The 576716-nt window shown below is 46.4% G+C and overlaps 2 protein-coding genes across 4 annotated transcripts; one reads left to right on the forward strand and one right to left on the reverse strand.

Moving 5' to 3' along the window:
• Positions 1–15098: 15098 nt before the first annotated feature.
• Positions 15099–101602, reverse strand: IKBIP (IKBKB interacting protein). Of its 3 annotated transcripts, XM_063928433.1 has the most exons (4): positions 100899–101588; positions 87435–87552; positions 40703–41541; positions 15851–15939 (listed from the first exon to the last, which is right to left on the reverse strand). In XM_063928433.1, exons 1-3 carry the CDS (start codon positions 101228–101230, stop codon positions 40732–40734), a joined length of 1260 nt encoding a protein of 419 aa, XP_063784503.1. In that variant the 5' UTR covers positions 101231–101588; the 3' UTR covers positions 15851–15939; positions 40703–40731. The 3 variants fall into 3 exon arrangements, with proteins under 3 accessions (XP_063784504.1, XP_063784503.1, XP_063784502.1); XM_063928434.1 differs by lacking the exon at positions 40703–41541 and having other exon boundaries at positions 15099–15939; positions 100899–101602; XM_063928432.1 differs by lacking the exon at positions 15851–15939 and having other exon boundaries at positions 40149–41541.
• A 346-nt stretch (positions 101603–101948) lies between these two features.
• On the forward strand, positions 101949–447502 carry POLR3B (RNA polymerase III subunit B). The gene is made up of 28 exons (XM_063928431.1): positions 101949–102269; positions 110654–110686; positions 110825–110881; positions 121792–121856; positions 129528–129603; positions 129888–129988; positions 139307–139398; positions 140363–140480; positions 144905–145013; positions 193751–193873; positions 196149–196268; positions 203777–203911; positions 234937–235098; positions 240444–240644; positions 259799–259961; positions 263844–263997; positions 274178–274252; positions 279689–279787; positions 308097–308224; positions 365301–365510; positions 392159–392317; positions 399773–399890; positions 403573–403715; positions 418202–418305; positions 424955–425121; positions 432580–432693; positions 438331–438504; positions 447045–447502. The coding sequence occupies exons 1-28, from the start codon at positions 102198–102200 to the stop codon at positions 447172–447174; spliced, it is 3402 nt and encodes a 1133-aa protein (XP_063784501.1). The 5' UTR covers positions 101949–102197; the 3' UTR covers positions 447175–447502.
• Positions 447503–576716: the final 129214 nt, after the last annotated feature.

Genomic DNA, 576716 nt, shown 5'->3' on the forward strand with positions numbered 1-576716 from the left:
CTGCCCTATATACCCCACCACTCTAATATACCTGCCCTCTGTACTCCCTCCACACATCTATATGCCTGCTGTACAAACATCTACCCCCCTTTCATATATACCTGCCCTATGTACCCGCACCCACATACCTTCCTGCCCTATGTACCCACATACACGTACCTACCTGCCCTATGCTCTCCCTCCACAGACACATATATACCTGCTGTACACACATCTACCCCCCCCCCACACACACGTCTATACCTGCTATACACACATCTACCCCTCCACATACACATATATACCTGCTGTACACACATCATACCCACACACACACACATACCTGCCTGCCCTGTGTACCCACTCCATACACACATACAGTATGATAAAGCCTACTGATTTATCCTATATTAAACACTCTAAAAGGTTAAGAGACTCAGTACGCTATTGGAGTATGTGGTACCGTAAGGGTACGCACTTAGCGTAGCGGACGCTTAGCCGTGGACGAGACGCACGAGCGGCACGTTCGCTCACGGCTTAATGCGTAGAGGCAAGCACGCTATAGGCTGCTGACTACCGTAATGATACGCTACCAGCGTAGCGGACGCTCGAGACCACGAGGAGATCACAAGCGGCGCTGACGCTCACAGAATTAAACCTTAATAACTATACCATAAGTAATGTACTTATACTGTAAACCTTTGTGCAGTGATAAGGTGTAAATGTAACGCAGTGTAACCTTGTTAGTTTAAAAGCTGTATGAGCGTCCGTGACGCTCTGAGAACACTTAGCAATATAATAAACACTCAAATACCGGTCTAAGGTTCTAACACCTTTTAAGGGAGAGAATGAACGTTCAATTGCAAAAGAATACACAGTACAATTTATACACTACCAAACTAACATAAACACCTAACAGAATTACTACACGTTAAAATACAATAGCGGCACAATTACATTTAAAGGGGAAGGAGAGAGAGAATGGCTTACAACATTAATAGGAGGTAAAATGGCTGCAGAGAACTTACGCACAAGGGGAAACAATCGCAAGCACCTTCCTGGATATCCAGCTCCCGATTATCAGTGATGAGAACCGTTGAGAAGAGTAGAGTGGGGCTGGCCCAGGTCGGCTTGTCTTTATATACACTTACACACAGTACAGTACAATGGTCCCTACATTCTTATTGTTCATTGGACACAGGCATCCGTCTCCGCATCATAACAAAAGGTCATAGGTTGGTTCATACAGGTGGGCTGTGACTATTTCAAACTGTTCAGGTGGGAGGGAAACTCAGGTTTCCCGCCGCATGGGTAATAAACTGCAAATATAGTAAATGTCCATAAACTTCTTATAGTCATAACTATACGCACGAGCGATTTATCCGTTTCTAACCAACACCGGAATATTGCTAATTATATACCCTTCTGATGGATACTAAACACCACTGTGTAACCCCTGTCTGACCCTTCGTATCAAACAAAGAGGGATCTCCTTGTCTCTGAACATGCTACATTAACTAAACTTTCAGATTCTATCAACGGGACCAGAATCTACAAAATACATTATATGACTAAAATATGTAACGATTGAGTCGCCCGCTAGACGCACACAAACTCTACCGTAAATACACATACCGTGCGCCTGCGAGTGCACGCGACTGCGAGTATATGCACGCACGGGAGGGCTCATGCACGTGCAGCGGGCACACGCATGAGGTGCATATATGGCAATGTGCATCGTGATATTTTTCTGACTTTGACAGTCCACCCTTTGGCAGTCACCAATAACTGCCACTTCCTAAAACAGTTCAAAAAGAGAAAAATATATGTCATGTATAACACATTTCTATGATTGGGTAAGGGAGAAGAGAAGAAGGTGGAAAAAAGGTATGACCTAGTGAGATAGTAGAAGCATGTATGTATGAGTCCATGTTTGAGGGGTCATGTATCATCGTGCCGTACGTGTTTTAAATCAAGCTTCGAGGTATTGCGAAGTATACAGTTGAATTCCTTCTTATCCCGTGGTACGGGTCTGTGGATGGGCTGTCAAACGTTACCGAGCTCTTTTCGGCTTTTGGTTGCGACAAAATGGGGGAGCACATTTTAGTTGATGATACATGAATGGGGGGGATATGTGAGTGCTGATATCTGTGCCTATATTCCCTATCGACTATGTGTGTCATTACCTGAAGGTTGTAGAGATGAAGATAAGGAGCAATTATGGTAAATGCAGTCATAAACTATGTGAGCTTAATATACATTTGTTGATTGAAGTCTTGTCTGGTGTCTTGTCTTGATGTACATGTTGACTGTAGTCTCTTTGGGCTTTTGCAAAAATGCGAGCAAAAAGCTTTCTCAATGTCCATAGACTTACAATTTTTAAAAGTGTTGGGCTAGCGTAAAGTTAAAGTCTCTAGGGATATGGGGGGTCTATGGCATTGTCCATCAGTGGTCTGTGTAAAAGGTTGTCAAATTCTTCTTCCAAGCGGATGTCTTTTTACCTTGGAGGAAAACAAAGGAGAAACGGCTGAAAGAAACGGACCGTGGAATCACATTTTCATCACAACATTGTCTCAATGGTTGGGTCGTAAATCAAATCAGTCGTTGTTATTACAGTATCTTCACTTCTTAAACTCATCACTCGGGCGCTACGTTTACACTTTGTTAAAACCCGAACGCATCTAAATATCAGACCGACCAATATGATGACACCCAGAATACACAAAAGAAATTTACCTACATCCATTATAATTCCTTGAGCCCATTCTCCTAAACCAGAGAACCAATTTCGTGGGTTCAACCATGACACCCAACCGGTCAGCTCATTACCCACAGCAGTAAGGGTGAGATTGTGTTTCCTTCGGAACTCCCATTTTAATTGCAAAATGTCATCCATCTTTTGGTCTATGACCTCGGCTGGGTCCTCAGTGCTGTTTGTAATATATGTGCAGCACTTTATTCCATACTGAGTCGCTAGGGTAACACAATACCCGCCTGTCACAGCCGTGAGATAATTGAGAATCATCCTATGCTGAACCAGTTCTGTTTTGTAGGCTTGTAACTCTCTCCCAGTATACCTGAATGTGTCATCATACATTTCAGTGATATTGTCTATCAAATTCGCGAGCGCGTTTATGTATTTGAAATTTATCACCCCCCTGGCGGTACGAGTGATATCTAACGCGATTAGGAATTGAATCCCGGTGGATTCATGGATGAGGTCAGAGGCCGGATGCTCTGTTCTTTCTATCAGGTGCCGTGTAACGATGTGCTCGTAATGAGTGTGAGTATAAGGAGCTTGGGCACTGCGGTGAATATCTTTCCTTTTTGTGTGGGATACAGTCATTACCTCAGGCAATACTTTTCCAATATAACATAACCCTTCTGAGTTTGGGGCAAGCCACTTATACGCCTTTCTCCCGCATATTAAATATGCATCATCGGGGAGAACATATGGGACTGAATATGTTAGAACCATGTTACACATCTTCCATGTGAACCCTCCTAACCCTAATTCTCCCATCTGTCTAGTACACGTATCCGGTTGTATGATATGTGCACAGTATCCTGGTGATACTTCTCCAACTCTCATGGTCCTACTTCCTAGGGTATACCTATATCGGAAATATTTTCCACTATCGGCTATGTGGCGTATAAGTTCCGTATCTGTAGGCATTCTATCGGCTCTATATGAAAAGGTCATGGTCTTGTTATTCCATGACACTTCCCAATTTCCCGGCTTTCGGGGATTGGAAATGTTAAAACACACTAAGGACCTATCCACATGGTATTGGTGGAGCTTCAAACTAGGAGGACTAGAGATATTAAACCTCTTGTCCACCGGCCTCCCACCACTTAACTCAAGTACCTCCCCTATCGTTAAAGGAAATGGTACTAGTCCTGACTTGCTGTGACCTTGAGGTACTTGAGAGCATACCCAACAGTCTGTTTGGTTTAACACCTTACCCACTAATGAGTGATAGTCACCCAATGGATGCCGGTCCATGTTAATGTTAAAATTGGACTGACATTTCTTGATGCACCCATCCTCAACTAAGTTATCACAATGCCTACAGATGCAATTCTCTTTAGCTAACAATCCTTTACAATGTTTACAAATAACATGGCTGCTAGATCGTTTTCCGGTACTCGCCTTTGCTCGGTGATTGTGTTGTTATTGGAAATTTACACCTCCGTCTCAGTCATCAGAAACCCATTCTGGATCCTTTCTCGACCTCACTAGTACTCTCACCGAAACAGACTGCTCTGGTCAACATCATGGTCAACAGGAAAATCCATATCACAGTCTCTTGGGGCAAGTCCATCTTACAGGAGGAGAAAAGGAGAAATTTGTAATGGGGGTACAGAAAAACAGTTTGAGGGGGAGAGAAACTTGTTACGATAATTAGTTCTCTAGTCTTGTTGTTCTTCTTGTTCTGCTGTCATCTCAAAGATGCTGTCTCTCAGTCTTCTAATCATTCTGGTGATACAATATTCCTTCTAGCTCAGTGCTCTTTCTGTAAGGAGAATAAATCTTGCATTACCATTTATCCAACTGATGTGTGACATACCATCTATAACGTTATGAGAACATGAGAAAGAAGAGAGAGAGAAAAACAACAACAAGAGAGAGAGAATCGTTCATATATATATATATATGCGTCACATAAATCAACAATAAACAACAACAGGAAAAAAAAAAAAATTTTCAGGAGAGAAAAAAAAACATTGTCAGATCTTCCGTTCATCATCAGGCTGTCATATCTACATGTCCTATGGTATCCTTGCGCAGTCCCTCCCACCAGCATTTCCATACTCCACCCTTTGTATCTGGCCAGGATACATTGATGCGGGTAGGTCATGCTGGGGTTTGGTAGACTTCTGCAAAGACCAAGTAGCTATGTAATGTTTGAGTCCTGCCGATGACCGTCAGAGATGGGGAAAAAAAAAACATTTTACAAATACATTACAAATTTTACCCGGTCATTCCTGTGTCTTCAAGGAATGACCTCCCAATTTATTACCAATAACCTCAGGCTTACCATCAGTCCTAATGATCACCTTTCCTGACTACATATCATGGGTGTGGCCCAAAATTCTTCCTATATGATCCCTGATTATAATTTGGTGTGTCATAACTCTGTTCGTGTTTCTGTCTAGGGGGTCTGATTTTATGTGGGTTGTTACAGTTGTTGGCATAATGCCCTTCTCTTTTACAAAGATAACAAACCCTTGGCTTCCTCCATGTGCCAGCGGCCTGGGGTTTTGGTTGATTAGATGCCTCCTCTACTGCTTGGATGCTCATCACCATCAACCGCTCTCCTTGTGCTTCCCTGGTTCTTTGACTATTATGGTCATGTCGTTGTCTAGGGGGTGTATATACCTTGTGTGTGTTTTTAGACCTACAATCTCGTGCAACATGACCTTCCCTTAAGCAGTTGTAACACCTTCTTACTTTTGACCTATTCACAGGGGTTTGTGGCTTGCTTTTGATGTTCCGGTCATGATTAATAGCGGACTCTTTCAAATCGGCCACTGAGGTATCTCTCCAGTTAGGTAGAGAGGCTTGTATATTCGTTCTTAATACTTTCTTTAAACCATTTATTAACACATAAACTGCTACTTTCCTGTAGTGTACATTTGTCTTAATATCTTCTATACCAGTGTATCTAGCCATTTCCTGCAGTGCCCGATGAAAGTAATTAGAAGTGATTTCCCCCTCTCTTTGTCTTATGGAGAAGATTTCTTCCCATTCCACAATGGATGGGAAATATACTTCCAACTGTCGGTTGATCTGCTTAATACATTCCTGATTGTGTTCCTCCGTACAAGGTACCTCTGTGTCTAATTTACAATCAGCAATAAATTTCGCAGGGTCAACACTGGAGGGCAAACATGCCCTCAGCACTGTCCGCCAATCTTTGTTGGTGGGTTCTGTGGAGTTTCCTAGTTCTTTAATAAATCTCTGACATGAAGCTAGATCTTCCCTAGGATCAGGGAATTCAGACATGATTGATCTCAATTCTGTCCGGGACCAGGGACTGCGCATTGCACTGTCTTTGACGGGAATGACTCCCTGATCGTCAGTTTTCCCATTGGGGACTGTGATCACCCTGACAGGGCTAAGTTCAATTACATCATCTTGTGTTGGTTCTTCTTTATGAGGTACATTTGTTTGTGCGTGATATATAACACCGTACGTACCTGTGGACACGACCTCACCTGACCCTCCGTTAGGGGGTTTGATTATTGCCTTTACCGATTTGGTCGCGTCCACCTGGATGTCTTGTAGGATGGCTACTGGAAACGGTGCCGACATCGTGCTGGTTTCACTTTCTCGCTGGTAATCCTGAGGGGAGTTTAACATGGGGTGCAACTTGCACAGGTTAACATTTGTAATTTTGACACTTTCATTTTTATAAACATTATTACATTTGTTACTTTCAGTCTTAATACAGTTACTAAGTGCATTTTTATCGTACACCATCGTGCCATTCTCTGCAGCCATAATCCTCTCCATTGCCATGTCTCTCTTCCCAAGATGAGAGTCAGATATGTAAGTTAAATTTCTTTGCATTTCACTTTCCTGTTGCCACAATTTTAAATAGTCATAATGTCTAAAACGCCTTTTTGAAGATTTAATCAGGCAAACTCTTCTCTTTACATTCTGTAACACTTCTGGGTTAAAAGTACCTACCCGGGGAAACTTCTCCCCGTCATGCACAGTCATCCTTTCCCATTCATTGCACAACATTTCTATGTGATGACCATATTTCTCACACATGATATACCTTGCCGACCCGATTGGTCGGTTTACCAAATCAACCTGAACCTCGGTTGATCGCCCCTTACCTGAACAACTGGCCCTCATCTTTGCAGGTGCTGCTTTCACTACCTCTGACTTCAAATCAGGGTCTTCGGCAACCCTTACAAAAACCAAGATGCCCGGGGTAAGGCTGCGGTGGGGGTTTTGCCTCGAGGTCCGCCCACTTAACTCCGCCCACGCTGGCCAATACGGCGACCAAAGTTCCCAGAGGTTCCGTACCCAACCTAGGGCACCTATGAACGTCTACTTGCTCGGGCGTGTGGGAGTATGTTACCCTCCCCAGCAAGTATCAGTCGTTGGAATGTCCCTGAGTGATCAGGCTACTTCCCTTAAAATAAAAAAATTACACAAATCACGTTAACAATGTGCAAGTAGCGTTCTTATGAATATTCAAGACACGCTAATGCACACAATCACATGCGGTACAATCGTATCTGCACACAAGCAACTAATCTTATGTGCGGAACGATCAGTGGAATCGAAAATTTCGGCTGCGAATTCCTTCAGCAATGAGCTTTGTTGGCCTATATGGGTCTCGCACCAACCCACTTCGGTTGTGCTCTCTACTTCTAGTCTGCTGTACCTGAACCTCCTGGTCCTTGACCTCCTGGTCTGTTATGTACAGCAGACTCTACTGCTCATAATATGTCGAGACTAACAAGGGACGCCTCCCAAGCCACCCCACGCTATCACTCTCGCTGGTGTACCTCTTTCTAATGGCCTATGGTTCCCACGTCCGTAAAAAAAGAGAAATCTTATATATACACACTCTTACATTCGAACACTCTTATTTCTGTACAGAATTCCTTTCATTCGGTATTAGCCTAACCCAGAAGAATTGCAACAGAGAAGGTTTTTCTTTTAACTTTAACTTTTGGATTTGAGATAGATTTGCGTTATTATCGCGTTACTTCCTTATTGCCTACTAAAAACAATACTATCGTGCGGTTTGTATTATGTGGGCGTATCCGTACGCTCCGTTGCGTAATATACGCTCCGTGCGTCGACCCTTGCGTCGTGTACGCTCCGCCCTTGTAAGGACAAGTGTACACAAACCAAGTACGTCCACAGTAACACAACTACACGTTTATCAATGTAAATGATCTTTAACTGTAATCATTCACTGAACACCACCCAAATCTCCCTTGTATTTCTAGGCGAGACTGTGTGCGTGCCTTTACAATTATTCCCTTAAATATTACTTTTTATCTTTTAACTATTAATAACAACAAATCTCTCAGCACGTTATCACTAGTATGTGGCAATCAGGAGAATGAGATACGGACAAATACTACTAAGCAAGAAATACAGGTGTGTGTGCTTATGCGTACGTACGCAAAACAGAAATTAAACAGTTTTAAAAAACACAATAACGTACTGTTCCTACCTTCCGGTTCCGGATTCCCTCAGCACTCCTTACTAAGCAAAGCAGACGCTTATCTGGTCAGCACTGCGAGGGATACCACCTTCCCGCCCTTTGCTGACCGATAATGTCTGCTAAAGTTACCTAGTGCAGATATGTGAAGAGCGGCCGAGCCCCCAATTGATAAAGCCTACTGATTTATCCTATATTAAACACTCTAAAAGGTTAAGAGACTCAGTACGCTATTGGAGTATGTGGTACCGTAAGGGTACGCACTTAGCGTAGCGGACGCTTAGCCGTGGACGAGACGCACGAACGGCACGTTCGCTCACGGCTTAATGCGTAAAGGCAAGCACGCTATAGGCTGCCGACTACCGCAATGATACGCTACCAGCGTAGCGGACGCTCGAGACCACGAGGAGATCACAAGCGGCGCTGATGCTCACAGAATTAAACCTTAATAACTATACCATAAGTAATGTACTTATACTGTAAACCTTTGTGCAGTGATAAGGTGTAAATGTAACGCAGTGTAACCTTGTTAGTTTAAAAGCTGTATGAGCGTCCGTGACGCTCTGAGAACACTTAGCAATATAATAAACACTCAAATACCGGTCTAAGGTTCTAACACCTTTTAAGGGAGAGAATGAACGTTCAATTGCAAAAGAATACACAGTACAATTTATACACTACCAAACTAACATAAACACCTAACAGAATTACTACACGTCAAAATACAATAGCGGCACAATTACATTTAAAGGGGAAGGAGAGAGAGAATGGCTTACAACATTAATAGGAGGTAAAATGGCTGCAGAGAACTTACGCACAAGGGGAAACAATCGCAAGCGCCTTCCTGGATATCCAGCTCCCGATTATCAGTGATGAGAACCGTTGAGAAGAGTAGAGTGGGGCTGGCCCAGGTCGGCTTGTCTTTATATACACTTACACACAGTACAGTACAATGGTCCCTACATTCTTATTGTTCATTGGACACAGGAATCCGTCTCCGCATTATAACAAAAGGTCATAGGTTGGTTCATACAGGTGGGCTGTGACTATTTCAAACTGTTCAGGTGGGAGGGAAACTCAGGTTTCCCGCCGCATGGGTAATAAACTGCAAATATAGTAAATGTCCATAAACTTCTTATAGTCATAACTATACGCACGAGCGATTTATCCGTTTCTAACCAACACCGGAATATTGCTAATTATATACCCTTCCGATGGATACTAAACACCACTGTGTAACCCCTGTCTGACCCTTCGTATCAAACAAAGAGGGATCTCCTTGTCTCTGAACATGCTATATTAACTAAACTTTCAGATTCTATCAACGGGACCATAATCTACAAAATACATTATATGACTAAAATATGTAACGATTGAGTCGCCCGCTAGACGCACACAAACTCTACCGTAAATGCACATACCGTGCGCCTGCGAGTGCACGCGACTGCGAGTATATGCACGCACGGGAGGGCTCATGCACGTGCAGCGGGCACACGCATGAGGTGCATATATGGCAATGTGCAGCGTGATATTTTTCTGACTTTGACAAGTATATACCTGCTGTACACTCATACCTACCTGTGCCTGCCCTATATACCCCATCCCCACTCATATATACCTGCCCTATGTACTCCCTCCACACATCTATATACCTTCTGTACACACATCTACCCCCCCACATATATATATATATATATATACATACATACCTGCTGTACATACATCTACTCCCCCCCATCTCCTATATATTTTCCCAGATCTGTGACTCAGTGTATAATGCTGGCCGGAGTCACACAGCATTAGGAAATGAGTCATGCGGTACTAGCGGCAATGTAACCCCTAGAGTACGGGGCTATGTGTAGGACTGGATGCCCCCTGTATATATCCCGGGTGGGGGCAGCTCTGTGGTCCCTGTGCCCTGGCTGCTGGATGCCGCTCTCCCCGCTGACTCCTCTCCTCTCCCAGCCCAGATGGCCTCCACTCCGTGTTTCCCACTGCACCCCGGCTGCATCCTCAGACTCCAGGCTGGGTGGCGGTGTAGGCCTCATGTCAGTCCCCGGACTGACCCAGTGACAGCTCTGGCACCACCTGCATGCGGGGCCCAGAAGGAGAAGCTCCGGCCAGCGGGATGTCGAGAGGCAAGCTGGCCAGGTAAGGTGAGGGACCCGTGGTGGGAAGTCTCCCCCGATACCCCGACCCCATTATACATACACCATCCCCATTACATATACCCCCCACAGTGTACCCATCCCCATTACATATACCACCCAACGTGTACCCATTCCCATTATATATTCCCCCCAACGTGTACCCATCCCCATTATATACACTCCCCCACAGTGTACCCATCCCCATTATATATACCCCACACAGTGTACCCATCCCCATTATATATACCCCCACAGTGTACCCCACCCCATTATATATACCCCATTATATTCCCACACCCACCCTTCCCCCACCCATGGGACCACCGCACCTTGCCATTCCCCCACCTGCAGCGCCCACAGACCCCCTCCCCCATCTGCGGCACCCCTACACCCGCCCCTCCCCAACCTGTGGTAAACTCCAGACCCCCTACCCCACCCGCAGAACCCCTCCTTCCCCACCCGCAGCGCCTCCGGAACCCCTCCCCCCATCTGCGACACCTGCACCTGCCCTTCCCCCAACCGCAGCGCATCCGGACCCCTCCCCCATCCACGGCCCCCACTACCCCGCCCCCTCCCCATCGGACGCCCTTTCGTTGTGCAATGGTAATACTCCATATAATACAATTATTGAACGCCGGAAAGGCGTTCAGGGGTTAAAGGGGCGCAGCCCCTTGCGACGATGTGAAGAGCGCCCGTAGGGTGCGATGAATCACCTAGTATAAAATAAATGCAGAAAACTCTTCAGGAGCTTCCTTCAGCGTGACCGGCTACTCCTGGCACATTTTCTAAACTGAATCTGGTAGGAGGGGCATAGAGGGGAGGAGCCAGCCCACACTATCAAATTCTTAATGTGCCCATGGCTCCTAGTGGACCTGTCTATACCCCATGGTACTAAATGGAACCCCAGTATCCTCTAGGACGTAAGAGAAATAACATTTGCAGAGAGAGGTAGATTTGGGTGGGTAATTTTTTTCCTGTGCAGGGTAAATACTGGTTGCTTTATTTTTACACTGCAATTAAGATTTTAGTTTGAACACACCACACCCAAAACTAACTTTCTCTCTGCACATGTTATATCTGCCCCCCCTGCAGTGCACATGGTTTTGCCCAACTGCTAACAAATTTGCTGCTGCGATCAACTCTGAATTACCCTTCATGGTTGTTTATCTTAGCCCTGGTTCTCCACATGAAAGCCAGTCCATCCACTTTTTTACAGTCCCAGCCACCATAATTAGTACTGAGTCTTACACCAACCCATACTTGCATGCACCAACCGCATGCTGGGTGCAAGAGATCCATCTGGAACAGGTGTCCCATCTTTGTATGACTTACACGCCCACTAGACGGTTAGTTCTAGGTGATCTCATGGTCACAGCTCAGTTATCACCTATTTAACAGAGTGGTTTGTCAGTGGACTGATCAATCCATCCAGAGGCGGAACTACCGCCAGTGCAACCAGTGCGTTGCACTGGGGCCCACCACTGTCTAGGGGCCCAAAGCAGCGCGGCATAAACTGACTCATTACATGCCGCTGTGTGCTGCGGGCAACCGCCGCCCGCAGCACACAGCCGCCGCCGAGGACAGGAGAGGAGCAGCGGCTACAGGAGGAGGGAGGTGGAGGAGGGAACCGCAGCAGCGCACTGTAATTGGTAGAGGCGCTGCTGCTGTCTCTTTCCTTCTCCATAGGCTGTCCTCTGCCGCTGTGAATGCTGGGAAGCGCATCCCAGCATTCACAGCGGCGGAGGACAGCCAATGGGGAAGGAAAGGGACAGCAGCAGCAGCGCCTCCACCAATAATACAGCGCTGCTGCGGCTCCCTCCTCCACCTCCCTCCTCCACCTTCTCTCCTGCCCCGGGATCATCATCTGCCAGAAGCTGCACGAGGAGCCTGAGCCAGCGGAGACTGTAAGTATAATTTCTTTCCTTCCCTTTCCCTCCTTCCCCACAAAGCCATGCCCCTATATTTTTTTGCGCGCCTACGGCGCACACTGTCCCAGTTTTACATGGTGGTGGTGGGGCTCCGATGTCGTTTCTTGCACACAGTGACGGCACTGTTGCTAGGTATCCATTTCTCTGGCCCTGAGCAGGTCCCCCTCACCAGATCCTCTCCAGGGGTGAGGGGGTGGACTTGGATGGGATGGGGGGGCCCAAAGCATTTTGTCGCACCTGGGCCCACCGCTCGCTAGTTCCGCCACTGAATCCATCCATGTGCAGATGCATGTTACAACCCATATGCACTTGCCAATTTCTTTCTACATGCACAGTTTGCACATATCCGTTGGACCCGTATGCATTCCCACTAGCACATGAACATGGCTGTATGTGCTAATAAGATAAACCTGACAAATACAGGGTAATCCAAATTAGACTGTATTTTGGAGTGGAGGTATTTAACGTAACAATCCTATAAAAAAAAAATATATTGTATTTTTCATAAATTACATTGGCAAGCTCTGAGATGCACCATGGAAATTTCCTCATTTCCTTAGTTTTTCTCTTCAGACTGCTAATAAAGGGTTATTCTTCAGATTTTCCACGAGGTTACGTAACTACCATGGCAACCACAGCCGGACTGGCCATCTGGCAATTCTTTAATGCCAGAAGGGCCGGTCTGAAGCTTGGAGGAGAAGCTCTTCCTACTGGCACTCTGTTTGGCTGGCAATGCAAGATGGGGCGTGTCCCATGATGTCACCCTCCCATGACTCACTGCACACCCCATTATACATGGCCACGCCCTACATTCCATGCACAGGAAGAATGTCTGGGCTGAACTTTAGCCCTAGTCCGTGCATGATGGCAACCACAGTCATATGACATAATGAGCAGAAAGGTTTGGAACTTTCCTCAGCGGTTTTCACTGTGACATCCTCCACCTCTTTCTCCCCCTTCTGCTTCCACAGGACATGCTGCACGCTGTGTGAACTTGTGGCAGCTATCCATGTTTGCAGACACAGAACGTTACTGAAAGGAGATAAATATCTTTAGGAGGATCTAAGAAAAATGACTTTTGGACGCTTGTTTAAAATGTACTTAACTTGCAGTTTAAAAATAAAAACCATTGCTGCTTCAAATGGCATTCAGGGAGGAAAGGGCACATTTACGAGGCATTCGCTGGTTTGCTGGCAGCCGCTGACCCATTCTACCCTTGTTTTCAGACACGTCCTTGAAGACGATGGAAACAAGGATTCACTCTAGACCAGGAGTATTCAAATTCAGCCATTCAACTGCTGTGGAACTACATAACCCACCATGCCATGACACAGTTTTTCTATTAGGGTACACCTAAATGTGACAGGGCATGATGGGTTGTGTAGTCCCACAGCAGCTGGAAGGCCTCATGTTGAATATCTCTGCTCTAGACTTTCAACCAGATATCTTTTATACCGTCTTTGAGCATGCTGTAGCATTAAGCACATTTCTACCAATGTAATAAAATATTAACTATTCCTTTATTATTTTCACACTCAAGGACCATATCAATGTCCTCATTCTAATGGTTAGAGATATAAAGAAGGCTAGACCAATCAGTATATAGAAGAGACACAGGTAAGTTGGGATAAATGAATGGGGTTGCCATAAAGTGCATGGGCTATTATTAGGAAAGCTGATGATAGACGCAGTAGCTTGCCGCCTTACCTTCAAGATGTGAAAATGTTTGTTTACCATTGTTTATTTTTATTTTGCTCGTATTCACCTTTCGTAGGCTATCTTAGAGTCTGATTTCTGCTCACAATGTATAGAGGTGCAAGCTGAGAAAAGCCTTCCGTGATTGTGGTTCTCTGCGGACAGTTTGTGGCTAGCCGAATTCAGCCCATGGTGTGGTCAGTTTGTCAGAGGCATGAACTGATTTAGGAATTTTAGTCCAGATTCAGAGATGTGTGCAAACTCGCTGCTTTCCGTATATCTCCGATGCTTTGATATCTCTGTCTGTGAGATCGCTCATAGTGGCTCCTAAATCGCAACCTGATTGACATGCTGCATCTGTTTGGAAAGTCGTTTCCGTTTCTGGGTGTGTCGGGGCCAGTGGCTGCGTTCTCTGATGCAGCTTCCCTGGCCCCGGTGGTGTAAAATCTGCAGCCATGCTGAATTAACCGGAGGGTTTCTCGGATGGCCGATGGTCACGTGATCAGATGCTGCATCTATAGGCACAGCAGCGGATAACAGAAGCATGCAGGAGCAGTCTAGTTACACAAGACACTTCCTGCAGCAATAGTATATAGTAGCACAGCTGCTGCATACAAAGATGCAGCAGCTGTACTAATGTGTCCATCTCCGAATCATGCCTTGTATTAGGTTGCTGCTCCATATTACTGAGGGTATTCGTTCAGATGGTCGACAATGTTAAGGTCGACACTCATTAGGTCGACATTGACATGGTCGACACATGAAAAGGTCGACATGGCTTTTTTTTTTTAAAAGAAAGATTTTCAACATTTTCATACTTTACTATTCCCAATCGTAGTCCACGTTGATGGTAATCTGTGCCAAGCGCCGCGGCAGTGGTGCGAGGCACCTTGCCCGCAGCATGGCGAGCCATGCAAGGGGACGCGGTACACTAATTGGGGTTCCTGGTCATGTTACGAATAAATGACACCAAAAACAGTTCAAAAATCCATGTTGACCTTCTCATGTGTCGACCATTTGTCCATGTCAACCATGTCAATGTCGACCATTCATACCGGAAGCATTACTGGGGGTGAAAAGAGGATACATAGATAGCAGTGGTAGAAATAAGATTTATACAAATCAATGACACTTGAAAAAAAAACTAAAAGGAGGGGAAGAAAACCCCCCAACTAATTTTAATATGCAAGGAACCGTAACATAAGATGACTATCCATGGCTCAATAACCAACTTTCATGATGTTTAACCAGCTACACATCGCCAATTTTATTATTTAGATCTACGATTTCTGACTTAATCACAGTTAAATTGTACATTTTATCGCTCAACAAACTAATTTCTTTCTCTCTGCTCAAGATATCAGATGCCAGACGGCCAATTCTTAAAGACAGGTCGTTTATCAGAGATTCTAAGTTAGCAAAGTCTTTTCTCAGGGTGAAAACTTTGGGTTTTAACTCATTGGCAAAATGTACAGCTTGCATGACCTTGAGCCTGTCGCTCTCGAGCTGTGAGAGTTGGTCAAAGTTATCAGAGAAATTGCCTCTGAGTTCCGTTAGTCTCTTCTTGAGAAGGTCTATCCTGTCCGAATTTCTTGACACCGAACTCTTAAGAGCGGTGATACGGTCAATGCTGCCGACTAAAGCATCTCCGATACTCTGAGCAATGTTTTTCTCCACCTTCTCCAATTTTTTCTCCAACTCATTGATGTTGTTTATTAGAGAGACAATGTCACTCTCCATCCCGGATATCCTTCTAACATCTGTCTTTACGGTGGCAATCTTGGTGGAAATGTCTTTGGTAGTAGTTGTGGTGCTCTGTTCCATATGGGAAATGTCTTTTTCTACCGTAGTAAGGCTAGCTTCCAGCTGCCTCCTCTTTGCAGAGAGGTCCATCATCCATTGCTCAATACTGTTAATATCTTTCTGAAGCTGTTCTAGGTGTTGGGTGTCTTTCAGCTGTGCCGCGGTCTGTGTGGTTTTTTCTAACTACAACAAAATAAAAATAAATAAATAAATATACATATAAAGTCCCATTTTAAAGAAAACTGAAAAGGAAATGAAAAGAACTGAATAAAAAGTGCGAGGATGTTGGAGTTACAGCACAGACCAACAGGAGATGGATCTCATTACCCACCCCATTACTGGAATCCAGAGGCCAATCTTTGGGGTATATTTACTAAATAAATGTTTGTGTTGTTTTTCTTTCTATATGTTTTATTTAAATGGATTCAATTAACTCCACCCCCCGTATCTTTCCACCACTGCTGTCTGTGTTTCCAGAAAATGGGTGTGTCAGCTCCATTTTTTGGAAGCGGCGATTCCAGTGTTTGCGTCTACCTATGCAAGTAGGAAGGAGGCAACCTTCGAGTAAGCTTATGCTTTCCTTCAGACGCCTCCTGCAGCATTAGCATATTTTTGCACAGCAGCTGTAGACAAAGATGCAGCTGCTGTGCAAATATGTCCATCTCTAAAATCAGGCCCTGTGAACGCATTGGGTAGAACCCCCAATTTTCTGTATGACTGAGTCATACTCTTTCTCTTAGAGGACATTCCACAAAAAGGGATAACCCATTAACGATGGTATCCGGATGATAGACAGTGTCTAGTTAGTCAATAGATAGACACCATATGTTAGACAGACATTAGGTCGACAAGGTCAAAAGGTCAACATGAAAAAGGTAGCTAGTAGGGAGGCCGATCCCGGGATTTAGGGCCACAAATGGCCGGAATTCAATCCCGGGATTGGAAGCTCCAATCCGGGGATTGAGGGATCAGCGTTGAGCGTCCTCAGGACGCTCAGACGCTGCCCGGCTTCCGCCTCCCCAGCACAGCGTGAGAGGTCACGCTGCGCTGTCTCATGCCGCCAGGAGAGAGCTGAGGATGTTCCCCACCCGCCCTCCCCCCGGTGTGTGGTGAATTATGTGTGCGAGGGGGGCGGCCACATGGAAACGGGATTGACCATTTTTCAATCCAGATACCCAGGATTGAAAAAAAAATGGCCCGGGATTGGCCTCCATAGTAGCCAGTACAAAAGGTCGACAGGGTAAAAAGGTCGACACGACAATGCACAACATAAAAAAGGTAGACTCAGGGTTTCTTAAAATTTCACGTTTTTGGACTTTTTCATACCTTCTCTATCCATGTCAGCATAGAGTTGGTTATAAGCCTTGTGGCAAGCGCAGCGAGCCCGAAGCGTGGCGAGCGAAGGGATACATTTCTACGATTGGGGATCCGAGATGACAAAACTATCCACACAAACCCCAAAAATGCAAACAAAAAATGGTGTCTACCTTTTTTATGTCAACCATTTTCATGTCGATCTTTTGATTGTATGATTTTTGATCCTGTTGATTTTTTGACTGTCTAACATGTGTTTATCTATTGACTGTCTAACTAGACACTGTCTATCTGTTATACCACACCCATTAACAATACGCTAAAAACAAAACTGTTGTGTTTTCATTAAAGGGAGGTGACAAGTTAAAGCGGGGAGTAAAATGAAGCCATAGGAATGAAACTTGTAGAAAATATATAAATAAATAAAAAAAACAGAACCTAGAATACAAAATATTCAGATGTTTAAAAGTTGCTTATTTTACTAATAAGATGCGGAAGATAACGCAAACAGTACAAATGTACTAAACGGTGAGCTCTGCAGGCAAACGTAAGCATGAAAGGGATTGGGTTGAGAATACAGCACAGGATTGAGTGATATATAATGAGTACTAATAATAAGATTTTAAACCTACCGGTAAATCTTTTTCTCCTAGTCCGTAGAGGATGCTGGGGACTCCGTAAGGACCATGGGATAGACGGGCTCCGCAGGAGACATGGGCACTAAAAAAGAACTTTAGGTATGGATGTGCACTGTCTCCTCCCTCTATGCCCCTCCTCCAGACCTCAGTTAGAGAAACTGTGCCCAGAGGAGACGGACAGTACAAGGAAAGGATTTTTGTTAATCCAAGGGCAAGATTCATACCAGCCCACATCATTCACACTGTATAACTTGGGATATACGAACCAGTTAACAGTATGAAACAACAAAGCATCAGTCCGAGACTGATCAAAACTGTAACATAACCCTTATGTAAGCAATAACTATATACAAGTCTTGCAGAAGTAGTCCGCACTGGGACGGGCGCCCAGCATCCTCTACGGACTAGGAGAAAAAGATTTACTGGTAGGTTTAAAATCTTATTTTCTCTTACGTCCTAGAGGATGCTGGGGACTCCGTAAGGACCATGGGGATTATACCAAAGCTCCAGACCGGGCGGGAGAGTGTGGATGACTCTGCAGCACCGACTGAGCAAACAGGAGGTCCTCCTCAGCCAGGGTATCAAACTTGTAAAACTTTGCAAAGGTGTTTGACCCCGACCAAGTAGCAGCTCGGCACAGTTGTAATGCCGAGACCACTCGGGCAGCCGCCCAAGAAGAGCGCACCTTCCTAGTGGAACGGGCCTTTACCAATTTTGGTAACGGCAATCTAGCCATAGAATGAGCCTGCTGAATAGTGTTACAGATCCAGCGAGCAATAGTCTGCTTCGAAGCAGGAGCGCCAACCTTGTTGGCTGCATACAGGACAAACAGTGCTTCTGTTTTTCTGACCCGAGCCGTTCTGGCCACGTAAGTTTTCAAAGCCCTGACCACATCAAGGGACTCGGAATCCTCCAAGTCTCGCGTAGCCACAGGCACCACAATAGGTTGGTTCATATGAAAAGATGAAACCACCTTAGGCAAGAATTGAGGACGGGTCCGCAATTCCGCTCTATCCACATGGAAAACCAGATAGGGGCTTTTATGAGACAAAGCCGCCAACTCCGACACTCGCCTAGCCGAAGCCAAGGCTAACAACACCACTTTCCAAGTGAGATATTTAATTCCACCGTTTTAAGGGGTTCAAACCAGTGTGACTTAAGGAAACTCAACACCACGTTAAGGTCCCAAGGCGCCACCGGAGGTACAAAAGGAGGCTGAATATGCAGCACTCCCTTCACAAAGGTGTGTACTTCTGGGAGAGAAGCTAATTCCTTCTGAAAGAAAATGGATAGGGCCGAAATCTGAACCTTAATGGAGCCTAATTTTAGGCCCAAATTCACTCCAGTTTGTAGGAAGTGAAGGAAACGGCCCAGATGGAATTCTTCCGTAGGAGCATTCCTGGCCTCACACCAAGAAACATACTTCCGCCATATACGGTGATAGTGTTTAGCTGTCACGTCCTTCCTAGCCGTTATCAGAGTAGGAATGACCTCATCCGGAATGCCCTTTTCCGCTAGGATCCGGCGTTCAACCGCCATGCCGTCAAACGCAGCCGCGGTAAGTCTTGGAACAGACAGGGTCCCTGTTGCAACAGGTCCTGTCTTAGAGGAAGAGGCCACGGATCTTCTGTGAGCATTTCCTGCAAATCCGGATACCAGGCCCTTCGCGCCCAATCTGGAACAATGAGAATTGTCTGTACTCCTCTTTTTCTTATTATTCTCAACACCTTGGGGATGAGAGGAAGAGGAGGAAACACATAGACCGACTGGAACACCCACGGTGTCACTAGGGCGTCCACTGCCACCGCCTGAGGGTCTCTTGACCTGGCGCAATACCTCTGTAGTTTTTGTTGAGGCGGGACGCCATCATGTCTATCTGGGGCAGTCCCCACTGACTTGCAACCTGTGCGAAGACTTCCTGATGAAGTCCCCACTCTCCTGGATGTAGATCGTGTCTGCTGAGGAAGTCTGCTTCCCAGTTGTCCACTCCCGGAATGAACACTGCTGACAGTGCGCTTACATGATTTTCCGCCCAGCGAAGAATCCTGGTGGCTTCCGCCATTGCCACTCTGCTCCTTGTGCCGCCTTGGCGGTTTACATGAGCCACTGCGGTGATGTTGTCTGAATGAATCAGAACCGGTAGGTCGCGAAGCAAAGTCTCCGCTTGACGAAGGGCGTTGTATATGGCCCTCAGCTCCAGGACGTTGATGTGAAGACAAGTCTCCTGACTTGACCAAAGACCTTGGAAGCTTCTTCCCTGTGTGACCGCTCCCCAACCTCGGAGGCTCGCATCCGTGGTTACCAGAATCCAGTCCTGAATGCCGAACCTGCAACCCTCTAGAAGGTGAGCACTCTGCAGCCACCACAGGAGAGATACCCTGGCCCTGGGGGACAGGGTGATCAACTGATGAATCTGTAGATGTGACCCGGACCACTTGTCCAGTAGGTCCCATTGGAAGGTCCTCGCATGGAACCTGCCGAAGGGAATGGCCTCGTAATACGCCACCATCTTTCCCAGGACTCGAGTGCAGTGATGCACTGACACCTGTTTTGGCTTCAATAGGTCCCTGACCAGAGTCATGAGTTCCTGGGCCTTTTCTATCGGAAGATAAACCCTTTTCTGGTCCGTATCCAGAATCATGCCTAAGAAGGTCAAACGAGTCGTAAGAACCAACTGTGACTTCGGGATATTGAGAATCCAGCCGTGTTGCTGTAACACCTTCAGTGAAAGTGACACGCTGTTCAACAACTCGTGATCTCGCTTTTATTAGGAGATCATCCAAGTACGGGATAATTGTGACACCCTGCTTGCGCAGGAGCACCATCATTTCCGCCATTACCTTGGTGAAAATCCTCGGGGCCGTGGAAAGCCCAAACGGCAACGTCTGAAATTGGTAATGACACTCCTGTACCGCAAATCTCAGGTATGCCTGATGAGGTGGATAAATGGGAACATGAAGGTATGCATCCTTTATGTCAAGGGATACCATAAAATCCCCCCCTTCTAGGCTGGCGATGACCGCTCTGAGCGATTCCATCTTGAACTTAAACCTTTTCAAGTATAGGTTCAAGGATTTTAAATTTAAAATGGGTCTGACCGAACCGTCCGGTTTCGGGACTACAAACAGGGTTGAGTAATACCCCCTCCCTTGTTGAAGCAGGGGAACTTTGACCACCACCTGTTGAAGACACAATTTGTGAATTGCATTTAAAACTATCTCCCTTTCTGGGGAAGAAGCTGGTAGGGCAGATTTGAAAAACCGGTGAGGAGGCACCTCTTCGAATTCCAGCTTGTAACCCTGGAAAACAATTTCTATTGCCCAGGGATCCACCTGTGAGTGAACCCAGATGTGGCTGAAAAGTCGAAGACGTGCACCAACTGGGGCGGACTCCCTCAGCGGAGCCCCAGCGTCATGCGGTGGATTTTGTAGAGGCCGGGGAGGACTTCTGCTCCTGGGAACTAGCTGTGGTAGGCAGCTTTTTCCCTCTGCCCTTACCTCTGGCAAGAAAGGACGATCCTCGTACTCTCTTGTTTCTATTTGACCGAAAGGACTGCATCTGATAATGTGGCGCTTTCTTAGGCTGTGAGGGAATATAAGGCACAAAAATTTGATTTGATTTACCTGCCGTAGCTGTGGAAACCAGGTCCGAGAGACCTTCCCCAAACAATTCCTCACCCCTGTAAGGTAAAACCTCCATATGCCTCTTTGAGTCGGCATCACCTGTCCATTGCCGGGTCCATAGGACTCGTCTAGCAGAAATCGCCATAGCGTTGACTCTAGAACCCAGTAGGCCAATGTCTCTTTGAGCATCTATCATATATAAGACAGCATCCTTAATATGACCCAGGGTTAATAAAATGGTATCCTTATCCAGGGTATCCATTTCCGCCGATAAGGTATCTGTCCATGCTACTACAGTGCTACAAACCCAAGCCGACGCTATCGCCGGTCTGAGTAAGACACCAGAATGTGTGTAAATGGACTTCAAGGTAGCCTCCTGCTTGCAATCTACCTGAGGGTAGCCGTATCTTGGGATGGCAGCGCTACCTTTTTGGATAAGCGTGTCAACGCTTTGTCCACCCTTGGGGAGGATTCCCACCGTATCCTGTCCTTAGTCGGGAAAGGATGCGCCATAAGAATCCTTTTGGGAATCTGCAGTTTCTTGTCTGGAGATTCCCAAGCCCTTTCAAATAACTCATTCAGCTCATGAGATGGGGGAAAGGCTACCTCAGGTTTCTTTTCCTTATACATGTGTACCCTCGTGTCAGGGACAGGGGGGTCCTCTGTGATATGCAAAACATCTTTTATTGCAATAATAATATATTGAATACTTTTAGCCAATTTTGGCTGTAACTTTGCATCATCGTAGTCGACACTGGAGTCAGAATCTGTGTCGGTATTAGCGTCTACTATTTGGGATAGTGGGCGCTTTTGAGACCCCGAAGGTCCCTGTGACAAAGGGGCAGGCAGGGCTCGACTCCCTGTACATTCCCTGGACTCAGCTTTGTCCAACCTTTTGTGCAATAAGTTCACATTAGCACTAAAACATTCCACATATCCAACCAGTCAGGTGTCAGTGTTGCCGACGGAGACACCACAGTCATTTGCTCCACCTCCTCCCTAGGAGAGCCTTCTACCTCAGACATGCCGACACACGCGTACCGACACACCACACACTCAGGGAATCCTCTTATCTGAAGACAGTTCCCCCTCAAGGCCCTTTGGAGAGACAGAGAGAGAGTATGCCAGCACACACCCAGCACTAATGACCCAGGAAAAAACACAATATGTTTACCCAGATAGCGCTTTTTATCTTTATCTGCGCCAAATTATGAGCCCCCCCCTTCTTAAAAACCCTCTTTCACCGTGTAAGCAGGGGAGAGTCCGGGGAGCTTCCTCTCCGCGGTGTGCTGTGGAGAAAATGGCGCCGGTGAGTGCTGAGGAACGAGCTCCGCCCCCTCAGCTGCGGGCTTCGGTCCCGCTGAAAATAAAAAAAAAACTGGCAGGGGATCTCTTATATACAGTGCCCAGCCTGTATATATAATTTTAAGCCAGATTTGGAGGTTCTTATTGCTGCCCAGGGCGCCCCCCCTGCACCCTTACAGTGCCTGCCGTGTGTGTGTTGTGTGGGAGCAATGGCGCGCAGCGTTACCGCTGCGCGTTACCTCAATGAAGATCTGAAGTCTTCTGCCGCCTCTGCAGTCTTCTTTCTTCACATACTCACCCAGCTTCTATCTTCCGGCTCTGCGAGGAGGATGGCAGCGCGGCTCCGGGACGAACGGCAAGGGTGAGACCTGCATTCCGTTCCCTCTGGAGCTAATGGTGTCCAGTAGCCTAAGAAACAGAGCCTAACATTAAAGTAGGTCTGTTTCTCTCTCCTCAGTCCCTCGATGCAGGGAGTCTGTTGCCAGCAGGCTCCCTGAAAATAAAAAACCTAACAAAATACTTTCTTTTCAGGAAACTCAGGAGAGCTCCCTGTAATGCACCCAGTCTCCTCTGGGCACAGTATTAAACTGAGGTCTGGAGGAGGGGTATAGAGGGAGGAGCCAGTGCACACCCATACCTAAAGTTCTTTTTTAGTGCCCATGTCTCCTGCGGAGCCCGTCTATCCCATGGTCCTTACGGAGTCCCCAGCATCCTCTAGGACGTAAGAGAAAAATAGAATAATGTCTCCGAGAAAAACGGACAGATTAGACAATAGTCTAGTATTGATCACCTTCTACCAGTGAGGGTAAATGCCTATGGGTAGAAAAAACGGTGATTGTCAGCGGTGCTCCCAAAGGTCCAAACGTATTTTAAGATAGGAAGAGAAAAGCTAGAAAAAAATGACCTTGGTTGGGAGCACTCACTCCCGGAAAGCATCTTAAAGTTATTAATATATGTATAAGTAGTAATGTAACATTGAAATAATTAAAATGTAACTTTTAATAGTATATATGTAAAAAATAGGTACACCAATCAAAATTGCGAGAAAAAAAGAATGATAGATAGATGGCTCTAAACTTTATAAACCACAAGTGAAGCTGAATCTGCGAAAATGTTAATGGATTAATTAAATATAAGTTAGGTGTCTGGCAAAAATAAGGCCATCCTACCGCAGGGTCAGCGCAATCTGAATCCTTATAAATAAAATCCTTTTATTGAGAGGATCACAGAAATACAACAGTAAACAAGTCATACCAAGCACATTGGTTAGATAGATTACAGAAATAACTACGATGACTTATAACATCATCAAGTCGGATCCAATTTTGAAGTTTTTAAAGTAACAAGAAGGAGATCTCTCGGCTACGGAGTGGCAGTCCATCAAAGAGAGCAGGAAACAGAGAATGTAACAAAGATAACAGAGTAGAGAAAAGCAGGGAGAAGGAAGAGAGAGAGAGAACAAGTCAAGACGAAGGAATAGAAAAGGGAGAAAGAAGTTGAGGGGTGGCCTCCGGAGTCAAGAATTTAGAGAGGCATCAATTTTAGGTTATCAGGTTACAAATGGGGAGGAAGCCTGTTGGAAGGTTAGCCAGGGAGACCAAATTTTATCAAATTGTCTAGAGCAAGTACGAATAATAGCAGTCATATATTCCATTTTGTACACATACCAAATTCGGGAGATTATCACCGGCATAGAGGTGGGGATTGGGTTTTTCCAGTTTAATGCTATTTGGCATGTCATCGCCGAAACTACATGCCGAAAGTGTTTATTTTGATGTCGATTAAGGGTAGGCAGAGTCAAGGGGAGCAAAAAATATTGGGGGTCAGGAGAAATAGAGGTCTCGAATAGGTGCGAGAGCAGGGTGCTAAGCTCCCGCCATATTTTACAAATTTTTGGGTAGGTCCACCAGATGTGCATAAACGAGCCTACACCTGCACACCCCCTCCAGCACTCATCCGAGACATTCGGGAACATAGTATGTAAACGAGAGGGGACATAGTAACAGCGATAATTTATAGATATTTTCCTTGATTTTAACACAAATGGAACTAGAAGTAGCGTTATCCCAGATGTCAACCCAATCCTCATTGTCTATAGTAAGTCCCAGGTCCTTTTCCCATGCCAGTTCGTAAGGAGCCCGGGTCGTGGTAGAGTTGTCGTTTCGCAAGGCATAGATATCGGAGATTAAGCCCTTAGTGTTAGAACGTTTCCAGCCAATATATTCGAAAGAGGATAGTTTTCTATTGAGAAGAGTGGAGGCTATTGTGGAGTGGAAATGTCTAGTTTGTAGATAGCGAAAGAAATCCGAAGACAGAATTACCGAATATATACGAATACCCGAATATCTGCAAACTGAGGAAAGGAAGCATCAAGAGTAATGTCATTGATATAAAATATGTTTCCCAAGTGCCATGTTGTAAAGGAGTATCTACACATACCAAGGGGAAAGGCTGGATTATGGAACAGTGGAATCAGAGAAGATGGATGTGGGGCCAGAGCGAACCGTCTATTTGCCAAGTCCCACGTAGCTAGTGAATGATACACTACAGGATGAGAGAGGACAGCACGAGGGTGCTAACTCCTAGGAAGCCACAGTAGAGAGGATAACGTGGCCAAACCCATCTCCTCCGTCTCAATCCTCACCCAGACTTTCCCAGCTCCACCCTCATTACACCATTGTACACATTGGGAGAGCTTTGCAGCATAGAAGTATTTTCTAAAATCTGGGATACCAAGTCCACCCCTTCTGGTGGAACACTGGAGTAGTTTGAGTCTAATACGAGGGCGTTTACGATTCCATATAAAAAAGGACATTTGGTGTTGCAAGGTTTTAAAAACAGGGAGGTATATAAATCTGAAGAGTCTGAAACAGATATATAAGTCGGTGGAGCACACTCATCTTGACAGAATTTATTCTACCTATCCAGGATATGTAGTAGTTGGACCATTCCAATAAATCATCTTTGATTTTTCCTAATAGGCGGGATAATTTGCTGGTGATAGTGAGTCAAGTAAGTACCGAGGTATATTTTATTTTTATGCCAGATGCAGGGCAGCATAATTTCCAATTCATGCTTTAAGCGCTGCCAGGATATGAAAATCAAGAACCTCTGTTTTGTCATCATTCATTTTATAACCCGAGTTTTGAGAATACGAGCGGATCTCGGATAAAAGAGATGGGAGGGATTGGGCCGGATCCGTAAGAGAAATCAGATCATCAGCAGCGTATAACGCAATTTTGTGCTCTGATAAGCCCGTAGACACTCCGTGGATAGCTGCATCACTGCAAATCTTTGCCGCCAGAGGCTCCATGACTAGTGCAAATATTAGAGGCAAGAGTGAGCAACCCTGTCTGGTGCCATTGGAAATCCCAAAACTAGCGGACGAAACACCATTGACCAAAACCTGGGCTGACGGGGAGCGGTAAAGTGCTTTGACCCCATCTAAAAATGTACCCGAAAATCCCATTTTACCAAGGACTGCGAAGGCAAATGACCAGGAGATGCTGTCAAAGGCCTTTTCCGCTTCAAGAGCCAAAAGAAGGGAAGGATACTTCCGCTTTTGAATGGAATAGATTAAATCAATTGCCCTTCTGGTGCTATCCGACGCCTGGCGTCCAGGGATAAACCCAACCTGACCCAGGTGGACCAAACCAGGCAGCAGAGGGGCCAGACGATTGGCTAAGATTTTCGCATAAATCTTCAGGTCTACGTTCAGTAGAGAAATTGGTCTATAATTGGAGCATCTAGTCGGATCTTTATCAGGCTTTGTGATTACCACGATATCAGCCCGGGTTGTCTCTGGCAGAAAGGAAGCTCCCTCAAGAATATATTTAAAGAAAGAGGAAAGATGCGGGGCCAGCTTCTTCACAAACAATTTATAATATTGGGCTGTGAAGCCATCGGGTCCTGGGTCGACAGATGTATGCATAGAGTGTATAGCAGCTATCGTCTCCTCATCCAAGATCCGGCGATTAAGTGCATCTAACTGGACGTCTGATAGGGCTGGCAGGGGGGTGACCCTTTTATCTATTAATATGCCCGCTTTAAAGTAATAGATTTTGATTCAAGTATTTTGAAAAAGCTTTGTAGTTTTACAAAGTACATTCTACAGTTACCAGTTTCCAGCAGGAACAATGTGACATCTGTCATTATATTTCATGGGCTATAACACAGACATTACTGGCTGTGACAGACTTTGTCCTCAGGTGTGAAATTCTGGCTCTCACTCAGCGTCTCTTAATGGTCATATGAACATGTTGTAAACAGGCGCTGGGTTACACCTATGGAGGCGGCAGATAACGGAGGCAGCTTTATGGGCTGTAATGTGCATGGTAACCAGGATTATAGCGCTAAAGAGCCTTGCTGCAAAAATTTAAGGGACAAAAACAGTTATAGAAATCTATTTCCATCCATTGAGAGTTTAGTTTAAATAAAAATGGGTGTTAAAGATTTGGGGTGGAAATCAAGGAGCCTCTACAAAAAAATCCTGGACCTGTTGGCCAAAAATCAGGATACAGTCATCTATCTATCTATCTATCTATCTATCTATATATATATATATATATATATATAAAAAATGGCTAACACTACTCCTCACCTCTATGGGGAGAATTCTAAAGTTTTGCACACCAGTGGCCACTGGATGGCATCCAATGGAGCAATTTATGTGTTGCTCCATTTGGGCACGCACAGCCACTGGCACTACAATTATGTTGTTCCGTCATTTTGACGGGCTGGTAACTAGTATACAGTATAATGCAACATACCAATGTTCTGTAGCATGGTCATATAAGTAACCATTTGTAATATAAGTAGATATTTATCACAAGATCTGAGGACCTGCAATGCCTTCATGTAGGTTACGCTGTATCGTTTTTTTTAATGAAAATATGAATGAGTGCCTTATACTTTAGTTTTGCTAGCTATAATAAGATTTTACTTACCGGTAAATCTATTTCTCGTAGTCCGTAGAGGATGCTGGGGACTCCGTAAGGACCATGGGGATAGACGGGTTCCGCAGGAGACATGGGCACTTTAAGAAAGAATTTAGTTCCTGGTGTGCACTGGCTCCTCCCTCTATGCCCCTCCTCCAGACCTCAGTTAGAGAAACTGTGCCCAGAGGAGATGGACAGTACAAGGAAAGGATTTTGTTAATCCAAGGGCAAGATTCATACCAGCCACACCAATCACACGGTATAACTTGTGATAACTACCCAGTTAACAGTATGAAAACAACATATCATCAGTGCAAGACCGATGCAACTATAACGTAACCCTTATTGAAGCAATAACTATATACAAGTATTGCAGAAGAAGTCCGCACTTGGGGCGGGCGCCCAGCATCCTCTACGGACTACGAGAAATAGATTTACCGGTAAGTAAAATCTTATTTTCTCTAACGTCCTAGAGGATGCTGGGGACTTCGTAAGGACCATGGGGATTATACCAAAGCTCCCAAACGGGCGGGAGAGTGCGGATGACTCTGCAGCACCGATTGAGCAAACATGAGGTCCTCCTCAGCCAGGGTATCAAACCTATAGAATTTTGCAAAAGTGTTTGAACCAGACCAAGTAGCAGCTCGACACAGCTGTAGTACTGAGACCCCCCGGGCAGCCGCCCAAGAAGAGCCCACCTTCCTAGTGGAATGGGCCTTGACCGATTTTGGTAACGGCAATCCAGCCGTAGAATGCGCTTGCTGAATCGTGTTACAAATCCAGCGAGCAAAAGTTTGCTTTGAAGCAGGGGCACCAATCTTGTTGGATGCATACAGGACAAACAGCGCTTCAGTTTTCCTGACTCTAGCCATTCTGGCCACGTAAATTTTCAAAGCCCTGACCAGATCAAGTAACTCGGAATCCTCCAAGTCACGTGTAGCCACAGGCACCACAATAGGTTGGTACATATGAAAAGATGATACCACTTTCAGCAGAAATTGCGAACGGGTCCGCAATTCTGCTCTATCCATATGGAAAACCAGATAGGGGCTTTTATGTGACAAAGCCGCTAATTCTGACACACGTCTAGCCAAAGCCAAGGCTAATAACATGACCACCTTCCACGTGAGATATTTTAACTCCGCCGTTTTAAGTGGTTCAAACCAGTGTGACTTTAGGAAACTTAACACCACGTTAAGATCCCAAGGTGCCACCGGAGGCACAAAAGGTGCTGAATACGCAGCACTCCTTTTACAAACGTCCAGGCGCAATAACTCTGCAGCTTTTTGTTGAGGCGGGACGCCATCCTGTCTATCTGTGGCAGTCCCCACCGAACTGCAATCTGTTCGAAGACTTCCTGATGAAGTCTCCACTCTCCAGGACGTATGTCTGGTGAGGAAGTCTGCTTCCCAGTTGTTCACTTCCGGAATGAACACTGTTGACAGTGCTCTTACATGATTCTCCGCCCAGCGAAGAATTCTGGTGGCTTTCGCCATCGCCACTCTGCTCCTTGTGCCGCCTTGGCGGTTTACATGAGCTACTGCGGAGACGTTGTCTGACTGGATCAGAACCGGTTGGTCGCGAAGAAAGGTCGCCGCTTGACATAGGGCGTTGTATATGGCCCTTAGTTCCAATATGTTGATGTGAGTCTCTTGACTTGACCAAAGACCTTGGAAATTTCTTCCCTGTGTGACTGCTCCCCAGCCTCGGAGGCTCGCGGCCCTCTAGAAGGTGAGCACTCTGCAGCCACCACAGGAGAGATACCCTGGCCCTGGGGGATAGGGTGATCAACTGATGAATCTTTAGATGTGACCCGGACCACTTGTCCAGTAGGTCCCATTGGAAAGTCCTCGCATGGAACCTGCTGAAGGGAATGTTTTTCCCAGGACTCGAGTGCAGTGATGCACTGACACCTGTCTTTGTTTCAATAGGTCCCTGACTAGAGTCATGAGTTCCTGGGCCTTCTCTATCTGAAGGTAAACCCATTTCTGGTCTGTATCCAGAATCATACCCAAGATGGGCAGACGAGTTATAGGAACCAACTGTGACCTCGGGAAATTGAGAATCCAGCCGTGTTGCTGTGACACCTTCAGCGAAAGTGACACGCTGTTCAACAACTGCTCTTTTGATCTCGCCCTTATTAGGAGATCGTCCCAAGTATGGGACAACTGTGACTCCTTGCTTGCGTAGGAGCACCATTATTTCCGCCAATTACCCTGAAATTGGTAATGACAATCCTGTACCGCAATTGTCAGGTACGCCTGATGGGGTGGATAAATGGGAACATGAAGGTATGCAGCCTTTATGTTTAGAAACACCATCAAATCCCCCCCTTCCAGGCTGGCGATGATCGTTCTGGGTGATTCCACTTTAAATTTTAACCTTTTCCCGTATAGGTTCAGAGATTTTAATTTTAAAAATAGGTCTGACCGAACCGTACGGTTTCGGGACTACAGCCAAGGTTGAGTCATATCGCCTTCCTTGTTGCAGGATGGGAACCTTGAGCACCACCTGTTGGAGATACGTGTGAATTGTATTTAATATTATCTCCCTTTCTGGGGAAGAAGCCGGTAGGTCCGATAAGGAAAAACCGGCGAGGAGGCACCTTTCGAATTCCAGCTTGTAACCCTGAGAAACAATTTTTTATTGCCCCGGGAACCACCTGTGAGTGAACTCAGATGTGGCTGAAGAGTCGAAGACGTGCTCCCACGGCGGACTCCCTTAGCGGAGCTCCAGCGTCATGCGTTGGATGTAGTAGAGGCCGGGGAGGACTTCTGTTCCTGGGAACTAGCTGTGCCCTGTACCCTTACCTCTGGTAAGAAAGGACGCTCCTCGTACTTTCTTGTTATTCTGCGACCGAAAGGACTGCATTTGATAATGTCGTGCTTTCTTAGGCTGTGAGGGAATATAAGGCAAAAGATCAGAATTACCAGCTATAGCTGTGGAGACCAGGTCCGAGAGCCCTTCTCCACACAATTCCTCAGCCTTGTAAGGTAAACCTTCCATATGCCTCTTTTAGTCGGCATCACCTGTCCATTGCATGTTCCACAGGACACTTCTAGCAGAAATCGACATAGCGTTGACTCTAGAACCCAGTAGACTAATGTCTCTTTGGGCATGTTTTATTTATATATATATATATATATATATATATATATATATATACACATATACATATACTAGGGTCAATAACATGGTATCCTTATCCAGGGTTTCAATCTCCGCTGATAAGGTATCTGTCCACGCTGCTACAGCGCTATAAACCCATGCCGACACAATCGCCGGTCTGAGTAGTGTACCAGAATGTGTGTAAATGGACTTCAAAGTACGTTTACTGCAAGCTATCTGCAGGATCCCTGAGGATAGCTGTTAAGTCAGCACTACCTTTTGGGTAAACGTGACAAAGCTTTGTCCACCCTAGGGGAAGATTCCCATCGTATCCTGGCCCTAGTAGGGAAAGGATACTCCCTGAGAATTATTTTTGGGAAGCTGCAGCTTCTTGTCTGGAGATTCTCGCTCTTTTTCTTCATGAGAGGAGGGAAATTTACCTCAGCTTTCTTCCCCTTAAACATGTGTACCCTCGTGTCAGGGACAGATGAGTCATCAGTGATATGCAAAACATCTTTTATTACATTAATCATATATTGAATACTTTTCTACCAGTTTTGGCTGTAACTTTGCATTATCGTAGTCGACACTGGAGTCAGACTCCGTGTCGATATCAGTGTCTATTATTTTGGATAGTGAGCATTGTGAGACTCTGAAGGTCTCTGCGACATAGGGACAGACCTGTGTAGATTCACTGTCTTTTGTGCAATAAATTTACCTCAGCACTTTATTTCACATATCCAATCAGGTGTCGGCGTTGTCGACGGAGACACCACTCACATACACATTTGCTCCATCTCCTCCTTAGGAGAGCCTTTTACCTCAGACATGTTGACACACACGTACCGACACACCACACACTCAGGAAATGCTCATCTGAAGATAATTCCCCCACAAGGCCCTTTGGAGAGATAGAGAGAGAGTATGCCAGCACACACCCCAGCACTATAAGACCGAGGAAAAAACACAGCAATTTAATGTTTACCCAGTAGCGCTGTTATTATCTGCGCCGAATTATGTGCCCCCCCCCCTTCTTTAAAACCCTCCCTTCTACCGTGGTATAAGCAGGGGAGAGTCCGGGGAGCTTCCTCTCAGCGGTGCTGTGGAGAAAAACATGGCGCCGGTGAGTGCTGAGGGAGAAGCCCCGCCCCCTCGACGGCGGGCTTCTGTCCCGCTAAAAGTGTAAAATTGGCGGGGGCTCATGCATATATACAGTGTCCAGCTGTATATATGCTCCTTTTGCCAAATAAGAGGTTTATATTGCTGCCCAGGGTGCCCCCCCCCCCCCCCGCCCTACACCCTTACAGTAACCGGAGTATGTGAGGTGTGTGGGAGCAATGGCGCACGGCTGCAGAGCTGTGCGTTACCTCAGTGAAGATCATGAAGTCTTCTGCCGCCTCTGAAGTCTTCTTTTCTTCTCATACTCACCCGGCTTCTATATTCCGGCTCTGCGAGGGGGACGGCGGCGCGGCTCCGGGACGGACGGCGAGGGTGAGATCCTGCGTACCAATCCCTCTGGAGCTAATGGTGTCCAGTAGCCTAAGAAGCAGGACCTAGCTTCAGAGAGTAGGGCTGCTTCTCTCCTCTCAGTCCCACGATGCAGGGAGTCTGTTGCCAGCAGAGCTCCCTGAAAATAAAAAACCTAACAAAATACTTTCTATCAGTAAACTCAGGAGAGCTCACTGAAAAGCACCCAGCTCGTCTGGGCACAGTATCAAACTGAGGTCTGGAGGAGGGGCATAGAGAGAGGAGCCAGTGCACACCAGGGACTAAATTCTCTTTCTTAAAGTGCCCATGTCTCCTGCGGAGCCCATCTATCCCCATGGTCCTTACGGAGTCCCCAGCATCCTCTAGGACGTTCGAGAAATAAAGATACACAATAGTAAGGACAAGCAAGGACAGGAACTGTCTTTTTAATAAGTAGAAAAGTACTAAGATAGAACACCAATGTAACAGGAACCCTTAGTGACAGGGTAATACCAACTTCCACCGACAATCTGCTCAGCTCCATCAGTGGTGACCGGCTGTATTTCCTCTGAGAAGAATGGGATGTTTTCATTAGTAATTCTGCCTGTCTGTCATTTTGCCCTTGAGCTATTTTTATGAACCATGTTTTTGAGTATTTGGAACGGTGCCAAGCAACCAGTGCAGGGCAAGAGGGATTATCTTACATAAGACTGTGAATCAAAGGCCTGCTATTGCCAAATAACTGGGAAACATTCTATCACTGCATCTGCTGCTTTTATGCTCCAGCTCACAAATGAATATTCTTTTCAAACTAAATTACCATATATTCAGTTTAAAACAATGAAAATGAGACTTATTTTAGGCGGTGCTTGCTTTATATCTATTATTTAAGGTTGTTCAAAATATGAGCAAGTAATCGTGCTTATGGAATATAATTTTACTAAATAAAGAGAGTGGCAGTGATTTGATGTAAAAATTATATATTGTGGCAGTATGAAGGAAAATAAGAATTTACTTACCGATAATTCTATTTCTCGTAGTCCGTAGTGGATGCTGGGAACTCCGTAAGGACCATGGGGAATAGCGGCTCCGCAGGAGACTGGGCACAAAAGTAAAGCTTTAGGACTACCTGGTGTGCACTGGCTCCTCCCCCTATGACCCTCCTCCAAGCCTCAGTTAGGATACTGTGCCCGGACGAGCGTACACAATAAGGAAGGATTTTTGAATCCCGGGTAAGACTCATACCAGCCACACCAATCACACCGTACAACTTGTGATCTGAACCCAGTTAACAGCATGATAACAGAGGAGCCTCTGGAAAGATGGCTCACAACAACAATAACCCGATTTAGTTAACAATAACTATGTACAAGTATTGCAGACAATCCGCACTTGGGATGGGCGCCCAGCATCCACTACGGACTACGAGAAATAGAATTATCGGTAAGTAAATTCTTATTTTCTCTGACGTCCTAGTGGATGCTGGGAACTCCGTAAGGACCATGGGGATTATACCAAAGCTCCCAAACGGGCGGGAGAGTGCGGATGACTCTGCAGCACCGAATGAGAGAACTCCAGGTCCTCCTCAGCCAGGGTATCAAATTTGTAGAATTTAGCAAACGTGTTTGCCCCTGACCAAGTAGCTGCTCGGCAAAGTTGTAAAGCCGAGACCCCTCGGGCAGCCGCCCAAGATGAGCCCACCTTCCTTGTAGAATGGGCATTTACAGATTTTGGCTGTGGCAGGCCTGCCACAGAATGTGCAAGCTGAATTGTACTACAAATCCAACGAGCAATAGTCTGCTTCGAAGCAGGAGCACCCAGCTTGTTGGGTGCATACAAGATAAACAGCGAGTCAGATTTTCTGACTCCAGCCGTCCTGGAAACATATATTTTCAGGGCCCTGACAACGTCTAGCAACTTGGAGTCCTCCAAGTCCCTAGTAGCCGCAGGCACCACAATAGGTTGGTTCAGGTGAAACGCTGACACCACCTTAGGGAGAAACTGAGGACGAGTCCTCAATTCCGCCCTGTCCGAATGGAAAATCAGATAGGGGCTTTTGCAGGATAAAGCCGCCAATTCTGACACTCGCCTAGCCGAAGCCAGGGCCAACAGCATGGCCACTTTCCATGTGAGATATTTTAAATCCACAGATTTAAGTGGTTCAAACCAATGTGATTTGAGGAACCCCAAAACTACATTGAGATCCCAAGGTGCCACTGGAGGCACAAAAGGAGGCTGTATATGCAGCACCCCCTTGACAAACGTCTGAACTTCAGGAACTGAAGCCAGTTCTTTCTGGAAGAAAATCGACAGGGCCGAAATCTGAACCTTAATGGATCCCAATTTGAGGCCCATAGACACTCCTGTTTGCAGGAAATGCAGGAATCGACCCAGTTGAAATTCCTCCGTTGGGGCCTTCCTGGCCTCGCACCACGCAACATATTTTCGCCAAATGCGGTGATAATGCTTTGCGGTTACATTCTTCCTGGCTTTGATCAGGGTAGGGATGACTTCCTCCGGAATGCCTTTTTCCTTCAGGATCCGGCGTTCAACCGCCATGCCGTCAAACGCAGCCGCGGTAAGTCTTGGAACAGACAGGGTCCTTGCTGGAGCAGGTCCCTTCTTAGAGGCAGAGGCCACGGGTCCTCTGTGAGCATCTCTTGAAGTTCCGGGTACCAAGTCCTTCTTGGCCAATCCGGAGCCACGAGTATAGTTCTTACTCCTCTCCGTCTTATAATTCTCAGAACCTTGGGTATGAGAGGCAGAGGAGGGAACACATACACTGACTGGTACACCCACGGTGTTACCAGAGCGTCCACAGCTATTGCCTGAGGGTCCCTTGACCTGGCGCAATACCTGTCCAGTTTTTTGTTGAGGCGGGACGCCATCATGTCCACCTTTTGGTTTTTTCCAACGGTTTACAATCATGTGGAAGACTTCTGGATGAAGTCCCCACTCTCCCGGGTGGAGGTCGTGCCTGCTGAGGAAGTCTGCTTCCCAGTTGTCCACTCCCGGAATGAACACTGCTGACAGTGCTATCACATGATTTTCCGCCCAGCGAAGAATCCTTGCAGCTTCTGCCATTGCCCTCCTGCTTCTTGTGCCGCCCTGTCTGTTTACGTGGGCGACTGCCGTGATGTTGTCCGACTGGATCAACACCGGCTGACCTTGAAGCAGAGGTCTTGCTAGGCTTAGAGCATTGTAAATGGCCCTTAGCTCCAGGATATTTATGTGAAGTGATGTCTCCAGGCTTGACCACAAGCCCTGGAAATTCCTTCCCTGTGTGACTGCTCCCCAGCCCCGCAGGCTGGCATCCGTGGTCACCAGGACCCAGTCCTGAATGCCGAATCTGCGGCCCTCTAGAAGATGAGCACTCTGCAACCACCACAGGAGAGACACCCTTGTCTTTGGTGACAAGGTTATCCGCTGATGCATCTGAAGATGCGACCCGGACCATTTGTCTAGCAGATCCCACTGGAAAGTTCTTGCGTGGAATCTGCCGAATGGGATTGCTTCGTAGGAAGCCACCATTTTTCCCAGGACCTTTGTGCATTGATGCACTGACACTTGGCCTGGTTTTAGGAGGTTTCTGACTAGTTCGGATAACTCCCTGGCTTTCTCCTCCGGGAGAAACACCTTTTTCTGGACTGTGTCCAGGATCATCCCTAGGAATAGAAGACGTGTCGTCGGGATCAGCTGCGATTTTGGAATATTGAGAATCCAACCGTGCTGCCGCAACACTACCTGAGATAGTGCTACCCCGACTTCCAACTGTTCCCTGGATCTTGCCCTTATCAGGAGATCGTCCAAGTAAGGGATAACTAAAACTCCCTTCCTTCGAAGGAGTATCATCATTTCGGCCATTACCTTGGTAAAGACCCGGGGTGCCGTGGACAATCCAAACGGCAGCGTCTGAAACTGATAGTGACAGTTCTGTACCACAAACCTGAGGTACCCTTGGTGAGAAGGGTAAATTGGGACATGGAGGTAAGCACCCTTGATGTCCAGAGACACCATATAATCCCCTTCTTCCAGGTTCGCAATCACTGCTCTGAGTGACTCCATCTTGAATTTGAACCTCTGTATGTAAGTGTTCAAGGATTTTAGATTTAAAATCGGTCTCACCGAGCCGTCCGGCTTCGGTACCACAAACAGCGTGGAATAATACCCCTTTCCCTGTTGCAGGAGGGGTACCTTGATTATCACCTGCTGGGAATACAGCTTGTGAATGGCTTCCAATACCGCCTCCCTGTCGGAGGGAGACGTCGGTAAAGCAGACTTTAGGAAACGGCGAGGGGGAGACGTCTCGAATTCCAATTTGTACCCCTGAGATACCACCTGAAGGATCCAGGGGTCCACTTGCGAGTGAGCCCACTGCGCGCTGAAATTCTTGAGACGGGCCCCCACCGTGCCTGAGTCCGCTTGTAAAGCCCCAGCGTCATGCTGAGGACTTGGCAGAGGCGGGAGAGGGCTTCTGTTCCTGGGAACTGGCTGTTTGCTGCAGCCTTTTCCCTCTCCCTCTGCCACGGGGCAGAAAAGAGGAACCTTTTGCCCGCTTGCCCTTATGGGGCCGAAAGGACTGCGCCTGATAATACGGCGTCTTCTTATGTTGAGAGGCTACCTGGGGTAAAAATGTGGATTTCCCAGCAGTGGCCGTGGCTACCAGGTCTGATAGACCTACCCCAAATAACTCCTCCCCTTTATAAGGCAATACTTCCATATGCCTTTTGGAATCCGCATCCCCTGACCACTGCCGTGTCCATAACCCTCTTCTGGCAGAAATGGACAGCGCACTTACTCTTGATGCCAGCCGGCAGATATCCCTCTGTGCATCACGCATATATAGAAATGCATCTTTTAAATGCTCTATAGTCAGTAATATACTGTCCCTGTCTAGGGTATCAATATTGTCCGTCAGGGAATCCGACCAAGCCACCCCAGCACTGCACATCCAGGCTGAGGCGATTGCTGGTCGCAGTATAACTCCCGTGTGAGTGTATATACATTTTAGGATATTTTCCTGCTTTCTGTCAGCAGGTTCCTTAAGGGCGGCCGTCTCAGGAGAGGGTAGTGCCACCTGTTTAGACAAGCATGTGAGCGCTTTATCCACCCTAGGGGGTGTTTCCCAACGTGCCCTATCCTCTGGCGGGAAAGGGTATGATGCCAATAACCTTTTAGGAATTATCAGTTTTTTATCGGGGGAAACCCACGCTTCATCACACACTTCATTTAATTCCTCCGATGCAGGAAAACTACAGGCAGTTTTTTCTCACCAAACATAATACCCTTTTTAGTGGTACTTGTATTATCAGAAATATGTAAAACATTTTTCATTGCCTCAATCATGTAACGTGTGGCCCTACTGGAAGTCACATTCGTCTCTTCATCGTCGACACTGGAGTCAGTATCCGTGTCGGCGTCTGTGTCTGCCATCTGAGGTAACGGGCGTTTTAGAGCCCCTGATGGCCTTTGAGATGCCTGGACAGGCACAAGCTGAGTAGCCGGCAGTCTCATGTCGTCAACTGTCTTTTGTAAAGAGCTGACACTGTCACGTAATTCCTTCCATAAGCCCATCCACTCAGGTGTCGACTCCCTAGGGGGTGACATCTCTATTACAGGCAATTGCTCCGCCTCCACATCATTTTCCTCCTCAAACATGTCGACACAATCGTACCGACACACCGCACACACACAGGGAATGCTCTGATAGAGGACAGGACCCCACTAGCCCTTTGGGGAGACAGAGGGAGAGTATGCCAGCACACACCAGAGCGCTATATATACACAGGGATACCACTATATAATGTGTTTTTCCCTTTATAGCTGCTGATATTATCAAACTGCGCCAAATTAGTGCCCCCCCTCTCTTTTTTACCCTTTTCTGTAGTGCAGGACTGCAGGGGAGAGTCAGGGAGACGTCCTTCCAGCGGAGCTGTGATGGAAAATGGCGCCAGTGTGCTGAGGAGATAGGCTCCGCCCCCTTCTCGGCTGACTTTTCTCCCGCTTTTTGCTGAATTCTGGCAGGGGTTAAAATACATCCATATAGCCCTGGGGGTTATATGTGGTATATTTTCGCCAGCCAAGGTGTTTATATTGCTGCTCAGGGCGCCCCCCCCTAGCGCCCTGCACCCTCAGTGACCGGAGTGTGAAGTGTGCCTGAGGAGCAATGGCGCACAGCTGCAGTGCTGTGCGCTACCTTGTTGAAGACGGATGTCTTCTGCCGCCGATTTTCCGGACCTCTTCTTGCTTCTGGCTCTGTAAGGGGGCCGGCGGCGCGGCTCTGGGACCGGACTCCGAGGCTGGGCCTGTGTTCGGTCCCTCTGGAGCTAATGGTGTCCAGTAGCCAAGAAGCCCAAGCTGGCTGCAAGCAGGCAGGTTCGCTTCTTCTCCCCTTAGTCCCTCGATGCAGTGAGCCTGTTGCCAGCAGGTCTCACTGAAAATAAGAAACCTAAAACTAACTTTTTCTAAGAAGCTCAGGAGAGCCCCCTAGATTGCACCCTGCTCGGTCGGGCACAAAAATCTAACTGAGGCTTGGAGGAGGGTCATAGGGGGAGGAGCCAGTGCACACCAGGTAGTCCTAAAGCTTTACTTTTGTGCCCAGTCTCCTGCGGAGCCGCTATTCCCCATGGTCCTTACGGAGTTCCCAGCATCCACTAGGACGTCAGAGAAAATTGCATTAGTGGCACAGAGACGAAAAGTTAAGTGTGAGCACACCTAAGAGCTGCAGAGGAGAGTCAGTCTGTTAGACTGCTGTAGTCAGGACAGGCTGCGGCCTGTGTATCCGCCCCAGTTGAGGCTGAGGAAGCCAGTCTAGTTCTGTAGGAGACAGGAAAGATCACCAAACTCTGGGACTGAGCCAACATTGCTAGGAAAAAGCCAGGCCAGTGAGCCTTGAGTGTGAGAAGGCTTGGAAGCCGGCGTTCATACTTGCAGGAGACAGGGAGAACCAGAAATCTGACAATGTGTGTGAGAGCTGTGGCAGCCAAGCCATGTCATGGAGCCTGTGATATACCTGCAAGAAGCAGGCAAGACTGTTTACACACTAGCTGAACCCAAGTATAGTGAGGGGCGAAGAAGTGAGTTAAGGGGGGTACTCACGGAGCGATCGCTGCTTAAAATCTAAGCAATCTGACTAGATTGCTTAGATTTTAAGCAGTGATCTCTCCGTGTGTACCCCCACAGCGATAGCGATGCGCAGCCCCGCGCATCGCTATCGCTGGTGCTAGATTGGCCTGCATGCAGGCCAATCTAGCGGGTCGCTCACTTCACCAGCTGGGTGAAATGAGGGCCCCCCCATCCCCCGCACGCTCAGCACACATCGCGCTGTGCTGAGCGGGGGGAGAGATGTGTGATGAGCAGTTCGCTCAGCACACATCTCTCCCAAATCGGGCCGTCAGTACTGGCCTTTAATGCCCTGAATGGGGGCTAGGCTGTTTGTTGTATGTATATTAAATATGTTGATGCACAAGCAGTAGTTGAGTCTACGTTTATTTTGACGAGTGCCGCCTCAGATTATTTATATATAATATATAGATATACAGAATCAGTATGGTGCAATATAGATTCAATAGTAAAGGGCCATGTACCAATAAAAATATTTTATGTGCTTATCTGAACCAGTAATATTTATTACATATACGTTTGATAATTTTCTAAATAAACACACACACACACACACACACACACGTAAAATAAAGCATTTAAACAAGAAGTTTTTAAAAGGTCATAAGCTAAACTGTAAAAAAAAAAAAAAAAAAAAAAAAAAAGGGAGCTGGTATGTTTTGTCATGAGACCTCAGCAGTGCCGACCAGACTTTTTGAAATCATAAGTGTTACTAGAATGCATTTACTACTAATAAAATACCAGTGCCATTTATGTGCCTTTATCAGTTGATAACCTAACAAAGTGCCCAGCAATGTTGCTAATTTTACCTTGACTTTTTTTTTTGTCCCAGAGCACTATGGGATACTAAAACAACTAGAAAAAAGCCACACCAAAAGTGAAGTCAAACTTTTAATTATTTTGAAATGTGTACTGTGGACCTCTGATCCCACATTTTATTTTCATTTTTAGGACAATTACTCTTTAAACCAGTGGAACCCCATTAGTCTGCAAATCTGAGAATCAGAGGGTCCCGAAAACAGATTATGGGATCCCACTTGGCATCCTCCCCTCGCATCTCTACTATAAAATAGACAGGTCATTTGACAGAGGAACAATTTAAGTTCATCCTAAGACTGTAATGGAACAGTGGAAGTAAAATAATACTGTGTGTAACAGAAGAGGATAATGAATAAAACACAATAGCTAAAAGCCAGTGTGCAATATTTCCAGTACAATGCTCACATAACATATAATATGGTTATGCTCCCTTGTGGCATTCTGTCAATGGGCAAGGCTATTGGTACAAATTGATCAGGATAAAATGGTACAGCTTCTGTTAAAGTGGACATGCTATGTATAGGTAGACAGAACTCATTGTCATTTAGGAGTGACAAACTGGTGGACTAAATGATCATTTGAATAAAAGTATGGTGGCATCATCCTTGATTACCAGACACAACTGGTTCCATGAGATTAATTTCAACCTTCATCAGACTCCTCCTTTTCTGACAGAGAATGGTCTTTATTTGCAGATAAAATCTGCACTTTGTCCTTCAAAGAGGAGATTTCATTCTGCATTTTTAGAATACTATTATCATACTGCATCCCTTCCAGAGCTTGCTGGATTTCCAAAGTCTCGGTGATGATTTTCAGTAGATTGTCCTCGGTACTAAACACCTGCACGGTCAACTCATTTATCTTTTTGTCTAGGTCAAGCATCTCATTTGAGACCTTAAGAAGAGTGCGAACAGCATTGTCAATGGTTGGCAAATTCGTCATGCACTCAGCCAACTTTGGCTGAAACTTCATCAAGTTCTGTTGCACCTCTTGGTTCATATTGGTCAAATCGTTCTCTTGCTTTTCCAGTTCCTCGATAGCTTTGGCATCATAGTCCAGGACCTCAGTGATACGCTGAAGGTCATCGTCCTCCTGTCTTTTCACGGTTCTGAAATTTCTTGGCGTACTTTCTTCAAACTCTTTAAGTTTCTCAGAGATAAGTTTCAGTGTTTGGTCAGCAGCATTAATCTTTAAAGTCATTTGGTGGTGAAATGATTTTGCCTCTGACTTGGCCGAGTTGGTCTCCAGATTCATCTTATCGAGGCTTCCTTTCCAAGAATTGGTGACGTTTTGTAGCTTCAGGTTGACATTCTGCATCTTCTCAGAGACTGCCTGCTCATTGACTTGGATGCGGTCCATGTCACTATAGAGCGTAGACACTTGTTTCTGCAAGTTTGTCACTATGGAGTGTGATGCAATGGCTTCTGCCGAGATATCATCTGTAGACACGAGCTGCAAAAAAATGCCCATGTGCTTAGTGTGACTCATTGTACTGTACAACATAAATACATAGACTCAAAAAGGGGAATTATATTGACATATATGAACAGATTAAACTAAAAGGCACAACAATTGAATTGACTCAGTTTGACCGGTTTCTCATATTACTACTCTGTGCTGCTGGGGGACACTCTACCTTCAACTGTATAATGCTCAGTCTGTGCCTTGACGTTTACCCCATCTTGATCCTGACATCATGAAACCGCCCTTGGCACATGCAGCTTGCCTGCTCCTAGCAGGGCACTCCTTACCAGAAGAACACCACATAAATGTCCTGAATTTTTTATAGCTGTTGCAACACTGTGAAGGTGGGATAGGCCACAAACTTTTGAATCCTACCCCCTTAAAAATAGGTTCTACGTGGACAAGGAAGAGATGAAGACTCAAAGTTGCATACAGGACTTGCAAGGGAGTTTCCGTATATTAATAGCAACTATACACTTCTGTGTAAATCCTTTGTTTTCACTTGAGTATATATACACACACCTTTACAGCACAATTACACATACTTTCAGAACACTTAAGACAAGGGATTGGAACACCAAACTTCCTACTGTATATCATATTCATACTTAACTTAGGAGTCAATCAGGTCTATTCATGAAGCAGTGAAAAGAGCAAACAACTGAGCAAGTGGAGAAGTTGCCCATGGCATCCAAGCAGCTGCTATGTATAATTTTATAGAGTGTATTTGATAAATGTAATAGGCCCTACACACTGGGCGATTTGACTGCAAGATATGAATGATCTCGTTCATATCGTGCAGTGTGGAGGCACCAGCGATGAACGATGCGCAGCCCCGCGCTCGTTCATCGCTGCTGCCCCGTCGACTGTGCATGCAGGCCAATATGGACGATCTCGTCCATATTTGCCTGCAGTTCTATGGAGCCGTGTGACAGGGGGGAGTGAAGTAACTTCACTCCCCCCGTCACTGCCCCCCCACCCGCGGGTCGCCCGTATCCGCCGTCGGGCAGCTCGGCGGCGGATCTTTAAATGTGTAGGGCCCATTACTTCAAAGCTGATTGGTTGCCACGGGCAACTTCTCCACTGGCTCACTTCTCTACTCTTTTCACTGCTTCATGAATAGAGCTCATTGTGTGATTAATGTGCACTTAGGGGGGGTAATTCAGAGTTGAACGCAGCAGCAAATTTGTTAGCAGTTGGGCAAAATTATGCGCACTGCAGGTGGGGCAGATATAACATTTGCAGAGAATTAGATTTGGGTGGGTTATATTGTTTCTGTGCAGGGTAAATACTGGCTGCTTTATTTTTACACTGCAACTTAGATTTCAATTTGAACACGCCCCACCCAAATCTACTCTCTCTGCACATGTTATATCTTCCACACCTGCAGTGCACATGGTTTTACACAACTGCTAACAAATTTGCTGCTGCGATCAACTCTGAATAAGGCCCTTTGTCATTCAGCTACATCAACATGTGTTTAGAACATACAATTCTCAGCATGTTATACCCAGTTCTTAAACTCTCAACCTCACACACTGCAGTCAGACATCCAACACATGGAGACATTGGGGGTCATTCAGAGTTGATCGCTAGCTGAAAATGTTTGCTGCGCAGCAATGAAGCAAAAAAGGCACTTCTGCGCATGCGGAGCAATGCGCACGCGCGACGTACTTTCACAACGGCCGATGCAGTTTCACACAAGGTCTAGCGAAGCTTTTCAGTCGCACTGCTGGCCGCAGAGTGATTGACAGGAAGTGGGCATTTCTGGGTGTCAACTGACCGTTTTCAGGGAGTGTTGGAAAAAACGCAGGCGTGCCAGGAAAAATGCAAGCGTGGCTGGGAAAACGCAGGGCGTGTTTGTGACGTCAAATCCGGAACTGAACAGTCTGAAGTGATCACAAGCTAGGAGTAGGTCTGGAGCTACACTAAAACTGCACAATTTTTTTTTGTAGTCGCTCTGCGATCCTTTCGTTTGCACTTCTGCCCAGCTAAGATACACTCCCAGTGGGCGGCGGCATAGCGATTGCACGGCTGCTAATAACTGCTAGCGAGCGATCAACTCGGAATGACCACCACTGTTCCTGCAACAGAAGCCTTGTAATTATAACTATATAAAGGGGATACAGTCAGGACCTCGGCTGTCAGGATCCCAGCATTTGGAATGCCGAAATCCCGACAGTGCTTGGAATGCCGGTGCCGGCATCCCGACAAGGTTTACAATCCCACCGCCGGGATCTCGACAGCCGTGATCCCAAACAGGGGGAGTTATGGACAGGAGGGGTTGGGTTTAGACCGCAAGAAGGGGGGGGGGGGGGGGGTTAGGCACCCCGGGGAGGATTAGGGTCAGGATGCGGTGGGAGAGAGGGTTAGGTTTAGGATGCAGGAAGGGGGGGGTTAGGGGGGGCATTGGGGAAAGGCGAGTATACTTGCTGTTTCCCTGTCTGGATTCCCTCCATCGGAATGGCGCAATCGTATTCTGACCGATGGCATTTCCTACCCAATGCATATAAAGTTATGTGTAGTAGTCAGTTAAAAGCATTTGCAGCTAAGCAGATCTATGTAGTGTGCAGCCACACATACAATGATAAAAAGCATGTTTAATGCAGTATGTTTATGACAGCCGGGCAACAATATAAAACAGTTCCATTTAAGTCTTCAGCTGGGTACACACTAGATGATATGTCGTACGTTCCCCTGTGAATCGGACAGACATGATATGTGCACATCGTCCAGCGTGTACAGACTATTGCGCAATCCCACGGGTCCTTTATTGCACTGCAGGCAGATCTGAAGATATCATTAATGACATCATGCTCCAGGATGTGGTCACTGAACACTATAGCGTGCAATTGTGCGCTAAATCGTTCAGTGTGTACAGCTGACCAACACATCATTAATTCGGTCGGTCATAGTGTCGGCCATGATCCTGGATCATTTAGTGTGTACCTGGCTTTAGGGGGTCTATGTACTAAGCCTTAGAGAGAGAAAGTGGATGGAGATAAAGTACCAGCCAATTACCTTTTAACTGCCATGTCACAAGCTGTGTTTTAAAAATGACAGTTAGGAGCTGGTTGGCTGGTACTTTATAGCTCCCTAAGGGATCTATTCAATTAGTGTTGTAATTCCGGAATTGGCGGTAAAACTGCACTTTCTGGGGGAAATTCAACGGTTTGAAAAGTCAGTTGGGAGTCTATTTTTTCCTATCTAATAGACAGGAAAAGACAGACACCCAACCGACTTTTCAAACATTTGAATCTACCCCTCTGACTTTTTTAGGATGAATCTGGATTCGACCTATTCAATTGCAGTGCCGTTTTTCCTGACTTGTCGGAAAACACGTGGATCTGCGGATTAGCCGCGGATTTTGTTGAATTTGCGTTGATTTTCCCAACAGGTTTTTAGACAGTTTTCGAAAATGCCGATCCGACTTTAAAAAATCCTGTCGGAAATGCCTGCAAATTGAATACTGAAGCGTCGGATCCTCTCTGTCGGAGAGGATCCGATAATAATTGAATAGACCTCTAAGGCTGTTATTGTATTCCGATACTTGTGCTTTATTAATGCACGTGAGCAAACAATTGAAGTTTCCCATGCAAATGTCTTATATGTGGGTATGGCATTTAGAACGATCTTTTGATTTTTCATCTGTTGGGTATTATAGAAAGATAAAATTCCAACGGTTAACATGAAAAGAAAGTATTGTGTATGTATAGTACTGTATTATACAGATCACAATTGTGTGCTTGGCTTTCCCTATATGAACTATTATATTCCTGTTATTCCCAACCTTCTTTTTTCTTGCTAAGCTTGTTTCTTTCCATTAAAGTTTGAAAATTCATATTTAAGTAAAAAAGAAAAAGAAAAAAGCAAGATACATTTCCAGAATGACATTGGTGCTAGTGTGAGGTGTGGTTCCAAGAAAATTCAGGAAAGACAGGACTACATTACTAAGAACTCTCTCTCCCTGAATAAAACCCAATCAAGCACAGTTTTACATAATGATTACATTTTATAAAACCAAACACGGATTATATTGGTGTATATTTATACACAACATTCTCTCAATATGTTTTACGACCAAGTGACAAAAACAATGGTATGCTTGGCTTTTCTCTGAAGCAATTATTTTTAATAAACTGCAAATACTGTATACCCGTAACAGCCATTAGACAGTGAAAAGGAGATTAATGGTAAGAATTTACCGTTATTAAATCTCTTTCTGCAAGGTACACTGGGCTCCACAGGAAATGACATTGGGGTGTAGAGTAGGATCTTGAGCCAACAGGCTAAAAGCTTTGACTGTTCCCAGAATGCATAGCGCCGCCTCCTCTATAACCCCGCCTCCGTGCACAGGAGCTCAGTTTTTGTTAACCAGTCCAATGCAGTAGCAGGTAAAAGAGACGACAACCGTTAGTAGCCACATACACCACATTCTTACGACAGGAGAAGGTGTCAGCGGCTAATGCCTTACCAACCCAAAGAAGCTAAGTGCGTCAGGGTGGGTGCCCTGTGGAGCCCAGTGTACCTCGTTTTCTGCTGCGGGGTACACTGGGCTCCACAGGGAATGACATTGGGGATGTCCTAAAGCAGTTCCTTATGGGAGAGGGGACACACTGCAGCGGGCACAAGAACCCAGTGTCCAAAGGAAGCACCCTGGGAGGCGGAAGTATCGAAGGCATAGAACCTTAAAAACGTGTTCACGGAGGACCACCGTAGCCGCCTTGCACAATTGTTCAAGGGTCGCACCACGGCGGGCCACCTAAGAAGGGCCTTAATGGTAGCACAGACCGAGTAGAATGGGCTTTAATTGTAGCAGGAGCTGGAAAGCCAGGCTGTACATAAGCATGTGCAATCACCATTCAAATCCATCTGGCCAGGGTCTGCTTGTGAGCAGGCCAGCCACGTTTGTGAATACCAAACAGTACAAAGAGAGAATCAGACTTCCGAAGGGAAGCAGTTCTCTTCACATAGATACGGAGAGCCCATACCACGTCCAAAGACCGCTCTTTGGAAGACAATTCAGGAGAGGCAAAGGCTGGAACCACAATCTCCTGATTAAGGTGGAAAGAAGACACCACCTAGGTAAATACCTGGGAGGTGTCCGAAAAACCGCCCGATCACGATGAAAAATCAGATATGGTGACTTACAAGACAAGGCACCCAAATCCGACACCCGTCTAGCTGAGGCAATAGCCAGCAGAAACACTACCTTAAGAGAAAGCCACTTAAGGTCTGCAGATTCAAGGGGCTCAAACAGAGACCCTTGCAACGCCTCCAGAACCACCGACAAGTCCCAAGGAGCCACAGGTGGGACATAAGGAGGTTGAATCCGCAACACACCCTGAGTGAACGTATGCGCATCAGGTAAGGTCGCAATTTTTCTCTGGAACCAAACAGACAAGGCAGAAATATGAACCTTGATGGAGGCCATACGAAGGCCCAAGTCCAGGCTCTGTTGTAGAAAAGCCAAAAGATTGGCCGTACTAAACTTGTAAGCGTCATAATTGTTAGATGTGCACCAAGCAAAGTAAGAATTCCAGACCCTATGGTAAATCAGAGCAGAAGCCGGTTTCCGGACCTTCAACATGGTTTGGATGACGGCATCAGAAAATCCTTTGGCCCTCAAGACGGAAGCTTCATGGGCCACGCCGTCAAAGCCAACCGGGATAAATCCTGATATACACAAGGGCCCTGAACGAGGAGATCTGGGCGCTGTGGAAGTAGAAGGGGACGCTCTATCGAGAGGCCCTGAAGGTCTGAGAACCAATGCCGTCTGGGCCACGCGGGAGCGATCAGAAGTAGGATTCCTCCTTCTTGCTTGAACTTCCTTATTACTCTGGGCAGGAGTGACACCGAAGGGAACACGTATGGAAGCTGAAAGTTCCATGGAATTGCCAGTGCGTCCACGAACGCTGCTTGAGGATCCCTTGTCCTTGCTCCAAAGACCGGAACCTTGCGATTGTGTCGAGACGCCATCAGTTCCACATCTGGAAGGCCCCACCTGTCCACGAGGAGGTGAAACACTTCTGGAAGGAGACTCCACTCTCCGGCGTGTACGTCCTGACGACTGAGAAAGTCCGCTTCCCAGTTTAGAACCCCCGGAATGAATACTGCCGATATGGCTGGCAGATGGCACTCCGCCCACTGAAGAATCCGTGATACTTCCCTCATTGCCATGCGGCTTCGAGTGCCACCTTGATGATTGATGTATGCCACCATGGTGGCGTTGTCGGACTGTACTTGAACAGGTTTGTGCTGTATTAAATGCTGGGCCAGTGTCAACGAACTGCCCGCAACTCCAGAATGTTTATCTGGGGGAGAGACTCCTCCTTGGTCCACCGACCCTGAAGGGAGTGTTGCTCCAACACCGCGCCCCAACCTCTCAGACTGGCATCAGTCGTCAGAAGGACCCAGTTGGAGATCCAGAAGGGACGACCCCTGCTCAATCGTTGGTCCTGAAGCCACCAGCTCAGTGACAGACGGACCTCTAGAGACCAGGAGATCATTTGAGACCTGATCCGGTGAGGCAGGCCGTCCCATTTGGCAAGAATCAGCCCTGCAGAGGGCGGGAATAGAATTGAGTGTACTCCACCATGTCGAAAGCCGACACCATGAGACCTAGCACTTGCATCGCCGAATGTATCGACACTTGCGCTCGAGATAGGAAGCATCGAATCCTGTCCTGAAGCTTCAGGACTTTCTCCTGAGACAAGAACAACCGCTGGTTGTGAGTGTCCAACAACGCCCCCAGGTGCACCATGCTCTGAGCAGGGATCAGGGTAGATTTCTTCCAGTTGATGAGCTACCCGTGGGCTTGCAGAAACTGGATAGTCAGATCCAGATGGCGCAGTAGAATTTCTGGGGAATTTGCCAGGATCAACAAGTCGTCCAAGTACGGTAGGTTCATGACCCCTTGACGGCGGAGTACAGCCGTCATTACCGCCATGACCTTGGTGAAAACTCGGAGCCGTGGTCAAACCAAAAGGTAACGCCCAAAATTGGTAATGGAGGTTACCAACCGTAAACCTCAGGTATTGCTGATGCGAATTTGCAATAGGAATATGCAGATAAGTATCCTGTATGTCCAGGGAGACCATATAATCCCCAGGTTCCAAGGCCAGAACAATAGAGCGAAGAGTTTCCATACAAAACTTGGGAGATCCCCCACAAATTTGTTCAAGGACTTGAGGTTGAGAATAGGCCGGGAGGACCCATTCGGTTTCGGGACTAGGATTAGCGGTGAATAGTACCCCTTGCCTCTCTGAGCCAGAGGCACCTGTACTACCACTCCTGTGTCCAGGAGGGAATGTATTACCGAATGAAGAGTTTTTGCCTTCACCTGATCCGAAGGGACGTCTGTCAGGCAAAATCGATGAGGGGGACGATTTTTGAAGGATACGGCGTAACCTCGAGGGACGACTTCCCGTACCCAGGCATCGGAAGTGGTCTTCAACCATTCCTGGGTATACCCTAGAAGTCGGCCCCCCACGTCATGCGGCAGGCTTGTCAGTCTTGGAAGCAGGCCCGTTTGGGTTTGGGCTTAGTAGGTTTGGAAGTGCGAGCCTGTTTCGGGTACGCCTGACCCTTTGCTTTCCCAGAAGGACGAAAGGAGCGAAAGGAAGTACTCTTAGCCTTCGGTACCAAAGGAGCAGTACTAGGTAGACATGCTGTTTTAGCAGAAGCTAAGTCAGCCACTATCTTGTTGAGGTCTTCTCCGAAAAGAATGTCTCCCTTAAAACAGGATTTTAATACCTACCGTAAATCCTTTTCTCCTAGTCCGTAGAGGATGCTGGGGTCCACTTCAGTACCATGGGGTATAGACGGTTCCGCTGGGAGCCTTGGGAACTTTAAGACTTTTTCAGAGTGTGAACTGGCTCCTCCCTCTATGCTCCTCCTCCAGACCTCAGTATAGGAACTGTGCCCAGGGAGACGGACATTTCGAGGAAAGGATTTACTTTTTTTAGTTAATGGTGAGAGTCATACCAGCTCACACTTCAACCATGTCGCACACATGGCAGTCAACACAACATATGCCAACGGGCATGAACATTACAGCAACCGTGCTGAAACATTTTTAATAAATTAACAACTGCAGGTAAAGTACGCACTGGGCTGGGTGCCCAGCATCCTCTACGGATTAGGAAAAAAGGATTTACTGGTAGGTATTAAAATCCTGTTTTCTCATACGTCCTAGAGGATGCTGGGGTCCACTTCAGTACCATGGGGTTATACCAAAGCTCCAGTACGGGCGGGAGAGTGCGGATGACCCTGCAGCACTGATTGACCAAACTGTAGGTCCTCATCGGCCAAGGTGTCAAACTTGTAAAACTTAGCAAACGTGTTTGCCCCTGACCAAGTAGCTGCTCGGCAAAGCTGTAATGCCGAGACCCCCAGGGCAGCCGCCCAGGACGAGCCCACCTTTCTAGTAGAATGGGCAGTCACCAAATTCGGTACCGGCAATCCTGCCGTGGAATCGTACCTCTGATCCAGCGCGCAATAGTCTGCTTAGAAGCAGGACACCCAATCTTGTTGGGAGCATACAGGACAAACAGCGCCTCTGTTTTCCTTATCCGAGCCGTTCTGGCGATATAGATTTTCAAAGCCCTGACTACGTCCAGAGACTTTGAAGCAGCGAAGGTGTCAATAGCCACTGGCACCACAATAGGTTGTTTTATATGGAAAGAAACCACCTTTGGTTGCTGACGAGTTCGTAAGTCATCCCTATCTTCATGGAAAACCAAGTAAGGGCTCTTGTGAGACAAGGCCCCTAACTCAGACACCCGTCTTGCGGATGCCAAGGCCAACAGCATGACCACTTTCCAAGTGAGAAATTTTAGCTCTATCTCCTGGAGAGGTTCAAACCAATCCGATTGAAGTAATCGTAACATCACGTTAAGATCCCATGGTGCCACAGGAGGCACAAATGGAGGTTGGATGTGTATCACCCCTTTCACGAATGTCTGAACTTCTGGAAGGGAGGCCAATTGTTTCTGAAAGAAAACGGACAAAGCTGAAATCTGGACCTTGATTGAACCCAAATCGAAGGCCTGCATCCACACCCGCCTGGAGAAAATGGAGAAAACGTCCTAAGTGAAACTCTTCCGTTGGAGCATTCTTGGTTTCACACCAAGACACATATTTTCTCCAAATACGGTGGTAATGTTTAGACGTTACTCCCTTCCTGGCCTGAATAAGAGTGGGAATGAATTCTTTGGGAATACCCCAGGCATTCCCAACCACGGTCCTCAAGGCACACCAACAGTGCAGGTTTTAGTGATATCCAGGCTGCAGCAAAGATGGTTAAATCAAAATAACGGAGCTACTAATTAAGTCACCTGTGCTGAAGCCTGGATATCACTAAAACCTGCACTGTTAGTGTGCCTTGAGGACCGTGGTTGGGAATGCCTGGAATACCCTTTCGGGCTAGGATCCGGCGCTCAACAGCCATGCCGTCAAACGTAGCCACGGTAAGTCTTGATACACGCACGGCCCCTGCTGTAGCAGGTCCTCGCGGAGAGGGAGAGGCCGAGGATCTTCTATGAGCAACTCCTGAAGATCTGGATACCAAGCCCTCCTTGGCCAGTCTGGGACAAAGAGGATTGCCCGAACTCCTGTTCTTCTTATTAATTTTGAGAACTTTTGGTATCAGTGGAAGTGGAGGGAAAACATACATTGACCGAAACACCCACTGGGCCACCAGTGCATCCACTGCTATTGCTTGAGGGTCTCTCGACCTGGAACAAATTCTCCGAAGCTTCTTGTTGCAACGAGACGCCATCATGTCTATTTGAGGAATTCCCCAAAGACCTGTCAAGTCTGCGAAGACTTCTTGGTGGAGGCCCCATTCTCCTGGATGGAGATCGTGTCTGCTGAGGAAGTCTGCTTCCCAGTTGTCCACACCCGGAATGAAAATTGCCGACAGAGTTCTTGCATGTCTTTCTGCCCAGCGGAGGATCTTTGACACCTCTGCCATTGCCGCTCTGCTTTTCATTCCACCCTGACTGTTTATGTACGCGACTGCTGTTACATTGTCTGACTGGATCTGTACAGGTTGATCTTGAAAAAGATGCCCGCTTGTAGAAGGCCGTTGTAAATGGCTCTTAACTCCAGAACATTTATGTGAAGACAAGTTCTTGACTTGACCATCTTCCTTGGAAGCTTTCCCCCTGTGTGACAGCTCCCCAGCCTCGGAGACTTGCATCCCTGGTCACCAGGATCCAGTCCTGAATCCCGAATCTGCGTCCCTCTAGGAGGTGAGAACTGGGTGGCCACCACAGGAGCGAAATTCTGGCTTTGGATGACAGGATTATCCTCTGATGTATGTATAGATGGGATCCGGACCACTTGTCCAACAGGTCCCACTGGAATACTCTGGCATGGAATCGGCCAAACTGTATGGCCTCGTAGGCCGCTACCATCTTTCCCAACAACCGAATGCATTGATGAATCGACACTCTTGTTGGTTTCAGGACTTGTTTGACTATTTTCTGGATTTCCAGAGCCTTTTCTACTGGAAGAAATACCCTCTGTACTTCCGTGTCCAGTATCATCCCCAGAAAGGACAATCTTGTCGTCGGTTCCAATTGTGACTTTGGAAAATTTATGATCCGACCGTGATGTTGAAGTATTGTCAGGGAGAGTGCAATATTTTGCACCAGCTTTTCTTTGGACCTTGCTTTTATCAGGAGATCGTCCAGGTACGGAATAATATTGACTCCTTTCTGTCGAAGGAGGACCATAATCTCCACCATTACCTTGGTGAACGCCCTCGGAGCCGTGGAAAGTCCAAACGGCAACATCCAAAATTGGTAATGACAATCCTGCACTGCGAATCTCAGATAAGCTTGATGCGGAGGATAAATGGGAACATGTAAGTAGGCATCTTTTATGTCCACTGACACCATGAATTCTCCCTGCTCCAGGCTGGAAATCACTGCCCTCAGAGATTCCATCTTGAACTTGAACCTTTGCAGGTAGAGATTCAGAGTTTTCAGGTGTAGGATTGGTCTGACCGAGCTGTCCGGCTTCGAAACTACAAATAGGTTTGAATAAAAACCTTCTCCTTGTTGGGACAAGGTAACCAGGACAATGACTTGATCCTGACACAATTTTTGTATCGCAGCTGCTACTACTTCCCTGTCTGGAAGAGAAGCTGGTAAGGCCGATTTGAAAAATCGGCCTGGGGGAACGTCTTGAAACTCTAGTTTGTACCTGTGGGATGCAATTTGTAAGATCCACGGGTCCAGGCCAGATTGAACCCAGAACGGACTGAAAAGTTTCAGACGTGCCCCCACCTGAGCGGACTCCCGCAAGGGAGCCCCAGCGTCATGCTGAAGATTTGGCAGACGCAGGGGTTGATTTCTGCTCCTGTGATCCCTGAGACACTGCAGACTTTTTTCCTTTTCCCCTTCCTCTACCCGCAAAGAAAGGGGAACCTTTACCCTTTTTGTATTTATTGGGCTGAAAGGACTGCATCTGAGAGTGATGTGTCTTTTTCGCCGGCGCAGGAGCATACGGCAAGAATGTCGAGTTACCTGCGGTAGCCACAGAGACTAAGGGGTATATGCAATTCACGGCGAATCGTGGCAATTTTTCGCCGTTTTTTAATTCGACTCAATTCGACAGGTGAATTCCGGCAGGTGGCTGCCGGAATTCACCATATTCAATGAAAAACGGATTCGACAGACCCGCGGGCGAAAATCGGCCGATTTGGCGGATTTTGCCGCGATTTTAAATACGGGAAAAAACCCCCCAAAAAAATGGCGTGGGGTCCCCCCTCCAAAGCATAACCAGCCTCGGGCTCTTCGAGCTGGTCCTGGTTCTAAAAATGCGAGGAAAAAATTGACAGGGGATCCCCCGTATTTTTAAAACCAGCACTGGGCTCTGCGCCTGGTGCAAAAAATGGGGGACAAAAAGAGTAGGGGTCCCCCGTATTTCTCTGACGTCCTAGTGGATGCTGGGGACTCCGAAAGGACCATGGGGAATAGCGGCTCCGCAGGAGACTGGGCACAAAAGTAAAAGCTTTAGGACTACCTGGTGTGCACTGGCCCCTCCCCCTATGACCCTCCTCCAAGCCTCAGTTAGATTTTTGTGCCCGAACGAGAAGGGTGCATACTAAGGGGCTATCCTGAGCTGCTTAAAATCCTTAAAAAAAAATGGCGTGGGGTCCCCCCTCCAAAGCATAACCAGCCTCGGGCTCTTCGAGCTGGTCCTGGTTCTAAAAATGCGGGGAAAAATTGGGCAGGGATCCCCCGTATTTTTAAAATCAGCACCGGGCTCTGCGCCTGGTGCTGGTGCCAAAAATACGGGGGCCAAAAAGAGTAGGGGTCCCCCGTATTTTTAACACCAGCATCGGGCTCCACTAGCTGGACAGATAATGCCACAGCCGGGGGTCACTTTTATACAGTGCCTTGCGGCCGTGGCATTAAATATCCAACTAGTCACCCCTGGCCGGGGTACCCTGGGGGAGTGGGGACCCCTACAATCAAGGGGTCCCCCCCCCCAGCCACCCAAGGGCCAGGGGTGAAGCCCGAGGCTGTCCCCCCCCATCCAATGGGCTGCGGATGGGGGGGCTGATAGCCTTTTGTGATAATAAAAAGATATTGTTTTTTCCAGTAGTACTACTACAAGTCCCAGCAAGCCTCCCCCGCAAGCTGGTACTTGGAGAACCACAAGTACCAGCATGCGGGAGAAAAACGGGCCCGCTGGTACCTGTAGTACTACTGGAAAAAAAATACCCAAATAAAAACAGTACACAGACACCTTAATAGTAAAACTTTATTACACACTACCGACACACACATACTTACCTATGTTGACACGCCGACTGCCACGGTCTCCGACGATCCGAGGGTACCTGTGAAAAAAATTATACTCACCTTCCAGCGTCCAGAGGTACATCCACGTCCAGATATAAATCCACGTACTTGTTAAAAAAACAAACCGAACACCCGCTCCATACCGGACTGAAAGGGGTCCCATGCTTTCACATCAGACCCCTTTCTCCCGAATGCCGGGACATCACGTGACTCCTGTCACTGAAGTCCCTTCAGCCAATCAGGAAGCGCTACTTCCGTGGCGCTCACCTGATTGGCTGTGCGCTGTCTGTGCTGTGACAGCGCATCGCAAAGCCGCTCCATTAGTTTCAATGGTGGGAACTTTGCCGTCAGCGGTGGGGTTACCCGCGGTCAGCCGCTGACCGGCGGGTGACCTCACCGCTAGCCGCTAAGTTCCCACTATTTGATATAATGGACGGGGCTGTGCGATGCGCTGTCTGAGTTCAGACAGCGCACAGCCAATCAGGTGAGCGCAACGAAGTTGCGCTTCCTGATTGGCTTTAGAGACCTTTGTGTGACAGCTGTCACTGACAGGTCTCATTCGTGGAAAGGGGTCTCATGTGTCAGCATGGGACCCCTTTCAGTCCGGTGGCCCGTGTGTTCGTTTTCTTTTTTTGCCAAGTACGTGGATGTATCTCTGGACCATGGCTGAGGTGAGTATATTGATCTTTTATTTTCAGGTATCCGTGGATTCTACATGGAGAAGAGGACCGATGTCGGCGTGTGAACATAGGTAAGTATGTGTGTGTCGACGTATGAAATAAAGTTTTACTGTCACGGTGTGTGTGTCCTGTTTTTATTTGGGTATTTTTTTCCCAGTAGTTCTACAGGTACCAGCGGGCCCGTTTTTCTCCCGCATGCTGGTACTTGTGGTTCTCCAAGTACCAGCTTGCGGGGGAGGCTTGCTGGGACTTGTAGTACTGCTGGAAAAAACAATATTCTTTCATTATCACAAAAGGCTATCAGCCTCCCCATCCGCAGCCCATTGGATGGGGGGGGACAGCCTCGGGCTTCACCCCTGGCCCTTGGGTGGCTGGGGGGGGGGAACCCCTTGATTGAAGGGGTCCCCACTCCCCCAGGGTACCCCGGCCAGGGGTGACTAGTTGGATATTTAATGCCACGGCCGCAGGGCACGGCATAAAAGTGACCCCCGGCTGTGGCATTATCTGTCCAGCTAGTGGAGCCCGATGCTGGTGTGAAAAATACGGGGGACCCCTGCTCGTTTTGTCCCCCGTATTTTTGGCACCAGCACCAGGCGCAGAGCCCGGTGCTGGTTTTAAAAATACGGGGGATCCCCTGTCAATTTTTTCCCCGCATTTTTAGAACCAGGACCAGCTCGAAGAGCCCGAGGCTGGTTATGCTTTGGAGGGGGGACCCCACGCCATTTTTTTTTAAGGATTTTACCGTTCCAGCAATAAAAAAAAATTAAAAAAAAATATATTTAAAAAAAATATATAAATAATATTTGTGCCTCCAAAAAAAAAAAAAAAAAATACCTAATCCCTTCTAATATAAGTAGATATGCTGTTCCTAAAAAAAAAAAAAACACCAAAAAAAACATGTTTAAATTTTTTTTTATTGTTTTCACCCTCCAAAGTGTGGCGGATTGAAAATGACGAATTTGCTGTCTAAAAGCACTGCTGTCGAATTTCCAAACTTGAATTGAATATGCTTTTGTCGAATTGCAGCACTTGTTTCATTGCAGAAAAGTCGAATTTGCAAAAATTCGAATTTCAAAAAGTCGAATTTTGAAAGTCCGTTTTTTGGTCGGAAAGCACTGAATTGCATAGGCGAATTTTTTTTTTGGGCGAAAATGACCCGAAATTCGACAATTTCGGGAATTCGACCGCAATTGCATATACCCCTAAAGCATCCAGCCCATCTCCAAACAAGGCCTCACCTTTATACGGGAGAGCCTCCATATTTCTTTTGGAATCTGCATCAGCATTCCATTGGCGAATCCACAACGCCCTCCTTGCTGAAATAGCCATGGTAGCAGCTTTTGATCCCAAAAGCCCAATATCTTTCATGGCCTCTAGCATATATGCAGCAGCGTCTTTGATATGACCCAACGTTAGGAGAATCTTGTCTTTATCTATTGTGTCAATCTCTGATGACAAGTTTTCTCACCATTTTTCAATAGCATTACTCACCCACGCACAGGCAATGGTAGGTCTGAGTAGTGTCCCATTGGCCACATAAATAGATTTTAATGTAGTCTCTAACTTGCGGTCTGCCAGCTCCTTTAGGGAAGCCGTCCCAGGCGCAGGGAGAATCACCTTTTTTGTTAAACGTGACAGGGCACCGTCTAAAACGGGGGGTGACTCCCACCTTTTCCTGTCCTCTGCCGGGAAAGGATAAGCTACCTGAATTCTTTTGGGTATCTGAAATTTCTTTTCAGGGTTTACCCAGACTCCCTCAAAGAGAGTGTTCAACTCATGAGATGGAGGAAAAGGTACGTTAATTCTCTTTTCCTTATAAAAGTAAGCCTTCTCCTGAGGTAAAGGAGGGGCTTCTGTAACTTCTAAGACCTCCTTTATAGCAACAATCATGTATTGAATGTTCTTCGCTAATTTAGGATCTATTCCTCTGGAATCACTAGTGTCGACACAGGAATCAGAGTCCGTGTCGGTATCAGTATATACTATTTGTGCAAATGGTCTTTTATGTGACCCAGAGGAGTCCCCTGTGGATGAATAAGCAGAACTATTAAAAATCACATCTTCGACTGATTTTCTCCAGGTTTCTGCATGAGACTCAGACTTACTGATATGATTCACACTATCACGTAATTCATTCACCCATTCAGGCTCGTCTAAAATGGCTCCCTCAGGGGAAAGAGCTCCCTGCATCAGACATGTCACACACGTGCACAAACACACCACAGACACTCCGAGGCTTATAGGGGACAGTTCCCCATTCAGCGCCAATATAAAATCCCTGTGTAATCTAAAATGTCCACAGAGACCTGTAGCACTTTTATAATGTTAAATCATACAATACAGCACCAAAAGCACTGTGCCTCCCCTTATTTACACCCTGATACTTGTTTCAGTAGTGGAGGAGGACCAGCGTTTCTTCTCCTGCAGCCTGTGTGCAGAAAATGGCGCTGAGCAGTGTGCTGGCTGACTGAGGAGAAAGCCCCGCCCTCTGTAATGGCGCGTTTCTCCTTAGCAAATTCAACACTATTTTTTATACTGGCGGGGGCTAGGACTGCGCCTCAGCATCTTATGTCCCCATTTAGCCAGTTTTGAGTAGGTTTCATGCTGCCCAGGACCCCCCCCCCCCCCCCGCAACCCTGCTGTGCCTGTGTAATGGGTAGCATGGCGTGCAGCGTTCCCGCCCGATGCGCTGTACCTTTTAGCTGTCACGATGACTGAAGATCCTCTCTTCTGTACACTCACCTGTCTTCTGACTTTTGGCTCTGTAAGGGGGGTGACGGTGTGCTGTGGGAATGAGCGCATAGCCGCAGCTAGTGTTCAGTACCCTTCAGGAGCTAATGGTGTCCTGTCAGCAAGAAGCAGAGCCATGAAACTATTCAGGAAGTTGGTTCCTACTTCTTCCCCCTAAGTCCCACGAAGCAGGGAGACTGTTGCCAGCAGCCTCCCTGAAAATAAAAAACCTAAAAGTCTTTTTAGTGAAACTCAGTAGAGCTCCACTAGAGTGCGACCAGTCTGCCTGGGCACATTTTCTAAACTGAGGTCTGGAGGAGGGGCAAAGAGGGAGGAGCCAGTTCACACTCTGAAAAAGTCTTTTAGTGCCCAAGGCTCCTGCGGAACAGTCTATACCCCATGGTACTGAAGTGGACCCCAGAGCACCTCCAGGGTTTTCTTAGAATACAGGTCCACGGACCAGGACCGCAGCCTGAGAATCCGGCGAGCCAGAATGGACGTAGTAGAAGACTTGGCAGCCAGAATACCAGCATCAGAAGCCGCCTCCTTAACGTAATGAGAAGCTGTGACAATATACAATAGACATTGTCTAGCATGATCAGAAGCGTTGGAAGACAACTCCGCTTCCAACTCCTGAGCCCACGCTTCAATAGCCTCTGCAGCCCAAGTCACTGCAATGGTGGGCCGATGCACAGCACCCGTTAGAGTGTAAATCGCCTTTAAACAACCCTCTACACGTTTATCCGTCGGTTCTTTCAGAGACGTGACGGTAGTTACAGGCAGAGCAGAGGATACCACCAGCCGCGCCACCTGCGAATCCACTGGCGGGGGTGTCTCCCAATTTTTACTTAGCTCCGCCGCGAGGGAATAGCGAGCTTCCTGTGAGGCGTGAATTTCTTTCCTGGATTTTCCCAGGAATCCTGACGTATGTCAACTAAATGGTCAGAATGAGGTAAAACTTGTTTAACCACTTTCTGGCGTTTAAACCTGTCCGGTTTCTTAGGGGCAGCATCCGGCTCTGGGTCATCAGTAATTTGAAGAAATAGCCTGATAGCCTCCAACAAGTCAGGAACATCCACCTGTGAAACAGATTCCCCGTCAAAAGTATCAAGATCAGAATCTGTGGGGTCAGTATATACACAGGTGTCTGGGACGTTGGTGGATTGTGAGGAAGTAATAGCCCGCTTAGAGGACCCCGTGGTCTTGGGCAAGTGAGGGTTAGATTTCTGTTTAGTCAGTGATTGTTTCAATTGCTTTAACTGAGAGGACAGTTGATCTGCCCATGGCGGATTAACCGCAGGGACCATAAGCGGTTGTACCGGCACAGGAGGTCCCATAGGGGACGCAAGTCTAGTTACTAATTACTATCATACTCAATAGCGTGGAAAAAGTAGCCCAAGGCGGGTCATTCTGAATCCCCGTTGCTACGGTCTCACTGGGGGACAAGGAACCCCCAGAACCAGAACCCTCAGCTGCTATATTCTCCTCAAACGTGTCTGCAGCGTCACCACCACGCAACGTGGGATCAGCCCCAGCTCCGTCGCCCCTTGTAGCTGACATATCTGAAAGCTCAATGCGAGGCAACCCAGTACAATAACAGCAGCACAATACCTGACAAGAACCCCTGTGTACTGTATTTGCACAAGCATAGAATTCCAGAGGTATATGGTGACTAAAATTCACAGAGAAAAAATAAGAATTTACTTACCGATAATTCTATTTCTCGTAGTCCGCAGTGGATGCTGGGGACTCCGTCAGGACCATGGGGAATAGCGGCTCCGCAGGAGACAGGGCACAAAAGCAAGCTTTTAGGATCACATGGTGTGTACTGGCTCCTCCCCCTATGACCCTCCTCCAAGCCTCAGTTAGGTACTGTGCCCGGACGAGCGTACACAATAAGGAAGGATCTTGAATCCCGGGTAAGACTCATACCAGCCACACCAATCACACTGTACAACTTGTGATCTGAACCCAGTTAACAGTATGATAACAAAGAAGTAGCCTCTTAAAAAAGATGGCTCACAACAATAATAACCCGATTTTTGTAACAATAACTATGTACAAGTAATGCAGACAATCCGCACTTGGGATGGGCGCCCAGCATCCACTACGGACTACGAGAAATAGAATTATCGGTAAGTAAATTCTTATTTTCTCTAACGTCCTAGTGGATGCTGGGGACTCCGTCAGGACCATGGGGATTATACCAAAGCTCCCAAACGGGCGGGAGAGTGCGGATGACTCTGCAGCACCGAATGAGAGAACTCCAAGTCCTTTTTAGCCAGAGTATCAAATTTGTAAAATTTTACAAACGTGTTCTCCCCTGACCACGTAGCTGCTCGGCAAAGTTGTAATGCCGAGACCCCTCGGGCAGCCGCCCAAGATGAGCCCACCTTCCTTGTGGAGTGGGCTTTTACAGTTTTAGGCTGTGGCAGGCCTGCCACAGAATGTGCAAGTTGAATTGTGCTACAGATCCAACGAGCAATCGTCTGCTTAGACGCAGGAGCACCCATCTTGTTGGGTGCATACAAGATAAACAACGAGTCAGATTTTCTGACTCCAGCTGTCCTTGAAATATATATTTTCAATGCTCTGACAACGTCCAGTAACTTGGAGTCCTCCAAGTCGCTAGTAGCCGCAGGCACCACAATAGGCTGGTTCAAGTGAAAAGCCGAAACCACCTTAGGGAGAAAATGAGGACGTGTCCGCAGTTCTGCCCTGTCCGAATGGAAAATCAGATATGGGCTTTTGTACGATAAAGCCGCCAACTCTGAAACTCTCCTGGCTGAAGCCAGGGCCAATAGCATGGTTACTTTCCATGTAAGATACTTCAAATCTACCGATTTGAGAGGCTCAAACCAATGAGATTTGAGAAATTCCAAAACTACGTTTAGATCCCACGGTGCCACTGGAGGCACAATTGGGGGTTGTATATGTAGTACACCCTTGACAAAAGTTTGTACTTCAGGCACTGAAGCCAATTCTTTCTGGAAGAAGATTGATAAGGCCGAAATTTGAACTTTAATAGACCCCAATTTGAGGCCCATAGACAATCCTGCCTGCAGGAAATGTAGGAATCGACCCAATTGAAATTCTTCCGTTGGGGCCTTCTTGGCCTCACACCACGCAACATATTTTCTCCAAATGCGGTGATAATGTTGTGCGGTCACTTCCTTCCTAGCTTTAATCAAGGTAGGAATAACTTCCTCTGGAATGCCCTTTTCTTTTAGAATCCGGTGTTCAACCGCCATGCCGTCAAACGCAGTCGCGGTAAGTCTTGGAACATACAAGGTCCCTGCTGAAGCAGATCCCTTCTTAGAGGTAGAGGCCACGGATCTTCCGTGAGCATCTCTTGAAGTTCCGGATACCAAGTTCTTCTTGGCCAATCCGGAGCCACTAGTATTGTTCTTACTCCCCTTTTCCGTATAATTCTCAGTACCTTTGGTATGAGAGGCAGAGGAGGAAACACATACACTGACTGGTACACCCACGGTGTTACCAGAGCGTCCACAGCTATTGCCTGAGGGTCTCTTGACCTGGCGCAATATCTGTCCAGTTTTTTGTTGAGGCGAGACGCCATCATGTCCACCTTTGGTTTTTCCCAATGGTTCACAATCATGTGGAAAACTTCCGGATGAAGTCCCCACTCTCCCGGGTGAAGGTCGTGTCTGCTGAGGAAGTCTGCTTCCCAGTTGTCCACTCCCGGGATGAACACTGCTGACAGTGCTATGACATGATTTTCCGCCCAGCGAAGAATCCTTGCAGCTTCTGTCATTGCTCTTCTGCTTCTCGTGCCGCCTTGTCTGTTTACGTGGGCGACTGCCGTGATGTTGTCCGACTGGATCAACACCGGCTGACCCTGAAGCAGCGGTTTCGCCAAGCTTAGAGCATTGTAGATTGCTCTTAGCTCTAGTATATTTATGTGAAGAGACGTCTCCAGGTTTGACCATACACCCTGGAAGTTTCTTCCCTGTGTGACTGCTCCCCAGCCCCGTAGGCTGGCATCCGTAGTCACCAGGACCCAGTCCTGTATGCCGAACCTGCGGCCCTCTAACAGATGGGCACTCTGCAACCACCACAGGAGAGACAACCTTGTCCTTGGTGACAGTGTTATCCGCTGATGCATGTGCAGATGCGATCCGGACCATTTGTCCAGCAGATCCCACTGAAATATTCGTGCATGGAATCTGCCGAATGGAATTGCTTCGTAAGAAGCCACCATCTTTCCCAGGACTCTTGTGCATTGATGTATTGACACATTTCCTGGTTTTAGGAGGTTCCTGACAAGTTCGGATAACTCCCTTGCTTTCTCCTCCGGGAGAAACACCTTTTTCTGAACCGTGTCCAGAATCATTCCCAGGAACAGCAGACGTGTTGTCGGGGACAATTGAGATTTTGGAAGATTCAGAATCCACCCGTGTTGTTGAAGCACTACTTGGGTTAGTGCTACACCGACTTCCAGCTGTTCTCTGGACTTTGCCCTTATCAGGAGATCGTCCAAGTAAGGGATAATTAATACGCCTTTTCTTCGTAGAAGAACCATCATTTCGGTCATTACCTTGGTAAAGACCCGAGGTGCCGTGGACAACCCAAACGGCAGCGTTTGAAACTGATAATGACAGTCTTGTATCACGAACCTGAGATACCCTTGGTGTGAGGGGTAAATTGGGACATGCAGATAAGCATCTTTTATGTCCAGGGACACCATGAAGTCCCCTTCTTCCAGATTCGCTATCACTGCTCTTAGTGACTCCATCTTGAACTTGAATTTCTGTATGTACAGGTTCAAGGATTTCAGATTTAGAATAGGTCTTACCGAACCGTCCGGCTTCGGTACCACAAATAGTGTGGAATAATACCCCTTTCCCTGTTGTAGGAGGGGTACCTTGAGTATCACCTGCTGAGAATACAGCTTGTGAATGGCTTCCAATACCGTCGCCCTTTCTGAGGGAGACGTTGGTAAAGCAGACTTTAGGAAACGGCGAGGGGGAGATCTTTCGAATTCCAACATGTAACCCTGAGATACTATCTGCAGGATCCACGGGTCCACCTGTGAGCGAGCCCACTGATTGCTGAAAATCTTTAGTCGACCCCCCACCGCTCCTGAGTCCGCTTGTAAAGCCCCAGCGTCATGCTGATGGCTTTGTAGAACCCGGGGCGGGCTTCTGGTCCTGGGCAGGGGCTGCTTGCTGCCCTCTCTTACCCTTTCCTCTGCCTCGTGGCAGATAAGACTGTCCTTTTGCCCGCTTGTTTTTATAGGAGCGAAAGGACTGCGGCTGAAAAGACGGTGTCTTTTTCTGTTGGGAGGGGGTCTGAGGTAAAAAAGTGGATTTGCCGGCAGTTGCCGTGGCCACCAGATCCGATAGACCAACCCCAAATAATTCCTCTCCTTTATATGGCAATACTTCCATATGCCTTTTGGAATCCGCATCACCTGACCACTGTCGCGTCCATAAACTTCTTCTGGCAGATATGGACATCGCACTTACTCTCGATGCCAGAGTGCAAACATCCCTCTGAGCATCTCGCATATAAAGAAACGCATCCTTTAATTGCTCTAGAGTCAATAAAATACTGTCCCTATCCAGGGTATCAATATTTTCAGTCAGGGAATCCAACCACACTACCCCAGCACTGCACATCCAGGCTGAGGCTATTGCTGGTCGGAGTATAACACCAGTATGCGTGTATATACTCTTCAGGGTAGTTTCCAGCCTCCTATCTGCTGGATCCTTGAGGGCGGCCGTATCTGGAGACGGCAACGCCACTTGTTTTGATAAACGTGTGAGCGCTTTATCCACCCTAGGGGGTGTTTCCCAGCGCGCCCTAACCTCTGGTGGGAAAGGGTATAATGCCAATAACTTCTTAGAAATTAGCAGTTTTCTATCTGGGTTAACCCACGCTTCATCACACACGTCATTCAATTCCTCTGATTCTGGAAAAGCTACAGGTAGTTTTTTCACCCCCCACATAATACCCCTTTTTGAGGTACCTGCAGTATCAGAGATCTGCAAAGCCTCCTTCATTGCCGTGATCATATAACGTGTGGCCCTATTGGAAAATACGTTTGTTTCTTCACCGTCGACACTAGATTCATCTGTGTCGGTACCTGTGTCGACTGACTGAGGTAAGGGACGTTTTACAGCCCCTGACGGTGTCTGAGACGCCTGAGCAGGTACTAACTGGTTTTCCGTCCGTCTCATTTCGTCAACTGACTTTTGTAATGTACTAACATTATCACGTAATTCCATAATTAAAGCCATCCATTCCGGTGTCGACTCCCTAGGGGGTGACATCACCATTACCGGCAATTGCTCCGCCTCCACACCAACATCGTCCTCATACATGTCGACACACACGTACCGACACACAGCAGACACACAGGGAATGCTCTTATCGAAGACAGGACCCCACTAGCCCTTTGGGGAGACAGAGGGAGAGTTTGCCAGCACACACCAAAAGCGCTATAAAATGTATATAAACAACCCTAAAAGGTGTTGTTTTTGTTATATGCGCTTTAAATATATAAATATCGCCAAAATATGCCCCCCTTCTCTTTGTTACCCTGTTTCTGTAGTGCAGTGCAGGGGAGAGTCCTGGGAGCCTTCCTCACAGCGGAGCTGAGCAGGAAAATGGCGCTGTGTGCTGAGGAGAATAAGCCCCGCCCCCTTTTCGGCGGGCTTTTCTCCCGGGTTTTGAGATATCTGGCCTGGGTTAAATACATACATATAGCCTCAATGGCTATATGTGATGTATTCTTTGCCATCAAAGGTATTAAATATTGCTGCCCAGGGCGCCCCCAGCAGCGCCCTGCACCCTCCGTGACCGTTCAGTGTGAAGTGTGTAGCAACAATGGCGCACAGCTGCAGTGCTGTGCGCTACCTTCATGAAGGCTGAAGAGCCTTCTGCCGCCTGTTTCCGGACCCTCGATCTTCAGCATCTGTAAGGGGGATCGGCGGCGCGGCTCCGGGATGAACCCCAGGGTGACCTGTGTTCCGACTCCCTCTGAAGCTATGTCCAGTAGCCTAAGACTCCAATCCATCCTGCACGCAGGTGAGTTGAAAATCTCTCCCCTAAGTCCCTCGATGCAGTGAGCCTGTTGCCAGCAGGACTCACTGAAAATAATAAACCTAAAAACTTTTTCTAAGCAGCTCTTTAGGAGAGCCACCTAGATTGCACCCTGCTCGGACGGGCACAAAAACCTAACTGAGGCTTGGAGGAGGGTCATAGGGGGAGGAGCCAGTACACACCATGTGATCCTAAAAGCTTGCTTTTGTGCCCTGTCTCCTGCGGAGCCGCTATTCCCCATGGTCCTGACGGAGTCCCCAGCATCCACTAGGACGTTAGAGAAATAGACAATAAGTATATCTTGTGAAACACCTATATTAGATAATAACCCTGACGCATGTAGCCCCCTCAGGTTATCGAATATAGGGATAGCAATCTGAGTGAAATACACAAAATGGAGGTCACACAGCAGCTATATGCACACACATAAGAGTCACATTGAACAATGCAGAAATTATGACATGCAATAAAACTGCACTGGACTAGCAATACAGAGTAATACTAAGGTACTTGTACTATATAACCCTGACTAAATGCACTCTTTCTTAACTAACACTGTCAGCAGACATGTAGAATACTTAAGTGTCCTGTAAAATGCACAGCGCTGACATGCAGGTGGCATTACAGAGGAGGATTTGCCCAAACAGTCCCAGAATCAGCTCAGCTTGTCCTATTGGCGCCCAAACGCTGACAGGGAGTGAGGGAGAGAGAGATATGCAGCTCCAGGGCGGGAACATTTACTCTAAATGGCGCCCAGGGGCTGGGGGAGGGGCAACAGGTCAAAGCCTTATCCCCCTGCTGGACTTCACCACTGGGTACTGTGGGCTGTATAATAAACGGTTTTTAATAAAACCGACCTGTGCCCTTGCCCTGGTTGTCTAGTGGGGTCCCAGTACTGCCACAGTCTCCACGCCAGCGTGCGCGGCCCGCCTCCCACCGGATCGCGATTTCCTGCGGGTCCCGCCTTGGGGACCCTCTTACCTTCTCCCTGTGTGCGGCCACTCGATCCAGGAGGGCAGCGGTGGTGTGTGTGACTGACAAAGAAGAACCGGAGCCTCCGCTGTAGGAAACCCGCTACCAGGGCGCGGGAGTGTACAGCGCCGCTGGGGGAGGTGATGGAGCTGCAGCAGGAGATGTCTGACTGACATCTAACACTTACAGTGCCTCTGCTGCAGCCCTTGAAGTCTTCATTTTTCACTTTGAAAAGCTCTTCTCAGGGCTGCTGGAGCAGCCCACCTGTTGTATGCCTGCACTGCATGGCACCAACTACAAAACTGAGCTCCTGTGCACGGAGGCGGGGTTATAGAGGAGGCGGCGCTATGCTTTCTGGGAACAGTCAAAGCTTTTAGCCTGTTGGTGCCTCGGATCAAGATCCTACACTACATCTCAATGTCATTCCCTGTGGAGCCCAGTGTACCCCGCAGCAGAAATACGTATCACACAAACTATAATATTACAGATATGACAGCTGATGTTAAAATCATGTTGTTGTTTTTTTTTCCATTGTAATGGTTTTTGATGTAGTACTACTGCCACCTATGGTCTTAAGTCATCATTTATATTGCGTTGTTCAAAATGACTGGTTGTGTAAAAAGGTTTTGTTATGGGTTACAGAACAATTGCTCTTGTACAGTGCTAGGTAGGGCGTTACAACAGGGATTAAGTACAAGGCCACTTGTTCAATGTGTAACCGTCTTAGTGTACACAAAGATGTTATGCTTTGATAAATTAGTTACAGCCTCTTTATTAATACACACACATTTTTTGTTTTATATTGGCCCTGTCAAAGAGCAGAACATAGTGTAATGACTCCCCAACCAAATACACGACAGAGGTAAATTTCAAAGAGCAATACGGATGGTTTGCAGTGCAAACACGGCCTTGGATTTTGTGTGTGTCTGGTTTCCCACCATGGAGCATAGTTTGTGGAGCAAGGACATCACATTTGTGGAAGAGCAGAAGTTTGCACACGCACACGAGAGAAGTCTGGCAGTGTAGGAATTCCTAGGGAAATATGTAGCAAGCATGCACATGCACTGTATTCTGCAGAGCGGTGCAGGAACAACGCTTTTAGATGAAATTAATGAGACAAAGGGGTGTATTCAATAAGTGTCAGAAGCTGCCGTCTTGTCGGAAAGACGGCAGCTTCCGACAGGTTTAGGTCAGAAGGGGTTCCGACCTACTCAATAGGGGCAGTTTTTTTTCCGACAAGTCGGGAATTCCCGACTTGTCTGAAAACACATGGATTGTCAGATTAGCCGTGGATCCACGTGTTCCACGGCCAAATCAGACACGTTTTGGCCCCAGTTCCGACAATGTCAATCCAACTTTTTTTAAAGTCGGATTGACATTGTTGGAACCGGGGAAATAAGACGGGGAAGCGGGGACAGGTAGGAGGGACCATATGAGCAAAGCAGCGTGGATGTCGGTGAGGAGAGCAGCGGGGATAGATTGTGTACGGGTGAGGAGCGGCTGTCGGGAGTGGCCAAATCCGACAGTCGAATTTGGACGCTCATTGAATAGTGACCTGTCGGATCCTTTCCATTGGAAAGGAACCAACAGGTATTGAATATACCCCAAAGTGGTAGAGAAAACACATTTTAGGGGCATAGTTAAAGGTAATTAAAAATACAGGACACGTACAGGGACATGGCATCACCTCAGACCGCTCTCCCCCTACATGTCCGACCTCAACCCACTCGTTATGTCGCTCTGCCTCCTACATGTCCCACCTCACTCCCTGTGCTCTGCTCCTGCCCCCATACCTACACCTGGTGGCCAATGAGGTGCACACGCATTCAGGAAACTGAACAGACCTTACAAAATTATAACGTTATTTAACAACAGTTATTTATATAACGCACAGCAATTCCACAGCATATATAACACACACCTATTCCGCGGCGTGTTACAGTGACTATTTTAGTCATTCAGTCCCTGCCCCAGTGGAGCTTGCACTCTATATTCCCTAACACATGTAAACACACATACACATAATATATATATTTTTTTTTTTGCCAGGAGCCCGTTAACCCATTGAAGAAAATATTTGTTCATATTTTAAATACAAATACGTCTCCCAGAATGATGGCGACAAGTGATAGTAAATGGTCGGTCTGATGTTGCCAAATGGCCACAACGTCTGAATTTTGACAAGTTTACAGCAAGAAGACATGAAGAAATTCCTGACATAGTTGTAGCCATTTTGCAACAAAATCGATAAAGGGATAATACAATTTAGCCAGCTACATTGCAATTGTCCTGTATCATTCTCAGTGACTAAGGGGTATATGCAATTGCGGTCGAATTCCCGAAAATGTCGAAAAACGGGACATTTTCGCCCCCCAAAAAAATTAGACAATGCAATTCAGTACTTTTCGTCAAAAAAACGGACTTTCCAAATTCGACTTTTTGAAATTCGACATTTCGACAAAAGTATATTCAATTGAAGTTTGGAAATTCGACAACAGTGCTTTTAGACAGTAAATTCGTCATTTTCAATCCGCCACACTTTGGTGGCGGAATCTAATAAAAAAAATGTAAAACATGTTTTTTTTGGTGGTTTTTTTATTAGTAATAGCATATCTATTTATATTAGAAGGGATTAGGTACTTGGTTTGTCTTTTTTGGAGGCACAAGTATTTATATATTTTGAATTTTTTTTTTTTTTTTTAAATGGAATGGTAAAAATCAGAAAAAAAATTGCGTGGGGTCCCACCTCCTAAGCAAAACCAGCCTCAGGCTCTTCGAGCCGGTCCTGGTTCTAAAAATCCGGGGGAAAAACTGACAGGGGATCCCCCGTATTTTTAAAACCAGCACTGGGCTCTGCGCCTGGTGCAAAAAATGGGGGACAAAAAGAGTAGGGGTCCCCCGTATTTCTCTGACGTCCTAGTGGATGCTGGGGACTCCGAAAGGACCATGGGGAATAGCGGCTCCGCAGGAGACTGGGCACAAAAGTAAAAGCTTTAGGACTACCTGGTGTGCACTGGCCCCTCCCCCTATGACCCTCCTCCAAGCCTCAGTTAGATTTTTGTGCCCGAACGAGAAGGGTGCATACTAAGGGGCTATCCTGAGCTGCTTAGAGTAAAAGTTTAAAGTAGGTTTTTTATTTTCAGTGAGACCTGCTGGCAACAGGCTCACTGCACCGAGGGACTAAGGGGAGAAGAAGCGAACTCACCTGCGTGCAGAGTGGATTGGGCTTCTTAGGCTACTGGACATTAGCTCCAGAGGGACGATCACAGGCCCAGCCATGGATGGGTCCCAGAGCCGCGCCGCCGGCCCCCTTACAGAGCCAGAAGACTGAAGAGGTCCGGAAAATCGGTGGCAGAAGACGTCCTGTCTTCAATAAGGTAGCGCACAGCACCCCAGCTGTGCGCCATTGCTCTCAGCACACTTCACACTCCGGTCACTGAGGGTGCAGGGCGCTGGGGGGGGGGCGCCCTGAGACGCAATAAAAACACCTTATATGGCAAAAAATACATCACATATAGCTCCTGGGCTATATGGATGTATTTAACCCCTGCCAATTTTTCCATAAAAAAACGGGAGAAAGGCCGCCGAGAAGGGGGCGGAGCCTATCTCAGCACACTGGCGCCATTTTTTCCTCACAGCTCCGTTGGAGGAAAGCTCCCTGACTCTCCCCTGCAGTCCTGCACTACAGAAACAGGGTAAAACAAGAGAGGGGGGGCACTAATTTGGCAGATAAATATATACAGCAGCTATATCAGGGAGAAACACTTATATAAGGTTATCCCTGTATATATATAGCGCTCTGGTGTGTGCTGGCAAACTCTCCCTCTGTCTCCCCAAAGGGCTAGTGGGGTCCTGTCCTCTATCAGAGCATTCCCTGTGTGTGTGCTATGTGTCGGTACGTTGTGTCGACATGTATGAGGAGGAAAATGGTGTGGAGGCGGAGCAATTGCCTGTATTAGTGATGTCACCCCCTAGGGAGTCGACACCTGACTGGATGGTCTTATGGAAGGAATTACGTGATAGTGTCAGCACTTTACAAAAGACTGTTGACGACATGAGACAGCCGGCAAATCAGTTAATACCTGTACAGGCGTCTCAAACACCGTCAGGGGCTCTAAAGCGCCCGTTACCTCAGATGGTCGACACAGACACAGACACTGACTCCAGTGTCGACGGTGAGGAAACAAACGTATTTTCCAGTAGGGCCACACGTTACATGATCACGGCAATGAAGGAGGTTTTGAACATTTCTGATACTACAAGTACCACAAAAAAGGGTATTATGTGGGGTGTGAAAAAACTACCCGTAGTTTTTCCTGAATCAGATGAATTAAATGAGGTGTGTGATGAAGCGTGGGTTTCCCCCGATAAAAAACTGCTAATTTCTAAAAAATTATTGGCATTATACCCTTTCCCGCCAGAGGTTAGGGCGCGTTGGGAAACACCCCCTAGGGTAGATAAGGCGCTCACACGCTTATCAAAACAAGTGGCGTTACCGTCTCCTGATACGGCCGCCCTCAAGGAACCAGCTGATAGGAAGCTGGAAAATATCCTAAAAAGTATATACAGACATACTGGTATTATACTGCGACCAGCAATCGCCTCAGCCTGGATGTGCAGTGCTGGGGTGGCTTGGTCGGATTCCCTGACTGAAAATATTGACAGGGACAATATATTATTGACTATAGAGCATTTAAAGGATGCATTTCTATATATGCGAGATGCACAGAGGGATATTTGCACTCTGGCATCAAGAGTAAGTGCGCTGTCCATTTCTGCCTGAAGAGGGTTATGGACGCGACAGTGGTCAGGTGATGCGGATTCCAAACGGCATATGGAAGTATTGCCGTATAAAGGGGAGGAGTTATTTGGGGTCGGTCGATCGGACCTGGTGGCCACGGCAACGGCTGGGAAAACCACCTTTTTACCCCAGGTCACCTCTCAGCAGAAAAAGACACCGTCTTTTCAGGCTCAGTCCTTTCGTCCCCATAAGGGCAAGCGGGCAAAAGGCCACACATATCTGCCCCGGGGCAGAGGAAGGGGAAAAAGACTGCAGCAGACAGCCTCTTCCCACGAACAGAAGCCCTCCCCCGCTTCTGCCAAGTCCTCAGCATGACGCTGGGGCCTTACAAGCGGACTCAGGCACGGTGGGGGCCCGTCTCAAGAATTTCAGCGCGCAGTGGGCTCACTCGCAAGTGGACCCCTGGATCCTGCAGGTAGTATCTCAGGGGTACAAATTGGAATTCGAGACGTCTCCCCCTCGCCGGTTCCTGAAGTCTGCTTTACCAACGTCTCCCCCCGACAGGGAGGCAGTATTGGAAGCCATTCACAAGCTGTATTCCCAGCAGGTGATAATCAAGGTACCCCTCCTACAACAGGGAAAGGGGTATTATTCCACGCTGTTTGTGGTACCGAAGCCGGACGGCTCGGTGAGACCTATTTTAAATCTGAAATCCTTGAACACTTACATACAAAGGTTCAAATTCAAGATGGAATCACTCAGAGCAGTGATAGCGAACCTGGAAGAAGGGGACTATATGGTGTCTCTGGACATCAAGGATGCTTACCTCCATGTCCCAATTTGCCCTTCTCACCAAGGGTACCTCAGGTTTGTGGTACAGAACTGTCACCATCAGTTTCAGACGCTGCCGTTTGGATTGTCCACGGCACCCCAGGTCTTTACCAAGGTAATGGCCGAAATGATGATTCTTCTTCGAAGAAAAGGCGTCTTAATTATCCCTTACTTGGACGATCTCCTGATAAGGGCAAGGTCCAGGGAACAGTTAGAGGTCGGAGTAGCACTATCTCAAGTAGTACTACGACAGCACGGATGGATTCTAAATATTCCAAAATCGCAGCTGATTCCGACGACACGTCTGCTGTTCCTAGGGATGATTCTGGACACAGTCCAGAAAAAGGTGTTTCTCCCGGAGGAAAAAGCCAGGGAGTTATCCGACCTAGTCAGGAACCTCCTAAAACCAGGCCAAGTGTCAGTGCATCAATGCACAAGGGTCCTGGGAAAAATGGTGGCTTCTTACGAAGCGATTCCATTCGGCAGATTCCACGCAAGAACTTTTCAGTGGGATCTGCTGGACAAATGGTCCGGATCGCATCTTCAAATGCATCAGCGGATAACCCTGTCTCCAAGGACAAGGGTGTCTCTCTTGTGGTGGTTAGAGTGCTCATCTTCTAGAGGGCCGCAGATTCGGCATTCAGGACTGGGTCCTGGTGACCACGGATGCCAGCCTGAGAGGCTGGGGAGCAGTCACACAGGGAAGAAATTTCCAGGGCTTGTGGTCAAGCATGGAAACGTCACTTCACATAAATATCCTGGAACTAAGGGCCATTTACAATGCCCTAAGTCAGGCAAGGCCTCTGCTTCAGGGTCAGCCAGTGTTGATCCAGTCGGACAACATCACGGCAGTCGCCCACGTAATCAGACAGGGCGGCACAAGAAGCAGGAGGGCAATGACGGAAGTTGCAAGGATTCTTCGCTGGGCGGAAAATCATGTGATAGCACTGTCAGCAGTGTTCATTCCGGGAGTGGACAACTGGGAAGCAGACTTCCTCAGCAGACACGACCTCCACCCGGGGGAATGGGGACTTCACCCAGAAGTCTTCCACATGATTGTGAACCGTTGGGAAAAACCAAAAGGTGGACATGATGGCGTCCCGCCTCAACAAAAAACTGGACAGATATTGCGCCAGGTCAAGGGACCCTCAGGCAATAGCTGTGGACGCTCTGGTAACACCGTGGGTGTACCAGTCAGTGTATGTGTTCCCTCCTCTGCCTCTCATACCCAAGGTACTGAGAATCATAAGAAGGAGAGGAGTAAGGACTATACTCGTAGCTCCGGATTGGCCAAGAAGGACTTGGTACCCGGAACTTCAAGAGATGCTCACGGAAGACCCGTGGCCTCTACCTCTAAGAAAGGACCTGCTCCAGCAGGGACCATGTCTGTTCCAAGACTTACCACGGCTGCGTTTGACGGCATGGCGGTTGAACGCCGGATCCTGAAGGAAAAAGGCATTCCGGATGAAGTGATCCCTACCCTGATCAAAGCCAGGAAGGATGTAACTGTGCAACATTATCACCGTATTTGGCGAAAATATGTTGTGTGGTGTGAGGCCAGGAAGGCCCCTACAGAGGAGTTTCAACTGGGTCGTTTCCTGCAAACAGGACTGTCTATGGGCCTAAAATTAGGGTCCATTAAGGTTCAAATTTCGGCCCTGTCAATATTCTTCCAAAAAGAACTAGCTTCAGTTCCTGAAGTTCAGACGTTTGTCAAGGGAGTACTGCATATACAGCCTCCTTTTGTGCCTCCAGTGGCACCTTGGGATCTCAATGTAGTTTTGGGGTTCCTAAAATCACATTGGTTTGAACCACTCACCACTGTGGACTTAAAATATCTCACATGGAAAGTGGTAATGCTGTTAGCCCTGGCTTCAGCCAGGCGTGTTTCAGAATTGGCGGCTTTATCCTATAAAAGCCCTTACCTAATTTTTCATACGGACAGGGCAGAATTGAGGACTCGTCGTCAATTTCTCCCTAAGGTGGTTTCAGCATTTCACTTAAACCAGCCTATTGTGGTGCCTGCGGCTACTAGGGACTTGGAGGATTCCAAGTTACTGGACGTAGTCAGGGCCCTGAAAATATATGTTTCCAGGACGGCTGGAGTCAGAAAATCTGACTCGCTGTTTATCCTGTATGCACCCAACAAGCTGGGTGCTCCTGCTTCTAAGCAGACTATTGCTCGTTGGATTTGTAGTACAATTCAGCTTGCACATTCTGTGGCAGGCCTGACACAGCCAAAATCTGTAAAAGCCCATTCCACAAGGAAAGTGGGCTCATCTTGGGCGGCTGCCCGAGGGGTCTCGGCTTTACAACTTTGCCAAGCAGCTACTTGGTCAGGGGCAAACACGTTTGCTAAATTCTACAAATTTGATACCCTGGCTGAGGAGGACCTGGAGTTCTCTCATTCGGTGCTGCAGAGTCATCCGCACTCTCCCGCCCGTTTGGGAGCTTTGGTATAATCCCCATGGTCCTTTCGGAGTCCCCAGCATCCACTAGGACGTCAGAGAAAATAAGAATTTACTTACCAATAATTCTATTTCTCATAGTCCGTAGTGGATGCTGGGCGCCCATCCCAAGTGCGGATTGTCTGCAATACTTGTACATAATTATTGTTACAAAAATCGGGTTATTATTGTTGTGAGCCATCTTTTCAGAGGCTCCTCTGTTATCATGCTGTTAACTGGGTTCAGATCACAAGTTGTACGGTGTGATTGGTGTGGCTGGTATGAGTCTTACCCGGGATTCAAAATCCTTCCTTATTGTGTACGCTCGTCCGGGCACAGTATCCTAACTGAGGCTTGGAGGAGGGTCATAGGGGGAGGGGCCAGTGCACACCAGGTAGTCCTAAAGCTTTTACTTTTGTGCCCAGTCTCCTGCGGAGCCGCTATTCCCCATGGTCCTTTCGGAGTCCCCAGCATCCACTACGGACTATGAGAAATAGAATTATCGGTAAGTAAATTCTTATTTTTTTTACACCAGCATCGGGCTCCACTAGCTGGACAGAAAATGCCACAGCCGGGGGTCACTTTTATACAGCGCCCTGCGGCCGTGGCATTAAATATCCAACTAGTCACCCCTGGCCACCCCGGGGGGAGTGGGGACCCCTTCAATCAAGGGGTCCCCCCCCTCAGCCACCCAAGGGCCAGGGGTGAAGCCCGAGGCTGTCCCCCCCCCCCCCCCCCCATCCAAGGGCTGCGGATGGGGGGCTGATAGCCTTGAGAAAATTGAAAAAAATATTGTTTTTTCCAGTAGTACTACAAGTCCCAGCAAGCCTCCCCCGCAAGCTGGTACTTGGAGAACCACAAGTATCAGCATGCGGGAGAAAAACGGGCCCGCTGGTACCTGTAGTTCTACTGAAAAAAAAAATACCCAAATAAAAACAGGACACGCACACCGTGAGAGTAAAACTTTATTTCACACATGTCGACACACACACATACTTACCTATGTTCACACGCCGACCTCTGTCCACTTGTCCAAGTAGAATCCACGTGTACCTGTGAATAAAATTATACTCACCTCAATCCAGTGTCCAGATCTTTTAAAATAATCCTCGTACTTGGCAAAACAACAAAACGAACACCCGGACCAAACGGACTGAAAGGGGTCCCATGTTTACACATGGGACCCCTTTCCCCGAATGCAGATATTCTTTCAATTTTCTCAAGGCTATCAGCCCCCCCATCCGCAGCCCTTGGATGGGGGGGGGGGGGGGACAGCCTCGGGCTTCACCCCTGGCCCTTGGGTGGCTGGGGGGGGGGGGGGGGGGAGACCCCTTGATTGAAGGGGTCCCTACTCCCCCAGGGTACCCCGGCCAGGGGTGACTAGTTGGATATTTAATGCCACGGCCGTAGGGCGCTGTATAAAAGTGACCCCCGGCTGTGGCATTATCGGTCCAGCTAGTGGAGCCCGATGCTGGTGTAAAAAATACACGGGACCCCTATTCTTTTTGTCCCCCGTATTTTTTGCACCAGCACCAGGCGCAGAGCCCGGTGCTGGTTTTAAAAATACGGGGGATCCCCTGTCAGTTTTCCCCCCGGATTTTTAGAACCAGGACCGGCTCGAAGAGCCAGAGGCTGGTTATGCTTAGGAGGGGGGACCCCACGCAATTTTTGGGGTTTTTTCCCGTTTTTTAAAAATCGGATCAAAATCCGTCAAATCGGCCGTTTTTCGACAGCGGGACTGTCGAATCCGTTTTTTATTGAATATGTTGAATTCCGGCACCCACTTGCCGGAATTCGACGGTCGAGTTGTGTCGAATTAAAAAACGGACGAAAAATTGCCGCGATTCGCCGGTAATTGCATATACCCCTAAGTAATCTAATTTTTCGTTTCGAGAAGAGATTACAAAAAGCAGGTGTTGAAGTGCTTGTAGCGTCTCTCTGGCAGTAGAGATCTGATGCAGAAGCTCAAATACTTTCCATGAAAAAAAAAAAAAAAAAAAAAAAATCTATCTGAGCCTCTCTTGCTAAAGAGAAATTTGATACAGACAGTATCCAATTGCGTTCAAGGTTTTGCCCGCAAAAAAACCTTGCACCCAATTTTGGATTACCGCAGGTATGCACACTCCCGATACCAACGTTATCCAAATTTTAAAAAATGCACGCAGGATTTGAAAACCCAGCGGTGCGAGAAAGAAAAAAAAAAAAGTCAGACTCTTACCTCTGTGTTCCAGCTGGTCCGGTGTTCTCCGTGGCTCCCGGTCATCTTCCAACTGTGGAGGGGGGCGGGGGAGGGCAGGCGGGAGGTGGTTACTTTTAGATTGTAAGCTTGCAAGAGCAGGGACTTCTTTCCTCATGTGCATTTCCTTTTCTTACTTACACAATCTTATACTCCTTGCTCCCTTTGATGGCACCTAACCCCGGGTTTTCTATACCTGTCCTATATTGTCTTGAACTGTAAGTGCCGTTTTCTTGTTTGATCATTTGATTATGTACTGTGTAATGGGCGCTGTGGATCCCTTGTGGCGCCATATAAATAAAGGATAATAATAATACTGGGAGATGTAGTTCTCACTGCTGCTGTCTCCAGGTACACACAGAAGTGTCACACACACACACACACACACACACACACACCCTGTGGGTCACAGGGATCTCACACGCACACACACATACTTACACACACCGCTGCTGCAAAAGACCAGACTGACGGGATATGGAGGACAAAGACACCATTTCATTGAGTAATTAAGGACTAACAAAACTAATTGGAGACTTCCAATTGCTTAATTAGTGTGGCCGGAGACCACCCTCAGCCACATGGTTATTGGCGGCCACGGTACTGAAGGGGTTAACCCTCCAAGCCCAGTGCCATGTTTAAGAGACATGGGGAGCTATGCTCCAACTTTAAATGGACAAATTGGTTCTAGGCACCATGTACAGTAAATGTTTAATGATGTGTTTTAACATGTCATATGTAGTGCTCTGTGCACAGTTGTAGGATTACATGTTTAAATGTATTTATATATAGGATGTGCTTAAATGTTTTTTAAAGGGAAAAAATGCACTTATTATATACGACCTGTTAAGGATCCCCTATCTTCTGTGACTAGGAGATGGGATGCGAATCGCCATTTCCTCACAAGAGGACTGGTGAATGACAAAGCTTTCGATAAGGACCAGTGTACTCACCCCTGGAGATTGCAGATTCCCGAGGGAAGGTGTTAATAATTGGGACTTGTTTGTTCCTCTATGTAACGTGTTAAATAGAGTTGAAAACAAATGTATTCCTGGACAGATATATTGTATGAGGAGAAGGAGGAAATTGGATTTGGAATGAAATCTATATTTATTTGTGTGTTCCTAAATTATATATGCAGGGAAGGACGAAGAGAACCATTTGTTCATTTGAGAAGTCAAATCCCAACCCTATTTTGAATCTATGTGATAAATATATCAAAGGAGAATTGTAAATTACCAGTAGGTAATAGGATGCAGTACAAACGACACAGAACTTTGTGTGAGAGGAAGGCAGAAATTGATTTATGCAGTTATCTCCTTTTGAAATGTTTTTTTTTTTTACATTGTGTAAGATAGTTTGATTGGATGAAACAGAAAACAGGGCAGGCTTACCCCTGTGGTATGTTATGTAGAATTGAGATAAAAAGAGAGGGGCCTGCAAGCCTCAGAGTGTATACCGTCCTACTTAATTTTGTGGAAACTATTTTGCAAATAAACATCGTTTGCCTTAAGACAACAATTGCCTTCCATCTTGCGACACGCAAGAATGCCGAACAGCAGTCCCGTTTTCCAGTTCTCCAGGGTAAACCTAGTGTCTCCAAGTTCAGCCCTCTGTCAGGCTACCATTCTGGATCTGGTCTAGGTCTACTACTAGTGGGGGTCAACTGATGCCAGACAGGAGGTGTGACAGAAGCGTGTCCACACATACACAGCAGCAAACGGTTATTCAGGTGCCGGCGGTAGGAGCCTGAGCAGAAACGTGGGTCCAGGTGCCATGGAAATAAGGAGCCTGGTGGTAGCACTGTACCTGCCACTGCGCACTGGGTGGAGTCAACAGGCAGTGGGTGGAGTCAGTACTGATGGTAAGCGGCAAATTGACCAGGTTCCGTGTGACCGCTGGACACAGCCAGTGAGGGCTAGGAAGCGTCCAGTCACAATTATTCATTAGGAGGGTTCCACAGTTGTTCCAGGGCAAATCCCCATGATATTTCCTAAAAATTATTATTTTAGGAAAAATCAGACTTGCTCTGAGTCTGTGAGGACAAAAAAACAAAAAACAAAAAAAAAACAACAACAACGCTGTAATTTCTTAAGAAATCACTGTGGCTCATTTTCTCACCTTCAATTGAATAGGTAAAACCCTGCGCACAATTAAATATGCCCCTCAGACTCATTAATATTGGTGCTTGTGGTCATGAAGGTTGGTGACAGTACAAGCAGGTGCTTCCCTTTTGCCCACGGGACCTTTGGTGTTGTCGGTGTCTACTGCATGATAAACATAGCAAAAAGGACAAAACGCAGATAGTATGAGCAAATGTTCAGAGTTGTAACATTTACTCTATACATTCATGAGTTCTATCAGCTCTTTCTGCATAGGAATCAATGAAGCCTATTTGCAGAGCTGCACAAGGTGTGTTTACCAAGGCCAAACACGTCTCACGTCATGCATTATTCATTCCCAGTCATTAATTGACACTTTATCACATGGAAAGAGTTATGTCTATAAAATGCTGCAACATGCATACATGCAAAGCCAAGGAAACAATTCACTTAGACAGATGGTTTCGGCATTACTACGAGATAATCTGGGAAGAGTAAGCAAGAAGGAAAAAGGATGAGCCAGGTAAGCTCCTTACATGTCAACCTCTTTTTTTTGTCATTTACTTCCCATTGACAGCTGTGTATATTGGCGAATAGAGCGCAAACCAATTTTAGAACAAATATGTAAAAGACAAAATTATTATTACAAGAAATTACTTACACAACTACAGAACACACTGACAGGCGTTTAAAAGGATGAGGGCAAAACTGCTCAAATGCCAACTCTACCCACAGAAGTAAAAATGTAGGTTTAGTTAGAGAATCACATAAAAACCAAAAGCATAATTTCAGTGCATGCATCACTACAGTAACTACGGATCCCAATGGATATGTATGCTTCTCAGGGTTTTGTTTTTTAAGTAACCTCCATTGTCTCCATGCAAAAGTCAATTTTTAGTTTGTGGCCAGTGTTAATCTTTACTTTTTGAGTCAATATATTAAACAAACAGAACTGGCCAGAGTTCCTAGTGTTGAGAAACATTCTGTATAAATAGAAAATAATTGGTCAGTATAATAATCTAGTGTTCACGCTAGGCTGTTTCAGCAGGGAGCTGCACCATGCCCAGTTTTAAAACAGCCCCCTGCCACTGGCGGCATCCCGCTGGAACAGCCTGCCGTCTTCTGTCCCCATCCCGCGGGCTGCAGGTTCCCTGCGGATGGGGAAAGTTGCAATGTATTGATCACCGGCGCTGAATAGACGCGCACAACATCTATTCACAGTGATGGGAGAGCTTAGGGACAGCCGAGCATGACCTTAAGTAGTGTTCCTTCTAGGAATCAAATAGGGCAGGACGCCGGACTCCGGGGGCATATTTGCGCATGCCCGGCAAAGCCACGCGCGCGCCCGAAACGGGGGTGCGACCATGTAAATTAGGGGGCGTGGCCATGGAAACTTCATTTTAGTGGGCGTGCGGCCCACAGACGTTGCTATAGGGGACGTCTGTGGCCGGCGACGTCACTGTTGGGGGCGTGCCCAGCACAGACGGAGGTGCTGGGCTTCCCCCAGCTCTCTCCCATAGCATGAATGGATGCCGTGCACACGGCAGCTTTACACGCTGGGAGGGCAGAAAGCGGGCAGCTGTTCTAGCAGGGAAACACAAAAGGGGCAGGGCGGATTTTGCCTTTAAAAAACGGAGCAAGGCGCGGCGCCCTGCTAAAACAGCCTAGCGTGAACACTACTTAAGTGCTGGCCACGCCCTCAAGAGTGATGCCAACAGGGCTGCGCCCCCTCCTGTCCGGCCATGCCCTCATACATGGATGCCATGCCTGTACCTTAGCACCCTGCCCGCATTCTAACTGTAACACTAATAATATCAGACAATTTTTAAAGAAACAAACACACCAGTTTCCTTATTTAACGGTCAATTATGGAAAAGCTCCTTAAATAAAATATTCAAACATAACAGATCGTAATTTTTTTCTCAGAAATTATGCCACTTACTGACAGTTGTTAATGAGGATTTAGGGCCTGATTCATGTTTGTAAGTAAAGCAAAAAAAGCACCTGAGCAAAACCATGTTGCACTGCAGGTGGGGCAGATATATAATATGTGCAGAGAGAGTTTGATTTGGGTGGGGTGTATTCGAACTGTAATCTAAATTGCAGTTTAAAAATACAGCTGTCTGGGTCGGAGGGGCGTGGCCTGTGAGGTGACTGGAAGCTCTTGCACTGGGCTCCCACCTCAGCTGATTAAAAACAGGCTTTATTCCTGCACTAACCCCTTATTGTGCCACCACAGCTGCATAGTCTCCCCCCTAGGCCCCCCCTGTGCCTGACTTGCGGAGCCGGGAGACGTCTCTGTACGTCTCTGCGGGTTGCGGCCTAGCCGGGTCCGGAAGCCGGGGGCTCGAGTGCGCGCCGCACCCGGGATTCGAGCTCCGGAGGGCGCGCGGGTCGCGCACCGGAGGGGAACGGCCGCGGACGCCTCCCAGACTGCCTACAGGGCCTGTAAACACCCCTGGACCTCTGGGCACGGAGCTGGAGGCGGAATATCTGCCCTGAAGAGGTCCACACAGGGGGCTACTAAAGCAGCAGATTCAGCACTTGGAGGCCGTGGCGGCCATCTTGGAATATCCCTGCTGACCCTGGAGCTGGCATCTATTAACATTTGCATACTCGACACCTCTGGGCTCAGGGGCTGGGTGAGTGCACCTTTTATCAACATCTGCTACAAACTGGCTCTGCTGCAGGCAGCTTGGTGGGATACTGCAGTGAATCTTTGATGTGACCCTCTCTTGCCCTCCCCCACCACTCATGCTTAATTGTGTCTAACACCTGACGGTCCTCCGTGTTCCGCATCTCTGTGAATAAAGTAACCTACCGCTACGCCTGTCCTGGTCCTTTACAACTACCTCTGTACTCGTCTGTCATGGCACCTAAAAAGGTAAAAGGAGCGCTGCCATCTAAAGTGTCTTTTCCTAAGCAGAAGTCTCCTCCGACCTCATCTTCCCCGCGGGGAGAACGCCCAGCTACTGCCTCGACCCCTCTGAAATCAAGTAATTCACTGGGCACCATGTCGATTGCTGGCATAGATGTGGACTCTGAGGCGCCCCTGACGGTGAAATCTCTATGTCAGATTCTGGTGGCATTTAAATCTGATTTAACTACCGATCTTACAGCGGCTATTAGAGAAGTCAAGACAGACTTAACCGAGGTTGGAAACCGTACAGATCATTTGGAGCATAAGATGGAGGAACTTGTGTCATCCCACAACGATCTCATCACCGCACATGACCAGCAGAGGGCCGACCTGGACGCGCTACGAGATAAGATGGCGGATATGGAGGACCGTTCCCGCCGGAACAACGTTAAAATAAGAGGCATTCCGGACTCTGTGACTAACTCGGAATTGGAAGGCTACACCATGACCGTTTTTCGCAAGCTGTTGCCGGACGCTGACACTCGTGATTTACTTATCGACCGTATACACCGCTTGCCTCGCCCGCGTACGGTCTCTAACGATCTTCCCAGAGACACTCTACTACGCATCCACTTCTTTTCTACCAAAGAAAAGATTCTTAAAGCGGCAAGAAATGTAGGAGATTCTGATGTTCTGGGAGGACTCCAAATCTTCCAAGACTTCTCAGCTGTAACAATGGCGAAAAGAAGAAACCTGGCTCCGATAACGACAGCACTACGTGCTAACGACATACCCTACAGATGGGGTTTCCCGGTGAAGCTGATCATCACTAGCGACGGATCCTCGTATGTCGTTTCCTCTCTGGATGCCGGTATCAAACTACTGTCGGACTGGGACATCTCCGTTAAACAGCCCCAGGGCCTTGGCAGTCGCCCTGGAATACGAGCCGAGTGGTCTACTCATTGAATCGCTTGACCCATTCTGTTGGCTAAAATATCTTGATTACACCGGATTGTTGGTCGTTTCCTGTTCAGGACTATACCTTGCGATTGGGGCTATCTCCTGGGACTATGTGAGTTATACGACGACCCAATCGTGCACAAAGTAATTTTTGATATGTCAATGTGATGTATGTGTTGAGTTTTTACGTTCTCTCTCTGCCTAAAGGTTCTGTTTAATTGCTGTTTAGGTTATGTTACTTATTAATTCTAAGCACCTCGGTTGATTAGCTGTCCCGAATGTGATAAATCGGAATTATTTTAATAGTATATAAACGGGTGGCATGAGTGGTGGCGTCAGGCCACATCACCCCCTCCCTCTTGTTATTCTACTGCACCTGTTCCTCCCCTTGCAGTAGCTATGCAGGCCCGATATACAGGGCCTTCTTGGTTTATTCCCCTGTTATTTATGCCCAATTTTAGTTTACACCCATGTACCTCTTTTCCCCTGTTTCTTTTTTGTCAGCTATTTTTTCCTGGGAAACATCTACTATTTGGTAATGAGTTAGGCCGGTGGTTCACTGTACGATTGGTGGAGACTGCTGACATGCATTTCATCTATCTAAACCATGGTTCGGATTTTATCTTTGAATGTTAAGGGGTTAAACTCCCCTAATAAGAGGAGATTGGCACTTACATACTTTTTTAAACAGAAGGTGGATATTGCAGCGGTACAAGAGACCCACTTCTCAGCTTTGAAACCCCCGGTCTTTGGCGACCAAAGATATCCCCAGCGGTTTTTTGCAAATGGCCCGTTTAAGCGTAATGGGGTGGCGATTCTAATCGGTGCAAAAACACCCTTTGTGTTGCAAGCACAGGCGTCTGATAAAAATGGCAGATACCTCATAGTGCAAGGCCTGTTAGCTGATAAACTGGTGACGATAGTATCGGTATATGCCCCTAATGCCAACCAACTTCCCTTTTTGCGCAAATTATTCACCAAAATTCAAGCAATTCGTAAAGGTTCCTTGATAGTTTTAGGAGACTTCAACCTAGTCTTAGATCCAACCTTGGATAGATCTCCGAGAGGTGTTCCACTACGCTCGGCCCCCCCCTCTCCAACTTCCACTGGGTTTAGGACGTTAGTGAACGAATTTGACCTATACGACATATGGAGAGTCCAGAATCCTTCAGCAAGGGATTACACCTTTTATTCACCGGTACATAACTCATACTCACGCATTGATATCACTTTCTGTGACAAATGGACTCTGCAGCACATCCGCTCAGTGGACATCCTCCCCATAACATGGTCAGACCATGCCCCGATACTTTGCCGGTGGGATCTTGATAGACAGTCCCTACCTCCCCACCCGTGGCGACTATCCCCCCACCTGCTCTCCAACCATGTATCTAAAAAGATGATTGAGGATAGTATATCAGGCTATTTACTGTCCAATGCCCCCTCTGACACGTCCACATGTAACCACTGGTGTGCCTTAAAAGCTGTAGTTCGGGGAGCGGCTATTCAAGCTGGGGCATTACTAAAGCGTCAATCAGCTCAATTACAAAACGATTTGGAAGCTAAATTAAAATGCTTGGAAGACCAAAACAAACAAACCCCGTCTCTGTCTGTTAGAAAGGAGCTTGCCGAGATACGGGGCCAATTGCAGAAACTCTTAATGGCCCGAACACAACAAGCTTTGAATAGATTGCGTAAGAGATTTTATATAGCGGGTAATAGACCGGGCAGATTACTGGCTCGAAAATTACGATCCCAACAAGCTCGGAATAAAATTAAATTCCTGATGTCCCCCTCCGGTTTAAAAGTTTCCAATCCCCTGGATATCTCAAATCAATTTGCCCATTATTATGCCCGACTGTATAATCTCTCGTCGGACCCTACCACCCAACAACCTACAGCAGCGTCCATTGATAGTTTTTTAAGTTCCTTGCACCTCCCTTCTTTGTCGGAGGCCCAAGTAGAGCTTTTGAATGCTCCCTGGGCCTTGGAGGAAGTTATGGAGGCAATACGGTCGCTGCCCTCAGGTAAAGCTCCGGGACCAGACGGTTTCATAAACGATTTTTATAAAATGTATCAGGGACTTCTAACACCCACATTGACCAACGTTTTTAATGACATAACCGAGACGGGTACCCCCCCCAGGGAGATGCTGGAGGCACAGGTGGTGACGTTACCTAAACCAGGGAAGGACCCCTCTTCGTGCCAGAATTACCGCCCCATAGCGTTATTGAATGGCGACATTAAATTATTTGCCAAGCTTATTGCCACCCGAGTTAAACTCTTCTTACCTACCTTGATCCACCAGGACCAGGTGGGGTTTATACCGGGAAGGCAGGCGTCGGATAACACCCGCAGAGTCTTTGATCTTCTTGATTCTTTACCGTCTGATCGGGGCCTTCTCCTGCTATCCCTGGATGCGGAGAAGGCATTTGATCGGTTGGGTTGGCCATATATGAAATCTGTTTTATCTAAATTTGGCTTCAGCGGGCGTATTCTCTCCGGCATGCTTGCTTTATACCACTGCCCCTCGGCTCGGGTGTTTAGCAATGGCTTCTTATCAGACGTATTTCCCATTACCAACGGCACGAGACAGGGCTGCCCCCTGTCCCCGCTAATATTTGCGCTCGCTATAGAACCTCTGGCAGCGAAAATCCGCCTCAGCCCCCTGTTCCCTGGTGTTTCCCTTGGGCCCCAGTCGCATAAATTGTGTCTTTTCGCTGATGATGTTTTGCTATTTGTCACAGATCCCATAGAGTCCCTACCCCACTTACACTCCTTATTAGATGATTATAGTAGAGCCTCTTATTATAAGCTCAATACTGCAAAAACGGATGCTCTGCCAATTAACCTCTCTGATTCTCTTGCCACCCTTCAATCAAAATATCCCTATAACTGGCAAACTTCGTCTCTTACCTACTTAGGTGTTTCTATATCCCCTAAAATAGACACGGTACTGGAGGAAAATCTTAATCCCCTCCTTATCTCACTCACAATTTTAACCAGATCCTGGGCGCTTTAAGATATTTCTTGGCTTGGACGCTTAGCTGCGTTCAAAATGTCCCTCCTTCCCAAGTTGATGTATCTTTTCCGAACGATACCTTACTCTTTTCCCAAACGATACATTGACAAATTTACGGCCATTATGGTAAAGTACATATGGGCAGCCCGGGCCCCTAAAATAGCACGCACTCGAATGGTCCTACCCAAGGCTTTGGGAGGACTGGCGATGCCAGACCTTGCACTTTACCATGAGGCGTGTACATTAGCACATGTAAGGATGTTTGGGGCAGCTGGATTAAACCTGGGATGGGCTAAGCTGGAAAGACAAGCGTGTACGGCTTACCCGTTGGGGGACATCCTACATACCCCTAAGAGCCTTCGCCCACCTTCTCTATCAACACTTCCATCTACACGCACTTCACTGCAAACATGGGACAAATTAACTGCGAAACTGACTGCTGCACCACCTACCTTTAAATCTATTTCTCTCCATGCCTTGATGAAACTAATCCCAAATTTGAATATCTCCCGATGGCATTTATGTGGCCTCTCCAAACTGAGTGATTTGTTAGACGGGTCAGTAATGATACCCTTCCCTGCCCTGCAAACTCAATTTTCCTTACCTGATTCCTCACGACTGAGCTATTACCAAATTAGTCATTGGTGGAGCTCGCTTCCTATTATTACTAGAGAGGTCCACCCATATACTCACCGGGTTTACGCTAGACTGAATGTGACAGACTCTAAGGGAGATATATCCTTTTGGTACAACGTTCTCGTGGCCCTACTGCCCAACCCTAAGGTCAAAGCACAGATTAAGTGGGAGAGGGACTTGGACCTCAGACTATCAGATTCCCAATGGAGTAACATCTACCTATCTACACACACTATGTCTAAGTGCCTTAACCACACTGAGATGCACACAAAGTTGCTGAACAGACTTTATCTCACCCCAGATAGACTTCATGTGTTTTGGCCCTCATGTTCAAAATTCTGTTGGAGGCAATGTGGGGAAGTAGGTGATATTTTCCACATTTTTTGGACCTGTCCCTTACTGGCCCCTTTCTGGGCAGCTATATTTGAATTAATAAATAACGTTCTTCATATGTCCCTAAGCCCCTCTCCTAGTATGGCGTTGCTCCATTTGATGCCGAATACTCTATCTCCCCGTCACAAATATGTATTGGGTCACATCCTTATAGCGGCAAGAGCCGCTCTGGCACAAAACTGGAAACAGTCTACATTGCCTCATATTTCGAAAGTTATTCAAAAAATTGAATTTCATTGTGAAATGGAAACACAGTTTGTGGCAATGTCACCTCTCCCTTCTGCGAAACTACCAGATTGGTCATTATGGCGGGAATATGAATCAAGTAGAGCCCGTCCCCAACCCGTACCGACTATTTCCAGTCCTAGCCCCAGCCAGTTCCCTTTAAACGAACCGAATGATCCCCCGGACATTAGTCCCTAAATACTCCAATCTCTCAGTACTGCTATATGCTTGTGTATTTATATGCAGATGTCATGTACTAATTGGATGCAAAGTGAATCTGTTATTATAGATGTTTCTCTCCCCCCTAATTGTTTATAAATGTTTATTATTCCCCCCCCTCCCTCTTTCTTTTGTACCCTACCCTTTTTGTTATTGGAAAGAAAAACAATAAAAATTTAATGATGGTAAAAAAAAAAATACAGCTGTCTAACATTTGTGGGCTACATGCAAAAGCAGCCAGTATTTACCCTGCACAAAAAAAAAATACATAACTATATTTTCTCCCCTTGCATGGCAACATGGTTTGTTCTAGAAACAAAGTCACTTGCATTTTTTGCTTTAAGTGCAAACATAAATCAGGCCCCCAGTTATTTTCTCGACAAGCAGAAGTGGGACAGTGATGGAAACCAACATGCTAGTTTTGTGATGTAATGCATAATTGCAAGTTTAGCCATGATGCATTACCATCATGTTTAAAGTTGAAAAGCTGAGACGATTATGATACTTTACATTGCAGTACTGGCATGCTGACAAGCCATATGGAACCCATGCTAATTATTCTAAATTATTCTATGGGTAACTAAAAAATGTGAAAACAAACACATCGGCCGTAGCGGCGGGTCACCACATAGATCTTTGTAGTGTGTTCCTAGTCTTTCAAATCTTACCACTTGGCTACTGATTGTGAGTTACTATGTAAAAGCGCCATGTTCTGATTAAATGCAGATTTGTCTAACAATGTCAATGTTCTAATTGATGACATACTGGTCTAACGTTGAACAGGTCAGTGCTCCGATTGGCTACAAGTTGGTTCCAGATCAGTCAACATGAACAACCTCAGGAGAAGAACAAATACCAGGTGCTCAAACCCCAACAAGCCTAGCCATATAATAGTATAGCTACATATAGGAAACTGCTAATACAATTAATGAAATTACCTTCCCAATAATGTGCCCAACTTTACTTTCCAGCTCCTCTAGTGCTGAAGACCGGGACTGCAGAGCCTGATACTTCTGTTCAAGAACAGCAAAGTTTTGTGAATGCTGAAATACAGTCCTGAAATAGTAGAAGAAAACGATTAATATTATTATGCTACATAATATGAAATGACTGGAGCATAGGTAGACTATCAGACTAGACTAGTATGTAACATCAGTGGCTTTCAGTTACTCAGAAGCATCACTAAAGTGCAGGGGTGGTGGTGACCCTTATCTGGACAAAAATGTAGCTAACAAACTACACAGAGACTGAGGGGCAGATGTATTAACCTGGAGAAGGCATAAGGAAGTGATAAACCAGTGATATGTGCAAGGTGATAAAGCCACCAGCCAATCAGATTCTAACTGTTAATTTACATATTGGAGCGGATTGGCCGGTGCCTTTATCACCTTGCACATATCACTGGTTTATCACTTCCTTATGCCTTCTCCAGGTTAATACTTCTGCCCCTTTGAGCATTATTACAACTATAACACAGGTGCTGGATAGACTATGTCGTCTGCTTCTCTGGGAGTGCTGAGGCAAGGGTGTGAATCTTTCCATACAAATTTCCTGGCCCTGAAGGAGTGAAAACACTGGCTATCCTGTGTAACCTGAGGTAGTGTTCCTTCTAGCACCCTGCACCTGTCATAACGCTTGCAGTTCCTCTTTCCTGCCGGGTTGTCGCTCTCTGCTCTGGTGTTTCTAGCACACTTTGGTCTGTATCTCAGCACCAGAGCAGAGAACGAAACCCCAGGAAGGAAAGAGGAACAGCATGAGTTGTGACAGGTGCAGGGTGCTAAAATACATAGACTGAGGGTTACTCAGATGACCAATGTTTCTGCAGATGATCCGATGCTGCGTCCTAGGACGGAGCAGCGGATCACAGAATCATGCAGGAGGCATCTATTTACATAAGACGCCTCCTGCAGCATTAGCATATTTACACACACCAGCGGAGTACAGAGACGCAGCTAACGGGTGTACTGAGTCCATCTCTGAAGCAGGCCCCTAGGTCACTATAGCTGAACAGTCAGGAGTTTTCGATATGGGTTAATTATGGGGGTGCCACATGGACGCCACCTACTCTTATTCAGTTACACTATTTACAGAGAGGTTGAGTTTCTCTGCTGCTCTTCAGTATCCACCTGTCTATCCCTGCACATATGCTGCCATCTTGTTCACGGTGTTCTGCTGGTGGGTTGCAGTGGAGGTATGGCTCACAGAGAGGGGAGGCGTTTTCTGTCAGAAAGAGGATTATAAGGAAACATTTACATGGATGGGACAGGATGAATTTGGTCAGCAGCACTCGTTCACTGCTTTCTCTTGATAACTGATGAATTACAGGGGTGCATGCAAAATTCCTTATCTTCCTTTTTAAACACCCCCCACCCATGTTTCACCAGGATCTCACCATTTTCCTCTACATTGCCTGCCTCAGAACTTTCCACCACTCAAACACTACCACATAGGTTCCCAAACTGTGTGCCGTGGCTCCCTGGGGTGCCTCGGGACACTTGCAGGGGTGCCCTGATTGGTGGTCCAGGACCAATTCAAATTATTCATGGTCAATATAATAGGCAAAACCAGTGCTGGTGGCTGCCAGTCATAAAATATGTGGCCAAACAGAAGCAAATCTTGTCCCTCACCACACAACTGACCCTAAGGATGACATATAAACGCAATCTACTTAATGTAATATTTCTTTCTAAATTTCTCAATAAGAAATTTTTGGCCTAGGGATGCCGTGAAAAAAAATTCTGATATTCTAGGGTGCCGTGCTTCAAAAAAGTTTGGAAACCACTGCACTACCCTATTACTTTAAAACCTGTTTTACTTAAAGCAGTCGTGCTGTAAGGGCAGTCGTGGTGCCTTTCCAGCACTGTCACGCTCTGGGGTTGATTCAAAGACATGCGAGCGGGGCTGCAAACAAAAATCTGCAAGAAGGGCAGCACCATCAGTGTGGCATATAGCCTCACATACTATACTTGTGCCTAACTGGACAGACCCATTAGACTTTGAGTTCTCCTGGCACTATCAGGAACACTGAACATCTGAAGTCCGAGCAGGGATGAAGGCAGTTTCCAGCCTCCACGTCTTTTGATATCTTTATTATAAAGCAGGCAGCTTGCATGCGAAACGCGGGTCAAAGCAGCCCCAAAGCAAAACCACTTTGCCCTATCCAGATGTGTCCACATACACCTATCCTCAAATCCCACCAAATAGCCCCATTTGGCGCACCACAGATTCTGCGACTAAGCAGTGCGATGCGTCCCGGCAGATGTGTGTGTTAGTCAGATCGCTAAGGTTTAAAAAAAATACAATGCACGAGTACCTTCCGGCCCCTCAGTGTTGGTGTTAATCTGCAACTTTATACCAACTGCATTGCGACAAAAATACTGATCCTAAGAGCCCAGTACACTGTGGGGGGAATCCAACTGCATGCGTTTTGGGATTCAATTAGAAACCAGAAAATTGGAAGCAGTGCGCGTCTTTTTTTCTCGCACCTCCAGAGCAAGTCTGATTTTTCCTAAAAATCTTTATTTTTAGGAAAAATCACCGGGACTTCTCTGAGACCCCGGCGGCACCCACTAATTAAGCAATTGGAAGTTTTCAATTATCTTAATTACTCACCTTCTGAAGCGGCGTCTTCTGTATCCAGCGTTGTGAGCCGGTCCTCTGTAGCAGTGGTGAGTATGTAGCGTGTGTGAGTGTTTGTAAGTGTGCATGAGTGTGTTGTGTGTGTGCGTGTGAATGCGTGCGTGCGTATGTATGTATGTATGTATGTATGTATGTATGTATGTATGTATGTATGCAAGTGTCCCCAGGTGTGTGTGACCTTCCCCTGCAAGTGTAATTCCCCCCCAAAGCCGACTTTTAGGAGAACTACATCTCCCAGCAGCTCTTGCACCTACCAGCACCCCCAGAGGCTCCCAGCAGCCTGCTCCCCAGTTGCAGCATGGAGGGGAGACCATCAGAGAGCACCAAACAGGAGAGTATTTTTTTGTTTGTTTTTTTTTTTCACGCATCACAGAGTTTTCAGCACTGAAAACCCTGCAACCATTTTCTTAAATTTGATACCGCGGGTATCAGGAGCATGCGTAACCACAGTAATCCAAAATTGGGTACAAAGTTTTTTACCTCACTAAAACCTTGGCCCAAGTGGATTCCCCCCTATAAGCAACAAAAGATGCAGTTACGCTGCAACAAACATGCAAAATTAAGAATTAGGTCAGAAAGTCTGGGAAGCGCTACCCGCAATGGAACATCTAGATTGCATTATATGGCACAAAAAAGATGGTAAATAAGGACACATTAATGTTTTTCATTTTCTGTACACATTCATCACCTCCTAGCAAAGACCTTTGTCTGGGACATTGTGAGGTTTCCTTCTTTTATGGAATATGAAAAAAAAATAAAAGAAATTGAAAAACCTTAAATAGTCGATTACTGCTGGATTTCATTTTATGGGATTGTCGCTTTATTGGACTATTGCTTAAGATAATAAAGAGATCCTTAACTGGCAGAAAATACCTGCATCCATTGACCAACATTTTCTCAACTAATGGAGACTAAATACACAGACACAAAATTATGGAAGAACATACAAACTCCACACAGATAGAAGATTGGTGGGAACCGAACTCAAGGCCTCAATGCCGTCAAGCAGTAATGCTAGCCATTACCCCAACACCGCTGCCCTATAGCTGTATTTACCATCAGATTTTACATGCAGTGTACGCTATGGAGGTATTAAATTAGCTCCAACAATATTGAATTCACCCCCCTGCGTAGTCAATTGCGGGCTGTTTTCGCCCATTTTTAAGGCATTTTCGCAATGCCTTTTCACTTCTTTTTTTTTTTTTTTTGGTGAAAAGGCACAGGCGAAAAATGCTTTGAAAATGGCTTGCGTTTTCGCCAGTGCAGGTGCGAAAACACATGGATTCGCCGATACACATGTTTTTTTGCTTCTGCTACATTTTTTGCCTAGGCGAAAAAACAGTCATGATTGAATACCTCCCTATATATATTTGTTTCTTTTTTCCAGGTATACCTGTACCAAATTTCCTTTGTTCATTTCCTCCCTGAGTGGCTAGTAGGGTGTGTGGTATGTTATGCTGACAGTCAGAATGTCAACATGGGCGTTATGTCGACAGTTTTCATGTCAACAAAGTTTCTCTAAAGTTAAATCCTTAATGGCAGCCTAATCCTAAACCAGTAATGTTAACAGGTTGTTGAGATTCTAAACGGCTGTCCACATCAGTGCACAGTGACTAGTAATACAATTTACATAAATAGGGATGTAGTTACAATGCCGCCGGACAAGATCCCAGCGGCCGAAATACAGACGGCGGGATCATGACCGGCAACATAATGCCGACATCAAAATCCTGACAGATATCGGGATCCCGGAGTCAAAACACTGACACCAGGAATTCCGAATGCTCTTTTAGCGGGAAGCACTCACGTCCTGCCGCAGGTGGGTGGGAGGTTAGGTTTAGGCATTAGAAGGGAGATCAGGGTGCAGGGACAGGAAGGGGGTGGTTAGGTACCAGGGAAGGGGGGGGGGGGGGGGTTAGGGTTTGGCACCAAGTGGGGAGAGTTAGGTTTAGGCAGCGGGGAAGGGAGCGTTCGGGTTAGGCACCCACAAGGGAGCATTAGGGTACTTTTTGGGGGGCACTCTGTATTCTGATAGACGTGATACCACTTTCTGTATTCTGACCGCTGGCATCCCGTCCATCGGTATATCATACCAAATCCCATAAATACAGGGTGTATTTTTTTTTTTTTTAACACCTGCGATAACACACAAAATTCTACACTTGTCTTCTTCAACTTAGATTATAATACTTATATCTTAATAAACGTTGCATTTATACTAAATTAAAGTGTGTATACATTTTATGGGACACCCTAGAGGATAATTAACAACATGACAAAACAGCCGCAGGCAAGGCGAGTGCTAGGGAAGGTAGATTAGGGCAGTACGGATGGTGTAATAGTTAGCATTACTGCCTCACAGCATTGAGGTCATGAGTTAAATTCCCACCATGGCCCTGTGTGGAGTTTGTATATTCTCCCCGTGTATGTGTGAGTTTCCGCCCACAATCCAAAAATATACTACTGGCTCCGAACCAAAAATTACCCTAGTGTATATCTACATGGGCAGACTAGATGGGCCAAGTGGTTCTTATGGTGCCCACACATGATTATCGCATGCTATTTAATCTTTTTAGTTCAAATAGCATTGCGTCTAGTTCACATTGCACCGTATTTAGTTTCCCTTGTGATGCGTGCGCCCGTGTAGTCCATATCGCAAGGCAAAATACTATGTTCAGGCAGGTATTTCTGAACTACATCGCATACATTACATATTGTAGTGTAGTCAAATTCGGGTGTAGTTCAAATCGCGTACCACTGAAGTACAAATCGCATAGCACAAATAGTATAGCTCAAATCGCACCTAGCACAGATAGCACCGTGTGTGGGAACCATTACAGTCAAATTCTAAGTTTCTATGTTTCCAGATATCCAGTGATCAAGACTACTGATTATTGAGCTGGGTCTTCTTTAAAAATGGCTGTATGCAGTGCCAAGACATGAAAAGATTTCTACTTGCATTTTATTAAAAACTGACCAATCACTAGCGATTATGGACACATTTACAGTCTACAACAAAGGCGGAGATGAAATCAAACCTCGGCGAGAGAATGGTGGAACGTGTGGGTCCAGGTGCAAAAATAAGAATTTACTCACCGGTATTTCTATTTCTCGCAGTCCGTAGTGGATGCTGGGCACTCCGTAAGGACCATGGGGAATAGACGGGCTCCGCAGGAGACTGGGCACTCTAAGAAAGAATTAGGACTACTGGTGTGCACTGGCTCCTCCCTCTATGCCCCTCCTCCAGACCTCAGTTAGGGAAACTGTGCCCGGAAGAGCTGACACAATAGGAAAGGATTTGGAATCCAGGGTAAGACTCATACCAGCCACACCAATCACACCGTACAACTCGTGATACTATACCCAGTTAACAGTATGAATAACAACTGAGCCTCACTAACAGATGGCTCATAACAATAACCCTTTAGTTAGGCAATAACTATATACAAGTATTGCAGACAATCCGCACTTGGGATGGGCGCCCAGCATCCACTACGGACTACGAGAAATAGAATTACCGGTGAGTAAATTCTTATTTTCTCTGACGTCCTAGTGGATGCTGGGAACTCCGTAAGGACCATGGGGATTATACCAAAGCTCCCAAAAGGGCGGGAGAGTGCAGATGACTCTGCAGCACCGAATGAGCAAACTCAAGGTCCTCCTCAGCCAGGGTATCAAACTTGTAGAATTTTGCAAACGTGTTTGATCCCGACCAGGTAGCAGCTCGGCAAAGTTGTAAAGCCGAGACCCCTCGGGCAGCCGCCCAAGAAGAGCCCACCTTCCTCGTGGAATGGGCTTTGACTGATTTAGGATGCGGCAGTCCAGCCGCAGAATGTGCAAGTTGAATCGTGGAGCAGATCCAACGAGCAATAGTCTGCTTAGAAGCAGGAGCACCCAGCTTGTTGGGTGCATGCAGGATAAACAGCGAGTCAGTCTTTCCGACTCCTGGAAACATAGATTTTCAGGGCCCGGACTACGTCCAGCAACTTGGAGGCCTCCAAGTCCCGAGTAGCCGCAGGCACCACAATAGGTTGGTTCAAATGAAACGCTGATACCACCTTAGGGAGGAATTGGGGACGCGTCCTCAATTCTGCTCTGTCCATATGGAAAATCAGATAGGGGCTTTTACAGGACAAAGCCGCCAATTCTGACACCCGCCTAGCCGAAGCCAAGGCCAAAAGCATGACCACTTTCCACGTGAGATATTTTAATTCCACGGTCTGAAGTGGCTCAAACCAATGTGATTTTAGGAAATCCAACACAACATTGAGATCCCAAGGTGCCACTGGGGGCACAAAAGGGGGCTGAATATGCAGCACTCCCTTAACAAACATCTGAACTTCAGGCAGTGAAGCCAGTTCTTTTTGAAAGAAAATAGACAGGGCCGAAATCTGGACTTTAATGGATCCCAATTTTAGGCCCATAGTCACTCCTGACTGTAGGAAGTGCAGAAATCGACCCAGCTGAAATTCTTCAGTGGGGGCCTTCATAGCCTCACACCAAGCAACATATTTTCGCCATATGCGGTGATAATGCTTTGCTGTCACATCTTTCCTAGCTTTTATCAGCGTAGGAATGACTTCATCCGGAATGCCCTTTTCCATCAGGATCCGGCGTTCAACCGCCATGCCGTCAAACGCAGCCGCGGTAAGTCTTGGAACAGACAGGGACCCTGCTGTAGCAGGTCCAGTCTGAGAGGCAGAGGCCAAGGGTCCTCTGAGATCATTTCTTGTAGTTCCGGGTACCAAGTCCTTCTTGGCCAATCCGGAACTATGAGTATAGTTCTTACTCCTCTCTTTCTTATTATCCTCAGCACCTTTGGTATGAGAGGAAGAGGAGGGAACACATAAACCGACTGGTACACCCACGGTGTCACTAGAGCGTCCACAGCTATCGCCTGAGGGTCCCTTGACCTGGCGCAATATCTTTTTAGCTTTTTGTTTAGGCGGGACGCCATCATGTCCACCTGTGGCCTTTCCCAACGGTTTACAATCAGTTGGAAGACTTCTGGATGAAGTCCCCACTCTCCCGGATGGAGGTCGTGCCTGCTGAGGAAGTCTGCTTCCCAGTTGTCCTCTCCCGGAATAAACACTGCTGACAGTGCTATCACGTTATTTTCCGCCCATCGGAGAATCCTTGTGGCTTCTGCCATCGCCATCCTGCTTCTTGTGCCGCCCTGTCGGTTTACATGGGCGACCGCCGTGATGTTGTCTGACTGAATCAGCACCGGCTGGTTTTGAAGCAGGGGTCTTGCCTGACTTAGGGCATTGTAAATGGCCCTTAGTTCCAGAATATTTATGTGTAGGGAAGCCTCCTGACTCGACCATTGTCCTTGGAAGTTTCTTCCCTGAGTGACTGCCCCCCAACCTCGGAGGCTTGCATCCGTGGTCACCAGGACCCAGTCCTGTATGCCGAATCTGCGGCCCTCTAGAAGATGAGCACTCTGCAGCCACCACAGCAGAGACACCCTGGCCCTCGGGGACAGGGTGATCAGTCGATGCATCTGAAGATGCGATCCGGACCACTTGTCTAACAGATCCCACTGAAAGATCCTTGCATGGAACCTGCCGAATGGAATTGCCTCGTAAGAAGCTACCATCTTTCCCAGGACTCGCGTGCAGTGATGCACCGACACCTGTTTTGGTTTCAGGAGGTCTCTGACCAGAGAGGACAACTCCTTGGCCTTCTCCTCCAGGAGAAACACCTTCTTCTGTTCTGTGTCCAGAATCATACCCAGGAACAGCAGACGCGTCGTAGGAACCAGCTGCGACTTTGGAATATTCAGAATCCAGCCGTGCTGTTGTAGCACTTCCTGAGATAGTGCTACTCCGACCAACAACTGCTTCATGGACCTCGCCTTTATAAGGAGATCGTCCAAGTATGGGATAATTATAACTCCCTTCTTTCGAAGGAGTATCATCATTTCGGCCATTACCTTGGTAAATACCCTCGGTGCCGTGGACAGACCAAACGGCAACGTCTGGAATTGGTAATGGCAGTCTTGTACCACAAAACGGAGGTACAACTGGTGAGGTGGGTAAATGAGGACATGCAGGTACGCATCCTTGATGTCCAGTGATACCATGTAATCCCCTTCTTCCAGGCTTGCAATAACCGCCCTGAGCGATTCCATTTTGAACTTGAACCTTCTTATATAAGTGTTCAAGGATTTCAAATTTAGAATGGGTCTCACCGAACCGTCTGGTTTCGGTACCACAAACATTGTGGAATAGTACCCCCGTCCCTGTTGAAGGAGGGGAACTTTTATTATCACCTGCTGGAGGTACAGCTTGTGAATTGCCGCCAGCACCACCTCCCTGTCCGGGGGAGTAGCTGGCAAAGCTGATTTGAGGTAACGGCGAGGGGGAGACGTCTCGAATTCCAGCTTGTATCCCTGAGATACCACTCGTAGAACCCAGGGATCCACCTGTGAGAGAACCCACCGGTCGCTGAAGTTCCGTAGACGGGCCCCCACCGCACCTGGCTCCACCAGTGGAGCCCCAGCGTCATGCGGTGGATTTAGTGGAAGCAGGGGAGGATTTTTGTTCTTGGGAACTGGCTGTATGGTGCAGCTTTTTCCCTCTACCCCTGCATCTGGGCAGAAAGGACGCGCCTTTAACCCGCTTGCCTTTCTGGGGCCGAAAGGACTGTACCTGATAATACGGTGCTTTCTTTGGCTGTGAGGGAACCGGAGGTAAAAATGTCGGCTTCCCAGCTGTCGCTGTGGAAACGAGGTCCGAGAGACCTTCCCCAAACAATTCCTCACCCTTGTAAGGCAAAACCTCCATGTGCCTTTTAGAATCCGCATCACCTGTCCACTGCCGAGTCCATAATACTCTCCTGGCAGAAATGGACATTGCATTTATTCTAGATGCCAGCCGGCAAATATCCCTCTGTGCATCTCTCATGTATAGGACTACGTCTTTAATATGCTCTATGGTTAGCAATACAGTGTCCCTGTCAAGGGAATCAATGTTATCAGACAGGGAATCAGACCACGCTGCTGCAGCACTGCACATCCATGCTGAAGCAATAGCAGGTCTCAGTATAGTACCTGAGTGTGTATATACAGACTTCAGGATAGCCTCCTGCTTTCTATCCGCAGGCTCCTTTAAGGCGGCCGTATCCTGAGACGGTAGTGCCACCTTTTTTGACAAGCGTGTGAGCGCTTTATCCACCCTCGGGGATGTATCCCAACGTACCCTGTCCTCTGGCGGGAAAGGGTACGCCATTAGTAACTTTTTAGAAATCATTAGTTTCTTATCTGGGGAACCCCACGCTTCTTCACACACTTCATTTAACTCATCTGAAGGGGGAAAAACCACTGGTTGCTTTTTCTCCCCAAACATAATACCCTTTTTAGTGGTACCTGGGTTAATGTCAGAAATGTGCAACACATTTTTCATTGCCGTAATCATGCAACGGATAGCCTTAGTGGAATGTACATTAGTCTCGTCGTCGTCGACACTGGAGTCAGACTCCGTGTCGACATCTGTGTCTGCCATCTGAGGTAGCGGGCATTTTTGAGCCCTGATGGCCTTTGAGACGCCTGGGCTGGCACTGGCTGAGAAGCCGGCTGTCCCACAGCTGTTATGTCTTCGAACCTTTTATGTAAGGAGTTGACACTGTCGGTTAATACCTTCCACATATCCATCCACTCTGGTGTCGACCCCGCAGGGGGCGACATCACATTTATCGGCACCTGCTCCGCCTCCACATAAGCCTCTTCATCAAACATGTCGACAGAGCCGTACCGACACACCGCACACACACAGGGAATGCTCTGACTGAGGACAGGACCCCACCAAGTCCTTTGGGGAGACAGAGAGAGAGTATGCCAGCACACACCACAGCGCTATATAAACAGGGATTTACACTACACAAAGTGATTTTCCCTATAGCAGCTATAATACACAGTTTTGCGCCTAAATTTAGTGCCCCCCCTCTCTTTTTTACCCTATTGAGCCTGGAAACTGCAGGGGAGAGCCTGCGGAGCGTCCTTCCAGCGGAGCTGTGAAGAGAAAATGGCGCCAGTGTGCTGAGGGAGATAGCCCCGCCCCTTTTTCGGCGGGCTTCTCCCGCTCTTTATATTAATATTATGGCAGGGGATTTTTACACATATATAGTTTATTAGACTGTATTATGTGTTTTTTTGCCATTTTAAGGTAATCTAATTGCAGCCCAGGGCGCCCCCCCCTAGCGCCCTGCACCCATCAGTGACCGGAGTATGTGGTGTGCATGGGGAGCAATGGCGCACAGCTGCAGTGCTGTGCGCTACCTTAATGAAGACCGGAGTCTTCAGCCGCCGATTTCCAGGACCTTCTTCTTGCTTCTGGCTCTGCAAGGGGGACGGCGGCGCGGCTCCGGGACCGGACGACCGAGGCTGGGCCTGTGTTCGATCCCTCTGGAGCTAATGGTGTCCAGTAGCCTAGAAGCCCAAGCTAGCTGCAAGCAGGTAGGTTCGCTTCTCTCCCCTAAGTCCCTCGTAGCAGTGAGTCTGTTGCCAGCAGATCTCACTGAAAATAAAAAACCTAATAAATACTTTCTTTTCTAGGAGCTCAGGAGAGACCCTAGTGTGCAACCAGCTCGAGCCGGGCACAGATTCTAACTAAGGTCTGGAGGAGGGGCATAGAGGGAGGAGCCAGTGCACACGAGGTAGTCCTAATTCTTTCTTAGAGTGCCCAGTCTCCTGCGGAGCCCGTCTATTCCCCATGGTCCTTACGGAGTCCCCAGCATCCACTAGGACGTCAGAGAAAATATAATTTGACCCCCCCCCTCTTCCACCCCAACCCATGTTCACAATATGCCGAACAGCAGTGGGTGACAGGGAGAGATAGGGGGTGAAAGCATAAGGCAGGGGGAGGCAGAGGGTGGCAACGGAAGGCAAGGGGAGAGGATGACAGGAACACAAGCACAATGTCCTGCGCAGTGTGGAGAACAATGGGCATTTACCTTGGTGGGGGCAGGAACACAGCGGCCTCTTGGACAGGGGCCCCTGCCCCTTGTGCTTTCCTCAGTTTGGCATTCTCTCAGGCAGACTCTGACAGAGCCAGTTACAACGATTGTGAGCTGCCTTTAATTCACAGACAGCAATGAACCAAAAATAATGTACAGCTGTCTGTCTATTAGAGGCAGTGTGTGGCTGTGGTCATCAGCGCTGATAGGTGGCAAGACTCCTCTATCATTCCGGCACACACAAGGGGGGGTCATTCATAGCTGATCGCTGCTGAACGTTTTCCTACAGTGGGCGATCAGATCCGAACTGCGCATGCGCCGCAATGCGCAGGCGCGATGGACGGCTGCAAAGGAGATCGCCGGTCAGCAACGGGTTTGTGCGAAGGATCCATTTACAAGGGCGTTAGCAAGGAGATTGACAGGAAGAGGGCGTTTGTGGGTGGCAACTGTTTTCAGGGAGTGTCTGGAAAAACGCAGACCAAGCGTTTGAAGGGAGGGTGTCTGGTGTCAAATCCGGTCCCAAACAGGCTGATGTGATCGCAGCGGCTGAGTAAGTCCTGGGCTGCGCAGAGACTGCACAATATCAGTTTGTGCAGCTCTGCTACACATGTGTTCGCACATTTGCACAGCGAAAATACACTCCCCCATAGGCGGCGACTATTTGAATGCAGGACAGCAAAAATCACTGTCTAGTGAATGACCTCCAAGGACAGCTCTGCTAACGTAAGGTTAGGGGCAGGTCCCTCAGGCAGTGGGTCCTAAACTGCTCTCTGCACTGGGCCATTCATCTGACATTGCTCAAAATGGTCTGTAGGGGATAAATCATTGCTGGTCTGGGCAGCAGTGGGCCCGCTAGTCCTCAGAGGCCCCGATGCAATGCACCTGCTGCACCAATGGTAGTTCCTCCTCTGGAGAGAGATGAAGGGGTATATTCAATTGAAGTAGGATCCGACAAGGGCTATTCAATGCCATATCAATCCGACTTTAAAAAAAGTCGAATTGAGATGCGGGAGCTGAGACGGGGGAGAGCAGCGCTACAGCAGCGTAGCAGGAGGATGTGTCACAGCCGCCGCTCATGGCAGCGTCCACCCGGCTCCATCAAGCGAGGTCGCGCTTGCTGAAGCCGGGTAGACGCTGCTGAGGGCGGCGGCTGTGACACATCCTCCAGCTACGCTGCTATAGCCGCTGCTCTCCCCCGTCTCCTCCTCTCAGCTCCCTCATCTCAATCCGACTGTTTTTAAAGTCGGATTGAGATGGTCGGAAAGGGGGCCAAAACCTTTGACAGAAGCACGCGGATTGGCAGCAATTCCGCCGATCCGCGTGCTTTTCGACAAGTCGAATTCCTCGACTTGTCGAATAATTTTGGGTTACATTGAATAGGTCGGAACCCATTCCGACCTAAAAAAGTCGAAAACTGACGTCTTTTCGACAGACGGCAGCTTTCGACTTCAACTGAATATACCCCGAAGTGAGAAGTTGTCCATAGAAACAACTTGTCATTTTATAGACAGTGCTAGATAAAGGACAGTGAATCCGATTGGTTGCTATGGGCAACTTCTCCACTTTATCTCTCCCCAAGGTTTGATACATCACCCCTAAGGTATCATATACTGACATCTAGACTGACCAAAGCGACTCGGTGATAAGGGGCTAGCTACCCATCCGCAGTTCATGTTGCGTTTTATATACTGTAACCTAGTGTAAGTTTAGACAGCATGCAAAATACTAATTTGTGTGCAAACAGTGGCGGGAAACAAGCAGCCATTGTGGCAGAAGTACAGCAGTAAACAAGATCACGAAACGCTTACCATATCAACGCCACACAAATCGCCAAACACAGGGAGCAAAGCACCGTCCTGATGTCTGAACACTGGGATCTGCTTCCATGGGCAGAGGAATCCACCACGACCTTCCCTGGCTGCTCACCCTGTGCCCGCCGTACTGGGGCAGTGCCACTCCGCTGACCTTCCTGCTGTCCTGAAGGGGTGCCACTCCGCTGACCTTCCTGTTGTCCCGGGGTGGTGCCAGCCCGCTGACCATTCCGTTGTCCAATAGCAGTGCCACTCCGCTGAGTATCCTTCACCTCCTTGGCGGTGGTGGAAGCGCCCCCTTTCTTCCTCTGCTTTACTTCATTAGACATTATACGAATGTTATCTAACAAGTAACTATAGACATAAATTTACTTTTACTCCAATATAAACTCTATGCATGCAAATATATGTAGACCCATAACAGATTTATAACATGCATGACATAAAGATTGATTTAGAAGTTTGTGCTGTCAGAAAGTTATCATCTACAATGGAAGAAATGTGAGCACGGGCCTCGGCTTCCTGAGCACTAGTGGATACTCCCAGCCTCCCAGCACAACCTCCCCCCTGTCTATGTGGCAGCAGCCCAGCCAGCCAGACTTATTACAGACACTCCACTAAGCATCTGGGATTGAGAGGACCAGGCCAGCCTGCTACGGGTGCACGTAAGGGTCAAACATCCTACTTCGCGATTGTAAAACTTTATTGATATACGTTTCTAACGTTCAGATCTAAAATGTGACCACATTTAAAACGTGGACTCTACATAAGTAGTCAATCCTGGACTTTTTCTTTCTGCCTTTATTGCTCGCGTACGTCGTATTAGCCCTCGTCCAATATGGCCGCTGAGGGCTTGCAACGGGATAGGAGCTGTCAGTGAGACTGAGGCGGAACGCTCGCAGAATGGCGCTTGTGTGAGGGGGAAGGTTTTTGCCGCTGCGCACGTCACTTTTTTTCTTGGTAGAGGCTAGATCCAAGTGGCCTAAGGGACCTTTTCCGTCAGGGGGAGGAGCCACGACACAAAGGGGAGGAGCTACGCCAGCGGTACAGTTGGTCTAGTATCCACACCACCAACTATTACCTTTAGTAATTAGGTGGCGAACGAAGCGGAGCGGAGCGAGCCACCGTGCCCGAAGCGTGGCGAGCGTACTTTTCGGGTACCTTGTTCGGCCGCAGCTCCTCCCCCTGGTGACGGGTCTCCTCCCCTAGATACGTCAGAAGGTCCCTTCTCCCACTCCAATATAGAACCAACCTTCCTTTCCCATGTGTTTCCTGGTGCTGTAGGGTAGCAGAGACATGGATGTGCTAGCAAAGGAGTTTGGGAATCTCACTCAGGAACAGCTAATAGCTCCTATTGATACTGTGGAGGTGAGAGGACAGGCTGCTGGATAATGATTATTTTGTATATGTATACAGATGTATAATTGTGTAATGCAATTATTTACAGTGTGTTCAGTTGTCTTCTTGACTTTGTGTTGGTAAACTTCACATTGGATAAACTCTACATTCCATTACTATTATTATGGCAAACATTACAGAATATTATTATTATTATTTTATTTATTTACTGTTTATAATAATAATAATAATAATAATAATTAATGCAACGTTCAGTTTACATTAATAAATATGTAATATACTGTTGATGATTATTGTTGTTGTTGTTAACAACAACAACACATTAGATTTTTATTATTGTAAACTGAACGTTGCATTATTATGGTAAACAGTACATATTATTATTATTATTATTATTATTATTATTATTATTATTATAAACAGTACATATTATTGTTGGTTCAAGTTCAGAACACGGGGCCCCCTGAGGTTAGCATAACTTAACTGCTTCCGAACATCGGTAAACTTGTTTTAGAATATTAAGCAAACTAATTAAACAGTTGAACTTTTTACTTTTACTTCTTACTAACGTAACACTAATGCCCCTTTTCCACCAACGTCCCGGGTCCAACCCTGGATTTGGAACAGTGTTCCAATCCGGGTCAGACCCTATTCCTAATGTAGCTCCGACATGGATTATTCCCAGGTTGGCGCTGTTTACACTTCACACAGATGCTGTCTCTTAACGAGGCTCCAAGCCTCGATAAATCCGGCTCTCCTCATGCTGAAAATGGTATCCAGGTCGGATAACCCGTTTACACTGCAGCCCACCCAGTTCCAACCCTGGTCACTTCAGGTCACTTGACCGGAGCTTTTGTTTAGGGAGCAGTTTCCATTGAGCTGCGACCCATGTTATCACAGCAATAACCTTGGTTTTAGCGGCAGTGGAAGAGGGGGTATAAGTTTACTCAATATTCTGAAGTTTACTGATGTTCTGAAGCAGTTTAGTTATTCTAACCTCAGGGGGTCCCATGTTCTGAACTTGAACCTATTATTATTAGCACTTATTATTATTATTATTATTATTATTATTATTATTACATTATCATTATACACTGCACATTGCATTATTTATTGTTATCCTTATGTTAAACAGTACTTTATTATTATTATTATTATTATTATTGTTATCATCACATATTATTATTTGTATTATTATTATTATTATTATTGTGAAATGCACATTGCATTATTTATTATTTTTATCATTCTGATAAACTTTACATTACATTATTTATTTATATAGGAGTCGATTCAAATGTTGGGCGGTTTCCCCCTGCTGGATGTCTATCGGAGCTATTCAGTTGTTGCCATTCCGATCGGCTGCCCATTAGTAGTTAAGGTGTCTGACAGCCGCAGGTTTAGCTGCGCAGATTATGGTCAGATTATGTAACATTATAGTGCCCTCCAGTTATGCTACATTACCCTGCCTAGGTCATACTCTACCACTGTACCACACTACAGTGTTCCCTTACCATTATAACATCCGCTACATGGGATGCGGTCATTAGGTCAACAGGGTCATTAGGTCGACAGTTCAAAAGGTCGACATGAGTTTTTCACTTTTTTTGTTCAATTTTTGGACTTTTTCATACTTTACGAATTGGGAACGGTAACCTGTGCCGAGTGCAGTGAGGCACCTTGCCCGAAGTGAGGGGACATGGTGCACTAATTGGTGTTCCCCGTCACTTTACGAAGAAAACAACACAAAAAAAGTAAAAAAACTCATGTTGACCTGTCGACCTAATGTCCATGTTGACCAATAGTGTTCGACCTAATGACTGTCGACCCAACGACCCATACCCCCGCTACACACACCTCTCACAGAAAATGTAATGTCACCTCATTCAAGCCAGGATACACTGATCAAATGCAGTCGCTTAGCAGGCAAATCCTAGAACTTGGTATGCAACTATATAACCTGGGTCCTGGGCCCTCTAGAAATAGAACCCTCTATATAGCTACATCTATGTGTGAGACGGTTACCTAGGGTCTAGATTACCTGAGTTGCTGGCATTACCTATTTACATAACAACATCCCCTGTTGGAGAGGAGTCTGGGGGATTCAGTAGGGTCAGGGGCTTGGTAATTGGGGGGGGGGGGGGGGGGGGGTCAGAGAAATGTAGAGTAGTTTGGTGGTGTGTGTGGCTCATTTGGGAGGGGGGGGGGGATTGTGCTGGTTACATCAGACTGTATAGTACACACTAATCAGATTCTAGTCATTACCCACTGACCAAGACTGATACTGCTTGTGTCGCCTCATACTGCAGTAATGCCATCTCCCTGATATGATCCCCAATATCCTGGCTGCTCCAGCGCAAACATTTTGGGCACTGGCGCATCCATCTCTACTACCTGCACCCTGACAGATTTCCTTGGTGTCTAGTACAGGGTACCTAGTGGTAGAGGACACTGACGGCGGAGAATGTGTGCCATGCACATTGGGTACGGCATGCAAGCACATACCAGCTGGGTGACATATTTTTGTCTCTCAAAAGGAATTGTATAATACAAAAGTGATTATAATATATGTAGCGACTTCTTTTTAGGTGTACATTATCCAATGTCTAAATTTAAAACTTCCTTGTACTCCAGTATTTCTCTAACGTCCTAAGTGGATGCTGGGGACTCCGTAAGGACCATGGGAATAGCGGCTCCGCAGGAGACTGGGCACATCTAAAGAAAGCTTTAGGACTAACTGGTGTGCACTGGCTCCTCCCCCTATGACCCTCCTCCAAGCCTCAGTTAGATTTCTGTGCCCGACGAGAAGGGTGCACACTAGGGGCTCTCCTGAGCTTCTTAGTGAAAGTTTTAGTTTAGGTTTGTTATTTTCAGTGAGACCTGCTGGCAACAGGCTCACTGCATCGAGGGACTAAGGGGAGAAGAAGCGAACTCGCCTGCGTGCAGAGTGGAATGGGCTTCTTGGCTACTGGACATTAGCTCCAGAGGGACGATCACAGGCCCAGCCTGGATGGGTCCCGGAGCCGCGCCGCCGGCCCCCTTACAGAGCCAGAAGAGCGAAGAGGTCCGGAAAAATCGGCGGCAGAAGACGTTCCTGTCTTCAATAAGGTAGCGCACAGCACTGCAGCTGTGCGCCATTGCTCTCAGCACACTTCATACTCCGGTCACTGAGGGTGCAGGGCGCTGGGGGGGGCGCCCTGAGACGCAATAAAACATGATAAAAATACCTTACATGGCAAAAAATACATCACATATAGCTCCTGGGCTATATGGATGCATTTAACCCCTGCCAGAATATACAGAAAAACGGGAGATAAGGCTGCCGAAAAGGGGGCGGAGCCTATCTCCTCAGCACACTGGCGCCATTTTCCCTCACAGCTCAGTTGGAGGGAAGCTCCCTGGCTCTTCCCTGCAGTCACTACACTACAGAAAGGGTTAAAAAAAGAGAGGGGGGCACTAATTAGGCGCAGTATTAAAACATACTGCAGCTATAAGGGGAAAAACACTTATATAAGGTTATCCCTGTGTATATATATATATAGCGCTCTGGTGTGTGCTGGCATACTCTCCCTCTGTCTCCCCAAAGGGCTAGTGGGGTCCTGTCCTCTATCAGAGCATTCCCTGTGTGTGTGCTGTGTGTCGGTACGTTTGTGTCGACATGTATGAGGAGAAAAATGATGTGGAGACGGAGCAGAGTGTCTGTAACAGTGATGTCACCACCTAGGGGGTCGACACCTGAGTGGATGTACTGTTGAAAATTACGTGACAATGTCAGCTCTGTATAAAAAAACAGTGGTTGACATGAGACAGCCGGCTACTCAGCTTGTGCCTGTCCAGACGTCTCATAGGCCGTCAGGGGCTCTAAAGCGCCCGTTACCTCAGATGGCAGATACAGACGCCGACACGGATACTGACTCCTGTGTCGACGGTGAAGAGACAACCGTGATTTCCAGTAGGGCCACACGTTACATGATTGAGACAATGGAAAATGTTTTATACATTTCTGATAATACGAGTACCACCAAAAAGGGGTATTATGTTCGGTGAGGGAAAAACTACCTGTAGTTTTCCTGAATCTGAGAAATAAAATGAGGTGTGTGATGATGCGTGGGTTTCCCCCCGATGACAATTGATAATTTCTTAAAAAGTATTGGTGTATACCCTTTCCCGCCAGAGGTTAGGGTGCGTTGGGAAACACCCCCTAGGGGGGATAAGGCGCTCACACGCTTGTAAGAACAAGGGCTCTACCCTCTCATGAGATGGCCGCCCTTAAGGATCCTGCTGATAGAAAGCAGGAGGGTATCCAAAAATGTATTCACACACATACTGGTGTTATACTGCGACCAGCAATCGCCTCAGCCTGGAGGTGCAGTGCTGGGTTGGCATGGTCGGATTCCCTGACTGGAAATATTGATATCCTAGATAAGGATAGTATATTATTGCCTATAGAGCATTTAAAAGATGCATTTCTATATATGCATGATACACAGTGGAATATTTGCCGACTGGCATCAAGTATAAGTGCGTTGTCCAATTCTACCAGTAAAATGGTCAGGTGATGCGGATTCCAAACGGCATTTGGAAGTATTGCCTTTGAAAAGGGACATTTGGGGTCGGTCTTTTAGACCTGGTGGCCACGGCAACAACTGGGAAATCCACGTTTGTACCCCAGGTCGCCTCTCAAAATAAGACGCCGTATTATCAGGCGCAGTCCTTTGTTGGCAAGCGGACAAAAGGTTCCTCTTTTCTGCTCGTGACAGAGGGAGAGGAAAAAGGCTGAAGAGATTAGCCAGTTCCCAGGAACAGAAACCCTTTCCCGCCTCTGCCAAGCCCTCAGTATGACACTAGGGCCTTACAAGCTCAGGCACGGTGGGGGCCCATTCTCAATGAATTTCAGTGCGCAGTGGGCTCACTCGCAAGTAGACCCCTGGATCCTTCAGGTAATATCTCAAGGGTACATATTGGAATTCGAGACGTCTCCCCCTCGCCGTTTCCAAAAGTCGGCTTTACCGACGTCTCCCTCTGACAGGGAGGCAGTTTTGGAAGCCATTCACAAGCTGTATTCCCAGCAGGTGATAATCAAGGTACCGCTCCTGCAACAGGGAACGGGGTATTATTCCACACTATTGTGGTACCGAAGCCAGACGGCTCGGTGAGACCGATTCTAAATCTAAATTCTAAAATCTTTGAACACTTACATACAGAGGTTCAAATTCAAGATTGAGTCACTCAGAGCAGTGATTGCGAACCTGGAAGAAGGGGACTACATGATGTCTCGGGACATCAAGGATGCTTACCTTCATGTCAAAATTTACCCTTCTCACCAAGGGTACCTCAGGTTATGGTACAGAACTGTAACTATCAGTTCAGACGCTGCCGTAGGGATGGTCCACGGCACCCCGGGTCTTTACCAAGGTAATGGCCGAAATGATATCCCTTCGAAGGAAGGAAATTTTAGTTATCCCTTACTTGGACGATTCCCTGATAAGGGTAAGATCCAGGGAACAGTTGGAAGTCGGTGTAGCACTATCTCAGGTAGTGTTGCGGCAGCACGATTGGATTCTCAATATTCCAAAATCGCAGCTGGTTCCGACGACTTGTCTTCTGTTTCCTAGGGATGTTCCTGGACACAGTCCAAAAAAAAAAAGGTGTTTCTCCCGGAAGAGAAAGCCAGGGAGTTATCCGAGCTAGTCAGGAACCTCCTAAAACCGAAGCAAGTCTCAGTGCATCAATGCACAAGGGTTCTGGGTAAAAATGGTGGCTTCCTACGAAGCAATCCCATTCGTTAGATTCCACGCAAGAACTTTCCAGTGGAACCTACTGGACAAATGGTCCGGGTCGCATTTTCAGATGCATCAGCGGATAACCCTGTCACCAAGGACAAGGGTATCCATCCTGTGGTGGTTGCAGAGTGCTCATCTTCTAGAGGGCCGCAGATTCGGCATTCAGGACTGGGTACTGGTGACCACGGATGCCAGCCTGCGAGGCTGGGGAGCAGTCACACAGGGAAGGAATATCCAGGGCTTAGGGTCAAGCCTGGATACATCACTTCACATAAATATCCTGAAGCTAAGGGCCATTTACAATGCTCTAAGCTTAGCAAGACCTCTGCTTCAAGGTCAGCCGGTGTTGATCCAGTCGGACAACATCATGGCAGTCACCCACGTAAACAGACAGGGTGGCACAAGAAGCAGGAGGGCAATGGCAGAAGCTGCAGGGATTCTTTGCTGGGCGGAAAATCATGTGATAGCACTGTCAACAGTATTCATTCCGGGAGTGGACAACTGGGAAGCAGACTTCCTCAGCACGACCTCCAGCCGGGAGAGTGGGGACTTCACCCAGAAGTCGTCCACATGATTAAAAAACTCGACAGGTATTGCGCCAGGTCAAGAGACCCTCAGGCAATAGTTGTAGACGCTCTGGTAACATCGTGGGTGTACCAGTCAGTGTATGTGTTCCCTCCTCTGCCTCTCATACCCAAGGTACTGAGATTGATAAGATGGAGAGGAGAAAGCACTATATTCGTGGCTCCGGATTGGCCAAGAAGGACTTGGTAACCGGAACTTCAAGAGATGCTCACGGAGGATCCGTGGCCTCTACCTCTAAGAAGGGACCTGCTCCAGCAAGGACCCTGTCTGTTCCAAGACTTACCGCGGCTGCGTTTGACGGCATGCCGGTTGAACACCGGATCCTGAAGGAAAAAAGGCATTCCGGATGAAGTCATCCATATCCTGATCTAAAGCCAGGAAGGATGTAACCGCAAAAACATTATCACCGCAATTGGCGAAAATATGTTGCGTAGTGCGAGGCCAGTAAGGCCCGACGGAGGAAATTCAACTGGGTCGATTCCTACATTTCCTGCAAACAGGAGTGTCTATGGGCCTGAAATTGGGGTCCATTAAGGTTCAGATTTCGGCCCTGTCAATTTTCTTCCAAAAAAGAACTAGCTTCAGTCCCTGAAGTTTAGACGTTTGTAAAAGGGGTACTGCATATACAGCCTCCTTTTGTGCCTCCAGTGGCAATTTGGGATCTCAATGTAGTTTGGGTTCCAAAAGTCACATTGGTTTGAACCACTTAAATCTGTGGAGTTAAAATATCTCACATGGAAAGTGGTCATGCTGTTGGCCCTGGCCTGGGCCAGGCGCGTGTCAGAATTGGCGGCTTTATCCTGTAAAAGCCCTTATCTGATTTTCCATTCGGACAGGGCGGAATTGAGGACTCGTCCTCAGTTTCTCCCTAAGGTGGTTCCAGCGTTTTCACCTGAACCAACCTATTGTGGTGCCTGCGGCTACTAGGGACTTGGAGGAATCCAAGTTGCTGGATGTTGTCAGGGCCCTGAAAATATTTCCAGGACGGCTGGAGTCAGGAAATCTGACTCGCTGTTTATCCTGTATGCACCCAACAAGCTGGGTGCTCCTGCTTCTAAGCAGACTATTGCTCGTTGGATTTGTAGTACAATTCAGCTTGCACATTCTGTGGCAGGCCTGCCACAGCTAAAATCTGTAAAAGCCCGTTCCACAAGGAAAGTGGGCTCATCTTGGGCGGCTGCCCGAGGGGTCTCGGCTTTACAACTTTGCCGAGCAGCTACTTGGTCAGGGGCAAACACGTTTGCTAAATTCTACAAATTTGATACCCTGGCTGAGGAGGACCTGGAGTTCTCTCATTCGGTGCTGCAGAGTCATCCGCACTCTCCCGCCCGTTTGGGAGCTTTGGTATAATCCCCATGGTCCTTACGGAGTCCCCAGCATCCACTTAGGACGTTAGAGAAAATAAGAATTTACTTACCGATAATTCTATTTCTCATAGTCCGTAGTGGATGCTGGGCGCCCATCCCAAGTGCGGATTGTCTGCAATACTTGTACAGTACATAGTTATTGTTACAAAAATCGGGTTATTATTGTTGGGAGCCATCTTTTCAGAGGCTCCTCTGTTATCATACTGTTAACTGGGTTCAGATCACAAGTTATACGGTGTGATTGGTGTGGCTGGTATGAGTCTTACCCGGGATTCAAAATCCTTCCTTATTGTGTACGCTCGTCCGGGCACAGTATCCTAACTGAGGCTTGGAGGAGGGTCATAGGGGGAGGAGCCAGTGCACACCAGTTAGTCCTAAAGCTTTCTTTAGATGTGCCCAGTCTCCTGCGGAGCCGCTATTCCCATGGTCCTTACGGAGTCCCCAGCATCCACTACGGACTATGAGAAATAGAATTATCGGTAAGTAAATTCTTATTTTTCCTCAGAAGACTGCCGTCTGCATTCACTGTATGTAAGAGAAGGGTAACCGTTTCCATTCTACCGCTTTTCTGTCAGATATCACTTGATCGCTGGCACATTTTTTTGGACATATTTCATATAATTGTGGTTTTGAATATTTTTTTGTTCTCCCTTTGCAGGAAAAATGGAAACTACTGCCAGCATTCCTGAAGGTAAGCAAAATAGTTTGTCATTATCATTAAATGTGCCCACATGTGCATAGTACTATAAGTGATCTTTGTACATAAGAGGTTATTTGTCATATTAAGGAAGAATTCGGTTCCCTCACCTGCTGTCTTTGCTTCTGTCAGGTAAAGGGCCTTGTGAAGCAGCACATAGATTCATTCAATTACTTCATCAATGTAGAGGTAAGTGCCCTCTTGCTAAATCTTGCTGTGGTTTACAGATAGACATTGGAGCTATGGTAAGCAGTGATGATACGTGTTACTATGTGTTACGCCAATCCTCGCACCTTGGCCTCAGTATTTTACTTTGGGGAAGATGTATCAAACCTTGGATAGAGATAAAATGGATAGAGAGAAAGCACCAACTAATTACCTCCTAACTCATTTTTGAAGCACAGCCTGTAACATGGCAGTTAGGAGCTGATTAACTGGTACTTTATCTCTCCAAAGTTTGATACATCTCCCCCTTTAGCTGTTGCTGAAATAATATACTCTCCTCCTATTTATTTTTAAGTAAAGGAGCCAGCTAATGATAATATTGCAGAGATCTCCTTAATGACTGGTCAAAGTGGCAAATTATATTTCTCTTACGTCCTAGAGGATGCTGGGGACTCCAAAAGGACCATGGGGGTATAGACGGGATCCGCAGGAGCTTGGGCACACTAAAAAGACTTTGACTGGGTGTGAACTGGCTCCTCCCTCTATGCCCCTCCCCAAGACCTCAGTTAGACTTTGTGCCCAGGAGTGACTGGACACACACTAGGGGAGCTCTACTGAATTTCTCTAGAAAGACTTTTGTTAGGTTTTTTATTTTCAGGGAGACCTGCTGGCTACAGGCTCTCTGCTTTGTGGGAGTGAGGGGAGAGAAGTCAGACCTACTTCCTCTTAGTTAAAGGCTCTGCTTCTTAGGCTACTGGACACCATTAGCTCCAGAGGGTTCGATCACTTGGTTCGCCTAGCTGCCTGTTCCCGGAGCTGTGCCGTCACCCCCCTCACAGAAGCCTGAAGAAAGAAGCCGGGTGAGTATTAGAAGAACCGAAGACATCAGACGGCAGAAGACTTCAGTAACGGTGGTACAGCGCAGCGATCGCGCTGCGCTCCATGCTCCCACACACATCACCAACGGCACTCACAGGGTGCAGGGTGCTGGGGGGGGGCGCCCTGGGCAGCAGTTACTGGGGTCAGAGGACTGGCAGAAACGATTATACGGTGCCCGGGCACCGTATAGAATACCCCCGCCAGTATAATAAATTTGAAATTGAGCGGGCTACAGCGCGCCGGGAAGGGGCGGGGCTTAGTAGCACATTGCTCACCAGCGCCATTTTCTCTCTCTCCACAGTGCTGCAGAGACGCTGGCCCGGACCTCCGAGCTCCCTCAAGTAACAAGGGGGCAAAAACGGGGGGCACATAAAATTTAGTGCTTTTAGCTTATTGTAAACAGCGCTGGACACATATATTATTTCTTTGTAGTATATGGGCGCTGGGGTGTGAGCTAGCATACTCCCTCTGTGTTTCTCTCTACGGGCTCCACTGTGGGTCTGTCCCCTTGTTTTTGGCCAGTGTGAGTGTGGGTGTGTCGGCACTACGTGTCGACATGCCTGAGGCTGAGTGTTCCTCCCCGGAGGAAGTTGCTTGGGGCGCAGAGAGGGATTTGAGTATGAGTCTGTCGGCACAGCCGACTGCTGATTGGGTGACTATGCTGAGTACGCTGAATGCAAATGTGGCTTTATTGTCTAAGAGATTGGATAAATCTGATTCGCAGACACAAACATGGAGGAAATCCATGGAGGAGGCTTTATCTCAGGTACAGACCACCTCGGGGTCCCAAAAGCGTTTTTACCCAGATGGCAGATACAGGTACTGATACGGACTCTGATTCCGATGTCGATTTCAATGAGGCTTCTTTACATCCAAGGGTTGTTAGGAGTATTCAGTACATGATTGTAGCCATCAAGGATGTTTTACATATATCTGAGGAACCTGCCGTTCCTGACACAAGGGTTTGTTTATTTAAAGGGAAAAGGCCTGAGGTAAAATTTCCCCCCTCTTATGAAATGAATGCGCTTTGTGAAAAGGCTTGGGAGTCGCCTGACAAAAGGTGGCAGATTCCCAAGAGAATTTTGATGGCATATCCTTCCCCTCTGACGACAGGGAAAAATGGGAGTCGTCTTCCCATGTGGACAAGGCTCTATCCCGATTGTCCAAGAAGGTGGCGCTTCTGTCTCCTGACACGGCTGCTCTCAAAGACCCAGCGGATCGCAAGCTAGAGACGACATTGAAGTCCATTTTCGTTAATACTGGTGCATTGCTCAGACCTGCTGTGGCGTCGGTATGGGTGAGTAGTGCTATTGCTAAGTGGGCTGATAATTTGGCTTCTGATATGGATACCCTTGATAAGGATAACATTCTTTTGACTCTTGGTTATATCAAGGACGCTGCAGATTACCTAAAGGATGCGGCGAGGGATGTTGGCCTCTTGGGATCACGAGCCAATGCCATGGCGGTCTTGGCCAGGAGGGCGCTGTGGATTCATCAATGGAATGCTGATGCCGACTCCAAGAAGAATATGGAAGCTCTCCCTTTTAAAGGTAGTGTCTTGTTTGGTGACGGCCTTGCTGACCTGGTGTCTACCGCTACTGCGGGTAAGTCATATTTTCTTCCTTATGTTCCTACACAACAGAAAAAGGCACCCCATCAGCAGATGCAGTCCTTTCGGCCTAATAAATTCAAAAGAGGAAAGGGCTCGTCCTTCCTCACCTCAAAGGTTAGAGGAAGGGGAAAGAAGTCGCCTGCAGTGGCAGGCACCCAGGACCAAAAGTCCTCCCCCGCCTCTACCAAGTCCACCGCATGACGCTGGGGCTCCCCTGCGGGAGTCCGTACCGGTGGGGGGCCGTCTCCGATTCTTCAGTCAGGTCTGGTTTCAATCGGCCCTGGATCCTTGGGTCTTAGACATAGTGTCCCAAGGGTACAAACTGGAGTTTCAGGAGAGGCCCCCCGCCGCTTTTTCGTGTCAGCCCTACCAGTTTCTCTTTCAGAAAGAGTAGTAGTAAATGCTGCGATACAAAAGCTGTGTCAGCAGAGGGTCATTGTGCCGGTTCCCCCGTCCCAACGGGGGGAAGGGTTCTATCCGTGCCTCTTTGTCGTGCCGAAGCCGGACGGCTCGGTCAGACCGATTTTGAACCTGAAGTCCCTCAATCCATACTTGCAAATTTTCAAGTTCAAGATGAAGTCTCTTCGAGCTGTGATCTCCAGCCTTATAGATTGGTAAATGCTCAATTAGCTTAGTGATATCATTCAGGTGCTCGAAAGGAAGGGGTATTTCTGAGCAAGAAAAAAAAGAAGCAATTGGTTTCCCCAGCACCCTGACTGATAACAGTAACCAGATATAATCCCACATGATAATAGAATTCAGAGATCTTCGTTACACATATTTGCGCAAATGTGTGGTTAAGCCCCAAAGCCGCATCAAGGCCTCTCTGTATATTTGGGGTCCCTAGCGCTATATCTAGGTGCAGGGTGTGGCACCCCAAAACACCAGAATGAGCCAGAAAGCCCAGCGTGGCATACCAGTGTAAAAAACTATAGTGTTAATAAATTAGTATTTAGGAAGCCGAAGCTATAGAGAGGGTGATACAAACATGAAATGTAATTAAAATAGAGAAATAGTGTTAGAAAATTAATAAGTGAAAAGTGTTAATAGAATGTAAAGGTATGCCACACTAAAGCCATCCAGCTCAGCCAGTCCAGAGGCACCACACCTCACACCTCCATTACCCCAATCTGGGTCTAATATTAACCAGCAAGGAGCCACATGATAATGGCTCCTTACTAAAATATGTCTAAGCTAAGAGCTACCTACCTTGGAGCAACCCCATAATGCTCCATGTGGCATGTCAGGGCCTGCACCTCCTCCTAATGCAGGAACCTCTCTGCCTCTCACAACAGCCATATAGATTGGTAAATGCTCAATTAGCTTAGTGATATCATTCAGGTGCTCGAAAGGAAGGGGTATTTCTGAGCAAGAAAAAAAAGAAGCAATTGGTTTCCCCAGCACCCTGAATGATAACAGTAACCAGATATAAATCCCACATGATAATAGAATTCAGAGATCTTCGTTACACATATTTGCGCAAATGTGTGGTTAAGCCCCAAAGCCGCATCAAGGCCTCTCTGTATATTTGGGGTCCCTAGCGCTATATCTAGGTGCAGGGTGTGGCACCCCAAAACACCAGAATGAGCCAGAAAGCCCAGCGTGGCATACCAGTGTAAAAAACTATAGTGTTAATAAATTAGTATTTAGGAAGCCGAAGCTATAGAGAGGGTGATACAAACATGAAATGTAATTAAAATAGAGAAATAGCTTAGTAGCACATTGCTCACCAGCGCCATTTTCTCTCTCTCCACAGTGCTGCAGAGACGCTGGCCCGGACCTCCGAGCTCCCTCAAGTAACAAGGGGGCAAAAACGGGGGGCACATAAAATTTAGTGCTTTTAGCTTATTGTAAACAGCGCTGGACACATATATTATATCTTTTAGTATATGGGCGCTGGGGTGTGAGCTGGCATACTCCCTCTGTGTTTCTCTCTACGGGCTCCACTGTGGGTCTGTCCCCTTGTTTTTGGCCAGTGTGGGTGTGTCGGCACTACGTGTCGACATGCCTGAGGCTGAGTGTTCCTCCCCGGAGGAAGTTGCTTGGGGCGCAGAGAGGGATTTGAGTATGAGTCTGTCGGCACAGCCGACTGCTGATTGGGTGACTATGCTGAGTACGCTGAATGCAAATGTGGCTTTATTGTCTAAGAGATTGGATAAATCTGATTCGCAGACACAAACATGGAGGAAATCCATGGAGGAGGCTTTATCTCAGGTACAGACCACCTCGGGGTCCCAAAAGCGTTTTTACCCAGATGGCAGATACAGGTACTGATACGGACTCTGATTCCGATGTCGATTTCAGTGAGGCTTCTTTACATCCAAGGGTTGTTAGGAGTATTCAGTAAATGATTGTAGCCATCAAGGATGTTTTACATATATCTGAGGAACCTGCCGTTCCTGACACAAGGGTTTGTTTATTTAAAGGGAAAAGGCCTGAGGTAAAATTTCCCCCCTCTTATGAAATGAATGCGCTTTGTGAAAAGGCTTGGGAGTCGCCTGACAAAAGGTGGCAGATTCCCAAGAGAATTTTGATGGCATATCCTTTCCCCTCTGACGACAGGGAAAAATGGGAGTCGTCTTCCCATGTGGACAAGGCTCTATCCCGATTGTCCAAGAAGGTGGCGCTTCTGTCTCCTGACACGGCTGCTCTCAAAGACCCAGCGGATCGCAAGCTAGAGACGACATTGAAGTCCATTTTCGTTAATACTGGTGCATTGCTCAGACCTGCTGTGGCGTCGGTATGGGTGAGTAGTGCTATTGCTAAGTGGGCTGATAATTTGGCTTCTGATATGGATACCCTTGATAAGGATAACATTCTTTTGACTCTTGGTTATATCAAGGACGCTGCAGATTACCTAAAGGATGCGGCGAGGGATGTTGGCCTCTTGGGATCACGAGCCAATGCCATGGCGGTCTTGGCCAGGAGGGCGCTGTGGATTCATCAATGGAATGCTGATGCCGACTCCAAGAAGAATATGGAAGCTCTCCCTTTTAAAGGTAGTGTCTTGTTTGGTGACGGCCTTGCTGACCTGGTGTCTACCGCTACTGCGGGTAAGTCATATTTTCTTCCTTATGTTCCTACACAACAGAAAAAGGCACCCCATCAGCAGATGCAGTCCTTTCGGCCTAATAAATTCAAAAGAGGAAAGGGCTCGTCCTTCCTCACCTCAAAGGTTAGAGGAAGGGGAAAGAAGTCGCCTGCAGTGGCAGGCACCCAGGACCAAAAGTCCTCCCCCGCCTCTACCAAGTCCACCGCATGACGCTGGGGCTCCCCTGCGGGAGTCCGTACCGGTGGGGGGCCGTCTCCGATTCTTCAGTCAGGTCTGGTTTCAATCGGCCCTGGATCCTTGGGTCTTAGACATAGTGTCCCAAGGGTACAAACTGGAGTTTCAGGAGAGGCCCCCCGCCGCTTTTTCGTGTCAGCCCTACCAGTTTCTCTTTCAGAAAGAGTAGTAGTAAATGCTGCGATACAAAAGCTGTGTCAGCAGAGGGTCATTGTGCCGGTTCCCCCGTCCCAACGGGGGGAAGGGTTCTATCCGTGCCTCTTTGTCGTGCCGAAGCCGGACGGCTCGGTCAGACCGATTTTGAACCTGAAGTCCCTCAATCCATACTTGCAAATTTTCAAGTTCAAGATGAAGTCTCTTCGAGCTGTGATCTCCAGCCTAGAAGGGGGGGATTTTATGGCGTCAGTCGACATAAAGGATGCTTACTTGCACGTCCCGATATACCCTCCTCATCAAGCCTTCTTGAGGTTTGCGGTACAGGATTGTCATTACCAATTTCAGGCGTTGCCGTTTGGGCTTTCCACGGCCCCGAGGGTTTTCACCAAGGTAATGGCGGAAATGATGGTCCTCCTTCGCAAGCAAGGGGTCACAATTATCCCGTACTTGGACGATCTCCTGATAAAGGCGAGGTCCAAGGAACAGTTGTTAAGAAATGTGGATCTCTCCCTGTCGGTTCTGCGACATCACGGTTGGATTCTAAATTTGCCAAAGTCTCAGTTGATCCCGGCCACTCGGCTGCCCTTCCTGGGCATGATCCTAGACACGGAGATACAGAGAGTGTTTCTTCCAGAGGACAAAGCTCTGGAAATCCAGACCATGGTCAGGGAGCTTCTGAGGCCGACAAGTGTATCGATTCATCAATGCATTCGGATACTAGGGAAGATGGTTGCGGCTTACGAAGCCATTCCGTTTGGCAGGTTTCATGCCCGGGTGTTTCAGTGGGATCTGCTGAAAAAATGGTCCGGGTCTCGCCTGCACATGCACCGGAAAATAAGTCTATATTCCAGGGCCAGGATTTCTCTCCTGTGGTGGCTGCAAGGCTCTCACCTTCTAGAGGGACGCCGATTCGGAATCCAGGACTGGGTCCTGCTGACAACAGATGCAAGTCTCCGAGGCTGGGGCACAGTCACGCAAGGAAGAAGTTTCCAGGTAAAATGGTCAAACCAGGAATCTTGTCTCCACATAAATGTTCTCGAGTTGAGAGCCATTCACAATGGCCTGCTGCAAGCAAAGAACCTTCTTCAGGGTCTCCCTGTCCTGATCCAGTCGGACAACATAACAGCGATGGCGTACGTAAACCGCCAAGGCGGAACAAGGAGCAGGGCGGCAATGGCGGAGGCCACAAGAATCCTTCTCTGGACGGAACAGCACGTGAGCGCTCTGTCAGCAGTCTTCTTCCCGGGCGTAGACAACTGGGAAGCAGACTTCCTCAGCAGACACGACCTCCAAGAGGTATTTGCAGAAGTGACAAGGCGTTGGGGAATTCCTCAAATAGACATGATGGCGTCTCACCTCAACAATAAGCTTCCGAGGTATTGTTCCAGGTCAAGGGACCCCCAAGCCAGTGCAGTGGACGCCCTGGTGACTCCGTGGGTGTTTCAGTCGGTGTATGTGTTCCCTCCGCTTCCTCTCATTCCAAAGGTGCTGAGGATCGTTCGACGAACAAGGGTTCAGGCGATACTCGTCGTTCCAGATTGGCCGCGGACGGCCTCTTATCCGGATCTTCAGGAATTACTAGTGGAAGATCCCTGGCCGCTTCCTCTAAGACACAGGTTCTCAAACTCGGTCCTCAGGACCCCACACAGTGCATGTTTTGCAGGTCTCCTCACAGAATCATAACTGAAATAATTAGCTCTACCTGTGGACCTTTTAAAATGTGTCAGTGAGTAATTAATTCACCTGTGCACTTGCCGGGTTACCTGTAAAACATGCACTGTGTGGGGTCCTGAGGATCGAGTTTGAGAACCACTGCTCTAAGAGATGACCTGTTACTGCAGGTGCCCTGCGTGTTTCCAGACTTACCGCGGCTGCGTTTGTCGGCGTGGAAGTTGAGCGCCAAATCTTAGCTCGGAAAGGTATTCCCGGGGAGGTCATCCCCACTCTCTTTAAAGCAGAGGTTCTCAAACTCTGTCCTCGGGAGCCCACACAGTGCATGCTTTGCAGGTAACCCAGCAGGTGCACAGGTGTATTAATTACTCACTGACACATTTTAAAAGGTCCACAGGTGGAGCATAATTATTTCACTTGCGATTCTGTGAGGAGACCTGCAAAACATGCACTGTGTGGGCCCCCGAGGACCGAGTTTGAGAACCTCTGCCTTAAAGCTAGGAAGGAGGTCACGGCAAAACATTATCACCGTATTTGGAGAAAATATGTGTCGTGGTGTGAAACCAAAGCCGCTCCTGCGGAGGAGTTTCACTTGGGTCGTTTCCTCCATTTTTTGCAGGCAGGCGTGGATGCAGGCCTGAAATTGGGTTCCATCAAAGTGCAGATTTTGGCTTTATCTATTTTCTTTCAAAAAGAGTTGTGCGTCCTTCCTGAGGTTCAGACTTTCGTGAAGGGAGTGCTGCATATCCATCCTCCATTTGTGCCACCCGTGGCGCCGTGGGATCTTGAAGTGGTGTTGCAGTTTCTTATGTCTCACTGGTTTGAACCTTTGCGTAAGGTTGAGTTAGTTTCTCACTTGGAAAGTGGTCATGCTTTTGGCTCTGGCGTCTGCCAGACGAGTGTCCGAGTTGGCGGCTTTGTCTCACCAGAGCCCATATTTGATCTTTCATTCGGATAGAGCGGAATTGAGGACTGGTCAACAATTTCTGCCGAAGGTGGTTTCTTCGTTTCACATAAACCAGCCTATTGTGGTACCTGTAGCTACGGAGGCTGTGGCGGTCCCAAAGGCTCTTGACGTTGTAAGAGCTTTGAAAATTTATGTCGCCAGAACGGCTCTTACTAGGAAGACAGAGGCTCTGTTTGTCCTGTATGCTTCCAACAAGATTGGAAATCCTGCTTCTAAGCAAACTATTGCACGCTGGATTTGTAATACGATTCAGCAAGCTCATTCTTTGGCTGGGCTCCCGTTTACGAAGTCAGTAAAGGTCCATTCTACCAGGAAAGTGGGCTCATCTTGGGCGGTTGCCCGAGGGGTCTCGGCACTTCAACTTTGCCGAGCAGCTACGTGGTCGGGTTCAAACACTTTTGCTAAGTTCTACAAGTTTGATACCCTGGCTGATGAGGACCTCATGTTTGCTCAATCGGTGCTGCAGAGTCGTCCGCACTCTCCCGCCCGGTCTGGAGCTTTGGTATAGACCCCATGGTCCTTTTGGAGTCCCCAGCATCCTCTAGGACGTAAGAGAAAATAGGATTTTAATACCTACCGGTAAATCCTTTTCTCCTAGTCCGTAGAGGATGCTGGGCGCCCATCCCAGTGCGGACTGTTCCTTGCAGTTGTATTGACGCTGGTCATTTTTGGTTACACGTGGGTTGTGTATCAGTTATATTCAGCTTGTTGCTGTTGTTTGTTCATACTGTTATCTGGTTTCCTGTTACTCCGGTTGTACGGTATGTTTGTGATGTGGGCTCGTACGTTTCTCGCCCTTAGTTTAACAAAATTCTTTTCCTCGAAATGTCCGTCTCTCCTGGGCACAGTTCCTATAACTGAGGTCTGGGGGAGGGGCATAGAGGGAGGAGCCAGTTCACACCCAGTCAAATTCTTTTTAGTGTGCCCAAGCTCCTGCGGATCCCGTCTATACCTCCATGGTCCTTTTGGAGTCCCCAGCATCCTCTACAGACTAGGAGAAAAGGATTTACCGGTAGGTATTAAAATCCTATTTTTTTTATTTTCTGCTGCACACTGCTAGCTAATTCTGTCTCATATATAAATCTACCTTTTTTAAAGTTTACTCGGCACTCACATGCAGTGGGGTCGGCCATTTTCTGGAGTGAAGTTACATTTATGGGTATGCGGCCCATTGATTCAATAGAAGATAATTACACAGTAGTAGGTCATGCTGAGTGGGTAGAATCGTTTAGCCGACAAAATGGCTTCCGTAGCGCTTGTTTGTTACAAGTGTTTGCGCACTACAGAAGATTGTGAGAAAATAGACTTTTTCATGCTTAAATGACTGAAAATGTGCTGACTGGTGGAGATAGTAAAAGAATCTTATTGTGTTCCCAAATGTATTGAGTCTTGGCCTGATTCAGAAATGTACACAAACCTGATGGTTTGCATACATCTCTGATGGTGCGAGATCTGCACACGCAGATCTTGTTCTGCTATATCGCCTGCAGTTCCCTTCACGCTGCAGCCTGATGAACAGACTGTGGTGTCGGCTCCGTTTTCTGGGCTTGCTGAAGCAAGTGGCCCCTAGCTTCAGCAGCGTGAGTTCCCCAATCCACCAGAGTAACCTAAGGGTTACTCAGATGACTGATGGTCATGCAGACGATCCATTGCTGCGTCTTCTGATCAGAAAGCTGGCTGGAGATGTCTAATTACACAAGACACCTCCTGCGGCATTAACATATCACACAGATGCTGCGTACAAAGACGCAGCAGCTGTGTGTTATCCGTCCATCTCTAATTCAGGCCATCTGTCACTTTAAACCAATATACTTCTACTACTGAAAAAGCAAGCCAACCCCTATTGGAGGAACTGGCTTTTGAAACAATATTCTAAACACTCCTGTTACACAAGGCTTGTCTGGGTAAAGAAGCACTTGGTACAGTCCAGTCCACTTTGGATTTAAAGAAGGCTCCTGGCTCTATAGCTTTACATTTACCTTCTGTGGATCTCTTTGATCTGCGTGTTTAAAATACTGTAACTGACACATTTTGATCAGTATCCAGAACACAATAGTCAATTGCAGACCAATAAACAAGGACTCTGACACAGGTGTTGGTAATATCATAGGTGTCTCCATTAATGTAATGTCAGAACACAATCCTGGCTTTTTATCACTTTCTTTAGTTTTGCAAAGAAATATTTCTGAAATCTGTTGCCGCTGTGCAGTACTTAGGACCACCAATTAGTCCCTAATTTGTCAATTATTTTAGATGTCCTAACAAATATTAATTTCTCAAGATGTTCTAATAAATATTTTTCCAGATATTTTATAGCTAATTTTTTTATTTTCCACATGTGATTTCTTTTTGTTTTTTTCAAGATTAAAAAGATAATGAAAGCGAATGAAAAAGTGACAAGTGATGCAGATCCAATGTGGTACTTGAAGTAAGTCCTTTCAGGTTAATGGCATTCTTGGGAAGTTTGTGTAAAGATTTCAAGGTTGTCCTCGATGTAGCCAGTAGGAACCTATATTGTGACCAAGGGTGGGGCCACAGAGAGCATCCGCTGCCTGCAACAGTATTAGGGATTTGAGACCAGAGCGACGCCAAACTAATTAATAATTTATGTAAAGCTGTTTTTTATTTTTATTTTTTCATGCCCAGTTCCGTTGAGCTACAGATACAGGTGTCTATGTACTAAGCGTTGGAGAGAGAGAACATGGGTGGAGAGAAAGTAACAGCCCACCAGTTCCTGTCTTTTTTTTTTTTTTTTCAAGCACAGCAGTTAGGTGCTGATTGGCTGCTACTTTGGGCCTAATTCATGTTTGTAAGTAAAGCAAAAAAGCAAGCACCTGGTCAACACCATGTTGCACTGCAGGTGGGGCAAATATAACATGCAGAGAGATTTAAGGTGCATACACAGTGCGATTTTCCTTGCGATATGGACTATATAGTCCATATCGCAGGAAAATATAGTGCATATCGCACCGTGTGTATAGAGCTTGCGATGCCGATGCGCGGTCCCACGAGATCAGCATCGCAAGAAAAAATAGACTGTGGAGGCAGCCCAACATTGACTATATCGGTGGTGCCGGGTTGCGGCCACAATGTTTAGTCAATGTCGGGTGCTATGCACATCGCACCGTGTGTATGCACCTTAAGATTTGGGTCGGGTGTGTTTAAATTGATATCTAAATTGCAGTGTAAAAACAAAGCTGTAACATTTCTGGCCTACATGCAAGAGCAGCCAGTATTTACCCTGCACAGAAATAATATAAATGTATTTGCTCCCCTTGCATGGCAACGTGGTTTGTTCCATACACGCTTATTTGCTTTTTTCTCTGACGTCCTAGTGGATGCTGGGAACTCCGTAAGGACCATGGGGAATAGCGGCTCCGCAGGAGACTGGGCACAAAAAGAAAGCTTTAGGACTACCTGGTGTGCACTGGCTCCTCCCCTATGACCCTCCTCCAAGCCTCAGTTAGATTTTTGTGCCCGACCGAGCAGGGTGCAATCTAGGGGGCTCTCCTGAGCTTCTTAGATAAAAGTTAGTTTTAGGTTTTTTATTTTCAGTGAGACCTGCTGGCAACAGGCTCACTGCATCGAGGGACTAAGGGGAGAAGAAGCGAACCTGCCTGCTTGGGCTTCTTAGGCTACTGGACACCATTAGTCCGGTCCCAGAGCCGCGAAGCAAGAAGAGGTCCGGAAAATCGGCGGCAGAAGACATCAGTCTTCATCAAGGTAGCGCACAGCACTGCAGCTGTGCGCCATTGCTCCTCATGCACACCTCACACTGCGGTCACTGATGGGTGCAGGACACTGGGGGGGGGGCGCCCTGAGCAGCAATATTAACACCTTGGCTGGCAAAAATACATCACATATAACCCCCAGGGCTATATGGATGTACATTAACCCCTGCCAGAATCCATAAAAATGCGGGAGAAAAGTCCGCAAAAAAGGGGCGGAGCTATCTCCTTCAGCACACTGGCGCCATTTTTCCCTCACGGCTCCGTTGGAGGGAAGCTCCCTGGCTCTCCCCTGCAGTTAATGCACTACAGAAAGGGTTAAAAAGAGAGGGGGGGCACAATTTAGGCGCAGTATACAATATATATGCAGCTATAAGGGAAAACACTTTTTTATAGGTGCTATCCCTGTGATATATAGCGCCCTGGTGTGTGCTGGCATACTCTCCCTCTGTCTCCCTAAAGGGCTTTGTGGGGTCCTGTCCTCTATCAGAGCATTCCCTGTGTGTGTGCTGTGTGTCGGTACGGCTGTGTCGACAGGTATGTGGAGGATAATGAGGTGGAGGCGGAGCGAATGCCTGTAAATATGTTGTCACCCCCTGCGGGGTCGACACCGGTGTGGTTGAACTTATGGAAGGATTACGTGAAAGTGTCAACTCCTTACATAAAGGTCGACGACACGGAACAGCCGGCTACTCAGCTTGTGCCTGTTCCAGCGTCTCAAATGTCATGGGGGGCTCTAAAATCGCCCGCTACCTCAGATAACAGACACAGATGTCGACACGGATACTGACTCCAGTGTCGACATCGATGAGACTGGTGTACCCTCCAAATAGGTCCACCCGTTACAGGATTGAGGCAATGAAAAATGTATTACACATTTATGATTATACCCCAGGTACCACATAAAAGGGTATTGTGTTTGGTGAGAGAAAACTATTAGTAGTTTTTCCTGCATCTGAGAAATTAAATGAGGTGTGTGAGGAAGAGTGGTCTTCCCCCGGTAAGAAATTGATAATTTCTACAGCGGTTATTGGCAGCGCACCCTTTCCCGCCAGAGGATAGGTCACGCGGGGAAACAGCCCATAGGGTAGATACAGCGCTTACACGCTTATCAGAAAAGGTGGCACTACCGTCTCCGGATACGGCCGCCCTGAAGGAACCTGCTGATAGAAAGCAGGAGGTTACCCTATAAGATATGGTCACACACTAGGGCATTATATTGCGACCAGCCGTTGCTTCGGCATGGATGTGCAGTGCTCCCGCTGTGTGGTCAGATTCCCTGTCGGAAAATAACTATGGATAGGGACAATATTTTGCTGAAAATAGAGCATATAAAAGACGTGGTCTTATACATGCGTGATGCACAGAGGGATATTTGCCGGCTGGCATCAAAAATAAGCGCTAGGTCCATTGCCGCCAGACGGAGGTTATGGACTTGGCAATGGTCAGGCGATGCCGACTCGAATCGGCACATGGAAGTTGCCCTATAAGGGGGTAAAACTGTTTGGGGATAGTTTTTCAGACCTCGTTTTTTTTTGCCACAGGCTACCCCACAACAAAAGAAAGCACCGTATCATCAAGTACAGTCCTTTCGGCCCCAGAAAAGCAAGAGGGCTAGAGGCTCATCCTTTCTGCCGAGAGGCAAAGGTAGAGGAAAAAGCTGCAACACACAGCTAGTTCCCAAGAGCAGAAGTCCTCCCTGCGTCCGGTAGGTCCACAGCATGGTGCTGGGGCTGCTCAGGCGGACCCGGGTACGGTGGGGGCCCGTCTCAGATATTTCAGCGGACAGTGGGCTCTCTCACATGGATCCCTGGGTCCTTCAAGTAGTATCTCAGGGGTACAGGCTGGAGTTCGAGACGTTCTTCCCCCCGCCGTTTCCTAAAATCTGCCTTACCGGCACCTCCCTCTGCCAGGGAGACGGTGTTGGTGGATATTCAACACTGTAATCACAACAAGTGATTGTCAAGGTGCCCCTCCTTCAGCAAGGAAGGGGTTACTATTCCACAGTGGTTGTGGTACCGAAACGGTCGGTGAGACCCATCTTGAAATTAAAATACTTGAACTTTTATATCAGAAGATTCAAGTTCAAGATGGAATCGCTCAGGGCGGTTATTACGAGCCTGGACGAGGGGGATTACAGGGTCTCCCTGGACATCAAGGATGCGTACCTGCATGTCCCCATTTACCCCCCTCACCAGGAGTACCTCAGATATGTGGTACAGGACTGTCACTATCAGTTCCAGACGCGGCCGTTGGAGTTGTCCACGGCACCGAAGGTCTTTACCTAGGTAATGGCCGAAGTGACGATACTCCTTCGCAAGAAGGAAGTTTTTATTATCCCGTATTTGGACGATCTCCTGATAAAGGCGAGGTCCAAAGAACAGTTGGTAGTGGGGGTAGCACTCTCTCGGGAAGTGCTACAGCAGCACGACTGGATTCTCAATATTCCAAAGTCACAGCTGGTCCCGACGACACGTCTTCTGTTCCTGGGAATGTTTCTGAACGCAGACCAGAAAAGAGTGTTTCTTCCAGTGGAAAAAGCAGAGGAGTTGTCATCTCTAGTCAGAGGCATCCTAAAACCAGGACAGGTGTCGGTACATCAATGCACACGAGTCCTGGGAAAACTGGTAGCTTCGTACGAAGCATAATTCCATTCGGAAGACTCCACGCAAGGACGTTCCAGTGGGACCTGTGGGACTAATGGTCCGGGTCCCATCTACAGATACAACAGCGGATAACCCCGTCAGCAAGAAACAGGGTGTCGCTGCTGTGGTGGCTGCAGAGGGCTCATCTACTAGAGGGCCGCAGATTCGGAATACAGGACTGGGTCCTGGTGACCACGGATGCCAGCCTTCGGGGCTGGGGTGCAGTCACACAGGGAAGAAATTTCCAAGGAGATTTCGCTTCACATAAATATTCTGCAGCTAAGGGCCATTTACAATGCCCTAAGCCAAGCAAGGCCCCTGCTTCAGAACCAGCCGGTACTGATCCAATCAGACGACATCACGGCGGTCGCCCATGTAAACAGACAGGGCGGCACAAGAAGCAGGATGGCGATGGCAGAAGCCACAAGGATTCTCCGATGGGCGACCTACACCCAGGAGAATGGGGACTTCATCCAGAAGTTTTCCAAATGCGGGTAAACCGTTGGGAATGACCACGGGTGGACATGATGGCGTCCCGCCTCAACAAGAAGTTGAAAAGATATTGCGCCAGGTCAAGGGACCCTCAGGCGATCGCTGGGGACGCTCTAGTGACACCGTGGGTGTACCAGTCGGTTTATGTGTCTCCTCCTCTACCTCTCATACCCAAGGTACTGAGAATAATAAGAAGGCGAGGAGTGAAAACCATACTCGGGGTTCTGGATTGGCCATGAAGAGCTTGGTACCCGGAACTTCAAGAGATGCTGGCAGAGGACCCTTGGCCTCTGCCGCTCAGACAAGACCTGCTGCAGCAGGGACCCTGTCTGTTCCAAGACTTACCGCGGCTGCGTTTGACGGCATGGCGGTAGAACACCGGATCCTAAAGGAAAAGGGTATTCCGAAGGAAGTCATCCCTACCCTGATCATAGCAAGGAAGGATGTCACCGCAAGACATTATCGCCGCGTTTGGCGAAAATTTGTTGCTTGGTGGGAGGCCATGAAGGCCCCGACGGAGGAATTTCAACTATGTCGATTCCTGCACTTCCTGCAAGCAGGGGTGACGTTTGGGCCTCAAATTGGGGTCCATCAAGGTCCAGATTTCGGCTCTGTCGATTTTCTTCCAGAAAGAACTGGCTTCACTGCCTGAAGTTCAGACTTTGGTTAAAGGAGTACTACATATTCAGCCTCCTTTTGTGCCTCCTGTGACACTTTTTGGATCTCAACGTGGTGTTGGATTTCCTAAAGTCGCATGGGTTGAGCCACTTAAAACCATGGAGCTAAAGTATCTCGCGTGGAAAGTGGTCATGCTGTTGGCCTTGGCCAGGCGTGTGTCAGAATTGGCGGCTTTGTCATGTAAAAGGCCTTATCTGATTTTCTATATGGATAGGGCAGAGTTGAGGACTCGTCCTCAGTTTATCCCGAAGGTGGTCTCGGGTTTTCACTTTAACCAACCTATTGTTGTGCCTGCGGCTACTGGGGACTTGGAGGATTCCAAGTTGCTGGACGTAGTATTTTTCCAGGACGGCTGGAGTCAGGAAAACTGACTCGCTGTTTATCCTGATGGCACCCAACAAGCTGGGTGCTCCTGCTTCTAAGCAGTCTATTGCGCGCTGGATTTGTAGCACTATTCAGCTGGCGCATTCTGCGGTAGGATTACCGCAGCCTAAATCAATAAAAGCCCATTCCACAAGGACGGTGGGCTCATCTTGGGCGGCTGCCCGAGGGGTCTCGGCTTTACAACTTTGCCGAGCAGCTACTTGGTCAGGGGCAAACACGTTTGCAAAATTCTATGAATTTGATACCCTGGCTGAGGAGGACCTGGAGTTCTCTCATTCGGTGCTGCATAGTCATCCGCACTCTCCCGCCCGTTTGGGAGCTTTGGTATAATCCCCATGGTCCTTACGGAGTTCCCAGCATCCACTAGGACGTCAGAGAAAATAAGAATTTACTTAACGATAATTCTATTTCTCGTAGTCCGTAGTGGATGCTGGGCGCCCATCCCAAGTGCGGATTGTCTGCAATACTTGTACATAGTTATTGTTAACTAATCGGGTTCTTGTTGTGAGCCATCTATTCAGAGGCTCCTCTGTTATCATGCTGTTAACTGGGTTTCATATCACAAGTTGTACGGTGTGATTGGTGTGGCTGGTATGAGTCTTACCCGGGATTCAAAATCCTTCCTTATTGTGTACGCTCGTCCGGGCACAGTATCCTAACTGAGGCTTGGAGGAGGGTCATAGGGGGAGGAGCCAGTGCACACCAGGTAGTCCTAAAGCTTTCTTTTTGTGCCCAGTCTCCTGCGGAGCCGCTATTCCCCATGGTCCTTACGGAGTTCCCAGCATCCACTACGGACTACGAGAAATAGAATTATCGGTGAGTAAAATCTTATTTTTTGCTTTACTTATCAACATGAGTCAGGTACTTTATCTCCATCCACTTTATCTCTCTCCAAGAATAGTACATAGACCCCATAGAATCAGTCACACACAGATGTCACATACCAAATGAATCGTACAGTCTAGTGAACCCCTTTTTGTCGCATCGCATTGCAACTAAGATAATTAAAGTGGAAAATTGTTTTAAAGCTGTGCTGTAGGTGGCTGTGCATTCTCTGCTTTGGCAGTTCCTTCTATGCAGTGTTTTTTTTTATAACTAATACTCTAACTAGACAGAACACATTTTACTAAAGTTATAGAATGCTACAGTAAAAATATTTTACTATTTGTAGCTTTAAAGTGTCACTTAATGACAAAAGCCATTTTATGGGCTGAACCATTTTTGCTAACATGGGAGCATACAGTGATATTTTAGAATATCTGTGCTGATCACTTTCCACTGAGAGTTAATGCTTGGCCTACTTACAGATACTGCAGTCCATTCTGTCCAAAACACCTCAAACTAGAGAACAGCCAAAACTTTGTTTGAAACCCGCTGTCAAAGCCATTTTGAAGTCCAGTCTACTTACTGTACCTGTGTCTCAACCACCCCAAAATACTCTTTTTCAGCTGGTGTGTGACAGGATTTACTAGCTATGCAAGGCTGTCAATGTTCTTCTCTGTAGTCAGCCCCTACTCTAGTCTTCACTAGCTGTTTACATTTCCTTCAGATCCTTTCATCCCGTCTGCAAAATGGGATTATATACGGATCACGTGCAGTGGTGAATTTCCCATTAGGCACTAGGGGCGGCACTTGGATGCTTGTGTTGGTACTGTCAGCCTAAAAAGTACCAGCAACTGCATAATATTTCCACTGTACTGTACCTTATACCATCTTGAATGGAGTTTAAATGGGTAGGACATGCACATACTGCCCCTGTAAGCTGTCCTGCTTAGTAAATATGTATACATTATTAAAAATAAAAATATCAGTGGATTTTTATAATTATTCTATTAATTTGGCTATCATCAAATTAGGGTTTATAACTAATCACTGAAAATAATAAAATGAGGAGGGGGGACAGCTGTTACTGTTGTGCCTAGGGGTGCCCTGACCCGTAAATCTGCCACTGATCACATGCCTGCAAATTGACACAATCGGAAAGCTCGTTGTAATGTATCAGCCTTTCCCTAAAATGCTGCTTCCTGTCAGCAGCAGAGTTGATGGATGGAAATGTACAGGTTTGTGACACAGATACGGAATCTTAGGCAGTTTTTGATTTGAATGGTTTGTTCATTATTCATAATCCACAAAACCACATTTCTATTTTATATATTTTTTCTTTTTTTGTAGGTACCTTAATATTTATGTAGGGGTTCCAGATGTAGAAGAAAGCTTTAATGTGACCCGACCAGTATCGCCACACGAGGTATAGATACCGTAGCTCTTTATGATCAATATCTGATTAGCTTAATTCAGTTTTGGTGGCCACTAACCAATCTTTCCTGCTGCCGGACCAAGCAACAAGAACAATATTCAATTTGGCCACACATGACGTTGGCTAAGGCGAACGAGAGTTTGGCCAACACTTGGGTTTTGGGACCTGTTTGGGGGTTTTACAGGCTGAGAGATCTGGCTCACCAGCTGATGCTGACTGTGATAGCCCGCTGTATTTAGCCAATTTTAGTGACCTGCAGTCATTTTGTCTTCTAGTGTCGTCTCCGCGATATGACTTACTCTGCCTCTATCACCGTTGATATTGAATACACAAGAGGCAGCCAAAGAATTATCCGCAATGCTTTACCTATTGGCAGGTAATAGGTTATTACATATTCTACATAACTTTCTAGTCGTTGTTATATTTTTCAGTTCATATGGCACCACCAAGTGTCTGTAGTGTATTACAATGAAAATAACAATAGTACACACAATACAGTATAAGTTGTTGAAGTGAAACATTGTCTGGCATTTCAGATTGCCGTCTGCTGATTATAGCAGCTAATGGGCCCTACACACATACCGATCCGCCGCCGAGCTGCCCGACGGCGGATATGGCCGGAGGGCGACCCGGCGGCTGGGGGGGGCAGTGACGTGGGGAGTGAAGTTTCTTCACTCCCCCCGTCACCCAGCTCCGTAGCACAGCAGGCAAATATGGACAAGATCGTCCATATTGGCCTGCATGTACAAGCGGGTTCAGTATGGTATGCCGGCGGTCGGGCTCCCGGCGACCAGCATACCGGCGCCGGGAGCCCGACCGCCGGCTTACCGACAGTGTGGCGAGCGCAAAAGAGCCCCTTGCGGGCTCGCTGCGCTCGCCACGCTACGAGCACGGTGGCTCGCGATGAGGGATAATAAGTGTCGGTATGCCGGCTGTCGGGATTCCGGCGCCGGTATATTGTGCGCCGGGATCCCGTCAGTCGGCATACTGAAGACCACCCGTACAAGCGACGGGGCACCAACGATGAACGAGCACGGGGCCACGCATCGTTCATCGCTGGTGCCTCCACACTGAAAGATATGAACGGTATCTCGTTCATTGATGAACGAGATCGTTCATATCTTTTACTTATGTCGCCCAGTGTGTAGGGCCCATAACACTTCCTTACCAAGGTTTATTGATCCTCATTTCACACTTTCTCTATCGTCCTAAGTGGATGCTGGGGTTCCTGAAAGGACCATGGGGAATAGCGGCTCCGCAGGAGACAGGGCACAAAAGTAAAGCTTTTACAGGTCAGGTGGTGTGTACTGGCTCCTCCCCCTATGACCCTCCTCCAGACTCCAGTTAGATTTTTGTGCCCGGCCGAGAAGGGTGCAATTCTAGGTGGCTCTCATAAAGAGCTGCTTAGAGAGTTTAGCTTAGGTTTTTTATTTTACAGTGATTCCTGCTGGCAACAGGATCACTGCAACGAGGGACAGAGGGGAGAAGAAGTGAACTCACCTGCGTGCAGGATGGATTGGCTTCTTGGCTACTGGACATGAAGCTCCAGAGGGACGATCACAGGTACAGCCTGGATGGTCACCGGAGCCACGCCGCCGGCCCCCTCACAGATGCTGAAGCAAGAAGAGGTCCAGAATCGGCGGCTGAAGACTCCTGCAGTCTTCTTAAGGTAGCGCACAGCACTGCAGCTGTGCGCCATTTTCCTCTCAGCACACTTCACACGGCAGTCACTGAGGGTGCAGGGCGCTGGGGGGGGGGCGCCCTGGGAGGCAAATGAAAACCTTTAAAAAGGCTAAAAATACCTCACATATAGCCCCAGAGGCTATATGGAGATATTTACCCCTGCCTAAATGTACTAAATAGCGGGAGACGAGCCCGCCGGAAAAGGGGCGGGGCCTATCTCCTCAGCACACGGCGCCATTTTCTGTCACAGCTCCGCTGGTCAGGAAGGCTCCCAGGTCTCTCCCCTGCACTGCACTACAGAAACAGGGTATAACAGAGAGGGGGGGCAAAATAAATGGCAATATATTAATATAAAAGCAGCTATAAGGGAGCACTTAATCATAAGGCTATCCCTGTCATATATAGCGTTTTTTGGTGTGTGCTGGCAGACTCTCCCTCTGTCTCCCCAAAGGGCTAGTGGGTCCTGTCTTCGTATAGAGCATTCCCTGTGTGTCTGCTGTGTGTCGGTACGTGTGTGTCGACATGTATGAGGACGTTATTGGTGTGGAGGCGGAGCAATTGCCAAATATGAGGATGTCACCTTCTAGGGGGTCGACACCAGAATGGATGCCTTTATTTGTGGAATTACGGGATAGCGTCAACTCGCTTAAGCAGTCGTTTGCCGACATGAGGCGGCCGGACACTCAATTAGTGCCTGTCCAGGCGCCTCAAACACCGTCAGGGGCTGTAAAACGCCCCTTGCCTCAGTCGGTCGACACAGACCCAGACACAGGCACTGATTCCGGTGGTGAAGGTGACGAATCAACCGTATTTTCCAGTAGGGCCACACGTTATATGATTTTGGCAATAAAGGAGATGTTACATTTAGCTGATACTACAGGTACCACTAAACAGGGTATTATGTGGGGTGTGAAAAAACTACCAGTAGTTTTTACCGAATCAGAAGAATTAAATGACGTGTGTGATGAAGCGTGGGGTGCCCCGATAAAAAACTGCTAATTTCAAAGAAGTTATTGGCTTTATACCCTTTCCCGCCAGAGGTTAGGGAGCGCTGGGAAACACCTCCTAGGGTGGACAAAGCGCTAACACGCTCATCAAAACAAGTGGCGTTACCCTCTCCTGAGACGGCCGCACTTAAAGATCCATCAGATAGGAGGATGGAAAATATCCAAAAAGGTATATACACACATGCAGGTGTTATACTACGACCAGCTATTGCGACTGCCTGGATGTGCAGTGCTGGGGTAGTTTGGTCAGAGTCCCTGATCGAAAATATTGATACCCTGGACAGGGACAATATTTTACTGTCGTTAGAACAAATAAAGGATGCATTTCTTTATATGCGTGATGCACAGAGAGATATCTGCACACTGGCATCACGGGTAAGTGCTATGTCCATTTCGGCCAGAAGAGCTTTATGGACACGACAGTGGACAGGCGATGCGTAGAGGAGTTATTTGGGGTCGGTCTATCGGATTTGGTGGCCACGGCTACGGCCGGGAAATCCACCTTTCTACCTCAAGTCACTCCCCAACTGAAAAAGGCACCGACCTTTCAACGCAGCCCTTTCGTTCCTTTAAAAATAAGAGAGCAAAGGGCTATTCATATCTGCCACGAGGCAGAGGACGAGGGAAGAGACAGCAACAGGCAGCTCCTTCCCAGGAACAGAAGCCCTCCCCGGCTTCTACAAAAGCCTCAGCATGACGCTGGGGCTTCGCAAGCGGACTCGGGGGCGGTAGGCGGTCGTCTCAAGAATTACAGCGCGCAGTGGGCTCACTCGCAGGTAAATCCCTGGATCCTGCAGATAATATCTCAGGGGTACAGGTTGAAATTAGAGACAGAGCCACCTCGCCGTTTCCTGAAGTCTGCTTTACCAACGTCCCCCTCAGAAAGGGAGACGGTTTTGGAAGCCATTCACAAGCTGTATTCTCAGCAGGTGATAGTCAAGGTACCTCTTCTACAACAAGGGAAGGGGTATTATTCCACTCTTTTTGTGGTACCGAAGCCGGATGGCTCGGTAAGGCCTATTCTAAATCTGAAGTCCTTGAACCTGTACATAAAGAAGTTCAAGTTCAAGATGGAGTCACTCAGAGCAGTGATAGCGAACCTGGAAGAAGGGGACTTTATGGTATCCTTGGACATCAAGGATGCGTATCTCCACGTTCCAATTACCCCTCACACCAGGGGTACCTCAGGTTCGTTGTACAAAACTGTCACTATCAGTTTCAGACGCTGCCGTTTGGTTTGTCCACGGCACCTCGGGTCTTTACAAAGGTAATGGCCGAGATAATATTTCTTCTTCGAAGAAAAGGCGTATTAATTATCCCATACTTGGACGATCTCCTAATAAGGGCAAGGTCCAGAGAACAGCTAGAGATGGGTTTAGCACTATCTCAAGAGGTGCTAAAGCAGCACGGATGGATTCTGAATATTCCAAAATCCCAATTAATGCCGACAACTCGTCTGCTGTTCCTGGGGATGATTCTGGACACAGTTCAGAAAAAGGTTTTTCTTCCCGAAGAAAAAGCCAAGGAGTTATCTGACCTGGTCAGGAACCTCCTAAAACCAGGAAAGGTGTCTGTACATCAATGCACAAGAGTCCTGGGAAAAAATGGTAGCTTCTTACGAAGCAATCCCTTTCGGCAGATTCCATGCAAAGGGATCTGTTGGACAAATGGTCAGGGTCGCATCTTCAGATGCACCTGCGGATAACCCTGTCGCCGAGGACAAGGGTATCCCTTCTGTGGTGGTTGCAGGAGGCTCATCTATTGGAGGGCCGCAGATTCGGCATGCAGGATTGGATCCTGGTGACCACGGAGGCCAGCCTGAGAGGCTGGGGAGCAGTCACACAGGGAAGAAATTTCCAGGGAGTGTGGTCGAGCCTGAAAAAGTCTCTTCACATAAGCATTCTGGAACTAAGAGCAATCTACAATGCTCTAAGCCAGGCGGAACCTCTGCTTCAAGGAAGACCGGTGTTGATCCAGTCGGACAACATCACGGCAGTCGCCCATGTAAACAGACAGGGCGGCACAAGAAGCAGGAGGGCAATGGCAGAAGCTGCCAGGATCCTTCGCTGGGCGGAGAATCACGTGATAGCACTGTCAGCAGTATTCATCCCGGGCGTGGACAACTGGGAAGCAGACTTCCTCAGCAGACACGACCTTCACCCGGGAGAGTGGGGACTTCATCCAGAAGTTTTCCACATGCTATTAAACCGTTGGGTAAAACCAATGGTGGACATGATGGCGTCTCGCCTCAACAAAACACTGGACAGGTATTGCGCCAGGTCAAGAGATCCGCAGGCAATAGCTGTGGACGCGCTGGTAACACCTTGGGTGTACCAGTCGGTATATGTGTTTCCTCCTCTGCCTCTCATACCAAAGGTATTGAGGATTATACGGCAAAGAGGAGTAAGACTAGTGGCTCCGGATTGGCCAAGAAGGACTTGGTACCCGGAACTTCAAGAGATGGTCACGGACGATCCGTGGCCTCTACTTCTGAGAAGGGACCTGCTTCAGCAGGGTACTTGTCTTTTTCAAGACTTACCGCGGCTGCGTTTGACGGCATGGCGTTTGAATGCCAGATCCTAAAAGGAAAAGGCATTCCAGAAGAAGTCATTCCTACCTTGATAAAGGCAAGGAAGGAAGTCACCGCGAAGCATTATCGCCGTATTTGGCAAAAATATGTTGCGTGGTGCGAGCAGCGGAGTGCTCCGATGGAGGAATTTCAACTGGGTCGTTTTCCTACATTTCCTGCAATCAGGATTGTCTATGGGTCTCAAATTGGGATCTATTAAGGTTCAAATTTCGGCCCTATCAATATTCTTCCAAAAAGAATTGGCCTCAGTCCCTGAGGTCCAGATTTTTATCAAAGGAGTACTGCATATACAGCCTCCTGTGGTGCCTAAGGTGGCACCGTGGGATCTAAATGTAGTTTTAGATTTCCTCAAATCCAATTGGTTTGAACCACTAAAGAATGTGGATTTGAAATATCTCACATGGAAAGTGACTATGTTACTGGCCCTGGCTTCGGCCGGGAGAGTATCTGAACTGGCGGCTTTGTTTTATAAAAGCCCTTATTTAATTTTCCATTCGACATAGGGCAGAGCTGCGGACGCGTCCGCATTTTCTCCCTAAGGTGGTATCAGCGTTTCACCTGAACCAGCCTATTGTAGTGCCTGCGGCTACAGACGACTTGAAGGACTCCAAGTTGTTGGACGTTGTCAGAGCCTTAAAAATATACATTTAAAGGACGGCTGGAGTCAGAAAATCTGACTCGCTGTTTATACTGTATGCACCCAACAAGTTGGGTGCACCTGCTTCTAAGCAGTCGATTGCTCGTTGGATTTGGAACAAAATTCAACTTGTACATTCTGTGGCAGGCCTGCCACAGCCTAAATCTGTTAAGGCCCATTCCGCAAGGAAGGTGGGCTCATCTTGGGCGGCTGCCCGAGGGGTCTCGGCATTACAACTCTGCCGAGCAGCTACGTGGTCAGGGGAGAACACGTTTGTAAATTTTTACAAATTTGATACCCTGGCAAAGGAGGACCTGGAGTTCTCTCATTCGGTGCTGCAGAGTCATCCGCACTCTCCCGCCCGTTTGGGAGCTTTGGTATAATCCCCATGGTCCTTTCAGGAACCCCAGCATCCACTTAGGACGATAGAGAAAATAAGAATTTACTTACCGATAATTCTATTTCTCGGAGTCCGTAGTGGATGCTGGGCGCCCATCCCAAGTGCGGATTATCTGCAATACTTGTACATAGTTATTGTTAACTAATTCGGGTTATTGTTTAGGAAGCCATCTTTCAGAGGCTCCTCTGTTATCATACTGTTAACTGGGTTTAGATCACAAGTTGTACGGTGTGATTGGTGTGGCTGGTATGAGTCTTACCCGGGATTCAAAATCCTCCCTTATTGTGTACGCTCGTCCGGGCACAGTACCTAACTGGAGTCTGGAGGAGGGTCATAGGGGGAGGAGCCAGTACACACCACCTGACCTGTAAAAGCTTTACTTTTGTGCCCTGTCTCCTGCGGAGCCGCTATTCCCCATGGTCCTTTCAGGAACCCCAGCATCCACTACGGACTCCGAGAAATAGAATTATCGGTAAGTAAATTCTTATTTTTTTTTTTTTTTCTTTTTCTTTTGTAAATCAACAAAGGTACAGATGGAAATAAGGTAAAATTATACAGTGAAGCAAATAAATTAATAAGATGTCCTCTACCAAGCAGTGGCAATAAAAAAGGATATTACTGTATACAGTACTATAGCACAAATGGATGCGGTTATGATGCAGGCTGTCGGGATCCCGACACCGGAATCCTGACGGGGTCCAGAGACTGACTGCCAGCACCCCGACCGCAAATATAGCGGGTGGGTAAGAGTTAGCAAGGGGGTATGTGGGGTGGGGGGAGGGGTAGAGGTTAGGTTTAGGTGCCACCAGGGGTGTTAGAGTTAGGTTGCAGGGGGGCAGTTAGGCTTAGGCTGCGGGGACTGGGAGGGTTGAATTATGATTAGGCACTGAGGGGGGAGGATTAAGGTTAGGCTGTAGGGAGGGGGTTAGGTTTAGGCACCACTGGAGGGAGGTTAGGGGAGAGGGGGGTACTTACTTCGCCCCTGTCGGGATTTCACAGATCGGGATGTCAGCATCCATATTCAGACTGCCGCCATCCAGTCCGACTGTCAATCATACTGAACCCAGCACAAGGCCAGTAGAAAATAGACCGTAAATCACTAGATTAGAGATGTATCTAGACCTTAAGGTTAGATGTTCTTGAAATTTTATTGGACCCTTCTATGCAAATATACCAGCATTTGCAGTGGGAGAGATTGGTTTGTTTTTTTAATAAAACAGATGTCTGCTGCAAAGTCGTTAGATGGTTATGGAAAAGCAAGTACCTCGATTAGATTTAAGAAGCAACTTTTGGAATTAACTAATATAGATAAATATACGTACGTGTGTATGTATATGTATGAAAAACTTTAGAGACGTGTCTGGTTGATTTTGCTGAGTGCCGTTTGGATGTGTTTATATATTTGGATTTATTATTTGGGCACCAGCTAGCTGTGGATTTTTGATGGAGTGCAGGGCAATACACTGTTTGTTTATGTATATATATATATATATGTATATGTGTGTGTGTGTACATATAGCTACATTAATATGCATATTAATGCAGCTTTACTTTGTTTGCAAAGACTTTTGAGTGCCACTGCCTCCTTTCTAGCTGCTCATTGTTTGCAGAGGGCACCCAAGCATTAACTCCTTCCTTACAGAGTGCCGGACCACGCCTGTATATAATGCATATGTTACTGCTAGCTGTTACTCGTATATATTTTAAGGTCAGAAGCTTCCAGTCTGCTCTTGGAATGGGGGAATGACGTTATTGATGCATGATATAAATATAATGACTTATGAATAAACAAAGAACAGAAAACTGACAATGCTTCAAATGCACAACCATGTCTCCCTGCTGGTATTGATTAAGGGCCACTTCACTTCAGAGAATTAATATTACATTAATAAAAATAAATCAATATGAGACGCTCAGTAAATGTAAATAAACTATGAGGGTTAGAATATTCAAACTTCACTAATCCATATAGATTAATGTTTTAAGGATGACGATTCTGATTCCAGATTCTGCATAAATATTGTTCTGTTTGGGACATTGGTTATATATGTATTTTTGAAGATGTGATTTTTCCTTGAACTGATGGTACACGCTTCCTGGTATAAAGTTTGTGAACCTCACTAAAAGTTAGTGGCATTTATTTGTTTCCATAAAAAAGGTGAATTTAGAATTCATTACATAAGATGAAGACTTAGATTTAGTGAAATTAAGCTTAATGGATACAGGATAGTTATAATGCTGATCATACTTGGCCCAGGACTGTCTTTTCTTATGGGCTCAGTGGGCAGTTGCCTAAGGATCCCAGGGGTACCAGAGTTTTGAAAATCGGCTCTGGGGGACAGGAGTTATCCGACTTCAAAGCAGTGGTTCCCGTCCAAGCCTGTTAATTGCTCTTCCCATCCAGATATCTCGGGTTCTGTCTGACGTAGAGTTTTTCTGAGGTATAATACAAAAGCTGGGCCTCCCCCCTTTCGGTGGACACTGGCAGCCTGTCTCTACTATGCCCAGAACCAGACATATCAGCCTCCCAGCAGCTGGTCCCGTCTCCAGCGCCACATTCCTGGTATGCAGTTTTATATATTCGTCGGTGGATTGCTCTGGTTCCTGAACTTTGATCCCCAAGTTCCTAGTACCTCCTGAAAGGTGGGACTGTCGTTTTTTAACCCTTTTGAATCTAACAAATCTGTTTTCAGGAACTGAAGATATCTGCAGTCAACCAAGCTGCCCTCCCACCAAAAAATTATGAATATTAAGCTCACTCCACTATCCACCCCTCCCCTGCATATTAAACACCCCCTACCACCCAGGAAGTCATGTACCGGGGCCCCTTCAGTCAGCCCAATGCCCCCTTTTACAGTTTACTGTTCTCCCTCCCGCCACATTTCCCACAATCTGTTCAGTAAAGGAGCAATTAGCAGAAATTACTGCTCTAGGTCCTGCCTGCTGAGCGAAAGATAAAACGCCCCCTACAGCCTGTGGGACATCATAGCTGCCACTGATAGCACGCCCCACCCCTTCCGCTGGAGGATGAGTAGGGGCCCCAGTGCATTAGTGCATTGCTGTGCCCAGGGGCCTACACTGCTGTAAAGACTGCCCTGATTTGGCCCAATATGCACACATGCCAAATGCATGCCCAATTAATGATCTGATGGTGTGATTAATGGGCATTACGTCCTTGGTGATGCCAAGCGTGACTGCCTTGCCCGATGTGGCAGTGTGTGCAGACCACTTATACCACTGTATAGGACTCATAAACTGCTTTATATAAAATGACCAACTTTGATATTTTTACATTTACTACCTTTTTATAATGTTTTCGAGATGATCTGTGCTGTGTGATTTCCCTATAGCAATAGTTATTATTTTTCACGTCACAGGATGCCCATCATGCTGCGCAGTTCCAACTGTGTCCTTACCGGGAAGACTCCAGCAGAGTTTGCCAAGTTAAATGAGTGCCCATTGGATCCAGGTGAGAGCGGACAGTTCTGTAGCTTATAAAGAGGAGTGGTGAATATGCCAGTGATTTCTAGGGCTACGCTTACCAGAGTGAGATTGTAGCTGGCTTGTTGGGGCTTAGTATCTAGCTGCATAATTGTGCTGATATACTTGCTGAAAACGACTTATATTGCTGTGATGTGTATTTTATTATTAGCGTAACACAGGCACCATTTTTGCAGCATGTGACACAGGGAAATATCGCCCCATTGTCCTCTATGGCCCATAACATGTTTGAACTACCATCTTGGACCAACAATATTCCCAAGAGACAGACCCCCCAAATGGGGTGTGGTATGTTAAGCCGACTCAGTGTCGACATAGCACTAACCTGTAACTTAAACCTGTACTGTCGAAATTCACAATGTTGACACAATGGCCATTCAGACTGTGGCAACATTCTGGTGTTAATTTCCTGATATCCTAATATTGGTATAATACTGCCTCAAATGTTAAGAAAGAATTTTATGTATCACTGTGTCTGAGTGTTTGTGTGTGCGCTCTGATTCATTCGGTTGGATTGATGGAGTCAGGCCTGGTGCTTTCTTTGCTGTGACTAGACCCTTCTTCCTAGTGTTCAGGCTGCTTTTCTATAAGACAGCTTACTGAAATAGTACAATCCAGTGACTTACTTGAAGATGCTGTTGTACTTGTTTTATATCTGCATGGCTGTGGGCTATATTAGATTAAAACATTTTTTAGTATGACTATGGAGTTTGTCTGTACTGCGGTGACCACACAACAACAACAACAACATGAGCCTTGTAGGGTCCCATCCAGCCTGCGGAGTGCCAGTTGGACAGCACATTATGTGATTCTGTCAACTCCCCTTGAACTCCCCTACTGTTGCTAAAAACTATCCAGTAATTCTGACTAAATAATTGGCTAATTCATCATGTAAAGTTTTATTTTCTGCGTTTGTTTCTTGTTTTCTACAGGTGGCTACTTTATTGTTAAAGGAGTAGAAAAAGTGATTCTCATTCAAGAACAACTGTCCAAAAATAGGATTATTGTGGAAGCTGACCGGAAAGGGGCTGTTGGGGCCTCAGTGACCAGGTATGGTTCTCCAGCTCCATTGAAAATAAATGTGTAGTTCTGGTTTCTTTGCTTTAATGAAAACAATGATTTCCAAATATAAGTTCTAACTTATTTAATACTTTTAGGAGGCATTCAATTGTTAGGAAAAAACAGACACACAACTGACTTTTCAATCTAATAGCCAGGAAAAAAACATGCACGCAACCTACTTCAAACAATTGAATTCCACCCTTAGAGTTCAATTATTGTTGTAACAGGATCTGTTAGGGTGCATACACACGGTGAGATTCGGACTTATCCGATTCTCACCGTGCGACAGGGGGCCGGGTCGGCACTTAGCCAGTATCGCAAGCACATAATAACTGTGCTTGCGATGCTGGCTATGTGCGATTTCAATCCTGACTATCTCTTCTATAGAGATAGTCAGGATTGACTTGCCTGCACAGCCTATTTTTTCTTCCGATGCCGACCGCGCGGGGCCGCGCATCGGCATCGGATCGGGATCGCAAGGTGACTGTCACCTTGCGATCTGCACTATATTTTCTTCCGATTCTGACTATATAGTCAGAATCGGAAGAAAATATCTTACCGTGTGTACACACCTTTAGATTTGCACAATGCCTTAAATCGAGCGATCACTAAAGATACAGTGGAGGCAACTATTTTGTGGACAGAACCTATGTAATGTTTAATCCTGCTAAATCTATGTCTACCACTTGGGCAGTAGAGCAGCCAGCACTGCTCCCCCCCCCCCCCCCACACACACACACACACACACCCTTGCTGAAAGCTCTCTCCAACAGCTAGACACAGATAAGTCGCAGCTGGTGACAACACTTACCCATGGCAAAGCTTACTCACACTGCCATGACCCATTAGCTCACCCAGCAGTTGCCAATGACATGGAGCTGCGAGCCCTTTGCCGTGTGGTGAGGCTGCGCGTGAGAGCACTGTTGGCAGCCCCGGGCCTCCATACGAATGAGTCGCCCACCATCTTACACCACTTCACACCAGGAGCAGCCATGCTGTGCAAGATGTACAGAAGTACTGAGTTCCCAGGCAAGAGTTGCTCCAGCAGCACCTGGTGGCCAATCAGCCTCTCTATTGAAGGAATGTGGCAGCTACTTAAATGTGCTTGGTGAAGACTTATTGAAGCTTGGAGGGAGATAAAGTACCAACCAATCGGCTCCTAACTGTCCTTTTTCAAACACTGCCTGTAACATGGTAGATACGATTGGAGGGTACTTTGTACGAAGTGACGATATGGGGGAGGGGTGTAGTATGGCTGACCGGCGGTCAGGAGACCGCCGGTCAGCATCCCGTCGCTAGGATCCCGGCAGCATAACGACGCCGGGATTCCAGCGGGGAGGGGCGAGTGCAGCAAGCCCCTTGTGGGCTCGGTGGCGACTGGTTAGTCCCTGTTGGTCGGCATGCCGACCATCGGGATAGTGAGGAGTCGGGATGCTGGAGGAGGTCATGTGACTGTCGGTCTCTCGACCGCCGGTCACATGAATACCACCCATGGGAGAGAAGTGGTATTAGCGCACGTTACATGTGCTGATACTGCTTCTCCCCCATGTATTACAGCAGCGGTGCGTAGAATGACAGGGCGCCCTGTCCATATTGGCGCTGCTATCGTAAAGATAGCACGCTGATATGCAGGGCAATGTATGCACTGTAAGTTGCACTGACCGTTCCAACACCTGCTGCTATTGATTTTGACAGCTACAGGTGTCATTGCCCATACACTACAGCAGGGACAGTGCTCTCTCTGGCTGCGGTGTGTGCCAGTTCCAGGGGCTGGATGTGAGATTTCGAGTGAGTAGCGAGATCTTGTGCACCGGAGCCGATCGGGGAGAGACACAGAGAATCTGCATTAGGCTGATGCACTGTGGGACACAGGCAGCGATCGCCAGAGGGGGGAATTTTCACTCCCCCCGCTTCTGCATCCGAGATGCAAATACATCTCGACAAAGCTGCTTCCTGCTTTGCCTCGGTAAAGAGGTGAAACAGGAAGCGTTATACTCACAAGATAAGTGCGTGTATAATACATTCCCCCCCCTCTATCTCTCTCCACTTTAACAGCGTATGATATTTTAGTTATCACTCGTTTCTAATCTTAAATGATGCTCCACCCAGTCAGCTCCTATCGTGTTTGTAAAATGACATTTAGGAGCAGATTTGTTGGAGCACCATTTAAGATTAGTGATGAGCAATAAGAATTTGACTCGTTAAATTTGCCCCATAGTCGCTTGTGCTCGCGCCACCGTGGGCCATGATCTAAATGAGCAAGGTTTTCCTCCTGTAATTATATATGTTGCCTTAGCACGCGAACCTCGCCGCTAATTGAATCTTCCCTGTAGCCCCGTGCTATCTCTCTATGCAGGTTATATTATAGGCCCTACACACTGGCCGATTTTCTGAAAGATATGAACGATCTCGTTCATAAATGAACGAGAACTCGTTCATATCTTTCAGTGTGGAGACTCCAGCGATGAACGATGCGCGGCCCCGCGCTCGTTCATCGCTGGTCTCCCGTCGGCTGTGCATGCAGGCCAATATGGACGATCTCGTCCATATTTGCCTGCACTTCAATGCAGCCGCGTGACGGAGGGAGTGAAGAAACTTCACTCCCCCCGTCACTGCCCCCCCGCCGCCGGGTCGCTCGTCAGCCGTATCCGCCGTCGGGCAGCTCGGCGGCGGATCGGCGAGTGTATAGGGCCCTTAGTCTTTTCAGTTTGGACCCTAGTGAAATCCAACACATTGTTTGCCAACTGGCCCAGCCCCTAATTAATTGAATCATCAGTCTACACTCACCGCAGCTTAGATTGAAGGGGAATCTGGTGATACCTATGTATGTAAATGGTGAACTCTGGAAGTAATCACTTGAAATTAATTTGAGGGTTGAAAACACTTTAAATAATATTTGTTGAAACAGATTTTACTGGTAATATACAGTGTAGGCTTAGACGTGTGTAATTGTTATGCCCAGTGTGATGTTGGTACTTGGACGTTTGGCTGCTTTTCTCCAGGCATCTTCTTACTTTGTTTCCAATGTTATTTTCCGGCCATAGCTGAAGTGTGAGGGGTTGATTGAGCATTTTAATCATTTTTGGCCTCAGAGTCTTGTAGCTCTGTTCTTATGAATGCACAGAATGTAATTTTATACTGTCTGGACGCAAATGCTGTATCATCGGAAATCTATAACTGGAAAATATAACTCAGAATTTCCCCTGTGAAAGCAAAAACCATCCGTCTCTGGTCAGAGAAATGTTTTCCATCCCAGAGTTAGTTATTTTCTTGTATTGATCTATGGGCATGGAAACGTTAAATAATCGCTCTTTGCAATAGAAGTTTTTCTTCAGGGAACTTCTATCAGAAATGAATGAGGAATGAAAATACATTTTGCTATACGTTAATATATTGTAGCTGTGTGAGCATCTCCCGTTTCCTTTTAATGTTGCTTAGTGCTATTTTGTGGGTAGTGTGACTGCAGCAAGGATGTAAGAGGACACATCTGTAAGTGTCAACCAATTGACCCTGTCGACCTGTTGCATGTCTACCATATGGGGTTGACCTAATGACTGTCAACCAAAAGATCCAACCATATATATTGGTGATTACATTTTCAACGATAATATAAATGTGATTGGTAAAATGCTGCAGTTTCCATATAGCGTTTTGTTGCCTGTGCGGTAAGATATGTAACTTTGCAATTCTATTGTATGTTTATATGCCCTAATCTTGTAAGTGCATAGTTTTGTATATTTTATTTGTAGTGGATTTAGAATTGATATATAATAAAGTGTTGTTTTTTTACAAACGACTTCTATGTGACTCTGCCAGGGTTCGTTCTTAATATGACTAGATAACGAATTGAACTTATTCAGGTGTGTACACATGGTAAGATTTGGGCTAAACCCCGATTCTCACTATGTGATAGGGGCTAGGTCGGTATCACAAACATAGATGACTGTGCTTGCGATACTATGTGCGATTTTGGCTAAGTGTCAATTTTGACTATCTTTTCTACGAGAAAGACTGGGCAGGGGGGTCAATTTTGACTATCTAGGCTTGCGAAACCGACCTCGGAGGACCGCAAGGTGACTTTCACCTTGCGATCTGCACTAACTTTCCTTACGATTTTGACTATATAGTCATATTTGTAAGAAAAAAATCTTACCAGGTGTACACACCTTTTAGTTGTGTTCTGCTGCATTAATTTTTTTTTTTTTTTGCTTCCTTTGAGGTGTCAGACACATCTCCCATAGTTTTTATCTGCTGTGACTATATATTTGTTTGGTGATTTTAAATTGTCAGTTCTGCTCTAGAGGTAGATTTCTTCTAGCGGCTGTATCCCGAAAAGTTGTGTTTTATAGAACCTGTTGTTGTCCCTATAAACAGTCTGGTATCCAACATAACATCATTTCTGTCTTGTGCAGCTCTACCCATGAAAAGAAAAGCAGAACCAACCTAGTTATGAAGCAGGGGAGATTCTATTTGAAGCACAACACATTGTCGGAGGATATTCCTATTGCCATTATTTTCAAGGTCAGTATTTAAAACCGGATATACTATGTATTGATTTTGCTGCCTTTGCTGTAGAAAATTAATTTTTGCTTTCCGTCCTTCATTCAATAACAAAATCATTGAAATCCAGAATAATTCGGATATACTATGTATTGATTTTGCTGCCTTTGCTGTAGAAAATTAATTTTTGCTTTCCGTCCTTCATTCAATAACAAAATCATTGAAATCCAGAATAATTTGGCAGGAATTTATTTAGCTGGATATTTCTAAAGTGGGCTCATATTACCTATTATTGCTATACTTTATGAAGTGGTAATGCATCTTTAAATGACCTAAAGTGCATACACACGGAGAGATTTTAACCATGAGAGATTTTGACTGAGCGTTTTCCCTTGAACTGGCTGTAGGAGATTTTGACTCACTTTTCCGGCGATTTTGGCTAACTCATTTAAAATTGACTTCCCTGCACAGAGCAGGCTTGGCTTGGCGGGGACGCGCATCGCTATCGCTGGCTGTGTACACACAGAGCGATATGCACTAACTTTCTGAGCGATTTTGACTATATAGTCAAAATCACTCCGCTATATCGCTCCATGTGTATGGACCTTTAGATCATTAGAAGGGGGGGTGCAGGTGGCTGCTTATTGCCTGGAAGGACCCTGCGGGAGCCCAGATCGGCTGCTGAGGAAGATATTGTCATAGTATTGGCTTAGTATTTTTCATTTTTGGAGGGGTGTGGTCACGCCTACTGGATTTTGGTACGCCCCCAGTACCTGGGCCCTTATCAGCTCTCAACAGCCTTGAATCTGTGGATATATATCTTGTATTGAATGTTGTACATATGCACTGTTTGCATTCTCCTATGGCTGTGTATCTGCATTTAGTGCAGTGATTCTTATGGTAAATGCTATATCACTCTAGACCACACAGCGCATTGCACATGGCACGTCCATGGTGCTTGGAGACAGTGTTAGGGGCTCATTTAGGAACAAGTGACAAAACTCGTTGCGTATGATCGATGTTGCTCCAGCCAATCCACTCATGTCATGTGTTTGAAAAATGACAGTTGGGAGCTGATTGGCTGGAACACCATTTATCATATGCGTTTCATATGAATTTATCACTCACAACGAGTTTTATTACTCGTTGATAAATGGGCCCCTTAGTTTGTAGTGACACTGTATTAGCCATAGAAATCATGAAATCTATGCGTTACACCTGTCAAGATTGTGCTCACAGCTGAGTGATTGCACGCCAGTGGAGCGTAATTGGAGCACAGAGGGCAGTGTGAAAATACCCTAGAAGCTCTCTTACCAGACGGAACAAGCAAGACTGTCACAATTAAATGGGGTCCCATGCCGTACAGCACCGTTGTATTACCATAACATTTGTCCCCTGTGTAATTTGCAGAAAAATACCCATTTTCAATTTAGCAGTCTACATTCACAATACTATACAATAATAAAAACCCAGCTACACAGTAGTATAATCCCCATACATATACCTTGCGTCCTGATCGCAAAACAAAATGCTTCCCAGAAAAAGGCTGGTTTCACCTAGCATGCAGAGTGGCTGTACCATGGGGGGCGCTCAGCACAGCAATGGCAGTATATGCACCTGCCTTACTATAGACGAGCACAGTAGTATGTAAGCCAGGGGATATGGCCTCACTGTGGTAGTTGTGCATACTAAAGTTGCTGTACCTGTCTTGCTGATAATAAATAATGTATATTTTGTAAATATAATTATACTTATATAACTATATAAGAGAGCGCAAGGTGCTGAATAGATAAATACAATTTATTAAAATATTTAAAAAATATATAATCAATTAAACAAGATAATTGCTGAACATGGAGCATAATTTTTTAGACTATGGAAGTTGCCATTTTTGTCCTTGGCTTATTAACATCCCCAAAAGCCAATATCTCAGAATACGTCGTAATTGTTCCCAGTCGGTACAGTTTGAGAGTCAGGCTTCAGCACTTACTTCTGCATTTAAAGATCGGGGTTATCCGGATAAATGAATGGAGGATGCCTTATTAGAGACACGTTTGAGGGATAGAGATTCCCTACTGGTACCAAAGTTGGAGGATGATCACCTCCCTAAAGTTGATTCACAACAGCCCAGATTCATCACTAGATTCAATACAGGGTCAAAAGAACTTCAAACCATAATAAATAAAAATTATTCTGTGTTGAAAACAGAATTTTATCCACTATATTAGATGAGAAACCGTGTATAACATTTAAAAGAGCTGCAAATCTCCAAACGTATCTTGCCCCTAGTCATTTTAAAACCTCAGATACTAACTCATTAGCTAGTAAGAATATGTGGCTACAGAGATTAAAAAGGCCACAAGGGTGTTATAAATGTAAGAAACTGAGGTGTAATACTTGCTTATTCATTATGGATAAGACTACTAAAGTTTATTCACACACGTATGGCACACAATTTGAGATACGGGGCAGTATTGATTGTAGAACGGATTATGTTGTTTATGCTATAAGCTGTATCTGTGGGGTACAATACGTGGGTCGGACAACACGTTTGTTACACATTAGGTTTTTGGAACATAAGAACAATATTAAAAGAGGCACTAGTCAACACAGTTTAGTTAGACATATTTTAGATACCCATGATGGAGATGTCAAAAGTATAAGTATACAGGGTATAGAACGCACTGAACCCACCGCTAGGGGAGGTGATAGATATAATCGCCTATGCAAGCGAGAGGCTTTTTGGATACATACGCTTGGTACCCTCTTTCCAAATGGTCTAAATGACTGCATCGAAATGAATAACATCTGATCCAGGGGATTCAATATATAAACATGCTTAAGTGGTTGTCATTGGTCGTATTTATACTAAAGATCTCCCTTAGTTTATGTGTGGGAGCCATGGGATGAATACAAATTAATTTATAGGTTCAAGGTTCCAAATATATTTGCATTGCGAGTTGTATTAATGTGGTGGATATCATATTAAGTAAACAGTATGTATGTACATATATTTATTTATATAAAGGTATTATGCATCATCATTTTTATAAAATATCTTTTTCATGCGTCCTTTTTGGATTGCAATTGCCAATAGATTATGGGGTATATGCAATAGCGGGCGAAATCGCGGCAATTATCGCCGTTTTTTCAATTCGACCAAATTCGCCAGGTGAATTCCGGAAGGTGGCTTCCGGAATTCACCATATGCAATGAAAAACGGATTCGCCAGAGTCGCGGGCGAAAATCGGCCGATTTTGCGGATTTTACCGCGATTTTAAAAAACGGGAAAAAACGGGGAAAAACCCGAAAAAAAAATGGCGTGGGGTCCCCCCTCCAAAGCATAACCAGCCTCGGGCTCATCGAGCTGGTCCTGGTTCTAAAAATGCAGGGGAAAAATCGGGCAGGGATCCCCCGTATTTTTAAAACCAGCACCGGGCTCTGCGCCTGATGCTGGTGCCAAAAATACGGGGGACAAAACGAGTAGGGGTCCCCCGTATTTTTAACACCAGCATCGGGCTCCACTAGCTGGACAGATAATGCCACAGCCGGGGGTCACTTTTATATAGTGCCCTGCGGCCGTGGCATCAAATATCCAACTAGTCACCCCTGGCCGGGGTACCCTGGGGGAGTGGGGACCCCTTCAATCAAGGGGGTCCCCCCCCCCCAGCCACCCAAGGGCCAGGGGTGAAGCCCGAGGCTGTCCCCCCCATCCAATGGGCTGCGGATGGGAGGGCTGATAGCCTTTGTGTTAAAAAAAAAGATATTGTTTTTTCCATTAGTACTACAAGTCCCAGCAAGCCTCCCCCGCAAGCTGGTACTTGGAGAACCACAAGTACCAGCATGCGGGAGAAAAACGGGCCCGCTGGTACCTGTAGTTCTAATGGAAAAAAAATACCCAAATAAAAACAGGACACAGACACCGTCGACAGTAAAACTTTATTACACACTGCCGACACACACATACTTACCTATGTTCACACGCCGACATCGGTCCTCTTCTCCATGTAGAATCCCGGGGTACCTGAAAATAAAAGATCAATTATACTCACCTCAACAGGCTCCAGAGATAAATCCACGGACTTGGCAAAAAAAGAAAACGAACAACCGGACCTGCGGACCGAAAGGGGTCCCATGCTGACACATGGGACCCCTCTCCCCGAATGCCGGGACATCACGTGACTCCTGTCACTGATGTCCCTTCAGCCAATCAGGAAGCGCTACTGCCGTGGCGCTCATCTGATTGGCTGGACGCCGTCTGTACTCTGACAGCGCCTCGCACAGCTCCCTCCATTACTTTCAATGGTGGGAACTTAGCGGCTAGCGGTGGGGTCACCCGCCGGTCACCGCTGACCGGCGGGTGACCTCACCGCTAGCCGCTAAGTTCCCACCATTGAATATAATGGAGGGAGCTGTGCGATGCGCTGTCACAGCGATCAGCCAATCAGGTTAGCGCAACGGAGTTGCGCTTCCTGATTGGCTTAGAGACCTGTCAGTGACAACTGTCACTGACAGATCTTAATCGTGGATAGGTGTCCCATGTGTCAGCATGGGACACCTTTCAGTCCGTTTTTGGTGCGGGTAAATGCGCTTTCTTTTTTTGCCAAGTCCGTGGATTTATCTCTGGAGCCTGTTGAGGTGAGTATAACTGATCTTTTATTTTCAGGTACCCCGGGATTCTACATGGAGAAGAGGACCGATGTCGGCGTGTGAACATAGGTAAGTATGTGTGTGTCGGCAGTGTGTAATAAAGTTTTACTGTCGACGGTGTCTGTGTCCTGTTTTTATTTGGGTATTTTTTTTCCATTAGAACTACAGGTACCAGCGGGCCCGTTTTTCTCCCGCATGCTGGTACTTGTGGTTCTCCAAGTACCAGCTTGCAGGGGAGGCTTGCTGGGACTTGTAGTACTAATGGAAAAAACAATATCTTTTTTTTTGAACACAAAGGCTATCAGCCCCCCCATCCGCAGCCCATTGGATGGGGGGGGACAGCCTCGGGCTTCACCCCTGGCCCTTGGGTGGCTGGGGGGGGGGGACCCCTTGATTGAAGGGGTCCCCATTCCCCCAGGGTTCCCCGGCCAGGGGTGACTAGTTGGATATTTGATGCCACGGCCGCAGGGCACTGTATAAAAGTGACCCCCGGCTGTGGCATTATCTGTCCAGCTAGTGGAGCCCGATGCTGGTGTTAAAAATACGGGGGACCCCTACTCGTTTTGTCCCCCGTATTTTTGGCACCAGCATCAGGCGCAGAGCCCGGTGCTGGTTTTAAAAATACGGGGGATCCCCTGTCAATTTTTTCCCCGCATTTTTAGAACCAGGACCAGCTCAATGAGCCCGAGGCTGGTTATGCTTTGGAGGGGGGACCCCACGCCATTTTTTCCCCGGATTTTACCGTTCCAGCAATAAAAAAAATAAAAAAATAAAAATATTATTTTAAAAAATATATAAATAATATTTGTGCCTCCCCCCAAAAAAAAAAAAAAACCTAATCCCTTCTAATATAAATAGATCTGCTATTCCTAAAAAAAAAAACACAAAAAAAAACATGTTTAAAAATTTTTTATTTGTTTTCACCCTCCAAAGTGTGGCGGAGTGAAAATCGCGAATTTGCTGTCTAAAAGCACTGCAGGCGAATTTCCAAACTTGAATTGAATATGCTGGAGGCGAATTGCAGCATCTGTACCATTGCAGAAAAGGCGAATTCGGAAAAAGGCGAATTGAGAAAAGGCGAATTTTGACGGGCCGTTTTTTTGCGAAAAATGACTGCACTGCATAGGCGAATTGATTTTTGGAGGCGAAAACGGCCCGGAATTCGCCTATTTTGCCAATTCGCCCGCTATTGCATATACCCCTATAACTCTCTTGGGTGGTTAATCTTGAATTCTAATAGAATTTACGTTCTATATTTTTATTTTATTTTTTATTAATGATAATTTACATAAGAATTAAAAATTAAATAAAAAATAAATAATAATAATTAATTAGAATTGTCTTTGTGGTGGGATTTGAACCCAGGTCTGTGTGGTTGGGGGCTCGGTGGATTAGTGTGGTGAGCCACACGGCCCCATACCAACCAGTGTTTCGAATAGACATACTTCACTAATACATAAGAATTATGTAAGCTATTTATCTCTCCGTGCTGTCTGTTAGATTTAATTATTTATTAGATAGCTATATTTGTTTGGGCCCTCATTCCGAGTTGATCGCTCGCAAGGCGAATGTAGCAGAGTTACACACGCTAAGCCGCCGCCTACTGGGAGTGAATCTTAGCTTCTTAAATGTGCGACCGATGTATGCGCAATATTGCGATTACAAACGAGTTAGCAGTTTTTGAGTAGCTTCAGACTTACTCTGCCTGTGCGATCAGTTCAGTGCTTTTCGGTCCTGGCTGACGTCATAAACACACCCAGCGTTCGCCCAGGCACTCCCACCGTTTCCCCGGCCACTCCTGCGTTTTCTCCGGAAACGGTAGCGTTTCCAGCCACACGCCCCTAAAACGCCGTGCATCCGCCCAGTAACACCCATTTCCTGTCAATCACAATGTGAACGTCGGAGCGATGAAAAAGCCGTGAGTAAACTTACTTTCTTCATAGTAAAGTTACTTGGCGCAGTCGCAGTGCGAACATTGCGCATGCGCACTAAGAGAATTCTCACTGCGATGCGATGAAAATCTCCGAGCGAACAACTCGGAATGAGGGCCTTAGTTAGAAAGTATAAGATATTATTTAATAATAGTGCATGGTTTTGCCATATGTTTGAAAGTACAATTGTTATGGTCTGTATATTGGATTATATGTATTAAGGTTCACACCAGGTTCACACTGGTATTAATTGATACAGGTGCTTTTAATAGAAAGTAAGTGCTAAGGAGGTGTTTTGATTGGATAATGACCTCTTTAAATATTAGTTACTCCTAAAGCACAGGAACTTATTCTGATGAAACCGACTGCCCTTAAGTCGTAGAAACGCGTTAATTAGGGCCGGAGCTACAACTTTATGGTCCTGACCGCCTCCACATTTGCTACTGGGCTGACTGCCGGTCATCTCCGCCACCCTGGAGCCGCGTCCGCTCCCCCCCCCCCCCCCCCGGGACCTGCCAACGTCCGCTTATTGCCACACCTGAGACCTGCCATCGTCTCCACACCGCTGCTCCCACACTGCCTGGCCTCCTGAGTGCTACAGGATACGGCTTCTGTCCATCATCACATCTGCGGTGAGCCTCTAGTCGTGAATGTGTGGGGGTTGAAAAGTGAAGCAGGACGCAGGCTAGGAGATATCAACATCTCTCTCGCTATAGGCAGCGTCCAAAAATCCATACCTTTCCAGCACAATATTTACGGAGGTATTTGCAATTCACGTTGGACCTTGTTCATTAAACAGAGTTTTAAGCGAGACATCTCTTCATCAATACTCTGTATTGGTTCCATAAATATTAATTGGATACTCCATTTTGCACAATATATGGGACATTGTTATTAGTTATCAGCGATGGTCAGTTGATCTTATGCTCCATGTTCAGCAAACATCTTGTTTAATTGATTATATATTTTTTAAATATTTTAATAAATTGTATTTATCTGTTCAGCACCTTGCGCTCTCTTATATAGTTATATAAGTATAATTATATTTACAAAATATACTGTGTTTTCAGGTGTATAAGGTGTTGCACCTTATATGGGAGCTGCAGTTTACATATTAATTCATTAGTGTGAACTTATACATTGTTCTCATTTACTATAGCGCCTGTATTGATTTTGCTTTAATAGTAATATCAATTTCTTTTTCATCCACTAGGGGTCACTGGAGTACTCTTGGGATATGGACGGCTTCCGTAGGAAACAGCACTGAATATTTAAATTTAGAACACTCCACCCCTCCATATCCCTGAGTACCTCAGTGTTTTTTCTGTGCTCGAAGTAGTAACAGCTCTGTGGCTGAGTCCACAATTACTTTGAATTATTTTTATTTTTTTTTAGAATATTTTTTCTATTTTATACACATCCCTTTCCCCTTCCAAAAGGCAGGGTCAGGGATAGTGCAAGCTGCTGATAGCAGCAGTGGCGTGTCGGTCCTCACTGAATGAGCACCCTCACAGCCACACAGAGATCTCCTGCACACAGGCTGGCCGGCGCTTGTACAGAAGCCCCGTCGGAGCCTCATCACAAGCAGCAGGAGTGAAGGTATGTGTACGGGGCGGTCAGCTCCCGCTGCCGCCCCGAGGTGTGGGGACATTGATTTCAGGCGCTGGGATCCCACTACTGACGGCCGCCCGCCGCCGCTGCTCCGGCCGCCGCTTCTCCGAGCCCCACCGCTGCTCAGGCCGCCGCTTCTCCGAGCCCACCGCTGCTCGGCCCCGCTACTCATAGCGTTTCACAGCGCTCTCCCCGCCCCGCTTCCCGGCTCCCGCTGGCGGCCCCACGCTACCCGCTGCCCGGCCCGCACTGCAATGGAGCAGACAGGGGGGCGGGGTCATTACAGGGGCTAATAACAGAATAGAAGGGAAAGCAGCAGCATCAGCAGTATGACAAGCTGTTTTATACTGGCAGGGATTTTACACAGGCTGTTTATAATATCAGTTAAGAATAGAAACTGCACTGTGATTATAACTTTAAGCATGGCAGCCATTTTTAACCATGCTTCCTGTGTCTTCCTGCTGTGATTCCAGAACGTTCCAGTACTACATCTCTACTCCACCGGAGGCGCAGGGGTGTTAGTGGGAATTTGGGATCACATTTCATAGTACTGGCCACGTGTACTGCACTTGGCCAGATATATATATATAGAGACACCTTACTACTATTTTACTGAGTCGTGCAAGTGTCTGTTTTTTTTTGTGTATTGTATTGTCTGTCGCCATAATGAGTAAGGCACCAGCAAAAACTAAAAAGCATAATTGCAAAGTCTGTAGCAGTGTGTTACCGGATGGATCTACAACATGTAAAGTATGTTTTGTGGATTCGGTTCAGAATACAATTTCTGCTCCGGTTTTAAAGCCAATTTCCTCACCGAACCCTCCTTGGGAAATGCTAGCCAATGTACTGGCTGGGTTGCAATCAGAATTGGCCGCCGCTCAACAAGAGCGGGAAACGGCAAGATCTGAGTCTAGGGTGAGACCGCCAGAACTACCGGAGGCGTCTCAGCCTTGCGAAAGGTCCAAATCCAGTTTGGGTAAACGGGATAAATTTCATATGTCTTATGATTTTCCAGTTTCTGCTATGTTGCATTCTGACGATTCCATGCCAGACCTCACGGAACAAGATGAGGGTGAGGAGGGCGAAGTGGAGTCAGAGAGTGAGGATTTTAACAGCTCCGGCATTGATAATCTCATCAGAGCGGTGCGTCAGTCTCTGAGGTTTACTGAAACTGAGGAGCCTCTCACAAATGATCAGGTCGTATTTACTAAACGACAAAGAACTCCAATAAGTTTTCCTGTCTCGGAATCTCTTAATCAGATGTTACTAGAAACACGACAGAATCCAGATAAACGGTTTTCTATACCTCGCAGATTTAAGTCTAGTTACCCGTTTCCAGACTCTGTAACATGTACATGGGAGAATCCACCAATAGTTGATTCGTCAGTGTCGAAGCTTACCAAGAAATTAACCATACCAGTGCCAGCGGCTACTACGCTTAAAGACCCTTCAGATCGCAAGATAGAAACTATGCTAAAGTCCATGTATGTAGCAGCAGGAATGATGCTGAGGCCTGGCTTGGTTGGCATCTGGGTCACTAAGGCGCTCATAATATGGATTACAGAACTCAAATCTGCCTTACATGACGAAAACCTGATACTTCTTGCAAATCAAATGTGTGAGGCTGCAGAGTATCTCTGTACAGCGTCTACTGACGTCTGTCAGCTCACTTCTCGTATTTCATCGTCGCTAGTTACTGCACGACGAGCACTCTGGCTGCGTGCTTATCAAGCGGAGGCAGAGGTCAAACGAGATATAGAGGCGTTGCCTTACGATGGCAAGAAGTTGTTTGGTCCTGAATTGGACGCATGGATTGCTGAGGCTACGGGAAGTAAGTCTGTTTTCTTACCATTGCCTCCACCGGTACCAAGAAGGAGGTACGCTGGACCTTCGTTCAAATCCTTTAGACCTCAGTCCTTTCGAGGACGTGGCAGAGGAACAGCCACGCCTGCTAGACGTGGTCGTGGACGTGGTTTCCAACAAACCAACACAAGTCGCCAGGACGCTAAGGTTACCGACAAACCAGTGGCATGACGGGCTACCAGCCCATCTCGGTTCTCCGATTGTGGGAGCACGCCTTCAGACGTTCCATTTGGCGTGGTTCCACACATCCGCGGATGGGTTAATCCGCAATTTAGTGTTAAAAGGTTACAAAATAGAGTTCGACTGTCTTCCGCCTCTGCGGTTTTTCAAGACAGGATTGCCTCTGTCGGACGACAAGAGGGCGGTTCTGCAAATTGCCATTCAGTCCCTACTGGATTCAGCAGTTTTGAGTCCAGTCCCTGTACATCAACAGGGTCAGGGTTATTATTCCAGTCTGTTTGTGGTACCGAAGCCGGATGGCTCAGTCAGACCAATATTGAACTTAAAGGGTCTCAATCAGTACGTAACTTACTACAGATTCAAGATGGAATCTCTGCGTTCCGTGATTGCGGGTTTAGAGCCAAAGGAATTTATGATTGCGCTAGATCTCAAGGATGCGTACTTACACATTCCGATTTGGCAGCCTCATCAGAGATTCTTGCGGTTTGCAATACGCCAGAACCATTACCAGTTTCAGGCTCTACCGTTTGGTCTGTCGTCAGCGCCTCGGGTATTCACCAAAGTGATGTCTGTGATGATAGCTCATCTCAGATCCCTGGGAGTGACAATAGTTCCGTATTTAGACGATCTGCTCATCAAAGCTCCGTCTCAACAGAAGCTTCTCCAACATGCGCTGCTAACGTACAATGTACTAGTTCACCACGGTTGGATTGTCAACTTCAAGAAATTACATCTAATTCCGTCTCAACGCCTTCAATTCCTAGGTATGATTCTCGATACGGTCAATCAAAGAATTTACCTACCACAACAGAAAGTACAGATTCTACGCCATCTAGTACAATTAGTGCTCAAGCCACGCACAGTGTCTGTACATTTGTGCATTCGCCTCTTGGGCACAATGGTGGCAGCTTTCGAAGCGCTTCAGTTCGGAAGATTTCACTCGCGTCCATTTCAACTGAATGTGCTCGCCCAGTGGTCGGGCTCGCATCTGCAGATTCACCACAGGGTGAGGTTGTCGCCAAGGGCAAGGGTGTCTCTGCTCTGGTGGCTCAAGGAACACAATTTAACCGCAGGGAGACTGTTCGGCGGCTGGAATTGGATAATTCTAACGACGGACGCCAGTCTCAGAGGTTGGGGAGCGGTAGTTCAAAATTGTCAGCTCCAGGGTCTCTGGGCGGATCACGAAAGATTGCTGTCTATAAATGTCCTGGAACTCCGCGCAATTTACAATGCGCTACGACAAGCAGTGCACATGCTTCGCTCTCAGACTGTCCAAGTGCAGTCAGACAATGCGACGGCGGTCGCATACAGCAACAAACAAGGAGGAACGAGAAGCCGCATGGCAATGCGGGAAGTAGCTCGAATCCTCAATTGGGCGGAATACCACCAGGTGATATTGTCAGCCGTGTTCATTCCGGGAGTGGACAACTGGGAAGCGGATTATCTCAGTCGTCGGGATTTTCATCCAGGAGAATGGGCATTAAATCCAGAAGTGTTTCACATGTTGGTTCAGCGATGGGGTTATCCTCAGGTGGACCTGATGGCGTCTCGACACAATCACCAAACGCTCCAGTATGTGTCCAGAACAAGAGATCCAAAGGCAGTGGCGGTGGATGCTCTCACCGTCGCGTGGCCGTACAGCCTTGTGTATCTGTTTCCACCGTTTCCGTTGCTCCCTCTGGTGCTAAAACGGATCAAAAGAGAGGCTGTCACAGTCATACTAGTGGCGCCTCATTGGCCTCGGAGAGCTTGGTTCTCGGATCTCCGCGGACTACTCGCAGACGAACCTTGGCCGCTCCCTCTGCGTCCGGACTTGTTACAACAGGGTCCGTTCCTTTACCCCGATTTAGCGCGGCTGCGTTTGACGGGGTGGCTGTTGAGACCGCCCTCTTAAGAAGAGAGGGCATTCCAGAATCGGTTATACCAACCATGTTACGAGCTAGGAAGCCAGTTTCGGCAGCTCATTATTACAGAATTTGGCGTGCCTATATAGGTTGGTGTGAAACTCGGAAGTTTCCGACATCATCTTTCAAGTTATCCCGTCTTTTGTTATTTCTACAGACGGGCTTAGATGGAGGACTGCGTTTATCTACACTAAAGGTGCAGGTATCTGCGTTGTCAATTTATTTTCAAAGACGATTGGCTCTATTGCCGTCGGTACACACTTTTCTGCAGGGTGTCCTCAGAGTACAGCCTCCATTCATTCCACCTACAGCGCCATGGGACTTGAATCTGGTTTTAGATTTCTTACAGTCTTCATATTTTGAACCCTTACAGCAAGTGGATATTAAGTTTCTCACTTGGAAAACGATTTTTCTTCTAGCCTTAGCTTCGGCAAGGCGTGTTTCAGATTTGGGTGCCTTGTCATGCAAGCCACCGTATTTGGTGTTTCATGATGACAGAGCGGAACTTCGGACGAATCCCGCTTTGTTACCAAAGGTAGTGTCATCTTTTCACATCAATCAACCAATAGTAGTTCCTGTGTTGACAGCACATTCTGGAACTCTGGATGTGGTACGCGCATTACGCGTTTATGTATCCCGAACGTCCTCAGTTCGTAAGACGGATACGTTGTTTGTTCTCTATGATGCTGCCAAGATGGGTTGGCCAGCGTCTAAACAAACCTTAGCCAGATGGATAAAACTGACCATACGTCAAGCTTACCTTCATGCTAGGTTACAGCCGCCTACATCAGTAACAGCTCATTCCACACGTTCTGTGGGAACTTCATGGGCAGCTGGTCGGGGAGCTTCTACGACGCAGCTTTGCCGTGCGGCTACATGGTCTTCAGTGCACACGTTTGTGCGCTTTTACAAGTTTGATACGTTTGCGGCATCTAGCTTTGGCCGCATAGTGTTACAGGTGCCAAACAGCTCTCCCGCCCACGGGGGAAGCTTTGGTACGTCCCAAGAGTACTCCAGTGACCCCTAGCAGATGAAAAAGAAAATAGGATTTTGGTACTTACCAGGTAAATCCTTTTCTTTGAATCCATAGGGGGCACTGGACGCCCACCCAGAGCAGTTTTACCTGGTTTGTGGTAAGTTCAGAGGATCTTATGGTAACACACTCTCACCGACTGGTTCAAATTTATCAAGTGATGGTTATGGTGTCAACTGTTTAGTTGTCTGTACCGTTATGGGTCAACTTCGTTGTTGTCCGTTATGTTATATGTAATACTCCATTGTCAACCTCTCTATAGTTCCTGTTCGGCTCAGTAAAAAACACTGAGGTACTCGGGGATATGGAGGGGTGGAGTGTTCTAAATTTAAATATTCAGTGCTGTTTCCTACGGAAGCTGTCCATATCCCAAGAGTACTCCAGTGCCCCCTATGGATTCAAAGAAAAGGATTTACCTGGTAAGTACCAAAATCCTATTTTTAGTTGTGATAATAAATAAAGCTGCATATACTTCTGCTTACCATACTATCCCTTTAAACCGGGACGTTAATGAATTCTGTGGCTGGCTGGCTGACTTCAAGTCTGCATTTCACCTGGTTATAATCCGCCATAGAACCTGTGTATTCCATGAGTGTCTCGGTTTAAAGGGATAGAATGGTCAGCCTACATGTAAATGAAATTAGAGCAAGACAAATGAAAGTATTAAGTTCACATCCATACACATCAGTCATCTTCCCCTTTTTAATAGATCAAATGCAAATCTGCTTTATTATTATGGACTAATTACAAATATCAGTGCAACAACGTGAACGTATCACAGCAGCAACATTACATTAGTAATAGTAGAATTGGGAAAGATTCAGGCTCATTCAGCCACCAATCATCATCCTCATCTGTTTGCATTTTGCACCAGGCACTGAGCACCCACTAGTGATCTGACCATAACTAACGGGTGCAGATGCATCTTTCTTGTGGCCCGCATGGGACTCATTTTACGCTAGCACACAGTTCAAATACTTTGGCCTCCAACCACAGCAAAGAATCAAATGTGCAAAATGAGCCAATCTAAGTGTAGGTACCCGATAGGTAGAAACTCTGCTTTTAGTTGAAACTCACTACATACAGAGTACAAATATGTGCCCTATAGCCCTGCATTACATTCCCTGCAGTGGTATTACATGTTTGGCTGACTGTTCTACCCCATGGTGTGAGTGACAGTCCCAGCCTCAGTGTTGTCTGTGTGTGACACACATGAAGGCAACATTATTAGGCTGATAAGGCACTCTCCTCAAACAGTTGTCACCAAGAGCTTGCAATTATGAGATTACAGAAATATGTACATGCACTGCACATTCTTATACTGGAGCCCACTTACTATTATGTACTGTATAACTTTCTTATTTCTCTAACGTCCTTGAGGATGCTGGGACTCCGTAAGGACCATGGGGAATAGACGGGCTCCGCAGGAGATAGGGCACTTTAAGAAAGCTTTGGATTCTGGGTGTGCACTGGCTCCTCCCTCTATGCCCCTCTTCCAGACCTCAGTTTTACACTGTGCCCAGAGCGAGATGGGTGCACTGCAGGGAGCTCCCTGAGTTCTCTGCCTAGAAAGCATTTTTGTTTGGATTTTTTCTAAATTTTTTTTACAGAGGGCACTGCTGGCAACAGGCTCCCTGCATCGAGGGACTGAGGAGAGAGGGGCAGACCTTCTTGTCTAAGATAGGCTCTGCTTCCTCGGCTACCGGACACCATTAGCTCCAGAGGGGATGAACACAGGGTCTTACTGGGCGTCCACCCCCAGAGCAGCGCCGCCGTTCTCCTCACAGAGCCAGAAGAAACTAAGTCAGAAGACTTCTCAGGAGGCAGAAGCCTTCAGAGCTTCACTGAGGTAACGCACAGCACCGCAGCTGTGCGTCATTGCTCCCATACACCTCACATACTCCGGTCACTGTAAGGGTGCAGGGCGCGGGGGGGGCGCCCTCGGCAGCAATATAACACCTCTCTTATTGCAAAAAGTATATATACATGTACAGGTGGGCACTGTACATGTATATAAAAGAGCCCCCGCCATATTTTAGTAAGTTTGAGCGGGACAGAAGCCTGCCGCCGAGGGGGCGGGGCTTCACCCTCAGCACTCGCCAGCGCTATTTTCTCTCCACAGCACCGCTGAGAGGAAGCTCCCCGGACTCTCCCCTGCTTGACACACGGTGAAGAGGGTTTTCTCTGACGTCCTAGTGGATGCTGGGAACTCCGTAAGGACCATGGGGAATAGCGGGCTCCGAAGGAGGCTGGGCACTCTAGAAAGATTTGGTACTACCTGGTGTGCACTGGCTCCTCCCACTATGACCCTCCTCCAAGCCTCAGTTAGATTTTGTGCCCGGCCGAGGTTGGATGCACACTAGGGGCTCTCCTGAGCCCTTAGAAAGAAAGTATAGATTTAGGTTTTTTATTTTCAGTGAGACCTGCTGGCAACAGGCTCACTGCAGCAAGGGACTAAGGGGAGAAGAAGCGAACTCGCCTGCTTGCAGCCGGATTGGGCTTCTTAGGCTACTGGACACCATTAGCTCCAGAGGGATCGACCGCAGGCCCAGTCCTTGGTGTTCGGTCCCGGAGCCGCGCCGCCGTCCCCCTTACAGAGCCAGAAGCAAGAAGAGGTCCGGAAAATCGGCGGCAGAAGACATCAGTCTTCACCAAGGTAGCGCACAGCACTGCAGCTGTGCGCCATTGCTCCTCATACACACTTCACACTCCGGTCACTGAGGGTGCAGGGCGCTGGGGGGGGCGCCCTGAGAAGCAATAATAACACCTTGGCTGGCAAAAATACCACAATATATAGCCCCAGAGGCTATATATGTGGAAAATACCCCTGCCAGAATATAGAAAAAAGCGGGAGAATAGTCAGCGGAAAAGGGGCGGAGCTATCTCCCACAGCACACTGGCGCCATTTCTCCTTCACAGATCCGCTGGAAGGAAGCTCCCTGGCTCTCCCCTGCAGTCTACACTACAGAAAAGGGTAAAAACAGAGAGGGGGGGCACTAAATTTAGGCGCAGTATAAATTATATAGAAAAAGCAGCTATAGGGGACATAACTCAGTTAGTCCCTGCATTATATAGCGCTCTGGTGTGTGCTGGCATACTCTCACTCTGTCCCCCCAAAGGGCTTTTGTGGGTCCTGTCCTCAGTTGGAGCATTCCTTGTGTGTGTGCGGTGTGTCGGTACGGCTGTGTCGACATGTTTGATGAGGATAATGATGTGGAGGCGGAGCAGATGCCTTTAGAAGGGATGTCTCCCCCTGCGGGGCAGACACCTGAGTGGTTGAACTTATGGAAAGAAATGAGTGCACGTATAGACTCCTTACATAAGAAATTTGACAACATGCCAAATGTGGGACAGCCGACTTCTCAGCTCGTGCCTGTCCAGGCGTCGCACAGGTCATCAGGGGCTCTAAAACGCCCGCTACCTCAGACCGCAGACCCAGATGTCGACACTGATACTGACACCAGTGTCGACGACGATGAGTCTAACCTGATGCCCACTAAGGCCATTCACTGCATGATTGAGGCAATGAAAGAGGTGTTACACATTTCTGATATAAACCCAGGTACCACTAAAAAGGGTATTATGTTTGGGGAGAAAAAACTACCCGTAGTTTTTCCCCCATCAGATGAATTAAATGAAGTGTGTGAAGAAGCGTGGGCTTTCCCTGATAAAAAATTGGTAATTCCTAAGAAGGTACTAATGGCGTTCCCTTTCCCGCCAGAGGATAGGTCACGTTGGGAAACACCTCCTAGGGTGGATAAAGCGCTCACACGTTTGTCTAAAAAGGTGGCACTACCGTCTCCGGATACGGCCGCCCTCAAGGAACCTGCTGATAGAAAGCAGGAGGCGATCCTGAAGTCTGTATATACACACTCAGGCATTATACTTAGGCCAGCTATTGCGTCAGCTTGGATGTGCAGTGCTGCCGCTGCGTGGTCAGATAAAGTGTCAGAAAATATTGACACATTAGACAGAGACACGATCCTGTTAACCATAGACCATATAAATACTCAGTCTTATATATGAGAGATGCACAGAGGGAAATCTGCCGACTGGCATCTAAAGTAAGTGCATTGTCCATTTCTGCTAGGAGAGGCTTATGGACTCGCCAGTGGACAGGAGATGCAGATTCTAAAAGGCACATGGAAGTGTTGCCATATAAGGGTGAGGAATTATTTGGGGATGGTCTCTCGGACCTAGTTTCCACAGCAACGTCTGGGAAGTCAGCATTTTTACCCCATGTCCCCTCACAGCCTAAGAAGGCGCCGTTTTATCAGGTTCAGTCCTTTCGGACCCAGAAAAACAGGCGTGGAAAAGGCGGGTCTTTTCTGTCCAGAGGCAGAGGTAGGGGAAAAAGGCTGCAACACACAGCAGGTTCCCAGGAGCAAAAGTCCTCCCCCGCTTCTTCTTCCAAGTCCGCCGCATGACGGTGGGGCTCCACAGGCGGAGCCAGGTACGGTGGGGGGCCGCCTCAAGAATTTCAGCGATCAGTGGGCTCGCTCACGGGTGGATCCCTGGATCCTTCAAATAGTATCTCAGGGGTACAAACTGGAATTCGAGGCGTCTCCACCCCACCGGTTCCTAAAATCTGCCTTGCCGATTGCTCCCTCAGACAGGGAGGCGGTGTTAGCGGCAATTCACAAGCTGTATTCCCAGCAGGTGATAATCAAGGTACCCCTACTTCAACAAGGCCGGGGTTACTATTCCACACTATTTGTGGTACCGAAACCGGACGGTTCGGTGAGACCCATTTTAAATTTGAAATCCTTGAACACATACATAAAAAAATTCAAGTTCAAGATGGAATCGCTCAGGGCGGTTATTGCAAGCCTGGACGAGGGGGATTACATGGTATCCCTGGACATCAAGGATGCTTACTTGCATGTCCCCATTTACCATCCTCACCAGGAGTACCTCAGATTTGTGGTACAGGATTGCCATTACCAATTCCAGACGCTGCCGTTTGGACTGTCCACGGCACCGAGGGTATTTACCAAGGTTATGGTGGAAATGATGATACTCCTTCGAAAAAAGGGAGTTTTAATTATCCCGTACTTGGACGATCTCCTAATAAAAGCGAGGTCCAAGGAACAGTTGTTGGTGGGAGTAGCACTATCTCAGGAGGTGCTGCACCAGCACGGCTGGATTCTGAATATCCCAAAGTCACAGCTGGTTCCGACGACACGGCTACTGTTCCTGTGTATGATTCTGGATACAGTCCAGAAGAAAGTGTTTCTCCCGGAGGAGAAAGCCAGGGAGTTGTCATCTCTAGTCAGAGACCTCCTAAAACCAAAACAGGTATCCGTGCACCGCTGCACGCGGGTCCTGGGAAAGATGGTGGCTTCTTAAGAAGCAATTCCCTTCGGCAGGTTCCATGCCAGAATCTTTCAGTGGGACCTGTTGGACCAGTGGTCCGGATCGCATCTTCAGATGCATCGCTTAATAACCCTGTCTCCAAGAACCAGGGTGTCTCTACTGTGGTGGCTGCAGAGTGCCCATCTTCTAGAGGGCCGCAGGTTCGGCATATAGGACTGGGTCCTGGTGACCACGGATGCCAGCCTTCGAGGCTGGGGGGCAGTCACACAGGGAAGAAACTTCCAAGGACTATGGTCGAGTCAGGAGACTTCCCTTCACATAAATATTCTGGAACGAAGGGCCATCTACAATGCCCTAAGTCAAGCAAAATCCCTGCTCCTACACCAGCCGGTGCTGATCCAGTCAGACAACATCACGGCAGTCGCCCATGTAAATCGACAGGGCGGCACAAGAAGCAGGATGGCGATGGCAGAAGCCACAAGAATTCTCCGATGGGCGGAGAATCATGTACTGGCACTGTCAGCAGTGTTCATTCCGGGAGTGGACAACTGGGAAGCAGACTTCCTCAGCAGACACGACCTCCACCCGGGAGAGTGGGGACTTCATCCAGAAGTCTTCCAGATGCTGGTAAACCGTTGGGAAAAACCACAGGTGGACATGATGGCGTCTCGTCTCAACAAAAAGTTAAAAAGATATTGCGCCAGGTCAAGGGACCCTCAGGCGATAGCTGTGGACGCTCTAGTGACACCGTGGGTGTACCAGTCAGTTTATGTGTTCCCTCATCTGCCTCTCATACCAAAGGTATTTGGAATAATAAGAAAGCGAGGAGTAAACACAATTCTCGTGGTTCCGGATTGGCCAAGACGAGCGTGGTACCCGGAACTTCAAGAGATGCTCTGAGGACCCGTGGCCTCTACCGCTCAGACAGGACCTGCTACAGCAGGGGCCCTGTCTGTTCCAAGACTTACCGCGGCTGCGTTTGACGGCATGGCGGTTGAACACCGGATCCTAAAGGAAAAGGGTATTCCGGAAGAAGTCATTCCTACGCTTATTAAGGCCAGGAAAGATGTTACGGCAAAGCATTATCACCGCATATGGCGGAAATATGTTGCATGGTGCGAGGCCATAAAGGCCCCAACAGAGGAATTTCAACTAGGTCGATTTCTGCATTTCCTGCAAGCAGGATTGAAAATGGGCCTAAAACTAGGCTCCATTAAAGTACAGATCTCGGCTCTGTCGATTTTCTTTCAAAAAGAACTAGCTTCAGTACCTGAAGTTCAGACATTTGTGAAGGGAGTGCTGCATATTCAGACCCAGTTTGTGCCTCCTGTGGCACCTTGGGATCTCAACGTGATGTTGAGTTTCTTAAAATCACATTGGTTTGAGCCACTAAAAACCGTGGATCTGAAGTATCTCACGTGGAAAGTGGTCATGTTATTGGCCTTGGCTTCAGCCAGGCGAGTGTCAGAATTGGCGGCTTTATCATGTAAAAGCCCTTATCTGATTTTCCATATGGATAGGGCAGAATTGAGGACTCGTCTCCAATTTCTCCCTAAGGTGGTGTCAGCGTTTCACCTGAACCAGCCTATTGTGGTGCCGGTGGCTACTAGTGAATTGGAGGACTCCAAGTTGCTAGACGTTGTCAGGGCCCTGAAAATATATGTTTCCAGGACGGCTGGAGTCAGAAAATCTGACTCGCTGTTTATCCTGTATGCACCCAACAAGCTGGGTGCTCCTGCTTCTAAGCAGTCTATTGCTCGCTGGATTTGTAGTACAATTCAGCTTGCACATTCTGTGGCAGGCCTGCCACAGCCAAAATCTGTAAATGCCCATTCCACAAGGAAGGTGGGCTCATCTTGGGCGGCTGCCCGAGGGGTCTCTGCTTTACAACTTTGCCGAGCAGCTACTTGGTCAGGGGCAAACACGTTTGCAAAATTCTACAAATTTGATACCCTGGCTGAGGAGGACCTGGAGTTCTCTCATTCGGTGCTACAGAGTCATCCGCACTCTCCCGCCCGTTTGGGAGCTTTGGTATAATCCCCATGGTCCTTACGGAGTTCCCAGCATCCACTAGGACGTAAGAGAAAATAAGAATTTACTCACCGGTAATTCTATTTCTCGTAGTCCGTAGTGGATGCTGGGCGCCCATCCCAAGTGCGGATTGTCTGCAATACTTGTAAATAGTTATTGTTAACAAAAGGGTTATTGTTGAGCCATCTGTTGAGAGGCTCAGTTGTTTTCATACTGTCAAACTGGATATAGTATCACGAGTTGTACGGTGTGATTGGTGTGGCTGGTAAGAGTCTTACCCGGGATTCTAAATCCTTCCTTATTATGTCAGCTCGTCCGGGCACAGTGTCCTAACTGAGGCTTGGAGGAGGGTCATAGTGGGAGGAGCCAGTGCACACCAGGTAGTCATAAATCTTTCTAGAGTGCCCAGCCTCCTTCGGAGCCCGCTATTCCCCATGGTCCTTACGGAGTTCCCAGCATCCACTACGGACTACGAGAAATAGAATTACCGGTGAGTAAATTCTTATTTTAAAGTAGAGGGGGGGGGCACATATTTGGCGATTATACATTACAGCAGCGCTACTGGGTAAACATTCTGTGTTTTTTCCTGGGTTATATAGCGCTGGGGTGTGTGCTGGCATTCTCTCTCTCTGTCTCTCCAAAGGGCCTGGGGGGGAACCTGTTTTCAGATAAGAGATTCCCTGTGTGTGTGGAGTGTGTCGGTACGTGTGTGTCGACATGTCTGCGGTAAAAGGCTCTCGTAAGGAAGAGATGGAGCAAATCTGTGTGGGTGTGTGGTGTCTCCGCCGACATCGCCGACACCTGATTGGATATGTGAAATTAAGTGCTAAGATGAACTTATTACAAAAGATTAGAGAACAGACAGGGAATCTACCCATGTCTGCCCCTATGTCACAGAGACCTTCAGAGTCTCACAACGCTCACTATCCAAAATAATAGACATCGTCATGGAGTCTGACTCCAGTGTCGACTACGTTAATGCAAAGTACAGCCAAGACTGGCAGAAAAGTATTCAATATATGATTATTGTAATAAAAGATGTTTTGCATATCACTGATGACTCATCTGTCCCTGACACGAGGGTACACATGTTTAAGGGGAAGAAAGCTGAGGTAAATTTCCCTCCTCTCATGAAGAAAAAGAGCGGCAATCTCCAGACAAGAGACTGTAGCTTCCCAAAAAGAATTCTCAGGGAGTATCCTTTCCCTAATGGGGCCAGGATACGATGGGAATCTTCCCCTAGGGTGTACAAGGCATTGACACATTTAACCAAAAAGGTAGCGCTGACTTAACAACTATCCTCAGGGATCCTGCAGATAGCATGCAGTAAAAGTACTTTGAAGTCCATTTACACACATTCTGGTACACTACCCAGACCGGCGATTGTGTCGGCATGGGTTTATAGTGCGGTAGCAGCGTAGTCAGATACCTTATCAGCGGAGGTTGAAACCCTAGATTAGGATGACATATTATTGTCCCTAGTGTATATATATTATATGTAAAAGATGTTGGTATATATATATATATATATATATATATATATATATATATATATAAGACACGCCCAAAGAGACGTTAGTCTACTGGGTTCTAGAGTCAACGCTATGTCGATTTCTGCTAGACTTGTCCTGTGGAACATGCAATGGACAGATGATGCCGACTAAAAGAGGCATATGGAGGTTTTACCTCACAAGGCTGAGGAATTGTGTGGAGAAGGGCTCTCAGACCTGGTCTCCACAGCTATAGCTGGTAATTCTGATCTTTTGCCTTATATTCCCTCACAGACTAAGAAAGCACGACATTATCAAATGCAGTCCTTTCGGTCGCAGAATAACATAAAAGTATGAGGAGTGTCCTTTCTTATCAGAGGTAGGGCACGGGGCACAGCTCACAGCTAGTTCCCAGGAACAGAAGTCCTCCCCGGCCTCTACTACATCCACCACAGGATGTGGGAGCTTCGCTAAGGGAGTCCGTTCCAGGGGGAGCACGTCTTCAACTCTTCAGCCACATCTGAGTTCACTCACAGGTGGATCCCGGGGCAATAAAAATTGTTCTCAGGGTTACAAAGGAATTCGAAAGGTGCCTCCTCGCCGGTTTTTCCTTATCGGACCTACCGGTTTCTCCCCCAGAAGGGGAGTTATATTCAATACAATTCACACATTGTATCTCCAACAGGTGGTGCTCAAGGTTCTCCTCCTGCAACAAGGAAGGGGCTATTACTCAACCTTGGCTGTAGTCCCGAATACGTACGGTTCGGTCAGACCTATTTAAAATTAAAACCGCTGAACCTATACTAGAAAAGGTTCAAAATTTTAAAGGGGAATCGCTCAGAGCGATCATGGCCAGCCTGGAAAGGGGGGATTTGATGGTGTATCTATACATAAAGGCTGCATACCTTCATGTTCCCATTTATCCACCCCATCAGGCGTACCTGACAATTGCGGTACAGTATTGTCATTACCAATTTCAGGGTAATTGGCAGAAATGATGTTGCTCCTACGCAAGCAAGGAGTCACAGTTATCCCATACTTGGACGATCTCCTATGAGGCGAGATCAAAAGAGCAGTTGTTGAACAGTGTGTCACTTTCGCTGAAGGTGTCACAGCAACACTGCTAGTTTCTCAATATCCGGAAGTCACAGTTGGCTCCTATGACTAGTCTGCCCTTCTTGGGTATGATTCTGGATACGGACCAGAAAGGTGTTTACCTTCAGATAGAGAAGGCCCAGGAACTCATGACTCTGGTCAGGAACTTTTTGAAACCAAGACAGGTGTCGGCATCGCTGCACCCGAGTCTGGGGAAAATCATTCCCTTCGGCAGGTTCCATGCGAGGTCTTTCAAATGGGACCTACTGGACAAGTGGTCCGGGTCACATCTACAGATTCATCAGTTGATCACCCTCTCCCCCAGGGCCAGGGTATCTCTCCTGTGGTGGCTGCAAGATGCTCACCTTCTATAGGGCCGCAGGTTCGGCATTCAGGACTGGATCCTGGTGACCATGGACGCGAGCCTCCGAGGTTGGGGAGAAGTCACACAGGGAAAAATAAAATGTCCAAGGTCTTTGGTCAAGTCAAGAGACTTGTCCTCACTTCTTGGAACTAAGGGCCATATACAACGCCCTACATCAGGCGGAGACCTTACTTCGCGACCATCCGGTTCTGATCCAGTCGGACAACGTCACCGCAGTAGCTCATGTAAGCCGCCAAGGCGGCACAAGGAGCAGAGTGGCGATGGCGGAAGCCACCAGAATTCTTCGCTGGGCGGAGAATCATGTAAGCGCACTGTCAGCAGTGTTCATTCCGGGAGTGGACGACTGGGAAGCAGACTTCCTCAGCGGACACGACCTACGTCCTGGAGGTTGGGGACTTCATCAACTTCATCAGGAAGTCTTAGCACAGATTGCAATTCGGTGGAGACTGCCACTGATAGACATGATGGCGTCACGCCTCAACACAAAGCCGCAGAGTTATTGCGCCAGGTCAGGAGGAGACCCTCAGGCAGTAAGCTGTGGACGCCCTAGTGACACCGTGGGTGTTCCGGTCAGTTTCTGTGTTTACTCCTCTTCCTCTCATACCCATGGTGTTGAGGATAATAAGAAAAAGAGGAGTGAGACCAATTCTCATTGTTCCAGATTGGACACGGAGGACCTGGTATCCAGGTCTGCAGGAAATGCTCACAGAGAATCCGTGGCCTCTTCGTCTAAGATAGGACCTGCTGCAGCAGGGGCCCTGTCTGTTCCCAGACTTACCGTGGCTGCGTTTAACGGCATGGCGGTTCAACGCAGGATCCTAGCGGTAATGGGTATTCTGGAGGAGGTCATTCCTACCCTAATTAAGACTAGGAAGGAAGTGACATTGAAACATTATCACCGAATATGGTGAAAATATGTTTCCTGATGTGAGGCCAGGAATGCTCCTACGGAGGAATTCCTTTTGGGGCGTCTGCTTCACTTCCTTCAAACTGGAGTGAACTTGGGCCTAAAATTAGGATCGATAAAGGTTCAAATTTCGGCCTTATCCATTTTCTTCCAAAAAGATTTGGCTTCTCTTCCTGAAGTACAAACGTTTGTGTAGGGAGTATGGCATTTTTAGCCTCCTTTTGTACCGCCGGTGGCGCCTTGGGACCTTAACGTGGTGTTACGGTTCCTTAAGTCTCATTGGTTTGAACCACTTAAGTCAGTGGTGTTGAAATATTTCACTTGGAAGGTGGTCATGTTGTTAGCCTTGGCTTCGGCTAGGCGAATTTCGGAATTGGATGCTTTTATCACTAAAAGCCCTATCTGATTGTCCATATGGATAGAGCGAAATTGCGGACCCGTCCTCAATTCCTGCCAAAGGTGGTCTCATCCTTTCATATGAACCAACCTATTGTCGTGCCTGTGGCTACGCGTGACTTGGAGGATTCCGAGTGCCTTGATGTGGTCAGGGCTTTGAAAATTTACGTGCCCAGAACGGCTAGGATCTGCAAAACAGAAGCACTGTTTGTCCTGTATACAGCCAACAAGGTTGGCGGCCCTGCTTCAAAGCAGACTATTGCTCGCTGGATCTGTAACACGATTCAGCTGGCGCATTCTACGGCAGGATTGCCGTTACCTAAATCGGTTTAGGCCCATTCCACTAGGAAGGTGGGCTCTTCTTGGGCGGCTGCCCGAGGGGTCTCGGCACTACAGCTATGCCGAGCTGCTACTTGGTCGGGGTCAAACACTTTTGCAAAGTTCTATAAGTTTGATACCCTGGCTGAGGAGGACCTCCTGTTTGCTCAATTCGGTGCTGCAGAGTCATCCGCACTCTCCCGCCCGTTTGGGAGCTTTGGTATAACTCCCATGGTCCTTACGGAGTCCCAGCATCCTCAAGGACGTTAGAGAAAATAAGATTTTACTTACCGGTAAATCTATTTCTCGTAGTCCGTAGAGGATGCTGGGCGCCCGTCCCAAGTGCAGACTTCTTCTGCAAGACTTGTATATAGTTATTGCTTACATAAGGGTTATGTTATAGTTTATCGGTTGACCCGAGGCTATGTTGTTGTTCATACTGTTAACTGGGTAGTTTATCACAAGTTATACGGTGTGATTGGTGTGGCTGGTATGGATCTCGCCCTTAGATTTACAAAAATCCTTCCTCGTGCTGTCCATCTTCTCTGGGCACAGTTTCCCTAACTGAGGTCTGGAGGAGGGGCATAGAGGGAGGAGCCAGTGCACACCCAGAATCCAAAGCTTTCTTAAAGTGCCCTATCTCCTGCGGAGCCCGTCTATTCCCCATGGTCCTTACGGAGTCCCAGCATCCTCTACGGACTACGAGAAATAGATTTACCGGTAAGTAAAATCTTATTTTTCACAGTCTGCCTTCACAACAAATACAAAGTCTCATAAGAAAAAGGAACGAGATATAGAGATCAAAGCACATGTATTTGCATGTTATTTACACTTTGCAACATCTTTTATGTCTGTTCTCTTGAGCGATTTCGATATAAAATACCGGCGGTCAGACCGATGCCGCAATCCCGACAGCCGAAATCGCAGCAGTGAACGCAGCGAGTCCCCTCGTGGGCTTGCTGCATTCACCACGCTTTGTCCCCGCTGCACACTATTATATTCCCCCTCGGGTTGTTGCGTGGACCACCACCTTAGTTGGAACTCCGACCGCTGGCATTCTACCGCCTGTCTGTATTCTGTTGTCTGTATCCTGACCACCAGGATCCCGACAGCCAGTAAATTAACCGCATCCCCTCTTGAGAACCAAGGACAAACTGCTGTATAAATTTAGGGGTCTATTTACTAAGCCTTGGATGGAGATAAAGTACCAGCCAATCCGCTCCTAACTGACATGTCAAAGGCTGGGTGATCGGCTGGTACTTTATCTCCACTGACTTTTTATCTCCATCTAAGGCTTAGTAAATAGACCCCTAAGTCTGTTACGTATATTCAAAAAGAAAACAAACAACTAGGCGCTGGTTGATATAAACATATTAATATGTTAAAAAAACGTGTATATTCAATCACAGCAGCAGAAAAAACCCTCTGTACATGTCTGTGAACATAGTCATAGAAACATAGAATTTGACGGCAGATAAGAACCACTTGGCCCATCTAGTATGCCCCTTTTTTATTTTATCCTTTAGGCAATCTCAACCCTTTTTTAACCTTAATTCTTTGTAAGGATATTCATATGCCTGTGCCAAGCATGTTTAAATTGCCCTACAGTCTTAGCCTCTACCACCTCTGATGGGAGGCTATTCCACTTATCCACTACTTTTTCTGTGAAGAAAATTTTTCCTTAAATTTCCCCTGAACCTCTCCCCCTTCAGTCTCAATGTATGCCCTCGAGTTCTAATACTTCTTTTCCTTTGAAGAATGTTTCCCTCCTGAACTTTGTTAAGACCCTTGATATATTTGAAAGTTTCTATCATGTCCCCCCTTTCCCTTCTCTGCTCCAAACTATACATGTTAAGATCTTTTAGCCTTTCCGGGTAAGTTTTGTGATGTAGGCCATGCACCATTTTAGTTGCCCTTCTTTGTTCACTCTCTAATGTATTTATATCCTTCTGGAGATAGGGTCTCCAGAACTGGACACAGTATTCCAGATGGGGCCGTACCAATGACCTATACAGTGGCATTATCACTTCTTTTTTCCTGCTACTGATTCCTCTCCCTATGCAACCAAGCATCTGACTTGCCTTTCTCATTGCTTTGTTGCATTGCTTTCCTGCCTTCAAGTCACTTGAAATAATTACTCCTAAATCTCTTTCCTCCTCAGTAGTTTCCATTATAGTACCCTTGATACTATACTTAGCCTTTCGGTTTTTGAGACCCAAGTGCATGATTTTGCATTTTTTAGCATTAAACTGTAGTTGCCACGTTCTTGACCATTTCTCAAGCCTACCTAGGTCATTAATCATTTGTTTGACCCCTCCCGGTGTGTCTACCCTGTTGCATATCTTTGTATCATCTGCAAAAAGGCATATCTTCCCTTCAATACCATCTGCAATGTCACCAACAAAGATATTAAAGAGAACTGGACCAAGTACAGATCCCTGGGGTACTCCACTGGTAACATTTCCCTCCATAGATTGCACTCCATTAACTACGACTGTCTGTTTCCTATCCTGCAACCAGGTTCTTAAACATTTAACTGATTTATAATCCACCCCCAGGCTTTCAAGTTTATTTAGCAGTCTGCGATGTGGGACAGTGTCAAATGCCTTACTAAAGTCTAGATATGCTACATCTACAGCTCCCCCTTGATCTATTATTTTCATCACAGAGTCAAAAAAAAAGTCAATAATATTTGTTTGGCATGATCTCCCACCAGTAAATCCATGCTGTTTTGGCTCCTGTAAGTTGTTTGATTTAAGATATTCCACTACTCTTTCTTTTAATAGTTTTTCCATTACTTTCCCTACTACTGATGTAAGGCTTACTGGTCTGTAGTTACTTGCTTCTTCCTTGCTTCCACTTTTGTGCAGTGGAACTACATTTGCTCTTTTCCAGTCCTCTGGAGTAGCACCTGTATTTAGTGACTGGTTAAATAATTCTGTTAAAGGTGTAACCAGCACATCTTTTAGCTCTTTGAGTATTCTTGGGTGTATCCCATCTGGTCCCATTGATTTATCCACTTTTAGTTTTGAAAGTTCTGTTAGGACCTTCTCTTCTGTAAATGTATTTTCATCTACCTTATTTTTATTAATGTCCTTGCAACTTAACTGTGGCCCCATCCCTTCTTATGTAGTAAATACTGAGCAAAAATAATTATTTAGGTGATCTGCTATTGCCTTGTCTCCCTCCACCAAATGCTCACTCTCTGTCTTAAGTCTTATTATTCCTCCATTTGATTTTCTCCTTTCACTTATATACTTAAAAAAAAGTTTTGCCCCCTTTATCTACTGACTGGGCCATTTTCTCCTCAGCTTCTGTTTTTGCACGTCTGATCACTTTCTTAGCATCCTTCCGTCTGTCCAGATACACCTCTTTGTCGTTATTATTTTGAGTCTGTTTGTATTTCCTAAAAGCCATCTTTTTTGCTTTCACACTAGTTGATACTTCTTTTGTGAACCACACTGGCTTCCTTTTCCTGGTGCTTTTCCTAACCATTTTGATACAAAGGTCTGTTGCACTTAGTATTGCACTTTTCAGTTTTTTCCACCTCTCCTGCACTCCTTCCAAGTTCCTCCAGTCTGCCAATGAATCACTTAAACATCTCCCCATTTTTGCAAAGTCAGCATTTCTAAAATCCAACACCTTTGTTTTTGTGTGACAGGAGTTGGATCCTGTCTTTATACTCAACCATACTGCTTGATGATCACTGGATCCCAGGTGCTCACCCACATATATATCAGATATCCTATCACCAATTGTAAGAATTAGATCTAATATTGAGTCTTTGTGAGTGGGCTCCCTCACCAATTGCTTGAGAGATGCTCCCTGTAAGGAATGTACAAATTTGCCACTTGTAGCTGAACTTGCAAATGACCCCTCCCAATTTACATCAGGTAAATTAAAGTCTCCCATGATTATGACTACTCCCTTTAAAGCCATTTTAGAGATGTCCAGCAATAGGTTCCTGTCCAAATCCTGCCCCTGGCCTGGTGGTCTATAGATCACCTCAATGCTAATAATGTCCTTCTTCCCAGTTTCTATGGTGACCCAAAGGGCCTCAGTTTTGGCTTCAATATTTTGTATTAAAGTAGCATTTATGCTTTTTTTCACATACATTGCTACCCCTCCTCCTATTCTTCCTATTCTATCCTTCCTAAATAAATTGTATCCTGGTATAGCTAAGTCCCAGTCATGATTCTCATTGCACCAAGACTCTGTAATTGCCACAAAATCCAGGTTATCCCTTGTCATTATCGCAATTAGCTCTGGAATTTTGTCTCCTAAGCTCCTAGCATTTGCAGACATAGCTTTAAGAATTTTGTCTGTGCATTTGTTATTAGTAGCCATGTCCAGAGCGTACAAAATAAATGACAAGTTTAAAGTTGAAATTACCTGTTTGGGGATGTTGCTCGGTGTTTGTTTTCTTTTACTAATCAGTAATCATACTCTGTCCTTTACACCATGACTACACCTTACTAAATATAAAGATATAGTACACCTGACCACAATGGGTAAATGTTCAAAGGAGGTAAACACCAGTCAGTATGCAATAATAAACTGATCACCGAGCAACTTCCCCACACATGCAATGACATTTACAAGAAAGCATTACATCAAGAAACATACATAAGTTTGCATAAGAGAGAACTGTAGTGAGCAGATTTGGGATGCCTTTTCATAGGTTTTTAAAATCAGATAATATGCATAAGATGAATTACATACTTTTGAGGCATTAAGGCAGACCATTTGTGGTAGTGTTGGTGTGTTGATGTTTCCCTTCTGTTTTCCTTCGGTTTAACGCAGGTATAACGCTATTTTTATAATAACACTTTTATGTCAGCACTTCTATGTAAGCACTACCAGCCGATGGCTATCCAGCCGTATACCTAACGGTTGATGTATAAGGAATGAATACAATTGTGTTACATATATTCACACACCTTATTTTTCCTGTAAGAAAAATTTTGTTCTAATGATCCCATTTCACTTCATTAACCTTCGCATTCTTAATCACGCCACATTACTTGGGAGTTAATGACGAGCTCGCTTGCTCTTATGGCCTGAAGGCTAATGTCCCTTTTGCCAATTTTATTAAAGACCAGTCATATTAGGACACCAGGTTTAGGTAACCCATAGCTCTGGGATTGTGTAAGAACTAGAAGTCCCAGTGTGTCTATAGCAGCAGGATATACACAAGTTGCTTATACTACTGTAGAGCGATAAATGAAAGAGGTTTTAAATTTGCTTGCCGTGTCACGTTGTTCGCCACTAGAGGGAAGCATTAGCTGTTTTTCTTATTCTAGTGGCTTCTGGTTTGTTTTCTATTTTTTTATTAAAAATAGTAAATAAAGCATGTCAAATAAATACATAGTAGGGTCCAGCAACTTGTTTAGAATGGAACAATAAAGGATAATAGTTTTTTGCACAGACACAGGTTGGCATTCTGCAATTTATATGCGCAGTAGCATAGTTATGAAGGGTGCCTGAGGGAAATGTATGTGTAGGAATAGAGCTGCAGGTATTTTTTGATGCTGTAGCCCATTGTTCCCCAACTTTGGCCCTCAAGGCACACGAACAGTCCAGGTTTTAGTGATATCCAAGCTTGAGCGCAGATGGTTAATTCAAAATAACGCAGCTACTAATTAAGTTACCTGTGTTTTAAGTTTGGAAGTTTGGCCATTCTTAAAACATGGGCTGTTTATTGTGCCTTCAGGACCATGGTTTGGAAACCCTGCTCTAGAGTTTAGAGGAACATTGTTGAATTCAGGGGTTTAGGTTTACAGGATTAGTGTAGGCGGGGAGTGTAGTTTGTCAGTGACGGCTATCCAGCTATTACCAGTCAGTACCAATGTCTGTACAGCTGTTGTGCCCAGAGCAGGAACCATGCAGAAGTTTAAGGTGCTGTCCGGAGAGAGAGAATAATGATCTGGGCTGCTGTCAGTCAGAGGGGGGTTAGACAGCAAGCTTTTTTTTTAATCAAATGATTTTATACGTTTCACTTGCCATGCACAGATTGAACAAGCAGGCTGTCATGCTCCAGGGGATCCAAACGTAGCACCAGTGCTGCACAAGCCGTAACCTAGCACTGTTTTGTATGATTGGCAACTACAAAGGAGATAATTTCAACTTCAGACCTTAAGGTCTGCTGGTGGGAGGGGGCGTTTGGTTTTGGATTTGAGGTTTAGATAGACTAATGGTCAGGCAAGAGTATTAATAAGCTGTTGGCTGGTTAGTTTCAAGGTAGCCCAAGGGATGCATACTCACCGCAGCCACTCTCCATGTGACCATTCTTGAGCCAAGCTTCTTATTGTAGTTTAATGCGTCTCTGCTTAGTTGCAATATCCTAGAACCTGGCATTCTCCTGCTTCATAGGAGCCTTTTACATATGGTTTACTTTTCTTCTCTCCCTTTTCAAACATTTGTCTTGTAGGACTAAAATATAGTGAGTGTGTAGCGCCCTTCAGCAGATGTTGTACACTACAAATAATTTTACGCACGGCACGCACGCACGCACGCACGCACACACGTATGTGTATATATAGAGATACAGAAAGGGGCACTCCAGATTTCCATATATGCAACAAACAATTTATTGTGAATTAAAATGCATACTCAGCTCAAACGTTTTCAGTCCATTTGGACCTTCATCAGGAGGCACTACAGCATAATAGAAATTAGGTGCATTTCCCATCACAGTCCATTTTTGTATATATAGTTAAGACAATCCAAACCCAAGTAAAACCCATAGTATGGTCCGTATAATATATCCTATGGAGGCATGAGTCTTCTCGTGTGTCCAACGGTGGGTACAAACTTAGCGAAAAAACTAAACGACGTCGCTCATTCTGACCCTTCCTGAGTAACGTTGATTACTTTATCGCTAAGTGTGTATGCCGCCGCCGAGCGATGCATGGCCCCGCAGGTCATTAAGGACCCTCACTGTCGGCCGTGCATACATCTCCATTTGGACTGTCGTCCAGAAACTGCATGCACAGCCCGGCCTCGGCGTGACGTCACTGAGCGATATCGTTTGCATATCGCTCAGTGTGTACGCACTGCCGCCGACCGCCCCGGCAGGGAAGGGAACACACTAGGCGCCGTCGCTCATGGAGCACATCGCCTACTGTGTACCCACCCTAAGACTGACCTAAAAAATAAATAAAAAGTTTGAAACGCAGTAAAATGCATCTGGTTTCTAATGGCAGCATAGCACTTATATATATTTATTGTCTGCTTTTTGTTAGTTATACTGTACAACTATTGGTGTTAGACTGACTTCCACAATATGAATATATCTTTAAGTTTTCCCTTGTATAGCTGTTTGGCATTGAGAGAGTTGTGCTGATGTAATAGCTGGATATGTGAATGGTAAAAGGCAGAGCTTTAATGAGCATGTTAAACAAGGTGTTCTGGCCTGCATTCTATAGAACTGCACTCCCACCCCTCAAAATAAGCTGTAGAGTACAGCAGAGTGCCAAGATTTGGCTCAATAGTGACACCATGTGGCCAGTTGCTGATGCTGCTGTATTGAAGAGTAATACATTTTAACAGTTTTTTTTATCCCCCTGAATCATTAAAATTAATTTTCACATTATGGTAATTTTTACATATTTCTAAATCTGTGATTTACATTGTGTTTATATTTTAGGATCGGTTTAAAAGACAACGTAAAACCCATAACACTCATTTAAAATCAAATTATCATGTCATTAGTGTATCTGCTTTGGCCAACATTTAGTTAAATCTACCTCTGGCAGCTTTTATATCAAACGGGAAAAGAGGGTGAAATGAGGGATTCTGAGCTCTGGTAACGTGGGAAAGACGTTCCGAATGATTAAAGAAAGAATTATTATGCACAAAATGTTTTCTTTTTCTTCTCAAGGCCACACTATACTAGATTTCTGTTTTATGCTTGTGGACTATGGGGGTAATTCAGAGTTGATCGCAGCAGCAAATTTGTTAGCAGTTGGGCAAAACCATGGGGGTAATTCTGAGTTGATCGCAGCAGCAAGTTTGTTAGCAATTGGGCAAAACCATGTGCACTGCAGGGGGGGCAGATATAACATTTGCAGAGAGAGTTAGATTTGGGTGGGTTCTTTCGTTTCTGTGCAGGGTAAATACTGGCTGCTTGTTTTTACACTGAAATTTAGATTTCAGTTTGAACACACCCCACCCAAATCTAACTCTCTCTGCACATGTTATATCTGCCTCCCCTGCAGTGCACATGGTTTTGCCCAACTGCTAAAAACTTTCCTGCTGCGATCAACTTGGAATTACCCCCCATGTGCACTGCAGGGGGGAGGGGGGGGGGGGCAGATATAACATGTGCAGAGAGAGAGAGTTAGATTTGGGTGGGTTATTTTGTTTCTGTGCAGGGTAAATACCGGCTGCTTTATTTTTATACTGCAATTTAGATTTCGGTTTGAACACATCCCACCCAAATCTAACTCTCTGCACATGTTATATCTGTCCCCACTGTAGTGCACATGGATTTGCCCAACTGCTAACAAATTTGCTGTTGCGATCAACTCTGGATTAGGCCCTATATTCCACTCTGGTGGAGGGAGTGAGATGGGCATAAGTTGTTGCTACAGCGAGAATGTTAGTGGTAAATTTAACTCTATGGTGCCTTTTGGCCTTTATGATGAGTTCACATTTACACCTTTCTTATAATACGCATTGAGGGTTGCTGTGTTTTCTGTTCTTTGGGTTTTTTTTTGGTTTTTTTTACTCGCCTTATACATTTTATTTTGCTTTTCTGGTACTATGCTTGATAGGGCTGTACATGGGTATGGATTAATGTAATGTGTAATATTTTTGGGCTTACAGTTTGTCCTTTTTCCCCAACCGGGTCTTTACCTGGTATTACCAGCATGTCATTTATGTAGTTAACAAGCGCTAATGTAAATTGCTGCATTTGTGGCATCTTATGTGTAGTGTTTATTATCTATTGAATATTAGCTGTACTGCCACTGATGTTAATTCCAGTGGATTCTAGTATATTGATGAGGAATAGATTTCTTATATGATGTTTTTTATTTTAAACGTTATCAGCGTTTTGTACACGTTTTATTTGTTATGTCTTGATTGTTTACTAATTATTTCTTGTAAGGATGTTGCACCTGGGTCACTCCGTGCTGGGCGGGAACCTTTTTGCATGTCCCTGTTGTGTGGGGGCTGTTTTTGGTGCAGTATGCCAAGTGGATGTGTGTGGCTGCCACGTCACTTCTGCTAGGCGGGTGATGTGTGCCAGAGCCACCGCATCACTCCTGGAGCAGCGGAACTCCTCTCGCTTCCCCACTTGTGGGATTTGTGTTTTGGGTTCTGCCGGCTGGTGGTAGATGGGCGGATGACCTTTTATTGTATGTAAGGTTCTTTGAGTAGTGTTAACCGTTTTGCTTTCTTTCTCTTACGTCCTAGAGGATGTTGGGGACGCCAAAAGGACCATGGGGTATAGATGGGATCCGCAGGAGACATGGGCACACTAAAATACTTTGACTGGGTGTGAACTGGCTCTCCCCTCTATGCCCCTCCTCCAGACCTCAGTTAGATTCTGTGCCCAGGAGTGACTGGACACACTAGGGGAGCTCTACTGAGTTTCTCTGGAAAGACTTTATGTTAGTCTTTTTTATTTTCAGGGAGACCTGCTGGCTACAGGCTCCCTGCTTCGTGGGACTGAGGGGAGAGAAGTCAGACCTACTTCTTCTGAGTTAAGGGCTCTGCTTCTTAGGCTACTGGACACCATTAGCTCCAGAGGGTTCGATCACTTGGTGCGCCTAGCTGCTTGTTCCCGGAGCCGCGCCGTCACCTCCCTCACAGAAGCCAGAAGTAAGAAGCCGGCTGAGTATTAGAAGAACAGAAGACTTCAGTGAGGGCAGAAGACTTCAGTAACGGAGGTACAGCGCAGCGGTCGCGCTGCGCTCCATGCTTCCACACACACACCAACGGCACTCACAGGGTGCAGGGCGCTGGGGGGAGCGCCCTGGGCAGCAAGTTACTGAGGGTCTTTTCACTGGCAAAAGAGCCATATTCGGTGCCCGGGCACCGTGTACGATACCCCCGCCAGTATAAAATATTTCAAATTTAAGCGGGACTACAGCGCGCCGGGAAGGGGCGGGGCTTAGCCGCACAGCTTACCAGCGACATTTTATCTCTTCACAGCCGCTGCAGAGACGCTGGCCCGGACCTCCACTCTCCTTACAAGTACTGGGGAGCAAAACGGGTGGGGGGGGGGGGGCACAAGCAATTTGGTGCTATATATGTATATATAACTACAGCGCAGCCATCATATACTATTTATTTAGTAGTATATGGGCGCTGGGGTGTGAGCTGGCATACTCCCTCTGTGTTCTCTCTACAGGCTTCCCTGTGGGTCTGTCCCCTTTTGGCCGGTGTGAGTGTGGGTATGTCGGTACTGCGTGTCGACATGTCTGAGGCTGAGTGTTCCTCCCCGGAGGAAGTTACTGGGGGCGCGGAGAAAGATTTGGGAATGACTCTGTCGGCACAGCCGACTGCTGATTGGGTAAATATGTTGAGTACATTGAATGCAAACGTGGCATTATTGTCTAAGAGGCTGGATAAATCTGATTCTCAGACACAAACATGGAGGAAATCCATGGAGGACGCTTTGTCTCAGGTACAGACCCCCTCAGGGTCACAAAAACGTTCATTTACCCAGATGGCAGATACAGATACCGACACAGACTCTGATTCCAGTGTCGACTTCAATGAGGCCAGTTTACATCCGAAAGTGGTTAAGAGTATTCAGTACATGATTGTGGCTATTAAAGATGTTTTACATATTTCTGAGGAACCTCCTGTTCCAGATACAAGGGTTTGTTTATTTAAAGGGAAAAAGCCTGAGGTGAAGTTTCCCCCCTCTCATGAACTGAATGCTCTTTGTGAAAAGGCTTGGGAGTCGCCTGACAAAAGGTGGCAGATTCCCAAGAGAATTTTTATGGCATATCCTTTCCCTTCTGACAACAGGGAGAAATGGGACTTGTCACCCAACGTGGACAAGGCTCTGTCCCGACTGTCCAAAAAGGTGGCGCTTCCGTCTCCTGACACGGCTGCCCTCAAGGATCCTGCGGATCGCAAGCAGGAGACGACATTGAAGGCCATTTTCGTTACTACTGGTGCACTACTCAGGCCTGCTGTGGCGTCGGCGAGTAGTGCTATTGCTAAGTGGGCTGATAATTTAGCTTCTGATATGGATACCCTTGATAAGGATAACATTCTTTTGACTCTTGGTTATATCAAGGACGCTGCAGATTACCTAAAGGATGCTGCGAGGGATATTGGCCTCTTGGGAATCAAGGGCCAATGCCATGGCGGTCTTGGCCAGGAGGGCGCTGTGGATTCATCAATGGAATGCTGATGCCGACTCCAAGAAGGCTATGGAAGCTCTCCCTTTTAAAGGTAGTGTCTTGTTTGGTGACGGCCTTGCTGACCTGGTGTCTACCGCTACTGCGGGTAAGTCATCTTTTCTTTCTTATGTTCCCACACAACAGAAAAAGGCGCCCCATTATCGGATGCAGTCCTTTTGGCCTAATAAATACAAAAAGGGAAGGGGCTCGTCCTTCCTTGCTTCAAAAGGTAGAGGGGAAAAAGGTTGCCTGCTGTGTCTGGCGCCCAGGACCAAAAGTCCTCCCCCGCCTCTGCCAAGTCCACCGCATGACGCTGGGGCTCCCCTACGGGAGTCCGTGCCGGTGGGGGGCCGTCTCCGAATCTTCAGTCAGGTCTGGTTTCAATCGGCCCTGGATCCTTGGGTCTTAGACATAGTGTCCCAAGGGTACAAACTGGAGTTTCAGGAGATGCCCCCCGCCGCTTTTTTCAAATCGGCATTGCTAGTTTCTCTTCCAGAAAGAGAAGTAGTAAATGCTGCAATACAAAAGCTGTGTCAACAGAGGGTCATTGTCCCGGTTCCCCCGTCCCAACGGGGGGAAGGGTTCTATTCGAGCCTCTTTGTCGTGCCGAAGCCGGACGGCTCGGTCAGACAGATTCTGAACCTAAAATCCCTCAATCCATACTTGAAAACTTTCAAGTTCAAGATGGACTCTCTTCGAGCTGTGATCTCCAGCTTAGAAGGGGGGGGGGGGGTTTATGGCGTCAGTCGACATAAAGGATGCCTACTTACACGTCCCGATATATCCTCCTCATCAGGCCTTCCTAAGATTTGCGGTGCAGGATTGTCATTACCAATTTCAGACGATTGCCGTTTGGGCTTTCCACGGCCCCGAGGGTCTTCACCAAGGTGATGGCGGAAATGATGGTACTGCTACGCAAGCAGGGGGTCACAATTATCCCGTACTTGGACGATCTCCTGATAAAGGCGAGATCAAAAGAGCAGTTGCTAAGAAATGTGGAACTCTCCCTGACGGTTCTGCAACGTCATGGTTGGATTCTAAATTTGCCAAAGTCTCACTTGATTCCGACAACTCTGCTGCCCTTCTTGGGCATGATTCTAGACACGGAACTACAGAGAGTGTTTCTTCCGGAGGAAAAAGCTATGGAAATCCAGACCATGGTCGAGGAGATTCTGAGACCGGCAAGAGTGTCGATTCATCAATGCACTCGAGTGCTAGGGAAGATGGTTGCAGCTTACGAAGCCATTCCGTTTGGCAGGTTTCATGCCCGGGTGTTTCAGTGGGATCTGCTGAACAAATGGTCTGGGTCTCACCTGCACATGCACCGGAAAATAAGTCTATCTTCCAGGACCAGAATTTCTCTCCTGTGGTGGCTTCAAGGTTCTCACCTTCTGGAGGGACGCCGATTCGGAATCCAGGATTGGGTCCTACTGACCACATATGCAAGTCTCCGAGGCTGGGGGGCAGTCACACAAGGAAGAAGTTTCCAGGGAAAATGGTCAAACCAGGAATTTTGTCTCCACATAAATGTTCTCGAGTTAAGAGCCATTTACAACGGCCTCCTGCAAGCGAAAAACCTTCTTCAAGGTCTGCCTGTCCTGATCCAGTCGGACAACATAACAGCGGTGGCGCACGTGAACCACCAGGGCGGAACAAAGAGCAGAGCGGCAATGGCGGAGGCCACAAGAGTTCTCCGCTGGGCGGAACAGCACGTGAGCGCTCTGTCAGCAGTCTTCCTTCCGGGCGTGGACAACTGGGAAGCAGACTTCCTCAGCAGACACGATCTCCATCCAGGAGAGTGGGCCCTTCATCAAGAGGTATTTGCAGAAGTGACAAGGTGTTGGGGAATTCCTCAATAGACATGATGGCGTCTCGCCTCAACAAGAAGCTTCCGAGGTATTATTCCAGGTCGAGGGACCCCCAAGCCAGTGCAGTGGACTCCCTGGTGACTCCGTGGGTGTTTCAGTCGGTGTATGTGTTCCCTCCACTTCCTCTCATTCCAAGAGTGTTGTTGAGGATTATAAGACAAACAAGGGTTCAGGCAATACTCGTCGTTCCAGATTGGCCACGGAGGTCCTGGTATCCGGATCTTCAGGAATTACTCGTAGAAGATCCTTGGCCGCTTCCTCTAAGAGAGGACCTGTTACTGCAGGGGCCATGCGTGTTTCCGGACTTACCGCGGCTGCGTTTGACGGCGTGGAGGTTGAACGCCAAATCCTAGCTCGGAAAGGTATTCCCGGGGAAGTCATCCCCACTCTCCTTAAGGCTAGAAAGGAGGTCATGGCAAAACATTATCACCGTATTTGGAGAAAATATGTGTCTTGGTGTGAAACCAAAGCAGCTCCTGCGGAGGAGTTTCATTTGGGTCGTTTCCTCCATTTTTTGCAGGCAGGCGTGGATGCAGGCCTGAAATTAGGTTCCATCAAAGTGCAGATTTCGGCTTTATCTATTTTCTTTCAAAAAGAATTGGCCGCCCTTCCTGAGGTTCAGACTTTCGTGAAGGGAGTGCTGCATATCCATCCTCCGTTTGTGCCACCCGTGGCACCGTGGGATCTTGAAGTGGTGTTACAGTTTCTTATGTCTCACTGGTTTGAACCTTTGCGAAAGGTTGATTTAAAGTTTCTCACTTGGAAAGTGGTCATGCTTTTGGCCTTGGCGTCTGCCAGGCGAGTGTCAGAATTGGCGGCTTTGTCTCACAAGAGCCCATATTTGATTTTTCATGTGGATAGAGCGGAATTGAGGACTCGTCAACAATTTCTGCCGAAGGTGGTTTCTTCGTTTCACATAAATCAACCTATTGTGGTACCTGTGGCTACAGAGGCTGTCGCAGTCCCAAAGTCTCTTGATGTCGTAAGAGCTTTAGAAATTTATGTCGCCAGAACGGCTCTTGTTAGGAAAACGGAAACACTGTTTGTCCTGTATGCTTCCAACAAGATTGGAAATCCTGCTTCCAAGCAGACTATTGCATGCTGGATTTGTAATACGATTCAGCATGCTCACTCTTCGGCTAGGTTGCCATTGCCGAAGTCAGTAAAGGCCCATTCTACCAGGAAGGTGGACTCGTCTTGGGCGGCAGCCCGAGGGGTCTCGGCACTTCAACTTTGCCGAGCAACTACATGGTCGGGTTCAAACACTTTTGCTAAGTTCTATAAGTTTGATACCCTGGCTGAGGAGGACCTCATGTTTGCTCAATCGGTGCTGCAGAGTCGTCCGCACTCTCCCGCCTGGTCTGGAGCTTTGGTATAGACCCCATGGTCCTTCTGGAGTCCCCAGCATCCTCTAGGACGTAAGAGAAAATAGGATTTAAATACCTACCGGTGAATCCTTGTCTCCTAGTCCGTAGAGGATGCTGGGCGCCCATCCCAGTGCGCACTGTTACTTGCAATTGTATTATTGGTTGTTGTTTTCGGTTACACGATAGTTGTGTATCGGTTACGTTCAGCTGTTGCTGTTTTTTTCGTTCATACTGTTATCTGGTATTCCTGCTAATCCAGTTGTACGGTGTGTTGGTGGTGTGAGCTGGTATGTATCTCACCCTTAGTTTAACAAAAATCCTTTTCCTCGAAATGTCCGTTTCCCCTGGGCACAGTTCCTATAACTGAGGTCTGGAGGAGGGGCATAGAGGGAGGAGCCAGTTCACACCCAGTCAAAGTCTTTTAGTGTGCCCATGTCTCCTGCGGATCCCATCTATACCCCATGGTCCTTTTGGAGTCCCCAGCATCCTCTACGGACTAGGAGAAAAGGATTTACCGGTAGGTATTAAAATCCTATTTTTATTGTCGTTTATTGGCTGTGTTTGGATTTGACCCAGGTGTGAGTTTTAATGACAAATTGTGTTGGGCTGTATATGAGCTTTTTGCTGACCGTTTAAGTTAAGCAGTCCAGGAGGAAGGTGGTGATCCATCGGACTATGACGCTTATGGATGGGTGACTATGCTTAGTCTAGAACGCTGAGTACCATTATGCTACTATGCCATCAATTCTTCTAGGTGCACCTGCAGGAACTCTGCAGGGAGTTTGTTCCAAACATCTTGAAGATTTGGAATATTGTGTTTAACTCTGAAGACCATAGCTTCAGAATAATATTAATATATTAGAGACAGTATAAAGAAGGGCTACTAAAATGGTGCATGACCTACATCGCAAACCTTCCATGGAAAGACTATAAGATATTAATATCTATTGAGCCCTACACACTTATGGGCCCTACAGACACGGCAATACGCCGCCGAGCTGCCCGACACGGCAGACGGGCGACCCGGCGGGTGGGGGGGCACAGTCACGGGGGGTGTGAAGTTTCTTCGCTCCCCCTGTCACTCGGCACCATAACAATGCAGGCAAATATGGACGAGATCGTCCATATTGGCCTGCATGCACAGCCGACGGGGCACCAGCGATGAACGAGCGCAGGGCCGCGCATCGTTCATTGCTGGTGCCTCCACACTGAAAGATATGAACGGTATCTCATTCATTAATGAACGAGATCGTTCATATCTTTTAGTCAGATCGACCAGTGTGTAGGGCCTATTACAGATCTCACTGCACAATATGAACGTTCTTGTTCATTAATGGTGCCCATATAGCTTGGAGCAGAGAAGGGAAAGGGGGGACATGATAGAAACTTTCAAATATATCAAGGGTTATTCAATAACCTGCCTATATAATCTTTGGAATACCTTCTCATCTTAAGTTTAATTATTTGTTTAGGGAAGTCTGCACTATGCTGTAGGACCTTGCAGAGAGTGGCTATTTATATTATAGACAAAATCTAAGTAGGTGCTCCAATAATTGCTTATATAGATGTAAGTCGTTGGGTTCAGTTCGAAGTTATTTGTTTTACAAATTAAGCTGTACGTTTTCAAAAAGTCTGTCACGGAAAGTCTGACAGCACTTTTACACTTTTTTCTATATAAACAACAGAAAATTAATATTGCGTTGGTCCATGGTGCTATGCCACTACCAATTCTTAAAGAACTGGTAACCCCATGACCAAGGGGCCACGCCCGATAACCATGCAATAACAGCCACAGAGCTGTTACTTTAGTTCATGGCAACAGAAAAATTTGCATCAATACGCACCACAGTTGCTGGTTACTGTATTAGCCTCTACCACCTCCGATGGGAGGCTATTCCACTGATCCACTTTTGAGACAGCACAGCCAGGTCAGGTAACAGCCTGTCCAATAGTCCTTAGGCTGCTCTTCCATCCCCCTGCCTCATGCCTTGAACATCTCTGCTTTGCTTACATACTGCCATCAGGCTTTCTCCCGCTTGCTTGCACCTCATGTCATCTGTCTGTCGCCCCTTCCCACTAGATTGTTAGCTCTTCAGAGCAGGGTCCTCTTTCCTCTTGTTGTCAAAGCCCTCTTCTCAACATATTTCACTCACCGCTCTCTCCTACTCAGCGACCATCTTTACCCGCTTTTTCTCCTGCTGGTAAAGGCTCATCTCTATATCTCTATCTATGGCCGCCAACCCCAAGTAGTATGGTGATTACTCCCTTGCTACTTACATCTTAGCTGTATTATGTCTTGAGAATTGTGCTGCTCTTTGTTACCTGTACTCTATTTTTGTTATTTATTTACTGTAATGCTAAATTTTGTCTCCCTGTACTGTCCTTTGTACGGCACTGCGAAACACTTGTGATGCCTTTTATAAATAAAATTTAATAATAATAATCCTAAGGTGATTTTATGTCCTGCTGTCCACCCTCCGCTTTAAACTCCTTAAACACCTGGGTGAATTACTGATGGGTCGATAATGGAGAGGCAACGGCTCCAAAAGGCTGCCTTTGAGCTTTCGAGTAGAAAAGACCTCAGTGGGTAGGAGGCCTCACGGCCCATGTATGCGTAGGATACGTACAGACATGTTGACAGAGATGCAAAAATATAAAACTGTGTATAGGCGCTGTTCACTTGCAGTATACTGTTCTTAAATCCTTCAATATTCGTGAGTGGTAGACCAGGAAACACCCTCTTAATTAAGAACTTACATTAGGGTTCTCACCCGCAGGCCAAACAAGGTACACTGTATCTTTAACCCCCGATATAGTTTTTTCAATATATAATAAAACGGGATAACTTTATAAAAGATGATCACTTGCATATTAATTCTGTCACGCTTTCACATAAGGGTATCTTTAGATCGCCCCAGGAAACGGCTGTCCGGTCTAATATATGGTCCAAAAAGCTGATGTTTAATATTAAAAGATGATATACAATAAAGTCACGACGTGTGCAGCACATCAAGAACAACACTGGGAGTCTGGTGCGGAAGCTGGTCTCCAATTTATCCAAGAAGATTGACAGGAAGGGGGCGTTTCTGGGTGTCAGCTGACCATTTTCAGGGAGTGTTTGCAAAAACGCAGGCATGGCTGAAAAAACGCAGGCGTGGCTGGGCGTTCGCTGTGCTGGTGTATAACATCAAATCCGGACACGAGTAGGCTGAAGTGATCGCAAGCGCTGAGTAGGTTCAGAGCTACTCTGAAACTGCACAAACTGTTTTTGCTGAGCTCGGCTGCACATGCGTTCGCACTTCTGCTAAGCTAAAATACACTCCCCAGTGGACGGCGGCATAGCGTTTGCACGGCTGCTAAAACTAGCTAGTGAGCGATCAACTAGGAATGACCCCCTAAGTCCCTAATCTAGGTACTTAGTCTGCGACCCGGCTAAGCTTGGCATTAGCGATAAGGGCGCTGTGTGCTGGTTCCATACTCTCTCTATGTCTTGCTGGAAGGGCTTTTTGTGGGTTAATTGTGCTTTTAACCTTTTCCTGTGTGTATGCTGTTACTACTGCAGTATGTAAGGCAAAGAGTATGTTTCATGTAAGTTACAGTGTTCCTCTTCTCCAAGGGGTTTACTAGTGTGTACTCAGTGTAGTATTCCTTCTCAGGCTAGTGGGGCAGAGCCAGCATGGCTAGACTCCATTAGGGGAATGATTTCCTCCATTTCTACAAAATTATCTCGTAATGAGAAAGAGTCGCAATACTTAAGGCAGTCTGTGGATGAAAAAGGACTCAGTACCCAGACCAGCGTCTCAGTCCTCTACCATTTGTCTGCAGAAACGTACTTTGGCCCATTTACTGCATTCTGACTCTGATGCTGAAGGGTCAGAAATGGAGGAAGGTGAGGTGGACACAGATGTAGGGGAGGGTACTCTGTCACAGGGTGTAGAGGCTCTCATAGATGCTATCAGAGAAGTTCTAAATATCCCTGATAAGGTGACAGAGGAGAGTGAGGAATCTTACTTGAATATTAAGAAAAAATCCTCAGCCACTTTTCCTGTGTCAAAGGAACTAAATACCCTGTTTGAAGAACCGTGGGTTAATCCAGAAAATAAATGTCAAATTCCAACACAGTTGTTATCATCTTTTCCTTTTCCTCCTGAGGATAGGAAAAAATGGGAAAAGCCACCGATGGTGGATGCGTCAGTCTCCAGGCTCTCGCGTAAAATTGTACTACCTGTGCCTTGTGCAGCCTCCCTAAAAGATGCCGCTGATTGCAAGATTGAGACAACACTTAAATCTTTGTATACTGCTGCCAAGGTGGCCCAGAGACCCACTATAGCATGTGGATGGATTAAAAGAGCCATTGCTAAATGGTCAGGTAATTTAATTAAGGGGTTAGCCACCTTACCTCAAGAGGAAATTATTTTGCTCCTGCAATATATACAAGACTCTGCAAACTTTATGGGGGAAGCCGTAAAAGAAATAGGTTTGCTTAATGCACGCACTACAGCTATGGCAGTGTCAGCACACAGAGGATTATGGCTACGTCAGTGGACTGCTGACACGGGCTCCAGGAAAGAAGTGTAGGTCCTATCTTTCACAGGAGAGGCCTAATTTGGAGATGAACTCGACAAATGGATCTCCCAAGCTACTGCGGGTAAGTACACATACCTACCTTCTGCAGCTGAAGGCCTACTCCGAACCTAATCTACAGTCCTTTCGGACTGCCAAGTTTAGGGGCAAGGTCAGAGGTTCTTCTACCGCCGCAAGAGGTGTTAGAGGTAAACCACGCTAACCAGCGACTGCTGGTTCACAGGAACAGGGCTCAGGCTCTGCTTCCTCAAATCCTTCCGCATGACGGTGGACTGCGATGCCTGGAATAAACGAGAGTTGGAGCCCGGCTAAAATTCTTCAGTCACATCTGGACAGGATCGTGCCAGGATCCCTGGGTCATAGACCTTATATCCCAAGGCTACAAACTGGAGTTCCAGGAGCTCCCACCTCACAAATTCTTCAAATCAGGCTTACCAGTTTCACAGGTGGCGAGAGTAAACTTACACGACGCCATTCAAAAACTGTTACAGACCCAGGTCATTATTCCAGTTCCACATCATCTATACAAGGGTTACTATTCCAGCTTGTTTGTAGTACCGAAACCAGATGTTCAGTAAGACGAATTCTGAACCTCAAGTCATTGAACCCGTACTTATGTGTGTTCAAATTCAAGGTGGAGTCGTTGAGAACGATAATCTCAGGTCTGGAGGAGGAGGAATTCCTAGCGTCTCAAGGATGCGTACCTTCACATTCCAATCTGACGGCCTCACCAGTCTTAACTATGGTTTGCACTGAAGGACTACCACTACCAGTTTCAGGCTCTGCCATTTGGTCTCTCCACGGCACCAAGGGTGTTCACCAAAGTGATGGCGGAGATGATGATGTTGCTCCACAGACAGGGAGTGAACATAATTCCATACTTGGATGATCTGATAAATGCACCGTCCAGGAAGCAGCTGTTGGAGAACATTGCCTTCTCAACCAGACTACTCCTGGATCATGGATAGATTCTGAACCTGCCAAAATCTCACCTAGAACTAATGCAAAGGCTTCAGTTCCTGGTAATGATTCTGGACACAGAGTCGCAAAGTATTCATTCCCTTGGAAAAGGCAATGGTAATCCAGTCGATGGTTCGGGCCGTCTTGATGCCGACCTGAATCTCAGTGCATTTCTGCATGTGCCTTCTGGGGAAAATGGTTGCTTTTTACGAAGGAAGTCCGTACGGAAGGTTTCATGCGAGGCCCTTCCAGCTGGATCTGTTGGACAAATGGTCCAGATCGCATCTTCACATGCATCAGAGGATTCGTCTGTCGCCAGGTTCTCCCTCCTGTGGTGGCTACAGACTTCTCACCTAGTTGAGGGTCGGAGGTTTGGGATTCAGAATTGGATTTTGCTAACCACAGACGCAAGCTTCAGAGGTTGGGGAGCAGTCACCTAGGGGGTGCAGTTTCAGGGAAGATGGTCAAGTCAGGAAGTCATCCTACCAATAAACATCCTGGAACTCAGGGCTATCTACAACGCCCTTCTGCAGGCCTCAGCTCTTCTTCAGAGTCAGGCCATTCAGGTCCAGTAGGATGGTGGTAACGTACATAAACCAACAGGGCGGAACGAAAAGCAGAGCCACAATGTCAGGGGTGTCAAGAATTCTCCTCTTGGCCGAAAAACACGCCGTGGCGTTGTTGGCGATCCTCATTCCGGGAGTAGACAACTGGGAAGCAGACTTCCTCAGCAGACACAATCTGCACCCGGGGGAATGGGGCCTCTGCCTGGAGGTGTTCTGGTGGTTAACATGTTGGTGGGGATATTCACAAATCGACATGATGGCCTCTCGACTCAACAAGAAGCTCAAGCAGTATTGTTCCATGTCGAGGGACCCACAGGCAGTAGCAGTAGATGCCCTGACAACTCCGTGGGTTTACCAGCTGGTGTACTTGTTTCCTCCCATTCCTCTGATCCCAAGAATTCTAAAAAGAATAAAAAGGGAAAAGGTTCAAGCAATCCTCATTGCTCTGGATTGGCCACGAAGGCCCTGGTAGGCGGATCTTCTGGAGATGCTGAGCGAAGATCCGTGGCCTCTGCCTTTTTGAGAGGATCTTCTGCAGTAGGGCCGGTTTGTCTATCAAGACTTACCACGGCTACATTTAACGGCATGGAAGGTTACCGGTTGATTCTAGCCGGGAGAGGGATTCCTGACAAGGTCATCCCGACTATGATCCAAGCCAGAAAGGGGGTAACGTCTAAACATTACCATCTTATTTGGAAGAAATATGTCTTGGTGTGAGAGCAGACAATATTCTGCTGTGTAATTTCATCTGGGACGTTTCCTGCTTTTTCTGCAGTCTGGAGTGGATGTGGGCCTACGCCTAGGCTCCATTAAAGTTCAGATTTCGGCCTTGTCTGTTTTCTTTCAGAAACAATTGGCTTCTTTCCCTGAGGTCCAGATGTTCTTGAAAGGTGTTTTGCACTTACAACCTCCTTTTGTGCCTCCTACGGCACCTTGGGATCTCAATTTGGTGTTGCAGTTCCTTCAGTCGGACCGTTTTGAACCGTTGCAGGAGGTAGACGTAAAGTTCCTTACGTGAAAGACCGTCACACTGTTGGCCTTGGCTTCATGATGACGTGTGTTGGAGCTAGGAGTGTTGTCTCACAAGAGCCCTACTTGATTCTCCATGAGGACAGACCTGAACTCTGTACTCGTCAGCAATTTCTACCTAAGGTGGTGTCCGTGTTTCACATCAACAAACCTATTGTAGTTCCGGCTGTTACGGACGCCTCTGCTACTTCAAAGTCTTTGGATGTCGTAAGGGCTTTGAAGGTCTATGTGATGAGAACAGCTCGTCACAGGAAATCGGACTCGCTGTTCGTTCTTTATGATTCCAATAAAATTGGGTGTCCTGCTTCGAAACAGTCCATTGCATGCTGGATCAGGCTCACTATCCAGCATGCTTATTCTACAGCAGGTTTGCCGATTCCGAAATATGTTCAAGCCCACTCTACTAGGTCGGTGGGTTCCTCTTGGGCGGCTGCCCCGGGTGTCTTGGCTTTACAGCTCTGCCGAGAAGCTACTTGGTGGAGTTCGAACACGTTTGCAAAGTTTTACAAGTTCGATACTTCGGCCTCTGAGGACCTTTAGTTTGGTCGGTCAGTTCTGCAAGAACCTCAGCACTCTCCTACCCGGTTTGGGAGCTTTGGTACTTCCCCATGGTACTAAATGGATTCCCAGTATCCCCTAGTAACAGCACAGGAAGAACGAAGCACCGGGTGGGCGCCCAGTATCCCCTACGGACTACGAGAAAAGGATTTACCGGTAGGTAATTAAAATCCTATTTTCTTTTAAGGCCTAGGACTTAAAAGAAAATAGGATTTTAATTAACTACCGGTAAATCCTTTTCTCGTAGTCCGTAGGGAATACTGGGCGCCCACCCGGTGCTTCGTTCTTACTGTGCTGTTACTTGGTTACATAATGTTTGGTTCAGCTGTTGCTGTCCCTGTTTGCAAGTTTGGTTAGCATGGCTTTCCTCTTGTTCTGGTTGTGCTGGTTCGAATTCTCACCGCTTTCCTTTTCTATGTCCTTCTCTCAAAGTATGTCTGTCTCCTCGGACACAGTTTCCTAGACTGAGTCTGGTAGGAGGGTCATAGAGGGAGGAGTAAACACACACAATCAAAGTTCTATAGTGCCCATGGCTCCTAGTGGACCCGTCTATACCCCATGGTACAAAATCTATTCCCAGTATCCTCTACGGCCTACGAGAAAAGGATTTACCGGTAGGTAATTAAAATCCTATTTTTATTTATTTGCTTCTTGTTTAGTTTTCCAGTGTTATTGTCTCTTTAAATGGTGAGACATGCCAGTCATACTAAACATATGTAAATACTTTTTATTCATACTTTAAGTTGTGGAAAGTTTGTATACTTTACGTGGTACGCCTTACAGTGTTGAGTAGGTTAACTTAGAACACTTGCAGTTTTTCAGGGTGGGAGGTTGTGGGGGTCTCCACAGAAAACATGACCCCTCACGTTGTAACACTTGTTGAAATCAGCCAAGCACGTTGGCCACTTGCTGTGTTTTATGCCTACAATGCACCACGTAAAATAATCTAACATGTAAAAAAAAAAAAGGTGTCTCTAGACATATGTCGAGTACCCTAGTCCACTTGAAATGAACTTTACAGCAACAAAATTCCCATACAAATTGAGTAAAGATGTCCTCCAGATTGCTGTGAGTTACAGAAAGTCATTACCGTTCTCTTTATTTTTTATTTTACTACCAAACTTTGTTCCTGCCTGCCATTGTATTTAACCTCCAACACTAAAATTCATATCAAATCACTTATTTAATGACTCATTCAGGTTGGCCTATTGTACACCGCACGTTGCCAGATGGCTCAGGTTTTACCCATGTGTCAGGTCACCGCCTGAAAGTAATTCTGCAAACGATGGCAAATCGGCATAGGCAAATGGGAACACTAAGCTGATCATATGTGTCCTTTTACTTCTGTAGGCGATGGGCGTGGAATGCGACCAAGAAATCGTTCAAATGATCGGAACGGAGGAGCACGTGGTGGCAGCTTTTGGTCCAAGTTTGGAAGAGTGCCAAAAGGCACAGATTTTCACCCAGATGCAGGTGTGGAGTGTTTAGTTGTGTGTGTGAATTTTCTTTTCTTTTTTTTTTTTGATCATTATAAATACCAGAACCTGGGATGATCACGTTCTTTTGTCTCTTAGAAAACCCCCTCAAAGCAATAAATACATACATATTTTTTAAGAATGTTTATACTGAAGTTAAGCTGCTCGTAACACAATGCATAACTCTAGGCAGAGCGAACCTCAATTACAATGCTTTTATGCCGCGCTTAGCACAAAATAAACTTTATACTGTTAAGATTTCTTTTCTCTTTTGAAGTGACCTGGTTAACGGGCTAGATCCAGAATGGTACAGGTGGTTTCAGTTAGTGGAACAAGCCAAGTCCTCCTCTATGCTGCATTAGCACAGCGCAGGAATCGGGCAGCAGCAGCTAATCGCATAAGGGAAATGTAAAAATAGGAATAAAGAGCGCTTGTTAGAAATATGTGTGTGCGCAAAACCTGTGGAAAAAATTAATGGTTAGTGTGATGTTTACAGCCCTTTTTGGACTTTTTAAGGACCGGGTTCAAAAATGAGCAAAAAAGGATTTTTTGATTCCTATCTAACCCTATCTAAATACCTGTCAAGCCGTTATGATGTTTGGAGAGCTTCCACATCCGTGTGCAGTGGGATCCCTCTGTGGTGTCCGCTCTCCACTGTTAAGATGTATTAGCGGCTGCTGGCTCAGATTAGCGGCTGGCGGCTATAATTAGCGGCTGACAGGCGGCTGATTCCCCGTCTAGGTCACGTTTTTCACGGCACTCACACTGAGATGGAAGGTGCGGTGCCCGCTCCACTATTAGGCTGTAGTTTCGGCTGACGGTTAATCACTGTGATTAGCGGCTGGCGGCTATGATTAGCGGTTAGGAGCCGGCTGGTTCCCCCGTCTGTATCACGCTGGATATTACAATTCAATGCACAGCGTTAGGTCCTTAGAAAATTATAACCGCTAGCCGCTAATCTGAGCCAGCAGCCGCTAATACATCTTAACAGTGGAGAGCGGACACCACAGAGGGATCCCACTGCACACGGACGTGGAAGCTCTCCAAACATCATAACGGCTTGACAGGTATTTAGATAGGGTTAGATAGGAATCAAAAAATCCTTTTTTGCTCATTTTTGAACCCGGTCCTTAAAAAGTCCAAAAAGGGCTGTAAACATCACACTAACCATTAATTTTTTCCACAGGTTTTGCGCATACACATTTCTAACAAGCGCTCTTTATTCCTATTTTTACAGTATATAATTTTAATAGAGCTGCTTTTAAATCCCCATTCTAGCGCAATTAAGTCTTTTATTTATAATAAGGGAAATGTAACCTGTTAGTGACTGTATAAAAATAATCAATGTGAACGTATTCACTGGTACCGTAGCTGGTGGCTCCTCTATGGAGATTAGAGGAGATGTAGCTAACCTTCTAAAGAATGGTTAGTGGAGATGTTGCCCGTAGCAACTAATCAGGTTTCAGTTAACATTTTATAAAATGTGCATGATAAGCGCTAGCTAGAAGTTGATTGGTTGCCACAGCAACTCCTTTACTTCACTTCTCAACTCTTTAAAAGGCTTGATGCATTTCCCCACTGTGCTCAATTTAGTAGTGTCCTAGTTGGATACATGGCTCCCCTGATGCCCTCTCCTGGCTTACGGAGCCTGCAGAGGAACCAGTTTGTTTGGTTTCCTGATTACTTAGTATATAAGGGCAACTCATAATTAAATATAAAGCCGGTGTATAGTTTTATGCTAATTTAAATTATTAGCATTAGTACACAGTAACATGTAAGCATCTCTCAAACAGCAGGTGCCTCAGGCAAGGTTAGTGGGTAGGGAGATTTGCCAATCAGTATCTTGTATATTTAAAACAAAAGAAAAACAAATGTAGCTTTGTAAAAGAGGGGGTGGTTTATTTGCAAGGTTGACTGGGGTCAGAGCCTCTATTGTGGTCATGTTTTTAAAACTGCTAGGAGAGATAGCAAAGTGCTTTGGCTGATCTGCGATGCATCCTCCTCCTGTGTGTGGGCAAGTTTACAGAAAGCGGGCAGATGATGCTGAATGTCAGACTTCTGACATCTCTCTGTTTAGTGGTGCTGACAGGTCATTGTGAAAGCTGCCAAACCAGATGTCCCTGACATGTTTGCTTTAGCAGTGACTATCTAGTATTATAATTGAGCTAGGCGGGGGGGAAAGCGATGTAAAAAAAACTTCTGTCAGGCGCATTTCATCTGCTAGACAGCAGGTGGGTTTTCACTGTTTATGTTTTATTATCTTTTTGTTACAGGCTTTAAAGTATATTGGTAATAAAGTGAGGAGACAGAGGATGTGGGGAGGCGGTCCTAAAAAGTCCAGAGTGGATGAAGCCCGTGAGCTGCTTGCTTCAACCATCCTTACTCATGTACCGGTAAGTGGCTTCTCTTAGTGGTTCAGGCAGGGGTGTAGCGAGGGTGGCTCCGGTGGAGCGCGAGCTCCGGGTGCCAAAAAAGTTAGAGGGCGCGCTACCGCCCACAACCCCCCATTCCTGTGGGCCACTGTACTGGCAGCCACAGTGCAGGAGGAGGGGAAGCAGAGGGGGTGCACACTGGCACGGAGACTAGGTAGGGAACAGGGCAGGCCAGAGGCGATAGCGGGAGAGACTGACAGCTCTGCCCACCCTCTTTATAGTGCTGTGAGGCAGTAATGCTAACCATTAAACCGTCCGTATTGCCATGCCCCTATATTGTTGTTGCAAGCCTTCAGTACGCACTGAGCCTATTTTAAACATGGGGGGCACCCAAAGGAAACCTTTGCCCTGAGCTCCACAAGGTCTTGAACCAGCCCTGTCACCAAGTTAGGATTTTTAAATATTTGTTTTTCTTTTCAAATGTAACTTGCCACCACATGTTGACCAGGCCCCCAATTCAGTACAGGGGAAGGGGTTGCCAATACATGCCCTTGCTCCGGGCACCATGGTACCTAGCTACACCTCTGGGTTTAGACAGGACACTGGTTGCTTAGGGATCTTTGTCACGGCTGGACAAGCTATAGGCGTTTTATTAAACATATTATTTTATCCTTCTGTCTTATGTCTTTGTTTTTCACTAGTGTGCAGGGTGTGATTTTTATTTTCATAGCCCTTGGCTATATCATGTTTCAGCTTTGTGCTGTGGATGCAGCTCTAACCACAGAGTAGTGATGTTTCACATCCACGGGTAGTATAGTAGACCCTTTATCCAGGATGATATAAATGCTTTGGTGAAACACAGAGATGCAAGAAAATTAAAACATGTAGAACATTGCATGAGGTTCTGTATGAACCTTTAAAGTTTTTCTTAAGGTGAAAACAGTTTTAGTTATTTCTCCGGCAGGGTCCACTGGTCATCCACAGGATAACATTGGGATATGAGGTAGCGACAGCGGATTGGCACCAAATGATCAAAGCTTTCGGCCTCCCAGCATGAAATGGGCCCGACCCGATATCCCTGGCTCAGGCAAATCAATTTTTTGTTTGGTGCGGCAGGAGCCAGACCCTGGTCAATAGGGCTGCTGGTTTTGAGCAGCCATAAGCTTTTTTTTATTTTATTTTTATAGACTTACTATGTTTTTTGAGCGATCTTTCTGAAAAAGCATCTTATATACTTTGGAAAGAGTCGCTCCAACAACTCCCCGCCGGGTCGTGACCACGCTTACCCACGTGTACAGTGCTGTTTCGGCGGGCGTCTGTGTAGGATGTTCTAGAAAGTCCAGCAGACGTTACCAGGCTGTGGCCGGAGCGCAGGGAGAAGGTAAGGCATCGGTTCCGCTTAGTAGGGGAAACGCGAGACGCAGCCGCACTGTTTCGGGATGGAGACTACCAAACAGTCGCTGACGCGGTTGCCACCTCGGAGATCATAGGTTCCAGGGTAGTATGAGGCCACGATCCCTAGGGTTGATGTCAGCAGTGGGGAGTAAGACACTACCTTAGTCGCCCCTCCCCCCGCTTCATGACCAGTTTCCTCTGAGTTTTCTGTCATGAACTGAGTTCCCCTTCCGTCTAAGACACTGTATCTAAAAGGATCCAGTCGCAGAATAGGCGGCTGTGTGGCTGATGCGTCAGTGTTCACTTCGGGGCGTCTGTGTTCACTGTAGGTTCATGATGGGGCGATTGTGTACACTAATAGTGTCTGGATCCACTCAGCGTTCACTAACATATTGATCGATCCTGGAAGCGGGGTAAAGTCTCCCTGTATCCCACTTTCCTGAGCCGGGTGATACAGCACTAAGTCTCTATCTACCTTTGAGTATGAATAGTTGGATAAGTCCCTTATGCATATGCGTCTATAAACTATTAATGCTGTTTCTTTCACTGTGCGACTGAATACGTTCAAACTCCTATATAAGGAAATGCAGTAATATGTTTCTCCTACATACTTGAAATGTATTTGTAGTTGATTATGTGCTCATATTGCTTATTATACTAATGTATAACCTGTGACTAATTGCTAGTGTGATTGCTGACTTTACTAATAAGTCTGTCAGTCTTCTGTGTATTCCGATCCTCAATGCTGGTGCAAAGCAGGGAGGGATCGGATTGTACAGTATGTCACTTTAACAAAATTTAAAGTGATTGCAGTCACAAATTGTGTAGTAACACTGTACAGGTGTGTGATTTGTTTATCATGTCTTAATACCCCTTTCAGACAGAAATGTCTGAAAGTCCCGGCAATTATCCGGCATTTCAGTGCCGGTAGTTTTGCCGGGACCTGCCTGACACCCCCTTTCACACAGACATGCAAATTACCGGGTTGAGAATTTCGACCCGGTAATTTGCAGATCAACACTGGTATTTTGTCTGTGTGAAAGGGTCAACCCGTGTCATAATTCCTGTGTCTCCGACCGTGGTAAATTTCAGTGTCGAAGTCCCAGGAATTACAACACGGGTTGACCCTTTCACACAGAAAAAGGACCTATGTGTTTCATGAAATTACCGGGTGGAACTGCTTCACCCGGTAATTTCATTTTCTGTCTGAAAGTGGTATAAGAAAGGCAAGGGTGAGGAGGATACACTCTCCACAGCAGCACCGACACTCATTTCATGTTTGTCTTACAAACCTCTTAGGATCTGGTTCAAAATGGATTGTGTGGGTAATTCAGAGTTGATCGCAGCAGCAAATTTTTTTTATCAATTGGGCAAAACCATGTGCACTGCAGGTGTGGCGGATATAACATTTGATAGATAGATTTGGGTGGGTTATTTTGTTTCTGTGCAGGGTAAATAATGGCTGCTTTATTTTTACACTGCAATTTAGATTTGAGTTTGAACACACCCCACCCAAATCTAACTCTCTCTGCACATGGTATATCTGCCCCCCCCCCCCTTTCAGTGAACAAAATAACAAATTGCTGCTGCGATCAACTCTGAATTAGGCCCTATGTGCAAATTGTTTTAGCTTTCACCAAAGCCTCTTAGATAATCTGAGGCAGGCACAGGTTCAAGTTGAACCCCCATGGGCTACTTTTCCACAGACATTATCCAGTACAGCTGAGTGGATAATGCCATCTCCTATACTAGGGTTAAGTAAGTTACCCTATTAACCCTTACATACAACATTCCACCTGGGGTTTATTACATCCAGAACAGGAATTGGCAGCCTCTCAACAAAAGCAGGCTGAAAGGTCAGTGATAAGTAAATCACATAGACCTGAAACAACATCTGCGCTGTCTACACATGTTTAAGATGAGGACTTGTCGCAGGATGAGGATTCATCGCACTCCAGGTCTGTATACAGAGACGAGGAGGAATGACTCAGCTCAGTGAACATACCTGAACTAATTAGTGCTATGAAAGCCTTTCTGACCTCAGAGGAGGCAGCAGAGCCTTTGTTAAAATCTAAGGCACCTGTGTTTAAACGTCCCAAAACAGTTAGGACTGAGTTTCCTAGGTCAGATCAGCTGACAGAAATTAAACAAGAGGCCTGGGTTACGCCCAATAAGAAGTTTAGGATTCCAAAGAAATGGAATTCCCATTATCCTCTTCCGGCTGGGGACTATTTAAAAAGGAAGGTGGTTCCCAAAGTAGATACGCATGTCATTCGATTGCTGCAAAAACGTACATTACCTCTGCCTTCAACATCATTAAATGATGTCACGGATAAAAAATTAGATGGTTTTCTAAAAACCATTTTCTCTTTGTCTGGGGCAAACATAAGACCAGCCATGGCTTCAGCCTGGATGGCATAAGTTTCTGGAGTCTTTGCCATCTTTTACTGGAGATATTCTATTTGGTAAAGAATTAAAACAGTATTTTGGAGTCAGAAGCAGATTCCAAGAAAGTAAAGTTTCCTTCCACACACAAATCCAAGCCTAGATTTCCAGCTTTTCGGCCCTTTCGGACTCGAGGAAAAGCAAAAGGAAAGGGATATGGCAAACAGTCTCAATCTGACAAGTCTGGTAAGACTAAAAAGCATTGGGCTACCAGAGGACTGGCTTCCAAATCAGAAGATAAGCCGTCAGCCTGATGGTGCAGGCCTCCACCTGGGGGACCTCAGGGTGGGAGGCCGACTTCTTCAGTTTGCACAGATCTGGCAGCAATCTGCCACAGATGCCTGGGTGCAAGAAGCGGCATCTCACGGTTATGCGTTTGCTTTCATGCAACACCCTCCTTAAAGGTTTTTTTGTACCAGGCCGTCTTCAGTGGAAACAAAGGCCAGGGCTTTGCAAGAGGCAGTTCAGAAGTTGCTTCAGTCAGGAGTGATAATTCCAGTTCCTCCTGTGCAATGAGGACAAGGTTTTTATTTCAACCTGTTTCTAGTCCAGAAGCCAAATGGGTCGTACCAGCCATACTCAATCTCAAAGTGCTGAACAAGTACATTTGGGTGCCTCGGTTTACGTTCCATTATTTTGGCCATGGAGCCGGAGGCTTTTATGATATCCCTGGATATACAGGATGCTTACCTACATGTTCCTATAGCACTGTTCCATCAGCGCTATCTCAGGTTTGCTATCCTCCAGCATCACATTCAGTTTCAGGCTCTACCATTTGGACTGGCCTCTGCTCCCAGAGTATTCACCAAAATGATGGTGATAATGGCATCTTAGTCAGTAGGGAAAAAGGATTTTTCCATACCTCGACGACTTATTAATCCTGGCACAGTCTCAGGAATTACTTCAGTGTCATCTGCAACAGACAATAGCTTGTTTACAGAGACACGGTTGGCTCATAAATTGGGCAAAGTCGTCCCTGGTTCCGTCACAACGGATGACTCATTTTGGGGGGCTGTTCTGGATTCAGGTCTTCAGAGAGTAATTCTACCTCTGAACAAAATATCCAAAATTCAGTCAGGGATTCAGGAGCTGCTACAGAGTCAAAGGGTATCCATTCACGCCGCAATGCATGTGATGGGGTTGATGGTATCGACATTCGACATGGTGGAATATGCTCAGTTCCATTCGAGGCCTCTGCAACGTCTGATCCTTTCCAAATGGAATGGTTTTCATCAGACAATAAAAACGCAGGCTATGGTCCTTCCTCTGGAAGTAAGGATGTCATTAGCCTGGTGGCTACAGACATCCCATCTGGACAAAGGGAGACCCTTTTGGATATCAGAATGGGAAAATTCTGACAACGGATGCCAGTCTTCAGGGCTGGGGAGAGATGTTGGGAAGGAGTTGCTTCCAGGGGCAGTGGACCAAGGAAGAAAGTTGCCTTCCAATAAATATATTGGAACTTCGGGCCATATATATGGCACTTATTCAGGCAAAGGACATCTTTCAGGGGAAACCAGTCCAAATCTGCTCGGACAATGCAACGGCAGTAGTGAACCTCAACCATCAGGGAGGAGCTCACAGCCAGAATGCAAAGAAGGAGATAAGTCACATGTTAAAGAGGGCAGAACTTCATCATCCAGCCTTGTCCGCAGTGTTCATTATAGGAGTCCTAAACTGGGAAGCGGATTTTCTCAGTTGACACGCCATCCATGCAAAAGAATGAGCTTTACACCCAGAGGTCTTCCAAATTCGGGTAGACAAATGGAGGTTACCGGAGATAGATCTCATAGCATTACGTCAGAACAACAAAGTTCCTGCATACGGGTCAAGAACAAATGATCCCAAAGCGATCTTTGTGGATGCCCTGTCAGTGAGATGAGACTTTCGTATAGCCTATGTGTTTCCACCAATCACCCTGTTACCCAGGGTGATGTGAAAGGCAAAACAAGGAAGGGGCGCCGTAATACTAATAGTTCAAGCTTGGCCCAAAAGACATTGGTACACAGACCTGCAGAGGATGTCAATGGATGCTCCATCCCTACTTCCTCAATGTTGAAATCTACTGTCTCAGGTTCCTTGCTATCACAAGCACTTGGATCAACTGGACTTTGACGGTGTGGCTCTTGAGACTTCCATCCTGAAAGCAAGAGGCTTCTCACAACAGGTCATTCAAACAATGCTCAGAGCAAGAAAACCTTCCTCAGCTCGCATTTATCACCGAATATGGCAAGCCCTATATGCAATGGTGCAGTGACCGGAAATTTGACCCTAGGTCTTTCAGAGTTTCCAGAGTCTTAGCATTCCTTCAGACAGGTGTCAGCATTGACTGTATGGTTCCAAAAGAAAATTGCTAACCTACATTATGTGCGCACTTTTTTTCCAGGGAATGCTGTACATTCAACCCCCTTTTGAATTTCCTCCTACAGTGACTTGGGACTTAAGTTTAGTCCTAAAGATTCTTCAGGTTGCTCCATTTGAACCACTAAAACCAGTGGATCTTAAATGGTTGACAGCTAAAGTTCTCTTTCTACTTGCTATTGCTTCAGCTAGAAGAGTTTCAGATTTAGGGGCTTTATGTCGCCCTCCTTTTCTGATTTTTTTTTTTTATCCAGATAGAGCGGTTCCCGGAACCAAATCTGGGTATCTTCCTAAATTGGTGTCTAAATTCCACCTTAACGAAGAAATTGTAGTCCCGGCCTTCCAGGGGCCAGACCTTTCTGCGGGAGATGCATCGTTGTACGTAGTCTGTGCCTTAAGGATCTACGTGGATCGTACCAGTGCCATCAGAAAATCAGACACTCTTTGTTCTCTACGGATTTCACAAGAGAGGATGGCCTGAGAATGCTGATAAGCAGACACTGGCGAATTGGCTTCGGATGACAATTTCAGAAGCATATTCTCAAGCTGATCTCCCTTTTCCGGCTAATGTCTCTGCTCACTTTACTCGTAAGGTAGGACCATCATGGGCAGCACAACGTGTTGCTTGAGCAGAACAGATATGTAAGGCAGCCACATGGTTTTCCATTAACACATTCATTAGACATTATGCCTTTAATACCTTTGTCTCTCAGGACGCGGAATTTGGGCGAAGGATTCTCCTGTCCAATCAGGAGCGTCCCCACCATTAAATTGCTTTGGGACATCCCAATGTTATCCTGTGGACCCTGCCGGAGAAATAATCGTTATGGTAGACTTACCGTTGATAACGCTATTTCTCCTAAGTCCACAGGATCCACAGGGATCTCACCCTGACGCACCTGATTTGAGGATCCTTTCATTCCCTAACCTCTTCCTTCTCGTACGGAAGGGTGTGTATGTGTGTTCTTCTCGCCTGATTAGGGCTCTCTATGATGCTCCTGCCTTGAGCTTTGGAAAAACAACTGATTTGCCTGAGCCAGGAGGCGGTGATATAGGGACGCTGTTGGGAGGCCGAAAGCTTTGATCGTTTTGTGCCAATCCGCTGTTGCTACCTCATATCCCAATGTTATCCTGTGGATCCTGTGGCCTTAGGAGAAATAGCATTATCAACGGTAAGTCTACCATAACAATTATTTTAATGTAAATTATATCTATTGTTTATGAGTTTTTGTTCATGTTTGTAAAACCTTTGAAGTATACAAATGTTAGTTGTGCAGTGCTGGGAATGCAGAAAACGTTTTTTATTTTCCTTCTCGTTGTGGTAATAGGTTAAAGAGTTCAATTTCAGAGCAAAATGTATCTACACTGCTGTGATGGTCCGCAGGGTGATCCTGGCTCAAGGAGAACATAAAGTAGATGATCGAGATTACTATGGAAACAAGAGATTGGAGCTGGCAGGACAGGTAGGCCGTAATTTACTAGTTCACTTTAACTTCTCAAATGGATATAATAGCCCAGGGCTGTCCCACAAAATCCAGGATAGTTGTATGTACAACTAGTACATATGTTGATATGTACTTTAATAGGGAACACTTATTTTACAGAATGTAAAAACTCTGTCCACCGGCCATTTGTGGGAGCTGGCATGATTCTGGTGGGATAGTCACTAAAGGCAAAAGTTAAAAGGCAAAACGAACCTGATATTAACTTTCAACCTCTTTAAATCAAGTGGCCGTCTTGACAGAATTGCGCCAGCTCCCACTAATCACAGGCTATTACATTTGTTCCAGTATGTATTTAGGCCTTTTGAAAGGCTAGTAAACCTAATGTATAAACTAATCCTAAGTGACACTGCTCACTTTGTAGCCTTTAAAAAAGAATAAATAGGAGATCCTGTGACTTGGGGAGAGATGTATCCAACACTGTAAAGAATGGAGAGGTTGTCCATAGCAACTAATCATCTAGCAAGCATTTATCAAGTACGTAAAATGATCAATATAAAATGATCAATATAAGCTGATTGGGTGCTATGAGAAATATCTCCAATCTTTAGAACGTTTGATACATCTCCCTCTTGATCATCTAGACCACTATCCTTCTGAAGGCTATATTTCCAGAATAATAGAAATATATTTGAGACAGTACAAAGATGGGCAACTAAACTGGTGCATGAAAAACAAAAAAATCCTTGGGCGCTTACAATTAAGGTCCTGCAATGTTTATTTCTCTAACGTCCTAAGTGGATGCTGGGGACTCCGTCAGGACCATGGGGAATAGCGGCTCCGCAGGAGACAGGGCACAAAAATAAAGCTTTAGGATTAGGTGGTGTGTACTGGCTCCTCCCCCTATGACCCTCCTCCAAGCCTCAGTTAGGTTTTTGTGCCCGTCCGAGCAGGGTGCAATCTAGGTGGCTCTCCTAAAGAGCTGCTTAGAAAAAGTTTTTAGGTTTTTTATTTTCAGTGAGTCCTGCTGGCAACAGGCTCACTGCATCGAGGGACTTAGGGGAGAGAATTTCAACTCACTTGCGTGCAGGATGGATTGGATTCTTAGGCTACTGGACACCATTAGCTCCAGAGGGAGTCGGAACACAGGTCTCACCCTGGGGTTCGTCCCGGAGCCGCGCCGCCGACCCCCCTTACAGATGCTGAAGATTGAAGGTCCGGAAACAGGCGGCAGAAGGCTCTTCAGTCTTCATGAAGGTAGCGCACAGCACTGCAGCTGTGCGCCATTGTTGTCACACACTTCACACCAAGCGGTCACGGAGGGTGCAGGGCGCTGCTGGGGGCACCCTGGGCAGCAATATTTAATACCTTTATGGCAAAAGAATACATCACATATAGCCATTGAGGCTATATGTATGTATTTAACCCATGCCAGATATCTAAAACTCCGGGAGAAAAGCCCGCCGAAATAGGGGGCGGGGCTTATTCTCCTCAGCACACAGCGCCATTTTCCTGCTCAGCTCCGCTGTGAGGAAGGCTCCCAGGACTCTCCCCTGCACTGCACTACAGAAACAGGGTAAAACAGAGAGGGGGGGGCATTTTTTGGCGATATTTTGATATATTTAAGCTGCTATAAGGAACAACACTTATATAAGGTTGTTCCCATATATATTATAGCGCTTGGGTGTGTGCTGGCAAACTCTCCCTCTGTCTCCCCAAAGGGCTAGTGGGGTCCTGTCTTCGATAAGAGCATTCCCTGTGTGTCTGCTGTGTGTCGGTACGTGTGTGTCGACATGTATGAGGACGATGTTGGTGTGGAGGCAGAGCAATTGCCGATAATGGTGATGTCACCCCCCAGGGAGTCGACACCGGAATGGATGGCTTTGTTTATGGAATTACGTGATAATGTCAGCACATTACAAAAATCAGTTGACGACATGAGACGGCCGGCAAACCAGTTAGTACCTGCCCAGGCGTCTCAGACACCGTCAGGGGCTGTAAAGCGCCCTTTACCTCAGTCGGTCGACACAGACCCAGACACTGAATCTAGTGTCGACGGTGATGAAACAAACGTATTTTCAAGTAGGGCCACACGTTATATGATCACGGCAATGAAGGAGGCTTTGCATATCTCTGATACTGCAAGTACCACAAAAAGGGGTATTATGTGGGGGGTGAAAAAACTACCTGTAGTTTTTCCTGAATCAGAGGAATTAAATGATGTATGTGATGAAGCGTGGGTTAACCCAGATAGAAAAGTGCTAATTTCAAAAAAGTTATTAGCATTATACCCTTTCCCGCCAGAGGTTAGGGCGCGCTGGGAAACACCCCCTAGGGTGGATAAGGCGCTCACACGCTTATCAAAACAAGTGGCGTTACCGTCTCCTGATACGGCCGCCCTCAGGGATCCAGCTGATAGGAGACTGGAAACTACCCTAAAAAGTATATACACACATACTGGTGTTATACTGCGACCAGCCATCGCCTCAGCCTGGATGTGCAGTGCTGGGGTCGTCTGGTTGGATTCCCTGACTGAAAATATTGATACCCTGGATAGGGACAGTATTTTATTGACTATAGAGCAATTAAAGGATGCTTTCCTTTATATGCGAGATGCTCAGAGAGATATTTGCACTCTGGCATCGAGAGTAAATGCGATGTCCATATCTGCCAGAAGGAGTTTATGGTCGCGACAGTGGTCAGGTGATGCGGATTCCAAACGACATATGGAAGTATTGCCGTATAAAGGGGAGGAATTATTTGGCGTCGGTCTATCGGATCTGGTGGCCACGGCAACTGCCGGAAAATCCACCTTTTTACCTCAGACCCCCTCCCAACAGAAAAAGACACCGTCTTTTCAGCCGCAGTCCTTTCGGTCCTATAAGAACAAGCGGACAAAAGGACAGTCATATCTGCCTCGGGGCAGAGGAAGGGGTAAGAGAGGGCAGCAAGCAGCCCCTGCCCAGGAACAGAAGCCCTCTCCGGGTTCTGCAAAGCCCTCAGCATGACGCTGGGGCCTTACAAGCGGACTCAGGAGCGGTGGGGGGTCGACTCAAGAATTTCAGCGCACAGTGGGCTTGCTCACAGGTGGACCCCTGGATCCTGCAGGTAGTATCTCAGGATTACAGGTTGGAATTCGAGAAGTCTCCCCCTCGCAGGTTCCTAAAGTCTGCTTTGCCAACGTCTCCCTCAGACAGGGCGACGGTATTGGAAGCCATTCACAAGCTGTTTTCTCAGCAGGTGATAGTCAAGGTACCCCTCCTACAACAGGGAAAGGGGTATTACTCCACGCTATTTGTGGTACCGAAGCCGGACGGCTCGGTAAGACCTATTCTAAATCTGAAATCTTTGAACCTGTACATACAAAAATTCAAGTTCAAGATGGAGTCACTCAGAGCAGTGATAGCGAATCTGGAAGAAGGGGACTTTATGGTGTCCCTGGACATAAAGGATGCTTACCTGCATGTCCCAATTTGCCCTTCACATCAAGGGTACCTCAGGTTCGTGGTGCAAAACTGTCATTATCAGTTTCAGACGCTGCCGTTTGGATTGTCCACGGCACCTCGGGTCTTTACCAAGGTAATGGCCGAAATGATGATTCTTCTGCGAAGAAGAGGCGTATTAATTATCCCTTACTTGGACGATCTCCTGATAAGGGCAAGGTCCAGAGAACAGCTGGAGGACGGAGTAGCACTAACCCGACTAGTGCTGCAACAACACGGGTGGATTCTGAATTTTCCAAAATCTCAGTTGACCCCGACGACACGTCTGCTGTTCCTGGGAATGATTCTGGACACGGTTCAGAAAAAGGTGTTTCTTCCGGAGGAGAAAGCCAGGGAGTTATCCGAACTTGTCAGGAACCTCCTAAAACCAGGGAAAGTGTCTGTGCATCAATGCACAAGAGTCCTGGGAAAGATGGTGGCTTCTTACGAAGCGATTCCATTCGGCAGATTCCACGCACGAACTTTTCAGTGGGATCTGCTGGACAAATGGTCCGGATCACATCTGCAGATGCATCAGCGGATAACCTTATCGCCACGGACAAGGGTGTCTCTTCTGTGGTGGTTGCAGAGTGCTCATCTGTTAGAGGGCCGCAGATTCGGCATACAGGACTGGGTCCTGGTGACCACTGATGCCAGTCTGAGAGGCTGGGGAGCGGTCACACAGGGAAGAAACTTCCAGGGAGTATGGTCAAGCCTGGAGATGTCTCTTCACATAAATATACTGGAGCTAAGAGCGATTTACAATGCTCTAAGCCTGGCAAAACCCCTGCTTCAGGGTCAGCCGGTGTTGATCCAGTCGGACAACATCACGGCAGTCGCCCACGTAAACAGACAGGGCGGCACAAGAAGCAGGACAGCAATGGCAGAAGCTGCAAGGATTCTTCGCTGGGCGGAAGATCATGTGATAGCACTGTCAGCAGTATTCATTCCGGGAGTGGACAACTGGGAAGCAGACTTCCTCAGCAGACACGATCTACACCCGGGAGAGTGGGGACTTCATCCAGAAGTCTTCCACATGATTGTGAACCGTTGGGAAAAACCAAAGGTGGATATGATGGCGTCCCGCCTCAACAAAAAACTGGACAGGTATTGCGCCAGGTCAAGAGACCCTCAGGCAATAGCTGTGGACGCTCTGGTAACACCGTGGGTGTTCCAGTCAGTGTATGTGTTCCCTCCTCTGCCTCTCATACCAAAAGTACGGAGAATTATACGGCAAAAGGGAGTAAGAACGATACTAGTGGCTCCGGATTGGCCAAGAAGAACTTGGTACCCGGAACTTCAAGAGATGCTCACGGAGGATCCGTGGCCTCTACCTCTAAGACGGGACCTGCTTCAGCAGGGACCGTGTCTATTCCAAGACTTACCGCGGCTGCGTTTGACGGCATGGCGGTTGAACGCCGAATTCTAAGGGAAAAAGGCATTCCGGAAGAGGTCATTCCTACACTGGTAAAAGCCAGGAAGGAGGTGACTGCACAACATTATCACCGCAATTGGAGGAAATATGTTGCGTGGTGTGAGGCCAGGAAGGCCCCCACGGAGGAATTTCAACTGGGTCGATTCCTACATTTCCTGCAAACAGGATTGTCTATGGGCCTCAAATTGGGGTCCATTAAGGTTCAAATTTCGGCCCTGTCGATTTTCTTCCAGAAAGAATTGGCTTCAGTTACTGAAGTCCAGACTTTTGTAAAAGGAGTACTACATATACAGCCCCCGGTTGTGCCCCCAGTGGCACCGTGGGATCTTAATGTAGTCTTGGATTTTCTCAAATCCCATTGGTTTGAGCCGCTCAAATCGGTGGAGTTGAAGTATCTTACATGGAAAGTAACCATGCTACTGGCCCTGGCTTCAGCCAGGAGAGTATCAGAATTGGCGGCTTTATCATATAAGAGCCCATATCTGATTTTCCATACGGACAGGGCAGAACTGCGGACGCGTCCTCATTTTCTTCCTAAGGTGGTGTCAGCGTTTCACCTGAACCAGCCTATTGTGGTGCCTGCGGCTACTAACGATTTGGAGGATTCCAAGTTGTTGGACGTGGTCCGGGCATTGAAAATATATATTTCAAGAACGGCGGGAGTCAGAAAGTCTGACTCACTGTTTATATTGTATGCACCCAACAAGATGGGTGCACCTGCTTCTAAGCAGACGATTGCTCGTTGGATTTGTAGCACAATTCAACTTGCACATTCTGTGGCAGGCTTGCCACAACCTATATCTGTCAAGGCCCATTCCACAAGGAAAGTGGGCTCATCCTGGGCGGCTGCCCGGGGGGTCTCGGCATTACAACTCTGCCGAGCTGCTACTTGGTCAGGGGCAAACACGTTTGCAAAATTCTACAAATTTGATACCCTGGCTGAGGAGGACCTTGAGATCTCTCATTCGGAGCTGCAGAGTCATCCGCACTCTCCCGCCCGTTTGGGAGCTTTGGTATAATCCCCATGGTCCTGACGGAGTCCCCAGCATCCACTTAGGACGTTAGAGAAAATAAGAATTTACTTACCGATAATTCTATTTCTCGTAGTCCGTAGTGGATGCTGGGCGCCCATCCCAAGTGCGGATTGTCTGCAATACTTGTACATAGTTATTGTTACAAACAAATTCGGGTTGTTATTGTTGTGAGCCGTCTGTTCAGAGGCTCCTACGTTTGTCATACTGTTAACTGGGTTCAGATCACAAGTTATACGGTGTGATTGGTGTGGCTGGTATGAGTCTTACCCGGGATTCAATATCCTTCCTTATTGTGTACGCTCGTCCGGGCACAGTATCCTAACTGAGGCTTGGAGGAGGGTCATAGGGGGAGGAGCCAGTACACACCACCTAATCCTAAAGCTTTATTTTTGTGCCCTGTCTCCTGCGGAGCCGCTATTCCCCATGGTCCTGACGGAGTCCCCAGCATCCACTACGGACTACGAGAAATAGAATTATCGGTAAGTAAATTCTTATTTTTTATAACCAAACTGAAACTGCAGCTCCACTATGAGGTCACTGTAACCTCAAGAGATAAAGCAATAACTAAAAAGATAAATGAAGCGCTGTCCAGATCAGTTAAAGATATAAACATACAACATTTAATAACCACACATTACATATATAATTATACCAATCCACATGGCCGGTGTATTAAAAATTTATTAAAACAACCCCCAATTCAGACTCAATCTTTTTGAATATTATGAAATTCTTCAGAGGTACGCTTTGTTAGTCACAATTCTGTGTTTCTACGTTATTAGTCATTATTCTGTTTTTAGCCACTTTAGGTTCTCAATGGGTAAATGTATTATTTCTCCGGCTCGGTCCACAGGATAACATTGGGATATGCCGGAGCGACAGCGGAAATGGCACCAAACAGTCACGAGTTTTCTGGCCTCCCAGGATGCATCGGGGCTTCTCCATATAATCCCGCCCACTGACTCAGTCAAATCAGTTTTTTGTTTGGTGCGGCAGGAGCCGGACCATGGTCACAGGGCTGCAGTTAATAGCATGTTACTATGTTTTTTTGAGTGACTTTTATTAACAGCGTCTTAAATGCATGCTAGAAAGAGTCGCTCCAACAACTCTCCACCGAGTCGCAACAACGCTTACCTTCGCGGTACAGTGCTGTCTCGGTGGGCGTCTGTGTCGGATGATTCTAGCAGATCCAGCAGACGTTAGCAGGCTGTGGCCGGAGCATGGGGAGAAGGTTAGTCATAGGTTTCCTCTTACTAGGGGGTTCCGGAAACTGCTTCACTATATTGGAGGAGACTACAAACAGTGGTTGATGCGCCGCCACTCTTAAGTGCAACAGCGCAATGCTTTAGGGGTCATAGGCGCCAGGACTAGGTTGAGGCCATGGTCCTTAGAGTTTAAGTCAACAGGGGGAGTTAGACGCTCTCCTGGTCGCCCCTCCCCCAAGTTCATGACCAGTTTCCTCGCGTCTCCCGTCAATGAACTAATGACCTCACTTCTGTCTCAGACGCTACCATGAGGGTACTCGGTCGCAGCTTAGACGCTGCAGTTGTGTACACTAGAGTTGCCGCCTAGACCGAATCGCAGACTGTAGCGTGTGCATACACTTATCGTTCACTGAGTGGCTGTGTCCGTTAGTGAGCATCTGTGTCTCTCATCAGTTATCAGAGCGGCAGTGTACACTAGTAGCGTCTGAATCCACTCAGCGTCTTTCGAGCGTATTGAGTGATAATGGAAGTGTGGTGAGTCTCCCTGTATCCCACTCTACTGCGAAAGGGTTATACAGTACTAAAATTCCTTCTACTTGTTAGTATGAATTGTTAATTTTGGCGCCCTGGGCAGCAAGTTTCCTTATTTTTTGGCAATATAAAGCAGGATTAGGCTGTGGGACAGTAAATCCTAAAATCCCGCGCCATTTTTTATATATAATTACTGGGACCGAAGCCCGCCGTCGGGTGGGCGGGGCTTGATCCTCAGCACTAACCAGCGCCATTTTCTCCACAGAAACTGCATGAGGATACGCTGGCTCCCTGATCTCTCCCCTGCTGAACTTCACAGGCTGGAAAAAAGAGGAGGGGGGCACTTTGGCGACGCAGTGAGTGGGAATTAAGGTTATTATCTATTTAAAAAGCGCTATCTGGTCATATATATTCCAGTGTTTTTAAGCGCTGGGTGTGTTCTGGCATACTCTCTCTCTGTCTCTCCTAAGGGCCTGGTTGGGGTTTTGTCCCCTTATAGGTTAATCCCTGTGTGTGTGGGGTGTCGGTACGTGTGTGTCGACATGTCTGAGGCGGAAGGCTTCTCCAAGGAGGAGGTGGAGCAAATGAGTGGTGTGTTCCCGTCGGTTGTGCCGACTCAGGATTGGATGGACATGTGGCATATGTTGAATGCAAGTGTGGCATCTTTACATAAATGGCTTGATAAGGCTGAATTAGGGGGGACATCAGGGGGTCAATCCTCGGATTGGACCGACTCACAGGGCCCGTCGGGGTCTCAAAAGCGTCCCTTAACACAAGCCACTACTACCGACACGGATTCTGATTCCAGTGTCGACTATGACGAAGTAAAATTGCACCCTAGGGTGACTAAAACCATTCAGTTTATGATTGTGGCAATAAGGGATGTGTTGCATATTGAGGATGAACCCTCGGTCCCCAACACAAGGGTACACATGTTTAAGGGAAAGAAACAGATTATTAATTTCCCACATCTCATGAATTAAATGAATTCTTTGGAAAAGCTTGGGAGACTCCGGAAAAGAGACCGCAGATCCCCAAAAGAATTTATATGGCATACCCCTTCCCTAAACAGGACAGGGAGATTTGGGAATCACCCCCCACTGTGGACAAGGCCCTGACGCGCTTGTCCAATAAAGTGGCGCTACCTTCTCCTGACACAGCGGCCCTTAAGGACCCTGCAGATCGCAGGCAAGAAACTACCTTAAAGTGTATTTATTCTCATACGGGTGCTGTGCTAAGACCGACAATTGCATCGGCATGGGTGTGTAGCGCAATTGCAGCTTGGACAGATGAGCTGACAGATCACTTTGATAATATGGATAAGGATACTATATTCTTAACTCTAGCCCATATAAAAGACGCAGTCTTATTTATGAGGGATGCTCAAAGGGACATTGGATTGCTAGCTTCTAGGGCCAATGCCATGTCTATCTCGGTGAGAAGATCCTTATGGACTCGCCAATGGACGGGTGATGCGGATCCAAAAAACATATGGAAGTACTACCCTATAAGGGAGATGTATTGTTTAGGGATGGGCTGACGGACCTGGTTTCCACAGCTACAGCAGGTAAATCAAATTTTTTACCATATATTCCCCAACAGCAAAAGAAAGTACCACCCTATCAGATGCAGTCCTTTCGGTCGCACAAGTCCAGAAGAGGTCGGGGATCCTCTTTCCTTGCCAGAGGTAAGGGCAGAGGCAAAAGAGCACCTGCTTCGGCAGGTGCCCAGGGCAAAAGTCTTTCCCGGCTGCTCCAAAACCCACAGCATGACGCTGGGGCTCCCCTGAGGGAGTCCGCACCAGTGGGGGCACGTCTTCGACTTTTCAGTCAGGCCTGGGTCAGATCAGACCTGAATCCCTGGGTGTTGGAAATAGTTGCCCAGGGTTACAGACTGAAATTCGAGGATGTGCCCCCGCGCCGATTTTTCAAATCGGCCCTACCAGCTTCCACATCGGAAAGGGATGTAGTGTTAGCTGCAATTCAAACGCTGTGTATACAGCAAGTGATAATCAAGGTTCCCCTGCACCAGCAAGGAAGAGGTTACTACTCAACCCTATTTGTGGTCCCGAAACCGGACGGTTCGGTCAGACCTATTTTGAATCTGAAATCCCTAAACCTGTACATAAAAAGATTCAAATTCAAAATGGAATCACTCAGAGCGATAATAGCCAACATGGAGGAGGGGGAGTTTATGGTGTCTCTGGACATAAAGGATGCGTACCTTCATGTCCCCATATATGCCCCCCATCAGGAATACCTGAGATTCGCTGTACAGGATTGTCATTACCAATTTCAGACGTTGCCGTTTGGACTTTCCACGGCCCCCGAGGATTTTCACCAAGATAATGGCGGAAATGATGGTGGTCCTGCGCAAGCATGGAGTCACAATTATCCCATACTTGGACGATCTCCTGATAAAAGCGAGATCAAGAGAGAAATTGCTGAGCAGTGTGGCGCTCTCTCTGAGAGTGCTCCAGCAACACAGTTGGATTCTAAAATCTACCGAAGTCACAGTTGATTCCGACAACTCAACTACTGTTCCTAGGTATGATACTGGATACGGAACAAATGAAGGTCTTCCTCCCAATAGAGAAAGCCCAGGACATCCAGAACATGGTCAGAGACCTGCTAAAACCGAAAAGGGTGTCAGTTCACCAATGCACTCGAGTTCTGGGAAAAATGGTGGCGGCCTACGAGGCCATTCCCTTCGGAAGGTTCCATGCAAGGACTTTTCAATGGGACCTTCTGGACAAGTGGTCCGGGTCCCATCTGCACTTACATCGGAAAATAACTCTGTCCCCAGGAGCCAGAGTGTCTCTCCTGTGGTGGTTGCAAAGTGCTCACCTGCTGGAGGGTCGCAGGTTCGGAATTCAGGATTGGATCCTGGTTACCACGGACGCGAGCCTCCGAGGATGGGGAGCGGTCACACAAGGAAAAAAATTTCAGGGACTTTGGTCAGACCAGGAGTCCTGTCTACACATCAGTGTGTTGTAACTCAGGGCCATTTACAACGGCCTTCGACAAGCGGAGAGTCTTCTTCGAAACCTACCGGTTCTGATTCAATCAGGCAATGTCACAGCAGTGGCTCATGTGAACCGCCAAGGCGGGACAAGAAGCAGAGTCGCGATGGCGGAAGCCACCAGGATTCTTCGCTGGGCGGAAAATCATGTAAGCGCTCTGTCGGCTGTCTTCATTCCGGGAGTGGACAACTGGGAAGCAGACTTCCTCAGCAGACACGATCTCCATCCAAGAGAGTGGGGACTTCATCGAGAAGTCTTTGCAGACATAACACGTCTTTGGGGAACTCCTCAAATAGACATGATGGCGTCACGCCTCAACAAAAAACTTCGGAGGTATTGTGCGAGGTCTCGGGACCCTCAGGCAGTGGCTGTAGACGCTCTAATAACACCGTGGGTGTTCAAATCGGTCTACGTGTTTCCTCCTCTTCCTCTCATCACAAAAGTATTGAGGATCATAAGGCAAAGAAGAGTACAGACGATACTCGTTGTCCCAGACTGGCCTCGAAGGGCCTGGTACTCGGATCTACAAGAGATGCTCACAGGAGATCCCTGGCCTCTTCCTCTGAGGGGAGACCTGTTGCAACAGGGGCCCTGTGTATTTCAAGACTTACCGCGGTTACGTTTGACGGCATCCTAGCGAAAAAGGGGATTCCGGAAGAGGTCATCCCTACTTTAATAAAGGCTAGGAAGGAGGTGACGGTTAAGCATTATCATCGTATCTGGCGAAAGTATGTGTTTTGGTGTGAAACCAAGAATGCACCTACGGAAGATTTTCATCTGGGTCGTTTTCTCCACTTCCTACAGACAGGAGTGGATATGGGCCTGAAATTAGGCACTGTTAAGGTACAGATTTCGTCCCTCTCGATTTTCTTTCAGAAGGAATTGGCTTCTCTTCCAGAAATCCAGACGTTTGTAAAGGGAGTGCTGCACATCCAGCCTCCTTTTGTGCCTCCAGTGGCACCGTGGGACCTCAACGTGGTGTTGCAGTTCCTAAAATCACACTGGTTTGAACCGCTTAACAAGGTTGAGTTGAAATTTCTTACTTGGAAGGTGGTCATGTTGTTGGCCTTGGCATCAGCAAGGCGAGTGTCAGAATTGGCGGCTTTGTCACACAAAAGCGCCTACTTGATTTTTCATGTGGATCGAGCTGAATTGAGGACACGTCCGCAATTTTTGCCTAAGGTGGTTTCTTCATTCCATGTGAATCAACCTATTGTGGTGCCTGTGGCTACAAGTGACCTGGAGGATTCCAGATCCCTGGACGTAGTCAGGGCCTTAAAGATTTATGTAGCCAGGATGGCTAGAATTAGGAAAACAGAGGCTCTGTTTGTCCAGTATGCTGCCAATAAGATTGGCGTACCTGCTTCGAAGCAGACTATTGCTCGCTGGATCTGTAATACGATTCAGCAGGCTCATTCTACGGCTGGATTGCCGGTACCAAATTCGGTTAAGGCCCATTCCACTAGGAAGGTGGGCTCTTCTTGGGCGGCTGCCCGAGGCGTCTCGGTATTACAACTTTGCCGAGCAGCGACTTGGTCGGGGTCAAACACTTTTGCTAAATTCTACAAGTTTGATACCCTGGCTGATGAGGACCTAGCGTTTGCTCAGTCGGTGCTGCAGAGTCATACGCACTCTCCCGCCCGATTGGATGCTTTGGTATAAACCCCATGGTCCTTACGGAGTCCCCAGCATCCTCTAGGACGTAAGAGAAAATAAGATTTTAAACCTACCGGTAAATCTATTTCTCCTAGTCCGTAGAGTTTCCTAGTCCGTAGAGTTTCCGCACTGGGCGCCCGTCCCAGTGCGGAAACTCTGCAAGACTTGTATATAGTTGTTGCTTAAATAAGAGTTATGTTACAGTTGACATCGGTCTTGGACCGTTGCTGTTATTGTTCATACGGTTAACTGGTTTTGTATGATCCAGGTTACGTGGTATGCTTGGTGTGGGCTGGTATGAATCTTGCCCTTGGATTTCTAAATCCTGCCTTGTATTGTCCATCTCCTCTGGGCACAGTTCTCTAACTGAGGTCTGGAGGAGGGGCATAGAGGGAGGAGCCAGTGCACACCCATAGTCAAAGTTCTTTTTAGGTGCCCTATCTCCTGCGGAGCCCGTCTATACCCCATGGTCCTTACGGAGTACCCAGCATCCTCTATGGACTAGGAGAAATAGATTTACCGGTAGGTTTAAAATCTTATTTTGACCATTGCCGTCTACTTCACTAAATGATGTCACAGATAGAAGAATAGATCATTTCTTTAAAAAAAAAAAAAAATGTATATTTTCTCTCTCAGGAGCAGTGACAAGGCATGCTATGGCTTTAGCCTGGATGGTAAGGGCAATGGTAGAATGGGGGAGGAACTAGAGAATGGCCTCTCCCCTCCTACCAGGGAGCAGGGGTCTTAACTAGGCCGTATAAGACAAGCTGCGCAATATTTGAAGAAGCAGCAATTGATATGGGTACGATTGCTTCTAAAGCATCAGCCTTGACAGTAGCCGCTCGTTGAGCAGTTTGGCTACGCACTTGGAAAGCGGATGCAGAATCCAAGAAAGCTTTTGAAGCGTTGCTTTTCACTGGTGATATTTTGTTTGGAAAACAATTGACAGATATTCTAGAATCGGAAGCTGAATCCAAAAAAGTCAGTTTTCCGGCTAGTTATAACCCTAAGACTAGGGGTGCAAAATTTCGGCCATTTCGATGGCAAAGCAAAAGCGAAAGAGGAGTCTAAACAACCCCAGTTCAATAAATCAGCCAGGGGTAGGAAGCAATGGGCTAGTAGAAGGCCAGCTTCCAAGCCAGAACAGAAGCCATCAGTCTGAGGGAGGGAGGATTCCAGGGTTGGGGGCCGACTCCTTCAGCTTGCACACATAGGGCAGCAGTCAACGACCGATGCTTGGGGGCAGAAGGTGGTATCTCTCGGTTATGGTTTCCCCTTCAGGAGGCAGCCTCCTCAGAAGTTTTTTTCCACCAGCCCGTCTTGAATAGAATCGAAAGCCAGGGCCTTGCAAGAAGCAGTTCAGAAATTGCTTCAGTCTGGTGTAATTGTTCCAGTACCCCGACACAACGGGGACAGGGTTTTTACTCCAATCTTTTCTTGATTCAGAAACCAAATGGGTCGTTCCGACCAATGCTCAATCTCAGAATGTTAAGCAAATACATTTGGGTTCCAGGGTTCCACATGGAGATATTACGCTCCATAGTTTTGGCCATGGAACCGGGAGATTATATGGTATCTCTAAATATACAGGGTGCTTACCTACATGTGCCCATAGCATGGTCGCATCAATGTTACCTCAGGTTTGCTATCCTCCAGCAACATTTTCAGTTCCAAGCTTTGCCCCTCGGGCAAGCAACAGCACCCAGGGTGTTTACCAAAATTATGGTGGTTATGGCAGCTTATCTCCGCAAGCAGGGGATAAGAATTTTTCCATACCTGGACGATCTTTTTATCCTAGCACAATCGCAGGAATTACTTTTGAGCCATCTTCAACAGACAGTAGTTTGTCTACAAAGAAACGGGTGGCTCATAAACTGGGAAAGGTCGTCTCTGAATCCGTCACAACGGATGGTTCATTTGGGGGCCATATTGGACTCAGGTCTACAGAGATTTTTCTTACCAGAGAAAAAGATATCCAAGGTGCAGGTAATGTCTCAGGAGTCCTTGCACAGTCAGACAATGTCAGTCTATGCAGCAATGCAACTGTTGGGTCTGATCGTGTCAACCTTCGACATGGTGAAATATGCACAATTCCACTCCAGGCTTCTACATCACCTTATTCTGACCAAATGGAACGGAAATTATCAGACAATAATAATAAAAAAAAACCACAGATGATAAACCTCCCGGTAAACGTAAAAAGGTCTCTAGCTTGGTGGCTACAGACAAACCAGTTAAACAAGGGGAGACCCTTTTGGATAAAGGAATGGCAAGTCCTGACAACAGATGCCAGTCTTCAGGGCTGGGGAGCGGTGCTCGAAAGCCTTTGGTTCCAGGTAAAATGGACCATAAAGGAAAGTCGCCTGCAAATAAATCTGTTGGAAATAAGGGCCATATATATATGACTCTAGTTCAGGCAAAGGACAGTTTGCAAGGAAGTCCAGTCTAAATCCGCTCAGACAATGCAACAGCAGTAGCGTACCTCAATTATCAGAGAGGAACTCACAGCAAAAGACTGGTGGAGGAAGTAACTCACTCACTAAGGTGGGCAGAGCTCCATCCTCCAACATCATCAGCAGGGTTTGTTCCAGGAGTACCGAACTGGGAAGCAGTTTTTCTCAGTCGACACACCATTCAGGAAACCGAATGGGCAGTACATCCAGAAATGTTTCAGACCATAGTAAACAGATTGGGTCTGCCAGAGATGGATCTCATGGCATCTCGTCCAAACAACAAAGTTCCATTATACAGATCAAGAACAAAGGATCCTGGAGCGATCCTTGTAGACGCACTGTCAGTGAATTGGAAGTTTCATCTGGCATATCTGTTTCCTCCAATCTTCCTGTTACCCAGGGTAGTGAGAAAAATAAAGCAAGAAAAGGGAGCCATAATTCTAATAGCTCCAGCTTGGCACAGAAGGCATTGGTACACAGATCTACTAATGTCTGTGGAAGCTCCAATACTGCTCCCTCAACGTCCAGATCTACTAATGCAGGGTCCTTGTTATCACAGCCATCTGGATCGTCTGTCTTTGACGGCGTGGCTATTGAGACCTCTATCCTAGAAGCTAGAGGATTTTCAAAACAAGTAATTCAAACTATGCTTAGAGCAAGAAAGCCTTCTTCAGCTCGTATTTATCATCGAATATGGCAAGCCTATATTCATTGGTGTAGTAAAAAAAGTTTGAATCCAAGCTCTTTTAAAGTATCTAGGATTTTGGATTTCTTTCAAGCAGGATTGGATAAGGGGTTGAAAGTAGCTTCCTTGAGAGTTCAAGTATCAGCCTTAACTGTATGGTTTCAGAGAAAGATTGCTGACTTACAGGATGTGCATACTTTCTTTCAGGGAGTTTTACACATTCAACCTTCGTTTGTTCCTCCTGCAGCTCCCTGGGATTTGAATCTAGTTCTTAAAATCCTTCAGGGACCTCAGTTTGACCCACTTAAGAGAGCAGATCTTAAATGGTTGACGGCTAAAGTGCTCTTTCTACTGGCAATGGCGTCAGCTAGAAGTGTGTCAGATTTAGGAGCACTGTCGTGTAAGTCTCCTTTTCTAATATTTTTTTCCAGATAAGGCAGTTCTCAGAACTAGATCTGGTTATCTTCCGAAGGTGGTTTCAAAGTTTCACCTTAACGAGGAGATTGTAGTCCCAGCTTTTCAAGTATCAGGACTTTCTGCGGGAGAAGCGTCGCTGGACGTGGTCCAAGCGTTAAGAATGTACGTAGATCGTACTAGTGCCATCAGAAAAACAGATTCTCTCTTCATCGTCTACGGATTTCATAGAAGAGGATGGCCTCCTAGTAAACAGACGCTGGCAAGATGGCTCCGAATGGTAATTTCAGAAGCTTAATCTCGTGCTGATCTCCCTACTCTGGCTAATGTCTCTGCTCACTCTACACGTAAGGTAGGTCCTTCTTGGGCAGCACAACATGGTGCTTCAGCAGAACAGATTTTGTAAGGCAGCCACATGGTCTTCCATTAACACTTTCATTAGACATTATGCCATGGATACTTTTGCCTCTCATGACGCTGAATTCGGGTGAAAGGTTCTCCTGTCAAATCAGGATCGTCCCCACCACTAAAACTGGCTTTGGGAATCCCAATGTTATCCTGTGGATAACCTGTGGACCCAGCCAGAGAAATAGACGTTATGGTAAGAACTTACCGTTGATAACGTGATTTCTCCTATGTCCACAGGTATCCACAGGAGTCCCACCCTGACGCACCTGATTTGAGGATCTTTACAATCACTAAACCACTTCCCTCTTGCATGGAAGGGTGTGCATGTGTGTTCTTATCTCCTGAATAGATTTCTACCTGATGCTCCTGCCTAAATTGCTGTGGAAATAACTGATTTGACTGAGTCAGTGGGCGGGATTATATGGAGAAGCCCCGATGCATCCTGGGAGGCCAGAAAGCTCGTGACTGTTTGGTGCCATTTCTGCTGCCGCTCCGGCATATCTCAATGTTATCCTGTGGATACCTGTGGACATAGGAGAAATGACGTTATCAACGGTAAGTTCTTACCATAACGTCTATATCGGCACGGATTGTGCCGCTGTAACACTTCCTGCTTTACCTCATTACCGAGGAAAAGCAGGAAGGGACATTGACAAGATATATAAACATATTGTCTGCCGAAGAGGGGGAGTGAAAACTCCCCCCTCCGGCGATGTCCCCCTGAGCGTACAGCGTATCAGCTTAGAGCTGACGCGCTATATCTCCTTCCTGGCCGGCTCTGCTACGCGTGCACGGGGGCGGCTCCCGCCACAGCCAGGGACAGCTCTGTCCCTGCTGTGGTGAATGGGCATCACCACCTCCAGCTGTCGAAATCGACAGCTGCAGATGTCGGAATGGTCAGCGATGCTGACCGTTCATACATTGCCCACGCTTATCGGCATGCTATCTGTTAGAAAGCAGAACCGATATGCCACTGTGCCCACACCGCAGCTGTCATGTGCTGCTACTGCTTCTCCCCTATGATGGAGGGTATTAAGTTTACCCCTAAATTCTTACTGTAACAGTGACGTGCAGTCAGGTGAGGTAGGTGAGGCATTGCCTCTCCTGTCATACTCCAGTGTACAGTACTTCAGAGTTTTGGCAATAAAAATGATAAGAAAAATACAAAAAAATATTTTTTAAATATCTTTTTTCTGTTATTCTAACCATTTTTATAGTCAAATTTCCAGCAGAATATACTGCTACATCTTTGTAAAATACCTATATTAAAACTCTTATTCCTGTATGTGTGTGGTAATCTGGCTCTGATACTAGCCAGTGCCTCCGCAGCCATTTACCTTCTAGCACGTCACTGTACTGTAGTGTTCTTCAAAGGCAGTCTGGTGTGCATAGGGTTCAATCCAATTATGTGCGAAGTGCCATTGCCGCATCGTTTAAACGCCAGCAACGGCACCCGATCTTGCAGCCTGAATTTGCTCAAAATTGCTTGGACCCTAATGGTCTGATGTAAAGTGCTTTCGCTGCCGCGATTACTTGCTCCCGCAAGATCATCACAGCTAATTGGATTGACCCCATAGATGTTATTTAAAATATTGTAATAAGTTCCTGAATAAGATATGTCCATATAACAATAATCTGTTTAGGTGTTGAGGTCATTTTACATTTTAGAGGGCTATGTTCCATTTTGGATTCTGTGGCATTTGGTTTAGGCAAACTGTAAATACATCTGTAGAAAGAAGCCCAGAACCTGCTATTTTCCACTGTGGCCCTCAAAAGCATTGTATTTTCTCTTAGATTCCCTTTTTTTTTTTTTTATTCTTTTTGACCTAACCCCAAAACACATGTGAAGAAACATGAACATCTGTGGTGTAAGAGCTGTTAAAATTATAGTAGCCCTACTTGGAGCACTCTAGAGTGAGTACTAAGCATCGAAATGTAAATACATTTGGACAGCAAGTACGTCAGTAGAACCTTTAGTCCTTACTGAAAAATAATTATAATAATTAAGAATGGGTATCAGCCGCTACTTTCAGACATCTTTGTCACCTAGATCACTGGACCTCACCCCAATTTACTGTTTGTCGTTGCTTATGCCGCTTGTATGTTTCACTGCTGTTAAGTGGGAGGGAAGAGGCCAGGGATCTCCATCGTTACACAGAGATTTCCTGGCCACTGCGAATGGTGGCTTGCAGGTCTCCATAAGTGCCACAAGCTGCCCATTGGTGCTGAGGAAGATCCAGTACTGCGTCCACATTTGAATGAGGGCCATTGTCCAGATTTAGAGGGTAATTCTAAATTGATCGCAGCAGCAAGTTTGTTAGCAGTTGGGCAAAACCATGTGCACTGCAGGTGTGGCAGATATAACATTTGCAGAGAGAGTTAGATTTGGGTGGGTTATTTTGTTTCTGTGCAGGGTAAATACTGGCTGCTTTATTTTTACACTGCAATTTAGATTTCAGTTTGAACACGCCCCACCCAAATCTAACTCTCTCTGCACATGTTATATCTGCCCCTCCTGCAGTGCACATGGTTTTGCCCAACTGCTAACAAATTTGATTCTGCGATCAACTCAGAATTAGGCCCTTAGTGTCTAATTCAATAAGCTCTGTTAAATTAACAGTTCTGAAAAAGGATGATAGCCTCGGGCTGTATAGTCTGAAGCTATTCAATTCCAGTCCCTTTTTTACCCGAACCCCTTTTTAACACCTGTTAACGTGTTAATGGGCGTTAACACATAGAATCTGTGAAAAGTTATGGGTTTGTGTGTTAACAGGGTCTTGACACCTGTCAACCCCTTAGTAATCAGAGAATATTTTTCATGTCGTGTTCAGACGCGTAAAACAAATTCCCGATAAGTGCTGCTGGTGGGTTCACTTTGGGGCTAATTGAATAGCCCTGGGGTATCAATTAGCAAGCGGGAAATTATCGCCGCTGATTGACTTTCCCCCTTATTCTACACACTCTCACTCTCACACTCTCTCTCTCTCTCTCTCTCTCTCTCTCTCTCTCTCTTTTTGTTGTTGTAGTTTGCGGTCTATTAGAACAGTGATATTTACTGTACATATGTAAAAATTGTCTTTCCTCACATTTATTTACACCATCCTTCTTCCACCATCTAGTAATTAGCAGCAGTTAGAAATAGTTCAGTAAACTTCCGTGCATTACGAAACTTGCAGAACTGGACTTTATTTTCGGTGAATGTTATGGCTGACCTCTGTAACGATCAGAGCCAGCAGAATGTATATTGTCTGCTTGAAAGAAAAAAAAGAAGACGCACACAAAAGAGAAATGAAATTTTCACAATGGGTTCAGATCTCTGGAAAAGTCTGCTCCGTTAACAATGCCGGCATAAGACCGTATTGTGCATTAAAAGAAAAGAAAGAAAACAAACCGATATGATTTTACTGCTAATTTCACACCCCATGGGATAACCGGAGTTTGAAATGCGCTCCAGCTTTAGATAACAGATGTGGATTCATGAGCCAAACATGTTTGTTTGTTTTTTTTCATGTGTTTTTTTTTTTTTTTTTTATATTTAACGTAGCGATTTAGTCTCCTTTTTTGTCACTAGAGGATTGGGGTAGGCCCCTCGCCAACGGAGGTGTTAGCAAAACCTACCGATTTGAGACTTAATCTTTTCACCTACCGTCTCCCCCCTCTCTAACATGTTTATTATTTGTGAAGCATTACGCCCGTCTCCTTTGTTTTGCCGTATTTTCTTGTGTCTAATGCAGCTTGCTTTGTGAGAAGGAGATATGCAGCAGGCCCCGAAATCTACCACCTTGCACGGCAAGGGATTTCTACCTTGTGACAAAAGAATCCCGCATTGACTTCAGAGATTGCCTAATCCCAGCTGTTCTGATAATGTAATTAAGGCAGCCTAATGTCTTTAATTTTGCAACTGGTTTGTGTGAAAAGGAGAATTTGGCACTCTAAAAGCTTTAGCGCTAAATAGCAATCTCAAGGCGCCTAATTAGAATTCTCTGACATTAAGCTAATTGGTGAAACTGTTGCAGCAGCTTAAATTCTTTCTTTCTGATTTTTTTTTTCTTCCAAACTTGGGTTATTGCTGCCATGCAAACTGTGAAGTCTCTGACTAACATGAATGAGAGAACAGGCTGGGTGTTAACACTTGCATTACCAGAGAGGTCAGCGTATTGCTCCAGGGGCGTTCTTGCAAGCCAGAATTTTTAAAATCTGTTTTTAATGGATGGATTGTGTGACTGAATTACCTACCGTTCTGACAATTCAGCAATGTGTTAGTACAGTTTAGGGAACATATAGCAATTCAACACATCTAACAATTAGCATAGTTGTCCCTATACATATATATGTAGAAAAATAATATTATTTTAGGTCTGCCTGACCAATATAATGGAAAGCGTCTCTGTGTGTTCCTTTTATTAAAATGAAGCCCCCTTATATATAGTGGAGTTCAGTTCGCTAGGGATCGGGGGCGGTATAAAAAGTCGACATTTAGAAAGTTAACATGGACTGCATGTCGACACCAACGTAATGTCGGCGTTGACAAAATGTCAACAGTCTGCATGTCGACAATGCGTTTTTCCATTGGCTTATCTGCTAAATCTAACCACAGACTAACCCAAACGCTAAAATCACCGGTCGACATTCTGTCAGTGTCGACATAAATGTTGACATTGTTGTGTTGACATTCAAAGGATATTTGCTTGTGGTATCACCCCTCTTGCTTGTAGCTATGGTGATTCCATTTCCATGATAACTCCTTAAAAATGATTGTTGAGGAATTGTCTAACATGGGGGACATAATAGAGGCCGCTGGGTTGACAAGCTTGAGCATAAGTTATACAAACAGATGTTTATGTAGCTATTGCACCTATGAAGTTATTGCCCTTGCTCTATTTATTGTTCCTGGCTAATGGCTCCTTTCGGACTGCATGCTTTATTCTGTCTGTTTATTTTTTTCTTACGGGCCCTACACACTGGCGATATGAGTGAAAGATATGAACGATCTCGTTCATTAATGAACGAGACACCATTCATATCTTTCAGTGTGGAGGCACCAGCGATGAACGATGCGCGGCCCATCGCTCGTTCATCGCTGGTGCCCAATCGCTTGTGCATGCAGGCCAATATGGACGAGATCATCCATATTTTCCTGCACTGCTATGGAGCCGGGTGACGGGGGGAGTGAAGAAACTTCACTCCCCCGTCACTGCGCCCCCACCCCCCCGCCGCCGGGTCGCCCGTTGGCCGTATCCGCCGTTGGGCAGTTCGGCTGGGGATCTATCAGTGTGTAGGGCCCATTACTCTACTTCTGAATTCAGTCACACAAATCATATTATTTTCTGATGAGCTAAAAGTAAAATAAACATTTTTATTTGTCCTACTTGTCACCCACTTTTGAGTGTCGCAATGATGTCACTGGTTTCTGATAGGTTGCATTCTCATGAACATGGCTTGAGCTCTTATCAAGATAGCCTGATATGGAGAGGAATCGAGTTCCAGTGGTGGTATTTACAGTGCATCCGGAAAGTATTCACAGCTCTTCACTTTTTCCACATTTTGTTATGTTACAGCCTTATTCCAAAATGGAATACATTCAGTTTTTCCCTCTAAATTCTACACACAATACCCCATAATGACAAAGTGAAAAAAGTGATTTTGAGATTTTTGCAAATTAAGTCAAAGGAATTGTCTGTAGACCTCCGAGACAGTATTGTCTCGAGGCACACATCTGGGGAAGGGTACAGAAAAATATCTGCTGCTTTGAAGGTCCCAATGAGCACAGTGGCCTCCATCATCTGTAAATGGAAGAAGTTCAGACCCACCAGGACTCTTCCTAGAGCTGGACGGCCGTCTAAACTGAGCGATCAGGGGAGAAGGGTCCTAGTCGGGGAGGTGACCAAGAACCCGATTGTCACTCTTGTCATAGCTACAGCATTCCTGTGTGGAGAGAGGAGAATCTTCCAGAAGGACAACCATCTCTGCAGCAATCCACCAATCAGTCCTGTATGGTAGAGTGGCCAGACGGAAGCCACTCCTTCTTAGTAAAAAGCACATGGCAGCCTGCCTGGAGTTTGCCAAAATGCACCTGAAGGACTCTCAAACCATGAGAAACAAAATTCTCTGGTCTGATGAGACAAAGATTGAACTCTTTGGCGTGAATGCCAGGCGTCCTGTTTGGAGGAAACCAGGCACTGCTCATTACCAGGCCAGTGAAGCATGGTAGTGGCAGCATCATGCTGTGGGGATGTTTCTCAGCAGCAGGAACTGGGAGACTAGTCAGGATAGAGGGAAAGATGAATGCAGCAATGTACATAGACATCCTGGATGAAATCTGTTCCAGAGCACGCTTGACCTCAGACTGGGGCGACGGTTCATCTTTCAGCAGGACAACAACCCACACAGCCAAGATTTCAAAGGAGTGGCTTCAGGACAACGTTGAATGTCCTTGAGTGGCCCAGCCAGAGCCCAGACTTGAATTCGATTGAACATCTCTGGAGAGATCTGAAAATGGCTGTGCACCGACTCTTCCCATCCAGCCTGATGGAGCTTGAGAGGTGCTGCAAAGAGGAATGGGCGAAACTGCCCAAAGATAGGTGTGCCAAGCTTGTGGCATCATTTTCAAAAAGACTTAAGGCTGTAATTGCTGCCAAAGGTGCATCAACAAAGTATTGAGCAAAGGCTGTGAATACTTCTGTACATGTGATTTCTTCATTTCTCTAACATCCATAAGGGATACTGCAGTGAACTTAGTATGATGGGGTATAGATTGGGTCCAAAAGAGCCGGTGCACTTTATATTTCTTCCACTGGGTGTGCTGGCTCCTCCCCTCTAGGCCCCCTCCCACTGGCAGTTTAGAAATAAGTGCCCTCAGGAGAGGATGCACACTTTGGGAGCTCCAGAGAAATTTTCTTCAGTTTTGTTTTAAACTTTGTTGTTTTAGGTATACTGTCTGGTCAACAGTATACCGGCACCGTGGGAGTTAGGGGGTGGGGTGGGGGGGGGGGGTGTTTACCGGCCTCTGTAAGGTGTCAGAGCCACTTCACCGCTGCAGGTCCACCGTCCGGAGAGGCTGTTCCGTGGGACACTGCGCCTTGGCGGTCGCAATCGCAGCACGCTGTACACCCCTAACGCTGCCTGAAGGTGAGAAGAGTGGGGAGTACAAACCGGGGCCCCCACTAGGGGGGTCCCCCAGTCCTTGGTGCAGTGCAACGCGGCGGTGGACGGGACTCTCCACGGTGGGGACCCGCTCCAGCCCCCCTGCGCAGAACTGGCAGTAATTGTGCAAACTAGCTAGTCTGTGAGATTTGTACACTGTGGGAGACATTGTCAGTATAAATATTGTCAGCGGCTCTGGTGCCATTTGTAGGGGCTGGAGCTTGTTCAGAGCGGGACCTGTGGCATTTTGGCGCCTTCTTCTGCATAAGCAGCAGCAAGGACGTGCAGCTCTTCCAGAGACCCGGGAGACACTGGAAACTGGTACAGGGGTGTACTAGCAGGGGGAGAGCTGCTATTGCACACAATATAGTGTCTTTAAAAAGATACACAATCCGGGTTACTGGTAGATATATTTCAGTTTGCAGTTGTTACTACAAGCTGGGGGGGGCAGTGTGAAGACTGGGGGGGGGAGGGTCAGGAGCCTTCTTGGTTCGGTGCCATTAAGACTATGATGGCTGACATGTCATCCCAGCTTGATGCAAATAAGCAAGCAACACTACAACTGCAACAGGCGGTTGAGGACCTTGCAGCAAAGGCTGATGAGACATCCTTCCCTCCATAGTTCAGGGCCACTTAAGCGTGGGCTGCCTGCTACTCTAGCAGATGAGGATATTCTGGAAGAGGGGAAGGAGTTGGAACCTGATATAGAAGATTCCACTCCTGCAGAGGGTATTGAACCCCTAATCTTGCTATCAGAGATAGAAACATAGAATTTGATGGCAGATAAGAACCACTTGGCCCATCTAGTCTGCCCCTTTTTTTTATCCTTTAGGCCATGGGTCTTCAACCTGTGGCCCTCCAGCTGCTGTGGAACTACACATCCCAGCATGCCCTGCCTCAGTTTTAGCATGCTTTAATAGCAAAACTGTGGCAGGTCATACTGGGATGTGTAGTTCCACAGCAGCTGGAGGGCCGCAGGTTGAAGACCGATGCTTTAGGCAATCTCATCCCTTTTTGAACCTTAATTCTTTAATGTACTGAAAGTCCCTTTAGAAGAGGCTGCTTCAACGCAGTCATTTTTTCTTGGGCAGAAAAAAGTTAACATCACTTTCCCTGATTCTCCAGAATTAGATGAGGTTTTTAAACAAGCCTGGAAAAATCCTGATAAAAGACATCAGGTTACAAGGAGGTTTTTACATTCTTTCCCATTCACACCAGAGTGTAGAAGATATTGGGAAGAACCGCCAGCTGTTGATGTCTCTGTCTCCCGCCTCTCTAAGAAGGCTGTGTCATCGGCCCCTGGGTCTTTTCAGCTCAAGGATCCTGGGGATAGGAAAATAGAAACAACGCCAAAATCTATTTACACAGCGGCTGGCGTATCACAAGGGCTTTGCGGGGGGCATGCCCCATGTCACTACGGTTTCCCTAATTAAACACATTCAGGACACTGCAAGAATACTGTGTGACTCTCTCAAGGAAATAGGTTCTATTAATGCTAGATCTACTACCATTGCAGTGTCGGCACGCAGAACCTTGTGGTTGCGTCAGTGGATTGCCAACGCAGATTCCAAGCGCAGTGTGGAGAGTCTCCCTTTTTCAGGGGAATGGCTTTTTGGGGTTGAGTTAGATACATGGATTTCTAAGGTCACTGCGGGGAAATCCATGTTTCTTCCCTCTAGGGCCCCTCCGGCTAGGCATACCTACCCGGGGCCGTCTACTCATTCCTTTCGGACCTCTAGATTCAGGTCTAGAGCCAGAGGTACCTCCAATGCGGCGCGAGGCTCCAGAGGTAAGATTAGAAAACCAGCTGCTACAGCTATTTCCCAGTACCCAAACACCAGTGCAGCTTCCACGAAAGCTTCAGCATGACTGTGCCTCCCCACCCCGGGGGGATCTCGCGGTGGGATCTTGTCTACGTCACTTCAGCTACATCTGGGCAGACTCTTGCCATGATACCTGGCTAAAGGAACTAATTTCCCAGGGTTACAAGCTGGAGTCTGACAGCGCTCCTCCCCAACAATTTTTCAAATCAGGCTTACCAGTTTTGGAGCATACCAGAGTTACGCTACAACAAACTATCCTCAAATTAGTCCAGTCCCAGGTCATTGTTCCAGTACCACTGTTGCAACAAAGAAAAGGTTATTATTCCAACCTGTTCGGGGTACCGAAACCAGACGGACCGATAAAACCCATTCTGAATCTCAAATCCCTGAACCCTTACCTCAAGGTTTTCAAGTTCAAGATGGAGTCCCTGTGGGCGGTAATTGCGGGCCTGGAAGAACGGGAGCTCATGGTGTCTCTGGATATAAATGATGCTTATCTCCACATCCCGATTTGGCCCCCTCACCAAGCTTTTCTGAGGTTTGAACGATCACTATCAGTTTCAGGCGTTACCCTTCGGCCTGTCCACAGCTCCGAGGGTCTTCATGAAGGTGATGGCGGAGATGATGTTCCAACTCCGGGTCCAGGGGGTCAATATGGTTCCTTATCTTGACAATCTTTTGATAAAGGCGAGATCCAGGGAGCTGTTATTGCTCCATATAGACCGCACTATCCATCTTCTGTTGTGACATGGGTGGATCCTTAATTTCCAGAAGTCCCGACTAGAGCCAACACAGCACCTCCTGTTCCTGGGAATGTTACTGGATACGGCGGCCCAAAAAGTCTTCCTCCCAGAGAACAAAGTGAGAACGCTACAGGAGATGGTCCGAATGATCCTCCGGCCTACAAGTATATCCCTCCATCTTTGCATAAAATTGTTGGGGAAGATGGTAGCCTCATATGAGGCGATTCAGTATGGACGGTTCCATGCCAGAACGTTTCAGTTGGATCTCCTGAGAAAATGGTCCGTATCACATCTTCAGATGCACCGGATAATACGCCTGTCGCCTCAAGCCAGAATTTCCCTCCTGTGGTGGCTACAGTCCTCCAACCTACTGGAAGGTCGAAGTTTCAGCATCCCGGATTGGATCCTCCTCACGACAGGTGAGATTCTGAGGGGATGGGGAGCTGTTACCCAAGGGGCTCAGTTCCAGGACAGGTGGTCAGCCCACGAAGCCCTACTTTCTATCAACATTCTGGAACTTCGGGCGCTCTTCAATGCTCTACTTCAGGCCCACTCTACAAGATCAGTGGGGTCTTCCTGGGCGGTTGCCGTGGAGTGTCGGCCTTACAATTATGCCGAGCTGCTACCTGGTTGGGAAAGAAGACCTTTGTGAAGTTCTACAAGTTTGATACCCTGGCCAAAGAGGATACCCAGTTTGGGCAGGTGGTTTTGCAGATGTCTCTGCACGTTCTCACCCGTTCTGGATGCTTTGGGATGTCCCCATCGTACTAAGTTAACCCCAGTATCCCTTATGGATGCCAGAGAAAACAGGATTTTAATACCTACCGGTAAATCCCTTTCTCGTAGCCCATAAGGGATACTGGGCGCCCGCCTCAGTGCGTTGACTTGTCTGCAGGTTCTTTTCTTTTCTAAAAAGTTACCTGTTCAGCTGTTGCTGTTTGTTCCAGCCGTTTGCTGGTTGTTTTATGTTATGGTGTGCTGGTGTATGAATCTCACCACTCGTTGTTGTGTTCCTTCTCTCCAGTACGTCCTTTCTCCTTTGGCCACTATTTTGCTTAACTTCCTGTGGGAGGGGCATAGAGGGGATGAGCCAGCACACCCAGTTGAAGAAATTTTAAGTGCACCGGCTCCTTTGGACCCCTTCTATACCCCATCGTACTAAGTTCACCCAAGTATCCCTTATGGACTACGAGAAAGGGATTACCGGTAGGTTTTAAAATCCCATTTTTTTTATATTTAATTTGCAAAAATCTCAAAACTTTTTTCACGTTGTCATGGTGTACTGTGGGAAAAATAAATGTATTCCAGTTTGGAATAAGGCTGTAAAATGTGGAAAAAGTGCAGCGCTATGAATACTTTCCGGATGCACTGTAGATACCACCACTGGAACTCAATTCCTCTCCTTATCAGGCTTTCCTCCTCTCTCCTAATCTTCAAACTTTCTTTCAAAACCCAGTTCTCTGTATCCATACCTTCTCCTTCACACACCCCACACCGCCCTGTTATCCTGTGTCTGACTACCCCTTCCATATAGATGTGGATTAGCCAGTGCTGGTTTCCGGTTTATTGTGATTTACATAGACTCTTACATAGGCTTACCATACTATCCCTTTAAACTGGGACACTCCTAAATTACATTGGTTCTGCGACTTACTGACTTCAAGCCAGTATTTCACTTGGTTTTACTCAGCCACAGAACCTGTGTAATTCATGAGCGTCCCTGTTTAAAGGGATATTATGGTAAGACTATTCTTAAATAAAGTGCAACACACTGCAGCCTCTCCATGTTTGGTGATGAAGAGGGGATGTGTCTTATGCACTCTTCTGCCTACGACTTTATAAGCATCACAAACCTGGCATCATTTTGCTTGAACAGAGTAGCGCGAGTAGCATTTCACACAACTCCCTTCAAAGAGCTGGTGTTGTCTAGGTTCCAGTTTGGAGTGTCCACTGTTTGGCGCATTTCTCAGAGTAAATTACAGCTGCAGTGCACTGTGGTGCAGGTATAACTACTCCATGCATTCATTTCAGCTGAGACGTTCTCACAAGAATATATATACGGTTGTGGTTTACAGTATTGCTGTGCTGAATATGACATTAAAGCCAGATCCATCTGTTTTATAACATGTAACCTGGTGGCTACTTACTGGTCCTCACTGGTTCATACTACTGACCACACTGTAGTTTTCACGATCAAAATAATCTAAACCAATGATTTCCCAAACGACTTAATTACAGTCCAGGTTTTAAGGCTATTCATGCTTGAATCCAAATGGTTAAATCAAATTGACTGAGGTACTAATTAAGTCACCTGTGCACAGCATGGATATCCTTAAAACCTGGACTGTAATGACGGAGTTTGGAAAACTAATCTAAACTATGAATATCCTGTAGGGGTCACCGCTGCTGAGTTATTTTCACAATACTTTGTTTAGGGCTGTGGTTCTCATATGCAGTTCTCAAGACACCCTAACGGTCCAGGTTTTAAGTATATCCATGCTTGGCCACAAGTGACTTAATTAGTACCTCAGTCAGTTTAATTTAACCATCTGTGCTGAGCCATGGATATACATAAAATGTGGACCGTTAGGGTGCCTTGAGGGCCATGTTTGCCCTTAAAGCTGCCCCCCTCTTTGCAATTTTTTGGTTTGCATAAGGAGCAAATCTTACATTTCATTATAAAAACTCAGAATATGCATATTTGGCGGCTTTAAAGACATTTCTTTGTTGTGGATTGGTGTTCACGGCAAATTCTAGTTTTATGGTCATTCTCATTGGTGTAATTAGTTTTGATTGTTTCCTTTTTGTTTGTTTTTTTGCAAACTGTAATCTTCTATTCGTTTTGAATCTTTCATACTATTTGGTACTGTGGAGCAATGCTGCGCCTTATTAGTCAACAACAATAATAATAATAATAATAATAATAATAATAATAAATAATATATATCTGCTGCTTCTGAAGATGCATAGCCATCAGTTTACTATCAGGGTTGTGTATACCCTCTGCCAGTGGTGGGTTTTTCTTTGTTGAGGAAAAGGGTTACCTAAAGACCATGTGTAGGAGCCACACAGGGCTGGAATATTTTTCCACCCATATATTAGAAGCTTTGAAATTCTCAAAATTCAATTTGCGAGGAGCATAAGCATTGAAGAAGACGATGAGTAGAAGGCCACTTTTGAAACACAGTATCTAAAATAATTAACTTTGTCATGCTATTTTACATCCCTGTGTTAGTACAACATTTCATTATAGGTTTTCTTGGACTGTTTGTCAACTTACAATTGTCTTAATGATATTTTGATTTATTCTCCCACTGTCTGGTAAAACCAGGCCTTCAGTGTCTTGATAAAGGCTTGTAACAGTCGCATGTTCAATGCTTGGCCTACATATGAAAATGTGGCTTTTAAATCAAATCTATTCTGTTGAACTACCCAGAGCCTATTGGCCTGAAAGCCGTACACTACTTCCTAGGTTTTGTAAATTACAATCAATCATTTATTAAATAAATATTCTTCTTTCATCATTACCATCACCAGCTTCTCCATAAAAGGGGTGCGGTGTCTGCCTTCCTGATCCTTTAAAGGAACTTTTCCTTCTTCTCCAGACCTAAGAATCCCTGATCCTACCCTACATTTCTTTCCCCCTTAGATTGAGAGGGGGACAGTTTTATTTCAGCATAATAAGGTAGACTGACCTCATTCATGTGGCTTCTTCTCAAAGACATTCTGTTGGCTTGGCACAACAATTTCTATTGACAACTGAGACGTCAGGCAAACTAGCGTCAGAGTAATGGAGTTTTGTTTTTAAGGAGATCTTAACTCTATTACAGTTTTCATTGGTTGAATAAAATCTCCATTCTCATCCCTTTGTGTATCCATGTTATTAGAAATGTCATCCTCTCCATGTTCCTTCGATACTCTGGACTAAGAACATCAGCAGCACTCCTGTGTCTTAGAACCTTGCTGAATAGTGGCAGTCACATACAGTGTCCTTCGATTGTTTGACAATCTGTCATGGACAAATATTTTGTTGGTAGGGAACCTTGGGCCTAACTCGGATGTACACTAATACACTTGCAGCTGTGGATTTGTAGGCACGAAAATGTGATCACTACATACAAATATGCTGAGCGGTTGCAAAGCCTCCTGGGGGGAGGCGGAGGCAGCGCTGGGAGATGAGCTCATCTCCGCGCCGCCTCTCCCTATCTAGTAAACGGGTCCGTTTATGCAGCCACTGACCCGGTATTCAACCCGGGAATAACACTGCTTTATTCCCGGGTTGAATTACCGGGTCAGGTGACCCTGGAATTCCGCCATGGCGCTTTCACATTGCACACTGACCCTTGTTACGGGTTATTTGTACAATGTGAAAGGGGTATTACAGATGTAGAACCTGTAACCCCCTGATGATGACCCTTTTTGGGGGGACTAGGATTCTTTTTTTTTTTTTCCACTCCCATCGCCCTATTTGCACACTAAATCAGTGGTTCTCGAACTCAGGAGTTTTATCAAAGCGTGGAGAGAGGTGAAGTACCAGTCAGTCCGCTTCTGTTATTTTACAGGCTGTGTTTGAAAAATAAGCTGATTGGTACTTTATCTCTCTCAACTTTATTTCCCTCCAAGTTTTGATAAATCTCCCCTCCTGTACGGTGTGGAAAGTGGGATTTGTTAGGGTTCCTGCAGACTGGAGCTGAGAAACACTGTATTACACCAATAATTAAAGCTGGCACAGGGGAAAGGCAAATCGCTACTCGCATGCTTATTCTTAGGTTATTTCAATTTAGAAAACATCTTACAATTATGACACATTATTTAAGTAGAACTGCTATTCTCAGATATGGCAACTAAACTTTACTAAAACCCACAAATGTTAGTAATGTTTATTTGCTTAGTAGAGTAGGGGCTGCATTTACTCAAAAATTAAACCATAGCTCTGAAGGTCTTAGGCAACCTGCTCAAGTAATTTAGTGGAAAATAAATTAACTTTCCTGTCCTTTTTTCTTGCATTTCAGCTGCTGTCACTTTTATTTGAAGACTTGTTTAAAAAATTTAACTCTGAGATGAAAAAGATTGCTGACCAGGTCATCCCGAAACAACGGGCGGCTCAGTTTGATGTTGTGAAACACATGCGTCAGGACCAAATCACCAATGGCATGGTGAATGCCATATCTACGGTAAGATGTGGAGATCTCTATATTGTACTTATTTTTTTTTTCTTTTTCTTTGACTTGATCATAGTTTTAGATAAACTGGAAAAAGAATGGCAGCGCCTCTATAAGAATATTTCCATTTAAAGCTTTTTAACTTCAGAAGTGTATATTTTCTTAGTTGCGCTGACGGGGATTCGTTCCTATGTCGGAACAAATCCCTGTTGCTCCAGTATGTACCCAGCCTTAAGCTGAGCATACACTATACAATTATCTGTCAGATAATCTCAAAGATCTGGCTGGTTGGAATGAATATCTGGTAATGGATGAGAGCAAATGACAGTTGACTATTTGCGCCAAACACTGGAAAACAGACAAAAAGTGTCGTTCATACAAATTGGTTATATCCCTCACAGTTTTTGTCCGTTTTCCAGTGTTTGAAGCAAATGGTTGATTGGAGTATTAGACGTTCCATTCTTTATATTTCCATTATAGCGGACAATTTAATGCAGATATACCGCAGAATATAATTGAAGGTGAGAGTGAAGGAAACCCTCACTTTAATAACTTGGGGGTCTATTTACTAAAACTTGGATGGAGATAAAGTGGACGGAGATGAAGTACCAGCCAATCAGCTCCTAATTGCCATGTCACAGTCTGGGTTTGAAAAATGAAAGGAGCTGGTTGGTAGGTACTTTATCTCCATCTAAGGCTTAGTAAATTGACCCCTTGGTTTTAAAGGGAGAGTTGTTAATGGTCAGTGTGTACGTTGGAGTCCTGGTTTGTTTTCATTTGCAGAATGTGAGATGTGAACACACTTGTGTATATACTAAGCATTCTTTATAAAATGTTTACTTTCACTTCTTGCCTTGGTTATATTCAAAGAAGTAATTGATATTCTTATTTATTTTTTTCTTAGTAATTTGGGCAGCATGGGAAAGTTTGGCAACTATGTGAGTTTAATGTGTTCAGTTGGATGGGAACCTCAACAGCTCAGGAAGGGAATGTTGTTATTTCCCAATTCTTATTATTACACAGACAGTATCTAAGATGTTGATCTCTGGACATGAAAATGTGCTAATAGGACAAAAAAAGAAAAAAAATCGGCCTACATGAACATTTTCTATAACCAATATGGAGGTCCCACCCTCAGGAAGCAGGGATCTTCTTTCTAATGCTGGGTACACACCAGAACGACTCGCAAATGAGCAATGTCGTTAAAGATTTCCCTTGAACTCCCCGGCAGCTCCCTGGCAGTCCTTGACAAACGATATAGGGGGTCATTCCGAGTTGATCGCTCGCTAGCCACTTTTTGCAGCGCTGCGATCAGGTTAAATCTAGGCAAAACTGTGTATGCACTGCAATGCATAGGCGCGTTGTATGGGTACAAATAGGATTGGTGATGGGCAATGGATTTAACAAATCCTTTCGCACAGCCGATCGCAAGGTGATTGACAGAAAGAGGATGTCAACTGACCATTTTCTGGGAGTGTTTGGAAAAACGCAGGCGTGTTCAAGCGTTTGCAGGGCGAGTGTCTGACGTCAATTCCAGGACCAAAAAGATTGAAGTAATCGCAGCGGCTGAGTAAGTCCAGAGCTACTCAGAAATTGCAAAAAAAAAACGTTTTTGTGCCGTCGGCTGCAAAAGCGTCTGCACACTTGCAAGCGAAAATACACCCCCCCATAGGTGGCGACTATCTGATCGCAGCACAGCAAAAAGTTGCTAGCGAGCGATCAACTCTGAATGACCCCCATAGTGCATTACACAAAAGGTATATCTTAAAGATCGTTCAAAAGATCTAGGAATGGCCATGTCTAGAGGTATGCTGTCGTTAACTATAGCATCAGATCTTCTCTGCAGCAAGGAAGATCTAAAGATATGACAAACGACCCGCAGGACCGTGCACTAGATCATTATCGTTAGTGAAAGGTACACGTTTTGCATATCAAACCCGATGTTTTAAAATCATGCAGTCGTCCATAGAATCGTCCTGGTGTGTACCCAGCATAAGAGCAGTCCCTTAGATCTTTATGAGCTGGCCGGTTTGTGGTTTCTTCCTACACAAGATTACAGAATTGTCTAATTCTCTAGATCCCATATTCTTTTTTTTTTTTACTGATTTTTTTAAAGTTTTTGTGCAACTTTATTTTATGGACCATTACTTTTAGCTACCACTTGCCTTTTTTTCAGGATCTTACATGCCTTCATACCTTACTGCTTTATTCTAGAGTCTTCTGTCTTCAGAAAGCACCATTCTCTGCTGTTGTCTGACACTTAGAATTAGGTTTGAGTGGCACTGTAACTCTTCTACCTTTTGATATGGTGCATTTGGTGGGCTCCACCATGTAGCTTGTAGAGTGGATGTTTACTACCCTTTCTCACCATTTGAGCTCGTGTTTTGTTGTCCCCTGTACTTTATGAATGTTTGTTCCTATGGCTCCCTTTTGTATCCAAAGATCAATGTAAGTGTTCTTGTCTCTCTTCGGGAATGAGCAGGCTTGGACTGGCCCACAGGGGTACAGGGGAAACCACCAGGCCCACCTCCTGCTCTAAGGATCAGGTTCCAGACTGTGCACTTGAATTATACATTATACATATGTTACCTTATACTGGACAATGGTGTATTTTCTGCAGCAGCTGAATTTACTGTTTATCTTTTTGAAGAGGACCAGACGTTGCACTCTCTAATGCAGTCATCTCCAACCCATAGCTCGTGAGCTACCGGTTGCTCGCCGTAGTATTTTCGGTAGCTCACAAAGCGCACGGGCTTGGGCAGTTACTGGAACTCCTCCTCCATTCATTTTTAATATGGTGGCAGCCGTCAGCTCGTGGACCGGCAGTGGCGGCACCTGATTGGCTTCTGGACCGCGAGTGTTGATTGGCTCACTTACCAACACCATATTTTAAATGCCCGCCGCCGGAGACTCTGTCACCCCCACGGCAGCTGCTCTCCGGACTTCACAGGAGAGGCGCGCGCTGCGCTGTCCTCCCCTTCCATCCCTCATACAGGAGGAGCAGCACCGGCAGCAGTAGAAGAAGCCAGCAAGGGTTAGCACTGCGGGGGGGGGGCATTATATCTGGCACTGCGGGGGGGGGGGGGGCATTTTATCTGGCACTGCGGGGGGCATTTTATCTGGCACTGCGGGGGGGGGGCATTTTATCTGGCACTGTGGGGGGCATTTTATCTGGCACTGCAGGGGGCATTTTAAATGGCACTGCGGGGGGAATTGTATCTGGCACTGGTGGGGGCATTATTTGTGTATCTGGCACTGCTGAGGGACATTATTTGTGTATCTGGCACTACGCGGGGGAGAGCATTACTTGTAGTTGTGAGGCCACTCCCACTTTTGTGAGGCCATACCCACTTTAGCAGGAACGCACGCGCATTGCTGGGGAGGAGGTAGCTCTTTCAGAGGTTTTATTTTCCGAAAGTAGCTCACACCCCAATTAAGGTTGGAGACCACTGCTCTAATGGTTAGTCAAACCAATGAGGTGGCAGGTCACACCCCCTCTGCAGACTGGCCACACCCCTAACATGGGCCCCTACCACTGCATTCCCCCGGTGGGCCCTGCATGCCCCAGTCCGACACTAGGAATGAGCTTTACTTGCTTTGTGTGTTTGTAGCTAAACCCACTCCCATTCATCTAGATTTCTACACCTGGAAGCTTGGTACAGTAATTCCACATAGTCCTCTTTACGGTCATCAAGATTCTATGTCGCGGTCTATGGTACATGAAGGTGGTATTCGGAAGGAAATTAATTTGAATTAAGCTTCCAAAAGTCGTCTCTTTCCTCCCTATCTTATTGACTTTGAGACATCCTCATTAGTTTGTTTTAAACCCCAGGTGACTGATGGAGAAAATTAAGGTTTGCTAAATGATTTACTGTAATTATGAAATCTCAGAGCTTCCATTACTGGGTTGTGTAATTTTGTTGATCACAGTGTATTTCCTTCATTTTGTTCAATTTACTTCGTTAGTCTGTGTCTTCCATTAGCTTCAGCGAAAAATATATATCTGTAAGCAAAAAAAAAAATCTTTTTTTGCTTTTTCCCAGTTTAAGAGAACAGATAAATGCATTTATATTTATATGTTTAATCAGTCCATTTTTAAGATTTAATAGGAGACTCTTATTGGATGCTAGCATTCTGAAAGAAGAATTGCTCTTTGAGCCAATGATGTGGCCAGGGCCGGTGAAAGGTCTCTCTGCACCCTAGGCAAAGCTTTAGTCTGGCGCCCCCTAACCTGCAAAAAAAAAAAAAACACCACCACCTCTCGGAGGGCAGATGCAGGTGGCCACTAGGTGGGCTGGGGTGAATTGCATCATTATACATATACAGAGGAAAGGGACAACACTCAAGGACTTTTAAAGGTGAAAAAGTATATTGTAATCAAAGTCACAACATTTTGTGACTTTGTTCGCAGTATACTTTCACTTTCAAATCCTTGAGTGGGGACCATTCTTTCTGCCTATGTATACACGCTAGCCGGCATGTTAAGGATTGCATAGTACACTGAGGCCAATTTCACATTTTCGCTAAGTGCCGAGATATGCATCCGCATATGGGGTCTGGTGGGGATATTTAATTATATGTGAATACATACTTATATACACACACACATACATATAGTTGTTTGCTCCTTATTGTGTTCCATTCCCCCATCTGTAAGTACATTACTGACCCCCCTCTTCCATATGTACTGTGTGTGCCCCAGTGCCTGTGTTTTCCCTATTATGCTATGTACAAGTGTAGACCACCCATCGGGCTGTAAGATCTGCACTGTCTGTGGTCCCGCAGAACCCCCGTGGGTTACCTAAAAGTTGTTTCCTTGTTTTCCGTGGTAATTGGTTCCTCTTACAGGCGGCAGCAGCATTAGAGCGACGCTGCAGGTGCAGACATGTAGTCAGATGCTGCTTGCTAATGGAGAGCCGGGATCTAGGGGCCTGGAGGAGGTGCACCAGGGCTATGAGAAGCGGATGTAGGGGTGCCCCCCCGGGATCCACAGTTACATCCTCCCCTATGTGCCTTCACATGACGTGATGTTACACATGTCAGCACAGAGGAAACTCTGAGACATTATGATTGCGGCAGCTGTACCTGATTACACCCACAGCATTAGCCAGCGCAGTGTAAAAGGAGGAGGTCACATTCATATAATTCAGTTTTTTGTTAGATGAATTCAGTAGCGCCCTCCAGAGGATGGCGCCCCTAGGCAGCCGCCTAAAGCTGCCTAACGGTAGAGCCGGCCCTGGATGTGGCTGTGGATTCTGTTGCAAAAAGTGTAACTGTGCAGGGGAAACCATACGTAGTGTAATATGCATTTGTTACAATTATCCCAGATTTCTGAGCTACTGTATGTATCTCTCTAGGGGAATTGGTCTTTGAAAAGATTTAAAATGGACCGTCAAGGCGTGACGCAGGTGCTGTCGCGATTATCTTACATATCCGCCTTGGGCATGATGACGAGAATATCTTCTCAGTTTGAAAAGACAAGGAAAGTCAGTGGTCCACGGTCGCTGCAGCCGTCTCAGTGGGGTATGCTGTGTCCTTCCGATACTCCAGAAGGAGAGGTAAGGAGGCTCATATGAATGATAATAAACATAATTGTCCACAATATGATGTGTAATTCTGTTTTCTCTAACTTTAATAAAAAAGTGTGACAAATGAGCAGCCATTTTGTGGGCTGTACCAGTGTTCATTAGCGCAAGCAGTTACAACATTTATCATGATGAAGCGATATCATCTGTTCCTAATGGACTAATTGCCTACAGTCACACAAGATTAGGGATTTCATGTATCTTGGGTGTTTTCAGAATACTATTATGTTGTTGTTTTTTCCCCACCTACAATCTCTAAGTTGGAATACTTATTTTTACCATAATTTCTCTATCGTCCTAGTGGATGCTGGGGTTCCTGAAAGGACCATGGGGAATAGCGGCTCCGCAGGAGACAGGGCACAAAAAAGTAAAGCTTTAGGATCAGGTGGTGTGCACTGGCTCCTCCCCCTATGACCCTCCTCCAAGCCAGTTAGATTTTTGTGCCCGGCCGAGAAGGGTGCAATCTAGGTGGCTCTCCTAAAGAGCTGCTTAGGAAAGTTTAGCTTAGGTTTTTTATTTTACAGTGAGTCCTGCTGGCAACAGGATCACTGCAACGAGGGACTTAGGGGAGAAGAAGTGAACTCACCTGCGTGCAGGATGGATTGGCTTCTTGGCTACTGGACATCAGCTCCAGAGGGACGATCACAGGTACAGCCTGGATGGTCACCGGAGCCTTGCCGCCGGCCCCCTTGCAGATGCTGAAGTAAGAAGAGGTCCAGAATCGGCGGCAGAAGACTCCTCAGTCTTCTAAAGGTAGCGCACAGCACTGCAGCTGTGCGCCATTTTCCTCTCAGCACACTTCACACGGCAGTCACTGAGGGTGCAGGGCGCTGGGAGGGGGGCGCCCTGGGAGGCAAATGAATACCTATTTTGGCTAAAAATACCTCACATATAGCCTCCGGAGGCTATATGGAGATGTTTAACCCCTGCCAGAATCCGTTAAGAGCGGGAGACGAGGCCGCCGAAAAAGGGGCGGGGCCTATCTCCTCAGCACACAGCGCCATTTTCCCTCACAGAAAGGCTGGAGGGAAGGCTCCCAGGCTCTCCCCTGCACTGCACTACAGAAACAGGGTTAAAACAGAGAGGGGGGGCACTAATTTGGCGATATGCTTATATATATATTAAGATGCTATAAGGGAAAACACTTATATAAGGTTGTCCCTATATAATTATAGCGTTTTTGGTGTGTGCTGGCAAACTCTCCCTCTGTCTCTCCAAAGGGCTAGTGGGTCCTGTCCTCTATCAGAGCATTCCCTGTGTGTGTGCTGTGTGTCGGTACGTGTGTGTCGACAGGTAGGAGGACGATGTTGGTGAGGAGGCGGAGCAATTGCCTGTAATGGTGATGTCACTCTCTAGGGAGTCGACACCGGAATGGATGGCTTATTTAGGAAATTACGTGATAATGTCAACACGCTGCAAGGTCGGTTGACGACATGAGACGGCCGACAAACAATTAGTACGGTCCAGACGTCTCAAAAACACCGTCAAGGGTTTTAAAACGCCCGTTTACTTTAGTCGGTCGACACAGACACAGACAGGGACACTGAATCCAGTGTCGACGGTGAATAAACAAACGTATTCCTTATTAGGGCCACACGTTAAAGGCAATGAAGGAGGTGTTACGTATTTCTGATACTACAAGTACCACAAAAGAGGGTATTATGTGGGATGTGAAAAAACTACCATAGTTTTTCCTGAATCAGAAAAATTAAATAAAGTGTGTGATGATGCGTGGGTTCCCCCCGATAGAAAATTATGGGCGGTATACCCTTTCCCGCCAGAAGTTAGGGCGCGTTGGGAAACACCCCTTAAGGTGGATAAGGCGCTCACACGCTTATCAAAACAAGTGGCGGTACCGTCTATAGATAGGGCCGTCCTCAAGGACCAGCTGACAAGGCTGGAAAATATAATAAAAAGTATATACACGCATACTGGTGTTATACTGCGGCCAGCGATCGCCTCAGCCTGGATGTGCAGAGCTAGGGTGGCTTGGTCGGATTCCCTGACTAAAAATATTGATACCCTTGACAGGGACAGTATTTTATTGACTATAGAGCATTTCTATATATGCGAGATGCACAGAGGGATATTTGCACTCTGGCATCATGAATAAACGCGATGTCCATAACTGCCAGAAGATGTTATGGACACGACAGTGGTCAGGTGATGCAGATTCCAAATGGCACAGTATGGCCGTATAAAGGAAGAGGACTTGTTTGGGGTCGGTCCTTCGGACCTGGTGGTCACGGCAACTGCTGGAAAATCCACCGTTTTTTACCCTAAGTCACATCTCTGCAGAAAAAGACACCGTCTTTTCAGCCTCAGTCCTCTCGTCCCTATAAGATCATATCTGCCCAGGGATAGAGGAAAGGGAAGAAGACTGCAGCAGGCAGCCTATTCCCAGGAACAGAAGCGTTTCACCGCGTCTGACAAGTTCTCAGCATGGCGCTGAGACCGTACAGGACCCCTGGATCCTACAAGTAGTATCCCGGGGGTACAGATGGGAATGTCGAGACGTTTCCCCTTCGCAGGCTCCTGAAGTCTGCTTTACCAAGTCTCCCTCCGACAAGGAGGTAGTATGGGAAAAAATTCACAAGCTGTATTCCCAGCAGGTGACAATTAAATTACCCCTCCTACTACAGAAAAGGGGTATTATTCCACACTATATTGTGGTACTGAAGCCAGAAGGCTAGGTGAGACTTATTCTAAAAAATTTTTTTTGAACACTTACAAAGGTTCAAATTAAGATGAAGTCACTCAGAGCAGTGATAACGAACCAGGAAGAAGGGGACTATATAGTGTCCCGGGACATCAGGGATGCTTACCTCTATGTCCCAAATTTGCCCTTCTCACTAAGGGTACCTCAGGTTCGTGGTGCAGAACTGTCACTATCAGTTTCAGACGCTGCCGTTTGGATTGTCCACGGCACCCCGGGGTCTTTACCAAGGTAATGGCCGAATTGATGATTCTTCTTCGAAGAAAAGGCGTCTAAATTATCCCTTACTTGGACGATCTCCTGATAGGGGCATAGTCCAGGGAACAGTTGGAGGTCGGAGTAGCACTATCTCGGATACTGCTACAATCAGCACGGGTGGATTCTAAATATTCCAAAATCGCAGCTGATCCCGACGACACGTCTGCTGTGCCTAGGGATGATTCTGGACACAGTCCAGAAAAAGGTGTTTCTCCCGGAAGAGAAAGCCAGGGAGTTATCCGAGCAAGTCAGGAACCTCCTAAAAACAGTGCATCATTGCACAAGGGTCCTGGTAAAAATGGTGGCTTCCTACGAAGCAATTCCATTCGGCAGATTTCACGTAAGAACTTTTCAGTGGGATCTGCTGGACAAATGGTCCGGATCGCATCTTCAGATGCATCAGCGGATAACCCAATATCCAAGGACAAGGGTGTCTCTCCTGTGGTGGTTATAGAGTGCTCATCTTCTAGAGGGCCGCAGATTCGGCATTCAGGATTGGATGCTGGTAACCACGGAGCCCAGCCTGAGAGGCTGGGGAGCAGTCACACAAGGGAAAAATTTCCAGGGAGTGTGATCAAGTATGGAGACTTTTCTCCACATAAATATACTGGAGCTAAGGGTAAATTTATAATGCTCTAAGCTTAGCAAGACCTCTGCTTCAAGGTCAGCCGGTATTGATCCAGTGGGAAAAACATCACGGCAGTCGCCCACGTAAACAGACAGGGCGACACAAGAAGCAGGAGGGCAATGCCAGAAACTGCAAGGACTTTTCGCTGGGCGGAAAATCATGTGATAACACTGTCAGCAGTTTTTCATCCCGGGAATGGAAACTGGGAAGCAGACTTCCTCAGCACGACCTCCACCCGGGAGAGTGGAAACTTCATTGAGAAGTTTTTTCCACATGATTGTAAACCGTTGGAAAATACCAAAGGTGGACATGATGGCGTCCCGTCTGAACAAAAAACGGGACAGGTATTGCGCCAGGTCAAGAGACCCTCAGGCAATAGATGTGGACGTTCTGGTAACACCGTGGGTGTACCAGTCGGTGTATGTGTTCCCTCCTCTGCTTCTCATACCTAAGGTGCTGAGAATTATAAGACGTAGAGGAGTAAGAACTATACTCATGGCTCCGGATTGGCCAATGAGGACTTGGTACCCGGAACTTCAAGAGATGCTTACAGAGGTCTTATGGCCTCTGCCGCTAAGAAGGGACTTGCTTCAGCAAGTACCATGTCTGTTCCAAGACTTACCGCAGCTGCGTTTGTCGGCATGGAGATGGAAAGCCGGATCCTAAGGGAAAAAAGGCATTCCGGAAGAGGTCATTCCTACCCTGGTCAAAGCCAGAAAGGAGGTGACCGCACAACATTATCACCACGTGTGGCGAAAATATGTTGCGTGGTGTGAGGCCAGGAAGGCCCCACAAAGAAATTTCAACTCGGTCGTTTCCTGCATTTCCTGCAAACAGGAGTGTCTATGGGCCTCAAATTGGGGTCCATTAAGGTTCAAATTCGGCCCTGTAAATTTTCTTCCAGAAAGAATTGGCTTCAGTTCCTGAAGTCCAGAAGTTTGTCAAGGGAGTATTGCATATACAAAACCCTTTTTTTTGTGCCTCCAGTGGCACTGTGGGATCTCAACGTAGTTCTGGGATTCCTCAAATCACATTGGTTTAAAACCAGTCAAATATGTGGATTTGAAGCATCTCACATAAAAAGTGACCATGCTCTTGGCCCTGGCCTGGACCAGGCGAGTGTCAAATTGGTGGTTTTTTCTCAAAAAAGCCCATATCTGTTTGTCCATTCGGACAGGGCAGAGCTGCGGACTCGTCCCCAGTTCTCTCCCTAAGGTGGTGTCAGTGTTTCACCTGAACCAGCTTATTGTGGTGCCTTGCACCTACTAGGGACTTGGAGGACTCCAAGTTGCTAGAAGTTGTCAGGGCCCTGAAAATATGTTCCAGGACAGCTGGAGTCAGAAAATCTGACTCGCTGTTTATACTGTATGCACCCAACAAGTTGGGTGCGCCTGCTTCTAAGCAGTCGATTGCTCGTTGGATTTGTAACACAATTCAACTTGCACATTCTGAGGCAGGCCTGCCACAGTCTAAATCGGTTAAGGCCCATTCCACAAGGAAGGTGGGCTCATCTTGGGCGGCTGCCCGAGAGGTCTCGGCATTACAACTCTGCCGAGCAGCTACGTGGTCAGGGGAGAACACGTTTGTAAATTTCTACAAATTTGATATCCTGGCAAAAGAGGACCTGGAGTTCTCTCATTCGGTGCTGCAGAGTCATCCGCACTCTCCCGCCCGTTTGGGAGCTTTGGTATAATCCCCATGGTCCTTTCAGGAACCCCAGCATCCACTAGGACGATAGAGAAAATAAGAATTTACTTACCGATAATTCTATTTCTCGGAGTCCGTAGTGGATGCTGGGCGCCCATCCCAAGTGCGGATTATCTGCAATACTTGTACATAGTTACAAAAATCGGGTTATTATTGTTGTGAGCCATCTTTTCAGAGGCTCCGCTGTTATCATACTGTTAACTGGGTTTAGATCACAAGTTGTACGGTGTGATTGGTGTGGCTGGTATGAGTCTTACCCGGGATTCAAAATTCCTCCCTTATTGTGTACGCTCGTCCGGGCACAGTACCTAACTGGCTTGGAGGAGGGTCATAGGGGGAGGAGCCAGTGCACACCACCTGATCCTAAAGCTTTACTTTTTTGTGCCCTGTCTCCTGCGGAGCCGCTATTCCCCATGGTCCTTTCAGGAACCCCAGCATCCACTACGGACTCCGAGAAATAGAATTATCGGTAAGTAAATTCTTATTTTTGGTCTGCTGAGGCACTCAAATTGCAGTGTGTGTATATATTCCACACAGAGGCGCATCTAGAGAGGAGGAGGCCTGTGTGCAGATTCTCCTCTCTAGCCGCAGCGCTGTAACTCTGGTCCCAGAGTCTATTGCACATGTCACGGCAGCCATTTTCCCAGTAATTTCCTTACTGTGCATGCATAAAAAGCTGGGAAAATGGCTGCCACACCATTTTTTCTGGTGATTTTTGCAGTTCTGTTGCTGACGCGGAAGTCCGGAGGGTAAGTATTGAAAAAATGGAGGCAGTGTGTGAGTTGTGGGCCCCCCTGTACACTGCACTCACTGTACTTATTCTAAATATGCTAGTGATTCCACAGTAGCCTTAATTAGGGCCTAAGTAGAAGTATGGGGTGGTTTTTATGCTATGATTCTGACTTGATTCATGTTTGTAAACAAAGCAAAAAAAAAAGCAAGTAACTTTGTATCTGGAACAAACGTTGCCATGTGAGAGGAGCAAATACATTTATATTTCTCTGACGTCCTAGTGGATGCTGGGGACTCCGTCAGGACCATGGGGAATAGCGGCTCCGCAGGAGACAGGGCACAAAATTTAAAAGTTTGACCACTAGGTGGTGTGTACTGGCTCCTCCCCCTATGACCCTCCTCCAAGCCTCAGTTAGGTTTTTGTGCCCGTCCGAGCAGGGTGCAATCTAGGTGGCTCTCATAAAGAGCTGCTTAGAGTAAAAGTTTTGATAGTTTTATTATTTTCAGTGAGTCCTGCTGGCAACAGGCTCACTGCAACGAGGGACCTAGGGGAGAAGAAGTGAACTCACCTGCGTGCAGGATGGATTTGCTTCTTAGGCTACTGGACACTAGCTCCAGAGGGACGATCACAGGTACAGCCTGGATGGGTCACCGGAGCCGCGCCGCCGACCCCCTTGCAGATGCCGAAGTAAGAAGAGGTCCAGAAACCGGCGGCTGAAGGCTTTTCAGTCTTCATGAGGTAGCGCACAGCACTGCAGCTGTGCGCCATTGCGCTCAGGCACACTTCACACCGGCGGTCACTGAGGGTGCAGGGCGCTGGGGGGGGCGCCCTGGGCAGCAATGTTAATACCTTTCTGGCTAAAAAGAATACATCACATATAGTCCATGAGGCTATATGGATGTATTTCACCCCTGCCAGGTCTCAGAAAAACCGGGAGAAGAGCCCGCCGGAATAGGGGGCGGGGCCTATCTCCTCAGCACACAGCGCCATTTTCCTACACCGCTCCGCTGCTAGGAAGGCTCCCAGGCTCTCCCCTGCACTGCACTACAGAAACAGGGTAAAAAACAGAGAGGGGGGGCATTTTTTGGCGATATTATATATATATTTAAGCAGCTATAAGGAAACAACACTTATATAAGGTTGTTCCTATATAATTATAGCGCTTTGGTGTGTGCTGGCAAACTCTCCCTCTGTCTCCCCAAAGGGCTAGTGGGGTCCTGTCTTCTATCAGAGCATTCCCTGTGTGTCTGCTGTGTGTCGGTACGTGTGTGTCGACATGTATGAGGACGATGTTGGTGTGGAGGCGGAGCAATTGCCGGTAATGGTGATGTCACCCCCTAGGGAGTCGACACCGGAATGGATGGCTTTGTTTATGGAATTACGTGATAATGTCAGCACGCTGCAAAAGTCGGTTGACGACATGAGACGACCGGCAAACCAGTTAGTACCTGTACAGGCGTCTCAAACACCGTCAGGGGCTGTAAAACGCCCTTTGCCTCAGTCGGTCGACACAGACCCAGACACGGACACCGAATCTAGTGTCGACGGTGAAGAAACGAACGTATTTTCCAGTAGGGCCACACGTTATATGATCACGGCAATGAAGGAGGCTTTGCATATCTCTGATACTGCAAGTACCACAAAAAGGGGTATTATGTGGGGTGTGAAAAAACTACCTGTAGTTTTTCCTGAATCAGAGGAATTGAATGACGTGTGTGATGAAACGTGGGTTACCCCTGATAAAAAACTGCTAATTTCAAAAAAGTTATTGGCGTTATACCCTTTCCCGCCAGAGGTTAGGGCGCGCTGGGAAACACCCCCTAGGGTGGACAAGGCGCTCACACGTTTATCCAAACAAGTGGCGTTACCGTCTCCTGATACGGCCGCCCTCAAGGATCCAGCTGATAGGAGGCTGGAAAATACTCTAAAAAGTATATACACACATACTGGTGTTCTACTGCGACCAGCAATCGCCTCAGCCTGGATGTGCAGTGCTGGGGTGGCTTGGTCGGATTCCCTGACTGAAAATATTGATACCCTGGATAGGGACAGTATTTTATTGACTATAGAGCAATTAAAGGATGCATTCCTTTATATGCGAGATGCACAGAGGGATATCTGCACTCTGGCATCAAGAGTAAGTGCGATGTCCATATCTGCCAGGAGAAGTCTATGGACACGACAGTGGTCAGGCGATGCGGATTCCAAACGGCATATGGAAGTATTGCCGTATAAAGGGGAGGAATTATTTGGGGTCGGTCTATCGGATTTGGTAGCCACGGCAACAGCCGGGAAGTCCACCTTTTTACCTCAAGTCCCCTCCCAGCAGAAAAAGACGCAGTCTTTTCAGCCGCAGTCCTTTCGTTCCTATAAGAACAAGCGAGCAAAAGGACATTCATATTTGCCCCGAGGCAAAGGAAAGGGTAAGAGACTGCAGCAAGCAGCCCCTTCCCAGGAGCAGAAGTCCTCCCCGGCTTCTGCAAAGGCCTCAGCATGACGCTGGGACCTTACAAGCGGACTCAGGGGTGGTGGGGGGTCGCCTCAAGAATTTCAGCGCACAGTGGGCTCACTCGCAGGTGGACCCCTGGATCCTGCAGGTAGTATCTCAGGGTTACAGGTTGGAATTCGAGAAGTCTCCCCCTCGCCGGTTCCTAAAATCTGCTTTGCCAACGTCTCCCTCAGACAGGGCGACGGTATTGGAAGCCATTCACAAGCTGTATTCTCAGCAGGTGATAATCAAGGTACCCCTTCTACAACAGGGAAAGGGGTATTACTCCACGCTATTTGTGGTACCGAAGCCGGACGGCTCGGTAAGACCTATCCTAAATCTGAAATCTCTGAACCTGTACATACAAAAATTCAAGTTCAAGATGGAGTCACTCAGAGCAGTGATAGCGAATCTGGAAGAAGGGGATTTTATGGTGTCCTTGGACATCAAGGATGCTTACCTTCATGTCCCAATTTGCCCTTCACACCAAGGGTACCTCAGGTTCGTGGTACAAAACTGTCATTATCAGTTTCAGACGCTGCCGTTTGGATTGTCCACGGCACCCAGGGTCTTTACCAAGGTAATGGCCGAAATGATGATCCTTCTTCGAAGAGAAGGCGTATTAATTATCCCTTACTTGGACGATCTCCTGATAAGGGCAAGTTCCAGAGAACAGCTGGAGGTCGGAGTAGCACTAACTCAAGTAGTGCTCCAACAGCACGGGTGGATTCTGAATTTTCCAAAATCCCAACTGATCCCGACGACACGTCTGCTGTTCCTAGGGATGATTCTGGACACTGTTCAGAAAAAGGTATTTCTTCCGGAGGAGAAAGCCAGGGAGTTATCCGAACTCGTCAGGAACCTCCTAAAACCAGGGACAGTGTCTGTGCATCAATGCACAAGAGTCCTGGGAAAAATGGGGGTCTCTCTGCTATGGTGGTTGCAGAGTGCTCATCTGTTAGAGGGCCGCAGATTCGGCATACAGAACTGGGTCCTAGTGACCACGGATGCCAGCCTGAGAGGCTGGGGAGCGGTCACACAAGGAAGAAACTTCCAGGGCGTGTGGTCAAGCCTGGAAACGTCTCTTCACATAAATATACTGGAACTAAGAGCAGTCTACAATGCTCTAAGCCTGGCAAAACCTCTGCTTCAGGGTCAGCCGGTGTTGATCCAGTCGGACAACATCACGGCAGTCGCCCACGTAAACAGACAGGGCGGCACAAGAAGCAGGAGGGCAATGGCAGAAGCTGCAAGGATTCTTCGCTGGGCGGAAAATCATGTGATAGCACTGTCAGCAGTGTTCATCCCGGGAGTGGACAACTGGGAAGCAGACTTCCTCAGCAGACACGATCTTCACCCGGGAGAGTGGGGACTTCATCCAGAAGTCTTCCACATGATTGTAGTCCATTGGGAAAGACCAATGGTGGACATGATGGCGTCCCGCCTCAACAAAAAACTGGACAGGTATTGCGCCAGGTCAAGAGACCCTCAGGCAATAGCTGTGGACACTCTGGTAACACCATGGGTGTACCAGTCAGTGTATGTGTTCCCTCCTCTGCCTCTCATACCCAAGGTACTGAGAATTATACGGCAAAGGGGAGTAAGAACGATACTAGTGGCTCCGGACTGGCCAAGAAGGACTTGGTACCCGGAACTTCAGGAGATGCTCACGGAAGATCCGTGGCCTCTACCTCTAAGAAGGGATCTGCTTCAGCAGGGACCGTGTCTATTCCAAGACTTACCGCGGCTGCGTTTGACGGCATGGCGGTTGAACGCCGGATCCTAAGGGAAAAAGGCATTCCGGAAGAGGTCATCCCTACCCTGGTCAAAGCCAGGAAGGAGGTGACTGCACAACATTATCACCGCATTTGGAGAAAATATGTTGCATGGTGTGAGGCCAGGAAGGCCCCGACAGAGGAATTTCAACTGGGTCGATTCCTACATTTCCTGCAAACAGGATTATCTATGGGCCTCAAATTAGGGTCCATTAAGGTTCAAATTTCGGCCCTGTCGATTTTCTTCCAGAAAGAATTGGCTTCAGTTCCTGAAGTCCAGACTTTTGTAAAAGGAGTACTACATATACAACCCCCGGTTGTGCCCCCAGTGGCACCGTGGGATCTCAATGTAGTTTTGGATTTTCTCAAATCCCATTGGTTTGAGCCACTCAAATCGGTAGATTTGAAATATCTTACATGGAAAGTAATCATGCTACTGGCCCTGGCTTCAGCCAGGAGAGTGTCGGAATTGGCGGCTTTATCGTATAAAAGCCCATATCTGATTTTCCATTCGGACAGGGCAGAATTGCGGACGCGTCCTCATTTTCTGCCTAAGGTGGTATCAGCGTTTCACCTGAACCAGCCTATTGTGGTGCCTGCGGTTACTAGCGATTTGGAGGATTCCAAGTTGCTGGACGTTGTCAGAGCATTGAAAATATATATTTCAAGGACGGCTGGAGTCAGAAAATCTGACTCGCTGTTTATACTGTATGCACCCAACAAGCTGGGTGCTCCTGCTTCTAAGCAGACGATTGCTCGTTGGATTTGTAGCACAATTCAACTGGCACATTCTGTGGCAGGCCTGCCACAGCCAAAATCTGTCAATGCCCACTCCACAAGGAAGGTGGGCTCATCTTGGGCGGCTGCCCGAGGGGTCTCGGCATTACAACTCTGCCGAGCAGCTACGTGGTCAGGGGAGAACACGTTTGTAAAATTCTACAAATTTGATACCCTGGCTAAGGAGGACCTGGAGTTCTCTCATTCGGTGCTGCAGAGTCATCCGCACTCTCCCGCCCGTTTGGGAGCTTTGGTATAATCCCCATGGTCCTGACGGAGTCCCCAGCATCCACTAGGACGTCAGAGAAAATAAGAATTTACTCACCGGTAATTCTATTTCTCGTAGTCCGTAGTGGATGCTGGGCGCCCATCCCAAGTGCGGATTGTCTGCAATACTTGTACATAGTTATTGTTACAAAAAAATCGGGTTGTTTATTGTTGTGAGCCATCTTTTCAGAGGCTCCTACGTTATCATACTGTTAACTGGGTTCAGATCACAAGTTGTACGGTGTGATTGGTGTGGCTGGTATGAGTCTTACCCGGGATTCAAAATCCTTCCTTATTGTGTACGCTCGTCCGGGCACAGTATCCTAACTGAGGCTTGGAGGAGGGTCATAGGGGGAGGAGCCAGTACACACCACCTAGTGGTCAAACTTTTAAATTTTGTGCCCTGTCTCCTGCGGAGCCGCTATTCCCCATGGTCCTGACGGAGTCCCCAGCATCCACTACGGACTACGAGAAATAGAATTACCGGTGAGTAAATTCTTATTTTTTGCAGGGTAAATACTGCCGGATCCTGCATATAGTCTACAAATGTTACTCAACTTTATTATTACACTGCAATTTCAGTTTGAACACACCACACCCAAATCTAAATGGGTTCCAGACAGTGGATTGACAGTCTAGTTAGACCTTCAATATGTTGACACCATCTGGTCAACATGCAAAAGATTGACATGGTAATTGTCGACATACAAAAGGTTTTTTGTTTTTTTTATCTACGTGAACTACGATTGGGAATAGTAACCTTATTTGAAGCGTAGCGAGTGCACGGGACACTAATTGTGGTCACATATGATGAAACTTACAAAATGACACACCAAAACGTTAAAAAAATTAGTATCCACTTTTTCTGTGTCGACCTTTTGAATCTGTCGACCTTAGACAGACTAAACCTATTAATCCACACCCAATCTAAATCTCTGTGCACATGGTACATCTGTCCCACCTCCAGTTCAACAGTCAACATGGCTTTGCCCAGTTGCTTGCTCTTTTACTTTACTTACAAACATATATAAGGCTTCAGGAGAAAATGTGCATGGAAATGTGCTTCATGGTGATTATCAGAAAATAGATTTTAGTATTATTTTATGAACTGTCCTTTAATATGTATATACTGGTAGATGCTCAATCAGCTTAATGATATCATTCAGGTGCTCGAAAGGGAGGGGTATTTTTAAGCAAGAAAAAAGGAGAGACATTGTTTCCCCCAGCACCCTGAATGATAACAGTAACCAGATTCAGAATTCAGAGATCTTGGTTACACATATTTGCGCAAATGTGTGAATAAGCCCCAAAGCTGCATCAAGGCGTCTCTGTATATTTGGGGTCCTAGCGCTATATCTAGGTGCAGGGTGTGGCACCCCAAAACACCAGCATAAGCCAGAAAGCCCAGGGCAGCATACCAGTGAAAAAACTATAGTGTTAATAAATTAGTATTTCTCTAACGTCCTAGAGGATGCTGGGGACTCCTTAAGGATCATTGGGAATAGACGGGCTCCGCAGGAGATAGGGCACTTTAAGAAAGACTTTGGATTCTGGGTGTGCACTGGCTCCTCCCTCTATGCCCCTCCTCCAGACCTCAGTTTTAGACTGTGCCCAGAGGAGAATGGGTGCACTGCAGGGAGCTCTCCTGAGTTTCCTGCTTAGAAAGCATTTTTGTTTGGATTTTTTTCTCTTTTTCAGGGAGCACTGCTGGCAACAGGCTCCCTGCATCGAGGGACTGAGGAGAGAGGAGCAGACCTACTTAAATGATAGGCTCTGCTTCCTCGGCTACTGGACACCATTAGCTCCAGAGGGAGTGAACACAAGTTCGTCCTGGGCGTTCACCCCCAGAGCCGCGCCGCCGTTCTCCTCACAGAGCCAGAAGAAACGAAGCCAGAAGACGTCTAAGGCGGCAGAAGCCTTCGGTGCTTCACAGAGGTAACGCACAGCACAGCAGCTGTGCGTCATTGCTCCCATACACCTCACACACTCCGGTCACTGTACGGGTGCAGGGCGCAGGGGGGGGCGCCCTGGGCAGCAATAAAAACACCTCTCCTATGGCAAAAGTCTATATACATGTACAGGTGGGCACTGTACATGTATATAAAAGAGCCCCCGCCATTTTTTAGTAAGTTTGAGCGGGACAGAAGCCCGCCGCCGAGGGGGCGGGGCTTCTCCCTCAGCACTCACCAGCGCCATTTTCTCTCCACAGCACCGCTGAGAGGAAGCTCCCCGGACTCTCCCCTGCTTGGCACACGGTGTAAGGGGGTTTTAAAGTAGAGGGGGGGCACATTATTGGCGTTTACACATTAAGCAGCGCTACTGGGTAAACATTTTGTGTGTTTCTCCTGGGTCATATAGCGCTGGGGTGTGTTCTGGCATACACTCTCTCTGTCTCTCCAAGGGGCCTCAGGGGGAACCTGTCTTCAGAAAAGAGATTCCCTGTGTGTGTGAAGTGTGTCGGTATGTGTGTGTCGACATGTTTGACGAGGAGGGGGAGTGCATGATTGTCAGGTCGCCGTCGGCAATGCCGACACCGGACTGGGTGTATATGTGGAATGTCTTGAATGCAAATGTAAATTTACTGCATAAATGGTTAGACAAGGCTGAAGCTAGGGATCAGTCAGGTGGTCAGACCATGCCTGTCCTTGTGGCACCAGGACCGTCGGGGTCTCAAAAACGCACCATATCCCAGATCACTGACACAGATACCGACACAGATACTTACTCTAGTGTCGACTATGAGGATGCAAAATTGCAACCAAAGGTGGCAAAAGGCATTCGTTACATGATTATGGCCATTAAAGAGGTTTTGCATATCACTGAGGAACCCCCTGTCCCTGACACGAGGGTACACATGTATAAAGGGAAAAAGCCTGAGGTCACTTTTCCGTCCTCATTTGAGCTAAGTGACTTGTGCGAAAAGGCTTGGGAATCTCCAGATAGGAGACTACAAGTTCCCAAAAGGATTCTTATGGCGTATCCCTTTCCACAAAAGGACAGGATACGATGGGAATCTTCGCCTAAGGTAGACAAGGCGCTGACACGCTTATCCAAGAAGGTGGCACTGCCTTCTCAGGATACGGCTTCCCTCAAGGATCCTGCTGATCGTAAGCAGGAGGTTACCATGAAGCACATTTACACACATTCCGGTACTATCGTTAGACCGGCTATGGCATCGGCCTGGGTTTGTAGTGCTGTCGCAGCATGGACAGATTCCTTATCTACGGAACTTGACACCCTAGATAAGGATACCATTCTAATGACCCTAGAGCATATCAAAGATGCTGCTTTATATATGAGGGATGCTCAAAGAGACATTTGTTTACTAAGCTCCAGAATAAATGCTATGTCTATTTCTGCTAGGCGACTCTTGTGGACCTGACAGTGGATGGGGGATGCCGACTCAAAGCGGCATATGGAGTCGTTGCCTTACAAGGGGGAGGAGTTGTTTGGAGAAGGCCTCTCGGACCTTGTCTCTACTGCTACGGCCGGTAAATCGAATTTCTTACCTTATGTCCCCCCGCAGCATACTAAAACGTCACCTCATTAATAAATGCAGTCCTTTCGTTCCAATAAAAGCAAGAAGGTACGGGGATCGTCCTTCCTTGCCAGAGGAAAAGGCAAGGGAAAAAAGCTGCATGCAGCTAGTTCCCAGGAGCAGAAGTCCTCCCCTACATCTGCAAAGTTCACCGCATGACGCTGGGGCTTCCCGGGGGGAGTCAGCTCGCTTTTTCAGCCAGGTCTGGGTTCACTCACAGGTGGATCCCTGGGCTATAGAGATTGTTTCTCAGGGATACAGGCTGGAATTCAAAGACGTGCCTCCTCGCCGGTTTTTCAAATTGGCTCTGCCAGCTTCCCCGTCAGAGAGGGAGTTAGTGTTGTCTGCAATTCAAAAATTGTATCTTCAACAGGTGATAGTCAAAGTTCCTCTTCTCCAGCAAGGAAAGGGGTATTACTCAACCCTGTTTGTGGTCCCGAAACCGGACGGTTCGGTCAGGCCCATTTTGAATCTAAAATCCCTGAACTTGTACTTGAAAAAGTTCAAGTTCAAGATGGAATCGCTCAGAGCGGTCATTGGATGGTGTCCCTGACCATAAAGGATGCATACCTTCATGTTCCGATTTTCCCTTCTCACCAGGCGTTCCTGAGATTTGCAGTACTGGACTGTCATTACCAATTTCAGACGTTGCCGTTTGGGCTTTCCACAGCCCCGAAAATTTTCACCAAGGTAATGGCGGAAATGATGGTGCTCCTGCGCAAGCAGGGGGTCACAATTATCCCATACTTGGATGATCTCCTCATAAAGGCGAGATCTCGGGAGAAGTTGCTGGACAGCGTGTCGCTGTCGGTGAGAATGTTGCAAAGGCACGGCTGGATTCTCAATATACCGAAGTCCCAGCTAGTCCCTACAACGCGTCTGACCTTTCTGGGCTTGATTCTAGACACAGACCAGAAAAAGGTTTTTCTTCCGATGGAAAAGGCTCGAGCTCATGGCCCTGGTCAGGAACCTATTAAAGCTAAAAAAGGTTTCAGTGCATCACTGCACGCGTGTCCTGGGGAAGATGGTGGCATCGTACGAGGCCATCCCCTTCGGAAGGTTCCATGCGAGGACCTTTCAATGGGATCTACTGGACAAATGGTCCGGGTCCCATTTACAAATGCATCAAAGGATCACCCTGTCTTCCAGAGCCAGAGTATCTCTCCTGTGGTGGCTGCACAGTGCTCACCTCCTAGAAGGCCGCAGGTTTGGAATTCAGGACTGGATCCTGGTGACCACGGACGCAAGCCTCCGAGGTTGGGGAGCAGTCACACTGGGAAGAAATTTCCAAGGTCTCTGGTCAAATCTAGAGACTTGTCTCCACATCAACGTCCTGGAGTTGAGGGCCATATACAACGCCCTACGCCAAGCGGAGGCATTGCTTCGGAACAAACCGGTTCTGATTCAGTCGGACAATGTCACAGCAGTGGCTCATGTAAACCGCCAAGGCGGCACAAGGAGCAGAGTGGCCATGGCAGAAACTACCAGGATTCTTCGCTGGGCGGAAGGCCATGTAAGCGCCCTAGCAGCAGTATTCATCCCGGGGGTGGACAACTGGGAAGCGGACTTTCTCAGCAGACGCGACCTGCATCCGGGAGAGTGGGGACTTCATCCAGAAGTCTTCGCACAGATCGTGGGTCGGTGGGGACTGCCTCAGATAGACATGATGGCGTCCCGTCTCAACAAAAAGCTAAAGCGGTATTGCGCCAGGTCAAGAGACCCTCAGGCGGTAGCGGTGGACGCTCTAGTGACACCTTGGGTGTTCAGGTCGGTCTATGTGTTCCCTCCTCTACCTGTCATACCCAAAGTGTTGAGAATAATAAGACTAAGCAGAGTCAGAACAATCCTCATTGTTCCAGATTGGCCACGAAGGACTTGGTATCCGGATCTGCAAGAGTTGCTCACAGAAGATCCGTGGCCTCTTCCTCTAAGACAGGACCTGCTGCAGTTGGGGCCCTGTCTGTTCCAAGACTTACCGCGGCTGCGTTTGACGGCATGGCGGTTGAACGCCGGATCCTCGCGGAAAAAGGTTTTCCGGAGGAGGTCATTCCTACGCTAATAAAGGCTAGGAAGGACGTGACATTGAAACATTATCACCGTATATGGCGAAAATATGTTTCTTGGTGTGAGGCCAGGGCTGCTCCTACGGAGGAGTTCCATTTGGGTCGTCTGCTTCACTTCCTGCAAACAGGAGTGGATTTGGGCCTAAAATTAGGGTCCATAAAGGTCCAAATTTCGTCCTTGTCCAATTTCTTTCAAAAAGAATTGGCTTCTCTTCCTGAAGTACAGACAATCGTGAAGGGGGTGCTGCATATTCAGCCTCCTTTTGTACCTCCGGTGGCGCCGTGGGATCTTAATGTGGTATTAAGTTTCCTCAGGTCACCTTGGTTTGAGCCACTCAAAACAGTGGAGTTGAAATATCTCACTTGGAAAGTGGTCATGTTGTTGGCCTTGGCTTCGGCATAGCGTGTTTCGGAATTGGCAGCTTTATCACATAAAAGCCCCTACCTGGTTTTTCACGTGGATAAGGCAGAGTTGAGGACGCGTCCTCAGTTTCTGCCAAAAGTGGGCTCATCTTTTCATATGAACCAACCTATTGTCGTGCCTGTGGCTACACGGGACTTGGAGGATTCTGAGTCCCTGGATGTGGTCAGGGCTTTGAAGATTTATGTGACCAGAACAGCTAGGATCAGGAAGACTGAAGCTCTGTTTGTTCTGTATGCAGCCAACAAAGTTGGCGCTCCTGCTTCAAAGCAGACTATTGCTCGCTGGATCTGTAACACGATTCAGCAGGCGCATTCTACGGCAGGATTGCCATTGCCTAAATCAGTTAGGGCCCATTCCACTAGGAAGGTGGGCTCTTCTTGGGCGGCTGCCCGAGGGGTCTCGGCACTACAACTATGCCGAGCTGCTACTTGGTCGGGGTCAAACACCTTTGCAAAGTTCTATAAGTTTGATGCCCTGGTTGAGGAGGACCTCCTGTTTGCTCAATCGGTGCTGCAGAGTCATCCGCACTCTCCCGCCCGTTTGGGAGCTTTGGTATAATCCCCATGGTCCTTACGGAGTCCCCAGCATCCTCTAGGACGTTAGAGAAAATAAGATTTTACTTACCAGTAAATCTATTTCTCGTAGTCCGTAGTGGATGCTGGGCGCCCGTCCCAAGTGCGGACTTCTTCTGCAAGACTTGTATATAGTTATTGCTTACATAAGGGTTATGTTATAGTTTCATCGGTTTGAACCGAGACTATGTTGTTCATGCTGTTAACTGGGTAGTTTATCACAGGTTATACGGTGTGATTGGTGTGGCTGGTATGAATCTTGCCCTTGGATTAACTAAAATCCTTTCCTCGTACTGTCCGTCTCCTCTGGGCACAGTTTCCCTAACTGAGGTCTGGAGGAGGGGCATAGAGGGAGGAGCCAGTGCACACCCAGAATCCAAAGTCTTTCTTAAAGTGCCCATGTCTCCTGCGGAGCCCGTCTATTCCCCATGGTCCTTACGGAGTCCCCAGCATCCTCTACGAACTACGAGAAATAGATTTACAGGTAAGTAAAATCTTATTTTAGGAAGCCGAAGCTATAAAGAAGGTGATACAAAAATGAAATGTAATTAAAATAGAGAAATAGTGTTAAAAAATTAATAAGTGAAAGGTGTTAATAGAATGTAAAGGTATGCCACACTAAAGCTATCTAGCTCAGCCAGTCCAGAGGCACCACACCTCACACCTCCATTACCCCAATCTGGGTCTGTGATTAACCAGCAAGGAGCCACATGATAATGGCTCCTTACTACAATATGTCTAAGCTAGGAGCTACTTTCCTTGGAGCAACCCCATAATGCTCCATGTGGCATGTCAGGGCCTGCACCTCCTCCTAATGCAGGAACCTATCTGCCTCTCACAACAGATATATATACTGGTAGATGCTCAATCAGCTTTAATATGTAGCAGTTTATTTACTAAGCTTCGGTTTCTAAAACCTGGAGCTTCCAATTTTGTCTGTCCAAAATTTAAAAGGGTAGTGCTTTTACTAGCAAAATGCGGCTAGCAAAAGCATTGCCCTTTTAAATTTTGAGCAGAAACACAATCTGTATTATTTCATCTTCAAAATGTCTGTCTCCACGATTGGCTCATGTGACCTGTGTCCTATTTTCCTAGTATAGAAATTAAATTCAATTTCTCCAATGATTTCTTTGGAAGCCTAAGGCGTTGACTTTGTACTTTTCTTTTGTCTGCTGTATTAGGCTTGCGGTTTAGTGAAAAACCTTGCGCTAATGACGCATATCACGACTGATATGGAGGATGGCCCTATAATCAAATTAGCCAGTAATCTTGGAGTAGAAGATGTCAATCTGCTATGTGGCGAAGAGCTGGCATATCAAAACATATTTCTCGTCTTTCTTAATGGTAATTTACTCCTTGCGCTATATATTTGTACCTAATATCATTAATTCATGTCCACAGGGCACCAGGTCAATTTGTATATATTATTGCTGGTTGTGTTCAACTGGGTTTTATGAAATGGGCTTACCTTTTGGTTTTGGGTCAAATACTTACATTATTTAAAAAGTAATAATCATAAAATAAAGAAAAGCTTCATATTTAAATCTATTCCTTAGCTACTCCCATGTATAGGATTATGAAAAATATATGTTCTTAAAATCCGATGTCGTCGAAAGTTAGAGAAGAGGATGTATATATATAAAAAAAAAATTGTTATGTCCCAGAGCAGTGAGAATAAGCAAAGGCATGGTCAAAAAATAGAGGAAGCTACAGTACTACACAGAACAAAAAGTGTGTTTAGTAAAACACAGAGGGGGGAATTCAATTAGCCACTGTAAATTACTGCAGTTAATTTTATCCCCAGGGTGTAATTCAATTATCCTCTATAGCTGGCACTAACAGGAATTTTGTTTCACCTGCCCGGAGGCAGGAAAAATAAATCTATAATAAGTGCCGTTTTTTAATAGGTGTGATCACGAAAACACATGGATCCCAGAACTTAACCCGGATCCAGTGTTTTTTGCACGATAGCGGGTTAATTTTACTGCAAAAAAAAGGGCCAGTAATTGAATTGCCTGATAATAACATCAGGCCAAAAAATTGGGATAAAGGACTTTTTTTTTTTTTGCCCTAAAAATGTACCGCTATCAATTGAATCCCCCCCCCTTCGCCACCCAGAATCCTGCGGCCTATGTTCAGGGTAATAGATTAGTGAATCAAAACATAAAAAGACATTCACAATAAATGTCATGTTTACATTGGCGATTCTATAATGGGTGCAGTGTGTGTGGTGCACATGGGCCCCTGGGTCCAGGAGGGCCCACACCACACACACTGCACTCATACATTATACTTACCCCTCCGGAGTCCTGCGACGGTGGCACTGCTGTGCGGGCACAAATCACTCGGAAAAGGGCAGCGGAGGCAATTTCTGAGTGATTTGCTCATGTGCACTAAAGGTGTCCCCAGGAACAAGGCGTGGCCGCCATGTTCCCGGAGACTTGCGCATGCGCAGTAGACTCTGGCAATATGCCAGAGTCTACTGCTGCTGGAGAGCCGCGACGGAGGCTGCACGTGGGTCCCCTTCTCTCTAAAAATGCCCATGCATTTTTAAGATGTCTGTGCTTACATTTCAAAGCAATAAGTGTGTTAGGATCTCCTGCTCTGTGCTGCCACGTCGCCATGGCAACCGGGAGGCAAGTGTTAGCGAAGTAACCTGAGCGCAGCTGATACTCCGGTCCGGGTTTTTACTGTGTAGTGGTTACAGGCTCTGTGCACGGCAGGGAATCCGGCGCTGGTTTTGTGCTCACAGTCTGTGAGGTCTGAGTGGGGCGTGGACAGCACCTGCTATATAAACCATCCTCTCAGGCTAGGCAAATGCTGCTGAATCTTTGTTTGTTAGTCAGTTCCAGAGAGTTAGCTAGTACTGTGTGACTTTGTATTTACTTGTTGCTTACTGCGAATAGGCCTTGGGATTCGGTACTGCATTCTGCCAATCCGGACCTAGCAGTAAGACTGGAGTCAGTTGTTTGACCTGCTGGGGTTCTTTTTCTATTCTGTGAACCCAGCAGGTTTGCGGCTGTACTCTCAGACCTGCTTGCTTAATCCTCCCTCACTTTGCAGGGTGTCCAGGTGTCAGTTTAGTGGCAGTAAGCTGAACCTGTGCCCTGCAAGTGGGGGTTAGGATTGTGGATACTCTCCTTGTGTCTATATTTCTATCTCTGACCAAGGAGTTTATTCCCACACCCGTTGGTAACCCTTTGGGGGTTTTTCTGTTGCTCTTAGCAACATAATTTCAGGTGCTCCACATGTTAAATCACTACACATCGCTTCATTGTCCGCTCTATTCCATCTGAGCATTCCTGACACTAGGGAGACACCCAATTCCTGAGCCTTTGGGCTCCTCCGTTCACTTTGTGTTTATTAGTTAGTCCATCACCTCCTGTGTATGTTATGTTATACTGTCTGTGAGTTCGTTTGCTTCGCTTCCCTCTCTGTTCATACACCGGTATACTCCTGTTAGCACTGGTGTGCGTAACAAAGTGTTATATTTTGCAGTTCTTTTTGTCATCTTAATTGTCTATCTTTTGGCAACATATATGTATATTCTGTGTATGCAAACTCCTTAATTTATTCCATGTTCACCATACGAAGGGGAAGATTTATCAAAGGTTGGAGAGAGCGAAAGTGCCAACAAATCGACTTCTGCTACTTTACAGGCTGTGTTTGAAAAATTACGGTTAAGAGCTGAATGGCTGATACTTTATCTCTCTCTCTACATTATCTTTCTCTAAGCTTTGATAAATCTACCCCGAAGTCTTTTTAAGAGGATTTCATTACTTGCCTAACTGATGGCCCTGATTTCCCTGCGACACAAGTGCACAGTAACCCAGCTAATCCCTTCTGTGATCTGAGGGGGTTATTCAGAGTTGTTAGCAAGCAAAACAAACAAAAAAAGCAACTGGGCAAAACCATGTTGCAGTGCAAGTGAGGCAGATGTGCAGAGAGATTTAGATTTGGGTGGGTTATATTGTTTCTGTGAATGGTAAATACTGGCTGCTTTATTTCTACACTGCGATTTAGATTTCAGTTTGAACATACCCCACCCAAATCTAACTCTCTCTGCACATGTTACATCTGCCCCACCTGCGGTGCACATGTTATTGCCCAATTGCTTACTTTTTTGGTTTGCTAACAAACCTGAATAAAACCCTATGATTACAATTCTGATTTGTCATTCATTTCTAATAGGCAAATTAGAGTATGACTTTAGTCTGGTGTTCAGCAGTTTTTTGTTTCCTTTTGTAAAAGGATTTAGGAATAGGGAGACTTTTAAAATATCTATCAAGTGAAGGATACAATAGAAAAGGGTTATATCTTCTATTTTTCTGTGGAACCTATTTTTACAAATATTTGGCAGGGTGCAGTGGTAAACGTATAAACTTGTTTCATTTTGCGGATTAGTCTGAAAAACAAGATCATTTCTTTTGACGTTCTGTTATCCCAATTAGGGTTTCGACCCGTCTGCTATAGAACGTATTAACATTAGAGTTTATTGTTTACATTGTGATTAGAATGGATCATACTAATGAATGCTGTATTAATTAATTACACTTCATAATGCATTTGTATGTGCAAGTTACCACCTGTGGGGAGAGTTGATTCACTTGCTGTTTAAACTTCCCATTAGCGTGGAGAAATGAAGTGTAAGAAAGGAGGCTTTTATAATAAGATCTGTTAGCGATTATAAAATGGATAATGGAAAATGTGCATATTAAATTTTCTGTTTTTTTTTCTTTAAATCCATCATTAATGCTTTTGGTCTTTTTAAATGTTCAGTGTTTAAGGTGCATCAGCCCAGCTTGTTGTCTAATATACCTTTCCCAATACCCATACTGAAAGAAGATTACAACTAACTGATTCCTGCTTCTTATTTCCTTTTATCAAAATCTGTTCGATATAAAGTAGTAAAAAAACACAAAAAAAACCATTAAATCATAAATGTGAAATGGCACTCTGCCTCCCTATGTCCCTTCTATCTCTTTGCAGTTTGTGGGACTTCTAACAATGTGGTTATTTTGTCAGTTTTCCATATTGTACAAAAAATAGCAAAATTGTTGTAATCAAAATGTTACTTTTATTTACAAAAATAGTTACTTTCTTTTTATTTTGTGCTTTTTAGGCCTCAGTGTGTTTTCTCATTGTCGCTATTACTGAGTCTCTCTTTTATTATGTCGCTCTGTGTCTTCTTAATAAACTGTTTTTATGTTCATTGTTTGCACTCAGGAAACATTCTCGGGGTTATCAGAGACCACCATAAACTGGTCAACACCTTTCGATTAATGAGACGGGCTGGATATATCAATGAGTTTGTCTCCATCTCCACAAACCTGACGGACAGATGTGTGTACATCTCTTCTGACGGAGGCCGGCTGTGCAGGTAATTAGAAGATCAAGGGAGAAAATAATTAGTCTAAATAATGATCTTTGGATAAGAAAAAGGTCCTAAATAGTGACCCCTGCCCATTCGTTTGGCACAATTGTGTGTACTGCACAGACAGGCAAGTACCCGAAGACCGCTGCTCCTTTCTGACTGTGCTGCTTCACCCAAGTACTCTTGACTTTCAAATCTTACATACCATCTATTGTACTTGTGTCTCCACTTGGAGGTGAGTCTTAAAAGGGCCGCTCTTCTCTGTTGTCAGAGATGCCTTTAATAGACCTTTAGAAATGGTCTTTGTTCAGTATCTCTTATGTAAGCCAAATTTCTATAGTCACTCAGCTGGGGTTTAACACTGTTAAGAAAGTCCGCTGCTGTATAATTATAGTTATATACATTCCTAACGGTCAGTGTTCCTTAAAAGTAGAGCGCATGGTTCACATGATATATCGCCAAAGTAAAGGGTGGAGGGGGGGGTGCTGGACTACACACCCTAATTTTAAACACAAGAGGTGCTAACATGCTAAGACCTGTAGTGTCACACAGAAATAAAAAGAAAATGTTTGAAGGCAATTTTCTTCCCCTGCTCATTCCCCTCGTATGGCTCCTATGGCTCTTTGTTGGGAGAACTCTTCCTATCCCAGTGGAGACACGTGATGTTACCTTTAAAATCAGAGGAGGGTCTAATGCAGGCCTGTAATTTTGAATTGGCAGTGAATCCCAATTGTATATCTCCCATATAACCAGGGGCGTAGGGAGGGTGGAACAAGTGGAGCTTGAGCTCCAGGCGCCGCTGGGGACAGAAGGCGCCGTCTCCCTGTCACAGCTGAGAGCTGGGATCTCGGGCAGGGGTAGGAGGTGATGACTAGAAGAGTGGGAAGGGGTGGCCACCACACTGCCTGCATGTTCCATGTCACTGATTGCAGTGCAGAGAGTCCAGTGCAATGTAGTGTGGTGTGTTGTTAGGGAAGTGGGGAGGTTTGGAGGCTTGTCAGAAGATAGATGCTTCCTGGCTGTCAGGGAACTGCATTCAGTGACCTGGAACATGCAGGCAGTGTGGTGGCCACCCCTTCCCTTTCCTTAGTCCTTTCCTTCTACCCACGAGTCCCAGCCTGTCAATCACATAGAAGCTCCGCCCCTCCAGGCTGGAACGAGGATCTGCTCTGCTGCTGCCCTCTTGGTGAGAATTAATGTGTGTATATGTGTGTGTGTATACTGTGTGTTTATGTGTATATGTGTGTTTGTGTGTAAATGTGTGTGTGTGTGCTAATGTGTATACATGTATGTGTGTGTTTATGTGTATATATATCTTTGTTTACAGTATGTGTGAGTATATGTGTGTGTTTATGTATGTGTGTATATGTGTATATCTGTGTATATTTGTGTGTTTATGTATGTCTGTGCCTAAATGTGTGTGAATCAGTGTGTGACTCTATGTATGTATGTATGTATGTATGTATGTATGTATGTATGTATGTGTGGTGGTGGGTGGGGGTGCCGTGACATGACCCTGCTCCGGGTGTCATGTCTCCACGCTACACCTCTGCATATAACCTAGGAGGACAGGTAAATCATGCCTGACTAGCAGTGACAGGTTTGTAAGAAACGCGAGGAGTACTTGTATGTTCCTGCATAAGAGAGAGACGTGGAAGAAAGTCGTAGAGAAGCGCTATCATTGTCCCAGCTAGTGGCGCTAATTCATTGAGAGAAATTTATGACCCATGTGTAAAATTTGGGCCCACTCTTCTGTTCCATTATTGAATGAGAACCTGTCCTGTCCCAATCAGTGATTGGATCAATGGGCTGTAGCAATCATATTCTAACTGCATTCACCAGCCTGCCTGATAATGGTGCAATAGATTTTGAGATAAAAAAACTATTTGCCTGATATCTGCTCCGATATTGCAGTGTGTGTGACCTGCATAAGGACTTACCGCAGTTCTATATGTTACGTTAGCTTTTAGAAATAGTTTCCCTTTGACAGGTAATATAATGACTAGTGAACTGAGTTTAGTGACGGACTTGCAAAACAGAATGTGGATTGGATACCTCCTTGGGGGCCAGCTGATAGAGAAAGATTGTGCAGAATATATATTATTACTATTTCTGAAAAAATAACCTCATTGGTTTGGCATTGGCTCCCTCCTAGATGAGACCTATCCCTATTTTGCCATGAATGTGTTAATCTGTGACAAGGGGATACAAGATCATTAAGCTAAATAGAGCTGTCCCATATCAAAAGAGCCAGGTACAGGCTGTCGGCCAATATACCCAAACAATTCATGTTAGCGTCTTGTTGTGGATAATGTGGCTATCTCTCTGCTGCCAATAGAGCTGCAAGCCCCAAAACTCAGTAATGAATGCTTGCTGAGCCTGGCATATCAGTCCCTTGGGTTTGCTCTAGACAGAGCTGATCCCCCACACAAAGGGGCAGTGGCAGGACGGGTGCAAGACTAAGACCTGCCAATCAGTTTGCTGTCTTCACATCCGTGCGGACTTCATTTTGCTATTGCCAGGATAAAAGTCTCTAAGGCACTGATATTTGTGTTCATTGCATTAGGAGCTAAAGAGCGAATTCCTTAGCTACATGTTCCAATTGCTCAGAATTCTTTTTCGTTTAATTTTGATGCGTAAACAGAGTTAGATCTATAAATAAATGTACTGTACACTTGCAAAAATAATACAGTTTCATTAGACGGAGCTTAAACGAAAAGGAGAATACGGTATACTCATAAGGCAATTATATGTTAAATAGTGACTACTCACCTTATTAATAAATGAAGCTGTCCTCTAGCCATGCGTGGGAGAGGTCATAGTTTATTGTTTAATGAAGTGTTTGTGGTTGCTCCTAATGGGTATAGTAGATGGATTTTTAATAGTATATATTTTTAGTTGGTTTCATATTGGTGATATGCAGGGGGTTTGGCAAACAAACTTAAAGGGGTGCGAGACTCTGACCCTACTGACTTGTGACCAGTATAGGCCACAAGCTGGTTCTCAGTGCTAAAAGAGGTCCTGGGTCAGTAAAAGAGTGCTAGAAGGGTACTATGGGCCTATACAAAGTGCCAGAATGGGTTATGGGAAGGGGTCCACAGGACAGTACAGAGTGCTAGAAGGGGACCACAGGACAGTACAGAGTGCTAGAAGGGGTCCACAGGACAGTACAGAGTGCTAGAAGGGGTCCACAGGACAGTACCGAGTGCTAGAAGGGGTCCACAGGACAGTACAGAGTGCTAGAAGGGGACCACAGGACAGTACAGAGTGCTAGAAGGGGTCCACAGGACAGTACAGAGTGCTAGAAGGGGTCCACAGGACAGTACCGAGTGCTAGAAGGGGTCCACAGGACAGTACAGAGTGCTAGAAGGGGTCCACAGGACAGTACAGAGTGCTAGAAGGGGACCACAGGACAGTACAGAGTGCTAGAAGTTGTCCACAGGACAGTACAGAGTGCTAGAAGGGGTCCTCAGGACAGTACAGAGTGCTAGAAGGGGTCCACTGGACAGTACAGAGTGCTAGTAGGGGACCATAGGCAAGTACAGAGTGCTAGAAGGGGGGTTCATGAGCCAGTATAGAGTGCTACAAGGGGGGCCACTGGGAAGGTACAGAGTGCCATATAGAGTCCACGGGCTAGTACAGAGTGCTAAATGGGTGCCATAGGACAGTACAGAGTTCTTATAGGGTGGCCACAGACTGGTACAAATTGATAGAAGTGGGCTCTTGTGATTGCACAGGGTGCTAAAAGGAAGACAATGGCTGGTAATATACTGTATACTGGTTATTTCTCTGGCTGGGTCCACAGGATTAGCCACAGGATAACATTGGGATATGGTTGAGCGACAACGGAAATGGCACCAACACGGTCACAAGCTTTCTGGCCTCCCAGGATGCATCGGGGCCTCACCATAGTCCCGCCCACTGACTCGGTCAAATTAGTTTATTGCTTGGTGCGGCAGGAAGCCGGACCATGGTCACAGGGCTGCTGTAGATAAAGCAGCCTGAAGCTTTTTATTATTTTATTTTTATAGACTTACTTGTTTTGTTTTTTTTGAGCGACTTTTCTTAACAGCGTCTTAAACGCATACTGGAAAGAGTCGCTCCAACAACTCCCCACCGGGTCGCAACAACGCTTACCTTCGCGGTACAGTGCTTTCTCGACGGGCGTCTGTGTCGGATGTTCTAGCAGGTCCAGCAGACGTAACCAGGCTGTGGCCGGAGCATGGGGGGAAGGTAAGTGTATGGATTTCCTCTTACTAGAGTGGTCCGGACACAGCTACACTGTATTGGTGGAGACTACAAACAGTGTGTTGATGCGCCGAACATCTCGTGTGTGACAGCGCTACGCTCTAGGGATCATAGGCGCCAGGACTAGGTAGGGGCCGCAATCCTTAGAGTTTAAGTCAACAGGGGGATTCAGACGCTCTCCTGGCCGCCTCTCCTCCGAGTTCATGACCAGTTTCCGCGCGTCTCCCGTCCATGAACTAAATGACCTCACTTCCGTCTCAGATGCTACCACGAGGGTACTCGGTCGCAGCTTAGACGCTGCAGTTGTGTACACTAGAGATCCCGCCTAGACAGAGTCGCAGGCCTTAGCGTCTGCATACACGTGGAAGTCGCTGAGCGTCCGTGTCCGTCAGTGAGCGACTGTGTCCGTTATCAATTATCAGGAGCGGTAGTGTACATCAGTAGCGTCTGAATCCACTCAGCGTCTTTCGAGCGCATTTGCTTGGATATGGAAGTGTGGTGAGTCTCCCTGTATCCCACTCTACAGAGGAAGGGTATACAGTACTAAAAATTCTCTCTACTTGTTAGTATGAATTGTTAATTTTTAGCACATATTGCATATGAGATCTGTATATTACTGTGTTTTCTGCATGTTATGTTGAAAAAGAACCAGTTGAAACGGAAGTACAATTTTCCTACTTACTTGTAAGTTGTTATGGGGGTTGTATTCTCATATGACAATGTCTAATGCCTTAACATGTGACTGACTGCTAGTATGTGTGCTGACTTTTCTATGTTGTCAGTCCTATTCTGACCCTCAATTCAGGTGCACGGCTGTGGTCAGATTGATCTCACTTCTATATACTCATATATAGGTGATTTTCAGTCACAAATTGTGTAGTCATTAACAGATTATTACCATGTCTGTGAGCGGCAAAAGTGACGAGGAGAATTTATCAAGCACTCCTACATCCCTAGCATGCTTATCTTGTAAGACAGGGTTAATTGGTATGAACCAATTGGTCACTTATGAGGGGTTGTGTGCGAACTGTTTTGCTTTTCAGCAAAGTAAAAAACAGGAGTTGGTTCAACCACCAACAGAACCACCATGGAATATGTTCGCAAAGACTTTATCTTCAATAGTGGACAGGTTAACTCCGGTAGCACCACCTCAAGGGTTAGGTTACACTATTAACCCATACATGCAGCTCCCTTCCTACGGCTTGGTTCCAGTAGCCTCTACAAGCAACCAAGGGACAAGTAAGACTAAGACAGATGCGTCTATGTGGCAGACTACACAAGATGATACAACAGATGATGATACAGTATATTCAAATACTCCGTATGATCAGTCGCAGAGTTTTAGTTCAGAGGATGTAGCTGAACTTATTGATGCTGTGAAGGCTGTTCTCTCTTTGCAAGAGCCAGCCAAGACGGTGTTAAAATCTAAAGCACCTGTGTTTAAACGAACAAAATCAGTTAAAACTGAATTCCCAGCGTCAGATGAGCTGACGGAAATGATGGATGAGTTTTGGGCGACACCCAGTAAGAAATATAAGATTCCGAAAAGATGGAGTTCTTATTATCCATTTCCAGCTGCGGATTGTTCGAAGAGAGAAGTTCCTCCAAAAGTAGATGCACATGTACTGCGACTTGTGCATAAACCTGGTTTACCACTGTCATCTACCTAACTAAATGATGTCACAGACAGAAGGGTAGATAGCTTCTTGAAAAATGTATTTTCTCTAGTAGGAGCAGTGGTAAGACCTGCTTTGGCTTCGGCCTGGGTAGCAAAGGCAATGGGAGAATGGATAGAGGAACTAGAGAATGACATCTCTTCTCCTAATAGGGAGCAAGAGTATCATTTAAGCCATTTAAGACAATCTGCCCAATACTTGGAAGAAGCAGCAATTGATATGGGTACAGTTGCTTCTAAAGCTTCAGCCTTGACAGTAACCTCTCGCAGAGCAGTTTGGCTACGTATCTGGAAAGCAGATGCGGAATCCAAGAAAGAATTGGAAGCATTGCCTTTCATTGGTAATATATTGTTTGGGAAACCATTATCTGATATCTTAGAATCAGAGGCTGAATCAAAGAAGGTCAGATTTCCGGCTACTTATAACCCCAAGTCTAAGGGTTCAAAGTTTCGCTCATTTCACTGGCAAAGCAAAGCAAAAGCTAAAGAGTCTAAGCACCCCCAGTTCAAAACCAGGGGTAGGAAGCAGTGGGCTAGCAAAAAGCCAGCTTCCAAGCCTGAACAGAAACAATCAGCCTGAAGAGACGGGCCTCCGCCTGGAGGATTCCAGGGTTGGGGGCCGACTCCTTCATTTTGCACACATATAGCAACAGTCAACAACAGATGCTTGGGTGCAGAAGGTGGTATCTCAGGGATATGGATTCACATTCAGGAGGCAGCCTCCTCAAAGATTTTTTTGTATCGGCCCGTCTCGTATAGAGTCGAAGGCCAATGCCCTGCAAGAAGCAGTCCAAAAATTACTGCAGTCAGGTGTGATTGTCCCAGTACCGCCATCACAGTGGGGACGGGGGTTTTACTCCAATCTATTTCTGATCCAGAAGCCAAATGGGTCATTTCGACGAATTCTCAATCTGAAAATGTTGAACAGATACATTTGGATCCCAAGGTTCCACATGGAGACGTTACGCTCCATAATGTTGGCTATAGAACCGGGAGATTACATGGTGTCTCTGGATGTACGGGATGCTTACCTACATGTGCCTATAGCACTGTCTCATCAGTGTTACCTCAGGTTTGCCATCCTCCAGGAACATTTTCAGTTCCAAGCTTTGCCCTTCGGGCTAGCAACAGCACCCAGGGTGTTTACCAAAATTATGGTGGTTATGGCAGCTTGTCTGCGCAAACGGGATAAGAATATTCCCATACCTCGACGACCTGTTAATCCTAGCACATTCGCAGGATGTACTTTTGAGCCATCTTCAACAGACAACTGTTTGTTTACAGAGACACGGGTGGCTCATAAATTGGGAAAAGTCGTCTCTGAATCCGTCACAGCGGATGGTTCATTTGGGGGCCAAATTGGATTCAGACCTACAGAAAGTTCTCTTACCAGAGAAAAAGATGGTCAAGGTGCAGGTCATGGCTCAGGAAGCGTTGCAAGCCCAGACAATGTCAGTCCATGCAGCAATGCGACTGTTGGGTCTGATGGTATCTACCTTCGACATGGTGGAATATGCGCAATTCCACTCCAGACCATTGCAGCACCTTATTCTGACCAAATGGAACGGAAATCAGCAGGCGATAAAAAAAGCAGATGATAAAGTTTCCAGTAAACGTAAAAAGGACTCTAGCGTGGTGGCTACAGACAGACCATTTAAACAAGGGGAGACCCTTTTGGATAAAAGAATGGCAAGTCCTGACAACAGATGCCAGCCTGCAAGGCTGGGGTGCGGTACTCGGAAGCCTTTGGTTCCAGGGAAGATGGACCGTAAGGGAAAGTCGCCTGCCAATAAATCTGTTGGAAATAAGGGCCATTTATATGGCTCTAGTTCAGGCAAAGGACAGTCTGCAAGGAAGACCGGTCCAGATTAGCTCAGACAATGCGACAGCAGTAGCGTACCTCAATCATCAAGGAGGAACTCACAGCAAGAGACTGATGGAGGAGGTAACTCCCATTCTAAGATGGGCAGAACTCCATCTCCCAGCATTTTCGGCAGTGTTTGTCCCAGGTGTACTGAACTGGGAAGCGGATTTTCTCAGTCGACACACCATTCAGGAAACCGAATGGGCATTACACCCAGAAGTGTTTCAGACAATAAGGAACAGATGGGGTCTACCAGAGATAGACCTCATGGCTTCTCGTCTAAACAACAAAGTTCCGAAGTATTGATCGAGAACAAAGGATCCCGGAGCGGTCCTTGTAGACGCACTGTTAGTAGAATGGAAATTTCGTTTGGCATATCTGTTCCCTCCAATATCTCTGTTACCCAGAGTAGTGAGAAAAATAAAGCAAGCAAAGGGAGCAATAATTCTAATAGCTCCAGCTTGGCCAAGAAGGCATTTGTACACAGATCTTTTGAGGATGTCCGTGGAAGCAGCAATACTGCTCCCTCAACGTCCAGATCTGCTAATGCAGGATCCTTGTCACAGCCATCTGGATCGTCTCTCTTTGACGTCGTGGCTGTCGAAACCTCTATCTTAGAAGCTAGAGGATTTTCGAAACAAGTAATCCAAACTATGCTTAGAGCAAGAAAGCCTTCTTCAGCTCGTGTGTATCATAGAATATGGCAGGCCTATATTCATTGGTGTACTGGAAAAAGTTTGAATCCAGGATCTTTTAAAGTATCCAGGATTTTGGATTTCCTTTAAGCAGGATTGGATAAAGGTTTGAAAGTTGCTTCCTTGAGAGTTCAAGTATCAGCATTAACTGTATGGTTTCAGCGAATGATTGCTGATTTATCGGATGTACGTACTTTCTTTCAGGGAGTTGTACATATTCAACCTCCATTTGTTCCTCCTGCAGCTCCCTGGGATTTGAATTTAGTTCTTAAATTCCTCCAGGGTCCTCCGTTTGAACCGCTTAAGAGAGCAGATCTTAAATGGTTAACGGCTAAAGTACTTTTTCTACTGGCAATGGCGTCAGCCAGAAGAGTGTCCGATTTAGGAGCGTTATCGTGTAAGTCTCCTTTCTTAAGTTTTTTTCCAGACAGAGCAGTTCTCAGAACGAGATCTGGTTATCTTCCGAAGGTGGTTTAAAAGTTTCACCTGAATGAAGAGATTGTAGTCCCAGCTTTTCAGATATCGGGACTATCTGCGGGAGAAGCGTTGCTGGACGTAGTCCGAGCTTTAAGAATCTACATAGATCGTACTAGTGCCATCAGGAAAACAGATTCTCTCTTCATCCTCTACGGATTTCATAGAAGAGGATGGCCTGCTAGTAAACAGACGCTGGCGAGATGGCTCCGAATGGTAATATCAGAAGCTTATTCTCATGCAGATCTCCCTACTCCGGCTAATGTCTCTGCTCAATCTACACGTAAGGTAGGTCCTTCTTGGGCAGCACAACAGGGTGCTTCAGCAGAACAGATTTGTAAGGCAGCCACATGGTCTTCCATAAACACATTCATTAGACATTATGCCTTGGATACTTTTGCCTCTCATGACGCAGTCTTCGGGTGAAAGGTCCTCCTGTGTAATCAGGAGCGTCCCCACCACTAAAATTGGCTTTGGCAATCCCAATGTTATCGTGTGGATAATCCTGTGGACCCAGCCAGAGAAATAGACGTTATGGTAAGAACTTACCGTTGATAAAGTGATTTCTCTTATGTCCACAGGTATCCACAGGAATCCCATCCTGACGCACCTGATTTGAGGATCTTGACAATCACTAAACCTCTTCCTTCTTGTATGGAAGGGTGTGTATGTGTGTTCTTATCGCCTAAATAGGTGTCTACCGGATGCTCCTGCCTAAATCGCTGTGGAAAGAACTGTTTTGACTGAGTCAGTGGGTGGGACTATATGGTGAGGCCCCAATGCATCCTGGGAGGCCAGAAAGCTTGTGACCGTGTTGGTGCCATTTCCGCTGTCGCTCAACCATTTTCCAATGTTATCCTGTGGAAAACTGTGGACATAAGAGAAATCACGTTATCAACGGTAAGTTCTTAACATAACGTCTATTTGAGTATTATATTGTGTCATATATTTGTTACTTTCCAATATGAAGCACTACACATCTTATAAAAATACACTTAGTAAATTATGTCACTTGTCAATTTATTTAATACAAAATTGTCCGCTCATAACTTGATTCTAGGGCCTAATCTTTGGATACATTTGTCCAGGTCTGGATTATGTATATAATATAACTTTGTATACTATCAATATATTTAGAATTCATCATCACTTCGGTTCACCTGACCTGCAAAGCACCCGGTGTCATAGAACTGGCTTGATATATCTTACATTAGTGTATGTCTGTTACAGGCCTTATATCATTGTCAAATCTCAGAAGCCTGCAGTTACCAACAAGCATATCCAGGAGCTCTCTCAGGGATACAGGTATGTGCTGAAATAATTAAAGGATTACGAATGTACCAGATTTTAGCATTGAGCACATGAGACCCATTATCATTGAAATATCCTTTACACTTTTTGACAACTCAAAATTATCTCAAATTAGACATCTGGCAGGCTGAATCCCCTCGTGCGCTGAAACCCTCGTGCAAGCCGATTGAATCACCTCGTGCGCTGCACCAGCCGATTGAATCCCCTTGTGCGCTGCGCATGCAGGCTGAATCCCCTCGTGCTCTGCGCATGCAGGCTGAATCCCCTTGTGCTCTGCGCATGCAGGCTGCATCCCCTCATGCGCTGCACCAGCCGATTGAATCTCCTTGTGCACTGTCGAAAAAAAGTTTTTTAGGCGCTGAACAGGGTCGTGCAAATATAGCACTGATAATGGCAGCCACTTGGTAAGGAGGTAGCCGGCCTCCTGAAAGTAAAACAACTAAAACAAAATCACCAAGTAGGCGCACAATACCAATGATGTTGATAAAAACACAATTTATTAACATAAAACCAATGACAAACCGATTAAAAAACACAACACTACACAGAGCATATAACTGAGGTATTATACCTTATAATTCACACATAAAGTGTATTATTAAGTGAAAGGGACACTGAAATGCAGGAGAACCCGTCTCTGTAAGATAGGGTTAATCTCTCACATTAATTCCATATCAGACAGTTTAAATGAAAAGGAAGTCCTGTAAACTGATGTAATAAGCGTTTGTGACCATAAAGGTATCCGGATTTAAATAATGTTTCCTTGGAGCAAAATAAACCAACCGATTAATGTTACTCACAGAGACGTAATGATCTCTTGCTGCACGGGATAAATGGTTAAGGAACCGCTTGTTATCACTCTGTGCATGGGTGAGACATCCGTCAGCGGTATATTCAGATGAAAGCCATTTCTTTCTGTGCAGCACCAGTTGCCTGTATCAGACCACCATACAGATCCTCCAGCTTGCTGAGCGACGCCCGGCCGGGCAGGAGGTAACAATGTTCCAAATGCAAGGAGAGTTAGAGTGGAATGATTGAATCACAGGCTGGATCATTCACCGGTGACTTGTAACGGACGGCTGAAAGTGATGGATGTCGTGCTCCGTGGGACACTTAATGGTCAAGTGTGGCCCTTTCTTCTGTACCCTCAACGCGTTTCTCCGCACCTAAGGCGGCTTCTTCAAGAGGCAGAGTGTTCTTCTCTGAGCACTATTGTGGTTGTTTTATACCTTGTCCCATTAAAATCATTAGAAACAGCTGAGTGTGAAGGCTCAACAGGTGCTCTGAAATCAAAGCCTTCATACACAGATAACGTGTCACAGAGTTTTTAATTAGACATAATTAATTCAAAAAATATATTTTAAAATAAATCCTATGACTATCAGTTTGTCATAAATAAAAACAACATAAATAAAAATATAAATATATTTCTGTTATGCGGATAGAATCACTATGATCCCATGAGGCTGCAGCCATATTAAAAGATCTTTCAGCAGCTGCAGCATTTATCCATTAATAGTCTCCCACTCCTGAGTGGGGAAAAGGAATATACAAGCATATATACACATATGGTAATTTAAGTGCTATATGTTGTTAATAGCATATTATAGTAGACAATAAGTTTATTAGGTCTTAATTTTATTCTTTATTTATAAATGTTTATACTAAAAAAGCCTATCATAAATCATGTGAAATACCATGTGTAAGAAAATATCTACACAACACATCTCTTCATATTGCTATCTTTATAAGCTCAAATCTTAGTATTATAACATGGGACAATGTGAATTAAAGACACTTAACACATATAAAAATGTAGAGAAAGAGATATATATATATTGTTATTTTTATAGCTTTATAGTTTTAGAGGATAGTATCTTCATCATATCAACATCTAAAAATCTTAGGAACATACTAGCTCCGAGTTTTTTTAAGAGATCTCCTGTTAATACTGAAAGGAGTGAACAACTTACATTAGTGGGCCCAAAAGTTGTGGGCTTCTTTAGATGTAATCATAATAGATGTACCACATGTACTCATGTGGTCAATAAAATTAAACATATTTCTCCGTTTGGATCAAGTACAGAATTTAAGATACAATCCTTCATAAATTGCAATACACATTTTGTAGTTTATTTGTTACGCTGCTCTTGTCAGATGCACTATGTAGGGCGAACCACTAGGGCATTGAAGCTGCGCTTTATGGAACATAGAAGGAATATCCTCAGGAGTGGGAGACTATTAATGGATAAATGCTGCAGCTGCTGAAAGATCTTTTAATATGGCTGCAGCCTCATGGGATCATAGTGATTCTATCCGCATAACAGAAATATATTTATATTTTTATTTATGTTGTTTTTATTTATGACAAACTGATAGTCATAGGATTTATTTTAAAATATATTTTTTGAATTAATTATGTCTAATTAAAAACTCTGTGACACGTTATCTGTGTATGAAGGCTTTGATTTCAGAGCACCTGTTGAGCCTTCACACTCACCTGTTTCTAATGATTTTAATGGGACAAGGTATAAAACAACCACAATAGTGCTCAGAGAAGAACACTCTGCCTCTTGAAGAAGCCGCCTTAGGTGCGGAGAAACGCGTTGAGGGTACAGAAGAAAGGGCCACACTTGACCATTAAGTGTCCCACGGAGCACGACATCCATCACTTTCAGCCGTCCGTTACAAGTCACCGGTGAATGATCCAGCCTGTGATTCAATCATTCCACTCTAACTCTCCTTGCATTTGGAACATTGTTACCTCCTGCCCGGCCGGGCGTCGCTCAGCAAGCTGGAGGATCTGTATGGTGGTCTGATACAGGCAACTGGTGCTGCACAGAAAGAAATGGCTTTCATCTGAATATACCGCTGACGGATGTCTCACCCATGCACAGGGTGATAACAAGCGGTTCCTTAACCATTTATCCCGTGCAGCAAGAGATCATTACGTCTCTGTGAGTAACATTAATCGGTTGGTTTATTTTGCTCCAAGGAAACATTATTTAAATCCGGATACCTTTATGGTCACAAACGCTTATTACATCAGTTTACAGGACTTCCTTTTTCATTTAAACTGTCTGATATGGAATTAATGTGAGAGATTAACCCTATCTTACAGAGACGGGTTCTCCTGCATTTCAGTGTCCCTTTCACTTAATAATACACTTTATGTGTGAATTATAAGGTATAATACCTCAGTTATATGCTCTGTGTAGTGTTGTGTTTTTTAATCAGTTTGTCATTGGTTTTATGTTAATAAATTGTGTTTTTATCAACATCATTGGTATTGTGCGCCTACTTGGTGATTTTGTTTTAGTTGTTTTCCTTGTGCACTGTGCATGCAGGCCCAATCCCCTCGTGCCCTGCGCATGCAGGCTGAATCCCCTCGTGCCCTGCGCATGCAGACTGAATCTCCTCGTGCCCTGCGCATGCAGACTGAATGCCCTCGTGCTCTGCGCATGCAGACTGAATCCCCTTGTGCCCTGCGCATGCAGGCTGAATCCCCTTGTGCCCTGCGCATGCAGGCTGAATCCCCTTGTGCCCTGCGCATGCAGGCTGAATCCCCTTGTGCCCTGCGCATGCAGGCTGAATCCCCTTGTGCTCTGCGCGTGCAGGCTGACTGCTCTGGTGCTTCTATCATACTATGGGCTTTATCTCAGTGCCGAGATACAGATCAGAGCTATAAGCACCAGAGCAGAGAGTGACGCCCCAGGTAGAAAAGAGTAACTGCACGGGTTGTGACTAGGGTTGTCACCTCATCTCTTTAATTCTTGGCACATATTAATTACACAGGTTCTGTGGCTGATTAAAACCAGGTGAAATGGAGTCTGGAAGTCAGCCAGCCACAGAACCTGTGTCATTGCGTAGTAAGATGCGTAGTGTTCATTCTAGCACCCTGCACCTGTCACAAATAGGGTTGCCACCATGAACACTACGCATCTCCAAAGGGATGACTCCCTTCATGCGCTGCGCTGGCTGAAAGACTCCCCTCGCAGGTCTTGTAGGTTTTAAAGGTGCTTCTGTGCATGTTCCATGTGTTGTACTTTTGCCTACTGAATGTGATGCTTTTAAAGCAGCTAAGTTAATGCACGGTCAGGCAACCAGTAGCATTGCACCTGCTATGGAACTACACATCCCAGCAAACCCTAACACCAAAACTGTGCACTCCAGAAGCTGGGATGTGCAGTTCCACAGGTTGCCTACCCCTGTGTTAATGTATGAATAGTAGTTTGGGCTATGTTAATTTTAAGCTGTGTGTCATTATTTTAGAATATAGGGGGTCATTCCGAGTTGTTCGCTCGTTATTTTTTCCTCGCAACGGAGCGATTAGTCGCTAATGCGCATGCGCAATGTCCGCAGTGCGACTGCGCCAAGTAAATTTGCTATGCAGTTAGGAATTTTACTCACCGCATTACGAGGTTTTTTCTGCCTTCTGGAGATCGGAGTGTGATTGACAGGAAGTGGGTGTTTCTGGGCGGAAACTGGCCGTTTTATGGGTGTGTGTGAAAAAACGCTACCGTTTCTGGGAAAAACGCGGGAGTGGCTGGAGAAACGGAGGAGTGTCTGGGCGAACGCTGGGTGTGTTTGTGACGTCATACCAGGAACGAAACTGACTGAACTGATCGCAGATGCCGAGTAAGTCTGGAGCTACTCAGAAACTGCTAAGAAGTGTCTATTCGCAATTCTGCTAATCTTTCGTTCGCAATTTTGATAAGCTAAGATTCACTCCCAGTAGGCGGCGGCTTAGCGTGTGCAAAGCTGCTAAAAGCAGCTTGCGAGCGAACAACTCGGAATGACCCCCATAATGCACAAAGTTGCCCTGTTGTCTTTTATTTTAGCGTATTTGCTTATGCGCTTTCAGGTTTTTATGTGTGCTAGGCGCTATTAAAGTAGCTGGCAATAAATATACCTTTGAAAAGAAAATTATATGGACAGCTTGTTTTTGCCCCACTGCTATACCTCCTCTGCAGATATTGCCCCAGTTGGCTAAATAGCTATTGTGATCATTGATTTGAAAACCTTTTGTAATATTCATAGTGGGCTTATGAGTTTATAGCTTATATCCTATTGCTCTTGCTTCCCTCACTCCTTTTTTTTTTTTAAATAAAAGTATTAATTAAAGTGTATAACAAAAAGAAAAGAAAAAAACAAAAGTGAGGGATAATAATTGAATGTCCCTCTGTGAACTATTGTATAGTTGTATAGTATTGTAAAGAGAACAAATATCAAATAAAATGAAGTGTTTTCAGAATGAGACGGTTCTCCTGAGAAATTTGCCTGATTTGCTGTAAAGAAAACGCTATAGCCTGTGTCTGGCAGAAGATTTAAGCAGGTGACTGTTCCTGGGGGACGGTGCACAGGATTTAGGATTTATTCACAGCTCTAATTATATAACAGAGTTCTCATTATTTCACTGACAATTTACAGGAGCTTTGAGGATTTTCTCCATGAAAGTCTGGTGGAGTATTTAGATGTAAATGAAGAAAATGATTGTAATATATCGCTCTATGAACACATGATAACCAAGTAAGTTACACTTTCACATCTGCATTAGTTACCGATTCTGTCACATTTCCTTGTTATCTTGTCTATTTATTGCAGTCTCCAAACTGTCTATAAACACCCGGAGCTATTCACTTTTTCTGCATTTTTCCCACGCAGTAAACCCTGGGTTAGCGCGCGCTAATACGCAGATTCCACGCCAAGTGCTGGAATCTAGGATCTTCCCTCGCAGCTCTTGAGGAAAAAGCCACGTGTAGCGTGCAGGGTTTCTGCAGCTAATTGAGTCAGGTGGCATGTCTAATTATTTGCGGATAAACCTGCACCTAAGGGAAGCATTGCATATGCCGAGTGGATATAGATTTTCATGGTTTTGGAATCTGGTGTATTCTGCTTTGCATATACTGAAGCTTTGAGCAGGGCAGTGTACGAAATGGACTAAAGTTACAGTACTTAAAGCAACCTTATCAAAATGAGCAATGAACAGTGGTTACAGAAACATACGGTAAAACATCAACAAAGACATGAGAGTGTTGCTTACCTTTGAAATAGAAGAAATACAGGGTTACTATAAAAGAAATAGAAACTTTCAGCGTTTTATATAAACCAAAGTATTATTGAAATAGTCAAAATACTTAGGGGGTATCCAATTAGCCCCAATACAATTTCGACCGTTAAAAAGGTTTGGATATTGAGATTAATGACCGATAGTCATTATCGCGGTATCCAGTTAGAGTCCATTTTTAATGGATGAAATTGGACCCATGATCGTACGAAAACATATAAGGTCGGGGATAAGTCCCCGATCCCAGGGCCGGTGCAAGCTTTATAGGCACCCTAGGCAAAGCTACACAATACTGCCCCTGCATTTCCTGATACCCTCCCCTCAGCTGCTCACATACACACTTGACTTTTCAAATTATTATTGGTTTAAGTACAACACCCATTTTTATTCATGTACCCGCATATTTTCAGCATGGCAGTCAATTTTTTTAGGACAGCGCGTAGGTGGCTGGCTCAAGTAGTGTCGGCTGCAGAGCGGTGTGGAGAGCAGTGTGTCAATGGTGCTATCTCTACTCACCTTGCGCACGCTGCGCGTTGACTGGCAGTGGTAGGGAAACTCCCGCACAAAGAACTGATAGAACAGCTAGTATGTATATTTCTCTCTCTCTCTCCCTCTCTCTCTCTCTCTCTCTCTCTCTCTCTCTCTCTCTCTCTCTCTCTCTCTCTCTCTATATATATATATATATATATATATATATATATATATATATATATATATATATATCATCTTATTATTTATTTCTCTGACGTCCTAGTGGATGCTGGGGACTCCGTAAGGACCATGGGCAATAGCGGCTCCGCTGGAGACTGGGCACAGCTAAGAAAGATTTAGGACTACCTGGTGTGCACTGGCTCCTCCCACTATGACCCTCCTCCAGACTTCAGTTAGAATCCTGTGCCCGGCTGAGCTGGATGCATCTAGGGGCTCTCCTGAGCTCCTAGAGAGAAAGTATATTTTAGGTTTTTTATTTTACAGTGAGATCTGCTGGCAACAGACTCACTGCAGCGAGGGACTAAGGGGAGAAGAAGCGAACCTACCTAACTGGTGGTAGCTTGGGCTTCTTAGGCTACTGGACACCATTAGCTCCAGAGGGATCGACCGCATGGAACCGGCCATTGGTGTTTGGTCCCGGAGCCGCGCCGCCGGCCCCCTTACAGAGCCAGAAGCAAGAAGAATCCGGAAAATCGGCGGCAGAAGACATCAGTCTTCACCAAGGTAGCGCACAGCACTGCAGCTGTGCGCCATTGCTCCTCATACACACTTCACACTCCGGTCACTGAGGGTGCAGGGCGCTGGGGGGGGGCGCCCTGAGAAGCAATAAATACACCTTGGCTGGCAAATATATCACAATATATAGCCCCAGAGGCTATATATGTGATAAATACCCCTGCCAGAATCCATAAAAAAGCGGGAGAAAAGTCAGCCGAAAAAGGGGCGGAGCTATCTCCCTCAGCACACTGGCGCCATTTCTCCCTCACAGCTCCACTGGAAGGAAGCTCCCTGGCTCTCCCCTGCAGTCTACACTACAGAAAAGGGTTAAAAAGAGAGGGGGGGGGGGCACTAAATTTAGGCGCAATATACATATAGCAGCTATAAGGGGATATAATTTAGTTAATCCCTGATTTATATAGCGTTCTGGTGTGTGCTGGCATACTCTCTCTCTGTCTCCCCAAAGGGCTTTGTGGGGTCCTGTCTTCTGTCAGAGCATTCCCTGTGTGTGTGCGGTGTGTCGGTACGGCTGTGTCGACATGTTTGATGAGGAGACTTATGTGGAGGAGGAGCAGGTGCCTATAAATGTGTTGTCACCCCCTGCGGGGCAGACACCGGAGTGGATGGACTTGTGGAAGGAATTATGCGAAAGTGTCGACTCCTTACATAAAAAATTTGCCAAATGCGGGGCAGCCGGCTTCTCAGCCCGTGCCTGCCCAGACGTCTCAAAAGTCATCAGGGGCTCTAAAACGCCCGCTACCTCAGATGGCAGACACAGATGTCGACACGGATACTGATACCAGTGTCGACGACGAAGAGACTAATGTAATGTCCAATAGGGCCACTCGTTATATGATTGAGGCAATGAAAAATGTTTTACACATTTCTGAGGTGACCCCAGGTACCACAAAAAAGGGTATTATGTTTGGGGAGAAAAAACTACCAGTAGTTTTTCCCACTTCTGAAGAATTGAATGAAGTGTGTGAACTAGCGTGGGCTTCCCCCGATAAAAAATTGGTAATTTCAAAAAAATTACTAATGGCGTACCCTTTCCCGCCAGAGGATAGGTCACGTTGGGAAACACCCCCTAGGGTGGATAAAGCACTTACGCGCTTATCAAAAAAGGTGGCACTGCCATCCCAGGATACGGCCGCCCTAAAGGAACCTGCTGACAGAAAGCAGGAGGCTCTCCAGAAAGCTATATATACACACACTGGTATTATACTGAGACCAGCTATTGCCTCAGCATGGATGTGCAGTGCTGCTGCTGCATGGTCAGACTCCCTGTCAGAAAACATTGACACCCTAGACAGGGACACTATGGGGTATATGCAATTGCGGTCGAATTCCCGAAATTGTCGAATTTCGGGTCATTTTCGACCAAAAAAAAAAATCGCCTATGCAATTCAGTGCTTTCCGACCAAAAAACGGACTTTCAAAATTCGACTTTTTGAAATTCGACTTTTTGCAAATTCGACTTTTCTGCAATGATACAAGTGCTGCAATTCGACCAAAGCATATTCAATTCAAGTTTGGAAATTCGATAGCAGTGCTTTTAGACAGCAAATTCGTCATTTTCAATCCGCCACACTTTGGAGGGTGAAAACAAATAAAAAAATTTTAAACATGTTTTTTTTTGTGTTTTTTTGGGGGGGAATAGCAGATCTATTTATATTAGAAGGGATTAGGTACTTTTTTTTTTTTTTTTTTTGGAGGCACAAATATTATTTATATATTTTTTAAAATATTTTTTTTTTTTTTTTTTTAATGCTGGAACGGTGAAATCATAAAAAAAAATGCCGTGGGGTCCCCCCTCCAAAGCATAACCAGCCTCGGGCTCTTCGAGCTGGTCCTGGTTCTAAAAATGCGGGGGAAAAATTGACAGGGGATCCCCCGTATTTTTAAAACCAGCACCGGGCTCTGCGCCTGGTGCTGGTGCCAAAAATACGGGGGACAAAAAGAGTAGGGGTCCCCCGTATTTTTAACACCAGCATCGGGCTCCACTAGCTGGACAGATAATGCCACAGCCGGGGGTCACTTTTATGCCGTGCCCTGCGGCCGTGGCATTAAATATCCAACTAGTCACCCCTGGCCGGGGTACCCTGGGGGAGTGGGGACCCCTTCAATCAAGGGGTCCCCCCCCCCAGCCACCCAAGGGCCAGGGGTGAAGCCCGAGGCTGTCCCCCCCCCCCCCCCCCCCATCCAATGGGCTGCGGATGGGGGGGCTGATAGCCTTTTGTGATAATAAAAAGATATTGTTTTTTCCAGTAGTACTACAAGTCCCAGCAAGCCTCCCCCGCAAGCTGGTACTTGGAGAACCACAAGTACCAGCATGCGGGAGAAAAACGGGCCCGCTGGTACCTGTAGTACTACTGGGGAAAAAATACCCAAATAAAAACAGGACACACACACCGTCGACAGTAAAACTTTATTTCATACGTCGACACACACATACTTACCTATGTTGACACGCCGACATCGGTCCTCTTCTCCATGTAGAATCCACGGATACCTGAAAAGAAAAGATCAATATACTCACCTCAGCCATGGTCCAGAGATAAATCCACGTACTTGGCAAAAAAACAAACCGAACACCCGCTCCATGCCGGACTGAAAGGGGTCCCATGCTGACACATGGGACACCTTTCCACGAATGAGACCTGTCAGTGACAGCTGTCACAGAAAGGTCTCTAAGCCAATCAGGAAGCGCAACTTCGTTGCGCTCACCTGATTGGCTGTTCGCTGTCTGTACTGTGACAGCACATCGCAAAGCCGCTCCATTACTTTCAATGGTGGGAACTTAGCGGCTAGCGGTAAGGTCACCCGCCGGTCAGCGGCTGACCGGCGGGTGACCCCACCGCTACCCGCAAAGTTCCCACCATTGAAAGTAATGGAGCGGCTTTGCGATGTGCTGTCACAGTACAGACAGCGCACAGCCAATCAGGTGAGCGCCACGGAAGTAGCGCTTCCTGATTGGCTGAAGGGACGTCAGTGACAGGAGTCACGTGATGTCCCGGCATTCGGGAGAAAGGGGTCTGATGTGAAAACATTGGACCCCCTTCTAGTCCGGTATGGAGCGGGTTTTTGCGTGTTTTTTTTTTTAAACAAGTACGTGGATTTTACTCTCTGGACGTGGATTTATCTCTGGACGCTGGAAGGTGAGTATAATTTTTTTCACAGGTACCCTCGGATCGTCGGAGACCGTGGCAGTCGGCGTGTCAACATAGGTAAGTATGTGTGTGTCGGTAGTGTGTAATAAAGTTTTACTATCAAGGTGTGTGTGTCCTGTTTTTATTTGGGTATTTTTTTCCCAGTAGTACTACAGGTACCAGCGGACCCGTTTTTCTCCCGCATGCTGGTACTTGTGGTTCTCCAAGTACCAGCTTGCGGGGGAGGCTTGCTGGGACTTGTAGTACTACTGGAAAAAACAATATCTTTTTATTATCACAAAAGGCTATCAGCCCCCCCATCCGCAGCCCATTGGATGGGGGGGGACAGCCTCGGGCTTCACCCCTGGCCCTTGGGTGGCTGGGGGGGGGGACCCCTTGATTGAAGGGGTCCCCACTCCCCCAGGGTACCCCGGCCAGGGGTGACTAGTTGGATATTTAATGCCACGGCCGCAGGGCACGGCATAAAAGTGACCCCCGGCTGTGGCATTATCTGTCCAGCTAGTGGAGCCCGATGCTGGTGTTAAAAATACGGGGGACCCCTACTCTTTTTGTCCCCCGTATTTTTGGCACCAGCACCAGGCGCAGAGCCCGGTGCTGGTTTTAAAAATACGGGGGATCCCTGGCCAATTTTTCCCCTGCATTTTTAGAACCAGGACCAGCTCGATGAGCCCGAGGCTAGTTATGCTTTGGAGGGGGGACCCCACGCCATTTTTTTTTCGGGTTTTTCACGTTTTTTTACCGTTTTTTAAAATCGCGGCAAAATCCGCCAAATCGGCCGATTTTCGCCCGCGACTCTGGCGAATCCGTTTTTCATTGAATATGGTGAATTCCGGAAGCCACCTTCCGGGATTCACCTGTCGAATTGAGTCGAATTAAAAAACGGCGAAAATTGCCGCGAATTCGACCGCAATTGCATATACCCCTGTATTGCTAAACGTAGAGCATATTAAAGACGCTGTCTTTTACATAAGAGATGCACAGAGGGATATTTGCCGGCTGGCATCAAAAATAAGTGCACTGTCCATTTGTGCCAGGAGAGGGTTATGGACCCGGCAGTGGACAGGTGATGCAGATTCTAAAAGGCACATGAAAGTTTTGCCTTATAAGGGTGAGGAGTTGTTCGGGGATGGTCTTTCAGACTTAGTGTCCACAGCAACAGCTGGGAAGTCAGCATTTTTGCCACATGTCCCCTCATAACCAAAGAGAGCACCGTATTATCAGGTGCAGTCCTTTCGCCCCCAAAAGAGCAGACGGGGTAGAGGCGCGTCCTTTCTGCCCAGAGGCAGAGGTAGGGGAAAAAAGCTGCAGCATACAGCCACTTCCCAGGAACAAAAGTCCTCCCCCGCTTCTTCTGCTAAGTCCGCCGCATGACGCTGGGGCTCAGCAGGCGGAGCCAGGTACGGTGGGGGGCCGTCTCAAAAACTTCAGCAATCAGTGGGCTCGCTCACAGGTAGATCCCTGGATCCTTCAAGTGGTATCTCAGGGGTACAAGCTGGAATTCGAGACACCCCCCCCCCCCCCGCCCGCCGTTTACTCAAATCTGCCTTACCAACGACTCCTTCAGAAAGGGAGGCTGTGTTAGAGGCAATTCACAAGCTGTATTCCCAGCAGGTGATAGTCAAGGTGCCCCTACTTCAACAAGGACGGGGTTACTATTCCACAATGTTTGTGGTACCGAAACCGGACGGTTCGGTGAGACCCATTTTAAAATTGAAATCCTTGAACACATATTTAAGAAAATTCAAGTTCAAGATGGAATCGCTCAGGGCGGTTATTGCAAGCCTGGAAGAGGGAGATTACATGGTATCTCTGGACATCAAGGATGCTTACCTGCATGTCCCCATTTACCATCCTCACCAGGAGTACCTCAGATTTGTGGTACAGGATTGTCATTACCAATTCCAGACGTTGCCGTTCGGCCTGTCCACGGCACCGAGGGTATTTACCAAGGTAATGGCCGAAATGATGATACTCCTTCGGAAAAAGGGAGTTTTAATTATCCCATACTTGGACGATCTCCTGATAAGGGCGAGGTCCAGAGAGCAGTTGTTGGTCGGCGTAGCATTATCTCAGGAGGTGCTACACCAGCACGGTTGGATTCTGAATATTCCAAAGTCTCAGCTGGTTCCGGCGACACGTCTACTGTTCCTGGGGATGATTCTGGACACAGTCCAGAAAAAAGTGTTTCTCCCAGAGGAGAAAGCCAAGGAGCTGTCGTCTCTAGTGAGAGGCCTCCTGAAACCAAAACAGGTGTCGGTGCATCATTGCACGCGAGTCCTGGGAAAGATGGTAGCTTCCTACGAAGCGATTCCATTCGGCAGGTTCCATGCCAGAACCTTTCAGTGGGACCTGTTGGACCAATGGTCCGGATCGCATCTTCAAATGCATCGGTTGATAACCCTGTCTCCAAGGACCAGGGTGTCTCTGCTGTGGTGGCTGCAGAGTGCTCATCTCAGAGAGGGCCGCAGATTCGGCATACAGGACTGGGTCCTGGTGACCACGGATGCCAGCCTTTGGGGCTGGGGTGCAGTCACACGGGGAAGAAACTTCCAATGACTTTGGTCAAGTCAGGAGACTTCCCTACACATAAATGTTCTGGAACTGAGGGCCATTTACAATGCCCTAAGTCAAGCAAAGCCCCTGCTTCAAAACCAGCCGGTTCTGATCCAGTCAGACAACATCACGGCAGTCGCCCATGTAAATCGACAGGGCGGCACAAGAAGCAGGACGGCGATGGCAGAAGCCACAAGGATTCTCCGATGGGCGGAAAATCACGTGTTAGCACTGTCAGCAGTGTTCATTCCGGGAGTGGACAACTGGGAAGCAGACTTCCTCAGCAGGCACGACCTCCACCCGGGAGAGTGGGGACTTCATCCAGAAGTCTTCCAACTGATTGTAAACCGTTGGGAAAAGCCACAGGTGGACATGATGGCGTCCCGCTTAAACAAAAAGCTAGAAAAATATTGCGCCAGGTCAAGAGACCCTCAGGCGATAGCTGTGGACGCTCTAGTGACACCGTGGGTGTACCGGTCGGTTTATGTGTTCCCTCCTCTTCCTCTCAAACCCAAGGTACTGAGGATAATAAAGAAAAGAGGAGTAAGAACTATTCTCATTGTTCCAGATTGGCCAAGAAGGTCTTGGTACCCGGAACTTCAAGAATTAATCTCAGAGGACCCATGGCCTCTGCCGCTCAGACAGGACCTGCTGCTGCAGGGGCCCTGTCTGTTCCAAGACTTACCGCGGCTGCGTTTGACGGCATGGCGGTTGAACACCGGATCCTAAAAGAAAAGGGTATTCCGGAGGAAGTCATTCCTACGCTTATTAAAGCTAGAAAAGATGTAACCGTACAACATTATCACCGCATATGGCGAAAATATGTTGCGTGGTGTGAGGCCAGGAAGGCCCCAACGGAGGAATTCCAGCTAGGTCGATATCTGCACTTCCTACAGTCAGGGGTGACTATGGGCCTAAAACTGGGTTCCATTAAGGTCCAGATTTCGGCTCTGTCGATTTTCTTCCAAAAAGAACTGGCTTCACTGCCTGATGTTCAGACATTTGTCAAGGGAGTGCTGCATATTCAGCCTCCTTTTGTGCCTCCAGTGGCACCGTGGGACCTCAACGTGGTGTTGGGTTTCCTAAAGTCACATTGGTTTGAGCCACTCAAAACCGTGGATTTAAAATATCTCACGTGGAAAGTGGTCATGCTTTTGGCCTTGGCTTCGGCAAGGCGTGTGTCAGAATTGGCGGCTTTGTCATGTAAAAGCCCCTATTTGATTTTCCATATGGATAGGGCAGAATTGAGGACTCGTCCCCAGTTTCTTCCTAAGGTGGTATCAGCTTTTCACTTGAACCAACCTATCGTGGTGCCTGCGGCTACTAGGGACTTGGAGGACTCCAAGTTACTGGACGTAGTCAGGGCCTTGAAAATTTATGTTTCCAGGACGGCTGGAGTCAGGAAGACTGACTCGCTATTTATCCTGTATGCACCAAACAAGATGGGTGCTCCTGCTTCAAAGCAGACTATTGCTCGCTGGATTTGTAGCACAATTCAGCTTGCGCATTCTGTGGCTGGCCTGCCGCAGCCTAAATCTGTAAAAGCCCATTCCACGAGGAAAGTGGGCTCTTCTTGGGCGGCTGCCCGAGGGGTCTCGGCTTTACAACTTTGCCGAGCTGCTACTTGGTCAGGGGCAAACACGTTTGCAAAATTCTACAAATTTGATACCCTGGCTGAGGAGGACCTTGAGTTCTCTCATTCAGTGCTGCAGAGTAATCCGCACTCTCCCGCCCGTTTGGGAGCTTTGGTATAATCCCCATGGTCCTTACGGAGTCCCCAGCATCCACTAGGACGTCAGAGAAAATAAGATTTTACTCACCGGTAAATCTATTTCTCGTAGTCCGTAGTGGATGCTGGGCGCCCGTCCCAAGTGCGGACTGTCTGCAATACTTGTATATAGTTATTGTTAACTACAAGGGTTATTGTTGAGCCATCTTTTGAGAGGCTCTGTTGTGTTCATACTGTTAACTGGGTATATTATCACGAGTTATACGGTGTGATTGGTGTGGCTGGTATGAGTCTTAAGGCCCGTACACACTGGTCGATGTATCGGCCGTTCTCTTGAACGGCCGATACATCGCGGGACCGTCGGCCGGTGTGTACGGGCGATACGTCTGTGAACTCCGTCGTTCACAGACGTATCGCGTCGGCCGCGCAGCACAGCCGACAGCCAATATATCTAACGATATATTGGCCCGTCGCTGTGTGTGTACGGGGCGGTCGTCCGACCGCCCGTACACATGCTGCGGCGGCCGGCGGTGATTGACAGGTGAACTGGGCGAGCGCCCGCCCGCCCAGTTCATGACGTCAGTCCCCCGACGGATCGGGCTGTGTGTATGCACAGCACACTGCCCGATCCGTACATAGCTATATCTGCAGATCAATTGATCTGCAGATATATCTAATAGTGTGTACCCACCTTTACCCGGGATTCAAAATCCTTCCTTATTGTGTCAGCTCTTCCGGGCACAGTATCCTTACTGAAGTCTGGAGGAGGGTCATAGTGGGAGGAGCCAGTGCACACCAGGTAGTCCTAAATCTTTCTTAGCTGTGCCCAGTCTCCTGCGGAGCCGCTATTCCCCATGGTCCTTACAGAGTCCCCAGCATCCACTACGGACTACGAGAAATAGATTTACCGGTGAGTAAAATCTTATTTTTTTAATAAGTTAATTGGTATAAGCCATTTTGTCCACAATATATCTCTGAAATAAAATCATAAAGTGAAATTCAATAGACGATCCAGCAGTCTATATGCCGACACCATGGGCACGCTATAAACCCAGCATCAAAATACCGACAGCTATAATCATGATCCTTCGTCCAGCGGGACACGTTTGCGTCTTTCTGCAGGGGGTGGAAGGATAGGTTTAGTTATTAAAAGGAGGTTTAGGGTTAGAGTGCAGGGACGAGAAGGGTATGGTTAGGTACTGGGGAGGCGGGGTTAGGTTCAGGCACTTAGAAGGAGGGAGTTAGGGTTAGGCAGCGGGGAAGGGAGTTTAGGGTTGGGCAGTGGCGAAGGTAGGGTTAGGGATAGGCAGCGGGGAAGGGAGGGTTAGGGATAGGCAGCGGGGAAGGGAGGGTTAGGGATAGGCAGCGGGGAAGGGAGTTTAGGGTTGGGCAGTGGCGAAGGTAGGGTTAGGGATAGGCAACGGGGAAGGGAGGGTTAGGGATAGGCAGCGGGGAAGGGAGGGTTAGGGATAGGCAGTGGAGAAGTTAGGGTTAGGCAGCGGGGAAGGGAGGGTTAGGGATAGGCAGCGGCGAAGGTAGGGTTAGGGATAGGCAGCGGGGAAGGGAGAGTTAGACACCACCAGGGAGGGTTATGGTAGGGGGAAAGGGAGGGTTAGGGATAGGCAGCGGGGAAGGGAGGGTTAGACACCACCAGGGAGGTTTATGGTAGGGGGAAAGGGAGGGTTAGGGATAGGCAGCGGGGAAGGGAGGGTTAGACACCACCAGGGAGGGTTATGGTAGGGGGAAAGGGAGGGTTAGGGATAGGCAGCGGGGAAGGGAGGGTTAGACACCACCAGGGAGGGTTATGGTAGGGGGAAAGGGAGGGTTAGGGTACTTTCCAGGGGGCTGTCAGGATTCTGATGGTCGGATGCCGCTGTCGGTATTCTGACCGCCAACATCCCGACCATTGGGATAACATACTGAACCTAATCCTACAACTCTTCAGATGCAGTTTTATAGATGATGTGGGATTCATGTAGTGAGACACAATGTCCAATTTATTTAATGCCTGTATTTACATACATACGTATCTGCACATATCAAGTGCTATTCATGGAGGGGTGGAATGAGGGAGGCAACAATCGTTTCACAGAAGGAGCCAATAGGGCATCCAGCCGTCCTCCTCCTTGTACTGTCCTGCTGTGTGGATTCCCAATCGCAGGGGAAGGGGGGGGGGGGGCGGGTCACAAGCAGGAGCAGGATCGCGGGGGGGGGGGGGGGTCACAAGCAGGAGCAGGGGGGGGGGGGGTAAGCAGGTCACAAGCAGGAGAGCGGGGATGCAGTTCACAAGCAGGAGAGCGGGGGGGGGAGCGGGTCACAAGCAGGAGCAGGATCGCGGGGGGAGGGAGCGGGTCACAAGCAGGAGCATGATCGCGGGTGGAGGGGGAGCGGGTCACAAGCAGGAGCAGGATCGCGGGGGAGGGGGTGAGCGGGTCACAAGCAGGAGCAGGATCGCGGGGGGGTGAGCGGGTCGCAAGCAGGAGCAGGATCGCGGGGGGGAGCGGGTCACAAGCAGGAGCATGATCGCTGGTGGAGGGGGAGCGGGTCACAAGTAGGAGCAGGATCGCGGGGGGGGGGGAGCGGGTCAAAAGCAGGAGCAGGATCGCGGGGGGGGGGGGGAGCGGGTCACAAGCAGGAGCAGGATCGCGGGGGGGGGGGGGTGAGCGGGTCACAAGCTGGAGCAGGATCGCGGGGGGAGTGGGTCACAAGCAGGAGCATGATCGCGGGTGGAGGGGGAGCGGGTCACAAGCAGGAGCAGGATCGCGGGGGGGGGGAGCGGGTCACAAGCAGGAGCAGGATCGCGGGGGGGAGCGGGTTACAAGCAGGAGCAGAATCGCAGGGGGGGGGGCTGGTGGATGCGGGTGACAATAAGCAGCATGCGGCGGGAGCCCAATCATGGAGGGGTGAGCGGGTAACATAAGGGAGCTCAATCGCAGGGGGGGGTAACATGATGCAGTGCGCGGCGCGGGAACCCAATCACAGAGAGAGGAGTGGGTAATATACGGGAGTCGGAGTCCAGGAGCTCAATCGCGTGGGGGAGTACAACATGCGGTAGGTGCTGTCATAGCGCGGGGCGGCAATATGCCGAGTGCTATCGCGGAGGTGGCCGTCAGCATTGCAGAGAGAGGATGGGAATGATTGGAACAGTCACTCAGTCAGTGTTTACAATACATTTGATTCACTCACATTATACACGGACTCAGTGGTGGCTGGGCGGCAACGACATCCCTGGCTCTGGCTGCTTCTCGTCTTTTAAAGAAAAGGAGGAGCTTGGCTGACTGACCTGAGGCAAGACGGAGTATACTAAAGACAGCAGCCACTCATTACCAGTGTGTAGTGCCGCCGCCCATAGGCAGCTGCCTAATGGTGGCGCCGGCCCTGCCCGATCCCATGTATCATCGCGGCTGCGGCAGCTGGTTATCTGGCATTATGCTTCATGTGCCCGAGGCACGCAAACCATAATACCTGATGAGTGATAGTATCGGGATGGGGGGCAGTTTTCCGACAGTCTGAAAACCGGCACAAATTTAACCATTGGCTCTTCAACCACGGGCGTTTTCGACAAGTTTTTGCTCCGTTTTCGCCATGCCTTTATTATTTATTTATTTTTTCGGATCGGCATGGGCAAAAACGGAGCAAAAAAAACCTGTCGAACGCTCCCGAAATCGACAAAACACGTGTATTGGCGGCAAATTCGCCGATCCACATGGTTTTCAACTGGCCGGATTTTTTCAACAAGTCGAAAAATCAGGTCGGGCTGTGAATTCGACCTGCAAACTTGCAGAAAGTGCCGACAAGTCGAAAAAAGGCACTAATTGAATACCCCCCTTAGTCTGTAAGTTTCTATGACTTATATTTACAAATGTTGCATGTGGATCCTTTTGTCATATGACCGATATCAAGGTACCCTCCCAGAACTTTTCCCTTTGCATAAACAACCAGTGTTCATAAATTTCTTGCCCCAGTCATAGATGGACTGCCTTGCAGGTGGAGGTTTCTTATATCGTGTTCTAAAATGCCGCTGTGCAACATTAAAGGGCCCCATACACTTTAACGATATGTCTGAGGCTGAAGTCGGAGGCGATTTCCCTTGAACTCTCCCGGGAGTGGTTCCATAAGATTCCAAATAATTTGGTACATTTTGTATACGATCCCAGCCATGCCTGCGTGAACCGACATATCACGAGTGCAGCACTAACGACCTAGAGGAGTCGAACAGACGCTCACGGAGCCACGCATCGGTTCGGATTGGATACACAGCCAAAATGCCTGATTTCACCAAATACATCAGCCAGAATGCCCGAACTGGGTTGAAATCAGGCATAATCATTCTAGTGTATGGGGCCCTTAACAGAGTTTGTTTTCGCTAATTCTAGCACACAAATAGCCTTCTCTACCGGCGTAGCAGCCAATTTACTTACATGACGCAACAGCCGCTCACACGATGCTGATGTCACAAACTGCTACAGTCGTAAAAACGTTTCTTTTATGTCCTAGAGGTTACTGGGAATCCATTTAGTACCATGGGGTATAGACGGGTCCACTAGGAGCCATGTGCACTTAAAGAATTTGATAGCGTGTGCTGGCTCCTCCCTCTATGCCCCTCCTACCAGACTCAGTTTAGAAAAAGGACCCGCAGGAGCTGGTCACACTTATGGAAGCTCCTGAAGAGTTTTCTGTATTTATTTATTTTATCTGTTTGTTATTTTCAGGCAGGACTGGTTGGCACCAGCCTGCTTGCTTCGTGGGACTTAGGGGGGAGTGAACACGACCTAACCTCTTGAAGGGTTAATGTCAGGACAATGAGCTCCTGAGGGAACTATTCGCAAGCCCCACCACGGTGAGCGTACATTCCTGCAGCACGCCGCCACCCCTAACAGAACCTGAAGAGTGATGAGTACTAAGCCGGCGTCCCGGTTAGCAGGTCGCCGGCCATTATGGCGACATGAGGGTATGGAGACACACGTCTTCTAACCAGGGCGGACTGCGTCTCCAGACCCAGTACACAGAGCAGACGCACAGCTTCTGAGGGGACGAACTGAGTCTCCGTACACTGTACACGGTACCCACACTGGCAAACACAGACTTAAAATGGATCTGACTCCATTTTAAGCACTATATTACCTCAGCCAGTATAAAAAAAGCGGTAAGACCGCACACCATGGAGGGGGCGGGTCTTCACTATGAGCGGATCCAGCAGCTCACCAGCAGCATTTTCCCTCTGCAGTGGACACAAACGCTGACTGACAGGTACGCGCAGCTCCAGATTGCATCAGCGGTACCAGGGGGTCATAGCAGGGGGAGAGCGATTATTAGTGTACTAAGTCCCCAATCTGGGTACTTAGTCTGCGACCCGGCTAAGCTTGGCATTAGCAATAAGGGCGCTGTGTGCTGGCTCCATAATATCTCTATATCTTTCTGGAAGACTCTTTGTGGGTTAATTGTGCTTTTAACCTTTTCCTGTGTGTGTGTGTGTGTGTGTGTGTGTGTGTGTGTGTGTGTGTGTGTGTGTGCGTGTGCGCTATCACATTTATAATATGTCAGGCAAAGAGTGTGTTTCATGTACGGCAGAGTGTTCCTCTTCCCAAGGCGGGCACTACTGTGTACTCAGTGTAGTGCACCTTCCCAGGCTAGCGGGGCTGAACCAGCATGGCTGGATTCCATTAATGGAATGATTTTCAATATTTCTACTAAATTGTCCCGCAATGAGAAAAAGATGCAATACTTAAGACAGTCTGTGGATAAGTTTATGAACAGAGACTCTGTTCCCAAACCAGCGTCTCAGACCCCTACCAAGAGGGAGGGGGGATGCTGCTCTGTCACAGGGAATAGAGGCTCTTATAGAAGATATCAGAGATGTTCTGCAAATTCCTGATAAGGTGTCAGAGGAGTGTGAGTAATCTTTGTTTTAATGTAAAAAATAAATCCTCAGTCACTTTTCAAAGGAGCTGAATACCCTGTTTGAGTAATCGTGGGTTAATCCTGATAGGAAATTTCAAATCCCTAAGAGGTTACTCTCATCCTTTCCTTTTCCTTCTGAGGATAGGAAAAAATGGGAAAATCCACTGATAGTGGATGCATCAGTATCCAGGCTGTCACGGAAAATAGTATTGCCTGTCCCTGGTGCAGCCTCCTTGAAAGACACGGCTGATCGTAGAATTGAGACCACACTCAAATCTTTGTACACAGCTGCTGAGGTCGCCCAGAGACCCACTATAGCATGTGCGTGGATCACTAAAGCCATTGCTAAATGGTCAGGTAACCTAATTGAGGGCTTAGATTCCTTATCTAGGGGGGAGATTGTTTTACTCCTGCAACATATACAGGACTCTGCAAACTTTTTATAGTGGAAGCCATAAAAAAAAAATAGGCTTGCTTAATGCATGCACCACCGCTATGGCAGTGTCAGCATGCAGGGGCTTATGGCTACGCCAGTGGACTGCTGATGCGGACTCCAGGAAAGGCATGGAAGGCCTACCATTTACCGGAGCGGCTTCATTTGGAGATGAACTGGATAAATGGATCTCCAAAGCTACTGCGGTTAAGTCCACATATCTTCCTTCCGCATCTCCCCCAGCCAGGAAGGCCTACTCAGCTTCCAATTTGCAGTCCTTTCGGGCAGCCAAGTTTAAGGGAAAAAGGAGAGGTTTTCTACAGCCACCAAAGGTGCTAGAGGTAAACGACGCAAACCAGTAACTGCTGGTTCTCAGGAGCAGAGTTCAAAGCTTCCTCAAAGCCTTCAGCATGACAGTGGACAGCTATGCCTGGAAGACTGGCGGGTGGGAGCCCGGCTAAAATTATTCAGTCACATCTGGACAAGTTCGTGCCAGGATCCCTGGGTCATAAATCTTATTTCCTAGGGCTACAGACTGGAGTTCCAGGAGCTCCTACCTCACAGATTCTTCAAATCAGGCTTACCAGTTTCACCGGAGGCAAGTATAGAAGGAGAGTATAGGCCCTTTAAAAGACAAGTTGGGAGTCTTAAGCAAAAATGATAATGACATAGCGGACAAACTAAATGAGTTTTTTTCAACAGTATTTACTAGAGAGGACCCAATTCAGGGACTGACACACAATCTCAATAATGAGAATATCCCACTGATATGTACTTATTTAAGCGAGGAAGTAGTCTGTGACCGATTAAAACATTTAAAGATTAATAAATCACCAGGGCCCGATGGTATTCACCCAAGGGTTCTAATGTAGCTTCACTCTAAACTGGCAAAACCGCTATTTTTGATCTTTAAGGATTCAGTTATATCAGGTATGGTTCCCAAAGACTGGCATATAGCGGAAGTAGTGCCTATATTCAAAAAGGGAAGTATAGCTGAACCAGGTAATTATAGACCAGTTAGTCTTACATCTATAGTGGGGAAAGTATTGGAAGGTATTCTAAGAGAGAGGATTCAGAAGTTCCTTGAAGTCAATAAGGTCATTAAAAGGAATCAACATGGGTTTATGAAGGACAGATCCTGTCAAACCAACTTACTTGGCTTTTATGAAACAGTAAGCGCAAACCTAGATCAGGGTAAAGACGTGGATGTAATCTTTTTAGACTTTGCCAAAGCGTTCGATACTGTACCACACATGAGACTTATCTACAAGAATCAGGGCTAGGAAGCACAATATGCACTTGGGTCAAAAACTGGTTAGATAATAGGGAGCAGCGCGTTGTGGTTAATGGATCTTTTTCAACTTGGACTGAAGTGCTAAGTGGTGTGCCGCAAGGCTCAGTATTAGGACCGCTATTGTTCAATATTTTCATTAACGACCTAACAGAAGGTCTAGAGAGCATGGTGTCAATTTTTGCAGATGATACCAAATTGTGTAAGGCTATAAATACAGAGGAGGATGCCGAGTCTCTACAGAACGACTTAGTTAAATTAGAAGCATGGGCAGCCAAATGGAGAATGCGCTTCAACATAGACAAGTGTAAGGTAATGTACTGTGGTAACAAGAACAAAAATTACACCTACCTACTAAATGGGGTAAAATTAGGGGATTCTGTACTGGAAAAGGACTTAGGTGTCCTCATAGATAGCAAACTAAGCAGTAGTACCCAAAGTAGGACTGCAGCAAAGAAGGCTAATAAGATATTAGCATGCATAAAATGGAGTATTGATGCTAGGGACGAGAGTATTATACTCCCGTTATATAAATCACTAGTGAGGCCACACCTTGAATACTGTGTACAATTCTGGGCACCGTACTACAAAAAGGATATCCTGGAGCTAGAAAAGGTTCAGAGGAGGGCGACCAAACTGATTAAGGGCATGGAGACGATGGAATACAAGGAAAGGCTTGAAAGACTAGGCATGTTTACATTGGAAAAGCGGAGACTAAGAGGGGATATGATCAACATCTACAAATATATAAGGGGACAATACAAAGAGCTTGCGCAGGACCTGTTTTTGGTTAGATCAACACACAGGACTCGTGGACACTGGCTCAGGTTAGAGGAGAGGAGATTCCGCACAATACGGCGTAAAGGCTTTTTCACGGTAAGGACAATACGTGTTTGGAATTTCCTGCCTGAGGGAGTTGTAATGGCGGAATCTGTCAACACCTTTAAGAATGGGTTAGATAAATTCCTAATGGATAAGGATATCCAGGGGTATGGTGCATAGTCATGCATTATAGTTACTATAAATAGGGATAAAATGCAACGGCTGACATCAGCATCAGTCAGAAATTTTAGTAAAATCATCATGCATAGGAGACCACAAATAGGTTGAACTCGATGGACAATTGTCTTTTTTCAACCTCAGATACTATGTAAGTATAACTTTACAGGATGCCATTCGGAAACTGGTGCAGACTCAGGTCATTGTTCCAGTTCCACTTCATCTGCAAAACAAGGGGTATTATTCCAACTTGTTTGTAGTACCGAACCTGGACGGTTCGGTGCGACCAATTTTGAACCTCAAGTTGTTGAACCCGTACTTACGAGTGTTCAAATTAAAGATGGTGTCTCTGAGAGCGGTGATCTCAGGTCTGGAGGAAGGGGAATTCCTAGTGTCTCTGGATATCAAGGATGCGTACCTTCACATTCCGACCTGGCCGCCTCATCAGGCTAATCTACGGTTTGCACTGGAGGACTGTCCCTTTAAGTTCCAGACCCTGCCATTTGGTCTCTCTACAGCACCAAAGATGTTCACCAAAGTGATGGCAGAGATGATGTTTCTTCTCCGCAAGCAGGGAGTGAACATAATTCTGTACCTGGACGATCTTATGATAAAGTTGCTGTCCAGGAAAATCGGTTGTTGGACAGCATTGCCCTCTCAACCCGACTACTCCGGGATCACAGGTGGATTCTGAACCTTCTGAAATCTCACCTAGAGCCAACACGGAGGCTTCTATTCCTGGGGATGATACTGGACACAGAGTCGTAGAAAGTGTTCCTTCTGTTGGAAAAGGCATTGGTAATCCAGTCAATGGTTCGGGATGTTCTGAAGCCAACCCGGATATCAGTGCATCTATGCATTCGCCTTCTGGGAAAAATGGTAGCCTCTTACGAGGCGCTTCAGTACGGGAGGTTTCACGCAAGACCTTTCCAGCTCGATATGTTGGACAAATGGTCCGGATGGCATCTTCACATGCACCAGAGGATCCGTCTGTCGCCAAGAGCCAGGATTTCTCTTCTATGGGGGCTTCAGACTTCTCACCTAATCGAGGGTCGACGGTTCGGGATTCAGAATTGGATTTTGCTAACCACAGATGCAAGCCTCAAAGGTTGGGGAGCAGTCACCCAGGGGGTGCAGTTTCAGGGAGGATTGTCAAGTCAGGAAGTTGTCCTTCCAATCAACATTCTGGAACTCAGGGCTATATACAACGCCCTTCTGCAGGCCTCATATCTTCTTAGAGATCAGGACAGTCAGGTCCAGTCGGACAATGTGACGGCGGTAACGTACATAAACCGACAGGGCGGAACAAAAAGCATAGCAGCAATGTCAAAGGTGAGAAGAATTCTCCTCTGGGCAGAATAACATGCTGTGGCGTTGTCAGCGGTCTTCATTCCGGGAGTAGACAACTGGGAAGCAGACTTCCACAGCAGACACGACCTGCACCCGGGTGAGTGGGGCCTTCACCCGGAGGTGTCCAGGTGCTTGACACGTTGGTTGGGATATCCACAAATCGACATGATGGCCTCTCGTCTCAACAAGAAGCTCAAGCGGTATTGTTTCAGGTCGAGAGACCCACAGGCAGTGGCGGTAGACGCTCTGACAACTCCATGGGTCTATCAGCTGGTGTACGTGTTTCCTCCACTTCCTCTGATCCCAAGACTTCTCAAAAGAATAAAAAGGGAAAAGGTTCAAGCAATACTATACCTTCTAGAGATGCTACTCAAAGATCCATGGCCTATACCTCTTCGCAAGTATCTTCTGCAACAGGGCCCGTTCGTCTATGAAGACTTACCATGGCTATGTTTGACAGCATGGAAGTTGAACGGCTGATTCTAGCCCGGAGAGGAATCCCTGATAAGGTCATCCCGACTATGATCCAAGCCAGATAGGGGGTAACATCTAAACATTATCACAGAAGGAAGTCATTTAATCCAACCAAGATGGATGTGATTTTTTCTCAAATGTCTTTTTGTATGATAAAGACAGTCTCCAGAATTCTTGGTTCTCTTATTCCTTCCAGGTAGATTCACTTTAAAGATGTATTCGGAATATACCCAAAAAGGAAAGAAACGATAATAGTGTAATCCTGTATATATTAATAATATGGAAATAGTGTAGATGCACTTACATTCCAAAAGTTAAATGAAGGCATTTATCTCACATAATGGTGAGTATTTCCAGGACCAAGAAGATTCTCTCTTTTGAAGATGGTTTCTACTGGGTGGTCTTCCAAAGCAGTGTCACCAAATAAAGAAAAAATGTACAATGGTGCAAATAACGTCTTTTTTTAAAAACAACGATATCTTTAATAAATTGTACTCACAATATAAAAAACAAGTATAGGCATATCTACCCAACATCTGGGTCCAGGAGTTAAAATTTCAAGCAGCAGGTTATCCTCACAGATGGAAAAGTGCACGTGCAGTGAATAAAACCAGCCTCCTCAAGATAACCCCAGGGTCCACAGAGTATAGACAGCAGCTTGACGCGTTTCGAACCTTAAATGGTTCTTCCTCAGAAGCATGCTGTCATACCATTCCAAACATCCTTATATACTATATCTAATTGATACTCCTCCCCTTCCTATCAGTCAGATTTCCCGCACTTTTTTCAAAGGGCCGGTCTGGAAACATCATATCCGCCGGAAGTGACATATATCTCGTAAAAACCATAATTATAGATTTGATACTATCTGCTTATATTATAAGGCAGACCATCAATTTCTAATGAAAGAACACTATGCCCAGGAGACTAACAAACACCGTCCGAGATTAAGCCCAAAAGACTTCCGATCCCGGCCGCAAGATACAAGAGACCCGGAAGTCACCATAAACCTCTTTTAGGTGTTTGCGTTCCATGTGCGGATCACCCGCTAAACCGGAAGCAGGGTGTCGTTCGTGCTGAGCGCGTCACTTCCGGAAACCGGAAGTTGACGCGACGGATCAGTGGCTCAAAGTTAAAGTGCTTTTCAGTCACTTTGTTCATCAGGAAACCGGAAATCGACGCGGTTTCTCCTATGCGTTCCATATAGGGTTCATATCACTTCCGGAAATATAACGTTCTACTAAAAAACACTGTATCATTAAATTCACTGTGCGGTTTAAATTAATTACCGCTTAAATTACACCACCACTACTAATATTAATAAAAATATATATATAAAAGATAAACATAAAAAATGGAATCATTTAATCTTTTAGAAAACATTTGAGCTCAAAGTCTCCATTTAATCCAGTTGGTACCAACGTTTTTAGGGTGTGTATCCATTTCATCTCCCTTTTTGAGAGTCTAACTTCAACATCCCTAGTTCTCCATCTAGGGAGAATTTGCTCAATTGCCCAAAATGCCTTGAAACCAGATTCCTTACAATTATGGGTGGATTTAAAATGAGAGGATACTGTGTGTGAGTCTAGACCTTTCCTTATATTATATATATGTTCTGCTAGACGTACCTTTAGACTTCTCCCAGTTTTTCCAATATATATGTAATTACATTTACATTGGAGAGCATAAATCACGTTTTTTGAATCACATGTTATGAATTCCTTAATCTTATAAGTCTTTTCATTTACTATAAATTCTTTTTGTTTCCTTTCACCTTTTACCGAGCGGCACATGCCGCAACGATGGAAACCCTGATTACGTGAACTGGTTCGTTTATTTTCATCTAACGAGCTTTTAACCAGACTGTTTTTTAAGGACGGGGCCTTCCTGTAAATAAATGTAGGTTTCTCTGGGAGTATAGCCCCCAGAGTGGGATCTTTTTTTAATATGTACCAATTCTTTTTGAAGATCTGTTCAATTTCCTTATGTTGAACATTAAAACGACTCAAGAAGGCCCATTCATGACATGTGTTTGATTTAGCGACCTTATCTTTTTCTATCAGCAAGGAATTTCTTTCTACTTTAGTTAGTCTATCCTTAGCTTGTTGCAGGGTCTCACTTATATATATATCCTTTATTTTTAAAGCGATTTGCCATCTCGTCAATCTGTTTATCACAAACAGCTATTTCTGAACAATTCCTTTTTGCCCTCACAAATTGGCCATAAGGGATACCCTCAAGCCAATTTCTGTGGTGTAGACTATTTCTCTCAATGTAGGAATTAGAGTCTGTTGGTTTTCTGAAAATCCGTGTATGCATTACATTGTCTTTGATATAAATCAATAAGTCCAGAAATGTAATCTCTACCTTACTGTGAGAAAAAATTAAATGAATTTTAAAATCATTCTCATTAAGTGTCATACAGTATTGTTCAAGTGATTCCTCTGATCCACACCATATAAAAAAGACATCGTCTATGAATCTCAGCCAGGACACCAGAGACGCTCCGAGAACGCCACCCCTCCAGACCTCCAACTCCTCCCAATAGGCCATGAAGAGGTTGGCGTAACTCGGAGCGAATCTAGTGCCCATGGCTGTGCCTACCAGCTGAATGTAAAATGTTCCATTAAAATAAAAATAATTATTCTTTAAAATTAATTTAATACTATTTAAAATAAATTCCTGTAGGTCCCCTGAGTATTCTGTCCTTTCCAGAAAATATGATACTGCTTGGATACCCTTGTCAGCCTCAATAATCGTATAGAGAGTGCTTACATCTGCACTTACTAAACAAAGATTCTCATTCCACTTTATATTTTCAAGTTTCCTCAAAACATCACTTGTGTCTTTAAGGTAGGCCCTTGTGGTCTTTACGACCGGTTGCAAGTAAAAATCCACAAGTGAAGAAAGATTAGAGGTTAAACTGTTGACCCCAGAAATTATTGGTCGGCCAGGAGGTTGTAAGGGATTCTTATGTACTTTTGGTAGTACGTAAATGGTGGGGACCGATGGATGGGATATATTAATGAAATCAAATTCTGATTTGTTTATAACATTTTTGACAAGCGCTTCCCTCGTAAGTGTAAGCAAATTTTTTGCAATATTGGCAGTCGGGTCACTCTTTAATTTTTTTATAGGTGACTCCATCGTCCAATTGTCTATTGATTTCAGATATATAGTCATCTTTATTCAGCAAAACGACCCCACCCCCCTTATCAGCTGGTTTTATTATTAACTCTGCGTCATTCCTAAGTGACTGAATGGCATCAGATTCTTTTCTGGTTAGGTTGTAAGTCCTCTTTCTTTTTCCGTTTATTATAGTGGATTCTACTTCATCACTAACCACACGATTGAAACAATTGATAAAACTTCCTCTACATTGTGAGGGATAAAACGTAGATTTAGGTCGCAGGCCAGAATGTGTGGGCTTTTCATCCTCAACATCCTCCCCAGTTATATCCTTATTATTATTAATGAAGTATTTTTTAACTGTTAACTTTCGAATATACTTCTGAAGGTCAATATATATCTCAAATGGATCTACAGTACTTGTGGGTGCAAATTTTAAACCCTTTTTCAATACTGTAGTTTCATCTTTGGTGAGACACCTTTTACTTAGATTGAAAATTTTACAATCCTCATTCTCAAGGGGATTGTTATCTTTATTAGTGGTTTCAATGTCAGGTTGTGGTGGTTTGGTAGTCTTTTTCCACCGTTTAACACCACCCCTTTTACCCCTTCGTTGTTTTTTTATAACTAATTGAACCTTCTCCTCCTGTCCCTCCAGTTCTCCCCTAAAAAAGAAGGTGACATGGAGCTATTATCTACATCCTGTAAGGGTAAAAATCTATTTCTCAGGGGTCGATATTGATCTGACCTTTGCGGGTCCCAATTTCTTGGTCTCCTCATATTATCTTTATTTCTTTTAGGGTATATAAACCTTTCGTTTTCCAAATCTTCAAAGTGGGCTTCTTGTCTGAAATTATATTTTCTATTATTGAGGAATTTCTTCTTTCTCTCAGGGGCTTTATTCCATTTACTAAAAGGGGTTTGTGGTGGGTGAGATTTGCAGTCTTCCTTCCTTTCCTTTGACGCAACTACCTCCTTTTCTCCTTTTATGTCTCGTTGGAATTTTTTAATTTTCTTAGATTTCAAGAACTTAGTTTCTTTTTCTATTTTTCTCACAATCATAGTTTCTGCCGTTTTAAAGTCCTCTAAATCTTTGAATGGTTTTACCAATACTAATAGAGCATTGATCTCCTCATTCAAAGCATCCAGAGTAGCTCTCCTTTCACTTAGAATGAGTTCAATCAATCTAAACGAACAATTAGATAGAATACAATCCCATTCTTTTACAAATCTCTCATCTGTAGAGGTAAAGGAGGGAAGTTTGGAAATTTTCAATCCTTTTGGTATTATTTCCTCCGTCTGGTATTTCTCCAGGCTAATCACCTCCCACCATATTTTATTTTCCTTCAAAATGGCAGTTTCAAGTTTTTTAAGGACATTGTGTAAATCTTCATCCTCTACATTCATATCCTCACTACTAAACAAATCAGTGAGAAGTTCTCTTCTACTCTCCCTATAAGTGAACATGTTTGCGCCAACAAATATCTAGGTGTACAATGGAAACAATATAAACAAATGGTGATGATAAATGAATAAGCGCACTACACCTCACACCAACAGCACAAAAAGTCTCACAGAAGTTACACCTAACTTCAAATGAATGCAAAAAAGACAAGATAAGAGACTTCAATAGGCGTAATATGAGGTTCCATAAACACAGAAGGAAGTCATTTAATCCAACCAAGATGGATGTGATTTTTTCTCAAATGTCTTTTTGTATGATAAAGACAGTCTCCAGAATTCTTGGTTCTCTTATTCCTTCCAGGTAGATTCACTTTAAAGATGTATTCGGAATATACCCAAAAAGGAAAGAAACGATAATAGTGTAATCCTGTATATATTAATAATATGGAAATAGTGTAGATGCACTTACATTCCAAAAGTTAAATGAAGGCATTTATCTCACATAATGGTGAGTATTTCCAGGACCAAGAAGATTCTCTCTTTTGAAGATGGTTTCTACTGGGTGGTCTTCCAAAGCAGTGTCACCAAATAAAGAAAAAATGTACAATGGTGCAAATAACGTCTTTGCACCATTGTAGATTAAATGATTCCATTTTTTATGTTTATCTTTTATATATATATTTTTATTAATATTAGTAGTGGTGGTGTAATTTAAGCGGTAATTAATTTAAACCGCACAGTGAATTTAATGATACAGTGTTTTTTAGTAGAACGTTATATTTCCGGAAGTGATATGAACCCTATATGGAACGCATAGGAGAAACCGCGTCGATTTCCGGTTTCCTGATGAACAAAGTGACTGAAAAGCACTTTAACTTTGAGCCACTGATCCGTCGCGTCAACTTCCGGTTTCCGGAAGTGACGCGCTCAGCACGAACGACACCCTGCTTCCGGTTTAGCGGGTGATCCGCACATGGAACGCAAACACCTAAAAGAGGTTTATGGTGACTTCCGGGTCTCTTGTATCTTGCGGCCGGGATCGGAAGTCTTTTGGGCTTAATCTCGGACGGTGTTTGTTAGTCTCCTGGGCATAGTGTTCTTTCATTAGAAATTGATGGTCTGCCTTATAATATAAGCAGATAGTATCAAATCTATAATTATGGTTTTTACGGGATATATGTCACTTCCGGCGGATATGATGTTTCCAGACCGGCCCTTTGAAAAAAGTGCGGGAAATCTGACTGATAGGAAGGGGAGGAGTATCAATTAGATATAGTATATAAGGATGTTTGGAATGGTATGACAGCATGCTTCTGAGGAAGAACCATTTAAGGTTCGAAACGCGTCAAGCTGCTGTCTATACTCTGTGGACCCTGGGGTTATCTTGAGGAGGCTGGTTTTATTCACTGCACGTGCACTTTTCCATCTGTGAGGATAACCTGCTGCTTGAAATTTTAACTCCTGGACCCAGATGTTGGGTAGATATGCCTATACTTGTTTTTTATATTGTGAGTACAATTTATTAAAGATATCGTTGTTTTTAAAAAAAGACGTTATTTGCACCATTGTACATTTTTTCTTTATTTGGTGACACTGCTTTGGAAGACCACCCAGTAGAAACCATCTTCAAAAGAGAGAATCTTCTTGGTCCTGGAAATACTCACCATTATGTGAGATAAATGCCTTCATTTAACTTTTGGAATGTAAGTGCATCTACACTATTTCCATATTATTAATATATACAGGATTACACTATTATCGTTTCTTTCCTTTTTGGGTATATTCCGAATACATCTTTAAAGTGAATCTACCTGGAAGGAATAAGAGAACCAAGAATTCTGGAGACTGTCTTTATCATACAAAAAGACATTTGAGAAAAAATCACATCCATCTTGGTTGGATTAAATGACTTCCTTCTGTGTTTATGGAACCTCATATTACGCCTATTGAAGTCTCTTATCTTGTCTTTTTTGCATTCATTTGAAGTTAGGTGTAACTTCTGTGAGACTTTTTGTGCTGTTGGTGTGAGGTGTAGTGCGCTTATTCATTTATCATCACCATTTGTTTATATCTAAACATTATCACCGTATTTGGAAGAAATGCGTCTCTTGGTGTGAGAGCAGAAAATATTCTGCAGTAGAATTTCATCTGGGACGTTTACTGCTTTTTCTGCAGTCAGGTATGGATGTGGGCCTACGTCTGGGCTCCATAAAAGTCCAGATTTCGGCCTTGTCCATTTTCTTTCAAAAACAATTGGCTTCTCTCCCTGAGGTCCAGACGTTCTTGAAAGGTGTTCTGCACATTCAACCTCCCTTTGTGCCTTCCACGGCACCTTGGGATCTCAATTTGGTGCTGCAGTTCCTCCAATCGGACTGGTTTGAACCGTTACAGGAGGTAGACGTAAAATATCTTATGTGGAAGACCGTCTTACTGTTGGCCTCGGCTTCAGCAAGACATGTGTCGGAGCTGGGGGGCGTTGTCTCAAAAGAGCCCCTATTTAATTTTCCATGAAGACATCAGCAATTTCGTCCTAGAGTGGTATCTGCATTTCACATCAACCAACCTATTGTGGTTCCGGTGGTTAACGACACCTCTGCTACTTCAAAGTCTTTGGATGTTGTGAGGGCTTTGAAGGTGTATGTAAAGAAGACAGCTCGTCACAGAAAATCGGACTCGCTGTTTGTTCTTTACGATCCCAATAAAATTGGGTGTCCTGCATCGAAGCAGTACATTGCACGCTGGATCAGGCTCACTATCTAGCATGCTTAGTCCACAGCAGGATTGCCAGTTCAAAATCTGTACAGGCCCACTCTACTGGGTCGTGGGTTCGGTCAATTAGTTCTGCAGGAACCTCAGCACTCTCCCACCCGGTTTGGGAGCTTTGGTACTTCCCCATGGTACTAAATGGATTCCCAATATCCTCTATGACGTAAGAGAAAATAGGATTTTAATTACCTACCGGTAAATCCTTTTCTCGTAGTCCGTAGAGGATACTGGGCGCCGGCCCAGAGCTTCGTACTTCCTGCACGGTTACTTGGTTAAGTATTGTTGTGTGGTTTAGCTGTTGCTGTTCCTGTTTTCAAGTTTGGTTAACATGGCTTTCCTCTAGCTTATGTGTACTGGTTCGGAATCTCACCACTATCCTTTTATATCCTTCTCTCAAAGTATGTCCGTTTCCTTGGACACAGTTTCCTAGACTGAGTCTGGTAGGAGGAGCATAGAGGGAGGAGCCAGCGCACACTATCAAATTCTTAAAGCGCCCATGGATCCTAGTGGACCCGTTTATACACCATGGTACTAAAAGGATTCCCAGTATCCACTACGGACTACGAGAAAAGGATTTACCGGTAGGTAATTGAAAAGTATAAAGGATCTGAAGCAACGCATCACAGAAGCTGCTGCGAGTGTTGATGAGGACATGCTTCGGTGTGTATTGAACGAATTGTATTATCGTGTTGATGTCTGTCGTGTGACAAAAGGCTCACACATAGAACATTTGTAACTTGTTCATGGGAACTTACAAACATACTGTATACTAGTATTTTTTATTATATTTGTATTATACAGTATCTTGTATTATATTTGTATAAGTACTTTGTCTATATCAATAACACAGTACTTTGGGCTGTATAAAACGTTGCAAGTGTATTTCTTTTATAGTAACCATTTATATTGAATTATATTTTAACACTACGCGTAATAATAATTAGTGATAATGATAATTAGTGTTTGCTCCTTATGGTGTCATTTGTCACTTTATTCTGGCTGCTTCCAATCAGTGTCTGACTTACTACTTATTTTTGGAGCACCTTTTGGAACACACAATGTATATATTATAAAAACATGACCTTTTTAACTAGGCTAAGAAGAACAATGCATAACAAAAAAGAAAAAAATAGTAAGGGGCATGTTTTCCATCTACACCATTACTGTAAATAGTGGCACCAACTCTCAGTCTTAAATACATAAGTGTTCCGCTGGTGTCTGAGAACAATCGCGTCCGATGCATAAATTGCTGTTAGTTGTTGGTGTCTGTGTCACATTTCTTCTTATCTTACTTGTCAAAGTATGTTCATGTGCTTTGATTTTGTATTATCATTATATCATATTTTATATTTTTTTTTCAAAGGCAAACTACGCATTTGGAGATTGAGCCATTTACGTTGCTTGGGGTCTGCGCTGGGCTCATTCCATACCCACACCATAACCAGTCCCCAAGAAACACTTACCAGTGTGCTATGGGTAAACAAGCTATGGGTAAGAGTAATTATCAGCACCCTACTTCCCTGTTATGTCTAATGATAGCAGCACTGAATCTGAAGTATATGTTAGCTTCTTGAAAAGACAGCATTTAAAAAGATACAGTACATACCTCCCAACATGACCCTCTCCAGGAGGGACAGAATGCTCTGCTTCTGGACTTCCCTCTCAATTTTTGATTGTCATCACCTGTGCTGAAACACCTTTCTTATTCATTAACCTGTTCAACACAGGTGCCGGCAGTCATACATTAAGAGAAAAGTCCAGAAGCAGAGCATTGTGTCCCTCCTGGAGAGGGTCATGTTGGGAGGTATGACAGTATGTGAAGGTTGTCCGAGCTGAAACATCAGCCACAATCACGGTAGTCCAACATCACAGAGTTCCAGTACAAGGAAATATCTGTGGTATTGGTTGTAGGGAGATTCACAGGGTACAAAGTGCTCAGGACATCACTGATATTTTCTACTGTCGGTGGTTGGGCGTTTTCCTATATAGGGTAAAGTCTATATTCCATTATGTCAGGGGTTCACAAACTTTCTTAAAACACAGCGCCTTAGAGTATCAGCATTTTTTTCACAACACCCCTAGACCAAAAGTTTACTATTGAGAAATTTAGGAAAAAATATGAAATGAAGTTAACTGTGCTCACCTGTTTAGGTTCAGTTATGCGTTGGTGGACTGGGCTGCGCTTCTGCTTGTACACACATTTTACGACTGGCAGCCACCAGCACTGGTTTTGCCTCTTACATTGACCATAAGTAATTTAATTTGGTCCTCGACCGCCAACCCATAGCACACAGTTTGGCATACTCTGTTCACTTTCTTAACTTATTTCTATGATGTACAGTTCTGTGTTAAAAACATAGCTAAATTAGCACTTCATGTGTCTTGTTGGAGTTTTGTGGTTCTCTAGAGTGCACCTGTCACCTGGTACAGGTTGAGTATCCCATATCCAAATATTCCGAAATACGGACTTTTTTGAGCGAGAGTGAGATAGTGAAACCTTTGTTTTTTGATGGCTCAATGTACACAAACTTTGTTTAATACACAAAGTTATTAAAAATATTGTATTAAATGACCTTCAGGCTGTGTGTATAAGGTGTATATGAAACATATATGAACTGTGTGAATGTAGACACACTTTGTTTAATGCACAAAGTTATAAAAAATATTGGCTAAAATGACCTTCAGGCTGTGTGTGTAAGGTGTATATGTAACATAAATGCATTCTGTGCTTAGATTTAGGTCCCATCACCATGATATCTCATTATGTTATGCAATTATTCCAAAATACGGAAAAATCCGATATCCAAAATACCTCTGGTCCCAAGCATTTTGGATAAGGGATACTCAACCTGTAATTTGTATGGTTTTGTTTTGTTTTTTTAAATAATATTTTTATTGAAGCAAAAGCGCTGTATACTCGGTGCGATGTAACCTTACGATTTTGACTATACAGTATATAGTCAAAATCCTAAGAAAAGTTAGTGCAAATTGCACCGTGTGTACACAGCTTGCGACACCGATGCGCACTCCCGTGGGGTCAGTATCGCAAGAAAAGATAGACTGTGCAGGCAAGTCAATCTTGACTATATTGGGGTGTATTCAATAACTATCGGAAGCTGCCGTCTTGTCGGAAAGACGGCAGCTTACAACAGAAATATAGGTCGGAAGGGGTTCCAACCTATTCATTAGAGGCCGTTATTTTCTGACAAGTCGGGAACTCCCTACTTGTCGGAAAACACGTGGATCGGCGGAATAGCCTCTGATCTGCGTGCTTCTGTCAGAAATGGGGCCAAATCCGACAGGTTTTGGCCCCCTTTCCGACAAACTCAATCCGACTTGAAAACAAGTCGGATTGAGGTGCGGCGGGCTACAGGGATGAGACGTACCTTGCCTGGCTGTCCCCCGGCCAGGCACCTCTCTCTGCAGCGCCTCCCCGCGCCGCCGCAGACATGTCCCCCCCCACCGCCAGCTCCCCCCACTGACCGCCGATCTCAGCTACCCCCGCCGCCATACAGCTTACACCCACCGCCATTACTTCCCCCGCCGGCCGCCGCCATCTGCACCCCCCGCCGTCGCTGTCAGTGGCAGGATAAGACCTTGGGTACGGACAAATCTGACAGTCTGATTTGGTGTCCATTGAATAGGGGTTGTCGGATCCGTTCCGACAAATGCATGTCGGAATGGATCCGAATCTTATTGAATATACCCTATTGTGTACAATCTGGTACATACTACATAGTATAAAAAATTGCCACTTAGTCAAAGTCTCACATAGTCAAAATCTCAAGTAAAGATAGTCAATATCGATGGTTCAAGGCTCAGGGGAGATCAGGGGAAATCGAGAAGTCAAAATTAGAGAGAGTCAATATCTCACCGTGTGTATGCACCTTATGAGTTAAGCATAAGAAATATTACACATAGCGAAAAGTTACACACTGCAAAACACCTAATGCATTTCCAGGAATAACCGTTACAATATACAGACATCTATTTCATTAAAGACTTGTGTAAGAGATCAGCACATATATAATTTTTGCACAGGGGTGTACTGTAAGTCAGGCACAATTAAAGAAAAAAGAAAAGGGAGTGGTAGGGGACGAAAGTAAAAGAAAGGGGTGTGTCTAGCTCTCACCCACTAGGCAATGTAATAGAGTGATCACCCAGAAGAATTTGTGTTTCGTACCTCTGTGTCAGACACATACTATGATAGATGTGGGATTATGTCGAAGTTTGCAAAGTTGCGGTAAAACTTTCCCGTGTATCAAAAAAGGAAAGGGTCACCTTCTCCTGATCAATCAGCATCTCAACCCAGTCCATTCAGAAAATGAAAGTAAGTTTTTCCCTATTTCTCTAACGTCCTAGTAAATGCTGGGGACTCCGTAAGGACCATGGGGAATAGACGGGCTCCACAGGAGACCGGGCACTCTAAGAAAGAATTAGGACTACTGGTGTGCACTGGCTCCTCCCTCTATGCCCCTCCTCTAGACCTCAGTTAGAATCTGTGCCCGGAAGGAGCTGGGTGCATTTTAGTGAGCTCTCCTGAGCTTGCTAATAAGAAAGTATTTTAGTTAGGTTTTTTATTTTCAGGGAGCTTCTGCTGGCAACAGACTCTCTGCTACGTGGGACTGAGGGGAGAGAAGCAAACCTACTAACTGCGGCTAGGTTGCGCTTCTTAGGCTACTGGACACCATTAGCTCCAGAGGGATCGAACACAGGAACTGACCTTGTCGTTCGTTCCCGGAGCCGCGCCGCCGTCCCCCTCGCAGAGCCAGAAGACAGAAGCCGGCGGGTTGAAGCAAAAAGACGTCAAAATCGGCGGCAGAAGACTCCTGTCTTCATATGAGGTAGCGCACTGCAGCTGTGCGCCATTGCTCCCACACTAACCCACACACTCCGGTCACTGTAGGGTGCAGGGGGGGGGGGGGCGCCCTGGGCAGCAATTGAGTACCTCCTGGCAAAAAGTAGCATATATACAGCTGGGCACTGTAATATGCATGAGCTCCCGCCATTATTTTTACACAAAATCGCGGGACAGAAGCCCGCCGCTGAGGGGGCTGGGCTTCTTCCTCAGCACTCACCAGCGCCATTTTCTCTCCACAGCTCCGCTGAGAGGAAGCTCCCCAGGCTCTCCTTCAGAAGAAGAGGGTGAAAAGAGAGGGGGGGCACATAAATTGGCGTAAAAACAATATATACAGCAGCTAGTGGGTTAACACTACGTTACTGTGTGATTCCTGGGTCATATAGCGCTGGGGTGTGTGCTGGCATACTCTCTCTCTCTGTCTCTCCAAAGGGCCTGGTGGGGGAACTGTCTTCAAATAGAGCATCCCCTGTGTGTGTGGTGTGTCGGTACGTGTGTGTCGACATGTCTGAGGTAAAAGGCTCCCCTAAGGAGGAGATGGAGCAAATATGTGTGTGTGAGGGTGTCTCCGTCGACAACGCCGACACCTGTTGGATATGTGTAATTAAGTGCTAAGGTGAATTTATTGCACAAAAGATTAGAGAACAGACAGGAAATCTACCCATGTCTGTCACTCTGTCGCAGAGACCTTCAGTGTCTCTCAATGCTCACTATCCAAAATAATAAACACTGATGTCGACACGGAGATTGACTCCAGTGTCGACTACGATAATGCAAAGTTACAGCCAAAATGGCAGAAAAGTATTCAATATATGATTATTGTAATAACAGATGATTTGCATATCACTGATGACTCATCTGTCCCTGACACAAGGGTACACATGTTTGTTTAAGGGGAAGAAAGCTGAGGTAAATTTCCCTCCTCTCATGAGGAAAAAGAGCGGGAATCTCCAGACAAGAGACTGCAGTTTCCCACAAAGAATTCTCAGGCAGGATCCTTTCCCCTCTAGGGCCAGGATACGATGGCAATCTTCCCCTAGGGTGTCAAGTTTGCCCAAAAGGTAACCTGTCGTAACAGCTGTTCTCAGGGATCCTGCAGATAGCGTGCACATTCTGGTACACTACTCAGACCGGCGATTGTGTCGGCATGGGTTTATAGCTCTGGGGCAGCGTGGTCAGGTACCTTATCAGCAGAAATTGAGACCCTAGTATGTAGATATATATAGATATATGTATTCCCCATGGTCCTTACGGAGTCCCCAGCATCCACTACGGACTACGAGAAATAGATTTACCGGTGAGTAAAATCTTATTATAATTGAAATTTGATAAGGATTGGGTGTATCCAAACTTGCAGAATGGTCTTTTCTCATACGTCCTAGAGGATGCTGGGGACGACATCAAGACCATGGGGTATAGACGGGATCCGCAGGAGACATGGGCACTCTAAAGACTTTTAATTGGGTGTGAACTGGATCCTCCCTCTATGCCCCTCCTCCAGACCTCAGTTTTAGAAATGTGCCCAGGTCGACTGGATGCGCTCTGAGGAGCTCTACTGAGTTTCTCTAAAAAAACTTATGTTAGGTTTTTTATTTTCAGGGAGATCTGCTGGCATCAGACTCCCTGCTTCGATGAACTGAGGGGACAGAAGCAGAACCAACTTCCTCAGAGTTTCATGGCTCTGTTTCTGGCTGACATGACACCATTAGCTCCTGAAGGGAACTGAACGCTAGCCGTGTCTAGATGCTCACTCCCACAGCACGCCGTCACCCCCCTCACAGAGCCAGAAGTCAGAAGACAGGTGAGTATGAGAAGAATGACCTTCAATCAAGTAAGTGACGGCTGAGGTGCGGCGTGGCTGGCGGGAGCGCAGCGCGCCATTGCTGCCCACACACATAGGCACTGCAGGGCGCGGGGGGGGGGGGCTCCCTGGGCAGCAAGAAAAATACCTCAAACTGGCTAAAAGGGGGCATAAGATGCCGCTGGCACAGCCCTACCCCCGCCAGTATAAATATTGTCATGGATACTGAGGGGCAGAGCTTCTTCCTCAGGCAGCCAGCACACTACTCAGCACCATTTTCTCTCTCTCCTCAGGCTGCAGAGAACACGCTGGTCCTCTCCTCCACTTCTGACAAGTACAGGGTGCTATAAAGGGGGGGCACAAAGCTATTGTGGTGCATTTGATAGTGTATATTACTATTTAAAAGCGCTTTTGGGCTGTGGACATACTGTGTTCACAGGCAATACTGGCGCTGGATTTGTGAACTGGCTGCTCCTATCCTGTGTCCCTCTGACAGATTTTACTGTGGGTCTGTCCCCAAAATAAGTCCCAGTGTGTCTGTGAGTGTGGTGTACACGTGTGAGGTATGTCTGAGGCAGGGAGTTCCTCCCCGGAGGAAGCCATTTTAGGGACACAGAGTTGTAATGTGGTGGCGCTACCGGCACACCAAGAGCCTGCATGGGTGAAAGAGCTACGTGACAGTATGCATCTGATTAACCGTAAATTAGATAAGTCTGAATCTAAGGCTGCATGCTGGAGAAAATCTGTGGAAGATGTGATTTTTCAGGATGCTGTTATTCCTTATGCGGGCGGCCCCTCTGGGTCACATAAGAGACCATTTGCAAATGTTGTAAACACTGATACCGACACGGATTCTGATTCTTGTGTCGACAATATTGAATCCAAAGAGATAATCATAAATTGTCAAAAAGTATACAATATATGATTGTGGCTATAAGGGACGTGTAGGAGGTTACAGGAGAAAGCTTATTTATGTAAGGAAAAGAAATCCAAAGTCACGTTCCCTCCTTCACACGAACTAAATGCTCTGTTTGAAGGGATGTGGTTGAATCCTGATAAAAAAAATTCGTATTCCCAAAGGATTCACATAGCTTATCCTTTCCCGGTTGAAGACAGGAAAAAATGGGAGTCACCCCCTGTGTTAGACAGTGCACTTTCCAGTTTGACAAAGAAGGTAATCCTCCCTGCTCCTGGCACGGCTTCTCTTAAAGAGCCGGCAGACCGCAAAATGGAAACGACATTGAAATCCAGTTATGTTACCAATGGTACACTGCTCAGGCCCACTATTGCCTGTGCATGGGTGAGTCGCGCTATTGAAAAATGGTCAGAAAGCGTGTCATCAGAAATTGACACGATTCATAAAGATGAGATACTCCTTAAGTTAGGGAATATCAAGGACGCTGCCGCCTACATGCTGGAAGCAATGAAGGATATTGGACTCTTGAGTTCACAAGCCGCTACCATGGCAGTATCGGCTAGGCGGGCGTTATGGATTCGCCAGTGGAACGCGGATGCAGGTTCCAAAAGAAACATGGAGGCTCTCCCATATAAAGGTGAGGCCTTATTTGGCGATGGCCTGGATGCGTTAGTCTCGGCGGCTACCGCAGGTAAATCAACATTTATGCCCTCTGCGCCTGCATCGGCAAAAAAGACCTATCACCCGCAAATGCAGTCCTTTCGGCCTAATAAATACAAAAAGGCGAGAGGTTCCCCCTTCTTTGCAGGTAGGGGAAGGGGAAAGAAGCACACACCGGCTCCAGGTTCCCAAGAGCAGAAGTCTACCCCTAATTCTGCCAAATCCCCAGCATGACGCTGGAACTCCCTTGCGGGAGGCCGCTCGGGTGGGGGCACGTCTCAAACTCTTCAGCCAGGATTGGATTCTGTCTGGCCTGGATCCCTGGGTGTTGCAAATAGTATCCCAGGGATACAAACTAGAGTTTCAAGACGTTCCCCCATGCCGATTTTTCGAATCGACCTTGCCAGCTTCTCCGCCAGAGAGAGAAGCAGTAACAGCGGCAATCCAAAAATTATGTCAAGACCAGGTTATAGTCCTGGTACCGTTGTCACAACAAGGGCTCGGTCATACCGATCCTAAATCTAAAAGATCTGAATTTCTTCCTGAAAAGGTTCAAGTTCAAGATGGAATCACTTCGGGCGGTGATTGCCAGTCTGGAGGAGGGGGACTACTTAGTGTCGGTGGACATAAAGGATGCTTATCTGCATGTTCCCATTTATCCTCCTCACCAGGCTTATCTGAGATTCGCGATTCACGATTGCCATTACCAATTCCAGACGTTACCTTTCGGTCGCTCCACGGCGCCGAGGGTATTCACCAAGGTGATGGCGGAGATGATGGTCCTCCTTCGTCAGAAAGGAGTCAGTATAATCCCTTATCTGGACGACCTCCTGATAAAGGCGAGATCCAGGGAGCTGTTATTGCAAAACATATCCCTCTCCCTGTCAATACTCCAACAACACGGGTGGATCATAAATTACCCAAAGTCACAGTTGGAACCAACGACAAGGTTGTCTTTCCTCGGGATGATTCTGGACACAGAAGTTCAGAGAGTATTTCTTCCGCTGGAAGTCCAGAAAATGGTAAAACAGATATTGAAACCATCAAGTGTGTCGATCCATCAGTGCATTCGGTTGTTGGGGAAGATGGTGGTGGCCTACGAGGCCATACAGTTTGGCAGGTTCCATGCCAGAGTATTCCAGTGGGACCTGTTGGACAAGTGGTCGTGGTCACACCTACACATGCACAGAAAGATAATCCTGTCGTCAAAAAACAGGATTTCGTTCCTGTGGTGGTTGCACAGCTCTCACCTGCTAGAGGGACGCAGGTTCGGGATTCAGGACTGGGTCCTAGTAACCACGGATGCAAGTCTCCGAGGCTGGGGAGCAGTCTCTCAAGGAGAAAACTTCCAGGGACGTTGGTCACAACAGGAAGCCTGCCTTCACATAAACGTACATCTTCTTCAAGACCGTCCTGTGCAGATCCAGGCGGACAATGTAACAGCAGTCGCATACATAAACAGGCAGGGCGGAACGAAAAGCAGAACGGCAATGGCAGAGGAGACTAAAATCCTCCGCTGGGCAGAAAAACATCTACAAGCTCTGTCGGCAATATTCATTCTGGGAGTAGACAACTGGGAAGCAGACTTCCTCAGCAGACACGATCTCCATCTAGGAGAGTGGGGCCTCCACCAAGAAGTCTTCGCAGAGGTGGCAAGTCTTTGGGGAGTTCCTCAAGTAGACATGATGGCATCTCGTCTCAACAAGAAGCTTCAGAGATACTGTTCCAGGTCGAGAGACCCTCAAGCAGTAGCAGTGGATGCACTGGTGACCCAGTGGGTGTTTCCGTCAGTGCATGTCTTCCCTCCACTTCCGCTGATCCCAAAAGTACTCGGGATCATAAGAAAAACAAGGGTTCGAGCAATCTTCATTGCCCCAGACTGGCCAAGGAGGGCTTGGTACCCAAATCTTCAGCAGTTACTCATAGGAGATCCTCTGCCTCTTCCTCCTCGTGAGGACCTGCTGCAGCAGGGGCCGTGTGTGTACCAAGACTTACCGCGGCTACGTTTGACGGCATGGCTGTTGAGAGCCGTATCCTAGCCAGGAAGGGTATTCCCGAGGAGGTCATCCCCACCCTTATTCAGGCCAGAAAGGGAGTAACGTCGAAACATTACCACCGTATTTGGAGAAAATATGTGTCTTGGTGTGAATCCAAGAAGGCTCCTACGGAAGAGTTTGAGTTGGGACTTTTTCTCCATTTTCTACAGGCTGGTGTGGAGGCGGGCCTCCGATTGGGATCAATCAAAGTCCAGATTTCGGCCTTGCCAGTGTTCTTCCAGAAACAATTGGCCTGTCTTCCAGAGGTTCAGACCTTTGTGAAAGGGGTTCTGCACACCCAGCCTCCATTCGTGCCTCCAGTGGCACCATGGGACCTTAACGTGGTATTGCAGTTCCTTCAATCGGATTGGTTTGAGCCTCTACAAAAGATAGAGTTGAAGTTTCTCACTTGGAAAGTGGTGATGCTTTGGCATCTGCAAGGCTGGTGTCTGAATTGGGGGCCTTATCTCACAAGAGCCCTTACCTAATTTTCCATGAATATAGGGCAGAGTTGCGAACTCGCCAACATTTTCTTCCAAAGGTGGTTTCTGCTTTTCACATAAACCAACCTATTGTAGTGCCAGTAGTTACTGACACATTTACTGATTCAAAGTCTTAAGATGTGGTTAGAGCTCTGAAAATCTATGTTGCTAGAACAGCTCGTATACGGAAAACAGAGGCTCTGTTTGTCCTGTATGATCACAACAAGATTGGCTGTCCTGCTTCCAAGCAGACTATTGCACGTTGGATTAGAAATACGATTCAGCAAGCTCATACTATGGCTGGATTGCCGTTACCGACGTATGTAAAGGCCCACTCCACTAGGAAGGTGGGCTTATCCTGGGCGGCTGCCCGGGGGGTCTCGGCATTACAACTTTGCCGAGCAGCTACTTGGTCAGGGTCAAACACATTTGCTAAGTTCTACAAGTTTGACACCTTGGCCGATGAGGACCTAAAGTTTGGTCAATCAATGCTGCAGGGTCATCCGCACTCTCCCGCCCGTACTGGAGCTTTGGTATAGACCCCATGGTCTTGATGTCGTCCTCAGCATCCTCTACGGACTAGGAGAAAAGGATTTACCGGTAGGTTATCAAAATCCCATTTTTCTCTGACGTCCTAGTGGATGCTGGGAACTCCGTAAGGACCATGGGGAATAGCGGGCTCCGAAGGAGACTGGGCACTCTAAGAAAAAATTAGGACTACCTGGTGTGCACTGGCTCCTCCCTCTATGCCCCTCCTCCAGACCTCAGTTAGAATCTGTGCCCGGCTCGAGCTGGATGCACACTAGGGGCTCTCCTGAGCTTCTAGAAAAGAAAGTATATTTAGGTTTTTTATTTTCAGTGAGATCTGCTGGCAACAGACTCACTGCTACGAGGGACTTTGCAGCTAGCTTGGGCTTCTAGGCTACTGGACACCATTAGCTCCAGAGGAATCGAACACAGGCCCAGCCTCGGTCGTCCGGTCCCGGAGCCGCGCCGCCGTCCCCCTTGCAGAGCCAGAAGCAAGAAGAACGTCCAGGAAATCGGCGGCTGAAGACTCCGGTCTTCATTAAGGTAGCGCACAGCACTGCAGCTGTGCGCCATTGCTCCCCATGCACACCTCACACTCCGGTCACTGATGGGTGCAGGGCGCTGGGGGGGGGCGCCCTGGGCTGCAATAAGATTACCTTATATTGGCAAAAATACACATAATATAGTCATTAAGACTATATATGTGTAAAATCCCCTGCCATATATCCATAAAAAAAGCGGGAGAAGCCCGCCGTGAAGGGGGCGGGGCTATCTCCCTCAGCACACTGGCGCCATTTCCTCTCACAGCTCCGCTGGAAGGACGCTCCTCAGGCTCTCCCCTGCAGTTTCCAGGCTCAATAGGGTAAAAAAGAGAGGGGGGGGCACTAAATTTAGGCGCAAATACTATATATATAGCTGCTATAGGGTAAAATCACTCATTATAGTGTACATCCCTGTGATTTATAGTGCTGTGGTGTGTGCTGGCATACTCTCTCTCTGTCTCCCCAAAGGACTTTGTGGGGTCCTGTCCTCAGTCAGAGCATTCCCTGTGTGTGTGCGGTGTGTCGGTACCGCTGTGTCGACATGTTTGATGAGGAGGCTTATGTGGAGGCGGAGCAGGTGCCGATAAATGTGATGTCACCCCCTGCGGGGTCGACACCTGAGTGGATGGATATGTGGAAGGAATTACGTGACAGTGTCAACTCCTTACATAAGAGGTTTGATGACATAGCAGATGTGGGACAGCCGGCTTCTCAGTCCGTGCCTGCCCAGGCGTCTCAAAAGCCATCAGGGGCTCAAAAACGCCCGCTACCTCAGATGGCAGACACAGATGTCGACACGGATACTGACTCCAGTGTCGACGACGATGAGACTAGTGTACATTCCAATAGGGCCATCCGGTACATGATTACGGCAATGAAAAATGTGTTGCACATTTCTGACATTAACCCTGGTACCACAAAAAAGGGTATTATGTTTGGGGAGAAAAAGCAACCTGTGGTTTTTCCCCCTTCTGAAGAATTAAATGAAGTGTGTGATGACGCGTGGGTTTCCCCCGATAAGAAACTGGTAATTTCCAAAAAGTCACTAAGGGCGTACCCTTTCCCGCCAGAGGATAGGATACGTTGGGAGACATCCCCTAGGGTGGATAAAGCGCTCACACGCTTGTCAAAGAAGGTGGCACTACCGTCTCCGGATATGGTCGCCCTAAAGGAGCCTGCGGATAGAAAGCAGGAGGCTATCCTGAAGTCTGTATATACACACTCAGGTATTATACTGAGACCGGCTATTGCTTCAGCATGGATGTGCAGTGCTGCAGCTGCGTGGTCAGATTCCCTGTCTGATAACATTGATACCCTTGACAGGGACACTATATTGCTAACTGTAGAGCATATTAAAGACGTAGTCTTATACATGAGAGATGCACAGAGGGATATTTGCCAACTGGCATCTAGAATAAATGCAATGTCCATTTCTGCCAGGAGAGTATTATGGACTCGGCAGTGGACAGGTGATGCGGATTCTAAAAGGCACATGGAGGTTTTGCCTTACAAGGGTGAGGAATTGTTTGGGGATGGTCTCTCGGACCTCGTTTCCACAGCGACGGCTGGGAAGTCGACATTTTTACCCCATGTTCCCTCACAGCCAAAGAAAGCACCGTATTATCAGGTACAGTCCTTTCGGCCCCAGAAAGGCAAGCGGGTTAAAGGCGCGTCCTTTCTGCCCAGAGGCAGAGGTAGGGGGAAAAAGCTGCACCAAACAGCAAGTTCCCAGGAACAAAAGTCCTCTCCCACTTCCTCTAAGTCCACCGCATGACGCTGGGGCTCCACAGGTGGAGCCAGGTGCGGTGGGGGCCCGTCTCCGGAACTTCAGCGACCAGTGGGTTCGCTCACGGGTGGATCCCTGGATTCTACAAGTGGTATCTCAGGGGTACCAGCTGGAATTTGAGACGTCTCCTCCTCGCCGTTTCCTCAAATCAGCCTTGCCAGCTACTCCCCCAGACAGGGAGGCGGTGCTGGAGGCGATTCACAAGCTGTACTCCCAGCAGGTGATAACCAAAGTACCCCTCCTTCAACAGGGACGGGGTTACTATTCCACAATGTTTGTGGTACCGAAACCTGTGGTACTCCTTCGAAAAAAGGGAGTTATAATTATCCCGTGCTTGGACAATCTCCTTATAAAGGCGAGGTCCAGGGAACAGTTGTTGATCGGAGTAGCACTAGCTCGGGAAGTGCTACAACAGCACGACTGGATCCTGAATATTCCAAAGTCGCAGCTGGTTCCTACAACGCGTCTACTGTTCCTGGGGATGGTTCTGGACACAGAACAGAAAAAGGTGTTTCTCCCGGAGGAGAAGGCCAAGGAATTGTCATCTCTAGTCAGAGACCTCCTAAAACCAAAACAGGTGTCGGTGCACCACTGCACGCGAGTCCTGGGAAAGATGGTAGCTTCTTACGAAGCAATTCCATTCGGAAGGTTTCATGCAAGGATCTTTCAGTGGGATCTGTTGGACAAGTGGTCCGGATCGCATCTCCAGATGCATCGGCTGATAACCCTGTCTCCAAGGACCAGGGTGTCGCTGTTGTGGTGGCTGCAGAGTGCTCATCTTCTAGAGGGCCGCAGATTCGGCATACAGGACTGGGTCCTGGTGACCACGGATGCCAGCCTTCGAGGTTGGGGGGCAGTCACACAGGGAAGAAACTTCCAAGGACTATGGACGAGTCAGGAGACTTCCCTACACATAAATATTGTGGAACTAAGGGCCATTTACAATGCCCTAAGTCAGGCAAGATCCCTGCTTCAACACCAGCCGGTGCTGATCCAGTCAGACAACATCACGGCGGTCGCCCATGTAAACCGTCAGGGCGGCACAAGAAGCAGGATGGCGATGGCAGAAGCCACAAGGATTCTCCGATGGGCGGAAAATCATGTGTTAGCACTGTCAGCAGTGTTCATTCCCGGAGTGGACAACTGGGAAGCAGACTTCCTCAGCAGGCACGACCTCCACCTGGGAGAGTGGGGACTTCATCCAGAAGTCTTCCAAATGATTGTACACCGTTGGGAAAGGCCACAGGTGGACATGATGGCGTCCCGCCTCAAAAAAAAAGCTAAAAAGATATTGCGCCAGGTCAAGAGACCCTCAGGCGATAGCTGTGGACGCTCTAGTGACACCGTGGGTGTACCAGTCGGTTTATGTGTTCCCTCCTCTGCCTCTCATACCCAAGGTACTGAGAATAATAAGAAGGAGAGGAGTAAGAACTATACTTGTGGTTCCGGATTGGCCAAGAAGAGTTTGATACTCAGAAATGATCTCAGAGGACCCATGGCCTCTGCCGCTCAGACAGGACCTGCTGCAGCAGGGGCCCTGTCTGTTCCAAGACTTACCGCGGCTGCGTTTGACGGCATGGCGGTTGAACACCGGATCCTAAAAGAAAAGGGCATTCCGGAGGAAGTCATTCCTACGCTGATTAAAGCTAGGAAAGATGTGACCGTAAGACATTATCACCGCATATGGCGAAAATATGTCGCTTGGGGTGAGGCCAGGAAGGCCCCAACGGAGGAATTTCATCTCGGTCGATTTCTGCACTTCCTACATCAGGAGTGACTATGGGCCTAAAATTGGGTTCCATTAAGGTCCAGATCTCGGCTCTGTCGATTTTCTTCCAAAAAGAACTGGCTTCACTGCCTGAAGTTCAGACTTTTGTTAAAGGAGTGCTGCATATTCAGCCCCCTTTTGTGCCTCCAGTGGCACCGTGGGATCTCAACGTGGTGTTGGATTTCCTAAAGTCGCATTGGTTTGAGCCACTTAAAACCGTGGAGCTAAAATACCTCACGTGGAAAGTGGTCATGCTGTTGGCCTTGGCGTCGGCCAGGCGTGTATCAGAATTGGCGGCTCTGTCTTGTAAAAGCCCTTATCTGATTTTTCATATGGATATGGCGGAATTGGGGACTCGTTCCCAATTCCTTCCTAAGGTGGTTTCAGCTTTTCATGTGAACCAACCTATTGTGGTGCCTGCGGCTACTCGGGACTTGGAGGATTCCAAGTTATTGGACGTAGTCAGGGCCCTGAAAATATATGTTTCCAGGACGGCTGGAGTCCGGAAAACTGACTCGCTATTTATCCTGTATGCACCCAACAAGCTGGGTGCTCCTGCTTCTAAGCAGACTATTGCTCGCTGGATCTGTAGCACGATTCAACTTGCACATTCTGCGGCTGGACTGCCGCATCCTAAATCTGTAAAGGCCCATTCCACGAGGAAAGTGGGCTCTTCTTGGGCAGCTGCCCGAGGGGTCTCGGCTTTACAACTTTGCCGAGCTGCTACTTGGTCGGTTTCAAACACATTTGCAAAATTCTACAAGTTTGATACCCTGGCTGAGGAGGACCTTGAGTTTGCTCATTCGGTGCTGCAGAGTCATCCGCACTCTCCCGCCCGTTTGGGAGCTTTGGTATAATCCCCATGGTCCTTACGGAGTTCCCAGCATCCACTAGGACGTCAGAGAAAATAAGAATTTACTCACCGGTAATTCTATTTCTCGTAGTCCGTAGTGGATGCTGGGCGCCCATCCCAAGTGCGGATTGTCTGCAATACTTGTATATAGTTATTGCCTAACTAAAGGGTTATTGTTATGAGCCATCTGTTCGTGAGGCTCAGTTGTTGTTCATACTGTTAACTGGATATAGTATCACGAGTTGTACGGTGTGATTGGTGTGGCTGGTATGAGTCTTACCCGGGATTCCAAATCCCTTCCTTATTGTGTCAGCTCTTCCTGGCACAGTTTCCCTAACTGAGGTCTGGAGGAGGGGCATAGAGGGAGGAGCCAGTGCACACCAGGTAGTCCTAATTCTTTCTTAGAGTGCCCAGTCTCCTTCGGAGCCCGCTATTCCCCATGGTCCTTACGGAGTTCCCAGCATCCACTACGGACTACGAGAAATACAATTACTGGTGAGTAAATTCTTATTTTTTTTGCTGCAGTGCTCATAGCAAGCAATAGTTTCCTGCTGCCCGGGGTAAGTGTCTGCCCCCTTGGAAAAATGCCTAAAACGGCCCACTTTGGAGTAAAAGGCACATAATTGTCCAGATGTGTCTCGGCCTCTCGCCTTACCCTCCTCCAGAAGCCTTGAACCACTGGACACTCCCAAAGGCAGTGATAAAGATCAGCCTCTCTGGTACATCTAGGGCAGATATGAGAGTTCAATAAGCCCATTCTATACCGTCTGTGAGAGGATAGATTGGTTTAACCACTTAACTAATTTTCTCTTACGTCCTAGAGGATACTGGGGTTCCATTTAGTACCATGGGGTATAGATGGGTCCACTAGGAGCCATGGGCACTTTAAGAATTTGATAGGGTTGGGTGGCTTCTCCTTCTATGCCCCTCCTACCAGACTCAGTTTAGAAAATGTGCCTGGATGATCCGTTCACGCTTATGGAAGCTCCTGAAGAGTTTTCTGCATGTATTTTATATGTTTGCTATTTTCAGGCAGGGCTGGTTGGCAGCAGCCTGCCTGCTTCGCGGGACTTAGAGGGGAGGGAAACGGCCCAACCTCTTGAAGGGTTAATGGTCCCATTACCCACTGACAGGACACTGACCTCCTGAGGGAACTATTTACAAGCCCCACCACGACTAGCGTACATTCCCGCAGCACACCGCCACCCCTAACAGAGCAAGAAGAATGAAGAGTAGTGAGTACTAAGCCGGCGTCCCGGCTAGCGGGTCGCCGGCCATTATGGCGGGCCGGGATGCGTCTCCAGACACAGTACACAGCTGCTTCTCAGTACACAGTACCCACATTGGCAAAAAAAAGCCTTAAAACGGTTTTCTCTCCATTTTAAGCACCACATTACCTCAGCCAGTATAAAAAAAGCGGGAAGACCGTGCGCCATTGAAGGGGTGGGGTTTCACTATGAGCGGATTCAGCAGCTCACCAGCGCCATTTTCCCTCTGCAATTCTTCCGGAGTGACTCCAGATTACCTCAGCGGTACCAGGGGGTCATAGCAAGGGGGGAGCGATTATTAGTCTACTAAGTCCCCTATCAGGATACTTAGTCTGCGACCCGGCTGAGCTTGGCATTAGCGATAAGGGCGCGGTGGGGGCTGGCTCCAAATAACTCCCTGAAGGGCTCTTTGTGGGTTAATTGTGCTTAACCTTTTCCTGTGTGTGTGTGTGCTGTCACATTTACATTATGTCAGGCTAAGAGTGTGCTTCTTGTACAGCGGAGTGTTCCTCTTCGCCAGGGGGCTCACTACTGTGTACTCAGGGCAGTGCACCTTCCCAGAATAGCAAGGCTGAACCGGAGTGGGTTAATTCCATTAAGGGAATGATCTCAATTATTTCTACAAAATTATCCCGCAATGAGAAAGAGATGCAATACTTAAGGCAGACTGTGGATGATTTTATGAATAGAGACTCAGTCCCCAAACCAGCGCCTCAATCCCCTCCCATTTGTCCGCAAAAACGATCTCTGGCCCATATTCTGCAGTCTGACTGTGACGGGTCAGACATGGAGGAGGGGGAGGTGGATTTGGAGGAGGGGATGCTACTCTGTCACAGGGAATAGAGGCTCTTATAGAGGCTATAAGAGATGTTCTGCAAATTCCTGATAAGGTGTCAGAGGAGGTTGAGGAATCTTATTTTAATGTAAAAAAGAAGTCCTCAGTCACTTTTCCTGCGTCAAAGGAATTGAATACCCTGTTTGAAGAACCGTGGGTTAATCCTGATAAGAAATTTCAAATCCCTAAAAGGTTGCTCTCATCTTTTCCTTTTGCTCTGGAGGATAGGAAAAAATGGGAAAATCCACTGATAGTAGACGCATCAGTATCTAGGCTGTCAAGAAAATTTTTATTGCCTGTCCCTGGTGCAGCCTCCCTGATCGTAAAATTGAGACTACACTCAAATCATTGTACACAGCTGCTGGGGTGGCCCAGAGAGCACTATTGCATGTGCGTGGATCACAAAAGCCAATGCTAAATGGTCAGGTAGCCTAATTGAGCGTTTAGATTCCTTGTCTAGGGGGGATGTTGTTTTACTCCTGCAGCATATTCAAGTCTCTGCAAACTTTGTGGTGGAAGCCTTAAAAGAGATTGGTTTGCTTAATGCATGCACCACCGCTATGGCTGTGTCAGCACGCAACGGCTTATGGCTACGCCAGTGGACTGCTGATGCGGACTCCAGGAAATGTGTGGAAGGCCTACCATTCACAGGAGAGGCCTTGTTTGGAGAAAAACTAGACAAATGAATCTCCAAAGCTGCTGCGGGTAAGTCTGCGTATCTTCCATCTGCAGCTCCCCCAGCCAGGAAAGCTTATTCAGCTTGAAATTTACAGTGCTTTCGGACGACCAAGTTTAAGGGAAAATCCAGAGGTGCTTCTACGGCCTCCAGAGGCGCAAGAGGGTAAACCATGCAAACCAGCAACTGCAGGTGCGCAGAAACAGAGCTCAGGCTCTGCTTCCTCAAAGCCTTCAGCATGACGGTGTACCGCGAGGCCTAGAGGACTGTCGGGTGGGAGGCCAGGACTGTCGGGTGGGAGCCCGACTAAATTTCTTCAGTCGCACCTGGTCAAGTTCGTGCCGGGATCCCTGGGTCATAGATCTTATTTCCCAGGGCTATAAACTGGAGTTCCAGGAGCTCCCACCTCACAGATTGTTCAAATTAGGCTTACCAGTTTCACAGGAGGCAAGTATAACTTTACAGGATGCCATTCAGAAACTGGTGCAGACTCAGGTCATTGTTCCAGTTCCTCCTCATCTGCAAAGCAAGCAGCTTGTTTGTAGTGCTGAACCCGGACGGTTCGGTACGACCAATTTTGAACCTCAAGTCCTTGAACCTGTTCTTAAGAGTGTTCAAGTTCAAGATGGAGTCTCTGAGAGCGGTGATCTCAGGTCTGGAGGAAGGGGAATTCCTAGTGTCTCTGGATATCAAGGATGCATACTTTCACATTCCGATCTGGCTGCCTCATTAGGCTTATCTACGGTTTGCACTGCAGGACTGTCACTACCAGTTCCAGGCCCTGCCGTTTGGTCTCTCTAAGGCACTGAGGGTGTTTACCAAATTGATGGCAGAGATGATGTTTATACTCCGCAAGCAGGGAATGAACATAATTCCGTAACTGGACGTTCTTCTGATAAAGGCGCCGTCCAGGGAGAGGTTGCTCTCTCAACCAAACTTCTCCAGGATCACGGGTGGATTCTGAACCTTCCGAAATCTCACCTAGAGCCAACATGGAGGCTTCCATTCTTGGGAATGATACTGGACATGGAGTCGCAGAAAGTGTTCCTTCCGTTGGAAAAGGCATTGGTAATCCAGTCGATGGTTCGGGATGTCCTGAAGCCAACCCGGATATCGGTGCATCTATGCATTCGCCTTCCTGGGATAATTGTGGCCTCTTACGAGGCGCTTCAATACGGAAGGTTTCACGCAAGACCCTTCCAGCTGGATCTGTGGGACAAATGGTCCGGATCGCATCTTCAAATGCACCAGAGGATCCGTCTGTCGCCAAAAGCCAGGATCTCCCTACTGTGGTGGCTACAGATCTCTCACCTCGTCGAGGGTCGGAGGTTCGGAATTCAGGACTGGATCCTGTTAACCACGGACGCAAGCCTCCGAGGTTGGGGAGCAGTCACCCAGGGGGTGCAGTTTCAAGAAAGATGGTCAAGTCCGGAAGTCATCCTTCCAATCAACAGTCTGGAACTCAGGGCCATATACAACACCCTTCTGCAGGCCTCTTTTCTTCTCCAGGATCGGGCCATTCAAGTCCAATCGGACAATGTGACAGCAGTGACGTACATAAACCGACAGGGTGGACCGAAAAGCAGAGCTGCAATGTCAGAGGTGTCAAGAATTCTCCTCTGGGCAGAAAATAACACTGTGGCATTGTTGGCGGTCTTCATTCCGGGCGTAGACAACTGGGAAGCAGACGACCTCAGCAGACACGACGTGCACCCAGGGGAGTGGGGCCTTCATCCAGAAGTGTTCAGGTGCTTGACACGTCGGTGGGGATATCCACATATCGATATGATGGCCTCTCATCTCAGCAAGAAGATTGAGCGGTATTGTGCCAGGTCGAGAGACCCACAGGCATTGGAGGTAGACGTTCTGATGACTCCATGGGTCTATCAGATGGTGTACGTGTTTCCTCCACTCTCAATTTGATGCTGCAGTTCCTCCAATCGGACTGGTTTGAACCGTTACAGGAGGTAGATATTAAATATCTTACGTGGAAGGCAGTCACACTGTTGGCCTTGGCTTCAGCAAGACGTGTGTCTGAGCTGGGGGCGTTGTCTCTCAAGAGCCCCTACTTATTTTTCCATGAGGACAGAGCTGAACTTAGATCTCGTCAGCAATTCCTTCCTAAGGTGGTGCCTGCATTTCACATCAACCAACCTATTGTGGTTCCAGCTGTTACGGACACCTCTGCTACTTCAAAGTCTTTGGATGTTGTGAGGGCTTTGAAAGTGTATGTAAAAAGGACAGCTCATCACAGGAAATCCGACTCGCTGTTCGTTCTCTATGATCCCAATAAGATTGGGTTTCCTGCTTCAAAGCAGTCCATGGCACGCAGGATCAGGCTCACTATCCAGCATGCTTATTCCATGGCAGGCTTGCCGGTTCCGAAATCTGTTCAGGCCCACTCGACTAGGTCGATGGGTTCTTCTTGGGCGGCTACCCTGGGTGTCTCGGCTTTACAACTCTGCCGAGCAGCTACTTGGTCAGGTTTGAACACGTTTGCTAAGTTCTACAAGCTCGATACTTTGGCCTCTGAGGACCTTCAGTTTGGTCAATCAATTCTGCAGGAACCTCAGCACTCTCCCACCCGGTTTGGGAGCTTTGGTACTTCCCCATGGTACTAAATGTAACCCCAGTATCCTCTTGGACGTAATAGAAAATAGGATTTTAATTACCTACCGGTAAAACCTTTTCTCGTAGTTTGTAGAGGATACTGTGCGCCCGTCCGGTGCTTCATTCTTCCTGCACTGTTACTTGGTTTAGTATTGTTGTTTGGTTCAGCTGTTGCTGTTCCTGTTTCAAGTTTGGTTAGCATGGCTTTCCTCTTGTGTGTGCACTGGTTCGGAATCTCACCACTATCCTTATCTATCCTTCTCTCAAAGTATGTCTGAATCCGGTAGGAGGGCCATAGAGGGAGGAGCCAGCCCACACTATCAAATTCTTAAAGTGCCCATGGATCTTAGTGGACCCGTCTATGGGGGTAATTCCAAGTTGATCGCAGCAGGAAATTTTTTAGCAGTTGGGCAAAACCATGTGCACTGCAGGGGGGGCAGATATAACATTTGCATAGAGAGTTAGATTTGGGTGGGTTATTTTGTTTCTGTGCAGGGTAAATACTGGCTGCTTTATTTTTACACTGCAATTTAGATTGCAGATTGAACTCACCACACCCAAATCTATCTCTCTCTGCACATGTTATATCTGCCCCCCTGCAGTGCACATGGTTTTGCCCAACTGCTAAAAAATCTCCTGCTGCGATCAACTTAGAATTACCCCCATACCTCATGGTACTTAATGGAACCCCAGTATCCTCTACGGACTACGAGAGATTGATTTACCGGTAGGTAATTAAAATCCTATTCTTATTTTTAAGCAAAAGTTTTTTCTTTTCTTTTTTTAAGGGTACATAAACAAAAGGTACAATACGAAGAGTAAGCACAGTACCCACAAAAAATACTCACATAAAATAATTAACACAAATGAAGGTATAAAGCACAATACTGATAAATAAAAATAAATGGGAGGGCAAATATGGATATAAAAAACAGAAATATAATCAAATAAAAAAATTGTAGACTGAGGGAAGAAAAAAAAATGTGAAAAGGGAAAAAAAATGGGAAGTTAGCAGAGACCATGGAGAGGTGACGACTGAAAGAGATACCATGCGGACCAGTCCTTATTTTAAAAAAAAAATGTAATTGGAGGTGTTTTGCAAGCATGTAATATACTCCACTGAGTCCACAAAATTAACGGCCTGAAGGTCCGCTAATGAAGGTGCCACAGGAGAGTTCCAGTCTTAGCTATTAAAGATTTGGCAGCGTTACAAATATGGACCACTAGTATCTCCAGATATTTATCGGTATCTGGCACTGGTATACTTAGGAGTGCTATTGGGGCAACACTGGGAACCGATGTACTTAATACTTGAGAGATCATATTCCAAACTTGATTCCTAATTGAACTAATAGTAGAATAAGACCACCAAGTGGAAAGAAACATACCCAACTCTCCACATTGTCTCCAGCAGATATTTGATGTCACATTGAACATCTTGTGCAAGATACCATCTGGTATAGACCTTGTATGTTTCCTGTATAGCTATGCTGATATGGAGGCCTTAGCATTCCTGGACCTTGTGGTTGACAATCCATCGTCATCAATAGAGGTTAAAATGTCAAAGTCCCATTTCAGTTCACGGAGTTCATGATCAGGGAAAGGTGGCGTTAGAATGCAGTGATGTATTACTGAAATATTTCCATTGCGACCTATAGAATAGACACAAAGGCAGGAAGTCCTTGTATGTATAAGCAGAAACTCCCCCAGGAAGTATAATAAATACGTTTGTATATACACTAAATTAATTGTTAGTGTCTGTTTAACATAGATAAAATTTGGATGCAGTCATTATCTCAACATTTACAATGTTGACAATCACCACAGTGCCAACAGTTGTTATGTGGACACTGAACATGTCGAAATCTGCAGTTTGTTGACATATGAAATGTTGACATTCTGCAGGGACCAGAAGATTAGTGTTAAGCTGCAGCAGTGGAGGGTTAAGGTTAGGGTATGGGAGCTGGATCTAGGGTTGGGTACTAGTTCGAAGGTTAAAGTTAGGCTATGTGGGGAGAGAGGTTAGGATTAGGCAGTAGGGGAAGGGTTAGAGGTTAGTGATACTCACCATAGGTTCAGCAGGTAGTCACTGCCAGCTAACCGCTGCACACAAAAGACACTGCTGTAGCTGCTGAACTGCATGTCGAATTTTCTCATGTCAACATGAATGTCAGCAAACATTTAGACTTAACTATTTTTTAGTAAATTATAGAAATTGGTAATAAATCAGGGATGCCCGCTCTCCCCGTTGCTATTTGCCCTAGTTATGGAACCGTTGGCAGCAAGGATCCGAGCTAATGTAGATATAGCTGGAGTGCGGGTGGGCCCTTCTGAACATAAAATAGCGTTGTACGCTGACGATGTCCTAATATCACTGGGATCCCCTTCCCAGTCGTTACGGCCGCTCCTTTCTGAGATAGACCTCTACTCTAAACATTCAGGTTATAAACTTAACACGAGAGGGGCGTGGCCACGGCGGCATTCGAGAAGGAAGCAGGGCGCAGGAGCTCCCTGGACAATGAATCCTGAACCCCTCCTAGCCCCCTTTCCGGAGCTGCATCCTCACATACCCCGTCTCCTCTGCCCCTGGGGCAGCGGCGGGCGCCTTTAGCTGCCTCCTGTGCGAGTCCCCTGGCCGCGCCGGCTGCCGCCCGTACTTCCGGCCTAGGCCGCTGGAGCATCCCCGGCCTCAATTTGGTGGCGTCTCGTCGCGCTGCCGCGGGCGCACGCAGGCGCGTACCCGCGGCAAAACTGGGTCTCCTGAGCAGCTTTGAGGACGCGGCACCCCCTGCACCCTTTAAACCCGTCTACATACATTTGTTTCCTGGTGCCTGGGCTTCTCAGTTTGCAGGAGGAGGGGGGAGGCTGTGGGCCCGGTGGCCATCTTGGAAGCAGCTCCCTCTGTGCTTTCCCCTGCTGTGCTGCACTGAAACCTGGGGGAGCGTGTGGGGCTGGTTGGAGTGTCTCTGGGCACACTGCCCTGCTCCCCAATAGACTACCACTCACAATCCATTGTATTCATAAATACCCCTGGGTCCTCCTGGCCCTTCTCTCCTATCTCATCACTGGCTGTTTGGGGCACATTTGATACTACATTTCTTGTTCACTGCTGGGCCCTTTGACACTGAGTACTTGGGACCTGCGTGCCGGCTGAGCCCAATTGGATCCGTGTTGTACCTGGTCGGTGGTTTCAGCTTTGCTAATATGGTGAAAGACAACCAACGCGCGGCTGCGGCCAAGTTGGAGAAGTTTGCCCGCCAGTCTACCACCCAGCCGGCGCCGTCATCTCCTAAATCGTCCCCTACTGCCCGCCCTGATCCCCCGGCTGGGGCTACCTCAGACGAGGCTGTGTATCCCTCTGCTCCATCCATTCAGCAGGTATTGGAGGCTATAGCGGCTAGCGAACAACGTTTGTCGGACAAAATGGAGAAGGTGCAGTGTGATCTTTCTTTATTGCGTCAGGATGTCCAACGTATCCGGGAGAGAGTGGGTGAGGCCGAGACGCGGGTCTCTAACCTGAAGGACCTCTGCGGCCCCCTGAAGCTATCCGTGTCGGCGGTTTCCCAGCAGGTCTCAACGATGCAAACCAAGCTTCTGGATATGGAGGGGCGCCTCCGTAGAAATAATGTGCGGTTCGTGGGACTGCCTGAAAGAGAAGAGGGGGCACATCCTGAAGATTTCTTGGAGTCATGGCTCAAGGAGGCATATGGTGTGAAATCCTTCACCTCCCAGTTTGCGGTGGAACGGGCTCACAGAGTACCTTTCCGGCCTTTACCCCCTGGTGCCCCACCAAGAACTTTCATCGCCAAATTTTTGCATTACAAAGACCGGGACTCCGTGCTGCGTCTGGGCCGCACGAAGGGCCCCCTGCTTCGGAATGGAGTCCGGGTGTCGGCATTCCCAGACTTTGCAGCGGACGTCCAGAAAGACCGGACCCAGTTCCTGCCTGTCAAGCGACATCTTCGTGACTTGAATCTTCCCTACTCGATGTTGTTCCCCTCCAGGCTGCGTGTGGTGGCGGCCGGGGAGACTAAGTTCTTCAGTTCTCCAAGGGAGGCGGCGACCTGGCTGGACAGATATGCTCCAGGCGTCCGTCAACTAGCTCCTGACTGATATCCTGTTCCCCTCCTACATGGGCCTAAAACATGCAAGTATATGTCTGGGGAGCACCCTCTAGTTTTGTTGGTTCTGGACTTTGTTGCGTAGCGTTATATACACTTAGGGTTCTGTTTTTACACTGGGACTTTAGGTCTTTATGCTACGCATAGGTTTGCCGTAGGCACTTGGATCTCCAGGGTTGGGTTTTGTTAGGGATATGTGTATGCCACTGTTTGGGAAGGTATACGGGGAGGTGGGTTGGAATTTGGGTATTTTGGGTATTGTTTGTTTCTATGTGGGATTTGTATTTCTTTCTTCAGTTTATTGTTTTCTATATTTCTGTTTTTTTCTATGTGAGGTACTGATGTGATGTTTTGACCGGCTAGGCTTGTGGCCCGGGGTCTGCGGACGGCAGGGTATGCAGGATAATGCTTTATATGGGCGGGCAGGTGCGCAGATAACTTTGATTGCGGGGTCCCTTATCCACCCTGCGAGGTATATATGTGGTGTGTCCCAGATGGCCGTACAGACGTCATGCCTGCCTTAAAATTTTTGGCGTGGAATGTCCGGGGTATCAACAATAAAGTGAAGCGATCCCTGTTACTTAAAATGATTAAGAAATATGACCCGGACATTGTCTGTTTGAGTGAGACTCATTTAGAGGGAAATAGACTGCTGTCGCTCCGCAGACCTTGGGTGGGATGGGCATATCATTCCTCTCGCTCCTCCTTTTCCCGGGGGATGTCAGTCATGATAAAAAGAACTGTCCAGTTTGAATTGCTTACGGTAAATACTGACCCTTATGGTAGGTTTGTGTTCCTCGAATGCAAATTGAATTCCTGTCATTACTTCCTGCTATCAGTGTATATTCCTCCACCTTTCTCATATGATGTATTGCAGAAAGCCACCTCATTTATTGCCTCTTCCCCCCATGCCCCTGTTATTTGCTTGGGGGACTTTAATAACGTGTTGGACGTCTCCCTGGATAGGTGGAGGTCCCCCTCAGCTCCCGGGGTAGGGGGTACCCAGTCTAAATTTGCAAACTTTCTGAGTAATATGCAGTGGGTGGACGCTTGGAGGGTACGGCATCCAGCACTTAGGCAGTTCTCGTGCTTCTCCGGCACACATTGTTCATTCTCTAGAATCGACCTGGCCCTGGTCTCCCCTGAGCTTCTGCCCAGAATCTTAGATGTTCACTATGAGGCGCGGGGGGTGTCCGACCATTCGCCCTTGCTGTTATCTATGGAGGTGGAGTGCCAGAGGGGATAGTCGTATTGGAAGTTACATCCATCCTGGTTAGCTCAGTTGGGCGACTGTTCGGACTTGACAACAAAGTGGGAGGGTTTTTTTGCGGATAATGTGGGCTCGGCCCCAGCTCCTGTCATTTGGGACTCCTTTAAAGCCTTTTTACGTGGTACACTGATTGGTAAAATTGCTGCACACAAATTGTCATGCAGGGAGAAGGAGAGAACACTTGAATCCGAGTTTAGGGACCTCGAGATCCGTTATTTGGCAGAGGGTACCTCTGCACTTAAATCGCAATGGCTGACGGCTCAGGCGGCATGGCTGGCCCATCTCTCAGATAAATACGCGCGCTCCCTTTTGTTTCGGGCCACTAATTTGTACATGCAGGCGGATAGACCGGGAAGTTTGTTAGCCCAATTAGTCCACTACGACCGGCCTGGGTCTACGGTTGTGCAGATGTCTGGTCCTGATGGCTCCATTGTAGACAACACCCCAAACATTGCACGGCTGTTCCTTTCATATTACAGGGATCTGTATGAGTCTCGGCTGACGCACTCCGCGGCAAACTTAGACATATACTTGAATAATGTACCCCTCTCCAGACTCTCCTCTGAGGCTAGTAATTTTCTGGAATCACCTCTGACTTTGGAGGAGGTGACCGCGGCAGTGGGTTTGTCCCCCAGTGGTAATTCTCCAGGTTGTGATGACATCCCCACTGAGCTGTATAAAACACACACAGAGTTCTTTGGCCCTAAGTTGCTTACTATGTTTACGGATATGTTTGCTACTAACCAACTAACTCCCTCAATGTCCAAGGCTGTTATTATAGTACTACCAAAGCCCGGCAAGGACCCCAGACTCTTGGAGTCCTATAGGCCGATCTCCCTCATTCCTACTGATGCTAAGATCCTGGCAAAAATTCTGGCGGTTCGACTTAACTCGGTTATTAAGTCCATAATACATCAGGATCAATCTGGCTTTATGCCAGGCATGTCCACGTCTATTAATTTGCGTAGGCTGTATACTATTCTGCAGGCTCCGCATGCCTTCCCCTCGGACTCAGTCGTGGTCTCCTTGGACGTGGCTAAGGCGTTCGATAGCGTTGAATGGTCCTACCTGTGGGGAGTTATGAAATGTATGGGCTTTGGCCCTAACTTTATACAATGGATCAGACTGCTATATCAAAATCCGTGTGCCAGGATCTTGGTAAATGGTTACATTTCGTCCTCCTTTACCCTGTCTCGGGGTACTAGACAAGGGTGCCCCCTCTCCCGTGCCCTATTTGCTATAGCCGTAGAGCCTCTGGCCTGCCTGATTAGGACACACCCGGACATTGGGGGAATCGCTACGGGTCCTTGTGTTGACAAGATCGCCCTTTATGCGGATGACCTGCTGTTATTCCTACATGATTATGCTGTCGCTATGCCTATTTTGCTGCAGGTCATTGAGGAATTCGGCGGCTTTTCTGGTCTCCGTATCAACTGGCCCAAGTCATTTATTATGCCTGTTATTGGTCCTCCTCCCCAGGTCCCGATGCTCTCCTTGCCGCTATGCTGGACAGATCAGTTTAAATATCTTGGAATTCAGGTCACAAATAACCCTTCTGATTTTATACCCCTGAATCTGGACCCACTGACGCAATTGATTATACGCAAGTCGAGAGCTTGGTGCAAACTTCCGCTGACAGTGACTGGAAGGGTTAATCTCATAAAAATTATAATTCTCCCCAAACTATTATACATTGTTTTGCAATCCCCGGTATATATCTTCCCGGCATTCTTTAGGAAACTGAATGGTATACTGTCGTTGCTGATCTGGGCCAACAAAAGGCCTAGGATAGGGCTGAACACCCTCACTAGGTTGAAAGCTGATGGAGGTTTAGCCTTACCCAACTTTCAAATGTACTACTTTGCGTCTCCGTTATCACATCTTAGCACCTGGATACAGGGCGGGGATGCCGGCACTTTACAATGGGCGTTTCTCCAGTGCTACTATCCGGCCTCTCTCCGGTGCAGGGTTTGCTGAGTGGGAATATTTCTCGGTACTCTCCCCCTATTGTCTTCCAAGCCATGAAGATCTGGCTCGCTCTGAGAAATCTGCTTGGGTTTGATGGCTTGCACCCGGATACTCCCCTCTGGCACTCTACTTCACTACCCGAGCTGGGGGCTTTCGAGGGCTGGGTGGTGGGGGTTCCGTACTTCATTGTCTCCATATCCCAGTTGTACAGTGATGGTACGCTGAAATCGTTTCAGCAATTAAAGGAGCAATTTGGTCTACCTAATTCTTATTTTTTTAGATTCCTACAACTCCGACACGCCTTGCAGTCACAATTTCGGGACTCACCTCTGGCGCTCCTTCATTTCCCAATAAAGACCTTTTTAAGTTCGTTGGGGCGGGTTAAGGTGATTTCTTTCACCTACTCGTACCTATTAAAAATACTTCATGCAGACCCTCTTTCGGGACTCCGTGCGCGTTGGAAGTGTGATCTGGGCCCCATAGGCGAGGAGGACTGGGAGCTTGCCCTGGAATACCCGGGTATGGCGACTAAGTCACTCCGATTTCAACAAATACAGCTCTTTATTTTGCACAGATCCTATATGACACCGGCTCGGTTGGCCAGATTTGGGGCTAGCAATACAGCTGTTTGCCCTAAATGTGGGGCCGATGGGGGATCCTTTTGGCACCTTGTGTGGGAGTGTCTGTCCATTCAGGAGTTTTGTTCTGGGGTCAGGTCGATTCTGGAGCACACGGGGATGCCTGGGAGTATGTTGACTTCGAGATTCTGTATACTGGGAATGGGGGGTCCTGCTTCGGGGTCCAAGTGGGAGGGCCTTTATGCTCGTAGTATTTGTGCCCTGGCCAAGGTGTGCATTGCGCGGACATGGATGGCCCCGCGTTGCCCTTCTGTTTCAGCCTTTAAGGCTCTGGTTAATGACACTCTCCTTAAAGACAGCTATATATACATGCCATTTCTAAATATGAGAAAATATGGTCCCCTTGGATTACTTCTGTATACTCCTCTCCCGCCCTTGCGCTATGAGAAGCACTGCGCCCTGGTAGCGGTGTGCGTCCTGGGTTCATGCAAGGCTAGGTCGTGATATTAATCTTTACTCCATATACCTCAGCTATTTTATTGTAATACTGCTTCTTCTTGTTTTTTCTTTCTCTCTCTCTTCCTTTCCTATTTTTTTTCATGTTCTAGAAGCTTCTGTAGGCTATGCTACGGCCTACTAGTTGGAGTTGTAATTGCTAAATAACTGGGGAGAAAATTAAAAATGTTTAATATGTGATTTATGACCTGTTTACGGACATTAGATCTTCCTTACACCGTGAGCTTGGTAGTAATATGGGAGCAATTGTACATGTGACGTAATGTATCATGCTTTTGGAGTTTACACAAGCTATAAATTGTTGCATTGCTTATCCTGTATTATCCGATTTCCCATGTATAATGCTATGTCTGTATTGGTGATCCTTTTTCGAATAAACAAACTCTATTTAAAAAAAACAAAACTTAACACTAGTAAGACTGAAGTGTTGAATTTTTACATCCCGGCCCGATTAAGCTCTCTTTGGAAAATTCCTTTCCATTTCAATGGCACAAGCAAAAGATTAAATACCTAGGTATTTTTCTAACGCATAACCATCATCAACTTTATCAAGCTAACTTCCCTAGGTTTTTAGATCGAATTAAGTCGGACCTGTCTTATTGGTCTAGTCTCTTTATCTCCTGGATAGGTAGGGTAAACTCAGTGAAGATGAACGTGCTTCCTCGGATACTTTACCTGTTCCAGACCCTCCCGATATTTATCCCTCCATCTGTTTTTAAATTCTTACAATTTCACACGTCACAATTCATATGGGTGAATAAGCGTCCCCCCGCGTCCGACTGAAACTCTTACAGCGCCCCACATATAGTGGCTGTCTAGGCATCCCAGACTTCAGAAGATATTATTTAGCCACACAACTTTCTCACTGCGTACAATGGTGCAACCCCGAATCTAGAAGGGTCTGGGTATCTATAGAAGCCGCCGAAGTGGGTCTCTCTACTCTCTCTTCTCTTTTCTGGCTTTTGAAATCCAGCCGCCCCAGAAATGTAGCATCCCACCCCATAGTCTCCCGCTCACTAACGATTTGGGACTTTGCCAATAGGAAATACGGCTTGACCCCAGCCCCATCCCCTATCGTCCCAATATTACACAACCCTGCATTCCCTCCTGGTACAGATAAAACACCGTTTGCTCCTTGGCGAGATAGAGGTATCTTATATCTGAATGATATCACCAGGGATACTAGTTTTCCTCAATTTTCTCAGATTCAAAAAAATATTGATATTCCCTCTAGGTATTTTTATAAATTTTTACAACTCAGACACTTTCATTCTTCACTGGGCCACGTCCTCTCTAGCAGACCCCTGACCACGTTTGAGACTATATGTTTCAGACGTCACTCAACCAAAGGCCTAATTTCCCTCTTATATACTACTCTCTCTGGGGACACTCCCTCTCAGCGTGACCCTCATGTGAGAGAGCATGGGAAACAGACCTAGGCTCGGCTTTAGCTGACGAAGCCTGGGATAACGCGGCGTCTAGTTCCATCTGCGTTAGAATTAAAGAGAATGTTTATAAATTACTATACAGATGGTATTATGTACCATCTTGTCTGCGCAAAATGTACCCGGATATGTCGGATAGATGTTGGAGGGGGTGCGGTGCAGAGAGCTCTTTTCTACACATATGGTGGTCATGTCCTAAAATAGTACATATGTGGAGGGAAGTGATTCATTTTATTTCTAGCTTATTGCAGATTTCTATTCCCTTCGACCCTAAATACATTCTCCTCCCCTTAAACCTGCCAACGCTGACAAAATTTCAAAATAAACTGTTACGTCATATTGTATCCGCAACGACATGTCAATTAGCTGCAGATTGGAAGGACCCTATCCCGCCTTCCATGCAATCTATAGTTGCCTGTATCTGGTACGTTTACCGCATGGACTACATGACTTAGCATCGTAAACTGTTCCTCTAAATCATTTGATAAAATATGGAGTCCATGGTTGGCCACTCTGCAAGCCCCTTCACCTTTTAATTTGTGATGCCTCGCACTATATTTGATGGGACCCTCCCGGGGACTCTATCCTATCCTATTTTGTCCATCCCTCTTTTCTCTCTCTTCTTCTGTCTTTTCTTTCTACTCGACCTTCTTCTACTCTTACTCTTTAACGTTAGTCGGTTAGCTGCAATGCTGACTGACCCTTTTTCTTTCTGTTTTATAATACCCGCTCTCTGGGTCAAAAATGGGTCACTGTTCTTTTTTTTTTTTTTTTTTGGTTTCCTTTATAATTACCAACTATTATACTACATTTGCAATGTGATTTACTGTAAACATTGTCTGTTGGTATCTGTTCGCTTTTGTGATCCCATGAATAAAAATTTATTTAAAGAAAAAAGAAAAAAAAAGAAATTGGTAATAAATCTAGGCAAGATGTACTAAGCTTTGGAGAGCGATAGTGTAGTGCGATAAAGTATCAGCCAATCAGCTTCTAACTGCCATGTTACAGGCTGTGTTTGAGGGTGTGATACAGGATGCCGGCGGTCAGAATACCGAAATCGGCTTCCCAACATTGAGAATTCCGACAGTGGTTCGTAAGAAACATAAGCCCCAATCCTTACCCTAACCCTCTCCTCCCGCAGCCTAACCTTAACCACCCTCTCTCCCGCAGCCTAACCCTAACCACCCTCTCTCCCGCAGCCTAACCTTAACCACCCTCTCTCCCGCAGCCTAACCCTAACCACCCTCTCCCCCGCAGCCTAACACTAACCACCCTCTCCCCCGCAGCCTAACACTAACCACCCTCTCCCCCGCAGCCTAACACTAACCACCCCCTCCCCCGCAGCCTAACCCTAACCACCCTCTTTCCCGCAGCCTAACCCTAACCACCCTCTTTCCCGCAGCCTAACCCTAACCACCCTCTTTCCCGCAGCCTAACCCTAACCACCCTCTCTCCCGCAGCCTAACACTAACCACCCTCTCTCTCTCTCTCTCTCTCTCAGCCTAACCCTAACCGTCCTCTCTCTCTCTCTCTCAGCCTAACCGTCCTCTCTTCTGTAGCCTAACCTTAACTATGTCTGCCAGCATCCTGAGCGTCGGGTTGCTTACTACACCCCGTGTTTAAAATATGACTGGAGCTGATTGGCCGGTACTTTATCTCTTTACACTTAACCACTCTCCAAGGCTTATTACATCTCCCCTTATGAGTTTTTTTGGAATATCTGAAATGAATGAGTGTCTGATTATACAGTGTTATGGATATACAGGTTGAGTCTCCCTTATCCAAAATGCTTGGGACCAGAGGTATTTTGGATATGGGATTTTTCCGTAATTTGGAATAATTGCATACCATAATGAGATATCATGGTGATGGGACCTAAATCTAAGCACAGAATGCATTTATGTTACATATACACCTTATACACACAGCCTGAAGGTAATTTTAGCCAATATTTTTTATAACTTTGTGCATTAAACAAAGTGTGTCTACATTCACACAATTCATTTATGTTTCATATACACCTTATACACACAGCCTGAAGGTCATTTAATACAATATTTTTAATAACTTTGTGTATTAAACAAAGTTTGTGTACATTGAGCCATCAAAAAACAAAGGTTTCACTATCTCACTCTTACTCAAAAAAGTTCGTATTTCGGAATATTCCGTATTTCGGAATATTTGGATATGGGATACTCAACCTGTAATAAGAGACTCTGGTCACTCCTGGTTTTTGCCTTTCTGTCCTGTAAAAGGTTTATTCTCTTACCCCACACAGTGATAGAGGATCAGTGTGTACAGAAAGCCAATTCAGCCCCGGCATAGTCCTTTTGTTGCCTTGCGCTGTGAATGAGGTGTTTCTCTTCTCTCCCTCTCCTTTTTTGTCTGGAGTGTCATTTGCAATTCATTGTCTCCGCTTTCTGAGGTTGGTGTATTCAGCTGCTCTGACCCCAGGTCCTGCACATTTAGCTCCTTGGATACAATACTCTGACGTTATTGCCGATGGTCCGGACACAAAGGCTGCTAGATATCTTCAGCAATAAAAAAAAGGGCCTTTGTTTCTCTCTGTTATTACAAAACACCTGACTAAAGAATAAGGAGGCAGATAAAACTCTCATTGAAAATAAAATTGGCACCAGACACGCACTATTTATGAATATATCATAAAGATTTGAATAAAGAACAGAGCTGGAACTTTTTTTTTGTGTGTAGGAATTAAAGTTTTTACTTAAGTTATATCTTTGTAAATGCTGCCGATGGAAAATATCAAGTCAGAATGTTCTGCACTGTTACAATAAGCTGAGGTTAAATGCATATGTTTCAGTTAGGTTTAACCCCTTCAAGAGTGGGCAGTCTTTGTCCCATTACCGTAAGTTTGGGTACACACTAGGCGACAGGGAATCGTGGCTGACTGGATGAGATGTCAGTCGGCCGTACATGCTGAACATTATAGCGCGTGATCGTGCGCTATATTGTTCTTGGACGCGTTTAGCAGTACAGCATTTGCCGTCCGATCATTGGTATTGGCCGCAGGGTCATCCCATTGGGTCTGCAGCAGATCCAATGGTGTGCTGCATAACCAATGTATTACTTTAGTGTTACTCTTGAAGGTGTCCTCATACAATTAGCCACAATACGCCATGTGGCGTGAGACATCTGGCACGAGTGAGCTGGGCCGAGCACTATAGTGACTTTCCCTTTAAATTTGGGTCTTATTCACATTGCAGCAAAACAGCACTCAGTCTGTACCAGAGACGCCGGGCTGCCACTTTAACTGGAATTAGTTTTAATTCTGTTCAAAGTCGTAGATGAGCTACTACGGAAATTGGCATGAAAATAAAGGCGTGATCGCTGCAGCGTGGCACTTCGTATACAGATTCAGACTAAAGCAGGGCATGCACTATACAATTATGATCTGGCTAGTTGTAATGAAAATCTGGTAATGGATGAGAACAAATGACAATCCACCATTTGCTCCCAAACACTGGAAAACGGACAAAAACTGTTGCCAATACAAATTATTGAAATCCGCGATTTAACCACTTTGTCTGAACGACTATTTTGTCCAGGAACAGATGTATATTCAATTTCCAACACTTTATTTTCTCTCTGGTGGTATGCCTCTTCTGCATACAGGTCTGTATACAAATGGGTGGAAATAAAGGTCTTAAGAGGGTGGGTAGACCGTGTTGGCGACAGTCACTATATTGTTTTTAGAAGACCTTCATTCTCTGTCCCATTCACACATTTCCTGTGATTATCATATACAGTACATACATTAATTATGGTTAAATTATATCCTTTACGTCTTTCTCATTCAGGGATCCTTCAGATCCCTCTCCTGGAGCATTTTGTGAATAGCAGCCCATTGGCTTTTATATAGGCTGTCGTTGCCTATTGTGCAGACGCTCTGGAAAGTTACCTGCTGCGGACCTGTGGCACAAAAGTATCTCCTGCGGACTTGTTTTTTTTTTTTTTATCATGAATTTTTATTGCGTAAAATTGCAGTCAGCAGCAGATACAGAGTTTCCGCAAAAACAGGGTCACGATATAAACAATCTAGATCTGTAGTGATGGCATTACAAAGAACAATGTTCGTTTGTTTTTTCTCTTATGTCCTTGGGGATACTGGGAACCCATTTAGTACCATGGGGTATAGACGGGTCCACTAGGAGGCTTGGGCACTTTAAGAATTTGATAGTGTGCGCTGGCTCCTGCCTCCTATGCCCCTCCTACCAGACTCTGTTTAGAAAATGTGCTAGCTGAGGGAACTATTCGCAAGCCCCACCATGGCGAACGTATATTCCCGCAGCACGCCGCCACCCCTAACAGAGCCAGAAGATAGAAGAGTGGTGAGTACTAAGCTGGCGTCCCGGTTAGCGGGTCACCGGCCATTATGACGTTATGAGGGTACGGAGACGCACGGCTTCTACGTGGGGCAGCTGGGTCTGCAGACTCTGTTACACAGTGCAGACGCACGGTTTCTGAGGGAGCGAACTGAGTTTTACTGGCATTACAGACTTAAAAAGGGGGCTGACTCCATTTTAGGCACTAAAAATTACCTCAGCCAGTATAAAAAAGTGCAGGAAGACTGCGCGCCATTTTAAGGGCGGGGCTTCACTGAGTGGATCCAGCAGCTCACCAGTGCCATTTTTCCTCTGCAGTGGACACAAACGCTGACTGACAGGGATGCGCAGTTCCTCCGGATAGACTCCAGATTACCTCAGTGGTACCAGGGGGTCATAGCAGGGGGGAGCGCTAACTAGTGTACTTAGTCCCCAATCTGGGTACTTAGTCTGTGACCCGGCTAAGCTTGGCATTAGCTGTAAGGGCGCTTTGTGTTGGCTCCATACTATCTCTGTGTCTCCCTGGAATGGCTTTTTGTGGGTTAATTGTGCATTTAACCTGTTCCTGTGTGTGTGTGCTGTCACTGTCACAGTACTGTATGTCAGACAAAGAGTGTGTTTCATGTAAGGCACAGTGGGGGTCATTCCGAGTTGTTCGCTCGCTAGCAGATTTTAGCAGCATTGCACACGCTAAGCCGCCGCCCTCTGGGAGTGTATCTTAGCTTAGCAGAATTGCGAACGAAAGATTAGCAGAATTGTGAATAGAAAATTCTTAGCAGTTTCTGAGTAGCTCCAGACTAACTCCTACACTGTGATCAGCTCAGCCCATTTCATTCCTGGTTTGACGTCACAAACACGCCCTGCGTTCGGCCAGCCACTCCCCCGTTTCTCCAGACACTCCCGCGTTTTATCCAGGCATGCCTGCGTTTTTCCGCACACTCCCTGAAAACGCCCAGTTTCCGCCCAGAAACAGCCACTTCCTCTCAATCACACTCCGATCACTTCAACGATGGAAATTCTTTGTTCGGACGTGAGTAAATCTACTAAGTTTTGTGCTAAAATACTTAGCGCACATTTTCGCCTTAATCGCTCTGTTGCGAAAATCGTCAACGAGCGAACAACTCGGAATGACCCCCAGTGTTCCTCTTCTCCAAGGGGTTCACTACAGTGTACTCAGTGCAGTGTACCCTTCCAGGCTAGTGGGGCAGAGCCAGCTTGGCTGGACTCCATTAGGGGAATAATTTTCAATATTTCTACTAAATTGTCCCGCAATGAGAAAGAGATGCAATACTTAAGACAATCAATGACTGAGTTTATGAACAGAGACTCAGTACCCAAACCAGCGTCTCAGTCCCCTCCCATTTGTCAGCAAAAACGTCCTTTGGCCCATATCCTGCAGTCTGACTCTGATGAGGAAGGGTCCGTCATGGAGGAGGGGGGGTGGGGGGGGGTAGACTCAGAGGTGGCGGAGGCTACTCTGTCACAGGGAATAGAGGCTCTCATAGAAGCTGTCAGAAGTTCTGCATATCCCTGATTAGGTGACAGAGGAGACTGAGGAATCTTATTTTAATATAAAAAAGAAATCCTCAGCCACTTTTCTCTTACGTCCTAGAGGATGCTGGGGTCCACATTAGTACCATGGGGTATAGACGGGTCCACCAGGAGCCATTGTCACTTTAAGAGTTTGAGAATGTGGGCTGGCTCCTCCCTCAATGCCCCTCCTACCAGACTCAGTTTAGAAAATGTGCCCGGAGGAGCCGGTCACAGCTAGGGGAGCTCTCCTGAGTTTTCCTGGTGAATGTTTTTTTTAGAGTTTATTATTTTACAGGGAGGCTGCTGGCAGCAGCCTCCCTGCAGCGAGGGACTGAGGGGGGGAGTAGTGTCCGCCCTGCGGGGTCTGAGCCACTGTCTCCGCTGACTGGACACTGAGCTCCAGAGGGGTCTGATTGTTCTCCGCCACAGGGGACTGCTCGCCCCAGCAGCATGCCGCCACCCTCTTGCAGAGCTGAAAAATCGGTGGCGAGTGAGACACCGACCCCCCTAGCAAGCGGGGTGTCAGTGTAAAGATGGCGGCACAGGGTAGGAGCGCAGTATTAACGCTATATGCGGTACATGGTGCGACGCTGTGAGGGGTGCCCTGAGCCAGCGCGACACCCTACACTGGTCCAGAAGCCTGTCGGGGTCCCCAGATCTCAGCCAGCACTAATTCCTCAGGCCAGTATAATCCATGAAGAGCGGGAAGACAGCGCCATTAAGGGGGCGGAGCTTCTCCTCAGAGCGGACCCAGCAGCATTTCAGCACCATTTTCCTGCCTGCACAGCGCTGAGAATGAGAATCAGGTCCCTCCACAGCAACTCCAGTTATCTGTAAACGGTACCAGGGGGTTGTAGAAGGGAGGGGGAGGCTGTAATACGACTGTGTGTCCTGTTAAGGTGCACAGTCAGCGCTGACAAGGGGTCTCCCTTTGGTAAAAGAGCTGTGTGTGGGTTGGCTCCAATCTCTGTATCTCTCTTGCCATTCTTGGGGGGGGGGGGGAGGAATCTGTCTGCAGTCACCTATGTGTGTAGAGTGTTTGGTGGTCTCCATTAGCTATGTCCAGGGTTACTGTGTCATATGCTGCAGAGGATTTGTTCTCCCAGGATGATCCTATTCCATGTAATCAGGATAGCACTGGTTTAGCACAGATACCAGCAAGGGAGCTTGAGTGGTTTTCCTCTATCAAATCTTGGATTTCTCAGATTTCTGGCAGGGTTGCAAGTAATGAATCTGCAACTCAGGTATTACAGAGCTCTATGGCAGTGGTTTCTGGTACCTCAGGACACTCCGCTATATACCCCCATAAGCGTACGCTTGTGCATGTCACGCAGGATGACACGGATACTGATTCTGACACCACAGACGGTGATGGGGATGTGTTGCGGGGGTCCGCATCTCTTGCAAAGGAGGTGCAATTGATGATAGAGGCTATCAGGGATGTGTTGAATATTAATGATACCACACCTGAACAGGTTGAGGAGGCCTTTTTCACTGAAAATAAAAAAACCTTGCTAACCTTCCCTGTGTCAAAGGAATTGAATGCTATATTTGAGAAAGCGTGGGAAAATCCTGAGAAAAAATTACAGGTCCCTAAAAGGGTCCAGGTGGCGTTTCCTTTCCCTGAGGAGGGTAGAAAAAAATGGGAAAACCCACCGATTGTTGACGCATCTGAGTTCAGACTCTCAAAGAAGGTGGTTTTGCCTGTTCCAGGAACTACCGTCTTAAAGGAGCCGGCTGATCAAAAAATTGATAACTCGCTTAAATCAATGTACACTGCTTCAGGGGCCATATTACGTCCCACTATTACTAGTGCATGGATTGCAAAGGCTATAGTAAAGTGGTCGGCTACCTTACTTGAGGATTTGGATACGATGGATAAGCATTATTTTTACGTAAGAAAGACCTGGTTCCATGGCTGCGGGAATCTCTTCCATGTCTGTGGTCGGCCGACGCGGAATCCAGAAAAAGTGTGGAGTCCCTACCCTATACAGGTCAGGCTCTCTTTAGGGAAGTTCTAGACACGTGGATATCCACAGCTACAGCGGGTAAGTCTCTGTTTCTTCCCTCAGCAGCACCTGCTCCAAAGAAATCCTTCTCTTCATCCGCAACACAGTCCTTTCGGCCTAACCAGCCTAGAAAGGCCAGACCATCCAATACCTTCTTTAGGGGAGGTCAAGTCCAAGAAACCTGCCGCTGCAGGTTCATAGGAACAAAAGCCTGCATCAGGTATGCCAAAGACCTCCGCATGACAGTGGACCGCGCGGCCTAGAGGTGGGGCCGGTGGGAGCGAGACTCAGACACTTCAGTCATGTCTGGGTATCGTCCGGCCTGGATCCCTGTGTGATAGATATTGTGTCCCAAGGATACAGGCTGGAATTTCAAAGTCTCCCTCCTCATCGTTTTTTCAAATCAGGCTTACCAACTCTGTTGGCAGACAGCACTGTACTACAAGAAGCTGTCCAAAAGCTGGTGGAGGCACAGGTCATTGTGCCAGTTCCTCCTCCTGCGCAGGCCACAGGTTACTATTCGAACCTTTTCATGGTACCGAAGCCGGATGGTTCGGTCAGGCCCATTCTGAACCTAAAATCATTTAACCCCTTTCTAAAGGAGTTCAAGTTCAAGATGGAGTCTCTCAGGGCGGTGATATCCGGTCTGGAAGAGGGGGAATTCCTGGTATCCCTGGATATCAAGGATGCGTACTTCCACATTCCGATATGGCTGCCGCATCAGGCTTATCTCCGTTTCGCATTGCTGGACTGTCATTTCCAGTTCCAGGCCCTGCCATTCGGCCTATCCACAGCACCAAGGGTGTGTTTACCAAGGTGATGGCAGAGATGATGGTTCTCCTCCACAAACAAGGGGTGAACATCATTCCATATCTGGACGATCTGCTGATAAAGGCATCTTCCAAGGAGAAGCTGCTGCAGTCCATTGTTCTCACAACACACCTCCTCAAGAGTCATGGTTGGATTCTGAACCTTCCAAAGTCACATTTGGAACACACCCAGGGGTTGTCCTTTCTGGGAATGATCCTGGACACAGAAGTGCAAAAGGTGTTTCTTCCGCAGGAAAAGGCGTTGGTGATATCAACTATGGTCTGGGATGTCCTGAAGCCAGTCCGGGTGTCGGTTCATCAATGCATTCGCCTATTGGGAAAGATGGTGGCCTCTTACGAGGCTCCCCAGTACGGGAGGTTCCACGCTCGGACCTTCCAACTGGATCTTCTGGACAAGTGGTCGGGATCTCATCTCCACATTCACCAGAGAATTCGTCTGTCGCCGAAGGCCAGTATTTCGCTCCTCTGGTGGTTACAGTTACCTCACCTTCTGGGGGGCCGCAGGTTCGGAATTCGGTAATGGGTCCTTCTAACCATGGATGCGAGCCTTCGGGGCTGGGGAGCAGTCACTGAAGGAGTGACTTTCCAAGGACGCGGTGGTCAAGCCTGGAAGCCGGCCTGCCCATCAACATCCTGGAACTAAGAGCCATCTACAACGGTCTTCTTCAGGCGGCCCCTCTTCTAAGAAATCGGGCCATTCAAGTGCAGTCGGACAACGTAACAACAGTGGCTTACATAAACCGACAGGGCGGAACGAAGAGCAGAGCGGCAGTGTCAGAGGTGACAAGAATACTCCTCTGGACAGAAAAACACGCGTTGGCGCGGTCAGCCATCTTCATTCCGGGAGTAGACAACTGGGAAGCAGACTTCCACAGCAGACACGATCTCCATCCAGGGGAGTGGGGTCTCCATCCGGAGGTGTTCAAGGAAATAATAGACCTTTGGGGATTACCCCAAATAGACATGATGGCCTTTCGTCTAAACAAGAAGCTTCGGCGTTATTGTTTCAGGTCGAGGGACCCACAAGCAGTGGCAGTGGACGCCCTGGTTTCTCCGTGGGTGTTCCAGTCAGTGTATGTGTTTCCACCACTCCCACTCATCCCAAGAGTCCTAAAACTCATAAGAAGAACAAGGGTTCAAGCGATCCTCATTACTCCAGACTGGCCGAGAAGGGCTTGGTACGCGGACCTTCTGAATCTACTGCAAGAAGAACCGAGGCCTCTTCCTCTTCGGGAGGACCTGCTGCAGCAGAGGCCGTTCGCCTATCAAGACTTACCGCGGCTTCGTTTGACAGCATGGAAGTTGAGCACCTGATACTTGCTCGGAAGGGCATTCCGAAGAAGGTCATTCCTACTTTGATACAAGCTAGGAAAGGGGTAACGTCTAAACATTACCATCGTATTTGGAAGAAATATGTCTCTTGGTGTGAATCCAAGAAGTTTCCTACGGTGGAGTTTCAACTCGGACGTTTTCTCCTCTTCCTGCAAGCAGGTGTGGATATGGGCCTGAGGTTGGGTTCTGTGAAGGTCCAGATTTCAGCCATATCCATTTTCTTCCAGAAACAATTGGCTGCCCTCCCTGAGTTTCAGACTTTTTTGAAGGGAGTTCTGCACATCCAACCTCCCTTTGTACCGCCTACAGTGCCTTGGGACCTTAACATAGTGTTGCAGTTCCTCCAGTCAGATTGGTTTAAGCCTCTACAGGAGGTTGAGGTTAAATTTCTTATATGGAAGGCGGTCACGTTGTTGGCCTTAGCTTATGCTAGACGCGTGTCTGAATTGAGGGCTTTATCGTGTAAAAGCCCTTACTTGATCTTCCACGAAGATAGAGCTAAGCTCCGGACACGTCAGCAGTTTCTTCCGAAGGTTGTGTCGGCATTTCATATGAACCGACCTATTGTGGTGCCAGTGGCTACTGACTCCTCAATTACATCAAAGTCCTTGGCTGTTGTAAGGGCTCTGAAGATATATGTGAAGAGAACTTTTCGTCACAGAAAGTCGGACTCTCTGTTTGTCCTATATGATCCCCAGAAATTTGGGTATCCTGCTTCTAAGCAGACTGTTTCTCGCTGGATTCGGTTCACTATCCAGCACGCTTATTCTATGGTAGGACTGCTGTGTCCAAAATCTGTTAAGGCCCACTCTACTCGTAAGGTGGGGTCTTCCTGGGCGGCAGCCCGGGGTTTCTCGGCATTGCAACTTTGCCGAGCTGCAACTTGGTCTGGGTCAAACACGTTTGCAAAGTTTTACAAGTTCGATGCTTTGGCCTCTGATGATCTGAAGTTTAGTCAATCAGTTCTGCAGAAGCCTCCGTGCTCTCCCTCCTATTCTGGTAGCTTTGGTACATCCCCATGGTACTAATGTGGACCCCAGCATCCTCTAGGACATAAGAGAAAATAGGATTTTAATTACCTACCGGTAAATCCTTTTCTCGTAGTCCGTAGAGGATGCTGGACTCCCGCACAGCGCTTCGTTTTCCTGCAACTGTTATTTGGTTCGGTACTACTTTTAGTTATGTACTGCATTGTTACTTGGTAAGTAATGTTTCAGCAGTTGCTGAATGTTTCAAGCTAATTAGCTTGATGTGCCTTGTATGTGTGTATTTTTCAGTCACATCTGGACAGGTTCATGCAGAGAATCCCTGGGTCATAGATCTTATTTCCCAGGGTTACAGACTGGAGTTTCCGGAGCTCCCACCTCACAAATTGTTCAAATCAAGCTTACCAGTTTCACAAGAGGCAAGTATAATCTCGCCACTATTCTCTCAAAGATGTCCGTCTCCTCGGGCACAGGTTCTAGACTGAGTCTGGTAGGAGGGGCATAGAGGGAAGAGCCAGCCCACACTCTCAAACTCTTTAAGTGCCAAAGGCTCCTGGTGGACCCGTCTATACCCCATGGTACATTTGTGGACCCCAGCATCCTCTACGGACTACGAGAAAAGGATTTACTGGTAGGTAACCAAAATCCTATTTTCGTGTATCAAGGGAACTAAATACCCTCTTTGAAGAACTGTGTGTTAATCCTGATAGGAAATTTCAGATCCCTATAAGATTGATATCATCTTTTCCTTTTTCTCTGGAGGATAGGAAAAAATGGGAAAATCCACCGATAGTGGATGCATCAGTATCTATGCTGTCACAGAAAGTTGTATTGCCAGTCCCGGGTGCAGCCTCTCTAAAAGACACGGCTGATCGTAGAATTGAGACTACACTCAAATCTTTGTATACAGCTGCTTGGGTGGCCCAGAGACCTACTATAGCATGTGGGTGGATTACTAAGGCCATCGCCAAATGGTCGGTAACCTACTTGAGGGGTTAGGTTCCTTGCCTCAGGGGGAGATTATGTTACTACTGCATCATATACAGGACTTTGCTAAATTTATGGTGGAAGCCATTAAAGAAATAGACTTGCTTAATGCACGCACCACTGCTATGGCAGTGTCAGCACACAGAGGCTTATGGCTACGCCAGTGGACTGCTGACGTGGACTCCAAGAGGCAAGTATAACCTTGTAGGACGCCATTCAAAAACTGGTACAAACTCAGGTCATTGTTCCAGTTCCACCTCATATTATTCCAACTTGTTTGTAGTACCGAAACTGGACGGTTCGGTAATACCGATTTTGAACCTCAAGTCGTTGAACCCTTACTTACGAGTGTTCAAATTCAAGATGGAGTCTCCGAGAGCGGTGATCTCAGATCTGGAGAAGGGGGAATTCCTAGTGTCCCTGGATATCAAGGATGCGTACCTTCTCATTCCGATCTGGCTGCCTCATCAGGCTTATCTACAGATCTTGGTGCATCTGTGCATTCTCCAGAGGATCTATCTGTAGCCAAGAGCCAGAATCTCTCTTCTGTGGTGAGTACAGACGTCTCACCTAGTCGAGGGTCGGAGGTTCGGTATTCAGAATTGGCTTCTACTAACCACAGACGCAAGCCTCAAGGGTTGGGGAACAGTCACCCAGGGGGTGCAGTGTCAAGGAAGATGGTCAAGTCGGAAAGTCGTCCTTCCAATAAACGTCCTGGAATTCAGGGCAATCTACAATGCCCTTCTGCAGGCCTCATCTCTACTTCGGAATCAGGCCATTCAGGTCCAGTCGGACAATGTAACGGCAGTAACGTACATAAACCGACAGGGAGGAACGAAAAGCAGAGCAGCAATGTCAGAGGTGTCAAGAATTCCCCTTTGGGCGGAAAAACACGCTGTGGTGTTGATGGCGGTCTTCATTCCGGGAGTAGACAACTGGGAAGCAGACTTCCTCAGCAGACACGACCTGTATCCATGGGAGTGGGGCCTCCACCCGGACGTGTTCCGGTGATTGACACGTCGGTGGGGATATCCACAGATCGACATGATGGCCTCTCGACTCAACAAGAAGCTCAAGCGGTACTGTTCCAGGTCAAGGGGCCCATAAGCATTGGCTGTAGACGCTCTGACAACCCTGTGGGTCTGCCAGCTGGTGTACGTGTTTCCTCCACTTCCTCTGATCCCAAGAATTCTAAAGAGAATAAAAAGGGAAAAAGGTTCAAGCAATCCTCATTGTTTCACGTACCAGGTCCTTCGAGGCCAGTGCGGATCTTCTTGAGATGCTGATCGAAGATCCGTGGCCTCTACCTCTTTGCTAGGATCTTCTGCAACAGGGCCCATTCGTCTGTCAAGACTTACTGCGGCTGCGTTTCACGGCATGGAAGTTGAACGTTTTTTCTAGCCAGGAGAGGGATTCCTGACAAGGTCATCCCGACTATGATCCATGCCGGGAAGGGGGTAATGTCTAAACATTACCACCGTATATATAGGAAATATGGTGTGAGAGCAGACAATGGGGCAGATGTATTAACCTGGAGAAGGCATAAGGAAGTGATAAACCAGTGATAAATGCAGGGTGATACACGCACCAGCCAATCAGCTCCTAACTGTTAATTTACATATTGGAGCTGATTGGCTGGTACGTGTATCACCTTGCACTTATCCCTGGTTTATCACTTCCTTATGCCTTCTCCAGGTTAATACGGGTCTGGGACTCCAGGTCGACAACAAAAAGGTCGACACACCTTAGGTCGCCGCCAATTGGTCGACACACCTTAGGTCGACATGTACACAAGGTCGACAGGAACAAGGTCGACATGGAAAAAGGTCGACATGAGTTTTTTATGTATTTTGGGTGCCGTTTTCTTCGTAGAGTGACCGGGAACCCCAATTAGTGCACCGCGTCCCCTCGCATGGCTCGCTTTACTCGCCATGCTTCGGGCATGGTGCCTTCGCTCCGCTCGGCACAGATTACCGTTCCAATCGTAGTCCACTGTTAGGATCTCCTGCTCTGTGCTGCCACGTCGCCATGGCAACCGGGAGGCAAGTGTTAGCGAAGTAACCTGAGCGCAGCTGATACTCCAGTCCGGGTTTTTACTGTGTAGTGGTTACAGGCTCTGTGCACGGCAGGGAATCCGGCGCTGGTTTTGTGCTCACAGTCTGTGAGGTCTGAGTGGGGCGTGGACAGCACCTGCTATATAAACCATCCTCTCAGGCTAGGCAAATGCTGCTGAATCTTTGTTTGTTAGTCAGTTCCAGAGAGTTAGCTAGTACTGTGTGACTTTGTATTTACTTGTTGCTTACTGCGAATAGGCCTTGGGATTCGGTACTTCATTCTGCCAATCCGGACCTAGCAGTAAGACTGGAGTCAGTTGTTTGACCTGCTGGGGTTCTTTGGCTATTCTGTGAACCCAGCAGGTTTGCGGCTGTACTCTCCGACCTGCTTGCTTAATCCTCCCTCACTGTGCAGGGCGTCCAGGTGTCAGTTTAGTGGCAGTAAGCTGAACCTGTGCCCTGCAAGTGGGGGTTAGGATTGTGGATACTCTCCTTGTGTCTATATTTCTATCTCTGACCAAGGAGTTTATTCCCACACCCGTTGGTAACCCTTTGGGGTTTTTTCTGTTGCTCTTAGCAACATCATTTCAGGTGCTCCACATGTTAAATCACTACACATCGCTTCATTGTCCGCTCTATTCCATCTGAGCATTCCTGACACTAGGGAGACACCCAATTCCTGAGCCTTTGGGCTTCTCCGTTCACTTTGTGTTTATTAGTTATTCCATCACCTCCTGTGTATGTTATGTTATACTGTCTGTGAGTTCGTTTGCTTCGCTTCCCTCTCTGTTCATACACCGGTATACTCCTGTTAGCACTGGTGTGCGTAACATCCACGTGTATCGTTAAGTATGAAAAGGTTCCAAAAAAGGGAAAAAATTGTGAAAAACTCATGTCGACCTTTTTCCATGTCGACCTTGTTCCTGTCGACCTTTTGTCCATGTCCACCTAAGGTGTGTCGACCAATTGGCGTTGACCTTTTTGTTGTCGACCTGGAGTCCGGATACCGGTTAATACATCTGCCCCAATATTCTGCGGTGGATTTTCATCTGGGACCTCTCCTGATTTTTCTGAAGTCGGGAGTGGATGTGGGCCTACGCCTAGGCTCCATCAAAGTCCAGATTTCGGCCTTGTCTATTTACTTTCAGAAACGATTGGCTTATCTCCCTGAGGTCCAGACGTTTTTGAAAGGTGTTCTGCACATCCAACCTCCCTTTGTGCCTCCCACGGCACCTTGGGATCTCAATTTGGTGCTGCAGTTCCTCCAATCGGACTGGTTTGAACCGTTACCGGAGGTTGACGTAATGTACCTTTTGTGGAAGACCGTCACACTGTTGGCCTTGGCTTCAGCAAGATGTGTGTCGGACAGAGCTGAACTCAGAACTCGTCAGCAATTTCTTCCTAAGGTGGTGTCCGCGTTTCACATCAACCAACCTTTTGTGTTTTCGGCTGTTACGGACACCTCTGCTACTTCAAAGTCTTTGGATGTTGTGAGGGCTTTGAAGGTGTATGTAAAGAGAACGGCTCGTCACAGGAAATCCGACTCGCTGTTCGTTCTCTATGATCCCAATAAAATTGGGTGTCCTGCTTCAAAGCAGTCTATTGCATGCTGAATCAGGCTCACTATCCACCATGCTTATTTCACGGCAGAATTGCCGGTGGCAAAATCTGTACAGGCCCCCTCTACTAGGCCAGTGGGTTCTTCTTGGGTGGCTGCTCGGGATGTCTCTGCTTTACAGCTCTGCTGTGCAGCTACTTGGTCAGGTTCGAACACGTTTGCAAAGTTTTACAAGTTCGATACTTTGGCCTCTGAGGACCTTCAGCTTGGTCAATCATTTCTCCTCCCAGGAAATCTCGTGTGCCACTCGGGGAGGAGAGTCCGGGGATAAGATGGAATGATACAGTAGGGAGATGGGGCCACTCTGCCCGTAGAACGGTAAATACAAAGATGTTCAATAGCCAACGGAATGCATGAAGGACCAATTGCTCTGGTAGAGATAGAAACAAAGTTTCTGAATATATTAGTAGAAATAGGACTTCAGCAGAGAGTATTTCTCTTGAAGTTCCGCAAAAGAGTATGGGATGTTACGAATTATATGATGAAAACAGGTGATGCCCGTTGCTGACCATGTAGTAGCCATAGCAGGAGATCGGCCAGGGGGAAAGAAGGGTGTTTCCATAAGGGTGTTAGGAGAGAAGGATAGGTGTAGAGAGAAGGTTAGAATTTACTGAATCCCATATCGAGGGTGTCCCTTACACTCTCAATATGGGATTCAGTAAATTCTATCCTTCCCCTCTACACCGACTGCTGGAACAGAAGAAACGGTTTTTGTTCTGTGGAAGCAGGAAAGCCATGGAAGGTGGGAAATCGAATCCACCTATACCAGGTCGCTCTCCAGGTTGACCCATCTCCTCACGCTTCATAAAGCAAATGGTAAGATTTAGTGAAATAAACCCCTAAGTATTTTATAGACATGTACCGCCAAGTAAAAGAAAAATTATACTTAAGAAGGTCTGATGTGGTTATCTGAATGTGTAAAGCGAGGGCTTCCGACTTATCATGATTGATTTTATAACCAGAGAGGTCTCCATAGAGAGTCAAATCCTTGAAAAGATTGGGCAGGGAGACAAGTGGATTGGTGAGAGTGAGGAAGAAGACGTCTACAAACAGGGAGAGTTTGTACTGGGAAACCTTAATGGTCCTGCGGACCTCTTTAACCATATGGTTATACCCATAGGTATTGCTGTAAACCTCCAAATCTTTACAGATTTGGCTGTATTTATTCTATTGGTATATCTCGCCTTAACTGTGCATGTAGACTCTGTGGGGCTGATTCAAAGTTGGACGCTATGCTGATCTTCTTCCAAATGGTCATTCTTTTTCAATTGCACTTGTGTCTAAACCGCTAAAAAAAAGCACAGTACATGTGTTCCACGCTGTGTGCACACCGAGGCCAATTCATTTGTGGCACATGCCCCCTGCTTGGCATCTATCGGAGATAATCAATTGTTGCTCTGATCAGATGCCTATTAATAGTTTTACGCACGTTATGCACTGGGTTTAGCGTCGCAAAGCGCTTAATTGGGTATCCAAAGTCAGTGTTTGGGCTCCCAAACTACGGACTTAACACATTTTTCTTGCACATCCAGAGGTTCGGAGAAAAAATGTGACTGATGTGAATGATGGCCTTCTGATCAGAGAAACAATTGAATAGCTCTGATAGACGCCTATTCCTACAGACGTCCAGCGGGGAGCGTGTGCCTCAATTGAGCCACAGCGTCTAAACATAGTAAGAGGTGCTACCATGCTGAGACTTGTAGTGCCACACACAAATTTGAAAATACAGGTGCACAAGTGTTCAGAACAATTATAATAATCTCTGCAATTTAACATACAGTAGAGTAAAATAGAGGTTCTTAACATAATTTCTGGCCAAAAATGTGGGCCTCCCTACAATGACCAGGTGACTTCATCAGGTGGGTCCCTAATATTCCTATGTTTTTAGTCCAGATCGTGGGACCTCCCGGGCCAGCACAACCCAACCGCCCCAAGGCATCACAATAGTAAGAAGTACAGATATAGCCATGCTCATCTTAACTGCGATGCGGCATGCTGCAGCACAGCTCGCTGCATGGCATTCCAGGCTGCGGGCTTTCACAGCCGGCTATCGCATGCCGGCTGCAAATAGTCACAGCCCAGCACGCCATACAGCATGCCGCACCACAGCAAGATGGGCGTGGCTACATCTGTAGCAGTTTAAGGGTGAGATTCAAATGATTTTTTGTCCGGCAGCCAGTAGATGACGTCGAATGGAGATATTCAAATGTAGCTCTGTTCGAGTGCGATCAGCTGCCAGAGTCTACATTTCGGCTAGCAACCGCCAGGGTTGGAGAGCTGAAATGTGCGAAAACTGAGTCTGCACTTTTCCCGATCACGTCTATTAGTTTAGTCTGATTTAGCCGCTTTACTCGGCTAAACCTGACACTATTGGGTGCGACCAGCGTGATAGGGGGCATCAAATGACTATCGCCCCAGCGATCTCCCGTCACTTTAGACGGGAGATCCGGGGCGATAACATTTGAATTCCCCCTAAGTGTTAAAAAGTGTTACATAAATAAGAGGTAGCAACTAAGTGCTAAAAGTGTTACGTAGGTGAGAAGTAGTAATGAAGGTGTTAAAAAGTGTCACTTTAATAAAAAGCAATTTAGGTGCTAAAAAGTGTTACATGGTTTTACAATAATGTTGCCCCGAAGCAGCCTGGTCACACCAACCCAGGAGGCCCCATGGCCTGAACCCATTCCGAATACTGACATATTATAGGACTGTATCCAAGACTTAGATTCATATATGTAGACTGTAAGTGCTAGGACCCATACTAATAAAAAAAACACACCCATGGACAGGTGGGAGGGGTACTAGTCCAAACTGAAGGAGTCCCCGCCTTAAAGAGGTCTATTCAAGTATTGTCGAAACTCCCAAATTGTCGGAAAAACTGCACACTCAGACTTTTTTAGGTTGAATCTGGATTCGACCTATTCAAGTCCAGTGCTGTTTTTCCGACAAGTCTGGAATTCCAACTTTTCAGAAAATACGTGGATCGGCGGATTAGCCGCGGAACCACATATTTTGTCGGATTTTCGGGCGTTTATGACAGGTTTTTGGCCCGTTTTTGACAATGGCGATCCGACTTTAAAAAAACTTTGGATTGGCATTGTCGGAAACGGGCAAAAACCTTTCAGAAATGCCCGCAAATTAAATACTGGGATCCGGCAACAATTGAATAGACCCCTAAGTGTACACTAATCTACACAATATAGAATATATAGGGGGAGGGCTGTACTGCAACCCCTAATTCTAAACCTAATAAGAGGTGCTATTATTCTGAGACTTGTAGTGACACACAGAAAAAAAGTAAAAATGCAGGTGCACACTCTAAGCACTAAGAACAATTTTATAATAAACTGCAATGTAACATGGAGTCAAATTGTGGTTCTTTGCATAATTTTTGGCCAAAATGATGGTCCTACCTACCACGGAGAGGTGATCTAATTAGGTTAGTTCATAACATCCCTAAGGTTTAAGTCCAGATCAAGTGGCCCCCAGGGCAAGCACAAACCACTGCCCCAAGGCATCACACTAGTAAAAAGTAGCAGTTTAAAGTGTTATAGTAGCCTATACTAGATGCAAAAGAAAAGTCTGGAAACAGTCGTATGTGTGCTGCGTGCTACAAAGTTCCAGCCACTCGCCCTCACCGAGCTTTGCCTACGTTGGAGTGTCCCGTTACAGCCCAGCTACACCTCAGTTGCAAACGGAGATGTGACTCTGCATCGCCCAAACTTGCGTAAGCTCTACATCTGAGCATGTTCAGTGAGGAAATACGCATGACTCGTTTCTCAAGTGGCCGTACGTTCAACTCCACATAAGGCCAATGGGAATGTCTGTAACACGTGAACAGATGAGAGAATAGAACAGGCCTGGCCAACATGCGGCTCTCCAGCTGTTGTGAAACTACACATCCCACCATGCCCTGACACAGTTTTAGCAATTCCCAATAACAAAAACTGTGTCAGGGCATGCTGGGACTTGTAGTTTCAAAACAGCTGGAGAGCCACAGGATGGCATGGCCAAGAATAGAACAACCATGTTCATATAGGCCATATGCACTATTTATTATGACCTAATATTTTGTGTATCCTTTCAGCTGAACTACTTATGCTGGCCATACACTATGACAACCAGCATCTGATTTGATTCCTGTCACAATTTCCCTTCAATTCCCCTGGGAGCTCTGGACACACGATCCGCATACGATCTATCGAGCGATCGTATGTCTCACAAAAAGCACATGATCACCTTGAAAAAAATGCCACTCAAAATGACGTTGATCGAATGTTCCATTGTATGTGCATTAAACATGGCACGATGTGCATACGATTATGAAGGATAATATGGCTGCACGTATGATCAGAGGATGCGACATTCGACCAGTGGTACCGCGCATTGCATCATACTCGTATCCAAAACATGCACGATGCGCACACGATTCATTGAACGATGCACCAAAATCGTACATTCGTGCGCAATATCGTCCTAGTGTATGGCCAGCTTTACATGTTGAACTGTTCCTTTTTGTATCATAGTTGGTTTATGTGTCTTCTTTATCTTAATGTGAAATATTTCCCTCAGTCAATTATTCCTCCACGTATTGAACGTTTTGTGTTTGTGTTTCCATGTACAGACCTATAAAAAAAAAATACTAGTAAATAGTTTTTGTTTTATTACAGATAACGTTCTCATTCCTAAATGTTTCTGTGTAGGAAATGTTATGCGTTTACTGTTCAGGACAAAATTCCTGATGTCTGTGATGATTTGTAGTTTGGATATCACCTGTAAATTTATAGAGTCATAAAGAGTTTGGGAGGATTTAGGGTATAACAATACAGGACCTCTGGCATATTATGATCTGAAACCTAATCTAAAATGATGTCAAATCTGTGGTTGGTTAATGATCTCAGCATGCCCGAGTTTGCCATTTATGGTGCTACAGGCCTGGCATTCACCATTAAACTATCCCAAATATGGGATTAATTTATTTTTCTGTATTGTGTGTTTAATGTGTAGATGTTAATAGCAAGTGGTACTGTGTATTATTGTCGGAACTGGTGATGATGTCTTACATATATAGAACAAGAGTTTTCAGATAGTAATATTTAGAACTGAATTAATAAAATGCCAATTTACTTATTATTTTCTCTTATACCAGTATCATTCCATGCGACCGTAGAAGTAAATATAACTCCTGACTGTTTTATACTGGAAGGAATATTGACAATTTTTGATTCTTCTCACTTAAAGTAACGTCAGTAAACTTTAAATTTCAACTCCACCCAGTTCTTGACCCTGGATCTGCCTTCCAATAAACAAAATGCAATGTACAGCACAGGGCCGTCTGAACAGCAGTGTAGGACCCTGGGCAAAGCAATGCACTGGTGCCCCCACCCGTCCTCCAGCAATAGGGGTGGGGGGTGCTATCAGCAGCAGCTTTGATGACCGGCGGGCGTTAGGGGGTGTTCTATCTTCCGCCCAGCATGTAGGACCTGGAGCAGTAATTTCTGCTAATTACTCCATTACTACACAGATTGTGGGAAATGGGGCGGGAGGGAGAACACAACTTTAGAATGGGCCCTGGTACATGACTTCCAGGGTGGTAGGTGGTGTTTAGTACGTAGGGGAGGGGTGGATAGTGGAGTGGGCTTAATAGTCATCATTTTCTGGTGGGAGGGCAGCTTGCTTAATTGCAGATATCTCTAGCTCCTGGAAATAGATGTCTTAGCTTTCAATGGGATAAAAAATTAAAAAGTCACACCTTTCAGGAGGTACTGGGGACTTGGGGATCAGAGTTCAGGTGCCAGAGCAAACCACCAACGAAAATATAGAGCTGCATACCAGGCATGTGGCGCAGGAGCAGGGAGCAGCTGCTGGAAGGCTGATATCTCTGGTTCTGGGCAAAGTAGAGTCAAGCTGCCAGTGTTCACCAAAAGGGGAGAGTCCCCGCTTTTGGAGTATACCCTCAGAAAAACCCTAAGTCAGACACCGAATTAACTGCAGTTAACAGGCTCCGATGGGGACCACTGGTTTGAAGTCTGATATCTCCGGCTCCCTTATACTCCTGGGGCACTTGGGCAACTGCCCATTGAGACCATACGAAAAGACGGCCCTGGTGCAGTGCACAGGTTTGGCCTCGTATGCATACTAATTGTGCTGTAGTATAGAATGAACAGTAACGTTAAACAACATTTTGTGGTGTCCGAAAGATGTTTGAGACCAGTCCGTACTCCCACAACAGAACATACAGCTGCCCCAACCATTATATTCATCCTAAGTACTGGTTAGAGGGATTCTTAAAGGTTAAACACAATCATATTTAGGAATTTGTCGTAAAACACATAATAGGCAGATATCTAAGCATGGGGCAGTGTGTGCATGTGTAATATATACAGAGATGTGCGGCGGGCACTTTTCGTGTTTTGGTTCTAATTCCCCGCTCGTGTTTTGGTTTTGGAATGGTTTTGCCAAAACCACCCTTTCGTGCTTTGATTTTGGATCTGGATGATTTTTTTTTAAAACATAATGTCCAAAAACACAGAATTTGGGGGTAATTTTGATCATACGGTATTATTAACCTCAATAACATTAATTTCCACTCATTTCCAGTCTATTCTGAACACCTTACAATATTGTTTTTAGGCCAAAAGGTTGCACCGAGGTTGCTGTATGACTAAGCTAAGCGACACAAGTGTGCGGCACAAACACCTGGCCCATCTAGGAGTGGCACTGCAGTGGCAGACAGGATGGCAGATTTAAAAAATAGGCCCCAAACAGAACGTCATGCAAAGAAGAAATGAATTGCAATGAGGTTGCTGTATGACTAAGCTAAGCGACACAAGTGTGCGGCACAAACACCTAGCCCATCTAGGAGTGGCACTGCAGTGGTTGACAGGATGGCACTTTAAAAAAACTATTCCCCAAACAGCACATGTTGCAAAGAAGAAACAGAAGTGCACCCAAGGTTGCTGTATGACTAAGCTAAGCGACACAACCACCTGGCCCATCTAGTAGTGGCATGCAGTGGCTGAATGTCGAAATTGGCTCACAATTTTTCAGTCCACTGACAGCATCTCCTGCATGCTCCTGTCATTTTTCAAAAATTCTGCAATTGGTGGACATATACGGCAGTATCCCTGGACTAATACAGCAGTACTCCTGGACTTATACGGCAGTATCAGACAGGATGGCTCTTGAAAAAATCATGCCCCAAACAGCACATGATGCAAAGATGAAAAAGAGGTGCACCAAGGTTGCTGTATGACTAAGCTAAGCGACACAAGTGTGCGGCACAAACACCTGGCCCATCTAGGAGTGGCACTGCAGTGGCAGACAGGATGGCAGATTTAAAAAATAGGCCCCAAACAGAACGTCATGCAAAGAAGAAATGAATTGCAATGAGGTTGCTGTATGACTAAGCTAAGCGACACAAACAATTGGCCCATCTAGGAGTGGCATTAGAGTGTCAGACAGGATGGCACTAAAAAAAAAAAAAAAAAATACCCAAACAGCGCATCATGCCAAGAAGTAAAAGAGGGCAATGAGGTAGCTGTATGGCTAAGCTAAGCGACACAAGTGTGTGGCACAAACACCTGGCCCATCTAGGGTTGGCACTGCAGTCCCACTGCATTAATGGCTGATACCGGACGCACGTCTAGCACCAGCATAGTTGTTATGGCCTCAGTAATCCATATAAATATATATATACTGGAATTATACGTCAGGATCACTGGATTTATATGCCAGTACCACTGGAATTATATGGCAGGATCACTGGATTTATACGCCAGTACCACTGGAATTATACGGCAGGATCACTGGATTTATATGCCAGTACCACTGGAATTATACAGCAGGATCACTGGATTTCTACGGCAGTATCAATGGACATATACGGCAGTATCACTGGACTGGATTAATACGCCAGTACTACTGGAATTATACGGCAGGATCACAGGAATTATACGGCAGTACCGCTGGACATATACGGCAGTATCACTGGACATATACGGCAGTATCACTTGACTGGATTTAGACGGCAGGATCACTGAATTTAGACAGCAGGATCACTGGATTTATACAGCAGGATCACTGGATTTATACGGCAGTACCGCTGGACATATACAACAGTATGACTGGACATATTTGGCAGTATCACTGGACATATTTGGCAGTATCACTGGACATATACGGCAGTATCACTGGACATATACGGCAGTATCACTGGACATATACGGCAGTATCACTGGACATATACGGCAATATCACTGGACATATACGGCAGTATCACTGGACATATACGGCAGTATCACTGGACTTATACGCCAGTACCACTGGACTTGTACGCCAGTACCACTGGACTTGTACGCCAGTACCACTGGACTTGTACGCCAGTACCACTGGACTTGTACGCCAGTACCACTGGACTTGTACGCCAGTACCACTGGACTTGTACGCCAGTACCACTGGACTTGTACGCCAGTACCACTGGACTTGTACGCCAGTACCACTGGAATTATACAGCAGGATCACTGGACTTATACGCCAGGATCACTGGAATTATACAGCAGTACCGCTGGACATATACAACAGTATCAATGGACATATACAGCAGCACAGGAACACCACCACTGGACTGATGCAGGACAATACAGCACCACTGCAGTGGACTGGACTTATACAGCAGCACTGGACATATGGCAGCAGAGGACACCACCACTGTGACTGGACAGATGCAGCACAAGACACTACCATTGAGGATGGAGATTTGTCCTCTCTCTACACTCTCCAATGCCGGAGTGAAAATGGCGGTGAAGTGCGGCTCCTTATATGAAATCCAAACCCCGCGAGAATCCGACAGCGGGATGATGACGTTTTGCCTCGTTCTGGTTTCCGAGTCAGGCGGGAAAACCTGAGCCTGACTCCGATCCGGGCTCGTGACGTGAAGTCCGGGGTGGTTCGGTTCTCTGAGAACTGATCCCGCTCATCTCTAAATATATAATGACAAAAGTTATTGATCTTACCCAATATTAAGAGTGTAAAGTACTAGTGGTATTGCACTTAATGATTAATTAGTTTCAAGGACTGCTTGTTCTAACTTTGTTATAGCTAGAGCTTCCTACCGTTTCCACAAATGGCTGCTACATGATATGTAAGGTTCTATCCAGAAATAGTAATGGGCTTTCTGGCTTTAGTTTATGTAAATGGTTCCCAAATTATTTGAATCACTGCTCCCTGGAGTATCATAATTTTTTTCACAGCATCCCTAGGCAAAATGTTTCTTATTGTGAAACTTAGAAAGAAATATTAAATTAAGTAAATTGTGTTTATATGTCATCCTTAGGTCCAGTTGTGTGGTGAGGGGTAAGATTTGCTTCTGTTTGTCCACATATTTTATGATTAGCAGCCACCAGCACTGGTTTTGCCTATTACTTTTGACCATAAATTATTTGAATTGGTCCTGGACCACCAATCCAAGGCACCCTTGCAGGTGCCCAGTCTCACCTCAAGGTGTCTAGGCACACGGGTGTGTTGTTATGGGGAGTCTGTTTAAGCTGTGGGGGTTGGGTTAGGGTTAGGCTGCGGCCTGGGGGGTATTTGGTTTAGGCACACCCAGGGAGGGTAAGTGTTAGGTTTAGGCTGTGGGGAGGGGTGGTTAGGTTTAGGCACCCCCAGGGGGAGGGTTAGGATGTGGGTGTGGGAGGGTTATGTTTAGGCTGCTAGACGGGAGGGTTAGGGGGCCAGTGGGGGAAAATAAGTATACTTGCCTTCCCCTGTTGGGATTCTGATCATCTGGATGCTGCGGTTGGTATTCTGACTGCCGGCATCCCAACCCCGACCTGTTCTGTCAATTGCATCAGTATTCTTCACATATAATCAGTATGTTCTGGCTCCGATGTTATACTGATGAACTCCTCTTTTTATTCGATATGGTAGAGGGGATTAAGAGGCAGATTTAACAAACTTTGTTTAAATTTGTCTACTGGTCAAACGATAATATGATGAATGCATGGGGAAAAACATTTGTGACTAATGACCGCTAGAGACAGAGGGGGGCAGATTTTATGTGCAGAGTAATTTAGATTTGGGTGGGATATGTACCAGCTCAAATCTAAAGTGCAGTGTTAAAATAATGCTGTCCAGCATTTGTGAGCTACGTGCAAAAGCAGAGATAATGTAACCTGCATGCAAACATAAATGTATTTCCACCCCTTGCATTGCAACATGGTTTGTTCCAGGTGCAACGTTTCTCCTCTTTTACTGCTTGCTCGAAACTCTGAATCAGACCCAGAGTGTTGGTCATATATGATGATGTCAGCATATGGTTTCAACTTCATGATCTGTTGAAAAGTTGGTAGTATCTGGCTTTACACAATGTTCTTTTGTTTTGGGGTAGATCTGGCTGATAGGCTCTTCCTACTCTGTCTGTCCTATAGTCTTTCTTTCAGTGAGGAAATAAAATATAGAGGTAGAACAAGCAATGGCAAAATGTTTAAGATTTCAATAAGACGTGTTAAGGGCCCCATACACTACAACGATATGTCTGAGGCTGAAGTCGGAGGCGATTTCCCTTGAACTCTCCCGGGAGTTTCCCAGGAGTGGTTCCATACGATTCCATATGATTTGGTACATTTTGCATGCAATATATCGTATGCGTCCCAGCCATGCCTGCGGGAACCGACATATCACGAGTGCAGCACTATCGATCTAGGGTAGCCGATCCGACCCTCACGGGAACGTGGTTTGGATCAGAAACACATCCAAAATGCCCGATATCACCCGATATATCAGCCCGAATGCCCGAAATTGGATGAAATCGGGCATTATCTTTCTAGTGTATGGGGCCTTTTAGTTATCTTCTTAATGTATTTCTACACTTCTTTCATTTAAATATACGACTGTAATGTAGACAGTTGTACAGTTGCCTTATTGTTTTGAAGTCTGCCCATGTTTTATAGTAATAAAAACATTTTTTTACAAAATACTTTGGTTAAATCTACGTTTCAGAACTAAATGGAAAAAGATTACACATTTTAGATATTGCCTTAATATGCATAGATTAAATATCATACTCTACCATTTGGTCATTCATAGTAGGGGAGATTAATCAATGCTTGGAAAGAGATAGTTCCAACCAATCAACTGTCACTTTACATGCAGTGTTTGAATAATGACCATTAGAAGTTGGTTAGTACTTTATCTCTGTTCCCTTTATCTCTCTCCAAGCTTTGATACATCTCCTGCATAGTTGTGCAGTGGAAGGGTCCTATTGATACCCATTATGGGTTCACTTGGAGGCTATTAGATGAATAAGTGTTCCTACTTCTATATGTAACCTGTCCTTCTTTCCTGTTCTCCTTTGTTCAGGAACAATTGGATACAATCAGAGGAATAGAATTGACACCTTAATGTACTTGCTGGCATATCCACAAAGGCCGATGGTAAAGACCAAGACCATCGAGCTCATTGAGTTTGAGAAACTTCCCGCTGGACAGAATGCTACCGTGGCTGTGATGAGTTATAGCGGCTACGACATTGAAGATGCCCTTGTATTGAATAAATCATCATTAGACAGAGGTGAGTAAGGGTTGTACTCATGACATTTTTACTCCTAATTTAGGACCAAAGTTTATGTTATGTTACTACCAATTCAACAGTGTTGGCTACATTGTCATTTAATAATCGTTTTATACAGAGGCCTTTATTATATAGTAATTCTGTATTACACACTATTCCAGAATGGGATAAATCAGAGACAGAAATAGTTATAAGGGGGGACAAGATGGGGAAAAGTGAAGCATCATCGAAGCCTTGTAGCTAACAACCAGAAAGTAAAATGGTGTCCAGTAGACAAAATGGCAGCCAGTGCAGTGAGAGTGCCATAAAGCTATAAGAGTAATACCCTTTTCCACTGGTAAGAAAATACTGATTATTGCACTTGAAACCGGGATCTCTGTCAGTGGAAACGGCTCAACTTGGGACCAGTGACCCGGGAATCCGAACTATTTACTACATAGGAAGAGCCTGCGCTAAGAGATGATCTCATCTCATCTCGATCTGTATGGTCTATCGATCCACCATACGGAACACAGTGTGAGATACCATTACTATATATTGCATAACGGAATTGGCCCTGTTACCTGAATTGGAGAGTCTGGTTGTGCCATAGCCTTCTATCCAACTGTACTGCAAGTGGTCTGTCGCTTTCCAGAAGATCTTGTGTGGACAGATCTGGTCTCCAGTGCTGTCAGCTGCCTTCTGCCTCAGGTAACTGTACCTCCTATGTTTGTTATGGTGGGGAGGTATGTTAGGAGTTATCTGATAATCCAGCTTTTCCTGAGTACAGTATTTCGGATGTGCTTCTCTCAGGTAATATTTTGCACTATATTCCTCGGTTACTGTGTAAATTAGTAATCACATTAATACTGAATGGATTGTGATTCCTTTCATTCATGTCTTACCATTCAGATAGAAGTGTCGCCATTTACTGTTGGCAAAACACATTCCATCCTTACCTTTATTTTGACAGGGGCTAATTGGGATGGAATTTGAGGGGGAAATGGTCATTAGTGAGAAATAAATGAGCCTCTCTCTAGCGAGGATGACTTGGATCAGTTTTTCTTCTATGTACAGCACACAGGCCTGTGTCTCTTTATTCCTCTGTCAGACAAGATGGCCAGCGTCAGTTGCTAGGCGCCTGTAAAATTATTCCCAGACATTTATCTTTGACATTAATGTCTGCTCTTGCGGCTGTGTCAATACAAGGGGAACCAAATAGGAGAGCTTTTATTTCTCTGTCTGTAAAATAGAATCTAAAGGAAAATTAAAACTTGTTTCATTGTGATGAATCCGCAGCCCTTGTTCAATGGCTTGTTTCCTAAGCTCTGTGTCCAGCTGCATTTCGGAGAAGTGTCTCTGCTATGGCGGGGTAGGGTTTTTTTTTGTCATTCATGCATCAAAAGTAATATTAGACTTGTATTGCAAACTGGGGGTGCCCATTACTGAGCACGTCATTAGGCAGAGGAGTGTTGAGACTGAAATAGTCTTTTATAGTAGTCTCTGGACCCGTGACTTGGTGTTGTGAACAATAGCGCTAAGGCGTCTGTACATTTAGTGATGTTAATTGGAGGTGCCATTCTTTTGTTGAGGAGTGCTGGAGCTTGGTGTTGTGTGTGTCGTCTCTGTGTACCCAACAGGCACATGCAGCCCGTTATGTAAATGTAATCCAAGCCTACCGTTCTAACCCATACAGTGCTGTGTATGGCGGAACTGGTGAGGCGGCGTTTAATGCATAGATCTGTGTCATCATGAAAGTTGCGGTTTATTTTCCCATAACTTTGTGCAATGTATTTTGAATGTGCCATGATTTCGTTGTGACTTTGGAGTGAATTGTATAGTATCACTATCAAGCTGTCTGCTGCAGAATACAATTTAGTTATTGGGTGTCACTGGCCTAGGCTGAGGGTGTTGTGAACTCGGGGATTCTTCCGATGGTTGGGAAAAGGAACCACAACTGAGTTGGAGAAGGGAGGGCCTGATATAGGATCTCCTCATACAGGACGCTGACAGTGGAGTTTGATGAAATAAGAAAGAGCTTTATTGCGAAAGAAAACAACTTAAAGTCACATGCCAACGGAATAAATGAAAGGAAAGTCCAGACCCACTGGAGGGTTAAGTGAGCAGTAATGGTGATGCTGGTAATTGAAGAAACTGTGGGTGATGTTGAAAGTCACTGATAACCTGTGGACCTTATGAATGATGATAATTAGCACGGATGGTTGAAGAACTTGTAAATGGTGACAGAGACGCTGATGATGTGAGTAACTGAAGTGCAGGGATTTCAGACGCTTTGAATTTGTAGAACTTGAGAATGGAGACTGAGACGCTGTGGTTGTGAAGGATTGGAGTGCAGGGGTTTTAGACGCTGTGGACCTGTAGAACTTGTGAACGGAGACTGAGACGCTGATGATGTGAGGATTTGAAATGAAGGGGTTTGTGACGCTGTGGATCTGTAGAACTTGTGAACGGAAACTGAGACGCTGATGAAGTGAGGAACTGAAGTGCAGGGGTTTCTGACGCTGTGGATCTGTAGAACTTGAGAACGGAGACTGAGACGCTGATGAAGTGAGGAATTGAAGTGCAGGGGTTTGAGACGTTGTTGGACTATGGAACTTGTGAACGGAGACTTGTGACGCTGATTCCTAGGAGCACGGATGACTGGAACGCAGGAAGGTTACCGGCCGCTGAATACACCAAAGCTGGAGCAGTGAACTGGCAGCTGGGAATGCCGGAGGCACTGGGGTACGACTGCAGGAATCCTTGCCGGAAACAGGAGCACTGGCATCTACGTCAGGGAAAGACGATACTCAGGCACTGAAGCTCTGTCTGGCGTCTGACTTTGAATCTCCCGCCAGCGCTGGATTGGCAGAGCAATCTGATGACGTCACCTGCCCCCCGTCCACGTGATGCCGGGTGTCATGGCGGCGCCCATGCCCCGGAGAACCGCCGGTAGCCGCTCCAACCAGACGCCGGAGCCCGTGGCCCACCGAAGGCAGAGGCCGCAACACCGACCAGCAGACCCACTGGGGTAAGCGCGGCGAACGCCGCCTCTGGTGTGTGACAGTACCCCCTCCTCCAGGAGTGGCCCCTGGACACTTTCCTGGTTTTGTTGGATGTCTGGAATGGAACGTCCGCACCAGTCGAGGAGCCGAAACTTCAGTAGCTTTGACCCAGCTCCTTTCCTCTGGGCCAAAACCTTTCCATTCCACCAAATACTGTAGATTCTTGTGAAGATAGCGGGAATCAAGAATAGCTTTGATCTCGAAGTCCGTACCCTCCTCAGCCTCTGCAGAGGTTGGCCTTGGGGACTTGGAATGAAACCGTTTCAAAACAAGAGGCCGAAGAAGAGAGACATGGAAGGCATTCGGTATCCGGAGATGGGAAGGCAACCCCAATTTGCAGACAACCGGATTCAAGACTTGTAACACGGGATAAGGACCGATGAACCTTGGAGCGAACTTCATAGTGGGCACCTTTAAACGAAGATTGCGGGTAGAGATGAGCCATGCCCTGTCACCAACCTTGTATTGAGGAGCTGCCCGTCGCTTCCTATCCGCAAAGAACTTATAGCGACCGGAAACTCTCTTGAGATTGGCATGAACTCGACTCCAGATTTGGCTGAAATGCTGGAGAGTAGAGGCTGCAGCAGGAACTTCTTCTGGTGGACAAATGGGTAATTCCGGAACTCGGGGATGAAATCCGTAATTAATAAAAAATGGAGACTCACCAGATGAAGAGTGATACAGATGGTTATGGGCGAACTCGGCCCAAGGCAACAACTCCACCCAGTTATCTTGTGAAGGAGAGAAGTAAACACGGAGAAAAGTCTCTAAATCTTGATTGACGCGTTCAGTTTGCCCATTGGTCTGCGGATGATAAGCAGATGAAAACTTGAGTTTTATTTGTAAAGCCGAGCAGAGGGCTCTCCAGAATCTTGCCGTAAACTGTACCCCTCGATCGGAGACTATTTCTAGAGGTAACCCGTGCAGGCGGAAGTGCTCCCGAATAAATAACAAAGCCAACTTAGAAGCTGATGATAATCCGGTCAACGGAACAAAATGTGCCATCTTAGAGAATCGGTCGATAATCACCCAGACGGTGTTATGACCCTTAGAGAGAGGTAGTTCAGTAACAAAGTCCATAGAGATATGGGTCCAAGGCCTTTTAGGAATGGACAATGGGTGCAACAATCCCGCAGGCGGCAGACGTAGAGTTTTGTGCTGAACACATTGAGGACACGAGTTGACATACTCTTGGACGTCCTTCTTCATAGTGTCCCACCAGTAAGATATTCGCAGAAATTCCCACATCTTTTGAACTCCCGGATGGCCAGACAACTTGGAAATGTGAGCCCACTGCAACAGTCTTGGTCGAAATTTAGCTGGCACAGACATTCTTCCAGGAGGAGGACCCAACTCAGTGGGAGCCGCAGAGATAGAGACGGGACTGAGGATCAATGCTTTTTCGACTGTATTCTCCTCATCCGAAGCCATTACGGAACGGGATAGGGCATCCGCCTTGGTGTTAAGAGTTCCAGCCCGGTACTTAATGATAAACGAAAATCTAGCAAAGAAGAGGGCCCATCTTGCTTGACGGGGATTCAAGCACTGGGCCGTCTTGAGATACAGTAAGTTCTTGTGATCCGTAAAAATTGTAATTAAGTGTTTAGCACCCTCCAGAAGATATCTCCATTCTTCTAAGGCAGATTTAATTGCCAGCAGCTCTTTGTCTCCAATGGTGTAATTTAATTCAGCAGGAGAGAACTTGCGAGAATGGAAACCACACGGATGCAACTTCCCGTCTGGGGCGTATTGCGAAAGTACGGCACCTATGCCTACCGTAAAAGCATCAACCTCCAGGAAGAATGGTTTTAGGAAATCTGGCTGCTGAAGTACCGGGGTGGACATAAAGGCTGCCTTCAACTGTGCGAAAGCTGCTACTGCTTCAGAGGACCAAAGGCTTGGGTCAGCCCCTTTCTTGGTTAGGGCAGTAATAGGCGCCACAATAGTAGAGAAACCCCTTATAAATTTCCGGTAGTAATTTGCGAATCCTAGAAATCGTTGCACTGCTTACAGAGAAAGAGGTTGAGTCCAGTCCCGAATGGCAGAAAGTTTCTCCGGATCCATACGCAACTCTGTTCCAGAAATAATGTAGCCCAAAAATGGAATAGATGGGACCTCAAAGGTGCACTTGGAAATTTTGCCATAAAGATGGTTCTCTCGCAACCGAAGGAGTACTTCCTTAACTTGTAATCTGTGCTCAGAGAGATTCTTCGAAAATATCAGGATGTCGTCCAAATATACCACCACATTCAGGTACAACATGTCCCGGAAAACTTCATTAATGAATCCCTGGAAGACGGCGGGGCGTTGCTGAGGCCAAACGGCATTACTCATACTCATAATGCCCGTCCCTAGTATTGAAGGCCGTCTTCCATTCGTCCCCTTGTCGGATTCGTATTAGGTTATATGCTCCCCTTAAGTCGAGCTTAGTAAAGACTCGAGCTCCACGAACTCTATCAAAAAGCTCTGTGATGAGCGGCAGAGGATACTTGTTCATAATGGTGACTTCATTTAGACCACGATAATCGATACATGGCCTCAGGCCTCCATCTTTTTTCTTCACAAAGAAGAAGCCTGCTCCCGCTGGGGAAGTGGAGGGACGAATGAATCCCTTCTGCAGATTAGACTTAATATATTCTGTCATGGCTTGAGTCTCAGGAACTGACAAAGGATAGGTACGACCTCGAGGTGGCACTTTCCCCGGTATAAGCTCAATAGGACAATCCCAGGGTCTATGCGGAGGTAATTTATCGGCCGCCTGTTCCGAGAAGACATCTGTAAACTCTCGATAAGCCTCTGGAATAGACTCCACGTCCGACTTAGCCGATGCACGAAGTGGGAAGACAGGAGTAAGACAATTCGAGTGACAGAAAGGACTCCAAGAAATTATCTGTGTCGACCTCCAGTTGACATGAGGGTTGTGAAGCTTGAGTCAGGGAAGACCAAGGACGAGATCTTGAGACATCTCCTGAATCACAAGGAACTCCAGTTGTTCTTGGTGCAAAGCTCCCACTTGCAGCTTAATTGGCATAGTCTGACTTGTAATCAAAGCATTAGGGATTTGGACACCATTAATAGCAGTTATCGTAATAGGTTGTTCAACCGACTGTAACATCAAGCCCAAACTCTGGGCGCAGGAAAGGGAAATAAAATTCCCCGCAGCTCCTGAGTCCAACAGAGCCTTAACGGTTTTGACTTCTGATTCAGAAAACAAAGACACTGAAAGTAAACAATCCACTGCCGGAGAAGATTGAGAAACCACCCCTAGCTTGACTTCTCCGGAACAGGCTAGGACTGCCCATTTCCCGGGCGAGACTTGCAAGACTTGAGGAAATGATCCGCGGCTCCACAGTAGAGGCAAAGTCTACCCTCACGCCGAGGCTGACGCTCTTCTGGGGATAGCCGAGACCGATTAATCTGCATGGGTTCGTCTGGACTGGAATTAACTGTCTGCTTGGAAGGAAGAGATCGGAGCCTCGACCGGTCAGACCGACTACGTTCACCAGCTCGTTCCTGCATACGAAGATCCACCTTTACACAGAGTGAGATCAACTGCTCCAAGGAATCTGGCAAATCTCTAGTAATCAGTTTGTCTTTTAAACAATCCGAGAGCCCGTTCCAAAAAGCAGCCCGAAGGGCATCATTATTCCAGCTCAGTTCAGAAGCTATAGTTTGAAAGTGAATTACATACTGTCCCACAGTACGAGAGCCTTGTCGAACTCGGAGCAAGTCAGCTGAGGCAGCAGTCGTCCTGCCAGGCTCATCAAAGATCCTTCGGAACGAGGCCAAGAAGTTGGTATAACTGGAAACTAACGGATCAGAACGCTCCCATAACGGTGACACCCACTCCAACGCTGAACCTTCAAGTAATGAGATAATGTATGCCACTTTAGACCGATCAGTAGGGAAGTTGTGTGAGAGGAGTTCGAAATGTACCTCACACTGATTGAGGAATCCACGGCAATTCTTTGGATTCCCGTTATAACGAGGAGGAGTGGGAAGCTGAAGGCGTGACCTGGTTCCGGACAAGGAGGAAACATTGCCAGAGACAACTACTGGAGCGGATACTGGAATTGGAGCTGGAACCACTGAAGCCAGTGAAGTCTGAATTTGATCCAGCCGACCAGATAACTCCTGGAGATAATGCATCACCTGATTCTGTGCTGCCTCCTGACTCTGCACTCGGGAAACTAGGTCCTGCATGGCGCTTGCCTCTGGGTTCCGATTCCCCGGGTCCATGTGGCCTGAGTATACTGTCACTGGCCTAGGCTGAGGGTATTATGAACTCGGGGATTCTTCCGATGGTTGGGAAGAGGAACCACAACTGAGTTGGAGAAGGGAGGGCCTGATATAGGATCTCCTTATACAGGACGCTGACAGTGGAGTTCGATTAAATAAGAAAGAGCTTTATTGCGAAAGAAAACAACTTAAAGTCAAATGCCAACGGAATAAATGAAAGGAAAGTACAGACCCACTGGAGGGTTAAGTGAGCAGTAATGGGGATGCTGGTAATTGAAGAAACTGTGGGTGATGTTGAAAGTCACTGATAACCTGTGGACCTTATGAATGATGATAATTAGCACGGATGGTTGAAGAACTTGTAAATGGTGACAGAGACGCTGATGATGTGAGTAACTGAAGTGCAGGGGTTTCAGACGCTTTGAATTTGTAGAACTTGAGAATGGAGACTGAGACGCTGTGGTTGTGAAGGATTGGAGTGCAGGGGTTTCTGGCGCTGTGGATCTGTAGAACTTGAGAACGGAGACTGAGACGCTGATGAAGTGAGGAATTGAAGTGCAGGGGTTTGAGACGCTGTTGGACTATGGAACTTGTGAACGGAGACTTGTGACGCTGATTCCTAGGAGCACGGATGACTGGAACGCAGGAAGGTTACCGGCCGCTGAATACACCAAAGCTGGAGCAGTTGGGAATGCCGGAGGCACTGGGGTACGACTGCAGGAATCCTTGCCGGAAACAGGAGCACTGGCATCTACGTCAGGGAAAGACGATACTCAGGCACTGAAGCTCTGTCTGGCATCTGACTTTGAATCTCCCGCCAGCGCTGGATTGGCAGAGCAGTCTGATGACGTCACCTGCCCCCCGTCCACGTGATGCCGGGTGTCATGGCGGCGCCCATGCCCCGGAGAACCACCGGTAGTTGCGCCAACCAGACGCCGGAGCCCGTGGCCCACCAAAGGCAGAGGCCGCAACACCGACCAGCAGACACGCAGGGGTAAGTGCGGCGAACGCCGCCTCTGGTGTGTGACAATTGGGCATGTCAGTTTAAGCAAACGTGTCTCTTCTAGCAGCCAAAATTCTGCAGTTCTTGTAATAAACCGAAGGATGACAAGTTCAACTGTAAAGGGGGGTACACACGGAGAGATCTGTGTTTAAAATCTAAGCAATCTGACTAGATTGCTTAGATTTTAAGCACGGATCTGTCGTGTGTACGACCCCCAGCAATAGCGATGCGCAGCCCCGCACATCGCTATCGCCGGTGCTAGATTGAGCCGCTGTGTGAAGTGAGCGTCCCCCTGTCGTCGTCGTCCCCCCCCCCCCCCCTCCCTCGCTCAGCACAGCGCGCTGTGCTGAGCGGTCTGTGTTAAGATCGCTCAGCACACATCTCTCCCATCAGTACTGCCCTTAAGTCCATATTTACTTTACATGGGGTGGTCTAAAGGGGTCAAGCGCTTTAAGATAAAGGGATCTGTTCTATTAGGAGTAATGCAGTGTGCACACTTACAGTTGACCCAAATTCAAGTATATTCATATGCAAGCTAAAATGCATTATTTACTGCTGCAATTGGCACAATATAGGGGCAATGAAGGAGTCAGCACATTGTGGGTTTTGCCTACATATCACCTTAACTGAATTGACCCCATATGGGTATATTCAATTTGTGTCGGATCCTCTCTGACGAAGAGGATCAGACACTTCACTATTCAATTTGTGGGCATTTCAGACAGGTTTTTGCCCGTTTTCGACAATGCCGATCCGACTTTTTTTTTTTTTTTAAAGTTAGATTGGCATTGTCAAAAACGGGCCAAAAACCTGGGGAAACGCCCGCAAATTTGTCAAAAAACGTGGATCCGCGGCTAATCTGCCGATCCGCGTGTTTTCCAGCAAGTCGGAAAAACGGCACTGGAATTGAATAGGTCGAATCCAGATTCGACCTAAAAAAGTTGTAAAGTGTCGTTTTCCCTACTTGTCGGAAATTCAGAAACTAATTGAATTGACCCCATAGTCTACCTTAGAATTTTTTTTACATTGGGGGAGAAGGAAAACAGATATATTATGCAAATATCAAGAACAAATGTTTTGTGTAAAGCCAATTAGTGGGATATGTACAGTATCAAAGCTTGGAGAAAGAAATAAAGTACCAACCATTCAGCTTCTAAGTACTATGTTACAGGCTGTGTTTGAAAAATGACAGAAGCTTGTTGGTTGGCACTTTATCTCTCTCCAAGAGTTGATACGGTACATAACCCCTTAATAATATACTAGTACAGGTGTAGGTCCAGCTATGAAAATGAAAAGTGTGAGGCCAAGAGAGACCTTAGAATCAACATGTACATTCTTTGTCTGGAATCCATAACCTCTAACTCTGTAGTGGCCAACAGGTGGCCCTGGTACCGCGTGCATTCATTAGCAGCCCCCAACTTACTGTGTTATGTGTCATCAGGTCTTTTATCCCCAACCCTTATTCTGTGAGCTTAAGCCCCAGTCCCTAGCTCTTACAGAATATGAGCAGGGGTGAATCTTGGTGGGACATACAACAGAGACTAATAGCGATATGTATAAAACCTTCTAAAAACAATACATCATCCATAGTAACCAATCCGTTTCTAGCTATCATTTATCAAGTACATTCTATAAAATGATTGGTAGAATCTGCTTGGTTGCTATGGGCAACTTTTCCACTTGTCCTCTTTTAGTAGAGCTGATACATTTCCCTGCCTAAACCTGAACTTGATCTTTGCCCAGTACTTTTGCATCACATGACCTCCTCCGCACAGTGGGCCTGATTCAGAGATGGACGAAAATTCAATGGCACTTGTAAGCAGCTTTCAATTACCGTCCGATTTGAAGGAGGAACATGCAGGAGATGCCCCAGCAGAAGAGACGCCTCCTGCATGTACTGAAATCAAAAACAAGAGAATACCTTTGCGCACCAGGGGTTAAAGAAAGAGTGCCAGAAGAAATAGGTCAGACTGATTAATTCTAAATTTATTTTTATGATAAAACATATTAAAACATGTTGTAAAATCATGAAATTTCAACCAGAGAGTTAGCACAATTTATCTTAGCATAACCTGATAAATACAACGGTGTAATGATTATGGCAATCTACTGCCTTTCACAAATAATCATACATTCATTTTAGTGTATCAATGCTTATTATTAATGTAATTCAATAATCGCCCCAAAGGCGTAGAAAAAAGTCCCGAGACCTGCTCATCCCACGTAGATGACACTTAATGTCCTTTAGAAGAACAGTCTCTAAATAGTGTGGACTTTCTTATATGGATATATAGCCGTGATACCCTTCCACTGCGGCCGTTATTAACATGTAGGTAACTCCCAGCACTCTCCTGTAGTACCCACTACGAATGTGTGAGCTAGTGCTTGTTAGGTGATGGTACCTGTGGATTGTGGCGTTTAGAATCCTACGTTCCCTCTTCTCCCGGGTCCGTACCTCGTTGTACCTCGTGGACCTCCGGTGGGGCCGGTCAGCCGATTCCCAGAGCTCCGATACAGCTTGTATCGTCTGGCCCGCAAGCGTGGAACGCAGGCCAGTCGCTTCCGATTTCGCGGCTTCCGGCTACCGGGGATACGTCTCGTCAGCAAGTCAGCGGCAGTTTAGGTTGGGCTATGGCTCCTGAGATTAGCATGCAGCGATCCAACGCGTTTCTCCCATGTAGGGCTTCGTCAGGGATCCCTGACGAAGCCCTACATGGGAGAAATGCGTTGGATCGCTGCATGCTAATCTCAGGAGCCATAGCCCAACCTAAACTGCCTCTGACTTGCTGACGAGACGTATCCCCGGTAGCCGGAAGCCGCGAAACCGGAAGCGACTGGCCTGCGTTCCACGCTTGCGGGCCAGACGATACAAGCTGTATCGGAGCTCTGGGAATCGGCTGACCGGCCCCACCGGAGGTCCACGAGGTACAACGAGGTACGGACCCGGGAGAAGAGGGAACGTAGGATTCTAAACGCCACAATCCACAGGTACCATCACCTAACAAGCACTAGCTCACACATTCGTAGTGGGTACTACAGGAGAGTGCTGGGAGTTACCTACATGTTAATAACGGCCGCAGTGGAAGGGTATCACGGCTATATATCCATATAAGAAAGTCCACACTATTTAGAGACTGTTCTTCTAAAGGACATTAAGTGTCATCTACGTGGGATGAGCAGGTCTCGGGACTTTTTTCTACGCCTTTGGGGCGATTATTGAATTACATTAATAATAAGCATTGATACACTAAAATGAATGTATGATTATTTGTGAAAGGCAGTAGATTGCCATAATCATTACACCGTTGTATTTATCAGGTTATGCTAAAATAAATTGTGCTAACTCTCTGGTTGAAATTTCATGATTTTACAACATGTTTTAATATGTTTTAACATAAAAATAAATTTAGAATTAATCAGTCTGACCTATTTCTTCTGGCACTCTTTCTTTAACCCCTGGTGCGCAAAGGTATTCTCTTGTTTTTTATTTCAGTTCATGCTAGTAAGGGTACTAGTTTATCTGTCGGCTGCACCATTTTGGCTAACCATTACATCTAGCCACTACGGTCCTTCTCATATCCAATTATAACCCTTATACTCTTCTCTGTCCTTCACACTATTCTTTTCCCCATCTTTTTTCAAACTAACGTTTTCCTAAACTAAAAGGGGTTTGCGCAGATAGTATTTGTCTCTATAAATTTGCCTCCTGCATGTAGCTGCGATCCCAACACTGCGCCCGATGTCACGAACTGGCATCCAACATTGCGACCATTGGTCACGATGTTCTTGCAGTTGGCCAGCTGTGTAAGCCTCAGTTTATGCAGCTGACCAATGGAAGGATGCATCTGCGAGGTCAGGAAGTCTACGTGGTGACACACAGACCCTTGGCTCTCCCCTTCCAGAAATGGTGGCAGCGCGCCCTTGTTTCCAGGAAAGCAGGCCTCCCCAACCCCTGCCCACCCTCTCTTTGCTGCTGCCTGTCTGTCCGGCAGTGGCACAGGAGAACTATGGGCGTCAACGCAAGGATCGTTCTTTGTATGCGCAGAACGAAGCTTGTGCAGCTGCAGATTCAGGATAATCGGAAATCTGCACGCTACATCAGTCCTGCATCCATATCTAAATAGGGCCCAGTGCACAGAGGTCATGCAGAGCAGGAGCACATCAGGGAACAGGAAGACTTTTCCTCCATCCTCCACGGGAAAGAGCAGTGTGATTGGTACTTGCTTCATTAAGCACCGTGTGCTGCAAAATCGCTGTTTATATTTCTCTAGCATCCATAAGGGATATTGGGGAGACTTAGGGGGTCATTCCGAGTTGATCGCTCGCTAGCAGTTTTTAGCATCCATGCAAACGCTAAGACTCCGCCCTCTGGGAGTGTATCTTAGCTTAGCAGAAGTGCGAACGATTGCATCGCTGAACAGGCTACAAAAAATATTGTGCAGTTTCTTCAGACCTACTCAGCGCTTGCGATCACTTCACACCATTCAGTTCCGGATTTGACGTCACAAACACACCCTGCGTTCGCCCAGCCACGCCTGCGTTTTTTTGAACACTCCCTGAAAACGGTCAGTTGACACCCAGAAACGCCCACTTCATGTCAATCACTCTGCGGCGGCCATTGCGACTGAAATGCTTCGCTAGTCCTTGTGTGAAAATACATCAGCGCAGAAGTGCCGGTTTTTTACTTAATCGCAGCGCAGCAAACATTTTTAGCTAGCAATCAACTCAGAAAGACCCCTTAGTACAATGGGGTATAGACGGGGTCCAAAGGAGCCAGTGCACTTTAAATTTCTTCAGCTGGGTGTGCTGGCTCCTCCCCTCTATGCCCCCTCCCACAGGCAGTTTAGAAAAAAGAGCCCTCAGGAGAGGATGCACACTCTGGAGCTTCAGAGAGTTTTCTTCAGTTTCTTTTAAACTTTTATTATTTTCGATATGCTGTTTGGGCAACAGCATACCTGCACCATGGGAGTTAGGAGGGGGGCAGTCACCGTTCTTGCGAGGCGTCAGAGCCGCTTTCCCGCTGCAGGACCACCGTTCTGAGAGGTTGTTGCACCACGGGGCACTGCGCCTTTGCGGTCACAATCGCAGCACGCCGCACAACCCTAACAGTAGCCTGAAGGTGATGATAGTGGTGAGTACAAACCAGGTGCGGCTGACATGCAGGGGAGGCATATAGGACCCTCCCGGAGGGGGTCCCGCTATAGCCCCCTGGGTACACTGGCTAGCGGTGGCTTAAACTAGCACTTGTGTGATGTTTTTAAGCTGTTTGGGAGACATTGCCAGTATAAAAAACACTGTAGCTCCGGCACCATTACAGGATGCAGAGCTTCCTCAGAGCGGGACCAGTGGCATTTTGGCGCCTTCCTCTGCTTACAGCTACAGCAGCAGGCACACACAGCTCCTCCAGACAGGCAGAACATCGCTGAAAACTGATACAGGGGTGTAGCAAAGGGGGAGAGTCGCTATTGTACACAATCTGTGTCCTTAAACAGGACAGAATACCATTGTTATACTGTGATATATCAGCTTACAGCCTCACTGGGGCTGTTTTGCTTGGGGTGTGATGGTCTCCTTCCCTCTCACATACAGTAAGGGCAGGCTTGCTATCATATTACTTGTCTGTGTGTATGTAAGTTTTGTTACACTGATCATGGTAAAACACCCATTACGCAGTGTCTGTGACACCAGATTCTCTCCTGCTACGTCTGGTTCATTATCCTGTGAACAATGTAGTCAGTCCTCTCAGCTCAGTGATGGGACTGGGGGGGAGAGTCCAGAGCCTTCCTGGCTAGGTGCCATTAAAAATATGATGTCTAATATGTCATCTCGCTCACTGCAAATGCTCAAAAGACACAACAATTGCAGCAAGCTGTTGCAGAGCTGTCTGCAAGGGCTGACGAGCCCCCCCCCCCACCTCCCCCTCCCTAGGTCAGGTCCACAAAAATGTAGGTTACCTGCATTGCTATCTGATTCAGATGAGGAAATACTGGAGGAGGGGGAGGAATTGGAACCTATTACTGGGGATTCCCCTTCTCCACAGGGTATTGAACACCTAATTTTGGCTATAAGGGATGTGTTAAAACTCCCTCTAGAGGACGCTGCGTCACAGCAGTCATTTTTCTTCACACAGAACAAGCCCAGTGTCACTTTCCCTGATTCTGCAGAGTTAGATGGCTTGTTTAAGTTAGCCTGAAAAAATCCAGACAAAAAATACCAAGTGTCAAAACATTTTTTGCACGCTTTCCCATTTGCTCCTGAAGGCAGAACCCCCGGCTGTGAACGTATCAGTCTCGTGCCTTTCCAAATATGCGGTACTGCCGGCCCTGGGCCCCTTCACTATGAAGGACCCTGGGGATAGGAAGATAGTGACTACACTAAAGTCTATCTACACAGCAGCGGGTCTGTCTCAAAGGCCGGTCATAGCAGGTTGCTGGATGACTCATGCCATTCATTCCGGGGCTACTTAGATTCAGAAGGGCCTCTTGGGGGATATGCCCCTGGTCACTACAGTGACTCTCCTGAAGCACATTCAGGACACTGCATGTGTCCTGTGTGACTCTATCAAGGAGACGGGCAATGTTAATGCTAGGACCACTGCTATGGCAGTGTCGGCGCGCAGGGCCTTGTGGTTGCGTCAGTGGATAGCAGACGCAGAATCTAAGCGTAGTGTGGAGTCTCTCCCCTTTTCGGGGGAATGGCTCTTTGGGGTAGAATTGGATACGTGGATTTCTAAAGTTACTGTGGGGAAATCCACGTTTCTCCCCTCTGGAGCCCCACTGGCTAGGCGTTCCTACCCGGGGCCGTCTACCAAGTCCTTTCGGTTTGACAGATGTAGATCTAGGACCAGAGGTGCCTCCAACGCGGCTAGAGGCACCAGAGGTAAGACAAGAAAACCAGCGATGCCAGTTCTCAGGAGAGCATCGGTACAGCCTCCACTAAGGCCTCAGCATGACGGTGCCCACCCACCCCGAGGGGATCTCGAGGTGGGAGTTCGGCTGCGTCACTTCAGCCGCATCTGGGAAAGTTCCTGCCAGGATACCTGGGTCAGGGACCTCATTTCCCAGGGCTACAAGCTGGAGTTCGATAGTGCTCCTTCCCAACGATTTTAAAATCAAGCTTACCAGCTTTGGAGGATATGCGTGTTACACTGCAACAGGCCATCCTAAAATTGGTCCAATACCAAGTCATTGTTCCAGTGCCGCTGCAACAACAGGGAAAGGGTTACTACTCCAACCTGTTCGTGGTTCCGAAACCGGACGGTTCGGTAAGGCCCATTTTAAATCTAAAATCATTTTACCCTTACCTAAAGGTTTTCAAGTTCAAGATGGAATCCTTGCGAGCAGTGATTGCGGGCTTGGAAGAAAAGGAGTTCATGGTCTCTCTGGATATAAAAGACGCCTACCTCCATATCCCGATTTGGCCACCTCTTCAGGCCTACCTGAGGTTTGCCCTGCTGAATGATCACTACCAGTTCCAGGCACTACCCTTTGGCCTGTCCACGGCTCCAAGAGTGTTCACGAAGGTGATGGCTGAAATGATGATCCAACTCTGGATCCAGGGGGTCAATGATGTCCCCTACCTGGATGGATGACCTTTTGATAAAAGCAAGATCCAGGGAGCTTTTATTGCTCCATATAGACCGCACTATCCAGCTTCTGTCACACCATGGGTGGATCCTCAATTTACAGAAGACTCACCTGGAACCGACTCAGAGTCTCATGTTCCTGGGAATGTTACTGGATACTGTGGCCCAAAAAGTATTTCTCCCAGAGGACAAGGCGAGAACACTTCAGAAGATGGTCCGCATGGTTCTCCGGCCTACTCAGGTATCCATCCATCTGTGTATATGGTTGTTGGGGAAAATGGTTGCCTCATACGAGGCGATCCAGTATGGAAGGTTCCATGCCAGGACTTTCCAGTTGGATCTCCTGAGCAAGTGGTCCGGATCACATATTCAGATGCACCGGATAATTCGACTGTCACCTCAGACCAGAATTTCTCTCCTGTGGTGGCTGCAGTCTTCCAACCTACTGGAAGGCCACATTTTTGGGATTCAGGATTGGATCCTCCTCACAACGGATGCGGGTCTGCGAGGATGGGGAGCTGTCACCCAGGGGGCTCAGTTCCAGGGTAGGTTGTCAGCCCACGAAGCCCTCCTTCCAATCAACATTCTGGAACTTCGGGCAATCTACAATGCCCTGCTTCAGGCCTCTCCTCTGCGCAGTGATCAAGTGATCCAGGTACAGTCGGACAACACCACTGCAGTGGCGTACATTAATCGACAAGGAGGGACAAAAAGCAGGGCCTGCATGCGAGAGGTGTTAAAAATACTCCTCTGGACGGAAAGACATGCAAGAGCAATGTCTGCAATCTTCATTCCGGGAGTGGACAACTGGGAAGCGGACTTCCTGAGTCGTCACAATCTCCACCCGGGAGAGTGGGGGCTTCACCACCAGGTGTTTTAGCAGATCATCGACCGGTGGGTCTGCCCACAGATAGACATGATGGCTTCTCGCCTCAACAAGAAACTTCGTTGGTACTGCTCACGAACCAGGGATCCTTAGGCGAGGGTAGTAGATGCTCTGACATCGCCGTGGCCTTACCAGCTGGGATACCTATTTTCTCCGATCCCATTGCTCCCAAGGGTGCTCAAGCTAATCAGGAATCAGAGTCCAGGCAATTCTGATTGCCCCGGATTGGCCTTGCAGGACTTGGTACGCAGATCTTTTGGGCATGTCCGTCGAAGACCCTTGGCTTCTACCATTGAGAAGAGATTTTCTTCAACAAGGACCGTCCGTCTACCCGGATTTATGGTGGCTTCGTTTGACCTCATGGAAGTTGAGCGGAACGTCCTAGCTCACAAGGGCCTTTCCAAAATGGTTATTGCTACCATGGTTCGGGCCAGGAAACCTGTGATGTCAAAACACTATCATATCTGGAGGAGATATGTCTCTTGGTGCGAGGAACGCACGTATCCGCCTGCGGAGTTCCACTTGGGACGTTTCCTCCATATTCTGCAGGCTGGTGTGGATAAGGGCTTACGTCTGGGTTCCGTTAAGGTCCAGATTTCTGCCCTCTCAATTTTCTTCCAGAAGAAATTTGCAGTCTTGCCAGAAGTTCAGACCTTCTTGCAAGGGGGGTGCTTCACATTCAACCTCCTTTTGTGCCGCCCCCGTTACCCTGGGATTTGAATATTGTGTTAGAATTCCTACAGTCCTCCTGGTTTGAACCTGTGATGACTGTAGAAGACAAGTACCTCACGTGGAAGACCGTGATGTTATTGGCCCTTCTGCTAGGCCTGTCTCAGAATTAGGGGCCTTATCATGTAAAAGCCCTAACTTGGTCTTTTATGAGAATCAACTTATTGTGGTTCGGCCAAGTTCTGACACTTCTGCTCCTCTGGAGGCATTGGATGCTGTGCGAGCCCTGAAGATCTATGTCAAGCGAACGACTTGGATCAGAATGATGGATTCCTTGTTTGTGCTCTATGATGCGCAGAAAAAGGGTTGCCCTGCTTCAAAGCAGTCTATTGCTCGTTGGTTTAGACTTACTATCCAACAGGCCTATGTGTCGGCAGCCTTACCTGTTCCTAAGTCTCCGAAGGCCCACTCTACAAGATTAGTGGGCTCTTCCTGGGCGGCTGCCCATAGAGTCTCGGCCTTGCAACTATGCCGAGCTGCTACCTGGTCGGGGAAGAACACTTTTGTAAAGTTCTACAAGTTTCATACCCTGGTCAAAGAAGATACTCAGTTTGGGCAGGCAGTGCTGCAAAAGTTTCTGCACATTCCCGCCCGTTCTGGAAGCTTTGGGACATCCCCATCGTGCTAAGTCTCCCCAATATCCCTTATGGATGCTAGAGAAAATAGGATTTTAATTACCTACAGGTAAATCCTTTTCTCGTAGTCCATAAGGCAGGCATTCCCAACCATGGTCCTCAAGGCACACTAACAGTGCATGTTTTAGTGATATCTAGGCTTCAGCAGAGGTGACTTAATTAGTAGCTCAGTTATTTTGATTTAACCATCTGTGCTGCAGCCTGGATATCACTAAAACCTGCACTGTTGGTGTGCCTTGAGGACCGTGGTTGGGAATGCCTGCCATAAGGGATATTGGGTGCCCGCCTCAGTGCGTTGACTTTTCTGCAGGTTCTCTTTATATGGTTACCTGTTCAGCTGTTGCTGGTTGTTGTATGTTAGTGGTGTGCTGGTGTGTAAATCTCACCACTCATTGTTATGTTCCTTCTCTCAAGTATGTCCTCTCTCTTTCGAGCACTGTTTTACCTTTAACTGCCGGTGGGACGGGGCATAGAGGGGAGGAGCCAGCACACCCAGTTGAAGAAATTTAAAGTGCACCGGATCCTTTGGACCCCGTTTGTACCCCATCGTACTAAGGCCCTCATTCCGAGTTGTGCACTCGCTAGCTGCTTTTAGCAGCAGTGCAAACGCTAAGCCGCCACCCTCTGGGAGTGTATCTTAGGTTAGCAGAAGTGCGAACAAAAGGATCGCAGCGCTGCTACAAAAAAAATTGTGCAGTTTCAGAGTAGCTGCAGACCTACTCCCACCTTGCAATCACTTCAGACTATTTAGTTCCTGTTTTGAGGTCACAAACACGCCCTGCGTTCTGCCAGCCACTTCCTGTCAATCACACAACGATCAGCACTGCGACTTAAAAGCGTCGCTAGACCTCGTGTAAAACTGCATCGACGTTTGTGAAAGTGCGTGCGCAGTGCGCACCATACGCATGCGCAGAAGTGCCTATTTCCAGCCTGATCGCTGTGCTGCGAACAACGGCAGCTAGCGATCAACTCGGAATGACCACCTAAATTTCCCCAATATCCCTTATGGACTACGAGAAAAGGATTTACTTGTAAGTAATTAAAATCCTATTTTGTTCCTTTTACACAGGTGTAGAGATTTTCTGCGTGTACAACAAATGCAATCAGTTTTTGCATGGACAGCTCACATGTTCCAGTTATTTACCTGACTGGTGGAGCTGTTGGAAAATCCTTACCTTATAAATGCCTGCTGATAGATTATTACACTTCAGTGTCTCCCTCTATAGTTGAATGTATTGTTTTAACCCATCACTCTTAATAACAGTAATGTGCGCCGCCTCTCAATATTAAAGTGCCTTGAAGTGTGTCTGGTTGCCCATCATTGCTCTAACATGGCTCCTGCGGCCTAGTACATATGCTTTCTAGGTGCTGCTGCAGTTACCTGTGCAGATTTTCGTTTTTGTTTTTTTCTCTAAATTAACACGGGTATCTATAGTAGTAAATGGGAAGTTCAGGTACTGGGTATGAAGGGGGCATGTTGGAAGGTCTAAAAATACGTAGGGTACTTGTGGAGTTAAGGGGGGTACACATGTAGAGATTTCTCTTAGAGATGTGTGTTGCGTGATCTAGCACAGATCACTCAGCACACATCTCTGGATGCTCCGCACACAGCGCGATGTGTGCTGAGCGAGGAGGGTGAGGGGGGGGGGAACGCTCTCTTCACCCAGCGGGGAAGTGAGCGATCTGACTAGCTCTGGCATGCATGTTGCCAAATCTAAAGCCAGCGATAGCGATGCGCGGGGCCACGTAACACTGTCACTGGCACCCCTACACACGGAGCGATGTGTGCTTAGTTTCTAAGCAATCTAGTCAGATTGCTTAGAAATTAAGTAAAAATCGCTTGTGTGTACCCGCCTTTAGTATCAAACTAGCTTATTGGCCAGTGAGAATCAGGTACTGCTCTTCACTCTCCCGTCCTGTGTCTCTCCGCTATACTTACCTGTCCTCTCCTGGGGATCTGTTCCACTCCATTGTTAGGGAGGCAGCGCATGGCCCACTCTCCTTGGTCATGATGGAGAAGGAACAGACGACCCTCAATTATCAAATAGATATACACAAAACTGTTGTACATGAACAAGACAATTCTTCATTTAAAAAAAAAAAAAACAGTCCGGTTATGTGAGTGTCCAAGTTCCCAAGATATTCTAAAGGTAAGCAGCAGAACCCAAATCCAAGGGGGGGGGGGGGGGGGGGGGGCTAAAGATGGTTGCACAAGCTGTTTGTTTGACTTTTTTTGTTAACAAAAAGAATAGACATGAAGCCTTCAGCGAAAAAAGAAGAACCCATATTTTTCTCAAAAATAACTTGAAAATGACAAAAGGAATTGGTTTACAGCATTGTTTGTTCCATATTTTCCACAGACTTTACATTAGATTTTTTATTCAACAGAATATTTTAGATGATTAAACAAATGAAAATGAGCTACCCACAATTCTTCATTTTTTTAATATATTTCTATGTTTTTACAAACTACTATTTGCTGTGCAATTTTTTTGTTGTTGAATAATATGAGTCTTATTTTCATATTTAACAGTCTGTCCCGTTTGCAAGTGTCACTATGCACTTTTGTTATGTTCATGTTCTGCTCTTTGATTTCTTTTTGTATATTTTGTTTTGCATAACTCAATTAAAACTACTTAACTAAAAAAAAAACAAATGACAATGGCTTGGGGGGAAAAATTATGGGAGTCTTAATATTTTGTTGCTCAACCTTTAGAGGCCATGACTGCAATCATGAGATTTCTGTAGCGGTCAGCAGGTACAGTCATTTTCTTCCTGAGCAAGCAGCTCCATCAGTCTCAGGGTGATGGGTGCCTTCTCCAGACTGCATGTTTCAGCTCTTTCCATAGATATTTAATAGGATTCAGATCTGGGCTCATAGAAGCCTCTTCAGAACAGTCCAATGTTTTGTTCTTATCCATTCTTGGGTGCTGGTAGCTGTGTGTTTTGGGTCATTATCCTGTGACTGAGACAGTTCTTTCTGACACTGGGCAGTAAGTTTTGCTCCAAAATGCCTTGACACTGTAGTCTTTGATTGTGCTCTGCACAGACTGAAGGCACCCCGTGCCAGACACAGCAAAGCATCCCCAAAACATAACTGGGCCTCTATGTTTCACGGTAGGTCTAGGATTATTTTTTCTGAGAGCTTCATTTTTGTTACATAGGGGTATATGCAATTAGCGGCGAATCGCGGCAAATTATCGTCCGTTTTTCAATTCGACACAATTCGACAGTCTAATTTCGGCAAGTGGGTGTCGAAATTGACCATATGCAATAAAAAACGGATTCGACAGTCCCGCTGCCGAAAAACGGCCGATTTGACGGATTTGTTCAGTTTTTTTAAAAATGGGAAAAAACTCGGAAAAAAATGGCGTGGGGTCCCCCCTCCAAAGCATAACCAGCCTCGGGCTCTTCGAGCTGGTCCTGGTTCTAAAAATCCGGGGGAAAAACGGACAGGGGATCCCCCGTATTTTTAAAACCAGCACCGGGCTCTGCGCCTGGTGCTGGTGCAAAAAATACGGGGGACAAAAAGAGTAGAGGTCCCCCGTATTTTTTACACCAGCATCGGGCTCCACTAGCTGGACAGATAATGCCACAGCCGGGGGTCACTTTTATACAACGCCATGCGGCCGTGGCATTAAATATCCAACTAGTCACCCCTGGCCGGGGTACCCTGGGGAAGTGGGGACCCCTTCAATCAAGGGGTCCCCCCCCAGCCACCCAAGGGCCAGGGGTGAAGCCCGAGGCTGTCCCCCCCCATCCAAGGGCTGCGGATGGGAGGCTGATAGCCTTGAGAAATGTCAAGAATATTGTTTTTTCCTGTAGTACTACAAGTCCCAGCAAGCCTCCCCCGCAAGCTGGCACTTGGAGAACCACAAGTACCAGCATGCGGGTGAAAAACGGGCCCGCTGGTACCTGTAGTACTACTGGAAAAAAAATACCCAAATAAAAACAGGAGACGCACACCTTGAAAGTAAAACGTTATTTCATACATGCCGACACACACTTACCTATGTTGACCCGCCGACTGCTACGTCTCCTGATCCGACGATCCGGGGTACCTGTGAATCAAATTATACTCCCCTCAATCCAGTGTCCAGATATAAATCCACGTACTTGGCAAAAAAACAAACCGCATTTACCCGGACCACGCACTGAAAGGGGTCCCATGTTTACACATGGGACCCCTTTCCCCGAATGCCGGGACCCCACGTGACTGCTGTCACCGAGGTCCCTTCAGCCAATCAGGAAGCGCTACTTCGTTGCACTCACCTGATTGGCTGTATGCGCGTGTGACCTCAGACAGCGCATCGCAAAGCCTCTCCATTACTTTCAATGGTGGGAACTTTGCGGGTAGCGGTGGGGTTACCACCGCGGGTGACCTCACCGCTGACGCAAAGTTCCCGCCATTGCGTATAATGGAGAGGCTTTGCGAGGCGCTGTCTGACAGCTCAGACGTCCAGCCAATCAGCAGAGTGCCAGGACGTTGCGCTCGCTGATTGGCTGAAGGGACCTCGGTGACAGCAGTCACGTGGTGTCCCGGCATTCGGGGAAAGGGGTCCCATGTGAAAACATGGGACCCCTTTCAGTGCGTGGTCCGGGTAAATGCGGTTTGTTTTTTTGCCAAGTACGTGGATTTATATCTGGACACTGGATTGAGGTGAGTATAATTTGATTCACAGGTACCCCGGATCGTCGGATCAGGAGACGTGGCAGTCGGCGGGTCAACATAGGTAAGTATGTGTGTGTCGGCAGGTGTGTAATAAAGTTTTACTCTCAAGGTGTGTGTCTCTTGTTTTTATTTGGGTATTTTTCCCCAGTAGTACTACAGGTACCAGCGGGCCCGTTTTTCACCCGCATGCTGGTACTTGTGGTTCTCCAAGTGCCAGCTTGCGGGGGAGGCTTGCTGGGACTTGTAGTACTACTGGAAAAACAATATTCTTGACATTTTCTCAAGGCTATCAGCCTCCCATCCGCAGCCCTTGGATGGGGGGGGACAGCCTCGGGCTTCACCCCTGGCCCTAGGGTGGCTGGGGGGGGGACCCCTTGATTGAAGGGGTCCCCACTCCCCCAGGGTACCCCGGCCAGGGGTGACTAGTTGGATATTTAATGCCAAGGCCGCAGATCACTGTATAAAAGTGACCCCCGGCTGTGGCATTATCTGTCCAGCTAGTGGAGCCCGATGCTGGTGTAAAAAATACGGGGGACCCCTACGCTTTTTGTCCCCCGTATTTTTTGCACCAGGCACAGAGCCCGGTGCTGGTTTTAAAAATACGGGGGATCCCCTGTCCATTTTCCCCCCGGATTTTTAGAACCAGGACCGGCTCGAAGAGCCCGAGGCTGGTTATGCTTTGGAGGGGGGACCCCACGCCATTTTTTTTCGGGATTTTTCCATTCCATCGGAGAAAAAAATATATTTAAAAAAATATATAAATAATACTTGTGCCTCCCAAAAAGACAAACCAAGTACCTAATCCCTTCTAATATAAATAGATATGCTATTACCAATAAAAAAAACACCAAAAAAAACATGTTTTACATTTTTTTTTATTAGTTTCACCAACCAAAGTGTGGCGGATTGAAAATGACGAATTTACTGTCTAAAAGCACTGTTGTCGAATTTCCAAACTTCAATTGAATATACTTTTGTCGAATTGCCGCATTTGTACCATTGCAGAAAAGTCGAATTTGACAAAAGTCGAATTTCAAAAAGTCGAATTTGGAAAGTCCGTTTTTTTGAGGGAAAGTACTGTATTGCATTGTCGTTTTTTTTTTTTTGGGCGAAAAAGTCCAGTTTTTCGACAATTTCGGGAATTCGACCGCAATTGCATATACCCCATAGAGTTGATGTGACTTTCTAAAAGGCTCCAGTGTTGACTGATCTGTCCAAAGGACATTCTTCCAGAAGCATTGTATCAGTATGCATTTTAGCAAATGCATGTCTGTTTTTTTGTATTGTCAGAAGTGGAGTACTCCGGGGTTTTCTTCTATGGATCCCAGTGTCGCTCATAAAATACTGTGACCTTGGAGATCAGCATGTATATTTTTGGAAGTTTCCCTTGGCTTTTTTTCTACAATACTTCTGTTTAATCTGGGGTCGATTTTCCTCTTGCTGCTATATCTAGTGAGCTTGGCTATAGTGCCTTAGTTTTTTCTTAATAGAAAAAACTTCTTAACCACTTGCCTGGCATGGGCGCATCAGATGCGACCCTACCTGCAAGTGCTCTATCTGACCTGGTCGCACAGGATGCGACCAGTTAGATAGAGCGTGTTAGCAGCGGCAGGAAAGATAAACTTCCCTCCGCTGCTGCTGTCAGAGGAACTGGAAGGTCCCTCTGCCTCCCTGCACTCTCCCCCTGTGTCTACCGTGCTGCTGATCGGTCAGCACGGCAGGATCCCCCCCCTCCAGCGGCTGCAGACAATGGCAGCTGCTGGGGAGAGTAAATTAACCCTCCCAAGCCACCCCCTGACCCCCCCTGCGTACATGTAGGCTGTCCCGGCTTTCAAATTGAAAGCCGCAATGTTCCCGATGTTCCGATGGTCGCAATGTTCCCTATCGATGTTTCGATGTTTGGGGGAAAATAATATTTTTTAAAATAAATTTAAAAAATATTTTTTTTTCATTTTTTTTTACTAAAATCATTTGGGATAGGGTTAAAGTCATGTTCTTCACTTAATTCACTCATAAAAAAACCCCGACAATTTCGGAGCGGTTTTCGGCGAAATAAATTGTCAGTTAAGTGGTTAATAGCATTTGCAACTGTAGTCATAGGAATATTTGCTTTATCCCGCTTGTCTGTAATTTTATTTATAATCTCCTCAGACAGTTCTCTCCTTTGCTTTCTATTGTCCGTGTTCAGTGTGGTGCACACGAAGATACCAAACAACAGAGTGGCTACTTTTCTCCTTTTAAATAGGCTGAATGACTGTTTAGAAGAATGCAGACGTGTCATGCTAATTCAAGAAAGCAGTTTGTTTGAAATATCACTATAAACAATTTATTTATCTTTTCTAAGGAGCGCCAGCTAATCAATCCAAGACAGATTATAGAATATCTTTGGAAAATAAGCAATAATTTATCACTCTTCACCGTTTATTTCTTTTATTCTATGACATAGGCATTCATGTATACATGAAATAATAGCTTTTATTTTATCACTTTTCAGGAGGAATGAAGCATTGTTTTGGGTGTGGATCATAGGGTCAATCACACTTAGGTCGACAGTGTCAAGGTCGACCACTATTGGTCGACAGTGACTATGTCGACACCCAGAATAGATTGACACAAGCATTAGTTTGACATGAGCATGGTTGACATGACAAAAGGTCGACACACGTTGTTGTTGTTTTTTTAATGATGTCATTTTCTACGTAGAGTGATTGGGAACCACAGCTAATGCACCGTATCCCCTCGCATGGCTCGCTTCGCTCGCCATGCTTCGGGCAAAGTGCCTCGCTCCACTACCACTGCGCTCGGCACAGGTTACCGTTCCCAATCGTAGTACACGTGGATCGTAAAGTATGAAAAAGTTTAAAAAAACCAACTCATGTCGACCTAGAAATCATGTCGACCTAATGCATGTCGACCAATAGTGGTCGACCTAATGACTGTCGACCTAGAGACCGGATACCATTGTTTTAGTGTATATATCCCATGTACGCTGTTTTATAAAATCCTCAATATTCTAACACTGCTGCATTGCCTTTGTGTATGTTTCCACTCTCGATCAGTACCTCTGACCGCTTGGAGATTGACACTTATGCATGTTTGATCTTCTGTTTGGGGATGCAGTTTAATATTGTCCTAGCTTTTGGCTATATATATATAAATATATATATATATTTATTTATTTATTTATTGACAGTCTGCCGGCACTCATGTAGACCACTCCAGCCGCTCAGGTGCTCCACCAAGTAATATGGATATCCCCTCCAACAGATGCAGGCATTCAGAGACTTAGTACATGCTCAAATAATATTTGAGCATTTGCTAAGTCTCTGAGTGTCTGCATCTGTTGGAGGGGATATATATAGATATATATAGGGCAGTCTGATCTCTCCTGTTCCAGTCAGCTACACTATTGTGCAGTGTATGCAGGTATATCCATGGCTCAGCACAGATGGTTAAATCAAATTGACTAAGTCACCTGTGGCCAAGCATGGATAAACTTAAAACCTGGACTATTGGGGTGCCTTGAGGACCACGTTTGAGAACCTCTGGTCTAAGCTTAATGAATGTCCTGAGCTGGCAGATTTAGCAGTTGTTGTTCTATTTTCCGTATAATTTTTACTCCGTGAAATACAGAAGAGGGAGCTCTGCTATTCCTTAATCTAATGAGGACACTGAGGTCACCTACACAAGACAACATTTAGGTAATTTGGAGATCTCCTATGTTGAAAAGGTTCCAGGATATGTACATGCTGGAAAAGATCTCCACTTATGTAAATTTTGTTTTGCTTTATGATTAGTTTTTTCTTCTGTGTACTTTTTTAGCAATTCACAATGTTACCTATTGCTCTTTTCTAGGCTTTGGACGCTGCCTTGTGTACAAGAATGCCAAGTGCACACTGAAACGCTACAGCAATCAGACCTTTGATAAAGTCATGGGTCCTATGTTGGATGCCAACACACGCAAGCCCATTTGGAGACATGAGATCTTAGACGCAGACGGCATCTGTTCGCCAGGTAATATCCTGTATATGCACTTACTGTATTTCTTGTGGGTTAAATTATGCAGAAAGCAGGCTTCTGTGACCAGTGTAAAATTTGGTGGATTTTTGAACTCTTGTTAAAAGACGTTCACAAATTTTCCAGCAAACCTAACAAAAAAACACTGTTCCCATACACAAGAGATATATGTAAGATAATTCCATTCTACTAACAAATAGGGGTGGGAGTATGCAAATCAGTGGTTCTATCTAGCGAGTTTCCCAGTATCATCCCTGACAACACTAAATTATACATAATCTCGGGTAAAGCAGAATTTCTCCCAGCAATAAGCAGAAAGGAGGATGTGCAGTCTAGAACCAGCAAGATTTACCTCTGGTATGAATTCAAGAATGAAAATTATACCCTCCCCTTTTATGCCATACAACCCAGTCTTTCAAAAATTCTGGTATGTGGTCATGGTATTGTAGCAGGCTCGGATAACCTGTGGCTCTTCAGGCGATGGGAGACTACAAACTCCAACATGTTCTTCCTGCTAATAGCTGGCAGGGCAAGCTGGGGCTTTTAGTCTTACAACACCTTTAGAACCACCGGTTGCCCAGTCCTGGTCTGTGGTGGCTGGGCGTAGTTTTGGTATAATTGGCAGACTTTTTGGATGACTCAAACCATGTAAGTCAGACCTATTTGTTGCATTGCACACAGCATCCCTACTGTCTTTACTTTACTGTTCGGATCCATATGCTGGTCACCTCTGATAGATTTGGACTGCTGTTGGTAAATCTAGTACAGTGCTACAACACAGGACATGGGGCCTAATTCAGATCTGATCACAGCAGCAAACTTGTTAGGAAATGGGCAAAACCATGTGCACAGCAGGGGGGGCAGATGTAACATGCGCAGAGACCGTTAGATTTGGGTGGGTTATATTGTTTCTGTGCAGGGTAAATACTGGCTGCTTTATTTTTACACTGTAGTTTGAACACACCCCACCCAAATCTAACACTCACATGTTATATCTGTCCCCCTGCAGTGCACATAGGGCCTAATTCAGAGTTGATCGCAGCAGGAAATTTGTTAGCAGTTGGGCAAAACCATGTGCACTACAGAGGAGAGAGAGGGGGGGGCATATACAACATGTGCAGAGAGAGTTAGATTTGGGTGGAGTGTGTTCAAACTGAAATCTAAATTGCAGAGTAAAAATAAAGCATCCAGTATTTACTCTGCACAGAAACAAAATAACCCACCCAAATCTAACTCTCTCTGCAAAGGTTATATCTGCCACACCTGCAGTGCACATGGTTTTGCCCAACTGCTAACAAATTTGTTGTTGCGATCAACTCCGAATTACCCCCATAGTTTTTCCCATTTGCTAACAAATTTGCTGCTGCGATCAGATCTGAATTAGGCCCTTGGTCATGTGCTATTTCTCCCCCAGTTCTTACATGTTGGTCATTTTTGTAGGGTTTGTTTTGTGTGGTTGACCACTGGAGTTTTAGCTTCCTGTGAAATGTACATCTCTTTTTCTCATAAGTCCTAGAGGATGCTGGGGTCATCATAGAACCATGGGGTATAGACGGGATCCGCAGGAGAAGACATGGGCACTATAAGACTTTGAAAGCGTGTGAACTGGCTCCTCCCCCTATGCCCCTCCTCCAGACTCCAGTTTTAGAATTGTGCCCAGTGAGACTGGACGCACTACAGGGAGCTCTACTGAGTTTCTCTGAAAAATACTTTTTTGTTAGGTTTTTTATGTTCAGGAGGGCTGCTGGCAACAGTCTCCCTGCTTCGTGGGACTTAGGGGAGAGACGTATGACCCACTTCCAGTGAGTTCAAGGGCTCTGCTTCTGGCTACAGGACACCATTAGCTCCTGAGGGTGCTGATCGCTGGGTACGCCTAGATGCTCACACCTGCAGCCGGCCGTCACCCCCTTTCAGAGCCAGAAGTCAGAAGACAGGTGAGTAACCGAAGAAAAGAAGACTTCAGCTTCACTGACGGCATTTTCTGAGGTACCGCGCAGCGGGCAGACGCTGCGCGACAAGCTCCCATACACAGCACATACAGGGCGCAGGGAAGGGTGGGGTGCCCTGGGCAGCTAAAATCATCCTCATTATTCCACTGGCAAGAGGGGACATTAGTGCCACGGCACTGTCCTAACCCCCGCCAGTATAAATATCAGAAAAAGCGGGACAGAAGCGCAACCATAAAGGGGGCGGAGCTTCTTCCTCACGGCGCCATTTCCTCTCCGCAGGCTGCAGAGATGCTGGTCCTCCTCACACTGACAAGTACCAGGGGTACAAAACGGGGGGGGGGAGGCAGGTCAATTGGTGCAATATATATGTGATTGTAGAAGCGCTTTAGGTCTGAGGCAAATTCTTGGTGATTTCAGACCCATTGATTTAGCGCTGGGTTGTGAGCTGGCAAATCCCCTCTGTGTCTCTCTGACAGACTTTACTGTCTGTCTGTCCCCTATATGCCCGGTGTGTCTGTGGGTGTTTGGTGCACGTGCGTCGACATGTCTGAGGCTGAAGGCTCTTCCCAGGAGGAGGCTGTATTAGGGACACAAACGACTGCGGGGGTGACCCTGTCGGCACCGCCGACGCCGGATTGGGTAAATGTGTTCAACGCCTTGAATGCTAATGTGGCTCTTATTAGTAAGAGGCTAGATAAGTCTGAGTCTCAGATCCGGGCATGGAAGAAATCTGTAGAAGATATGTTATTGCAAAGTCAGGTCCCCTCAGGGTCGCAGAAACGTACGCTGGCCCAGTTGGTAGACGCGGATGCCGACACAGACTCTGATTCCAGTGTCGACTATAGCGATTCCAGATTAGATCCAAAGTTGGCAAAGAGCATTCAGTACATGATTGTGGCAGTTAGAGGTACTACATATCACTGAGGACCCGGCTGTCCCTGATAAAAGGGTCTGTATGTATAAGGAAAGGAAACCTGAGGTGACGTTTCCTCCCTCTCATGAACTGAACACGCTATTTGAAAAAGTCTGGGATGGTCCTGACAAAAAGTTTCAGATCCCCAAAAGAATTACGGTAGCTTATCCATTTCCCTCGGCGGATAGGGAAAAGTGGGAGTCACCCCCCCCTCCCGAGGACAGGGCCCTGTCACGTTTGTCTAAAAAGGTGGCTCTCCCATCACCTGACACGGCGGCCCTTAAGGATCCTGTGGATCGTAAACAAGAAACTACGTTAAAGTCCATTTATGCGACCACAGGTACACTACTCAGACCTGTCATTGCGTCTGCGTGGGTAAGTAGTGCTATCGAAAAGTGGGCAGACAACTTGTCTTCTGAAATAGATACTCTAGATAGGGATAGCATCCTCTTTACGCTGGGTTATATCAAGGACGCTGCAGCATACCTTAAGGAAGCTGCGAGAGATATTGGTCTTTTGGGATCAAAGGCCAATGCCATGGCAGGCACAGTTAGACGAGCGTTGTGGATTCACCAATGGAATGCTGATGATGATTCCAAGAAAAGTATGGAGTCTCTCCCATATAAACGTAAGGCCTTATTTGGTGACAGCCTTGATGATTTGGTATCTACAGCTACCGCGGGTAAGTCATCCTTTTTGCCTTATGTTCCTCCACAACAAAAGAAAACGCATCACTATTGGGTGCAGTCCTTTCGGCCCAATAAATACAGAAAGGGCCGAAGTTCTTCCTTCCTTGCTACTAGAGGAAGGGGAAGAGGTAAACGATCACCAGCCTTGTCAGGCTCCCAGGAGCAGAAGTCCTCCCAGGCCTCTGCCAATTCCACCGCATGACGTTGGGGCTCCTATGCGGGAGTCCGCACCGGTGGGGGCACGTCTCAAACTCTTCAGTCAGTTTTGGGTTCGTTCGGACCTAGACCCATGGGTTTTACAAATAGTATCCCAAGGGGACAAGCTGGAGTTTCAAGACGTTCCCCCTCGCCGTTTCTTCAAATCTGCCTTACCAGCTTCTCTCTCGGACAGGGAAGTAGTTTGCGACGCAATATAAAAGTTGTGTCAAAATCAAGTTATCGTCAGCCTGTTTGTGGTCCCGAAGCCAGATGGCTCGGTCAGACCAATCCTAAACCTGAAATCCCTAAATTTCTACCTAAAGAAATTCAAATTCAAGATGGAGTCTCTCCGAGCAGTGATCTCCAGTCTGGAGGAAGGGGATTTTATGGTGTCAGTGGACATAAAGGATGCCTACTTACATGTTCCCATTTATCCTCCGCATCAGGCTTACCTGAGGTTTGCAATTTAGGATTGTCATTACCAATTTCAAACGTTGACGTTTGGTCTGTCCACGGCTCCGAGGATTTTCACCAAAGTGATGGCGGAGATGATGGTTCTCCTTTGCAAGCAAGGAGTCACGATTATCCCGTACTTGGACGATCTCCTGATAAAGGCGAGGTCCAGGGACCAGTTGGTGCAAAACGTTGCACTCTCCCTGACGGTTCTTCAGCAACATGGTTGGCTCCTAAACTTGCCAAAATCTCAGGTGATTCCGACGACGCGGTTGTCGTTTTTGGGAATGATATTGGACACAGAACTACAGAGAGTCTTTCTTCCAGTGGAAAAGGCTCTGTAACTTCAGAGTCTGGTCAAACAAATTCTGAAACCAGCAAGAGTGTCAATCCATCAATGCATTCGGTTGCTGGGGAAGATGGTTGCGGCCTACAAGGCCATTCAGTTTGGCAGGTTCCATGCCAGCGTGTTCCAGTGGGACCTGTTGGACAAGTGGTCCGGGTTCCACCTACACATGCACCGGAGGATAATCCTGTCTTCCAAGACCAGGGTATCACTCCTGTGGTGGCTGCACAGCTCTCACCTCCTAGAGGGGCGCAGGTTCGGGATACAGGACTGGATCCTGCTGACCACGGATGCAAGCCTCCGAGGCTGGGGGGCAGTCACAATGGGAGAAAACTTCCAAGGAAGATGGTCAAGTCAGGAAACTTGTCTCCACATAAATGTTCTGGAGTTAAGGGCCATTTACAATGGCCTTCTGCATGCGGAACATCTTCTTCGAGATCTGCCTGTGCTGATCCAGTCGGACAATGTAACAGCAGTAGCGTACATAAACCGTCAGGGCGGAACGAAAAGCAGAGTGGCAATGGCAGAAGCCACAAGGATTTTCCGCTGGGCGGAAAAGCATACAAGCTCTCTGTCAGCGATCTTCATTCCAGGAGTGGACAACTGGGAAGCAGACTTCCTCAGCAGACACGATCTCCATCCAGAAAAGTGGGGCCTCCACCAAGAAGTCTTCGCAGAGGTGACAAGTCGTTGGGGAGTTCCTCAAGTAGACATGATGGCATATCGTCTCAACAAGAAGCTTCAGAGATATTTTTCCCGGTCAAGGGACCCTCAAGCAATCGCAGTGGATGCACTGGTGACACCGTGGGTGTTTCAGTCGGTGTATGTATTCCCTCCACTTCCTCTCATTCCAAAGGTTCTAAAGATCATAAGAAGAACAAAGATCCGGGCGATCCTCATTGTCCCAGACTGGCCAAGGAGGGCTTGGTATCCAGATCTTCAGGAATTACTCATAGAAATCCCTGGCCTCTTCATCTGCGCGACGACCTGTTACAACAGGGACCATGCGTGTATCAGGACATACCGCGGCTACGTTTGACGGCATGGCGGTTGAGCACAAAATCCTAGCCTGTAAGGGTATTCCCAGTGAAGTCATTCCCACACTTATTCAGGCCAGGAAAGGAGTAACGTCTAAACATTACCACCGTATTTGGAGAAAATATGTTTCTTGGTGTGAATCCAAGGGGGCTCCTACGGAAGAGTTTCGGCTAGGACGTTTTCTCCATTTTCTACAAGCAGGTGTGGATGCGGGCCTAAAATTGGGCTCAATTAAGGTACAGATTTCGTCCTTATCGGTTTTTTTTCAGAAACAATTGTCCTCCCTTGCAGAAGTTCAGACTTTCGTGAAAGGCGTGTTGCACATCCAACCTCCGTTTGTGCCTCCAGTGGCATCGTGGGATCTTAATGGGGTGTTGCAGTTCCTTCAATCACATTGGTTTGAACCGTTACGGACGGTGGAGTTGAAATTCCTCACTTGGAAAGTGGTCATCCTGTTGGCCTTGGCATCTGCAAGGCGGGTGTCTAAATTAGCGGCCTTGTCTCACAAGAGCCCTTATTTGATCTTCCATGAAGATAGAGCTGAATTGAGGACACGTCAACAATTTCTACCGAAGGTGGTTTCCTCTTTCCACATGAACCAACCTATTGTGGTGCCTGTGGCTACTGACGCCTTCGCTGAGTCAAAATCTCTGGATGTGGTCAGAGCTTTTAAGATTTATGTCGCCAGAACGGCTCAGATTAGGAAAACAAAGGCTCTGTTTGTCCTGTATGCTCCCAACAAGGTTGGGTGTCCTGCTTCCAAGCAGACCATTACACGCTGAATTTGTAACTCGATTCAGCACGCTCATTCCACGGCTGGATTGCCGTTACCGGAATCGGTGAGAGCCCATTCTACTAGAAAGGTGGGCTTATCCTGGGCGGCTGCCCAGGGCGTCTCGGCATTGCAACTTTGCCGAGCAGCTACTTGGTCGGGGTCAAACACATTTGCAAAGTTCTACAAGTTTGACACCTTGGCCGATGAAGACCTTAAGTTTGGTCAATCGGTGCTGCAGAGTCATCCGCACTCTCCCGCCCGTTCTAGAGCTTTGGTATAACCCCATGGTCCTTTTGGAGTCCCCAACATCCTCTAGGACGTATGAGAAAATAGGATTTTAATACCTACCGGTAAATCCTTTTCTCTTAGTCCGTAGAGGATGCTGGGCGCCTGTCCCAGTGCGTACTGTATCTGCAGTTATTAGTTGTGGTTACACACATGTTGTGTTACGTTATTGTCAGCATGTTGCTGCAAGTGTTCATGCCGTTGGCTTGTGTTCTGTTGAATGCCACGTTGTGCGGCATGCTTGAGGTGTGAGCTGGTATGAATCTCACCTTAGTTTAACAATAAATCCTTTCCTCGAAATGTCCGTCTCCCTGGGCACAGTTCCTATAACTGGAGTCTGGAGGAGGGGCATAGAGGGAGGAGCCAGTTCACACCCTTTCAAAGTCTTAAAGTGCCCATGTCTCCTGCGGATCCCGTCTATACCCCATAGTTTTATGATGACCCCAGCATCCTCTACGGACTAAGAGAAAAGGATTTACCGGTAGGTATTAAAATCCTATTATTTTCCACATTAACAATTTCACTGTATTCTATACAGTAAAGGACATTTAGTTATAGGTTTGCCCCCCCTGAATATCAATCAGAGCGTTAAGTTTAATATCTGATGAGTTGTATGCTGCACATTTCCAAGCATTAATAATAACTTGTACAAAGTATTAAGCGATAAAGATGTTAAAAATGTATTTTGCAAATGATATTTTATCCTCCGGCATAGACTTTTGCATTTACACTGATCTGATCCCTATGATGTTTATATTAAGCTCCCTGTATTTTGCAATGTTGCACATTCATCCTTCTTTCATTAGGGGAAAAAGTGGAAAACAAACAAGTGCTTGTAAACAAGTCAATGCCGACCGTCACCCAGACCTCCCTAGAGGGCAGTAGTGTGCCACAGCAACCACAGTTCAAAGATGTACCAGTAACGTAAGTTCATTTTACGCTTCTCTACAACCATTGTCTTTGTTGTGATCATGTTAATATAATTAAACTTGAATTATCTTTATTATAATATTTTAAGGCGCTTCGCTTTTGATGTAATATGTAACATGATATAATATGTTATATTATCTTGAAAGTGTGGCTAATTCATTAATTTTGTATTTTCAAGTATTTTACCTGCACTGTCATTTACCAGTAGTCATTTTATTCTTTTAACTAACCATAGTTTTAGTTACACATGCAGCCTATAAAAGTGTACTTCGTTGAAATAAACCCCTTCAGATTTGTTTGGAATGTTAATAAAAAATTACATAAAATTCTATTTAATGTACCCTGATTAAAGGAGAATTAGTTTGAAATCATTATTATCTAAGAACAGGAAACTGAGGGTAAACCGGGGGGCGCATGGTCATCAAAACTGGACAGGTGGGGAGTGGAAAAACATTGCCTGGTCTGGCATTGTGATTTCTGCCGCAACATGCACACAGTGGGGTCAGAATTTGGCGCAAACACCATGAATTCATTGGTCCATTATGCCTTGTGTCCAGTAGCGTCTCTTGCCACGGGCAAGCAGGCTTTTTACCCGGGGTGCCGCTACCCCGAGGGTGCTGCCACCGCCGTGGCTAGAGCCGCTACTCCTGACCCCCTCTCCACGGCTGCAGCAGGCTGTGTGGGCGCCCGCTGCAGCCGGCGTCGCTGACTGACGCTAGAGGTCATAATTGACCCCTAGTGTCAGTGCGGCGCTGCTATGGGAGAGACGTCATGTCGACTCTCTCATAGAGAGGAGTCGGCAGCGGCCAGAGGCAGCAGCGGCAGCTGTCCGGAAGCAGGAGCGGGGCTGGTAAGTATTGTTTTTTTGTTTGTTTTTGTTGTTTGCAAGCGGCGCTACTACAGGGGGCACTACTACAGGGGGCAAATCAACTGGGGGCACTACTACAGAGGACACTGCTATGGGGGAACAGCTACTGGGGGCAAATCTACAGGGGGCACGACTACTAGGGGCACAACTACAGGAGGCACATACTGGAGGCACTGCTACAAGGGGAACAGCTACTGGGGGCAAATCAACTGGGGGCATCGCTACTGGGGGCACTACTACAGGGGGCACAGTTACTGGGGGCACAACTACAGGGTGCACATACTGGGGACACTACTACAGGGGGAACAGCTTCTGGGGGCACTACTACTGGGGGCACAACTACAGGGTGCACAGCTGCTGGGGGTACAGCTACTTGGGGGCACATCTACGTGGGGGCACAACTACAGGGTAGCACAAGTACAGGGGGATAACTGTGGCCATGTTCCTTCCCTATGAAGAAGCCACGCCCCTATTTTTGAAGGCGCACCCCAACTCTATTTTACCATGGGGGAGGGGGGCGCCACAGGAAACTTTTGCCCTGGGTGCCACAAGGTCTAGAACCGCCCCTGCTTGTGTCAATGGGACACATGGTGTAAGGAATGTTTTATTGGCGCACATTAGGCTCCTTAATATCAGTTGAGCATATTTTATATTCCACAACCTATCTGAGTATTGTTGCTGACCATGAGCCTGTGTTTCTGGAACATGCCATGCAAGGGAAGCAAATACATTTATATTTTTTATGTGCAGGGTACATAATTGCTGCTTTTGCATGAAGCCCACAGATGTTGCAAAGCTTTATTTTTACACTGCAATTTAGATTTCAGTTTGAACACAACCCACCCAAATCTAACTCTCTGCACATGTTATATCTGTCCCACCCGCAGTGCAACATGGTTTTTTCCAGTTGCTTTCTTTTTTGCTTTACTTACAGACATAAATCAGGCCCTGAGTGCTTCCGATTATAGCCACAGTCTTCCATCTTGTAATGGCTATTACCAGCATAATAACACGCTATGCTGCAAAGCATGTCACCTCATGCTGGTTGTTCTACAAACATAACAAACTGTAAGTTGTTGATATCAATTAGGCAATACAATTCAGGTGCGTGAAAAGGAGGGGGCAGTCTAGGCTAGAAATACCTAGAAAGGAGGGGGCAGTCTAGGCTAGAGGGGGCAGTCTAGCCTAGGAGGGGGCAGTCTAGGCTGTTCCACAGCACACCAAGCTGTACCTGTACCAAGAATTGAAAGACTTTATATATAATAGAAATCCAGTGGTCCTAGTTACATACGTTTGCAATTATATCATATGCTGCCAGGCCCTGACACTGCTCCTCTGATCTGGTGGTCCCTAACTCTAGGTTTGGGCCTGGAGTGCAGAACTCCATACACCAGCAAAGGCCAGCTACCCCAAGGCAGCACAATGCGAGAAGGTAAAGTGTTAGTACGTGTTAATAATAAGCAAACAAAATCTATATACGAAGATTAATATAATAGTAAAGGTGTAATTAAAATACCAGAAGGATTAATAAATTTGTTAAAGGGGTGGTAAATAAGATCTCGCAGTGTGCTATCCCAATGCAGCCCAGCCCAACCAATCCAGGGGGAACCGCACCCCAGACTCGCCCCAAGTACTAATAATAATGACAACCCTTCCGGGTAATACAACATAATGACACATGATAATGGCATTTGAGCAAATGTATCCGAATTGAGCGCTACCTTACCTGAAGATACCCCTGGGATCTTCAAATAGCACTACAGAGACCAGCGATTCCCCCATAGACAGCTCCCCCACCCATTCCCCACCATAATAATATGCTTCACTGACTCAGTCACGCACCCACTAAGAGTAAGAGACCCTCAACGCTGCTGGCTGGCCAGGAAGAGTGATACTATAAGTAAAAAATATTGTATAGTATAAAAAACAAATAACGTACCTACTAGGCTACTAGTGCAAAAGGGAGTGGACACTCAGGCAGCCTGATGCAGGAGAGAGGCCTGTGGCTTTCCAAAATACAATACCATCCACCTCACACAGTGCAGCGGCGTTGCTCTGCTGCTGGAACATGGCGCTTAGATTTACCCTTCTACGTCCTACTGCGCATGTCCAAAATCTGACATTGTGCATGCGCATAAAGGAGAGGACATGGCCCACGGAAGACACTACTCAGCCCAGCGTCAGCGATGAGCGAGTCATAGCCGCAGTTGTACTGTGTCATTTACATTTGTTAGCAAGTCCCGGGTCCTGGGACAGGAACAGTATGTCGGCGGGGCTTTTGGCTGTTTGTACGGGGGGGTTGCCCCTATCGCCCCTCACTGGATCTGCCACTAGTTTCAGGGCAAAATTGGATCCTAACCGGTACTAAAAAAAGTGGTCACTGCTTGTATATTAAACAATAACAGATAGCAGAATTGAACAGGTGGATATGCCAATGCCTTCCAAATGGTGTCATGCGCAATAGAGGTAGGGCCTTACTGTGTGTGAAACCAGCCCACTTTAGTTAACAGGCAGAAGAACCTTGAATATTGGAGTCTTCAGAGGGAGTATCCGGATTGGAAGACAAATGCACCCCCATAGACTATCTCTTTGTGTTTTGTCATAAATTACTGAGCTCCACCCAATACCACATTTTAATGCTTGTATAATGATTTGTTTCACTGCAATGGCCTGCCTGCTATCCTAGATATTCACATAACTCCTAAACCAGAATTATTGAGAAAATATGTTGATATAAAGTTATTGCAAGAGTTATAAAGCAAATAAATGTAATTTACTCAAGATTATTTAACAATTGTTTTTTTATAGTTATAAAGGGTCTACTGAGTCCTACATTGAGAAAGTAATGATTTCATCAAATGCAGAAGAAGCATTTTTGATTAAAATCCTGCTGAGACAAACAAGACGGCCAGAAATTGGTGACAAATTCAGCAGTCGGCATGGACAAAAAGGTAAGAATCTTCCTCACAATGTACTGATATTTATTTATCCTGTGTTGTATATTAGCAGTTTTTATCTATTCTGAGCCCCAAAGGGAATGACCAAAACCATATAAACCGATAAGCAGCAGTACCTTCTAACAAGTGCGATTTCTGATTATCCACAACATACCCAGCTGGTTCCTATGCCCTCCCACACATAAATACACATAAAGTAATCTGCAAACTATCTAGGAGTGGCGGCCATAGATGCGGGCCTTGTTACTACTAGTGTCTCGGCTTCCACTATTAAAGCCAGACAAGCCCTCTGACTGCGGTCCTGGAAAGTAGACTGAGTCTAAGCAAGCCCTGGAGGTTCTGCCTATTGGGGGGGGGGGGGGGGTTCGGGGGGCGATGCTCTTTTATTGGTCTTGGCCTGGATAAAACATAGGAGGTAAGAGTAACTTTCTTCCCTCTTCTGAGCTCAGGTACCTTCCTTTTGCTAATTTGGCCTCAATGGAGAGCCAAGGATTTAGTCCTAAAGCAAAAGAGTGCTCATTAGCCAATCGGGATGGAGGCTCCAGACTGGCAGCTTTCCCCGTTTGGAGATTTTGCATGCAAGCTCATATGTTTCTCTTTCAGAACTTGGTTCAAGACTACTTCCTACACTAGAATGAGTGATCTTATTTGTACAGGTTACAAAATTGACCTTTTGTGACTTCTTTTTTGAAGATTCTTCACCACGAGTCTACATACTGAATAGATCTTATCAAGCATCTTGCCTTGAGGATAGTGGACCAGGCCCTGCTATCCTCTGCTAAACCAAATATCAAAAATATTTTTTTGTTCAAACCTTTTTCTGATTCAGAAGTCAGATTGGCCCTCCAGACCCTTTCTTAACTTAAACTCCTTAATGTACACTTGAGGTTGGAGATTGTCAAGATGGAGTTGCTTAGGTCAGGGGTCTAAAGCATGGGGCAGTATGTGTTACTGGTATCGATTGACTACAGGGATACCTACCTGCATATTCTCATCTGGAATGATCCTCGGTGTTGTCTTCAGTTTGCGGATTGGAACCTTCACTAATCTCAGGTTTTACCATAATCATCGCGTTAATGACCACTAACTTAAAGACCATAGATGTGACAGTTGTCTCATATTTAGGAAATCTCTTGAAAAGGCTCCCTTCTTCAGAAGTTCTCCTGCCTAAACTACAGATGACGTAACAAGTGTTGGTTATCAATTTCTGAATTCCAACTTTGTTCCATTTGAGGAAGGTGTTCTTGGCTGGATTATCAATTTCTGAAAATCAAACTTTGTTCCATCTGAGATGGTGTTCTTGGGTATGACATTCATCACCCTCCATCACTGGATGTTTCTTCACCAGATCTAGTCACTTCAGGCCATGGTTCACTTAGTGCGGAAGCAAATACAAGTATCATACATACCTTCGATTGACGCTTGGGTATAGGGGGGTACACACTAGGCGATTTCAGCCAAAAAACCCAAACGATATTGACATAAATGTTATTATCGTTTATTTTTAGGCTTATATCGTCCAATGTGTATGGGGGTGATATTGATGACTGATGAACGATGCGCGCTCCTGCACGTCGTTCAACGTTCACCAATGTTGAGCTGACATGCAGCTCAACCCGTCATTGTCGGGCTGAGCTGCATGTTCGGGAATACCATCCGTGACGTCACTGAACATTATCGTTGAACGATAACGTTCAGTGCATATGCACTATATCGTCGAACGCTATATCGTTCAACGATATAGTTGTCCATCGCTGGCATTCCAGAATCGGCTAGTATGTACCCACCTTAAGATTGTCTCCACCTTTGAGGCAGTCCAGTTTCCACCAGTTTAATTCAAGGGTGATTCAGATTGAAATACTCAGGAAATGGAACATTTCTCACCTGCAGCTGTCCCAGTGTATTACCATGTCTACTTTCAGAGGGTAGAAGGGCAGTCATACAACAATCCACTTTCAAGGGACATTGAACTGGCCCTTCTTACAAATGTCTTCATACACCGGGAAATTTCACCAATACCTGACCAGTGATCTAACTTTCCTTCAAGGTAAGCCAGTGAATATTTCTCTTCAGAATGCCACAGCTGTGGCTTATCTGAATCACCAGACCATGTGGGAGACCAGCCAGATAATTAGATGGGCAGAGCGACAAATCCCAGCCATTGCTGCCATTCTTCTAATGGACAGGTGGGGGTCTATTAACTGTTGACATGATGGCATCACAGCAGGACCACAAGGCTCAGAAGTACTGTTCCAGGGACAGGGACCTACATATGCTACAGTACTACAGGATCAACAATTCCCAGTGACACCGGAACTTGGTACCTAATTCAGAGTTGATCGCAGCAGCAAATTTGCTAGCAGTTGGGCAAAACCATGGGCACTGCAGGGGGGGCAGATAGAACATGTGCAGAGAGAGTTAGATTTGGGTGGGGTGTGTTCAAACTGAAATCTAAATTGCAGTGTAAAAATAAAGCAGACTGTATTTACCCTGCACAGAAACAATATAACCCACCCAAATCTAACTCTCTCTGCACATGTTATATTTGCCCCCCCCTGCAGTGCACCTGGGGGGTGATTCCAAGTTGTTCGCTCGCTAGCAGATTTTAGCAGCATTGCACACGCTAGGCCACCGCCCTCTGGGAGTGTATCTTAACTTAGTAGAATAGCGAACGAAAGATTAGCAGAATTGCGAATAGAAAATTCTTAGCAGTTTCTGAGTAGCTCCAGATCAACTCACAGATTGCGATCAGCTCAATCCGTTTAGTTCCTGGTTTGACGTCACACACACGCCCTGCGTTCGGCCAGCCACTCCCCCGTTTCTCCAGCCACTCCCGCGTTTTTCCCTGACACGCCTGCGTTTTTCCGCACACTCCCTGAAAACGGCCAGTTTCCGCCCAGAAATACCCACTTCCTGTCAGTCACACTCCGATCACTTCAACGATGAAAATTCCTCGTTCGGACGTGGGTAAATCTACTAAGTTTTGTGCTAAAATACTTAGTGCATGCGCACTGCGTACCATGCGCATGCGCATTTTTGCCTTAATCGCTCCGTTGCGAAAATCGGCAACGAGCGAACAACTCGGAATGACCCCCACGGTTTTGCCCAACTGCTAACAAATTTGCTGCTGCGATCAACTCTGAATTAAGTCCTTAATCTGCAAAGTAATATAAAAAGTTATCAGGAGAAACAAAAATAAACAATCTTCTCCTTTTCTGAGCAATAGTGTCCAGTCATATACTGTACGTATAGTATCTTGTAATGTTTGCATTTATATAACATGAATTACTGCTCTGCACTGAAAGTAAAATATTACAGTCAAATAATCAACTGCCGTTCAGCGCTATTACAGTACAGAATATTTAAATAAAAATATGTACTACTGTCAGATGTGGTGTAGTAATAGGGGAATGGGTCTACTGAAATACCATGAAAAATGTGTAAATTCAAATAAAGGGTACAATTATGTGTATTATATATGACACAAGTTTAGCACATCCATATAAACAATATATAGATAATTAACAAAATTGTAGGAATCAATCACTTTTTTGAAAACTTTGTGCCCCTTTCAGCCTTCATGTGCCCACACCTAGCACTCTCCACCCGTCTAATACCGTTTGGCATTGCTGCTCAGTCCTCTGATCTGCAGAATCTTTGTTGGAGGTGCTAATCCTTTTTCACATGACAGAATGAGACATGCGCTTAAAGACCAGTCCTATATTGATTTCTTTACATCAAAGAAACAGCCCTTTTTCTATTTTCCTTCTAGTTCTACAACTTAGAGGAAATATTGAGACTAGAAATCTCGGTGTTTAGGAAACAGATTCCTCATCAGGCATTCAAAAAGCTGTGTAGATCTTTTTACAAAGCTTACTAGCCATGGTGGTGTTGATTTTAAATCCAGCCTCCCCCTTCTTCCTCCTTGTAATAATGGATTTCTTGTAAGTCCCACTTGCTTAAAGCTAATATTTGGTGTAGGGCTGTGTTTTAACTCTAGTCTATTCCTTGTAAGTCAGTATAAAATATAGTTATATGACCCATGTATAAATAGATTTATTAAAATAATACTAATATAATAACATAACTCACATTCCGAAGGGAAATGTAAACAATGTATGTGCTGTATTCTGCCTTAAAGCTGGACAACCTACAAACATAGCTGTGGTAGAACTACAAGTTCCACAATGCTTGCAACCCTTGTAGTTCTGCAATAGCTTGGATGCTGCAGGGAAAATTAAAAAAAAATAAAAGAAAGCTTAAAAATGGATTGTGAGTTTAATGGCATCTGAGACAAGGAACTTGTGTTTTTCCATGCCCCTTCAGGGCATTTTGTTTCCACCTTAACAGCTTGGAAAAAGCAAACTGCGTTTATGTGGTTCTCTCATAAATAAGATGTTCCTTCTGTAAATACTCATTTCAAATGACAGAATAATTGGCAAGTCTCAAAAAAAGGAGCGATGAGGCTTCTTTTAATTGCTTAGGGTTTTAGCTGCTGTTCTATCTATGAATTCCGTATTAAATGCTCATTTAAAGGTAAGCAAATATTTAGCTCACCCTGAGCCCATGAAGCTGACCCAATGACCTCACAACACATTCTTTAGAGGCTCTCTCACTTTCCTCGTTTTATGGCACAGAATAAAATTACAGTTGTGTTTTCTGACACTTCTAAACTAAGTACACATTGTTACGCCAAAGGCTTTTTGGGGTTTTTTTTTTGTTTTGTTTTTTGCTGTGTGTGTTTTGTCAAGTTCCTGTAGTTGCCTTATAATAGGGTAGGAGCATTGTGAGGTTTTCAATTAATCAGGTCTTTGTGTGCTTACCACTATGCAAATGTAGTAGCCTCAGTCTCTTTAGAGGCTTCTGTGAAAGCCGTATACCCAAATGCATTGTCTCTCCTCACCCTAAACTCATGTTTGAATCGAAAGCTACTAAAAAATGTTGTCCCTGCTTTTCTTGTAATTGTAATGTTCCTTGTAATTTTTTTTCTAGATTCGTAAATTTCTGCATTATACGTGTTAATGTTTTCTCGTTATTGGTACTTTTTTGTTTGTTCCCCAATATTTGCAACTCATGCTATAGAGTGATAAAGATTATAATGGCACCATATAATTATTAATAAAGCATTTTGTAACCTTACTACTGCTTGACCAACTTGAACTAGAATTTTTCATTTTATTGTCATTTTGCGATAAAAACTAATGTATGATCATTTTTCTGCCATAAACACAAATACAATACATGTCTAATAGTTACTCAAATAATTTAATTTCCCTTTATATGTCAATAGTTTAAGGAGAAGGGACTTAAAACAACATATAAAAACTAATGCATTTAATTTATTTATTTTTATTTATTTTTTAAATAATTTTCTGTTTTTGATCATTCACAAAATTGTTAAACTATTGTATTTGTTTTTTATTGTAAACTAAAGTATGAAGAGCATTTTGATTTGTCAAATGCACTATTTCAATCTGAATTCAAAATATCAGATGTGTTCTTGGTAAAAAAAAAATAAACAAAAAAAATTGTGGTCTTATTTACAAATAGTTTGTAGTAGTGTTATGGGGTTTTGTGGTAGTACAATTAATTATTTTTTATTGTTATTTAATGTACTTAAAATTTTTGTCATTACTGATGGAAAGTTTAATTTTGTGAACTGCTCTGTTGTCGTAGATTTTTCTATTTTAGATGTTTTCAGTTCGGGCATTAAAAGCTCTTAATTTTAATATTACCCTTCTAAGTATTCATTACCTTCAAACTATAACTTATTCTAAGCTCATTATGCCCCCTTTGTGTAATCTTGTATTAAAATCTGTCAGCTATGACTGGTCTTACAGGCACAGTCAGCGGAGCAGAATAAGTTAATTATTTACTTGTGTCACTCGGCCTCTTGATCTAATGAAATGCACAGCTGTGTTAGATCTGCGGATGGATGTGTAGATCCCATTGTTACACGAGTCAGCAGAGGGTAGGAGCCGCTATGATGGAGAGTCCCCACTTCTTTCTACTGTTTTGCTTTTCTGTGTCGATTTCATGGTTCTTTTATCACTCACTTTCACACAAAACAAACAACACAGCGACTGTCTGCTATGGGAACCGCTTTGGCACATAAAAGGGGTTCTCAGGAATTGGCGCATTCAATGTTACCTTGAGCTTAAGTTCTGGTTCGTAGTGTTTGTTTTAAACAAGGCTGCAATATAATACAGAAGAAACACGTGTAATGTTCTGTCTGCTGTTTTTAAATCTTTTAAGTGATAGACAACAATAGATGATATTTGATTAGGCTGCTGCTGTATGTTATATAGTAGAAAATGCTTTATTCCTTAAACTGGTTTTATTTGTCTTAAATATAGTTTTACTTGGGGTACATATAATATATTGCCCTATAAATGCATTTGATGCAAATTAAAGCTTTTCGTTATCTGTGCCTGTTCTTCCATAAGACAGAGTACTTTTATGGGGATGTTACAATAAAACCTTAGTTTTTATTTAATTTTGCTATATAAATTTTGTTCCACAATGCATAATAAATCTAATAAAATAAATAACTTAGGACAACTAATAAAATTGGGATAAATTGTTCACTGAAAGTGATGTTCTATTGAAAGAAATATCTTAAAATGTAAATGGACTTAAACGAACAAAAAGAATAACAAGTTCCTTATTTAAGGAATTCACTGTTTTTATTACAATGTATGTGCTGCCATGTAAATAGTATCTAATAATAATTATAATAATAATAATAATAATTTTATTGATATAGTGCTCTTTCTCCATCAAGGTGCTTTACAGACATAAAAAAACAATGCACATAATACAGAAGATTAAGTAATACAGCAATAAACAAGCCACGGAGGCATTAAAAAAAAAGAAACTCTAGAGCGCAGGGTAAGTATAATGCAGGATTGGTGTAGGCATTTTGGGTAATAACTTCCACGGGTTGTGTATTCCACCCTCACAGCGTACCAGGTGAGGTGGCCATCTTGGGCGCACTACGTAGGATTAACCTGGGTGGAATAGTCTACCCCTAGAAGAGATGACACAAAATGGGGTGATTGCAGCATCCTAACACTAAAAGTAGAGTCCCAACAAAACAGTCAGGTCCATGTATTTTTCATCCCATCCGCAAGAGTACCAGAGGAGGCAGCCATGTTGGGAGCACTACGAAGGTTACACTGTGGGAGGCAAGCCATACAAGGGCCTAGTGCATATATGGTAAAACGTACACTTTTGTAGTAATATGATATACCATGTATGGAAAGATCCACGTGAGGAACATCCTGCCAACGGTGGAGCCATCTGAGACAACCATCTGGGGTGCAGTGCATAGATTCCTGCTGGCAGGGTGTGCAATCAGTGGAGGTACACATTACAGGAATAGCACACAGAGGGGTGGAAGTAAAATAAAATTATAAATGTCCTGGTCTCATGGGCGCAGTGTGGGTGGGTGTGAGAATGTGGGGAGCACACTAATGTCCAATGGAAATGACCCTGCTGGTCTTGGTCCTGGTGCTCACATCCTCAGTTCCCTGCTCAGCTTGAGGGGTAGGCCCGGGTACAGTCACGATGTTCTCAGACGGAGGGGTAGTAGGCATTGGTCCTGGTGTTCTCATGACGGAAGTGAAGAGAGGCCACATAATGATCCTGAGATGCAGTGTTTGTGGAACTAGTTTAGAGATTCTAGAGTGATCCAAATCCAGTTAAAACCTCAGTTCTAATGTCATCCTTAAAATACATCCTTAACAAATGCATACTTCACACATGCATGCAGGCCAAGTCCTGACTGCAGGCCTTGATGATATTGCTCTTAAATACTACACACTAAATCAGCAGGCACAAGGGGGAGGTGTGTTCATCAGGATGTTCAGCTAATTAACAGAGGGGGTTTTGCTTTGAAGACAGATAACAGACAGTTGCAGACAAACTTTCTTGGGGTGTGAAAAGTGTAGACAGAGAGAGATGGTAACATCAGATATATAAGCATGAAGATGTTTTTTTTTTTGCCTGTGAAGAAAGGAGATATGTATGCTTGGGAGAAACACAGTATTGCAAAAGTTAAAGAGATCCTAGCAGTTCCAGACCGTACCTCAAATGGGGTTCCCCTGCTCCCTCTTTATCTGCTCAGTACAAAAGAGTTGGGTTCCTTGGGAGGGTGGATGGGTATTGCTGGCACCCCTCACATTTGATCTGCAATATGACCCCACCCCAATCAGGGGCAGTAGTTCCACCACTGTTTGTATTCATGGGCGCATAATAAAATGTAACCATAGGGGTGTGGGTGTACATAGGCAGATTTAGGGGTGAGGGTGCACCTAGGCACAACAGTAACGGCAACCTCCTGCCTGCCTAATTCTGTTCTTTTTATTGATTGGTAATTCAAATTTTAATGCCAGTATATTTGCTTGTGATAGGCGTTTTTTGCTGCGTTTGATCTTTTAGTCCACATACCATTACACCCCAGACCATGAGCACATGAAAAGCTCTAATAAATTTGTAACCATAATATTGTTTTAATTGTTTTCAGAGATTACAATAGACATAAAATAATTTACAATCTTGTCATCTAAGAAAACTAACAGTAAAGTTTAACAATAAATTTATAAATTCATAGTAAAATTCAAGATACTGTTAAGGACTGTTTTGACTTTTTTTAACTGGTGCAAAATTGGTGCATTGTATTCAAAACAAGATACTTTGTTTACAGTTTTCATACCATTAAAAGAGTGGGGTAGTTGTTTCTTTTTGTGATGCTTCGTTTTATGGAATAATAATTTTTCATTTGAAAAAAATATTAGTTAATTGCCTTGATTTGTAGTTTCAACTGGGAGTGTTCTTAAACTTCACTTTCTCTAGTAGTCTGCAACTTTGGGGTAAGTCTGAATTATTCTTCACAACCAGGTGTCTTACTAAATGGCTGTGACATATCAGTAAAACTACATTAGCGCACACCTTGGCATATAAATATTCCCCGTGCAAGGTCAAGGTTGAGCATTGTCAATTATAATAAATTTATATCTTAGCATATCTTTAAATCTTGGCATTTAAAATTTCTTTGAAAATGATGCAGTGTGGAGCGACCAAGGGTCTGTAGCGCCATAGAGAAATGACAATTATACATACATACATACATACATACATACATACATACTGTACATAAAAATAATAAAACAGTCCGTATTTATTGTAAAAATAAAACCGTAAGATAACAAACAAGTAAGTGACAGATAGTAACACTCAATAACCCAGTAAATTTGAATGGCAGTCAGAAAGGATCAGAGTTGCTGGTTGTCAGTAGGGAAGCCAATCCCGGGCCATTTTTTCATTCCCGGGTATCGGGATTGAAAAATAGGCAATCCCGGGATACCCGGGATTGGCTTTTAGCTAGGTGGCCGCCCCCTCGCCTCACCCCGGGGAGGTTACGCTACGCTGTCAGCCGCTGCCAGCAGCGATCAGAGGAAGTTTCCCTCCCGCCCGCCCCCGTTATATGGTAAGTTATATGTGCGGGGTGGGCGGGAGGGAAACTTCCTCTGATCGCTGCTGGCAGTGGCTCTCACGCTGCACTGGGGAGCCGGAAGGAGGAAGCCGGGCAGTGTCTGAGCGTCCTGTGGACGCTCAACGCTGGTCCCTCAATCCCCGGGATTGGAGCTTCCAATCCCAGGATTGAATCCCGGCCATTTTTGTCCCTAAATCCCGGGATCCCGCCGATCCCGATCCCAGGATTGGCCACCATAGTTGTCAGTGTAAGCCCACTGGAGACTAGTATAATGCAGGGTTAGAACTAGTGGGGGGAGGGCTCTGCACATAAAAGTTTAATCTTTAAGTGAGGTGGTGAGTATAACTTGCAGGTGAATGAGGAAAACATAAGGGAGGGAATGTGATCAGAGTAGGTAAACTTTAATTATCAGGTGCTGATGAACTCATCAAGGGTTGAGGTATAGAGTGAAAAAAAAATGAGTCCAAATACGGAGTCTTGGGGGTCACCAACAGGAAGTGATGGTGGGAAGTGGAGATAGTGAAGTAATGGTTTAAATGAATGGTAGGAGGACAGCCATAAGAGGACTGTGTCACAGAGCACAACAGTGTGGACATTGATAGCAGATGTGGATGGATAATTGTGTTGCAAGCAGCTGATAGCTCCAGGAGGATGAAAATTAAAAAAATTAAGAGAGTGAAAGCCACAATCAAGAGGGTTGAGGGAAAGTGGGAGGAAAGAAAGGTGAACAGACATTGAAAGACAAGTTGTTCCAAGAGTTTAGAAATAAAGGGGAGGATAGAGAGGGAGTAAAAATTTTTAGACCGAACAGTCTTTAATTGCCCACATCTCAGTCATCCCCAAACCTGGTAAGGACCCTTCCCTGTGTCCGAGCTACAGACTTATCTCACTCCTCAGTGTTGACCTTAAATTACTGTATATGCCAAAATGATGGCTAATCCCACCCTTTCCAAAATGAATCTGTAATGATCAGATGGGTTTTGTGAGAGGCCGTGAATCTTGTGACAGCTTGATTAAGGTCCTCAGTCTGATCTAGTTGGCCTCTCAGGTTACAGTGCCCACCATCTTCTTTTGTCAGGATCAGTGGGATTTTTATGAGGTGTGTTCTCTGTCACCTGGGATTTATATCCATATCCATAAAATCCTGGCACTTTATACAGCCCCATCGGCCACAGTTCGAGTCAACGGTACCCTGTGAGATTCCTTCCTTATAACAAATGACACTCGACAGGGCTGACCTTTATCTCCACTGATTTTCATTAACTGTATAGAGGCTCTGGTGAGGACAATCAGGGCCAACCTTCTCATTTCTCACTTCTCATGTTGGAAGCGAGGAATATAAACAAGCTTTATTTGCTGACCATTTGATTGCCACCATCTCCTAACCTGTTACCTCCCTCCTGCACTTAATGCTGGAGTTTAAGAAATGTGGGCCTTTGTCAAACTTTGAGATTCTTTTCTATTAGTCTAGGGCAATTAACATCTCTACCCCTCCTTTCAGAGTATCCAGTCTCCAACATGCCTTCCCATTCACCTGCCACCGTCATTCACCTGGCACTTCCCATATTACATATTTAGAGATAAAGCTAACTAGAAACCTATTGCAACTATTTCAAACAAATTTCGCATCTCTTCCCTCTTCTATTGGCTCAGATTACAGTAGTTGGCACTTATAGCAGCTTTCCTAGAATCAGATGTGAAGTATTATCACAACTGAAACAGATGGGTGTCCTTCAATTCCTGGACATTAAATGATATTACCATGCCATACACCTTAATAGAGTCCTGGAATGAACCAGAACTAGGAACAAAAAGGAGTGGGTTGCTTTAGATGGTCACTGCCTGAAACAACATGCTGAAATTGTACCGTGGTTGCCCTTGTTTCCCAAAATGATCCTCCCCATCCAATGATATCTCCCACGCTTTCCATTTGGAAAGTCCTAAAGCTCCTTCCTGATAAATTATCTGTTTTTGGCCCTCTGAGCTCCTTCCTAGCTAACCCTGGTTCCCACCAGCCGTACATCCTGCCCATGTTCCGAATTGGACCTCTGCAGGTCTCTTTAGGGTCGGCCTGCTGGTGACTGCTTCAAGTATTAAAGAGTTCTCTGAGTTTCGAGACAAGTGGGCTATCTCCCAACCCGACTTCTGGAAGTTTTTGCAGGTTAGATGTTTTCTTGCCACAGCTAATAGGATAGCCATGGCTGGGAGGGACCATACTCCCTTTGAGACACTTAGCATCTCTACCCAATACACTTCCCACATAGTGCCTGCCCTCTATAAATTGCTATTAGGACCATTCTGCCTCCATCCCAGCATACACCAAAGCTTGGGAAAGAGTCTATATTTCTTAAGGCCCACTTTAGCTATGTTTGTTTCACTGTGAAAGAGACACAGTACAAGATTTTAATGTGATGGTATAGACACCCCTCTTTGCTCCACACCATGCTGTCTTTGGCTCTTGTTGGAGGATTCTCCTCTGCTTTAGGTACACTACTTCATGTCTGGTGGGACTGCCCTTGTTTAGCTAATTTCTGGATAGACATTATTACCATCTCCCAGCAATTCTTAACCATATCCTTCCCTAAAGACCATACTTTTTGTCTACTTAACCACTCTTCAACAGCGGTTTACCATGCACAATAAAAATAATCACTACTTCGTCCCAATGGTAACGCAGCTTGCTCAGTTACTCTTGTACTTTAGAATACTCCTGTACCTCCCTCGTGCAGAGTGGTACCTCAAGATCGAGTAGTTTATGTCCATGGAAGATAATCTAGTTTCCTCGACAGATAAGCTATCTGATTTCACCAGTACCTGGTGTCTGTGGCTTGAATATAAGGACTTGGCTGATTACAAGTCCTATATGTCTGCGATCCCACTGGATATGTTACCTGAGTTCCTAGTCCTTTACAACTTGCCTACTTATTGTTCCCTACTACAGTAACTTTAGCCAGAGGATAATACATTCCATGGATGCTGATCTCCTCTTCACTCCATTCCCTTTTTCTCCCACCTTCTCTTTCCCTACCTTCTTTCTTGTTCTTCTCTTTTTTGGTTGTTTCATTAAACTTTATGCTGTTCATAACTTTACACCATGCATGCTACATGCTTTTCTACATTTCTTGTGGCATCTCTGCTGACATATTACCATGTTGTTTTCTAAACTCTGGATACTGAGTGAGTTGTATTTATTGTTTGTACACATTCCGAATATTTAGTAAAAACAGAATAAATAAATAAAATAAACATTTTTAAACCAGTACAGATAAAGGCATGTCTATTGTAGGAGGAGACGGTTAGTAGAGAGAAAGCGGTGAAGTTGGGAGGGAATGGGGTTAGCAGGGGATGCAGAGGAGGATGAGAGGAGGGACAGAATTTGCTCTTAGTGTTGGGGGGGGGGGAAGGAGGAAAGAGTGACTTGGCCAGCTTTAAAGTGGTAGGGGAGGAGAAGAAGCATTCTGCATAGAAATGTCCTGACCGATCATAAAGAACTTGGGAGGAAAAATGGGAGGGAAGAGACGGAAACTGACTATGGTGAAGGTGCTGCTGGGTTTTGGGTAATGGAAGGAGATGAGTGATTTTAAATAAGATTGGAAAAATAAAGAGTTTCACTAGAGAGAGTGAATTTGTCGTCAAGGAAGTGAGTGGGATGTTCTCCAATGCCGTTCTCCAGTTTGGGAACATTTTTGGAGGTAGCTTTTTCTAGATTTTTTTATAATTAACACTATTACATGATCAAACCTATATAAATAAAAAGTTATTGACTTTACAAATTCAAATATATATTAAATTAAAAAAATGGTTGCGTAAGGGAATGGAAATTATTGAGCCAGAGTTACGACTACATATAACAAGTAGTTCAGTTGACACAGTGTAATCATACAGTCTGTGTTCTGTGCATAGCGTTGTGATAATAGGATATAGTACTTATTTTGTACTGAGGTGTCTTATGAAAAACACCAACATACAGTTTTCAAAATAATGAAGAATCAAAAGAAGAAGGCTTGATCCAGTGGTCTCATGTTTACAAACTCTGGGTGTTTTATCTAGCATCATCTCCATTCATTTTTTATTGACCATAATATAGTGAAGTTTGTTTTGAACCGTTGTTAAGGGCAATTTGACTTTGAGCCACTGTCTAGCAATTGTCTATCTTGCAGCATATAATAGATTAAATACCAGTACTGGAATCAGATGTATTAAGCCTGGAGAAGTGATAAAGCAGTAATAAGTGCAAGGTGATAATGCACCAGCCAATCAGCTTCTAGCTGTACATATTGAAGCTGATTGGCTGGTGCGTTATCACCTTGCACTTATCACTGCTTTATCACTTCTCCAGGCTTAATACATCTGTCTCAATGTCTTCCAAGACTGAATTCTAATTTTTCTAATTGGTTTGTTTAACGACGCTGACAGTTGGTTTAAGCAAATAGCAATATTTAGAATGCCTTCATGTAGTCCAGAAGGTCTTTGCTATTCCCTTTGCTATTTACCATATATGATTTTTATTTAATAACCAATGTTCAAAGCTGTGGATACTTACCGGGGACTGATACCGTTGGTCATTAATGATAATGGCTACTTTACATTTTGTACATTAGTAGACCCATTTAATAGCAAGAAAAATGATATTCCAAGTCTGTGACTATGGAACTGTGCACAACTGCTTCTTCCATGTTACCACCTATTTTATGGGTAGGCTACATTTTATTTTTTATATTTCTCTTTTATTTATTTATCTAGTTGTTATAGAATCACGGAGTTGTAAGAAAGTTACACATTGGCTAATGAGTTGTGCTTTCTCAGAGAATTTCTTGTACATATTCTGAATAAGCTGTGTTTTGAAGTATACGAGAATATATAGTGAATAGTTGATTTTATTTGTTGTTGTTTTTTTGTCCAAGGGTTTGAACAAATGTTTGGTATGAGAGGGAAGTAACTGTTCAGATGTTTTAAACATTTAACTTTGTTTCTTCTCCATCAGGTGTGTGTGGTTTAATTGTTCCACAAGAAGATATGCCATTTTGTGACACTGGCATCTGCCCTGATATTGTCATGAATCCTCATGGCTTTCCATCTCGTATGACGGTTAGTTACTTTTTCTGTTTATCCTGTGACTGTTTATATTTTACAATTTTTGGTTGTCATTTCTAAATGATGTACCCAGCCACATTCAGTGTAAAGATATTGGTGGTAATTCTGAGTTGATCGCAGCAGGAAATTTTTTTGCAGTTGGGCAAAACCATGTGCACTGCAGGGGAGGCAGATGTAACATGTGCAGAGAGAGTTAGATTTGGGTGGGTTATTTTATTTCTGTGCAGGGTAAATACTGGCTGCTTTATTTTTACACTGCAAATTAGATTGCAGATTGAACACACCCCACCCAAATCTAACTCTCTCTGCACATGTTATATCTGCCTACCCTGCAGTGCAGATGGTTTTGCCCAACTGCTAAAAAAATTCCTGCTGCGATCAACTCAGAATTACCTCCATTGGCCTTTAGTTACGGTTTCACTATATTTTATTTACTAATTGACTTTAAAGGTATGAGGGGTGTGCAGTAAGTTTCTGAACGTGCAGTGCATAGGTAGAGTATACATAATCTGACTGTCTGGTCGTGAACTGTAATCTCTCTTGTCAAATGTCAAGGAACAGAATCTCTTCTCAATGGCTGCTGTGAAGCAGTTCTCCGCAAGTGGTGGTCTCCTGGACGGCACCACATTTATCCACCCTGGCTGTCTCCCTTTTTCCTGGGCTCTGCTTTGCGCTCCTGTCATTATGCAGTGACAGTGGTCATCTTGAATTCTTGTCCCACCAACTGCAGTTGGCATTCTGACACTTGTGGTGCATCTGGCTGTGATTGTTTACTTCCCCTCTCTTGCTGCTTCACTGCTGTGACTCCCACTGCCATCACCTGCTGTTTATCCGTGCTATAGCTGCTACCTTGCACCTGCTGGCTGGGACCTGTAGTTTTACTCCTGCTGTTGCCTGCTTTCTATTGTATCGACTCCTACTACCCTTTGGAATGCCTTTGTGGAGTGTGCCCACCAGGTCAGTGCTTCCCTGTTATCTCATCCCATCGGTGGTGTGCTTCCTCCTATTGCACATGGTCTTCTTTGGTGAATTTGTCTATACTGTTGTCCATTTTTAGGGGACTTTTGTAACGTTATTGTATAATATGGGGAAATAGCGTAATACCTCTAACGCTGGATCTAACCTGGAACTCCTGAGGCATCCACTCCAGAGTCGTTTCTTGAAAATTGGCTAGTGCAACTGTGTTGCAGGGAGGCCTTCTCTCTAGATTTCTCTGTCGAATGGGCTCATTCGTTCCACATGCCCTCGTCCTGCCGAGGACCATCATAGCTTGTATGCTTCACTATAAAGATAGGTCTGGCTACACTGTCCCCTCAAATTGGAAAGTCACTCAGTGACAGTGTTTCGTGATTTTTGCTCTTGAGCCGATAATAGTTCCTCCCAGTCAAGCGTAGACAACTTCAATATTCTATACTCTTCCCGTCTCATCTCCATGTGGTGGTGCATGGGAGTTCTCACACTTTCATTACCCCTGGCGGAGCTGAGGATTGGTGTGGACCTTATTTCCTCTCTGTTATTACCCTTACTTGAGTTACCTGTATTATTGTTCGATGCTATTTTTATACCCAAATTGTTACCCAGCCACTTCCTTTTAACATTTGGGGATTTAGGGGCTAATTCAGACCTGATTGCTGCTGTGCGTGTTCACACAGCAGTGATCAAGTCTGAAGCGCGCCTGCGCCGCAGTGCACCGGCGCATGGCAGACAGCCGACGGCTGTCTTAGCCCTGTGATTGCCTCTGCCTGATTGACAGGCAGAGGCGGGAGGGGGCGGGCCGGCGGCGTTTGGCCATCGTTTAGGGTGCGTGGTCTGGGCAACGCAAGCGTGCTCAGACCGCTGGGGGGACAGGCCGCGGAGGCTGCGTGACATGACACGCAGCCGCTGCAACTCGGGCAGCGATGAGTAGCTCCCAGCCAGCGCGCTGGAGCTGCGCTGGCTGGGAGCTACTCCTACAGTACAAAAGCATCACCGCTGTGCGGTGCTTTTGTACTTGTACGACGGGGTAGGGCCTGACATGCGGGGCGGACTAGCCCTGTGCTGGGCGGCCCCCCGCATGTCAGGGAAGCTTATCATAGATGTGCTAAATTTAGCACATCTACGATCAGGTCTGAATCACCCCCTTAGTTCTCAACACTTTGCACGAGCTATATGTAGCTGCATATGTGACTTCATAATTCTGTCTCCTGTTTTTTTTGTTTTCTCAATTGACGTGTTTTGCTTTGTATGTTCACTTATTTAAAATTCAAGACAAAAATTACTTGATTTAAAAAAGAAAAAGTAAAACACCGCCTAATTAATTGAAAGTTAATGGTTTAAGGATCCACCTGACTAAAGACCACTTTCCTTGACTGTTGCTTCTAGTTTTGACCCTTGTGTATTCCATCTCCTGGTATTTTTCCACCAGGCCTCTACATGTTCACCTTGTGGGCAAACTTATTGCAGTATGACCTTTCCCTCCCACACTAACCATTGCTGTGTTCAATGCCAAAACAGATTTGAATGTTTTGCAAATCACTATAGAATAAAAAACCTTCCTTTTAAGGTATTGAACATGATGAAGGATGGGCATGCCAGCAGCACAATGTACATTGCTCTCACTGGATCGCTCCATTCTTTCCCACTATTGCAAACTAGAAGAATCTTCAAAATCAGGGTTATGCAACATTTTTTTTTATTTTAGTGCCAGACATAAAACCTTATAGGCCAAAAACAGTTATAATAGTAGATTGATACTAAATATGTTAGTGGCTTCCATTTTTGAAGCTAGTTTGCTCAGGTTAGGTTGATCATTTGCAGTCTGGAAATGAAGATATGCTTCAGAATTTTGTACTGTTTTCCGACTAAGCGGGCCTCACTGTGGTTTATTCACCAGAGGCCCAAGCTTCTTTGGGTATGCATGCCATGCTTGGGTTCTCCTGTTTGGAGGGGGTACCCTCTGTGAAGGAAAGAGATGAAAGAGAAGAAGAGGAGCATGCCTAGTAGGAAAGAGACTGACCCTTTGAGTCCCACTCAAAACATTGTTGAGTGGCACTACTGCCGAAGGGTTGCCTGCTTCTGTTCTAAATGATGCCCTCCCCTTTAAAAAGACTGCACTATCCTTCACTTATTTACCCATGTTTTTACAGAAGCAGTACTAACGTGTCCCAATGAGACTCTTTTCTGGTACACAAATCCTTATTAAATGAGAAGATTCTGAAGTTTTGAAGATGTGATCATTACATATATATTTTCCAAGTTTTAGGAATACGGGCAACTTCTAACAAGGTCTATCTGAGATTGAAGATCAGAGCCTGAATTATGAGCATTTGAAGCCCATTTGGGGCTTTCTATATCTAAGAGGTGAATCCTGTTAATAGTGTTTTATATAGAAGTGAAACTAATAAACCTCCAGCTGCTTTTAACGCCGGCTCTAGAGACCTTGAGATCAGGGAGTGATTTAAATTCACTGCTAGAAAGTTTAGAACTAATCCAGAGCAATTTCATTTGTCACGGTGTAAAAGATTTTGGTGGTCTCCTAACTGATAGCAATTATTATGAGATAACTGTCAAGCTGAAACAGTGTTGCTTAGTGTATGGTACAGCATGACTGACAAACACTTGTTGCTTTGAATGTTAGGGCTTTCTACTGGCATAAGTTACTTTCTGTTACTTATGTAACAGTTACTTAAATTACTTAACACAGCCATCTTTCACCCTAACCCTCTGTTCTATGGTCACTTCTACCCCATCTGTGTCACCCCTGTCTGACTGCCCCTCCCCTTCAGAATGAAAGCTCTCACGAGCAGGACCCTTTTCCCTCGTGCTTTTCCCTGTCTTAGATTATTTTCTACTCCATACTCCCTACAATGGCACCTATCCCTCAGGTTCTGCCACCATGATGATTATTTCAGTGTCCTGTCCCACTGGCGTCACATGGGAGGGTATGACAGGTGTGGACCGCACTCGGGTGACACCAAAGTGCCATCTCCTGCTCAGTGACAGGAGCCGGGTGCTGCACTGTAATATTACCTGCAGCAATCCGGCTCCTATCACCATGTAGAAGCAGGCACACCAGTCTCCGGAGGCAGGCCGCATCTCTTGGACCCCCGGAGTGACGAAAACGGGTGTCAGAAGCTTGGCCATGCCCCTTCCTGCAAAGCCACGCCCCCTTTGCAATGTCCTTGTCCTAAATTGTCTTGTACTGTAAGTTGTTTTCTTGTTTTACTTATTTATGTACTTTGTTAATCCCTTGTGGGGCCATACAAATAAAGGATGATAATAATACTGTCCCTAATTTGTAGGGACAGTTCCAGATTTTAAGGATTTGTCACTGGAAATGTTCCTGTTTTTAAATATTTACCTACTCCACTGTATATTTCCTCTAATTCTGTATATTTTATGCAGTTATGGACTTTTCTTATACTTGGACTTTTAGAACTTAATATTTCATGTAGTAGAGCAATTAACATGGAAACTAATGACGTTATTACAAAGTATAACAAATATACCTTTTATTGGTATTATAGTTAAATATTAGCTCTACAACAGAGCATCCCTGGGTGTCACTTTTAAATATTGGTAACTGGCTACTTGTTCTCCTGGGTATTAGCGCTTGCAGTATGGCTGTCCTGGGTATTGGTATCTGTAGTAACTGGCTACTGGTTCTCCTGGGTATTAGCGCTTGCTGTATGGCTGTCCTGGGTATTGGTATCTGTAGTAACTGGCTACTGGTTCTCCTGGGTATTAGCGCTTGCTGTATGGCTGTCCTGGGTATTGGTATCTGTAGTAACTGGCTACTGGTTCTCCTGGGTATTTGCGCTTGCTGTATGGCTGTCCTGGGTATTGGTATCTTTAGTAACTGGCTACTGGTTCTCCTGGGTATTAGCGCTTGCTGTATGGCTGTCCTGGGTATTGGTATCTGTAGTAACTGGCTACTGGTTCTCCTGGGTATTTGCGCTTGCTGTATGGCTGTCCTGGGTATTGGTATCTGTAGTAACTGGCTACTGGTTCTCATGGGTATTAGCGCTTGCTGTATGGCTGTCCTGGGTATTGGTATCTTTAGTAACTGGCTATTGGTTCTCCTGGGTATTAGCGCTTGCTGTATGGCTGTCCTGGGTATTGGTATCTGTAGTAACTGGCTACTGGTTCTCCTGGGTATTAGCGCTTGCTGTATGGCTGTCCTGGGTATTGGTATCTGTAGTAACTGGCTACTGGGTATTAGCGCTTGCTGTATGGCTGTCCTGGATATTGGTATCTGTAGTAACTGGCTACTGGTTCTCCTGGGTATTAGCGCTTGCTGTATGGCTGTCCTGGGTATTGGTATCTGTAGTAACTGGCTACTGGTTCTCCTGAGTATTAGCGCTTGCTCTATGGCTGTCCTGGATATTGGTATCTTTAGTAACTGGCTACTGGTTCTCCTGGGTATTAGCGCTTGCTGTATGGCTGTCCTGGGTATTGGTATCTGTAGTAACTGGCTACTGGTTCTCCTGGGTATTAGCGCTTGCTGTATGGCTGTCCTGGGTATTGGTATCTTTAGTAACTGGCTACTGGTTCTCCTGAGTATTAGCGCTTGCTCTATGGCTGTCCTGGGTATTGGTATCTGTAGTAACTGGCTACTGGTTCTCATGGGTATTAGCGCTTGCTCTATGGCTGTCCTGGGTATTGGTATCTGTAGTAACTGGCTACTGGTTCTCCTGGGTATTAGCGCTTGCTGTATGGGTGTCCTGGGTATTGGTATCTAGTAACTGGCTACTGGTTCTCCTGAGTATTAGCGCTTGCTGAATGGCTGTCCTGGGTATTGGTATCTGTAGTAACTGGCTACTGGTTCTCTTGGGTATTAGCGCTTGCTGTATGGGTGTCCTGGGTATTGGTATCTGTAGTAACTGGCTACTGGTTCTCCTGAGTATTAGCGCTTGCTCTATGGCTGTCCTCGGTATTGGTATCTGTAGTAACTGGCTACTGGTTCTCCTGAGTATTAGCGCTTGCTCTATGGCTGTCCTGGGTATTGGTATCTTTGCCCAAATTAGAGGGCAAGTGATCATTTTGCAGGTATGTGAATTAAACTTCCAGTGACTCTCGATATACTGGCTGGTATTGGAGTTCAGAATGATTTGGTTTAAGCTTATAGAGACGGGGCAGTAAGGGTGAAGGGAGCTTTTTTTTTTTTAGGGGTGTTTTTACGAAGGTCTGAGCACCAATCTACATTTGTTTTTTTAAATGGGTTACACTATTAACTGCAATACAGAATAATTTCGATCAAACTCTATTTACCCTCAGACAACACTGGGTCTGTGGTTGGCAGATGACCATGCACAAAGGTCTATAGTGGTCATCTTCCAACCAGAGTGGCCAACTCATATCTTTAAGTATGTAGAATGTATACCGGTTCCATGAGTTATCAAGCCTGCTTCACTTCATATTTGCCAACATGTTTAGTAATTATCTGATTGAGTTCTATGGGATCATTATTGAACTGATTTAATACCACAATGCCTGCAATACTGGGTGCATTAACACATTGGAACTAAACATTTCAAAAAATAAATAAAATCATATTTGTACTGATAGTCATTTTTTCCTGCTATATTTTCTTTTCATTTATATGCAATGGACTATCAATCTATTTGTTTTGTAATCCTTCTGACCTAAGCTCTTTTCTCCGCAGGTTGGAAAGCTAATTGAACTCTTGGCTGGAAAGGCCGGGGTCCTGGATGGCAGATTTCACTACGGAACAGCCTTTGGTGGAAGCAAAGTGAAGGATGTCTGTGAAGACCTCATTCGATACGGCTACAACTACTTAGGGAAAGATTATGTGACATCTGGCATCACTGGGTAAGAACCTGCAACTGGCACCACAAGGGCTGATTGCAGGGCCACATGTTTGCTAGACTAGACTGAGGGAAATGCATTCCACTTAGCACACTCGGGGGGTATTCAATTACCCGTGATCGTGCCAATTGGGTCACGTGAAAACACTAGTTTCTCTGACGTCCTAGTGGATGCTGGGGACTCCGTAAGGACCATGGGAATAGCGGCTCCGCAGGAGACTGGGCACAGCTAAGAAAGATTTAGGACTACCTGGTGTGCACTGGCTCCTCCCACTATGACCCTCCTCCAGACTTCAGTTAGAATCCTGTGCCCGGCTGAGCTGGATGCACACTAGGGGCTCTCCTGAGCTCCTAGAGAGAAAGTATATTTTAGGTTTTTTATTTTACAGTGAGATCTGCTGGCAACAGACTCACTGCAGCGAGGGACTAAGGGGAGAAGAAACGAACCTACCTAACTGGTGGTAGCTTGGGCTTCTTAGGCTACTGGACACCATTAGCTCCAGAGGGATCGACCGCATGGAACCGGCCATTGGTGTTCGGTCCCGGAGCTGCGCCGCCGGCCCCCTTACAGAGCCAGAAGCAAGAAGAATCAGGAAAATCGGCGGCAGAAGACATCAGTCTTCACCAAGGTAGCGCACAGCACTGCAGCTGTGCGCCATTGCTCCTCATACACACTTCACACTCCGGTCACTGAGGGTGCAGGGCGCTGGGGGGGGGGGGGGGGGGGGGGCGCCCTGAGAAGCAATAAATACACCTTGGCTGGCAAATATATCACAATATATAGCCCCAGAGGCTATATATGTGATAAATACCCCTGCAAGAATCCATAAAAATGCGGGAGAAAAGTCAGCCGAAAAAGGGGCGGGGCTATCTCCCTCAGCACACTGGCGCCATTTCTCCCTCACAGCTCCGCTGGAAGGAAGCTCCCTGGCTCTCCCCTGCAGTCTACACTACAGAAAAGGGTAAAAAAGAGAGGGGGGGCACTAAATTTAGGCGCAATATACATATAGCAGCTATAAGGGGATATAATTTAGTTAATCCTTGATTTATATAGCGCTCTGGTGTGTGCTGGCATACTCTGTCTCTGTCTCCCCAAAGGGCTTGGTGGGGTCCTGTCTTCTGTCAGAGCATTCCCTGTGTGTGTGCGGTGTGTCGGTACGGCTGTGTCGACATGTTTGATGAGGAGACTTATGTGGAGGAGGAGCAGGTGCCTATAAATGTGTTGTCACCCCCTGCGGGGCAGACACCGGAGTGGATGGACTTGTGGAAGGAATTACGCGAAAGTGTCGACTCCTTACATAAAAAATTTGACGACATGCCAAATGCGGGGCAGCCGGCTTCTCAGCCCGTGCCTGCCCAGACGTCTCAAAAGTCATCAGGGGCTCTAAAACGCCCGCTACCTCAGATGGCAGACACAGATGTCGACACGGATACTGATACCAGTGTCGACGACGAAGAGACTAATGTAATGTCCAATAGGGCCACTCGTTATATGATTGAGGCTTCCCCCGATAAAAAAATTACTAATGGCGTACCCTTTCCCGCCAGAGGATAGGTCACGTTGGGAAACACCCCCTAGGGTGGATAAAGCACTTACGCGCTTATCAAAAAAGGTGGCACTGCCGTCCCAGGATACGGCCGCCCTAAAGGAACCTGCTGACAGAAAGCAGGAGGCTATCCAGAAAGCTATATATACACACACTGGTATTATACTGAGACCAGCTATTGCCTCAGCATGGATGTGCAGTGCTGCAGCTGCATGGTCAGACTCCCTGTCAGAAAACATTGACACCCTAGACAGGGACACTATATTGCTAAACGTAGAGCATAATGAAGACGCTGTCTTTTACATAAGAGATGCACAGAGGGATATTTGCCGGCTGGCATCAAAAATAAGTGCACTGTCCATTTGTGCCAGGAGAGGGTTATGGACCCGGCAGTGGACAGGTGATGCAGATTCTAAAAGGCACATGGAAGTTTTGCTTTATAAGGGTGAGGAGTTGTTCGGGGATGGTCTTTCAGACTTAGAGTCCACAGCAACAGCTGGGAAGTCAGCATTTTTGCCACATGTCCCCTCACAACCAAAGAGAGCACCGTATTATCAGGTGCAGTCCTTTCGCCCCCAAAAGAGCAGACGGGGTAGAGGCGCGTCCTTTCTGCCCAGAGGCAGAGGTAGGGGGAAAAAGCTGCAGCATACAGCCACTTTCCAGGAACAAAAGTCCTCCCCCGCTTCTTCTGCTAAGTCCGCCGCATGACGCTGGGGCTCAGCAGGCGGAGCCAGGTACGGTGGGGGGCCGTCTCAAAAACTTCAGCAATCAGTGGGCTCGCTCACAGGTAGATCCCTGGATCCTTCAAGTGGTATCTCAGGGGTACAGGCTGGAATTCGAGACATCCCCCCCCCGCCGTTTCCTCAAATCTGCCTTACCAACGACTCCTTCAGAAAGGGAGGCTGTGTTAGAGGCAATTCACAACCTGTATTCCCAGGAGGTGATAGTCAAGGTGCCCCTACTTCAGCAAGGACGGGGTTACTATTCCACAATGTTTGTGGTACCGAAACCGGACGGTTCGGTGAGACCCATTTTAAATTTGAAATCCTTGAACACATATTTAAGAAAATTCAAGTTCAAGATGGAATCGCTCAGGGCGGTTATTGCAAGCCTGGAAGAGGGAGATTACATGGTATCTCTGGACATCAAGGATGCTTACCTGCATGTCCCCATTTACCATCCTCACCAGGAGTACCTCAGATTTGTGGTACAGGATTGTCATTACCAATTCCAGACGTTGCCGTTCGGCCTGTCCACGGCACCGAGGGTATTTACCAAGGTAATGGCCGAAATGATGATACTCCTTCGGAAAAAGGGAGTTTTAATTATCCCATACTTGGACGATCTCCTGATAAGGGCGAGGTCCAGAGAGCAGTTGTTGGTCGGCGTAGCATTATCTCAGGAGGTGCTACACCAGCACGGTTGGATTCTGAATATTCCAAAGTCTCAGCTGGTTCCGGCGACACGTCTACTGTTCCTGGGGATGATTCTGGACACAGTCCAGAAAAAAAAAAAAAATGTTTCTCCCGGAGGAGAAAGCCAAGGAGCTGTCATCTCTAGTGAGAGGCCTCCTGAAACCAAAACAGGTGTCTGTGCATCATTGCACGCGAGTCCTGGGAAAGATGGTAGCTTCCTACGAAGCGATTCCATTCGGCAGGTTCCATGCCAGAACCTTTCAGTGGGACCTGTTGTACCAATGGTCCGGATCGCATCTTCAAATGCATCGGTTGATAACCCTGTCTCCAAGGACCAGGGTGTCTCTGCTGTGGTGGCTGCAGAGTGCTCATCTCAGAGAGGGCCGCAGATTCGGCATACAGGACTGGGTCCTGGTAACCACGGATGCCAGCCTTCGGGGCTGGGGTGCAGTCACACGGGGAAGAAACTTCCAAGGACTTTGGTCAAGTCAGGAGACTTCCCTACACATAAATGTTCTGGAACTGAGGGCCATTTACAATGCCCTAAGTCAAGCAAAGCCCCTGCTTCAAAACCAGCCGGTTCTGATCCAGTCAGACAGCATCACGGCAGTCGCCCATGTAAATCGACAGGGCGGCACAAGAAGCAGGACGGCGATGGCAGAAGCCACAAAAAATTCTCCGATGGGCGGAAAATCACGTGTTAGCACTTTCAGCAGTGTTCATTCCGGGAGTGGACAACTCCACCCGAGAGAGTGGGGACTTCATCCAGAAGTCTTCCAACTGATTGTAAACCGTTGGGAAAAGCCACAGGTGGACATGATGGCGTCCCGCTTAAACAAAAAGCTAGAAAAATATTGCGCCAGGTCAAGAGACCCTCAGGCGATAGCTGTGGACGCTCTAGTGACACCGTGGGTGTACCGGTCGGTTTATGTGTTCCCTCCTCTTCCTCTCATACCCAAGGTACTGAGGATAATAAAGAAAAGAGGAGTAAGAACTATTCTCATTGTTCCAGATTGGCCAAGAAGGTCTTGGTACCCGGAACTTCAAGAATTAATCTCAGAGGACCCATGGCCTCTGCCGCTCAGACAGGACCTGCTGCTGCAGGGGCCCTGTCTGTTTTACAAGACTTACCGCGGCTGCGTTTAACGGCATGGCGGTTGAACACCGGATCCTAAAAGAAAAGGGTATTCCGGAGGAAGTCATTCCTACGCTTATTAAAGCTAGAAAAGATGTAACCGTACAACATTATCACCGCATATGGCGAAAATATGTTGCGTGGTGTGAGGCCAGGAAGGCCCCAACGGAGGAATCCCAGCTAGGTCGATTTCTGCACTTCCTACAGTCAGGGGTGACTATGGGCCTAAAACTGGGTTCCATTAAGGTCCAGATTTCGGCTCTGTCGATTTTCTTCCAAAAAGAACTGGCTTCACTGCCTGAAGTTCAGACATTTGTCAAGGGAGTGCTGCATATTCAGCCTCCTTTTGTGCCTCCAGTGGCACCGTGGGACCTCAACGTGGTGTTGGGTTTCCTAAAGTCACATTGGTTTGAGCCACTCAAAACCGTGGATTTAAAATATCTCACGTGGAAAGTGGTCATGCTTTTGGCCTTGGCTTCGGCAAGGCGTGTGTCAGAATTAACGGCTTTGTCATGTAAAAGCCCCTATTTGATTTTCCATATGGATAGGGCAGAATTGAGGACTCGTCCCCAGTTTCTTCCTAAGGTGGTATCAGCTTTTCACTTGAACCAACCTATCGTGGTACCTGCGGCTACTAGGGACTTGGAGGACTCCCAAGTTACTGGACGTAGTCAGGGCCTTGAAAACGTATGTTCCCAGGACGGCTGGAGTCAGGAAGACTGACTCGCTATTTATCCTGTATGCACCAAACAAGATGGGTGCTCCTGCTTCAAAGCAGACTATTGCTCGCTCGATTTGTAGCACAATTCAGCTTGCGCATTCTGTGGCTGGCCTGCCGCAGCCTAAATCTGTAAAAGCCCATTCCACGAGGAAAGTGGGCTCTTCTTGGGCGGCTGCCCGAGGGGTCTCGGCTTTACAACTTTGCCGAGCTGCTACTTGGTCAGGGGCAAACACGTTTGCAAAATTCTACAAATTTGATACCCTGGCTGAGGAGGACCTTGAGTTCTCTCATTCGGTGCTGCAGAGTCATCCGCACTCTCCCGCCCGTTTGGGAGCTTTGGTATAATCCCCATGGTCCTTACGGAGTCCCCAGCATCCACTAGGACGTCAGAGAAAATAAGATTTTACTCACCAGTAAATCTATTTCTCGTAGTCCGTAGTGGATGCTGGGCGCCCGTCCCAAGTGCGGACTGTCTGCAATACTTGTATATAGTTATTGTTAACTACAAGGGTTATTGTTGAGCCATCTTTTGAGAGGCTCTGTTGTGTTCATACTGTTAACTGGGTATATTATCACGAGTTATACGGTGTGATTGGTGTGGCTGGTATGAGTCTTACCCGGGATTCAAAATCCTTCCTTATTGTGTCAGCTCTTCCGGGCACAGTATCCTTACTGAAGTCTGGAGGAGGGTCATAGTGGGAGGAGCCAGTGCACACCAGGTAGTCCTAAATCTTTCTTAGCTGTGCCCAGTCTCCTGCGGAGCCGCTATTCCCATGGTCCTTACGGAGTCCCCAGCATCCACTACGGACTACGAGAAATAGATTTACCGGTGAGTAAAATCTTATTTTTTCACGCGAAAAATACATAGGTCCCGCAAAAAGCCGTGGTCCTATGTATTTTTGCAGCACTTATCGCGGGTCTATGGGGCTTTTATAGCGGATTATGCTTTGCGTGCCTGAAGCAAGCGGAGCATAATCCCCAAAAAGTGCCGACATTGGGGGGAGGAAAGCACTGCATCGGGGCTAATTGGATAACCTGCGGCGAACCATTTAGTCGCAGTAAATTACCACGGCTAATTGGATACACCCTAGTAATAATGTATATCACTGATATGTATCTTTTTTTTTTTTTTTTTAGAGAGAGTTTTGAAAAACGAGTGAGGGGGCCCGCAAACTGTGTGAGGGGGCAGAGCAGGGGAGGAAACTGAGGTGACCCGGCATGTGTAGGGACCAATATACTAGAGCAGTGGTTCTCAAAAACATGCACTGTGTGAAGTCCTGAGGTCTGAGTTTGAGAACCTGTGTACTAGTGTATTAGTGAGTATGTGGTGTGTGTGCATATATGTATGTATGTATGTATGTATGTATGTATGTATCTATTTATCGTGTGTATGGCTATACACACACACACATATATGACACTATTGAGAGCTGCGGAATATGTGTGTGCTATATAAATAATTGGTTCTAAATAAAGACATCTGGCACTCCAACGTTTGTTAAAAAAAAACAACCCACTAATTATGAAGTGTTTCATAAAGGGCGAAGTTACGCCTGAAACATTGCCCGATATCTTTGGCTATGCTTTAAGCCTATCGCCGGGTACACACTGTAACATTATATTCACAATTTGTCATATTGGAACGACAAATCGTGATGATTGGTCAGAGTGTGCGCAGTATTGCACGCTCCCGGCCAATCAGATTATACCGTATGCGGTGCTGTGCAGTGTAATGAAGGACAGAACGAGGTGTTGTTCATTACGTTCTTCGTTCATTACGTTGCATTGTGTGTATGGGCAATATTGTGTGTTTCGAGGTGAAGGGAATTTCTAAAATCCTAAAAATATTATAAAACCTAATCTCCTATGAAATGTAACCAGAATAGATTTTACTTTGTCATTAATTGTTCAACATTACAAAAGACATGCGTGACAAAGTCCATACACCCTTACTTACCAGTAAAGAAAGTACATTGATCCAGGTGCTGCGTCATTATTTGGTCATCAGGAAGCCCTATTACTTCTGTATAAAGCAGAACCTTTGTTGGTTTGATCTAACTTGCAATGACCTCAGATAAGCAATTGTTGGCACTCAGTCTTTAAAGAAAAGAGCTATAAAGTAATTTCCAAACAATTAGAAGTCAATCATTCTACAGTGAGAAGGCTTATTTACACCTAGACAGCATTGGAGACAGTGGCTAATCTTCCAACAAACAATGCCCTTATAGGTTAGCATGTATGATGTTCTAAGAAATCGCAAGGAACCCCAAAAGATACATAGAGGGACCTACAGGCCTCTGCCAGCACAGTAAGTGTTAAAGTTTCTCACCCTACCATCAGATAATGAGAAAACCACTACAGCCTTAGGGAGCAGAAAAGCTGGATTTGGTGGGAAACAAGTGGATGGTGTAAGTGGGAAGTTGGTTTAGGATGGGCTGTGGTAGGCAAAAAGTAAAGAGGTGAGTTTTACTATCTGCACAAACTACTCTGGGACTAGTAGTTTGTATTCATGCTAACATCTAAGCAGTAACTTAAAATTGTTTCCATTACCTTCAAATTTGCTTAATCTACGAGGCGTATTGTTAAATTCTTTGTGTCCACGGTGGTTGTACACGTGACAAATTCTATGTATTGTCTCTCTCAGTGAACCTCTTGAGGCCTACATTTACTTCGGACCCGTGTACTATCAGAAGTTGAAGCACATGGTGCTGGACAAGATGCATGCACGAGCTAGAGGCCCCAGGGCTGTTCTTACAAGGTAGGTGCACCAGCCAGCAAATGTCTACAGCGGGCAATGGAAAATTGCTTAATCTTTTTCTTAAGAAGATAGGTCTGCACATCACAAGTAGTTACTGGAAATCCATCAGATTATGTTTCTTTAGAACAATACATTATATTGATAATGGTGAGATTCAGAAATTTAAAAGGGCCGCTTTAAAGGGTCACGTTTTTACATCCCATCTAATCATATTCATTTTTAGTAGGTTATGATAGTACATGTTTATCATTTTGTATAACATTTTTCATATGAGTCAATGCCTGACGACGTTGGCACATTCTTTGTGGTCGATCTTATTACACACGATGATATCGTGGGTGCGAATCATCGCGGCAGCAGCTGCACTTTATGGCCCGCACTTTATGGCCCCCCATAGGGTTGCCGAGCACTTTGGTGCGTATTCAGCCCGCGAAGGGTGCAAGATCAGGTGCTGTTGCCGGCTTTTAAATGCCGCGGCAACGGCACATCGCACCCATCGCGGGTAATAGGATCGACCCCTTTGTCTGCTTTAGATTGTATTGTACCCTTCATCAGTGCTATATGGGGCGGAGGTATCATTGCTCAGTACATACAGTTGTATCAACATATACTTATTTTAAGAAACCTAATAAAAAATAGCATAGTGCAACTAAGTTGTAAAGTTCGTGATGCACCAGACGGGGCTATTTTTTGCGGCATGTACTTTGTGACTTAGCTGCGCTCTGTGACTTATAATAGGCGTCTAAATTACTTAGTACACTTAGCAAATGAAGACGCAACATTTGGGAAAAAGTACATAATCCTATACTATAGGACCTCTGTCTTTTTGCCTTTTTAACCAGGTTACATACTGTTCATCTTAATTTGCTGATAGAGTACTAAATTGCTAATAGTGTATTAAGTCACTAATAGTGTACTAATAATGTACTTGGGATTAGTGTTTTGTGTCGCAAAGGAATCGGTTTAAAGTATCAGAATAAACATAACAATGTGTGATGCAAGTCATTCGTATACAGTACATTGTTATGATTAATCTGATACTTTATACAGTACCAATACCTTGGCAACAAAAATGACTAATCCCAAGTACAGTATTTAGTGCAATATTTTTGACTTAAGCTGGGTACACACTTTTACAAAGTGATCAGGCCATGGATTGTATAGGTGTGTACCCAGCTTTAGTAAAATATTATGTGACTCCATGTGTGTTCACACTTGTTCAATCCCTCACTGATCGGGTAAACGCTCCTGATGTGCAGAGAGAGTTAGATTTGGGTGGGTTATATTGTTTCTGTGCAGGGTAAATACTGGCTGCTTTATTTTTACACTGCATTTTGGATTTCCGTTTGGACACACCCCACCCAAATCTAACTCTCTCTGCACATGTTATATCTGCCCCCCCCCCCCCCCCCCCTCCTGCAGTGCATATTGTTTTACCCATTAGAGGAAAATGTTGTTTTGCAATCAACCTTGAATTAGACCCTAAGTGCACTACTTGGGACTCTGCACACTATTAGGGAATTAAGACGCAAAATTTGGGAAAATATAATCCAGTACGGGAATGGCTTCCCATGGCAGAGCCAGGTGTCTTGCGCCATATGGTGCACATATGCCAGGTGTACGAGGACAGGATCCGGTCTTTAGGTCGACACTGTCTAGGTCGACCACTATTGGTCGACATTAAGTAGGTCGACAGGGACTCGGTCAACATGACATAAGGTCGACATGAGTTTTTCAAATTTTTCTTCATTTTTTAGAACTTTTTCATACTTTACGATCCACGTGGACTACAGTTGGGAACGGTAACCTGTGCCGAGCGCAGCGAGGCACCTTGCCCGAAGTATGGCGAGCGGACACGGTGCACTTATTGGGGTTCCCCGTCACTGTACGGAGAAAAAGACACCAAAAAAAAGTTTTAAAAAACTCATGTCGACCTAGAATCCCCGTCGACCTAGAAACCATGTCGACCTACTTACTGTTGACCAGTAGTGGTCGACCTAACGCCTATCTACCTAACATGCCACACCCACGAGGACACCTCTGTAGCTTTGTGTCCTAGTACATACACGGGCATGTTTTAGATGTATAAGCACTTTGGCGGGTTTCCCCTGTGTGTGATTGTTCTCCACAGTGTGCCCTAATTTGGTTGTTGTGCAGACCCTGCAGCATCTGTTCCAGACATGTGTAGAAAAGGCTGCTGTGAGGCTGTCAGTGGATGTTTTCCAAAGCAAATACCAGGGCTGTGTTTAACTTGCTATTGTGCTCAGCCCCAGCGAGAAGCGTTAGTATGTGCCATCCTGATAAATAAACCTTTGCCTTCTTTAGATCGCACATTCTGCTATTTATGTATATAGAACTAGTCACACTGGTATAGTCTGTGCATCCTAGTGGCAGCATGCTGTATGTCATTCAGTCCTGTATTAGCTAGTGATTAGTACAGTGTTCCTCAGTTATAGTTTGTATGGTGGCAAAACAGACACAGGAACATAGGGCCTATTTCAGACCTGATCGCTCGCTAGTTTTTTTTTGCAGTCCTACGTTCGCATAGTCGCCGCCCATAGGGGAGTGTATTTTCGCTCTGCAAGTGAGCGAACGCATGTGTAGCAGAGCTGTACAAACAGATCTTGTGCAGTCTCTGAATAGCCCAGGACTTACTCAGCCACTGCGATCACTTCAGCCTGTCCGGGACCGGAATTGACGTCAGGAACCCTACCTGAAAACACATGGACACGCCTGCGTTTTTCCAACTACTCCAAGAAAACGGCCAGTTACCACCCACAAACGCCTTCTTCCTGTCAATCTCCTTGCGATCGCCTGTTCGTATGGATTCTTCGCACAAGCCCATCGCTGAGCGGCGATCCGCTTTGTACCTGTGCGACATGCCTGCACCTTGCAGTTCATACGTATATGCAGTTCTGACCTGATCGCAGCGCTGCAAAAAATGCTAGCGAGCGATCAGGCCTGAATTACCCCCATTAAGTTCATCCGTTTATAAATTGCAGTTGTTATCCACAGGAAAATAAATACTCAGGTGCCACAGTTTTATAGAGGAGTGGGTTCTTCTTGACCCCGAAAACACCAGTTGGATAAATACCATGGCTCAGGGCCCCCCAGAATGTCTGCTACAGATAATACTTACAGATGGGATCCAGCCCATTTATAAATTCTATGGTAGAATTTCTTGTCACCGCCTAATGGTGGGAAGGAGCACTCTACAGCTAAGCCACCCTCAGGGTCTCTTAAATGTATTTTGCATAATGCAAAATGCAGCTAAAAGGGTCAAACACAAGAAATCAGTGGTTCCGGTGTTCCCATGCTTATTGGGTATAATTCTAGAGCTGATTTAACTCATAACTTGTGCAGTGGTAAATGGTATGCCCGCATCACTTCCATGTACTGTATTCCTCTTTTTGTGCATCTCAGGATTGTATTCAGCCAGGGCCAGCCTGCCCGTTACGCGGGTTACGCGTACGGGTAAGGCGCCAGAGTGAGGAAGGCGCCGGCAGCATGCACCACGGCCGCTCCGTCAAGCCGCACTTCTAAGCTGCTGTCTGACTCCTGCCCCGTCCGTTTGCCCGCCCGTCCGTTTGTCCGCCCGCCCCCCGTCCGTTTGTCCTACCGCCCGTCAGTTTGTCTGCCCGCCCGCGCTCCCCGCGGCTCTCTCCTCTTGCGGGCCGTAACTGCAGCCATACTATGCTGGCCGCCCAAACACGCAGCTCTGTCTGTCTGAGGTTGCCTGATCCTACGTAGAAGCTGCTGCTGTAGCGCTGTGCCCCCCTCCCTCCTGAGCTGTCTTCCTACGGGGCGTGGGGTGGGCTGCCGAACCAGAGCCCGAGGAAAAGTCTGCCTGCATGCTGACCCTGGGCGCCCACGCAAGCACCAAGAGACTGACCTGCGCAATGGTGAGTGCATCTGCCCTGTGACCCCAGCGGCATGTGTGCCCGCATGCTGTTTGCGGTGGACGACTGAGGGGCTGAGGCTACACTGTGTATAACGTGCTCTACCTGGCGCATTGTGTATAACGTGCTCTACCTGGCGCATTGTGTATAACGTGCTCTACCTGGCGCATTGTGTATAACGTGCTCTACCTGGCGCATTGTGTATAACGTGCTCTACCTGGCGCATTGTGTATAACGTGCTCTACCTGGCGCATTGTGTATAACGTGCTCTACCTGGCGCATTGTGTATAATGTGCTCTACCTGGCGCATTGTGTATAACGTGCTGCACCTGGCTCAGTGTGTATAGGAGGTTCTACTTGGTGCAATGTGTATAAGCGGCACTATTATGTGGCCATGCCCCTTTCCCACAAAGCCACGCCCCCAATTTTTGCGGCGCGCCCTATCTATTCTTTGCGCTCTAGGGGGTGGAGCACCAATTCACTTTCTGCCAAAGGGCACTAAAAGGTCTAGTTACAGCTCTGGTGCAGGGTGTCCTGCATGTTACACAGCCCAGCAGCATTGTCACCCCCCTCCTCCCCTTACAACACTTTTGTAGTGTCCAAATCAAGTTTCTATTTTGATATTTGAATCATTAATAAGATTAATAAGAACCTTCATTCCGATGGGACCCAGAAAAGGACAGGTAGGACTCCAATTTTTAAAAGTGAGGGGTCCCCGGGACCCACTTTTTTTTTGGTGCCACCCAGTCATGCACTTTCTCCCTGTCATCGACAAACTCCCTGTACCCTTGGGGGCACTATTGTGTGGCCACGCCCCTTCCTTGTGAGACCACACCTCTTTTAAAATTTGATCCCATCAAGGGGCGCTACATTTTAAATTCGCTTACCAAAAAAATGTAGCTCGGGCCGGCCCTGCATTCAGCTTTCTGTCATCTAGTATTCCTGAGACTTTTTCATCTGTGATATTCCCAGTTGTATTCCATATAATGTATGATCTTAACATACAAATACATACTATATTCTAAACATATATACAGCAGTGCATAGTTAACGGTAATAAATATTAATGCTTATGTGAAATGAAAGTTTTTATTTTACAGGTAGTGGGTAAGGGGAAAATAGAATGACCAAATGAAATGTCTGGTTTCTATTTAAACATTAGGGTTCTCCTCTCCTATGTGGGTGCCTAGACCAAATCTCGCACACAGCAAATAATAACGTCATTGCCCTGATCTCTCAGCAGCGTAATGTGATAGGGCTATCCTTAAGTCATACCGGCCCCTCTCACACTTGTAGCTCACACCTGCTGTCCTCTCCTCTTCTGTTCCCTGTTTATCTCCACGATTAACCCCCCCCCCCCCCCCCCCATTAGACTGTAAGCCATCACAAGCAGGGCCCTCCATCCTCTTGGTTCTCAACTTTCTCTGCAATGAACTTCCACTCATAGTGACTCTGATCCTTTCTGTCCGCCCTTTCCAGGCATTGGATGACCAATTGCTCATGTTATTAACTGTGTCTTATTTTTACATTTATTCACAGTTTGATGGTGTCTGTCTGATCTGCCTTTTCTGTTGTAGTGTTTGTTAGTTCTATATTGTAATTCTCCATGCTCGGTGCAGCACACGCTTGTTGGGACCATAAAGATAAACCATGATAATGTGACAGTTTTCCATCTTATTTTTGCTTCAGATTATGCATGATCTGTTTGTAATCAGGCATTTCTGTCTCACCCCACCAGGCAGCCCACCGAAGGGCGATCCCGTGATGGTGGGTTGCGACTCGGAGAAATGGAGCGTGATTGTTTGATTGGCTATGGAGCCAGCATGCTATTGCTGGAGAGACTGATGATTTCAAGTGATGCCTTTGAGGTAGACGTCTGCGGAGAATGCGGGTTACTCGGCTATTCCGGCTGGTAAGTCTGTTTCTGGAAGTGTGCTTGCGTTCATGATTATATAAATATACACACTCAAAGAATGTACCCTTATCCTGCGTCTAGTCTTAAAGAAATTGCTTCTGACTGCTCCTCTCAATGGGTAAATTTACTAAGATGAGAGTTCTATTTAAGATGGGATGTTGCCTATAGCAACCAATCAGATTCCAGGTATTATCTTATCATTCATCTAGCACCTTATAGAAATCGAATCTGATTGGTTGCTACGGGCAACATCCCATCTTAAATAGAACTCCCATGTTAGTAAATTTACCCCTATGAGTCTTCTTTTAGCAACACTAGAACAAAAATGACCCTAAATAGTGGAATGGTCAACTTTTTGCTATACAATGTAAGTGAGCTATTCCTATGAAGGGGTTGTGCAGGTTTGATTCGAGGGATCCTATTGATGCCTATAAATTTCTCTATAACATAAAATAACACCCAATAAAATAAGTTCTATAACTTTTCGTACAATGAATTACAAAATAGGAAATATTAAACATTTATTAAAAGATGAATATTAACACAATATAGTTATATAATACACATTTGCGACAATATGTGTAAGGTTCCCACTCCTGAAGTCCGAATGTTTTCACCTCTATTCCAGGGGTACAAGTTCTAAACTGTGAATCCTCTCTGTGGACCTTGCAGGTTTTTTTCCCTAAGCATTTCGTCTCCACATGAGACTTCATCAGGGGTTAATCTCTGTAGTAGTACAAAAGTAAAACAGTTATGATGTATCAGAAAGGAGTATCTGACAACATAGTCAACCAGGCAGCATCAAGATGTGTTGAACAGATGGTCCACTAGGCAAATTGAGCCAGTATAGAAAATGGCGATATAACAAAAATGCCGACATCAACTAATTCACATGGATAGCACTGAGAACTTTGTCTGTGTTAAATCAATGCCCCATTAAAATATATATATATATATATGTGTGTGTGTATATATGTGGCACTCAGGAATTCACTTCAGACACAAGTAGGTAGCATCAATGTTTTGACATTTTTATTCTTCATCAGGATATATATAAATATATAGGTAGGAAGGCCCTGCTCGCAAGTTTATAATCTGTACTGAAATAGGCATTGATACACTGCGGATAGGTGTTATCTATTGCATAATGGTCCGCCAGATTGAAAAGGTTCTTTGTGGGTTGTATGATATGTATATAGAAAAAAAGGTGATGATAGGACTTTGCGCTATTTCCAGAAGGATGTTCCAGTGGTGTGTGCCTAATAGTGGTGAAATAGGGTCCATTTAGGCCGTTCAGCAACACACCACTTAGCTTTGCCCAAGATGTTGGAGAGTCTCTAGGAGTTGATCAAAATGTTCAGCATCACGGCACGACGCATTTCGGATCGTAGTAAATCCTTTTTCAAGTGCACTAGTCACCACTATTAGGCACACACCACTAGCCCTAGAGGGTATGAAAAAGGTGATGATAGAACTTTGCGCTATTTCCGAAGGATGTTCTTTTCCAAAATAAATATCCACACTTTCAAAACAATTTTGAATATGGGTAGGATATTAACATTTTATTGGGACAAGTGCATAAAGTGCATCGTTTAGAAAATCAGATTTATAGTGTCACAGTGCACTTACTGCTTGTAAACATCACACTCAATATAATAAAAAAAATACATATAACAATAAAGTGCATACAAAGACACAAGACAATACAGTGCAATAAAAGTGCATGAAAGCAAAACTCCCTTTTCTCTGACGTCCTAAGTGGATGCTGGGACTCCGTAAGGACCATGGGGATTAGCGGCTCCGCAGGAGACTGGGCACAACTAAAGAAAGCTTTAGGACTACCTGGTGTGCACTGGCTCCTCCCACTAAGACCCTCCTCCAGACCTCAGTTAGATTCTTGTGCCCGGCTGAGCTGGATGCACACTAGGGGCTCTCCTGAGCTCCTAGAAAGAAAGTATATTTAGGTTTTTTATTTTACAGTGAGATCTGCTGGCAACAGACTCACTGCAGCGAGGGACTAAGGGGAGAAGAAGCGAACCTACCTAACAGCTGGTAGTTTGGGCTTCTTAGGCTACTGGACACCATTAGCTCCAGAGGGATCGACCGCAGGACCCGACCTTGGTGTTCGTTCCCGGATCCGCGCCGCCGTCCCCCTTACAGAGCCAGAAGCATGAAGAATCCGGAAAATCGGCGGCAGAAGACTTCGGTCTTCACCAAGGTAGCGCACAGCACTGCAGCTGTGCGCCATTGCTCCTCATGTACACCTCACACTCCGGTCACTGATGGGTGCAGGGCGCTGGGGGGGGGCGCCCTGAGGGCAATATAAGACACCTTGGCTGGCAAATCATCACAATATATAGTCCCAGGGCTATATATGTGATAAATTACCCCTGCCAGAATCCATAAAAAAGCGGGAGAAAAGTCAGCCGAAAAAGGGGCGGGGCTTCTCCCTCAGCACACTGACGCCATTTTTTCTTCACAGTGCAGCTGGAAGACAGCTCCCCAGGCTCTCCCCTGTAGTTTTCAGGCTCAAAGGGTTAAAAAGAGAGGGGGGGCACTAAATTTAGGCGCAATATATGTATACAAGCAGCTATTGGGGGGAAAATCATTCAGTTATAGTGTTAATCCCTGCATTATATAGCGCTCTGGTGTGTGCTGGCATACTCTCTCTCTGTCTCCCCAAAGGACTTTGTGGGGTCCTGTCCTCAGTCAGAGCATTCCCTGTGTGTGTGCGGTGTGTCGGTACGGCTGTGTCGACATGTTGGATGAGGAAGGTTACGTGGAGGTGGAGCAGAGGCCGATAAATGGAATGTCGTCCCCTGTGGGGACGACACCAGAGTGGATGGATAGGTGGAAGATATTAACCGACAATGTCAACTCCTTACATAAAAGGCTGGATGACGTAACAGCTGTGGGACAGCCGGCTTCTCAGCCCGCGCCTGCCCAGGCGTCTCAAAGGCCATCAGGGGCTCAAAAAAACGCCCGTTACCTCAGATGGCAGACACAGATGTCGACACAGAGTCTGACTCCAGTGTCGACGAGGTTGAGACATATACACAATCCACTAGGAACATCCGTTGCATGATCTCGGCAATGAAAAATGTGTTACGCATTTCTGACATGAACCCAAGTACCACATAAAAGGGGTTTTATTTTTGGGGAGAAAAAGCAGCCAGTGTTTTGTTCCCCCATCAGATGAATGAATGAAGTGTGTAAAGTAGCGTGGGTTCCCCCGATAAGAAACTGGTAATTTCTAAAAAGTTACTGATGGCGTACCCTTTCCCGCAAGAGGATAGGTCACGTTGGGAGATATCCCCTAGGGTGGATAAGGCGCTCACACGTTTGTCAAAAAAGGTGGCACTGCCGTCTTAGGATACGGCCACCTTGAAGGAGCCTGCTGATAAAAAGCAGGAGGCTATCCTGAAGTCTGTATATACACACTCAGGTTATATACTGAGACCTGCAATTGCCTCAGCATAAATAGTGCTGCTGCAGCGTGGTCTGATACCCTGTCAGATAATATTAATACTCTAAGACAGGGATAATAGTTTGCTAACATAGAGCATATTAAAGACGTCGTCTTATATATAAAGGATGCACAGAGGGATATTTGCCGGCTGGCATCCAGAATTAATGCAATGTCCATTCTGCCAGGAGGGTATTAGAAACCCGGCAGTGGACAGGTGATGCTGCCTGTAAAAGGCACATGGAGATTCTGCCTTATAAGGGTGAGGAATTGTTTGGGGATGGTCTCTGGGACCTCGTATCCACAGCAACAGCTGGGAAGAAAAAATTTTACCTCAGGTTTCCTCACAGCCTAAGAAAGCACCGTAGTTTTAGGTACAGTCCTTTCGGCTTCAGAAAAGCAAGCAGGTCAAAGGCGCTTCCTTTCTGCACAGAGACAAGGGAAGAAGGAAAAAGCTGCACCAGCAGCCAGTTCCCAGGATCAAAAATCTTCCCCCGCTTCCTCTGAGTCCACCGCATGACGCTGGGGCTCCACAGGTGGAGACAGGTGCGGTAGGGGCGTGTCTCGGGAACTTCAGGGACCAGTGGGCTTGCCCACAGGTGGATCCCTAGGTTCTGCAAATAGTATCACAGGGATACAGGCTGGAGTTCGAGGCGACTCCCCCTCGCCGTTACTTCACATCAGCCTTGCCTGCTGCCCTCGGAGAAAGGTAGTACTGGCGGCAATTCACAAGCTGTACTTCCAGCAGGTGAAATCAAGGTACCCCTCCTTCAACAAGGCCGGGGTTACTATTCCAAAATGTTGTGGTACCGAAACCAGACGGTTCGGTGAGACCCATTCTAAAATTGAAAGCCTTGAACACTTATATACGAAGGTTCAAGTTCAAAATGGAATCGCTCAGGGCGATTATTGCAAGCCTGGAGAATTTCATGGTATCACTGGACATCAAGGATGCTTACCTGCATGTCCCTATTTACCCTCTTCACCAGGAGTACCTCAAAATTGTGGTACAGGATTGTCATTACCAATTCCAGACGTTGCCGTTGGTCTGTCCCCGGCACCGAGATATTTACCAAGGTAATGGCCGAAATAATTATCCCGTACTTTGACGATCTCCTTATAAAGGCGAGGTCCAGGGAGCAGTTGTTCGTCGGAGTAGCACTATCTCGGGAAGTGCTACAACAGCACGGCTGGATTCTGAATATTCCAAAGTCGCAGCTGGTTCCTACGACGCGTCTACTGTTCCTGGGTATGGTTCTGGACACAGAACAGGATAAAAAGGGTTTCTCCCGGAGGAGAAGTCCAAGGAGTTGTCGTCTGTAGACAGAGACCTCCTAATACGTATACAGGTGTCGGTGCATCAATGCACGCGAGCCCTGGAAAAGATGGTAGCTTCTTACGAAGAAATTCCATTCGCCAGGTCCCATGCAAGGATTTTCCAGTGGGATCTGTTGGACATGTGGTCCGGGTCGCATCTTCAGATGCATCGGCGGATAACCCTGTCTCCAAGGGCCAGGGTGTCGCTGTTGTGGTGGCTGCAGAGTGCTCATCTTCAAGGGGGCCGCAGATTCGGCATACAGGACTGGGTCCTGGTGACCACGGATGCAAAGCCTTCGAGGCTGGGGGGCAGTCACACAGGGAAGAAACTTCCAAGGCTATGGAAAAGTCAGGAGACTTCCCTACACATAAATATTCTGGAACTAAGGGCCATTTACAATGCCCTAAGTCAGGCTAGACCCCTGCTTCAACACCGGCCGGTGCTGATCCAGTCAGACAACATCACGGCGGTCGCTCATGTAAACCGACAGGGCGGCACAAGAAGCAGGATGGCGATGGCAGAAGCCACAAGGATTCTCCGATGGGCGAAAAATCATGTGTTAGCACTGTCAGCAGTGTTCATTCCCGGAGTGGACAACTGAGAAGCAGACTTTCTCAGAAGACACGACCTCCACCCGGGAGAGTGGGGACTTCATCCAGAAGTCTTCCAAATGATTGTACACCGTTGGGAAAGGCCACAGGTGGACATGATGGCGTCCCGCCTCAACTAAAAGTTACAAAGATATTGCGCCAGGTCAAGGACCCTCAGGTGATAGCTGTGGACGCTCTGGTAACACCGTGGGTGTACCAGTCGGTGTATGTGTTCCCTTCTCTGCCTCTCCTACCCAGGGTAATGAGAATAATAAGAAGGAGAGGAGTAAGAACTATACTCATTGTTCCGGGTTGGCCAAGAAGAGCTTGGTAACCAGAACTCCAAGAAATGATCTCAGAGGACCCATGGCCTCTGCCGCTCAGACAGGACCTGCTGCAGCAGGGGGCCTGTCTGTTCCAAGACGTACCGCGGCCGCGTTGGACGGCATGGCGGTTGAACGCCGGATACTGAAGGAAAAGGGAATTCCGGAGGAAGTTATCCCTGCGCTATTTAAAGCTAGGAAAGAAGTGAACGCAAACCATTATCACCGCATATGGGGGAAATATGTTGCGTACTGTGAGGCCAGGAAGGCCCCAAAGGAGAAATTTCAGCTAGGTCGATTTCTGCACTTCCTACAGTCAGAGGTGACTATGAGCCTAAAATTGGGTTCCATTAAGGTCCAGATTTCGGCTCTATCGATTTTCTTCCAAAATTGAACTGGCTTCACTGCCTGAAGTTCAGACTTTTGTTAAGGGAGTGCTGCATAGTCAGCCCCCGTTTGTGCCTCCAGTGGCACCGTGGGATCTCAACGTGGTGTTGGATTTCCTGAAGTCGCATTGGGTTGAGCCACTTAAATCCGTGGAGCTATAATACCTCACGTGGAAAGTGGTCATTCTGTGGGCCTTGGCGTCGGCCAGGCGTGTATCAGAATTGGCGGCTTTGTTATACAAAAGCCCTTATCTGTATTTTATATGGATAAGGCGGAATTGAGGACTCGTTCCCAATTCCTTCCTAAGGTGGTATCAGTTTTTCATGTGAACCAACCTATTGTGGTGCCTGCGGCTACTTGGGACTTGGAGGATTCCAAGTTACTGGACGTAGTCAGGGCCCTGAAAAGTGTATGTTTCCAGGACAGCTGGAGTCAGGAAAACTGACTCGCTATTTCTCCTGTATGCACCCAACAAGCTGGGTGCTCCTGCTTCTAAGCAGACGATTGCTCGCTGGATCTGTAGCACGATTCAACTTGCACATTCTGCGGCTGGACTGCTGCACCCTAAATCTGTAAAAGCCCATTCCACGAGGAAAGTGGGCTCTTCTTGGGCGGCTGTCTGCTTTACAACTTTGCCGAGCTGTTACTTGGTCGGGTTAAAACATTTTTGTAAGAGTCTACAAGTTTGATACCCTGGCTGAGGAGGACCTAGAGTTTGCTCATTCGGTGCTGCAGAGTCATCCGCACTCTCCCGCCCGTTTGGGAGCTTTGGTATAATCCCCATGGTCCTTACAGAGTCCCAGCATCCACTTAGGACGTCAGAGAAAATAAGATTTTACTCACCGGTAAATCTATTTCTCATAGTCCGTAGTGGATGCTGGGCGCCCATCCCAAGTGCGGATTGTCTGCAGTACTTGTTTATAGTTATTGTCTAACTAAAGGGTTATTGTTGAGCCATCTGTTGAGAGGCTCAGTTATATTTCATACTGTTAACTGGGTATAGTATCACGAGTTATACGGTGTGATTGGTGTGGCTGGTATGAGTCTTACCCGGGATTCAAAATCCTTCCTTATTGTGTCAGCTCTTCCGGGCACAGTATCCTAACTGAGGTCTGGAGGAGGGTCTTAGTGGGAGGAGCCAGTGCACACCAGGTAGTCCTAAAGCTTTCTTTAGTTGTGCCCAGTCTCCTGCGGAGCCGCTAATCCCCATGGTCCTTACGGAGTCCCAGCATCCACTACGGACTACGAGAAATAGATTTACCGGTGAGTAAAATCTTATTTTTTTCTATATGCTTCAGATCCACAAGCGTCAGTGTTTGCTTGTTTAGATGAGGAGGACCTGCTGCATATTTTCCAGTTAACTGCGCAGATTAACATATCCAAATTCTGTTTGTTCTTGGTTGTATGATATGGTCACACAGCGATGTTGGCCAGGGGTCTGGAGGATGTGAAAATGAAGAAAGAGAAAATGTGTGAGGATATGTGTGGACTGTACAGTGGGGATTTAATTAGCTTGGAACATTCATGAGGGTTATGTGGGCAGATTTGGAATTTGATAAGAGGTGAGTTTTCAGAGAACTTGAAGGTTTGGATACTAGATGAGGGTCTTATTGTGTGTGGGAAGGCATTCCACAGAGTGGGTGCGGCACGAAGAAAGTCCTGCAATTGTGAATGGGAGCGAATAATGAGTGTACAATTAGATGAGAGACACAGATCTTGTGAAGAGGTCAGGTTGGGAGACATTTGATATAAGCGAAGAGATGTACTTTGGTGTAGTTTGGTTAATGTGAGCGATCCGCAGATGATGAGCGTCTATCGAGGAAGATTAGCCTCGCAGCTGCATTCAGAATGTATTGTAGTGGTGACAGTCTTTTTCGTAAGACCAGTAAGGAGACTTGCAGTGATCAATGGGGGTAATTCAGAGTTGATCGCAGCAGCAAATTTGTTAGCAGTTGGGCAAAACCATGTGCACTGCAGGTGTGGCAGATATAGCATTTGCAGAGAGAGTTAGATTTGGGTGGGTTATATTGTTTCTGTGCAGGGTAAATACTGGCTGCTTTATTTTTACACTGCAATTTAGGTTTCAGTTTGAACACACCCCACCCAAATCTAACTCTCTCTGCACATGTTATTTCTGCCCCCTCTGCAGTGCACATGGTTTTGCCCAACTGCTAACAAATTTGCTGCTGCGATCAACTCTAAATTACCCCCAATGTGAGAGATAATGAGAGCATGGATTAGAGTTATTGCTGTGTCTTGTGTAAGATATGGTCGTATTTTTAGACATGAAAGTTCTCTATGTAAATAGTGTATACACAGCTGTTTCTTCTGCTAAAAAAAAGATATGACCTGATTTTTAGGCTGCAATTTGAAGTGTTCCCAATTTTTCCTCATTGTTTTGCCTTTTAAATCCAGTAATACTTGGAATTATGCCTATTGTATGTGTTCTACAGGTGCCATTACTGCAAGTCCTCCTGTCATGTATCTTCTCTGAGAATCCCATATGCCTGCAAGCTACTATTCCAAGAACTACAGTCAATGAATATTATACCCAGACTTAAGCTGTCAAGATACAATGAGTGAATATTATTTCAGAAACCTTGAGCTCCTAGTGAATTTTTTTTTTAATCAAAACTGGGAAATGAAAGCATTGGAACACTTGAGTGTTTGAATGTGCCGCAGTTTGCTTGTGAACCTCAGCGGTCTGTAGGGCTGGTGATTTATGCCAAGCACTCAATTTCATTTTTGTTTCTTACACATTCTGAGTGTGAGCGTTTGTATTATATCTGTAAAATAGAAGTAAAAATGTTTAAAGAACATTTAAAGTGTCTTTGATATAAAGGCGTTTGTATTCTTATTTATGATTAATGTTCTATGCCAACAATAAAAAATAAAGAACATATTAATGTGACGCATTGTTTTGAATTATTGCCATTGCATAAATCTACACTACAGATCAGAGACAGTCAGAAATAGAGAACAAACATCATTTGAACTGTGCTTCCTCTGATCCTAGTTGTACTGCAGCAGTGTAAGATGTGTGAGTGCCGCCAGTGAGTATTCTTCAACTGGATCAATTCCAGAGAGAAAGCTTTGGAGCATTTATAAATCGTATTTTACTGTGTCTTAATATCACATGTTTCACTTGTGTGAAATGTGTGTTTCTCTATAGAGAATGCGTTATCACGTGCAGGAGGTTCAAATTCAACAAATCAACAGCAGGGTAATAAACACAAAACAAAGCTTTCATTTTATTCTCAACATATCGCATGTCATTCAATAATGAAAGGTTATTTAAATACAATTTTATAAATTCAATTGCTTATTCATATACGATTACACACTTTGTTGATAAAATTGTTCTGTTAGGATTGCTTGTATTAAGTAGTTCTGGAACCTATTTAAAATCATAAATAAGCTCCAAAATACAGGGGGCAATTCAGACGCTGCAGAGATCGCAGTCTGAATTCCTTTGTGCGCGTGCGCACCCAGGGTGCCCAGTAATATGCTAAAAGCATCTCAGGGCTGCTATCGCCTCTGCCTGATTGACAGGCAGAGGCGGTCGCGGGGCGGGAGGGGGCGTGCTAACGGCATTAGAACGCCGTTGGTGGGGTGCAGTCCGGACAACACAGGCATGTCCGGACCGTTGCAGGGGTGGGCTGCGGCGGCTGCATGACGTCACACGCAGCCACTGTGACCCGGGATGCGGCTGGTAGCTCCCTGCCAGCGCGCGCAGTAGCTGCGCAGGCAGGGAGCTACTCGCAGGGGGCAAAAGCATCGCCACCATGCAATGGGGTGGTCTTCTGTATGCCGGCGGTCGGGCTCCCGGCGCTCAGTATACCGGCGCCGGGAGCCCGACAGCCGGCATACCGACACTTATTTTCCCTCGTGGGGGTACACGACCCCCATAGAGGGAGAATAAAATAGTGTGGCGTGCGTAGCGCGCCACCGTGCCCGTAGCGTGGGGAGCGCAGCGAGCCCGCAAGGGGCTCATTTGCGCTCGCCACACTGTCGGTAAGCCGACGGTCGGGCTCCTGGCGCCGGTATGCTGGTCGCCGGGAGCCCGACCGCCGGCCAGCCGTAGTGAACCCCATGCAATGCTATTGCACCTATGCGGGGGCGGCACTGACATGCGGGGCGGACTAGATCTGTGCTGGGCGTCCTCCCGCATGTCTGAGTAAATGATCATAGATGTGCTACATTTAGCACATCTACGATCAGATCTTAATTACCCCCACAGTTTGAATGGGACAGTATTATATAGAGCTGCCTGCTGTTTCAGCCTGTCTATTCCTGCCATTAGCCCCTTGGCTGGCAATAACGCAGAGCTTATTGCTGCATATTGGAGTAATAAACTGTTCATACCATTGCCAGTTCTGTCAGCTATTCTGCACTGCTGTAGGCATTTATGTTGAAACTGAACCTTGGCAGAAGAACGTTAACAAGCAGAATATAAATAGTTAATTTTTCAAATGCAGACAAGAACATCTAAGCTTGCTGCACAGGTTTGCAATGTTGGCAACCTCCAGCTCTCCAGTGGTCGATGAACTGCTAGTCCTAGCAAGTAGATAGCAGAGTTTGTAGTGTAAGAACATTCTTCAACAGCTGGAGAACCACATTCGCAGCTCATTGTGTAAAGCTGTTTTCAAACTCTCCACCAGATGGCAGTGCTGTGCACTTCTATGTGATACTCTAATTGCAATAAGATACACAAACTGAAAGCTTGAAAATACAATTGATGGTGACGGTGGTGAATACCGGATGACAGTTATATGAAAATTAAACATTAGGGCTGCCTAGCATCCTATCTTGCTTTGTACTGTATTATAGCCATGTATTATTGTGTTGAATGTACGCACTTTAAATTGTGTTGAGAGACCAGAGGAGTTGCGCCATTCACTGGGATCAGTACAAAATGCCGCCGGCCGGAATCCCGGCGGTCGAAATACCGACGCCGGAATCCCGACCACACAATCCCGACAGGGGTGGCTAGCGGAACGCAGCCCCTTGCGGGCACGGTGCCTCGCTATGCTCGGCACACTATTATATTCTCCCTCTATGGGTGTCGTGGACACCCACGGAGGGAGAATATGTCGGGATTGTGGCGGTCGGGATTCCGGCGTCGGTATTTCGACCGCCGGGATTCCGGCCGGAGGCATCTTGACCGCATCCCCATTCACTAGCTAAAGACTTTACAGGCCTGCTTGCAGTCTGCTTTTATAGCACCCAGAAAGACACATGTTTGGGATGGGACATGGAAAAAAAGGAGGTGCCCTTTAGTCTTCAAGTTTCAGAAAACTTCCTGGTGTATCCACTACACAGGGTGCTGCAAGCTGAGTACTTGGGGGAAGTTAGTGGCTGCCCCCCCCCCCCCATTAAGCATGCACCAGTTCAAGTGAAAATTATGATCTGGGTTCAGCTCCCCCACGACACAGGAGAAAACTGTCCATGTTATACCTTTTTAATTCAGAAAATAGGATTTTGGTACCTACCGTTAAATCCTTTTCTCGTAGTCCGTAGAGGATGCTCGGGTCCACATTAGTACCATGGGGTATAGACGGGCCCACCAGGAGCCATTGCCACTTTAAGAGTTTGAGAGTGCGGTCTGGCTCCTCCCTCTATGCCCCTACTAACAGACTCAGTCTAGAAACTGTGCCCAAAGAAGACGACATACTTCGAGAGAAGGATTTTACACAGATAGTGGTGAGATTCATACCAGCTCACACATACAAGGCACGTCAAGCCAACTAGCTTGAACTACTCAGCAACAGCTGCTACTCAGCAACAGCTGAAACATTACTTACCAAGTAACAATACAGTACTCAACTAAAACGAAGTTGTACTGAACCAAATAACATTTGCAGGAAAATGAAGCGCTGGGCGGGCGCCCAGCATCCTCTACGGACTACGAGAAAATGATTTACCGGTAGGTACCAAAATCCTATTTTCTCTTACGTCCTAGAGGATGCTGGGGTCCACATTAGTACCATGGGGATGTACCAAAGCTCCCAGAACAGGAGGGAGAGTGCTGAGGTTCCTGCAGAACTGATTGACTGAACTTCAGATCATCAAGTATCGAGCTTGTAAAACTTTGCAAACGTGTTCAACCCAGACCAAGTTGCAGCTCGGCAAAGTTGCACTGCCGAGACACCCCGGGCAGCCGCACAGGAAGACCCCACCTCACGAGTAGAGTGGGCCTTAACAGATTTTGGACACGGCAGTCCTGCCGTAGAGTAAGCGTTCTAGATAGTGAACCCGATCCAGCGAGAGATCGTCTGCTTAGAATCAGGACACCCAATTTTCTTGGGATCATATAGGACAAACAGAGAGTCCGACTTTCGACTTTCTGTGACGAGAAGTTCTCTTCACATATATCTTCAGAGCCCTTACGACATCCAAGGATTTGATGTAATTGAGGAGCCAGTAGCCACTGGCACCATAATAGGTTGGTTGATATGAAATGCCGACACAACCTTTGTAAGAAACTGCTAACGAGTCCGGAGCTCAGCTCTATCTTTGTAGAAGATCAAGTAAGGGCTTTTACAGGATAAAGCCCCCAGCTCGGATACACGTCTAGCAGAAGCCAAGGCCAACAAAGTGACCGCCTTCCATGTAAGATATTTGACCTCTACCTCCTGTAGAGGCTCAAACCAATCCGACTGGAAGAACTGCAACACCACGTTAAGGTCTAAGGCGCCGTAGGGAGGTTGGATATGCAGAACTCCCTTCAAAAAAGTCAACTTCAGGGAGGGCAGCCAATTGTTTCTGCAAAAAAATGGATAGGGCTGAAATCTGGACCTTCACAGATGCCAACCTCAGACCCATATCTACTCCTGCTTGCAGGAAGAGGAGGAAACGTCCCAGTTGAAACTCCACTGTAGGAAACTTCTTGGACTCACACCAAGAGACATATTTCTTCCAAATACGATGGTAATGTTTAGACGTTACCCCTTTCCTAGCCTGTATGAGGGTAGGAATAACCTTCTTCGGAATGCTCTTCCAAGCAAGAATCAGGCGCTCAACTTCCATGCTGTCAAACGTAGCCGTGGTAAGTCTTGATAGGCGAACGGCCCCTGCTGCAGCAGGTCCTCCCAAAGAGGGAGAGGCCTCGGCTCTTCTTGCAGTAGATTCAGAAGGTCCGCGAACCAAGCCCTTCTTGGCCAGTCTGGGGCAATGAGGATCGCTTAAACCCTTGTTCTCCTTATGAGCTTTAGGATTCTTGGGATGAGTGGGAGTGGTGGAAACACGTACACTGAATGGAACACCCACGGAGACACCAGGGCGTCCACTGCCTGTGGGTCCCTCGACCTGGAACTATAACACCGAAGCTTCTTGTTGAGACGAGAGGCCATCATGTCTATTTGGGGCAAGCCCCAAAGATCTAACTGGAAAAGCTCAGTAGAACTCCCCTAGCTGTGACCGGCTCCTCCGGGCACATTTTCTAAACTGAGTGTGGTAGGAGGGGCATAAAGGGAGGAGCCAGCCCGCACTCTCAAACTCTTAAAGTGCCAATGGCTCCTGGTGGACCTGTCTATACCCCATGGTACTAATGTGGACCCCACCATCCTCTAGGACATAAGAGAAAGACTGATCATGAGTGCCTACTCCTCATGGAACTTGTAATACAAATTGTGTACATTTTAAAATAACTTTGTATGTAAAACCTTTAAGAAAAGGTAATGAGCCTTGTGTCAAGTTGTGTAACATAAGCTGCTCACTGATGTAAGTATAATATTTAATGCAAATAAAACAGAAATCTATTTAATAAACACAGCTATATAAACACTGATGTAAGTATAATATTTAATGCAAATAAAACAGAAATCTATTTAATAAACAAAGCTATATAAATATATACAGTACACAAAAATGTCTACTTTTACAACTGCATGTGTATATATTACACACTTATGGCAATATTGATGCACTTCCAATGATAATCACTACAGATAAAATAAGATTTTACTTACCGGTAAATCTATTTCTCGTAGTCCGTAGTGGATGCTGGGGACTCCATAAGGACCACGGGGAATAGACGGGCTCCACAGGAGACATGGGCACTTTAAGAAAGAATTTAGATTCTGGTGTGCTCTGGCTCCTCCCTCTATGTCCCTCCTCCAGACCTCAGTTAGAGAAACTGTGCCCGGAAGAGCTGACAGTACAAGGAAAGGATTTTTGGAATCCAGGGTAAGACTCATACCAGCCACACCAATCACACCGTATAACTTGTGATAACTTTACCCAGTTAACAGTATGAACAATCACAGAGCATCAGATAAACCCTGATGCAACTATAACATAACCCTTATTTAAGCAATAACTATATACAAGCATTGCAGAAGAAGTCCGCACTTGGGACGGGCGCCCAGCATCCACTACGGACTACGAGAAATAGATTTACCGGTAAGTAAAATCTTATTTTCTCTAACGTCCTAGTGGATGCTGGGGACTCCGTAAGGACCATGAGGATTATACCAAAGCTCCCAAACGGGCGGGAGAGTGCGGATGACTCTGCAGCACCGAATGAGCAAACACAAGGTTCTCCTCAGCCAGGGTATCAAACTTGTAGAACTTTGCTAAGGTGTTTGAACCTGACCAAGTAGCCGCTCGGCAAAGCTGTAATGCCGAGACCCCTCGGGCAGCCGCCCAAGAAGAGCCCACCTTCCTTGTGGAATGGGCCTTAACTGATTTAGGCAGCGGCAACCCAGCTGCAGAATGAGCCTGCTGAATCGTGTTACAGATCCAGCGAGCAATAGTTTGCTTTGAAGCAGGCGCCCCAAGCTTGTTGGAAGCATACAGGATAAACACAGATTCTGTTTTCCTGACCTTAGCCGTTCTGGCTACATAAACCTTCAAAGCCCTGACCACATCCAGTGACTCGGAATCCTCCAAGTCAGGAGTAGCCACAGGCACCACAATAGGTTGGTTTATATGAAAGGATGAAACCACTTTCGGCAGAAATTGTGGGCGGGTCCGCAATTCTGCTCTATCCGCATGGAAAACCAGATAAGGGCTTTTATGTGACAAAGCCGCCAGTTCTGACACACGCCTAGCCGAAGCCAAGGCTAATAGCATGACCACCTTCCACGTGAGATATTTTACTTCCACCGTTCTGAGTGGTTCAAACCAGTGTGATTTCAGGAAACTCAACACCACGTTAAGATCCCCAAGGTGCCACTGGAGGCACAAAAGGGGGCTGAATATGCAGCACTCCCTTTACAAACGTCTGAACTTCAGGCAGAGAAGCCAGTTCTTTTTGAAAGAAAATGGATAAGGCCGAAATCTGAACCTTAATGGAACCCAATTGAAGGCCCAAAGTCACTCCCGACTGTAGGAAGTGAAGGAAACAGCCCAGCTGGAATTCCTCCATAGGGGCATTCCTGGCCTCACACCAAGCCACATATTTTCGCCATATACGGTGATAGTGTTGAGCCATCACATCCTTCCTAACCTCTATCAGCGTAGGAATGACCTCATCCGGAATGCCTTTTTCTACTAGTATCCGGCGTTCAACCGCCCTGCCGTCAAACGCAGCCGCGGTAAGTCTTGGAACAGACAGGGCCCCTGTTGCACAAGTCCTGTCTTAGAGGCAGAGGCCACGGGTCCTCTGTGAGCATTTCTTGCAGATCTGGATACCAAGTCCTTCTTGGCCAATCCGGAACAATGAGTATTGTTCTCACTCCTCTTTTTCTTATGATTCTCAGCACCTTGGGTATGAGAGGAAGAGGAGGAAATACATAGACCGACTGGAACACCCACGGTGTCACCAGTGCGTCCACAGCTATCGCCTGAGGGTCTCTTGACCTGGCGCAATATCTCTGCAGCTTTTTGTTGAGGCGGGATGCCATCATGTCCACCTGTGGCAGTTCCCACCGACTTGCAATCTGCGTGAAGACTTCTTGATGAAGTCCCCACTCTCCCGGGTGGAGGTCGTACCTGCTGAGGAAGTCTGCTTCCCAGTTGTCCACTCCCGGAATGAACACTGCTGACAGTGCGCTTACTTGATTCTCCGCCCAGCGAAGAATTCTGGTGGCTTCTACCCTCGCCACCCTGCTCCTTGTGCCGCCTTGGCGGTTTACATGAGCCACTGCGGTGATGTTGTCTGACTGAATCAGAACCGGTTGGTCGCGAAGCAGGGACTCCGCTTGACGTAGGGCGTTGTATATGGCCCTTAGTTCCAGGATGTTGATGTGAAGGCAAGTCTCCTGACTTGACCACAGCCCTTGGAAATTTCTTCCCTGTGTGACTGCCCCCCACCCTCGGAGGCTTGCATCCGTGGTCACCAGGACCCAGTCCTGTATGCCGAATCTGCGACCTTCAAGAAGGTGAGCACTCTGCAGCCACCACAGGAGAGAGACCCTGGCCCTGGGGGATAGGGTGATTAACCAATGCATCTGAAGATGTGATCCGGACCACTTGTCCAGTAAGTCCCATTGGAAGGTCCTCGCATGGAACCTGCCGAAGGGAATGGCCTCGTCTGATGCCACCATCCTTCCCAGGACTCGAGTGCAGTGATGCACTGACACCTGTTTTGGTTTTAATAGATTCCTGACCAGTGTCATGAGCTCCTGAGCTCTCTCTATCGGGAGATAAACCCTTTTCTGGTCTGTGTCTAGGATCATGCCTAGGAGAGGCAGATGAGCTGTAGGAACCAACTGCGACTTTGGAATATATAGAATCCAGCCGTGTTGCCGTTACACTTCCAGAGAAAGTGATACGCTGTTCAGCAACTGCTCTCTTGATCTCGCTTTTATGAGGAGATCGTCCAAGTACGGGATAATAGTGACACCTTGCTTCCGCAGGAGCACCATCATTTCCGTCATAACCTTGATGAATATTCTCGGGGCCGTGGAGAGACCAAACGGCAACGTCTGAAATTGGTAATGACAATCCCGTACCGCAATTCTGAGGTACGCCTGATGAGGTGGATAAATGGGGACATGAAGGTATGCATCCTTTATGTCCAGAGTCACCATAAAATCTCCCCCTTTCAGGCTTGCAATGACCACTCTTAGCGCTTCCATCTTGAACTTGAACCTTTTCAGGTATATGTTCAGGGATTTTAAATTCAATATGGGTCTGACCGAACCGTCCGGTTTCGGGACTACAACATGGTCGAATAATAACCCCCTTCTTGTTGAAGGAAGGGAACCTTGACCACCACCTGTTGAAGATACAATTTGTGAATTGCAGTTAACACTGTTTCCCTCTCGTGGGGGGAAGCCGGCAGGGCCGTCGGTGAGGGGGCATCTCCTAAAAGTCCAGCTTGTATCCCTGAGACACAATATCTATTGCCCAGGGATCTAGCAGGGAGTGAACCCACTTGTGGCTGAACTTACGAAGGCGTGCCCCCACCGGGCCTAGCTCCGCCTGTGGATCCCCAGCGACATGCGGTGGATTTTGTAGAGGCCGGGGAGGACTTCTGTTCCTGGGAACTAGCTGTGTTGTGCAGCTTCTTTCCTCTGCCCCTGCCTCTGGCAAGAAAGGACGCACCTCGGACTTTCTTGTTTCTTTGTTCAAAAGGCTGCATTTGATAATGTCGTGCTTTCCTAGGCTTTGCAGGAATATAAGGCAAAATATCAGAATTACCAGCTATAGCTGTGGAGACCAGGTCCGAGAACCCTTCTCCACACAATCCTCAGCCTTCCATATGCCTCTTAAGTCGGCATCATCTGTCCATTGCATATTCTACAGGACACGTCAAGCAGAAATCGACATAGCTTTGACTCTAGTACCCAGTAGACTCATGTCTCTTTGGGCATGTTTTTTTATATATATATCTCTTAAGACAGCATCTTTAATATATATATATATATATATATATATACACATACTAGGGTCTCAATCCCTGCTGATAAGGTACCTGTCCACGCTGCCACAGCGCTATAAACCCATGCCGACACAATCGCCGGTCTGAGTAGTGTACCAGAATGTGCACGCTATCTGCAGGATCCCTGAGGATAGCTGTTACGTAAGGGCTACCTTTTGGGCAAACGTGACACCCTAGGGGAAGATTCCCATCGTATCCTGGCCCTAGTAGGGAAGGATACTCCCTGAGAATTCTTTGTGGGAAACTGCAGTCTCTTGTCTGGAGATTCCCGCTCTTTTTTATCATGAGAGGAGGGAAATTTACCTCAGCTTTCTTCCCCTTAAACATGTGTACCCTTGTGTCAGGGCATGATGAGTCATCAGTGATATGCAAATCATATTTTATTACAATAATCATATATTGAATACTTTTCTGCCATTTTGGCTGTAACTTTGCATTATCGTAGTCGACACTGGAGTCAGACTCCGTGTCGATATCAGTGTCTATTATTTTGGATAGTGATCATTGAGAGACTCTGAAGGTCTCTGCGACGGTATCCGTTCACATGGTCGACCATGTTATGGTCGACAGTCATTAGGTCGACCACTATTGGTCGACATTGACATGGACACATGGTCGACACATGAAAATGGTCGACACGTGAAAGGTCGACAAATGAAAAGGTCGACATGAGTTTTTTTACTTTTTCTTCTTTTGGGGAACTTTTCCATACTTTACGATCCACATGGACTACGATTGGAACGGTAAAGTGTGCCGAGTGAAGCGGTAGCGGAGCGAAGGCACCATGCCCGAAGCATGGCGAGCGAAGCGGTGCACTAATTGGGGTTCCCAGTCACTTTACGCAAAAAACAAAACCAAAAAAGTTAAAAAACTCATGTCGACATTTTCATATGTCGACCTTTCACGTGTTGACCATTTTCATGTGTCGACCATGTGTCCATGTCGACCATGTCAATGTCGACCAATAGTGGTCGACCTAATGACTGTCGACCATAACATGGTCGACCATTCATACCGGAACCCTCTGTGACATAGGGACAGACATGGGTAGATTCCCTGTCTGTTCTCTAATCTTTTGTGCAATAAATTCACTTAGCACTTAATTACACATCCAAACAGGTGTCGGCATTGTCGACGGAGACACCCTCTCACACACACATTTGCTCCATCTCCTCCTTAGGGGAGCCTTTTACCTCAGACATGTCGACACACACGTACCGACACACCACACACTCAGGGAATGCTCATCTGAAGACAATTCCCCCATAAGGCCCTTTGGAGAGACAGAGAGAGAGAGTATGCCAGCACACACCCCAGCGCTATTACCCAGGAATAACACAGTAACTTAATGTTAACCCAGTAGCTGCTGTTTATATTGATTTTTGCACCTAATTATGTGCCCCCCCCCCCTCCCCCTCTCTTTTTACCCTCTTCTATGTAACTGCAGGGGAGAGGCTGGGGAGCTTCCTCTCAGCGGTGCTGTAGAGAAAAAACATGGCGCAGGTGAGTGCTGAGGAAGAAGCCCCGCCCCCTCGACGGCGGGCTTCTGTCTTGCTTTCATGTACAATTTTTGGCGGGGGCTCATACATATATACAGTGCCCAACTGTATATATGCAAACTTTTGCCAAAGAGGTCTCTAATTGCTGCCCAGGGCGCCCCCCCTTCCCCCCCCCTGCGCCCTGCACCCTTACAGTGACCGGAGTATGTGGGTGTAGTGTGGGAGCAATGGCGCACAGCTGCAGTGCTGTGCGCTACCTCAGTGAAGACTGGAGTCTTCTGCCGCCGATTTCGAAGTCTTCTTGCTTCTTTCACCCGGCTTCTATCTTCCGGCTCTGCGAGGGGGACGGCGGCGCGGATCCGGGATCGGACGACGAGGGTGAGATCCTGTGTACGATCCCTCTGGAGCTAATGGTGTCCAGTAGCCTAAGAAGCAGGACCTATCTGCAGAGAGTAGGACTGCTTCTCTCCCCTCAGTCCCACGATGCAGGGAGTCTGTTGCCAGCAGAGCTCCCTGAAAATAAAAAAAACCTAACAAAATACTTTCTTAAAGCAAGCTCAGGAGAGCTCACTAAACAGCACCCAGCTCGTCCGGGCACAGATTCAAACTGAGGTCTGGAGGAGGGACATAGAGGGAGGAGCCAGAGCACACCAGAATCTAAATTCTTTCTTAAAGTGCCCATGTCTCCTGCGGAGCCCGTCTATTCCCCATGGTCCTTACGGAGTCCCCAGCATCCACTAGGGCGTTAGAGAAAATATATTCATTTACACTCCATATAAACAGAGGCTTGAAGTCATAATACCTGTGGTTTAATAGCAAACTTCACTATAAGAGAAGTGATTGCTCTTGTCCATAGGACAGTGTTTGAAGAGGGAAAGGAGATATCAAAAGACTTAGCTTCTTTGTGTAGCTATATGTGACTTTGTGGCCAGGGCAGCACTCTAGAGCAGAGGTTCCCAAAATCGGCCATTACAGTCCAGGGTTGTTGTTTTTTTTCACAATTACATTTTTATTAAAGTTTCAAATAATGGGAGGGAAGGGGTACAGTATGAGAAACAGAAGAAGGAAGTGGTATCAAGTACACACAGTTCAAGCGTTAGGGGTGTACACAACAATAAAACGGTCTATATTAATAACTAAACCATTTGGATAAATAGATCATCACAGACAAAGGTCTATAAAGCAGAATCCAGTCCATAATTGTTATAATACACAATCAGAGCAAAACCATTTGAGAAGAGAAACATAAGGTATATATGGGATGATTTGATGATTACAATCGGAACCGAGTTATAACCGTAAAAATCATTAAATGTATCGACTGTAGTCTGAGAAGGTTCGCAGTTAGGCTAGATTTGCCGCCCTGTAATTACTCAAAGCAGACCATTTTGCCCATGGGTTAGCCGTTGGGTATACATAAGAAGAGCCTGCAGTTTCAAATTTGAAGTGGGACTGGACTGTGATTTCAATGGCAACTATAGCAGGAATTATGGGGGTGCGCCAATTTTGTGCTAGTAGGAGTTTCGTGGACACTATTATATGGCCAAGTACATAGCGATCATTAGGAGGAATGCGTCTTGGAATCAAATGGAATATCGCTAACTTTGGTTGCGGAGTTACCGGAAAGCCCACAATTTTAGATATGATGCTAAATACCAGAGATTAATAATTAAGGGACATGACCAGAAAATATGCATGAGCGTTCCCACATTGCCACAACTGCGCCAACACCCATTGGATGTAGTGGGCCTCATAGCATGTAACAGAGCAGGGGTCAAATATTGTCAATTGTAAAAGCTAATAGAATTGCTCAATGTGGAACATGCATTTAGCTAGATGAAAGCATGTGTTATATACAGCATGCCAGTCTTCCTCCGACAATGTGCGTGCTAGGTCGGCTTCCCATTTAATTTAATATGCGAGTTTCGTGGGTTTTTGGGGGATTTCAAAAGTGAATACCACCGTGAGATGTTGCCTCTATTATCCACTCTGATAATCATGTTGGAATTATACTTAGGAATCAAAATCATGTTGTGGGACGATTAAGTTACACTTTGTAGCCAGTGTCTTAATTGTAGATATTTATAAAAAAAATATCTATTGGGAAGAGGGAATTTAGATAGGATTTGAGTAAATGACATCAGGATACTCACGTCCGTTATTACTTTCAAATCTACAATTCCTAGGGAAGTCCAGGGGGGGTATATTTACAAAGAATCGTATTTGTGCTGATTTGGTGGGAGATTCGTCTCGAATAGTATCGGTCGTGTTTTTTTGCAACTTTTTGTTTTTTTTTCATGTAATTTACTAAGCTGCTGAGTCCTCTTCTTTCGTATGTTCCGATGTCGATGTGAAACATATTGTCAGGCAGTGTTTTATGGGAGCGATTAGTAAAACACTGCTGGACATAACACAGTGAAGTCCGGCTGGATCAGTGAGATCCGTGCAGGGCTTCATTGTGTACATTCTACTAAGTGTTGAAAGGGTTAAAAAAAATTGCGTGGGGTCCCCCCTCCTGAGCATAACCAGCCTCTGGCTCTTTGATCCGGTCCTGGTTGTAAAAATACAGGGGGAAAATTGTGTAGGGTCCCCCCATATTTAAACAACCAGCATCGGGCTCTGCGTCCGGTCCTGGTTCAAAAAATACGGGGGACAAAAGATGTAGGTGTCCCCTGTATTTTTCAAACCAGCAGCGGGTTCCACTAGCCAGAGAGATAATGCCACAGCCGGGGGACACTTTTATGTAGGTGACTGCGGCCGTGGCATTACCCCCCCAACTAGTCACCCCTGGCCGGGGTACCCTGGAGGAGTGGGGACCCCTTAAATCGAGAGGTGTCCCCCCCACCAGCCACCCAAGGGCCAGGGGTGAAGCCCGAGGCTGTCTCCCCCCCATCCGTGTGCGGTGGATGGGAGGCTGATAGCTTTTGTGTAAAAATAAAGAATATTGTTTTTTGTAGGAGAACTACAAGTCCCAGCAAGCCTCCCCGCAAGCTGGTACTTGGAGAACCACAAGTACCAGCATGAGGGGAAAGAACGGGCCCGCTGGTACCTGTAGTTCTACTGCAAAAAAAATACGCCCCAAAAAAACAACACACACACCGTGACAGTAAAGCTTTATTTTACATACATGCACACTTACACACTCACATACTTACCTATTGGGGGTCATTCCGAGTTTATCGCTAGCTGCATTTGTTCGCAGCGCAGCGATCAGGCTAAAAAGTAGCAGTTATGTACATGCGGCGCAATGCACATGCGCGACGTACGGGCACAACGAATGATGCCGTTTTGCACAGTGTCTAGCGATGCATTTCAGTCGTACTGGTTGCCGCAGAGTGATTGACATGAAGTGGGCGTTTCTGGGTGGCAACTGACCGTTTTCAGGGAGTGGTCGGGAAAACGCAGGCGTGGCTGGGCGGGTGTGTGACGTCAAATCCGGAACTGAATAGTCTGAAGTGATCGCAAGCGCTGAGTAGGTTTTGAGCTACTCTGAAACTACACAAAAAAATTTCGCGTGCGCTCTGTGATACAACCGTTCACACTTCTGCTAAGCTAAAATACACTCCCAGTGGGCGGCGGCATAGCGCTTGCACAGCTGCTAAAAACTGCTAGCGAGCGATCAACTCGGAATGACCCCCATTGTCCCACGGAGCCCCTCGGTTCTCTTGTCCCGTAGAATCCACGGTGGACCTGTGAAAAGATGCCCGAAATACTCGCCTATTATCCGGTGAAGTTCGGTCCTCTTCATTCCATATAGCATCCAGGGGGTTAAATATCAACAAACCGCTAAAAAAGTGACCCCAATTAACTTTGCGGTTAACCACAGACCGCAAAGTTCCCATCATAGGCTATAATGGATCGCGATCCTCCATTCTAGCCGCTGCGCTGAGCCTGATTGACAGGCAAGGAGCACACAGCTAATCAGGAGAGCGCCATGATGTGGCGCTCCCTGATTGGCTGACGGGACCTTCACTGACAGTAGTCACAGGGGGTCCTGGCAGTCGGGAAAAGGGGTTTCATGTGTAAACATGGAACCCCTTTAGTGCGAGGGATCGGGTTTTAGTGGTTTTGTTGTTTTTTAACCCCCTGGATGCTACATGGAATGAAGAGGACCGAACTTCACCGGATAATAGGTGAGTATTTTGGGCATCTTTTCACAGGTCCACCGTGGATTCTCCGGGACAAGAGGACCGGGGGGCTCCGTGGGACATTAGGTAAGTATGTGAGTGTGTAAGTGTGCATGTATGTAAAATAAAGCTTTACTGTCACGGTGTGTGTGTTGTGTTTTTTGGGGGGGGTATTTTTTTTTGTAGTAGAACTACAGGTACCAGCGGGCCCGTTCTTTCCCTGCATACTCGTACTTGTGGTTCTCCAAGTACCAGCTTGCGGGGAGGCTTGCTTGGACTTGTAGTTCTCCTACAAAAAACACAATATTCTTTATTTTTACATAAAGGCTATCAGCCTCCCATCCACCGCCCACGGATGGGGGGACTCCTCCAGGGTACCCCGGCCAGGGGTGACTAGTTGGGGGGCTAATGCCACGGCCGCAGGGACCTACATAAAAGTGATCCCCGGCTGTGGCATTATCTCTCTGGCTAGTGGAGCCCGGTGCTGGTTTGAAAAATACGGGGGATCCCTACGTCTTTTGTCCCCCGTATTTTTTTTTTAACCAGGACCGGACGTAGAGCCCGGTGCTGGTTGTTTAAATATGGGGGGGACGCAATTTTTCCCTGTATTTTTACAATCGGGACCGGCTCAAAGAGCCCGAGGCTGGTTATGATTAGGAGATGGGACCCCACGCAAATTTTTTTTTTTGTAACACTTTCACACCCCTTCCCACAGATAAGCATGCACGGATCTCACTGATCCGTGCATGCCTATCAGAATACGCATCCAAAAAGCAGGTCTATTTGAAAACAATTACCGGCAGTGTTTGGCTATTGCCGGCAGTGATTGTGAATACGAATTCTTAGTAAATTACTAAGTACTATAAAATAACAGGCGTGTTTGACCGATGGTGTATTCATTTGTATTTGTGAACTCTGCCGTTAAAGCAAATACGAATGCCCTCATCACTGCCGAGATTTGTGTTTAGTAAATTTCCGAGATGACTCTTTGAAAAAAAATCCAAACTCAGCCAAAATCGGGGCATTAGTAAATATACCCCCCCCCCCCCCTCCCGGATTCAAATAATAAGTCTGGTATTAAACACGCTAAGCCTGTTAATGAGAGTTCCAAAGAGGGGAAGGATGTCACCAGTATCCTAGAAACCAAAACCAACCAAGCTAAATGAGTAGATTGAACCACGGTCGAGCGCAAATTTAAATTTGGTCCCTCTGATGTAGGTAGCCGTAAAATATCAGATATGGGAAAAGGCAAGAGCAGACCCTGTTAAAGTAAGACCCAAGGTTTTGGATTATCTTCCGTATTCCATGCTCTTGTTGAGGATAAAATACAAGCTACTCGGTATAGTTGCAAATCAGGGAAAATAGACCTCCTTCTGGCTTTGGAAGGGACATTGTACTTCGTGCTAATCTAGGTTTCTTACCTTTCCAGACACATTTTATAAACGCAGCATGGAATTTGGTCAATAGAGATTTGAGCAACAGGAAATATGGATAGTCCTGAATAAGTACAGTAATTTGGGGAGGAGGATCATTTTCAAGGCTGCAATACGGCCCATCCACGATACGTTTTGTAACATCCAGTCATTCATCTTCAGTCCAGGTTTTAAGGATATTAATATTTGAGTACAGGTGACTTACTTAGTACCTCAGTCAGTTTGATTTAACCATCCTGGCTCAAGCATGGATAGCCTTAAACCCTGGACTGTAATGGTGGAGTTAGGGCACCACTGCTGTAGAGGATGCAGTGATTATATGACCTTTGATAAAGTAGAGGTCCTTATGATAGGAGGTCACCATCAAAGGACAAGACTGCAGCATAGCCAACCAATGGACTTGCACTTGGGGGGTTCCGAATGACAAAACACTGAACATGTGCAGAATCCTGATGGTGTTCTGGATTGTGGCTAAACACTTAAACATCAGCCACAATCAAATCCTCATTATTTCAATTGAGGAACATAGCCAGAGACAAGCACTTAATTCCCTCAGAAGATCTGCCTAAAGTCATACATGCATTTGTATTATCATGCCTAGGCTACTGCAATGTTCTCTCCTGGTTCTCCACTTGCAGCCCTTGCAGTTGGTACTGTATAAAATACAGGTTCCAGGCTGTTAACTAACCATCCCCAATCCAGCCACATAACACCCATTCTCTCCACTCTCCACTGGCTGCATGTAAAATGGCAAATCTATTTCAGGATTGGCTTACTGATTCTAGGAGGTATATGAATTATAGCGGCACGCACCGTGCCGCTATAACACTTTCTGCTTCTCCTCATTACCCAGGCAAAGCAGGAAGGGACATCGACGAGATGTTTTAACATCTTGTCTGCCGAAGCTCCCCCCCTCCGGCGTTGTCCCCCTGAGCTTACAGTATGTCAGCTCAGAGCTGAAGCCCTATGTCTTCTTCCTGGCCGGCTACCTTTGCATGTGCGCGGGATCTCACTACTCACGCAAGATCCCCAGTGCGGTCCGGAGCCGGCACCCGCCACAGACAGGGACATTTCTGTCCCTGCTGTGATGAATGGGCATCGCCACCTGCAGCTGTCGAAATCGACAGGTGCCGGTGCGGTCAGCGATGCTGACCGTTTAGAAACACTGGAGAGAAAAGGATTGTCTCTTTGTTGGCGCACTATAAGAAGGAGAATGAGTATTTAAAATTTAACTTTTAATTCCATATGGATAAAATACCTGACAATGTGAAAAATCATGAGACAAAATTACAAACATTACACAAAAATAAAATAATAGCAAATCCTGCTATGCGTCTTCATTGTGTCCATATAATTTATAATGCTTGACTGTGTGCAACTATAGTCAGAGCCTGGCCACAGGTAAATAACTGCTCATGTAAACCCTCATTCATTCGGGTATCTTTATTAATTACAATTTAGAAGGAGGGGTATAATACTGTGATCAGCAGTCCTTGCTCATTATGGTTTAAGGCTTTATTCCATATTCATATTTGTGCATGTGTGAAAGGAACCAAATTATGTCAGCTCTACATACAGTGATACTCAGTAGTTATTGCTCAAAATCCCACAATTATGGCTCATATATGGCTTTATCGTATAGTTATTAAGTTGCTCTTATAGCGTTGCAGTGAATCGTGATTATTGTGATACAATCCTAGAGCTGCTTCTCTGTCTATTGGTTACACTCAGTGACCTGACGAGAATATTTATGTATCAAAGATGTATTTCCACCATAAAGATAAATATAAATGTCAGCTATCCGCTGTGTGTATTTATAACACAGAATTCCCACAGTCTAAGTACTGTGCTGACTAAATTTGTTAGGGGGATTCACTTGTATCTCCCACTTGTGGCTGTACTATTGGTGTCTCAAAAAATAGCACCAGTAATTAATTTTATAGCCTTGCCACATTCATTACAACAGTTGTCACTTAGACTGCAGGTTTCCATACACTTTGTTAAGTCGTCACCAGTAGACCATCATATCTGTTTATTATGTATATTATCCTGCTATAATATGATCCTGAAGCTGCTCCTCTGTCTATTGGTTACACTCTGTAGCCTGATCAGAGATACGCTTCCTACCTTAAGGATAAATGTCAGCTGTCCGCTGTGTATATGTATAACACAAAATTTCCCACAGCCTGAATATTCTGCTAACTCGATTTATCTGGGTGGTTCATTGGTATCTTTCTCTTATGGTTGTACTATTGCCCTCTCATGAAATAGCAGTAATAAATAATTTTCATAGCATCGCTACATTCATTGTAACAGTTGCCACTTGAACTGCAGGTCTCTATTCAATTTATTGAGATGTCCCTGGTTATCCTGCTATAATACAATCCTAAAGCTGCCCCTCTGTCTGTTGGTTACACTCAGCAACCTGATCAGAGGTGTGCTTCCAGCACAACGATAAATGTCAGCTGTCCGCTGTGTATGCTTATGGCACAAAATTTCCCACAGCCTGAATATTCTGCTAACCAGATTTATCGGGGTGGTTCACTTGTATCTTTCCCTTGTGGCTGTTCTATTGCTCTCTCACAGAATAGCAACAGTATCTTTCATAATATTGCTACATACATTGTAACAGTTGCCACTTAAACTACAGGTCTCTAGTCACTTTATTGAGATGTCCCTGGTAAACTGCCGTATTTATTTATTATGTGTGGTATCCTGCAAGAAATATACACAGCCGCATTTGAGAAAATAATATACGATAATTGGGCCACACTAGCTCTCACTGTTGAGTAGGTATAAATGATCTACTATGTGCATTAATCACACACATTCCCCATAATATATGACATAATGTGCTTGCGTGCTATGCTCGTCTAATTTGACCACATGCGTTCTTGCTAATCAGCTCAGGTTGATGACTCAGTATGTCTATGTGTATACTATTCATTTCCCAGTTTTATTGCTCATATAATATACACCTTATAGCTCACCTCATTTCTATCCCAGAGGATCGGACTACTATTGAGTGAGCGTGAGCTATTCACTGTATTTGCTGATCATACAAGGTTCCCTCAGTCATTAAAAAGCTGTATCTGCCTGATGGACTGATTGAATTGGATCAGGTTTGTTCTGTCTGATAAGCTTAAGGTCCAATTCTATCATATACTGAGCACAATGGCCCCTCTATTAAACGAACATAAACCTGTAATTGCCTATCAGTGAACTTTCATCCCATCAGCCTGACTATAACGTATACATACTGCACCTAATGTCTAAGAATTCTTATGGTAGATTTAGCTCTATGCACACATTTTTAAACATTCATTAAACTATTATTGACACATAGCAAGTGAGCTGGCATCCTGGCGCCGCTCTGAAACGCCCACGTGCACGTTTCACTTTCGCTTCGTCAGGGCTAACCCGATCGCCCTGCTCGGAGACGTTAAAAAGGCTAGACGGACCAACCGCGACGCAGTTCGGCTGTCATGTGACTTACTGTTTAGAGACACTGAGACGTATCCCTTCCCCTCCGTGTATACGTGATTATGCAACACTCTCTGATGTCGTAAATGATCCGCTGTGGATAATTAATAAAAATCGCATCTAAGACCTGGGCATGCAAAGTGGTAGTCATGTAACCTCCCATATAGGACCAATACACGTGTCCCCCTCTCCTCCATATTGATCAAATTAATAAAAGAAATATTGGAGTTTTAAATGATATTATGTAAGTTGGTCAATACAAATTGCATACATGATTCAGCAATGGAAGAGGGATCCCCACCATGTGATTATACAATGAATGTTATCCTAAATTCACTACCGGGTAACAACATAATGGGATTCTTTGCAAAAGTAAAGCTCAGTTATTTTGATTTAACCATCTGTGCTGAACCCTAAAACCTGCGCTGTCAGTGTGCCTTGGGAATGCCTGACCTAAGTGATTTAGACATCACTGATGTCTCCATTGCAATCGGACTGCAATTCACTTCCATGTGGAAAAAAAACCCATACAGTAGTGCAATTTAAATAGAAACCAACTGGGTGAAAAATATACAAAATATAAAAAGGGAATGAGCCAGTGTATCAGGTTATACTGTACAAAGCATCTCATCCAGTTGTTCACAGATGTACTGTACATATAAAATGTAAATAAGAAAATTCTATTTATTGAACCAAAAAATACAAATATGATCAAAATATGTATATTATATAAAAAATTGCTAATCATTATTGTTAAAATATATATACAGTATATATAAATATATTAGCTGGTCGATAGTAACCATGTCAACATTCATAATGTCGAAAATAGGATTTTAATACCTACCGGTAAATCCTTTTCACTAAATCCGTAGAGGATGCTGGGGTCACTTCAAGAACCATGGGGTATAGACGGGATCCGCAGGAGACATGGGCACTTTAAGACTTTCAAATGGTGTGACCTGGCTCCTCCCTCTATGCCCCTCCTCCAGACTCCAGTTTAAGGAACTGTGCCCAGGGAGACGGACATTTAGAGGAAAGAATTTATTGTTAAACCACGGTGAGCATCTTACCAGCTCACACCTCAAGCATGCCGCAGAACGTGGCATTCAACAGAACACAAGCCAACGGCATGAAGAATTTGCAGCAATATGCTGACAAAAAACGTAACACAACCTGTGTGTAACCACAACCAATAACTGCAGATACAGTACGCACTGGGACGGGCGCCCAGCATCCTCTACGGACTAAAAGAAAAGGATTTACCGGTAGGTATTAAAATCCGATTTTCTCATATGTCCTAGAGGATGCTGGGGTCACTTCAAAAACCATGGGGTTATACCAAAGCTCTAGAATGGGCGGGAGAGTGCGGACGACTCTGCAGTACCGAATGACCAAACGTGAGGTCAACCTCGGCCAAGGTATTAAAGCTGTAAAACATAGCCCAATGTTTTGCTAAATAGCTGCTCGGCAAAGTTGCAATGCCGAGACTCCCCGGTCAACCGCCCGGACGAGCCCACCTTTCTAGTAGAATGGGCCTTCACCTATTTTGGTAACGGCAATCCTGCCGTGAGATGAGCATGCTGAATCGTACCACAGATTCAGCACGCAACGGTCTGCTTGGAAGCAGGACACCCAATCTTGCTGGGAGCAAACAGGGCAAACAGAGGCTGTGTCCCTAAACTGAGCCGTGCTGGTGCCATACATTTTCAAAAACTCTGACCACATGCAGAGACTTCGATTCAGCGAAGGCGTCCATAGCCACAGGCACCACCATAGGTTGGTATATGTGGAAAGAAGAAACCACCTTCGGTAGAAATTATTGACGAGTTTCCAACTCTGCTCTATCTTCATGGAAGATCAAATAAGGTCTCTTGTGAGGCCAGACCGCTAACTCAGACACTCGCCTTGTGTATGCCAAGGCCAACCTGACGACCACTTTACCAGTGAGGAGTTTCACTCCGCCTTACGTAAAGGTTCAAACCAATGTGATTGAAGGAACTGCAACACCCCATTAAGATCCCCTGGTGCCCCTGGGGCACAAATGGAGGTTGGATGTGCAACACTCCCTTCGCGACAGTCTGAACTTCTGAAAGGGAGTCCAATTGATTCTGAAAGAAAACCGATAATGTCGATTTTGATTGCTGAAAACTCTACCGTAGATTGGATTCACACCAAGAAACTTATTTTCTCTAAAACGGTAGTAATGTTTAGACGTTACACCTTTTCTAATCCGAATAAGTGTGGGAACTACTTACGTGGGAATACCCTTACGGACTAAGATCTGGCGCTCAACCGCCATGTCGCGTAGCCGCGGTAAGTCCAAATACACGCATGGCCCCTGCCGCCACAGGTCCTCGCGCAAAGGAAAAGGCCAGGGATCTCCTATGAGTAAGTCCTGAGATCTGGATACCAAACTTTTGGAACGAGAGAAAACGTAGGGAATACAATACATATACCGACTGAAAACACCCACGGTGTCACCAGCGCCCTCACTGTTCCTGTTTGAGGGTCCCTTGACCTGGAACTCTGAAGCTTCTTGTAGAGACGAGATGCCATCATTCCTACTTGAGGAAATCCCAACGACCTGTCTTCGAAGGCTACTTGGAAGAGGTCTCCCCTCTCCTGAGATCGTCCGCTGAGGAAGTCTGCTTCCCAGTCGTCCACTCCTGGAACGAACATTACTGACAAAACGCTTGTATGTTTTTCCGCCCCGCGGAAAATCCTTGTGACCTCTGCCATTGCTGTTCTGTTTTTCATTGTAGAAAATCGTTGTAAACGGCCCTTAACTCTAGACCGTTAATATGGTGATCGGTTTCCTAACTTGACCATCTTCCTTGGAAGTTTTCCTCTTGAGTGACTGCACCCCAGCCTCGGAGGCTCGCATCCGTGGTCACTAGGATCCAGTCCTGGATCCCGACCCTGCGCCCCTCTAGGAGTTGAGAACTGCGCAGCCACCACAGGAGTGAGATTCTGGTCTTGTAGGTGGGAATCGGACCCCTTGTCCAACAGGTCCCTCTGGAACACCCTGGCATGGAACCTGCCAAATTGAGTGGCCTCGTAGGCCGCAACCATCTTTTCCAGCAACCGAATGTATTGATTAAATGACACTCTTGCTGGTCTCGGAATTTGTTTGACCAGACTCTGGATCTCCAGAGCCTTTTCCACTGGAAGAACAAAACTCCTTATAGTTCTGTGTCTAGTATTATTCCCAAAACAGACAACCGCGTCGTTAGGACCAACAGTGATTCTGGCAAGTTTAGGAGCTAACCCTGTTGTTGAAGAACTGTCAGGGTAGAGTGCAACATTTTGCACCAACTGGTTCCTTGAACTCGCCGTTATCAGGGGACCGTCCCAGTACAGGATAACTGTGACTCCTTACTAGCGACGGAGAAGCATCATTACCACCATCACCCTGGTGAAAATCCCTGGAGCCGTAGACAGATCCACGGCAACGTCTGAAATCGGTAATGACACCCCTGAATTGCAAACCTCAGGCAAGCCTAATGCGGAGGTTCTTTATGTCTACTGAGACCATGGGGGGAAAAAATCCAGATTGGAGATCACTGCCCTGAGAGATTCCATCTTGGATTTGAATTTCTTTAAGTAGAAAATGAGGGATTTCAGATTTAGGATTGGTCTGACCGAGCCGTCTGGTTTCGGGACCACGAAGAGGCTTGACTAAAAACCTTCTCCCTGTTGTGACAGGGGAAAACCAGATCAATGACCTGATTCTAATACAACCTTAGTATTGTGTTGCATACTACCTCCCCGTCCGGAGGATAATCTCTAATTTGAAAAATTTGTGAGGGGAAACTTCTGGAAACTCCAGTATGTACCCTTGGGACACTATTCGTAAAACCCACGGGTTCAGGTCCGTTCCAGGACTGACTGAAGAGTTTGTAGACGTAGCCCCACCGGTGTTGACTCCCGCAAGAGAGTCCCAGCGTCATGTGGTGGACGTGGCAGAAGAGAGGATGATGTCTGCTCCTGTGATCTTGAAGAGATTGCGGACCTCTTCCCTTTTCTCCCTCCTCTATCTGCAAAGAAAAGGGAATCTGTGTCTGTTGGGCCGAGATGACTGCATCCGAATATGATGCATCATCATCCGTTGTGAGGGAACATAGGGCAAGCAGGTAGACTTACCAGCGTCAGCCGTCGAGCTCAAATTAACTAGGCCGTCACCAAACCAGGCTTCACCTTCATAGGGCAGAGACTCTATTTCTACTCGGAGTCAGCATTAGCATTACATTGGTGAATCCACAATGCCCTCCTAACCGAGACTGCCATGGAATTGGCCTGTGAACCCAAAAGTCCTATATCCCTTGCAGTCGCACGAAAGTATGCTGCAGTGTTCTTGATATGACCCAACGTAAGGATGGTATCTATATTGGATTTCAAGGCATCCGACCAATTTTTGAATACTACTACTCCCCCATGCGCATGTAATGGCAGGTCTATCCAACGTACGCGTGGACACATAACCAGTGTCACAACTGAGGGCCTGAGCTGACGGGAGGCAGCCTCAGTTGTAGGGGCTGAGATGTACCGGAACCTGGGAGGTTGTATCAGACCCCTGGACATGTAAGTAACATGAATAATAACTGCCCGAAGGCGTGACCACGACAACTTGGATAAAAGTCAATGATGTTTATTATGACAACTCCGCAACACAGCAGCAGTAAAAGAAAACGTAAAAGTCAGCAAAGAATAAATACAGTTCCTGGGTACTACAGGATGGCAGGAGCCACAGGGCACTGGTAGTGTGAGATAGTTCTTATGATCTTCTAGATGGAAAGTCCTTACCAGGCCCGACTGTAGCAATGGAGATAACCCAGGATTGTGCTAGCTGGTGTTCCAGGAAAAGCTGGGTTGCTGAAGATAAAACAGCTGCTGTGGATACTGGCTGGAACCAGACTGTTGTTAGCACGGAGTGGATACTGGCTGGAACCAGTTAAATAATAAATGAACTTGGGAGCGATGAAATATGAACTGAAATGTAGAACTTGAGAGCGGAGAAATAATAATACCGGTGGAGAGTGGTAAAGTGTAGAAAGGACACCGGCCCTTTAAGGGAAGCTGTACTCTGCTGGAAGCTGAGCTGGAAGCAGGTAAAGTTGTAGCTGGAAACAGATGAATCCACAATGGATTGGAGAGTCAGGCTACACCGCAGGTGGAATGCTGGTGCGGGTCTCTATGGTGGAAGTCTTGAGACAGGAGCTGGAACCTGGAAGACAATCACAGGAGAGAGACAAACAGGAACTAGGTTTGACAACCAAAGCACTGACGCCTTCCTTGCTCAGGCACAGTGTATTTATACCTGCAGCAAGGAAGGGATTGGCTAGGCAATTATGCAGATTATCAATACTGAGAACAGATTGGTGGAAATGATCAGCTGACAGAATCCAAGATGGCTGCGCCCATGCAGACACTTGGAGGGAAGTTTGGTTTGTAATCCATGTGGTAATGAAAACAGTAATGGCGGCGCCGGCCACCGGAGACAGGAGGCGCCAGGCTGACAGATGCACATCCAACCACGCGGACACAGCGGAGGCCGCGGCTGACGTAATCGCCACTCAGACACTCTGCATGCAGAAGTTCAGGGACGGCGGCGGAGGCCGCGGGAGACGCCATGCCAGGTGTAATATGGCGTTTACTGTGACAGCGTCCCAGAGTGACAGGAGAGGATACAGGAATGTACACATCAGGATAACAGATGGGATCCGGTCCTGGAGCGCTGAGCCAGCCTTAGGAGGCATCTGATGGGTAAGAAATGGCGTCCAGATACCCGGATCGTGACAGCACCCCCCCCCTTTAGGAGTGGCCCCAGGACACTTCTTTGGCTTTTGAGGAAACTTGGAATGGAATCTCCGGACCAAGGCAGGAGCATGGACATCAGAAGCATTGGTCCATGAACGTTCCTCAGGACCATAACCCTTCCAGTCAATAAGATATTGTAGTTGACCGTAACGGTGACGTGAGTCCAGGATCTTGGCCACTTCATACTCAACGCCTCGTTGAGTTTGGACTTTCGGAGTTGGAGGAAGTGAGGAATGAAACCGATTCAAGATCAGCGGTTTCAACAGGGAAACATGGAATGTCCTGGGTATTCTTAAGAAGGGAGGCAACTGGAGTCTGTAAGCAACAGGATTGATGACTTGTTCAATCTTGAAAGGACCGATATAGCGAGGTGCAAACTTCATACTGGGAACTCTTAACCTCAAATTCTTCGTGGATAACCATACCCGATCACCCACCTTGAGAGCAGGAACTGCTCGACGCTTCTTATCCGCAAACTTCTTGTACCTGAACGATGCCTTGAGCAGAGCTGATCGTACGCTCTTCCAGATATTGGCAAACTGATGCAAGGTGATATCCACTGCGGGAACAGAAGTTGCTGGAAGCGGTTGGAACTCAGGGACTTTAGGGTGGAATCCAAAGTTAGTGAAGAATGGTGTTGAAGCAGATGAAGAATGATACTGGTTGTTATGACAGAACTCGGCCCAGGGAAGTAATTGAACCCAGTCATCTTGAGAGGAGGACACATAGATGCGGAGGAAGGCCTCCAAGTCCTGATTCACCCTCTCGGTTTGACCATTGGTCTGAGGATGGTAAGCCGTGGAAAACTTTAGCTTGACTTGGAGGACTTGACATAAACTTCGCCAGAATTTGGCTGTGAATTGAACTCCTCGATCTGAGATAATTTCTTCAGGAAGACCGTGGAGTCGGAAGATCTCTTGTATGAATACTTGAGCCAACTTGGAAGCTGACGGAAGACCGGTGAGAGGAATGACGTGTGCCATCTTGGTGAACCGGTCAACTACCACCCAGATGGTATTGAACTTGTTGCACATGGGTAAGTCTGTAATGAAATCCATCGACAAGTGGGTCCATGGTCGACGGGGAACGGATAGTGGAACCAGTTGCCCCGCAGGCGACTGGCGGGATACTTTATGTTGGGCACACTTTGGGCAAGATGCAATAAACTCCAAGACGTCCTTTTTCAGAGTTGGCCACCAATAGGACCTAGAGATAAACTCCAGGGTTTTTTGGATACCTGTATGTCCGGCAAAACGGGAAGCATGGGCCCAATGCATGAGCTTCTTCCTTAGCATCGGCTTCACAAAACTTTTCCCTGATGGGGGCGTAGAGTCCATCCCTACCGTGGAGAATGCCAACGGATTTATAATAGGATGCTTGTCTGAAGACTCTGACTCATTTTCTTGCTCCCATGAGCGGGAAAGGGCATCGGCCTTGCGATTCTGAGAGCCCGGACAGAACTGGAGTTTAAAGTCGAACCTGGAAAAGAAAAGTGCCCATCTGGCCTGACGAGGGTTGAGACATTGTGCGCCCTTCAGGTATAAAAGGTTCTTGTGGTCTGTAAGTATGGTGATTGAATGAGAAGCTCCCTCCAACAGATACCTCCACTCTTCTAGAGCGAGCTTGATGGCTAGCAACTCCTGGTCGCCAATGGCATAGTTGCGCTTAGCTGGGGAGAACTTCCGGGAGAAGAAACTGCAAGGGTGTAAATGGCCATCTTTAGCCCTCTGAGATAACACCGCTCCTACTCCAACGGAGGAGGCATCCACCTCTAAGATGAAAGGAGAGTCGATGTCAGGCTGTTTCAGAACAGGCGCAGAGATGAACCTTTGTTTTAAAAGATGAAATGCTTGCATGGCTTCTTCAGACCACTTGGACGGGTTAGCACCCTTCTTAGTGAAAGCAGTAATAGGCGCCACAATGGTGGAAAAGTCTCGTATAAACTTTCGGTAATAGTTGGCGAACCCTAAGAACCTCTGGACCCCTTTGAGGGTTAAGGGTACCGGCCAATTTTGGATTGCTTGTAGTTTCTCAGGATCCATCTCTAGTCCGGAACCGGACACAATGTACCCTAGAAACGGAATGGACTTGACTTCAAAGACGCATTTTTCTAATTTGCAATAGAGATGATTGACACGGAGACGGGACAGAACCTCTTTAACCCAAAAACGATGTTCCTCTAAATCGTTGGCAAAAATGAGGATATCGTCTAGATAGACCACAACATGACGGTATAGAATGTCTCTGAAGATCTCATTGACAAAATGCTGGAAGACAGCTGGGGCATTGCTCAATCCGAAGGGCATGACGAGGTACTCATAATGTCCGTCACGGGTGTTAAAGGCGGTCTTCCACTCGTCACCCTCACGGATCCGGATGAGATTGTATGCACCTCGCAAGTCCAGCTTTGTAAAGATGGTAGCTCCGCTAACTCTGTCAAAGAGCTCAGTAATCAGGGGTAAAGGATAACGGTTCTTGATGGTAATGTCGTTCAAACCTCTGTAGTCGATGCACGGCCGCAGACCACCATCTTTCTTTTTTACAAAAAAGAAGCCTGCGCCGGCTGGAGAAGAAGAAGGTCGAATGAACCCCTTTGCTAGGTTCTCTTTAATATATTCCTCCATAGAATGCGTCTCAGGCAGAGACAACGGATAAGTTCGGCCTCGAGGTGGAACCTTCCCTGGAACGAGATCAATCGGACAGTCCCATTCTCTATGAGGAGGAAGGATATCAGCAGAAGCTTTACTGAACACATCCGTGAAATCTTGATATGGAGGAGGTGGAACATCAGACGACCTGGGGGAGGAAGAACAGACAGGCAATACTTTAAACAAACATGTCTCAGCACAGGAGGAACCCCATGCCAGGATTTGCGTAGTCGTCCAATCAATTGTAGGATTGTGAAGACGGAGCCATGGAAGGCCCAGGACCACAGGATGTGTGGCTCTTGGAATCACTAAAAAAGAAATAAGTTCGGAATGAAGAACTCCCACTCTCAGACGAACTGGTAGAGTCCTTAAAGAAATAACTGCATCAAAAATTTTGCTGCCATCCACGGCAGTTAAAGAAATGGACGAAGGAAGTCTCTCGGTGGGTAGGGACCACCGTTTAACATAGGCTTCGGTAATAAAGTTCCCAGCTGCTCCGGAATCAAGGAGGGCAATGACGTTCCGATAACGTTGAGCAACTTGAAGCGAGACTGGGAGATTACAATCTTGAGGAGATGGAGAGGAGATCATTACTCCTAGCCGTCCTCTCCTTGGCGAGCTAGGATTTGGAGTTTCCCGGACGTTTGGGACAGGCATTAATGGTGTGAGACGGAGCTGCACAATAGAGACAGAGAAACTCGGAGAGACGTCTTCGGCGCTCAGCAGGAGTTAAACGGGAACGGCCAAGTTGCATGGGCTCATCTTTAGATGGTGACAGTTGACGAGGAGGAGGAGCAGAAGATTTTGGAGCAGATGATCTTCCACGCTCAGTTGCTCTCTCTCTGAAACGTAAATCAACTTTCGTGCAGAGTGAGATTAGCTCATCTAACTTAGAAGGTAAGTCTCTGGTAGCTAACTCATCTTTAATACGCTCAGATAAGCCATGCCAGAATGCAGCATACAGGGCCTCGTCGTTCCATGCCAGTTCGGATGCCAGGATCTGGAACTGTATCAGATATTGTCCTACAGTACGTGACCCCTGGCGTAAATGGAGAATCTCGGATGAAGCTGAGGTTACCCGGCCTGGCTCGTCGAAGATGCGCCTGAATGTTGACACGAAGGCAGTGTAGGAAGATAGCAGGGTGTCGGACCTCTCCCATAACGGTGATGCCCAATCAAGGGCTGAGCCACTGAGAAGAGAAATAATGTAGGCAATTTTTGTACGGTCACTGGGAAAATTGCCAGGTTGTAGCTCAAACTGAATCTCACACTGGTTGAGAAATCCCCTGCAGAATCTTGGAGATCCGTCAAATTTTGCTGGCGTTGGAAGATGAAGACGTGGAGCAGAAATGGGTAAGGTGGGTGGGGTTATAGCTGGAGTCACTGTGGTTGACGCACCAGACGCGCCTGATCCACGGAGAGTTGTCTGAATCCCATCCAGCCGAGTAGAGAGATCCTGGAGACAGCGGATGATGTGGCCCTGTGCAGCCTCCTGATGTTCTAGTCGGGCTGCCAGTTCTTGAATCGGCCTGGCCGCTTGATCCTGGTCTCCGGCTGGATTCATTAGGTCAGTGCTTACTGTCACAACTGAGGGCCTGAGCTGACGGGAGGCAGCCTCAGTTGTAGGGGCTGAGATGTACCGGAACCTGGGAGGTTGTATCAGACCCCTGGACATGTAAGTAACATGAATAATAACTGCCCGAAGGCGTGACCACGACAACTTGGATAAAAGTCAATGATGTTTATTATGACAACTCCGCAACACAGCAGCAGTAAAAGAAAACGTAAAAGTCAGCAAAGAATAAATACAGTTCCTGGGTACTACAGGATGGCAGGAGCCACAGGGCACTGGTAGTGTGAGATAGTTCTTATGATCTTCTAGATGGAAAGTCCTTACCAGGCCCGACTGTAGCAATGGAGATAACCCAGGATTGTGCCAGCTGGTGTTCCAGGAAAAGCTGGGTTGCTGAAGATAAAACAGCTGCTGTGGATACTGGCTGGAACCAGACTGTTGTTAGCACGGAGTGGATACTGGCTGGAACCAGTTAAATAATAAATGAACTTGGGAGCGATGAAATATGAACTGAAATGTAGAACTTGAGAGCGGAAAAATAATAATACCGGTGGAGAGTGGTAAAGTGTAGAAAGGAGACCGGCCCTTTAAGGGAAGCTGTACTCTGCTGGAAGCTGAGCTGGAAGCAGGTAAAGTTGTAGCTGGAAACAGATGAATCCACAATGGATTGGAGAGTCAGGCTACACCGCAGGTGGAATGCTGGTGCGGGTCTCTATGGTGGAAGTCTTGAGACAGGAGCTGGAACCTGGAAGACAATCACAGGAGAGAGACAAACAGGAACTAGGTTTGACAACCAAAGCACTGACGCCTTCCTTGCTCAGGCACAGTGTATTTATACCTGCAGCAAGGAAGGGATTGGCTAGGCAATTATGCAGATTATCAATACTGAGAACAGATTGGTGGAAATGATCAGCTGACAGAATCCAAGATGGCTGCGCCCATGCAGACACTTGGAGGGAAGTTTGGTTTGTAATCCATGTGGTAATGAAAACAGTAATGGCGGCGCCGGCCACCGGAGACAGGAGGCGCCAGGCTGACAGATGCACATCCAACCACGCGGACACAGCGGAGGCCGCGGCTGACGTAATCGCCACTCAGACACTCTGCATGCAGAAGTTCAGGGACGGCGGCGGAGGCCGCGGGAGACGCCATGCCAGGTGTAATATGGCGTTTACTGTGACAGCGTCCCAGAGTGACAGGAGAGGATACAGGAATGTACACATCAGGATAACAGATGGGATCCGGTCCTGGAGCGCTGAGCCAGCCTTAGGAGGCATCTGATGGGTAAGAAATGGCGTCCAGATACCCGGATCGTGACAACCAGAAAATAACATATCGTCCTGCATACGATCCGCTGGATTTGTGACAGGGCCCCGTGCAGAACAGGGGGTGACTCCCACTTTATTCTGTCCGCGGCGGGAAAAGAATAAACAATCGGAATCCACTTGAGGATTTGAAACCATCTTGTCAGGGCTGACCTAGACTTTCTCACACAGAGCGCTCAGCACATGAGAAGGAGGAATATTACCTCAGCTTTCATTATAAATTTATATATATATATATATATATATATATATAGACCCTTTTATCAGTAACAGCAGGGTCCTCAGTGACGTTAATACGTCCTTAATGTGCACTAATCATGTACTGAATGCTCTCTTTTTTTTTTTATGTGTGGATCTAATCAGGAAACATTATGGTCGACATAGGAAACGGTATCCGTGTCGATATCAGGGAGTAATAACTGGGCAAAATAATCTATAGCTATGAACAGTGCCAGATTAAGGTCCACACGGGCCTGGAGCTGAGATTTCGGAAGGGCCTATTATGTACCGACGCAGGTAGTGTGATCAGTGCCATAGAGAAGTTCTCCTGGGCGGGTAGGGGTGGTGTGGTGGTATACTATATCACTGCAGTACCTCTCTACACTACATCACAAAGCTACCTCCACACACATCACTGTGATACTTATTCACACTACATCACTGTACTACAACCCTGCAGTATATAACTATGCTACCTCCTCACACTACATCTCCACACTATTTCACATCACTACCTCTGTATTCCACATTCCTGCACTACATCTACCTCCCCACACCACATTATTACCTTCCCACACCACTCTAATGCGCTACCTTCCAAAACCACATTACTGCGCTACCTTCCTGCACTCCCGTACTGCGCTGCCTTTCTGCACCACTTTACTGCGCTGCCTTTCTGCACCACCGCACTGCGCTATCTTCCCACACCACATTACTCCGCTGCCGTCCCACACCACATTACTCCGCTGCCTTCCCACACCACATTACTCCGCTGCCTTCCCATACCACATTACTGTGCTGCCTTCCCACACCACATTACTGCGCTACCTTCCCGCACCCTATTACTGCGCTACCTTCCCACACCCTATTACTTTGCTACCTTCTCGTACCAGCGCACTGCGCTACCTTCCCACACATTACTGCGCTGCCTTCCCAAACCACCATACTGCGCTACCTTCCGACACCCCATTACTACCTTCCCACACCACACTACTGCGCTACCTTCCAAAACCAGATTACTGCGCTATCTTTCCGCACTCCAGTACTGCACTACCTTTCCACACCACTTTACTGCGCTACCTTCCCGCACCACCCTACTGTGTTACCTTCTGGCACCACTTTACTGCGCTACCTTCTCGCACCACGGTACTGTGCTACCTTCTCGCACCACCGTACTGCGCTACCTTCCAGCACGACCGTACTGCGCTACCTTCCCGCACCATCCTACTGTGCTACATTCCAGCACCACTTTACTGCGCTACCTTCTCGCACCACGGTACTGCGCTACCTTCCCACACCACCCTACTGTGCTACCTTCCCGCACCACTTTACTTACTTTACGACTGTGCTACCTTCTCGCACCACCGTACTGCGCTTCCTTCTCGCACCACCGTACTGCGCTATCTTCTCGCACCACCGTACTGCGCTACCTTCTCGCACCACCGTACTGTGCGACCTTCTCGCACCACCGTACTGCGCTACCTCCCAAAACCACTTTACTGCGCTACCTTCCCTCACCACTTTACTGCGCTACCTTCCCACCCCACATTACTGCGCTACCTTCCCACCCCACATTACTGCGCTACCTTCCCACACCAGTTTACTGCGTTACCTTCCCACACCACCGTACTGCGCTACCTTCCCACCCCACATTACTGCTCTACCTTCCCACACCACATTACTGCGCTACCTTCCCACACCACATTACTGCGCTACCTTCCCACCCCACATTACTGCGCTACCTTCCCACACCACATTACTGCGCTACCTTCCCACCCCACATTACTGCGCTACCTTCCCACCCCACATTACTGCGCTACCTTCCCACCCCACATTACTGTGCTACCTTCCCACCCCACGTTACTGCGCTACCTTCCCACCCCACGTTACTGCGCTACCTTCCCACCCCACATTACTGCGCTACCTTCCCACCCCACATTACTGCGCTACCTTCCCACCCCACATTACTGCGCTACCTTCCCACCCCACATTACTGCGCTACCTTCCCACACCACATTACTGCGCTACCTTCCCACCCCACATTACTGCGCTACCTTCCCACACCACATTACTGCGCTACCTTCCCACCCCACATTACTGCGCTACCTTCCTACCCCACATTACTGCGCCGATGGGGTATTGGAGCAGGAGGGACGTCTCTGCATACTCAGAATGCAGCAGCAGCAGGGCAGCTCATGGCAGGGCCAGCCCGAGCTTACTTTTTTTGGTAAATGACTATAGATTTTGGCACCCCTTGATGAGATTAGATTTATAAAGTGACAGCGTGCACTGCAAAAATGGGTGACTGGGGTGGCAGGGAGATAATGGGTGACAGGGAGATAGTGGGTGATTGGGGTGATGGGAAGATAGTGGGTGACTGCTGAGGCAGGGGTGACAAGGAGTGGATAGTGGATGACTTGAGATAGTAACAGGGTGATATAAAACAATTAATAGAGAGCTATTACAATATATATATATTATATATATATAGTGTGTGTGTGTGTGTGTGTGTGTGTGTGTGTGTGTGTGTGTGTGTGTGTGTGTGTGTAAATATATAAATATATATATATATATACACACAGACACACACACACACACACACACACACACACACACACACACACACACACACATATATAAAAATTGATGGCCACTGTATGAAAAACATATAATGATAGGGAGACAAAATATTAATAAATAGAGAAGAGACTACACAGGGTACTTCTCCTGCCTGGCCTCCCTTGCTCACTTGCCTCAGTCCTGAGCGTTTGGGGGATAAGATGAACTTGACTGTCGGCCGCTCAGAGAGCTCCGTCCGGTCTTTACCATTTGGCTGCTTTCTGATAAAAAGCACAGGCTGCGCTCTCTCCTTGGCTGCTTGCCGCCCGTCTCTCCTTCTGTCCGCGACCTCTGCCCCGGCCCCCGGCATAAATGGCCCCAGCGGCAGGCACCTCCGCGCGGTCTGTCCTCTCTCCTCTACCTCTGTCACCGCTGCTCAGTGCTGCTGGCCGCGCGGCGTGCGCTATCTCCCTTGCTGCCAGGCGGGCGGGTGGGCAGCGGCACATGCGGGTGACCAGTCGGCGGCTTGCGGCGGGATTTGTCACGTGTGTGGCAGACCGTGACAGTGCCCTTGTTTCCTTAACTTTCCTATCTGCAGCTGTGGGCCTATTTTGGAGAGTGAGCCTGGAGCTGCAGCTCCAGTAGCCCCATTGTTAATCCGGCCCTGGCTATGAACCTGACATCTGCCATAGATATTTCTACGTCTGTGTCTGGGACATAGATTTTTGCAACCTTACTATATATATATCTTTCTTGCACCCCTATTGTCCATATGTAAATTAAATGTTAAGAAATTCCCCAGGTGTTTTTACTGATATGCTTGGGTGTGGTTCCTGTCTCTTTAAAAGAGTGGGATAGGGCCTAAACACATGATATAAGCATGCTGTGCATTTAAAATCTAAAAGATGCCTGTGAGCATTGCTCAGATTTGTGTAAGTCAGTGTAGGGACTGACCAAATGGGAAGGCCGTGAAGGGGCTGGTCAGCTTAACAAACTATTGCAATATTTTGGAACTAACATTCCCTGAATTCAGATGAATTACAGTTTGAAGTGTTAATATTAGGTGAGTGCTGAATTTGTATGATTTTTTATATATATATATATATATATACACATACATAGAGCCTTTCTGATATGCATCACATTATCATGGCAATTTTTTTACCCAGTCAGATATTAGTGGTGCCGACAGGGCCACCCACACACGACTGTGTCCCTACTATATTTTCCTCTTGGGAAAAACATTCAGCCACCGACATGTTGACTCACATGTACCAAGCCCCATCAGGAGTCGGTGGTGCCGACAGGGTCACTCCCACAGCCGTTTGCAGGCAGATCACTCAGCCTCAGGCATGTCGACACATGTGTACCAAACACCCTCCGACACACCGGGCATATAGGGGACAGACCCACAGTAAAGTCTGTCAGGGAGACACAGATGTAGTTTGCTAGCTCACAACCCAGCGCTCAATCCCGGTTCTGAAAACCTTTATATAATGTCTCAAACCTGTAGTGCTTTTATAACTAACTTATATTGCACCCAATCAACTGGGCTCCCCCCCCCCCCCCCCCCCCGCACCCCCCCCCCCCCCCCCCGGTTTTTCACTATGTTGTGTGTGAGGAAGGACCAGCGTTTCTACAAGTCTGTGGAGAGAAAATGGTGCTGATGAGAGCTATGAGGGCTAAGCCATGCCGCCTTAATGGCGCGCTTCAGCCCCGCTATTTTTCATTATATTCATACTGGCGGGGGTCATACCACTCTTTTCCAGTCACATATGAGGATTTATATGCTGCCCAGGCCCCCCCCCCCCCTGCTCCCTGCACCCTGGAGTGCCTCTGTGTGTGGGAGCATGGCGCGCAGCATGCAATCGTTGTGCAGTACCTCAAAGCCGTCACTGAAGTCTTCTGATCTTCTTCTACTCACCTGTCTTCTGACTTCTGGCTCTGCAAGGGGGGTGACGGCGGGCTCTGGGAATTAACCCCTAGGCGTACCTAGTGTTCCAAACCCTCAGGTGCTAATGGTGTCCTGTAGCCAAAGAAGCAGAGCCTTTAAACTCACTAGAAGTAAATCTGACTTCTCTCCCCTAAGTCCCACGAAGCAGGGAGACTGTTGCCAGCAGTACTCCCTGAAAATAACAAAGTCTTTTCAGAGAAACTCAGTAGAGCTCCTCAGAGTGCGTCCAGTCTCACTGGGCACAGATTCTAAACTGGAGTCTGGATGAGGGGCATAGAGGGAGGAGCCAGGTCACACCATTTGAAAGTCTTAAAGTGCCCATGTCTCCTGCGGATCCCGTCTATACCCCATGGTTCTTGAAGTGACCCCAGCATCCTCTAGGACGTATGAGAAACAACGTCATCATACAGTGTCAGCATGGCTCAAAACGTCGACATCCTCAATGCTGAAATGTTCATGTTGAGATCTGAAATGTTGGCATGTGAAATGCCGACATTCTGGGGGTGCTGACGATTAAAGTGTGTGTGTGTGTGTGTGTGTGTGTGTGTGTGTATGTGGATTAGAATTAGGCACATGGAGTAGGCATTAGGATTATGGATAATGAGGAAAATACTTCCTGGAACGCTGCTGAATTCAATATAGTAGTACCAAATCCAATAAAATATACTTAAAACCGCTGACATCTTCTCACTGTTTTTATTCCTCTTGTTAAGCTCAATTTGTTTTATTTGCTATATACATTATTACTTAAAACATAAACGGGTGTATTCAATTGAAGTCGGAACTGCCGTCAAGTCGGAAAGACGTCAGTTTCCGACTTTTTTTGGGTCGAACCAGGATTTGACCTATTCAATGGAGCTGCCGTTTTTCTGACTTGTCGGAAAACACGTGGATTGGCGGGTTAGCGGCCAGTTCAGACAGCTTTTTAACCCGTTTTCGACAATGCTGATCTGACTTACAAAAAAATCAGATCAGCATTTTCGAAAACGGCAATTGCCCGCTAATTGAATACTGCACTGTCAGATCATCTCCGTCGGAATAGAATAGACCCCAAATTGATCATATAAATACATTTTATTTTTCATTTACAAATTCTTTGTAATTTTATCCAGCCATTTCTAACAATTTTTCTGTTTTTTTATGTGCAGTTTTAGATATAGTTTTTCAAAGTATTTTTGGAGAATCCTTTTCTTTATCACTTTATTTAGGCAATGCGTATCTTTTCTTCTTTTGCTAATCACCCATGCAGTTATTTTTTATAAATGCACTACAGCACTATGGGCCTAATTCAGATCTGATCGCAGCAGCAAATTTGTTAGCTAATGGACAAAACCATGGGGGTAATTCCAAGATGATCGCAGCAGGACATTTTTTGGCAGTTGGGCAAAACCATGGCCCTCATTCCGAGTTGTTCGCTCGGTATTTTTCATCGCATCGCAGTGAAAATCCGCTTAGTACGCATGCGCAATGTTCGCACTGCGACTGCGCCAAGTAACTTTACTATGAAGAAAGTAATTTTACTCACGGCTTTTTCATCGCTCCGGCGATCGTAATGTGATTGACAGGAAATGGGTGTTACTGGGCGGAAACACGGCGTTTCAGGGGCGTGTGGCTGAAAACGCTACCGTTTCCGGAAAAAACGCAGGAGTGGCCGGGGAAACGGTGGGAGTGCCTGGGCGAACGCTGGGTGTGTTTGTGACGTCAACCAGGAACGACAAGCACTGAAATGATCGCACAGGCAGAGTAAGTCTGAAGCTACTCTGAAACTGCTAAGTAGTTAGTAATCGCAATATTGCGAATACATCGGTCGCAATTTTAAGAAGCTAAGATTCACTCCCAGTAGGCGGCGGCTTAGCGTGTGTAACTCTGCTAAATTCGCCTTGCGACCGATCAACTCGGAATGAGGGCCCATGTGCACTGCAGGGGGGCAGATATAACATGTGCAGAGAGAGAGAGATTTGGGTGTGGTGAGTTCAATCTGCAATCTAATTTGCAGTGTAAAAATAAAGCAGCCAGTATTTACCCTGCACAGAAACAAAATAACCCACCCAAATCTAACTCTCTCTGCAAATGTTATATCTGCCCCCCCTGCAGTGCACATGGTTTTGCCCAACTGCTAAAAAATTTCCTGCTGCGATCAACTTGGAATTACCCCCCATGGGGGTAATTCTGAGTTGATCGCAGCAGGAACTTTGTTAGCAGTTGGGCAAAACCATGTGCACTGCAGGGGGGACAGATATAACATGTGCATAGAGAGTTATATTTGGGTGGGGTGTGTTCTAACTGAAATCTAAATTGCAGTGTAAAAATAAAGCAGGCAGTATTTACCCTGCACAGAAACAAAATAACCCTCCCAAATCTAACTCTCTCTGCATGTTATATCTGCCTCCCCTGCAGTGCACATGGTTTTGCCCAACTGCTAACAAAGTTCTTGCTGCGATCAACTCAGAATTACCCCCCCCCCCATGTGCACTGCAGGGGAGCAGATATAACATGTGCAGAGAGAGTTAGATTTGGGTGGGGTGTTCAAACTGAAATCTAAATTGCAGTGACAAAATAAAGCAGCCAGTATTTACCCTGCACAGAAACAATATAACCCATCCACATCTAACTCTCTCTGCATGTGTTATATCTGCCCCACCTGCAGTGCACATAGGGCCTAATTCAGACCTGATCGCTAGCAAGCGATTTTTGCACTGCTGCGATCAGATAGTCACCGCCTACAGGGGGAGTGTATTTTAGCTGTACAAGTGTGCGAACACATGTGCAGGAGTGTTGTACAAACAGATTTTGTGCAGTTTCTGTGCAGCTCAGGACTTACTCAGTCGCTGCAATCACATCAGCCTGTCCGGGACCGGAATTGAAGTCAGGAACCCTCCCTGCAAACGCATGGACATGCCTGCATTTTTCCAACACCTCCTGAAAACGGTCAGTTGCCACCCACAAACGCCTTCTTCCTGTCAATCTACTTGTGATCGCCCGTGCGAATGGATCTGTCGCACAAATCCATCACTGAGCGGCAATCCGCTTTGTACCCGTGCGACGCGCATTGCAGTGCATATGCATGCTCAGTTTGGACCTGATCACCCGCTTTGCAAAAAACGCACAGCAGCGATCAAGTCTGAATTACCCCCATGGTTTTGCCCATTAGCTAACAAATTTGCTGCTGCGATCAGATCTGAATTAGGTCCTATGTACTAGACCAACTGTACCTCCTGGTGCAACTAACACTATGGGCTAGACTGACTAAGCTGCGATTTTTGCAAGCCAACAATTTATGGCAGTTTTGTCCCTGAAGTTTAAAATGGTAATAATATTAACTGTAAAACACGCTCAGGTAGACATGCAGCGTAACTGATGTTTAATTCAACATTAGTGGACAACAAGCGCAGTTTAGGCCTTTAAATGAGTTGGGTATGCATGACCGGTGGACAGGAGACCGCCAGTCAGCATACCTCCGCCAGAGGTCCCGGCAGCGGAGCTGGGCTCGCCACAGACTCTATTCCCACTCTATTGGTGTTGTGGACACCCACGAGTGGGAATAGTCCCTATTTGTCTGCATTCTGAGGGGGTGGGATGTAGGGGGAGGTATTGTGACCGCCGGTCACATAACTACATCCCCTTTAAATATGTACAAAAAAAAACTGATATGGTACCTTGTCACCTGTATATTCTCTCTAGATTTCAGTTACGATTTACCTGTTATGCTTATGTTTTCATTAATAACTAGCTGATGTGCCGGTTACAACAGGGCAAAAGTTTTCTGGATGGAACATTTTGCTCCTTTTCACCCCCTTAGGAGTCGAATTTTTAAACATCCCTGATTAGTGGGTGGCTACAAATAACTGTCACAATTTCCAGACCACCCATCAGGGCACATGTTCCAGGTCACCCAGCAGGTGTACAGGAAGAGTTCACCCTACTCACATTTTCCAGATCACAATGGTGATGCATTGTAAATGGCTGAAGGACGTTTTGTCACATAACTCCGAAACGAAGCAACCAATTACATTGCCAATATTTTTGTGCACTGCTCAGATAACGGCATCATAGAAATATGTCACTCGTGAAAGCCGCATTCATTTTTCTGGATGTACAAGAAACTTGCCTGCGCTGCTCCTATATGTGTGTAAAAATGACGCGGGCTGCCGTTAGGGATAAAAGGTTCCCTAATGCTTGATATTTGGTATATTTTTCTTTATATCTCCCTGGCGCCCTTAATATATGTCTAAATAAACTGGTATAGTGATGTATAAATCTTAATCAACTTATTTTATAAAATCTTTCATAAAACATGCATATACATTTCTTAAATAAGAAGCATCCATTAAATAAAAAGCTGTGCACAGCGAGTAATGTGATGATTATTGATTTATGGAATCTTATTTAAGAATATTAATATTTAATATATCATATATGGTATTTAATATATGGATATATTTCAATTAATATGCATTTATCATATATATCTGCAAGTATATTATGTCAGGCTTACTAAGTGGCTGATAAATATATGCAGTCCTTATATATATATATGACTTATGAAATTATGAAGTTAAGATTCCTTAAAGAGAGTTCAAGCTTGAATATTACCGCTCTTTTTATATGATTCTTTATTTACAGGCAGATCAAATCGTACAGAATAAGATATACACAGTAGTGATATATATACTAATTATTATATTAAGCTATGCTATGCTTCCTTCGTTACATAACATAAAACAACATGACATAAGTTTCACAAACAGTTTCAATTACTATCATATTTATACTTGCAAGTTAAAGATTGCCATCCCAAGAATCATTCCTTCTGCATGTTCTCCATGACTTCTCCTCCTGACTGACTTCCTTCCTTCTCCTTCTCCTCCTTCCTTCTTCCTCTAACTCCTAACTAAAAAGTCTGCTGCTTTTTATCCCATATTTTACCAATTCAAAACTAGTATATCCCCACAGTTTCCAATGAAGTACATAATTAAAGGTTTTGACAGATTCCAAAGTGTAATAAAACGTTCTCTGCTAACTCCGTCCCACGGTGGTGAGCATGTAGGGAATTTGGGATCATAAAATTTGGTATTTCTTTATCCATCAGAGATCTACCTTTGTATGGATGTGTAAACGATCTATTTCGCCTAGGCCCTAGGGTGTTAGCATAAATGATTGTGACCTGTTTATAGTGGGTTTGATCCTATATTATCATTGCCTCTGGCCAGCAGTATAACTGGACAATAGGCCAGCTGGTTGATATACTTTCTAAAGGTATGAAGATCTTTGATTGTGAATTCCAATGCACCCTGTTCATACCAGTAACTGTTTGCATATTATGAGACCTGAGCTAGGTGACCTATTGACTTTATCCACCAAGTTATAATTATTTATTTGCTGTGTGTGAATCAAGTATACAGTATACATATATCTACATATCATGTAAACTTTGATTTAATTGTACTTGGTATAGCGCAGATCAGACATTAATCCTTTGATTAATACAGATATGAATAATGGCATGGAAGGGATGAATTTGTGTAATGCTCAATGTATTGTGTATTCTGGCTATATGGCTTACACAGAGAAAACCTGTCTCTTACATAATGACCCATAATCTTGCAGTAAAACACACAGAAATACATGCTACTAAATTCTCAAAACATAAGACTAATACATTCAAACCTATTTAAGTTATACCTTACAATATATATATATATCCAGTATACTGTCCACTATGGTAACATCGCCTATTTATAATGAATTATATTTTGATTCAGACAACATCTATTAGCCTAATATTATACTAAGTGCAGACAATTACCCATATGGCAACAGTATGCAAAAACAAATGATGCAGATAAATAAAACAAATACAATATTCAATGAGTGGCAAGGGTATGGTTCGATGTATTGCTAACATCGATAAATCAATGTTTGACAAATCACTCTGAAAGGCCCCCCTTGCTACAGTCTACAGTACAGCTACAGATAAGGAGGTAAGTCCAGTTGTAATAAAGGTTATACAAACAGCAGGTGTTTTTTTATTGTTTTGTTTTTTGGTCTAAAATTAACAAATGTCCTTGTTTTAGGTGCTTTCAACATTTTGATACAGCAAATGTTCCACAGGATACAATGATCAATTCTCAGTAATTTAAATCTGAGTATTTCATTCAGAATAAAAAATAATTTTTAAAATCTTAAAATATTCTGAATATTATTTTAAAATTAAAGGTTTTATTTATTTTTTTAAGAAGAGGAGGACATTTCTGTAACCACTTTGGTTAAGGCCAGGCAGAAAGAGTTTAAGAGCCATTGACCTACAGTTTGGAAGTGCAGAAAAAAATGTGTCCCCTATGTACTAAGAAACACATACGGGCAATGAGAGGATGACAATGTTTCCAGGTGTATCTGGTGACAGCTAGTAGAGAAGTAAAAGCCTTTTCTTGAGGAGGATTTAGCAGAGACCCAGCTGGGGTTAGGCACTTGTACACGTCGTTTTTAGCACTAGCAGTAATTGGTAAAAGATGTAAAATAAAAATACAGTTCTTTATGGCTCTGATTACTTCCTAATCCCTATGTAGAGTTGACTTATCAGTTTGTACCACATGTGGAAAACCGTTTATTTTACAAGCTTTGCACAAGCTTTAAATCCGCTGCCTCTTTCTAAGTTATGGTCTCTCTTGAAAGTTTAGAAGATTTGTGGGAATCTTGTGATAATTAAACAAATTTATTGTGAGGTTTTAAGTTTAATTAAGCACCCGTCAAAGTGTAAGTGTGTGAACAAGCATGAAGGAATGCTCTATGTATCCCTTTTATTAGTTAAGCTGTAAAACAATAAACAGAGAATGTTTTACGACCACATTTCTGAAACAAAAGCAAGGTCGAAAAAATGTGTAAGATTTATTTTTCAAAATAAAGGAATAATGCGCTGAAACATAAGCTATTATAGCACTAATTATGCAGGATATGCATGAACTTGACTTTTTGTATAGTGCCAATGTTCTAATGCTCTGATTGGATACAGGTTGCTCTTGTTCTGTGAATACATTTCCTGATTGGATGAAGGTTGATCTTCTCCTGTGAATGTATTTTCTGATTGGATAATCTGGTCCTGTTAATGAATACTCTGATTGCAAACAGTTTGGTCCACGTTAGCGGCAGAAAATGCAGGACATTGTCCAGATATGTTTGAAGTTGAAATAATATTTCTATTTATTTTCTTAATTAAAGGGCAACATTTATAAACTTCTACTGCAGCAACACATTTCTGACAACTGTAAGTTTCTAGTTTCTTTAAATGTTTTTTTTTTTAAACTGTATTAACCTTTAAACTAGAGATGAGCGCCTGAAATTTTTCGGGTTTTGTGTTTTGGTTTTGGGTTCGGTTCCGCGGCCGTGTTTTGGGTTCGACCGCGTTTTGGCAAAACCTCACCGAATTTTTTTTGTCGGATTCGGGTGTGTTTTGGATTCGGGTGTTTTTTTTTAAAAAACACTAAAAAACAGCTTAAATCATAGAATTTGGGGGTCATTTTGATCCCATATTATTATTAACCTCAAAAACCATAATTTCCACTCATTTTCAGTCTATTCTGAATACCTCACACCTCACAATATTATTTTTAGTCCTAAAATTTGCACCAAGGTCGCTGGATGACTAAGCTAAGCGACACTAGTGGCCGACACAAACACCTGGCCCATCTAGGAGTGGCACTGCAGTGTCACGCAGGATGTCCCTTCCAAAAAACCCTCCCCAATCAGCACATGACGCAAAGAAAAAAAGAGGCGCAATGAGGTAGCTGACTGTGTGAGTAAGATAAGCGACCCTAGTGGCCGACACAAACACCGGGCCCATTTAGGAGTGGCACTGCAGTGTCACGCAGGATGTCCCTTCCAAAAAACCCTCCCCAATCAGCACATGACGCAAAGAAAAAAAGAGGCGCAATGAGGTAGCTGACTGTGTGAGTAAGATTAGCGACCCTAGTGGCCGACACAAACACCGGGCCCATTTAGGAGTGGCACTGCAGTGTCACGCAGGATGTCCCTTCCAAAAAACCCTCCCCAATCAGCACATGACGCAAAGAAAAAAAGAGGCGCAATGAGGTAGCTGACTGTGTGAGTAAGATTAGCGACCCTAGTGGCCGACACAAACACCGGGCCCATTTAGGAGTGGCACTGCAGTGTCACGCAGGATGTCCCTTCCAAAAAACCCTCCCCAATCAGCACATGACGCAAAGAAAAAAAGAGGCGCAATGAGGTAGCTGACTGTGTGAGTAAGATTAGCGACCCTAGTGGCCGACACAAACACCGGGCCCATTTAGGAGTGGCACTGCAGTGTCACGCAGGATGTCCCTTCCAAAAAACCCTCCCCAAACAGCACATGACGCAAAGAAAAATAAAAGAAAAAAGAGGTGCAAGATGGAATTGTCCTTGGGCCCTCCCACCCACCCTTATGTTGTATAAACAAAACAGGACATGCACACTTTAACCAACCCATCATTTCAGTGACAGGGTCTGCCACACGACTGTGACTGATATGACGGGTTGGTTTGGACCCCCCCCAAAAAAGAAGCAATTAATCTCTCCTTGCACAAACTGGCTCTACAGAGGCAAGATGTCCACCTCATCATCACCCTCCGATATATCACCGTGTACATCCCCCTCCTCACAGATTATCAATTCGTCCCCACTGGAATCCACCATCTCAGCTCCCTGTGTACTTTGTGGAGGCAATTGCTGCTGGTCAATGTCTCCGCGGAGGAATTGATTATAATTCATTTTAATGAACATCATCTTCTCCACATTTTCTGGATGTAACCTCGTACGCCGATTGCTGACAAGGTGAGCTGCGGCACTAAACACTCTTTCGGAGTACACACTTGTGGGAGGGCAACTTAGGTAGAATAAAGCCAGTTTGTGCAATGGCCTCCAAATTGCCTCTTTTTCCTGCCAGTATAAGTATGGACTGTGTGACGTGCCTACTTGGATGCGGTCACTCATATAATCCTCCACCATTCTTTCAATGGTGAGAGAATCATATGCAGTGACAGTAGACGACATGTCCGTAATCGTTGTCAGGTCCTTCAGTCCGGACCAGATGTCAGCATCAGCAGTCGCTCCAGACTGCCCTGCATCACCGCCAGCGGGTGGGCTCGGAATTCTGAGCCTTTTCCTCGCACCCCCAGTTGCGGGAGAATGTGAAGGAGGAGATGTTGACAGGTCGCGTTCCGCTTGACTTGACAATTTTCTCACCAGCAGGTCTTTCAACCCCAGCAGACTTGTGTCTGCCGGAAAGAGAGATCCAAGGTAGGCTTTAAATCTAGGATCGAGCACGGTGGCCAAAATGTAGTGCTCTGATTTCAACAGATTGACCACCCGTGAATCCTTGTTAAGCGAATTAAGGGCTCCATCCACAAGTCCCACATGCCTAGCGGAATCGCTCCGTGTTAGCTCCTCCTTCAATGTCTCCAGCTTCTTCTGCAAAAGCCTGATGAGGGGAATGACCTGACTCAGGCTGGCAGTGTCTGAACTGACTTCACGTGTGGCAAGTTCAAAGGGCATCAGAACCTTGCACAACGTTGAAATCATTCTCCACTGCGCTTGAGACAGGTGCATTCCACCTCCTATATCGTGCTCAATTGTATAGGCTTGAATGGCCTTTTGCTGCTCCTCCAACCTCTGAAGCATATAGAGGGTTGAATTCCACCTCGTTACCACTTCTTGCTTCAGATGATGGCAGGGCAGGTTCAGTAGTTTTTGGTGGTGCCCCAGTCTTCTGTACGTGGTGCCTGTACGCCGAAAGTGTCCCGCAATTTTTCTGGCCACCGACAGCATCTCTTGCACGCCCCTGTCGTTTTTTAAATAATTCTGCACCACCAAATTCAAGCTATGTGCAAAACATGGGACGTGCTGGAATTTGCCCATATTTAATGCACACACAATATTGCTGGCGTTGTCCGATGCCACAAATCCACAGGAGAGTCCAATTGGGGTAAGCCATTCCGCGATGATCTTCCTCAGTTGCCGTAAGAGGTTTTCAGCTGTGTGCGTATTCTGGAAACCGGTGATACAAGGCGTAGCCTGCCTAGGAAAGAGTTGGCGTTTGCGAGATGCTGCTACTGGTGCCGCCGCTGCTGTTCTTGCGGCGGGAGTCCATACATCTACCCAGTGGGCTGTCACAGTCATATAGTCCTGACCCTGCCCTGCTCCACTTGTCCACATGTCCGTGGTTAAGTGGACATTGGGTACAACTGCATTTTTTAGGACACTGGTGAGTCTTTTTCTGACGTCCGTGTACATTCTCGGTATCGCCTGCCTAGAGAAGTGGAACCTAGATGGTATTTGGTAACGGGGGCACACTGCCTCAATAAATTGTCTAGTTCCCTGTGAACTAACGGCGGATACCGGACGCACGTCTAACACCAACATAGTTGTCAAGGCCTCAGTTATCCGCTTTGCAGCAGGATGACTGCTGTGATATTTCATCTTCCTCGCAAAGGACTGTTGAACAGTCAATTGCTTACTGGAAGTAGTACAAGTGGGCTTACGACTTCCCCTCTGGGATGACCATCGACTCCCAGCAGCAACAACAGCAGCGCCAGCAGCAGTAGGCGTTACACGCAAGGATGCATCGGAGGAATCCCAGGCAGGAGAGGACTCGTCAGAATTGCCAGTGACATTGCCTGCAGGACTATTGGCATTCCTGGGGAAGGAGGAAATTGACACTGAGGGAGTTGGTGGGGTGGTTTGCGTGAGCTTGGTTACAAGAGGAAGGGATTTACTGGTCAGTGGACTGCTTCCGCTGTCACCCAAAGTTTTTGAACTTGTCACTGACTTATTATGAATGCGCTGCAGGTGACGTATAAGGGAGGATGTTCCGAGGTGGTTAACGTCCTTACCCCTACTTATTACAGCTTGACAAAGGGAACACACGGCTTGACACCTGTTGTCCGCATTTCTGTTGAAATAGTTCCACACCGAAGAGCTGATTTTTTTGGTATTTTCACCAGGCATGTCAACGGCCATATTCCTCCCACGGACAACAGGTGTCTCCCCGGGTGCCTGACTTAAACAAACCACCTCACCATCAGAATCCTCCTGGTCAATTTCCTCCCCAGCGCCAGCAACACCCATATCCTCCTCATCCTGGTGTACTTCAACACTGACATCTTCAATCTGACTATCAGGAACTGGACTGCGGGTGCTCCTTCCAGCACTTGCAGGGGGCGTGCAAATGGTGGAAGGCGCATGCTCTTCACGTCCAGTGTTGGGAAGGTCAGGCATCGCAACCGACACAATTGGACTCTCCTTGTGGATTTGGGATTTCGAAGAACGCACAGTTCTTTGCGGTGCTACTGCTTTTGCCAGCTTGAGTCTTTTCATTTTTCTAGCCAGAGGCTGAGTGCCTCCATCCTCATGTGAAGCTGAACCACTAGCCATGAACATAGGCCAGGGCCTCAGCCGTTCCTTGCCACTCCGTGTGGTAAATGGCATATTGGCAAGTTTACGCTTCTCCTCCGACAATTTTATTTTAGGTTTTGGAGTCCTTTTTTTACTGATATTTGGTGTTTTGGATTTGACATGCTCTGTACTATGACATTGGGCATCGGCCTTGGCAGACGACGTTGCTGGCATTTCATCGTCTCGGCCATGACTAGTGGCAGCAGCTTCAGCACGAGGTGGAAGTGGATCTTGATCTTTCCCTAATTTTGGAACCTCAACATTTTTGTTCTCCATATTTTAATAGGCACAACTAAAAGGCACCTCAGGTAAACAATGGAGATGGATGGATACTAGTATACAATTATGGACGGACTGCCGAGTGCCGACACAGAGGTAGCTACAGCCGTGAACTACCGTACTGTGTCTGCTGCTAATATAGACTGGTTGATAAAGAGATGTCGTAGTATGTATGTATGAAGAAGAAAGAAAAAAAAACCACGGGTAGGTGGTATACAATTATGGACGGACTGCCGAGTGCCGACACAGAGGTAGCCACAGCCGTGAACTACCGTACTGTACTGTGTCTGCTGCTAATATAGACTGGTTGATAAAGAGATGTCGTAGTATGTATGTATGAAGAAGAAAGAAAAAAAAACCACGGTTAGGTGGTATACAATTATGGACGGACTGCCGAGTGCCGACACAGAGGTAGCCACAGCCGTGAACTACCGTACTGTACTGTGTCTGCTGCTAATATAGACTGGTTGATAAAGAGATGTCGTAGTATGTATGTATAAAGAAGAAAGAAAAAAAAAACCACGGTTAGGTGGTATACAATTATGGACGGACTGCCGAGTGCCGACACAGAGGTAGCCACAGCCGTGAACTACCGTACTGTACTGTGTCTGCTGCTAATATAGACTGGTTGATAAAGAGATGTCGTAGTATGTATGTATGAAGAAGAAAGAAAAAAAAACCACGGTTAGGTGGTATACAATTATGGACGGACTGCCGAGTGCCGACACAGAGGTAGCCACAGCCGTGAACTACCGTACTGTACTGTGTCTGCTGCTAATATAGACTGGTTGATAAAGAGATGTCGTAGTATGTATGTATAAAGAAGAAAGAAAAAAAAACCACGGTTAGGTGGTATACAATTATGGACGGACTGCCGAGTGCCGACACAGAGGTAGCCACAGCCGTGAACTACCGTACTGTACTGTGTCTGCTGCTAATATAGACTGGTTGATAAAGAGATGTAGTAGTATGTATGTATAAAGAAGAAAGAAAAAAAAACCACGGGTAGGTGGTATACAATTATGGATGGACTGCCGAGTGCCGACACAGAGGTAGCTACAGCCGTGAACTACCGTACTGTGTCTGCTGCGACTGGATGATAAATAATGATATAAAAAATATATATATATCACTACTGCAGCCGGACAGGTATATATATTATATAATGACGGACCTGCTGGACACTGTCTGTCAGCAGAATGAGTTTTTTATAGAATAAAAAAAAAAAACACCACACAAGTGAAGTCACACGACGAGTGTTTAACTTTTTCAGGCAATCACAATATAGTATACTACTAACTATACTGGTGGTCAGTGTGGTCAGGTCACTGGTCAGTCACACTGGCAGTGGCACTCCTGCAGCAAAAGTGTACACTGTTTAATTTTAATATAATATGTACTCCTGGCTCCTGCTATAATCTATAACTGGCACTGCAGTGCTCCCCAGTCTCCCCCACAATTATAAGCTGTGTGAGCTGAGCACAGTCAGATATATAATATATACATAGATGATGCAGCACACTGGGCTGAGCAGTGCACACAGATATGGTATGTGACTGTCTTGTACTCCTGGCTCCTGCTATAACCTATAACTGGCACTGCAGTGCTCCCCAGTCTCCCCCACAATTATAAGCTGTGTGAGCTGAGCACAGTCAGATATATAATATATACATAGATGATGCAGGCATGCAGCACACTGGGCTGAGCAGTGCACACAGATATGGTATGTGACTGAGTCACTGTGTGTACCGTTTTTTTCAGGCAGAGAACGGATATATTAAATAAAACAACTGCACTGCTGGTGGTCACTGTGGTCAGTCACTAAACTCTGCACTCTCTTCTACAGTATCAGCCTCAGGTCAATCTCTCTCTCTCTCTCCTAATCTAAATGGAGAGGACGCCAGCCACGTCCTCTCCCTATCAATCTCAATGCACGTGTGAAAATGGCGGCGACGCGCGGCTCCTTATATAGAATCCGAGTCTCGCGAGAATCCGACAGCGTCATGATGACGTTCGGGCGCGCTCGGGTTAACCGAGCAAGGCGGGAAGATCCGAGTCGCTCGGACCCGTGAAAAAAAACATGAAGTTCGTGCGGGTTCGGATTCAGAGAAACCGAACCCGCTCATCTCTACTTTAAACTTAAACCCATATACCGTGTTACATATAGTGACACTATATGTATTGGATGATGACATCAGACTCTATTTTTTCTGTAACAGAACCAAACTAGGTGCCGTTACTGGGTGCCTGATCTTTATTTTCAGAGCACAATAAGTTATCTACAAATGTTTACAGCTCATCTCTGCCTGGCACTTATGATAATTTCAAGAAATCTAGTGAGACACTCCTTGCGGGTATGGGTCGTTGGGTCGACACAACTTAGGTTGACAGTCATTAGGTCGACCACTGAAGATCGACATGGGCATTAGGTCGACGTGCACTAGGTGGACATGGGCATTAGGTCAACATGTACTAGGTCGACAGGTCAAAAAGTCGACATGAGTTTTTGGACTTTTTTGGTGTCGTTTTCTTTGTAAAGATACGGGCAACCACAATTAGTGCACCGTGTCCCCTCACATGGCTCGCTTCGCTTGCCATGCTTCAGGCAAGGTGCCTCGCTCCGCTACCACTGCTCTCGGCGCAGGTTACCGTCAGGGCCGTCTTTTCGTATGGGCTCAATGGGGTCTTGCCCAAGGGTCCCAGGAGTTTAAGGGCCCTAGGCTGATAGCTGAGGGTCCCCTCTTTCCATGGGTACCAGATTTTTGAAAATTGGCCCTGGGAAACCGGAGATATCCGACTTGAAAGCAGTGGAAACCATCCAATCCTGTTAATTGCTATTCCCAGCCAGATTTCTTGGGCTCTGTCTGACTTAGAGTTTTTCTAAGGATATAATACAAAAGCTGAGACTCTCCCCTTTTGGTAGACACTGACAGCTTGTCTCTACTATGCCCAGAACCAGAGATATCAGTCTTCAAGCAGCTGGTCTCTGCTCCAGCTCCACATGCCTAATATGCAGTTTTATATTTTCGTCGGTGGATTGCTTTGGCTCTTGAACTCTGATCCCCAAGTCACCACTAACTCCTGAAAGGTGTGACTATCGTTTTTTTTTATCCCATTCAAAGCTAAGAAATATATTTTCAGGAATTTGAGATACCTGCAGTCAAGCAAGCTGTCCTCCCACCGGAAAATGATAAATATTAAGCCCACTCCACTATCCACTCCTCCCCTACGTATTAAACACCCCCTACCACCCTGGAATTCATGTACCAGGGCCCCTTCATTCAGCACAATGCCCCCTTCTACCGTTTAGCCCCATCTGTGCAGTACAGGAGTAAGTAGCAGAAATTACTGCTCCAGGTCCTACATGCTGAGCGGAAGATACAGCACCCCCTACCACCCGTGGGACATCATAGCTCCTGCTGATAGCACCCCCCACCCCTACCGCTGGAGGATGGGTAGGGGGCCCAGTGCATTGCTGTGCCCAGGGGCCTACACTGCTGTTAAGACTGCCCTGGTTACCATTCCCAATTGTAGTCCACGTGGATTGTAAAGTATGAAAAAGTCCAAAAAATAAAGAAAAAAATGTGAAAAACTCATGTCGACCTTTTGACCCGTCGACCTAGTACATGTCAACCTAATGCCCATGTCGACCTAGAGCATGTCGAACTAATGTCCATGTCGACCTTCAGTGATCGACCTAATGACTGTCGACCTAAGCTGTGTCGACCTAACGACTGTATCCCCTCCTTGCAGGGCTGACTGGGATAGTATAAATAGTGATTTTTTTATTTATTTTTTAATGGAGCAGTGATGATGATGAAGAAGAAGAAGAGACACAAAACCTTGGATGAGATTTAACAGTTATGGTGCCCATACACTTGTGAGATTATCGGTACTATCCTTCGATTTCTACCGATTTCAGATGAGAGAAATCGGGGGATTGTATGCACATTTAAGGTACCTTTCGACGCGATGCGTGGGCACGCCGGTCGAATATCGCGTCTCAAGATATTATGTGCTGCACTTAATATTTATCGAATCGGGGTGTGATCACATGCTGTTTTTTACCACTTTTGATTTATCACATCGCGTTGTGCGATATGTGAAGACAGGAGACGACTTCCTGGCCACTCCTCTTCCCCTCACTGCGCACATGACTGGAGAGGAGGCTGGAAGCACGCTGCAGAGCTCTGCACAAAAACACCACACAAGGTAGGCTATACCACTGGCCACCAATGATTATTCCTTTTTGCCAACACTGCCCACCCTCTATGCTGCTCTACCCACATTTATATAGGCCCCTGCCCAAAATGCTGCGCCACTGCAAGCCCCAGCCAGCCACGCCCTAAACGCCATTATACTGTATACTGTGCCACTGACCACCAATGCTTATTACTCTTATTTAACACCACTGCCCACTGTTTCTGCGGGTGTGGTTCATCAAATCGACAGTGTCTAGGTCGACAATGTTTAGGTCGACCACTATAGGTCGACAGTCACTAGGTCGACATGGATGGAAGGTCGACAGGGTTTCTAGGTCGACATGTGCTAGGTCGACAGGTCTAAAGGTCGACATGAGGATTTTTTTTTTGTGTGTCGTTTTCTTCGTAGAGTGACCGGGATCCCAAATTAGTGCACCGCGTCCCCTCGCATGGTGCCTTCTCTCCGCTACCGCTTAGCTCGGCACACTTTACCGTTCCAATCGTAGTCCACGTGGATCGTTAAGTATGAAAAAATTCAAAAAAAGAAAAAAAATGTGAAAAACTCATGTCGACCTTTAGACCTGTTGACATAGCACATGTCGACCTAGAAACCCTGTCGACCTTCCATCTATGTCGACCTAGTGACTGTCGACCTATAGTGGTCGACCTAAACATTGTCGACCTAGACACTGTCGATCTTCAGACCGGATCCCGTTTCTGCTGCTCTACCCAGGATTATACAGGCCCCCCTGCCCAAATGCTGCACTTCTGCAAGCCCCATGTGGCCGCGCCCTAAACGCCATTATACTGTATACTGTGCCACTGACCACCAATGATTATTATTCTTATTTAACACCACTGCCCACCGTTTCTGCTGCTCTACCCAGGATTATACAGGCCCCCCTGCGCAAAATGCTGCACTTCTGCAAGCCCCATGTGGACGCGCCCTAAACGCCATTATACTGTATACTGTGCCACTGACCACCAATGCTTATTATTCTTATTTAACACCACTGCCCATCGTTTCTGCTGCTCTATCCAGGATTATGCAGGCCCCCCTGCCCAAAATGCTGTACTTCTGCAAGCCCCATGTGGCCGCACCCTAAATGCCATTATACTGCACCACTGCAATCCACATCCCACCGTTATGCTGTTGCACCCTGCACACCAATGTATTCTCACTACATATTTCAGATAACTCACACCAGTAACTGGAAAACAAACTTTATTTAACCAGAATAGTTTACTTTTTTCATGTTTTTTAATTTTCCTTTTTTTGCATTCTGTAGATGTCCTATGAGAACCGCGAGTTTCTTTCTGGCTTCATCAGCCTGTACCGCGAGGAAGAGTGTCTGTGGCTGACGTCCTCACCGGACTACAGCAATAAGCAGAAGAGGGAGGCTGCTTATACACGGATGGTGGACTACTCCAAGCCCACCTTCTCTGCTGCCTCGGTGGCCTGGGTCCATAAGAAGATCGCCAATCTACGGACAGTCTTTGTGAAGGAAAATCGCAAGGTGGAGGAGTCCAAGAGGTCAGGGGCCGGCGCAGACAACGTGTATGTGCCGCAGCTGTGGTACTTTAAGGATCTCAACTTCCTCCTGGAGAAAAGGTCTGCTAAGGAGTCCATGGTGGTGATGGCCGAGTTCGAGGAGGGAAGTCTGGACGTGGACGAGGCCGAAGGGATAAGTTGCCTTTTAAATTGTTTTACCTAATACATTCCTCCTGCCATGCCACAGCTCCCTCCCCATTGAAGAATGCATTATATCTTTCCCTGACCTCTTTTGCCCTTGCAGTGCCGCGTATAGTTGATGCAGGTGGTCCCAAGGAGGAAATTGGTGCTGAAATTAAATTAGTTAGACTATCCACTAAATATGTTTCTCTTTACCCTACAGACACCTGAAGAAGACCTCAGCCGGATCCCTGCCCTCATCAACACTTCCCCTGAGGAACCTACCTCTCCGCCGCGACTTACTGGGAAGAGGAAGCCACGGAAAACAAAATTTGTATGGGACCCTCTCCTAGTGAAGGCACGTTCACAGCTGCTGTGTAAACCTGACGAGTTTGACGACTTTGCTGCGTATGTCAGCAAAACAATGCGGAAGGTTTCTGCACAGCCGCAGGTCGAGTGCCAGCGCCTGGTGTCGCAGGTGTTGTAAGAAACACTATCAGGGCATCTGGCATCGGAGTGGAGAGTACATGGCCCTGAACCTAAAGCACCTGCTCCTCATTTCCCATTGTCATTTTGTTCACCACCACCCACCTACCCTACATCTACTACTCCCCATCCCAGCTATCATTCCGGGTATCCGCAACCGCAGGCCCAATCCAACTACCCTTCCTCCACTTTCCATCCCCCTCAAACCCCTCCTCATCAAACCATCCACCCTTCCCGTTTTCGTCAACCCCCAACCCCATCCACGCACCCTTCCCCCACTTTCGAATCTCCTCCTCAAACCTGCTACCCTTCCCAAGCCAGCCACACATCCACCGTCTCCTCCGCAATTATGACCTCCTTGATGTCACGGGGGACAAGTGGACGAGGAGGAGGAGACAAGTCTCTTTCAAATGTAGGGTGATTCTCAATTACTGGTGCCCTTGTTATAAATACCAACAGATGTGGTGCAGTCTGATACTACGGTGAGTGTCAACGCTTTCAGGCGGCCAACGCACACATGCTGCTAGGGACTGGTTGATGGTACCGGGGATCCATTTTCCTGCCCCTAGCTGCATGTGTGCATTGAGCCCTTGGCTGCGGTGCCACTCAACACCGCAGTATCAGAATGCACCACATCTGTTGGTATATATAACATTGCTGCTGCCTTGGTATATACTGTGATAGATCTGTTGCACTATGATATACGGCATTTTAGTAGCACCGCTTTCAGGTGGACAGTGCACACATGCAGCTTGGGTCCGGTTGATGGTGCCGGGGAGCCTGAAGCTGGTCCTACCTGCATGTGTGCATTATGCCCCTGAAAGCGCTGCCACTCTAAAAACAATGTATATCATAGAGCACTTATATATTGCAACAGATGTGCTGCATTTTGATAATACGGCGTTGAGTGGCACTGCAGGTAGGGGCACAATGCACACATGCAACTTGTTGCAGGTTGATGGAATCGGGGACCCATCTTCCTACCCCAAGTTGCATGTGTGCATTGTGCCCCTGCCTGCGGTGCCACTCAACGGTGTAGTATCACAATGCACCACATCTGTTGCTATATATAGCATTTTGTTATCATGTCCGAATACATAACGCATGATGCATAATGAAACCTTTATTTTGTTGTTAAAAAGTTCAGCCATGTTTGCTGCATATACAATTATGTCTGGAAATAAAAAGCATATATTTTTCTAAGCAAATTCAGTTTGCAAAATAAAATATTTTGTTATACGACAAGCAATGTGTGGTGTAATTTTCTTACCTTGCACTTTGATAATAGCCTTGCAGGTTTCAGGTATGCTGTGTCCCAAAGCTTGCGCAGAGATACGGGTCCCATACTTCAGGTCCTCAAAGGATTATATATCCCCCATATAGGCCAGCCCACTATTTAATTTTTCTTAATCTGGCAGATTAATCTGGTGTGCTTTTGGGCAGCATGAGATGAGCTCGAATTCGATCATCCGATACCAGTCGATTTCCGGTCGTAAGGGGCGTGAGATAAATCTCAGGATTGTATGCGCATCGAATGCAGCAAAAATGCACTTTTGATGAGATTTGTCTCAAGGTGAGCTTCAAGGGAAATCGGGCCCGATCTCGCGTTGAAAGCAATCGCACAAGTGTATGGCCAGCATAAGCAATACAACCAGTACCAGCATCCCCAACAAGGACTTAGGCCCTCATTCAGTGGGACACAGATTGCCAAAAATCGCTCGTCTGTGATTTCTAGTAATCTCCGCATGCACAGCGGCCGCAATGTGCATGCGCGTACTACCCTCACAGTACGAACACATGCTAGAAGGATGCAATGGTTGACAATAGCAGCCATCAGGGGGCGTCAACGGGGCGTGGTCCAGACAGCGCAGGCATGTCTGGACCATTTTTTTTTGGGGGGGGGGGGGGGGGGCTGCGTGACATCACACTCAGCTGCTGCAAAGATACAGATGGCAGCGGAGCCTGGCTGGTCTGGGACTGTGCATGCTGAGCGGTCTTGCCCTGTGCTGGGCGGCCCCCAGCATGTGATTGCAAGCTGTAGCAGAATCTGCTGCTGAAGCTGAATAGGTTCCTTAGACCTGTCTTTTGTTTCTTTATTGCAGTCTCCAGTTTAAGAAATGTACAGCCAGTTGTATAGTAACACCTGGATCATCTTTTGAACAGAGAGATGAGATTCAAAAATTGGATTAGGTGAAAAATAAACTAACTCCCCACAGGGAGGGGAATTGGTGAAGCCAGTGAAGAGATGGAGGACATTAGCAAACATGGAGAAGATACAGATGAACACAAAGAGCCTGATTCTGAGTTGAAAGCAAAGCAAAAAAGAGCAAGTAACTGTGTTGGGAGCATAGGCGTGTGCACGGGGGGTGCCTGGTGAGCACAGGCACCCCCTAATGTCAGGCACCTCCCGCATGTCACGCCTGCTACGATCCGATCATCCCTATCTGTGTACAGTAGCACACTGATAGCGATGATCGGATAACCTCTTGAGTCCTGCATCACCCGCTGCCCAGTCAGTCACCCCCTCCCGCTGCGCAGACGCCGGTCAGACTCCGTCACAGCTGAACTTTCAGCTTCTTCTTCGTGGTTGGGTGGCTGGCTGCACAACCCAGCCCACCCACCGTAATGGTCCGACTGCCTCGCGGTGTGACGTCAGCACGTCACACCGCGCGCCCTCCCTCCCTTCCTCTCCGCCCGCCCTGCGCTGTCTCCCCGGCTCTCACCCGCGCTCAGTTCTAGTGGCAGCGAGTGTGTGTGCCCTGCCCTGCTGCCCTTCCATTTTGGACAGCACACCACGCCAGGACTGTTTGGACAGTGGAGCTGAGCCCCTAGGACCGATGGAGCCTGGAGCCCCTAGGACCGATGGAGCCTGGAGGAGGTCAGAAGGTCAGGAGGACAGCAGTGGTCTCTCATCCTGCCTGAGCCCTCAGAATGTGAGTGAGGTCAAGTCTAGAATCACTCACTCACTGTGTCTGTGTGCACCAGGGATATGATAGGAGTTCAGGCCAGGCAGGGGGTGAGGGGGATAACATTATGACTAAAAAAATAAAGGGTTATTAATTATTATATATATATATAAAATTACCTGAGCCAAGCAATCAGTAGGTTACTGAGTACACCTTTAGGCTATAGTCTAAAGGTGCACTCAGTAGACTACTGATTGCTTGGCTCAGGTTATATATTATATATATATATCGTATGTAGGCCCCGGCACTGCAGCTCAGTGACGTGCAGTGGGGTGAGGCAGGTGAGGCAGAGCCTTTCCTGTCATACTAACGTTTGTGCCAGAGTTTTGATTGTATAAAGTATATGAAAAATACAAAGAATATGTTTGAAATATCTTATTTGCATTATTCTAATAATTTTTATAGCCAAAACTCTGGAGTAAAAAGTCTATGGCAGGTGAGGCAGTGCCTCACCTGGGTAACTTTTCCGCACATCTCTGATCAAAACTCACCAAATTTCCAGAAGTTTATATTGTTACACCTGTGTATAATGCCCAGATGTACCCTTTGGCTCATATATTGTATGTAAATCTGTCTCTGGTTCTAACCAGTGCCTCCTGAGCTATTTAGCTCACCGCACGTCCCTGCTGCAGCTGCTAGTTACTTGCTGTGGTGCCCTCCTTGTGGGTTTGCTGACCCACCATGATACAATCAACGAAAACAGGCGGCACTCACAGACTTGTATCGTGCATAAAAGCCACCCCTCCAGGTGAGCTATTTATTGAAAGTGCACTTTCAATAAATAGCTCACCCGGAGGGGTGGCTTTTATACACGTTACAAGTCTGTGAGTGCCGCCTGTTTTCGTTGAATATATATATATATATATATATATATATATATATATATATTCAGAAAGTGAAGAAAAGGGCGCCTATTAGTGTCTAGTAAAATTATAGAGCTGGTGTGATTGTGTGTGATAGGCGCCCTTTTCTTCACTTTCTGAAAATCTTGTTTATGTGTTTTCCAAGCACATATTTATTGCTTAAGGTTGCAGCCACTCTTACTCTAGAGGAGGTGTCACGTACTATATACACTTGATTTCATATTATATTATTTATTATTGGTAGTACACCGTGATATCTGAGCGCCCCCGTTTCTATTTTCGACTATATATATATATATATATATATATATTTATGTATACTGTGCTCACAATATCTATTCCAATAATTTGTCAACACGTTTTCAACGGTGAGAGATAAAATCTTTACACCCAGAAAATTATTTTTACCGCGACTTCTCTATGTGATCCTGTAGTCCACCGGGTCACATACATCTACAAAAAATATAAATAGTGGAGGCGCTCCATAGTGCATTAAAAGATTTATTTGGTTAAAATATATATCAGGTACAAAGCTACAGATCACTTATAGCCTCCGGTACCATTACAATCTACTGTGTGGGTTGGTTACCACATTATTTTAATACTCCACCAGGCAAAGCTACAGCTTCCTTCTGCTCCTGCTGGGATCCTGCCCCACACTACTTCGTCTCACAGATCCAGGAACCGATACGTGTCGGACCACCTCAGAGTGAGCTAACCGGAGCTGCGAGCCTGCTGTGGTGACGTCAAGAAGCCACACACTAACGCGTTTCGTGGATCACTTCGTCAGGATCCCAACAGGAGCAGAACAGATGTCAGTGAGGTCCCAGGCTTACAGCTTATTAGGTTTAATAAACATCTGCCAGCCCTCACTGTACACTCTATTTAATCAAATTCCCTATATTATTTAGTTTGCATTGACTGCTAATATATGGTGCTAGGCATGCCCAGCAGGCGGTGCTAGGCACGCCACTCCAGTCGTGCACCCCCTAATAAAATGTGCTGCGCACGCCTATGGTTGGGAGAGCAGCACTCTGCGCCATCTCCTATGATACACTCTGGGCATTAGGGCTCAGAGCATAAAGGGAGGTGTGACCTCCAACCTGATGTGCTTCTGAGCATGTGCAGTCTGCAGGAATCTTGACTGTAGAAGCATGGTGCAGTGCTGTGTAGATGCACAGTAACTTAGATCCTGAGGTGAGAAACCTAGATACCTGCTATTACCCTGTGTTTGATACCACTGCTGTTAACCCCTGCATTAGCACTGTGTTCCTGTATTAACCTGTACCTGCTGTTTACCAATAAACCCAGCATCCTGGTTACAGATTCTGTGTGGCCGAACAGTCACTTTCACATATGCTGTGCACTTATTGTGACCACCATCCATCCCAATAAGCTATATATATCAACAAGTTGTGGGTCCAGGCACACCAGTGCCCCAAGTGAGGAGAAACAGAAAGTATTTAGATCAACGCAAACAGAAAAATGCACAGGGCAGCTTGGCTCACGGATTATATATTGGGGGGGGGGGGGCACACACCAATATTTTTCTTGCCTCCGGGCAACTGGGATAAACTTACGCCACTGGCTGTAGACAAGCGTGTTTATTCCATAATTCACGGGAAAGTATTAGCACGCAACATGTGGATAGCCCTGCAAGCAGCGTATGAAGATTAGGGTCTCATGAAGATAATAAATCTAAGGCGTTCATTTTATGGTACCATCCTGAGCACATGCAGAAACATGGATATCTTCCATATATAACCAGTGTCATCTGTAGAAGTTCAGGTGGACGGTGAGGGGGTAGCGATGGCAGTGCTGCAGAATCGAATGTCAAATTCGACTTCTTAGTGGTGGCTTAGGAGACTAGTGTGACTAAGCTATTAACAAAGATCGTGAAGACTAAACTGCTGCAATTCCAAGAATGCATACAGGTTGAAACCAATGCAGAGATTAGTGCATTACACACTAAGTCTAAAAAGCCTACGTACGTACGGGTGGTCTTCTGTATGCCGAATGTCGGGATCCCAGCGCACAGTATACCGGCGCCGGAATCCCGACACCCGGCATACCGACAACTATTCCCCCTCGTGGGGGTCCACGACCTCCCTGGAGGGAGAATAAAACAGTCTGGCGCACGTAGCGCGCCACCGTGCCCGCAAGGGGCTCCTTTGCGCTCGCCACGCTGTCGGTATGCCGGTGGTCAGGCTCCCAGTGCCGGTATGCTGGTCGCCGGGAGCCCGAGCGCCGGCATACCGTACTACACCCGTACGTACAAGTGTTTCACATGTCACAAGGTAGAACATAAAGCCTCTGATTGCAAACTGAGAGGGGTAAGTGGCACGATGCAAAACATACATGACAAGAGAAATGAGTTAGCTTTAAACATAACAGACGGTCACAGTAAAGATTGCTGGGAGGAAAGTCCACTTGTAAAATAAGTGATCAGCGCACACAGCAGGTGTTTTTTGTTGTTGTTTAAAATAAACCAATATCTTTATTTTAGTTGTATTCAAGATTTTTATACAGCAAATGTTCCACAGGCTACAATGGTCAATTCTCAATAATGCGAATGTTAGTATTGCATTCAGAATAATACAGCAATTACAAAAACGGTGTAAATAACATTCTAAATATTATCTTAAAATTTAATTTTAGGGGTTTTTTTAAGCAAAGGAGGGAATTCCTGTAACCGGAGTCTATTCGTGAAGCAGTAAAAAGAGTGGAGAAGTGAGCCAGTGGAGAAGTTGACCATGGTAACCAATCACTGTTGAGGTAACATTTAAAAAGTGCATTCTATAAAATTATACAGAGCAGCTGATCGCCAACTTCTCCACTAGCTCACTTCTCCACACTTTTCACTGCTTCATGAATAGACCTACAAAGAACAAACATTTGAGCCATAACCCTACAGTTTGGAAGGGTTCCCTATGTCCTGAAATACACGTACAGGCAGGCAGAGGGTGACAATGCTTCCAGGTATATCTGGTGGCAGCTGGGAGAGAAGTAAATGGCATTTCTTATGGAGGATTTAGCAGAGGCCGAGCTGGGTTTACACTTACTTCAGCCATTTACATGCTTCGTTTATAGCACTAGGAGTAATTGGTAAAAGAGTCTGTAGGAATATTCAATCACTCGACCCTTGACCTGAAACATTAAGAGTTTTCTGGTGGGAGCTCAGAGCTAAGCACCATCTTCAGCTGTGATCCAGAAAATCAGCTCATATGGGCCACAGAAGGGTATTTAACTTTCATGCATTGGTTTAGTAAATGCCCTGAAGTTCTAATGATGTGGATGTTCCAGCTGGTGTCAATATGTCCAATGTATGGTATATAACATTGATCGTAATTACAGGAAACAATCTTAATAATCTGAAATAAAAACCAAGGACTCATTCATTATTACTTATTGATACAGTTTGCCCGCATGGGCATTACCTTCAAGACTATTTTCCCTTCCATATATTCAACCTCCCTTAAGTGCAGGTGACCTAGAATCTGCAGTTCCGGGACCTACATTAGCAGAGTACATACATGATCATTCAGAACATATTTTTTTTTTATCACATTCCAGATTAGCAAAATCCCAGGAATCCCTTTAATTCATAATGTTTCTATGGGAAAAATAAATTAAATATCTCCCTTTTGTTTTATAGAAAATCTGCTTTAAAATATGAAAGGATGGGAGAAAATATTCTCCAACTGTGCTTTGCCGTAAGCAAACTTTTCAGCCATCACAAATTTATTAAAATGCTGCAGCTTGTTCCTGCTAGTGAAATGCGTGGAGGATAGGTAAGAAGACAAGCCAGCTAAATATGCATATCCAATATCCTTTCTGGATAATATACAAATCTACCTCCGGACTATGACTCTCAGGTGAGGATGCTGTGCCAATTTATGTCTCAGATGATGCCATCAGCATTGCTGAAGAACATGCAAAGAGTTCCTGCAAAGTAATCAAAGATTTTGATATGGATCAAGAGACATACTACCTGAATGTCAGCCGTTTCCTTTTGGTTAACGATGCAAGTAGTTTAGATGAATCTCCATATGTACAGAGAAATTACTAAGGCTGTGTAATAAAGTGGAGAAACGCATAAAGAGGAAAATCCAGGAGGATGCAAGCGTTTTCTACTGACCACAGGTAAAGGATTTATCAGAATACATGGTAGATATGTTGCTTATTCTCTGCATAGCACTTATGTGCTTCTTATTAACCCTTACTAATTTTCACTTGTGTGCTGCCCTGGGGTAGCCGACCTGTGCCGACATGATGGGGTCTCGCACCCCGGACCCACACCTAGTATTAGGGACCCCCAGTGATGGAGACGCCTTGCTGAACGGCCTGGGGGCTTAACCCTATATCTGCAGATATACGCAACTAAGATCTTCGTAGTATCTGATTATTATGTAGTGATATTTCTCACTCAGTGTGCATTAGGGATCGCAAACTGTTTTTTTCTTACCCAGAATTACCCCTCCCTTTTAGCACCTGAGTGACATCACAATCTGATTGAGCAGCTTGCCAATAAATGTATATTATTCTCTGCCTAATCAGGGAAAGCTGCATGATTACTGGGAACCAGTTTAATTCCAATACAGTACACAAGAAATTGCCTGCAGGATGATCTTACCCTGTGATCATCTGGCTTTGGCTTTGGTTAGGGTGTAACCCACCCTCTTTTTAAGGGATCTATTCATGAATCAGTGAAAAGTGTGGAGAAGTGAGCCAGTGGAGAAGTTGCCATTGGCAACCAATCAGTTGCTACAAATAATTTTCTAGAATGCACTTGATGAATGTTACCTCAACACTTATTGATTGCCATGGACAATTTCTCCACTGGCTCACTTTGCTACTCTTTTCTCTGCTTCATGAATAGACCCCTAAGGGGGACATTTACTAAGCCTTTAATGGAGAAAAAGCGGACGGAGATAAAGTCCCAACCAACAAGCTCCTAACTGTCATTTTTCAAACCCAGCCTGTGACATAGCAGCTTGGAGCTGATTGGCTGGTACTTTATTTCAGACTGCTTTATCTTTATCTATTACTATGTCTTGGATGGAGATAAAGTCAACGGAGATAAAGTACCAGCCAATCAGCTCCTAACTGCCATGCCACAGGCTGGGTTTGAAAAGTGACAGTTAGGAGCTGATTGGCTGGCACTTTATCTCCATTGACTTTATCTCTATCCAAAGCTTAGTAAATAGACCCCTTAGTCTCTTGCACATGAACAGTGAGATAAAGGTAACTGTAACTCGCATCCCTGTAGAGCACAACTAACATGTTCCATAGAACTTTTCCTTATAGCTAAGAGGCTGTACACCCATTTTTGCATATTTAGACCACAGAGGGCACTGTGTAACAGAGTGCAGCTTATATATCATTTTCAAGAGTAAGCATTATAGAAAATCCTACTTCATAGATTCCAATACATACAGAAATAAGGTTCCCTGTAAATTGACTTCTACGTAAAATGTTAATTACAAACATAAGTTGAATGAATCTTACTTATACTGTAAATAACATATACACTATATTTTACTATACCTGGAAAGGAACACTGTACAGTAAGTGCACTATGTAAGTAACAATAAACCCTGCTTACAATTGTTTTTTTTCCCTTTAAAGGTGTGATTGGTAGGGAATATCTAATTGCCTTTCTGATACAATTTTATGATCATTGAAAGCTGTTTGTTGGGTTTCTTATCTATTGTTTTCTTGAACTATGATTAACCACTTGCCTTCCAGCTGCTCCAAATGTAGCTCATCCAGACTTTGATGAAGGCCTGCACAATATTTAGAAACCATGAGGCTTATGTAATAGCATGTATCTCACAGGATGTGAGAGAATTCCGGAGAGTATGCTCGTATTATTAAAGCAGCAATCATTTACAAGGCAAAACCAACCAGGGCCAATATTTACTAATATTCGTGTTTGAGTCGGTTTGTGTAGTGTTTAAACTCGTTTTGTATCGGGTGCATTTTCATGCAACTTTTTGAATCCATATACGCAAAGTTACGAAGCAGTCGACTTTATGGTTTTCGTGTTTTCCGATGTCGATGCCAGTCGTTTTTTTTTTGGCACATTTACGGCCGTCATTGTCGTTTGCGTACGTGTTGTTGTTGGATTTGCTGTTTTTTTCCCTAAGTTAAACGCGGCAGGGTTTTTTTATTTTCCCTCGGCCGCATTTTCGCTTTCAGTTTCGATTTTCATCCCCGTTCATGATTGGTTGTGTTTCAGATGGTAGGAGTGTCTTTGCGCAACCATATAAATACGCCTCAAACCGTCCGCACCTCGTGGGTTTAGTTAGTGGCAGAGGCGTATCTAGCACGGGGCGAGCAGGGCACGTGCCCTGGGCGCCATGGCAGCCCCAACAGAGGGGGGCGCCACCGGCACCTGCACGGCCCACTCGCCCCATGCTTCAGGGATTCCGCCGGCGCTACCCGCGGCGCTTTCCCTGTCTCCCCGGCTGCTGTGCCTGTCACAATAGACAGGCAGCGGCAGCCAGGAGCCTCCCCCTACTCCCCCCTGCAAAAGTGACTGTGTGTACGCGATCGCGACAGCGGAGGTGCGCGCATGCGCGTGCGCGACCTCGGGGGGGGGGGGGGGGGGGGCGTGCGGCCCCTGCCCTGAACAGCAGTGAGTGCAGGTGAGCGGGAAGGGGGTGCGGGACATTTTGTGTGTGTGTGTGTTAAGTGTGTGTGTGTCGGACAGTGTGCGTGTGTGTTGTGTGTGGGACATTGTGTGTGTGTGGGACAGTGTGAGTGTGTTAATTGTGTGTATGGGACAGTTTGAGTGTGTGTAAATTGTGTGTGTGTGTGACTGTGTGTGTGTGTGGGACAGTGTGCGTGTGTTAATTGTGTGTGTGTGGGACAGTGTGTGTGTGTTAATTGTGTGTGTGTGTGTGTGTGTGACAGTGTGAGTGTGTTAATTGTGTGTGTGGGACAGTGCGTGTTTGTTAATTGTGTGTGTGTGTGACAGTGTGAGTGTGTTAATTGTGTGTGTGGGACAGTTTTGAGTGCGTGTTAATTGTGTGTGTGTGGGACAGTGTGCGTGTGTTAATTGTGTATGTGTGGGACAGTGTGAGTGTGTTAATTGTGTGTGTGTGTGTGTGTGTGTGTGGGACAGTGTGAGTGTGTTAATTGTGTGTGTGTGGGACAGTTTGAGTGTGTGTTAATTGTGTGTGTGTGGGACAGTGTGCGTGTGTGTTAATTGTGTGTGTGTGGGACAGTGTGCGTGTGTATCAATTGTGTGTGTGTGGGACAGTGTGCGTGTGTGTTAATTGTGTGTGTGTGGGACAGTGTGCGTGTGTTAAGTGTGTGTGTGTGTGTGTGTGTGGGACAGTGTGAGTGTGTTAATTGTGTGTGTGTGGGACAGTGCGTGTTTGTTAATTGTGTGTGGGACAGTGTGCGTGTGTGTTATTTGTGTGTGTGGGACAGTGTGCGTGCGTGTGTGTTAATTGTGTGTGGGACAGTGTGCGTGTGTTAATTGTGTGTGTGTGTGTTAATTGTCCCGGCGGTTATTGGCGTCTGTAGTGTGCGCCCCATCCTCCTCCGCTGCCGCTGACAGGAGCGGCGGTGTGCGGCTCTCCCCCTCCTCCGCCGGCTCCGTCCTCCCGTCGTGGCCCTGCAGTGTGTGCCGGTCTCCCCAGCAGCAGCAGGTTAGTCTCCCCCCCCCCCCCCTCTCTCTCTCTCTCTCTCTCTCTCTCTCCTCCTGTGGATTGCAGTTTGTAAGTATCATTTTAATTTTTACAGGTACCCCTATTGAATTCTACTGGACAAGTGGACGTGATCGGCGTGGGATGTAGGTAAGTAATCTGTCTCTTATTTTTACAGGTACCCCTATTGGATTCTACTGGACAAGTGGACGTGACCGGCGTGGGATGTAGGTAAGTAATCTGTCTCTCATTTTTACAGATTCCCCTACTGGATTCTACTGGACAAGTGGACGTGACCAGCGTGGGATGTAGGTAAGTAATCTGTCTCTCATTTTTACAGGTACCCCTATTGGATTCTACTGGACAAGTGGACGTGACCAGCGTGGGATGTAGGTAAGTAATCTGTCTCTCATTTTTACAGGTACCCCTATTGGATTCTACTGGACAAGTGGACGTGACCGGCGTGGGATGTAGGTAAGTAATCTGTCTCTCATTTTTACAGATTCCCCTATTGGATTCTACTGGACAAGTGGACGTGATCGGCGTGGGATGTAGGTAAGTAATCTGTCTCTCATTTTTACAGGTAACGCTATTGGATTCTACTGGACAAGTGGACGTGACTGGCGTGGGATGTAGGTAAGTAATCTGTCTCTCATGTTTACAGATTCCCCTACTGGATTCTACTGGACAAGTGGACGTGACCGGCGTGGGATGTAGGTAAGTAATCTGTCTCTCATTTTTACAGATTCCCCTACTGGATTCTACTGGACAAGTGGACGTGACCGGCGTGGGATGTAGGTAAGTAATGTGTCTCTCATTTTTACAGCTACCCCTATTGGATTCTACTGGACAAGTGGACGTGACCGGCGTGGGATATAGGTAAGTATGTGTGAGTGTGTCAGTGTGCTTTAATAAATTTTTACTGTCACGGTGTGTGAGTTGTGTTTTTATTTGGGTATTTTTTCTGTTGTAGAACTACAGGTACCGGCGGGCCCGTTATTTCCCTGCATGTTGGTACTTGAGGTTCTCCAAGTACCAGCAAGCGGGGGAGGCTTTCTGGGCCTTGTAGTTCCACAACAAAAAACAATATTCTTTTTTTACTTACATGGCTATCAGCCTCCCATCCACAGCCCACGGATGGGGGGGACAGCCTCGGGCTTCACCCCTGGCCCTTGGGTGCCTGGAGGGGGGGTGACCCCTTGATTTAAGGGGTCCCCACTCCTCCAGGGAACCCCGGCCAGTGGTGACTAGTTGGGGGGGTAATGCCACGGCCGCAGGGACCTACATAAATGTGTCCCCCGGCTGTGGCATTATGTCCCTGGCTAGTGGAGCCCGGTGCTGGTTTTAAAAATACGGGGGGACCCCTACATCTTTTGTCCCCCGTATTTTTGGAACCAGGACCGGACTAAGAGCCCGATGCTGGTTGTCTAAATACGGGGAACCCCTGTCCAATTTTTTCCCAGTATTTAAACAACCAGGACTGGCTCAAAGAGCCCGAGGCTGGTTATACTTAGGAGGGGGACCTCACGCAGTTTTTTTTTACATTTTTAACCCATTCAGACCCTTCTCCATTAAGTTAATGGAAACCCTGGACAACAAAATTGCATTCATGTCCTCCTCCCACTCCCTTCCCAGTCCCAAACACTGATTATTATTTTTTTCGATAAAAATGTACAATATATCACAAGTATGATGAGCAGGCATGCAGCGGGCATTGGCGACTTTGGACTGAGTTGCAAATTAGTGGCGGAGGGCTGGGTCAGTTGATGGTGGGCGAGTTTGTAAGCCATTGGTGGTGGCAGCGGGCATCGGCTCAGAGGCAGTGGCGGGCATTGGCTCGGTGGCGGTAGGGTTCATCGACAGGATTCGGCGGACATTATGGCTGTAGTGCCTCACCGCACGCCACTGACCTCACCGCACGCCACTGGTGTGTGGGACAGTGTGCGTGTGTGTTAATTGTGTGTGGGACAGTGTGAGTGTGTGTTAATTGTGTGTGTGTGGAACAGTGTCAGTGTGTGTAAATTTTTGCAGTCCAGTGTGTGTGTGGGGAGAGGAAAGTATGAGAATGTGTGTGTGTGTAGTCTGAGTAGGTGTGTGTAGGATTTGGGGGTGGCCAGTCTGTGTGTGTGTAATCAGTGTGTGTGGGATGTACTAATGGCCATTTACCGAAGAGAGATATGTATTAAACCACGGGCACTGAGATGCCCTTCTCACTCACCATCCAGCTGGGTGGGCGAGCCGGGCGGGTGGAAAGCCAGCAGCAGGGGCAGCATGCCGGATATCAGCAGCCGAGGGTGGGGGCTGTAATGCACATGCGGAGCCCAAAGCCGGAGATCAGCAGCATGCTGACCAGCAATAAGCAGCTTCTGCTTCCGCGTTCAACATGCTGCTGATCTCCGGCTTTGGGCTACGCAGGGTTCGGGGGATGGGTGTCCTCTGCCGGTGTACTGCAGCTCCGGGGGTGCGGGCTCCGGAGGCTTTCAGCACTGTTGAATATCCAGCTGCCTCAAGTATGTACAGCCCGCACCCTCTGCTGCTGATATCCGGCATGCTGCTGCTGGCTGTCCCCCCGCCCGGCTCGGCCACACAGCTGTATGGTGAGAAGGGCATCTCAGTTCCTGAGGTTTAACACATATGCCTCAGAAAATGGCCTCTGCGGTAAACGATACTAATGCTTACCGTGACAGTAACAGCGGGGAGGAAGGCGCACATCGGGATCCTGCAGCATGAAACAAGAACCCCTTCGGAGCGCAGCAGACCACACTGAAAAGGGTGCATACCCGGTGCGGTGCTCTGCATCCCGGGTGGTGCCGAAGATGTGGAGTGTCGGAGGTGGCAGAAGCGCCGCAGCTTGGGGTGAGAAACCGCTGCAGCCCTTCCGCTGCTAAACTCTGCAATTAGTCTATTAAGGGGGTGGGCTCCCCTCATCATAGTGCCCCACAGGCCATGTTAATTCTGGGGGTAGGATCCCCTAACTCTATAATGGGAATTTTGGCTCATATCATGTGCTGTAACGTGAATTTTGGCTAATACCGTGTGCTATAATGTGAATTTCGGCTCATACTATGGCGGGTAATGTGAATTTTGGCTCATTCCGTGTGCTGTAATGTGAATTTCGGCTCATACCGTGTGCTGTAATGTGAATTTCTGCTCATACCATGTGGGGAAATGTGAATTTTGGCTCATACCATGTGGAGTAATGTGAATTTTGGCTCATACCGTGTGCTATAATGTGAATTTCGGCTCATACCGTGTGCTATAATGTGAATTTTGGCTCATACCATGTGGGGTAATGTGAATTTCGGCTCATACTGTGTGCTATAATGTGAATTTCGGCTCATGCCGTGTGGGGCAATGTGAATTTCGGCTCATACTGTGTGCTATAATGTGAATTTCGGCTCATACCGTGTGCTATAATGTGAAAGGGGCACCAGTACTAGATAGTATAAGGGGTCCTACTACACTGAAGGACACGCCCCTTTTGAGTGACCACGCCCCTTTTCCGGAGCTATCTACACTCTTTCATTCCACCTTCAAAAATTCAACTTCGACCACTGCACCTACATACACATACATACACACCCTGACATCTTTATATGCAGTGACACCTGTGGCGTCTGCACATACTTTCCTTTTGTATTTTTTTATTTTATTATCATTTTATTAATTTATTATTTTTATTACGAAAAAATTATTATTATTTTTTTTTTTTTTGGGGGGGGGGCGCCATTATTGATCTTGCCCTGGGCTCCAAAAACCCTAGTTACGCCTCTGGTTAGTGGTGAGGAGGAGGGAGGTTGTGCTGTGGAGGTAGGTGAATTTGTGGTTTGGTGAGGAGTGTTGGTAGCGATTTCTGAGTGTGGTATTGTGTTTGAAAGTTGTCTTGTCATTCTTGTTGTCTTGTATTTTGTGGTTTTGTCTCATTTTTAGTTCAAGTTATTTTTCTTTATAGTCCCTTGTCAGTGTTTGTGTGTGTGTGTGGGTGTGTGTGTGTGTGTGTGTGTGTGTGAGTTGTGTAGTGGTAGTGGAGGAGTGTGTTGTTTGTCTTTTTTTCCCCCTGTGTTAACTGTTTAGACACACAATTATGTGTGACTCAGAGGTGGAGGGTGTGAGTGAGGGGGAGGAGGTCGGTCAGGTGGAGGAGGTGAGTGTTAGTGAGGTTAGTGAGGTGGAGGAGGTTGCTGCAGCAGCCTCAAGTGACAGTGATAGTCAGAGTGCTCCGCAGCCACGCACCACTACTAAGACTGGGCGGAATGTTAAGTTTAGTTTTGCTGAAAATGTGGCATTGGTGCGTGAGCTGATGAAGTATCAGAGGCAGCTATTTGGCCCTGAGTCCGCCAAGGTGCCAACACGGAGGAAGACGGTGTTGTGGGCGAAAGTAGTTGCTGCTGTCAATAGTGAGGGGGTGGTCAAGCGGACGGAGGACACATGCCGCAAACGGTACTATGACATAAAGCGACGTGTCAAGTCCAAAATGGCCAAGGAGGCCAAGTCGGCTCGGCAAACCGGTGGTGGGCAGCCCTATATTGCAAGATATCTGGAGTATGAGGAGCCTATGCGGAGTGTAATACCTCCTGAAGTTGTCTCTGCAACCCATGTCCGGGATTCAGATAGGCCAAGGAAGAATGGTGAGCATGTGTTTTTTTTGTTTTGTTTTTAAAAAAAATTTATTTTCTAATCTGTGTCATGTGACGTTGCATATTACTCCCATCTTCAAGTGTGTGTCTGCAAATACATTGTTTTGGGTCATGTGTTAGCTAAAAGCCAATGTAACATCTTACTTTATTGTATGTCATGTGTTTTTCAGACAGATATTTAGCATGTGTAGTTTGGACTTGTTGTGTCTCTGATTTGTCCTGCAATAATGTTTTCCTTTTGGGCGTTTTTTACGTAAAAAATTATGACTATGTTTTATATATAAGTGATCCATGTTTTTTTTTTTTTTTTTTAATTTGTTGTCATGTTAGAGGCTGGAGTACTGGAAAGTGGTTTGTAAACCACTTACATGTGTAATGTCATCTTTAGAGAATGTTATGTTTTTTGTTTTATTTAAAAATATTTTTGCTTGTATTTGTACCTTGACACCATACTGCATTTTTTAAAATCATAAAAATTTTTTTTTTTTTTGTCATATAGTGGTAATGTGTCTTTGGAGTGCCACATCACAGAGCAAATTAGATATTGCATCTGTATTATTTTTAAAAACAATACAATATGAAGTTGTGTGTTTTAAAAAAAATAAAAAACCTTTCCTTTAACTTGTGGCCTATGTCAGTGTCCTGTACATGTTTGCCTGTCTTGATGTTGCCATAGTGCATATGTGTTTTTTTTTTTTTTTTTGGTATTTCTGGTCCTTATGTTTGTTTGAATTAAAAACCAAGCATTTCTAAATGTAAAAATGTTTATAAGCATAATGGGTGGATGTATACACAATAGCATGATTTATGAATATATCTCATTTTATACAGTGTCTGAAAAAAGCAGTACTACTCGTCGGCCAGTAAATCCTAACACATCTGATGATGATGACGCTGCGGAAGCAGGTAAAGTGTCCATTGTAGTATAGGGTATGCTTGTAAAGGAATGGCCATAACAAAATTGAACTTTCATTAAAAGGTCCAGCAAAAGAAGTATGGAGCAGCAGAAGTGGCTCTTCTGTTAGACATCACCACAAGAAACCTGTGGCCGAAAAGAAAGCAAGGTCGTCTGTCCCGCCACAAACACAGCAGGCTACCCCGCCACGAAGATTATCGTCCGTATGTTCTGTACCCCCACTCCAAATTTTGGACACACCTCCAAGACGTCATCCACACTCCCCTCATCTTGATTGTGAGTATCAAACTGAAAAAAAAGTGTAAAATGTCAGAACATAATCATAATCAGTCATAACCGCATTAAGTCAAAACACATCCAAAACAAAAATACTTACCGCAGTAAGTAAAAGCTGTAATGGAATCCAAACTAAATGGCCTTGTCCACATCCAGTAAAGATATGTATGTCCACTTGAGTCATACAGTATGACATTGGGTATAAGATGCTGCAACAAAAAAGCACGTTGGTTTGTTTGTAAAAAGTAAGTTTGTTTTTCTAAAAATCTCATGTGCTTAAGGTAACATTGCAAAATACATACAAAAACATTACTATGTTTGTTTGAACAAAGCTATAAGGTAACACATTATGTATTACAATGTTTGTTTATGGTGGAGTATGTGTGAGCTACAATAAAACTAAAGTATTTGCTTTCACAATTAAGTAACCAGACACATTTGCCACAAACAGGCATATGTGTGTATTTAAGCTATGAGTGATGATGTTGCTAGGCAGAATAGTTGAAAGCAACAGTGAATGACGTGTTCCATGTGTAGTGATTTTTTATCATTTCACAAACATATGGATAGCTAACGGAGATATGTTTAACATTTCAGCTTCGAGTCCTGGGAACAGCATCCCTCCGCAACAACACCAACACAGTGACATGGAGGAGACAAACATCTTAGAAATGCAGCCATTAATGCAAGGAATGAGCCCCCCAGCACCTGTGAGTACACCACCACAGCAAAGCACACCACCACCACCACAACACAGCCCAACAACACCAGGAACACAAGGCCCTGATCAGGTGTTTTGGACTATTTGGGCTAGACAGCAGGCCACTAATGAAGATTGCCTGCGTAAGCAGACACAAATGTTTTCAAGCCTACCATCTCACCTCAGAAGAATCTCAAGAAATCTGAGTCGACAAAATGAGCAAACAACCAGAATAGGCAATACCATGGAACTCATGCGTACAGACATTACACAGGTCATGGGCAACTTACAGCGCATAATGGAAGAACAGCACAGACTAATGGAAGAACAGCACAGACTAATGGAAGAACAGCACAGACAACAGCAAAGTTATATGAGCATTTTTCAAAACAGTCAAAAGATTAATGAAAGTTTATTCAGAATAGTAGACAATCAAAATGCTGCTACACGTGAACTCAATGCCACCCTCACTAACCTGAATGAAACACTCAGATGCAATCACCAACAGCAAACAACCAGCAGTTCTGGTACGACTACTCCAAATATCACGCCAGTCTCATCACCACCAAGACGGTCCACCAGAGCACGCCAACATGACAGTGCTAAAGGCAAAGGGCAGGACAAGCAGCCACCAAAAAAAACATTAAAAAAAACTTACACATTTGTGATAAGTAACTCAAAATAGTTAGCAAGTGTTTTTGATGCTTTACAAAATATCACACTTAGCTCCTTGACCCTTTTTTTTAACATAATTAATTATAAGTGGACCAAATTAATTGTAAAAAATAGTACGCACATTTATTCCTTTTCATTTTTTTTGGGGTATTGGAGGAGGAAAATGTTGATGGAGCCACACATACATGTTAGCAGGAAGTAAACTGACCACTTGATTTTTTTCTAATCATTACTCTTTCTAGATTCCAATCATTCTCTTTGCCTGCAGACAATCCAAATTACAATGTTAGTGATACATATCTTAGCTATCTTATCTATACAACATTACAAGATGAACACAATTGAGTGGCGTAAAAAGCTTGTAATATGTTGCCTTTGTTTTGTTTGAAAAACATTGTCCAAATGAATGTCAGTATTGTTGGGACAGGTTTGTGTGTGCTAAAAATTATTAAGCATGTTTTTACACATGATGCTGAAACAAACAAATATGTACTTTAAAAAAAACTGTTTATAATAATGTATATGTGTGGCAAACTGTGTATTTACTTACAAATCATCAAGTTTACAGCATCAAACATTAGGAAATAAATTATTCCTGATTACAGTAAGTTTGTGAGTCTTAAATATGATGGTGCATCACACATAGGTACACATGTATTCCTCAAGCCAAACATATTATATGTTGAGGAGTGTTTTTTGGGAACACAGGTTCTCAAACTCGGCCATCAGGAACCCACACAGTGCATTTTTTGCAGGTCTACTCACAGAATCACAAGTGACATAATTAGCTCCACCTGTGAACCTTTTAACATATGTCTGTGAGTAATTCATACACCTGTGCTTCTACTGGGTTACGAGAAAAACATGCACTGTGTGTGGTCCTGAGGCCCGAGTTTGTGAACCTGTGCATTAGGACATTACACACAATGATAAAGTGAAATACTAAATGGATGATGTGGGCTTGTAAGAAATCAGCACTGCAAAATTTTCGAACACTTATCCAGACTTAATGCATGCCACTCATAATCTGTTATTTTGATATTAAAAAGACACACAATACACATGCAACATTTGTTTATCATATAGCGAGGGTATGTTTGTATGTGTCAAGGAGACAGACACATTCTGAGTAATGGATTAAGACCAAAAAAACAAAACATCTATTTATGAAAACACAACAAATGCAATAAGCAAACCAAGCTTACCTTAGAAATAGCAATTGATGATCTGTTGCTTAACCTGCCTCCCTACATCAGTACTCCAAGTATCACCAGATGTCTCTAATTCCTCTGCTTGCTGGCTGCTTTCTTCCTCCTCCTCCTCAACATGTGGCAGATGTTGTTGCAAACACATGTTATGAAGAAAGCAGCAGCAGAACACAATTTGAGTCACCTTGGAGGGACTATACAACAAAAGGCCACCAGACTTATCCAGACACCGAAACCTAGATTTCAGCACACCAAAACATCTTTCTATCACATTCCGCGTGGACTTATGTGCATTATTGTAATTGTGTTCAGCAGGGGTATCAGGTCGGGACAATGGAGTTAGAAGCCAAGAGAAACAGCCATATCCTCCATCACCTAAAAGACAGATATAGTAACGTGATTCATGTTAAGATACAGCAACACATAAGTAACACACTGTGGGGCAGATGTATTAACCTGTAGAAGGCATAAGGAAGTGAAAAACCAGTGATATGTGCAAGGTAATAAAGGCAGCAGACAATCTGATCCTAAATGTTAATTTACACATTGGAGCAGATTGGCTGGTGCCTTTATCACCTTGCACAGATCACTGGTTTCTCACTTCCTTATGCCTTCTACAGGTTAATACATCTGCACCTGTATTTGGACAAAGTATACGCAGGCCTACACATATCAAATTACATACCCAGCAGCCATCCATCTGGCATTTGTCCGTCCTCAAACTTATCAAAGAGGGATGACTGACTGAGGATGAAGGAGTCATGGCAGCTCCCAGGGTAACCAGCAACAACACTCATTATTTTGAGATTTGCATCACAAACCACCTGCACATTTGTGGAGTGTTCAAAATGGCGGTTTGTATATATGTGCTGCCTGCCCCTAGGTGGTCTCAGCTGAATGTGTGTGCAATCTATGGCTCCAAGCACATTGGGCATGCCAGCAAGCTCATAGAAATCTACCCTGACGGCATGCCACTGAGACTCCTGGGTAGGGAAGCAGATTGAGGCCTCGATGTGGGGCTGCAAAACAGCCAAAACCTGTGTGAACATTTTAAAGGACAATAAACTTGAGATTTTAGGACAGAACTGGCCACCGAGAAATTAAAACAAACACAAAACAGAAGAGGTTGTTAGGTATACATCACCTGTGTTAAGATTCTGGAAAATGAGGGCTGTGAGATTACTATGACATCCCCAGACACAGCCTGAAAGCTGCCAGTAGCCATAAAGTGCAACACAGCCAGGAGTTTGTGCAGGCCTGAGACAGGGCGAGAGCGTGCTGTCTCAGTTTCTAGGCCCAGTTTGACAAGGTCATACAGACGGAAAATGTTGTTACGATTTAGACGGAACATCTGTATGACCTTATCATCGGACAATGCGTTCAAGTTTAAACGCCCCCTAAAAAAACGAGGCCTGCGCAGCCTCCGCGGAACCTGTACAACCTGCTGACCATGTTCAGTTTCTTGGCCCTGGGTACTTACAGGCTGATGTCTGAGTCTGAGGAAACCCACAGCACACAAAAGATCACTGGCCCACAGTCCTGCTGCCATTTCTGAGTGTAGGTGTATTGAAATGGGCCTAACATCCTTTTATAGGCATCCTAATTCAGGTGTGAGTGATTTTTTATTTGCAACACATGTAAACACGACTGAAAAAAGCAGGTTTTTGCCGCTTTTTTTAACGAATCGCAAAAAAATACGACCGCATTTGAGCCCTCAGAGACTAACACCCAAATACGAATGAATAGTGAATTCCGTATTCTATGAAATAACAACCGCGTTTGACCGATGGTCTATTCATTCGTATTTCGGGACGTTGTCATTCAAACCATTACGAATAGACCAGACACTGCCGAGATTGGTGCTTAGTGAATTCCCGGATTGGGACTTAGAAAAAAAAACACAAATCGACCAAACTCGGATTTTTAGTAAATACTGGCCCAGGTGTTGTCTTGCAAATGATTGCCGCTTAAAAATATGAGCATACTCGCCGGAATTCTGCACAGCCTGCATCTCTCAGGCTATTACATATGCCCCCATATGTCAAATAGGCAGCAGTTCTGGGGCTACAACTAGAGAGTCGGTGACCGCTTCTGGTTCCAGCCATGTGCCTGGTAACTGATTTGCCTCCTTGACACCCAATCAATAACACACAGCACTATGGATGCTTTGTAACTCAATATGAACGTTGTAGTCCAAATTGAAAGGGTTTTGTCAAGGATACAATGGCACATCCCAGCACTGCATTTCAGTGGCAATACGTATCTTCCATTGCACCCATGACAAAACAAAAGTGCCTGTTATTGGGAGGGGCTCTATATAGATCCTCTGATTTGTATGAGACCATTTTCCCCATGTAACCAGGGAGTGTTCACCTGCAAACACACTAGAGTGCCACCCCTATCACTAAACATTAATTGTAAAAATGATGCCAATCTTTCCTGTTTCCCAAGCCCACTGTCAGCCTGTCATAATTGGCTCCATCCACAGTTTCACTCCCAACATCCAGACCCTCATACTGTCTTGAGGTCTCCTCTTTCAGAACCCTGCAAGAATATGCACCCTTTGCAATCAGGTATAAAAAGCCTTATCCATTATCTTTTTATTTCCTGCCTTGACTACTGCATCCACCAACCATCTAGCTTCTACTTTACAATCCATCCTATACTGGACTAATCTTCTGCTGCTGCTTCACGTTCATTGCATGAATCCCTACATGCTCTACAGTCTCCTTATTTTCTAAAGAATGTAATTCATGTGTCTCATCCTCATCAACAGTTCTTCTTCATGCATCTCACCAGATACACTTCCTCTTGTCCTTTTTCTAATCAGCAGCTCTTACTGCTGACTCCAAGTCTTCTTCCATGCTGCTCCCCGCTTTTAGAACTCCCTACAAAAGTTGACCAGACTGTCTCCTCTCCTTCAATCTTTCCTTTAAAAACACAACTCCTGACCTCCTATGATGCCATCTGCATGGTCTACCAGACCCACTCCCATGCCCCACTAGCTCTAGCATGGCCCTCTCTAACCTTTGTCTTGCATCTGTACCTCCTTCAGCCATCTACTCCTCCTACTTGTTTTTTTTTCTTCTTATAAATGCTTGGTATTTCATTTTGTCTTGTGGAGTTTTTGGGTGCCATGCAAATAAACTATGATGATGATGATTATAACGTATGATTTTGAGTAAAATATGGAAATGCCCAGTTCTATGATGAGGTCATATTGTTCTTATCCTAGGACAACAGATTTACAAAGACAGCACTCTGCTCACTTAACGCTCACCTATTCCCATGCGTGTATCTTATACAGATGGGCCATCCCCCTTAAGGAGGTGATGAGTGGCTTAATATGAAAATCCATGCCTCCACATTATGCCTACAGTATGTATTTAGTAATTGAAACAAATATATTAGCTGAATTTAATGTTTTTAGTCACAGATACTTTAACAGGTTATTATCAGAACTTCCATGCTCATTTCCTGTTTGCAGGTCAGTTCACTATTGGCTACAAATATGACTGTTTTGACCAATCACTGCCTCAGATGGGCCTCCATTGGCTACCAAACATAAAAAGAACAAATAAGAGTTGTTCAAATTTTATCCATTCTCGATGAAAAATATAGTTGGTCAGAGACCGCAATAAATATTATTTTAGCCATTCTATTAACATTGATTCCTATGTTACCAGCATAGCCAGCAGCACTTTATTATTGGGCATAAACATTGCATTTGGGCAAACAATGTGTTTGCAAACATTGGCTGAACTAACTCCCTAATCTGGCCAACTGGCCTGACTTCAGGTTGACAGGATCTTTTCATATGGATCTTGGTAAACAATAATAAAACTGTATAAACAATTGGAGATCAAGATCTGAGACATGAAAGCTCCCTCAGACACATGTTTTATGTTTGCCGTACCCAAGAAATGTTGTGGGATTTCCTGACACTCTATTAATAAATGATACTAATGGCGTGTAGTATATTCTTGATACATGCAGATGTTATGGCCTGTAGTAGGCTTTTGGACAACAGCTGGATCACTCCAGTCCATTTTCAACAAGGTAAAAGTGACAACTTTGCAGATAGCTTTTGAATGATTCACCTTGCAGCTACGGTTGTTGTAGTAGCCTTGTGTAATCGATGATGATGATGATAATAAGCCGATATAATATGACAGCTTCAAAATAGATATACAAGCTATTTAAATTACACGTCCATATTCCCAAGGCTGACTCTGTAAAAGTTATGCACATCCTTTCTTCTTTAAATATTGTCTCTTTGATCATTGAGTATAACATTGAACAATAGACATTTGGCCTTATTATCCCCCCAGTCACTGTGTGATCATTTTTCCCAGGAACGGTGCACAGTTAGCAATACATTTTTGTAACACTCAACTAACATACTCATAAAATTCCTCTGAACTTGCTACATTGTCTCAGTGGGAGTTTAAAGCCGGTCCCCAGACTGTGATTTGCCTGTGGAGTAAATCTCTGCTGCTTTCTAAAGAGCTGCCTGATAGATTTCAGGAGAGAGGCCCACAGCTATTCTTTCTTAACAGCGATGACTTGTTGCAATATTGTGACAGCTTAATCTGACCCAGTAGTCCTCTGTTTATCTAGCAGACCTGTTAAGAGGTCCCCATCCCCCTACCGTGCTTACACTGGACCATGCCAGTATCACTCAGGTACTTTCAGATATAGATTTACTATGATATACCCAGTTTGGATTTTTTCTTTGTAAGTGCATCTTACAGCACTTACATTCAGCTGTAGAATATCTCTTATGTGCAATTGAAAGCCTTCCTGGTTAGCTCAGATACCATATATCCATCAGTTTCCATGATAATTTGTCCACTTTGAGCAAACTTTCAGTAGGAAGCTAATTTCTTGAATCTGTGTTCTGTTCAGCATTCACAAAGGACATCCCTGTATACTGAGGAATCATGAAAGGAGAAATGAATGTCAAATTCAGTCTATGTAACAATATAGCACAGGCTTGCTCTTCCCATGGTAAGCTTCACCCCCGAAGAGACAACTAAATGAAGGCCCCAAACTTGCAGGGAACCTTCACCATGCCTTACTGTTGCCTGCAGACACTCATTGTTGTACCGCTCTTCAGCCCTTCGGCAAACAAACTTCCTTCTGTCACAGCCAAATATTTTTCATTTTGACTCATCAGTCTAGAGCACCTGCTGCCATTTTTCTGCACCCCAGTTCCGATGTTTTTGTGTATAGTTGAGTTACTTGACCTTGTTTGCAATGTTTCCAGCGAAGGTTTTTTGGATGCAATTCTTCCATGAAGACAACCTCTAGCCAGACTTTTTCAAACAGTAGATGGGAGTACCTGGGTCCCACTGGTTTCTGCCAGTTCTAAGGTGATGGCACTGCTGGACATTTTGAAGGGAAGTAAGCATTAAGTTTCCTTGGACAACCACTGCATCTACGGTCCTAAACGTTGCCTGTTTCTTTGTGTTTTAATGTTGAGAAATACAGGCAGGTACTTTTCCATCATGCAATACCATCAATGAGGCGTCTGATTGGCTACAAATTTACTCTGCAGCAGGACAACGACCCCAAACATACGTCCAATGTCATTACGAACTATCTTCAGCATAAAGAAGAACAAGGAATCCTGGAAGTGATGGTAGGGCCCCCACAGTGCCCTGATCTCAACATCATCGAGTCTGTCTTGGATTACATGAAGAGACAGAATGATTTCAGCAAGCCTACATCCACAGAAGATCTGTGGTTAGTTCTCCAAAATGTTTGTAATAACCCTCCCTGCAGAGTAGCTTCAAAAATTGTCTTCAAGTGTACCTAGAAGAATTGATGCTGTTTTGAAGGCAAAAGGTGGTCACACCAAATATTGATTTGATTTAGATTTCTGTTCATGTACTTTGCATTTTGTTAATTGATAAAAATAAACTATCAACACTTCTATTTTTGAAAGCTTTCATACTTCGCAGTATTTTCTCCACACCTGCATAAAACTTTTGCACAGTACTGTTCATCGGAATGTTTCAATACTTATATACTTTCTTCATTTTGGAATGCCCAACCTTAGGATTGTTAGGGCTCTAAGTTATAGCTTACTTGTTTTGATGCACATGAGTATCACAAGCTGTACTGGGCCTGTGTGTGTATTACGGACTGTTTTACACAGTGTGGATTTATATGACAATCAAGCCATGAGACTTGAAAATACATTTGGATGGAGGCGCTGCCAATGATGAAATGCATTTTCCTGCCACCACTTCTTTTTTACCACACCCCGGTGATTTTTGAGTTATAAAAAAGGAGATTTATGGTAAGAACTTACCTTTGTTAAATCTCTTTCTGTGAGGTACACTGGGTTCCACAGGGATAACATCAGGGTGTAGAGTTGGATCTTGATCCGAGGCACCAACAGGCTAAGAGCTTTGACTGTTCCCAAGATACAAAGCGCCGCCTCATCTATAACCTCGCCTCCGTGCACAGGAGCTCAGTTTCGTTAACCAGTCCAATGCAGTAGCAGGTAAAAGAGACGACAGCCGTTAGTAGCCACATATACCACATTCTCAAGACAGGATAAGGTACCAGCGGCTAATGCCATACAAACCCAAAGAAGATAAGAGTGTCAGGGTGGGCACCCTGTGGAACCCAGTGTACCTGCAGAAAGAGATTTAACAAAGGTAAGTTCTTACCATAAATCTCCTTTTCTGCAGCGGGGTACACTGGGGTTCCACAGGGATAACATCGGGGATGTCCTAAAGCAGTTCCTCATGGGAGGGTATGCACAGTAGCGGGCACAAGAACCCGGCATCCAATGGAGGCATCCTGGGAGGCGGAAGTATCGAAGGCATAGAACCTTCTGAATGTGTTCACTGAGGACCACGTAGCCGCCTTGCACAATTGTTCAAGGGTCGCACCACGGCGGCCGCCCAAGAAGGTCCAACAGACCGAGTAGAATGGGCTTTGATGGTAGCAGGAGCTGGAAGGCCAGCCTATACATAAGCATGTGCAATCACCATTCTAATCCATCTGGCCAAGGTCTGCTTATTAGCAGGCCAGCCACGTTTGTGAAAAACCAAAAAGGACAAAGAGGGAATCAGATCTCCTAAGAGAAGCTGTTCTCTACACATAAATACGGAGAGCCTGTACCATATCCAAAGACCGCTCTTTGGAGGACAAACCAGGAGAGGTAAAGGCCGGAACCACAATCTCTTGGTTAAGGTGGAAAGATGACACCACCTTAGGCAGATAACCAGGGCGAGTTCTAAGAACTGCCCGGTCACGGTGAAAAATCAGAGAGGGTGACCTACAGGACAAGGCACCCAAGTCTGAAACCCGTCTAGCAGAGGCAATAGCCAGCAAGAACAAGACCTTAAGAGAAAGCCACTTAAGGTCCACAGACTCAAGAGGTTCAAACGGAGTGTCTTGCAAGGCGTCCAGAACAACCGACAAATCCCAAAGAGCCACAGGCAGGACATAAGGAGGTTGAATCCGTAAAACACCCTGAGTGAATGTATGAACATCAGGCAGAGTCGCAATTTTCCACTGAAACCATATCGACAAGGCAGATATATGAGCCTTGAGGGAGGCCAGCCGAAGGCCTAAGTCCAGGCCCTGTTGCAGGAAAGCCAAAAGCTTGGCAGTACTTAACTTGTATGCGTCATAATGGTTAGTCGCACACCAGGTGAAGTAAGAATTCCAGACCCTATAATAAATCAGAGCAGATGCCAGTTTACGGGCCTTCAGCATAGTTTGAACGACCGCCTCAGAAAATCCTTTGGCCCTCAGTACGGTAGCTTCAAGAGCCACACCGTCAAAGCCAGCCGGGACAAATCCTGGTAGACACATGGGCCCTGAACGAGGAGGTCTGGGCATTGCGGAAGTAGAAGACGGCGTTCTATCGAGATACCCTGCAGGTTGAGAACCAATGCCATCTGAGCCACGCTGGAGCGATTAGAAGTAGTATTCCTCCTTCTTACTTGAACTTACTTATCAGCCTGGGCAGAAGTGATACCGGAGGGAACACGTACGGCAGCTGAAAGTTCCATGGAATTGCCAGTGCATCCATGAACGCTGCTTGAGGATCTCTTGTCCTTGCTCCGAAGACCGGAATATTGTGATTGTGTTGAGACGCCATCAGTGTCTACATCTAGTAGGCCCCACTTGTCCACTAGGAGTTGAAAGACTTCTGGATGAAGACTCCACTCTCTGGCGTGTATGTCCTGCCGACTGAGGAAGTCCGCTTTCCAGTTGAGAACTCCCGGAATGAACACCGCCGACATGGCTGGCAGATGGCGTTCCGCCCAACAAAGGATTTTTGACACTTCCATCATTGCCATGCGGCTTCAAGTGCCGCCTTGATGATTTATGGACGCCCCCGTGGTTGCGTTGTCTGACTGTACTTGAACAGGCCTGTTCTGTACTAGAGGCAGGGATAGAGTCAATGCATTGAACACTGCCCGCAATTCCAGGATGTTTATCGGGAGGAGAGATTTCTCCCTGGTCCACCGACCCTGAAGAGAGTGTTGGTCCAACTCCAAGCCCCATCCCCACAGACTGGCATCCGTCGACAGAAGGACCCAGTTGGAGATCCAGAAGGGACGACCCATGCTCAGTTGCTGGTCCTGTAGCCACCAGCTCAGTGACAAGCGGACCTCCGGAGTAAAGGAGATCATATAAGTCCTGATCCAGTGAGGCAGGCTGTCCCACTTGGGGAGTATCAACCGCTGCAGAGGGCGATAATGAAATTGAGCGTACTCTACCATGTCTAAAGCCGAAACCATGAGGCCTAGAACTTGCATCGCCAAGTGTACCAACACACGTGGGCGAGAGAGGAAGCATCTTATCTTGTCCTCAAGTTTCAGGACCTTCTCTGGAGACAAAAACAACCGCTGGTTGTGAGTGTCCAATAGCGCTCCCAGGTGCACCATGCTCTGAGCAGGGACCAGGGAAGATTTCTTCCAGTTGATGAGCCACCCGTAAGCTTGCAGGAATTGGACCGTCAGTTCGAGATGACAGAGGAGAACCTCTGGAGAGTTCGCCAGGATTAACAAGTCATCCAGATACGGCAGGATCCTGATACCCTGACGGCGGAGTAGAGCCGTCATGACCGCCATGACCTTGGTGAAAATTCTTGGAGCCATGGTCAGACCGAAAGGTAAGGCCTGCAATTGAAAATGTAGGTTGCCAATAGCAAACTGCAGATATTGCTGATGTGACACTGCAATAGGTATATGCAGGTAAGCATCCTGTATGTCCAGGGATACCATATAGTCCTTGGGCTCCAAAGCCAGAACAATAGAGCGAAGCGTTTCCATACGGAATTTGGAAACTTTCACAAATTTGTTCAAAGACTTGAGGTTGAGAATGGGTCGAGAGGACCCATTCGGTTTTGGAACTAGGTACAGCGTGGAATAGTACCCCCTGCCTCTCTGAGCCAGAGGCATCGGCACTATCACTCCTGTATCCAGGAGAGATTGTACCACCAAATGGAGAGTTTTTGCTTTTACCTGATCCAAAGGGATGTTTGTTGATCAAAACTGGTGAGGGGGACGTTTCTTGAAAGAGATGGCGTATCCATGAGTGACAACTTCCCTTACCCAGGCATCTAAGTGGTCTGTAACCATACCTGAGCAAACCGTAGAAGTTGGCCTCCTACCCTGGAAACACCCAGGGGGAGGCCCGCCCCGTCATGCAGCAGGCTTGTCTGTTTTGGAAGCAGGCTGACGGGCAGCCCAGGCACGTTTAGGTTTGGGCTTAGAGGTTTTGGAAGTGCGAGCCTGTTTCGGGTATGCCTGACCCTTTGCTTTACCTGGAGGTCGAAAGGAACGAAAGGAAGTTCTCTTAGCCTTCGGAGCCGAAGGAGAAGTACTAGGCAGACATGCAGTCTTAGCTGATGCCAAATCAACAACAACCTTGTTGAGATCTTCCCCAAAAAGAATGTTTCCCTTAAAAGGGATCACCTCCAAGGTCTTTTTAGAGTCCAGATCTACAGACCTGGACCGCAACCAGAGAATCCGGCGAGCCAGAATGGACGTAGTAGACACCTTGGCCGCCAGGACACCTGCATCAGATGCCGCCTCCTGAATATATATATATCTAGCATTATCAGGAAAATCCGACGGTAGTTCCGCTTCAACTTCCTGAACCCAGGCTTCAATAGTTTTTGCCGCCCAAGAAGCCACAACAGTGGGCCTATGCACAGCTCCAGCAAGAGTATAAATGGACTTCAAGCAACCCTCCACACGCTTATCCGTTGGTTCCTTCAGCGATTTGTGAATCCACCGGCGGAGGTGTTTCCAATTTTTACTTAACTCTGCAGCGAGGGGATAATGAGCTAGCATCTTTTTAGACAGGGAAAATGTATTTCCTGGATTTTCCCAGGATTCCTGACGAATGTCAACCAAGTGGTCAGAATTAGGTAAAACTAATTTAGTAACCTTCTAACGTTTAAATTTATCTGGTTTCTTAGCGGTAGCCGGAGGGATCTTCGTCATCATCGATTTGAAGAATCAGCCTGATAGCCTCCCAAAAGGTCAGGAACATCCACTTGTGTCAGAGATTCCCCATCAGAAGCATCTGCATCAGTGTCTGAAGGGTCAGTGTAAGCGCCATCCTCATCGGATGAGGTATCCGAGACATGTGTGGATTGTGAGGAGGAAGTAATTGTCCACTTAGATGGCCCCTTGGTCTTAGGCGGGCGAGAGTCAGGATTTTGCTTAGCCAGAGACTGATTTAAATGCTGTAACTGAGAGGACAGTGTATCTGCCCATGGCGGATTAACTGCAGGAACAATATGTGGCTCTAATGGCACAGGAGGTCCCATAGGGGGCGCAAGTCTAGTTACTAGCGCAGTCAGTAAATTAGAGAAAGCAGCCCAAGATGGGTCTTGATGTGCCCCCGTTGCTGCAGACTGACCATGGGGTATAGATAGAACCCCCAGTACCTGAACCCTCAGCTGCTATGTTTTCCTCCGAGTAATCTGTGGCGTCAGCACTGCATGGTGCAGGATCAGCCATGGATCTACCACCCTGTTTAGCAGACATTAGGGTGTAATAGGGTGTAATAGTACAATATAAGCAGACAAATTACCTGACTAAAAAAACCCTGTATAGTGTCACTGCAAAGCAGAGCACAGGCAGAGGATTTCAGAGGTATGTGGTGATTGTAGAACACAGAGAAAAATACCAAAGTAGTATATCCTGTGAAACACTATATTATATGAAAACCCTGATGCACTTAGCCCCCCTCAGGGTACAGAATATAGGGATAGAAATATGTGTGAGATACACGAAATAGAGATCACACAGCAGCTATTGGCACACACTCAGTCACATGTACAATGCAGAAATTATTACAAACACAATAAAACAGCACTGGACTAGCAATACTAAGTACAAACAGTACTACAAAGTAAAGCTATATAGGTATATAGATATAACAATGCACAGTAAAGACTGGATGTATATCACAGGGTACTTGTACTAAATATCCCTGTATTAATGCACTTGTTCTTAACTAACACTGTTTAAATGACATGTAGAATACTTAAGTTAAGTGTCCTGTAAATGCACAGCGCTGATCAGGCAGGCGGCTTTACAGAGGAGACATTGCCCAGCAGTCCCAGAATCAGCTCAGCATGTGTGTAATGGCGCCCAAACGCTGACAGGGAGTGAGGGAGACAGAGAAATGCAGCTCTAGGGCGGGAACATTTGCAGTGAATGGCGCAGAGAGAGGGGCTACAGGTTAGAGCCTTATCCCCATGCTGGACTTCACCACCGGGTACTGCGGGGCCTATTAAAGTGGATTATGAGGTAATTTGACCTGTGTCCCTTGCCCTGGTGGTCTAGTGGGGTCCCTGTACGGCCACAGTGTCCATGCCAGAGCGCGGCCCGTCTCCTAGAGACCGCGCCGGATCGCGGTTTTCAGCGGGTCCCACCTGGGGGACCCTCTTACCTCCTCCCTATAATGTGTCCACGCGATCCTGGAGAGCAGCGGCAAGTGTGTGTGCCCTGAAGAGAAACCGGAGCCCTCTGCTGTAAGTACTCGGCAACTAGGGCGCGGGAGTATACAGCGCCGCTGGGGAAGGTGAGGGAGCCACAGCACGATATGTCAGAATGACATATAGCACTTTTAAGTGCCTGTGCTGCGGCCCTTGAAGTCTTCTGTCTTCTAATAAAGCTCTTTTCAGGGCTGCCTAGCGCAGCCCTCCCTGTTAGCTGCCTGCACTGCAGGCACCAACTTACAAACTGAGCACCTGTGCACAGAGGCAGGGTTATAGAGGAGGCGACGCTGTGCATCCTGGGAACAGTCAAAGCTTTTAGCCTGTTGGTGCCTCGGATCAAGATCCAACTCTACACCCCAATGTTATCCCTGTGGAACCCCAGTGTACCCAGCTGCAGAAATTATTATTGTTGTTATTATTATTATTGTAATTATTATTATTTTAATTATTATTAACAGTTTCTTTAACATATTTCTATTAACATTCTGTTGCGCTTTACAATTGGAAACAGTGATAGAACAACTGAGTAATAATAGACACACATAGAGGTAGGAAGGCACTGCTCACAAGCATACAATCTGTAGTCAGAATAGGCTTTGATACACAAGGACAGGTGCAATCTATTGCAAAATGGTCTAGCCAGATTGCAAATGGCTGTATGATAAAGTAACACATCATTGTTGGCCAGGGGTCAGGAGGATGTGAAGTGAATAAAGACAAAATATGTGAGGTTGACCTTGGAGTTCAGCTTGCATCTTTTTGGAAGTTTTCCTTGGCTCTTTTTCTACCATTCTCACTGTCCATCTGTTTAATCTGAGGTCAATTTTCCTCTTCCGGCTTCCGGAGGTTGGCTACAGTCCCGCAGACTTTAAACTTCTTAATAATATTTTCAACTGTAGTCACAGGAACAGTAAGCTGATTGCAGATTGTCTTATAGCCTTTACCTTTATTTTTTTTCCTCATCTCCTCAGACAACTCTCTCTGGTCCATGTTCAATGTGATGCACACTATGATACCAAATAGTAGAGTGACTACTTTTTTTCCATTTTAATATGTGAATGACTGACTAAAAGATTGAAGACGTGTGATGCTAATTCAAGAAAGCAAATAGTTTTAAATATCACTCTAATCCAATAGTTTTTTTTTAACCTTCTCAAAGCAATAACAACATATCTTCCCAGTCCATCTTAGAATATCTTTGGAAAATAAGCAATAATTTAATGGTCTCCACAGTTTCTTTGCTTTACTCTGTGAACTGGCAAAGATAAACAGTCAGGGCAGCCATCGGTGGGGGGACGGGGGGGACGGGGGGGGGGGGGACTGTGGGGATTGGTGTCCTGGGACTTTACAGAGAGGGTGGCCCAGTCATGGCTCCCACCACCAATACCAGGAGAGCTGCACCAGGCTGTGAAACAACAGCGGGCTGATGCACAGGGAGGACTTCTTAAAATAAGCCTTCTCTACATGTCAGCTCTCTGTGAATGGTTTCTACAGGTCCGCAATGCTCCACCTATATGTCACGTCACAATGGGATGGAGCGGTGTGGCGGAATTTTTTTTTTTTTTGGGAGGGGGGTCCTGTCTATTTTGTCAGTCCCGGGCCCCACAATTACTGACGGCAGACCTGTATGCAGGTACTGTATACATGACTGAAGCATTGATCCAGTGAGCTGTAAGAGTTAGAGTACCAACAAATTTGTCCACAACTATATGTATAACATTTTGTTCATATACACAGTATAATACATACATTTCCAGTACTCCTGGTCAGGGCCGGTGCTAGAGTGTTTGGCGCCCCCTGCAAACTATAAATTTGCGCCCTTCCTTGTGTGGTCTTACAAGGAAGGGGCGTGGCTACACAATAGTACCCCCATTTAAAATGCCCCCAGTAGTGGCGCTTCTTACACATAACGCCCCAGTGGTAGCGCTGCTTACACGTAACACCCCAGTAGTAGTGCCACTTACACATAACACCCCAATAGTAGCGCCATTTACACGTAACGAACCCAGTAGTAGCGCCGCTTGCACATAACACCCTAGTAGTAGCAGCTCCACTTACACATAACGTCCCAATAGTAGCGCAGCTTACACATAACAAACCCAGTAGTAGCACACACGTAATAACCCCAGTAGTAGCGCCGCTTACACATAATGCCCCAGTAGTAGCGCAGCTTACACGCAACTCCCCAGTAGTAGCGCAGCTTACACATAATGCCCCAGTAGTAGCGCAGCTTCCACATAATGCCCCAGTATTAGCACCAATTACACGTAACACCCCAGTAGTAGCGCCGCTTACACATAGCAAACTCAGTAGTAGTGCCGCTTACACATAACCGCTCAGTAGTAGCGCCGTTTACACATAACGCCCCAGTAGTAGTACCGCTTACACATAACGCCTCCAGTAGTAGTGCCACTCATATGTAATGCCCCAGTAGTAGCGCCGCTTACATGTAACGAACCCAGTAGTAGCACTACTTACACATAACGCCCCAGTAGTAGCACAGCTTACACTTAACAAACCCAGCAGTAGCGCCGTTTACACATAACGAATTCAGTAGTAGCACTGTTTACACATAATTAACTCAGTAGTAATGCCGCTTACACATAATGCCCCAGTAGTAGCACAGCTTACACATAATGCTCCAGTGGTAGCGCAGCTTACACATCCAGTAGTAGTGCCGCTTACACGTAATGCCCCAGTAGTAGCTAAGCTTACACGTAATGCCCCAGTAGTAGTGAAGCTTACACGTAATGCCCCGGTAGTAGCACAGCTTACACGTATCGCCCCGGTAGTATCGCAGATTACACATAAAACCCGGTAGTAGCGCAGCTTACACATAATGCCCCGGTTGTAGTGCAGCTTAAACATAACGCCCCAGTAGTAGCGCAGCTTACATGTAACGTACGGTAGTAGCGCAGCTTACATGTAATGCCCCGGTAGTAGCACAGTTTACACATAATGCCCCGGTAGTAATGCAGCTTACACATAACGCCTGAGTAGTAGCACAGCTTACACCTAATGCCCATAGAAGTGCAGTTTATTCACATTCCCCACCCCTCCCCCACACACATACATAAATACACACACATACACACACACACACACACACACACACACACACACACACACAGACTTTTTCACTTACTCTCCCTGGCTGGCAGGATCTGGAGCAGCATGTGTAGCTCCACCCCCTCCACCCATGTAGCCCCACCCCCTTTTTGGATGTCCGGTCGCTGCTGCTGTCACAGGACAGGGAGAGGAGGTTTTAAGCTGCCGGCGCCACTGCCTGTCATAGGGCTGTTTCAGTAGGGAGGCCAGGCGCAGCAGAAGGGATGCAGAGCAAGACGAGCACCTCTCCAGCCTGGCGACTACCTGCTCTGCATTCCTTTGCTGAGTGGGTAGCGCCGAGCCTGCTCATGGTATAATATATATACACACACACACACACACACACACACACACACACACACACACACACACACACACACGTGTGTGTGTGTGTGTGTGTGTATATATATCTATATATACATTTATTTATTTTTGCAGATTATTTGTCACAGCATAAAACACTATTAACATTAGAGACTTTGTTTAAAATAATCAGAGTGATCAGATAGCTCATAGGAATTCATTGTTAATTTACTTTTTTAATAAAAATGATCACAACTGAAATATAAATATATATTACTAATATGGATATAAAATGAATCTCATAATAAACGGAATCGTGTTTTGAGTACTATAAATCCTGGAAAAGCAAATCTAAGAATGCAATAAGAGATACAGAGAGAAGTATATGGTGCCTGAGTTATTGATGGGTGCAGTGTCACTGATGTACACAGTGGAGCGTCACTGCACATGCATCAGAGTCACACTGCCCATGTGCTGCAGTGGAGTGCATATGTGATATGTGGTGCGGCGTTCCTGGAATCTCACGCCTGTCCGGTTGCGGCCTCTCCGATCGTACACTTCTTGCTTGCCGCGGCTTCTGTCGGAATCTTGCGTAGGGCAGCTGCGTAGGACCTGGGCAGAAGGACGGGGACACCCCAATACAAGCAACACCCCCCTAGTGCACAATAAGTACTATGGTGGGACACAGTAACAAAGGTTTATTGCACCACTTACATAACATGAGTTACTGGGTAGTACGTTGAGCATACTTTTGTAAGGCACATCTCTACATACTATACATCATATGCATATTAAAACAGGTCATGACAACAAAAGCGCAACAACATTTTCATATCTAAACTGACGTTTGCATAACACAGATCAATTAGTGTTTGAACAGTATAACAATAGGCCACTAAGCGTCCTATGGACTCTTTAAAGAGAAGCCCCTGACTCTACACAACATCCGTAGCAGTCCATGGGGGTAATTCTGAGTTGATCGCAGCTTCAAGTTTGTTAGCAATTGGGCAAAACCATGTGCACTGCAGGGGAGGCAGATATAACATGTGCAGAGAGAGATAGATTTGGGTGGGGTGTGTTCAATCTGCAATCTAAATTGCAGTGTAAAAATAAAGCAGCCAGTATTTACCCTGCACAGAAACAAAATAACCCACCCAAATCTAACTCTCTCTGCAAATGTTATATCTGCCCCCCCTGCAGTGCACATGGTTTTGCCCAACTGCTAAAAAATTTCCTGCTGCGATCAACTTGGAATTACCCCCCATATACGAGTTTGCCAAGAGGGGGGTAACTGAAGGCAGTTAAGTCTGCTGGTCGTCTGGTGGGGCTGGTAAGTCCGGCAGGCAATGCACCATCCAGACGGCCTTCCGGAGATCACTTCCCTTAATGTCTCCAGAGAATGGGCATATAACAAATGTAGTGCAGCGAAATGTTACTGTTCCCTTAAGGCCCGTACGTCCCTTTCCTAGGCTGGAGATCGGGTGACAGCTTATGGGTTGCCCGGGGTGAGGCACGGCGGTGACTCAGAGGATTGCTGTGATTAATGTTCACATATCTGTGGAGGGACACAGGTGGATGACTGTGATTCTATTAGGGGGGTGTCTGAGTTCCCCTACTAAGTGTCTCTTGACATGAGGAGTGTGTGGGGGGATGCAACGCGAAGAGTACCTGTTTCCAGTAGCACTTTTCCACGTTCACTGGAAATTCCCCTGGAGCAACAGTGATGGATGTTCTGGGGGTTGTTCCCCAGCGCTGGGTCGCCTTTCAGCACTCTTTTGGGTGTCCCTCTGGCTCTCTCCCTTTTGCGGCGGCTCCGTCTCTCTCTGCAGGCGGCTCCCGCTACCTCCTTCGCGCGCTGTACAGCGCTCGCTCCAGCGTCTCCCCGCCGCGGTTCTCCGTCACACTCAGGTGGCAGCGCGTCTTCTTTCCGTCTCCCGTTCAGGCGGTCGCGTCGCTCTCCAGCTCTCCCTTCTGTCCGGTCTTTTCTTCTTACGCCAGCGGCAGGGCGCCCTCCGTCTTGTCAGCCGCCACTCGTTCCGTCCTCTTCCTCCCGCCTCGCTCGCCGGGCACCACTGCTCTGTCCCGCCTCCTTTCTCCTTCTGGCGCCAGTCCCGCCTACCACTCTCCCACTCTCCGGGCCGCCAATCCCCGTGAGCCGGCAGATTCTTCCTTCCCGGGTCCTAGGGTCCTGCAGGTAATTGTCGGATCCCGCTTTTGTTGCCTAGCAACCGGCCGCCTATTAAACCCTGCGGACCAGCAGCTGCAGTAGTAGTTAGACGGGGTCAGAGGGCTAGGTATCACATTTTCCCCCTCTGGAAGATTGCGTGTCCTCACGCATTAGGCAACATGCCCAAATGTCAATGTCACAGTCTTTCAAGATGTGAACGATAATAAACAGGTGAATATAATCAAGTTGGGTACCGACATATAAATATACATTTCTGAACAACGTATCTACAGATCGAATATTAGTTTATTCTCTGTACCTAGAGGGCGGGACGCCCTTTGTGCTACGTCCCGACCATCTAATTTCTACCATGGAGGCTCGGGGCTCACTATGGGTAGTGACTGAGTTGGGTCGACTCTGACCCTCTAGGGGCCCATTAACCACATGGTCTAGGGTGTCATGGGATGCTGAGCTCAATGCGGGCGGACCGCACATAAAGAGTAAGAGCTCCATGGGGTCAAGTAGGGGTATGTCGCCCGGGGACCCCCGCCCTTCTCCCGCAGGTGGGTTTGCTACTCCTGGTGATACTTCGGAGGTGCAAGGCTTGAGTTGCTCTCTGGACACAACACTGAGGGGCCCATCTTGACCTCGGCGGATCTCATAGGTGAACCGTTCTCCCTCCGGGATGCTGACGACAACATAGGGTACGTTTTCCCACATAGTGTCCAACTTACTGGTGCGGTGGTTCCGTTTCTTCCAGACAAGGTCGCCCACATACAGAGGCGTAGGACGGATGGTTGCATTGTAATTTTTCTCTTGGCGGTGTCGGACGGTTCCCATCCGCATTTCCACCAGTTCTCTGGCTGCCTCCATTCTCCGCTGATGCTCACGGACCCAGTCGGTTTGTGGAGTGGCAGGCGATGTTAACCTGGGGGCAAGCTCTAGGTCTTGAGGCAATTTACCTTGTCGACCGAACATAAGATAGTATGGTGTAAAACCGGTGGAGGAATGTTCCGCATTATTGTAGAGATAGACGAGTTCGGGCAGCAAGGTCGGCCAACGGGCGCGGTCTCCAGCTGGTAGGCTTCTGAGCATTCCAATGAGGGTCTGGTTAGCTCTCTCGCACAAACCATTCCCCTGGGGGTGGTATGCTGTCGTTCTTGCTTTCTGGCAGCCATAATAGGAGCACAGTTCATAGAATAGCTGCGACTCAAAGGCGGGCCCTTGGTCGGTTAGTATGCACTCGGGGTACCCGTAGGGTCTGGCGAAGTGTTTCAGGAATAGATCGGCCGTAGTCTTAGCAGTCAGGTCTTTCGCAGGGACCGCCACTAGGAGTTTGCTATAGTGGTCGGTCATTGTTAAGGCATAGTTGTGTCCACTGGTACTGGGCTCTAGTTTCACGTGATCGAGAGCGACTATTTGCAGTGGACGGTGACTCTTGATGGGGTGCAAATAGTCTTTCTGGTGTGCATCCGGGCGTCTCTTCAGGTTGCAGGGAATACAGTCCCGACACCATCGTTCTACGTCTTCATGCAGACCTATCCAGAAATACCTGGTACGTAAGATGGCTTCCGTTTTTTGTGTACCGAAATGCCCCGACTTGTCGTGGTAGGCGGTAAGTAGGAAATTGGCCTGTTTCCGGGGGACAACCACTTGGTTCACTGTCTGGTGAGTACCGGGGTCAATGCTGGTGCGTACCAAGATGCCCTGTTTCAGGTGAAATTGTCTCCGATGTCGCAATAGCTTTACCAGCTCCGGATCCGCTCGGGTCAGTTGTGCTCGGGTCAGTTGATGGTTACTTCGGAGGAGGGCTGTAAGTTCCTTCAGTACTGGGTTCTGTCGCTGGATCGATTCCCAATCCACAGCAGGGGCTTCGGACAATTCCGACCGTCGTTGGTCTGCGACGGCTAATGGGTCTGAGGTGACCGTCCATCTTTTCTTCGAGGCTTTGAAGACAGGGGTTTCTATTTCTTCCGCAACATCTCTTTCTTCTTCCGCTACATCGCCGTTGTGGGTAACCAGGACAGAGCGTCGGCGTTGCTGTTGGACTTCCCACTCCTGTAGGACACAGTATACTGGAAGTTGGCGAGCCGTGATACCCATCGCTGTTCAAGGGCGCCGAGTCGGGCCGAGGACAGGTGCGCCAAGGGATTGTTGTCTGTCATGACGACAAATGGCGTCGCGGCGAGATAGTGTTTGAATTTTTCCGTGACAGCCCAGACTAGGGCGAGCAGTTCCAGCTTGAAAGCACTGTAATTTTCGCAATTCCGTTCTGTCTTGCGTAATCCTCTACTGGCATATGCGATGACCCTCTCACGCCCATTCTGCACCTGAGACAGTACGGCTCCTAACCCATGATGACTGGCGTCTGTGCAGACTTGGAATGGCTGCTCGTAATCGGGGTAAGCCAACAGCGGGGCTTCCGTCAAGGAAGTCTTCAACTGGTGGAAGGCCTGCTGCTGTTCTTCGCCCCACTGCACTGGTGACGATCCCCTCCTTTAACGGCCGGACTGACCTCTCAGCAGTTCATGCAATGGAGCTGCCACCTTGGCAAAGTGTTCCACAAAACGCCTGTAGTAGCCCACGAACCCGAGGTAGCTTCGGACATCTTTCACAGTCTTAGGCACTGGCCAGTCCCGAACCACTCGGACCTTCTCGGGATCGGGCATCACGCCTTCTGCGCTGACCACATGGCCTAAGTACTGAACCTTGGGTTTGAGTAGGTGGCATTTCGTGGGTTTTAGTTTCAGACCACACTTTGTCAGTTGTTGGAACACTTCTTCTAGATGCTGCAAGTGGTCTTCATAACTTTTTGAGAAGATTATTACGTCATCGAGGTACAGCAAGGCCATCTCAAAATTGTGTTGTCCAAGACAGTGTTCCATGACGCGCTGGAATGTGGCGGGCGCGTTACAAAGTCCAAAAGGCATCCTTTCGAATTCAAACAGACCCATTGGCGTTGTGAAGGCTGTCTTTTCTATGTCTTCCGGGGCCATCTGAATCTGCCAGTATCCACTGGTGAGGTCGAGGGTGGAAAAGTAGGCAGCCGTCTTCAGGGCCGTCAGAGACTCTTCAATCCGGGGGAGCGGGTAGGCGTCCTTATGGGTAACCGCATTGAGCTTGCGGTAATCGACGCAGAAGCGTAGGCTGCCGTCCTTCTTCTTAACGATCACTAGCGGAGCTGCCCATGGACTGTGACTTTCTTTGATAACTCCTGCGTCTTTCATTTCTGCTATCATTTTCCTCACGGGCTGGTACAAGGCTGGAGGAAGAGGTCGGTGTCTTTCTTTAATAGGAGGGGTCGTCCCTGTGGAGATGTGGTGATACACTTTGTCGGCTCTGCCGAAGTCAGAAGGGTGTTGGCTAAAAGCTGCTGCATTCCGCCGCACCACTCGTAACACTCCCGCTTTCTGTTCATTGGAGGTATCAGCGTTGCCGATCTGAATATCCGCCCACCACGGGGGCTCTTGACCAGTCGTTGACGGCCCCTCGGTCGTCGTCTCTTGGGCCGCTGTGATTACCTCTTGGCCTACGATGTCTTGGAAGTCGATTGAGCTTATTTTCGCCACCAGGCAGCGCTTGTGTAGTCTGATAGCATAGGGGTGCGGGTTCAATATGCGTACTGGCACTCTTCCGTGTGTCACCTTTGCTAGCGTTCTCGCCACCGCGAAGGGTTGTTGGCCCTCCGAGTCACAGGGTTCCACCAAGGCTTCATAGTCTCTTCCTCCTAGACCGATTCTTGCTCTACACCAAACTACATGTTCAGAGTTCGGCCTCAAGAGGGTGGCCCGTTGGTCGGCGATTCTGGCCTTCCCCACCTCCCCTTGATGGTTGGCGAACTTCTTCTCCTTCTCCAGCAGGTGCACCGTCTGCTGCAAGGCTCTCCGCTCTACTGGGGCGGCTATCTGCATCTCTTGTCGAAGGGCTTCTACTAGCTCGTCCGGGCAGTTTTTCAAGACGTTCATCCCCAGGATGACGGGAGGTAGGTGGGTGTTAGGAGCTGTGGTGATAAGATACCCTTGCCGGGGTAACGTCGCGTTTCCAATTTTTGTGTCTGCTTCCCAGTAACCCTGATACGTTATGGGTTGTCCATTGCTTGCCAGCAGATGGAGCCAGGTGGTTGGTGGGGACACAATGGCGGCTTCGTCCCAGTACTGAAGGAACTCGGTGATCCGGATGGTGGAGACTTGTGACCCAGTATCCAACAGAGCTGGAATTTCGATTCCATCGATACAGATCTTCAGGTGTGGGCACTCCCCGACGTATCTGGACCATTCTTGGGGCAGTGGCCCACTTACTGGTTCCTCTCCCGAAGGTCGGTCCGCTGCCTCGGGAGTTCCTCGTTTAAAGCATCCACAGGGCAGTTCCTTTCGATATGGCCACTTTGCCGACACCTTCTGCATATCGGGCTCCCTTGCGAGTCGAACTGGTCGGTGGGTCTTCGGCCATATTCCTTTACCACATCCCAGCGAGGACGACTTCGCCCACTTCGTTCTTGACGCCATTCTTGGCGCCTATTCCTCCCTTGGTCCCTGTCGAACTCGTCCATCCTTCGGTTCATTCGGGAGAGAGTCGCCGTCATCTCCGCCAGCTTTTGGTTGAGCGTTTCCATAGAATCTGGACTTGGTGAGGCTTGTGCTTGTTGGAGGACCGTTCCTCCTTGGGTTGGTCCGTCCGATTTCCTGAGCGGTGTGGTTTCCCTATAGCTATCCTCTTCACTCCACTCCAAAGACGCGTCTTTCTCTACATTATTCTTCCCCAGGATCTGCAGCATTGTTTCTTTGAATTCGGAGAAGGAGCTTTCTGGTTGTCGTCGTCTCTCCATGCGCATTTGGGAACGAATCGTCTCTCCTCTTGCCCCTTCCACAAACAGGTCTGTTAATGTTTTGTCTATCCCTTCAACCTCTCGTTCATCTAGAGCCCGTATAGTCTTTGCAGCTTCTTGTAGGGCCAGCGCAAAATCGCGCAATGATTCATCGGGTCTTTGTTTCCTCGCATAAAGGCGGCTCTTTAATTCCGCTATGGTCTGGCAGTCGAATATGGTGACTAGCTTCTTGAAGATGCATTCGACAGTCTTCTTTTCGCTGTCTTCCCATGCCTTCACTTCCCGGAGCGCCGAATCCGTCAATTGACCCATCACGATCTCTATTTTCTGTTCCTCAGTTAGCGAGTACAGGCGGAACATGGAGTACATCTTATCTTTGAATTCTTTAAACGTACTTGAACCCGGCACTTGTTTTCCTGCAAACGTTGGTAACCATGGCGCTCCAAAATAGTATGGCATAGTCAACGGTGATGCCGCCATAGTGGTCGTGTTTCCCTGTGCGGGTGGCGGTGGTAGCATGGGAGCAGCAGGAACCTGTGGATCCGTCATCTTGTTCGTATCCTGTTCGCGGACGCCAAGTGTGATATGTGGTGCGGCGTACCTGGAATCTCACGCCTGTCCGGTTGCGGCCTCTCCGATCGTACACTTCTTGCTTGCCGCGGCTTCTGTCGGAATCTTGCGTAGGGCAGCTGCGTAGGACCTGGGCAGAAGGACGGGGACACCCCAATACAAGCAACACCCCCCTAGTGCACAATAAGTACTATGGTGGGACACAGTAACAAAGGTTTATTGCACCACTTACATAACATGAGTTACTGGGTAGTACGTTGAGCATACTTTTGTAAGGCACATCTCTACATACTATACATCATATGCATATTAAAACAGGTCATGACAACAAAAGCGCAACAACATTTTCATATCTAAACTGACGTTTGCATAACACAGATCAATTAGTGTTTGAACAGTATAACAATAGGCCACTAAGCGTCCTATGGACTCTTTAAAGAGAAGCCCCTGACTCTACACAACATCCGTAGCAGTCCATATACGAGTTTGCCAAGAGGGGGGTAACTGAAGGCAGTTAAGTCTGCTGGTCGTCTGGTGGGGCTGGTAAGTCCGGCAGGCAATGCACCATCCAGACGGCCTTCCGGAGATCACTTCCCTTAATGTCTTCAGAGAATGGGCATATAACAAATGTAGTGCAGCGAAATGTTACTGTTCCCTTAAGGCCCGTACGTCCCTTTCCTAGGCTGGAGATCGGGTGACAGCTTATGGGTTGCCCGGGGTGAGGCACGGCGGTGACTCAGAGGATTGCCGTGATTAATGTTCACATATCTGTGGAGGGACACAGGTGGATGACTGTGATTCTATTAGGGGGGTGTCTGAGTTCCCCTACTAAGTGTCTCTTGACATGAGGAGTGTGTGGGGGGATGCAACGCGAAGAGTACCTGTTTCCAGTAGCACTTTTCCACGTTCACTGGAAATTCCCCTGGAGCAACAGTGATGGATGTTCTGGGGGTTGTTCCCCAGCGCTGGGTCGCCTTTCAGCACTCTTTTGGGTGTCCCTCTGGCTCTCTCCCTTTTGCGGCGGCTCCGTCTCTCTCTGCAGGCGGCTCCCGCTACCTCCTTCGCGCGCTGTACAGCGCTCGCTCCAGCGTCTCCCCGCCGCGGTTCTCCGTCACACTCAGGTGGCAGCGCGTCTTCTTTCCGTCTCCCGTTCAGGCGGTCGCGTCGCTCTCCAGCTCTCCCTTCTGTCCGGTCTTTTCTTCTTACGCCAGCGGCAGGGCGCCCTCCGTCTTGTCAGCCGCCACTCGTTCCGTCCTCTTCCTCCCGCCTCGCTCGCCGGGCACCACTGCTCTGTCCCGCCTCCTTTCTCCTTCTGGCGCCAGTCCCGCCTACCACTCTCCCGCTCTCCGGGCCGCCAATCCCCGTGAGCCGGCAGATTCTTCCTTCCCGGGTCCTAGGGTCCTGCAGGTAATTGTCGGATCCCGCTTTTGTTGCCTAGCAACCGGCCGCCTATTAAACCCTGCGGACCAGCAGCTGCAGTAGTAGTTAGACGGGGTCAGAGGGCTAGGTATCACACATATGAGTCGTGATGGTCTGCACATGTGCCGCAATGGTCTGCGCATGTGCCGCGATGGTCTGCTCATGAGCCGTGATAGTCTGCACATGTGGTGCCATGGTCTGCTCATGTGCCGCAATGGTTTGTGCATGAGCCATGATGGTCTGCGCATGTGCCGTGATGGTCTGTGCATATGCCGCGATGATCTGCGCATGAGCCGCTATGGTCTGCGCAAGTGTCACCATGATCTGGCAATGGATGTTGCATTGAGGCTTTATTCATAATCTCAGTGACAGGCAGCAAGCATTTGTGGGCGGTACCCGGGGGGTGGCCATCCATACGTAGGCGTGTGGTGACCAGTTCAGGGGCGGGGCATGTGACTGCAATCCCGTACTATGGCTCCATTGTGTTACTTCCAATGGCCATGCTGCACCACCATAAGATTACTCAGAATGGCAATTAATGACCGATGTGCGTCCCATGCTTGGGTCTTCGTACACAAGCAGTGGATCTGAGTCGTCTCCAGTGGGCGTCTCATTAGAAATCCCGGCGGCTGCACATTTGCATATTTTCGCACTGTTGCTGCATATTGAAGTGCAGCTGCGACGGCATCTCTGAATCAGGCCTATTATACAGAATAAGAGACTAGTCTAAACAGCTATAGTCTAAGGCTAGATTGAGACCTATGGTGGGTCCACTATTAGGGTCCAAGCAGATACTGCTAAAGATTTGTCAGGTCTATTGGCTCCTGCTACTAATCTGATTCTGCTCTACACACATTTATTAAATCCTTAAGGACACTATTATGCACTCAAGACTAGAGTCCAGAGACAGTGTGGCTAGATGAGCGAGTGAGGATGTTCCCTTTACTGTATGTTCATGGTAACAAGTATTTATTGAACAAGCAGTTCTGTCTACACAGACGCATGTACTTACATTGAAGTATGTATACGCAATATTTACAGATAATTTATGTATCATTTGGGAAGAGGGTCCGCATCAAGCACAAGAATTTATGCTAGATTTGTGTCTTTTGATTTGTGAAGAGGTTTTAATACTTCTCGTCTGATGAGCTACAGGTTTTGGTTTTTTGTGTCTGTACAAATGACACCATATGAATGCCAAAATGCTGCAGATTAATTCTGACCCACACTACTTCATATAGGTCTTTCAGGGTCTGAAGAATGAGGAAGAGTCCAACGACCCTTCATGATCATATCTCCTTGCAGTGCCCACCTTCATCCTGCAGGTCACAGATGCCCCCTCTTTACTTTTGATTATTTGGTACAAGCAGGGCACATTGACGTTGGGCCTATCCTAGTTTCCAGTCCCAGAAAATGCTGGACCCTTGGATGACAAGAAGCCTAAGTACACAGAAGTCATTGAAGGATACCTGGCAAACCACAAAAGCAACAATGGAAGCAATAAATAAGAAAAGAGTCTCACTTGGATGAGGTGAGCCTCTTTCCTAGAGGAAGTGTATAAAACCAAACCCTGGACCTATGAATGACCACTGCTTCCCACCTGGTGCAGCAGCTTATCACAAATGCACATATCCCAGGTTAGCTCTGGACATAGGGAACCTAAACCTGTGCCCACGGAGCCCTGGGTTCCACTGATGGGCAACTGGTGACAGTACAGAAACTGACTAGCGGGCACTCCCTCGGCTCTCCACGTCTGGTTGAATTTCAGGCATCCACAGATGAGCTCCTTTAGTCTTTGGGAGAATTAGTTTTGCTCCTGGTTCTATAAAGTGAAAGAGCTGAGCCCATGAGAACTCACTATGCGGTTCCATAATGTGTATCGCTCACTGCAAGGCTGACAAGACCAAAACGACATCATAGTAAACCTGAAAGAGACATGCTACAACAATACTAAGAAATGAGCATCAATCGCCCACTATTCCCTAACAACAACCTAGTGGAGCAGCTCATCTATGAGAATCTGTGCAAACCCAAGGGCAGCCCGCCCTGATCACAGGGAACCTAAAATAATAACTATGGGCCTGATTCATTCCTGATCGCTGCTGTGCATTATCGCACTGCCGGCGATCAGGTCATAACTGCGCATGCGTATGCACTGCAATGCACACGCACGCCGGAAAAAAAACCAACGGGCATTGCCGGTCAGCGTCAGGATGGTGCGAAAAATTTCATTTGCTCGGGCATTCGCAAGGTGATTGACAGGAGGAAGCCATTTGTGGGTGGTAACACACCATTTATTGGAGGTGTCCAGAAAAACGCAGGCATGCCCAAGCGTTATCAGGGAGTGTGTCTGACATCAGCTCCAGCCCCGATCAGCCTGACGTGATCGCACTGTAGGAGTAAGTCCTGGGATGCGTAGTGACTGCATACACTGGATTTTTGCAGCTCAGCGTACACATCGGAACGCACACTTACACAGCGAATTTACACTCCCCCTGGGGCGGCGACTATCTCAATGCAGCCCAGCGATCAGGTCTGAATCACCCCCTAGGTGCCCCCAGGTGCCATGGATGAGCAGAAGATTCGGCAGCAGCTGGTACAGAAACAGACAAGAAGCTGCTCCCTATGCTCCCCAGATCGTTATATGATTCATGCATCCAAAGGTGAAATCCTACAACGATTGTGAGAAATGGCTTGTAGCCGCTGCTATACACTAAAAAAGCTGAACCCATTGGAATCCACCCATCGAGTTCTATAGCAGTATATCAGGTGTTTATCCATAGGCGTGCGCAGGACATTTTATTAGGGGGTGCTCGATTAGAAGGGCGTGTTTAGCACCGCCTATTGGGCATGTCTAACACCACCTAATGGGCGTGTCTACCACCACATATTGGCACTCAATGCAAACTAAATAATATAGAGAATTGATGCACAGATATATATATATATACATATATATATATATATATATATATATATATATATATGAGAGAGAGAGAGAAAGATATAAAATATGTTTAATATATGTTCAATTTGTATATTTTATTACCATAGATTATTTCCTAATCTCTCGAAATATATATTGAACGCTGTATTCTGTGGCGTTGGCACATGATGAGGAGAAAGAAAGCGTGGGTGGGAGCATGAGCGGGCATGCACGCGACATGACATCATCACAACACATCTTACAGGTTAGAGGAACTGGGAGTAGGATTACGTCAGTGATGCTGCGCCAGAAAAATGAATGACAGCCAGACTAAGCAGAGGGGGTGGCAGGCGCAATGGGCGGGAGGACAGAAATGAGCACACTCGGCGATCGCCGATACTGCAACAGCAGCAGGTATGTGTGAGGGGGTTACAGACATTAGGGGGTGCCTGTGCGCACCAGGCACCCCCCCCTGCGCACGCCTATGTGTTTATCCTATGATCGTCCAAACGGAGCGATAACTGTTTAGTGTATACACTGATTTTTAATCTGACATACTGTATAATTCAAAGTTAGATGACTGGTACAGTACATCGCTAAGCATTACTATTTAAAATGTGCAGAGATATTTACATTTGAGAGGGGTGTGCTCATTCTTAAATATAAATTCCAATGTTAAAAAAAAGCTGTCCAGTGTTTGTGGGCTACATGCAAAAGCAGCCAGTATATACCCTGTCGCAGCTCAGCGTCTCTGGTACAGACACCAATTTAAAGGAAAAGTCTGTATGCTACACCGCTTGGCGTGGCTCACTCATGCCAAGACATACCGCGCCACATGACATATTGAGGATAGGAGTATGAGGGAACATCTGTATTTGCACCCCTTACATGGTTTTCTGCAAAGTTACTTGCTTCTTTACTTCAGCCCCGTAATGTTTAGTAACATTGGGCAAGATGCGCCATCACCTGGAGAGTGATAAAATTTAGAGTAAATTTAGCTCCTAATGGTCATTTTTCAAACACGGGCTGATGTATCATTACTTCGCATTTCACACATATTTGTTTTGCCTAATATCGCATTTGATTGTTCTACTATTAGCGTGACATGTAATAATGACATGCAATATTTATAGTGAATGTGAAGTAACTGATTTTTTGCCATGTGTTTTTTCAATGTGATAAAAATCTTGTTGTTATGGCATTTTCTCACTGCACATGTGTACAGCATGGCGGACTGGCGGTGATTGTATATTTTAGGCGTTCAGGGGGTGTGTAATATATAATTTATTATTAGTGGTCCGGGTGTTGTCTAGACGTCTTTATCATGGGGTCTTTATAATTATAATTAATTATAAATTATAAAATTATAAATATATTAAATGAATTAAATATATTTTAATATATTAATTAAATATATGTTAAAAATATTAATTATAAATTATTACATTATAAATATAAATGATAAAATTCTAAATAAATTATAAAAAAATAACTAATTGAAAATATTTATTTAATTAAGACAATAAAAAAAAACAAAATTAGACCCATACATAATAGACACCAAGAAATTTGAAGCTACATCAAAGATGTTTTACAGCAACTGTTAAATATGTAACACATTTTGCGACAAAAATCTGCCTAGATTAGTTGATACATATCATTTTTATCGCATTCAATAGACTCCTATGGGTCTGGTAAGCTTTTTGTGATAAGAGAAAAACAGATTTGTATCTCCCCCCCAAAAATTAAATAAAAAATAGGATTTTAATACCTACCGGTGAATCCTTTTCTTCTAGTCCGTAGAGGATGCTGGGGTCCACTTCAGTACCATTGGGTATAGATGGTTCTGCAGGAGCCATGGGCAATTTAAGACTTTTCAAGGGTGTGAACTGGCTCCTCCCTCTATGCCCCTCCTCCAGACCTCAGTATAGGAACTGTGCCCAGGGAGACGGACATTTCGAGGAAAGGATTTACTTTTAATTTAATGGTGAGATCCATACCAGCTCACACCTCAACCATGCCGCACAACATGGCATTCAACATAACACATGCCAACGGGCATAAACAATTGCAGCAACATGCTGAAATAACCGTAACACAACATTAGTGTAACTACAAAATGAACTGCAGGTAAAGTACGCACTGGGGGGGTCATTCCGAGTTGTTCACTCGTTATATTTTTCTCGCAACTGAGCGATTAGTCTCTAATGCGCATGCGCAATGTCCGCAGTGCGACTGCGCCAAGTAAATTTGCTATGCAGTTAGTTATTTTACTCACGGCATTACGAGGTTTTTTCTTCGTTATGGTGATCGTAATGTGATTGACAGGAAGTGGGTGTTTCTGGGCGGAAACTGGCCGTTTTATGGGTGTGTGCGAAAAAACGCTACCGTTTCTGGGAAAAACGCGGGAGTGGCTGAAGAAACGGAGGAGTGTCTGGCCGAACGCTGGGAGTGTTTGTGACGTCAAACCAGGAACGAAACTGACTGAACTGATCGCAGTTGCCGAGTAAGTGTGGAGCTACTCAGAAACTGCTAAGAAGTGTCTATTCACAATTTTGCTAATCTTTCGTTCGCAATTTTGATAAGCTAAGATTCACTCCCAGTAGGCGGCGGCTTAGCGTGTGCAAAGCTGCTAAAAGCAGCCTGCGAGCGAACAACTCGGAATGAGGGCCTGGGTCGGGTGCCCAGCATCCTCTACGGACTAGGAGAAAAGGATTTACCGGTATGTATTAAAATCCTATTTTCTCATACATCCTAGAGGATGCTGGGGTCCACTTCAGTACCATGGGGTTATACCAAAGCTCCAGTACGGGCGGGAGAGTGTGGATGAGCCTGAAACACTGATTGACCAAACTTGAGGTCCTCAGCGGCCAAGGTGTCAAATTTGTAAAACTTAGCAAACGTGTTTGACCCTGACCAAGTAGCTGCTTGGCAAAGTTGTAAAGCCAAGACGCCTCGGGCAGCTGCCCAGGATGAGCCCACCTTTCTAGTAGAATGGGCATTTACCGACTTCGGTACCGGCAATCCTGCCGTGGAATGAGCGTGCTGAATTGTTCCTCTGATCCAGCGCGCAATAGTCTGCTTAGAAGCAGGACACCCAATCTTGTTGGGAGCATACAGGACAAACAGAGCTTCCGTTTTCCTTATCCGAGCTGTTCTTGTGACATAAATTTTCAAAGCTCTAGCAACATCAAGAGACTTTGACTCAGTGAAAGTGTCAGTAGCTACTGGCACCACAATAGGTTGGTTTATGTGGAAAGATGAAACCACCTTTGGAAGAAATTGTTGACGAGTTCTTAACTCTGCCCTATCTTCATGGAAGATCAGGTACAGGCTCTTGTGAGACAAGGCCCCCAACTCAGACACCCGCCTTGCGGATGCCAAGGCCAAAAGCATCACCTCTTTTCAAGTGAGAAACTTCAACTCTATTTCCTGTAGAGGTTCAAACCAACTCGATTGAAGGAACTGCAACACCACATTAAGGTCCCATGGTGCCACAGGAGGCACAAATGGAGGCTGGATGTGCAGAACCCCTTTCACGAACATCTGAACTTCTGGAAGGGAGGCCAATTGTTTTTGAAAGAAAACTGATAAGGCCGAAATCTGGACCTTGATTGAACTGAGTCTAAGGCCCGCATCCACACCAGCCTGCAGAAAATGGAGAAACTGTCCTAACTCAAACTCTTCCGTAGGAGCCTTCTTGGATTCACACCAATACACATATTTTCTCCAAATACGGTGGTAATGTTTAGACGTTACTCCTTTCCTGGCCTGAATAAGAGTGGGGATGACTTCCTTGGGAATACCCTTTCGGGCTAGGATCCGGTGCTCAACAGCCATGCCGTCAAACGTAGCCGCGGTAAGTCTTCATACACGCACGGCCCCTGCTGTAGCAGGTCCACATGAAAAGGAAGAGGCAGAGGACCTTCTATGAGCAACTCCTGAAGATCTGGATACCAAGCCCTCCTTGGCCAGTCTGGGGCAATGAGGATCGCTCGAACCCTTGTTCTCCGTATAATTTTGAGAACTTTTAGTATCAGTGGAAGTGGAGGGAAGACATATACCGACCGAAACATCCACTGGGTCACCAGTGCATCCACTGCCATTGCTTGAGGGTCTCTCGACCTGGAACAATATCTCTGAAGCTTCTTGTTGAGACGAGATGCCATCATGTCTATTTGAGGAACTCCCCAAAGACTTGTCACCTCTGCGAAGACTTCTTAGTGGAGGCCCCACTCTCCTGGATGGAGATCGTGTCTGCTGAGGAAGTCTGCTTCCCAGTTGTCCACTCCCGGAATGAAAATTGCTGACAGAGCTCTTACATGTCTTTCTGCCCTGAGGAGGATCTTTGACACCTCCGCCATTGCTGCTCTGCTTTTCGTTCCGCCTTGACGGTTTATGTGCGCGACTGCTGTTACATTGTGTGACTGGATCTGCACGGGTTGATCATGAAGAAGATGTACCGCTTGTAAAAGGCCGTTGTAAATGGCTCTCAATTCCAGAACGTTTATGTGAAGGCAGGTTTCCTGACTTGACCATTTTCCTTGAAAGCTTTCCCCCTGTGTGACTGCTCCCCAGCCTCGGAGACTTGCATCCGTGGTTACCAGGACCCAGTCCTGAATCCCGAACCTGCGTCCCTCTAATAGGTGAGAACTGTGTAGCCACCACAGGAGCGAAATCCTGGCTTTGGAGGACAGGATTATCTTCCGGTGCATGTGCAGGTGGGATCCGGACCACTTGTCCAACAGGTCCCACTGGAATACTCTGGCATGGAATCGGCCAAACTGTATGGCCTCGTAGGCCGCTACCATCTTCCCCAACAACTGAATGCATTGATGGATCGACACTCTTGTTGGTTTCAAAATTTGTTTGACCATTCTCTGGATTTCTAGAGCTTTTTCTACTGTGTCCAGTATTATCCCCAAAAAGGACAATCTCATCGACGATTCTAACTGCGACTTTGGAAAGTTCATGATCCAACTGTGTTGGAGCACTGACAGGGAGAGTGCAATGTTCTGCACCAATCGTTCCCTGGATCTCGCTTTTATCAGGAGATCATCCAGGTAAGGAATTTTATTGATTCCTTGTTGTCGAAGGAGGACCATCATCTCTGCCATCACCTTGGTGAATACCCTCGGTGCCGTGGAGAGTCCGAACGGCAACGTCTGGAACTGGTAATGGCACTCCTGTACTGCGAATCTCAGATAAGCTTGGTGAGGAGGATAAATGGGAACATGTAAGTGAGCATCTTTTATGTCCACTGACACCATGAAGTCCCCTTCCTCCAGACTGGAAATCACTGCCCTCAGAGATTCCATCTTGAATTTGAACCTTTTCAAGTAGAGATTCAGATTTTTCAGGTTTAAAATTGGTCTGACCGAGCCGTCCGTCTTCGGAACTACGAAGAGGCTTGAATAAAAACCTTCTCCTTGCTGTGACAAAGGTACCAGGACAATGACTTGATCCTGACATAATTTTTGAATTGCAGCTGTTACGACTTCTCTTTCTGGAAGAGAAGCTGGCAAGGTCGATTTGAAAAATCGGCATGGGGGGACGTCTTGAAACTCCAGGTTGTATCCATGGGACACTATTTGTAAGACCCATCGGCCAGGCCAGATTGAAGCCAGATCTGACTGAAAAGTTTCAGACGTGCTCCCACCCGAGCGGACTCCCGCAAGGGAGCCCCAGCGTCATGCTGCAGATTTGGCAGAAGCAGGGGTTGATTTCTGTTCCTGCGATCCTGGAGATGCTGCAGATTTTTTCCCTTTTCCCCTTCCTCTACCTGCAAAGAAGGGGGAACCTTTGGCCTTTTTGTATTTGTTGGGCCGAAAGGACTGCATCTGAGAGTGATGTGTCTTTTTCGCCGGTGCAGGAGCATAAGGCAAGAATGTCGACTTACCTGCGGGAGCCGCAGAGACTAATGCATCCAACCCACCTCCAAACAAGGCCTCACCTTTATACGGGAGAGCCTCCACATTTCTTTTGGAATCTGTATCAGCAGTTCACTGGCGAATCCACAACGCCCTCCGAGCCGATACTGCCATGGTAGCGGCTTTTGAACCCAAGAGTCCAATATCTTTCATGCCTTCTAGCATGTATGCAGCAGCATCTTTGATATGACCTAACGTTAGGAGTATCTCGTCTCTATCTATAGTGTCAATTTCCGATGACAGGTTATCTGACCATTTTTCGATATCCCTACTCACCCATGCGCAAGCAATGGTGGGTCTGAGCAATGTACCACTGGCCACATAAATAGATTTTAACGTAGTCTCCAACTTGCGGTCTGCCGGCTCCTTCACTGAAGCCGTCCCAGGTGCAGGGTGGAATCACCTTTTTAGTTAACCTTGACACTGTCTAATACGGGGGGGGTGACTCCCAACGTTTCTTGTCCTCTGCCGGGAAAGGATAAGCAACCTGAATCCTTTTGGGAATCTGAAATTTCTTTTCAGGGTTTACCCAAACTCCCTCAAACAAGGTATTTAGCTCATGAGAAGGAGGGAAAGTTACATTAATTTTCCTTTCTTTATAAAAATAAGCCTTCTCCTGAGGTACCGGAGGGGCTTCCGTAACTTCCAAAACTTCCTTTATAGCAACAATCATGTATTGAATGCTTTTTGCCAATTTAGGATCTATCCCCCTGGAATCACTATCGTTGACACAGGAATCAGAGTCCGTGTCGGTATCAGTATGTACTATTTGTGCAAATGGTCTCTTATGTGACCCAGAGGGGTCGCCTATGGATGAAAAACCAGGACTATGAAAAATCACATCTTCCACTGATTTTCTCCAGCTTTCTGCATGAGACTCAGACTTATCCAATCTCTTACTGATATGATTCACACTATCACGTAATTCACCCATTCAGGCTTGTGCTGTGCCGGCAGCACCACCAACTAGAGATGTGCACTTGAAATTTTTCGGGTTTTGTGTTTTGGTTTTGGGTTCGGTTCCGCGGCCGTGTTTTGGGTTCGACCGCGTTTTGGCAAAACCTCACCTAATTTTTTTTGTCGGATTCGGGTGTGTTTTGGATTCGGGTGTTTTTTTCAAAAAACCCTAAAAAACAGCTTAAATCATAGAATTTGGGGGTCATTTTGATCCCAAAGTATTATTAACCTCAATAACCATTATTTCCACTCATTTTCAGTCTATTCTGAATACCTCACACCTCACAATATTATTTTTAGTCCTAAAATTTGCACCGAGGTCGCTGGATGACTAAGCTAAGCGACTCTAGTGGCCGACACAAACACCGGACCCATCTAGGAGTGGCACTGCAGTGTCACGCAGGATGGCCCTTCCAAAAAACACTCCCCAAACAGCACATGACGCAAAGAAAAAAAGAGGCGCAATGAGGTAGCTGTGTGAGTAAGATAAGCGACCCTAGTGGCCGACACAAACACCGGGCCCATCTAGGAGTGGCACTGCAGTGTCACGCAGGATGGCCCTTCCAAAAAACACTCCCCAAACAGCACATGACGCAAAGAAAAAAAGAGGCGCAATGAGGTAGCTGTGTGAGTAAGATAAGCGACCCTAGTGGCCGACACAAACACCGGGCCCATCTAGGAGTGGCACTGCAGTGTCACGCAGGATGGCCCTTCCAAAAAACACTCCCCTAACAGCACATGACGCAAAGAAAAAAAGAGGCGCAATGAGGTAGCTGTGTGAGTAAGATAAGCGACCCTAGTGGCCGACACAAACACCGGGCCCATCTAGGAGTGGCACTGCAGTGTCACGCAGGATGGCCCTTCCAAAAACACTCCCCAAACAGCACATGACGCAAAGAAAAAAAGAGGCGCAATGAGGTAGCTGTGTGAGTAAGATAAGCGACCCTAGTGGCCGACACAAACACCGGGCCCATCTAGGAGTGGCACTGCAGTGTCACGCAGGATGGCCCTTCCAAAAAACACTCCCCAAACAGTACATGACGCAAAGAAAAAAAGAGGCGCAATGAGGTAGCTGTGTGAGTAAGATAAGCGACCCTAGTGGCCGACACAAACACCGGGCCCATCTAGGAGTGGCACTGCAGTGTCACGCAGGATGGCCCTTCCAAAAAACACTCCCCAAACAGCACATGACGCAAAGAAAAAAAGAGGCGCAATGAGGTAGCTGTGTGAGTAAGATAAGCGACCCTAGTGGCCGACACAAACACCGGGCCCATCTAGGAGTGGCACTGCAGTGTCACGCAGGATGGCCCTTCCAAAAAACACTCCCCAAACAGCACATGACGCAAAGAAAAAAAGAGGCGCAATGAGGTAGCTGTGTGAGTAAGATAAGCGACCCTAGTGGCCGACACAAACACCGGGCCCATCTAGGAGTGGCACTGCAGTGTCACGCAGGATGGCCCTTCCAAAAAACACTCCCCAAACAGCACATGACGCAAAGAAAAAAAGAGGCGCAATGAGGTAGCTGTGTGAGTAAGATAAGCGACCCTAGTGGCCGACACAAACACCGGGCCCATCTAGGAGTGGCACTGCAGTGTCACGCAGGATGGCCCTTCCAAAAAACACTCCCCTAACAGCACATGACGCAAAGAAAAAAAGAGGCGCAATGAGGTAGCTGTGTGAGTAAGATAAGCGACCCTAGTGGCCGACACAAACACCGGGCCCATCTAGGAGTGGCACTGCAGTGTCACGCAGGATGGCCCTTCCAAAAACACTCCCCAAACAGCACATGACGCAAAGAAAAAAAGAGGCGCAATGAGGTAGCTGTGTGAGTAAGATAAGCGACCCTAGTGGCCGACACAAACACCGGGCCCATCTAGGAGTGGCACTGCAGTGTCACGCAGGATGGCCCTTCCAAAAAACACTCCCCAAACAGTACATGACGCAAAGAAAAAAAGAGGCGCAATGAGGTAGCTGTGTGAGTAAGATAAGCGACCCTAGTGGCCGACACAAACACCGGGCCCATCTAGGAGTGGCACTGCAGTGTCACGCAGGATGGCCCTTCCAAAAAACACTCCCCAAACAGCACATGACGCAAAGAAAAAAAGAGGCGCAATGAGGTAGCTGTGTGAGTAAGATAAGCGACCCTAGTGGCCGACACAAACACCGGGCCCATCTAGGAGTGGCACTGCAGTGTCACGCAGGATGGCCCTTCCAAAAAACACTCCCCAAACAGCACATGACGCAAAGAAAAAAAGAGGCGCAATGAGGTAGCTGTGTGAGTAAGATAAGCGACCCTAGTGGCCGACACAAACACCGGGCCCATCTAGGAGTGGCACTGCAGTGTCACGCAGGATGGCCCTTCCAAAAAACACTCCCCAAACAGCACATGACGCAAAGAAAAATTAAAGAAAAAAGAGGTGCAAGATGGAATTGTCCTTGGGCCCTCCCACCCACCCTTATGTTGTATAAACAGGACATGCACACTTTAACCAACCCATCATTTCAGTGACAGGGTCTGCCACACGACTGTGACTGAAATGACGGGTTGGTTTGGACCCCCACCAAAAAAGAAGCAATTAATCTCTCCTTGCACAAACTGGCTCTACAGAGGCAAGATGTCCACCTCATCATCATCCTCCGATATATCACCGTGTACATCCCCCTCCTCACAGATTATCAATTCGTCCCCACTGGAATCCACCATCTCAGCTCCCTGTGTACTTTGTGGAGGCAATTGCTGCTGGTCAATGTCTCCACGGAGGAATTGATTATAATTCATTTTAATGAACATCATCTTCTCCACATTTTCTGGAAGTAACCTCGTACGCCGATTGCTGACAAGGTGAGCGGCGGCACTAAACACTCTTTCGGAGTACACACTTGTGGGAGGGCAACTTAGGTAGAATAAAGCCAGTTTGTGCAAGGGCCTCCAAATTGCCTCTTTTTCCTGCCAGTATAAGTACGGACTGTGTGACGTGCCTACTTGGATGCGGTCACTCATATAATCCTCCACCATTCTTTCAATGGGGAGAGAATCATATGCAGTGACAGTAGACGACATGTCCGTAATCGTTGACAGGTCCTTCAGTCCGGACCAGATGTCAGCATCAGCAGTCGCTCCAGACTGCCCTGCATCACCGCCAGCGGGTGGGCTCGGAATTCTGAGCCTTTTCCTCGCACCCCCAGTTGCGGGAGAATGTGAAGGAGGAGATGTTGACAGGTCGCGTTCCGCTTGACTTGACAATTTTCTCACCAGCAGGTCTTTGAACCCCAGCAGACTTGTGTCTGCCGGAAAGAGAGATCCAAGGTAGGTTTTAAATCTAGGATCGAGCACGGTGGCCAAAATGTAGTGCTCTGATTTCAACAGATTGACCACCCGTGAATCCTTGTTAAGCGAATTAAGGGCTCCATCCACAAGTCCCACATGCCTAGCGGAATCGCTCCGTGTTAGCTCCTCCTTCAATGTCTTCAGCTTCTTCTGCAAAAGCCTGATGAGGGGAATGACCTGACTCAGGCTGGCAGTGTCTGAACTGACTTCACGTGTGGCAAGTTCAAAGGGCAGCAGAACCTTGCACAACGTTGAAATCATTCTCCACTGCGCTTGAGACAGGTGCATTCCACCTCCTATATCGTGCTGAATTGTATAGGCTTGAATGGCCTTTTGCTGCTCCTCCAACCTCTGAAGCATATATAGGGTTGAATTCCACCTCGTTACCACTTCTTGCTTCAGATGATGGCAGGGCAGGTTCAGGCGTTTTTGGTGTTGCTCCAGTCTTCTGTATGTGGTGCCTGTACGCCGAAAGTGTCCCGCAATTCTTCTGGCCACCGACAGCATCTCTTGCACGCCCCTGTCGTTTTTTAAAAAATTCTGCACCACCAAATTCAAGGTATGTGCAAAACATGGGACGTGCTGAAATTTGCCCAGATTTAATGCGCACACAATATTGCTGGCGTTGTCCGATGCCACAAATCCACAGGAGAGTCCAATTGGGGTAAGCCATTCCGCGATGATCTTCCTCAGTTGCCGTAAGAGGTTTTCAGCTGTGTGCGTATTCTGGAAACCGGTGATACAAAGCGTAGCCTGCCTAGGAAAGAGTTGGCGTTTGCGAGATGCTGCTACTGGTGCCGCCGCTGCTGTTCTTGCGGCGGGAGTCCATACATCTACCCAGTGGGCTGTCACAGTCATATAGTCCTGACCCTGCCCTGCTCCACTTGTCCACATGTCTGTGGTTAAGTGGACATTGGGTACAGCTGCATTTTTTAGGACACTGGTGACTCTTTTTCTGAGGTCTTTGTACATTTTCGGTATCGCCTGCCTAGAGAAATGGAACCTAGATGGTATTTGGTACCGGGGACACAGTACCTCCAACAAGTCTCTAGTTGGCTCTGCAGTAATGATGGATACCGGAACCATGTTTCTCACCACCCAGGATGCCAAGGCCTCAGTTATCCGCTTTGCAGTAGGATGACTGCTGTGATATTTCATCTTCCTCGCAAAGGACTGTTGGACAGTCAATTGCTTGGTGGAAGTAGTAAAAGTGGGCTTACGAGTACGACTTCCCCTCTGGGATGACCATCGACTCCCAGCAGCAACAACAGCAGCGCCAGCAGCAGTAGGCGTTACACGCAAGGATGCATCGGAGGAATCCCAGGCAGGAGAGGACTCGTCAGAATTGCCAGTGACATGGCCTGCAGGACTATTGGCATTCCTGGGGAAGGAGGAAATTGACACTGAGGGAGTTGGTGGGGTGGTTTGCGTGAGCTTGGTTACAAGAGGAAGGGATTTACTGGTCAGTGGACTGCTTCCGCTGTTGCCCAAAGTTTTTGAACTTGTCACTGACTTATTATGAATGCGCTGCAGGTGACGTATAAGGGAGGATGTTCCGAGGTGGTTAACGTCCTTACCCCTACTTATTACAGCTTGACAAAGGCAACACACGGCTTGACAAATGTTGTCCGCATTTCTGTTGAAATACTTCCACACCGAAGAGCTGATTTTTTCGGTATTTTCACCAGGCATGTCAACGGCCATATTCCTCCCACGGACAACAGGTGTCTCCCCGGGTGCCTGACTTAAACAAACCACCTCACCATCAGAATCCTCCTTGTCAATTTCCTCCCCAGCGCCAGCAACACCCATATCCTCCTCATCCTGGTGTACTTCAACACTGACATCTTCAATCTGACTATCAGGAACTGGACTGCGGGTGCTCCTTCCAGCACTTGCAGGGGGCGTGCAAATGGTGGAAGGTGCATGCTCTTCACGTCCAGTGTTGGGAAGGTCAGGCATCGCAACCGACACAATTGGACTCTCCTTGTGGATTTGGGATTTCGAAGAACGCACAGTTCTTTGCGGTGCTTTTGCCAGCTTGAGTCTTTTCATTTTTCTAGCAAGAGGCTGAGTGCTTCCATCCTCATGTGAAGCTGAACCACTAGCCATGAACATAGGCCAGGGCCTCAGCCGTTCCTTGCCACTCCGTGTGGTAAATGGCATATTGGCAAGTTTACGCTTCTCCTCCGACAATTTTATTTTAGATTTTGGAGTCCTTTTTTTACTGATATTTGGTGTTTTGGATTTTACATGCTCTGTACTATGACATTGGGCATCGGCCTTGGCAGACGACGTTGCTGGCATTTCATCGTCTCGGCCATGACTAGTGGCAGCAGCTTCAGCACGAGGTGGAAGTGGATCTTGATCTTTCCCTAATTTTGGAACCTCAACATTTTTGTTCTCCATATTTTAATAGGCACAACTAAAAGGCACCTCAGGTAAACAATGGAGATGGATGGATACTAGTATACTTATGGATGGACGAGCGACTGCCGACACAGAGGTAGCTACAGCCGTGGACTAACGTACTGTGTCTGCTGCTAATATAGACTGGATGATAATGAGATGAAATCAATATATATATATAATATCACTAGTACTGCAGCCGGACAGGTATATAATATATATTTATTATGTAATGACTGATGAAGGACCTGCTGGACACTGTCAGCTCAGCAGCACCGCAGACTGCTACAGTAAGCTACTATAGTAGTATGTATAAAGAAGAAAAAAAAAAAAAAACACGGGTAGGTGGTATACAATTATGGATGGACCAGCGACTGCCGACACAGAGGTAGCTACAGCCGTGGACTACCGTACTGTGTCTGCTGCTAATATAGACTGGATGATAATGAGATGAAATCAATATATATATATATAATATCACACTAGTACTGCAGCCGGACAGGTAGATATATTTATTATGTAATGACTGATGACGGACCTGCTGGACACTGTCAGCTCAGCAGCACCGCAGACTGCTACAGTAAGCTACTATAGTAGTATGTATAAAGAAGAAAGAAAAAAAAACCCACGGGTAGGTGGTATACAATTATGGATGGACCAGCGACTGCCGACACAGAGGTAGCTACAGCCGTGGACTACCGTACTGTGTCTGCTGCTAATATAGACTGGATGATAATGAGATGAAATCAATATATATATATATATATATATATATATATATATATAATATCACTAGTACTGCAGCCGGACAGGTATATAATATATATTTATTATGTAATGACTGATGACGGACCTGCTGGACACTGTCAGCTCAGCAGCACCGCAGACTGCTACAGTAAGCTACTATAGTAGTATGTATAAAGAAGAAAGAAAAAAAAAACCACGGGTAGGTGGTATACAATTATGGATGGACCAGCGACTGCCGACACAGAGGTAGCTACAGCCGTGGACTACCGTACTGTGTCTGCTGCTAATATAGACTGGATGATAATGAGATGAAATCAATATATATATATATATATATATAATATCACACTAGTACTGCAGCCGGACAGGTAGATATATTTATTATGTAATGACTGATGACGGACCTGCTGGACACTGTCAGCTCAGCAGCACCGCAGACTGCTACAGTAAGCTACTATAGTAGTATGTATAAAGAAGAAAGAAAAAAAAAAAAACCACGGGTAGGTGGTATACAATTATGGATGGACCAGCGACTGCCGACACAGAGGTAGCTACAGCCGTGGACTACCGTACTGTGTCTGCTGCTAATATAGACTGGATGATAATGAGATGAAATCAATATATATATATATATATATATATATATATATATATAATATCTCTAGTACTGCAGCCGGACAGGTATATAATATATATTTATTATGTAATGACTGATGACAGACCTGCTGGACACTGTCAGCTCAGCAGCACCGCAGACTGCTACAGTAAGCTACTATAGTAGTATGTATAAAGAAGAAAGAAAAAAAAAAAAACACGGGTAGGTGGTATACAATTATGGATGGACCAGCGACTGCCGACACAGAGGTAGCTACAGCCGTGGACTACCGTACTGTGTCTGCTGCTAATATAGACTGGATGATAATGAGATGAAATCAATATATATATATATAATATCACTAGTACTGCAGCCGGACAGGTATATAATATATATTTATTATGTAATGACTGATGACGGACCTGCTGGACACTGTCAGCTCAGCAGCACCGCAGACTGCTACAGTAAGCTACTATAGTAGTATGTATAAAGAAGAAGAAAGAAAAAAAAAAACGGGTAGGTGGTATACAATATTATATATATATTATATACAATTATATATATATATATTATATATATTAAACTGGTGGTGATTATTAAACTGGTGGTCAGGTCACTGGTCACACTATCAGCAACTTGCAAGTAGTACTCCTAAGCAGACAATCACAATATATATTATACTGGTGGTCAGTGTGGTCACAATGGCAGTGTGGCACTCTGGCAGCAAGTCCTGCTCTCAGACTCTAACTGCTCCCCACTGTCAGTGTCTCCCCCACAAGTCAGATATACATTATACAGTCACACTATCTATCTATCACTTCAGCAAGTAGTAGTACTCCTCCTAAAGTACTCCTCCTAATGCTCCCCAAAATTACTACTGTGTCTCTCTCTACTCTAGTCTCACTCTCTTCTCTATAAACGGAGAGGACGCCAGCCACGTCCTCTCCCTATGAATCTCAATGCACGTGTGAAAATGGCGGCGACGCGCGGCTCCTTATATAGAATCCGAGTCTCGCGATAGAATCCGAGCCTCGCGAGAATCCGACAGCGGGATGATGACGTTTGGGCGCGCTCGGGTTAACCGAGCAAGGCGGGAAGATCCGAGTCGCTCGGCCCCGTGTAAAAAAAACTGAAGTTCGGGCGGGTTCGGATTCCGAGGAACCGAACCCGCTCATCTCTAATTACAACTCTGTGTCCCTAAAATGGCTCCCTCAGGGGAAGAGCTCCCTGCATCAGACATGTCACACACGTGCACAACCACACCACAGACACTCCGGGACTTATAGGGGACAGACCCACAGTAAAATCTGTCAGTGGGACACAGATAGGATTTGCCAGTTCACAACCCAGCACCAGTAACACAATGTCTGTGAACACAAAATGCCCACTGACATGCAGCGCTTTTATAATGTTAATCACACAATTATATAGCACCAAATTCACTGTGCCCCCCCCCCCCCTGTTTTGCACCCTGATACTTGTTCAGCAGTGGAGGAGGACCAGCGTTCTTCTCTGCAGCCTGGAAGGAGAGAAAATGGCGCTGAGCAGTGTGCTGGCTGACTGAGGAGGAAGCTCCGCCCCCTCAATGGCGCGTTTCTCCTCAGCTTTTATGAGGTAATTTTTTATACTGGCGGGGGTAGGACTGTGCCTCAGCAACTTATGCCCATTATTTATGCCAGTTAAAATAGGTTTCATGCTGGCCAGGGTGCCCCCCCCCCGTGCCCTGCACCCTGCAGTGCCTGTGTATGTGTGGACAACATCGTGCGCTGCGCTCCCGCCAGCCGTGCGGTACCATTAGCCGTCACTTTGATTGAAGATCCTTTCTTCCAACACTCACCTGTCTTCTGACTTCTGGCTCTGCAAGGGGGGTGACGGCGTGCTGTGGGAGTGAGCACATAGCCGCAGCTACCGTTCAGTACCCTTCAGGAGCTAATGGTGTCCTGCCAGCCAGAAGCAGAGCCATGAAACTATTCAGGAAGTTGGTTCCTACTTCTGCCCCCTCAGTCCCACGAAGCAGGGAGACTGTTGCCAGCAGTTCTCCCTGAAAATAAAAAACCTAACATAAGTCTTTTCAGAGAAACTCCGTAGAGCTCCCCTGGAAGTGCATCCAGTCTGCCTGGGTACATTTCTAAACTGAGGTCTGGAGGAGGGGCATAGAGGGAGGAGCCAGTTCACACCCTTGAAAAGTCTTAAAGTGCCCATGGCTCCTGCGGAACCGTCTATACCCCATGGTACTGAAGTGGACCCCAGCATCCTCTAGGAGGTATGAGAAATCTGCTTTACAGCTTGTTACATAGCAGTATACACAATAAAAAAAAAAATTGCATACATCACCTTGATACATCAGCCCCCTGTAACAGGGCAGTTAGGAGCTGATTGGCTGGCAACTAGCCCATTGTCTGAAGGGGTTAAATGCTGTTGTCTTGTGTTTGGAGAAATAAAATATTGTTCACATTACTTTGAATTGATATAGAAGCATTTACTGTTAGAATTTTATATAGAACAATTCCAATGTATGATAGTTACTTAACATTATAATGATTCCACACAGGAGATTGTGATGTTTACATCCCAGCAGTTGCATTGACCTCTTTGAAAAGGAGGTGATAGGTCTAGTTATGGCACATTAGCCGGGAAAGCCCAGAAGCCATTCTCTGCAGGGATGTGTAGATTCACAGAGTGCAGCAGCTCTAGTTTGGTTAAGCAAAATAACACACAGTGGGGTTATTAAACCTCAGCAGTAAACCTAGTTACAGGCAGATCTACTGGTTCATGACAGCAGCTGGGTGACTAACATAACTGACAGGGATGTAACATATACTGGCCCAATTTCATCTACTGTATTTCAAATCGATGGGAATGACCTAAATTGATTTTTCAGAGTTAAACACACACATTTACTAACAAATGATTTTTTACAAAATTTTTTACATTTTAGTAAATATGTCTTTTAGCCCTGAAAACACAAAATTGATTAAGATAGATTGCAAGTCGCTCTACGGCATCAGACGGTCAGTGATTGACAGTCTGATGTCATTTGGGGTGTGGCGCCGGCCTCTATTTCTCAAAACGGAGGCGTATTGCCTCAGTTGTAGGTGAGTGTCACAGTCTGGCATCAGCAGACACTGCACTTACCCACTCGCTGCTCACTCTGGATCGGGGCCGGATCCTCCAGCTGGTGGACAGCTTCCATGGTGGGTGTCGGAGTCTCCCGGTCCCTTGGTGTCCTCCATGTGATGGGTTCCCAGCGACTCCAGTCCATGGGCACCACCATCTTCCCTGTGGGTCAGCTGATTAGACTCAAGTACAATGTAGGGAGTGATATCACATGCGCTAAAACAATAGACAGGTACAGAGTAAATATCAAACCAATCTGATTCCAAATGTCCAGAAGGTGATTCCAAATGTCCAGAAGGTCCACAATAGTAGTCTTTACAGGTTCCTCCTGGAAATTGTATGTTCTCCTCCAAAAGGAAGGTACATGTAAAAAAAAGGAACACAATAGGCTCCAATGTGTAGTAATTTCTTCAAAGAGAAAATGTAAAGAAAAGTTCTAGAAGGTAGGTAAACCCTCCACTGTGCGTACGTATCCAAGTATAGCACCACCCAAAGTGTGCAACGGTCATAAGAAAGGATGCTCACTCTATGGCTTACATCAAAACAGTTAAGTAAATGCTTATAAAGGTATCTTTCATAACGGGGCCCTGGGAAATACCCCTGCTTACATTGAGGCTGCCGAAATGGCGATAGGTGCACTTTAACATGACTCATTTACAGCAACATTGCATATACCCATTGCGCAAACCAAGCATTGCATAGACCCCCATCGGTTTTTAATTCTAATTTTTAACACCTCTTCCTACAGTTAAATAGGATGTGAGTTGTTGCATTAATAATTAATTATCATAATTTACTACTGCAGGCCATATATGCTGTTTTGTTCCTTAGGGGTCTATTTATTGATGTTATTATTCTCCAAACATGGCACATCTTAAGAAACTGATACATTCATTTAGGTATGGGGCTATTTATTATAATGGTACTGCAGCAGATATCAGAAATATCCCCCATAGCTTTCTATGGGGACTGTGGATATTCCCAGTTTACCAAGCTCTAAAAAGATTAGCTTTTCAGAGCTTGGGCCCTATACCTGTGCCCCTCTTTAGAGGGTGTTACCACATAGACTAGCGGAACTGCTGGACACAATGGAGTCAGTTGGCACAGGGCACCAGCCCTGAAGGAGTTACCTCTCCTCCATTGTCCCAACTTCCACTGTCCCTGAATCTGAAGCTGCCGTTACCCCTGCACTTTGCCCCTGCACTCCTGCAACTCTACTATGGTCCGTGGCTAGGTACCATTGCCAGGTCCACTGTCCACACTAAAGCTGCTCCTAGGGTCCAGCTGTGCCACCTACTGCCTGCATTGAGGAAGGGTACGTCCATCCTCATCTCTACCCAAGCAGGGGAGCCGAGCCTGCAGGTCCTATCTCTATCACCGACAGGCAGAGAGGGGAGGCAGGCCCTTAGTTCCCAGTGCCGCCCGAGTATGCCTCTTGCTTCGCCTCTCCACAGCTGTATTTCACAGGACACCCAGGCAGCACTGCTCTGGTTTCCTGCCAATCCCCTCAGGACTTCTCAAAACGGTCAGTGAGCCCCATTGGAGAATCCTCTGCAACAAGCCCAGACAGTTTTATCCCGCAGACCCAACAGACCAGCCTGCACCAACTCTCCTCTGTGAGGGTGCACATATATGCAAATTAGTTTAGATCTATATATTGTATAACCACATGAATTTAAATATGTTTTTAAGTATACACTGTGATACCCCATATATACATTATTACAGGCAGCTACATGGAGTATCACACAGGTTAGGGGGAAATGGGCAGTAACTGTACTCTGGGGAGATGTATTATAAGTTTATAACGGCTCATATCGTGACTGTATAGAGCTCCCTGCTTCGTCTCTTTACCGAGATGAAGCAGGAAGCCATACCGTCAAGATATATTAACATCTAGGGGGTCATTCCGAGTTGATCGTAGCTGTGCTAAATTTATCATCTTCCCAGACATGTGGGGGAGGGTCCAGCACAGGGCTAGCCCGCCCCCCTCCCCCGCACAAGTACAAAAGCATTGCACAGCGGCGATGCTTTTGTACTTGAGGAGAAGCTCCCAGACAGCGCAGCCCGCCCCCCACACGGTCCGGCCACGCCTGCATTGGCCGGACCGCCCCGTCCAGCAAACGCCTCTGCCCGGCAATCATGCAGAGGCGATCGCTAGCTAACGACGGCCTTCGGCCAACTGCAGCGTGCGATCAGGTCGGAATGACCGCCCTTGTCTGCTAACGCCCTGTCTACTGGAGTTGGTGAGTGAAAACTCCCTCCTCCGGCGATCACCGCAAGAGATCACAGAGCATCAGCCTAGGGCTGATGCGCTGTATCTCCCCTTCCAGACGGTTCCACTGCGCACGAGTGGGTTCTCACAAGTCTCGTGAGATCTCCCATACAGCTCGGAGCCCAGCAGCCGTTGCAGCCAGATACAGTGCTGTCCCTGCTGTAGTGGTAGGGGAACGACAACTGAAGCTGTCGCAATTGATTGCTGCAGTTGACTGACTGTTCATACATCTGGGTGGCATATCGGCACGCTATTTTAAAATGTATTGTTGTCACGCATTATGGTTTTATGGTGCGTAATGATGAAATCGCTGTGCAGGGGGGCGATCACACGTGCTGGAGAGCTGCACAAACAGAAGATTGTGCAGTCTCTGCACAGACCAGGACTTACTCTTCCAGTGCGATGATCGGGGCCGGAGCTGACGTCAGAAACCCTCCCTTCAAACGCCTGGTCCCTCTTGCGTTTCTCTGGACACTCCTTAAAAACGGTCAGTTGCCACCCACAAATGGCCTCTTTCTGTCAGTCACCTTGCGATTGCCCGTGCGATCGCTTTTCTTACACAATCCCGTCGCTGCTCAGCGATCCCCAATGCTACGGACCAACGCGCCTGCGCATTGCAGTGCATATGCATGCGCAGTTCAGATCTGATTGCAGGCTGTACGAAAACGCAGCCTAGCGAACAGGTCTGAATTAGGCCCACTAGCACTAGTTGCAGCTGCTGGTGGGAGCACACAACCTGAGGTGACTGCAGTAACCTCCCTCTGTCCAAGGCTGCATTGAAAGAGATAACAAGTCTTGAGGTAAAACAGTGGGAAGTACACACACTTGAAGAGTGACTAGTGTTAACCCCTGCATTGCCGTTCAGCTGTGTAGCTAGCTAACTGCCTTTATCATAACATACCTCCCAACATGCCCCTCTCCAGGAGGGACAGAATGCTCTGCTCCTGGACTTCCCTCTTAATGTATAGTTGGCATCACCTGTGCTGTAACACCTTTCTTATCCATAAACCTGTTCAAAACAGGTTACAGCAGTCCTAAATTAAGAGAAAAGTCCAGAAGCCGAGCAGTTTGTGTGGTGACCGGGTGAGTCTTCCTTACCTCCGTTCGCTGGATGCAACTCTGGAGAATCTCGGTACTTTGTTTCCGGTGAATGAGGAGACAACTACACTTCAATGAAAGGAATAACAATTTTCCAACTGCATCTGTTTTTATTAACTAGTCGATTGTGGATGAATCTCGAATATCAAATGCAGGTAATATACTTTTGTGTAAACAACTATTACTCTAGCTTTAGAACGCGTACAACATAGTAATCACCAAAACGACATAGAATTGCATCAACATCTATGAAACACTTAGGTCGGCCGCAGCTTTTCCAAATATGGGTGATACGCTGCTTCACCCGGGAGCAACCAGCCCATAGGTTCTGTAAATAACAATTCACTAGGACGAACCGCAGCAATACCACTAATACTGGAAGGCGACACTATTTGCCAATAAACACGCACTTTGCATGCAAAACCACAATATTAATACAATACTCCTCTAACGTATTTCTTAATGACCTTGATGCACCAAATTATGTCTCTATTGGGTACCCAATGGTGCGAGGTATGTTCAGAGCAACCCGGGTTGTCTTTTGACCTGTGCACAGGAGTTTACTGAGGCGTCCCTTTGCGTACATTAAATATCTCCCGAGCAACGTGTATCCTTTTCCAGTTATTAACTCTCTCTCTGGGGCATCTGTTATGCAGGAGACCTACTGCTGGTTCAGGTAAATATCTGCATACAACCTGGGTTCGTCTCAACTACAGTCAGTAGGTGGTGCTGTCTCTCCACAAATCAGTGTAAGTAATGATATGCGCATTCCCAACTGGGCTAATAGCTCTCCTGGGTAGCCCCTCTCCCCTCTTCTTACAAGAGAGTTAGTATTTTGTAGCCCTCCAATGAGGATACAGTCCTGGTATAGGGAGGGGTGCTTAATCTGGTTTGGTCAGTCTATCCCGTTAGGTAGGACAGTGGAGTAAGGGCTGTGCGGACCCCTTTTTTACCCTTCAGAGTACTTTAGGAACAGGGTAAATGAGCAGGGGTGGTCCTAATTCACAGGTGCTGACAATGGGGGTTGCGATGGTGTCTCAGACGCATGTGGTGTGGTGACTATCAGTGTCTTTCCCCAACTATTTCCAAAAATGTGGTGTCTCACCGGTATGTGCAGTCTTCACTGCTGCGCACGCGGTTGCTCCTTGTCTGTGAGGCGCTCCACGGGTCGTGCAGTCACCGAACTTCCAAACTCTGCTTCGGTTCTCTGCTGGGGTGTCGCCCACACCCGATGCTGTATGGCTGGCTGTGTCACTGGAACCTCTGCCCGCAGCACTCTCCTAGCTAGCCACTGATCACTAGTGCAGTCAGTGGTGGCAAATTATCCTGTCAGCCTGGTCACCTTACCAGCTCACTCTCCTGCTTCCTTCCATGCTGCTGCACTTCTCACACTGAGTCCTCAAAATCCGCCTCTTCCTGCTCTTCCACCAGCCAATCCAGTCTCCTCTCACCAGTCTGTCAATCAAACCCCTGGGTAGGTCCCGCCCCTCCTCTAATCCTTAAAGGCACCAGGATACATTATCTCCAGGAAGTCCTGTACTTTTATCTACAGCATGCAGGCCTTACTACTGGGCTGTTCAGGGACCCTGCAGGGTACCACATTTGTCCCTCCTGGAGAGGGTCATGTTGGGAGGTATGTCATAAGGCTGACACTACCCCTTTTCACTTACATTGTTTCACCTGTAGATCAGTCCAATTTGCTGGTCATTTAAGATTAAAGAACTTACTAGTGTCACTGCATGATAATACTGTAGAAAGGGCGATTTTAGCCATCTCCATTTGTATTCCACGTTGCACAGCACAGTCACTGGTGGGACAGAACTATGGCCCTCATTCCGAGTTGATCGGTCGCAAGGCGAATTTAGCAGAGTTACACACGCTAAGCCGCCGCCTACTGGGAGTGTATCTTAGCATCTTAAAATTGCGACCGATGTATTCGCAATATTGCGAACACAAACTACTTAGCAGTTTTAGAGTAGCTCCACACTTACTCTGCCTGTGCGATCAGTTCAGTGCTTGTCGTTCCTGGTTTGACGTCACAAACACACCCAGCGTTCGCCCAACCACTCCCCCGTTTCTCCGGCCACTCCTGCGTTTTTTCCGGAAACGGTAGCGTTTTCAGCCACACGCTCATAAAACGCCGTGTTTCCGCCCAGTAACACCCATTTCCTGTCAATCACATTACGATCGCCGGAGCGATGAAAAAGCCGTGAGTAAAAATACTTTCTTCATAGCAAAGATACTTGGCGCAGTCGCAGTGCGAATATTGCGCATGCGCACTAAGCGGAATTTCACTGCGATGCGATGAAAAATACCGAGCGAACGACTCGGAATGAGGGCCTATGTTTTGTGACTTTATAAGAGGCATTACTGTGTATGGCATAATGTCTTATAAGGGATAGTTCTACTGTGTGGCATAACGTGAATGAGAGCCCAACTACCCTGTGTCATAATGAGAATGGGGGGGCTACTACTGTGTGGCATAACGTGAATGGGAGCCCAACTACCCTTTGGCGTAATGAGAATTGGGGGCCCTACTACTGTGTGGCGTAATGAGAATGGGGGGGCCCTACTACTGTGTGGTGCAACGTGGATGGGGGACCCTACTACTGTGTGGCATAATGTGAATGGGGACCCTACTACTTTGTGGCGTAATGTAAATGGGGGACCCTACTACTGTGTGGCATAATGTGAATGGGAGACCTACTACTGTGTCTTATATTATGAATGGGAGGCCTATTACTGTGTGGCATAACGTGAACTGGGGCACTAGGTATAATGGGTTGTATTTAATATATAATACCAGTCCTAAAAATTCTTCTCATAACTAAATGAAGACACATATAAAAGCACATATAAAAGTATATAAAAATATAATAAACTGCTGTGCACAGTAGATATAAATCAAACTTATTAACAGTAATAAGAAACAATCAAGGTGTATATGAAAGATATCAGGGATAGAAAATCAATAATGCACATTATAAGTGCTTTACCATGACGTATAAATAAGAGCCGTTATAGGGGAAACAACAGACTCCTTTATGTGCAGAGCTGTATAACCGCTTTCTTTTGCGGTAATAAAGCTCTCTAGATGGTGCAGTTCTTAAGTAAAGCTGAAGATGGTGATGTGGGTGGTTTCTCTGATCACTTTACTAAATGGGTGGCCAAATGGATGAAGTTGGACATATACCGGGAAATGTAATAGGGTGTGGGAATCAGAAAGTGAGAAATTTTGGGAGATTTCTCCTGTATTTTTAAAGTAGCATTCATTTACATGGCAAAATCAACCTGGTTTTGCCATGTAAATGATTGCCACTTTAAAAAACCCCCAGGAGAAATCACCCAAAATCTCTCATTTTCTGATTCTCACAACCTATTACATTCCCCCCATAGCCTCTTGACGGTAGTGTATCATTCACCAACAAATCCGGATGTGTAAGGTTCCTTTACAAGTAGTGGCTGCTTTTCCACAGGTGAAGATTCCCGTCTTGGCTTTGTGAGACCCGTTTGGTTCTCGCGTATGTTTTCTGCTCTCCCTCTCTTTCCTCTTTCATTTTCTCTGGCACTGTTGACTCAGAAGATCCAGAGTTAGGTAGCAGCATTTGGCACTGGGTATTGGGAGCACAACTTGTGCTTGGCTTACTGCTTTCTGGTGCAGCTTCCTGGTTTGGGTCCACAGAGTACACAGGTGCACATAATTTTATGTCACGGTAAAGCACTCATCCTAGGCATGCTGATAATGGGGGTCATTCCGAGTTGATTGTAGCAGTGCCGGCACAGCGGCGATGCTCTTGTATTTGTGGAGTAACTCCCGGCCAGCGCAGCTCCTGCGGCTGGCCTGGAGTTGTGTGTCACTGCCGCTGGCCATAGCGGATGCGTGAGACTACATGCAGCCACCGTGGCACGCCCCCCAACGGTCCGGCCACGCCTGCGTTGGCCGTATTGCGCCTACTAAACTAACACCGCCGTTCAGCCCCCTCCCACCCAGCGATCGCCTCTGCCATGCCATGCGCCGGTGCACTGCGGCGCCGGCGCATGCGCAGTTCCGACCCGATCGCTGCGCATCGACAAACTGCAGCAAGCGATCGGGTGTGACTGACCCCAATGTCCATTATTGATTAATTTACTATCTTTGATATCTTTCATATAGACCTTGATTGTTTCTTACTACTGTTAATTAGCGGGATTTTGATCTACTGTGCACAGCAGTTTATTTGTTGTTATTTGTCACAACTGAGGGCCTGAGCTGACGGAAGGCAGCCTCAGTTGTAGGGGCTGAGATGTACCGGAACCTGGGAGGTTGTATCAGACCCCTGGACATGTAAGTAACATGAAGAGAAACCGCCCGCAGGCGTGACCACGACAACTTGAGTAAAAGTCAATGATATTTATTTATGACAAAACTCCATGCATCACAGTAGCAGTAAAAGGTAACATAAAAATCAGCAGAGAAATAATAATACAGTTCCTGGGTACTACAGGGTGGCAGGGGCCACAGAGCTCTGGTGGTATGAGACAGTTCTTATTATCTGCAAGTTGGAAAGTCCTTACCAGGCTCAACTGTAGCAATGAGGAAAGCCCAGGGTCGTACCAGCTGGTGTTCCAGGGAAAGCTGGACTGCTGTAGATAAAATGCTGCTGTGGGTACTGGTTAGAACCAGACAGGTGTTGGCACGGAGTGGATACTGGCTGGAACCAGTTAAATAATAAATAAAGCTTGAGAGCGATGCAAATGTAGATGAAATGTAGAATTTGAGAGCGGAGAAATAATAATACCGGTGGAGAGTGGTAAACTGCAGAAAGGACACCGGCCCTTTAAGAGAAGCTGTACACTGCTGGAAGCTGAGCTGGAAGCAGGTGATGTTGTAGCTGGAAACAGGTGAGTCCAGTATGGATCGGAGAGTCAGGCTACACCGCAGATGGAATGCTGGTGCGGGTCTCTATAGCAGAAGTCTGGAGACAGGAGCTGGAACCTGGAAGACATTCACAGAAGAGAGACAAACTGGAACTAGGTTTGACAACCAAAGCACTGACGCCATGCCAGATGTATAAGGCGTTACTGTGACTGCGTCCAGAGAGACAGGAGAGGATGCGGGAATGTGCACATCAGGATAACAGATGGGATCCGGTCCTGGAGCGCTGAGCCAGCCTTAGGAGGCATCTGATAGGTAAGAAATGGCGTCCAGATACCCGGATCGTGACAGCACCCCCCCCTTTAGGAGTGGCCCTAGGACACTTCTTTGGCTTTTGAGAAAACTTGGAATGGAATCTCCGGACCAAGGCAGGAGCATGGACATCAGAAGCATTGGTCCATGAACGTTCCTCAGGGCCATAACCCTTCCAGTCAATAAGATACTGAAGTTGACCGTAACGGTGACGTGAGTCCAGGATCTTGGCTACTTCATACTCAACGCCTCGTTGAGTTTGGACTTTCGGAGTTGGAGGAAGTGAGGAATGAAACCGATTCAAGATTAACGGTTTCAACAGGGAAACATGGAATGTCCTGGGTATCTTTAAGAAGGGAGGCAACTGGAGTCTGTAAGCAACAGGATTGATGACTTGATCAATTTTAAAAGGACCGATGTAGCGAGGTGCAAACTTCATACTGGGAACTCTTAACCTCAAATTCTTCGTGGATAACCATACCCGATCACCCACCTTGAGAGCAGGAACTGCTCGACGCTTCTTATCCGCAAACTTCTTGTACCTGAACGATGCCTTGAGCAGAGCTGATCGTACGCTCTTCCAGATATTGGCAAACTGATGCAAGGTGATATCCACTGCGGGAACAGAAGTTGCTGGAAGCGGTTGGAACTCAGGGACTTTAGGGTGGAATCCAAAGTTGGTGAAGAATGGTGTTGAAGAAGATGAAGAATGATACTGGTTGTTATGACAGAACTCGGCCCAGGGAAGTAATTGAACCCAGTCATCTTGAGAGGAGGACACATAGATGCGGAGGAAGGACTCCAAGTCCTGATTCACCCTCTCAGTTTAACCATTGGTCTGAGGATGGTAAGCCGTGGAAAACTTTAGCTTGACTTGGAGGACTTGACATAAACTTCGCCAGAATTTGGCTGTGAATTGAACTCCTCGATCTGAGATAATTTCTTCTGGAAGACCGTGGAGTCGAAAGATCTCTTGTATGAATACTTGAGCCAACTTGGAAGCTGACGGAAGACCGGTGAGAGGAATGAAGTGTGCCATCTTGGTGAACCGGTCAACTACCACCCAGATGGTATTAAACTTGTTGCACATGGGCAAATCTGTAATAAAATCCATCGACAAATGGGTCCATGGTCGACGGGGAACAGATAGTGGAACCAGTTGCCCCGCAGGCGACTGGCGGGATACTTTATGTTGAGCACACTTTGGGCAAGATGCAATAAACTCCAAAACGTCCTTTTTCAGAGTTGGCCACCAATAGGACCTAGAGATAAACTCCAGGGTTTTTTGGATACCTGTATGTCCGGCAAAGCGGGAAGCATGGGCCCAATGCATGAGCTTCTTCCTTTGTGTCGGCTTCACAAAACTTTTCCCTGATGGGGGCGTAGAGTCCATCCCTACCGTGGAGAATGCCAACGGATTTATAATAGGATGCTTGTCTGAAGACTCTGACTCATTTTCTTGCTCCCATGAGCGGGAAAGGGCATCGGCCTTGCGATTCTGAGAGCCCGGACAGAACTGGAGTTTAAAGTCGAACCTGGAAAAGAAAAGTGCCCATCTGGCCTGACGAGGGTTGAGACATTGTGCGCCTTTCAGATATAGAAGGTTCTTGTGGTCTGTAAGGATGGTGATTGAATGAGAAGCTCCCTCCAACAGATATCTCCACTCCTCTAGAGCGAGCTTGATGGCTAGCAACTCCTGGTCGCCAATGGCATAGTTGCGCTCCGCTGGGGAGAACTTCCGTGAGAAGAAACTGCAAGGATGTAAATGGCCATCTTTAGCCCTCTGAGATAACACCGCTCCTACTCCAACGGAGGAGGCATCCACCTCTAAGATGAAAGGAGAGTCGATGTCAGGCTGTTTCAGGACAGGCGCAGAGATGAACCTCTGTTTTAAAAGATGAAAAGCTTGCATGGCTTCTTCAGACCACTTGGACGGGTTAGCACCCTTCTTGGTGAAAGCAGTAATAGGCGCCACAATGGTGGAAAAGTCTCGTATAAACTTTCGGTAATAATTGGCGAACCCTAAGAACCTCTGGACCCCTTTGAGGGTTAAGGGTACCGGCCAATTCTGGATTGCTTGTAGTTTCTCAGGATCCATCTCTAGTCCGGAACCGGACACAATGTACCCTAGAAACGGAATGGACTTGACTTCAAAGACGCATTTCTCTAATTTGCAATAGAGATGATTGACACGGAGACGGGACAGAACCTCCTTTACCCAAAAACGATGTTCCTCTAAATTGTTGGCAAAAATGAGGATATCATCTAGATAAACCACGACATGACGGTATAGAATGTCTCTGAAGATCTCATTGACGAAATGCTGGAAGACAGCTGGAGCATTGCTCAATCCGAAGGGCATGACGAGGTACTCATAATGTCCGTCACGGGTGTTAAATGCGGTCTTCCACTCGTCACCCTCACGGATCCGGATGAGATTGTATGCACCTCTCAAGTCCATCTTTGTAAAGATGGTAGCACCGCTAACTCTGTCAAAGAGCTCAGTAATCAGGGGTAAAGGATAGCGGTTCTTGATGGTAATGTCGTTCAAACCTCTGTAGTCGATGCACGGCCTCAGACCACCATCCTTCTTTTTTACAAAAAAGAAGCCTGCGCCGGCTGGAGAAGAAGAAGGTCGAATGAACCCCTTTGCTAGGTTCTCTTTAATGTATTCCTCCATAGAATGCGTCTCGGGCAGAGACAACGGATAAGTTCGGCTTCGAGGTGGAACCTTCCCTG

Source organism: Pseudophryne corroboree, chromosome 6, assembly GCF_028390025.1.
Source record: "Pseudophryne corroboree isolate aPseCor3 chromosome 6, aPseCor3.hap2, whole genome shotgun sequence".
Lineage (NCBI taxonomy): Eukaryota > Metazoa > Chordata > Amphibia > Anura > Myobatrachidae > Pseudophryne > Pseudophryne corroboree.

Excerpts from the sequence above, each read along its gene's own strand:
- IKBIP (XM_063928433.1), bottom strand. The coding sequence starts at position 101,230 with ATGTCTAATGAAGTAAAGCAGAGGAAGAAAGGGGGCGCTTCCACCACC. Across the intron at positions 87,553-100,898 it reads ATTTGTGTGGCGTTGATATG|GACTGTATTTCAGCATTCAC; the intron begins GTAAGCGTTTCG and ends CTACTATTTCAG. Across the intron at positions 41,542-87,434 it reads TTGGGCACATTATTGGGAAG|CTCGTGTCTACAGATGATAT; the intron begins GTAATTTCATTA and ends ATTTTTTTGCAG.
- POLR3B (XM_063928431.1), top strand. The coding sequence starts at position 102,198 with ATGGATGTGCTAGCAAAGGAGTTTGGGAATCTCACTCAGGAACAGCTA. Across the intron at positions 365,511-392,158 it reads TAAATCATCATTAGACAGAG|GCTTTGGACGCTGCCTTGTG; the intron begins GTGAGTAAGGGT and ends GCTCTTTTCTAG. Across the intron at positions 438,505-447,044 it reads TTACTCGGCTATTCCGGCTG|GTGCCATTACTGCAAGTCCT; the intron begins GTAAGTCTGTTT and ends TGTGTTCTACAG.